Source organism: Schistocerca cancellata, chromosome 1 (genome assembly GCF_023864275.1).
Source record: "Schistocerca cancellata isolate TAMUIC-IGC-003103 chromosome 1, iqSchCanc2.1, whole genome shotgun sequence".
In the NCBI taxonomy this organism is placed as follows: Eukaryota; Metazoa; Arthropoda; class Insecta; order Orthoptera; family Acrididae; genus Schistocerca; species Schistocerca cancellata.
In genome coordinates, this window is record NC_064626.1 from 381,108,104 (window position 1) to 381,665,465 (window position 557,362).

At 41.6% G+C, this 557,362-nt stretch overlaps 3 protein-coding genes and 1 pseudogene across 3 annotated transcripts; 1 reads left to right on the forward strand and 3 right to left on the reverse strand.

The window, feature by feature from the left end:
- Positions 1–244,519: 244,519 nt before the first annotated feature.
- Positions 244,520–291,407, reverse strand: LOC126175109 (uncharacterized). Its single transcript, XM_049921665.1, has 5 exons — positions 291,078–291,407; positions 265,839–265,947; positions 253,061–254,640; positions 245,789–245,926; positions 244,520–244,903 (listed from the first exon to the last, which is right to left on the reverse strand). Exons 2-5 carry the CDS (start codon positions 265,882–265,884, stop codon positions 244,823–244,825), a joined length of 1,845 nt encoding a protein of 614 aa, XP_049777622.1. The 5' UTR covers positions 265,885–265,947; positions 291,078–291,407; the 3' UTR covers positions 244,520–244,822.
- Positions 291,408–291,642: 235 nt separating this feature from the next.
- On the forward strand, positions 291,643–481,292 carry LOC126175119 (DNA damage-binding protein 1). The gene is made up of 21 exons (XM_049921676.1): positions 291,643–291,835; positions 343,116–343,264; positions 357,051–357,313; positions 367,136–367,274; positions 376,904–377,053; positions 393,901–394,054; positions 411,788–412,009; positions 416,908–417,070; positions 417,152–417,313; positions 420,532–420,657; positions 420,778–420,941; positions 429,209–429,339; positions 429,454–429,638; positions 433,378–433,501; positions 441,825–442,050; positions 447,467–447,726; positions 450,734–450,904; positions 461,192–461,301; positions 461,423–461,592; positions 478,841–479,067; positions 480,770–481,292. The coding sequence occupies exons 1-21, from the start codon at positions 291,775–291,777 to the stop codon at positions 480,851–480,853; spliced, it is 3,441 nt and encodes a 1,146-aa protein (XP_049777633.1). The 5' UTR covers positions 291,643–291,774; the 3' UTR covers positions 480,854–481,292.
- LOC126104312 (5S ribosomal RNA) lies at positions 404,457–404,574 on the reverse strand (annotated as a pseudogene).
- Positions 481,293–504,048: 22,756 nt separating the features above from the next.
- On the reverse strand, positions 504,049–505,074 carry LOC126161490 (ADP-ribosylation factor-like protein 16). Its single transcript, XM_049917391.1, has 2 exons — positions 504,609–505,074; positions 504,049–504,529 (listed from the first exon to the last, which is right to left on the reverse strand). Exons 1-2 carry the CDS (start codon positions 504,921–504,923, stop codon positions 504,335–504,337), a joined length of 510 nt encoding a protein of 169 aa, XP_049773348.1. The 5' UTR covers positions 504,924–505,074; the 3' UTR covers positions 504,049–504,334.
- Positions 505,075–557,362: the final 52,288 nt, after the last annotated feature.

The following is a 557,362-nucleotide window of genomic DNA, read 5'->3' on the forward strand; positions in this document are numbered from 1 at the left end:
AACCGTTCCCTAAGATAAAAGAACATTTGGCCGGAAAGCTATTCAACTCCGACGAGGTGAAAGAAGAGTTTCGTAACTTTCTGAACAGCATGGCGACGAGCTGGTATGACATGGCCACAGCGTCTACAAAAATGCATCGACAGAAATGGTGATTATGTCGAAAAATAGCTAAATGTTCAAGCTGTAAACTGATGTAAACCATTGTAAAAATAAAGAGGCCCATGTACTTATAAAAAAATAGACCTTACTTTTGGGATTACCCTCGTAGGAAGAGGCAGCTGCGACACATCACCCAAAACTTCCAGACGGACAAACGTATCGAGGTGTGGTTTTCTCTGACTTACAGCGAATTTTAAGACGTACGCTCGTCATTTTTAACGCTTATAGCTGTCCATCTGTGACACCAGTTTTGTTTTTTATGTAACTCTATACTTTTACTGTGAAATTGGAAAGAACCTCCGAAAAAGACTACAGCAACATAACATACTATCAAATGGTACCAAGATAAAAGTTAACAGCGCCGCAGACCATTGTCACGCTGTCAAGTGATGATAGCCCACAAACGTCCGGTTTACTATACCATATAAACCCAAACTCTTAACTCAGGTACGGTTCGTGTATCTGTTATTGTGACTGGCATTTCAAGAGCTCCAATAGCTGACTTTGAGCGTCGACACAGGCTATAAAGTGATTCCGGTAAGACAATATTACACTCTTCGAGAAAATAAATAAATAAATAAATAAAAACGAAGCACCGCGAAGGAATTATCCGAAAAGGATGGTAGATGTGATGTATGTGTACGGACAAATTATTAAAATTTCAGAAAAAATTGGCAAGCTATTCAAGAGAATGGGCTCTACGAATTGAGCAAGTTAGTAACGCATTGGTCCTTCTGTAGCCATTGTGCAAGCAGCTATTGGGCTTATCATTGACTGATAGAGTTGTTAGATATCTTATGAGGGATATCGTGCCAAAAATCGCGAGCTTGTTGAACGCCCCTGCCCATAACGTTCCAAATATTCTCATTTGGGTAGAGGTCCGGCGACCTCGCTGGCCAAGGAAGGATTTGGCAAGCACGAAGACAAGCAGTAGGAACTCTCGCCGCGTGAGAGCGGGCATTATTTTACTGAAATGTAAGCCCAGGATGGCTTGCATCAGTGGCAATAAAACGGGGCGTAGAATATCGTCGACGTACTGCTGTGCTGTAAAGATGTCGTGGATGACATCCAAAGGAGCCTTGCTATGAAAAAAATGGCATCCCAGAACATCACTCCGGGTCGTCGTGCCGTATGAATGAAATCAGTCAGGCTGATATCCCACCGTTGTCCGGGGCGTCCCCAGACACATCTTCGCTGGTCATTTGGGCTCATTTTGAAGCAGGATTCACCAGTCTAATCAGTGAGATCCCAGGCCAAGCAAGTCTACTGTACTGTGCCAACCTACACGAAAGATTCGACCAAAGCAAACAGAAATCTCTTTGCTACTCAACAAGCATCTACTAACGTTGGCTATACTGCCGTAGTGGCACACTACTCTACTCCCACGGTTATCCACATAGAATTCGTAACTGCACACTCACGTTCACTCATTAGGTGCGGAACACAAGGGCAGGCACAGTGCAATATGGCACTGAGACATTGCAAAGATGAGAGTGGAACTCAGAGAAGTAGCAAAACTTAACATATTTTGCACAAGTCCGTCTGACTCGGACAATTAGCAGACAACATTAGTACAAAATATGTAAACTATGGCTGATGTTAACGCCCTCAGCTGCTCACTCTTTTTGTGCCGGGGAAATTTACTACTTTCATCCTAAACTGAAGTGTCAGAGATATTGAGAAGTGGTTATCTTAAATAAGGTCTTACGAAGGGGCTCTCATAGAAATCCTTCAGTGTCGTGTACAGAATCGCCTTAGCCAGTACTCCGCTTTCCACAGTTCTAAATTCAAAGTTTTCTGTTTGCTCTAGCTGCCAGTAATATTGTGTGTCTCCTGTTCCAATACTCTCCACTTTGTGACGTTACATCATTACATCTTACTAGTCCACCGACCACTTGCTGTGGTACATTCGATTGCTATCGACTTTTTCACCTGGTCGTGCGTTTTATCTTGCATTTGCGATGAGCTGCCATTCACCTCGACAACCGGATATCTTGGTGACGTTATTACGTCAATTCCTCCAGTTACTCAATGATAATGCAGCAGCATCATCTTCAAAGAACTGTCCGCTTACAGTATCACTATTGAGTGCCCTACACACATTAAACTACTGTGTGATGGATGGTCTATGTGAGCCTTGAGCACAGACATTCTACATCTACATCCATAATCCGCAAGCCACCTGACGGTGTGTGGCGGAGGGTACTTTGAGTACCTCTATCGGTTCTCCCTTCTATTCCAGTCTCGTATCGTTCGTGGAAAGAAAGATTGTCGGTATGCCTCTGTGTGGGCTCTAATCTCTCTGATTTTATCCTCATGGTCTCTTTACGAGATATACGTAGGAGGGAGCAATATACTGCTGGACTCCTCGGTGAAGGTATGTTCTCGAAACTTCAGCAAAAGCCCGTACCGAGCTACTGAGCGTCTCTCCTGCAGAGTCTTCCACTGGAGTTTATCTATCATCTCCGTAACGCTTTCGCGATTACTAAATGATCCTGTAACGAAGCGCGCTGCTCTCCGTTGGATCTTCTCTATCTCTTCTATCAACGCAATCACACACTGGTGAGCAATATTCAAGCAGTGGGCGAACAAGTGTACTGTAACCTACTTCCTTTGTTTTCGGATTTTATTTCCTTAGGATTCTTCCAATGAATCTGTCTGGCATCTGCTTTACCGACGATCAACATTATATGATCATTCCATTTTAAATCACTCCTAGTGCCTATTCCCTGACAATTTATGGAATTAACTGCTTCCAGTTGCTGACCTATATTGTAGCTAAATGATAAAGGATCTTTCTTTCTATGTATTCGCAGCACATTACATTTGTCTACATTGAGATTCAATTGCCATTCCCTGCACCATGCGTCAATTCGTTTCAGATCCTCCTGAATTTCAGTACAATTTTCCATTGTTACAACCTCTCGATATACTACAGCATCATCCGCAGAAAGCCTCAGTGAACTTCCGATGTTATCCACGAGGTCATTCACGTACATTGCGAACAGAAACGGTCCCATGACACTCCGCTGAGGCACTCCTGAAATCATTCTTACTTCGGAAGACTTCTCTCCATTGAGAATGACATGCTGCGTTCTGTTATCTAGGAACTCTTCAATCCAATCACACAATTGGTCTGATAGTCCATATGCTCTTACTTTGTTCATTAAACGACTGTGGGGAACTGTATCGAACGCCTTGCGGAAGTCAAGAAACACTGCATCTACCTGGGAACCCGTGTCTATGGCCCTCTCAGTCTCGTGGAAGAACAGCGCAAGATGGGTTTCACACGATCGTCTTTTTAGAAACCCATGCTGATTCCTACAGAGTAGATTTCTAGTCTCCTGAAAAGTCATTATACTTTAACACAATACGTGTTCCAAAATTCTACAACTGATCGACGTCAGAGGTATAGGTATATAGTTCTGCACATCTGTTCGACGTCCCTTCTTGAAAACGGGGATGACCTGTGCCCTTTCCCAATCCTTTGGAACGCTACGCTCTTCTAGAGACCTACGGTACACCGCTGCAAGAAGGGGGGCAAGTTCCTTCGCGTAATCTGTGTAAAATCGAACTGGTATCCCATCAGGTCCAGCGGCCTTTCCTCTTTTGAGCGATTTTAATTGTTTTTCTATCCCTCTGTCTTCTGTTTCGATATCTACCATTTTATCATCTGTGCGACAATCTAGAGAAGGAACTACAGTGCAGTCTTCCTCTGTGAAACAGCTTTGGAAAAAGACATTTAGTATTTCGGCCTTTAGTCTGTCGTCCTCTGTTTCAGTACCATTTTGGTCACAGAGTGTCTGGACTTTTGTTTTGATCTACCTACCGCTTTGACATAAGACCAAAAGAAGTCTTACATGCTTCGCTACTCCACACATCATCATTGTTTCCCGGGTGCACTCGCGGTGCTCTTGACTAACAACTTAACTGGCTTCAAGATGGTTCAAATGGCTCTGAGCACTATGGGACTTAACATCTGAGGTCATCAGTCCCCTAGAACTTAGAACTACTTAAACCTAACTAACCTAAGGACTTCACACACATCCATGCCCGAGGCAGGGTTCGAACCTGCTACCGTACCGGTCGCGCGGTTCCCGACTGAGGCGCCTAGAACCGCTCGGCCACAATGGCCAGCCACATAACTGGGAAGATAATCTGTATGATCGTATCTTTGTTATTAGTTTCTCGCCACAAAGTACCTTAAAAAGTTCTTATCTTTCCCCTTAAAGCGTATGCGAGCCGTCATAGAGAAACGCCCTTTGGGAACACTGGTGTTATTCAGCAGAAGCGCAGCAACGCCACCGCTTCCGCGATCGCGCTGTGCTGGTAGCCGCGACGAGGCCGGGCCTGCGACGTGCAAAGTGGGATCTCACCACACACACAGCCAGCCAGCGAACCTCACGTACAGCACGGCCATTGTTCCGACTCGCACAAAGAGCGCTGCTGTTTCGGTAGTAGTCGCCAGGAATTATCGCCAGACTGTGATTTCCGGACGGAAATTTGCTCCCACTTAGTAGTCGTCACCACTGCTCACGCTTGCCGACTGCGGAACAGATAATCGGTACTGTTCGTAAGGCTCAGGGTTGTTGACCATCGTCAACGCACCAACATGTAAGCGACAAGAGACTAATAACCACTGTCTCATGCTATACGGTAAATCAGTCTGATATACCACGGATTCGGATATGGCGCTATGTAAAAATCTACTTGCAGTCTGCGTGTAGCGTTTCTGTAGTATTATTTACCCTTGCAACCTTCAACCCCTTTTTGCGGACATCATGGAATATTCCCCCCTCGGCCGCTATAGTTCCGATAGGTGGGGCGCTATACGTAGCATTCAAAATAGCGTCTTTGATGGAGGCGCGTTCCAAGCAGAGAGCTATCATTGAATTTCTCTTGGCGGAAAATCACAGCGTCGCAGATATTCATAGGTGCTTGCAGGATGTCTGTGGAGACTTGGCAGTGGACAAAAGCACGGCGAGTCGTTGGGCGAGGCACCCATCATCGTCGTAACAAGGTCGCGCAAACCTGCCCGATCTCGCACGTGCTGGCCAGCCGCACACAGCTGTGACTCCTGCATTTCTGGAACTAGAGATGGGCAAACTCGTTCATCCTTGGGAACAAGTTCACTAGTGATCGCTCGTTTTTGGGAACCGTTCATTTTTTCTCGGTCACCGTCATTGTGCTTGGTATATGGTTCTGATGAAAAATTGAAAATTAGTACCGTAGGTGACTGAAGATGGATGGCGCCAAGAGGGGGCACTTGCCTACCCCCTGAGGTGCAGAGTTTTTATTCACAACAGAATTCTCACATACTTGTAATTTTCGTGATTCTGCAAAACATCTCGTTTAGCCAATTGTAGCGTTACGTGACCGATCGCAATGAAATAATACAAGGTGGCAAACGAAAAACCCAGTTTCGAGTACAGACTGCTCGCCAATTACGCACGATTTGTTGACCACTACGAACAGAATAGATAAACATTGATTAATTAAGCGGTGAAGAAATAACAAATAAGCAATAGATGACGACTGGTAAGCGACAATGAGCAGTCTAGAACTCTGGGCCGATTTTTCGTGCGCCACCCTGTACCACTGAAAAAATATTGTAGGAGTTACCATATTCTCTTTACAAAATGTGACACCATACACTCGGTCTGTCTTCCGTAACAATGAACATACTCTTGTACCTTGGATAAAAAAAAGACGAGAAATGGCCACTTGTGTGTGCCGTGCCAACGTCCTTTGCATGTGTAATAACAAAAAGTCTTGTCTTTTTACAAGTGTTTCTTCTGCTGTTTATCGAAATAGTGAAGTAAGCTGATACGCCGTTTTGTTACCTGAAAAGATGTATGCATTGCATACCACGTAATTTTTATGTAATTTACGTAATCATAGAATACATATTAATTACCGGTCGTGGACGCTGAATAGAATACGAAAAGAACCAGAAGTTCAGAATTCAGAAAAGATTTGAAACGGATCTAGAATAGGCGTACGAAGCGAACGAAACGAACAACAACAACACGATACTGAACTATGAGCAGTCGGCAGTGGAACTGCGACTAGTGGTCACGCGAAGAAGGACGAGTCCGGCCGAGCGAGGCCGAGGCTGGAACGAGACCGGCCGACGTGCCGTTGCGGGAACGAGACCGACCGTTTCCCGTTCCCAGGGACTATAAGCAGAGAGCCGCGACCGAAGTGAACTATGAAAGACCGTTCCTTAGAATTCGTTCCTCGCTCGTTCAGTTCATCTTGGTGAACCGTTCCCATCTCTAACTGGAACGTGCGAACACTCTCACTGGAGATGATCGACGATCACAATCTAACCCCTCGCTGCACAACTAGACGTCTCTGCTAACAATGCTGACACGCTCGTCCACCAGGTGGGGTACTCAGATGTGTGCCGTCTACGTTCCCCGTCACTTAACAGAAGACCATAAAGAGCAACGGAGGACCACCGACGCTGGATTGATTACGCATTACGAAGCTGATCGTGACAATTTTTTGTTGAACATGTCACAGGCGACGAAACATGGGTTCACCACTTCGAACCGGAAACAAAACGGCAATTCATGGTGTACGCCACACCACCTGTCCTCCGAAGAAAAGTTCAAAGACGTATACTCAGCCAGTAAAATAATGGCAGCGGTGTTCTGGGTCTCTGAAGAGCTGTTTCATATCCTCTGTCATGGTGCAACGATGAACTCTGAAAAGTGTTGTGCTGTCTTCAGGAAACTGATGAAACGATTTCAGTGTGTTCGCCGTCACAAAAATGCAAACGAAATTCTCAATTATGAAACGCAGGGCCTCACGCAAGTCAGCACACCCGAGGGGAGCTAACAAAACCTCATTGGACTGTTCTTCCCCAGACACCCTACAGCCCAGACCTCTCACCTTACAACTTCCATCTGTTTGGCCCAGTGAAGGATACACTCCATGGGAAGCAGTACGTAGATGATGGGGACGTCGTCGATGCAGCAAGCGTTGGCTCCGACGTCGAAAATACAGTGGCATACATGAAGCATGTTGGCATACTTGCTCTCTGTTAGATGGCGTAAGGCTTTCGCACTGAACGATGATTATGATGGAAAAATAGGGTTTTGTAGCCCAAAGAGGTGAGGAATACATGGTGTATTGCAATACTGACTAAAACCTATGAAGTTTGTGTAATTACTATATTTGTGAAGTTCTTTTAAATATTATAATTATAATGCTATACAGTTAATAAGGTGTCCCAAAAAAACACTGACTAACTTTAAGGGGAGGTTCCTCACACCAAACAAGTAAAAACTGTCTGGTAAACATGGGATCCGTTATGCATGTCTTACGAGCTATGAGAGCTTGCTCATCTTCGATATCACGAAATATATCTCTTCTACTTGAGCTCTTTGTTTTTCATATTTTTGGAGGAGGTAGTATGGGACAAAAACAAGAAAAATAGTTTACCAAGCATAGGCTCTAATAAAGCATACATGCTGTGAGCACTTGTTCAGTAGAACAGATGTAAGTCACATTAGCGAAGATGAAAAAGTGCTCATAGTTCATAAAGTATACATTTTAGGCCTCGTGTTTACTGGACTTTTTTCTTTATTTGATCCATACCACCTCCTCCCAAAATATGGAAAGCAAAGTCCTTGCAGTAGAAGAGATTTGCTTCGAAGTCTCTAAGATGAACAAGTTCTCATAGCTCTTAAGGTACAGGGTGACAATTATTGAACTATATGAAACAAACGTAAATTAGTTGCAAACTACGGCATGCACACACTTTGTTCAACATGTATTCGGATTTAGGACGTGTTCGATATCGCTGCCATCATTGACGAACTGGCGCAAACGAATAACGAAATCTTGCATGACCCGCTGAAGTGCCGGAACATCGAAACTGTCGATGACCTCCTGAATGGCTGAATTCAGTCCAGCAATGATTTTGGGGTTGTTGCTGTGCGCCTTGTCTGTAGAATAGCTCCACAAAAAGAAGTCTCATGTGTTCAGATCCGGACAATATGGGGACCAATCAAAGCCCATGCCAGTGGCCTCTGGGTACGCGCCAGAATCCGAATCCCAGTGTACTCCTCCAGGACATTACTCTCCAGTTTCGATGGTGTCGAGCTCCGTCTTACATGAACCACATCTTGTCGAAATCAAGGTAATTTGGATAATGGGGATGAAATCATCTTCCAAAACCTTCACGTACCGTTCAGTAGTCACCGCGCCGTCAAGGAATATCGCACTGATTATTCTGTGACTGGGCATTGCCCATCACATAGTCACCATCTGACGGTGAACAGACTTCTCTATCGCGAAATGCGGATTCTCAGTACCCCAAATGCGTCAGTTTTACTTATTGACGAACCCATCCAAATGAAAGTGGGCCTAGTCGCTAAACCAAACCCCACAGCGCGTATTACTTCCCATCATGCCCCATGGCCAACTGTGCAGCTGAACGTCCTACCACAAAACGTTCAGAAGTTATGACGATTTTATTTCATATAAATAATTGTCACCCTGTATGCAATTTAGTGCCCGTGTTTAACAGATTTTTTTTGTGTAAGGAAGCCTTCACTATAGCTTGTCGGTGGTTTTTGGATACCCTGTCCAGTACAGTATAACAATGTCTTATGTGCTTTTCGAAAATTTCTTTGCGTGGTTTTTTATTCCACAGTTCACCCTCGATATACTGTGACACCGTAACATGTAGATAAAGCATCCCCCACCCACCTCAAAAACAGAACTATATTAGTTTTCTACTGCATATCTGTTTTCGTTAATTTTCATCTCGGAAATGAGTGTGCGTTCGTTTGAAACTAGCTGGCAGATTAAGATTGTTTGCCGAACCAGGGCTCAAACATGGGACCGTTGCCTTTCACGGATAGGAAAATGGGGAAAGACAATGGTAAAAAAAGTACTATCTGCAAAACCGTATGGTGGTTTGCAGAGTATAGACGTAGATATTAGTTTCCTCAAGAGGGTCAACAATAATTCTAAAGAACCACCCAACAATTTGCTCCTACTCTTCAACAGCCGTCATTGTGCCACAGTCCTCAAATCTCCAACATACGCACACAGGAACTTTTTGGGTTTGTGAATAACACATGTCAATAAACAATTCTACAACACAGTTCTGACGATAAATCCAGTGAAATTGTAAAGTATGTTGAGAAAGATCAGGTCTCGGTCACGGAGAGCTACTATCGGCGAAGGCCATAGCCGCGCCAGCCACTGTATCAACCAGCTCGGCACATACTCGTATTGCTCGCGCAGCTGCGGTTCTGCAGCAGCTGTGCGTTCGGTTTGCGAAACAGCACCGCGCACAGGAATCCTGCCCCTAGCCTGCGGCCTTAATCTGCGTACTGCGTTTTTGCAAGCGACGGTAAGAGCTGCGCTCTGGAGTAGTAAACATGTCGTGTTGTGCGCCAGACCGGACTCAAAGCCGGATATCTTACTTTTCGCAAGCAGACCTTTAACCGTTTGGCAGTCTCAGCACATTTCTTCGAGAGGTGATAATAATTCGTGTAACATATTTCTTTCTGAAATTGGGTTGGTTTTATTCAGGACTCCAATACACCATATTGTTACTCACACTTTCGGCTACAAAGCCCTATTCTTCAACACAATCTCCGTTCAATGCGACGGTCTTACTCCATCCCACTGGAAGGACCTGTAAGCCCGCGTGGTATTACTCCAGTGGTCGACGTCAGGGCCAACGCCTTGCTCCATCAATAACTTCCTCATCATCCACGTTCTGCCTCCAGTGGAGAGCATCCTTTATTGGGCCAAACATGGAAGTCGGAACGTGCGAGGTCAGGGCTGCAGTTGGACGAAGAAGAACAGTAGAATGAAATTTTGCGTGTTCCTCTCGGGTGTGCAGACTTCTGTGAGGCCTCGCGTTGTCACGGAGAAGGAGAATTTCGTTTGTATTTTTGTGGTAACGAACACGCTGAAGTCCTTTCTTCGATTTCCTGATGGTAGCGCAGCTATGTGCGGCCGGCCGGCTCACGGGAGATCGAACAAGTTTGCGCAACTTTGTTGCGATGTTGTCAGGTGGCTCGTCCAACGACTTATCGTGCTTTTGTTCACTGCCAGGTCTCCGTTGACATTCTGCAAACGCCTACGAGTATCTGCGATGTTTTCCGCCAAAAGCAACTCAATGATAGCTCTCTGCTTGAAACGCACCTCCGTTACAGACGCCATTTTGAAGGCTGCGTATAGCGCTGCTACCTATCGGAACTTCATGAAACTAGGGGCTAAAGCTGGTATATTCCACGACGTCTCACAACAAATTTCGCGTTTTTCAACCGGAGCTGACCGAGAAAGAGAATGTGTTGCATTACTTATTAAACGCTCCTTGTATATCTGACTCAGAGCTGCATTGTCACTGGTTTTCCTCCAATTATTTCCGAGCAGACGTAGAAAGTTCTCCAGTCCGCCATAGGATCACGACATGAACTATGACTAAGGATTGCTAAGTAACCCGCCCGAAGAGAAACACTAACAGTGGAAGTTTGAGTTAAAGTTGAAGCCGTGATCAGTAATTGTAAAGCCTAAGGCTAGTGCTCTCGAAAAACCAGAAATCTGGGTTCAAATTAAGGTCTGGTGTATATATTCATTAGTCACGACTTATGAATTTCATCCCCATTACCTCCATTTCATGACACTTAAATTAATTCAGTTGACTACACGTAGTGCAAACAACCTTAAGAAATATTGGTATCAGCTGTTAATTTGATGTAATTAGAACTTCACTATTGGCAGGAAAAAATAAAAGCTGTTCTGAATGACTTGTCTTGTGTGTGACACTTGTCCCATTATGACACCTGTGGGACTACATGCACACGTAACGGAATTAAAATGATTCTCCCAGGAAGGGATTAGAAGTGGAACTATCTCATAGGTTCACTCGTAGGTAAAGCAGTTGGCAGACTTCCATTCATTAGTAGAATACCAGAGAACTGCATTCCGCCTACAAAGGAGATTGCTTACAAAACACTCGTGCGACCCATCCTAGAACATGCTCAAGTTTATGGGGCCAATACCAAATAGGAGTAACAGCGGATACTGAACGTATACAAACAAGGACAGCAGGAAACGTGAGAGGTTTGTTAGGACCCGTGGGAGAGTGTCACAGAGATGAGAAGAAACTGAACTGCCAAAGAGTGACGTCTTACGCTAGCCGACCATCTTTGAAAGTGCATCACCCGATTACAGGAGATTGACACTGTCATAAACGTGGCGATGCAATTTAATTAATTAATAATTTTCAAAACAGTTTTATAATTCTTGACAGCATTTTGATAATGTAAAGCACTATCCCGTATTATTTTACCTAACTTAAATTCAGTCACGCATGTAAATGAACCAATATTATGTTAAACAGTAGCTAGCACCACACAGTCCTCTAGTAGGAGCGTTGAGGAGATGACGCAGCCATCAGCTAAGGAGTCATATGTTATCACATTTATGTAGTGCACTTAAGCATTTATTTATTTATTTAATTTGTCAATATAATGTTGACAAGTGTGTTTTAATACACACATCAAAAAAAAGTTTAGCATCACCTCGGTTCCTAGAGTTCCGGAACCTATACAGAAAATTGAAATAGAGATCAACATAAACATCATTTCCGCCTTTTTTATTGCTCATGAAAACGACATATTGCAATCCTGAGCGGTCCATTCGGCAAGTTGTTGCGCCCATCTATAATGCGCTGTATGGTGTCGTGGTTGCAAAGATGGACCTTACCATGGACGTCGGGAGTGAAGTTGCGCATGATGCAACCTATTGCGCACAGTTTGAGTCTTAACGCAACGTCCTGTGGCTGCACGAAAAGCATTATTCAACGTGGTGGCGTTGCTGTCAGGATTTCCCCGAGCCATAATCCGTAGATAGCGGTCATCCACTGCAGTAGTAGCCCTTGGGCGGCCTGAGCGAGGCATGTCATCGACAGTTCCTGTCTCTCTGTATCTCCTCCATGTCCGAACGACATTGCTTTGGTTCACGCCGAGACGCCTGGACACTTCTCTCGTTGAGAGCCCTTCCTGGCACAAAGTTACAACGCGGACGTGATCGAACCGCGGTATTGACCGTCTAGTCATGGTTGAACTACAGACAACATGAGCTGTGTAACCCCTTCCTGGTACTGATGGGTTGTCGGACTCCAACATCTTTGGGCGGGTTTAGTGACACCTGTGAACAGCGAAAGAGACTGTGTCTGTGATGCAATATCCACAGTTAACGTCTATCTTCAGGACTTCTGGGAATCGGGGTGATGCAAAACTTTTTTTGCTGTGTGTATTTTAAGCTTCTGAGCAGGAGAAATAGATTAATAAATATATCATCTGCTTTACGGCACATAAAATAACCTGCAACAGACTAAATCAAGACTAAAGAAAGAAACGCTTTAACAAACAAATTCATAAAATACATCATATAAATGGCAGCATATGACACGCAGAACTGTAATAGCGTGACAAATCACTTGACGTCACTGCTCGGGAACAGGCAAAGGGACTAATCTCTTGCTTTTACCGTCGCAACGTACAACTAAGTCTATTAAACATACTGCGATTATGTTAAAGACAAGTCCACCGCGGTTGTAAATACGGAGGCGAGAACATATGTCACTAGAAAAGGAAGCAGTCACCATCACCTAAACGTGTGACTACAGCTCCACATGTGGCAATCTTACTGCAATCAACAGCGATCGTTCTGTGACATAAGGTGCCAACGGTACAGGCTACACTGCTTGGCTCACCGAAAACAAGCAGCTCCCGTATCTCTTTCTTCTGAGTAAACCACGGAGCGATCAACTACCCCTCCGTGCGATTGCCAGCTCTCCTCTTCAGTGCGACTGGGCCTAATTTTTAGGCTCCCCCCAACCTGCGTCAGAGCGCGCCAACACCCGTCTGCCACGCCCTCGTGAACAAACCATGTACTTAGGCGAAGAATCGATGACCAGAGAGCCGCAATGGCTCAGGTGTTATTCTGATACAGTAGGAAAGTCCTGCAATGCTGTTCGACTTTAGAGGGAGTACCAAGTGAGCTGAGGTGTGGCTGGGAATTTGGATTGAGGAAGGGGGCGTGCTAGAATATTCTGTGCAGTGTGAAAAGTCATTGCGCCAGGGTGGCGTAGTTTGTTTTGTTTTGTTTTCTTTTAGAGCGCAAAAACAACTAGGATCATACGTCTCCACGTCAGACCCATAGAACACGAAGAAAAAAAAGGAGATAAAAACGAGTACACGTTAAGCCCAATCGACGGAAGGAAAGACAGCTAAAAACAGGGATTTGGATAAAGGTCCATGAAATACACCATAGAGAAACGGAGGTCTTGAACTAAAGATTAAATGTCCTTCGCCATATTGCTACCACGGACAAGTAAAACGTGGCCGACAGCACACGCGTCGTTCACTAAAACGGCCGATAACTCAGACTGCAAACGTAAATGAGAACGTAAGTCGTTAAAAAAAGGACATAGTGGTTACCACATTTGCCTAGTGAGCAGGAGACCTGGGTTCGAATCCCAGCCTAGGCACAAATTCTGATTCGTCGCTTCAGTCTGTTGATTCCTTGGGCAATTGAGAAAGACAAGAGAAAAAAGTGGGTGAGCCAAAATATATCGAGATTTTGTATGTCCATCTTTTTGAAAGGAGGCTTTTGGGACAACGTCCGTTTACTATTGTGAGAAAATAAAACACCTACAGCCGTTCTTACGGTTTTATTTATTTTGTTGCAACCAGTTGGCAGTTGATGGTTAGAGTGCTGACACCTAAGTTTTCAGATTATCTGCCTATCCAGTTATGCTGGCCACAGATGCGATATATGTAGGAATCGTATCAACCCCTTCTGCATCAACTACAGTCTGAAGATGGCGCATTTAAGCGCCGAAACTGGTTGCAACAAAGTAAATAAAATCGTAAGGACGGCTGTAGACGTTTCATTTTCTCACAGTAATAAACAATATATCTGAGCATTGACTATTAAGCTCTGTAACGTGGCTCTCTATGCCTTGTTGCTATGAACTACAAATATCAGTGCAAATATCTGACGATCTCAAACTAAATATGGGTTTGTGATACAGTACGCTGGGGCGCAGAAAGCTCTCTTACCTCTCTTCCTGCACTTGGGAGGTGAACGGCTTCCCCAGGTGACCGGCTTCCCAGGGGCCAGCGCCATCTCGTCTGACAGCTATTGGGGCATTTCTGGACAGGCGGCCTGTGTCAATACTCTACTGCAAACATGTTGTACCTCACGATCACACGTGGCCGGCCGACTGTCACAGCTCATGGACCAAGCCACTACGGACCTCTACACCTTGTATGCTAATAATACTCCACATAATCACTTCATTCAATATTCCCTGCTCTTATTTCAACAGAGACCCTCGACAATGTATCTATATTTCTACCAAGTGACAAGACAACTCCTATGTAGCGAGAAAAATTAGGTACACTCACAAAAAATGTGAAGTACCCAGAGGGAAGTGGGGATGGAATAATACTTCGTGGATGTAGAGGGTATGTGAAATTATTCCAGTAATTACAAAATCGAGACAGGTTTACAAAGAACTTGACAGAATGAGTCCCTCTGGCTCCGGACTCGTAAACTGACATACGGCCGGGAGAGCGGTGTGCTGACCACATGCACCTCCAAATCCGCATCTGGTGACTCCTGTGGTCTGAGGATGACACGGCGGCCAGTCGGTACCGTTGGGTTCCATGGCCTGTTCAGACGGAGTTCAGTTTATAATTAAACATTACCTGCATTCACTCTGAGCAGTGTGAGCGATTATCATTACCATTTTCATTTCGGGATGGTTTTGCAAACTTAGAAGACGTAGAATTGCTTGTTAAGTTAATCGTGTTTTGAATTCGCAAGTGTGGCAGGCAGCTTGCACTAAGTGCAGTCGAACTCCAGTCGGCTCAGACACACCACCACAAACAATACGCGATAAAACAGGAAATTTTAAACTAGGTGCAGAATGTGGTGATGTCCATTTTGGTGGTCAGACGCGATCGATCAGAACCTTGACGACGAGTATGACTGCCCTCACGCTCCGATGCAGTCAGCGTTGGGCCGCTCTCACATACGAATTCCCCACAGATCTGGATATTACGCAATTCGACCAGCCGGCCAAATGGAGTCCCACAATGCGGCCCCTTTAAAACTCTGTAAGGTGCTGATAATGCTGTCTTAAATGAGTACGTGGCATCTTTGTGTCCTTTACAGTGATGACTCAACTTCTGAAGCTGTTCACGCCCCTTACATACCCCACTAGGTCTAGTAAGAACTCCAAAGGCGAAAACACTGATGCACTAAGGTGGTCGCTCTGTCACAGAGAACTGCAATTCTTAGTCATTTACATGCCCACCGATGGTGTGTACGTGTATGACGTTACAGTGACATCCGCCCACTTCTCTGTGTGCTTCACTATTTTTGTCAGGCAGTGTATTTCCAAGGGACCTACAGTACAATGGCTAGGCATTTTAGGAATAATAGAAGGCGACGTCTCATTTTTTCAGATGCTCATGGAGAAGTTCGTCTAACGTGAGGGAATTCACGTCCTGCCGATACTGAGAAACTGTAGTCTCTTTCACCCTACTCTGGGGGTGATGCTGTGCACCCACTGACACTTATATAGTGCATATCTTCACTGCAATCAGAGGCTTCTGATCTTCTGACAGCCAGCTGGCTCAGGAGGTTATCGACATAGTTCGGTACTTGTTTTGAATCCAGTCATGGAAGCTTGTCCTTTCATCTGCCTTTGTAGTCGAGAAACTGCCGAAACAACGCATTGTTCGACCGTGAAGGCAAGAACATGAGCGCCAGCAGATCGTATCAACACACCATTCTGTTCTCTTGCAGCCACAAAGGGTCATTTCACTTTTTAGAGAAGATGAGTTTAAATCTTTTTTTATGGGACTTAACATCTGAGGACACCAGTAGCCTAGACTTAGAACTACTTGAACCCATCTAACCCAAGGACATCATACACATACATGCCCGAGGCAGGATTTGAACCTGCGACCGCAGCAGCAGCGTGGTTCCGGACTGAAGCACCTGGAACCGCTCGGCCACAGCGGCTGGCGAAGATGAGTTTAAACTTACATTTATTATGACAGCAAACCTCACCAGCTATGGCGTGGTATGAATTCGGCGAGCTGCTCTCCAAGATACAGTACGTTTCATAAGTTTCTGAAAAACTCACTGTAGAATTATTGCCTAGGCTCTATAATTCCAAGCAGAATGTGCCAACACAATACACGGTTTTTCTTCTGAAATGGGCCAGTTGAGATAATTCAATGCTTTTGAATTGCACATCACTCTAGGGACCCTTAATTTCTTGAAATCCATCAAAGATATATCACAGCAAGATGTAAATCATCTACTGTTAACGATTTTAGCGTAAAGTGAAAACCTCGGGAATGTCTGAAACTCAGTCATATTTTCGTAGGTTTAACAAATGGACTGACAGGGGCTGTCGAACGCTGAAGGTGCTGTACGAAACAGCCGCTGGACACTGTCAGGTATTATGGAGAGCTACCGGTGTAACTCAGCGGCAGAGCTCAGAGAGAATCTCGGTGACTGGTGGCCTGCGCGTGTGCCTTTGTGACAGATCATCATAAGGAGAATGTTCACTTGTAATTTAGTGTCGACAAGCGCTGTGGAAGACATCAGTCACAGTCGGACAGACATATTCTGCTAGCTAGACGAACTACCCAAGCACGACTCACGATCTGTTCTCAGCCAGTAACTCATCTGACAGTGTGAATCTGCCAGGAAGTTTCATACCAGAGCATACTTTGCGACAGAGTAAAAAAGTCATTCTGGTTATAAGAATTTTGCTGTTCTGTGCTGTAAGTAGGATTTTCTGCCTGATATGTACCGCCATTTCATCATTACATGACAAATGTGATAACTTGAGAGTTTATTGCATTTGTCTGGGACTTGCATCATGTTTAAAGCTAATGGCAAAGGGGACTCAGAGTAAGTGTGCAACATCGCTCATGATGATAGTTGCATTTTCATTTTCTTCATGTAGCACTTGCATTCGAACCGCAAAATGCTCACATTTATCATAGTAGTGTGCAACGTACTGTCATTTAAACTATGTGAATTATTAGTCCGCTTCTTTAGCTGAGTGATGCTGGTACGGTAGCTCAGGGTTTCGGTCAGAGGGATAGTTGCCCTCTGCAGGTTCCATTCCCGGCCTGATTGGAGATTTTCTTCGCTCGCCGATTGGGTGTTGTGTTATCCTTATCATTTCATCACAGACACGCAAGTCGCCCAATGTATCGGCCTGGAATAAGACTTGCAACTCGGCGGCCGAATTTCCCCGGACGGGTCCTCCACACCTCAATGCAACACGATTTTTCATCTTGTAAATTATTTATATTAATATTTCTACATTTATTTGGACTTATTATCATGAAACATAGCCATTGAAACAAAAGTGTATCTCCAGCTTCGGAAATATGTGTCCTGTTTTTTATCACCACTACACATACTTATTTAAACAGAGATGCGCACTAAAATGTTTACTACAGGAAATTTTTTAAATAACTGTTAACCCCTAAAGTGAAGACTCGCTGATAAAATTCAGTAACCATAAACTTACAAAATTACTAAATTAAACCAGAAGAAACTGAAGAATTTTCCGTCTATTTTATTTTATTTACAGTTTCTCATAGAAATATTCAAATATACACAAAGACCCGTTACTATTTAATTAATAAAGAAAATAACTGCAGGTACTTTCAGTGTTCACAATATTGAATGCTATGCCCACTTTTAGCATCATCATTGTTCTTACCGGACATTTTGAAGATTTTTAATCAAATTATAAATTGGCTGCGCCTCTAGTCTTGGCATAACGCTTATAGGTTACGTACAGACCATCACTAGTAGCAGTCCAACGGCAGGTTTCCTAAACAGAAGGAGGCCACTTCGTGCTTATAGCAATATCTGGGCGAAATCGCTCGCTATGTTCGTTTCAGGGTGAGCATGAAGGAAGTGTATTTCAGAGACGTGTTACAGGCAAGCTTTCGATAACATGAGAGCACCCATAGGGTGATTATAACTTTTTGCTTTCTTATTGCCTAAGACATTGAAACATGTGTGTTTGAAACTTTACAACGCAGCCTTCTCATCGCCATGTGTCATTTAATCGAATTACTGCTCTCTGGAAAGATCTCAAACCTGTGCGCCAACAAGTATACATACCGTCTTGGACTTTTGATTCACGGTCTGTCCATTCAGTTCCTTACAGGCGGTGTATTCGTGGTTGATTTTATTTACACTGTTTTTCATGTTATATAAAAATCACTTTAGAACAAAACGTAAGGACAAATTAAGATTACTGTCACATAACTGAGTAAGGTATTGAACTGATATGGCCTGAACGTTGAGTAACATTTTTATTAATTTCTTTCATTCTTGCAACAATTACAGATACGATGGCAATAAATTTTGTTTTTCTTTATGGTTGGAAACGTTTGTAAAAAACTAAAACTCGAGCGAAGTTTAAATTTTCTTTGTAATGTTCGTTATCAGCACGGTAAGAATTAATTGCATGTAGTTTACTTCTTCAATACTGTTCAGCGTAATCTGATGGCCTAAGCTGTTTAACAACACATTCTTGTAGAGATGAAATTTTAAATGTTTTCGAAATATTGCGCGCAGGGTTCGCGACTTAACATTTATTCAGAATAGCAACCATATCTCATTGTCAGTTCTCGAAGCCGATCGCGAAAACGCCGCTGAGGTACTGTGGCAGACTCATAATTTCGCACGTGTCTTAGGCAAATATGTGGTGTTATACCGCCCAATACTACATATGTTCAAAAAACATTGTACAGCGAGGGCAATAACCGTGGGTTCCTTCCACCTTACCTAGATTCGCGGCACATGCTATCTATTTCGAGATTGTCCAGTTCCCATGTGTCTCATTGTACATTACGAAGGTCGTTTGAAAAGTAAAGACTTCTTCCTTCTCCATACATTTTTATTGAAGCAACATATATGCATATTTTCCCTGCCTATTCCTACACAGTCCTACGTAGTCCACAGCCTATCAATAGTGAAAGTCTATCACGCTGAACTTATTCCTCATTCCTTGGTTTGAGTTCGTCAGTCACCACTGAAGGTCTGTCTCTGGTCGTTCTTCATCAATAATACTCCTCCATTAACGCGATACAGCATTTTCGAAGCGAAGCCCCATTCATCACATTTCCATAGACTTCGGTTATCTGACTGTAGAAGTCGATAGGGAGGACATTTTTACATTCAGAAAACGTATTATGTTTCTAACCTCACACTTGACTGCATCATTAATTTGGTCACACATTTTTAAATCGCACACATAAACGGCCGTTCCTTTTCGTTGTTAGCGTCGTGATGGCGCCAACGATTAGGAAGATGCATGGCGCGATGGGGAAAGGACGGCGCAGTGCGTTAGACCAAATCGCTGTTTACTTTCAGAATCACCCTCGTACACAAGTTAGGGCGAATAGTACTCAGCTGTGGAAGAGGGAAGGTGTGAAACAATCGAACCACTTGAAAGTGACGGCATTTCGATCGGCTTATCATGAGTCGGCGCGTAGTCAGGGTTGACGGTATACCGCACCCCGGCAAGAAAAGTGACAAGTCAAAAAAACGGCAATTTTAATTTTTTGTCAGTGAAAAGTACATGTGAAGTGCCACAACGTGCACGAAAACCGACACGCCTCTATCTCCAAATTTGTCCACTTAGGACAGTTGTGACAGTTTTGTTGGCCACTTCATGATCCGCCACGGCAAGCACTGAGTCACTTCAGCGCTGCTACTGGCAGGCGTGCGCGGGTCGCTCGAAAAGGACGGCACATTCTAAGTCGTATAAGGTAAGTTAAACGTAATTTTCAATGCCATTAATTATTACAATGTCTGTGTTTACACAGTTTTTCTTTCATAACAATGTTCTCCAGACATGCACTCATGTCTGAAGGAACAGAAAATGTTTTGACGATTACAACTGTTGTAAATATTACGAAATTTCGTCCGCTGGAACAAGGAAAAAATGGAAATACTGCCATAAAGAAGGTTGATATTTAATCCCTTTTCTCGGTGAAAAGTATTCTTACATTATATAGGCGCATGTGTAGTTCTATGTTTTCGTAAATTGTGTTCCTTAGATTGTATCTAATTGACGTTCCCTATTAATTGTATTAATGTTTACAAATTACGATTTTGGATCTTTTATTTTTCTAATACAACAATTTCAACTTGTGTTTAATTTTAAACTAAGTATTAATTTTGCCTGATGCAGGTTCGAACGTCGCATTTTATTACAATAAGTTTAAAAAGTATATATTATTTGGGGTGGAAAAGTGGCAAAATTATTACAGAAGAGGTCATAACGAAAAGTTTTGAGAAAATTTAAGAAACGTGACACAGCTCAGCTCAAAGAATTAGTTAATAATGATCTAATAACGCCTCACACTCGACGCGTACTGAACTAGATGTCCATACTACAGTTGTGTAGACTACAATGAAATTTACTGCCAAAATTTCTTTCTTGGAATTTGAAGGACGCTTATACTACTTCAATATTAGTTTTACACAATTCTTTCAAAAATGGCTCTGAGCATTATGGGGCTTAACATCTGTGGTCATCAGTCCCATACACTTAGAACTACTTAAACCTAACTAACCTAAGGACAACTCACACATCCATGCCCGAGGCAGGATTCGAACCTGCGACCGTAGTAGTCGCGCGTTTCCGGACTGAAGCGCCTAGAACCGCTCGGCCACCGCGGCCGGCCACAATTCTTTAACTCGGTTTTTCTCAAGTATTGCGTTTTTCAGTTGCGCTTTCTTGGCGGTGTGCGGTATGCACTAGTGACCTGAGAGTATTGACAGTGTGATGCGTTTTCCCTATTCACCACTGCACTTATTTACTGTACTGTCACAGGGTGTTTACAATAGCGGACAAGTGCCATAATATTGCGGTTAGAGTACTACGTATGATGTAACAGACGGGCCATGACGTGCGCAAGGAAACAAAGAAACTCCTGTCCGTTTTAACTCGTTTCATTTGAGACTGATAGTTCTCAATGTCGATGAAGCAGTCATTTGGTCAGGCGGAGAAGGCGGGGGCTATAGTTGGGAGGTCCCAGCCGGCCACCGTTAAATTCCGCCCCACCTCGGCCAGCCACAACCGCAGCCGCAACGCACGTGGTGGTTTCTGGCAAGGCCGCCGCGGCACTTCCGTACACCTGCGGCGGCTCTTGTGTGCCTCCATGTACGTGCCTACTGGAGGACTCTGCACTTAACCTCAGCTGCATCTGAGGCAATCGCCGCTTTTGCAACCATCGCGTATACAGAGTGTGTTGTTTATCTGCTGCGTGAACCTATCACTCGACGGCTAGATACTGTGACAGGTGCTACGTTTAATTTATTACACTATTTGTTGTTGTTGACAGGTTTCATGCAGCTCTCCACGCTATCCTGTTCAAACCTCTTTATCTCCGTGAACTGCTCAACCTACATTCATTTGAAGTCAGGCAGTAGTAGCCGACCGAGACAGACGTAGCAACAGGGAAGTAACCGCTTTTGTGACATTTACGAGTTCCTATCCAGGAGCGAATTTTATTATATCGTGTGGGGCTTTAATAGTTTAGTTTCTTGAGTTTCTGCGTGTAAATTTAATATCTGATAGCCACAGTTGTCACGTTTTCGTTTGCGTCGGAAAGTAAACCGATTTTGTGATATATTACAAGTTCCTAATCAGGGGCAAATTATTTAGTTTCACCTCAGTGCTTCTGTAGTTAGATTTTTTAATATCTGCGTATTACTAGACAGTTCGTGCGTTTTCGTCCCGGTCTACAGTAGAGTTGCGCAGCATGTGCCGATAGGTCGTTTATCTGCATAGTTTAGTTTTCCACGGTCTTTAGTATGGACAGGGACTGCGATAGTTGTGTGCGGATGTGAGCCGAGTTGGTGACACTTCGCTCTCAGCTTCAGGCTGTGATGGCTTCGGTTACACAGCTTGAGGCTGCAGTGGATGGGCACCACTGTTGTGGGCCGCCCGTGGGGATCCAACGGACGTCCAGCACGTCAGAGTCCTTCGATCGGTCCTCACTGGTGGCCAACCCAGTTACTGCTCGCACTGAGGCTGACCCCTCACCTGTGGTCGAGTGGGAGGTCGCCCCGGGGCGAAGCAGGCGGCGAAATACTTCCCAGGCGGCCGCACGTAAGGCCTCCACGATTTGTCTGACCAACAAGTTCCATGTGCTGTCTGTGGCGGACACTGTCGCTGAGCCAAATGCTGTCGCCTGTCCTGTTTCAGAGGAAACCACTCAGCAAAGATCCAGGCAATCCCAGAGTGTGATTATTGGTAGTTGGGAGCTCCAAAGTTAGGCGCGTTATGGTGCCCCTTAGGGACTTGGCTGACAAGAATTGTAAGAAAACCAATGTGCACTCCGTGTGCATACCGGGTGGAGTCATTCCAGATGTGGAAAGCGTCCTCCCGGATGCCATGAAGAGCACAGGGTGCAGCAACTGCAGGTGGTTGCTCATGTCAGTACCAATTATCTGTGTCACTTTGGATCAGAAGAGATTCTCTTTGGTTTCGAGCGGCCGGCTAACACAAGTGGTAAAGGCTGCCTGTCTTTCTTGCAAGATGAAAGCAGAGCTGACCATTTGCAGCATATTCGACAGGACTGATTGCGGACCTCTGGTACAGAGCTGAGTGGAGGGTCTGAATCAGAGGCTCAGGCGGTTCCTCGACCGTGTAGGCTGCAGATTCCTTGAATTGCACCAAAGGGTGGTTGGGTTTCGGGTTCCGATGAATAGATCAGGTGTCCACTATACGCAGGAGGCGGCTATACAGGTAGCAGGGGCTGTGTGGCGTGTCCTGGGCGGTTTTTTAGGTTAGAGGGTCTCGGGAAAACACAAGAAGGGCTTCAGTGACAAAGGGTGCAGGCTGTGTTTGTTGCTCTCAGAAGTAGTTTAACTTGTCGCGAAATTGAAGTAGATACTTCCTGTGAGTTAGTATGGGCAGAGGTCAATGTTGGCAACCGGAATAAAATAATAATTGGAGCCTTTTACCGACCTCCCAATTTATATGATACAGTCGCTGAAAGGTTCAAAGAAAACTTGACTTTGATTTCAAACACGTACCCGAATCCATACGATTATAGTTGGTGGTGACTTTAATTTACCCTCGATATGTTGGCGAAAATACATGTTTAATTTCGCAAGTACGCATAAAATATCATCCGAAATTGTGCTAAACGCATTCTCTGAAAATTATTTCGAGCAGTTAGTTCATGAGCCCACGCGAATAGTTAACGGTTGTGAAAACACACTTGACCTTTTAGCAATAAATAATCCTGAGTTAATAACGAGTATTAAAACCGATTCAGGTATTAGTGAACACAGGGTTGTCGTAGCGAGATTGAATATTGTAATCCCCAAATCTTCGAAAAATAAGCGAAAAATATACCTGTGCAAAAAATCTGATAAAAATTCACTTGATGTTTTCCTGAGAGACAATCTCCACTCATTCCAAATTAATAATATAAGTGTAGACCAGATGTGGCTTAAATTCAAAGAAATAGTATCGGCAGCAACTGAGAGATTTATACCAATTAAATTAACAAACGACGGAGCTGGTCCTCCTTGGTACACAAAACGGGTTAGAACACTGTCGCAGAAACAACGAAACAAACATGCCAAATTTAAACAGACGCAAAATCCCCAAGATTGGCGATCTTTTACAAAAGCTCGAAATTTAGAGCGGACTTCAATGCGAGATGCGTGTAACACTTCCACAACGAAACGTTGTCTTCAAACCTGGCAGAAAATCGAAAGATTGGTTCAAATGGCTCTGAGCACTATGGGACTCAACTTCTGAGGTCATTAGTCCCCTAGAACTTAGAACTACTTAAACCTAACTAACCTTAGGACATCACACACATCCATGCCCGAGGCAGGATTCGAACCAGCGACCGTAGCGGTCTCGCGGTTCCAGACTGCAGCGCCTAAAACCGCACGGTCACTTCGGCCGGCTAAAATCCAAAGAGATTCTGGTGGTATGTGAAGTATGTTAGTGGCAATAAACAATCAATGCCATCTCTGCGCGATAGCAATGGAGATACTATCGAAGACTGTGCTGCCAAAGCAGAGTTTCCGAAATGCCTTCACAAAAGAAGACGAAGTAAATATTCCAGAATTAGAATTGAGAACAGCTGCCAACATGTGTAACGTAGAAGTAAATATCCTCGGAGTAGTGAAGCAACTCAAATCACTTAATAAAAGCAAGTCTTCTGGTCCAGACTGTATACCAATTAGGTTCCTTTCGGAGTATGCTGATGCATTAGCTCCATACTTAACAATCATATGCTGGCTCCGCATTGGCCATACGTGGCCAACGCATGGTTACCTACTCAGTCGCGAGGACCCACCTCAGCGACGCTGTGGCTCCCAAATGACAGTCGTCCCCCTCTTGCTGGACTGCCCACTTTTAGCCGCTCTGTGGCAGACTTTTAACCTTCCCAACACCCTGCCTTCGGTGTTGGGCGACAATGCTTCCACAGCAGCTTTAGTTTTACGTTTCATCCAAGCACTGAAAGACCGGAGTCGAAACAAGACCCCAGGAGTAGACAACATTCCATTAGAACTACTGACGGCCTTGGGAGAGCCAGTCCTGACAATACTCTGCCATCTGGTGAGCAAGATGTATGAGACAGGCGAAATACCCTCAGACTTCAAGAAGAATATAATAATTCCAATCCCAAAGAAAGCAGGTGTTGACAGATGTGAAAATTATCGAACTATCAGTTTAATAAGTCACAGCTGCAAAATACTAAAACGAATTCTTTACAGACGAATGAAAAAACTGGTAGAAGCCGACCTCGGGGAAGATCAGTTTGGATTCCGTAGAAATGTTGCAACATGTGAGGCAATATTGACCTTACGACTTATCTTAGAAAATAGATTAAGAAAGGCAAACCCACGTTTCTAGCATTTGTAGACTTAGAGAAAGCTTTGACAACGTTGACTGGAATACTCTCTTTCAAATTCTGAAAGTGGCAGGAGTAAAATACAGGGAGCAAAAGGCTATTTACAATTTGTACAGAAACCAGATGGCAGTTATAAGAGTCGATGGGCACGAAAGGGAAGCAGTGGTTGGGAAGGGAGTGAGACAGAGTTGTAGCCTCTCTCCGATATTATTCAATCTGTATATTGAGCAAGCAGTAAAGGAAACAAAAGAAAAATTCGGAGTATGTATTAAAATCCATGGAGAAGAAATAACAAATTTGAGGTTCGCTGACGACATTGTAATTCTGTCAGAGACAGCAAAGGACTTGGAAGAGCAAATGAACGGAATGGACAGTGTCATGAAAGGAGAGTATAAGATGAACATCAACAAAAGCAAAACGAGGATAATGGAATGTAGTGGAATTAAGTCGGGTGATGCTGAGGGAATTAGATTAGGAAATGAGGCACTTAAAGTAATAAAGGAGTTTTGCTATTTGGGGAGAAAAATAACTGATGATGGTCGAAGTAGAGAGGATATAAAATGTAGACTGGCAATGGCAAGGAAAGCATTTCCGAAGAAGAGAAATTTGTTAACATCGAATATAGACTTAAGTTGATCATTTACTCCACTTCCTCAAATGTGATCCTATTTCCATCATCATTCCTATCCCATTGTACAGATTTCGATGTACAATGGGAAAGGAATGATGATGGAAACTGGATCACATTTGAGGAACTGGAGAAAATGGTCAATAGATTGCAGTGCAATAAAGCAGCTGGGGTGGATGAAATTAATCAGAACACATCAAATACAGTGGAATGTCAGGTCTTAAATGGCTACACGGGATAATTGAAATGGCCTGGGAGTCGGGACAGGTTCCATCAGACTGGACAAAAGCAGTAATCACACCAATCTTTCAACATGGAAACAGAAAAGATTGTAACAACTACAGAGGTATCTCTTTAATCAGCGTTGTGGGTAAAATCTTCTCGGGTATTGTTGAAAGGAAAGTGCGAGTATTAGTTGAGGACCAATTGGATGAAAATCAGTGTGGGTTTAGGCCTCTCAGAGGTTGGCAGGACCAGATCTTTAGCTTACGGCAAATAATGTAGAAGTGTTATGAGTGGAACAGGGAATTGTATCTATGCTTTATAGATCTAGAAAAGGCATATGACCTGGTTCCTAGGAGGAAGTTATTATCTGTTCTACGAGATTATGGAATAGGATGCAAACTTTTGCAGGCCATTAAAGGTCTTTACATGGATAGTCAGGCAGCAGTTAGAGTTGACAGTAAATTGAGTTCATGGTTCAGAGTAGTTTCAGGGGTAAGACAAGGCTGCAACCTGTCTCCACTGTTGTTCATATTATTTATGGATCATATGTTGAAAACAATAGACTGGCTGGGTGAGATTAAGATATGTGAACATAAAATAAGCAGTCTTGCATATGTGGATGACTTAGTTGTGATGGCAGATTCGATTGAAAGTTTGCAAAGTAATATTTCAGAGCTAGATCAGAAATGTAAGGACTATGGTATGAAGATTAGCATCTCCAAAACGAAAGTAATGTCAGTGGGAAAGAGATATAAACGGATTGAGTGCCAAATAGGAGGAACAAAGTTAGAACAGGTGGACAGTTTCAAGTACTTAGGATTCATATTCTCACAATATGGCAACATAGTGAAAGAACTGGAAGCGAGGTGTAGCAAAGCTAATGCAGTGAGTGCTCAGCTACGATCTACTCTCTTCTGCAAGATGGAAGTCAGTACCAAGACTAAGTTATCTGTGCACCGTTCAATCTTTCGACCAACTTTGTTGTATGGGAGCGAAAGCTGGGTGGATTCAGGTTACCTTATCAACAAGGTTGAGGTAACGGATATGAAAGTAGCTAGGATGATTGCAGGTACTAGTAGATGGGAACAATGGCAGGAGGGTGTCCACAATGAGGAAATCAAAGAAAAACTGGGAATGAACTCTATAGATGTAGCAGTCAGGGTGAACAGGCTTAGATGGTGGGGTCATGTTACACGCATGGGAGAAGCAAGGTTACCCAAGAGACTCATGGGTTCAGCAGTAAAGAGGGTAGGAGGAGTCGGGGCAGACCAAGGAGAAGGTACCTGGATTCGGTTAAGAATGATTTTGAAGTAATAGGCTTAACATCAGAAGAGGCACCAATGTTAGCACTGAATAGGGGATCATGGAGGAATTTTATAAAGGGGACTATGCTCCAGACTGAACGCTGAAAGGCTGATGATGATGATAAACTTAAGTGTCAGTAAGTCGTATCTGAAAGTATTTGTATGGAGTGTAGCCATGTATCGAAGTGAAACATTGACGATAAATAGTTTGGACACGAAGAGAATAGAAGCTTTCGAAATGTTGTGCTACAGAATAATGCTGAAGATTAGATGGGTAGATCACATAACTAATTAGGAGGTATTGAATAGAATTGGGGTGAAGAGGAGTTTGTGTCACAACTTGACAAGAAGAAGGGGTCGGTTGGTAGGACATGTTCTGAGGCATCAAGGGATCACAAATTCAGCATTGGAGGGCAGTGTGGAGGGTAAAAATCGTAGAGGGAGACCAAGAGATGAATACACTAAGCAGATTCAGAAGGATGTAGGTTGCAGTATGTAAGAAGAAGCTTGCACAGGATACAGTAGCATGGAGAGCTGCATCAAACCAGTCTCAGGACTGAAGACCACAACAACAACAACAACAACAACAACAACGATGAGAATGGGTTTTATACGATAAACGACACTATCATTTGCAAACAACCTAAGACTACTCCTCAAATTGTCTCCTATAACACTATCTCGGGGAACACCTGAAATCACTTCTATTTTACTTGATGACGTTTCGTAAGTTACTTCGAATGGTGGTCTCTCTGACAGGAGATCACGAATCCAGTCACATAACTGAGACTATATTCCACAAGCACGCATTTTGATAACAAGCCGCTTGTGAGTTATGGTGTCAAAAACCTCCTGGAAACCTAGAAATACGGAATCAATTTGAAATCCCTTGTCAGCAGCACTCAGCACTTCGTGTGAGTAAAGAGGTAATTTTGTTTTGCAAGAACGATGTTTTCTAAATCCATGTTGACTATCTATCAATGGATGGTTTTGCTTCTACTGTCATACTTTCATCCGCGTCAGTTTTCGCGAATCATTTAAAACACTTTGTCTACTGTGTTAACAGGACGATAAAACCTCTCAACTTTGTCTCCATATAGCGTGGCCAACTTAGTTGCTTCATATATTGTACTCGAAGATACATAAGAAATTAATGTTTGGAAGGGGTCAACGCTATGGAGAAAACCAATTGCTATATTTGTTGCCATTTCAGAAGTTAACGACTACCCATGGCTTGTGTTCCAGCTCAGCCATCATCCCATCACAAGGTACGACAGCTCGCAGTTCAGATGACTGCTGATAACCTAGGCGATCGACAACAAAAACGTGGTGCAAGTGTATGGTTAGAGCAAAATAAGAGTACAACAGAGCAGGACCTTGTAATCCAATAACGAACATTACGTCAAGCGAGGTGCTGCTGTAACTCGCTTTCGGGAGAATCCGTGTTCAAATTCCCATTGGGGATCCTGATGTAGGTTTTCTAAGGTCTTCTTAAAACCATTAATGGGAAAGTCTCGATGGTTCCTTTGAGAAGGTCACCGATGATTTTCTTCCCCATCGGAACTCTTGTTCCGTCTCCAATGACGACGGAACGTAAAGATGCTCTTCTCGCTTCGTTCTTTCGATCGCGCTGGTTGAGAAAAGAAGAAAAACAACGTCGTCAAAAGGTCACAGAGTGGCGTGACATGACAAGTTGTTCAGTAAATTCTTCGTTTGTAACCGAATATACACTACTGGCCATTAAAATTGCTACACCACGAAGATGACGTGCTACAGTCGCGAAATTTAACCGACAGAGAGAAGATGCTGTGATATGCAAATGATTAGCTTTTCAGAGCATTCACACAAGGTTGGCGCCGGTGGCGACACCTACAACGCGCCGATTTCTCATACACAAACAGCCGTTGACCGGCGTTGCCTGGTGAAATGTTGTTATGATGCCTCGTGTAAGGAGGAGAAAAACGTACCATCACGTTTCCGACTTTGATAAAGGTCGGATTGTAGCCTATCGCGATTGTTGTTTATCGTATCGCGACATTGCTGCTCGCGTTGGTCGAGATCCAATGACAGTTAGCTGAATATGGAATCGGTGGGTTCAGGAGGGTAATACGGAACGCCGTGCTGGATCCTAACGGCGTCGTATCACTAGCAGTCGAGATGACAGGCATCTTATCCGCATGGCTGTAACGGATCGTGCAGCCACGTCTCGATCCCTGAGTCAACAGATGGAGACGTTTGTAAGACAACAACCATCTGCACGAACAGTTCGACGGCGTTTGCAGCAGCATGGACTATCAGCTCGGAGACCATGACTGCGGTTACCCTTGACGCTGCATCACAGACAAGAGCGCCTGCGATGGTGTACTCAATAACGAACCTGGGTGCAAGGATGGCAAAACGTCATTTTTTTTTCAGATGAATCCGGGTTCTGTTTACGACATCATGATGGTCGCATCCGTGTTTGGCGACATCGCGGTGAACGCACATTGGAAGAGTGTATTCGTCATCGCCATACTGGCGTATCACTCGGCGTGGTGGTATGGGGTGCCATTGCTTACACGTCTCGGTCACCTCTTGTTCGCATTGACGGTACTTTGAACAGTGGGCGTTCCATTTCAGATGTGCTACGACCCGTGGCTCTAGTCTTCATTCGATCCCTGCGAAACCCTACATTTCAGCAGGATACAGAAAATGTTCCGGGTGCTGGCCAGCACATTCTCCAGATCTCTCACCAATTGAAAACGTCTGGTCAATGGTGGCCGAGCAACTGGCCCGTCACAATACACCAGTCACTACTCTTGATGAACTGTGGTATCGTGTTGAAGCTGCATGGGCAGCTGTACCTGTACACGCCATCCAAGCCCTGTTTGACTCAATGCCCAGACGTATCAAGACCGTTATTACTGCCGGAGGTGGTTGTTGTGGGTACTGATTTCTCAGAATCTATGAACCCAAATTACGTGAAAATGTAATCACATGTCAGTGCTAGTATAATATATTTGTCCAATGAATACCCGTATATCATCTGCATTTCTTCTTGGTGTAGCAATTTTAATGACCAGTACTGTATGTAATACGTTACTTTCTAATCCTTTAGTATTATGTTCAAATCAGTATGCCCACATGGGACAACCGTAACAACCCAACCTTTATGCAAGATTGGATCCAATCTCATTTCACCGCTTCTGTCGCTAGGTACGCAATTCCCATGATGCTGATAGTGGCATCTGACTCTTCAGTGGTCTGCTAGGAATCCTCATAGATTGAGGTGACAAAAGGCATGTGGATAATTTCCTAATATCCTGTCGGATTTCCTTTAGCTGAGCATAGTGCAGGAAATTGATGTGGCATGGACTCAGCAAGTCGTTGGAAGTTCCCTGCAGAAATATTGAGCCATGCTGCCTCTATAGCCGTCCATAACTGCGAACGCACGCGTATTGCCGATGCAGGGCTTTGTGCACAAACTGACTTCTCGATTATGTCACATAAATGTTCGGCGGAATTCGTGTCAGGCGATCTGGTTGGCCAAATCTGTCGCTCAAATTGTCAAGAATGTTCTTCAAACCAATCGCTAACAATTGTGGCCTGGTTGTAAGGTGCCGGGACATGCGCACTTACAAGTTAGTTTACCAACATTAGTATTAGTAATAAAGGGACTGGCAAGGGCATCAGATCATGACTATTGAATTACACTCCTGGAAATTGAAATAAGAACACCGTGAATTCATTGTCCCAGGAAGGGGAAACTTTATTGACACATTCCTGGGGTCAGATACATCACATGATCACACTGACAGAACCACAGGCACATAGACACAGGCAACAGAGCATGCACAATGTCGGCACTAGTACAGTGTATATCCACCTTTCGCAGCAATGCAGGCTGCTATTCTCCCATCGAGACGATCGTAGAGATGCTGGATGTAGTCCTGTGGAACGGCTTGCCATGCCATTTCCACCTGGCGCCTCAGTTGGACCAGCGTTCGTGCTGGACGTGCAGACCGCGTGAGACGACGCTTCATCCAGTCCCAAACATGCTCAATGGGGGACAGATCCGGAGATCTTGCTGGCCAGGGTAGTTGACTTACACCTTCTAGAGCACGTTGGGTGGCACGGGATACATGCGGACGTGCATTGTCCTGTTGGAACAGCAAGTTCCCTTGCCGGTCTAGGAATGGTAGAACGATGGGTTCGATGACGGTTTGGATGTACCGTGCACTATTCAGTGTCCCCTCGACGATCACCAGTGGTGTACGGCCAGTGTAGGAGATCGCTCCCCACACCATGATCCGGGTGTTGGCCCTGTGTGCCTCGGTCGTATGCAGTCCTGATTGTGGCGCTCACCTGCACGGCTCCAAACACGCATACGACCATCATTGGCACCAAGGCAGAAGCGACTCTCATCGCTGAAGACGACACGTCTCCATTCGTCCCTCCATTCACGCCTGTCGCGACACCACTGGAGGCGGGCTGCACGATGTTGGGGCGTGAGTGGAAGACGGCCTAACGGTGTGCGGGACCGTAGCCCAGCTTCATGGAGACGGTTGCAAATGGTCCTCGCCGATACCCCAGGAGCAACAGTGTCCCTAATTTGCTGGGAAGTGGCGGTGCGGTTCCCTACGGCACTGCGTAGGATCCTACGGTGTTGGCGTGCATCCGTGCGTCGCTGCGGTCCGGTCCCAGGTCGACGGGCACGTGCACCTTCCGCCGACCACTGGCGACAACATCGATGTACTGTGGAGACCTCACGCCCCACGTGTTGAGCAATGCGGCGGTACGTCCACCCGGCCTCCCGCATGCCCACTATACGCCCTCGCTCAAAGTCCGTCAACTGCACATACGGTTCACGTCCACGCTGTCGCGGCATGCTACCAGTGTTAAAGACTGCGATGGAGCTCCGTATGCCACGGCAAACTGGCTGACACTGACGGCGGCGGTGCACAAATGCTGCGCAGCTAGCGCCATTCGACGGCCAACACCGCGGTTCCTGGTGAGTCCGTTGTGCCGTGCGTGTGATCATTGCTTGTACAGCCCTCTCGCAGTGTCCGGAGCAAGTATGATGGGTCTGACACACCGGTGTCAATGTGTTCTTTTTTCCATTTCCAGGAGTGTATGATAAATATGAGGCACCCTCGTGCAGTACTCCCTGCATGTCTGCATGACTGAGCCACTAACTTAAAGAGTTGGTGAAAAGCGTCGGAAGTTGAGAATTGTGGAATATGAAGTCTGCAGCTGGCCGTAGCTCGCCGGGCCGCCGTGGGCGGCAGGTAGCGGTCACCGGAAACGCGGGGCAATACGGCGCTTTTGGGGATAGCCCGGCATCCAGAGCCACTTGTGCTGGGCAACACGTGGCGAAGACGGGAATTTCGTTTGCCTAGGGGCGTTATGACCTACACGATCATTGGGTAGAATCTCAGAAATGGCGTTGGAGGGATTTCGGCGATGATAGAGCGTTCGACATTGGCCGAAACTGAGTATTCTTCCGCCGCGTTTTCGTACGCATGGGAGACGGGAGAATTGTGGAGAGAGATGACTTCGCCTTCAGCCATCGAGCGGTACGGACTTGGAGACGGCGTCTTGGTCATCGTCTTCGAAGGGAGATATACGGTCTGTATACGGTCTGTATCGCAGCACTGCACCAACGCGTGTTCCGTGCAGAATTCTACGGCTAGAGCTCTTTGTGTGCTCAGAAGCGAGATTTTCATCAACGTTTAACCACTTCCAACATCTTAGATAGTATTCTTGATCTTAAACTCCATTGTTGTCTGGGAACATGAAGTCAATAAATGGCTGCAAATGGTCTGTAAGCAGGTAAACATAACTATTTCCAGTCAATGATCGGTTTAGTTGGACCAGAGGAGAACGTCCATTCCACGTAAACACAGCCTACGTCATTATGGAGCCACCAGCACCTTGTGCAGTGCCTAGTGACAACTTGGGTTCATAGCTTCGTGGGTCTGCGCCACACTGGAACCCAACCACCACCTCTTACCAATTGAAATCGGGACTCATTTCACGAGCCGCGGTTTTCTTGTCGTCTAGGCACGAATCTACATGGTCACGAGACCAGTATAGGCGCTGCAGCTGATGTGTTGTTACCAAAGGCACTCGCGTCGGTCGTATGCTGCCATAGCTCTTTAAAGCCAGATTTCGCTCTATTGTTCAAACGGATACGTTCGTCGTACGTCCCACAGTAACTGCTGCGGTTATTTCACGTAGTGTTGCTTGTCTGCTAGCGCTGACAATTCTATGCAAACGCCGCTGCATCCGGTCGTTAAGTGAAGGCCATAGGCCACTGCGTTGTCCGCGGTGAGAGCTAATGCTTCATATATTATGTTCTCGGTACACTCTTGACACAGTGGACATCGGAATAGTGAATTTCCCGACGATTTCCGAAACAGTGTGTGCTAATTCGCTTCGTGCGACCATAATCACGTCTGAAACCTTTTCACACTAATCATCTGAGTAAAAATGACGGTTCAGCCATGGCACTGGCCTTTTATACCTTGTGTACGCGATAGTACCGTCATTTGTTTCTTTTTTTCCTTTTTTTTTTTTTTGTTTAGGGCACTCAACTACTAAGGTCATTTGCGCCCAGTCACAAACGTTAGTGCACTAATAGCGTAGAAAAAACGCAAGGGGGCAACACCAGAAAGTACTTACAAAGTACTTACAAAGACACAGAGAAACAAAATAAAAGAGTTAGATCGTTTTGGACAAGTCCGTCAATGTAATAAAACTAAGGACACGAGCAGCTGCTCGAGCGTTATCAGCTAAAAGTTCCTGTAAGGTAGACGGCAGACACAGGACAACACGAGAGTGAATAAAACGGGGACAGGACGATAAAACATGGCGCACCGTCAGTGGATGACCACAGGGGCACTGCGGGGCAGGGTCACCGGACTAAAGGAAGCGGTGGCTAAATCGGCAATGTCCAATCCGCAACCTGGCCAAAATAACCACCTCTCACCGGGAAGGCCGCGAGGAGGTCGTCCAAACCGTTGGGATCGGTTTGATGGCCCTAAGCTTATTTTCATGGAGAGAGGACCAAGCCTCATGCCACAATGATGAAACGCGCCAACAAAGAACCCCACGAACATCAGGTGATGGGACACAAAAGGAAGGACCGTTGAATTCGTTGCACGAGAGTGTGGTCCGAATGTGGGTCACGGAGACTCTGAATGGCGCTCAAAGAATCAGAGGAGATGGCATAGGGAGAATGACGATGGCAGCGGATATATTGAACAGCCTGATAGAGAGCAAAAAACTCAGCCGTAAAGCTTGAATACTGGTCAAGGAGCCGGTATTGAAAGGTATCATCCCCAATGACAAAGGCACATCCGACGCCAGCAGTAGTCTTGGAGCCATCTGTGTAAATAAAGACGTTATTAGCGAACCTCGAACGAAGTTCGGCAAACCTCGAGCGGTATATCGAATTCGCGGTCCTCTGGGAGCAAGCTGAGTTCAAGGTGAACGCGAACCTGAGCAAGGAGCCAAGGTGGCGTCGGGCTCTCACCCACTCGAAAAGTCGTAGGGAGGGTAAAATCAAGTTGCTGAAGCAGGCGACGAAAGCGAACTCCAGGAGGTAACAGGGCAGAGACGTACAGCCCGTATTGGCGGTCGAGAGAGTCGTCAAAGAAGGAGAAATAGGACGGGTGGGCGAGCATTGACATCAGTCGGCAGGCATACCGGCAAAGCAACATATCGCGCCGGTAGTTTAGCGGTAATTCGGCAGCTTCGGCATACAGACTCTCAACAGGGCTGGTGTAGAATTCTCCAGTCGCCAGACGTAGCCCCCGATGGTGAATAGAGTTTAGACGGCATAAGATGGACGGCCGGGCAGAAGAGTAGACAAAGCTCTCATAATCCAGCTTTGATCGGACAATGGGCCGAAATAAGCGAAGCAGGACCATTCGATATGCTCCCCATGACGTACCGCTGAGAACACGGAGGACATTTAGGGAACGGGTACAACGAGCAGCCAAGTAAGACACATGTGGAGACCAGCAAAGTTTGCTGTCAAATGTAAGACCTAAAAATTTTGTTGTCTCCACGAATGGGAGAGCAACGGGACCGAGATGTAAAGATGGTGGAAGAAACTGTTTGAAACGCCAGAAGTTCATACAGACCGTTTTCTCGTTAGCGATACTCCAGGAATATAGACGGTCTAGACAACGCTGGAGACAGCGCTCCGGGAGACATGTTCTCTGAGCGCTGCAGTAGATCGTAACGTCGTCCACGAAAAGGGAGCCTGAAACGTCAGCTGGAAGGCAATCCATTATTGGATTGATAGCCACGCTCAAAAAGGAGACCTGGGGGCACCCCATTCTCCTGGCGAAAGGCATCTGACAAAACAGAACCCACACGTACCCTGAACATTCGATCCATTAAAAATGCATGAATAAAAAGAGGGAGGCGACCACGAAGGCCCCAAGTGTGCATGGTGCGGAGAATGCCCGCCCTCCAACAGGTGTCTTAAGCCTTCTCCAAATCGAAGAACACAGACACCGTCTGGCGCTTACCCAAAAAGTTGTTCATAATGAAGGTCGACAAGGTAACCAGGAGGTCAACAGCAGAGTGGCCCCTACGATAGCCACATTGGACATTGGTAAGGAGGCGTCGAGATTCAAGGAGCCAAACCAATCGAGAATTTACCATGCGTTCCATCACCTTGCAGACGCAGTTGGTAAGGGAGATTGAGTGTTAACTGGAAAGAAGGTGTTTGTCCATTCCTGGTTTGTGTATGGGAACAGCAATTGCTTCACACGAGCGTGAGGGAACATGACCATCAGTCCAGATGCGATTATAGGCGCGAAGAAGAAAGTCCTTACCTGCAGGAGAAAGGTTCTTCAGCATCTGAATATGGATACCATTGGGCCCCGGAGCAGAGGATTGGGACCGGGCGAGTGCACTTTCGAGTTCCCGCATGGTGAAGGGGGCGTTGTAACTTTCGGGATTCAAAGATTGGAAAGAAGGTATCTGGTGCCTCCTCTGCTTGTTTTCGGGGGAGGAAGGCAGAGTGGTAATGGGCAGAGCTCGAAACCTCCGCGAAAAAGCGGCCATAGGCATTTGAAACAACCTCAGGATCCACAAGGACTTCATTCGTTGCAGTCAGGCCAGAAATCGGTGAACCTTGGTGCCAGATAGCCGGCGCAGGCCACCCAAGACAACCGAAGGAGGAGCAAAACTGTTGAAAGAGCTGGTCTAAGCCACCCAGCAAGCCTTTTTGCTTTCTTTGATAATACGATGACATTGTGCACGGAGTCGTTTGTAACTGATACAGTTCGTCATCGTAGGGTGGCGTTGGAAGGTGCGTAAAGGTCGTCGCCGAGCACGAATAGCGTCGCTGCATGTTGTAGTCCACCAGGGCACTGGGACTCGACGTGGAGAAGAGGAAGTATAAGGGACGGAATATGCAGCAACAGTGAGAATAACATCCGTGAGGTATGCGACCTGACTATCGCAACTGGCGAAGTTTTGATCATGGAAGGTAGACAGGGAGGTGAAAAGCCCCCAGTCGGCTTTGGAGATGTTCCAGCTAGTGGAACGTGGAGAAGAGGTGTGATGCAGGAGATGGATTACGCAAGGGAAATGGTCGCTCGAGTATGTGTCAGACAGAGCATACCACTCGAACCGACGTGCAAGTTGGATAGCGGATATTGAGAGGTCCAAGTGGGAATAGTATGTGTTGCATCCGAAAGGAAGGTAGGTGCACCAGTATTTAAGCGGACTAGATTGAGGTGGTTGAAAAGGTCTGCCAAGAGGGAGCCTCTCGGACAGGATGCTGGAGAGCCCCAAAGGGCATGGTGGGCATTAAAGTCTCCATTCAACAAAAATGGTGTAGGAAGCTGAGCTATCAGGTGCATCATGTCTGCCCTAGTAAAGGCAGACGATGGTGGAGTGTTTTCTTTTTTTTTTTTTTTTTTTTTGGTTTTAGGGCCCACAACTACAGTGGTCATTAGCGCTCAGACTAAGTTATGAATGCACTGTGAGGCACAAGGTTAAAACAGCAACTAAAAAGGACAACACTATAAAAGGCACATTAAAAGGCAAAGGAATTAAAAGAAAACAGCATAATCAAATGTCCTTAGACAGGTTTGTCAAGTGGATAAAACGAAGAACGCGAGCAGCTGCTCCTGGGTCATCCGTTAAAATGTCATTCAGAGTACATGGCAGGCCAAGATCAATGCGCAGTGAATTAAAATTCGGACAGGACGTTAAAATGTGGCGTACCGTCAGCAATTGCCCACATGGGCAGAACGGCGCCGGCGCAGTCGTCAGCAGATGGCGATGGCGGAACCGGCAGTGTCCAATCCATACCCGGGCCAAAACGACCTCCCCCCGCCGAGAAGTGCGTGAAGAGGTCGTCCAAGCCGTGGGGAGAGGTTTCAAGGCCCGAAGCTTGTTTTCAGTAAGTGTAGACCAATCGGCATGCCACAGCGACAAAATGTGCTGACAAATGACCCTGCTAAAATCAGATGAAGGCACACAACAAGAAGCTGTCCGAGGCTGAAGGACCGCAGCCTTGGCCGCGGCATCTGCAGCTTCATTCCCAGGGATACCGACATGGTCAGGAACCCACATAAAGGTAACCGGAGAACTGTCGTCCGCCAGCTGCTGAAGAGAGCGTTCGATCCGGTGCACGAATGGTTGAACCGGATACGGATCACTGAGGCTCTGGATGGCGCTCAGGGAATCAGAGCAGATGACATAAGCAATATGTCGGCGGCGGCGGATGTAAAGAACAGCCTGATAGACGGCAAATAGCTCAGCTGTGAAGACCGAACAATGGCCATGGCGCCGGTATTTGAAACTGTGTGCCCCAACAATAAAAGAATACCCGACACCGTCATTGGTCTTAGAGCCATCTGTATAAATGAAGATCGTATTAATGAACTTCGACAAACAGCGAGCAGTATACCGAAGTTCGACAAACATTGAGCAGTAGACCGAAGCTGGGGTAACCTCCTTTGGGAGGGAGCTGAGGTCAAGGTGAACGCGAACCTGAGCCTGGAGCCAAGGTGGCGCTTGGCTCCCGCCCACTCTAAAGGTTGCAGGGAGTGAAAAATCAAGGTGCTGAAGGAGGCAACGAAAGCGAACTCCAGGGGGTAGCAGGGCAGATACATACAACCTGTATTGACAGTCGAGAGAGTCATCAAAAAAGGAACGATAAGACGGGTTGTCGGGCATTGATAATAGCCGACAGGCATACCGACAAAGCAGTATATCGCGCTGGTAGGTTAGTGGCAATTCACCGGCTTCAGCAGGAAGACTCTCGACGGGACTAGTATAGTACGCTCCGATCGCATGACGTAACCCCCGATGTTGTATAGAGTTGAGGCGGCGTAAGATGGACGGCCGTGTAGAGGAGTATACAAAGCTCCCATAATACAGCTTTGAGCGGATGATCGACCGATATAGGCGAAGTAGGACGGTTCGATCCGCTCCCCACGACGTATCGCTGAGAACACAGAGGACATTTAGGGAACAGGTACAACGGGCAGCCAAATATGACACATGTGGAGACCAGCTAAGTTTCCTGTCAAATGTAAGACCTAAAAATTTTGTTGTTTTCACGAATGGGAGAGCAACGGGACCGAGATGTAAGGACGGTGGGAGAAACTGTTTGTAACGCCAGAAGTTAATACAGACCGTCTTCTCGGCAGAAAAACGGAAGCCATTGGTGACACTCCAGGAGTAAAGACGGTCAAGACAACGCTGAAAACAGCGCTCCAGGAAACATGTACGCTGCGCACTGCAGTAGTGGTAACATCGTCCACGAAAAGGGAGCCTGATACATCAGCTGGGAGGCAATCCATAATTGGATTGATCGCTATGGCGAAGAGAGCGACGCTCAAAACTGAGCCCTGTGGCACACCATTCTCATGGCGAAAGGCGTCGGACAGGACAGAACCCACACTTACCCTGAACTGTCGATCCATTAAAAATGCATGAACAAACAGAGGGAGGCGACCGCGAAGGTCCCATGTATACATGGTGTGGAGAATGCCCGCCCTCCAACAGGTGTCGTAAGCCTTCTCCAAATCGAAGAACACAGGCACTGTCTGGCGCTTCCGCAAGAAGTTATTCATAATGAAGGTCGACAAGGTAACCAGATGGTCAACAGCTGAGCGGCGCCTACGAAATCCACATTGTACATTGGTAAGTAGGCGTCGAGATTAGAGCAGCCAAACCAAACGAGAGTTAACCATTCGTTCCATCACCTTACAGACACAGCTGGTAAGGGAAATGAGTCGATAACTGGAAGGCAAGTGCTTAGGAATCGGGACAATAGATTCACGCCAGCATGTGGGAACATGACCCTCAATCCAGATGCGATTATAAGTACGAAGAAGAAAACCTTTACCTGCAGGAGAAAGGTTCTTCAGCATCTGAATATGAATAGAATCAGGCCCCGGGGCGGAGAGCGTGACAAGGCAAGTGCTTTTTCGAGTTCCCGCATGGTGAATGGGGCATTATAACTTCCATGATTCGAGGAGCGGAAGTTAGGTGGTCTTGCCTCCTCTGCCTGTTTTTGGCGGAGGAAGGGAGGGTGGTAATGAGCTCGAAACCTCTGCGAAAAATCGGCCGAAGGCATTGGAGACATCCTCAGGAGCCACAAGAACGTCATTCGCGACCGTCAAGCCAGAAACTGGTGAGTGGACCTTAGTGCCAGATAGCCGGTGCAGGCTGCCCCAGACAACAGAAGAGGGAGTAAAACTGTTGAAGGAGCTTGTGAAAGCGGCCCAGCTGGCTTCCTGGCTTTCTTTAATAACACGACGACACTACGAACGCAATCGTTTATAATTAATACAATTCGCCATCGTAGGGTGGCGTTTAAAGGTGCATACAGCACGTCGACGAGCACGTAAAGCGTCTCTACATGCTGCGGTCCACCAGGGGACCGGTACGCGACGTGGAGAAGAAGTAGTATGAGGGATGGAATATTCAGTACCAGTGAGAATGACTTCCGTGAGGTGTGCGACCTGAATATCGCAGCTTGCGAAGTTTTGATCCTGAAATGCCGCCCTGGAAGAGAAGATCCCCCAGTCTGCTTTGGAGATGTTCCAACTAGTTGAGCATGGAGATGGGGTATGATGCAGGAGATGGTTAACGCAAGGGAAGTGGTCGCTCGAATAGTATCCGAAAGAGCGTACCACTCAAACCAGCGTGCAAGTTGGGTAGTTCATATAGAGAGGTCTAAATGGGAATAGGTGTGAGTTGTGTCTGAAAGAAAAGTAGGGGCGCCAGTATTGAGGCAGACAAGACTGAGGTGGTTGAAAAGATCTGCCAACAGGGAGCCTCTCGGGCAGGATGCTGGAGAGCCCCAAAGGGGATGGTGGCCACTGAAGTCTCCAGTCAACAAAAATGGTGCAGGTAGCTGAGCAATAATTTGCATCATGTCTACCCTAGTAATGGCAGACGACGATGGAGTGTAAACGGTACAAATGGAAAATGTAAAAGTGAGGAGAGTAATTCGGACGGCAACTGCCTGCAGATCGGTGTTCAATGTGATGGGATCGTAGTAGATATCATCCCGGACCAGCAACATAACTCCTCCATGAGCCGGAATACCTGTCACAAGGGGTAGGTCAAAACACACAGAGGCATAGTGTGCCAAGTCAATTCGATCACATGGGCATAGTTTCGTTTCCTGAAGAGTTACTACGACCAGACAGTGCAAGCATAGCAGCAACTTTAACTCCTCTCGTTTGGAGCGAATGCCGCGAATATTCCAATGAAGAAGTGCCATCGTGAGAAGAAAAAGAAAAAGGAGAAGCAAGAAGGGGTCACCTCGAAGGCCGCTGATGGCCTGGCTTCGAGCGAGCACTGCTGCCGCTATCAATAGGCAGAATGTCATCGTCTATTTTTTCAATAGGTTCGTCGGCCACCATGTTAAGATGGCCGGGAGGCGGAGCTTCCTCCTCTGGTGAACGGCCAGATGTTCGGCTACCACCGGTGCGGCAAGGCGAAACGGATGACGGCCTGGGGCGGCAACCGCTGGGTGGCGCAGGAGAAGTAACGCGCCGAGGCGGAGAAGGAGAACTGATTCCTATAAGCCTTCTTGGAAGGTCGTTTAGTCGAAGTACTGGTCGATGGCTGGGAGTTTGGGATACGTAGGAAGTCTTCACGGGACGGTTCCTTCTTCAAGGCCCGTGTATCTGACTTCTGGGTCTTAGTCTTGGCAGAAGCTGATGAAAGTGCTTGTGTCTTAGGGGTGACGGGAGGAAGAAGAGACGTTGACCAGACGATCTTAGCACTGGCCGAACGGACGACCGTAGCGCTAAAGGTCAGATCGCATGTCTGCGTCGACACCTCTCTGGTAGGCCGAGAAGAGGCGAGTACAGTACTGTATTTCCCCGATGGGAGCAGTGTGGGTTTCCTACTAGTAAATAGCTTGCGAGCAGCCGGGGTGGACACTTTCTCTTTGACCCGAATTTCCTGTATACAGCGTTCGTCCTTGTAGATGACACAGTCGCGGGAGGACGCTGCATGGTCACCCTAACAGTTCACGCAAAGAGGAGACGGAGGTGGACAGTCACCCTCATGGGCGTCCCTGCCACTAAAGTCTATTCACCGAGAGCTGGGACGAAACATAAACAGTGTCACGTGAGCGACTACGCTCGTTTCCAGAGAAAGCATTCGGTGTTCACGTGATACGTAGGGGTGTGGAAAATCCTTGGCGCACGCTTTGCATCTGGCGGCGTTCGGCTGGCTGCCGAGCTGGCACAGCGGACCGTGAGAAACCTTGGCAACAATGTACGAAATAAATTTAACAATAATGTTAAAATAAAGTTAAACTAAGTTCATTCTGTCGAAGCAGATTTATTTTCATTCAGATTGCTGACAATACGCTCCATTAAAACACAATTAATTGTTAATTTTAATAACAATACCAGTAATAATAATGACAAAGGACGGAACAAGGTTCACTCTGTCGAACTTGAACTGTTTTCATTGAGACTTATAACAAACCGCTCCTCTCTCTCCTCTATAATGCAGTATAATTTCCACATTTGAGTTTCCACTTTTTCTACGACATGGAGGACGCACTTGTTCCAATCCTCTGCAGTCACTGTTCTTACTGCTTCTTCTAGCAGTACTTTAACTTCGGGCATTTTGTATGTTTTCCTTTTCGCTGCAACACAGCCTTTGATTCTGGCCCACACTAACTCGATGGTGTTTAATTCACAGTGGTACGGAGGAATTATGAGAACTGTTTTCCCTGCATTATTCGCCATTTCATCTATTGCATATTCGTTGTGCACTGTTCTGTGATTTTTAACTATATCTAAAAGTTCTTTCTTCAACATACCGTCTTCGAAATCGATGATTTTAGATTTTAGCCACTCTGATATTTCGTGCTTATTGGAATTCGCATTGGGAACTTTGTCTTTTTTCCGAGAATGGTACGGCGCGTTATCAAGAACAATAGCTGCATTTTCCTGAAGCCGAGGAAGAACATCTTGAAACCACTTCCCGAAGGTTTCGGCGCACGTCTCCTCATGATAATCTCCACTTTTCTTGGATTCGAAAGTCCACAAACATCCTTCAACGAACCCCGCTTTGCTGCCAATGTGTGCGATAATCAGACGTTTCCCTTTACCTGATGGGCCCTTGCTTCCGGTGGATAACCCGGACAGAAACGCTCGTTTTGAGCAACTTATAGTGTCATCTACCCAGACATAACTTCGGGTATGTCCTGCGTTCACCCACGTCTCGTCCAAATAGTAAATGGGTCTGCCTTCATCTCTCAACCGTTTAATGGTTCCAAGATAACGCCGCCTCCATAAAAAGATGTCATCCCTGTCTATTAGCATGCTATCGCGCGCACGCCGGACATATATGAAATTCATTTCTCTCAATAACTTATAAAATGTAGTTCTCCGAAAATTGGCCAGATCTGCATCTTCGTTCATGACTGTAACCACTTTGTCAATTGATGGCAATTCGTTACGAAAAAAAAAAATTCGTATACTTTCCTTCGTATCGCATTTCTATCGAAGTTATCAACATTTTCAGAAAGTTTGTCGTAATTTTCCTTTCTTGGTAGTCTTCAAAGAGTGTGTGGCCTTGTACAGCTGCAGCTGTTTTCGAAACAATGTCACTCATCGACTGCTCTGGATGTAACAGTTCCGTTTTATACACTTTAAGCACCATGTGCTTCTCAGAAGAACTTTGATTTCTTCTTTGCTCGCTTCTTTGGTGGACTCAGAACTGACGCGTCGACCTCGCTCGCTGAATCCGTGGATAACATAATAAGGACAGCCGTATGTGATGCTAATGAAATAAGTGAATATATAAAATAGGAAACCATGCGATGCTATCGGATGCGCACATAAACAGTGAGATCTTAACGTGACTACAAACACATATGCTTAGTCTAATAATCAACAACTAGTCTTTCAAGCGTCTTTACGGATGAACTTAAGATATCCTGGGACCCTCTCAGAGGGCGCTCCCGCCCTAGGTGAATATTCACACCTCAGGTCACACCTCCCAAGAAATGGACGGAGGGACCAATCGGCATGGTCAGAAGGTGTCAGCTCAGGCAATCACCCCTCCCTGGGCCTGGCCTTTACCAGGAGGTACGTGCGTACCTTACTTGTCTACCCAGGGTGGGGAATTACGCGTTACCCCGTCACCAGCTACACGTGTGAACGCGTGGGTCGGCCTTCAGGCACGCACTGGGAGGAAAGAAGTAGAGGAAAAAAAGGGAGAGAAAGGACAGACTGTCTCAAACGCCGAGGTGGGGACAAGAAGCCGAGGAGAAAAAGCCGACAAGAAGTAGCCGACGAGAAGAAGCCGACGAGAAGAAGCCGACGAGAAGAAGCCGACGAGAAGAAGCCGGCGAGAAGAAGCCGGCGAGAAGAAGCCGGCGAAAAGAAGCCGGCGAAAAGAAGCCGGCGAAAAGAAGCCGACGAGAAGAAGCCGACGAGAAGAAGCCGACGAGAAGAAGCCGACGAGAAGAAGCCGACGAGAAGAAGCCGACGAGAAGAAGCCGACGAGAAGAAGCCGACGAGAAGAAGCCGACGAGAAGAAGCCGACGAGAAGAAGCCGACTAGAAGAAGCCGATGAGAAGAAGCCGAGGAGAAGAAGCCGAGGAGAAGAAGCCGAGGAGAAGAAGCTGAGGAGAAGAAGGCAAGGTAAAAAGTAAGGAAGACAGTGAGAGAGGAAGAAGGACAAAGAAAGGAAACACAGAAGGAAGGAAGAGACCAGAATAAGCGAAAAATCAAAATGACCACAAACGTAAGTCGTGGAACCGTCCATCACTGGACGCAGGTGCAAACAACCCCCTTGAGAGGGAGGGACTCCTTTTAGTCACCTCTTACGACAGGCAGGAATACCTTCGGCCTATTCTAACCCCTGGACCCGCAGAGGGGATGATGGAGTGTAAACAGTACATATGGAAAATGTGAAAGTGGGGAGAGTAATTCGGACGGCAATCACCTGCAGATCTGTGTGCAATGTGATTGGATCATAGTAAACATCATCGCGAATCAGCAACATGATCCCTCCATGAGCCGAAATACCTGCCACAGGGGGTAGGTCAAAACGCACGGAGGTCTAGTGTGCCAGGTCAATACAATCACATGGCCGTAACTTCGTTTCTTGGAGACCTACGACATTCGGGCAGTGCATTCGAAGGAGCAATTTTAGTTCCTCTCGGTTGGACCGAAGGCCGCGAATATTCCATTGAAGAAATGCCATTATGAAAACGAGAAGTAAAAGAAGAAACAAGAAAGGGTCACCTCAATGGCCGTTGAGGGCCTGGCTTTGGGGGAGCACTGCTGCTGCAATCGATAGGTGGTGAGTCATGGTCCATCAACTAAACAGATGCGTCTGCCTCCTTCCTGAGCTGGTCAGGAGGGGCAGCTTCCTTCGCCGGTGAACGGCTAGATGATCGGCTACCAGTGGTGCGGCCTGGCGAAACTGAAGACGGCCGAGGACAGAAACTGCTGGGTGGCGCAGGAGAAGAAACGCGCCGCGGCGGAGACGGAGAACTTTTCTTCTATGATCCTTCTTTGAAGAATTTTGTGTTGTCGAAGGAACAGTTGATGGATGTGAAAAGCAAGAAATCTTCGAGTGTCGGTTCTTTTTTTAATGTCCGAGCATCGGATTTAGAGGTCCTCATCTTAGCAGTAGCAGATGACGATGATGATTGAGCCTTAGGGATGGTGGGAGGAAGAGGAGACGTTGATCGGGCGATCTTAGCACTGGCCGATCTGACGACCGAATCGCTAAATGTTAGATTGCAGGACTGTGCGGCTCGTCCCGGCGGAGGTTACAGTCCTCCCTCGGGTATGGGTGTGTGTGTTTGTCCTTAGGATAATTTAGATTTAGTAGTGTGTAAGCTTAGGGACTGATGGCCTTAGCAGTTAATAAGTCCCATAAGATTTCACACACATTTTAACATTTCGTTAGATCGCATGTGTGTAGCTACCTCCCTGGTAGGCTGAGGAGAGGCGAGAATGGTACTGTATTGACCTGCCAGAAGCACAGTGGGCCTTCTGCTATTGAATAACTTGCGAGCAGCCGAGGTCGACACCTTCTCTTTCACTCTAATTTCCTGTCTTCGTTTCTCATCTTTGTAGACAGTGCAGTCGCGAGAGGAGGCAGCATGGTCGCCCATACAATTAATGCAACTAGGACAGAGGTGGACAGTCACCCTCATGGGCGTCCCTGCCATAGGTAACGCATTTAGCCGCACTTGAACACGACTGCTGTGTATGGTTAAACTGCTGACATTGATAACACCTTGTAGGGCTTGGTACATATGGCCGAAAAGAAATGATCTCATAGACCCGCTTTAATTCGTGAAGGCAATTGCACATTGTCAAATGTCAGGAATGTGGTTCGGGTCGGTATGAGGTCCTTGTCGACCCTTTTGACGACCCAGTGGACGGCTGTCACTCCCTGATCAGAGAGGAAGAACAGAATCTCCTTATCAGTTAGCCCGTCAAGTGACCTGGTATACACCACGTCACCCGACGAATTCAAGGTGCGGTGGGCCTCCACCCGTACAGGAAATGTGTGTAAGAGATTGGCTCAAAGTAATTTTTGGGCCTGGAAGGCGCTCTTTGTCTCCAACAGCAAGGTACCATTGCACAACCTAGCACAAGATTTCACTGGTCCTGCAATCCCATCTACACCCTTCTGAATGACGAAAGGGTTGACTGTTGAGAAATCGTGACCGTCAGGTCTTGTGACAAGAAGAAACTTCAGTGCCAGTGGTAGAATTTTCGGAACAGGAGTTGCATCTAGCTTTCTTTTGTCGGCAGAAGACAGGGAAGAAGAAGAAGAAGAAGAAGAAGAAGAAGAAGAAGCCATTGTGGATGAATCCCCCATGATTGCCAGCGTCTCCAATGGTGCACTCCTTCCTTTTACTCCCGCCTTAGGTGATTGGTCACACCTCAGGTCACACCTCCCGAGAAATGGACGGAGGGACCAATCGGCACGTTCGGAAGGTAACAGCTCAGGCAATCACCCCTCCCTGGGCTTGGCCTTTACCAGGGGGTACGTGTGTGCCTTACTTGTCTACCCAGGGCGGGGAATTACGCATTACCCCGTCACCGGCTATGCATGCGAACGCGTGGGTCGGCCTTCAGACACGCACAGGGAGGAAAGAAGAGAGGAAAGAGAGAGAGGGATAGAGGGAGAGAAGAAAGAATCTCAAACGCTGAAGTGGGGAATAAGACACGGGAAAGAAGACAAGGAGAATAGGACAAGGAGAATGAGGCAGAGATAGAAGTAAGGGCATGGAAGCAAGGAGAAGAGTGAACGTAGGGAAAGACCAATAGAGGAAAAAAGCATGAGGATGGAAAAAAACCAAGTAAACAGGATCCTGGAGTTTTTCAAACGTCCGTCTCCGGACGAAGGCTCGATTCATCACTCCCAAGAAGAGGGAGTGTGAAGGGGTGGTAAGGGGGGGGGGCGAAAGGATTGGAGACGAGGAGGGATGGGGAAGGGGAGTAGGGCAGCCCGGAAAGGAAGGAGAACTGCACTAGCTCGGGCCCCGTGCTCGCCACACACGTGTCCACAAAAAGAGTTGTCGACCCCCTGGGGGGACCGCTACTTGTATATGTGTGTATCGCCATCCCACGACGTTTCTCACCTCAGTGCACAACATGCAATTTCTTATCAAGTCCGACGAGTAAAGAAGAAGATTTCGGAAAATTTGGGCCGGCCGTTGTAGCCGAGCGGTTCTAGGCGCTTCAGTCTGGAACCGTGCGACGGTTATGGTCGCAGGTTCGAATCCTGCCTCGGGCATGGATATGTGTGATGTCCTTAGGTTAGTTAGGTTTAAGTAGTTCTAGGTTCACTGATGACCTCAGATGTCAAGTTCCATAGTGCTCAGAGCCATTTGAACCATTTTGGAAAATTTGGGAAGTAGTTTGGATTGCAGTAAGAATTTACGGTGGACTTTGAGCATAATATCATATATTAGGCCCGCTCCTGAATTTCAATGCCACACCATCCGGGCGCCAAGACTTGGATGTTATTGAACCGAGTTTTGACGGGGAAAATAGAGCATTTGGTCACTGGAGAGTGTCTTCGAAATTGGCGAGACTTGTAGAAGTGGTACCGCCTTTCAAGGAGTGAGCGTGAGTTCTCTCACATTGGTCAGAGCTTTCCCCGTGTTCCACGGTGGAGCTCTCGCACTAAATTGTTGTAAGCTTGTTTAAACTGAAACATTAATAGATTGGCTCAAGCGGGAACAAAATTTTTCGGAAGAGAGAGAAATATTAACTAAGCGGCCTCCCGTTGACGGTATTTCTGTGTTATTGGACAAGCAGTAATTTTTGCCACTATTTCCACAGCGAGCTTAGAGGAGCGTCATTTTTAAAGGACTCTTAGTGTGGTCGCGAAGCAGAATGGTACTCTTAGTCAGGACCGAGTTGAAGCAGTAAGCTTCGGTTGGACGTGGAACGGGATTAGACATTCAACCTCTTTGCGGGCCGTGGGCAACAGACCACTTCGGCGGCTGTCGCAATAGCTGGCCATCTTCATCTCTCACTGCTGTTAAGTTCTGGTGGCAAATCCAGGCAGAGATGTTAGTGATGAGGCACAAGTAAGTTCGTGTTTAAGTATGGAGGATCTCGTTTTATATCACTCTCTGGCAGTCGATGGCGTCAGCATGACTCAGGTATTTGGCTTCCTGCACGTACTTTCGTAACCCCACCAGAATGACGCAATAATCAAGTCCGGTGTGAAATAGTTACTTGATTCAGTTAAATCACACCGCGAGTTAGTTACCGGGTTATTTTCTTCCTCCCCTGCGAACTTTCCCGCTCACTTTCTGTCAACTGTTTAATTATACCGATTTTATGTTCCGATTTCTAATCATCTTCAGTGTGTGGTAGAGTTAACTATTGCGTTTTTTTATCATGTGTTATTTCCTCTGAGGAATATTTTGTCACCCACGATTCACTTGTCAGGTTCAATACCTTTCAGTCCGTATCCAGTGCGCGCAGTTTATCAAATACATCCCAGTCGGAGGGTGGCGATCTGCATATCGAGAGGATTCGTTCGATTTAGATCAATGGCACTATTTATGTTTACCCGTAGCCCAGTGGCGTCTTGCGGTGTATTGATGAAGGGCCTCTGGCATGGATGTGTGTGATGTCCTTAGGTTAGTTAGGTTTAAGTAGTTCTAAGTTCTAGGCGACTGATGACCTTAGAAGTCAAGTCCCATAGTGCTCAGAGCCATTTGAACCATTATTAATGAAGGCGACAATCGTAGCTGCTGCTTTAGCCGTTACTTCCTCCTCTACCCTCAGATGCAAATTTGCTTATCTGAAAAGATCCTCCAGGCTCTTAGACCGTGGCAGCATCGCAAATCAGACCCTGCAGCAGGTGTTTCAGCCAGTAAGTGTTTCAAGAATGAAGGACAGAGCGAAGGTTACAAACAAGTAACGCATCAGCAGAAATTCAACTAATTTCGGTATACTGACTCAGCCAGGCAAGAGAAATGCGAAGTAGCGTTTAGAGTGTGAGGAAACCACCAATCCACAATGGCAGATTATCAGTGATGATAGCCTGTTTTCTATGATAAGAAAAATTATATAAATAATAGTACTAGTGATAATGAACAAGTTCGTTTTAGTCCTCTGAAGTTCAACTGGATACAGGGCACCTAAACCTGCTCTAAGAAAATGAGATGACACTTTGGTTGGCCGTGAGAGTAATCGCGACTCCTTGCAAAGGCGGCATACGCGGCAAGCTCACCAAAATTATCTCAGAATGATGTCTGTAGACGGCTCGCAGTGTGGACACATGGTGCGCGTGGTCGCGTCTGCCACGGTAATCGAGTACATTTGCTTATGAGGCTGCCAAACTTCTACTGCGATTTAAACTCTACACTTCTGACTCCAAGGATGGTGACAAACTTTTAAAGCTACGAGCAACATCAAGTGGACGAGACGAGAGATTGCGAGAGAGTGACTTGGACAGCGCGTCTCTGCTAGTTTTACTCCCTAGCTTGAGTGCCTCCACCGTTAAATAGTCCGACAGATAACGCTTAGCTGGTATTCAGAAAGTCTGTACAGTTCTGTACGACTGTCACAGTGTGTAACACGATTATTCACACGATGCAAAGCTATTCCACTGTTCTTAAAGCCGATGGCGGCTTACTTTACACCACTGTGTTAAGCTACTAGGTTTTCACTGTTCCTTGTCTGTCATAGGTTGCAACACTTTGTAACAAGGCCACTAATTTGGTTTCTTCAAATAACGGAGGCACCGAGTGTTCGTATCAAAGTTTTTTGTTTTCGCCTTAGACGTTTGTATTGCGCCCAGGCGTAATCAAAAAAACTACAGCGGAAGTAAAAGTTGCTTGTGACGTGGCTAAACTCAGTTAATTTGACAAATGGACATAGCAGTAAAATACAACATTCCTTATACTGCTAGCTACGATCCTGCTTTGATAAACGTATTTTGGGATGTGAACACAAAATAACAATCGATTTTACAAGAACTGATTTAGGTCCATCAGCTGTAGTCTAGAGACCGATCGCATACTGCAGCAAAACATTTCCTGTTTATTAATTACTTGTTTCTGAGGTCTTTGAGGCTTCTTAACTGCAATATTTATAAATGAATGTAGCTGTTTATTTTACAGGTCCGTCTTGATCACAAATTTTTCATTTCACTATGAGCGGTTTCGGTTACTGGCATCTTCAGATCTTTTAAAAAACAAAAACAGTGTGTAACCAAATAAGCTAGTTTCCTGGCGCTAAATCTATAGAAGTCCTGGTGCCACGTAAGAGAGATAAAATGTTTACATGATTAAGAGCCATATGTACCAGCCATACATACCATAAAATATTCTGATGCAGTATCAACGTCAAACTAAACATGTAGGTACATAGTAAGTGCCGGTGATGATTAGAATGCGTCTGGTATTTATGCAAGGAAACTGAAGCCACCAGAGGGTTTACATTTTAGTATCACTCCGAAATTGAGCCCAGGCGTAATCAAAAACACTATAGCGGAAGTAGAATTTGCTTGTGACGTGGCTAAACTCAGTTAATTTTATCAAATGCCGTTGTTTGAAACAATGGTTCGACTCTTTTTTTTCTCAGCTAGAACTAATCCCATAATAATTTCTCCGTTCGCTTGCCGCGTCAAATTCCGATAAACTTCCAAGACTTCGATGATATACACCATCATCTTCGTCAGGGACTAAAATTGATTCGTGATCTCTTTTCTTTGTGGTAGGTTGTGGTACAGTTACGTTGGGGTCGAAAACCAGCCTGCTTGATGGGATTTCTTTCATTCAAAGTCGTCCCAATACGATTATACAAGAGTCTCTCCAAGAGTTTGAAGCAGGTGCTCAGGAGAGAGATTTGTCTAAAATGTTCAGGCTTATCTGGTGGTATGACGGCACTTCAAGGAGCGGCGGCGACGGCTCACTTGCACAGCAGACTCTTGCAACAGCAGCCGCAACACGCCCCACGTTGCTGACGGAGTACCTAAGGTTCGCCGTGCACTCTGAAAAATGTAGTCACTCGAGCACTGCGGGTCCGGTACCGAGGCGGTGTCAGGTTTTCCGTGATTTCCCTAAATCGCTTATGGCAAATGCTGGGACGGTTCCTTCGAAAGGGCACGGCCGCTTTCCTTATCTATCCTTCCATAATCCGAGCTTGTGCTTCGTCTCTAATGACCTCGTTGTCGAAGGGACGTTAAGGGGACCACACCATGCCTATCTAACCCATGTTAATTTAGGCAAGTATTTGGGGCGTAAAGGCGCGCTCTACGTCCGTAGATTTTGCTTGCACTCTCTATCTAGCGTTGCCTGCAGCGTTATCCATCGCATCAGGTTGTGAACAGCAGGAAGTATTCCTCTGTGTTTTCTCCTTGTCAAGTGCACGCTTCCACTGAATACTAGGTGCATAGCTGGTATTTGTTTACACAAATTCTGATTTAACAGCTTCTCTAATCACTAAGACCCAATAGCTCGAAGTGTGAACCAGTATTCTCGTTTATACAAACAAGGTCTTGTGCTTATTTAACAGGCAGCCAACCGCTGCTGTATCTCCCCTCTTTTTCCCTTCTCTCAGGCCTCCTCCCTCTCAGCAGGTCCCTCCCGGCAGCTTTTATTCTTCGTCGTATGTGTTCCTTCTTTTACAGTGGTTTGAAAGTGTCTTCTTTCTGGAATTTTTAAATACTTGTGCGACTTCAGCGTATTTTATGTGCTCCAGAATCCCCAACTGTTTTTTTTTTTTTTAATTTTATGTTGACTGCTTTTAACTGCCTCACAATGAACGTCTCCGTGTCAGTGTATATTTTAACCCCCATTTTCTCCACCTATTTTGTTCTTATATCCCCGCTTTTATCGCATTTTATACGTATAGTTGCCTTCTTTTTAACTGTGTCACTCGGCTGAAGAGCGGCGGATTGTGCCGCTGCCAGCCCTTCCCTGTCCATATGGGGCAGGGGAATTAAATTACAACAAAGAAGAAAAGCTGATTTATCCAAATGCCTGTATTTAAGGTGACGTTGATGCTAGGCGCAACGATCGGCTATCGCCAGTTTACATTGGCTCACGTAGCTGTTGTCACACTCGCAAGAAACCTTGCCAGCTCATGACAGTTTTAGTCCCTGACGAAGGTGATCGTGAATATCATCAAAAGCTTGGAATTTCATCCGAATTTGATGCGGCAAGTGTACTGAGGAATTTTTATACAAGGACTCCGCCGCGAAAAACTTTCAGCCACATACTAATCATAAAGGGGTGAAAGAAGTATCGCTAGAAAGCCTTTTTTACCAGCTTCTGACATTATGTACCGATTTTTCGCTTACTGTCTGTGGAAAATTTGAACATAAAACAGGCTTTTGCATATCATGGATCTCCAGCTTCATGCCTATGTTTTACGAAGCTAGCTTTTTAATCACGAATAAGAAATTCCATTTTCTTATTATCTCACCACAAATACGATTTCATTTGTTTTAAAGTACTTATTAGCTGGATTATTTGTGCACAGCTATGTCAAAGATAACTGTGGCAACTGCGGTAGTTCATAATCTCTGCCCGTCGTACTTAACTAAACAAATATGCGAGTACTTTCCGAAAGGGCAAACATATATGTAACTGTAACCTAGAACTGCAATTTACCCAGTGCTAGTACGGCCTAACGTGCTTTATTTAACTGAAAATGTTGCCGAGTTAAAGGTATACATTGAGGTGACACAAGACATTGGATAGCGATGTGCGATAGTATGACGTACACTGGCTGGCTCTGAGCACTATGGGACTCAACTGCTGTGGTCATAAGTCCCCTAGAACTTAGAACTACTTAAACCTAACTAACCTAAGGACAGCACACAACACCCAGCCATCACGAGGCAGAGAAAATCCCTGACCCCGCCGGGAATCGAACCCGGGAACCCGGGCGTGGGAAGCGAGAACGCTACCGCACGACCACGAGATGCGGGCTGACGTACACTCTGCAAGGTATAAAAGAGAAGTGCATTGGCGGAGCTCTCATTTGTACTCAGATGATTCGTGTGAAAAGGTTTCATTGCTCCGTTGGCCACTCAACGGGATTTAGTAGACTTTGATCACGGAATGATAGCTGAAGCTACACGTGCGGGATATTCCTGAGCTGTGTCGGGGTTGCTGGCATCTCCTTTCGAATTCCTGGCGCCACTAGATGGATCTGTCGTGAGATGTCCCTCTGGTTTGAGGCCACTAAGATCTCTGCTCGAGCTTGCTGATGAGGAACGGGGCGTGTTGTAGCGTGGCGAGTTGAGAGTTGGCAGCGGACACCGCGCGAGACGAGAGGTCGCATTCTTCCGGCTGCAGCCTGCTGGTTTACCTTTCCCGCTGCTCTGAGACGAGATGGCTGTTGCGCCAGCAGCTTTTCGGTATTTTCTCAATGGGCCGAGCGTGTGGCGGAGCCTTGGCACGTCCCTTTGTTTCCAGCGGAGCTGTTAGAACGACATGCAGGAAGGAGATAGTTCCTTTCCCCCGGCATTGCTGAACACTGGTTCTGTCAACTGAGTGCGGGTAAGAGAGGGTTGCAACCGACGTAGTTTTGTTCAGTGCGACGCAGTGAATGTTTTGCGTTAACGGAAATGTTTTGGCGATGGAATATAGGACCATTAGTATGAATACTGGGTATTTTTCCGGCAGTTCCAGTTCAGCCTAAATCGAATATAGGTTTTGTGACAGTCCCTTGTACGTAACTTTTGATTACGTGATGCCGCAAGAATGAAGACTGAACGTTCGGTGATTCTTTAAAAGGCCCGGTGACTGTAAATTGTAGTAAATACCTAGCTGGTTTGTATGTATTTGGAGCATTTACCCGTGATTAAATTAATCATGTCATCCAAGGGCAAATTACATCGATTTACGTAATCTCTCGACAAGTGTTTACTTCTGTTATTTAATAGCATTTGAAAGAGCTGTTCGTACTTGACGTCAAGTTTATTTCAACCAGGACTTACTGCACACAACCGTTAGTTGACTGGCCGCTGTACAGTTTGGCTCGGCCGCTCTGTTTGTAGTTAACGAAGGTAGCTCTGTCGTCTGTGATTCGTTGGTTGTTCTTGCTTCTCGTGTGCTGACCGTTCGACTCCCCGGCCGGGCTAGCTGTGTTGGGCTTCCGTGTCACGCGATCGCTGCTACTGACGCTTGTGTGCGACTTGTTCCCGGGTCTCTACTATACAAGGGCCATCTCCCAGAGATAGTCAGTCGCAGGACGGGGTCCTTGTTTCGTTCTCTGATACACAGCTTTCTCTGCTGTATTGCGCTATGTACACTGCCATACATTTAGTTTTTTCAGCCACGACTTCGACGTCTATGTCAGGTTCGAAACTGACATTAACACGTTTTGGTCCATTGGCTCTCCCAGAAAGCTAGACATCGCATGATGTAAATCATGTTGTTGCTCCTGGTCACACAACACACCCACACACTGGGCGATTGAAATAAAAGACAATCACAACATAAGGAAACTGGAAGAGTTTTGAGGCATTGTGGACAGTTTCCAAACTGCTGTATATTTAAACCCATCATTCACAGTGACGGGATAGCTGATGGTGCTGTGTTCCGCTTGATTGTTTCCTCATATTGCTGCCATGCACGCGATAACTGTTTCGATGTTAACCATTCCCGAAAGGTGTTGCCTTCTCCACCAAGACTATTTCTCCATGTCAAATAAGCAATGTCAGTCAGTCATTATGTGGTAATCAACAGTGTACCAGTGGACGGTTGGGATGGAAAAGACACCGTCGATGTGCTGTAATAATAAGCATCATATTTGACAGTGCGATCAATTTTAGCAATTTTATCGTAATTTCAACACCGACCAATGACGAGGCAGCATGTTTAGCAATTTCTGTATCATCGCTAAACAGCTCCTCCACTGCTTTGCGAGTACTATCAGGAATGTAAATAGATGACTATGCAGTACGCTCATTCATTGTTAATTCTCGAACATATACTCTAAAGTATACCAGATAACAACCGACATATCTCTAGCACTTCGATCATAGTGCTCAGTTTACGATCTTTCTCTATGTGGATGGGAATCACTGGGCATTCTTGCATTCTTAGGATAAATTTAGAGACCGAAAGATCTCGTCGCACTGTCTTCTATCAACTGTCCCTGCAGCACTGGCATCGATTTAATCTGTAACTGAGCAGAAATAGACCGCTACATTCCATCTTTTGTGAAGGAACAGTGCGAACCGAGATTTTAACTGCTGTCCCGCACCCATCCAAGAGCACAAGATTTCTCCAGAGACGCGCGGAGTGCCCGCGCGGTTTGAGGCGCCACGTCACGGACTGCGCGACCACTCCCGCCGGAGGTTCGAGTCCTCCCTCGGGCATGGGTGTTTGTGCTGTTCTTAGCATAAGTTAATTTAAATTAGTTTAAGTAGTGTATGAGTCTAGGGACCGATAACTTCAGCAGGTTGGTCCCTTAGGAATTCACACACATTTGAACATTTCTCCAGGTGCGTGAATGTCGAGGTGGTTAGCACCCCTTATCCTTGAATAGTAGGTATGAAAGTGTTGTGATGACATAACAGACGGTTAAGAACAACAAACGAGTGGTTTTTATGCATGATGGAGCTTCAGAGGGACGGAGTTTGCTGCATTTCACGTAAATCTACTACGCTATCAATTCTAAACTCTTCTTCCAGAGTCTGGCGTCATTACCAATAAGGTATTAGTAAGAGAGAGAACATAATCGCATGCACTCCTAAGACAACAAGGTTCTGCACTTAAAGCAGGCTGTAATGTTAAATCGTTGCGGTTTCCGACCTATTAGTGGAATGGAATGCTGTTACCATCCAATGTAAGAAATATATTTCCAGCAAATGACACACATTCTCCTTGTAGGCTTCTCTACAATAAACTATGGTGATAAACTGTAAAATTAACTACTTCCTTAAAACATAGATTCCTTGTGATACATATACAATATAGCTTTCCAGATGTGAAGAGCCCCCACTGTTCACATCCGATCACGGTTCAGAAATTATACTATGCTCGCATCAGTCCTATATAAAATCATCGTTAGCAACGGAAAATGCCTCTTACAAAGAAAGAGACAAACGCATAGCAGCGGTGTCTGACATGTGAAATTACACGTCATGCCGCGACTAACCCCGTAAACAGGACTTCTGTCAAGCAGGAGTGCAGTACACTCAGGGATTATAGTACATCACTAACTTAGAATCACCGTAGCTATGAAACTGAACACTCGATTTTATACCCAAGGTGCGGCAGGGGATGGAGTACGTCGCATAAATCTTCGTCCCTCCAAAGAAATGTTTCGAAACAGGGTAGAAGTCCACTGATGACTGAGAGGTTTGCTGTTAACGATCGCAAGTAGACAGTGTTGTAAGTCACACACAGAGTTATGTCACACAACTGAAGCATGCCGACATAACAACATACAGAAAACAGAGCAAACGTGCTGCAACTGTAGAATATGCGGTTGGTGGTGACTGGTTGCATTCGAGTACAGTGCTGTACCATGCCGCCCGACCAGAAAAATAGTGCATTTGCACTAGCTGTTGGCAGCTGTACTAAATTTACAAGCAATTTTATAATACGGAACGAGAAGTGATGTCATGATCGCATGGATAGAAGTGACATAAAATCTATAAAATGACGAAAAATACGTATAAATTGAGGGAAAATATGCCGAAATGCTGATCGGTGCAGAACAATTCTTGTACATGGGAACGAGTGTACGACGGCAAAAGGAATGTGAGAAAACGTTGAGATGGAAGCACCGGGAACCGGGGAAACGGTCGTTTTATTTTTCGTAGAGCCAACATGCTACTGTATGTCTACTGCGGTAATAGTGATACAAGCGAGTTGACTGCTGTCTTTAATGCTTTCCTGGAAAAAAGGGAACCATCTGCCTCTAAACTTACTTACAAATGCGTTAAATGATGAGAGTGGATGGAGTTATCCGTTGAGGTGGAGTTGTAACGAGGTAGGATTTAATGGTAGACTGATGGTACATTCTAGAGAGAGAGGGACATGTTGCTGCATGTCATTTGACCATTATTTTCCGTCGTCCTGTCGGCAGCCATCAGTTGTGTGACATATCCTGCTTTCGACTCGCATACAACTGCGTATTCTGTGTGTGACTTAGAGCACTGTCTACTTGCGATCGTTGAAGCAAACCTTTCAGTAATTAGAGGACTTCCAACCTTTTTCGACACATTCCTTCAGATGGACAAAGATTTATGCGACATAATCCATTCCCCTGCTGCATCTTGAGCATAGAATCGAGTCTTCAGTTTCATAACATTGGTGATTCTAAGTTAGCGAGGGGTGTTTGTGATGTACTACAATCCCCATGCATACTGTACATTTGCTTGACAGATGTCCTTTTTACGGAGTTAATGTCAGCATGACGTGTAATTTCACATATCCAACACCGCTGCAATGCGTCTATCTCTTTCTTTTTTTTTACCACTTTTGCTCATAAAACTAAAATAAAGTGGACTTTGCCTATTTTCATGGAAGGTGGACATTTATTATCGATTCGACTGTGTTTTCCTTTTTTAATAGTTGCTTTATTATAGGAGTCACATTGATATTAAATAGTCCAGTGCATAACAGCAGTCTGCCGTGGGCGAGTTCCGTAGGAGATCACGGTTCTCTTTTTAGACAAACAACCCTCGGACGGGCTAGCAGTCATTTATCTTGGTTTCGTTCTGAGATATGCCAGCATCACGTTTTGTACTGAAGGCACTGCGATGTGAGGTTGCGCTCGCTTTAGGTGGAAGGGGCTTCCTGTTTGGCGTGTAGCCAGATTTTGAAAAAGCCATCTGGAGTGTTCTCTGGATGGGCTGGGTTGTGCTACTAAATTTCCCTTTTGTGTAGTCTAGGACCGTTTCCTCGAAGCATGCCGCGTATCGCGAGTGATCGCGGATTGCCTGATGAGGGGTCGGCAGTTGAGCCGCAGAAAAACAGCGGGAGAGCGAGACGCTCTGCGGAGCATCTAGCCATTTGAAGAGGAATGTGACCTCCCTGTAGGTGGATGTAGGTAGGAAGGGGGCAAGAGGCATGAGGGGAGGAGAGAGTCTCGGTTTTTAGCAGTTTGTGATTGTACATCAAGGAGAACACATGTTCAATGGTTGCCTCCTTTGTAGTCTTTTAGGATGACGATTTTCCCCAGTACATGTGCTGCATTATGAGCTGTTCATTATTAGTGTTGGTTTTTTCACGACATTTTCGAAGTGTAACTAGAACTGAGACACAGTTTTTACATCAGTTGTGATATCGTGTATTGGCTTCCATTAACTGGGCTGTTGGATTGTTTTTGAGTAGGCACCTATAGCGAACTCTGACCTCAAACAATGATAGATTCCGTAACCTTACAGGTAATACATTTTTTTAACTCCTCTCTGTCCAACACCAGCATCTCGTTAGTTGAACATAGTTCCCACCAAAAGGAATGAAGGTAGTACCTTACACCTCTCCCTGTTTACTGCCTGCTTGTAGGTTTAGGGTGAAGTTTGAGTGTCAGTCAATAGTTTCAACTGGTATTGCAAAATTTTTTGCCAGCAGGATAACACAAGTTGTATGGCATTGTCAATTTTTGGGTTGTATTACGATTTTATGCTGTCCTTGTGTCACACTATGCATATGGTTGTGTAATTAGAGCAGACCTTTATGACTAATTACGTAATTAGGACCGATCTTTGCGTCAGATTCCCGACCAAAATAAATAAATTACACTAACCTAACCTTCCTCTCTTTCATCTGGACAGTTTCCATGTGTTGGGGTGTGCACTTGGGCTTTCCATCCAGTAGAATCAGGGTTCGAATACTGGAAGGGGACCACCATTTTTAATTTCTCATCAATTCCAAGCGCCTCTGGTGGTATAGTTGTGTTAGGGGGGCACAATTGGGCTTTCTGTGCAGGAGGACCAGGGTTCGAGTCCCGGAAACGGCACCGCCATTTTTAATTTCACATCAATTCCTGTGGGGATTGAGGGTGATGTGGGATGTCAGCACAGCCCTGGGACAAAGAAATTCCCGCCAAAATTCGAAATTCCCGCCACTAGGATAGGTTGGGGGAGGAGGGGGGAGGCGAGGTGTGAGTGGGCTGGTGCACATGTGCAGGCTGAGGAAAACATGAGACGTCATCTGGGGACGGCGGTGGGCGTGGTCAGGGATGGTGGTCGGCGTGGTAGGGGGCGGAGTGGGTGGGGGTGGGGTGTGATTAATTGATCAATTTAATTATAATAATTTGTATATCAATTTGATACCTAAAGAAAGTACAACTACTGTCATGATGACCTTCTTCTCTGATGTAGGTTCCCTCTGCTCATCGAGTTCCTTGAGCATGGAATCGCAATCAATGCGCAGCATTATGAAGACACTTCGCAGAAACTTCGACATGCCATAAACCCGAAACACGCAGAAGTGCTGTCAGGCGGAATCATCCTGTTGTCGGATGATGCCCTCCACCACACTGCCAATCAGATAAAGGCTACACTTCAGCAGTTTGGTTGGAAAACACTGCAGCATCCTCTGTACAATACTGATCTTTTAGTGTGTGATTTTGACATCTAAGAAGAAAGAAATGCATGGGCATCGGTTTCAGTCGATTGGGAAAGTCAAGAGCGGGTGCGGTTGTGGATCCGTCAGCGGTCCACCACGTTCTGCAAAACGGGAATTGCTCACCTCATCTCCCAGTGGAATAAATGTCTTAATTCTTGCGCTGATTAATTTTGAAGGGAACCAGTCCATGATCACGTTGTGGTGTGTTCCATTTTCATTTGACACTTGATGGTAACTTGCACTGGTGGTACTGTAGAGACCAGCGGAACGAAATAGGTGGATCCGTAGGTAAATGATAGTGGAGACCACGAAGTGAACGAATAACTGAGATGTTGTACTGGACGAAAAATCACTCGTCGGCAGTGTGGTGAGTTCTTAGAGTTACTTCTGGAGGAGGCTGTGTTGATACTGAAATGGGGCTGTAGATAGGAGCTAGGCAGTGGAGTGGTGAGGGGGTAGATTAGCTAATAAACACGAAATACTTAAAACACATTTATTAGAGGCAAAATTTACCAGAGGATAAACAGTATCTTAATCATATCTTTAACGGATCACTCAAGTCTGAGGCAAGTGCACATGTACCACTATGAGCGCACCAGAGCTCATGCTGTCTCAACGAACGCTGTTCAACCTTGTTTTTCTTTCTCGCCGTCGCTAACCAAGCGAGCACTCCTGAACATCCGTTTCCCTCTATTATACCCTGTGGTCACAACCAAAAAGTTGACCATTATCGATACATGATTCAACAAGGATCTCCGCGCAAAGCTAAATCGAACTGCCACGCCACGGCTCAGATATTACAAGACACACATACTATTAGATCACTTTATTATAATTTGAATAGGATGAAATACTTAATTTCGAAAGAGTCTATGGCCACATGAACGTCGTGTGTATTTGTTACTGCCTCTGAACACTAACGTGTCACTTGATACAGTACAGGACAACAGTCTCTTCTTTCAAAGTGCAATTGACTAAAAACTTTGCTACACATTTCTGTCTAGTACAACTCTTGCGCTGCTGCCTCTGTAGAGACGCGATGCTGTCGTGTTCGGCGATGATTGCAAAGTGGGCTGACTGCCCTCCGCTCTGATGCACCTGTAAGTCTTCAGCAGCACCGGCGTATGGAAAGTCTTGAGGGCGTGTCTACGCCATCTGTCATTCGCCGCTGCGTGTGTCGACTATTGTGCTCACTTGTGTTTCCGTTCCGACGTATCATCTTTGCCACGGTATGTCGTTCTTCGGATAACACTACACAATTCAAATCCAGAGCGTCGTAAAGTCATCTGAAGCATATACAACAATCCAGGGAGCAATCCAAATCACAAACTAAGTCAGGTACGATCAAAAGTCTGCTGTTCAATCAATGGCACATAACTAAAGGCGTTAGTGACTAGTGATAGATTGGCTAGTAATAGCTGGGCTGCGATATTTAGCGGTAAACACTCGACAGAGGGCGGTGCCATCTCACGCACTTGTCACAAAGGCTGCGCTCGCTCGGGCGTAAGCCACCCGGTTTCGCTTGGACCCCGATTATCTCTGACGTGTTCTCTCTTTCGGTATTCGAAATGGGCAGGGACTCAGAATCACTGTTGGGTACTAAAGCAGATGTGGAAATCTCGGCACCAACAACAAAGAACCTTTGTGAGGGAGTACTCTTCATGAAATTACAATGAAATGCGTACCCCTAGCAGCATACAGGCGTTGGCATAAGTCAACGGGGACAGTTGAAAATGTGTGCCCCGACCGGGACTCGAACCCGAGATCTCCTGCTTACATGGCAGACTCTCTATCCATCTTTTTTTTTTTTTTTTTTTAATCTTATTTTGTTCGATTTTGCTCTTTGCATCTGCTCGGGGCGGACGTCGTAAGACAACCGTTGAAGTTCGTCGTTGATCGATTAACTCGGTTTTTTTATTACAGAGGGCAGCTAACCCTCTGACCGAACACGCTGAGCTACCGTGCCGGCGAGCCATCTGAGCCACCGAGAACACAGAGGATAGTGCGACTGCAGGAACTTATCTCTGGCACGCCTCCCATGAGATCCACATTCTCAACATATTGTCCCGCACTATATTCATAGTGCCCCTGCCCATTATACTAATTACTTGCGGCTTGTTGCCGATTCCCGTAAGAGTTTGGGCATATATATATATATATGACTCTTTCTCATGGGAGCACCACAATAAGAGACACAGGTGCCCGGAATTATTTACCCCTACTATGTAAACCAGCAGTATATCAGCTGCACGCGCGGAATTTTACGTGTTCTGTGACTCATCAGTTTGCAGTACATACAGGATATTACTAGGGCTAACAAGGCTGCAGGCAAGACACAGTAATGAATATCGATGTCATGCTGGCCATACGTAGTGTATACCACCAGCTGCATACCTCATTCCTTGTCCAGAGAGTTTCCCCGACTTTTACCGACAGAACACGTTCCAGTGTCCTAGAAATTCGTCTGCTCCACCAGCGTAAGCAAAGGAAATACACACGTGATCACATGTGGTCTAGGGGACGGATCTCATTTGGATACTGTATGGTGGAGTTCCTCATAGAGTCGCTTTATGCTTTGCCCGAAATGATTTACAAGCGCCCCTCAGAACGCGAGTTTCGAGACTTCTCATCAAGCACTATGCGATGTCGATCTTATGTTTTACGTCTACACTGGCGCGTCGTTTATTCTACGTAGTTGACGATGGACCAGTTCGAAGCGATACTCATCACTGAAGAAAATTCTACTCCAGTCGATGAGATTCCAGGCTGGAGTCGTGTCTGGTGACGCCCCACACAGCGCTGGGGTACCAACGTGATTGTCGGCCGCCATACGGCCCAGCAGCTAGGAGTGATGGTCTGGGACGCCAAACTACTTTGTTTGTCATCCTCAGCATCGTTACAGCACAGCGGTCGTCATACATATTCTATGGCACGTTTTGTTGCCCTGCTTGGAAAGCGATCCTGGGCTTATATTTTAGCAAGATAATGCCCACCCGCAGACGGCGAATGTTTCTGATGCTTTTGGAGTCTTATGAGCAGGACCCTGCAACCATCTCGAGACATTGACGATCTAACACGCCAACTGGACAGAATTTGGCACGATATCTGTCAGGAGGAGGTGCAACAACTTCGTCAAACAATGCCAAGCCGAATAATTGTTTGCCGGCCGCGGTGGCCATGCGGTTCTAGGCGCTCCAGTCCGGAGCCGCGCTGCTGCTACGGTCGCAGGTTCAAATCCTGCCTCGGGCATGGGTGTGTGTGATTTCCTTAGGATAGTTAGGTTTAAGTAGTTCTAAGTTCTAGGGGACTGATGACCACAGCAGTTGTGTCCCATAGTGCTCAGAGCCCAATAATTGTTTGCATAAGCGCCAGAGGTGGCCCAACGCGTTATTGATTTGCTCAGTTTGTGAAGCTCTTTTTGTTGAATAAGTTACACAATATCCCTGAAATTGTAATAAATAATTTTTTTGTCTGCACATGTACATCACCTCTACCGATGTCCGTCGCTTCCGGATAATTCCTTCGTGGTGCGTCAGCTTTTTTTATTAGCATTATTTGCCTATCCAGATTCATTTTGATAATAATTTTGTGTAGCTAATCTGATTGTGAAATACCTTATTTCACGAAGTGCATTTATACAAGACTAGTTAAAATCTGAAAAATTTGCGCTATTTTGATTCGTATATTTTCTTCTTTGAGTAACTACATACTGTCAGTCTTTTCCCAAATTATTAAAATACTCTCGACATGTGAGTGACCGTTAAATGGACATATAGTCCTAGCAAAGATATTTGCAAGCAAATTTTCTTTTCACTTAGATATTTCAAATAACACTACTTAAAATGACGCCTTGTGGGAAGGTTATCCATTAGATAGACATAGTATGCAATCGAAGAGTAATGGTAAACTGAGTAAAAGACGTCTTCTTAGTAGCGAGTGGTGACATATATTCCTATATACAGCACGGACTCGTCGTTTCATGGGCTCCGCATGACACCAAAAGCGTCTGGAGGAAACGGTGTTGATCAACTGATGTTAAGAGCCAACCACAGCTCCCTACTGTTGATTGAAGTATGCAAGACATGTGCATTCTTCTCAACAATATCACGAGTGTACGCAATAAGTCTGACATCATTTCACTTCATGGCCAATAAAGTACCCTCACCACTGCAGAAAGTTTACCATACTACTCAGATGCAACAATGCGTCCTCGTTGCAGACGCTGGTCCAAAAGGGAAGGGCGAGAAAGGAGAGAGATGGAGTGGGGAGGATGAGGGAGACGTGTAATGACTGCCTCCCTCCCCCATATGTTTATGTACTTTTAGGTGTATCAATTTCCAAATTTCATAGCTAACTTTCAGAGAACGGATTATCATGAAAACTAAGAGTCTCTGAAACGGGAGGAAATTCTGAAAACTTACAAGCTTTATTTGCCAGACGATATTTTACAATTGCTTGCTCGAGGGCTATACCCGAGTGAATGGACGTGCGTCGGACGGATTGTCTGTAGAAAACATTCCAGCCAACTAAAGGCACCCCTTCACAAGCTGATCACTCCTGCTGCCATCAACTAACCCAGCACGGATCGTGAGTTCACAAGGCTCATCCTGCAAACCACAGAAAGTCCAGTTAGGCAAGGCAGAGAGGGAAATACACTCTACTAACTGGAAGGAAAAAGACTGGACATATGCCAGTAGCACTCACACTCTGAGGGTTCTGTAAAAAGTTCATAACTAGGTTGGTGAAAAAGCGCCTAGCGTTTTTGTTCTGCATGTTGGTGTTCCGGTTGCTATGGGTTTATTTATCGATTGTCATTTTTTTTATTTGTAGTTAACTATTGCTATTTCAAATTTCACGTTGTCATTTTTGCCATTTGGAGATAGTTTTGGAGTTGTGGACGCTAGTAAACGGAGTGCTAAGTGGAAAAATCGAAACATTTCCGACATGTTCCTCTGTTTATGTTTATTAGAAGGGTGAGAGCAGCGGAGGCAGCCAGGAATTTTCCCGCCCCGTACGGGGATAATGCCGTCGAAAAGAGCACAGTAAGAAAATGATATTCTCGTTTTAAAGAGGATCGTTTTGACATTAGTGATTCTCCACGTTCAGGAAGAAGTACGAGGTTTGAGGAAGATCTTTTAAACGCATTAATCCCCAATGATGCACGTCAGTGTACTCAAGGACTGGCAAATGTGATGAACTGTAATCATTACACCATAGCACGGCATTTGGATGCATTTGGCAATATTCATAGGTCACTTCTATGAATACCACATATTGTAAGCCAAAATCATAAAAATCAGCAGGTAGCCATATGCGAATCTCTGCTAGCTCATCATCCGGTGTCTCGTAAACATCTGCCATTCATATTCTGTATCGTTACTAGTGTCTTTATATTGACATAAGGAAAAGAAAGGAGTAGTTGAGTCCAAAAAAAAAACAGCAACTCCCCATACAAAGACCTGTGCGCATGTACAAACGATAATGATGTGTACATGGTGGAACAACGACGGTTCGATGTACTACGAATTACTTCCCCGATGTGAACCATCACTGCTGAGTTTTATTGTCAACAGATGAGACGTCTTACTGACGCAGTCCAAGAACAACGAACAGGAAGAGTGCGTAAAGTGATACTACTGCACGGTAACAACCGCCCGCATTCTGATAGACTGACAAAAAACGCTATACAGGAAATTTGGAAATTTGTGGTAAGGTCTTATGGGATCAAACTGCTGAGGTCAACGGTCCCTGAGTTTACACACTACTTAATCTAACTTAAACTAACTTACGCTAAGGACGACACACACACCCGTGCCCGAGGGAGGACTCGAACCCCTGACGGGGGGACCATGACAAGACGCCCTAGAACACGTGGCTACCCGGCGCGGCCACTATACAGGAATTCGGTTGGGAAGTCTTTCCTTACCCACCTTATTCGCCTGATCTTACGCCCTCAGTTTTTCACTTTTTCCACTCTCCATCGAATAACCTTCAAGCAACTTCCCTTCCGGATAAAAATGCGCTTCGAACATGGCTCGACCACTTCTTCGCCTCGAAACCATATGAGTTCTACACTCGAGGAATCGAAAAGTTACCCCAGCGGTAGCAGACGGTTGTCAGGACTGAAGGAGAATATATAATTGATGATTGTCTTCGTTATGTGTATCAGTTGCGTTTATTATAGTTTTGGAAAAACACTACGAACTTATGCAGCGAGAAAAATTGCGGTACGAAATTTTAAACCTGGATAGCTGATGCCAGTAGGAACCAAAATTGGTTAAAATGGCTCTGAGCACTATGGGACTCAACTGCTGTGGCCATAAGTCCCCTAGAACTTAGAACTACTTAAACCTAACTAACCTAAGGACATCACACACGCCCATGCCCGAGGCACGATTCGAACCTGCGACCGTAGCGGTCGTGCGGTTCCAGACTGTAGCTCCTTTAACCGCTCGGCCACTCTGGCCGGCTCACCAGACCTCAGCCACCGGACGTTTCCAGTGGGGATTCTTCATCCACCCGGATCGCCTAGAAACGAAGAGGAATTAATGGATCGCATTCAACATGGCGCCAATCACATCAGGGCAATGCCAGGAATCTTTGAAAAAGTTCGGCAAAACAACGTTCGTCGTTACCAACTTGTGTCGCGTCAGAGGGTCGCCAGTTAGAGCACCTGCTTTAAATAAATAATGTCCTAGCTACAAAAAAGGCCCTTTTCATGGCCGACACAATTTGTAAAAGAATTTATGTACGCAAACTGACAGCTGTTGACTAGTTTGTTCCCGGTACGTCTTATCATGAAACTACAATGGATGTGTCGGGATCCGGGTGGATTCGCCCCCAGAGTGGAAGACTGGCTTGCTACCACCGAGCTTGCGGGCCTTCTTGGATACATCGTGATCTCCTGCTGGCAAAGCATTCGCGGTCATGCGTTGTCCAGAACATCCGGCAACAGGGAAATCCCGTGGCCAGTCGGAGCGTATGGCGCCAAGATTCCGTAGTTTAAAAATTGCGCGTTGTCGACCTACACAACACTAGTAATTTTTGTTCCTACTGGCATCAGCTATCCAGGGTTAAAATTTCGTGACACAATTTTTCTCCACCCTGTATATATCATCTGTAGACATAAATTGCCTTACCTTTTGACTGCGTTGGCTCAGAATCTTAGATTTGTCATACCGGCAAGGGGCCGTAGACATTAGCATCTGACATAAATTTCAGGTTGATATCCCTTCCCGTTCCTGAGAAAAAGAGGCTTAAAAGACAGCAAACAGCCGGCCGCAGTGGCCGAGCGGTTCTAGGCACAATAGTCTGGAACCGCGCGACCGCTGCGGTCAACGTTCGAATCCTGCCTCGTGCATGGATGTGTGTGATGTCCTTAGGTTAGTTAGGTTTAAGTAGTTCTAAGTTCTAGGGGACTGATGACCTCAGAAGTTAAGTCCCATAGTGCTCAGAGCCATTTGAACCAGACAGCAAACAGACCAACAATAAAGTGATTCTTTATTGGTTTATGCTTCCATACCAATAAAAACTATTCTCACGGAGCTCAGAAGAAGTTCTCAGATTCTGAAACTACGACAACAGAGAAGGAAGATACATGAACCATCTTCATTTGCTGGAGTGCAGATAAAGGCCGACAACTAATGCAAGAACTAAAACAGAAAATTTGAAAGGAAGCCTGAACATAATGCGTAATGGGACTATAATAATGTGTAATCAACAAGTCCTGAACAGAATAGTTGGCACAAATTAACATTGAAGTTGTAGAATCAGATGAAGGGCTTTTGAATTTAGGGCGCCTGAAGACTACATTGACGGGAATGAAATAATGAAAAGGGGTCGGTGAGCTTACTGTAAATTAAAGAGAGCTCTTAAAACCAAGTAGGTCTACAAAGGAAAATTCACGTTGTGTTGCGAGTTTTGATTTCCGGCAGGGAGACGTAGATATTCGATGAGAAAAGCGATGAAAAGTAGTGGGTTTTTCAGTGAGTAATAAGGAGATACATGTAGGGATTTGCTAGGACAAACAGGAGAAGAGACCAGTGGGTCACTGAACGAGCTGGAGTGGAAGACGTAATTACGACTGTAATAACAATGACAATCAAGTAGTGCTAGCCGTCGCTTGCAGCAGGGCGAATGGGTGGTGGTTGGACGACGTAAATTCACTCGTGGATTCCAAGACATAAGAAGACAGCTAGGAGAAGACCAGATGGAAGCTGAGTAAGTGACATCCTGAGGCAACGTGGATGCCTGTAGTTGGTGGCCATAGCGCAGTGATAGATCAGGAGGAGACTTTTACTTAGCAGGTCATGTCGAATGAATAATGATGACGATGAGAATAATTACGCGGTAATGGAGGTGGAACTTTGCTATGGTAGTATGCTGGTATACTTAGAATTAAACTTATATTTAAAATTTGTGGAGTTGCTTCAGTATTTAGTGCATAAAAGTTTCTAGTATGAACCTTGCAGTAAAATAAGCTCCCGTTTGAGTGTTATCTCTCGTTGGGAACTTAGTTCATTATCTTGACTGTATGAAACAATGTTCGTGTCCATCTGTCGTGTAACAGGCTGTGTCAGTGAAATATTACTTTCCACTCAGCAGCTTGTTGAGAATGAGTTCGTTGCCAAACGCATCAAATCGTTGTAGCCATCTACATGGAGAACAGTGGATTCAGTCCTTTTGATGTGTCATTGCTTAAGACTCGTATAGGAAGGAGAGGGGGTAAAATCTTTAGTCAGCTCTCTTGATTTCGGTTTTCCGTAGTCCATTTAATTTCTTCCGGCGAGTGTCAGGTTTCCTTATAAAAAGAGCACGACAGATTTCTCTCTCTCTCCTTGACCAATGTTTTTTTTCCGTCTGGAGTAACGTTAATGTCGATGTCGGTTCAACGTTAAACTTTCTTTCTTTCGCCACAGCGAGAAGTTTCTCAGCGCTGTAATTTATTCGTAAAACGTCGGTGAGAGAGATGCAAGTAAAAATGATAATCGTCACCGTTCTACCGATAAGTGTTTGACCCTCCGCAGTGTGGCTCGGCGATTCTTTTTGTGTTTTGAGCAGACAACGCACATCTAAGCACATACGTTACATTTTCCCATTCATCCACATCAACGCAGTTAACACTCACTCATTACTCCACCATTAATTTTTACTGAACGTGCATGGAAAAAAGCTGTGTTCAATGTTCTTGGTTGTTACGTATTCCTAACAACGCGCTCGGTTTAGTTACGGATGGTAAACCTGCATCAGATACAATAGTCAACAGAAAGCGTATGCCGTTGTTATTTAACTAATGTATCCTTGCCTCATTGGTGGCCGGCCAGTGTGGCCGAGCGGTTCTAGGCACTTCAGTCTGGAACCGCGCGACCGCTACGGTCGCAGGCTCGAATCCTGCCTCGGGCATGGATGTGTGTGATGTCCTTAGGTTAGTTAGGTTTACGTAGTTCTAAGTTCTAGGGGACTGATGACCTCAGATGTTAAGTCCCATAGTGCTCAGAGCCATTTGAACCTCATTGGTGTACTTCCAGGTGTACAGCCATGTTGTCGCTTCCATTTCATGCGCAAAACAGCTGAAACACCCGAAAGTACAGCATTAATCAACCACACCGAGAAAACCTGAGAGATCTTATCTTTGCCTTTATTGAGGAATTATTTTAACAGTTATGTAAGAATTTCTCAGCCTGTTTGTGATTTGTGAACTGTGAACTTGCATCCGGGGTAACTTTCGAAAGTCGTAGCTCGAAAAGGAGGTATCTGCTGGTACGGGAAAAAAGTAAGACGAACATAAAAGGCTCTAAAGAACAGCTGAGCCTGTTGTAGTATATTGAGTTTTGAGTTTGGGGTGGTTCTGTTAAATTACGCTGAAATACTGCTGTGTCTTTAGCCTCTTAGTGATACGTGAAGGAACTTCTGGTTGGAGCGATGCGTTCTACGTATTCCAATATAGCGAAGGCGCGCAAAATATTTGTAATATATACTCCCTCTTACAGTTCACATTCGAGCTACGCAACGAGTTGTAATGCGAACGTCTGTAGCAGCTTCTCCCGTGATCGCGCAACACGCTCGTTGTGACGTCAGAGCCCAGCATAATTTAATGCAATCACTGCGTCACGGACGCAAACGCCACGGTGAGTCACCGTATTACAGTATCCTGTTTGAGGAAAGAAAACTGCGTTTAGCAACGTAATAAAAAGTCGGCACATATGATTAGCAATATACTTGACGCAGGAGATGTCAACAGTCGCAAAAAAATGGTATCTGACAAGAAAATCTGGTTACGATTTTTCAGTACTTCTAATTTTCAGTACACGAAACGAGATGCATTAAATGCCAGCGAGTTTCACCCACCATTCAGTCAAATAAGCTGTACATTAATCAGACTTCCTATTGTCTACCTCTCATCTATTATCATTTCTAGATATAACTTTTCCCCTAGGAAGGAAGGAAGATTGGGTTTAACGTTCCGCCGACATCGAGGTCACTAGAGACGGAGCACAAGCTCGGATTGGAAAGAATTCGGTCATGCCATTTCCAAGGAACCATCCCGGGATTTGCCAGAAGCGATTTAAGGAAATCACGGAGAACCTAAATCTGGATGGTGGCGCTTGAACCGTCGTCCTCTCGAATGCAAGTGCAGTGTGCTAAATACCGCGCCACCTCGCTCGGTGACTTTTCACCAGGGAGAAAACAAAAAAGAAACGACGTTTCATAGTTCAGAAAGCAACTTAATAAGCATGAGAGATTTCGCAAAATGCAAATGGGTTTTACATTGGCGTTAGTCTTACGTGAAGACAACACGAACTAATCATGCAGTGTGTGTTTGGTGAACACTAGCGGTCTACCACACTTTCTTAATCCACGACGTATTGCATTTTCCGTATTATCCCTTCCTACGCCTCCACATTTAATATGACACCTTGCAAACGATGAATACAGGTAATAAGGAGGAAAATCGATATTATTGGTACGATATGCTCTCTGCCAAGTTCAGTATAGTAGCTTGCGAAGTATGTATGTAGATATTCTCTTATGACTCTAAAGAAGGAAACATTAAATATCTAGTAATCGAAGACGCGCCGAGTAGAACGCAACACAGTCAACGAGAAATCTTCTTGGGTGCCATTCTAAAAGTAATGAACGTTTCTCCAGACAGTTTTATTAAAGACAAAATTTATTTTAAACATATTTTGATATCTTAGATTTATCCCTGCTTATCAGCCGTCTAAATCTAAACGTATTGTAAGCTTATTTGTCCGTCGCTGACTTGGAAGATCGCAAACCTTCTTTCCTTCCCGTCTGGGCAAGCTGTGCAGTGACTAGGGTACATGTAAAGCTTACTGGCACAGGTTAAATGATAGCTACAATGAAGTCGATAGTTTGATTGTAATGCTGGCATTTAATTTTAATACTTCCCATAATTGACAAAAATTACAAAATATTTGAATTTTTTGACCACACACGCACTGCTGAGAATGACACTAATTTGCAATTACGCACTCCAATTACCGGCAGCTACTTCGATGAATACTCGGCATCTCGCAAGGATAACTAAAAGATAAAGAATATTATATACGTTGTTGGAAGTGGTTAAGCGTAGGTGAAAATCTCGCTTCTGATCACATAAAGAGCTCTAAGCGCAGAACTCTACATGGAACACGCGCAGGTGCTAAGCGCAGAACTCTGCATGGAACAGGGGCTGGTGCAGTGCTGCGATACAATCCGTGTATCTCCCTTCGAAGACAATGGCCAAGACGCCGTCTCCAAGTCCGTACCGCTCGATGGCGGAAGGCCGAGTCCTCTCTTTCCACAGTTCTCCCGTCGTCCACGCGTACGAAAACGCGGCGGAAGAATACTCAGTTTCGGCCAATTTCAAACGCTCTAACATCGCCAAAGTCCCTCCAACGCCATTTCTGAGATTCTACCCAATGATCGAGTAGGTCATATCACCCCTAGGCAAACGAAATTCCCGTCTTCGCCACGTGTTGCCCAGCACAGGTGTCTCCGGATGCCGGGCTATCCCCAAAAGCGCCGTATTGTCCAGATTTCCGGTGACCGCTACCTGTCGGCCACGGCGGCCCGGTGAGCTACGGCCAGCTGCAGACTTCGTATTCCACGATTCTCAACTTCGACACTTTTCACCAACGCCTTAAGTTAGTGACTTAATCATGCAGACATGCAAGGAATACTACTCGAGAGGGCCTCACAGTCATCATAATTCAATAAAGTCATAATCTGATGCCCTTGCCAGTCCCTTTATTATTAATACTAATGTTGGTAAGCTAACGTGTAAGTGCCCAAATCCTAGCACCTTACAGTATGTCGTAAACTCCATAAGCTTTCCTATGCCCTCCGCAGGCTCATTTGGCACCAAGCTATTGAACACAACGCTAACGTCCTCTTTCAGTTCGCTGTCACTCCATAGTGCTTTCTGTCCGAAAAGCCCTTCAATTTGGGAAAAGAAGGTGGTAGTAAGTCGGGACCAATCCATAAAACTTCTCGCTTAAACTTCCAAAGGACATCTAACTCAGCAGAATGTGAGCAAATGCTATAGTACAGAAACGTAATGCAGCTAGACAATAATCCACGCCGTTTGTTTTGAAAGGCGCACTATATTTAAGGAAGGGTATGACGGTAGATCTCTGTCTTTATAGTCTCTCCTCTAGGGATGAAGTCGATTAGTAGGACACCCTTTCGTCCCCATACCAATGTGGTTATAATCCTTTTGGTGCCCAGAATTGTTTGGCTTGTTTGGTTCCACTAAGAATTAGATGAAGAATTGATCTTGAAATTTCAACAAAGCAAAAGCTCTGTCCATCAGCATGACGAACCATTTTCGACCTGAGCGTCATTCATCACATTTACATAAACTTCGACTATCCAATCTGTAAATTTCGATAAAATGATTTCTTTTTTATCTTCAATTAATTTTTTTTGCATTCATGAATCGTACTAAACTGCAAGCCTTACATTTGGCAGGATCGATTTTTGTGACACATTTTAAAATCGAACAAATAAATAGTAAATGAGCGTTTCTGTTCGACATGGTTGGAAGAAGGTAATTGTGCAGCTTATCACATGAAAACTTTCTTTACTTTTAGCATGACTCTCTTGTACAGGGTGTCTCACAAGGAGCGGTCAATATTCAGGTATATGACGGGAATGATCAATCAAAGCAAAAAAGTCCAGTAAACATGGGTTCTTCTTCATCTTCGGTGTTGTTGTTGTTGTTGTTGTTGTTGTTGTTGTGGTCTTCAGTCCAGAGACTGGTTTGATGCAGCTCTCCTTACTACTCTATCCTGTGCAAGCTTCTTCATCTCCAAGTAACTATTGCATCCTACATAATTCTGAATCTGCTTAGTGTATTCATCCCTTCGTCTCCCTCTACGATTTTTATCCTACACGATGCCCTCCAGTACTAACTTAGTGATCCCTTGATGCATCAGTACTTGTTCTACCAACTGATCCCTTCTTTTAGTAAAGTTGTGCCATAAATACCTCTTCTCATCGATTCTATTCAGTACCTCCTCATAGTTACGTGATCTACCCATCTAATCTTCAGCATTCTTCTGTAGGACCACATTTCGAAAGCTTCGATTCTTTTCTTGTCTAAACTATTTATAGTCCATGTTTCACACCCAAACATCGCTACACTCCATACAAATACTTTTAGAAAATACTTCCTGATAAATCTGTACTCGATGTTAATAAATTTCTCTTCTACAGAAATGCTTTTCTTGCCATTGTCAGTCTACATTTTATATCTTCTCTGCTTCCACTATCATAATTTATTTTGCTCCCTAAATAATAAAACTCATCTACTACTCATTTCCTAATCTAATTCCCTCAGCATCATCTGATTTAATTAGACTTCATTCCATTATGCTCGTTTTGCTTTTGTTGATCTTCATCTTATATCCTCCTTTCAAGACACTGTCCATTCCGTTCAACTGCTCTTCCAGGTACTTTGCTAACTCTGACAGAATTACAATGTAATCGGCGAACCTCAAAGTTTTTATTTCTTCTTCATGGACTTTAATTCCTGCTCCAAATTTTTCTTTTGTTCCCTTTATTTCTTGCTCAATATACAGATTGAATAACGTCGGGGATAGGCTACAACACTGTCTCACTCCCTTCCCAACTCTTCCCTCGACTCTTATAACTGCATCTGGTTTCCGTACAAATTGTGAATAGCCTTTCGTTCCCTGCGTTTGACCGCTGCCACCTTCAGAATTTGAAAGAGAGTACTCCAGTCAACATTGTCAAAAGCTTTCTCTAAGTCTACAAATGCTAGAAACGTAGATTTGTCTTTCCTTAATCTATCTTCTAAGATAAGCCTTAGGGTCAGTATTGCCCCACGTGTTTCGATATTTCTACGGAATCGAAACTGATCTTCCCCAAGGTCGTCTTCTATCAGTTTTTCCACTCATCTGTAAAGAATGAAGTGTTAGCATTTTACAGCTATGAATTATTAAACTGATAGTCCGGTAATTTTCACATCTGTCAACACCTACTTTCTTTGGGATTGGAATTATTATATTCTTCTTGAAGTCTGCGGGTATTTCGCCAGTCTCATACACCTCGCTCAACCAGGTGGAAGAGTTTTGTCAGGGTTGGCTCTCCCAAGGTTATCAGTAGTTCTAATGGAATGTTGTCTACTCCAGGGGCCTTGTTTCGACTTAGGCTTTCCAATGCTCTGTCAAATTCTTCACACAGTATCGTATCTCCCATTTCATCTTCACCCACGTCCTCTTCCATTTCCATAATGCTGCCCTCGAGTACATCGCCCTTGTACAGACCCTCTACATACTCCTTCCACCTTTCTGCTTTCCCTTCTTTGCTTAAAATGGTTTCCCATCTGAGCTCTTGATATTCATACAAGTGGTTCTCTTTTCTCCAAAGGTCTCTTTAATTTTCCTGTAGGCAGTATCTATCTTACCCATAATGAGCTATGCCACTACATCCTTACATTTGTCCTCTAACTCTCTCTGCTTAGCCGTTTTACACTTCCTGTCGATCTCATTTTTGAGACGGCTGTATTCCTTTTTGCCTGCTTCATTTACTGCATTTTTATATTTTCTCCTTTCATCTTGAATTCAATATATCTTCCGTTACCCAAGGATTTCTACTAGTCCTATGTCTTTTTAGCTACTTGATCCTCTGAAGCCTTCAATATTTCATCTCTCAAAGCTACCCATTATTCTTCTACTGCATTTCTTTCCCCTGTTCTTGTCAATCGTTCCCTAATACTCTCTCTGATACTCTACAACCTCTGGTTCTTTCAGTTTACCCAGGTCTCATCTTCTTAAATTCCTACCATTTTGCAGTTTCTTCAGTGTTAATCTGCAGTTCATAACCAATAGATTGTGGTCAGAGTCCACTACTGTCCCTGGAAATGTCTTACAGTGTAAAACCGGGTTCCCAAATCCCTGTCTTACCATTATATAATATATCTGTGACCTTCCAGTGTCTCCAGGCCTCTTCCACCAATACAACCTTCTTTCATGATTCTTAAACCAACTGCTAGCAATGATTAAGTTATGCTCTGTGCAAAATTCTGCCAGGCAACTTTCTCTTTCATCCCTTACCTCCATTCCATATTCACCTACTACTTTTCCTTCTGTTCGTTTTCCTACTATTGAATAACAACCCCCATGACTATTAAATTTTCGTCTTCCTTCACTATCTGAATAATTTCTTTCATCTCATCATATATTTATTCAGTCTCTTCGTCACCTACGGAGCTAGTTGGCATATAAACTTGTACTACTGTGGTAGGCATGGGCTTCGTGTCTATCTTGGCTACAATAATGCGTTCACTATGCTATTCGTAGTGTCTTACCCTGGCTCCTATTTTTTATTCATTATTAAACCTACTCCTGCATTACCCCTTATTGATTTTGTATTTATAACCGTGTCTTCACCTGTCCAGAAGTCTGCCACCGAACTTCACTAATTCCCACAATATCTAACTTGAACTTATCCATTTCTCTTTTTAAATTTTCTAACCTACCTGCCCGAATAAGGGACCTGACATTTCACGCTCCGATCCGTTGAACGCCAGTTTTGTTTCTCCTGATAACGACGTGCTCCTGAATGGGGTAAATGAAGCAGGCAAAAAGGAATACAAACGTCTCAAAAATGAGATCTACAGGAAGTGCAAAATGGCTAAGCAAAGATGGCTAGAGGACAAATGTAGTCCCTACCCGGAGATCCATATGGGGGACTATTTTACCTCCGGAATATTTTACCCAAGTGGACGCCATCATCATTTAACCATACAGTAAAACTGCATGCCCTATGGAGAAATCACGGCTGTAGTTTCCCCTTACTTTCAGCCGTTTGCAGTACCAGCACAGCAAGGCCGTTTTGGTTATTGTTACAAGGCTAGATCAGTCAATCATCCAGACTGTTGACACTGCAACTACTGAAAAGGCTGCTGGCCCTCTTGAGGAACCACCCGCTTGTCTGGCCTCTCTATAGATGCCCGTCTGTAGTGGTTGCGCCTATGGTATGGCTACCCATCAACGGCAAGGTCCATAGTTCTTGGGGGGGGGGGGGGGGGGGTCATCTTCGATAATGTGAAGTAAGTGGAGTAAATCTCTTCTGTTGCAGGCTCCTTGTTTTCTGTATTTTGAGTAGTGTGGACCAAAACAAAACAAAAAGTTGTCTAGTAAGTTGGGCTCTAAAATGCATAACATAACGCTACGAGTACTTGTTCAGAGAAAGAGATGTTTTTCACGCTGGGCCGTTCCTAGGTGTTTTTTCACCCTAGGCGAGAATTGAAAAATGAAGACCCCTCTTTTTTTACTACCATCGGTCTCCCCGATATGCTCCCCGCCCCTTCCGGCCACCACCACCATCATCCAACGGCACAACAATACTTCTAATCACTAAACTTGGGTAACCAAATGTCCTCATTTTCTGGGAACAACCCTCAATTCTCATGCTTTGACCTCAATTCATTTAAAACTGATTGAGTTCAACTGAATATACCCGTGCAACCAAATTCGGCATCATTTGCTGTTTGATCTGAAATTACCTTTTTCCGTCTTTTGCCGCCCCTAAAATTTTGCCAACGTAGGCAGACGCCTAGTCTTCCTTAATGATAGGAACGACCCTGGTTTCACGGTATCGAAGATGAGCAAATGCCCGGAGCTTTTAAGGTATGCACTTTAGAGCCCACGTTTACTGGAGTTTTTTTCTTGTCTTGGTACGTATTACCACCTCTCAAAGTATGGTAAGCAATGAGCTTACAGTAGAAGAGATTTGTTTCCCAGTAACGAAAATGAAGTGATCATAGTCCTTAGGGTAAGCATTTTAGAGCCTATATTTACTAGACGTTTTTGCTTCGTATGGTCGTTCCCGTCACATCCCTGAATAAGTACCTTTTCTCCTGGGGCACCCTGTATAGCCTGTGAAGGGCCGCAGTACTGCAATAGACTGCCTCCTCCTCGTCGCGAGAACCAGCAGAACGCTGGCTGCGTGGGCCAATGCGCGTCCAAATCCGCGAGTCGGCGCGACTACTGACGCCTGGGTGTGGAGTGCGGCGAGAACGACGCACGCGGCGCCTGGCGGCAGGCCAGCGCAGCTGTGGAGGGGGGAAGGTCGCGCCACGCCGCCCAGGCTTGCTGGCAAAACACCCCGCCAGCCGGCCGTACGCTCTAGCTGTACCCGACACTCCTACGGTGCTCAGCAACAACTTTCGCAATACTGCAGTGTTCACTCGAAACACTGTTCAGAGTCGCATTTCTCTGAAACAGGTAGAACGGCCACCAGAGCGCATTGGAGTTGCTCTGGTTTAGTGTTGTCACCAGGCTAGGTAGGATATATAACGGGCTCGAACAGGGTCAGATGCTGAGTGATCACTGGAGACGGAGATGCCGCGTAACCTGTGAGACAGCGTTATCAGTCCACGGACGCAATTGAAAAGTGTCATTGTGAGTCTCCATTTCGCCGGCTGGTCGAATAATTGAATTACCAAATTTATGTGGCATTCGGATGTGATAGTGACCCATTGTTGGACTGCATGAAGACGCCAGGACAGAAATACACGTCATAAAAATTCTGTCACGTGGAAGGTTCTTTGTATTGTGCACAAAGCGTCGGAAAGCCTTCACATATGCGCCTGTCATTCGAGAATAAGTATTGGACTCCCTGGAACATTCTGCGTCACCCCACACCATTTATCAGTAAGCGCTACAGCCGCACTACGGAACTGCCATCCTGTGTGTAGGCTACTATGGACATCAGAACGGGACTGCCTGCAACAATCACCTCTTTACGAAAATATGACGCCATCAGCCATCAGCAAGTTGCATCTTCAAGATTGCTCCTTTGTTTCTTTTATTACAAAGACCTTTTTCTGTTTCAAATATAGTTTTGCTGATTTATAGACCTGCCATCAGTGATGGGGAAAGGCCAGTGTCAGCGAACATTGCGGACTGCCTATATTCAGGGGCAAGTATACAGTCAGGGGGAAACCTATTGTTCTCTCTTGATTGACAGGTCCTTAACGGTTTTGTTCTGCTAAGTGGATTCTGACCCCCTGGGGATAATCTGTGCTTCTGAGAAACCTCCCCCCCCCCCCCCCACCTCTTTGGGAACTCCATTTGCTGATACAAGCGCACTTTTGATATTGAATTAATTGACTAATTAATTCAATCAATCAATTAACCCCTCTCCCTCTGGTAAATCCCCCTCCTCTCTCCAACTTGCCCCCACTCCTCCCACCCGGAAATTACAGCTCTGTGCTGGAATGGTTCAAATGACTCTAAGCACTTTGGGACTTAACATCTGAGGTCATCAGCCCCCTAGACATAGAACTACTTAAACTTAAATAACCTAAGGACATCACACACATCTATGCCCGAGGCAGGATTCGAACCTGCGACCATAGCAGCAGCGCGGTTCCGGACTGAAGCGCCTAGAACCGCTCGGCCACTCCGGCCGGCCATACTTCGAAATAAATACAACTGTAATGTCGCCTTTTCAACCAATAATAGCTTGAAAAAAATTATTCATAATTTAAAATCGACCTGTCCCCTTTGAAAAACTCTGGTGTCTATAAGATTTTTTTGTGACATTTGCTCTTCTTACTACATAGGACAAACAGGACGTGCCTTTACAGTCAGATACAAAGAACATCTTTTAAGAAAAAATGGCACTAGCACCCAAAATTCGTCTTTTGCCTATCACCTTCTGATTACAGGTCATGCGCCCAAAGAAGTTCACGATGTTAACATTTTGCACACTGAGAAGAAAGGCCGTAGATTAGAATTTTTTAAACGCCTTTCTCGAAATCATGGCCTCATTCTCAATGAGCAGCTACAGTTACGTAATAAAAGCTTCTTCAGTGGTATAAAGCCGTTACTTGATATTTGATTTCATGTTCCCTCGTCCAGTTACCAAAATATTTTTTCTGTCTAAGTCGACTCATAATTTTTTGTTTATTAATTGGTTTGTATTAACTACATTTCATGTTACAGCATTTTTCTACGCGCTGAGTTATTCAGCTCCCTTTGTATTTCTAAAATGGCATTTTGAGCCTTTAAACTGTACTTAGACATGTTACGGTATCTGCTGCTGTCAGATAAAAAAATATTGCCTTTTACTTCATGTGTTAAGTAACGTTCATCGTAACATTCGTCTGTCTATATTCTGTTTGTATCTGCGCTACTAGGTGGCACTCTTGGTGTAATGTTCAGGTGCCCGGAATCGCTAACGCGGGCTCCTCAGTCTGATGCTACCATAGCTCGACACTTGTGAGCAGCCCATAGTGGCTTCCCTTCTTTGTATTCTATGGCAATAATTTTATGACTAAAGCTTTATCGCTTGTTATTTAGTTTTATAGGTGACATGTAAGTGCTGTTTCTTTCTTGCACGTCTAGTCAGTAATTACTTACATTTTTACTCATAATTTTTTAATTATATTATAGGCAGTTTGAGTGATTTACTTCGGACGAAGGCACTGATAGCAGTGCCGAAACCTAGGTCAAGACTTTTTTACGACTGAGGGCTGCTATTGGTTTAATTCTACTTTGTAAACGGTCGCTGACTACGCAGCCATGTTCAAAACTTTAAGATCGCACTATACCCGCTCAGGGCCTTGCAGACTGCTGTCCCCAAAAAGCCAGCCGCCTCATCCGGTGCACAGACCGAATGTCGCGCTAATCCCCAAACAAAAGCGTCAGGCGGTGGCATCCCTTTGATATTTGATATCCGAAAAATTCCTGTCGAAACATGGGCGCTCTGTCTGTCTGTCTCTCTCTCTCTGTCTCTGTCCCTCTCAAACGGTCACACCCTGTAGCGTGCCACTGCCAAACCTGCATGCTGCATCCGTCACAGTCGGATCGAACTGTATTTACCTGGGAAACCCGCAGCTGCGGATGTCTTCGAAATATTCCCTCATTCTATCAGATTGATTGACTAATTATTTAGATCGAGACCCTTTGTGTAGGACAGTTTTTCCTTGCTTCCTATTGGTATATACTAGGACTGGAAATATTTGGCGGGCTTTGATCCGGTTTCCAAACTCACTGGATTTTTTTTCCTTTCCTTCTATCGGTGGATAATGACACAGTCAGGTCATTTGGTAGGAAGTCCAGCACCTTCGAGGTAGCTAAAAATTTCAAATTTCAGCTCAGTTACGTGCTATGTCCTTAAACAATTTGTGGGAGGTTCTGAACAGATGTGTGCTCACTATACAAGCAATGGAAACAATAAATTGATTAGTCGGAAATTTGACGTTGCGATTTGTTTTTTAAAGCACTTAATTGGTCCTCTCCGCTACATTCAGGAGGAGGAGGAAGGGTCCGCCATGTGATAGGATAGTAACAGTAACAAAAACAACAAATACCTCTGCAAGACAGAGGCTACTGCGATGTATTGAGAAGCACTGAACACGACAAACGTAAACCAATAACCAGTCCATAGTATCAGATGTCATGCTAGATGTCGGAGGTGGCTGAAACACTCATACATCCAGCGCTTCAGGTCCCGACGTCCGCATACAGTGCGCCAATCTCCTCATGCACAACTGGAACCAACGCTCAGAGGTCAGTGCAAACTACCGCCGCTGCCTCAGTCATGTATGCGCGTGTGTGCCAGAGTGCACCACCTAGGCCACGGAGGGTATCTGGGGTTGACTGGAGTGGTAGGAATTCAGATGTTATCAATATGTCCAGAGCAAACGCCTGTCATTTTGCGTTTTCTCTCACACGATATACACGTCCGCTTCTATCCCCAATCACCCAGCCCACTAGTCACTTCACTAGCCTCCACAGCTGCAGGCAAGAGCAGACAGGTCGGCGCGTCCTTTGTACCTAACCACCTGTCACAGCCTGAGCTAATCTGTTACTTCCGGTCGCTGACTCCTCGTGACCACCCCTGAGGCCAGCCGTGAAGCACTACTAAACAAACAGCTGTGACTTGGACGTATACAGTAGCTCTAACCAACTTCACCCCGACATAGACCCCTCCCCCCTCCAGTTATATCAATACGATATCGACCTTTTCCGCAATTGGTAAACGGTCCATTTTAAGACGGATAATGTATCACGAAGCAAATACCGTCCGCACTGGCGGAATGTTACGTGATACCACGTACTTATACGTTTATGACTATTACAGCGCCATCTATCACAAAGCGAAAAAAGTGGTCCAACTAAAACATTCATATTTCTTTACGTACTACATGAATATGTAATAAAAAATGGGGGTTCCTATTTAAAAAAAGCGCAGTTGATATCCGTTTGACCTATGGCAGCGTCATCTAGCTGGCCAACCATAGCGCCGTCTGGTTTCCCCCTTCGTTCTTTGTAATTTTTTCGTTTGATGCTTATTTCGTGAGGTATTTGGCCCTGTCACTATCGTGTACATATTCTTTACTGTCGTTTCTTGTTAAAAATATCAGCTTATTCCCAAGAATTAATAGCTTTCACTCAGTTAATACTAGTCAGAAATCCAATCTGCTTATGGATCCCCTTCCTTCACTCTTGCACAGAAAGGTGTGCAGAACACTGCTGCATCCATTTTCAATAAGCTACCACAAAATACAAAAAAGTTAGCAGTAATCCACACGCTTTCAAATCGAAGCTGAAGAGTTTCCTCATGGGTCACTCCTTCTATTCTATCGAAGAGTTCCCTGAAAAAGTAAGTTGATTCCTGTGTTATATTGTTGACTGCATTTACATAATCTTACGCCTTCTTTTTGGATTCATAAACATTTTATTTTTTCTGTTAATACTTTTATGTTGTAATTTCAAGTTCTGACACGTTCCATGAATTGTAGATTTCCTCCTAAATTTAGTCCTATGGCACTAGACGTGTAAAATAAAAATAAAATAAAAATTCTCTTTATTAATTCGGTAATACATCTGATTTAATTACGATGATCGTCTCTCGCTGTGTAGATGAAGATTGAAACTTCATTAAAAGATACCACCGCAATGAAAACAGCTCGCCGGCCGGAGTGGCCGTGCGGTTCTAGGCGCTACAGTCTGGAACCGAGCGACCGCTACGGTCGCAGGTTCGAATCCTGCCTCGGGCATGGATGTGTGTGATGTCCTTAGGTTAGTTAGGTTTAATTAGTTCTATGTTCTAGGCGACTGATGACCTCAGAAGTTAAGTCGCATAGTGCTCCGAGCCATTTGAACCATTTGTAAACAGCGCCTGATCACAGCTCCAACTCAAGAATCACATCTGTGATACCGTAGCCATCACTTTCGCCCCCAGATGGCACATCATTGATATCAAATTGATAAGCTAATTAACTAAATTGATCATGAGTCACTTTGGATGGCGAGTAATTTTTTTAAGCAGTCAGATTGCACTCACCAGGTTGCTCAAATGGGAATACCTGGAGGGAATACTATGTTCTTGTCGAGAAACATGATTGAGAACCAACATTTGAAGTTGACCACAGAAGGATTCTACCATCAACTTGAAACATTCCGCATAAGGACCACACTATTAAAAACACGATCACAACAATTATGTTACAGTGACCCTACATAAAAAGAGCAGTCTTGTGTTCTACAAGTACATCTAATAGTCACCGAGAATGTTATGCTTTCTGGTAGACATGCTGTCTGCAATTTGGAATCAAGTCTATGAATGCAACCTTGCACTGGTATTGGATTCTATGGAGATATCTTTTAATGATTACATCCATTAGTGAATCACTCCTGTCACTCTCATATCTCGAAATGAGTCAACTTTCTCGAACCTACCTGCTAAGAATCCCATACAGTCCCTCCGCATCTTGTAACTGTTTGTCAGTCCCTGCCCCACCCTCCCTGCAGCTTTGTCCATGTTATCATCCCACTGTAAGTCGGAACCAAATGTAACTCAGAGTCTGCTATGTCTAAGACATTCTGCATTCCATGGAGAAACAGGATGAGCCGAGTTAATGCAGCAGAACTGTGTTTTGGCCACTCGGTGGGAATGGAAACATGTTGTCATAGCTCTGCCAGCCATGTGCAATGTGTAAGGCCAGTGTCAGAAGAAGCTTTCTCCTGCAACATGATGTAGTAGAAAAGGCAGAATAAGAAAACTAGGAAAACTCTATATCATGCAGGAACTGGAAGAAGGACAATGATTTTGTTACTGTTGTGCAATGCATCTCCAAATTACATACAGGTACTGCAGTCTGAAGGAGATCTAACTCTAAGGGTGCATTCATGTCTATCACCTGAACAATCTCTCCCTCCTCAATGTTTTGTACCATCCAACAGAGAAAATCTACGAACTATGAAAATTCCACTATCATTGCCCAGTAGGGAACTTGATATTACCACATCCCTTTCTTCTGATATATCGAAAGCAAATACCATCTGCATGGTGGCATCAAGTATATGTGGTGATTCCATTAAACATATGGGTAGTGGTCCATTGGGGCATGTGACCTGTGATCAAAGCCACTTTCAGAGATCAGTGTGAAGTTTCGTCCCCTGGACTGTAGGGGGACCATATCCCACAGACTATCAGTCGCAAGACAGGGCCTCTGTGTTGTTCTTTCGTAAGTAGTTCGATGCAGTGTTTCATTCTGATGTAACACATCCAGTCAGTGTATGGCTACAGCTTTGTACACAGCCATACATTTTGTTTTTTCCACCATGACTTCGAGGTCTGCGTCAGGTGCAAAACAGACATTAATATATCTCCAATCATTAACACTCACTGAAAGCTGGACATCAGATGCTGTTAACTAAGCCCTTTCCATAACACACAGGATGGTTGAAATAAGACAGAGGCAGTGTTTTTTATTGACACGTATGTGGAAGACATCACAACATATGGGATCTGGGAAGATTACGGCATTGTGACGCATTTCAAACAACTGCCCAAAGGTGATCGATGATCTCTGCATTCAAACTCATCTTCCACAGTGAGGTGGTAGTAGATGTCTAGGTGTTCCATTTCGATCGATTCCTCATATTGCAGTCATGTATGCGATCACTGTTTCAGTGCAGGCCATCCCTGGGAGGTGCTGTTCCCACCAACACTCTCTCCATCTCAAACAAGTGATATCAGTCAATCATAATGTGGTAATGTGTACCATTAGATGAATGGGATAGAAAAGACATCATCGAAATGGGCCGATGTACTGTAATAAGCGCCACAGTTGATAGTGCGATAAATTTTATCAGCTTTTCCCTGATTTCAACATCGACCAATGATGAGGCACCATGTTTCCCTATTTCCGTATCATCGCTAAAACCACCTGTCCACAAATTTGCATGTACCATATAGTACAATGCGGCTGTAGGTAGTCAATTGTGCAGTACGTCCAATCATGTTTAAGTCTCGAACATATACACAAAAGTACATCAGACAGCACCCTATACCGATCTACATATGTCTATCACATCGATCATAGTGCGTAATTTACGATTACAATTGTCCATGTTTTCGTATGTAGATGGGAGTCACAGAGCATTCTCGTATCCTTAAGATCAAATTGGAGTTTGAAAGAGCTCCTGAATTGTCTTTGACCACTCCAACCTCCAATACTGTCCTCAATTTAATTTGCAGCTTATCACATGTTGTGAAGGAACAGAGCGAGCTGAGTCTATAACTACTCTTCAACAAAGACTGTTCCGTACCAATCTTACTCACAGCGTGCACAGATCTCTCCAGATGCGCGTTTGTCGAGGAACTTAGCACCCCTTATCGGTGTATAGTAGATATGAGAGTGTTGCAATTATATAACAGACAGTTATGAAGAAGGAACATGTGGTTTATGCATGATGGAGCTCCAGAAAGATGTAGTTTCAAACACTTTACGTAAATCAACTGTGCTATCAATTGTCAAGTATTGTTCCTGTGTTGGGTGTCCATACCAATGAGTTATTGGAAAGAGCGAAATGATCTTGGAACACAAATACATTCCAAAGGGTAAACAATTCTGCACTTAAACACGCTATAAAGTTTGAGCTGTGCCTTTTCCAACCTATTAGTCACGTGGAATTCAACACTGTCTGTATCCGAATGTAAAAAAATATATTTCCAGTGCATGACACACATTCTCCCTTCAAGTTTCTTTATGATGAACTATGGTGGCAAACTGCGAAGTGATAAAACTACTAACTTGCACACCAAAGAGAACATCGATTCTTTGTAACACAAACACTACATAGGTATCCAGAGGTGTGCGACACCTGCCGTTTATGAAGCTCAAGTCAAATTACAGTTCAGAAATTATGATATGTTCACATCAGTACTATAAAATGATCACCAGCAGCCCAGAATCCATATAAAGGAACAGTGACATCTTATGAGGAAATCAATACCATGATCAGTAGCTAGAGGAGATGCAACAGTCTTATCGCAGTTTACCTCCACCCCTGGTAATCTTCCTCTTGCACGCAGAAGTTATGGTCCAATGTTAGGTTGTATTGCTGATGTGTGAGACAATATTGCCATTTCGCCTTGATGCCATGTCCCTGGAGCGCGTCCTCTTTCCACTCTTGGAGGAGAGTAGACTGATGATACATATACACATCTTAATAGTGGAAAGAGGAGGCATTCTAGAGATGTGCCGTCAAGGCAAAATGGCAATATTATCCCATGCCTTCTGTCTGCAAGAGGAAGGTTACCAGGGGCAGTGGTAAACTGTGATAAGACTGTTACATCTCCTCCAGCTACTGATCGTGATGTTTATTTCCTTGTAAGATGTCACTGTTTCTTCATATGCATTTTCGGCTGCCGACGATCATTTACAGGACTGTTGTCAACATATCATTATTTCTGAACTGTAATTGTGCTTGAACTCTTTAAATAGAAAGCTCATACACCTCTGGAAGCCTATGTAGTGTTTGTGTTACAAAGAATTGATGTTTCCTTTGGTGCACAAGGTTTTACAGTTTTACTTTACAGTTTGTCACCGTAGTTCATCATAGAGAAACTTGGAGGGAGAATGTATGTCATGTGCTGGAAATTTATTTTTTATATTGGGATATTGACAGTGTTGCATTTCACATGACTAATATGTCAGAAACTGCACCGCTATAGAATGCAGAACCGTTTAGCCTTTGGAATGCGTTTATGTTCCACTACCATTTCTCTCTTTCTGGTATCTTCTTGTTAGCTGAGGTTGGCACTGTTGTTAACATGTCAAGCCAGATCTCCACCAGTATTTTAAGCAAGCATGCATCAAAACACCCCCTACTTACGACTGCCATGTAAGAGTGACCACACATACCCTGTGAGCAATGAAGAATTGTGCTGTTGATATGAGCGCGCAAGCGTGCATTTGTGTGTGCGAGAGAGATTTTCGGAGATAATGCTATGTTTTATATCTCAGGCAGACATACGAAAAATATATCTAAAGCAATCTCTCTCTCTCATACAAGCGCTTGCTATCATGTTCGCCAGGAATATATCAAACCCTTACTGTGCATAACAAGGGTACCGTTGTAATAATTGTTTATTTCTGTTTCTCTATACGTTTTGTTTGATGTAATATCTTATTAAATATATGAATTATTGACAAAATTCTATAATACGTTCGATGCTAACAAACTAAGTTTTTTGGCACTGCTAATGGAATGCCTCGGCAACTGCCACTGTGGCACATATATTCGATGCCATCATGTGGACTGTATTTGTTTTCGATATCTCGGAAGAGAAGGATGTGGTAATATCTTATAGAGTTCTCTACTGAGCGATATAGTTTGTAGTTTTTCTCTGTTGGATGGACCAAAATAACGAAGAGGAAGAAAACATTTGGGTGATAGACATGAATGCATCCTTAGAGGTGCAGATCTCCTTTGGACTGCAGTACCTGTATGTAGTTTGGAGACATACCACAATTCAGCAGCAAAAACCTTCTCCTTCCAGTTCTTGTGTGATGTGAAGTTTTCCTAATTTTCTTATAGTGTCTTTTCTACTACCTCGTGTTGCACGAGAAAGCTTCGTCAGGTGCTGGCAGATGTAATTGCATATGGCTCAAAATGGCTCTGAACACTACGGGACTAAACATCTGAGGTCAACAGTCCCCTAGAACTTTGAACTACTTAAACCTAACTAACCTAAGGACAGTACACACATCCATGCTCCAGGCAGGATTCGAACCTGCGACCGTAGCAGTCGCACGGTTCCGGACTGAAGCGCTTAGAACCGCTCGGCCACCGCGGCCGGCAATTGCATATGGCTGCTGGAGCTATGACATGTTCCCATTTCCACTGAGTGGTCAAAACACAATCCTGTCGCATTAACTCAGCTCGCCCTGTTTCTCCATGGGATGGTTCAAATGGCTCTGAGCACTATGGGACTTAACATCTGTGGTCATCAGTCCCTAGAAGTTAGAACTACTTAAACCTAACTAACCTAAGGACATCACAGACATCCATGCCCGAGGCAGGATTCGAACCTGCGACCGTAGCGGTCGCTGGGCTCCAGACTGTAGCGCCTAGAACCGCACGGCCACTCCGGCTGGCCAGGCCCCTAGAACTTAGAACTACTTAAACCTAACGAACCTAAGGACAGCACACACATCCATGCCCGAGGGAGGATTCGAACCTGCGACCGTAGCGGTCGGGCGGTTCCAGACTGCAGCGCTTAGAACCGCTCGGTCACCCCGGCCGGCTCCATGGGATGCAGAAGATTTTAAATATCGCAATCTCTGACTTCTGTTTGGTTCTGACATACATTGGAATGATCACATGCACAAAGCTGCACTCGAGGGTGGGGCAGAGACTGACAGACAGTCACAAGATGCAGAGGGACTGTCTAAAAAGCAATGCTGGAGTTTTGCTGTATGGGATTCTTAGCGGATAGGTTCGGAAAAGGTCACTTATTTCGAGATATGAGAGTGGCACGAACATGATTAACCAGTGGATGTAATCATTAAAAGACATCTCCATAGGATCTAACACCAGTGCGTGGTTGAATTGTACCAAATCCGCAGACAGTATGTCTACCAGAAAGCATAACACTCTCAGCAACGTGTAGAACCAAGACCACTTTTTTTTGTAGGGTCACTGTAACATAACTGTTGTGATCATGGTTTTAATGTCCACAGCTCGTGATCTTGCGGTAGCGTTCTCGCTTCCTGCGCACGGGGTCCCGGGTTCGATTCCCGGCGGGGTCAGGGATGTTCTCTACCTCGTGATGACTGAGTGTTGTGTATTCTTCATCATCATTGACGCACGCAAGTCGCCGACGTTGCGTCAACTAAAAAGAACTTGCGATACGGCGGCCGAACTTCCCCGCATGGGGCCTCCCGGCCAACAGTGCCATACGATCATTTCATTTTTTCATGGTTTTAATAGTGCGGTCCTTATGCGAAATGTATATAGTCTGTGGTAGAATCCTTGTGTGGTCAGCTTCAAATGTTGGTTCTCAATAGCATTCCTCAGAAAGAACATTGCCTTCCCTCTAGATATTGCCATTTGAGCTACCTGGCAAGTGTAATCCGACTGCTATAAAAATTACTCGCTATCTAAAGTGACTTTCATGTTCAATTTAATTAATTAGCCTATCAATTTGATATCAATGATATACCATCTGGAGGTCGGAAGCAATGGATACTATATACCGACATGCTTCTTGCGTTGGAGCGGTAATCAGTCGTTTTTCTCGTTGGGGTGATATCTTTTAACGAAATTTCAATCTCCTTCTACACAGGGAGAGACGATCATTATAATAAAATCAGATGTATTAGCGAATTAATGAAGTGATACATACATAAATCTGATATTTACAACTTCTCTGTGCTGTTACCATAAGAGACTTCGTATGTGGTGCAGCATTTGGTTACTTTGAACAACTTCGAAAGTAAGGAGGCATCCTGTGATAGAGGCTGATCTTAGTTCTCCATCGTGAGCCAAAAATGACTTTAATATTCTAGTCTCGTGATACATGACATAGTAGATATTAAGCTGATTAGAATAGATTTTTTTCTATGTGATGAGAAAGTACTTAGAGGAAATGTAGCCTATGTCATACTTTAAAGGATTTTCACAAGTAACGATACTTTAGCAATGTGATAAAGCATGTCTGCCTCGATTTCTTCTGCCTTCCAAAGTAGCTTGTATGAAAGTAAGAAATATACATTTTGCGTGAGAAATCTGAGGAGTATGGTCAACAACACTTCTGTCTCAGATTGGGTAAAGTGGATTTAAACTGGGGGGGGGGGGTCTATGTCCGGGTGGAATTGGTTAGAACTACTTTATACATCCCCGCCACAGCTGTGCATCAACGACTGGCTGCAGGGGTGGTCATGAGGAATTGGAGACAGGAAGTAATGGATTAGCTCACCCTGTGATAGATGGTTAGATACAAAGAATGCATCAAGCTGTCTGCTGTTGCCTGCAGCAGCAGGGACTATTGAGAAGATTCAAACTGACAGGTGTCTGCACTGGACATTTAGATAAGATTCGACAGGAATTTGTCAGGTATCAATTTTTATGGTCTGTGCAACAGACGAGGCATCTGACGGTGTGATGACAGCACTCACAAAAACCCGGGCGGGTGTAGTTCAGTTTCTTGGATACCGGCATGTGGCACTGTCTGGTGGCTGCTGCAGTAAAGTGCTATGGCATTGTGTGGTGTTCCTTCTGTAATTGGAATAAAAGAAGCGACTGATTTAATCACGTCTTTTTTTTATGAGCCGGCCGTGGTGGTCTAGCGGTCCTAGGCGCATGGATGTGTGTGATGTCCTTAGGTTAGTTAGGTTTAAGTAGTACTAAGTTCTAGGAGACTAATGACGAAAGATGTTAAGTCCCATAGTGCTCAGAGCCATTTGAACCATTTTTTATGTACTTTACAAGACCTGCATCTTCCCAAACAGTAGAGAATTATGTGCGAGAGAGATCCAACCCCTGATAATTGATTTTTTTATAAACAAAACACTTCCTGCTATGTAATGCAATTCCCTGTTGTGAGATCCATCCTCTCCAGCACAGAACCACCAGTTACTGGGTGGGTGGGGTGGGGAAGTGGGGGAGAGGAGGGGGATTTACCAGAGTGGAGGAAGGGTAAATTAATTGATCGATTTAATTAACTAGTCAATGAAATCAATATCAAAGCCTGCTTGTATCAGCAAGGGGAAGTCCCAGAGGGGTGGGGGAGGAGGAGATATCTCAGAATGACGCATTATCCCCAGGGTGTCATAATCCACTTAGCAGAACAATACGTTAAGAACTTATCGGTCGAAAGAGAAAAATGGGTTTGCTCCTGAATGTATTCTTTCCCCTGAATGTAGGCAACCTGCAATGTGTGCCGATGCTTGCCTTGCCCCAATACTATAATCTACACTCCTGGAAATTGAAATAAGAACACCGTGAATTCATTGTCCCAGGAAGGGGAAACTTTATTGACACATTCCTGGGGTCAGATACATCACATGATCACACTGACGGAACCACAGGCACATAGACACAGGCAACAGAGCATGCACAATGTCGGCACTAGTACAGTGTATATCCACGTTTCGCAGCAGTGCAGGCTGCTATTCTCCCATGGAGACGATCGTAGAGATGCTGGATGTAGTCCTGTGGAACGGCTTGCCATGCCATTTCCACCTGGCGCCTCAGTTGGACCAGCGTTCGTGCTGGACGTGCAGACCGCGTGAGACGACGCTTCATCCAGTCCCAAACATGCTCAATGGGGGACAGATCCGGAGATCTTGCTGGCCAGGGTAGTTGACTTACACCTTCTAAAGCACGTTGGGTGGCACGGGATACATGCGGATGTGCATTGTCCTGTTGGAACAGCAAGTTCCCTTGCCGGTCTAGGAATGGTAGAACGATGGGTTCGATGACGGTTTGGATGTACCGTGCACTATTCAGTGTCCCCTCGACGATCACCAGTGGTGTACGGCCAGTGTAGGAGATCGCTCCCCACACCATGATGCCGGGTGTTGGCCCTGTGTGCCTCGGTCGTATGCGGTCCTGATTGTGGCGCTCACCTGCACGGCGCCAAACACGCATACGACCATCATTGGCACCAAGGCAGAAGCGACTCTCATCGCTGAAGACGACACGTCTCCATTCGTCCCTCCATTCACGCCTGTCGCGACACCACTGGAGGCGGGCTTCACGATGTTGGGGCGTGAGCGGAAGACGGCCTAACGGTGTGCGGGACCGTAGCCCAGCTTCATGGAGACGGTTGCGAATGGTCCTCGCCGATACCCCAGGAGCAACAGTGTCCCTAATTTGCTGGGAAGTGGCGGTGCGGTCCCCTACGGCACTGCGTAGGATCCTACAGTCTTGGCGTGCATCCGTGCGTCGCTGCGGTCCGGTCCCAGGTCGACGGGCACGTGCACCTTCCGCCGACCACTGGCGACAACATCGATGTACTGTGGAGACCTCACGCCCCACGTGTTGAGCAATTCGGCGGTACGTCCACCCGGCCTCCCGCATGCCCACTATACGCCCTCGCTCAAAGTCCGTCAACTGCACATACGGTTCACGTCCACGCTGTCGCGGCATGCTACCAGTGTTAAAGACTGCGATGGAGCTCCGTATGCCACGGCAAACTGGCTGACACTGACGGCGGCGGTGCACAAATGCTGCGCAGCTAGCGCCATTCGACGGCCAACACCAACACCGCGGTTCCTGGTGTGTCCGCTGTGCCGTGCGTGTGATCACTGCTTGTACAGCCCTCTCGCAGTGTCCGGAGCAAGTATGGTGGGTCTGACACACCGGTGTCAATGTGTTCTTTTTTCCATTTCCAGGAGTGTATTTTTATATTTGACATATTGATACAATAATTGTTATATTTCGTGGTTTTAAAATGTTATGATTATCTTCCTTATGATGTATGCTTCTAGTAAACAGAATAAGGAAAGAAAGATGCACTGTGATTTTTCCTAATACATTCAGTTAGACAATGTGTCAACACTGTTTTCACTAAATGTCGCTCTTATGTACGATCCATATGGTATTTTAATAACACTTTGTTCACAAGTAGACATATTTTAAAAGCACTTTACTTATCTCACAAGCAGACCTAGTTTAAATCTTTTTGCTTACTTCAAAGTCTTAATATACATTTTTTACTATTTTTTGTAGCATCTGAAGATCGTCAATGTGGCTGAAACCGGTTATGACCGCTTCATAAAATAGTGATTGCGTCAACAAGTAAAAAAAAACTGTAGAAGTCAGTCACTGTCTCCTTAAACTTAATGTCATTTTTTCCACAAATGGCTGCTTTTGGAGTGACGCCGTGACTGGGAAACACAGACTGCTGATGGACGACTCCTCTTTGTGGTTAACAATGATTTATGGTTCTGCACTACTGCAAATGACCAACGTCGGCGAGTATGGCGGTGACCAATGGAGAGGTTCCGTTCTTACAATATTTTGGAGAGGCGCAGCGGCGTTATTCCTGGTGTCATGATGTGGGGTGTCATTGATTATGACTTCAGGTCGTGGCTGGTAGTGACTGGGGGAATTCTGACGGCACAACGGTACGTCACGGACATACTACGTCCACATGTGTCCCCTCGCCTCCAGAGACAGTATCATGGTGCCATTTTTCGACAGGACAGTTCTCGTCCACACATGGTACAAGTCTGTAAGAACTGTCTGACTGGTGCAGACGTACTCCCGTGGTCAGCAAGATCCCCACACCAGGCCCCAATAGCACTTGCGTGGGACCAGCTCTGATGTCAACTCTGCCTCAGTACCAGTACTTAGGATATCAACGACGAGTTGCTACAGTTTTGGGCCGGCTTGCTTCAGGAAAAGGTACTTCATGTGCTCCATGACACCCTTCCCAAACGAACCAATACAATGTATCCAGTCCTGAGTGGTCCAGCGTCATTTGTGGGCTCATACTGCCAAGTTCTGTGTCAACTTGATTTTGCAATTACTGCAGTAACATCACTTACATACCATCTCAACCCATGTTTAGTTTCGTTTTCCGGGTGCTTCACGTTTTTGTCAGACAGTACATCTGGACAACAGTGCAAATATCGGTGGTATCCAGTGTGACTTGTTTGGGAAGAATTTGTTGCAGTCACTCACGGTATTAAGCAGACACTTTAATATGTAAGTCTTAGGTAAGAGAGAGGGGTGTTTCGAACTGCGGTTTTGTAAGATGTGGGTAGATTCGGGCGTGAACTACCATGTGTACAACAATGCCCGTTTCATCAAGTAATTGTGCGGAAGCTGTTAGCAAATGTTTTGTATACTTGCTTTGCTTCGAGTGGTTCGTTTCTCATTCTTTTTCTTTCTTATTTTGAAACGAGTGAAAAGACTAATCCTGGCCTATCACATGGTTCGGGTAGCTCTAACAACACCACAACGAACTGGCGTTCGCTATGACCATGTAGGCTATGAATTGTGCTTTCGCATAACACAAAACGCGGGTGTGGACTGTCAGCGCTGCGAAAAATGTAGAACGCAAACGGCAGTAATAAAGAGGGCGCTAGTTACTACTTACATCACACGCCGAGGTTAGCTGCATGGAGCAACAAGTCAGTTTAACTGGTGTTTGTTTTCTGTAATGTCAAGTGGTGGTATGTGCTATTATATTTACGGTAAGTCATCATGACATGGATCTAACGGTATGTAAATTTACGCTGTAAGAGCTCATATAACTGTGATACGCTTTTCATTTTTATTTTAATGCCTGATTCTCATTATGTTTTTGTATTCATGTACCACTAAAGACAGCTACACAGTAGCTGAAATCCATCTGCAATAAACAGACTAAAAATTTACGAGCGATGCTGCCCTTTCTACTATCCTAAATATTTTTCTTAAACCTGACTGAAGCAGAAAAATGTCTTGTTTATAAAATTGAAAACCCTTTCCTAGACCTTATCTAGACCACGTTAAATAGGAGTGTAACGTATAATATACGTGCCTGGACGGTCGGCGAGAGCGGCAGCGGCAGCGCCGGCTTCCCAGCGGCCATGGGAAGATATAGGGCTGGGTTCACCTAATCCGGATGCAGCGTGATGGCCTGGACCGACTGGTTGCTCTATGAAGGTCAGGGTGTTTCCCACAGATTGGCTGCCGTTTCCTGGTACCCTTTGGGAAGCAAACTCGCGAAAGTGTCGGGAGGCATCTACATCTACATCCATACTCCGCAAGCCACCTGACGGTGTGTGGCGTAGGGTACCTTGAGTACCTCTATCGGTACGTTACGGAGGTACTCTGACCTTTAGCAGGAAATGTCCAGTCGCAATGATTACTGTGTCTGCATGTAAAAAGAATGCCGTGGAGCTACGAACAGCTCGCGAAATCGAGGAGTCGGCCTTTAACCTTGGGAGAATGCAGGAGGCGAATTTGAGCCCTCTGGGGCAGACGTGGTGTGGGGGTGTATTCCGGAAGTTGACAATCAGGAGCCAGTAAGGTTGTTCTCTGTGTGTGGAAAGTTCAGAAAGTGTTCGGAAGTGCGTACCCTTTCAGCCGTGTGTTTTGTGGAACGAAAGTTAGGAAAAAAAGCTGCCCTAGCGCCAAGTGGTGCGTCGCAAGGTACACCCCAGGTGTTACATGCTTCACCCACTGTCCCTGCTGTCGAGACATCTTCGCGGGTACTGGGCGCGATTGGGCCACCCTCTCCCCAAGGGGAGTGGCGGGTTCAGCGGCGTTCGCGGCGCACGAGGCGGAGGGTCAATGTGGAGGCTGGCCGTGTGGCATCGCCCGCTCTGCCTGTGAGTGGACATGTGGCTGCTCCTTCAGCAAGGTCCGAGCAGGCACACGGGGGGAGGGGTTTATTAGTTATTGGGAGCTCCAACGTTAGGCGGGTGATGGAGCCCCTTAGGGAAATAGCGGGAAGGTCGGGGAAGAAGGCCAGTGTTCACTCTGCCTGCTTGCCGGGGGGTCTCATCCGAGATGTGGAGGAGGCCCTACCGGCGGCGATAGAGAGCACTGGGTGCACCCGACTGCAAATTGTTGCTCATGTCGGCACCAATGACTCCTGCCGTCTGGGTTCAGAGGTCATCCTCAGTTCGTACAGGCGGTTGGCGGAATTGGTGAAGGCGGAAAGCCTCGCTCGTGGGGTGGAATCAGAGCTAACTATTTGTAGTATCGTTCCCAGAACCGATCGCGGTCCTCTGGTTTGGAGCCGAGTGGAAGGCTTAAACCAGAGGCTCAGACGATTCTGCGGAGATCTGGGGTGCAAATTTCTGGACCTCCGCTATCGGGTGGAGAAATGTAGGGTCCCCCTGAATAGGTCAGGCGTGCACTACACGCCGGAAGCGGCTACAAGGGTAGCGGAGTACGTGTGGAGTGCACATGGGGGTTTTTTAGGTTAGAGAATCCCCTCCCTAGGCCCGACAAGACGCCTCCTGAGACGCGGCAAGGTAGGAGTAGGCAAAATGCAACAGGGAATAACAATATTAATGTGCTAATAGTAAACTGCAGGAGCGTCTACAGAAAGGTCCCAGAAATGCTCTCATTAATAAACGGTCACAACGCTCATATAGTACTAGGGACAGAAAGTTGGCTGAAACCAGACGTAAATAGTAATGAAACCCTAAACTCAGATTGGAATGTATACCGCAGAGACAGGCTGGACAGTAAAGGGGGAGGCGTGTTTATAGCGATAAGAAGTGCAATAGTATCGAAGGAAATTGACGGAGATCCGAAATGTGAAATGATTTGGGTGAAGGTCACGGTTAAAACAGGCTCAGATATGGTAATTGGATGTCTCTATAGGCCCCCTGGCTCAGCAGCTGTTGTGGCTGAGCACCTGAAGGATAATTTGGAAAATATTTCGAGTAGATTTCCCCACCATGTTATAGTTCTGGGTGGAGATTTTAATTTGCCAGATATAGACTGGGAGACTCAGACGTTCATAACGGGTGGTAGGGACAAAGAATACAGTGAAATTTTTCTAAGTGCTTTATCTGAAAACTACCTTGAGCAGTTAAACAGAGAACCGACTCGTGGCGATAACATATTAGACCTTCTGGTGACAAACAGACCCGAACTACACTCCTGGAAATGGAAAAAAGAACACATTGACACCGGTGTGTCAGACCCACCATACTTGCTCCGGACACTGCGAGAAGGCTGTACAAGCAGTGATCACACGCACGGCACAGCGGACACACCAGGAACCGCGGTGTTGGTGTTGGCCGTCGAATGGCGCTAGCTGCGCAGCATTTGTGCACCGCCGCCGTCAGTGTCAGCCAGTTTGCCGTGGCATACGGAGCTCCATCGCAGTCTTTAACACTGGTAGCATGCCGCGACAGCGTGGACGTGAACCGTATGTGCAGTTGACGGACTTTGAGCGAGGGCGTATAGTGGGCATGCGGGAGGCCGGGTGAACGTACCGCCAAATTGCTCAACACGTGGGGCGTGAGGTCTCCACAGTACATCGATGTTGTCGCCAGAGGTCGGCGGAAGGTGCACGTGCCCGTCGACCTGGGACCGGACCGCAGCGACGCACGGATGCACGCCAAGACCGTAGGATCCTACGCAGTGCCGTAGGGGACCGCACCGCCACTTCCCAGCAAATTAGGGACACTGTTGCTCCTGGGGTATCGGCGAGGACCATTCGCAACCGTCTCCATGAAGCTGGGCTACGGTCCCGCACACCGTTAGGCCGTCTTCCGCTCACGCCCCAACATCGTGCAGCCCGCCTCCAGTGGTGTCGCGACAGGCGTGAATGGAGGGACGAATGGAGACGTGTCGTCTTCAGCGATGAGAGTCGCTTCTGCCTTGGTGCCAATGATGGTCGTATGCGTGTTTGGCGCCGTGCAGGTGAGCGCCACAATCAGGACTGCATACGACCGAGGCACACAGGGCCAACACCCGGCATCATGGTGTGGGGAGCGATCTCCTACACTGGCCGTACACCACTGGTGATCGTCGAGGGGACACTGAATAGTGCACGGTACATCCAAACCGTCATCGAACCCATCGTTCTACCATTCCTAGACCGGCAAGGGAACTTGCTGTTCCAACAGGACAATGCACGTCCGCATGTATCCCGTGCCACCCAACGTGCTCTAGAAGGTGTAAGTCAACTACCCTGGCCAGCAAGATCTCCGGATCTGTCCCCCATTGAGCATGTTTGGGACTGGATGAAGCGTCGTCTCACGCGGTCTGCACGTCCAGCACGAACGATGGTCCAACTGAGGCGCCAGGTGAAAATGGCATGGCAAGCCGTTCCACAGGACTACATCCAACATCTCTACGATCGTCTCCATGGGAGAATAGCAGCCTGCATTGCTGCGAAAGGTGGATATACACTGTACTAGTGCCGACATTGTGCATGCTCTGTTGCCTGTGTCTATGTGCCTGTGGTTCTGTCAGTGTGATCATGTGATGTATCTGACCCCAGGAATGTGTCAATAAAGTTTCCCCTTCCTGGGACAATGAATTCACGGTGTTCTTATTTCAATTTCCAGGCGTGTATTTGAAAAAGTTAACGCAGAACAGGGAATCAGCGATCATAAAGCGGTTACGGCATCGATGATTTCAGCCGTAAATAGGAATATTAAAAAGGGTAGGAAGATTTCTCTGTTTAGAAAAAGTGACAAAAAGCAGATTTCAGAGTACCTGTTGGCTCAACACAAAAGTTTTGTCTCAAGTACAGATAGTGTTGAGGATCAGTGGACAAAGTTCAAAACCGTCGTACATAATGCGTTAGATGAGTATGTGCCAAGCAAGATCGTAAGAGATGGAAAAGAGCCACCGTGGTACAACAACCGAGTTAGAAAACTGCTGCGGAAGCAAACGGAACTTCACAGCAAACATAAACATAGCCAAAGCCTTGCAGACAAACAAAAATTACGCGAAGTTAAATGTAGTGTGAGGAGGGCTATGCGAGACGCGTTCAATGAATTCGAAAGTAAAGTTCTGTGTACTGACTTGGCAGAAAATCCTAAGAAATTTTGGTCTTATGTCAAAGCGGTAGGTGGATCAAAATAAAATGTCCAGACACTCTGTGACCAAAATGGTACTGAAACAGAGGATGACAGACTACAGGCCGAAATTCTAAATGTCTTTTTCCAAAGTTGTTTCACAGAGGAAGATTGCACTGTAGTTCCTTCTCTAGATTGTCGCACAGATGACAAAATGGTATATATCGAAATAGACGACAGAGGGATAGAGAAACAATTAAAATCGCTCAAAAGAGGAAAGGCCTCTGGACCTGATGGGATACCAGTTCAATTTTACACAGAGTACGCGAAGGAACTTGCCCCCCTTCTTGCAGCGGTGTACCGTAGGTCTCTAGAAGAGCGTAGCGTTCCAAAGGATTGGAAAAGGGCACAGGTCATGCCCGTTTTCAAGAAGGGACGTCGAGCAGATGTGCAGAACTATATACCTATATCTCTAACGTCGATCAGTTGTAGAATTTTGGAACACGTATTGTGTTCGAGTATAATGACTTTTCTGGAGAATAAAAATCTACTCTGTAGGAATCAGCATGGGTTTCGAAAAAGACGGTCATGTGAAACCCAGCTCGCGCTATTCGTCCACGAGACTCAGAGGGCCATAGACACGGGTTCACAGGTAGATGCCGTGTTTCTTGACTTCCGCAAGGCGTTCGATACAGTTCCCCACAGTCGTTTAATGAACAAAGTAAGAGCATATGGACTATCAGACCAATTGTGTGATTGGATTGAGGAGTTCCTAGATAACAGGACGCAGCATGTCATTCTCAATGGAGAGATGTCTTCCGAAGTAAGAGTGATTTCAGGTGTGCCGCAGGGGAGTGTCATAGGACCGTTGCTATTCACAATATACATAAATGACCTGGTGGATGACATCAGAAGTTCACTGAGGCTTTTTGCAGATAATGCTGTGGTGTATCGAGAGGTTGTAACAATGGAAAATTGTACTGAAATGCAGGAGGATCTGCAGCGAATTGACGCATGGTGCAGGGAATGGCAATTGAATCTCAATGTAGACAAGTGTAATGTGCTGCGAATACACAGAAAGATAGATCCTTTATCATTTAGCTACAAAATAGCAGGTCAGCAACCGGAAGCAGTTAATACCATAAATTATCTGGGAGTACGCATTAGGAGTGATTTAAAATGGAATGATCATATAATGTTGATCGTCGGTAAAGCAGATGCCAGACTGAGATTCATTGGAAGAATCTTAAGGGAATGCAATCCGAAAACAAAGGAAGTAGGTTACAGTACGCTTGTTCGCCCACTGCTTGAATACTGCTCAGCAGTGTGGGATCCGTACCAGATAGGGTTGATAGAAGATATAGAGAAGATCCAACGGAGAGCAGCGCGCTTCGTTACAGGATCATTTAGTAATCGCGAAAGCGTTACGGAGATGATAAACTCCAGTGGAAGACTCTGCAGGAGAGACGCTCAGTAGCTCGGTACGGGCTTTTGTCAAAGTTTTGAGAACATACCTTCACCGATGAGTCAAGCAGTATATTGCTCCCTCCTACGTATATCTCGCGAAGAGACCATGAGGATAAAATCAGAGAGATTAGAGCCCACACAGAGGCATACCGACAATCCTTCTTTCCACGAACAGTACGAGACTGGAATAGAAGGGAGAACCGATAGAGGTACTCAAGGTACCCTCCGCCACACACCGTCAGGTGGCTTGCGGAGTATGTAGATGTAGATGTAGATGTAGTGTCTGAAGTCAGACAATTCAGATTACGTATGCAAGATGTGCTGGACAACATTGTTTGGTTTCTACGATTTGTGTGGCCACTGGATGCGTGACGCTTAAGGGCAGAGTCCCAGAAGAACTACCAGTGTAGAAGGAAACAGCAGGCAGTCAACGCCAAAAACATGTGCTGTTAAGATAACATATTACAAAATGGAATGGGAACAGAAAGTGGGGGCTTCTTTGAAGATCGTGGAAAACCGACACCTGTCCAGGTACTTCCAGACTGAATGTTTAAAGAAATTTAAAAATGGTTACCATTGGTACGCATAAATACTTCAGGAGTAAGGAGTGCGACTGTGCTTACATAGGTCCTACCGCATTGGCCAATGCACAAAAGTAGGCAGAAAGAGGGAGTAAGTGGGACACAGTTTGCAAGTACCAAGACTACCAAGTTCTTTAACTGGTTAGCCACCTGGAGTGAGAGTAAGCGAAGGAGACCAGCATCTTCTACTATAAATTCTTACTGGTCAGCAATCAGAAGAATTAGTATCCAACCAATTAAAATTACTGAAAATTCTTCTGAAAAACACAAAGCAGAGCACAAAATTTTCCTTGTCCGAAGTGCTCTGCAGATAGCCACTTGGCGGGCAGGCATCTCCACGGACAGACTTCACTTCTAAATGACTTCTCTACATCCAGGCACATGTAGAATGAGATGATCCCATCCAGTTGCGTTGAACCTATACGTAGTCAGAGACAGCTGTTGAAGCTCATTCTGCAGCGATTTCAGACACCACATGCAGATTATAAGTTTGGCGAGATCCAGCCGCAACAGTGAAGCAAACTGTACAGAAAGACGAATCATTTGTAACGAAGTTCAGTAACTTCAGTCTTCATTCCGAAGCCTTCTTTGCAGTTAGAGGTTGAGCAAGCTTTCAACTTTGGCAATAGATGCAAACGCATTTTCTTCTGTAGTATTTTCTGTCTCTATGTTCTATCCTTCGACAATCACAGTACAGCTTCTGCAAATGTAACTGTTTTGTCCAGATACACGTTTACTTCAATCAGATTCTATCCAATTTTGCCACGGCAGTAGTTTATTGGTCTCAGTGATTGTTCATACAATTGACTGTGAATTTGGTTACATAATAATTTGAATTCATTAAGGTCACTCTTCAATTTTGCAATCAGATTAATTCCTTTATCATCAGTTTGATGGGAAATAATTTACTTGTGTCAGATATTACAGCGAGAAATTAATACATTAAAGTAAAGGATCCTACTAAAGTACTCCTCCCAAACGGTAGGCAAGGGCTAGAAAAGTACTGTAAGCTTACAATGTTTTTAAAGAAACGATGTACTTTTGCAGTAACAGTTAGAAGACTTAGAAAAAGTGTATTGTGATCTAATACTTGACAAAATTTCAAATGAAACTTTCCTCAAAAAGGCAGCTATTAAGTTACATTTGAATCCTAATGTTACGCTTATTAAAATATTCCGGGCTATTACGCCGTGGTCGGGTGAATTTCTTATTGAAGCCCAACGTTTTCTTCTCGTCTGTGGAAGATGCTTTCAGAGAAGTTTTTAGCCTTTTTTAAGGCCTGAAGCACACACTGGATCACTATTAACTGAAGCAAAATTCAGTTTCCATGTGCTCCTGCACAGAGGCGTGACGTCACTTGCTTTTAACTCAAGCGCAATCGGCCATTGTCGGTTACTGTCGTCTGCTGCTACTGCTGCTATCATCCCATGCTGGGAGACTGGTATACTTCTTATTAATCCCGGGAGTCCAGACATCATTCAGTTTCACATTCTTACCCTCCCAGTTAAAATTATTTAAGACTTTAGTAATCTATATAGCTTTTCACGGTGACCATTGGTGGCTGCCAGTACCTGAGTCGTGTCAAATTGGATTCGATGGCCTCTTGGCTGCAAACCCAAGCATGTTTCGCAACAACCTGTTTTCCCCTTCTACTGTTGTCCATATTTTCATCTAGATATTTTCGACCGTTCTTATGGTATTATCCCTTTTCACATTGTTAACACTTCCAATATCCTCTCGTTCTCAGATTAATTTACATTGTGAATCAAACACTTGCATTGAAGCAGAACACAACAAAATTGTATCGTCCGTCTTTGAGAAAATACAGAATGAAAAACCCTAATTGACAACGTACTGTTGGACGTAACTCTCTCCTACAGTAGGCGGCAGTTCAGAGGGATGCGTGACACTATGCTAGTACTGACCTACCAGTCACTAATGTGTCCTTACCGGCAGCTGCACTGCCCCAACCTGTGAAACTCACCTGACTTTACCACTAGTCCAGTTATCTGTACACTGCACTGCAATGTGTGAATTCGAAGGTTTTGAATACAATTACCAATAAAAGGAAACTAATTCTGGTCAAACTGAATTATATTGTGGAGGCTTATTGCCCTCAGATTAAGGGGCTGTACATTCGCCATTACAGTGGTGCAAATTCATAGATGGCACCTATCAGAATTCGCAAAGCTTGCTCAAACGCGAGAGTACCGTTACCAGTGGTCCAAAGACCACACGCGAAAATTAACTCACGTAAGAATATATGTTCTGCAAATACTACAACCCAGCTAACCTGGATTGGGAAGATGCTATTAAAGTTTCCATACAGGACTAGGTTAGTTAGGAAGGCCGTAAGTACATAATCTGACAATCTCCAAGTCTACAAATCTCATAAATTGTGAGTCGCGACCAAAGGTTCATCGGCGAAGACAATACGACAACGCCTGAGTATTTAACAGCACGCCTGTACAGCGCGTTCACCCACCTTCACTCACGGAAGTGCTGCGTCGCACACGCCATAAGCAATGTACGATGGACTATTTTTCCTTCTAGCTGGGTCTGCTGATGGACTTATCCACTGGCACCGAAGTGAAGGATTGTCCTCCCAGGAAACTGCATTTAAATTTTACATTTTATCTCTTCTCTATATCTCTGCACCAGCTTCAAGCCCTTCCAAGCCCTGCTGGCTGCGCCTGCCACGATGACTGGAGATATTGGGGGCTTCCGGCTATACCTTCCTCCGAACGCACAACCCGGCCACCACCCACCACTGAATCAATTCTGATAGGCTCTCTTAATTAAAACTTAAATATCTCCACCCTACATACTTCTATTGTTGTGCAGATTTTACCATTCTTATGTTAATAACATCTTGCTCTATTTCAGTGGTTTTCCAACTGGTTACATTCCTGAATTATTATTCTTAATCGTTTAAATTGTGAATTATCAGTGCAATTATGGCAGTAAAAAGCCACGTCTCTGCGCCACTACTACATGGAATCTTGTAAATTCCTTCTTTTTCCAATGGTTTATGAGCACCCTTGGACTGGTATAGGTGTTCTTGTATCTTTAGGGTAGATTTGTGGATTACGTCTCTATTACGACAGTATGTGGGCCAATCTGTCTCTGACATTCGACGTACTTCATCATGAAATTAAATGGTATAATGGTCCAACAGGAATACATATTAACTGGTTGTTAACAGTGATTACCATGGTTCTGCTTTGATGAGGTATTGTGACAGCTGAATAAAATCTGGTCTCATGACCACATACTTCAAATGGATAATAAGTTCTTTGAACAAATGGGAGAACTGACTGTGTGGAATCCCTTAAGCCCACTGAAGCATTCGAAATTGCCAACAAAAAATTCGAATATGTCGATCCTTTACATAGATTGAAAGGGTACAGTACCGCCCGACATTGAAAATAGGTACAACATACTTCATTATTCTCGTCAGAACAACATATTTTTTCTAATAATAACTCAATTTCAATTAATACAGTGAAGCCGGATACCAGTGTGGGAAAGAATGACAATTTATTTATTTAATTGATCACATGTGCACTCCCACAAAATAAATCCCTACATCCAGTTTGGTGAGATCTGTGAAATGAATGAATGTATGGTCGTCTGCTAACCGCAGATAGTGAATGTGAATATATGATCATCTTTGAGACGATCCTTTGGCCACCTTTGGTGGAACCAAAGAGATGAAACTTACCGGAGATTTGAGCGCCTGAAATGTGGCTGACCAATACGGTAGCATGATCTTCCCCCACCTCGACAGAGGTGCGAGATGACCTGAAGAACGGCCATGTTTCAGCACTCTGCCGCTGGATCTAGTGTTGGTAAGACCTGTCTTAGGCGTGCTCCGTAAGGACAAAAGAGTGGAGACGTGGTATGCATGTGAAATACTTAAGAGTAGTTTAGAATAATAATTTCTCTATTTCAGGAACTTTTGTGGGGAGAATTAAATGTCAGGCAGGTAATATTAATGGGATCGTAGTAATCTTCAGAAGTGACCAATGGTCACAATGAAACCACGTGTAGCAATAAGTTGAAATACTTCCGAGCGATTAAGTTAAGTTGAATTACTAGTGTGTGTATTCTAAGTTAGAAATATTTAAGAAATGGCGTGTGCAGGACTTGAAATTAGAGACGAGTACTTCCACGTGGTGAGTACTGTGTGAGTCTCAATCTGTGTATGAGACAAAGGATAATGAGAAGTACTCGTCCATGGTATCAGTTGAGGACTCGCGTGTGTGATGAATATGTTCTTAATATTACTTTGCGTGTTATGTTTCCGTGTGACGCTTGATTCAAACTATAATACTCTGAGAGAGAAGCAAGGTGAGTCAGCCGTCTATCCAGCAACGCCACTTGGCCTGCATTGCACGGGAAGACGTGCATATATCGTTCAGAGTTCGTAGTAGAAAAGAAAAATTACGAAGTGGGGCAGTGTCGTGTGAAACTGGGATACATACTAATTTAAGTGGGAAATCTGAATGTGTGATTATAATATTGTGACTATTCCTTGTGTTGTATGCCATGTTGCAGTGTGGTGTATGTCATGTAATGTAAGTATGTGTGGTTTGCATGGGAGAGTAGCAAGATAGTTTCAGAGGTAGTGGGTTATATGCATGTTCCTTTTGTACCGCTCGGTCTGGAGGAAATTTTCGTAATGATGGGTGTGAGAGTCGAAGTGTGAGATATAGCAAAAGATCCACCATCCTATCCAGAAAGTGCACTGTAGCATTAAATAATTACGAGACCATAAGTTAGAGAATCACCAATGTAAAGCCATGCCCACTGGGCGGAATTTCTCATGTGTTATTGTTGTAGGTTATGGAATTCGAGTGTTTAGGTTATAGAATCTATCGGAATAAATACGATAGTGAAAAGAAAAAGATTGGTGGCCTTTTCCTTCGAATTGTATCTTGCCATGATATCCAGAATTTATAATGTGTGCGCCATTCATATCCAGAGCGATGGCCACATGTTGATCAAAGCCGTTAAATAAAAAAGAAAATGTGGTATTGCCAGTGCGCAGTGAACAGTCAGAGTTGTGTAAATTACTAATAGTCAGATGTGCGTTTCCGCTGCGTAATATTCATACAGAAGAATAATTTGTAACTTAATTGTGAGTGCTAGAGTTCATGTTACTCGATAAATAAGAATGAATCCACTCGCTTGGCAGACCACTCATCTTGCAGGTCTGACTGCTTGATGCCACAGTATGAGCAAGGCATGTGGGTGCCTCTCAAGATGATACGTTTGTGTTGTGGAGACACGGCAGAAACGAACTAGACCGTTTCCATAAACGTCTCAGTGAGATTAATCCGAGGACTGCTTTCGCTACAGAAAGGAGGAAGACAGAAGATTATATTTTCTTGATGTGCTAGTTGTCAAGAAAGATAGTAGCTTGGGCCACACGGAGTACAAAATACCGACGCACACGGATCGTTACCTACAGCGGGATTCAAATCATCACCCGCGGAAAAAGAGACTTTATAAAAATGTTAGGGTTGCAGCAATGAACTTGTGTGAAACTGAGCTGTTCGACGCGAAACTGAAATATCTTACCAATATATTGCTCAAGAATGGAAATTTCCCAGTTGAGATTAAAGAGCGTGAAGACAACAACGTAAAGATCATAGTACGGTACAGGCGCCTAGAAAACCAAAGTTTTCCTGCCAGCATTGCGGGCGTTACTGGCAGCATAGGAAAAATCTTGAGGTAACGTTGTATCACTGTAATACACAAACTTACCCGGAAGATACAAGAACACCTAAAGTAGGCTAAGGATGCTTGCAAACCGCTGGAAAAACCAGAAATCTCCAGGATTCATTGTAGTTATGGAGACGTGTATGTGGGTACTACTGAAAGAACGGCGGAATAACGAGTAGCTGAACACAACGACAACTGTAGAAAGGAAGCAACAGTCAGATCAGCTGTTGCGGAACATACTTGGCTTTGCAGCCAGGGACCACTGAATCCAATTTGATGGAATCATGTACTGGCAGCCTCAAGCAGATACGGTGGATTGCAATGTAGTGAGATTGTTAAACACTCCAATAACTGTAATCGGAGGGAGGAGGTTGTGAAACTAAATGATAACTGGATTCCGGTTCTGGGAAGATGTGTACCATACCAGTCCCCCAGTATGTGGTGATATCAATAGCGGACGACACCAACCGACAATGGCCGACTGTGCACGAGTATTCAAAACGTGATGTCACAACATTGCTCGCGAGAACGCGGAAACTGAATTTTACTTTAGCCACTAGCGAGCCATGGTGTGCTTCGCTCCTTCAAAAAGCTATAACCCCCTTCAAGATATCTTCCGCAGATGGGGACGAAATGTTGGTTTCAGTAAGAAAATTATTCGGCCACGGCATAATAGATTGAAATATTTTGATAAGTCTGACATTTCCGGCGGTAAATGTCTACATTTTACGAATCCCGAGATTGTCGGGACAACATATATTTTGCGCTGTTATACGATGTTTGAGGCGAACAATAAAAAATGCATCGTTCTGGTTCATGTCCATTATAATTATCCGGGCTGTTATGCCGTGGTCGGTTGATGAATGCTGTGGTGATTCCCAACGTTTCGTCTCCGACTGCGGGAGACATCTTCAAGGGGGTCCGTAGCTTGATGGAAGATCCAACACACACACTGGCTCGCTACTGACTGCCGCTACATTCCGTGTCCGCGAGCCAGTGTGTGTGTTGGATCTTCCATCAAGCTACGGACCCCCTTGAAGATGTCTCCCGCAGTCGGAGACGAAACGTTGGGAATCACCACAGCATTCACCAACCGACCACGGCATAACAGCCCGGATAATTATAATGGACATGATATTTCCGGCCGTGAAAGTTTACATTTTAGTATCGTTCTGGTTGTCCTGGTGCTTTCCTTTTGGCAAAGATGTGCTCAAGAACATTGTCCGAAGGAAGGCATATCTTCTCATTGTTCCCGCTCGTTTCTCGACATGGCTACCGCGGCTCTTTAGATGTGCAGTTCTATGAATAATCTTGATAATTACATGGACTCCTCCTTTGTTAACATCATCTTGAACTTTATTCTCAGACACGGAGACCTGTTTACCTCAATAACGCAACTGCCTAAGCACGCCTACGAAGTTGGAAATGTTTGCTAATAATCTACCCTCACTGTTGTTGTTGTGGTATTCAGTCCGAAGACTGGTTTAATGCAGGACTGCACGCTGCTCTGTTCTGTGCAAGACCCTTCACATCCGTGAATCTCCTGCAATCCACGTCCAAGTGAACTTGCTTGCTGTAGACGAGCCTTGGCCTGTCCCAACAATTTTTAGTCCCCTCTCCCTCTCTGCGGGAATTAGATTAGGAAATGAGACGCTTAAAGTAGTAAATGAGTTTTGCTATTTGAGGAGCAAAATAACTGATGATGGTCGAAGTAGAGAGGATGTAAAATGTAGACTAGCAATGGCAAGGAAAGCGTTTCTGAAGAAGAGAAATTTGTTAACATCGAGTATAGAGTTAAGTGTCAGGAAGTCGTTTCTGAAAGTATTTGTATGGAGTGTATTCATGTATGGAAGTGAAACACGGACGATAAGTAGTTTAGACAAGAAGAGAATAGAAGCTTTCGAAATGTGATGCTACAGAAGAATGCTGAAGATTAGATGGGTAGATCACGTAACTAATGAGGAGGTATTGAATAGAATTGGGGAGAAGAGAAATGTGTGGCACAACTTGACTAGAAGAAGGGATCGGTTGGTAGGGCATATTCTGAGGCATCAAGGGATCATCAATTTAGTATTGGAGGGCAGCGTGGAGGGTAAAAATCGTAGAGGGAGACCAAGAGATGAATACACTAAACAGATTCAGAAGAATGTAGGTTGCAGTAGGTACTGGGAGATGAAGAGGCTTGCACAGGATAGAGTAGCATGGAGAGCTGCATCAAACCATTCTCAGGACTGAAGGCCACAACAACAACAACTCCCCATCCCCTCCCCCTCCTTTTTCTCCGTTACGTTTATGCCTCAGTATGTATGCTATCATCGACGAACTCCTTCTTTTGCTTTAACTGTGCCATAAATGCGATTCGTTGACGACTCAGAAGGTGTCCTATCAACCGATCCCTTCTTTTAGTGAAGTTATACCACAAATTTCTTTTCCCTCCAATTTTGCTCTGTACCTCGTCGTTAGTAACGCAATCTATCATTTAATCTTCAGCATTCTTCTACAGCACAACGTTTCGAAGACTTCTATTGCCCTCTTCTGTGAATTCTTATTCTCCACCGTACAAGGCTACACTTCAGGCAATTATCTTCAGAAAAGACGTTCCCTGGCTCGTTTATTTATTTATTTACAGTGTAGCTTTTGACACATTGAAAAACAAGTAAATACATGGACTGTAGAGCAAAATATATGCAATATAAAACATTGTAAACAAACATCTAGAGCGTTTAAGCAATCTGTCAACTCTGGAGTCACCAGCATGGAGTCTTTAGGTCTACCATCGTATGTTCTTGTGGGGCGTTCTTATGAGGTGTATCTGATGGTCTGTGTTTCCCCGCAGTCACAAAATGAGGATGGCTGTTTACCCCACTTGTTTTGGACTTGTTTGAAACAATAGACACCACATACGTATATAAGGCGAGATGGCCAATGATCTATTCAGTGCAGATGCAACACCAGGTTCGAACTCTTTACGGGAATTGGCGAAATGCTGCTAGTAATGAGAATAATGGGCAACGGGCATTACATTAGTAGTGTGTGGATAGGCTGAGAATTTGGGTCTGACGGGAGGCGTGTTAAGGTAGTCCTTACAGATGCAGTGACCCCTGTGTACGGATTGCTTAGTGGTCAGAGCATCAGCCTAGTAAGGAGGAGATCTGGGTTCGAATCTCGATTTGCCAGAAATTTTCAACTTTCCCCACTTCATTGATTTCAATCAATGCCCACTCGCAGCCAGTGTCTGTAATTCCTTTGTGTCTTAATTCTTAATGGTTGCTAGATGAAAAATTACTGTTCTTTCAGACATGTCCGAAAAAAGAGGAAAGAACAAATACCACATACATGTATCCCACTTATGTAAAAACATGTACATCTCCCGTATTGGGTTCTAATTCTGTTTAGTATTGACCACGTTCTGCGCGGCAAGCTAGATCCTGGTGGTTTTTGGATGGTACATGGCATCTTGTTGTCTGGACCATTCTTGCGTTCGTAAGGTTGAGCTTATCTTTGCTACGACCTTTGCTCTTTTTATTGGTGATCGTATATAGCATCATCAATATCTTGATGGTTTAGCAGATTTTTTTACTACACACGGTCTTTTTAAATTCGCTCGTGCGAGCATGTATGCCCCGTACATGAGGGGATGGAATGTGGTTTAGCTTTGGTAGCCATTCAGTAGGTGTTGACCTGGCAACATCAGCAATCATTCTCATGGTTTTGTTTAGCAGGGCTTCTATTTTTTGCTGAGGGAATGTCGTCTACTCCAAGTGCCTTGTTTCGATTAGCCCTTTCAGTGCCGTGACAAATTATTCTCGCAGTATCATATACGCCACCGCCTATTTATGTACTTCCTCTTCTGTTTCCAAGATGCTGTCTGAAAGTGCGCCTCGTTGCTCTAGCCTTCTTGTACATTCATTCCACCTTTCAGCTTTCTCTAGTTTTTTTACCATCGTAGAATAGTCGTGTCTTAATGAAGGAGACTGGAATGACCGTGAACGATGGAAACTGGGATGCGAGTGGCGACGGCAGCCGTATAAACCTCGCTATAAGGTGCAATTGTAATGTAGCGTTATTGCACAAACTTTTTAAAAAAACAGAAAGTAAAATAAAATCTATGTCTTATTGTTTATGGAAGCTACCGTATTTTAGTACGGATGTACGGCGAGCGTTCAGGAAGTAAGGCACACCTTTTTTTCTGAAACCAGGTTGGTTTTATTCGGGATTCCAATACATCATATAATTCCTCATTTCTTTGGTTACAAAAATCCATTTTTCAACACAATCGACGTTCAGTGCGATGGCCTTAGGCCACCTTAGTGGGAGGGCCTGTATGCCAGCTTGGTATCACTGTACAGGTAGATATCGGGGCCAATGCCTTGCTGCATTAATAACCTCCCCATCCACCGCGCACTGCTTCGAGCGGAATACATTCTTCCTAGGGCCAGGCAGATGGAAATCAGAAGGTGTCAGATCCGGGCTACAGGGTGGATGAGGAAGAACAGTCCTTTGGGTACATCAAGTGGTGGACGAGTGTGTCAGCGCTAACAAAGACGTCCAATTGTGAAGTGAGATGTTGATTGTGATCCGTCGATCACCTTGAATGATAATGTCCACATGTTCCAATAGTACAAGATTCACAGCTGTGTGCGGCCAACCAGAACGCGAGATTTCGGACAGGTATGCGCGACCTTTCTGAGATAAGACACCTCGCCCAACGACTCACCGTGCTTTTGTTCGATGACAGGTCTCCATAAACATTCTACAAGTGCCATGCAGTATGAGCGTAGTTTTGGGAGTTCACTATATTGTTGTAGTGGTATATTTGTATGGAATACACTCTGCTTGACCAATCCAAAAAAAATGTAGATTTCAAAACATATTTTGTTCAATTTCAGTTACGCAACTTAACACTAAAAGACAGAAATCATGAAAATAATGCAATTAATCCATTATGTGAATAGATATCAAATTTTATTGTAATATGGCAAGAACTATGCCCCTTACATGAAGTCATTAAAGATCACCTAACTCACGTTGAGCGAACAGTAGGGCTGAACAAAAATGACTAACAAGGCACAATGCATCTTCTAGAGGGTATAGTATGGATGTATTGGAATAATTAATGTCGGGTGATGGTTCTAAAGTAATTCACATGACGTGAAAAACTTTGTGGAAATGTGTCAATTTACTGGAGAATAGTTTATCCCAGGGAAGTATGCAGAGTGACCGTGGCCGGCCAGCAGGGGAGCGGTGAAGGAAAGCAACAATAGGCAGCTTAGGGCGGCTCAAGCTCTGAGAAAGGAGTAACAGGGTGCGGCCTCCAGCTGCCTTAAAGATGAGTGACAGTGAATCGGTGGTTGACCCCATGCTGGTGTACCGTGAAGCAGATGGAAACTTGTATGCCTGTTGATAAATGTCTGTCGTCCCGTTTTCTGTGAAACATGCGAGAAAGCCACGCAAAGCTACGGTGAAGCAATCAACAGAGGCCAAAATATGCGTGTTCGTTACTATAGCAACTTCACGCTGAATTCACGGTCCACAGAGCCTGAAGTAAATCAGGTGAAATACGCCGGCCTCCGATGGGAATGTAGGACCAAGGAATTTAAAGTACTCTCCTGGGAGTCAGAATTCTGGAAAAATTGGTGTTTGTGCAGATGCTAACCTTGATGGGTGGCCTGGGAGGAGCTAAATAGCAGAAGTTGAGAGGAAGGGAAATTTTGTGGGAATTTGTTCACTTCCCAGAGCAGGCATTGGTCGGCGCTGGGAAGCGACGCATAATTAACGCGACTTGCACTGCAATTGGCGTAAGTGATTTTGCTGGAGGGGAAACCGAAGTGAAGAGCGGACTGTGGGAAGTCTCTGTAGTGGTCTTCCGTTCCCAGCTTGCCTAGAGTGCGGACGTGGCGTTCTTTACTCAGCTTGCCTGAGAAAGAGTGAGCATCTCTGCAGTTTAGGACTTAGCAAATGGAACGCTTGAGCTTGGAGATAGGAAGTTTTGGTTCAGCTATGTCCTGAGCAAGATAGCTAGGAGTGAATAGACGAGCGCAGCCTTGCAGCACCACGAGGTGGGCCGACATCCGCACAACGACGCCGCCCAGCCACGCTGAATTCGGTGATATTGCGCCCGCTCCGGCCACTGATTAATTTGTTGGATCACGTCGGCAAAGTTTCCACGAGGGTTTCATGGGCCGTGTACTGTAGAATTCTTCTCGCACATTACATTACACCTTGCTCAGTCTATAGGAATTACTTTTGATTTATCGCGCTTTACGTCACGCAAACGCAATGTTTTACCTCTGCCTGTTAGGAGAGTCATGTAATGTGATGATTGAAAGTCGTGAGTTAAAATAAATCTGTGCTAATCGTCTGCGTCTGTTTTCAATCAAGTAGTTGAAATCCGAAGTCACTTTCTTAATTAATTTTATGTTCAACATTTGCATCTGGTGAATATAACATCAATGTGCACCCCTTTTTAATTAAAAGGGATCAATTCTGAATCAATTAATATCAACACTTCCACCGCAGTTCAATTAGGAGTCACAGGGCCTTATTACTTTCTTTGCGTTATCCGACATTGCGGTAGTTATGCACTCTCTGTTGATGTGTTAGTCTATTACCTGGGGTTAACACGCACCAAAACCAGATAAGTGATGGGTGGGGTGTTACATTATAAGCAAAAAGTGTTACAGATGGTATCAAAATCGAATAATCCTTTTAAAGTTTATTCCTTGTTACTACAATTCGAGGGTTATTAATGTGAGATTTTTATTGATGGCCAACAGGATTGTCTCAATCGTTCTGACTTTTTTCCTATTTTAGGTATTTTTATTTAAATTTCAATGTAACATTATGTTAGTTTGAAAAAAAAAACTATTTTTAAAAATATCTTCTAGCTTTATTTCTAAACTCGATGGATGCCTTCTATATAATGTAGGAGGATGTAGTGTCAGATCGTTGAATCAAAAAGGTGGTATTCATATTGAAGTGAAGAACATATAAAGACGTACTTCACATATGCTACTAAAATGTGCTTACCATTATAGGATCGTACTAATCAACTTTGAAAATATTACGTAGATAACTATCAGTCTTTTGAGGTACCGAAAGTTCTATGTACTACTTGTCAAAATTAGCTCTTGGGGCACGTCGCGTTTTCAAACTAACCGAAGTAGTTGTATCAAAAATGGGAGTATGGAACATTGTCTCATCTTGGAAAAGTTTCTGCGGACGCCTACTCTGAGCTCTCATTTAATGCGTTCCCAATAGTAAATTAAAATGAGGTGAAATTGTTTTATTATATGTGAGATCTGTTTCTCCGTTCACTTTCTATTGTATCAAATGTGGTGTAGAGTTCCAGTTTAAACAAGTTCACTGAAGCCCTCAGTTGGCAGAAATTGTTTTGTTCCGTATATGCGAGATCTGTTTCCCAGTCCAGTAGCTATTGTGTAAATAGTGTGGAGCATTCTAGCTTAAACAATTTCCCTCCCGTCCTCAGTTGGTAGAAATCGGTAAAAATAGGAAGCCTTCGGTCAAATAGCATACTTACTTGCTTCAGCGCCCGCTTGCCAACCTCTGGTATCGTACAATACCGTGCCGAAGTAGCATCAAAAACTCCAGTGTTGAAACTGAGCTAACGCTGTAGGCGACAGCTGTATGAAACAAACGCACTGTTGACATCTATTCCAATCGACGGTTGTTCGGTAGCAGTCGTTTCTTTATGTTGCTACTTGAACTCTGTGACAAGAGCATGAGTTTATAGTCTTGGGTGGAGGGAAAGGCTTCTTCTCGCAAGCAGAAGATGGAGCACAAGGGGCAGGAGAGTTCACGTACCTCTAACAGTTAATTCTCAAACTGTCTTTTTTTAATCAGTTTTTGCCCCCCCCCCCCTTTGTGCCCACGCCCTTTTCGGGAGTCTATCTCACCATGGCCTTGGCACGGCCATGCATCTGAGCTCTTTATATTCGTACAGCTCCTTCCGTTTTCTTCAATGACAGACGGCTTCTGTCTTTCCCCTACCCATATGTGGTTTTACAGCTTTATATTGGGCACAGCGCAGGAATTTCCTTATTGTAAACAATCATAAAACAGAAAGCATTGCAGCTATCAATTTAATTCTTTTTTCTTTACATAGACGTACTTTTAAAGTTTTATTTCAATGGGTTTTGAAATTATGTTTTGAAGGTGCCCTCTGTTCTGCTCAGTACATTTGGAGAGTCGAAATCGGAAGTTTCGACCCACTTTGTCTAACATGTCTCTGTCTAAGTTGGCAATAGCACGAATACTGATCCGCAACTCACCCAAGGTCCGTAGACGACTAATGCACATCAAGTACTTAAGATAACCCCCCCCCCCCCCAAAAAAAAAAGTCACAGGGGGCTAAACCAGACGAGCGTGCCGGCAACTGAAGATAGGCCCCTCAAAGAGAGGGGGCGGTCGGGGAACTGTTCGCGCAAGAGCCGTTGACGTTCGTGCTGTGTGAGCTGTGGCGCCGTCTTGTTTGAACCAGAGATATCGCACATCTAATTCTTCATGATCGGGAAGAGAAAACTCCTCAACCATCTGGACATAATGCTCGAGAGTGACCGCAACTGCTCTATTGTTCTCGTCGAAAAACCGTGGGCCAATAAGGCCAATTTTGGATAATGCACACCAAAGAGTCGCGCTTTCTCTATGCAGAGATTGCTCACGAAGTTATCGGGAGTTCGTGCCACTCCAGTGTCGCATGTTTTGCTTATTCACGCATCCAGAGAAATGAAAATGTGCCTCGTCGGTGAAAGACACACGGGCGTCATGAGGCAGGTTTTCGATCTCGGCTTCACACGCATTTTTCCTTGTAACAAATTAAGTATATGGACTACTGGCAGTTTGTATGGGCGAAATTTTAAGTCTTCACGAAGACTTCACCTCACTGTTCGTTCATAAATTGTAAGAACAGCTGCATGTTTGCGCTTGGGGGAATTCAAAATCTCCAGCCTTAATTTCTCGACGTTTTCTGCTGCTGTGGTGGTTCTTAAAGGCCCTGATTTTTCTGCAGACTACTACTATTCTGAAACATATCCATCCGGATAACAATCTATTTTTGACCAGGAACACGACCTGCAGGCGCGATAGTAAACTGTTCCCTGAATGCAAGTTGCGTTGCGATGACGGAGCGACCGTACGGAAAGGAAGTCGCCACGGCGAAGGCGCGTTCCTCTCTCGTCCACTGCACAATCGCTTCTAAAATTTCCTTGAAAAAAGTTAGGAGTTGCCCGTTCGAATGCGCTCAGCCCCACACAACAATTAGTAACGGCCGCTGTGTAGCGCGTGTAAGAAGGTTCCCGCACCGCACCCTGTGTTTGTCCTGTAACCGCCTCCTTTGCCATTTTGCAGTTTCTGTCAGTTTCTCTTTTTAGACGTCTGTATTCCCTTTTCTGTACTTCGTTTATCACATTTTTTTATGTTCCCTCCTTCCGGTATGTTTTGTCTGTTTGCTTATTCTACTCTCTGCTACTACCGTTATACCATCACTCAAAACTATTGTTTCTTTTCCTAGATCTCCCTTTGAATCTGTTTTCCTAGGTCTCCTTTCGAATCTCTAAACAGCTCTTTTCACTAAGATCTAGAAATTTTGTTGTTTTGTGGTCACTAATAAAGATGAATTTAGCAGGTTACGAGTGTCTTAGTTTGCAGGACTTTTCATTCACCGTCGCTGTATCTAAACTGGAGCACCTGACCTCCGGGCGAGCTGGTGCAGTGGTTAGCACAATGGACTCGTATTCGGGAGGACGACGTTTCAATTCGTCTTCCGGCCACCCACATTTAGGCTTTCCGCGATTTCCCTAAATCGCTCCAGGCAAATACCGGGATGCATCCTTTGAAAAGGGCACTGCCGATTACCTCCTCCATCCTTTCGTAATCCGAGCTTGTGCTCTGTCTCTAACCACCTCGTTGTTGATGGGGCGTTAACCTATAGCGGCGTATCTTCAACCATTAAGTGGCGAAGCGCCTGCTGTGTCGGCTGTCCGCCGGGCAGAGTCACATGGCACGGAGCTATCTGCTGTTTTCAGAAGCGCGTGGGGACTTCCGCGTACCGTATTAGCTCGTCCTTGCCAGTTGTCACCAGCGGCGGTGCCCATGTTTTTGCCAAAGTGGTGCATTAGAAAGAGCAGTTGCAAACGACCCCTGCAACCATCTGGATTGACAGCACCAATGAATGGCAAAACCGAAGTCACTTTCTTAATTAATTTTATGTTCAACATTTGCATCTGGTGTTCAATAGCTGTACATAACATCAATGTGCACCCCTTTTTAATTAAAAGTGATCAATTCTGAAGCAATTAATGTCAACACTGCCACCGCAGTTCAACCAGGAGTCACAGGGCCTTATTACTTTCTTTGCGTTATCCGATATTGCGGCAGTTTTGCACTCTCTGTTGATCTGTTAGTCAATTAGCTGCGGTGAACACACGCCAAAACCAGATAAGTGACGGGTGGGGTGTTACAAAGTAAAAAAGGGGTTTGGAAAAGATGTAAAAGCTGAAAGAAGAACGGACAGAAATGTTTAGGAAAAACGTGTTGAATATGGAAGGATTCCAAGGTATATGAGCGGAAGAAACAGTCACCAAACTATCAGGAGCCAGGGAGAAAAAAACATAGTAACAATGGAGTACTAGAAGAAAAGAAGAGAACAACGAATAAGGAACTGAAATTGCCAATCCGAGGAGGAACAAAAAAAAAAAAAAGCAGATGAAATGTTTGGTGTTTCAAATTGTGCAACTCTCAAATACTCAAAGTTCGACCCCGAGAATGTTCCAGGATTTATTTTCCACTTATCGTGTGACTTTGCCCTCTGGCAGTGCTTCAAAGAAAGAAGCGGGATTAAAAGTTGAACTCTAGCGGAATAAGCTGGTTGAACCGGACCATGAGTAGGAACAAGGCCAGGAGCAGATTCCGTGGCGCCCAAAACAAGCCGTGGGTTAAGTGCTGGTTAGTCCGAGCACCCACGCGCCAGTGGGTCCGCGCTGGCGCGCCGGCAGGGAAGTTCCCGGGTGGTCACGCAGCGCCCAGGCCCCTCTACCTGCGACACGGACGCGCTTTGGGGAGGGGCGCCTCACGCCACGCCACGCAACACCACGCCGGGAATCCCGCTCGTTGGCCTCAGCGGTTTTCCCCGCTGTGACCAATTTAGTAGCAACGCATGGATTTCCTTCTGGTTCCACATGCAGCACCGTAAACAACGATACCGCCGCTACATACACTGACATGACGACAGTACACTGACCTGACCAAAGTGCACTGAGGTGACGAAAGCCATAGCAAAGCGATACGTACATGTAGAGATCGCGGTAGAATAGCGCACACGAGGTATAAAAGAGCATTGCATTGGAGGAGCTGTCATTTGTACTCAGGTGACTCATGTGGAAAACTTTTCGACGTGATTATGGCCACACGACGGGAATTAACAGACTTTGAACGCGGAATCGTAGTTGGAGCTGGACGCACGGGACATTCCATTATGGAAATTGTAAGGGAATTCGTTATTCACAGATCCACAGAGTCAAAGGTGTGCCAGGTGCATCAAATTTCAGGCACTACCTCTCGAGACAGACAATGCAGTGGCCAACGGCCTTCACTTGACGGCCGAGAGCAACGGCGTTAGCGTAGAGGAATCGGTGCTGCGTGGAATGTGGGATGTATGACGAACGCATCCGTTAGGACAGTTCAGCGAAATCTGGCGTTTGTGGGCTATCACGTCAGACGACCGACGAGAATGCCTTTTCTAACTGCACGGCATCGCCTGCTGTTACTTTGCTGGGCTCGTGACCAAGTCGGTTGGACCCTAGACGACTGGAAAACTGTGGGCTTCTCAGGTGAGTCCCGATTTCAGTTGGTAAGAGCTGATGGTAGGATTTGAATGTGGCGCAGCCATAGACCCAGGAAGCTGGTGATGGCTCCATAACAGAATGGGCAGTGCTTATATGGATCGGCTCCTCTAGTTCAACTGAACCAATCATTAACTGGAAGTGGTTATGTTCGGCTACTTGGAGACCGTTTAGAGCCATTCTTGGACTTCGTGTTACCAAAAAACGATGGAACTTTTATGGATGACAATGCACCATGTCATTGGGCCACAATTTTTCGCGATTGGCTTGAAGAATATACTGAACTGTTCGAGCGTATGATTTGGCCGTCCAGATCGTCTGACATGAAATCCTTCGAACATTTATGGGACATAATCGAGAGATCAGTTCGTGCAAACAATCCTGCACCGCAACACTTCAGAAAATATGAACGGCTATAGAGACATGACGGTTCAATATTTCTGCAGGCCCCTCCAACGGCTTGTTGAGTCCATGCCACGTCGAGTTGCTGCACTACGCCGGGAAAAAGGAGGTCGGACACGATATTAAGAGGTATCCATAACACCCGTCACCTCAGTTTGTATTATATTACAAGCAATTCATCATGTGACGAAGATAACGAATCGTAACAGTGACGAACAGTAGGTGCTGGTGTTAGCTCCTCGGCAGATTTCATTCTACACGTGCTTGGTAATCAGAGTTGAAATACACCTGTTTAACGCGCGAACGTAGTACTTCCTATGTCGTTTGTCGTGTTGTGGAAGTAACACTTCTACATTAGCAGTCGATCTGCAACAAGTATTGTATATTCCAACCTTTACGTACTGGATATGTTCTACTTACGTCAGCTATCATATTAGAGCTGCTGTGTTCATTCGTAAGACATCAGAGAGCCAGTAATTGTGGCACAAGAGTAAGGATCTCATGGGGCTAATAACATAGCATTAAGTCTATTCCATAACAAAAAGAAACTTGTGATTTGGAGTGACAATTGCTGTGGCTAATTACGTGTTCGTAGTTTCTTGTGGCCTGTTTCATTGTGTATTACATAAGTATGTTGCTTCAGACCACAGTTTCCTATCTTGTGATCGAAATTTTGCCTTAACAAAAAAGCGTGAAAAGGTAGTTAAGTGTTACGTACCTGATGATTTACAAGAAGTAATTACTCCGCCATTCTTTATTACTCAACACACTCAGACTTCCAGATTGCTGTTGATAAACTCTTCAACACAACCAAGCCACACATCAGTTTTATGATCAGATTAGAGTCAGCGCAGCTGGAATAGTGCACATCAAAAGGAGTTTTAGTGACACTGAAGAGTGGAAAGTATAAATATCCTAAAGAAAGGCAAAACTGTTAGCGATTTCATTCATACACAACTTTCAGTAGTACAAAATTGTTCACTATTGTCTACTGAGAAAAAGAACGACTCGTTTGCTATGGGACTCTTTACACCGCATCACCATCGGCATTTTTACTGATTGGTTTAATGATAATACAAACTGATGATTTTTGTTTCGTATTGTTACAAGTCTTAAGATATTTATATTTTCGTGTATTTTATCAATCATAATAGTAAATCATCTTGGACATCTGAATGCAATTTTCTCTCACCTTGAAGTATAGTTTATATTTCCTGGAAGATGTTTAATACTATAAAAACGTACGTGCTAATTTCTTATGTCATGCAGTACTATTTTTTGTTATATATCAATAGATTGCTTTTGGTCCTTAGCGCGTTTAGAACGTTAGGTCTTCAAACACTCACATCTTCTCACAGTTACACTTCTTTCACTTATCGTTTCCCAAGTGTCTCGTGTGAGTAACTTCCTAGCAACAAACAAACATCAACTTTTTGAATAGAAGAAGGCATCACTGATCATAAGGCTGTGATAGCACCGATGACAACAGGTGTTAAAAGAATTGTTAAGAGAGGTAGGAAAATGTTTTTGCTGTGAAAGAAAGACAGTATACAATTTGCAGAGTAGCTAGAAGTCAACATCAAATATTCAGTGCCGAGAACTAATAAGAAGTCCATGAGGCCTGTTAATCACGAATTTTTATGAGTCAGGTACCCTGCAGAGGCACCCGTCCCGAGTACCTGCGGCCGCTGCTTTGCGAGAAAATCGATGTTGAGAAGCTTCATGTGTATCTCCTATACCTATAACGATAGCTGTACTTCGACCAAAGCGAGCGTCGTTGAGGGGCTAAAAGTTCTCTGTCAGCACACTGCCGGTACGTCTTCAAACCCCGTCCGCCTACCTTTCTTTTTTATTTCACCGTACAGACTATCATTAAATGGTTTACATCACGCAAAACTACTCCGAAATAGGTATTTTCGCCGGAGTAATTTCATTAATAAATCAGTCATGACAGAACACTTTCTTCAAATGTGTATTGCTCTTGCTGTTCGTAGTTAAAATTCCAAATATTTGGGCAGTTCCAAAAAGTTCTCAACGATGCACGAAGTATTAGCAGCTGCGGAATGATTCCAGATGCAGACGAAAGTACTCATCCCTAATTTGAACCTCGATTATGTAATTAATACCGATCAAACTGATTGCCCGTACCAATAGACGTACAATAGAATCATTGCGTAATAACGAGCAAAACTCGATTCAAACAACATTAGTCAGTCCTTCAGATCACAGTCTACTGTAATTGCGTCGGGAGAAATATCCCCTTACGTTTTCTTAGGTATGCAAAAAGTACCATGAAATTTGGACGGATTATTCAAATAAGAGTTGATGACACGACTTATAAAATAAAAAAATGTAATTATTACCTGCACGAAATTAGTGAAATTCACGAACGTGCTGCACGAAAAGTTCTTGAAATCTGCCATTCTTTTGTACGTAGGAAATGAAAAAGTTCTTTACGTTATTGACTGGTAGGGAGGTCAGACTAATCAGATACTTTACAATCGTAGCTTCGCAGATGAGACCAGCATGCATCTGCAGCGTAAAAATTATCCCATCCAAATGACCTCAACTTTTTAAACCCTGTGAAGTCTATTTTTACAGGCAGATTAAAATTTTCACTCAAGAAATTCAAAATGCTCCCGACTTGCTAACGACTAACAGAGAAATCGATTCCAGGAAAGATTCTGTAAACGTTATTTCTTCAATTCAGCATCCACAGGAATCATAAAATACACGTGGTTCGCGGCGAATTTGATCAAAGAAAGAACAATCCTTTTGGATTTAAACGAAGTGTTTTTATCGGTATCGCTTCTGAAAAATTCGTGTACCTACGATGCTACAAGTAGCTTTATTAAATGTGCGTGGTGCTATACAAGTTTGTGTTTCGGTTTTTTCTGCGACAAATACTGCCCGGAATCCTGTTCTAGCACATGCTATAATGATTGATTTATTAATTAAATAACTTCTACGAAAATGTCTATATTTGAATAATTTTGCGTGGCATATACAATTTAATGATATTCTGTACGACGAAAAAAGATACACAGGCGGGGTATGAACTCATACTACTAACGTGGTAGCTGACGACCGTAGCCCCTGTGTTAACGACCGCTCGGTCGAAACATGACCAACGTCACGGGTGTAGAGGTCCGCATAAAATTTCAACATCGAAACTAGGGACCGTCACACGAAAAGCCGTCAGCCAGGTACTCAGCATAGATCCCTCTACAACATCCGCAAGACTATCAAAATTGGTGGGTAACAGATGTAATAGTCCCTTGTAAGATGCGGAGCACAAAAGGTTCTTTCAACACTATTTTCCGTGCAAAGGTTTAAAGGATGGGAAAAATCCACTGTGGTTTAATAGCCACGTCTAAAAGTCACTACGTAAGCAGAGAGAGCTTCATCATAGATTTAAGGATGTCAAAACCTAGTTGACAAAAGCTGAAAAAAGTGAAAAGTAATGTAAGAGCAACGAGAGGAGCGTTCAGTGACTTTGAAAGTAAAATTTCTCCATCTGATCTGACCCAAATGCCAAAAAGGACAACTCTTACGTAAAATCAGTAAGAACCATCGCTGAAGCGGCATATATTGAGATAAATGACAGCGGAGTAGAAAAACAGCTACAGTCGCATGGTGGAGAGGCATCTGTACCAGATAATGTAACTGTAAGATACTACAGACAATACGCGAAAGAACTTCCTCCCCTTCCAGCAGCAGTTTATAATAGGTCGCCGAAACAAAGACGAGTACCTAGCGCCTGGAAAAAATGCGCAGGTCCTTTCCGGTTCCATTTACACTAATGAACCAAAACATTTTGACCACCTACGTAAAAGCGTGTTGGTCCACTTCTGGAACGCAACCCACCAGTGAATTCTGTGTGTCATGGATTCGACAAGTACTTGATAGGATTCCAGATATTTCTGGCACCAGATGTCTACGCACAGGTCACTCATTTCCCGTAACTGACAAACGGTTGGGGTGTGGGCGCGGAGATTGCGCCCAATAGCGTCCCAGTTGGGTTTCATCGGATTCAGATAAGCCGAATTTGATGCTCAAGACATGAACGTGAGTTCACTATCACGCTCCTCAAACTATTGTAGCACTATTCTGGCCTGGTGACACGTACAGGTATTGAAGAAAACATCAAGCATAAGATCTCTGTATGCCCATCTTTTCAGAAATGGTTGCGGAATCTCTGCTGTTCGGTACAGAATGTCAAATTAAACACCTTGGCATTCTGAAGGATAAGGGGTTTCATGTGTTCATGTGTTGCCTAATGTTCACGTAGTCCACAGTTGTCATGGTGCCTTCGATTACTACCGCAGGTCCCATGGAGGCCCAGGTGAATGACCCTCATAACATAATACCACTCCCACTGGCATGCCTCAGTGGCGCGCTGCATGTTTCGAGCAGCCGATCGCGTGAATGACGGCGTATCTGGACACAACCATCGACCTGGTTTAACAAGAAACGGGATTCATCCGACCAGGACTCGCGATCCCACTGATCCACAGTGCAATCTCGATGATCCCGTGCCCCCTGTAATCATAATTGAAGATATGGGAACACTTTGCGGTCCTCTGCTGCGGAACGCCATGCTCAACACTGTGCGCTGAACTGTGAGCTCCAAAACACTTGTGTCTGAACCAGCATTCTACTCTGTCGTTAGATCTGCCACAGATCGCAGTCTATCCTGCTTTAGAGAGCGGGCAAACCTTCGATTCCTATGTTCTGTGATGAGGTATGGACGTGCAATTTCTTGTTGCCTACTCGTGGATTCAGCATTCTTGAACCACTTTCTACAATTGTTCACCACTGTAGCACGAGAACAGCCGACCATCTTCGTCGTTTCCGAGATTCTCTCTCCCAGGCACTGAGCCACAACTATCTGGCTTTTGTCAGAGTCGCTTAAGTCGGCGGATTTCCGCACTTGCGTCACTTATCGTCGCTAGAATGATTACCCATTTATCTCTGCTCTGCTCACATATTTCTCTTACCGCGTCACGCCTCTCAGCGCCACCAGGCAGCATACAACATCGGGATGGGCAGTAGTCTTGATGTTTTGGCTCATCAGTGTATAGGCCTGTATTGCTGACGTCCAGCTGTTGCAGAATTATGGAAAATATCGTATGCTCACATACCATGACGTGTTTGGAGCACGGAAACCTCCTATGTAAGAATAACCAAGGATATCACAAAAATAGATCTTCCGAAACTCCATTCCCCCTGTTCGTCCATCAGGTCCAGAGCGCTGTAGACATCGGCGCTCAGATCGACGCTGTGTTCCTTGAGTTCAGGAAGGCATCTGATGCAGTTCCACAACGGCGTTTAGTGAAAAAAAATACTTTAATGAGTAACAGACCAGATTTGTAACTGCATTCAAGACTTCCTTGCGGACGCTTCGTAGGGATGGCGGTTATCGCCGGAACAATCGGTTTTCGGTTAAATTGTTTGTTCCACGTCAAACAGGTCCAAATAAGCGGTTTCTGAAACAACCGATTATTTACTGCTATTATTTCTTGTAAGAAACGTAGAAATCGAACAAAGATTGAAAAATTTTGGAGTTCCTCAGTTTCGACATACATAGAATGAAAATATTAAATTAAACAGGCAACTAAAAGAAAGCTTAGTCTGTACACTATTTGCGGCTTTTCTCGAAAAGTTATAAATGGTTGAATACTATAAAAAAATCACGAGTATTCTCCTAATGATTCTAATTTTTGTACTTGGAGATCATTCCACCATGCAGGCATAACGAATAGTCATCCCTAAAGGTGAAAACTGAGGTTGAACAACTCTGTTCCTCTTGTTAATTTGTCCGTTTTTAGGGCTACAAACAATAAAGCCATACTACGTAGACACAGGCTAGCAGATCGGCTACTTCCTATTTTTACTGTGTACTATCAACGAATTGTTAAATTTTTTATTTATTAGCGTTACCAAAATTTCCATTCTCTTCTATTATTTCATAGAAACGGCAAACACATCCTTTCAAGCAAATGAAGCATTGTACTTCAGTGATACCGAATTTCGTAAACATATTTCCTGGCTATGTTTGGTGCCACTCCGCAACACAACGGATGTCCGGCGACGACCACGGAGAACTACCATATAAACCAGATGGGGTGAGTCTCGCACACTGCACGTACAATCGTACCTTAAGCCACGACACACGGCTACAGGGGCGTTATTTTCTCAGCAATGCAGTGCCAATACATATGCCATCTGTTTGTTGCTTGTTTCTGTCAGCATTGTTGTCAAAATAGCACTTGTAGTTTTTCCCATTTTCTGTAATACGCAATATTTCAGACCAATACAAATTTTACGAATAAGTTACTCCAGCTTTAAAAATAGATTCCAAAACGAAAGATTTTAGCACTGCTAATATTGCTAATTGATATTTCGGGTTTTTAATCGGTTATTAGTAAAATATAAACCCTAGTATAACTGAGACCAAATAAATACTTGAAAATTCCGGTTATGCACATCTAATATACTGGTATTGATTTTAACCAATCAGTTTATCCTATCCTTAACACTCCACCTTTACAGAAGAGAAATGACGCATGCAAAAGATATTTTCAGGATTACGTGAGTAATAGGGTAATATTCGTTCTTCCCTACATTGTTTGTGTGGCATGCATTTAGTGGCAAGCATATGTTCAAGGGCAAACCTATTGATCTGTTAACTGATTTATGACCCGCTGACGGTTCATTTATGACGCCCTGGTGATAATCAGGCGTTCTCAGAAACCCCCACCCCTCCACCTCCCCTCTCTCTGCTTCTCCTTCACCCTCTGGGAAACCGCAACCTTCGCCCCCTTGCGCTCGCCGATAAAAGCACACTTTTGATATCAAATTTATTTTACAAATTCATTACATCGATCAATTAATTAACCCCCCTCTGGAATATCCCCCAGACCTCCTCTCCCCACCCCAAATCCCCCCTTCCCTTGAGCTGCTGGAGAGAAAGGACATAGGGTAGTTTATTTTCATTATTTTGGGTGCTACCCTGTTGGACATTGGTGGGAAAAGCTCAACTCTCCTCTCTCCACCCCTCCTACTACCTGGAGAAATGGCAGGAAATGCTCAATCTGTGCTGAGCTGTTCGACTGAAAATTACACTGTAATTACACCAGAATTCCGTGATTCGTGTCATCCGTCCTATTCACAGATAAGGCCACAGAAGTGCTATCTTCAACACAGTCATCTGTGGGATGGTTCTTAGAACTCCCATGGAATGGTGTCAACGAATCGTCAGCATCAGTGAAACTGAAATGTGTGGGCTGGGATAATTGGCGACCATATTTTGGGACCAGCCTTCCTTCCAGGTCGCCTAACAGGCAGGAACTATTGGCATTTCTTGTGGGAGTTAAGCTTCTGAATCTCCTGCGCAGTCCATGTATACTCTGTATGGTTGTGAATTTACTCCTGTAAGTTAATGTGCTATTTTCCTTGTTGTGATAGCTCTCTACCTAGACACTGGCGGATGGAAGACTAGACAGCCTTTTAACTATAGGACAGTGCTATTGGAACGTGATGGGATTTCGAGAGAAACAGCAGGGTCTGTGACTTGAGTGGCCGCCAGGAGTGGCAGAGAGGTTCTAGGCGCTACAGTCTGGAACTGCGCGACCGCTTCGGTGGCAAGTTCGAATCCTACCTCGGGCATGGATGTATGTGATGTCCTTAGGTTAGTTAGCTTTGAGTAGTTCTAAGTTCTAGGGGACTGATGACCCCAGAAGTTAAGTCCCATAGTGCTCAGAGCTATTTGAACAGTTTTTGACTTGGGTGGAGGTATGAGCTCTTCCTGCTCTGGCAAACACTTGCTATCGTGCAAGAACGTATGTAACAAAAATAAAAGATGTGAGGGATTTTTAATTGTAATTCCACCCTTTATTCCCCAACAAATATGACATAATAACGATGTGGTTTGAGGGTTTTGTTACTGGAAAGCTATGGTAGGCTGTACGAGATGACACACAGTTGGTGTGTGTGTGTGTGTGTGTGTGTGTGTGTGTGTGTGTGGACGTACCATAATTTCAGTACATTAATAGATTTTATGTGGAAAATGTCCAGTCCCAAGACGGGTATACACTACTGGCCATTAAAATTGCTACACCACGAAGGTGAAGATGACAGGAAGAAGATGATGTGATATGCAAATGATCAGCTTTTCAGAGCATTCCCGCAAGATTGGCGCCGGTGGCGACACCTACAACGTGCTGACATGAGGAAAGTTTCCAACAGATTTCTCATACACAAACAGCAGTTGACCGGCGTTGCCTGGTGAAACGTTGTTGTGATGCCTCGTGTAAGGAGGAGAAATGCGTACCATCCATCACGTTTCCGACTTTGATAATGGTCGGATTGTAGCCTATCGCGATTGCGGTTTATCGTATCGCGACACTGCTGCTCGCGTTGGTCGAGATCCAATGACTGTCAGCAGAATATGGAATCGGTACGTTCAGGAGGGTAATACGGAACGCAGTGCTGGATCTCAACGGCCTCGTATCACTAGCAGTCGAGATGACAGGCATCTTATCCGCATGGCTGTAACGGATCGTGCAGCAACGTCTCGATCCCTGAGTCAACAGATGGGGACGTTTGCAAGACGACAACCATCTGCACGAACTGTTCGACGACGTTTGCAGCAGCATGGACTATCTGCCGGAGACCATGTCTGCGGTTACCCTTGACGCTGCATCACATACAGGAGCGCCTGCGATGGTGTACTCAACGACGAACCTGGGTGCACGAATGGCAAAACGTCATTTTTTCGGATGAATCCAGATTCTGTTTACAGCATCATGATGGTCGCATCCGTGTTTCGCGACATCGCGGTGAACGCACATTGAAAGCGTGTATTCGTCATCGCCATACTGGCGTATCACCCGGCTGATGGTATGGGGTGCCATTAGTTACACGCCTCGGTCACATCTTGTTCGCACTGACGGCACTTTCAACAGTGGACATTACATTTCAGATGTGTTACGACCCGTGGCTCTACCCTTCATACGATCCCTGCGAAACCCTACATTTCAGTAGGATAATTCTGAAGGTGGCAGGGGTAAAATACAGGGAGCGAAAGGCTATTTACAATTTGTACAGAAACCAGATGGCAGTTATAAGAGTCGAGGGACATGAAAGGGAAGCAGTGATTGGGAAGGGAGTGAGACGGGGTTGTAGCCTCTCCCCGATGTTATTCAATCTGTATATTGAGCAAGCAGTAAGGGAAACAAAAGAAAAATTCGCAGTAGGTATTAAAATTCATGGAGAAGAAATAAAAACTTTGAGGTTCGCCGATGACATTGTAATTCTGTCAGAGACAGCAAAGGACTTGGAAGAGCAGTTGAATGGAATGGATAGTGTATTGAAAGGAGGGTATAAGATGAACATCAACAAAAGCAAAACGAGGATAATGGAATGTAGTCGAATTAAATCGGGTGATGCTGAGGGAATTAGATTAGGAAATGAGACACTTAAAGTAGTAAAGGAATTTTGGTATATGGGGATCAAAATAACTGATGATGGTCGAAGTAGAGAGGACATAAAATGTATACTGGCAATGGCAAGGAAAGCGTTTCTGAAGAAGAGAAATTTGTTAACATGGATTATAGATTTAAGTGTCAGGAAGTCATTTCTGAAAGCATTTGTACGTAGTGTAGCCATGTATGGAAGTGAAACATGGACGATAAATAGTTTGGACAAGAAGAGAATAGAAGCTTTCGAAATGTGGTGCTACAGAAGAATGCTGAAGATTAGATGGGTAGATCGCATAACTAATGAGGAAGTATTGAATAGAATTGGGGAGAAGAGAAGTTTGTGGAACAACTTGACTAGAAGAAGGGATCGGTTGGTAGGACATGTGTTGAGGCATCAAGGGATCACCAATTTAGTATTGGAGGGCAGCGTGGAGGGTAAAAATCGTAGAGGGACACCTAGAGATGAATACACTAAGCAGATTCAGAAGGATGTAGGTTGCAGCAGGTACTGGGAGATGAAGAAGCTTGCACAGGATAGAGTAGCATGGAGAGCTGCATCAAAGCAGTCTCAGGACTGAAGACCACAACAATAATGCACGACCACATGTTGCAGGTCCTGTACGGACCTTTCTGGATACAGAAAATGTTCGACTGCCCTGGCCAGCACATTCTCCAGATCTCTCACCAACTGAAAACATCTGGTCAGTGGTGGCCGAGCAACTGGCTCGTCACAATACGCCGGTCACTACTCTTGATGAACTGTGGTATCGTGTTGAAGCTGCATGGGCAGCTGTACCTGCACACGCCTTCCAAGCTCTGTTTGACTCAATACCCGGGCGTATCATGGCCGTTATTACGGACATAGGTGGTTGTTCTGGGTACTGATTTCTCAGGATCTATGCACCCAAATTGCGTGAAAATGTAATCACATGTCAGTTCTAGTGTAATCTATTTATCCAATGAATACCCGTTTTTCTTCTTGGTGTAGCAATTTTAGCAGCCAGTAGTGTAGATTTATGTGGCAAATTGATATTTCCAGAGGCACAGTCGTCAGAAGGATCTGATACTTCACTCACTGTCAAACGACATCATATTGACGTTACAATCGTAATATTTAATTATAATTACACTGATAAATATGTGGCTGATTTTCTAGGACAACTCTGCCTGGTGCGAGAGTGCATGGTGGAGGTAACCGGTAGCTGCAACAAATGAATATTTCTGGCATAAGGTGTGAGCCACCACCGAGCCTCCTAAACCAGTCAGGTGGCGTACAGGGATGCAGCTGACCTCACCATGTCGCCCACTGCATGGCCGAATAGTGAACTAATACTCAATATGTGTTGGGCACCCTTCGTGATCACATGTGTTGCGAGTATTCTCCGATCTTTACATGGATATATGAGAAGATTCAGTATCGATCATTGACAAGTGTTGGCACTGGACATATTGATAACATCCGAATTCCTACGACTCTGGTCGACCTGGACACCCTCCAAGACCGGGCAGACCTCTCCAGCGGACAGAGTCCGGCTGCAGAACTGGCGCGACGATGTGTCGCTCGTCCATGTTGGCAAGTAGTGCTGCGCGACCTCTGGTCTGGGGTGTTGCGTGTGGACATCACATCATGTATGATGGGGATATATGAGTGTTTCAGCGATCTCTGACGTGTAACTATGGCAACTACTACTACTGAGTGGAATGTTGTTAAAATATGCGATATGTATTGCTTTTCAATATAGTCCAGTAGACTCTGTCTTGCAGCAGAAAGTTGGGAATGGTTCGTTGTTGTTATCATCCTGTCATTTTCTAGACCTTCCCTCCTCCTTCCCCTCATTCTTCGTCCTGGTGTTACTGAGAGAACGAACTTAGGGACTGTATAGTGCTTTAAAACCCAATTACAACATCAAAATCCCGATTGACCAATTTATTGGTTCCTATAGAACACACACCAATCCAACCCAATGCCCTGTCTCCTGCAAATTGTTTAAGGACATTGCTTGCAATTGAGCTGAAATTTAAAATTTTCAGCTACCTCCAGCGTAACAGATTTCCTGCGAAACGACCTACCTGTGCCAGTGTTCACCAGCAGGTTGCAAGGGAAATCCAGAAGGATGGAAGAGTAGGGTTTGGAAACGGGGCAGTTTCATGCCATGTATACCAGTCTTAGTATCCACCAACAGGAAGCAAGAACAAACTATACCAGGAAAAGCTATCCTGCATAGAGGGTATCGATTTAATTAATTAGACAATCAATTTGATGGAGTGGGGTAAATAGAATCCACTGTTTCTAAGACATCCAGAGCTAGGGATTTACCAGGTATCCACTACTTAGTACAGGACAAAAGAGGGGTTGGTGCCATACACAACAGACGCTCGCTGGACATGAAGTAGCTAATTCAGAGAGACAGAGAGAGAGAGAGAGAGAGAGAGAGAGAGAGAGAGTATGTGCTTCGACAGGAATTTCCCAGGTATCCGTATCAAGGTTGCTGCCACCTGTATCAAACAGTTAATGCTGTATCGAAAAGGAAGTAACGTGTGGGACGGAGGGGGGGGGGAAGGGAGGAAAGGATTGGAGTGATGAGGGGTAGGGGGTTGCTTCTCCCAGCATCCTCTGCTGGTGGTATTGAGAACTCAGTATCTGCACAGCACGGCAAGCACATTAAGCAGCTGCTTCCTATGACTTGGTGTGAAGGTGGGTGTTTGGGAGAAGACTGTGTAGGTGCTGCAACCAGAAGTAGCCACTTGAGGTGGAAAATTCCCAGCAAAGGACATCACTGCGAATTAAGGAGACTGCGGCTATGAGGTGACCTGGCTGCTAGATGGTCAAAAAAACGTAGCTTGCATCTGCTGTTGCTGACATCGGAGCTCTCTGGGCACTTAGTATACATCATGTAATTTCAACATTCATCGACAGTCTCTGTGCTGTCAATGCCCTAATCCCATGAATGTGCACGAAAAACAGTAGACAACGGGCAGTCCCTAATGGTGCTGTGTCGTATCGCGGGCCTGGTCACGTCGTGGCTTCCATAGGATGACATTTGCATGCCTTTCATCCGGTTTGGAACGCTGCAGTGGACACGAGCGCATGGCGCAGCCCAGTGGACATTGTGTGTGTGCGCGTGTGTGTGTGTGTGTGTGTGTGTGTGTGTGTGTGTGTGTGTGTGTGTACGAAGACGCGATCGGAAGGTTACAAAGTCAACTAAGGTTTTGATGCTCGTAACAGTATGTGCTTCTCATGTCTAGAGAACCAGCAAACGTCTCTCCCACCTGATATTCACCATCTAGATGCAAGCAACACATCACAATCGACGTTCTCTCAACCAAATAAGGGAAGTGTATAGAATGACAGTACAAGCAGTCAACCGGTCAATGTACACGGAAGGGGCAACTGTCCAGTGCAAACACTCGCCATTTTGAATCTTCTCAAATTTCCTCAGAAAAATCGGAGAATACACGCAACATATGCGATCACGAAGGCTATCCAACACATACTGAGTACTAGGACGCTATTCATCTTCCTAGAGGACGACATGGTTAGGTCAGCTGCGCGCTTCTACGCTGCCTCTCCAGTTCGGAAGGCTCCAGCGCTAAGACGGAAATGCCAGTTCGCCCTGGTCACCGTCTACCTCTGCCACACACCTGCTCGCCAGAGAGACTCGTCCTAGGAAAGCAGTCACATATTACTTTGTGTAATTATAATTAAATATTACGACATAGGGCCAATCTGGTTACATCTGACAACAAGCAAAGTATCGGAAATTCTCCTCCTGACGACTGTGGCTCTGGAAATATCATTATCTATACCATTCTTATGACATGTCATAATTTTCCACATAAAACCTTTCATACCTCTTACAGCTATCGATCCATTGAAATCGCAATTTTCCATGTCAAATCTGAACCTCCCTTATGACTGGACACAGTCATTTTCCTTGAACATGTTGGAACATAAGGACCACAGCAACTTTACACTGCAACATAAACACATTTCAGTGAAGTAGTGCTGTTATCGTTTTTATGTGTATGTTGTTGTTGTTGTGGTCTTCAGTCCTGAGACTGGTTTGATGCAGCTCTCCATGCTACCCCATCCTGTGCAAGCTTCTTCATCTCCCAGTACTTACTGCAGCTTACATCCTTCTGAATCTGCTTAGTGTATTCACTTCTTGGTCTCCCTCTACGACTTTTACCCTCCACGCTGCCCTCCAGTGCTAAATTTATGATCCTTTGATGCCATAGAACATGTCCTACCAACCGGTCACTTCTTCTTGTCAAGTTGTGCCACAAACTCCTCTTCTCCCCAATTCTATTCAATACCTCCTCATTAGTTATGTGATCTACCCATCTTAACTTCGGCATTATTCTGTAGCATCACATTTCGAAAGCTTCTATTCTTTTCTTGTCCAAACTATTTATCGTCCATGTTTCACTTCCATATATGGCTACACTCCATACAAATACTTCCAGAAACGACTTCCTGACATTTAAATCTATACTCGATGTTAACAAATTTCTCTTCTTCAGAAACGTTTTCCTTGCCATTGCCAGTCTACATTTTATATCTTCTCTACTTCGACCATCATCAGTTATTTTGCTCCCCAAATAGCAAAACTCTTTTACTACTTTAAGTGTCTCTTTTCCTAATCTAATTCCCTCAGCATCATCCGACTTAATTCGACTACATTCCATTATCCTCGTTTTGATTTTGTTGATGACCATCTTACATCCTCCTTTCAAGACACTGCTCATTCCGTTCAGCTGCTCCTCCAAGTCCTTTGCTGTCTATGACAGTATTACAATGTCCTCAGCAGACCTCAAAGTTTTCATTTCTTCTCCATGAATTTTAATACCTACTCCGAATTTTTTTTTGTTTTTTTGTTTCCTTTACTGCTTGCTCAATGTATAGATTGAATAACATCGGGGAGAGGCTACAACCCTGTCTCACTCCCTTCCCAACCACTCCTTCCCTTTCATGCCCCTCGACTCTTATAACTGCCATCTGGTTTCTGTACAAATTGTAAATAGCCTTTCGCTCCCTGTATTTTACCCCTGCCACCTTTAGAATTTGAAAGAGAGTATTCCAATCAACATTGTCAAAAGCTTTCTCTAAGTCTACAAATGCTAGAAACGTAGGTTTGCCGAGGTCGGCTTCTACCAGTTTTTCCATTCGTCTGTAAAGAATCGTGTTAGTATTTTGCAGCTGTGACTTATTGAACTGATAGTTCGGTAATTTTCACATCTGTCAACACCTGCTTTTTTGGGATTGGAATTATGATATTCTTCTTGAAGTCTGAGGGTATTCCGCCTGTCTCATACATCTTGCTCACCAGATGGTAGAGTTTTGTCAGGACTGGCTCTCCCAAGGCCGTCAGTAGTTCTAATTCAATGTTGTCTACTCCCAGGGCCTTGTTTCGACTCAGGTCTTTTAGTGCTCTTCACGCAGTATCGTATCTCCCATTTCATCTTCATCTACATCCTCTTCCATTTCCATAATATTGTCCTCAAGAACATCGCCCCTGTATAGATCCTCTATATACTCCTTCCACCTTTCTGCTTTCCCTTCTTTGCTTAGAACTGGGTTTCCATCTGAGCTCTTGATATTCATACAGGTGGTTCTCTTTTCTCCAAAGGTCTCTTTAATTTTCCTGTAGGCAGTATCTACCTTACCCCTAGTGAGATAAGCCTCTACATACTAGCCCTCGTCTTTTTACCTACTTGATCCTCTGCTGCCTTCACTATTTCATTCCTCAAAGCTACCCATTCTTCTTCTACTGTACTTCTTTACCCCATTTCTGTCAATTGTTCCCTTATGCTCTCCCTGTAACTCTGGACAACCTCTGGTTCTTTCAGTTTATCCAGGTCCCATCTCCTTAAATTCCCACCTTTTTGCAGTTTCTTCAGTTTTAATCTACAAAAAAATGGTTCAAATGGTTCTGAGCACTATGGGACTCAACTGCTGAGGCCATTAGTCCCCTAGAACTTAGAAGTAGTTAAACCTAACTAACCTAAGGACATCACACACATCCATGCCCGAGGCAGGATTCGAACCTGCGACCGCAGCGGTCTCGCGGTTCCAGACTGCAGCGCCAGAACCGCGCGGCCACTTCGGCCGGCTTTAATCTACAGTTCATAACCAATAGATTGTGTTCGGGGTCCACATCTGCCCCTGGAAATGTCTTACAATTTAAAACCTGTTTCCTAAATCTCTGTCTTATCATTATATAATTTATCTGAAACCTATCAGTATCTCCAGGGTTCTTCCATGTATACAACCATCTTTCATTATTCTTGAACCAAGTGTTAGCTATGATTAAGTTATGCTCTGTGCAATATTCTACCAGACGGCTTCCTGTTGCATTTCATAGCCCCAATCCATATTCACCTACTACGTTTCCTTCTCTTCCTTTTCCTACTGTCAAATTCCAGTCACCCATGACTATTAAATTTTCGTCTCCCTTCACTACCTGAATATTTCATTTGTCTCATCATTCATTTCATCAATTTCTTCATCATCTGCAGAGCTAGTTGGTATATAAACTTGTACTACTGTAGTAGGCGTGGGCTTCTTATCTATCTTGGCCACAATAATGCGATCACTATGCTGTTTGTAGTAGCTCACCCGCACTCCTATTTTTTTACTCATTATTAAATTTATGTGTATAGCAAACAAAGAATTAAGATATGTCCACACTCACACTGTATAGGACTTTCGATTCTCCTCAGTTCTATAAAATTATTTGACGTATGAGCCTTCCAGTCAGCGCTTCCGGAAGGTGCTGCCTCCTGCGAAGACTCTTTAAAACAAGTGTTGTAAAGCACATGTGTCCGTCATTATGTGATAATTGACAGTGCTTCCGCGGACGAAATGATTGACGTTACCGATATGGGTTCGTGTATTGTAACAAACATTGGAGTCGATAATGCATAACGAACACGTAAGGATCTGCTTAAGGGACCTGATGAGGGGACGTTTTGTGTACCCATTTTGTTACAGTCTTATTCCCTGTCCTGTTTGTACACTATAGCAGATCCAGTTGAACTCTTGCATTGCTATATCGTGCAGCTGTTGGTGAAATGAATCTATCATCCCTTATGGTCAGATATACTCCTCAATGCATCGAAATCACAATTCACCACGTTAAATCTATCATCCTCTTACGAATATACATATGTAATTTTTTTACACGATTAGTGGTCTGATCTCGTCTCATAAACGTCTGGTAATATATCAGAACAAAAATCATAGTACCGTTCAAGCATCGTAACATTTCTGTTTACCATTGATGGGTGTATAGAGTCCACAAAAAAAAAAATTATAATGTGTCCACACTCGCACCAGCTTCGTGTCGTTTCGGACTGTTCAGTAGCAACCCTCCAACCCCCAACACATCATCGTCGTTATCAAATGTTTGTCGAAGAGTAAAGGATGTAATTACAATTAAAAAAAGCCCGCACATCTGTTTTATTTTCTCGATTTCGACACTTCCACGAAACCCTTTTATATTTTTTACACTTGTAAATACAGCCAGCAGAGTGACGTCTTATACACTTGCGGACCGCCAACTCCGGGTTAGTGTTAGTGCATTCCACGTTTACATGCATAACTGTCGTAGACCTACCACCCAGACCATACAAATTTCCCCGGCTAGGAAATCATTACAGGGGAAATTACTAGAGTATGTCCATTCGTAAATAATTTTCAGTGGCGAAGCAAATGGATACACAAAAGTTCACATGTCGCAAAACTGTTCTGCTTCGAGTCCAAGTATATTTCAAGCCTCTGTTGTTAAGCTCCGTACCCGTTTAATGCTTTGGAGGAGGACGATCAGCGGGATATGGACCTGTCGCAGATGGGGAAATTGAGTTAGTTACAGAAAAACCACCTGTTAGAGCGTCATGCAAATATTATTGTTTTGTATATGTCCGAGAAACAATGACTTAATGATACAAGCCTGTTTAGATCCTATAAGATTTGTGTGAGAGCTGGATTTTCAAAGCAGTACCATCCTATGTAGAAACTTCCTTCAGGCTTCAATGCAAAGAGTCCGCAGCTCGTGGTCTCACGGTCGCGTTCTCGCTTTCCGAGCACAGGGGCCCCGGGTTCGATTCCCGGCGGGGTCAGAGATTTTCATCTGCCTTGAGATGACCGGGTGTTTGTGTTGTCCTCATCATTTCATCATCATCATTCATGAAAGTGGCGAGACTGGACTTAGCAAAGGTTGTGAATTTGTACGGGCGCTGATAACTGCGCAGTTGAGTGCCCCACAAACCAAACATCATCATCATTGAATGCAGAGAATGGTTTATTCCAAGCGTACAATAGATTTCTGTTTGTCCTTCAGCGCACCGGTTGTATGTAACTGAATAACCACTATAAATCCATCGTCACTGAGTTATTCAGTTTCAAGTCTGTGCAGGATGTCCATGAATAAGGTAATGCCTTAATTCTGATAGCGAATTTGAAGAGTAGTAGTCAGTGTATTCTGCAAAGTATGGTAGTGAATGCTGAGGTTCATGCTGTAGTTATCACCATTTCAAAGCCATTAAAGGTGAATAGTGACTGCACAACTCTGCTCTATTCAAGAACGCAGCAATGCCCAACATTAGAAAAAATATTCTAGAGCTCTTCCTCAATATGTTATGACAATTAATCTTGACGACTACAGATTCGCTGGGAAAAGAGAATGTTACTGCTTACAACCAGTTTCAGCGCGTGAATTCAAGAAATAGGCGTAATGCGATCTCGGATATGTGGATGAAACCGATCAAGAATCGTCGTCAGGTGAACGCTCTAGATTACTACATGTTCCCTACACAGCTTGTTCCATTACTACGAGATATATTGTACAGATTCTATTTGCCACCTAAAGTGTTTAAAAGGGGTGTACTCATTTCAAAGTATGAGTCCTGCTTTAAGCACTATGACTCGAATGAGCAGTGTCAGATTGATGGACCACAATCAATTAAGATGCACAGTGTTGGTAGTATAGCAGAAAACATCAATAATAATAAATCATAATGTCTGTTCGATAGCCAAGTTAAGATGCTACTACTTTCTTTAATGACCTAATGCTTTACTTCATGGTTTCTACGGCGATAAACGTAGACAGTTGCATGTGTACAGAGTCTCTCTCTCTCTCTCTCTCTCTCTCTCTCTCTCTCTCTCTTTGTCGAGTGGTTACTTCCAGTCACAGGGTGCTGCTTGGGTGGAATTCAGACTAACCTGTCGAAACGTGTCGCTCATTGTATACCCGAATACAGCGCTCCTCTTGGCTAGCACTGATCAGGTGTTCCTCTTGGCTGATGCTGAATCAGGGAAGGTATGTAAAGCCTAGCCCCTCTACTCCCAGCCTCGTGCTGCCTTCATCCGCTGCTGTAGAGGTTGACTGTCTTGTTCTCGCTCGTGTGCGTTAATCGTTAGTTTGAGTCAAGTAGCGAGAAGTGATCAGCGGCATCGAGCAATGGCGGCAAACGGCAGAGACCGTTAAAGTATGATGGAGAATGACCTGCTAAGTACAGATTGAAATCGATAATTTTTTCTTCCACTAAATTTCGTAGTAGCGGTATTAAATACATTTCTTCTTATTGTTTCGGTGCATATTCACAAAGTCATGGATGAAATGATTGCTGAGTTGCAACAGTGGCAGAAACAGCAACAGCAGTGGTTGTAGCTGCAGCAACAGTAAGTAATTCCTTCGTTAGCAGTATATGTAGTATGTTCTGACAAACAAATCTGAAGTTGTTGTAAGCGATATCGTTGGACCAAGATCTTGAAATGTGGCTTTTTTCACTAATAATTTCGTACTGTTTCTGTATATGTCCTTTTCTTTTAACTATGAATTTCGTAAAGTGTCATTATCTATCCATAAATGTTTTTCATCTCCGCAGTACTGTGTATGTATAATTAATTCTAAGAATATCACTGTGTACGTAATATGGTGTATATTCTTTGTCGTAGATGCTTTCCTGCCAGAAGAAGGAGAACAGGGAGGGGTATGTGTCGGGGATAAGCAGGAGCCATCGCATTTCTCGTGTAAGTGCACGTTTTTGAACTTAGTTTTTTGTGTCTGTGTATCTTGTTTTGTTAGATCATCATGTTGGGGGTGATGTAGGGGAGCTGAACAGGTGGCTCTTCCCCAATTCAGGCGATGACGAAACGTCACGGTGGTTGGAGGAAATAGAGAGAGAGCTTCGTTGGTGTGAGAATGAGCCAGAGCGAAATAGGTACAAATAATCAATATTATTTCTTTACTTGCAGCAATAACAGCAGCTGGCGATATCTGGAAAGATGTACTTAACTGTGTTCGTTGTTCTTTCTGCGTAGCATCATCGTCCCTGCAATGTGCTGTGCTGCAGGTACGAGGGGCAGTGAGCTCCGCCGGTCACTGCGCGACAAGCTACCACTGCTCCCGCGGCTCTACTGACAACAAATAGACCTGATCTCTTTGAGGTTGTCCACATAGAAACTGGTATCAGTGACCATGACGCAGTGGTGGCAACAGTGATTACCAAGGCATAAAGGACAACTAAAACAAGCACAAAGATATGTATTTTCTGTAAACTAGATAAAAAAATCAGTAGTGTCATATCTTAGTGAGAATCCTGAAACGTGCAGCACAGGTCAGGAGCATGTAGAGGAACTATGGTTCAAGCTTAAAACAATAGTTGTCCGTGCGCTGGATAGATATGTACCCAGTAGAGCAATTCATAGTGGAAGGGAACTTCTCTGGTACACTATCACGATATAGCAACTTCTGAAGAAACAGAGATTACTCTTTAACAAGTGCAAAAATAGCCTGTGTACGCATACAGAGAGATGCTGAATGAAATGAATTTGGCTGTCAAGGGAGGAAGGCTGGCTCTGAGCACTATGGGACTCAACTGCTGAGGTCATCAGTCCCCTAGAACTTAGAACTAGTTAAACCTAACTAACCTAAGGACATCACAAACATCCATGCCCGAGGCAGGATTCGAACCTGCGACCGTAGCGGTCTTGCGGTTCCAGACTGCAGCGCCTTTAACCGCACGGCCACTTCGGCCGGCAGGGAGGAAGGCATGGTGCCTTCAGTAACTACTGTAGAAGAATATTATCAAGTGATATTTCACAAAACCCAAAGAAGTACTGGTCATATCAAAGGCTGTTAGTGTCACCAAAATTTGCGCCCAGTCTCTAGCGAATAAGCCAGGAACTGAAATTGAGATTAGCAAAGCCAAACCTGAAAAGCTTCACACCGTTTTCAAATGTTCTTTTACAATGGAAAACCCAGGAAAATTTCCCCATTTTAATCCTCGCACCACTGAAAAGATGAATAGAACAAGTATTAATGTTGGTGGTATTGACAAACGGCTAAAATCATTAAAACTGAGCGAAGCTCCTGGATCCGATGGAATCCCTGTCAGATTCTGTACAGAATTTGAAGCTGAGTTAGCCCCTCCTCTAACTATAATTTAACGTAGATTCCTCCAGCAAAAAATCGTACCAAGTTCTTGGAAAAAAATCACAGGTCACACCCTTGTACAAGAAGAGTAGGAGAAATGATCCATAAAACTAACGTCCAATGCCCCTGACATCGATTTGTTGTAAAATCTTAGAACCTATTCTGAACTAAAATATAATGACGTATGTTGAACAGAATGATCTCCTCAATGCCAAACAGTATGGTAGGGAGGACGCAGCATGTAATTATTGTTGGAGAGTCATCGTCAGCAGCTCCAGGTATATCCCAGGGAACCGTGTTGGGACCCTTGTAAACTAGGACCCTTGTATGTTAATGGCCTTGCAGATGATATTAATAGTGACCTCAAACTTTTTGCAGATGATGCAGTTACCTATAATGAAGTACTATCAGAAAGAAGTTGCGTAAAAATTCAGATCTCGATAAGATTTCAAATTGGTGCAAAGATTCGCAACTTCCTTTAAATGTTCAGAAATGTAAAACTGTGCCCTTCACAAAAAGAAAAAAAAAGTACTATCCTATGACTATAATATCAATCAGTCATTGTTGGGATAGACCAACTCATGCAGAGACCTGGATGCAACAATTTGTAGGCATATGAAATGGAATGATGACATAGGCTCAGCCGTGGGTAAAGCAGGTGGTAGACTTCGATTTGTTGATAGAGCACTGGGGAAGTGCAATCAATCTACAAAGGAGATTGCTTACAAACCACTCATGCCACCGGTTCTAGAATATTGCTAAAGTGTGTGGAACCCATACCAAATGGGAATAACAGGCGATATTGAACGTATACACAGAAGGTAGAACTAATGGTCACAAATTTGTTTGAGCTGTGGGAGAGTCTCTCAGAGATACTGAAGAAACTGAACTGGAAGACTCTTGAAGACAGACGTAAACGATCCTGAGAAAGTTTCAAGAACCGGCTTTAAATGATTACTCTACGCATGTACTACAATCCGCTACGTACTGCTCATATAGGGATCGTGAGGATAAGATTAGAATAATTACTGCATGCACAGACACATTCAAACAGTCATTCTTCCCGCTCTCCATACGTGAATGGAATGGGAAGAAACCCAGTGGTATGTACCTTCTGCAGTGTACCACACAGTGGTTTGCAGAGTATGAATGTAGACACAGATGTAGATGTAAATTAAAACGGAAAGGAAAATTGGAAAACTAGTAAAATCGACAAGTCAAGTGAAATGTTCTGCTATGTTGAAATAACCGAAGACGGTTCTGGAAATTCTTCAGAGATGAAAACAGGCTGCATGAATAATTTCCTCCTTAAACCAGGTCAGAGATTAATGAGCAGAAGGATTCGAACATCAGTTAATATAACCTATAGAACGAAAGAATTTGATGTGTAACGACTGACCTGTAGATGTGAAATGATATGAATAAACTTGGGGAACTCATCGCTTCTATTTCCCTGTCCGACAGGTAGTAGCACTCATCTGTTAATCTGCTGTCCCTGAACCAGGGAGACTTCTTCACTTAGCAGGTGTTTCGTCGCATAATTGATTTATTTAAAGAAAAACGAACAGAGGGAAAGCTACAGAACAATAATAGCTAGTAAAAGCGATGTTCATATATATAGTACTATCTGAAACCTCCCCCCCCCCCATGAACCATGGACTTTGCCGTTGGTGGGGAGGCTTCCGTGCCTCATCGATACAGATGGCCGTACCGTAGGTGCAACCACAACGGAGGGGTATCTGTTGAGAGGCCAGACAAACGTGTGGTTCCTGAAGAGGGGCAGCAGCCTTTTCAGTAGTTGCAGGGGCAACAGTCTGGGTGATTGACTGATCTGGCCTTGTAACACTAACCAAAACGGCCTTGCTGTTCTGGTACTGGGAATGGCTGAAAGTAAAGGGAAACTACAGCCGTAATTTTTCCCGAGGGCATGCAGCTTTACTGTATGGTTAAATGATGATGGCGTCCTCTTGGGTAAAATATTCCTGAGGTAAAATAGTCCCCCATTCGGATCGCCGCAGGGACTACTCAAGAGGACGTCGTTATCAGGAGAAAGAAAACTGGCGTTCTACGAATTGGAGCGTGGAATGTCAGATCCCTTAATCGGGCAGGTAGGTTAGAAAATTTAAAAAGGGAAATGGCTAGGTTAAAGTTAGATATAGTGGGAATTAGTGAAGTTCGGTGGCAGAAGGAACAAGACTTTTGGTCAGGTGAATACAGGGTTATAAATACAAAATCAAATAGGGGTAATGCAGGAGGAGGTTTAATAATGAATAAAAAAATAGGAGTGCGGGTAAGCTACTACAAACGGCATAGTAAACGCATTATTGTGGCCAAGATAGACACGAAGCCCACGCCTACTATAGTAGTACAGCTTTATATGCCAACAAGCTCTGCAGATGATGAAGAAATTGATGAAATGTATGATGAGATAAAAGAAATTATTCAGGTAGTGAAGGGAGACGAAAATTTAATATTCATGGATCACTGGAATTCGAGTGTAGGAAAAGGGAGAGAAGGAAACATAGTAGGTGAATATGGATTGGGGGTAAGAAATGAAAGAGGAAGCCGTCTGGTAGAATTTTGCACAGAGCATAAATTAATCATAGCTAACACTTGGTTTAAGAATCATGAAAGAAGGTTGTATACATGGAAGAATCCTGGAGATATTAGAAGGTATCAGATAGCTTATATAATGGTAAGACAGAGATTTAGGAACCAGGTTTTAAATTGTAAGACATTTCCAGGGGCAGATGTGGACTCTGGCCACAATCTATTGGTTATGAACTGTAGATTAAAACTGAAGAAACTGCAAAAAGGTGGGAATTTAAGGAGATGGGACCTGGATAAACTGACTATACCAGAGGTTGTACAGAGTTTCAGGGAGAACATAAGGAAACAATTCACAGGAATGGGGTAAAGAAGTACAGTAGAAGAAGAATGGGTAGCTCTGAGGGATGAAGTAGTGAAGGCAGCAGAGGATCAAATAGGTAAAAAGATGAGGGCTAGTAGAACACCTTGGGTAACAGAAGAAATATTGAATTTAATTGATGAAAGGAGAAAATATAAAAACGCAGTAAATGAAGCAGGCAAAAAGGAATACAAACGTCTCAAAAATTAAATCGACAGGAAGTGCAAAATGGCTAAGCAGGGATGACTAGAGGACAAATGTAAGGATGTAGAGGCTTATCTCACTAGGGGTAAGATAGATACTGCCTACAGGAAAATAAAAGAGACCTTTGGAGAAAAGAAAACCACTTGTATGAATATCAAGAGCTCAGATGGAAACCCAGTTGTAAGCAAAGAAGGGAAAGCAGAAGGGTGGAAGGAGTATACAGAGGGTCTATACAAGGGTGATGTACTTGAGGACAATATTATGGAAGTGGAAGAAGATGTAGATGAAGATGAAATGGGAGATACGATATTGCGTGAAGAGTCTGACAGAGCGCTGAAAGACCTGAGTCGAAACAAGGTCCCGGGAGAAGACAACATTCCATTAGAACTACTGAAGGCCTTGGGACAGCCAGTCCTGACAAAAAAACTACCATCTGGTGAGCAAGATGTATTAGACAGGCGAAATACCCTCAGGACAATATTATGGAAACGGAACAGGATGTAGATGACGATGAAATGGGAGATATGATACTGCGTGAAGAGTTTGACAGAGCACTGAAAGACCTGAGTCGAAACAAGGCATTGGGAGTAGACAACATTCCATTAGAACTACTGACAGCCTTGGGAGAGCCAGTCCTGACAAAAAAACTACCATCTGGTGAGCAAGATGTATTAGACAGGCGAAATACCCTCAGGACAATATTATGGAAACGGAACAGGATGTAGATGACGATGAAATGGGAGATATGATACTGCGTGAAGAGTTTGACAGAGCACTGAAAGACCTGAGTCGAAACAAGGCACTAGGAGTAGACAACATTCCATTAGAACTACTGACAGGCTTGGGAGAGCCAGTCCTGACAAAACTCTACCATCTGATGATCAAGATATGAGACAGGTGAAATACCCTTAGACTTCAAGAGAATATAATAATTCCAATCCCAAAGAAAGCAGTTGTTGACAGATGTGAAAATTACCGAACTATCAGTTTAAGAGGAGTACGTATGGCGGAATTGGTCAAAAAGTGACATTTTCGGACTATTATCTCTTATTAATATTTGATCTCTCCTGAATAATTTGATGCATTATTTGTCGAAAAATTCCAATTGGCAGTTTAGTTTTTATCATTTCAAAATTAATAGTGCGTGTGTAAAATTATCCGGTCGTTCTGCACTGACTTGCCTAAGTATCTGTATCTCTTGAACTATTTAATCTAGAAGGCTGTGATTTTCTGCTATTTATTCCTTGAAATCATGTTAATGTTCGTGTTAAGAGGATGGATGCACTGTGTAAACAGAAATGGCGGTATAGCACATGGATTTTGTTTACTTACTTTGTGGTTGTCGTATTTCATAAGTTTTGAACTGAAAACATAGTGGTTTGGTGTGTTATTATACGCTCTTATACCTCTTTTCAACATGACGAAAAGAAAGGGTTGTTTTAAGAAGCGTCGTTCCCATGGTAATTTGCATATCACAAAATCTGAATCCATTGATAGATTTTTCACAGACCCGTGATAAGGAGACGCCTACTAGTGCTTCGAAGAGGAAACTTGGAGACCATGAAGATTTATTTATTGGCAAAGATCAAAATAGTTTAGGTTATGTTCTTTTAGATTTGAGTGTGTTAGGATAAGTTTTGCAAGATGCTGTGTCATGTAAGGTTTGTGGTGGGCAAATTAGCACATCTGAGGACTCATCTGCAAGGACTGGACTGGCTAACAGCGCGAAGTTTGCAGGCTCTCGACATCATTTTGGACTTCTGAAAAGTGCAAGAATGACTTGTTTGAGAGCAATGTTAGATTCCTGTATGGAATGAGGTGCATTGGGAAAGGATTGACTGCAGCTGAAGTATTATGTGCAACGCTGAACTTGCCAAACCCACCAACGATATCAAGTAAGTACACAGAAGTAATTGGTGAATGTGTCAAATCTGTTGCTGTTGCTTCTATGTAAGCTGCTGCTAAAGAAGCAGTAGAATCAAATAACGCAACAGACTTATCTGTGGCAGTTGATGGCACATGGCAGAAGAGAGGTCACACATCAAAAAATGCAGTTGCAACTGACACTAGTGTTGACACAGGTAAAGTTTTAGACATTGAAGTGCTAACTAAATACTGTCATCAGTGTAAATCAATTGATAAAACAAGTGAAAGCCATAAAACAAATTGTGCTAATAATTATGAGGGAACTAGTGGGGGTATGGAGGCTACTGCAGTTGTTTCTATGTTCAGACGTTCACAACAGGAGAGGGGTGTGTGTTACACTGAGTATTTGGGGGATGGTGATTCAAAAGCTTACAAATCAGTAGTGGAAAGCCAACCTTATGGTAATAAGCAGAATGTTAAGATTGAATGTGTGGGTCACGTTCTAAAACAGATGGGAACACGTCTCCGAAAACTGAAGCAGACAAAAGGAAAAGAGAAGTTATCAGATCGAAAGACTCTAAATGGTAAAGGAAGACTTACAGACAAAAACATTGATGAACTCCAGCATTATTATGGAATGGCAATAAGAAAGAATACACAAGACATTCAAGTGTGGGCTACATTCTTCCACAGATCTTGCACTGATGATACACCCATATATGGTTTTTGTCCTCTAGGTGTGATTCATGGTGCAAGTACCGCAAAGCTCAGGCAGCGGGTAGCGAGGAACCATTTAGGCACAAAAATAGCATACCATCTGCAGCGATGGAAACTATTAAACCAATATATAAAGAATTAGCTCATCCTGACCTTCTTTCCAAATGTCTCCATGGTCAAACACAAAACCGAATGAGTCTTTCAATATTGTAATTTGGACCCGCATACCAAAAAATGTCTTTGTAGGAAGGAAAATTCTATGCTTGTGTGTTTGTGATGCTGTGATAACGTTTAATGATGGTATAACGGGAAGAACTGGGGTACTAGAGGAACTTGGTATCACTCCAGGTGCCAACACACTGCAAACCTTTCAGCGAATGGATCGACTTAGGACCATGAAAGCCCAGCGTGCAGCAGAGGAAATGGCTAAAGAAACAAGAGGTAGGAAAAGAAGGAAGCTTATAGGTTTGAAGGATAGTCCAGAACAGGATACAGATAATGCTGATTATGGGCCTGGCTGTTTCTAGAAGCTGGCATGCACACATGTGTAAGTTAATATCAAATAAAATGTTTGAACTTGATTTTCCGGAAATGACATTTTTAAAATTATTTGACCCATTATCTCAGGAACTGTTACAGATACATATGTCTAATTTTACACTATGTTACCACTTAGTATACTGCAGCTACTGAACCTCTCAAAACAACTCTACCTCTAACGGTTTTTTACTTTCGGAACAAAAAGTGGACTTCTAAAAGAAAATATTGAACAACATTTTAAAAAAATCATAACTAGCTAATTCTTTCTCTGTACATTTTGATTCTGATTCAGTAATCAGAAAAGGAGTGATACTGTTGTTGCTGTGGTCTTCAGTATTGAGACTGGTTTGATGCAGCTCTCCATGCTACTCTATCCTGTGCAAGCTTCTTCATCTCCCAGTACCTACTGCAACCTACATCCTTCTGAATCTACTTAGTGTATTCATCTCTTGGTCTCCCTCTACGATTTTTACCCTCCACGCTGCCCTCCAGTGCTAAATTGGTGATCCCTTGATGCCTCAGAACATGTGCTACCAACCGATCCCTTCTTCTAGTCAAGTTGTGCCACAAATCCCTCTTCTCCCCAATTCTATTCAATACCTCCTCATTAGTTATGTGATCTACCCATCTAATCTTCAGCATTCTTCTGTAGCACCACATTTCGAAAGCTTCTATTCTCTTCTTGTCTAAACTATTTATCGTCCATGTTTCACTTCCATACATGGCTACCCTCCCTACAAATACTTTCAGAAACGACTTCCTGACACTTAAATCTATACTCGATGTTAAAAAATTTCTCTTCTTCAGAAACGCTTTCCTTGCCATTGCCAGTCTACATTTTATATCCTCTCTACTTCGACCATCATCAATTATTTTGCTCCTCAAATAGCAAAACTCCTTTACTGCTTTAAGTGTCTCATTTCCTACTCTAATTCCCTCAGCATCACCCGACTTAATTCGACTACATTCCATTTTCCTCGTTTTGCTTTTGTTGATGTTCATCTTATATCCTCCCTTCAAGACATCATCCATTCCGTTCAACTGCTCTTCCAAGTCCTTTGCTGTCTCTGACAGAACCACAATGTCATCGGCGAACCTCAAAGTTTTCCATGGATTTTAATACCTACTCCGAATTTTTCTTTTGTTTCTTTTACTGCTTGCTCAATATACAGATTGAATAACATCGGGGAGAGGCTACAACCCTGTCTTACTCCCTTCCCAACCACTGCTTCCCTTTCATGTCCCTCAACTCTTATAACTGCCATCTGGTTTCTGTACAAATTGTAAATAGCCTTTCGCTCCATGTATTTTACCCTCCCACCATTAGAATTTGAAAGAGAGTATTCCAGTCAACATTGTCAAAAGCTTTCTCTAAGTCTACAAATGCTAGAAACGTAGGTTTGCCTTTCCTTAATCTTTCTTCAACGATAAGTCGTAAGGTCAGTATTGCCTCACGTGTTCCAGTGTTTCCACGGAATCCAAACCGATCTTCATCGAGGTCGGCTTCTACTAGTTTTTCCATTCGTCTGTAAAGAATTCGTGTTAGTATTTTGCAGCTGTGGCTTATTAAACTGATTGTTCGGTAATTTTCACATCTGTCAAAACCTGCTTTCTTTGGGATTGGAATTATTATATTCTTCTTGAAGTCTGAGGGTGTTTCGCCTGTCTAATACATCTTGCTCACCAGATGGTAGTTTTTTTGTCAGGACTGGTCCTCCCAAGGCCTTCAGTAGTTCTAATGGAATGTTGTCTACTCCCGGGACCTTGTTTCGACTCAGGTCTTTCAGTGCTCTGTCAGACTCTTCACGCAATATCGTAGCTCCCATTTCATCTTCATCTACATCCTCTTCCATTTCCATAATATTGTCCTCAAGTACATCACCCTTGTATCGACCCTCTGTATACTCCTTCCACCTTTCTGCTTTCCCTTCTTTGCTTACAACTGGGTTTCCATCTGAGCTCTTGATATTCATACAAGTGGTTCTCTTTTCTCCAAAGGTCTCTTTAATTTTCCTGTAGGCAGTATCTATCTTACCCCCAGTGAGATAAGCCTCTACATCCTTACATTTGTCCTCTAGTTATCCCTGCTTAGCCATTTTGCACTTCCTGTCGATCTCATTTTTGAGACGTTTGTATTCCTTTTTGCCTGCTTCATTTACTGCGTATTTATATTTTCTCCTTTCATCAATTAAATTCAATATTTCTTCTGCTACCCAAGGTGTTCTACTAGCCCTCACCTTTTTACCTACTTGATCCTCTGCTGCCTTCACTACTTCATCCCTCAGAGCTACCCATTCTTCTTCTACTGTACTTCTTTACCCCATTCCTGTGAATTGTTCCCTTATGTTCTCCCTGAAACTCTGTACAACCTCTGGTATAGTCAGTTTATCCAGGTCCCATCTCCTTAAATTCCCACCTTTTTGCAGTTTCTTCAGTTTTAATCTACAGTTTATAACCAATAGATTGTGGTCAGAGTCCACATCTGCCCCTGGAAATGTCTTACAATTTAAAACCTGGTTCCTAAATCTCTGTCTTACCATTATATAATCTATCTGATACCTTTTAGTATCTCCAGGGTTCTTCCATGTATACAACCTTCTTTCATGATTCTTAAACCAAGTGTTAGCTATGATTATGTTGTGCTCTGTGCAAAATTCTACCAGGTGGCTTCCTCTTTCATTTCTTAGCCCCAATCCATATTCACCTACTACGTTTCCTTCTCTCCCTTTTCCTACACTCGAATTCCAGTCACCAATGACTATTAAATTTTCGTCTCCCTTCACTATCTGAATAATTTCTTTTAGTTCATCATACATTTCTTCAATTTCTTCGTCATCTGCATAGCTAGTTGGCATATAAACTTGTACTACTGTAGTAGGCGTGGGCTTCGTATCTATCTGTGCTGTATATAGTAGCTTACCCGAATTCCTATTTTCCTATTCATTATTAAACCTCCTCCTGCATTACCCCTATCTGATTTTGTGTTTATAGCCCTGTAGTCACCTGACCAGAAGTCTTGTTCCTCCTGCCACCGAACTTAACTGATTCCCACTATATCTAACTTTAACCTATCCATTTCCCTTTATATATAGTGATACTATACATCCCAAAAATTTCAGATCTCTATCTGTCACAGGCTCTGAGATAATGGGTCATCAATATTGCATATTAAACACTGTAGATATAGGATGTACATACTCCCCTTAATAAGTCACAGCTGCAAAATACTAACACGAATTCTTTACAGACGAATGGAAAAACTGGCAGAAGCCGACCTCAGGGAAGATCAGTTTCGATTCCGTAGAAATATTGGAACACAAGAGTCAATACTGACCTTGCGACGTATTTTAGAAGAAAGATTAAGGAAAGGCAAATCTACGTTTCTAGCATTTGTAGACTTAAAGAAAGTTTTTGACAATGTTGACTGGAATACTCTCTTTCAAATTCTAAAAATGGCAGGGGTAAAATACAGGGAGCGAAAGGCTATTTACAATTTGTACAGAAACCAGATGGCAGTTATAAGAGTTGAGGGACGTGAAAGGGAAGCAGTGGTTGGGAAGGGAGTAAGACAGGGTTGTAGCCTCTCCCCGATGTTATTCAATCTGTATATTGAGCAAGCAGTAAAAGAAACAAAAGAAAAATTCGGAGTAGGTATTAAAATCCATGGAAAACTTTGAGGTTCGCCGATGACATTGTGGTTCTGTCAGAGACAGCACAGGACTTGGAAGAGCAGTTGAACGGAATGAGCAGTGTCTTGAAAGGAGGGTATAAGATGAACATCAACAAAAGCAAAACGAGGAAAATGGAATGTAGTCGAATTAAGTCGGGTGATGCTGAGGGAATTAGATTAGGAAATGAGACACTTAAAGTAGTAAAGGAGTTTTGCTATTTGGGGAGCAAAATAACTGATGATTGTCGTAGCAGAGAGGATATAAAATGTAGACTGGCAATGGCAAGGAAAGCGTTTCTGAAGAAGAGAAATTTTTTAACATCGAGTATTGATTTAAGCGTCAGGAAGTCGTTTCTGAAAGTATTTGTATGGAGTGTGGCCATGTATGGAAGTGAAACATGGACGATAAATAGTTTAGACAAGAAGAGAATAGAAGCTTTCGAAATGTGGTGCTACAGAAGAATGCTGAAGATTAGATGGGTAGATCACATAACTAATGAGGAGGTATTGAATAGAATTGGGGAGAAGAGGGATTTGTGGCACAACTTGACTAGAAGAAGGGATCGGTTGGTAGCACATGTTCTGAGGCATCAAGGGATCACCAATTTAGCACTGGAGGGCAGCGTGGAGGGTAAAAATCGTAGAGGGAGACCAAGAGATGAATACACTGAGCAGATTCAGAAGGATGTAGGATGCAGTAAGTACTGGGAGATGAAGAAGCTTGTACAGGATAGGGTAGGATGGAGAGCTGTATCAAACCAGTCTCAGGACTGAAGACCACAACAACAACAACAACAGCAACACTATCTGGAAGAAGCTGCGTAAATATTCGGATCTCCATAAGATTTCAAAATGGTGCAAAGATCGGCAACTTCCTTTAAATGTTCAGAAATGTAAAACTGTGCCCTTCACAAAAAGACAAAAATGGAGACTATGTATACACTTAGAAAGTGTATTTTTTTGTGTAAACATCTACTTTTTAAATGAAACAATGCCCACTGGCATTAATAAATTAAAGGTAGAGTAAATTAGACTGTCAGTAGCGTTTGTCGCAGAATTCCAGGGCGAATCATGTACGAGTTATCGCATTTTTGAAAGTCTCCACACTGGCAGTTGTTTGTGTCATTGGAACTGTGCAGCTTCTACGTATGGTGTTTTTATGTTTGCTTACAGTGTGCTTGTATGTTCGTTGTGTGCTTTGCCAATGCCGAAAAAGCTCAATGTGTATGGAGGGTGTATAGAGAATGTAGTTCATTCTTGCACAGTGTATGCAATAAGGTATACCAATAGGCGTCAACCATTTCGGCAGTCATTTACCAACCTCTTCGACTAGTTGTGTGAAAGTGGTAGTGCAACATCTATGCAACAACACAGAAGGAAACAAGTGATGGCAGAACAGGGGGAAATTAATGCTGTTGCTACTGTTGCAGTTGATCCACACGTTAACTCCCACACAATCATATGTGGAAGTGACATGAGTCAGGCAAGTGTCCTACACATTCTCCATTGACATAGGTTCCATCCCCATCATATCTCTCTCCATTAAGAGCTGCATGGAAACGATAATTAGAATCGTGCCAACTTCTGTGCATGGGCATTAAGACAGGATACTTCAGATGTGTCATGTACCTTGCTCAGTGATGAAGACACATTTATCAATAATGGCCAGGTAAACCGCTGAAAAATGCACTCCTGGTCTGTTGACAGTCCTGTTGGCTTCGTCAAGTGGAACATCAGCGTCCATCGAGTGTAAACGTGTGGTGTGGTTTAGTGAACCATCAGCTCATAAGCCCATTTTTCATGGATGGGACACTAAATGCACACAAGTATTGTAGCCTCCTAACAGACCATCTTTTGCTGATGCTAGGAAACGTTCCTTTGCAGACTAGGAGTAACCTGTGATGCCAACGTCATGACTGCCCAGACCATAGTGCATGAAGTGCTATAGTATGTTTTCATGAATTGTTTCCAAATTTATGGATTGCACGCAGAGGACCTGCACATTGACTGGCCCATAATGCACGAAGTGTACATCATGTCTTCACAAATTGTTTCCAAATCATTAGGTTGCACACATAGGGCATGTACTTTGGCCTGCCCATTCCGCAGATTTTATGCCTGTAGACTTTTTTCTATGGGGACAGCCGAAAGACGCTGCCTGCAAAGACTTACCAATTACACTTAATGGTATTCAATGACGTGTAACTGCAGCTTGCACACACATCTGCGCTGTAATTTTTACTTGAGTCCAACAGTCGTTCCATACCAAACTGGAAGTATGTATTGCTGCTGCCGGTTGTCATTTTGAACACAACCTGTGACCGTCAGTTGTCCCGTTACTGGTCAGAATCCATGTAGCTAGCGTATTCATTTGTGTTGTTCTTTAGTGTGCGCTACCCTAGGTGTTGTACAAGTGCTGCTATGGTAACTTTTGAAAATATGAAATCTTACAAACGATTTGCAATAGAATCATGCAATAAACACCACTGACATTCTATTTTATCCCAATTTCAGTTCGTTAATGTTAATAGGCATTGCTCAGTTTAAAAAGTGTGTATTTGCACAAAAAACTTTTTAAGCATTATTACTGTCTGTTGATTGGTTAACGACACAAGCCCATATGCATAAGTAATACATAAGTGGAACAGATACAAGTCGTTGCCTCTAACACTGTTACACCAAATGTTAGTTTGAGATATACAGTACGCCAGGATGCCATGCACTTCGATTCTAAATCAGTAAACAGCTGCTCACTGTAGTGTCTGCATGACAGTTGCAGTGTCAACACGAAGCACTACATGTGGGGAGAAGTGTGAGACATGCACTTTGTTTATGGTGGAGCTAAAGCCGGTAGTTGAAGAGCCCAGCGAATCTAAGTAGTGGGGTAAGGGCGGTATGATCGCACTTTTGATATCAAATTGATGTGAAAATTAATTAAATTGATCAATTAATTACCCCTCACCCCCAGCCCCAAATGATGTCAGACGTTTTCCCCAGCTGGCTCGTGCCTGCCCCCTTCCACCACCCCACCTGTCCCCCTAGACCACCTACCTCACTGTCGGAAATTTCGAATTTTTGACGGGAATTTCTTTGTCCCAAGGTCTTGCTGACATCCTATCCCACCCAAGAATTAGCGAGAAATTCTAATGGCGGATGCACTTTTGGGACTTTAGCTCTGGGCCTTCTCAACGGAAAGCCAAAGTGCACTCCCAACACATGGAAACTGTACAGGTTCAGGGGAGGGAGATTAGGTTAGTCTACTTTATTTATTTTGATTGGAAAATTGAAGTAAACATCATTCCTAATTATATAATTAATCATAAAGATTGGTCCTAGTTACATATCTATATGCAGAGTGCTATACAAGGAGCATCTAAAATCGCAATACAGCTCAAAAATTGACAGTGTCATAAAATTGGTGTTATCCAGCAGGGAAAAATTTCACAATACCACTTGAAACTAGTGGCAGATGTACTCAAACTCTACATAGGATTATCCTATCAACTACAAGTGGTATGGAAAAGACTGGAATGGAAGGTGCTATCTTTATTTTTGGTGGGAATTGTGTTCAACTGATGAGATGCTGGTGTTGAACACAGAGGAGTACTACCTGTACGCATACAGCTGAGGACTGTGTCTATCACTGTTCGACACCAAGGATCGCTACAGACTCCACCAGCTGCATTGCTCGACTATCACCGTGCAGCCCAGGTAATCAAAACTCGGGGAAGCTAACCACAACTGATGGAAATTGCTGTACTGTTCTAATCACACATTGAAATCGGCATGAAACAAAATCAGCAGTCGTCATCAGAGGGTCATTATGCAACATATATACTGGGGATTAGGGAAAATCTCCGTCCAAAAGATTAAAGATTGCACCACAAGAGAGGGGTGGCAGTTGCATGTGTGTTCTCATTGTAGTGCAGTCACGAACTAACCAATTTAGAGCCACTCATATCACCCCTCATCCCTCCCTCTTTCTTCATCACCACACAGTAGGTAGGAATACAGGCCTGTTCTATGTTGTCACCAATGGTCCACAAAGAGATCCATCTGGTGGCAGTGATATACTGTCATATACTGTCTCCAATTTGTGGAACTCAGTCCCCTGCATGCCATTAAAAGTATTTCTCGGAAAGACTGGAACAACAATGAAATTCCGGAGAACTCTCCAGATCGCTTATTCAAATGGACAGCTGCTACCACTACTGCACACTGCCTATGCTGCCCGCAGCCTGCCCCCACACCATATCTGGGAGCAGAGTCTTCAGTCCAATGTGTCCCAGGTGGAGCACATGGCTGGGTGTTCCAGGTGGTTGGTCTGCTCTCACCATGCTGACATATACAATAGGGCATGGAGCCGGAGGACTACGGAACAAAGCGAGATAATGCTGCACTGAACCCCATGCCATCGGCATACCACCCCCTCTCCCCGCCCCCCCCCCCCCCCCCCCCACAAGCTCCCACCATTTCAGACGGAGAAAACTTCTATTTAACGTCAATACACTTCGTACAGGTGAACATCTATGTAAAACTGAAAACACAGTCGCGACGATAACACAGGTCTACGACTAAAAAAACTGCATAGGTTTTTTAAACATTTTCTTATAGATTTCGACCTCCCACAAACAGGAAAAATATTCAGAAATTCTATCACATTTATGTTGATTAGCAATAAACCTTTGTGGTTTTTTAAATTTAATAATTATTAAAAATTTACAATGTTAACTATTCTTTGTTACCACTTACAGCTTTTACCATGAACTCCTGGGTGCCAGAAGCAAATTCAAACAATCTTATTGTTCAGTTTTATAGTGTTGCGACAAGTCAAATGACGATTTGTATCTCGCATGAAATGAAGAGAAACTCTCAGTAGACATATTGCTATTCAACTCAACAGTGCTGTTGTTTCTGTCTAGTCATGGCTACAAGAGGTTGTGTTACTTCTACAAATAGTTTTTGTTATATCTGTGGTGAATACACTATTAAAAGTCAACAGGGAAACATAAGTGATTTTGTGAGGAAAGTTTATTTTGCTTACTTTAAATTAAAACTTGGTGCTCAAGATAAACCATGAGCCCTACGTAAGGTGTGTAGAAGATGTGAAGAAGATCTTCGTTTGTGGTTTAAGAGTAAGAAAAATGCGTTTCGATTTGGAATTCCTTTGATATGGCATGAGCAGAAAAATCAGACCGCTGATTGCTACTTCTATTCAGTTGACGTAAAGGGATTCAATTCAAAAAACAAAAGAAGCATAAGTTATCCTAACTTTGACTCAGCTACAGATCCAGTGCCCCATAGCTCTAAAATACCTATCCCACAGCCACCTTCCAGTTTGGATGAGTACCAGAGTGAGTTGGAGGATGAAGTTACATTGCCTCCTTAGGGTGAATCAAGCTCAGATTTTTCTTCAGACCAAGATAAAAGACCTCAACTATTTTCTCAGAATGAGCTCAACGATCTAGTAAGAGATTTAGGTCTTTCAAAAGATGCAGCCGAACCGTTAGGTTCCAGATTAAAAAATAAAAACCTTTTATCATCTGGCACCTCATTTTCATGGTACAGACACCGTGAAAAAGAATTTACTCAGTTTTTCTCAAAAGAAGGAAATTTCTTTTTCTGCAGTGATGTGGAAGGAGTCATGCATTGCTTTGATATGCAGTATGACTCATCTGAATGGTGCCTATTCATTGATTCATCCAAAACTAGTCTTAAAGTAGTATTATTGCACAATGGAAATAAATTTGCATCGCTTCCGATAGGACATTCTGTGCATACGGACGAAAACTATAACGATTTGACCAGTATCCTGGGAAAAATCAAATATCAGGACCATCAATGGATAGTTTGTGGGGACTTCAAAATACTCACGATGCTTTTGGGTCAGCAGGCAGGCTATACTAAATACCCATGCTTCTTCTGCTTGTGGGATAGTAGAGCCAGAGAACAGCACTGGACTAAAAGTGATTGGCCACCCTGAGAAACTTTAAAACCTGGAGAGAAAAAAGTTATCAATACTACTTTGGTACCACCAGAAAAGGTTTTGTTGCCCCCTCTCCATATCAAATTGGGTTGATGAAACAATTTGTAAGATCGCTGCAAAAGGATGGGGACTGTTTTAAATATCTATGTACAAAATTCTCGAAGCTGTCAGAAACAAAGTTGAAAGAGGGTGTTTTCACTGCCCCCGACAAAAGAAAACTATTAACCGACACCGTCTTTGTGGAAAGTATGAATGAGAAGGAAAAAGAAGCTTGGGTATCGTTCAATGATGTAGTGCGAAAGTTTTCGGGAAATACTAAGGAGCGTGACTACAAAACCATTGTTCAACGAATGCTAGCAGCATACGAAGCTCAAGGCTGCAAGATGAGCTCGAAGGTCCATTTTTTACACTCCCACATAGACAGTTTTCCTGAAAACCTGGGAGCTTACAGTGAAGAACAGGGGGAGCGGTTTCACCAGGATGTCCGTGATGTCGAGAGACGGTGCCAAGGAAGATGGGATGTCACTATGCTTGCCGACTACTGTTGGATGCTTAAGCGGGAAACTAAAGATGGAAATCGGAAAAGGACTCGGCGAAGTATCAAGGAAAAGAAGAAAAGGTTTCACAAAAACATGAATAAGTATAATATTGTTACTATATGTCTCAAAATAATGTTTCATTGGTTGTAAAAAATATAAAGTTTGATAATTTCGAATAAACGAGTGCTTTTACCAATTTTTTGTGTGATAGAGAAAAATGGACATCACTTCTGAAATCAGCGCATTCTAAAACATATAATTCAGTAAAAATATCTCATGCAGCTGACAAAAAAAAAAGTTTGCAGACCTGTGTAATAAATGCTCTGTTTCCACAAAGTAGGCACAGTCTATTTTCTTTACGTTTTATGAGAAAATTCGGTATACTTTTTACGTTCGATTGCTGGCTACAATTCGCATCTGTCTCTCCCCCCCTCCCTCCCCCCCCCCCCCCACCCGCCTCATGCTATTTTGCGACATCCAACGACGTACAAACATCATCACTGTCGCCGATTACAGATGAGAATACCGCGGAGGTCAGAGCAATACGTCTGACTGATGTATTAACTTCTCTCACATCTACACATGTCAACCCAGCATACAATCGAAAAAAAAAGACTTCAACTATTTTGCTGAAAAAACTACTAATCATTGCAGAATGTCCTCGTTATTTCGAAACTGGCATTTGAGAAAAGAAGAAGCGGTAATTCGCACTCCAAAGAAAAAACCTCCAAAGAAAAAACATCTACGTTATGCGATTTCTGTCAGGTTGATGGCCAAAATTACATGGCATGAGAGCATTCAAATCAGTGTCTGTAAATAAATTTTCATGCATGTGTATATCAAAAACATTTCAGACAAGTGAAATAATGAAATAACATGAGAGAATACAGCCCTTCATGCCATTTGCTCACATGTTGGAAAAACACAATCATTTTATGTTTGAAAACAAATTATAATTCAAGATGACATTGTTGGTTGGCACACTATGGCAGGTGTGTGTTACCAGTGTGATACTCTATTGCACTAAAGTTTACTAAATGTAGCAGACAAATGGACTCGATGTCTTGTAATAGAACCTCCTAACATCAGATAGTAGAGAACGTTACGATTCCTCTGCTACATCGAAAACAAATACCATATGAGTGCTAATGTCCGACATTTTTGCTCGATAACTCCTCTCTACCGACCTGCACGTAAAGTTTCTGCCAGTCGTACTTGAAGAAGAAGAAGAAATCCAGCAGACCAACATTCGCAACAGCAGCAGAATCTTGTGTTGTAGTTTTGTACAGCGCCATACATTTAGTTTTTCGACCATTACTTCGATTTCTGTGTCAAGTGCTACCCTGAAATTAACACGTTTCGATCCATTGGCTCTCACAGAAAGCTGGACATCACACGGTCTCAACTATGCTGCTACCACAACACACAGGATGGTAGGAATAAAACACATAGACGATGTTTCTCATTGACAAAAATATGGAACAGTTTGCGGCATTGTGGAGCGTTTACATACTGCTGTCCAAAGGCGATGTCCTACACAGTAAATCTCATCTTCCATAGTGACAGGGTAGCAGATGTCTCGGTGTTCCATTTCAAAGGGACCAAGAGCATGATTTCCTCATTTTACAGTCATGTGCATGATCACTCTTCCGGTGTTGACCATCGCCAGAATGTGCTGTTCACATGTGGGGTAGTAGAAATAGAAAGAGGTTCTTTTATCTTATCGCTGATTCAAAAAATGTGGAGGGCATCACAGCATATGCAAATAGGACATGAGGAACGTCGCCAAACAACTGTCTGAAGGTTATGACCTCCACATTTAATCCCATGTTTCACAGTGACAAGTTGCAAATGTCCAGCGTTTTGCCAAGCCTCTCTTCATCTTAAACAAGGGAAACTCTTATGGTCCAGGATGCTAAGTGCAGTCGACGCACTGCCGACTAACGAATAACTTATTACTAAGATAAAAAAATACCCGAAATCTACAGTTTGTAGATGTCTTGACGGGGTTGTGGGAACGTATCAGAATTGGAAGATATAAACAAAAGTAGCGAACCTCATTTGGTAAGCAATAAGAGGACATACTTACGGGAGAAATATAAGAGCAGCAGCAGATATCAACTCTGTACACTTGTCAACTCCCTGTTGGAGATGCCTACACGGCAGAGTGGAAGTCAAGTGAACATGTAGAACCGAGCCGGACTGTGAGCTTCCAGTAAGTACATCGCTACATGAGTCTGCAGACAAGAGCTCCGATATATCGTAGCAGCACACGGCACTCTTCTCAGACTTCGAGTTTCGAATCTGCACCACTCAAAGCCTCATCTAATTACAAGGCTAGTGGTACCATACTTTTCTTCTATGATCTTCCTATCCAGAATACGTGCACGTACATCATCGAGAAGAGGTGAGTCCTTGGGATTTTTTTTAGTAGGCTGGTATATACGACACGCAAATATCCTCGTATAAAAGCAAACAACGCAGTGGTTTGCCAGCTATATGACCATATACGTATGGAAAACTATCGAAGAAAATATAAAAATGACATAAAATTGGTAAAAATTAGGAAAACCTGGCATAATTATGACAAATTGATGGGAAATACGTAAAATTATGGAAAATACAACGAAATATGTAAATTGACTAAGAATACGTAAGGTTAGAGAAAAAGTACCATGAAATGCGGGGAATTGAGGCGGGTTGGGAGTACCCAGAAACTCGACACCGAGAAAAGCTTAAAAATTATGCTCTGACCGCATTCAGTTTTAACCGTTCCTCTCCCCCTGTGAACTAGGTGGGTTTTCGTAACACATACTTCAACAAAGGCGATTACACAGAGGCGCTATATTAAAGCAAACATACACTCCTGGAAATTGAAATAAGAACACGGTGAATTCATTGTCCCAGGAAGGGAAAACTTTATTGACACATTCCTGGGGTCAGATACATCATATGATCACACTGACAGAACCACAGGCACATAGACACAGGCAACAGAGCATGCACAATGTCGGCACTAGTACAGTGTATATCCACCTTTCGCAGCAATGCAGGCTGCTATTCTCCCATGGAGACGATCGTAGAGATGCTGGATGTAGTCCTGTGGAACGGCTTGCCATGCCATTTCCACCTGGCGCCTCAGTTGGACCAGCATTCGTGCTGGACGTGCAGACCGCGTGAGACGACGCTTCATCCAGTCCCAAACACGCTCAATCGGGGACAGATCCGGAGATCTTGCTGGCCAGGGTAGTTGACTTACACCTTCTAGAGCACGTTGGGTGGCACGGGATACATGCGGACGTGCATTGTCCTGTTGGAACAGCAAGTTCCCTTGCCGGTCTAGGAATGGTAGAACGATGGGTTCGATGACGGTTTGGATGTACCGTGCACTATTCAGTGTCCCCTCGACGATCACCAGTGGTGTACGGCCAGTATAGGAGATCGCTCCCCACACCATGATGCCGGGTGTTGGCCCTGTGTACCTCGGTCGTATGCAGTCCTGATTGTGGCGCTCACCTGCACGGCGCCAAACACGCATACGACTATCATTGGCACCAAGGCAGAAGCGACTCTCATCGCTGAAGACGACACGTCTCCATTCGTCCCTCCATTCACGCCTGTCGCGACACCACTGGAGGCGGGCTGCACGATGTTGGGGCGTGAGCGGAAGACGGCCTAACGGTGTGCGGGACCGTAGCCCAGCTTCATGGAGACGGTTGTGAATGGTCCTCGCCGATACCCCAGGAGCAACAGTGTCCCTAATTTGCTGGGAAGTGGCGGTGCGGTCCCCTACGGCACTGCGTAGGATCCTACGGTCTTGGCGTGCATCCGTGCGTCGCTGCGGTCCGGTCCCAGGTCGACGGGCACGTGCACCTTCCGCCGACCACTGGCGACAACATCGATGTACTGTGGAGACCTCACGCCCCACGTGTTGAGCAATTCGGCGGTACGTCCACCCGGCCTCCCGCATGCCCACTATACGCCCTCGCTCAAAGTCCGTCAACTGCACATACGGTTCACGTCCATGCTGTCGCGGCATGCTACCAGTGTTAAAGACTGCGATGGAGCTCCGTATGCCACGGCAAACTGGCTGACACTGACGGCGGCGGTGCACAAATGCTGCGCAGCTAGCGCCATTCGACGGCCAACACCGCGGTTCCTGGTGTGTCCGCTGTGCCGTGCGTGTGATCATTGCTTGTACAGCCCTCTCGCAGTGTCCGGAGCAAGTATGGTGGGTCTGACACACCGGTGTCAATGTGTTCTTTTTTCCATTTCCAGGAGTGTATATACCCAGAACTGTGTTCTCACACATGGTTTTAAAGATAGATAATACCGAATTACGGCTGGTCCGCACAAACAGTGTTACTCCATAAGTATTGAGAAGGAGAATCAATCTTAGGCCACTCCCTAGAGTGTTCTGTAGGAGAGTGGACTGATGCCTAGTATATCAGGCTTAATATTCTGAGGAGGTTATGCTCTAGAGATGTGGTGTAGGATGAAATTGTTATATTATCAAATGTTCAAATGTGTGTGAAATCTTATGGGACTTAACTGCTAAGGTCATCAGTCCCTAAGCTTACACACTACTTAACCTAAATTATCCTAAGGACAAACACACACACCTATGCGCAAGGGAGGACGCGAAACTCTGCCGGAACAAGCCGCACAGTGCATGACTGTAGCGCCTTAGACCGCTCGGCTAATCCCGCGCGGCTGTTATATTATCCTACACATGAGCAAAACCATCCAACATCAGACCAGGACTTCTGTGTGCGAGAGGAATACTATCAGGGCCGTGGTGACGCTAGTGTGAACAGTAATGTTTCCTCTCTCTATTTCCCAGGGAGGCATAGCTGCATCCGTCTAAACCGCTGCTATTAACAATAAGAATAACTGGCGTGGGAAATGTGATTGAGGGTACGTATGTTTCAGACTTAAAAAGACTGAAATGATAATTAAATCGACATCCTAGCTGTAAACAGGCGTTGATATACATCATTTGGGACATGTTTAAAATGTGTACCCCGACTGGGACTCGAACCCGGGATCTCCTGCTTACATGGCAGACGCTCTATCTGTCTGAGCCATTGAGGGCACGGAGGATAGTGCGCCTGCAGGGACTTATCCCTTGCACGCTCCCCGTGAGACCCACATTCCCAACATGTCCACACCACTCCATTCGTAGTACGCCTAATAGATGTTTCCCCATCACACTCATTACTCGTGGCAGATTAATCTACCAAGTCCCGTATGAGTTGGAGCATAGCGTGTGCGTTCGCACAAGAAGGTCAATAGCCGAGTAGCCATATTTTTAACTATATATGATGGTAGTATCTGTTCCCGAAAGAACAGATACCATTGATGACCGTGCAGCTTCTCTAGAATGAAATGATAACTAAATCGACACCCTAGGTGCAAACAGGCGTTGATATACATCACTGGGGACATGTTGAAAGTGTGTGCCCCACTGGGACTCGAACCCGGGATATCCTGCTTACATGGCAGACGCTCTATCCATCTGAGCCACCGAGGGCACAGAGGATAGTGCGCCTGCAGGGACTTATCCCTTGCACGCTCCCTGTGAGACCCACATTCACAATATGTCCACACCACTACATTCGTAGGGCGCCTAATAGATGTTTGCCCATCACGCTGTTATTTCGGGAACAGATACTACCATCATATATACTTTTTAAAGACGTCTCAAATCCATCAGTTTCCTAAGAGACAGAACAGCAGTATTACAACTTCGTTCTAGTTGGTTTACAAGCAGCTCGAGTGGCGGATACACCCCGTGATGACTTCGTAGTGAGGAATAGCTTTGTCACTTCCTAGGACACCAGAACAGTGTAGAAGGAAGCAGTTTTATCATTTTAAGGTTTGTCATCATAGTGATTGAGCTATGAAACTTGCACAGTGGTTGTATATTATATGTTGGACATATAGGTCCGGCATTAGAGTATTAAAGCGTTGTATTCCGCATGACTAACACTTCGGAAACCATATGCCTTTCACAATATAGCATTTGTAGGTGCAGAGCAGTGTAGCCTTAGGAGTGTGTATTTATGCCCAATGATCATTTCTCTCGTGCCAGTCCTTCTTGGTACTGACTCCAGACACTGGAATAATACCCCAGAATTGGTAGCACAGTTGAGTGATGTAAAATGTTTCAAATTCCATCCACCTGAATCTCCATCACATACAAAACATAAATTTCTTCTTAACCGCCTATTATATTACCAAGCACTCTAATTTCTACAATACACCAATTAGGTATTAAAAAAATTAAAACCCGCCTCGATTGCGAAAAAAGCACCTAGTGTTAAGTGTTAACCCAGGTTTCGGCGTAGATAACTACACCTTCTTCAGAACAACAATAAAACCCACAAGTGCCTAAGAAGACCTTTGTCAATGATTAAAAGAACACCATAGCTATACATTTATAAACGAAAAAGAAAAGGAAAACACAAACAGTACATATGTACAAAGTCAAAACCACTACTAAATGGCGTACGCTCCACCTCACACCGGCCTATGTTCGATGGGCCATGACCCGCCATAAACTGCAGCTACAAACGGTCGCTCACTTACAAGCCTGACTCGCTGTCTATGCACATGCGCAAGACAAGGCACGTTGCTTGAGTGCGCATGGGCCTGCGAATACGAGAAAGTTTATACAGCGGTCGGGGCTAAATAGCCCATATATTCCCAACCGTGGATCAACGTATATCAAAAAATGAAATGGATAGAACAAGAGACGAGCTAAATAGGAGATGAAACCTAAAAGTAACCGCACTTGGTTGCGTATGCTAGTAAAGAAACTTACATATGATGCTACCTATGACAACAGGAGGAAATCTTAAAAACTATACCTAAAGCCGGTAGCTAGCCTGGGGGGGGGGGGGGGGGCTGAGGGTACCTGATCTAAAGACATCGTGGTAATGAAGATATAGGGATAAAACGTGAGGTGTTCAACGGGCTAAAATCACCTTCATCGTAAAAGGAAAATGAGGATAAAAAGAAAGAAGATGAACAGCTTGACCAACCGCGCACGTCAATCAGCGCTCGCATGTGATAGTCCCCAGATCATCAGATTTACAGGTATGTAGAACAAAGTAAAGGCGCGAAACCTTCAAAAAATTTTCTATTTCTTAGTAGGAGTTGCCTCCCCCCATGAACCATGGACCTTGCCGTTGGTGGGGAGGCTTGCGTGCCTCAGCGATACAGATGGCCGTACTGTAGGTGCAACCACAACGGGGGGGTATCTGTTGAGAGGCCAGACAAACATGTGGTTCCTGAAGAGGGGCAGCAGCCTTTTCAGTAGTTGCAGGGGCAACAGTCTGGATGATTGACTGATCTGGCCTTGTAACATTAACCAAAACGGCCTTGCTGTGCTGGTACTGCGAACGGCTGAAAGCAAGGGGAAACTACAGCCGTAATTTTTCCCGAGGACATGCAGCTCTACTGTATGATTAAATGATGATGGCGTCCTCTTGGGTAAAATATTCCGGAGGTAAAATAGTCCCCCATTCGGATCTCCGGGCGGGGACTACTCAAGAGGACGTCGTTATCAGGAGAAAGAAAACTGGCGTTCTACGGATCGGAGCGTGGAATGTCAGATCACTTAATCGGGCAGGTAGGTTAGAAAATTTAAAAAGGGAGATGGATAGGTTAAAGTTAGATATAGTGGGAATTAGTGAAGTTCGGTGGCAGGAGGAACAAGACTTTTGGTCAGGTGATTACAGGGTTGTAAATACAAAATCAAATAGGGGTAATGCAGGAGTAGGTTTAATAATGAATAAAAAAATAGGAGTACGGGTTAGCTACTACAAACAGCATAGTGAACGCATTATTGTGGCCAAGATAGACACAAAGCCCATGCCTACTACAGTAGTACAAGTTTAAATGCCAACTAGCTCTGCAGATGATGAAGAAATAGATGAAATGTATGACGAGATAAAAGAAATTATTCAGGTAGTGAAGGGAGACGAAAATTTAATAGTGATGGGTGACTGGAATTCGTCAGTAGGGAAAGGGAGAGAAGGAAACATAGTAGGTGAATATGGATTGGGGGGAAGGAATGAAAGAGGAAGCCGCCTTGTAGAATTTTGCACAGAGCATAACTTAATCATAGCTAACACTTGGTTCAAGAATCATGAAAGGAGGCTGTATACATGGAAGAAGCCTGGAGATACTGACAGGTTTCAGATAGATTATATAATGGTAAGACAGAGATTTAGGAACCAGGTATTAAATTGTAAGACATTTCCTGGGGCAGATGTAGATTCTGACCACAATCTATTGGTTATGAACTGCAGATTGAAACTGAAGAAACTGCGAAAAGGTGGGAATTTAAGGAGATGGGACCTGGATAAACTGACTAAACCAGAGGTTGTAGAGAGTTTCAGGGAGAGCATTAGGGAACAATTGACAGGAATGGGGGAAAGAAATACAGTAGAAGAAGAATGGGTAGCTCTGAGGGATGAAGTGGTGAAGGCAGCAGACGATCAAGTAGGTAAAAAGACGCGAGCTAATAGAAATCCTTGGGTAAAAGAAGAAATATTTAATTTAATTGATGAAAGGAGAAAATATAAAAATGCAGTAAATGAAGCAGGCAAAAAGGAATATAAACGTCTCAAAAATGAAATCGACAGGAAGTGCAAAATGGCTAAGCAGGGATGGCTAGAGGACAAATGTAAGGATGTAGAGGCTTGTCTCACTAGGGGTAAGATAGATACTGCCTACAGGAAAATTAAAGAGACCTTTGGAGAGAAGAGAACCACTTGTATGAATATCAAGAGCTCAGATGGCAACCCAGTTCTAAGCAAAGAAGGGAAAGCAGAAAGGTGGAAGGAGTATATAGAGGATCTATACAGGGGCGATGTTCTTGAGGACAATATTATGGAAATGGAAGACGATGTAGATGAAGATGAAATGGGAGATACTATACTGCGTGAAGAACACTGAAAGACCTGAGTCGAAACAAGGCCCTGGGAGTAGACAACATTGCATTAGAACTACTGAAGGCCTTGGGAGAGCCAGTCCTGACAAAACTCTACCATCTTGTGAGCAAGATGTATGAGACAGGCGAAATACCCTCAGACTTCAAGAAGAATATAATAATTCCAATCCCAAAAAAAGCAGGTGTTGACAGATGTGAAAATTACCGAACGATCAGTTCAATAAGTCACAGCTGCAAAATACTAACACGAATTCTTTACAGACGAATGGAAAAACTGGTAGAGCCGACCTCGGGGAAGATCAGTTTGGATTCCGTAGAAATATTTGAACAAGTGAGGCAATACTAACCTTGCGACGTATCTTAGAATAAAGATAGAGGAAAGGCCAACATACGTTTCTAGCATTTGTAGACATAGAGAAAGCTTTTGACAATGTTGACTGGAATACTCTCTTTCAAATTCTGAAGGTGGCAGGGGTAAAATACAGGGAGCGAAAGGCTATTTACAATTTGTACAGAAACCAGATGGCAGTTATAAGAGTCGAGGGGCATGAAAGGGAAGCAGTGGTTGGGAAAGGAGTGAGACAGGGTTGTAGCCTCTCCCCGATGTTATTCAATCTGTATATTGAGCAAGCAGTAAAGGAAACAAAAGAAAAATTCGGAGTAGGTATTAAAATTCATGGAGAAGAAATAAAAACTTTGAGGTTCGCCGATGACATTGTAATTCTGTCAGAGACAGCAAAGGACTTGGAAGAGCAGTTGAACGGAATGGACAGTGTCTTGAAAGGAGGATATAAGATGAACATCAACAAAAGCAAAACGAGGATAATGGAATGTAGTCAAATTAAGTCGGGTGATGCTGAGGGAATTAGATTAGGAAATGAGGCACTTAAAGTAGTAAAGGAGTTTTGCTATTTAGGGAGTAAAATAACCGATGATGGTCGAAGTAGAGAGGATATAAAATGTAGACTGGCAATGGCAAGGAAAGCGTTTCTCAAGAAGAGAAATTTGTTAACATCAAATATAGATTTAGGTGTCAGGAAGTCGTTTCTGAAAGTATTTGTATGGAGTGTAGCCATGTATGGAAGTGAGACATGGACGATAACTAGTCTGGACAAGAAGAGAATGGAAGCTTTCGAAATGTGGTGCTACAGAAGAATGCTGAAGATAAGGTGGATAGATCACGTAACTAATGAGGAGGTATTGAATAGGATTGGGGAGAAGAGAAGTTTGTGGCACAACTTGACTAGAAGAAGGGATCGGTTGGTAGGACATGTTCTGAGGCATCAAGGGATCACAAATTTAGCATTGGAGGGCAGCGTGGAGGGTAAAAATCGTAGAGGGAGACCAAGAGATCAATACACTAAGCAGATTCAGAAGGATGTAGGTTGCAGTAGGTACTGGGAGATGAAGAAGCTTGCACAGGATAGAGTAGCATGGAGAGCTGCATCAAACCAGTCTCAGGACTGAAGACCACAACAACAACAACAGTAGGAGTTGGTCATTGAGGGTATTGTCTTTAACACATTTGCAGATGCTTAAAGATTTGCATTTCTTCCAAAACATCCAGTTTTAAGCCCTTAACCTCGGCGTGAAGTAACTCGATATTAACTGGAGGGCTCGGCGTATGAGCCGTTTGCACAAGGTGTTCCGCATAAGCAGAGCCCTTAGTACCGTCACCGCTTCTAGTAGGAATATGCTCTTTATACCTGAGACCCAGAGCTCGCCCCGTTTGCCCGATGTAAAATTTTGGACAATCCCCGCATGTAATTTGTAAGTAGGCTGTTTAGGGTCTTATAATGGTAACGCCGCCGCCACGTAGCGCTCTCTGTATGAAAATCACTGGCTGTGCTGTGTGCAGTCTGTGGCTAGTTTGCATTGTTGTCTGCCATTGTAGTGTTGGGCAGCTGGATGTGAACAGCGCGTAGCGATGCGTAGTTGGAGGTGAGCTGCCAGCAGTGGTGGATGTGGGGAGAGAAATGGCGGAGTTTTGAAATTTGTAAGACTGGATGTCATCAACTGCTATGTATATTATGATTTTTCAACACTATTAAGGTAAATACATTGTTTATTCTCTATTAAAATCTTTCATTTGCTAACTATGCCTATCAGTAGTTAGTGCCTTCTGTAGTTTGAATCTTTTATTTAGCTGGCAGTAATGGCGATCGCTGTATTGCAGTAGTTCGAGTAACCAAGATTTTTGTGAGGTAAGTGATTTGTGAAAGGTACAGGTTAATGTTAGTCAGGGCCATTCCTTTGTAGGGATTTCTGAAAGTCAGATTGCGTTGCGCTAAAAAATATTGTGTGTCAGTTTAAGCACAGTCATGTATAAATTTTTCTAAGGGAACGTTTCATAAATTTTATATACTCCTGATTGGGAAAGTTTATCACTCTTACTCTGCAAGGAATGAATTAAATTCCTATGTAAACTATTATTAGTAGAATAGGCGACTCTGAAATTGTGGGCTCTGAGTAAACGCCCCAATTTGTAACTTATATTGCCTATGTAAGGGATAGATATCGTTGCCACCTGTTTGTCATCTAACGCATCCCTAGGGTGGAGGACGTAATATTATTTTTATATATTTGCTTGTTATGCATCTGTACTACTACGACGTCTTTAAATCACGTCCCCTGACCCCCCCCCCCCCCCCCAAGGCTAACTACTGGCTTTAGGTATAGTTTTTAAGAGGTCCTCCTGTTGTCATAGGTAGCTTCATATATAAGTTTCTTTACTAGCATAAGCAACCGTGTGCAGTTATTTTTAGGATTCATCTCCTATTTAGCTCGTCTCTTGTTCTGTCCATTTCAGTTTTTTACATACGTTGATCCACGGTTGGGAATATATGGGCTATTTAGCCCCGACCCCTGTATAAACTTTCTCGTATTCGTATACCCATGCGCACTCAAGTAACTTGCCTTGTCTTGCGCATGTGCATAGACAGCGAGTCAGGCTTGTAAGTGAGCGACCGTTTGTAGCTGCAGTTTATGGCGGGTCATGGCCCATCGAACATAGGCCGGTGTGAGGTGGAGCGTACGCCATTTAGTAGTGGTTTTGACTTTGTACATATGTACTGTTTATGTTTTCCTTTTCTTTTTCGTTTATAAATGTATAGCTATGGTGTTCTTTTAATCATTGACAAAGGTCTTCTTAGGCACTTGTGGGTTTTATTGTTGTTCTGAAGAAGGTGTAGTTATCTACGCCGAAACCTGGGTTAACACTTAACACTAGGTGCTTTTTTCGCAATCGAGGCAGGTTTTAATTTTTTTAATATATTAATCAACGATTGCTGACGCGCTGCGATGTTGAAGTTTCTTATACACCAACAAGGGGTGCTAACCTTCTCGACATGCACATAACCGGAGATATCTTGTGCAATTGGATGGGAGCTGTGGGTGTGATTGCTGTGGAACAGTCTTCGCTGAACTACAGTTACGAACTCGGCTCTCTCTCTTCCTTCATGAGACGTGGAATTTAGCGGGTGCAGTACCCTGTTACGTCTGCTCAGTTGTAGATTAAAGTGGCAACTGTGTTGCAGGGAGGGGTGGTCAAGGACAGTGCGAGGGACCCTTCAGTCTTCGACTTTATCCTACGAATACGTGAACACTCTATGATTCCCATCCACACTCGGAAATATGGCCGATCGTAATCGTAAATTCTGCACTATGGTCGATAGATAACGTAACTACATCGGTACAGGACGCTATCTGGTATACCTTGGTGTATATAATGGAAATAGTGCACAGTCATCTATCTGCATTTGCAGTCTACTTCCTAGTACATGGTACTTGCAAAGTAGTGGAGGATTGGTTTAGCGATGATATAGAAATTGGGAAACATTCTGATGATTATTGGATGACGTTGAAATTACGCAACAATGGAAAAATCGCTAAAACTGATCGCGCTATCAACAGCGGTGGGTATAACAGTACATCATTCCTCATCGACAGTGTCTTTTCCATCCCATCCATTCACTGGTATGCTGTTGACTATCACATAATGATTGACTGAAACCACTTGTTTGAGACGAAGAGAGGCTTGGCAGAACGCTGGACATTTGCAACATGTTATTGTGGAACATGGGATTAAATGTAGGGGTCATAACCTCCAGACAGTTGTTTGACGACGTTCCTCAATGCTGTACACATGTTCTATTTACATATGCTGCGATGCCCTCCACATTTTTTTCAGCAATAAGGTAAAAGTACCTCTTTTAATTTCTACTACCTTACATGTGTTGTGAAAAGCACATTCTAGCTATGGTAAACACCAGAAAGATGATCATGTACAGTCATACTCAAAAGTATCCGAACGACCTGAATTGCATTTCGCCTGATTAGCATGCAACCGGCATAACGCACCTGTCTAGCAGGTCCTCTAATCGCTCCTTGCTACAGTCGTTTGACTATTGAAAATGGTTCCAACAAGTCACCACTAGAAAACACAGCTCTGTATCACAGTAACTCATGATGTAAAGTAATACCACGATGCTACAAATATCATGGAACACCTTATCACAGATAAGACTGTCCTTAAGGCTTGTAAGCTCACATTTATTACAATAAATGACATACCTGAAATGTTGCCACTCTCATTATTACGTCAGATAGATAAGGCACGTGATAAGTTCGTCGTATTCATGATTTCCTCTTCAGAGTAACATACAGTACTTATTATTTAACACAAAATGATATTAAAAATTTAAGTTATCCAAGAAGTTGAGAATATGTATGAACTTCAAATGACACGACGAACCGTCTCGTTCTGCATATGGATTCAAACCCAGGTCAGGCAGACTAAGCAAAGATTTCGTGACTGACGCAAACTAACAGTCATTCCTGATTAGGCATACAGAAAGTGATATACCTCGATTTTAGACAGTGTCAGTTAGCAAATATCAACTTTAAATTACTTAACACAAACTTTTTTAATGGACGCGAATTCCTCCCCAGCATCTCTTGTCACTGTTAACGAACTTCGAGAGATGTTAAATATTGCTTCTTCACAAGTAACTTACTTGAAACGCCGTGAGGTAAAGCTTTGTGTTGGACAGGGATTCGAACCCAGAACCTAATCGGATTGATATCGAAACACAACCAACTGTGACATATCGGATTTCCCTGCCAGTAGCTAGATGTTTTAACTGAAATGACGAGAAGAAACATTAATTTTTTTACTTCCCAGGACTCCAACCCGGCACCTATCGCTGTTATATTCTAGAGAAAACGAACGTTAAATATGGGTTTGTTGCACCAGCAGCGACATGTGAGCATGTTTGAACTAGAAATAATATGACGAAGAATTCAGTGCTCACTGGAAACAGAGCCCCACACATATCGTTGTTGACTACACACAAAGATACGTCAGCTACCGAATTTTTCTCCACAAGCAGCTCAGAATAACATCTTGAACTTACAGTGATCTCGCAAATAGTTCTGTGTCCCACTGGGAGTCAAAAACGTCACATATCGTTAGTGTTGACAACGAATGAAAAAACATTAAAAATCAAAATTATTATCCACCAGTAGATAGGTGTTCTCAGGCTAGAGCTTGATAATACATAATGAAATCTTTAGTGCCGGGCCAGGATTCGAACCCATTCACACGTAATATGTGGAGATGTTGAGGAATCTGCAGTTTTGAACAAACAACAAATTGTAGCCGAGCTGTAGTGCCACGAAGGGACCAAATTCCGCGTTAAGGGCGGTCTGAGTTGCATTCTCAGTTCAGAACCAATTTTATCGACATACAGAAGCTCAGATAAAAGATGGAATAAGTGTCCTGTGACTCTACATAGCGTCTGTTTCGTCACTAGAAATAAATAACTAGTATAAGATAGGCTCTTTCTCACCCGAAAACACGAAATCCACTCATTTTGCTCCATAAGTACACTGTAACAGTAATTTCTGAGTGTACGCAATGCATACGGATTGTAGAATTTAGTGGTGCTCTCTCTTCCACTTCTGTATACAATATGAGTGTGTTGCCACCAATCTAGGTGTCGTTATTTCTGGTCAGACAGATACACATCTTACTGTTGGTGAGTAAGCAACTGATACTTAAGCTATATTCGTGGATGCACTGTAGGTGTGCAGTTCGATTGTCGCTTAGGCACAAAACTTTGCATCCTTATTTTAGATTCAAACACCTAGCAGCTCGTAAGAAAAACCGATACGTAACATTTGATTTTCCTTAGTTAACAATCCGATTACGTGTTGGGTTCGTATCTCCATCACAGTTCTTCACATCTTGCACTTCATCTTTAAATGCATGCACACTTTGTTACTTCAGAATGGAGGTATATCAGACATCTTTCGTGGTTAGCTAACAGGGATGAAAGGGTCTTGATAGGGGTCCCGGTTTATTACAAAAATTGTCGTCTTTTATTTTCAAATTTATATTTGGTTACTGGTATTGGCAAAAATTTCGGTAATTCATCACTCTTCATGGCTAGTCATCAATATGATGTGATAAGATTAGATTAGACTAATTCTTTTCCATAGATCATGAATACTACATTTCGTAATGATGTGGAACATGTCATTTTAAATGAAAGATTTCTTTACCTATCATGATTCAATTTCTTTACAACAATTTTTACCACACTCTCTCTCTCATTCTTTTTTATCTCTCTCTCTCTCTCTCTCTCTCTCTCTCTCTCTGTCACACACACACACACACATTTATTATTTTTATTTTTATTTGTTTGTTGTGCTCGACTATCGGCGAGGCACGAAAACGCCTGTGAATGAGTTTCTTAGTTTTGAGTACACTTGTAAAACAAATATAAAAACAACTATGAGAGTTACTGATTCATGATGCTTAGTTTGCAGTCAATTCTGAGTATTTTTAGTAACTACGCTCCAGTCCCTAAACCTAGTTACAGAAATGCGAATCAGTCGCATTACGTATTCCAGGCTGTAGCAGCTGCGACTTGGAGACACCAGCTATGGTCACTTCCCAGCCCGCTGTAGGATCACATCGGTTGGTCTTCTTCCTGCTGGTACTGCAACTGAGATTTGGCAACAAGGCAACGTATGTTTGGCAACTCTGTGATCGACGTGTTACTTCCTTGTGTGCACGGAATTAAGCCTCAAAGTTCACTTGATTTTACCTGTCATTTCCATTGAATAATCTCAGTTATTATCGCTTGAGGTGTAACAAAAGATTGTAAACTTACGGTTTTCAGCCTAGGAAGGTCGTTGCAGGTGGAAATCGCAACTAATCTCGTCCTTTAAATAGCGGTTTATGAGTTCTAGCCACTATTGGCCTCATAAGAGGAAGGTCACACACATACCTGTTTGCCAGCTCTGTGGTAACGTGCTGACCTGTGAAAAGCGTCTGTTCTGTCGGCTTTTGGCGGCCGTGGTGTGCGGACCTCCGGCGTGTGCTGTGCGCTGCGGTCTGCTGCGCTCCGCTCGGTAAGTCAAGTGCCTGTTGCTGTAGTTAGCTGCGTTATTTCAGACTCTTGATGGATTCATATTAGACAGAGAGATGGATCAGCCTAATAGAAGAGACACGTTGAAATTTGTTTTTGACCAGAAAGGGCAGAGACCAAATTCGTTCGAAATTGAGACATGGTTAGAGGAAGTTGTGAAAATTTCGTTCGAGGATATTATAGGTATTCACCTTTCAATTGTGAGTAGCATTGAGTATGTCAAGCTTAAAAACACGGAATTGTGTGACAAAATTGTTGAATCTAGTGGCGGAACATTTAAGTTCAAACATCACGATGGCAATATTAGTGAAGTTCGTGTTACGCATGCTGGCTTTGGATTAAGGACTGTCCGTATCTTTGAGCTACCATTTGAAATCACCGCTGAGCAGATCAATTCGGTGATAGCTCCTTATGGGAGAATAATTAGCAATTTTGCAGAAAAGTCAAGTTCCCCATCTTGAATGGTATCAGGCAACTGCGAGTTGATTTACACAAGCACATACCCTCATATATAAATGTTTGTGCTATAGTAATATATGATGGGCAGCCAAAAACCTGCGCGTCTTGCGGCTGTACAGGCCATGTCCGCTCGCAGTGTATACAACGCCGAGTGGCCCAGCTGCCTGCGGGCGAAGTAGTGAGACCCCCAGCCATGTCAACGTTGCCTTTAACTTATGTAGCGGCAGCCGCTGGACAACTCCATACGCGTGACGCTCCTGACGCTACTCGGGACGCTGCTCAGGATGATGCAGCTCGCGACAATGAAGTGATAATGGATGTTAGCGACTCGTCGGTGACAACACAGCCAAAGAGTCAAGAAAAAGAACCAAATATCTCTGCTCAAACAGAACAAACTCCTGAACCGATTATAGTCCTTCATAATGAGCAGTTTCTAGAAAACCAAAAGGAAACCAACCCATCATTTGCCAGCGAACAGGACCGAGGGCAAGAAACTCAAGAGGCAATGGGAAACGATGAAACGTCCCCAAGAGTCAGTCCTCCAAGGAAACATAAAAAGAGGAGACTAGCTCATAAGGGCGCTGAACAACTGGCACCGCCTTTGCGAGAAAAAGCAAAGCAGATTAGCAACAAACTGCATGAAGAACAACATAGTAATCCGGTTCTGAGTATGCAGGCACCTGACCCCTTGCAAGCCAAATCAGATACACCATGCCCCATGTCAACGGACCATTCGTCACACGAGAGATTGAAGCTGCTAGCAAATTTCGATGCAGACAAGGTTTGCCCTGATACTAGAAATGCAGAAAAAGAGACATCAAAAGCTAATCAACACAAAACCTGGGCTGATGAGTCGAATGAAATGAATCAAGACGAAGAATTGAATGAAACTGGAGGAACGGAACAGACTCCTGCCCCAAGAGATCAACTGAACACGATGGATACATCATTGCCGGAACATACATGTGAAGAAGGATTTTCCTCCGACAGCACTTCGTATGACGAATATTGACTTCGGTAATGAATAGGACAATATGAACGCAGCACAAGCCTACAAAATCGCTACGTTGAACATTAATAAGATACGCTCCTCCCTGCATTTACAACATCTGCAAGACTTTCTATACGCAGCTGACGTTGATATACTACTGTTACAGGAAGTAACAGATATTCAATTAGAAAAGATACGTGGATACAACGCCATAATAAACCCCGGTATCGGTGCAGAGCTGGGAACCGCAATTCTCACGAATGAAGGCATCCGTGCCACACTAATAGCAAAACTTGAAAACAGCAGAGGGGTTGCAGTGACTTTTAATAATGCCCGCATCATCAACGTTTATGCACCGTCAGGCAACAATAACAGGCGTGCTAGAGCGGATTTTTTTAAAAGTGAAATCGTTCATCTCTTCGGTACACGTCAAGATTATATAATCCTAGCCGGCGATTTTAATTCTGTACTTAGCCCGAAAGACCAGACACCGAATTTCAACAAGTCCTTAGAACTGGAAAAAATAGTCCACCAAATGCAGTTAACCGATACCTGGGAACATGCCCATGGCGCACAGCCCGGTTTCACATATTTTACCAGTCACTCAGCAAGCAGGCTAGACAGGATTTACGTCTCGTCCAACCTTAAGAACGATGTACTCCAGTCTGAGGTCTGGCCCACTATGTTTTCTGACCACACCGCGTACATCACCACAGTAAATTTGGAAAAACAAGAGACTTACCGAGCGAGGGGCATATGGAAAATCAACATTACACATCTACAAGATCAGGAATGTCGCGTAGCATTTACTAATATGTGGCAAGAATGCGAGAAACGATTTCCGCTATACAATTCTGCCATAGCTTGGTGGTTACAATGTGCTAAGCCTAAAATAAGAAGAATGCTGATCGACTACTCACGACAGAAAAGTTTCTGGATTAAAAAGACGACTGAATTTTATTTTAGCTGCCTTAGAGACCTGTACACCCAGGATACACGATTAATGGAGAACTTTAGCCGGATTCAGAAAGTTAAAGCAAAACTTTTAGCACTGAAGCGGCGACAGTCAGAAGGTTTTAAAGTCAGAGCGAGAATACAAAACATTGTAGAAGGGGAAGAAACAGCTATGTACCATGTAATGCGTGAGAATAAGAGAGGAAACAGAAAAATACTGTCAGAAGTTAAGTTACCTGATGAGACCAGTCACACAAAGCAGAATGAAATTCGAAACGCTGTTCATAAATATGTTTCAGATATGATGTCCACCAAACCTACCGTCGACGAGGCGCGGCGAGATCTCGTTACAAACGTATCAGGACGAATTAGTACAGAGCAAGTAGAAAATCTCACGGCTGAAATAGAAGAGGACGAACTGAAAGACGCAATAGCACAGAGTCCTAAAAATAAGTCTCCAGGACCTGATGGTATCCCCGTGGAATTCTACCAAGTGTTCTGGCCACAAATGAAAAGCAAGTTGCTATGCATGTACAACGAACTCATGAATGGCACTGTTGCCGCTCCCAAAGAATTTCCTGAAGGGATCATAGTTCTAATTCCTAAAAACTCACTTAGCAAAGCAATTGAAAACCTTCGCCCAGTAACATTACTCAACAGTGATTACAAAATTATGGCCCGCGTATTAGCAAGAAGAATAAAAATGGTTATTAACCCTGTAACTGGCCCGTACCAAACATGTGTAGGCAAAGACAGAAACATCTATCAGAATATATGCGAATATAGGGATATAATATCAACCGCAAATGTATGCCGAATAAAATGTGCTTTAGTGTCATTAGACTTCGAGAAGGCCTTTGACAGAGTAGATCATAAGTATCTCCTTGCAGTCATGGAAGTAATGGGATTCCCACCACGATTAGTGAGGATTATTCAACAAATTCTGAAAAACAGTGTAGCACGAATAATGATAAACGGACAACTAAGTAGAGAAACTTCCTGGCAGATTAAAACTGTGTGCCCGACCGAGACTCGAACTCGGGACCTTTGCCTTTCGCGGGCAAGTGCTCTACCACCTGAGCTACCGAAGCACGACTCACGTCCGGTACTCACAGCTTTACTTCTGCCAGTACCTCGTCTCCTACCTTCCAAACTTTACAGAAGCTCTCCTGCGAAACTTGCAGAACTAGCACTCCTGAAAGAAAGGATATTGCGGAGACATGGCTTAGCCACAGCCTAGGGGATGTTTCCAGAATGAGATTTTCACTCTGCAGCGGAGTGTGCGCTGATATGAAACTTCCTGGCAGATTAAAACTGTGTGCCCGACCGAGACTCGAACTCGGGACCTTTCGCAGGAGAGCTTCTGTAAAGTTTGGAAGGTAGGAGACGAGGTACTGGCAGAAGTAAAGCTGTGAGTACCGGACGTGAGTCGTGCTTCGGTAGCTCAGGTGGTAGAGCACTTGCCCGCGAAAGGCAAAGGTCCCGAGTTCGAGTCTCGGTCGGGCATACAGTTTTAATCTGCCAGGAAGTTTCATATCAGCGCACACTCCGCTGCAGAGTGAAAATCTCATTCTGGAACTAAGTAGAGAGATTGAATTGACTGGAACCGTACGTCAAGGTTGCTCAATGTCAATGGCCCTTTTCGCAATAGCAATAGAACCTCTCCTCGCGACACTCACGCATCACCTGCGAGGATTGTGTATAAACGGCAAGAAAATAGTGTGCAACGCCTACGCAGATGATGTGGGCGTCCTGGTTATAAGTGAAGATGAAGTGGCGAAAGCTCTTCAGATTGTACACACATATGAACTTGCTTCTGGCGCCAAACTAAATAAAAGGAAGTCAGGTATCATGAACCTAGGCAGAGGAATATGCATGCAAAATCGGGGACTATTGACGGAAGTATCCACATTGAAATGTTTGGGTATTGAATTTAGGAGCAACATCCAACACACTATTGCCGTCAATTATAAAAAACTACTTGCAAGCATACGAGCATCTGTACAAGGAAACAGTATGAGGCAACTGGACGAGATACAGAAAACCACACTAGTAAATGTGTATATAACATCCAAACATAACTATGTTGTTCAAGCTTTTCCGATACCATTAGAAACAGCCAGAAGAATTTTATCCGCGATAGGAAGCTTTGTAAGCCAAGGCAACACTCCCAACAAGGAAAGGAAGTTTAAACCTTGTTGATGTCAGTTACAGGTCACGAGCGTTATATGTGTGTCGAATGTGCAAGCAATGGAAACAGATGCCCGACAGCTTAACGGCCCACTTGCTGAATGAAATTGCTCCAGCAAGCATGCAGCCGCCAATAGATGTGCAGCATATACCAGCTGGTCTTTGTCACCTAAAAACTTTTCTCGTTGAGTACAGTTATCTCTCATCGAGGCTCTCAGAACAGCAGGCGAAGAAAGTAAAGGACATCTATACATATTTGATGGAAGCTAAGGAAGGAAATATTATTGAAAGAAAATACCCCAACAACGACTGGTCTGCAATTTGGAAAAATATCCACATTCGGAACTTACCCTCTAAGGTGAAAGCAACTTGGTATAATGCAGTCAACAGGAAAATATCAACTAATTCCAAATTGCATGCTATACATCTCACAAATTCGCCCTTGTGCGCGTCATGCAACCTTCTTGACACTGAAGAACACCGATTCGTGTATGAAAGAGTAAGAGACATATGGCATATAGTTAAGCAGAAATTAGCGACCGTTAACAGTGTAAGTAGGCTGTTTATGTTTTATTTATGTAAGTAGGCTGTTTAGATTTTTATATTGGTAATGCCACGTAGCGCTCTGTATGAAAATCACTGGCTGTGCTGTGTGCAGTATGTGGCTAGTTTGCATTGATGTCTGCCATTGTAGTGTTAGGCAGCGGCAGCTGGATGTGAACAGCGCGTAGCATTGCGCAGTTAGAGGTAAGCCGCCAGCAGTGGTGGATGTGAGGAGAGAGATGGCGGAGTTTTGAAATTACATATATTATGACTTTTGATGATATTAAGGTAAATACAGTGTTTGTTCTCTATTAAAATCTTTCATTTGCAACTATCCCTATCAGTAGTTAGTGCCTTCAGCAGTTTGAATCTTTTATTTAGCTGGCAGTAGTGGCGCTCGCTGTATTGCAGTAGTTCCAGTAACGAAGATTTTTGTGAGGTAAGTGATTTGTGAAAGGTATAGGTTAATGTTAGTCAGGGCCATTCTTTTGTAGGGATTTTTGAAAGCCAGATTGCGTTGCGCTAAATAATATTGTGTGTCAGGTTAAGCACAGTCGTGTATAATTGTTATAAGGGGACGTTTCATATGGCGACCCTGCCAGTATACCTCACTGGAATCTTCTGATTTTTTCTTGTAGTTTGTGTATTTAGTGTAGCTTTTGTTTATTGCTAGCGCGTAATTATAGGGAGAATTTCCTTGGTAGTTGTGGTTTTTCATTGTTGTACTGTAAAACAGTTGTGGCATGCATGTAGGTTTGCACCAAGTATTTCGCAGCTGCGCTTGTAATTAACTACATATTATTTTCAGTGCTATATTAATGTGTTCTCCTATTTTTGCTATTCAAATTGTGTTTTTCTGTGTTGTCGTGTGAAATATTGTGACAATAATGGCGTGTGAAAAACGTAACACTCGGCTCCAAAGTAAACTGAGAAATAATAGTGACTACGAGCGTAGCTTATCAGCACCACTGGTTAGTGAATTAACAGACATTCGAAGTAGTAATTTGGTAATTGTGCATAGGGAAATGGAGCGGGCGGCAAATAATGGTGTAGACAGTCAAACAGGTAGTGAACAGGGAAGCATTATCGATCGATCGGTCGGCAACAGCTCGCCTCAGGAATCCGAAATGACAGGACACAATTTTACAAATACTGTAGATTCAGGTTTTGCGTCCTCACCATTTTCTCAAATAAGTCAAGACACATTTTCAGCTTGTCAAAATGTGAATGTTGCCGGTGCAAATGCACTGCCGAAAAGCATAGAGGAACAGATTCCTGACACTAATACATTATTATTGCAATTAATGCAAAAAATGGAACAAAATCAGAAACAAACACAGCAACAGTTAGATACAATGGGACAAAATCTTCAAAAGTTAGACACAATGGAACAACACCAGAGACAAACACAGCAACAGTTGGACACAGTGGAACAAAATCTTAAAAAGTTAGACACAATGGAACAAAATCTTCAAAAGTTAGACACCACACTTGAACAAACACGTGAAGATTTAACTACTGAGTTACATAACATCGAATCGAAATGTCAAAAAGTCTGTAATGACGTAAAAACACAAATTTGTGAGCATTTCCAGCCTATTTTTTCGCGGCATGAAAATGCATTACAGAATCACGAAGCAGCCATAAAAGAACTGCAAACTATTGTTCATGAAAATCATGAGACCTTGCAAGCTAAAATTGACTCAGTTGCATCTACCGATTCGGTTACGCAACTTGCAAAAACTCAGGAAAATTTAAAGGACACAGTAGATACCCTGAAAATTGGTTCAGAAAGACACATGGAGGAAATAAGTACACTATCGGAGAAAGTAGCCGAACTTTCGGATCAGGTCACTGACTTATCTACAAAGGTAGATGATGATCTGAATGACACAAGACCCGTAGCCTTCACTGACACAGAAGAGTATGAACAAATAAGAAAATTCAAACAAAATCAAAATCAAATCAATACACAGTACAAAAGAGAAATCCGGGAAGTACAAGATCAGTTGAGGCAGGTAATACAAGAATTACATATTTCAGAGGACACTCGCGCTCCAACACGGGAAGAGGGACATAGAAATACGGAAAAGCCACAAAATAATAACACAGGGCATTTCGGTAATTATGAAAGGAATTGGCAAGGTGGACCGAATTTTGAGATGGAACCGCCGACACGACGTAACAATGACTGATATGCTTCTCGCCGACATGATGACTTTGACTACAAGCTGTTCATTACTACATGTAAATTCAAAACATTTAAGAATTCTGCCAATGAGATTCATCCACAAGCGTGGCTCCATCAATTCTCTCATTGTTTTCCTCCCAACTGGTCATTGGAGCACAGGTTAGAATTTATGTGTGGCTACTTAGAGAATGAACCAGCTGTAAGAATGCGATCAGTCATTCACGATTGCCACAGTGAAGGAGAATTTTACCATGCCTTCCTCTCAGCATATTGGTCTCAAGCTACACAAGACCGAGTAAAACATAGCATCATGATGATGAAACACTTTGAACAATCTGAATTTTCCAGTCTTGTCAAATATTTTGAAGACATATTGCACAAGAATCAGTACCTGTCAAACCCATACAACCCCTCAGAACTCATCCGCATTTGCTTAATCAAACTGCCTGAACATTTACGACATATTATTTTGGCAGGACGTTACAAAGACGACATTGAAGCTTTTCAGGGACTGTTACAAGAACTAGAAATTGACACTGACAATAGCGTAACGCGAAAACAGGAACACAACAATTACAGGTCACATCTGTCACAATTCCGCGATGACAGAAATAATAACTGGACACGACAAGGCTATTCTCACAACACAAATCGTGACCAAAACAGACACCACCCATATGACAACCACTGGCAGAGTAATAGTTACAGAGAAAGATCGCATTTCCGTAGTAATGAATATGACAGAGATAACCATAGAAACAGACAATACGGTAATCAGAACTATTATTATCAAGGGAGACAGAATAATTTCAGACGCAACAGTTCAGCGCGCAGTTACGATTCAGGGAGAAATTCTCCACCACGTGGCCGACACGAAAGAAACTGTGTAAACTACCGACAAAACGACAGACCTGAATTCCATCAGAACTGGCGAGCTTTAAACAGAGCTGGGCCCTCTCGGCAAGGCGAATTTGTGGAAGTTAGGCCTCCTAATCCCAGTAACGGCGCGCGCCAACAAAGAAACAGACAATGACTCGCACCGCAGGCAGCCACCTGCGCCCGCCGGCTCAGGGAAAAATAACATTGACGCTAACCTTGAGCAAAATTCCAGTATTCTTTACGGACGAATACCGCATGATAATTGCATTCAAGTTGAAACTCTGCGTACTGAGAAGAGCAAAAGGTTTACTCCACATTTCACATGTAAAACCGTTTATTGAAAAATAATCTGCTTTTTAACTTTGTCTTTGCCATAAAACGTTTCACTTCACGTTACTAGTATGCTTTAGAAACTGTTACCATGCAACAATCTTTAAAGTTAAATATCCAGTCAAGAATCAAGAGAACTTATTCAAACAGAGATTACGAATGCAGTGTTATTGCGAACAGACGACACAGTGTTATTGTGTGTGTACATTCTTGCTTGTTAGTTGCACGATTATGTAACGACTATAAGGCTCACATACTTAGAACATTTACCAGTACTGCTAATGAGATTTTAATGCAACATTTTGGTTTACTTGAAAATACATTCTGAATTAAAGTACTTTCTGAGAGATACCAGATGACACAGTGGTTAGTTTATGTGACAGCTACACGAGTTTATCACGACGCTACTAATGAGTGACAATTTACAATGTTGCTTTTGCGGTGTATCTGTTTTATATCGGCACAGTTTTTTCTGAATCCTTCTGGAAAGCAAAACATGTTTTAGTAGTAACTTTTGTGGTATAGCTACAATGAGACAGCCTTTTCTGTAGCACAACAATACGTTACAGCACAGTAATTTCTTCATAACAACAATAAGCGTAATAACTAAGAAATCTATACGCAAAGCATTTCACTTTTGTTTATCATGAGGTAAGTACATTGGCTTCTGCTGAACTTAGCTTTCGGAGGACGATAACTACGACACTCCAACAGAGATTATCTTACAGCAAGACGCACATTTAGCGCTACAGGACATGTATTTGAGTGATTAATTTTGTACTTAAAACATTTATTTTTAAAGATTTTTGAATTACAAAGAAAGTTTTCCGTGATACATTTCATTCCATTGCTGTAATCTGTAACACCTGAGGGTATAATTACATTAATCCTCAGGGGGGTACACGCCTACTTTGTGTACCATGTGTTTGGCAATCACAAGGAGCCCTACCTAATATGGTATTTGCTTATACAACTTTACACATCGGTACCATATTTCTCTAACACAAATTACACAGCTATCTGATCATTTAACTGAGAGAGACAAACTTTTTTATTACGTCAGTGACAGATGTTTACGTAATTACGCCGTTGGATAACTTCACACTTACGAAATTGTATTTTGTCTGTACTGTGTGAACTCTTCATATTTTTTCGGAACCATTGTGATACTATGATAGCTTTGAATGATGTATTTGGTATGAGATCATGATTTTTAAAGTACGTTTGAGGCAGATGACACTATTGAAATGAGCAGAGAATTTTTTTTATGGTTTGAAATTATTGCAGAAAGCTACGACTTTTTTGAGATTTGACTGAAGTGTTATGATGTTATTTTTATGACGACAATGTGTATTATGCTGTTGAGATATGTTTATGTCAATAAGATGATGCTACCATATATGTGAATGTGATTACGTGTTTATATGTATATGAATAATGAACAGAAGTTAGGGACTCTTGACTTGTGAAAAAGGATGTTGGAAACCAAGAATCGTACTTTAAGAGTTATGAAATGTGTGTAAATGCGTGAATGTATCACAATGCCGGCGTAAATTTCTTTGGACACTGTTATATTCATAGGATTTTGTTTCTACACCTTTGCAACGCAAATTCTTGACCTGTGAAATATTTTTATATGAGACTGTCACTGTAGCGGAAGCTGCTGTCATAAATATTTCCGTAAGAAAGTTAAGTGACCACCTACACGTGCGTCGTGGGCACACAGCTGTGTCAGACACCTGGAGAACAAGCCATTAGTGTGAGTGCCTCGTCAGAAGCACAGGTAGAAAAAAAGAAAGGGGAGGCCATTGTCCGCGCTACTGACATTTCCTTATTGAAAGCATACTGTGGAGCTCGTAATTTATGATATTTACTGAAATGCCTAATGAAACGATGAGAAGCATTTCACAGCTATTGTCTTGCTAGTTGAGAAAAATGCCATATGGCTTGCTTTATGTATTTATTTACACATTTTGTTTAATATCAAGTTTCTAGCTGCACTGCAGCATTGGTTAAAATAAAATTTAATATATGTACTAATATAGTTATTTTATGCCTACAGATCCAGTCAATAAGAAATTTATGATCTACTTCCAAGAAAACGAGGGCACATAAATAGACATTTCCCTTCACAGGAATTGCATAAATAATTTCTTTACGATTTGGTAACTTATCTGCTAGTGTAAGTTCTTGTGATGCATCACCCTAGTGTTAAGATGTGACATAGGTATTAGACATGGCCATTTTAGTGTGATATTTTTTCTGCTTGAGCTTTGTCTTGTTTGGGTATAAGTTGCTGCTGTTTGCCAGGCATAGTGTTATTGAATTTGACTTTGTATTACTCTGTTAATCCAGTTTTACTACGGATTTAGTTTTCTTGTTGCTGCACATTGGCTCATATTAGTTGTAATGTTGCATTGCTCGGTAATTTAGATTTACTGCTGCTTGCATTGCTGTTTGTGTTAATTTTTTATGTGCTGCTGCATTGCCTCGTCCCTTAGTTTAGCATCTGAGCTCAGTAGATTTAAGTTAGCTTAATAGGGGGTAGACTATATAAGAAACTAACTATGATGAATTGGAAGAAATGCATTGAGAAGATATAAGAAAATGGTTGCCCAAAAAAAAAAGGTTAGTGTACAGTGGAGAAAAACTATTTTTGACAGAGGATGTGAACAGAATACAGAAAGCAGGCTTAGATAGGACTTTTGGGAATAATGATGAACGAAGGGAGATCTCCATGCAAAATACTGCAGTAAAACAAACCCTGTCCTTTCCTTTTGGTGTTATCCCACTATGTGTTTGTGTACCCTTGTGTATTTGTTTTCTTCCTGTCTCTGGGTAGTTTCATAGAATTTTTTCTTTTATTATTAAGCTACATTCACTATGATGAGGAATACTGTTATCCTCAAATATAATTGGCATTAATAATATGTTATTTACCTTGTAAATATGCTTAGACATTATTTATTCTGTTTTGTTTTAATGCTCATGTGTGAAGTTGATGTTTCGCAAGTTATTCTGATCTTTTATGTATGTACTCATGTCATAATTCCTGTAACACTGATGTATATGTTAGTTCAATTCTTTTGTAAAGCCCATATTACCACAAATGTTATCTGTATTATTATGTTTTTAATGGTGTATTTTGTATCTTTGTATTTGTATTCTTATGTTATAATATTGTAATTGACAGCAGTTCATCAAATTAAGTAACTTGTAAGTTCCATTTCACACATTTCTGTTGGTCATAGTATATGGACAATGTGTGAGAAGTAGGGACTGTTAGTGTTTGCACGTGTGTTAATAATTCAGCAAGGGACTGGATAACAGCATTGCTGGTTCTAAGGACAATTCCAAAAACTTTGTGAGTGCACAAGTGGTGGTTATGAACTTGCTATATTATCTGCTAGACTCTTCACTGGCGATTGTGCACCCGCACAGTCACAACAGATGGCTGCTGGTAATCTCTACCAGGACTACAGTGGGCCCGTCCACAATTTCTACAAGGACTGCAGTGGGTCTACACCTTTGATGACTCACCAATACCAATACTCTCTACCAGGACTGCAGTGGGTCTGCTCTGTGATGACCTACCTACCAATATTCATCAACTTCGACTGACTCTGCTGTGGGTTTGCTCCATTGTGGCCCATTACCTGTCTGCATGTCAAGAGTCAGCACTGTCTTTCCGTTGGAAGGACAACACTACTTCTTCAAGACTGCATGGAAATCCACTACTTCAGTGTGCAATTTTTTTTACTAATGAGACTTTGTGAAAAAAAAACTGTAATTACTATTGTGATGAACAATCTGGACTGTCTTTATGGACTGTGAGAAAATTTTAGCTTTTGACCAACATTGTATTAATCAGTGTGTGCATTTGATATCTTTCTTACTGTAAATATGAAAAAAATTTTCAAATCTGTATTGGCCACCGGCCAAAAAAATTTGTAAATTTTTTTTGTGGGGAGCATGGTGGCTATGTAAGTAGGCTGTTTATGTTTTCTTTATGTAAGTAGGCTGTTTAGATTTTTATATTGGTAATGCCACGTAGCGCTCTGTATGAAAATCACTGGCTGTGCTGTGTGCAGTATGTGGCTAGTTTGCATTGTTGTCTGCCATTGTAGTGTTAGGCAGCGGCAGCTGGATGTGAACAGCGCGTAGCGTTGCGCAGTTAGAGGTGAGCCGCCAGCAGTGGTGGATGTGAGGAGAGAGATGGCGGAGTTTTGAAATTACATATATTATGACTTTTGATGATATTAAGGTAAATACAGTGTTTGTTCTCTATTAAAATCTTTCATTTGCAACTATCCCTATCAGTAGTTAGTGCCTTCAGTAGTTTGAATCTTTTATTTAGCTGGCAGTAGTGGCGCTCACTGTATTGCAGTAGTTCCAGTAACGAAGATTTTTGTGAGGTAAGTGATTTGTGAAAGGTATAGGTTAATGTTAGTCAGGGCCATTCTTTTGTAGGGATTTTTGAAAGTCAGATTGCGTTGCGCTAAATAATATTGTGTGTCAGGTTAAGCACAGTCGTGTATAATTGTTATAAGGGGACGTTTCAACAGAACATCTCCAACCGTTTTCACCGCCGCAGATTTTCTGACTCCAGACGCAGTGCCATATCCTAATACGAAAAGAAATGCTGTTAACTGGCTAAAAGGGTATACAGTGCACTATATCTTGAAGTCAGAAAATAAAAGCAAAGAAGATTACTGGGTGTATCTAACGACTCAGCACCATCATCTCATGCGGACAAAAGACTACAAAAAAAAAAAAAAAATTACGCATGCTTCCTAAATAGAATCATGGAATAAAATCATACAGAGAACAATAACAGGTTAAGATTGGTACGGAATTCAGAGATGTCAGCCTTGCACGATTACAGATAACTGGAACTGGAATGTCTTCAATCCTTTCACGAGACACTACAGAAAAGAAATCAAGTCCGTGGCAAGACGCACCAGACTACATCCTCATGAAGAAATTATACATCAAATTTTATGTATTTTATTTTTTTAATCATCTTATGCCATACGCAGAGAAGTTTTAAGTTCTAAAAAACGTTTTTTCAAGGGGACGCAAGATTTTATGTTTACCTTATGAAGATGAGAGATTCACGTTTCAGTTTATTTTAATACTTGTCTTTCCATTAGCAAGAAGAAGATTCATTTCCTTTAGTTCATATTAAGAAGAAATATTTATTCTCGTTTATGTTGGCAAAGGTAATTTAGGCATCCAGCTTACAGAAAAAAAATAGGAAGCGGACAAAACAAAAAAGTGGCCAAGCACTCGCAAAAAGTAAGAAAAATGTGTATTTGGCATCAAAAACATAAAACAGTACATAAAATAAAAAAGTAAAAAAAGTTGGTAGAAGGATGGACTCTTAATAATAATAATAAATACCAAAAAAATATTTTAAAAAATGTGGTAACGTGCTGACCTGTGAAAAAGCGTCTGTTCTGGTTCGCAGTACCAGTCTCACTGACTTCAACGTTTTTACCCCTTCTGTAAAAGAGCTACAAGCTGTCAGATCAAACATCAATAAGGAAATCGCAAGAAAATACTTTCGGCTCATAGTGCAATGGTGAAAAACTGACAATGCTGCACAACAGGTAACGCCTCTTTCCGCTGCTGACAAGCAAATTTTGGGTTTCTAGAAATACATGACTATATTTATGAAATGCCACATTTGCATACCTCTTGAGTATGACACAGTATACCAATTAAACACAGACCCAATCGAAATCTAAGTGAGTAGTCGATAGAGGCATGCATGTTTACAGATACTCAGTTTTATTAAAACAGACATTCCCCGTAAGGTTATCGTGGGTAGTTTTATTTCATTTCTTATAATACAGTGCACAGTTTTCGTAAGGTTTCCGTTAGTGTTGTTGAAACAATAGTAAACATGAGAGCGAAATTAATCATCAACGATATATGCGAATTCTCTGATGTTATTTGTAACAGTCTGACGATGCACATGCAGTTTATTGATTACATGCATGTAGAAAACGTGTTCTGAGTTAAAGCTGTCAAACAATGTTTGAAAAAGAATAAAATGCCACTACCACACGACAGCTAATGTAGAAAATACTTTTCTGAAGTATTTGGGCTCGATGCGCTCTCCCCATACATAATACAAAAGCTTCGAGATGCATCTGCTGCCTGGCTGTCTATTAAACCTAAAAAGAACAAAATGTCACTGAAGTTAGCCCTTTTTCCACATGCGACTATTTTGTGTTGAGAAGTGAAGGGAATTACGGTATGTTCAAAGTTCCATTAGACTGGTAACTTCAGCAGACAGTAGAATTGCGTTTTTAAAAAAAATTTGGTAGTAAATGTATTCGAACTCGCGACAACTTATCTATGGTGCACGACGCTTACCACTATGCAACTAGCTAACACCTAACTTCGACCCCTCCAGAGCTGAACAGCAATTCCTCCAGAACTTCTGCATGCCACAGCGCTGCGAGATAATGCAAATGGCCGGGTCTAGACTTCTGACAATGAGAGAAACAGTTTCAGCTTTTTTTTTGCGCTGCACGACGTTTTTTACAAACAGATATCGCAATAGAATAGCTCAAGTGGAAAGGAATACTTCCTATCTAAATTTCTGCATCCTACACTGTTGGCAGTTCTGTGTAGGTGGCAGTTACGTGATTTTATTTCGGTGATTACAAAATAGAGTCGAATGTATGCCGAGGCAGCTAGTTCATGGTGATTTGGTCAACCAAGTAAATGAATTAACTCAACAAGCTGCAATTTACTACAGGGAGCCTGTGTGTCAGAATTCTCATCCAGTGTGGCGCAACGGCGTTACAGTAGAGAAAATGAGTCACAGAGAAGAGGGTTGGGTGGTCTGTTGTAGTGACGGGAGTTTATTATACCTATGGTCTGGGTTCGATTCCCACTTCTGCCAATGATTTTAGATAGGGAGAGAAAGATTCCATTCTCTTCCGACTACACCAAGTGAAGAAGATATAATGGCAGTGTGGTCCGAAATTCAAATTAAACATGATATTCCTTCTCTGCCAAGTAGACGTTAGGTTGAACCACAATAGTCTGGAGCGGCGACATGTAGAAACTGTATCACCAGTAACCTTTCTTATACTAGTTATTTATTTCTAGTGACAAAACAAACGCTATGTAGAGTCACAGGACACTTATTCCATCTTTTATCTGAGCTTCTGTATGTCGATAAAATTGGTTCTGAACTGAGAATGCAACTCAGACCGCCCTTAACGCGGAATTTAATCCCTTCTTGGCACTACAGCTCGGCTAAAATTTGTTGTTTGTTCAAAACTGCAGATTCCTCAACATCTCCACATATTACGTGTGAATGGGTTCGAATCCTGGCCCGGCACTAAAGATTTCATTATGTATTATCAAGCTCTAGCCTGAGAACACCTATCTACTGGTGGATAATAATTTTGATTTTTAATGTTTTTTCATTCGTTGTCAACACTAACAATATTTGACGTTTTTTACTCCCAGTGGGACACAGAACTATTTGCGAGATCACTGTAAGTTCAAGATGTTATTCTGAGCTGCTGGGAGCCCGCATCTCGTGGTCGTGCGGTAGCGTTTTCGCTTCCCACGCCCGCGTTCCCGGTTTAGATTCCCGGCGGGGTCAGGGATTTTCTCTGCCTCGTGATGGCTGGGTGTTGTGTGCTGTCCTTACGTTAGTTAGGTTTAAGTAGTTCTAAGTTCTAGGGGACTGATGACCGTAGATGTTAAGTCCCATAGTGCTCAGAGCCATTTGAACCATTTTTTTTTTTTTTTTTTTTTTTTTGAGCTGCTGGTGGAGAAAAATTCGGTAACTGACGTATCTTTGTGTGTAGTCAACAACGATATGTGTGGGGCTCTGTTTCCAGTGAGCACTGAATTCTTCGTCATATTATTTCTAGTTCAAACATGCTCACATGTCGCTGCTGGTGCAACAAACCCATATTTAACGTTCGTTTTCTCTAGAATGTAACAGCGATAGGTGCCGGGTTGGAGTCCTGGGAAGGAAAAAAATTAATGTTTCTTCTCGTCATTTCAGTTAAAACATCTAGCTACTGGCAAGGAAATCCGATATGTCACAGTTAGTTGTGTTTCGATATCAATCCGATTAGGTTCTGGGTTCGAATCCCTGTCCAACACAAAGCTTTACCTCACGGCGTTTCAAGTAAGTTACTTGTGAAGAAGCAATTTTAACATCTCTCGTAGTTCGTTAACAGGGACAAGAGATGCTGGGGAGGAATTCGCGTCCGTTAAAAATGTTTGTGTTAAGTAATTTAAAGTTGATATTTGCTAACTGATACTGTCTAAAATCGTCGTATATCACTCTCTGTATGCCTAATTAGGAATGACTGTTAGTTTGCGTCAGTCACGAAATCTTTGCTTAGTCTGCCTGACCTGGGTTTGAATCCATATGCAGAACGAGACGGTTCGTCGTGTCATTTGAAGTTCATACATATTCTCAACTTCTTGGATAACTTAAATTTTTAATATAATTTTGTGTTAAATAAAAAGTACTGTATGTTACTCTGAAGAGGAAATCATGAATACGACGAACTTACTACGTGCCTTACCTATCTGATGTAATAATGAGAGTGGCAACATTTCAGGTATGTCATTTATTGTAATAAATGTGAGCTTACAAGCCTTAAGGACAATCTTATCTGTGATAAGGTGTTCCCTGATATTTGTAGCATCGTGGTATTACTTTACATCATGAGTTACTGTGATACAGAGCAGTGTTTTCTAGTGGTGACTTGTTGGAACCATTTTCAATAGTCAAACGACTGTAGCAAGGAGCGATTAGAGGACCTGCTAGACAGGTGCGTTATGCCGGTTGCATGCGAATCAGGCGAAATGCAATTCAGGTCGTTCGGATACTTTTGAGTATGACTGTACATAACTGCAAAATGAGGAAACAATGCTCTCGGTCTCTTTGAAATGTAACACCGAGACATCTGCTATCCTGTCACTATGGAAGATGATATTAACTGTATAAGTCATCACCTTCGGACAGCTGTTTGGAAACACTTCACAATGTCACAAACTGTTCCACATTTTTGTCAACAAGAAACATCGTCTCTGTGTTTTATTTCTACCATCCTGTGTTGCAGTAGCAGCATAGTTTACACCATGTGATGTCCAGATTTCTGTGAGAGCCAATGAATTGAATCGTGTTTATGTCAGAGTAGCACCTGACATGGACCTCGAAGTCATGGTAGAAAAACAAAACGTACAATGATGTACAAAGCTGAAGTCTTATAGTGTTACGATATGTTACAGCTGAAAAACAATGTATTAAACTGCTCATGAAAGAACAGCACAGGAACCCTCTCGTGTGATTGATAGTCTGTGGGATATTGTCTTCCTCCAGTACAGGCGACGTAACTTTACACTGGTTGGTGCAAGCAACATGCACCAATGGCCAGCTGCTCCAATGGAGCAATACGTGTATATGTAATATGCTCGATGTCAATTCGCAGACGGAATTTGTTTTTCGTAACATCAGAAGAGAGGGATGTGGCAAAATCATATAGCGAGTACTTTTAAAAGGAATGGTATGATGGCTTAAAGTTTGGATGCAGTTAGTTCGTAGTTTTTTTTACCTACTTTAGACGTTACAAAATAACAGTCAAATGTACTAACTGACTGTATAGATATGATCTGTATCGGTATTTCATATACCTGAAATGAATGTAATACCCTCATGCATGACAATTTGTAATTAGAATATATAGAATGCTCTCATAGTACACCGATTTTGCTTATAAAACTAAAAGAAATTGATGTTATCTATTTTCATGACATCATGACTGTTTTTATTGTGATCGTCGTGATTGCGTGGTTAGAAATATGTGTTACTGCAAGTCTGTGTTATTTCATACTTAATAACCTCTAATTGTAAAGTAGACAGCACTTTAATTATAGCTTCTTGTGGAATCTATAAATGATAGTGTTTTTCCCGAAATGTTAGTAGATTGTGTAAAACAGGTTGTTCAGTGATGATCAAATTGCTTACTAAACTACAACGCAAGATTGCTATGATAGTCTGCTGGATTTGGAGTTCTTCTTCAAGTACGGGTGGCAGAAACTTTACATGCAGGTCGGTAGAGGGGAGCTATGGAGCAAAAATGTCAGACAGCAACATGCATACAGTGTTTGTTTTCGATGTATCGGAGGAATCATAGAGCCCTCTACTAGGTGATGTTAGGTTCTATTACAAGGCATGCTCTCCATTTGTATTTTACATTTCGTAAACGGCAGTGCAATACAGCATCTCATTTATAAAACAGGACCTGCGTTAGAGTACAAAACAACGTCTGCATGTTGTTGTCGAATGTAAAATGATTGTGTTTTTTCCGACATGTGAGCAAATGCCATGAAAGGCTATACTCTCTAATGTTATTTCACGTGTCTGAAATGTTTGTAGTACGCACAAGCATTTACAGGCACTGATTCGAATGTGAGGGACGCTCTCAAGCCATGTAATTTTGACCATCAAGCTGACAGAAATCGCTTAACATAAATGTTTTTTCTTTGGAGTTTAAATTCTCGCTTTTTTCTTTTCTCTGATGACAGTTCATAAATAACGAGGACATTGTGCAGTGATCAGTAGTTTTTTCAGCAAAATAGTAGAATTTGTTTTTCGATTTGATGCAGGGTGGGTATGTACAGGAGATAAGTTAATATTTCTGTCAGATGTATAGCATCGACCTCTGCAGTTTGGTCATCTGTAATCAGCGGTAAGTGCCGTAGCTTTTTTCCCATTCGTTGGACGTCGCAAAACAGAGTGATGGGGCGGGGGAAGGGGGAGGAGGAGAGAGAGATGCGAGTCGTATCCTGCAGTCAAACGTAAAAACTATTCTGATTTTGCTCAAAAGCTAAAAGAAAATGGACTGCACCTATTTTCGTAGAAACAGATGGTGGTGTGCTGGCAGCATGGGGGACAGTGTGGAGCAGCTACATTTTAGTCAAACAAGTCACACTTGGTGAAGCCATCATTTATCTCGCTTTGTTCTGTAGTCCTCCGGCGTTGCAGCCTATTGTGAATGTCAGCATCATTAGTGCAGACTGACGCCGCGCGGGGTGGCCGCGCGGTTTGAGGCGTCACGTCATAGACTGCGCGGCCTCTCCCGCCGGAGTTTCGAGTCCTCCCTCGGGAATGTGTGTGTGTGTAGTTCTTAGCATAAGTTAGTTTAAGTAGTGTGTAAGTCTGGGGACCGATGACCTAAGCAGTTTGGTCCCTTAGGAATTCACACACACATTTGAAAGTGCAGACTGACCACCTGAACTACCCAGCCATTGCTCCACCTGGGACACATTGGACTCAAGACTTTGCTCCCAGATACGGCAGGGGCCTGCGGTCTACATAGGGGCACGCAGAAGTGGTAGTAGCTGTCTCTTTGAATAAGTGATCTGGAGAGCTCTCCAGAATTTCGTTGTTGTTCCAGTCTTTCTGAGAAATATATTCAATGGCATGCAGGGGACTGAGTTCCATAGATTGGAGGCAGGATATCACTGCTACCAGATGTATCTCTTTGTACACCATTGGTGAAAAGATATAACAGGCCTGTATCTCTACCTACTGTGTGGAGATGAAAGGAGAGGGAGAGAAGAGGGGTGATAGGAGTGCTTTAAGATGGTTAGTTCGTGACTGCACTACAATGAGAACACGCATGCAACTGACACCCCTCGCTCCTGGTGTAATCTTTAATCTTCCAGACGACGATGTTTCCTCCAATCCCCAATTTCATTATGACGCATTGATTACGACTGCTGATTTTTTTCATGACAATTTCAATGTGTAATTAGAACAGTAAAGCAACTTCCATCAGTTGTGGTTAGCTTTCCCGAGTTTCGATTACCTGGGCAGCACGGTGAGAGTAGAGCAATGCAATGTAACGAACTCTGACGTCAAAGAGCGTTATACATAGCCCTCGGCTGTGTGCTTACAGGTAATATACTTCTTAAACTCCGTTCTGCCCAACACGAGCATCTCGTCAGTTGAACACAGTTGCCGGCCGAGGCGGCCGAGCGGTTCTAGGCGATACAGTCCGGAGCCGCACGACCGCTACGGTCGCAGGTTCGAATCCTGCCTCGGGCATGGATGTGTGTGACGTCCTTAGGTTAGTTAGGTTTAAGTAGTTCTAAGTTCTAGGGGACTGATAACCTTAGAAGTTAAGTCCCATAGTGCTCAGAGCCATTTTTTAACACATTTCACAACAAAAAAAAAAAAAAAGACTGTACCTTCCACTCCAGCCTTTTCTTCCCCAAGCTTATAGATGATGGGATCATTCAATATAGAGTTTGAATACATCTGCCACTAGTTTCAAGTGGTATTGTGAAATTATTTCGCTGTAGAATAACACCAATTGTATGACATTGTCAATTTTTGAGCTGTATTGCGATTTTACACACTCCTTGTGTATAGATGGGTATAGATGTGTAACTAGAATAGATCTTTGTGGTTAATTACGTAATCAGGACCGACTTTTACTTCAGTTTTCCAAGGAAAATAAAGTACACTAACATAACCTTCTTCTCCTGCATCTGGACAGTTTCCAAGTTTTGGGGGGTGCGCTTGGGCTTTCCATCCAGGAGGACCAGAGTTGGAGTCCCAGAAAGGGAATCCATCATTTTGAATTTCCCGCCAATTCCTGGGTGGGGTGAATCTTCAGCAAAGTCTTGGCCCAAAGAAATTCCCACCAATAGGGTAGGAGTGGAGGGGGAAGGAGGAGGAGGAGGAAGTGGGGACCCACATGCCTGCTGGGGAAAACACGTGATGCCATGTGGGGCTAGGGGTGAGGCGTAATTAATTGTTCAGTTTTTATTTGCGTATCAATTCGATATAAATTTGATATCAAAAGTGCCCTCATGCCACCCTTACCCAACTAATTATGATTAAATTTATGGCTTTTCAATTATTGATCCATCCAGCCTGAGATTATTATCGATAAGCTCGAAATGTTTTAGGCAACCCGAATCTATCGCTGGAATTATCAAACTAATTTTATTTCACTCTCTTTCTTAGTGATAGGGTGTGGCCTGGCTGGCTGTTGAAAGCATGCCAACATGTTGCATGTCCTCAAAAAAACCTTCGCGTTACAACTGCCACCTTGAGGGTACTGGGTTGGGAGAACAGCTGTCAGCTAGAGTAACAGAATTCCTCCTTATACAGAAGCAACATCAAAATAAAAGCTGCCGTTTAGAGATCACATTATTTCTTCCCCTTGGTTCCAATTCTGGAACATCCAGTGACCGAACAGTTTCAAATTATCACGTACATCTTAATAAAGGAAACATAATACCGTGGGTGTACGTGTAAATAAAAGAAAGAAAATAATCTCTCTCTTATAATTGTTGCACAATTCAAATTTAACTGCCCATGCAGTAAAATGTAAATAATCTCTCTCTTATAATTGTTGCACAATTCAAATTTAACTGCCCATGCAGTAAAATGTACTCGTAAATAACACTTGAGATATTGCCCGAGTTATCGATATGTAAAGGTAGGAGGGGTTAGCTGGTAAACAGCTTAATGTTGCCGATGTTCTGGATGCCTTTCTTGGCACCAGTCTCTGGGTCGACAACAACATAAGAATGGTCACCTAGAACTATATACAGGGTGTTACAAAAAGGTACGGCCAAACTTTCAGGAAACATTCCTCACACACAAAGAAAGAAAATATGTTATGTGAACATGTGTCCGGAAACGCTTATTTTCCATGTTAGAGCTCATTTTATTACTTCTCTTCAAATCACATTAATCATGGAATGGAAACACACAGCAACAGAACGTACCAGCGTGACTCCAAACACTTTGTTACAGGAAATGTTCAAAATGTCCTCCGTTAGCGAGGATACGTGCATCCACCCTCCGTCGCATGGAATCCCTGATGCGCTGATGCAGCCCTGGAGAATGGCGTATTGTATCACAGCCGTCCACAATACGAGCACGAAGAGTCTCTACATTTTGGTACCGGGGTTGCGTAGACAAGGGCTTTCAAATGCCCCCATAAATGAAAGTCAAGAGGGTTGAGGTCAGGAGAGCGTGAAGGCCATGGAATTGGTCCGCGTCTACCAATCCATCGGTCACCGAATCTGTTGTTGAGAAGCGTACGAACACTTCGACTGAAATGTGCAGGAGCTCCATCGTGCATGAATCACACGTTGTGTCGTACTTGTAAAGGCACATGTTCTAGCAGCACAGGTAGAGTATCCCGTATGAAATCATGATAACGTGCTCCATTGAGCGTAGGTGGAAGAACATGGGGCCCAATCAAGACATCACCAACAATGCCTGCCCAAACGTTCAAAGAAAATCTGTGTTGATGACGCGATTGCACAATTGCGTGAGCATTCTCGTCAGCCCACACATGTTGAATGTGAAATTTTACAATTTGATCACGTTGGAATGGAGCCTCATCCGTAAAGAGAACATTTGCACTGAAATGAGGATTGACACAACCGTTTTCACCGCCGCAGATTTTCTGACTCCAGACGCAGTGCCATATCCTAATACGAAAAGAAATGCTGTTAACTGGCTAAAAGGGTATACAGTGCACTATATCTTGAAGTCAGAAAATAAAAGCAAAGAAGATTACTGGGTGTATCTAACGACTCAGCACCATCATCTCATGCGGACAAAAGACTACAAAAAAAAAAAAAAAAAATTACGCATGCTTCCTAAATAGAATCATGGAATAAAATCATACAGAGAACAATAACAGGTTAAGATTGGTACGGAATTCAGAGATGTCAGCCTTGCACGATTACAGATAACTGGAACTGGAATGTCTTCAATCCTTTCACGAGACACTACAGAAAAGAAATCAAGTCCGTGGCAAGACGCACCAGACTACATCCTCATGAAGAAATTATACATCAAATTTTATGTATTTTATTTTTTTAATCATCTTATGCCATACGCAGAGAAGTTTTAAGTTCTAAAAAACGTTTTTTCAAGGGGACGCAAGATTTTATGTTTACCTTATGAAGATGAGAGATTCACGTTTCAGTTTATTTTAATACTTGTCTTTCCATTAGCAAGAAGAAGATTCATTTCCTTTAGTTCATATTAAGAAGAAATATTTATTCTCGTTTATGTTGGCAAAGGTAATTTAGGCATCCAGCTTACAGAAAAAAAATAGGAAGCGGACAAAACAAAAAAGTGCCGGCCGAAGTGGCCGTGCGGTTAAAGGCGCTGCAGTCTCGAACCGCAAGACCGCTACGGTCGCAGGTTCGAATCCTGCCTCGGGCATGGATGTTTGTGATGTCCTTAGGTTAGTTAGGTTTAACTAGTTCTAAGTTCTAGGGGACTAATGACCTCAGCAGTTGAGTCCCATAGTGCTCAGAGCCATTTGAACCAAAACAAAAAAGTGGCCAAGCACTCGCAAAAAGTAAGAAAAATGTGTATTTGGCATCAAAAACATAAAACAGTACATAAAATAAAAAAGTAAAAAAAGTTGGTAGAAGGATGGACTCTTAATAATAATAATAAATACCAAAAAAATATTTTAAAAAATGTGGTAACGTGCTGACCTGTGAAAAAGCGTCTGTTCTGGTTCGCAGTACCAGTCTCACTGACTTCAACGTTTTTACCCCTTCTGTAAAAGAGCTACAAGCTGTCAGATCAAACATCAATAAGGAAATCGCAAGAAAATACTTTCGGCTCATAGTGCAATGGTGAAAAACTGACAATGCTGCACAACAGGTAACGCCTCTTTCCGCTGCTGACAAGCAAATTTTGGGTTTCTAGAAATACATGACTATATTTATGAAATGCCACATTTGCATACCTCTTGAGTATGACACAGTATACCAATTAAACACAGACCCAATCGAAATCTAAGTGAGTAGTCGATAGAGGCATGCATGTTTACAGATACTCAGTTTTATTAAAACAGACATTCCCCGTAAGGTTATCGTGGGTAGTTTTATTTCATTTCTTATAATACAGTGCACAGTTTTCGTAAGGTTTCCGTTAGTGTTGTTGAAACAATAGTAAACATGAGAGCGAAATTAATCATCAACGATATATGCGAATTCTCTGATGTTATTTGTAACAGTCTGACGATGCACATGCAGTTTATTGATTACATGCATGTAGAAAACGTGTTCTGAGTTAAAGCTGTCAAACAATGTTTGAAAAAGAATAAAATGCCACTACCACACGACAGCTAATGTAGAAAATACTTTTCTGAAGTATTTGGGCTCGATGCGCTCTCCCCATACATAATACAAAAGCTTCGAGATGCATCTGCTGCCTGGCTGTCTATTAAACCTAAAAAGAACAAAATGTCACCGAAGTTAGCCCTTTTTCCACATGCGACTATTTTGTGTTGAGAAGTGAAGGGAATTACGGTATGTTCAAAGTTCCATTAGACTGGTAACTTCAGCAGACAGTAGAATTGCGTTTTTAAAAAAAATTTGGTAGTAAATGTATTCGAACTCGCGACAACTTATCTATGGTGCACGACGCTTACCACTATGCAACTAGCTAACACCTAACTTCGACCCCTCCAGAGCTGAACAGCAATTCCTCCAGAACTTCTGCATGCCACAGCGCTGCGAGATAATGCAAATGGCCGGGTCTAGACTTCTGACAATGAGAGAAACAGTTTCAGCTTTTTTTTTGCGCTGCACGACGTTTTTTACAAACAGATATCGCAATAGAATAGCTCAAGTGGAAAGGAATACTTCCTATCTAAATTTCTGCATCCTACACTGTTGGCAGTTCTGTGTAGGTGGCAGTTACGTGATTTTATTTCGGTGATTACAAAATAGAGTCGAATGTATGCCGAGGCAGCTAGTTCATGGTGATTTGGTCAACCAAGTAAATGAATTAACTCAACAAGCTGCAATTTACTACAGGGAGCCTGTGTGTCAGAATTCTCATCCAGTGTGGCGCAACGGCGTTACAGTAGAGAAAATGAGTCACAGAGAAGAGGGTTGGGTGGTCTGTTGTAGTGACGGGAGTTTATTATACCTATGGTCTGGGTTCGATTCCCACTTCTGCCAATGATTTTAGATAGGGAGAGAAAGATTCCATTCTCTTCCGACTACACCAAGTGAAGAAGATATAATGGCAGTGTGGTCCGAAATTCAAATTAAACATGATATTCCTTCTCTGCCAAGTAGACGTTAGGTTGAACCACAATAGTCTGGAGCGGCGACATGTAGAAACTGTATCACCAGTAACCTTTCTTATACTAGTTATTTATTTCTAGTGACAAAACAAACGCTATGTAGAGTCACAGGACACTTATTCCATCTTTTATCTGAGCTTCTGTATGTCGATAAAATTGGTTCTGAACTGAGAATGCAACTCAGACCGCCCTTAACGCGGAATTTAATCCCTTCTTGGCACTACAGCTCGGCTAAAATTTGTTGTTTGTTCAAAACTGCAGATTCCTCAACATCTCCACATATTACGTGTGAATGGGTTCGAATCCTGGCCCGGCACTAAAGATTTCATTATGTATTATCAAGCTCTAGCCTGAGAACACCTATCTACTGGTGGATAATAATTTTGATTTTTAATGTTTTTTCATTCGTTGTCAACACTAACAATATTTGACGTTTTTTACTCCCAGTGGGACACAGAACTATTTGCGAGATCACTGTAAGTTCAAGATGTTATTCTGAGCTGCTGGGAGCCCGCATCTCGTGGTCGTGCGGTAGCGTTTTCGCTTCCCACGCCCGCGTTCCCGGTTTAGATTCCCGGCGGGGTCAGGGATTTTCTCTGCCTCGTGATGGCTGGGTGTTGTGTGCTGTCCTTACGTTAGTTAGGTTTAAGTAGTTCTAAGTTCTAGGGGACTGATGACCGTAGATGTTAAGTCCCATAGTGCTCAGAGCCATTTGAACCATTTTTTTTTTTTTTTTTTTTTTTTTTTTTGAGCTGCTGGTGGAGAAAAATTCGGTAACTGACGTATCTTTGTGTGTAGTCAACAACGATATGTGTGGGGCTCTGTTTCCAGTGAGCACTGAATTCTTCGTCATATTATTTCTAGTTCAAACATGCTCACATGTCGCTGCTGGTGCAACAAACCCATATTTAACGTTCGTTTTCTCTAGAATGTAACAGCGATAGGTGCCGGGTTGGAGTCCTGGGAAGGAAAAAAATTAATGTTTCTTCTCGTCATTTCAGTTAAAACATCTAGCTACTGGCAAGGAAATCCGATATGTCACAGTTAGTTGTGTTTCGATATCAATCCGATTAGGTTCTGGGTTCGAATCCCTGTCCAACACAAAGCTTTACCTCACGGCGTTTCAAGTAAGTTACTTGTGAAGAAGCAATTTTAACATCTCTCGTAGTTCGTTAACAGGGACAAGAGATGCTGGGGAGGAATTCGCGTCCGTTAAAAATGTTTGTGTTAAGTAATTTAAAGTTGATATTTGCTAACTGATACTGTCTAAAATCGTCGTATATCACTCTCTGTATGCCTAATTAGGAATGACTGTTAGTTTGCGTCAGTCACGAAATCTTTGCTTAGTCTGCCTGACCTGGGTTTGAATCCATATGCAGAACGAGACGGTTCGTCGTGTCATTTGAAGTTCATACATATTCTCAACTTCTTGGATAACTTAAATTTTTAATATAATTTTGTGTTAAATAAAAAGTACTGTATGTTACTCTGAAGAGGAAATCATGAATACGACGAACTTACTACGTGCCTTACCTATCTGATGTAATAATGAGAGTGGCAACATTTCAGGTATGTCATTTATTGTAATAAATGTGAGCTTACAAGCCTTAAGGACAATCTTATCTGTGATAAGGTGTTCCCTGATATTTGTAGCATCGTGGTATTACTTTACATCATGAGTTACTGTGATACAGAGCAGTGTTTTCTAGTGGTGACTTGTTGGAACCATTTTCAATAGTCAAACGACTGTAGCAAGGAGCGATTAGAGGACCTGCTAGACAGGTGCGTTATGCCGGTTGCATGCGAATCAGGCGAAATGCAATTCAGGTCGTTCGGATACTTTTGAGTATGACTGTACATAACTGCAAAATGAGGAAACAATGCTCTCGGTCTCTTTGAAATGTAACACCGAGACATCTGCTATCCTGTCACTATGGAAGATGATATTAACTGTATAAGTCATCACCTTCGGACAGCTGTTTGGAAACACTTCACAATGTCACAAACTGTTCCACATTTTTGTCAACAAGAAACATCGTCTCTGTGTTTTATTTCTACCATCCTGTGTTGCAGTAGCAGCATAGTTTACACCATGTGATGTCCAGATTTCTGTGAGAGCCAATGAATTGAATCGTGTTTATGTCAGAGTAGCACCTGACATGGACCTCGAAGTCATGGTAGAAAAACAAAACGTACAATGATGTACAAAGCTGAAGTCTTATAGTGTTACGATATGTTACAGCTGAAAAACAATGTATTAAACTGCTCATGAAAGAACAGCACAGGAACCCTCTCGTGTGATTGATAGTCTGTGGGATATTGTCTTCCTCCAGTACAGGCGACGTAACTTTACACTGGTTGGTGCAAGCAACATGCACCAATGGCCAGCTGCTCCAATGGAGCAATACGTGTATATGTAATATGCTCGATGTCAATTCGCAGACGGAATTTGTTTTTCGTAACATCAGAAGAGAGGGATGTGGCAAAATCATATAGCGAGTACTTTTAAAAGGAATGGTATGATGGCTTAAAGTTTGGATGCAGTTAGTTCGTAGTTTTTTTTACCTACTTTAGACGTTACAAAATAACAGTCAAATGTACTAACTGACTGTATAGATATGATCTGTATCGGTATTTCATATACCTGAAATGAATGTAATACCCTCATGCATGACAATTTGTAATTAGAATATATAGAATGCTCTCATAGTACACCGATTTTGCTTATAAAACTAAAAGAAATTGATGTTATCTATTTTCATGACATCATGACTGTTTTTATTGTGATCGTCGTGATTGCGTGGTTAGAAATATGTGTTACTGCAAGTCTGTGTTATTTCATACTTAATAACCTCTAATTGTAAAGTAGACAGCACTTTAATTATAGCTTCTTGTGGAATCTATAAATGATAGTGTTTTTCCCGAAATGTTAGTAGATTGTGTAAAACAGGTTGTTCAGTGATGATCAAATTGCTTACTAAACTACAACGCAAGATTGCTATGATAGTCTGCTGGATTTGGAGTTCTTCTTCAAGTACGGGTGGCAGAAACTTTACATGCAGGTCGGTAGAGGGGAGCTATGGAGCAAAAATGTCAGACAGCAACATGCATACAGTGTTTGTTTTCGATGTATCGGAGGAATCATAGAGCCCTCTACTAGGTGATGTTAGGTTCTATTACAAGGCATGCTCTCCATTTGTATTTTACATTTCGTAAACGGCAGTGCAATACAGCATCTCATTTATAAAACAGGACCTGCGTTAGAGTACAAAACAACGTCTGCATGTTGTTGTCGAATGTAAAATGATTGTGTTTTTTCCGACATGTGAGCAAATGCCATGAAAGGCTATACTCTCTAATGTTATTTCACGTGTCTGAAATGTTTGTAGTACGCACAAGCATTTACAGGCACTGATTCGAATGTGAGGGACGCTCTCAAGCCATGTAATTTTGACCATCAAGCTGACAGAAATCGCTTAACATAAATGTTTTTTCTTTGGAGTTTAAATTCTCGCTTTTTTCTTTTCTCTGATGACAGTTCATAAATAACGAGGACATTGTGCAGTGATCAGTAGTTTTTTCAGCAAAATAGTAGAATTTGTTTTTCGATTTGATGCAGGGTGGGTATGTACAGGAGATAAGTTAATATTTCTGTCAGATGTATAGCATCGACCTCTGCAGTTTGGTCATCTGTAATCAGCGGTAAGTGCCGTAGCTTTTTTCCCATTCGTTGGACGTCGCAAAACAGAGTGATGGGGCGGGGGAAGGGGGAGGAGGAGAGAGAGATGCGAGTCGTATCCTGCAGTCAAACGTAAAAACTATTCTGATTTTGCTCAAAAGCTAAAAGAAAATGGACTGCACCTATTTTCGTAGAAACAGATGGTGGTGTGCTGGCAGCATGGGGGACAGTGTGGAGCAGCTACATTTTAGTCAAACAAGTCACACTTGGTGAAGCCATCATTTATCTCGCTTTGTTCTGTAGTCCTCCGGCGTTGCAGCCTATTGTGAATGTCAGCATCATTAGTGCAGACTGACGCCGCGCGGGGTGGCCGCGCGGTTTGAGGCGTCACGTCATAGACTGCGCGGCCTCTCCCGCCGGAGTTTCGAGTCCTCCCTCGGGAATGTGTGTGTGTGTAGTTCTTAGCATAAGTTAGTTTAAGTAGTGTGTAAGTCTGGGGACCGATGACCTAAGCAGTTTGGTCCCTTAGGAATTCACACACACATTTGAAAGTGCAGACTGACCACCTGAACTACCCAGCCATTGCTCCACCTGGGACACATTGGACTCAAGACTTTGCTCCCAGATACGGCAGGGGCCTGCGGTCTACATAGGGGCACGCAGAAGTGGTAGTAGCTGTCTCTTTGAATAAGTGATCTGGAGAGCTCTCCAGAATTTCGTTGTTGTTCCAGTCTTTCTGAGAAATATATTCAATGGCATGCAGGGGACTGAGTTCCATAGATTGGAGGCAGGATATCACTGCTACCAGATGTATCTCTTTGTACACCATTGGTGAAAAGATATAACAGGCCTGTATCTCTACCTACTGTGTGGAGATGAAAGGAGAGGGAGAGAAGAGGGGTGATAGGAGTGCTTTAAGATGGTTAGTTCGTGACTGCACTACAATGAGAACACGCATGCAACTGACACCCCTCGCTCCTGGTGTAATCTTTAATCTTCCAGACGACGATGTTTCCTCCAATCCCCAATTTCATTATGACGCATTGATTACGACTGCTGATTTTTTTCATGACAATTTCAATGTGTAATTAGAACAGTAAAGCAACTTCCATCAGTTGTGGTTAGCTTTCCCGAGTTTCGATTACCTGGGCAGCACGGTGAGAGTAGAGCAATGCAATGTAACGAACTCTGACGTCAAAGAGCGTTATACATAGCCCTCGGCTGTGTGCTTACAGGTAATATACTTCTTAAACTCAGTTCTGCCCAACACGAGCATCTCGTCAGTTGAACACAGTTGCCGGCCGAGGCGGCCGAGCGGTTCTAGGCGATACAGTCCGGAGCCGCACGACCGCTACGGTCGCAGGTTCGAATCCTGCCTCGGGCATGGATGTGTGTGACGTCCTTAGGTTAGTTAGGTTTAAGTAGTTCTAAGTTCTAGGGGACTGATAACCTTAGAAGTTAAGTCCCATAGTGCTCAGAGCCATTTTTTAACACATTTCACAACAAAAAAAAAAAAGACTGTACCTTCCACTCCAGCCTTTTCTTCCCCAAGCTTATAGATGATGGGATCATTCAATATAGAGTTTGAATACATCTGCCACTAGTTTCAAGTGGTATTGTGAAATTATTTCGCTGTAGAATAACACCAATTGTATGACATTGTCAATTTTTGAGCTGTATTGCGATTTTACACACTCCTTGTGTATAGATGGGTATAGATGTGTAACTAGAATAGATCTTTGTGGTTAATTACGTAATCAGGACCGACTTTTACTTCAGTTTTCCAAGGAAAATAAAGTACACTAACATAACCTTCTTCTCCTGCATCTGGACAGTTTCCAAGTTTTGGGGGGTGCGCTTGGGCTTTCCATCCAGGAGGACCAGAGTTGGAGTCCCAGAAAGGGAATCCATCATTTTGAATTTCCCGCCAATTCCTGGGTGGGGTGAATCTTCAGCAAAGTCTTGGCCCAAAGAAATTCCCACCAATAGGGTAGGAGTGGAGGGGGAAGGAGGAGGAGGAGGAAGTGGGGACCCACATGCCTGCTGGGGAAAACACGTGATGCCATGTGGGGCTAGGGGTGAGGCGTAATTAATTGTTAAATTTTTATTTGCGTATCAATTCGATATAAATTTGATATCAAAAGTGCCCTCATGCCACCCTTACCCAACTAATTATGATTAAATTTATGGCTTTTTAATTATTGATCCATCCAGCCTGAGATTATTATCGATAAGCTCGAAATGTTTTAGGCAACCCGAATCTATCGCTGGAATTATCAAACTAATTTTATTTCACTCTCTTTCTTAGTGATAGGGTGTGGCCTGGCTGGCTGTTGAAAGCATGCCAACATGTTGCATGTCCTCAAAAAAACCTTCGCGTTACAACTGCCACCTTGAGGGTACTGGGTTGGGAGAACAGCTGTCAGCTAGAGTAACAGAATTCCTCCTTATACAGAAGCAACATCAAAATAAAAGCTGCCGTTTAGAGATCACATTATTTCTTCCCCTTGGTTCCAATTCTGGAACATCCAGTGACCGAACAGTTTCAAATTATCACGTACATCTTAATAAAGGAAACATAATACCGTGGGTGTACGTGTAAATAAAAGAAAGAAAATAATCTCTCTCTTATAATTGTTGCACAATTCAAATTTAACTGCCCATGCAGTAAAATGTAAATAATCTCTCTCTTATAATTGTTGCACAATTCAAATTTAACTGCCCATGCAGTAAAATGTACTCGTAAATAACACTTGAGATATTGCCCGAGTTATCGATATGTAAAGGTAGGAGGGGTTAGCTGGTAAACAGCTTAATGTTGCCGATGTTCTGGATGCCTTTCTTGGCACCAGTCTCTGGGTCGACAACAACATAAGAATGGTCACCTAGAACTATATACAGGGTGTTACAAAAAGGTACGGCCAAACTTTCAGGAAACATTCCTCACACACAAAGAAAGAAAATATGTTATGTGAACATGTGTCCGGAAACGCTTATTTTCCATGTTAGAGCTCATTTTATTACTTCTCTTCAAATCACATTAATCATGGAATGGAAACACACAGCAACAGAACGTACCAGCGTGACTCCAAACACTTTGTTACAGGAAATGTTCAAAATGTCCTCCGTTAGCGAGGATACGTGCATCCACCCTCCGTCGCATGGAATCCCTGATGCGCTGATGCAGCCCTGGAGAATGGCGTATTGTATCACAGCCGTCCACAATACGAGCACGAAGAGTCTCTACATTTTGGTACCGGGGTTGCGTAGACAAGGGCTTTCAAATGCCCCCATAAATGAAAGTCAAGAGGGTTGAGGTCAGGAGAGCGTGAAGGCCATGGAATTGGTCCGCGTCTACCAATCCATCGGTCACCGAATCTGTTGTTGAGAAGCGTACGAACACTTCGACTGAAATGTGCAGGAGCTCCATCGTGCATGAATCACACGTTGTGTCGTACTTGTAAAGGCACATGTTCTAGCAGCACAGGTAGAGTATCCCGTATGAAATCATGATAACGTGCTCCATTGAGCGTAGGTGGAAGAACATGGGGCCCAATCAAGACATCACCAACAATGCCTGCCCAAACGTTCAAAGAAAATCTGTGTTGATGACGCGATTGCACAATTGCGTGAGCATTCTCGTCAGCCCACACATGTTGAATGTGAAATTTTACAATTTGATCACGTTGGAATGGAGCCTCATCCGTAAAGAGAACATTTGCACTGAAATGAGGATTGACACATTGTTGGATGAACCATTCGCAGAAGTGTACCCGTGGAGGCCAATCAGCTGCTGATAGTGCCTGCACACGCTGTACATGGTACGAAAACAACTGGTTCTCCCGTAGCACTCTCCATACAGTGACGTGGTCAACGTTACCTTGTACAGCAGCAACTTCTCTGACGCTGACATTAGGGTTATCGTCAACTGCACGAAGAATTGCCTCGTCCATTGCAGGTGTCCTCGTCGTTCTAGGTTTTCCCCAGTCGCGAGTCATAGGCTGGAATGTTCCGAGCTCCCTAAGACGCCGATTAATTGCTTCGAACGTCTTCCTGTCGGGACACCTTCGTTCTGGAAATCTGTCTCGATACAAACGTACCGCGCCACGGCTATTGCCCCGTGCTAATCCATACATCAAATGGGCATCTGCCAACTCCGCATTTGTAAACATTGCACTGACTGCAAAACCACGTTCGTGATGAACACTAACCTGTTGATGCTACGTACTGATGTGCTTGATGCTAGCACTGTAGAACAATGAGTCGCATGTCAACACAAGCACCGAAGTCAACATTACCTTCCTTCAATTGGGCCAACAGGCGGTGAATCGAGGAAGTACAGTACATACTGACGAAACTAAAATGAGCTCTAACATGGAAATTAAGCGTTTCCTGACACATGTCCACATAACATATTTTCTTTCTTGGTGTGTGAGGAATGTTTCCTGAAAGTTTGGCCGTACCTTTTTGTAACACCCTGTATATCCGGTAGGAGTCGTCGTGCAACAGGTATAAGTTCGCTATTTTCTTTTCGATTTGGTCAGTCTGGCGATAGTTTCTGCTAAACATGATACACATTCATGATAGAAAAATACAAGAAATATGTACATAAAAAACGATGTTTCTAGCAGGACTATCTCTGGACATAACCACACTTTACAAAATCCTAACCCAGTTACAAAGGTGGTTTCTGCCACTTTCAGCAAATAAATGTTTATTTACAAATGGGTTTTCATTATAACAAAATAACAGTTTTGTACTGGGTTTCTTAGGTTCACCCTGATTCTTAATTAATAATTTGGTAAGGACAGTATGTCCAAATCAGGAACCATTGCCAGAAAAAAATTATATTAGACTGACTCCCCTGTATTTTCATGAGACACTGATAAAGAATTACTCTTGGCGACTTTTTGAGTTCCAAACCCCACACTAAGCATGTTCCTGTAGTACTTGGATAGGGCGTAAAGTTTCACTCTTTCCCCCTTTACCCGAACGCCGACGTGGTACACACACGTTGGAGAGCTTCAGCTGTGATGGACGGATAACCAGCTGATGAGCCCCAATTGGGCTGGAGGGGGGGGGGGGGGGGGGAGAGCAGGCAGGTGGCGAGACTGGGAGGTGAGTCAATTTACAGTAGCTGGCTGCGGTCACTCACCTCTCCCGTGACCGCAGATCTGAATATTTACGCAGCTTCTTTCAGATATTACTTCATTATAGGTAACAGCATCATCTGCAAAAAGTTTGAGGTCACTATTAATATAATCTGCAAGGCCATTAACATACAAGGGTCCTATTATACAAGGGTCCCAACAGAGTTCCCTGGGGTATACCTGGAGTTGCTTCTACATCTGACGATGACTCTCCAACTATAATTACATGCTGCGTCCTCCCTACCAAAAGGTACTGAACCCAGTCACAAATTTCACTTGATACCCCATATGATCGTACAATAAGCATAGATGTGGTACTGAGTCAAATGGTTTTGGGGAAAGAAATACTTCAGCTACCTGACTGCATCGATCCAAAGCTTTCAGCGTAATATGTGAGTGAGGTGCGAGTTGAGTTTGAAAAGCTCGATGTTTTCGGAATCCATACTGTTTGACATTGAGGAGATCATTCTATTCAACATACGTCATTATATTTTAGTTCAGAATATGTTCTAAGATTTTACAACAAAACGATGTCAGGGGCATTGGACGATAGTTTTATGGACCATTTCTTCTACTCTTCTTGTACAAGGGTGTGACCTGAGCTTTTTTCCAAGAACTAGGTACGATTTTTTGTTTGAGGTATCTACGTTAAATTATAGTTAGAGGAGGGGCTAACTCAGCTTCAAATGCAGTACAGAATCTGACAGGGATTCCATTGGATCCAGGAGCTTCGCTCAGTTTTAATGATTTTAGCCGTTTCTCAATACCACCAACATTAATACTTGTTCTATTCATCTTTTCAGTGGTGCGAGGATTAAAATGGGGAAATTTTCCTGGGTTTTCCATTGTAAAAGAACATTTGAAAACGGTGTGAAGCTTTTCAGGTTTGGCTTTGCTAATCTCAATTTCAGTTCCTGTCTTATTCGCTAGAGACTGGACGCAAACTTTGGTGACACTAGCAGCCTTTGATATGACCAGTACTTCTTTGGGTTTTGTGAAATATCACTTGATAATATTCTTCTACAGTAGTTACTGAAGGCACCATGTCTTCCTCCTTTGACAGGCAAATTCATTTCATTCAGCATCTCTCTGTCTGCAGACCCAGGCTTTTTTTGCACTTATTAAGCAGTAATCTCTATTTCTTCAGAAGTTGCTTTATCGTGATAGTGTACCAGAGAAGTTCCCTTCCACTATGAATTGCTCTACTGGGTACATATCTATCCAGTGCACGGACAACTATTGTTTTAAGCTTGAGCCATAGTTCCTCTACATGCTCCTGACCTGTGCTGAACGTTTCAGGATTCTCACTGAGATATGACACTACTGATTTTTTATCTAGTTTACAGAAAATACATATCTTTGTGCTTGTTTTAGTTGTCCTTTATGCCTTGGTTATCACTGTTGCCACAACTGTGTCATGGTCACTGATACCAGTTTCGATGAGGACAACCTCAAAGAGATCAGGTCTATTTGTTGTCAGTAGAGCCGCGGGAGCAGTGGTAGCTTGTCGCGCAGTGACCGGCGGAGCTCTTGCCAGCGAGGCATGCCTCACCAGGCCCCGATTTGGTGAAGAAGGCTTCACTGCCCCTCGTACCTGCAGCACAGCACATTGCAGGGACGATGATGCTGCGCAGAAAGGACAACGAACACAGTTAAGTACATCTTTCCAGATATCGCCAGCTGCTGTTGTTGCTGCAAGGAAAGAAATAATATTGGTTATTTGTACCTATTTCGCTCTGGCTCATTTTCACACCAACGAAGCTCTCTCTCTCTATTTCCTCCAAGCACCGTGACGTTTCGTCCTCGCCTGAACTGGGGAAGAGCCGCCTGTTCAGCTCCCCTACATCACCACCAACATGATGATCTAATAAAACAAAATACACAAACACAAAAAATTAAGTTTAAAAACGTGCACTTACACGAGAAATGGATTGGCTCCTGCTTATCCCCGACGCATGCCTCTCCCTGTTCTCCTTCTGCTGGCAGGAAATCATCTACAACAAAGAATATGCACCATATTATGTACACAGTGATATACAGGGCTATTACAAATGATTGAAGCGATTTCATAAATTCACTGTAGCTCCATTCATTGACATATGATCACGACACACTACAGATACGTAGAAAAACTCATAAAGTTTTGTTCGGCTGAAGCTGCACTTCAGGTTTCTGCCGTCAGAGCGCTAGAGAGCGCAGTGAGACAAAATGGTGACAGGAGCCGAGAAAGCGTATGTCCTTGAAATGCACTCACATCAGTCAGTCATAACAGTACAACGACAGTTCAGGACGAAGTTCAACAAAGATCCACCAACTGCTAACTCCATTCGGCGATGGTATGCGCAGTTTAAAGCTTCTGGATGCCTCTGTAAGGGGAAATCAACGGGTCGGCCTGCAGTGAGCGAAGAAACGGTTGAACGCGTGCGGGCAAGTATCACGCGTAGCCCGCGGAAAATTGGCTCATGCCACAACTGGAGACCGACAGCGCCGACTTCATCTTTCAACAGGATGGTGCTCCACCGCACTTCCATCATGATGTTCGGCATTTCTTAAACAGGAGATGAGAAAACCGATGGATCGGTCGTGGTGGAGATCATGATCAGCAATTCATGTCATGGCCTCCACGCTCTCCAGACTTAACCCCATGCGATTTCTTTCTGTGGGGTTATGTGAAAGATTCAGTGTTTAAACCTCCTCTACCAAGAAACGTGCCAGAACTGCGAGCTCGCATCAACGATGCTTTCGAACTCATTGATGGGGACATGCGGCGCCGAGTGTGGGAGGAACTTGATTATCGGCTTCATGTCTGCCGAATCACTAAAGGGGCACATATCGAACATTTGTGAATGCCTAAAAAAACTTTTTGAGTTTTTTTATGTGTGTGCAAAGCATTTTGAAAATATCTCAAATATAAAGTTATTGTAGAGCTGTGAAATCGCTTCAATCGTTTGTAATAACCCTGTACTTAGAATTAAATTATACATAAACAGTATTGCGGAGATGAAAAACATTTATGGATAGATACTGACACATTACGAAATTCATAGTTAAAAGAAAAGGACATATACTGAAACAGTACGAAATTATTAGTGAAAAAATCCACATTTCAAGATCTTGGTCCCACGATATCGCTTACAACAACTTCAGACTTGTTTATCAGAACATACTACATATACAATGCAAAATGTGTGTACTACTTATGAAGGTATTACTTACTGCTGCTGTAGCTACTACTACTGCTGTTGCTGTTTCTGCCGCTGCAGCACCTCAGCATTCATTTCATCCACGATTTTGTGGATATGCACCGAAACAATAAGAAGAAATGTATTTAATACCGCTACTACGAAATTTATTGGAAGAAAAAACTATCGATTTCAATCTACACTTAGCAAGTGATTCTCCATCATACTTTAACGGTCTCTGCCGTTTGCCGCCATTGCTCGATGCCGCTGATCACTTCTCGCTACTTGACTCAAACTAACGATTAACGCACACGAGCGAGAACAAGACAGTCAACCTCTCACAGCAGCGGATGAAGGCAGCACGAGGCTGGGAGTAGAGGGGCTAGGCTTTACATACCTTCCCTGATTCAGCATCAGCCAAGAGGAACACCTGATCAGTGCTAGCGAAGAGGAGCGCTGTATTCGGGTATACAATGAGCGACACGTTTCGACAGGTTAGTCTGAATTCCACCCAAGCAGCACCCTGTGACTGGAAGTAACCACTCGACAAAGAGAGAGAGAGAGAGAGAGAGAGAGACTCTGTACACATGCAACTGTCTACGTTTATCGCCGTAGAAACCATGAAGTAAAGCATTAGGTCATTAAAGAAAGTAGTAGCATCTTAACTTGGCTATGGAACAGACATTATGATTTATTATTATTGATGTTTTCTGCTATACTACCAACACTGTGCATCTTAATTGATTGTAGTCCATCAATCTGACACTTCTCATTCGAGTCATAGTGCTTAAAGCAAGACTCTTACTTTGAAATGAGTTCACCCCTTTTAAACACTTTAGGTGGCAAATAGAATCTGTACAATATATCTCATAGTAATGGAACAAGCTGTGTAGGGAACATGTAATAATCTAGAGCGTTCACCTGACGACGATTCTTGATCGGTTTCATCCACATATCCGACATCACATTACGCCTATTTCTTGATTTCACGCGCTGAAACTGGTTGTAAGCAGTAACATTCTCTTTTCCCAGCGAATCTGTAGTCTTCAAGACTAATTGTCATAAAATATTGAGGAAGTAAGAGCTCTAGAATATTTTTTCTAATATGCGGGCATAGCTGCATTCTTGAATAGAGCAGAGTTGTGCAGTCACTATTCTCCTTTAATGGCTTTGAAATTGTGATAACTGGAGCATGAACCTCAGCATTCACAACCATACTTTGCAGAATACACTGACTACTACTCTTCAAATTCGCTATTAGAATTATGGCATTACCTTATTCATGGACATCCTGCACATACTTGAAGTTGAATAACTCAGTGACAATGGATTTATAGTGGTTATTCAGTTACATACAACCGGTGCGCTGAAGGACAAACAGAAATCTATTGTACGCTTGGAATAAACCATTCTCTGCATTCAATGATGATAATGTTTGGTTTGTGGGGCACTCAACTGCGCGGTTATCAGCGCCCGTACAAATTCACAACCTTTGCTAAGTCCAGTCTCGCCACTTTCATGAATGATGATGAAATGATGAGGACAACACAAACACCCGGTCATCTCAAGGCAGATGAAAATCTCTGACCCCGCCGGGAATCGAACCCGGGGCCCTGTGCTCGGAAAGCGAGAACGCGACCGCGAGACCACGAGCTGCGGACTCCTTGCATTCAAGCCTGTAGGAAGTTTCTACATAGGATGGTACTGCTTTGAAAATCCAGCTCCCACACAAATCTTATAGGATCTAAACAGGCATGTATCATTAAGTCATTGTTTCTCGGACATAAACAAAACAATAATATTTGCATGACGCTCTAACAGGTGGTTTTTTCTGTAACTAACTCAATTTCCCCATCTGCGACAGGTCCATATCCCGCTGATCGTCCTCCTCCAAAGCATTAAACGGGTACGGTGCTTAACAACAGTGACTTAAAATATACTTAGACTCGATGCAGAACGGTTTTGCGACATGTGAACTTTTGTCTATGCATTTGATTCGCCACTGAAAATCATTTACGAATAGACGTACTCTAGTCATTTCCCCTGTAATGATTTCCTAGCCGGGGAAATTTGTATGATCTGGGTGGTAAGTCTACGACAGTTATGCATGTAAACGTGGAATGCACTAACACAAACCCCGACTTGGCGGGCCACAAGTGTATAAAACGTCACTCTGCTGGCTGCATTTATAAGTGTAAAAAATATAAAAGGGTTCCGTGGAAGTGTCGAAATCGAGAAAATAAAACAGATGTGTGGGCTTTTTTCATTGTAATTACATCTTGTACTCTTCGACAAACATTTGATAACGACGATGGCCGGCCGGAATGGCCGTGCGGTTCTAGGCGATACAGTCTGGAGCCGAGCGACCGCTACGGTCGCAGGTTCGAATCCTGCCTCGGGCGTGGATGTGTGTGATGTCCTTAGGTTAGTTAGGTTTAATTAGTTCTAAGTTCTAGGCGACTGATGACATCAGAAGTTAAGTCGCATAGTGCTCAGAGCCATTTGAACCATTTTTTGATAACAACGATGTTGGTTCAAATGGCTCTGAGCACTATGGGACTTAACATCTGTGGTCATCAGTCCCCTAGAACTTAGAACTACTTAAACCTAACTAACCTAAGGACATCACACACATCCATGCCTGAGGCAGGATTCGAACCTGCGACCGTAGCGGTCACGCGGTTCCAGACTGAAGCACCTAGAACCGCATGGCCACACCGGCCGGCTGTTCCAACATGTTCAAGGAAAATGACTGTGTCCAGTCATAAGGGAGGTGCAGATTTTACATGGAAAATTGCGATTTCAGTGCATCAATAGTTGTAAGAGGTATGAAAGGTTTTACGTGGAAAATTATGTCCAGTCATAAGAATGGTATAGATAACGATATTTCCAGAGCCACAGTCGTCAGGAGGAGAATTTCCGATACTTTGCTTGTTGTCAGATGTCACCAGATTGGCGCTATAATCGTAATATTTAATTGTAATTACACTAGCATCAAAACCTTAGTTAACTTTGTAAAGTACAAACATGATGTCGAATCTGTTATATCATTGGTATCGGTATTCGTTAAAAAATACGAGTGAAACTATCAGTGTCCTTTTTTTTTAGTTTTCACATAAAGATCTTTACAGACGAGATAAGTTTCTAGTTACTCAGTGGTTTGTAGCAAGTCCCACATAATTGCCTCTTACAACTATTGATGCACTGAAATCGCAATTTTCCATGTAAAATCTGCACCTCCCTTATGACTGGACACAGTCATTTTCCTTGAACATGTTGGAACAGCCGGCCGGTGTGGCCATGCGGTTCTAGGTGCTTCAGTCTGGAACCGCGTGACCGCTACGGTCGCAGGTTCGAATCCTGCCTCAGGCATGGATGTGTGTGATGTCCTTAGGTAAGTTTCACATTTCTAGAGATATATTTCCACGCATTATCTTCGAAATTGTACTGTGCAAATGATCGGTGGCATATTGCTATGTGATTGATATCGAGAACAATCGCGTAAATTTGTAAATAGATTGTTTTCTTTTTCTGATGGCGCAAAAAATACTATCACGAAATCGATGTCAACATAATTTACTGCACGTACTTACAATGTTAAAAACCTTCCGATCGCGTCTTCGTACACACACACACACACACACACACACACACACACACACGCACACGCACACACACACAATGTCCACTGGGCTGCGCCATGCGCTCGTGTCCACTGCAGCGTTCCAAACCGGATGAAAGGCATGCAAATGTCATCCTATGGAAGCCACGACGTGACCAGGCCCGCGATACCACACTGCACCATGAGGGATTGCCCGTTGTCTACTGTTTTTAGTGCACATTCATGGTATTAGGGCATTGACAGCACAGAGACTGTCAATGAATATTGAAATTACATGATGTATTCTCAGAGAGCTCCGATGTCAGCAACAACAGATGCAAGCTACGTTTCTTTTGACCGTGTAGCGGCTAGGTTACCTCACAGCCGCACTCCCCTTAATTCGCAGTGATGTCCTTTGCTGGTAATTTCCCACCTCAAGTGGCTACTTCTGGTTGCAGCACCTACACAGTCTTCTCCCAAACACCCACCTTCACACCAAGTCATAGGAAGCAGCTGCTTAATGTGCTTGCCGTGCTGTGCAGATACTGAGTTCTCAATATCACCAGCAGAGGATGCTGGGAGAAGCAACCCCCTATCCCTCATCCCTCCAATCCTTTCCTCCCTTCCCCCCCCCCCCCCCCCCCGTCCCCGTCCCTCACGTTACTTCCAGTTCGATACAGCATTAACTGTTCGATACAGGTGGCAGCAACCTTGATACGGATACCTGGGAAATTCCTGTCGAAGCACATACTCTCTTTCTCTCTCTCTCTGCCGGCCGCGGTGGTCTAGCGGTTCTGGCGCTGCAGTCCGGAACCGCGGGACTGCTACGGTCGCAGGTTCGAATCCTGCCTCGGGCATGGGTGTGTGTGATGTCCTTAGGTTAGTTAGGTTTAAGTAGTTCTAAGTTCTAGGGGACTTATGACCTAAGATGTTGAGTCCCATAGTGCTCAGAGCCATTTTTCTCTCTCTTTCTCTCTCTCTCTCTCTCTCTCTCTCTCTCTGCCTCTCTGAATTAGCTACTTCATGTCCAGCGAGCGTCTGTTGTGTATGGCACTAACCCCTCTTTTGTCCTGTACTAAGTAGTGGATACCTGGTAAATCCCTAGCTCTGGATGTCTTAGAAACAGTGGATTCTATTTACCCCACTCCATCAAATTGATTGTGTAATTAATTAAATCGATACCCTCTATGCAGGATAGCTTTTCCTGGTATAGTTTGTTCTTGCTTCCTGTTGGTGGATACTAAGACTGGTATACGTGGCATGAAACTGCCCCGTTTCCAAACTCTACTCTTCCATCTTTCTTGATTTCCCTTGCAACCTGCTGGTTGCTCTCAGTAACACCAGGACGAAGAATGAGGGGAAGGAGGAGGAAAGGTCTAGAAAATGACAGGATAATAACAACAACGAACCATTCCCAACATTCTGCTGGCACAGGTAGGTCGTTTCGCAGGAAATCTGTTACGCTGGAGGTAGCTGAAAATTTTAAATTTCAGCTCAGTTGCAAGCAATGTCCTTAAACAATTTGCAGGAGACAGGGCATTGGATTGGATTGATGTGTGCACTCGCTATACCTCTACAGCAACCAATAAATTGGTCAATCGGGATTTTGATGTTGTAATTGGGTTTTAAAGCACCATACAGTCCCTAAGTTTGTTCTCTCAGTAACATCAGAACGAAGAATGAAGGGAAGGAGGAGGAAAGGTCTAGAAAATGACAGGATAATAACAACAACGAACCATTCCCAACATTCTGCTGCAAGACAGAGTCTACTGGACTATATTGAGAAGCAATACATATCGCATATTTTAACAACATTCCACTCAGTAGTAGTAGTTGCCATTGTTACACGTCAGAGATCGCTGAAACACTGATATATCCCCATCATACATGATGTGATGTCCACACGCAAGACGCCAGACCAGAGGTCGCGCAGCACTACTTGCCAACATGGACGAGCGACACATCGTCGCGCCAGTTCTGCAGCCGGACTCTGTCCGCTGGAGAGGTCTGCCCGGTCTTGGAGGGTGTCCAGGTCGACCAGAGTCGTAGGAATTCGGATGTTATCAATATGTCCAGTGCCAACACTTGTCAATGATCGATACTGAATCTTCTCATATATCCATGTAAAGATCGGAGAATACTCGCAACACATGTGATCACGAAGTGTGCCTAACACATATTGAGTATTAGTTCACTATTCGGCCATGCAGTGGGCGACATGGTGAGTTCAGCTGCATCCCTGTACGCCACCTGACTGGTTTAGGAGGCTCGGTGGTGGCTCACATCTTATGCCAGAAATGTTCATTTGTTGCAGCTACCGGTTACCTCCACCACGCACTCGCGCACCAGGCAGAGTTGTCCTAGAAAATCAGCCACATATTTATCAGTGTAATTATAATTAAATATTACGATTGAAACGTCAGAATGATGACGTTTGACAGTAAGTGAAGTGTCAGATCCTTCTGAGGACTGTGGCTCTGGAAATATCAATTTCCCACATAAATCTGTAGTCTTCTTGTGACTGGACATAATTTTCCACATAAAATCTTTCATCCCCTTACAGCTATTAATGCACTGAAATTATGGTATGTCCACACACACGGCCGGCCGGAGTGGCCGAGCGGTTCTAGGCGCTACAGTCTGGAATCGCGCGACCACTACAGTCGCAGGTTCGAATCCTGCCTCGGGCATGGATATGTGTGATGTTCTTAGGTTAGTTAGGTTTAAGTAGGTCTAAGTTCTAGGGGACTGGTGACCTCAGAAGTTAAGTCCCATAGTGCTCAGAGCCTTTTGAACCAATCCACACACACACACACACACACACACACACACACACACACACACACACACACACACTAGCTATGTGTCATCTTGTACAGCCAACCATAGCTTTCCAGTAGCAAAACCCTCTAACCACATCGTCATTATGAAATATTTGTTGAGGAAAAGAGGGCGGAATTACGATTAAAAATCCCTCACATCTTTATTTTTGTTACATACGTTCTTGCAAGATAGTCAGTGTTTGCCAGAGCAGAGCAGGAAGAGCTCATACCTCCACCCAAGTCACAGACCCTGCTAATTCTCTCGAAATACCATCACGTTCCAATACCACTGTCCCATAGTGAGAAGGCTGTCTAGTCTTCCATCCGACAGTGTCTAGGTAGAGAGCTATCACAACAAGGAAAATAGCACATTAACTTACAGGAGGAAATTCACAACCATACAGAGTATACATGGACTGCGCAGGAGATTCAGAAGCTTAACTCCCACAAGAAATGCCAATAGTTCCTGCCTGTTAGGCGACCTGGAAGGAAGGCTGGTCCCAAAATATGGTCGCCAATTATCCCAGCCCACACATTTCAGTTTCACTGATGCTGACGATTCGTTGACACCATTCCATGGGAGTCCTAAGAACCGTCCCACAGATGACTGTGTTGAAGATAGCACATCAGGTACAGGTGGCCTTATCTGTGAATAGGACGGATGACACGAATCACGGAATTCTGGTGTAATTACAGCGTAGTTTCCAGTCGAACAGCTCAGCACAAGACTGAGCATTTCCTGCCATTTCTCCAGGTAGTAGGAGGGGTGGAGAGAGGAGAGCTGAGCTTTTCCCACCAATGTCCAACAGGGTAGAACCCAAAATAAAGAAAATAAACTACCCTATGTCCTTTCTCTCCAGCAGCTCAAGGGGAGGGGGCATTTGGGGTGGGGAGAGGAGGTCTGGGGGATATTCCAGAGGGGGGGTTAATTAATTGATCGATGTAATGAATTTGTAAAATAAATTTGATATCAAAAGTGTGCTTTTATCGGCGAGCGCAAGGGGGCGAAGGTTGCGGTTTCCCAGAGGGTGAAGGAGGAGCAGAGAGAGGGGAGGTGGAGGGGTGGGGGCTTCTGAGAACGCCTGATTATCACCAGGGCGTCATAAATGAACCGTCAGCAGGTCATAAATCAATTAACAGAACAATTGGTTTGCACTTGAACATATGCTTTCCACTGAATGCATGTTGCACAAACAATGTGGGGAAAAACGAATATGACCCTATTACTCACGTAATCCTGAACATATCTTTTACATGTATCATTTCTCTTCTGTAAAGGTGGAGCGTTAGGGATAGTATAAAATGATTGGTTAAAATCAATACCATTATATTAGATGTGTATAACCGGAATTTTCAATATTTATATGGTCTCAGTTATACCAAGGTTTTTTATTTTTTACTAATAAACGATTAAAAAACCAAAATATCAATTAGCAATATTAGCAGTGCTAAAATCTTTCGTTTTTGGAATCTATATTTAAGGCACGAGTAACTTATTCGTAAAATTTGCATTGGTTTGAAATATTGCGTATTACAGAAAATGGGAAAAACGACAAGTGCTATTTTGACAACAATGCTGACAGAAACGAGCAACAAACAGATAGCATAAGTATTGGCACTGCATTGCTGAGAAAATAACGCCCCTGTAGTCGTGTGTCGTGGCTTAGGTACTCTTGTACATGCAGTGTGCAAGACTTACCCCCATCTGGTTTATATGGTAGTTCTCCGAGGTCGTCGCCGGACATCCGTTGTGTTGCGGAGTGGCACCAAACATAGCCAGGAAATATTTTTACGAAATTAGGTAGCACTGAAGTACAATGCTTCATTTGCTTGAAAGGATGTGTTTGCCGTTTCTATGAAATAATAATAGAGAATGGAAATTTTGGTAACGGTAATAAATAAAAATTTAACAATTCATTCATAGTACACAATAAAAATAGAAAGTAGCTGGTGTGCTGGCCTGCGTCTACATAGTGTGCCTTTATTGTTTGTAGCCCTTGAAAATGGACAAATTAACACGAAAAACAGTTCTTCAACCTCAGTTTTAACCCTTTAGCGATGATTGTTCGTTATGCCTAAACGGTGGAATGATCTCCGAGTACCACATGATTTTTGGGCAGAGCTTCAAAAAATTAGAATGATTTTTTGTAGCATTCAACCACTTAAAACTTTTCGAGATATGCAGCAAATAATGTACGGACTAAGCTTTATTTTATTTGCCTGTTTCATTTTATATTTTGATTCTATGTATGTCGAAACTGAGAAAGTCCAATATTTTTCAATCTTTGTTTGATTTCTACGTTTCTTACAGGAAATAATAGCAATAAACAATGAGTTGTTTCAGAAACCGGTTATGTGGAGTGGTTTTAACAGTCAGGTTGAACTGACGTGGAACAAACAATTTAACCGAAAACCGGCCGTTCCGAAGATAACCGCCATCCCTACGAAGCGTCAGCAAGGAAATCTTGAACTAAGTTACAAATCTGGTCTGGTACTCATTAAAGTATTTTTTTTCACTAAACAACGTTGTGGAACTGCACCAGATGCCTTTCTGAAGTAAAGGAACAGAGCACGGATCTGAGCGCCGGTTTCTACAGCGCTCTGGACCTGATGGACGAACAGGGGGAATGGAGTTTCGGAAGATCTATTTTTGTGATATTCTTCGTTATTCTTACATAGGAGGTTCTCGTGCTCCAAAGACGTCATGGTATTGTGAGCATACGACATTTTCCATAATTCTGCAACAGCTGGACGTCAGCAATACAGGCCTATACACTGATGAGCCAAAACATCAAGACTACTGCCCATCCCGATGTTGTCTGCTGCCTGGTGGCGCTGAGAGGCGTGACGCGGTAAGAGATATATGTGAGCAGAGCAGAGATAAATGGGTAATCATTCTAGCGACGATAAGTGGCGCAAGTGCGGAAATCCGCCGACTTACGCGACTTTGACAAAAGCCAGATAGTTGTGGCTCAGTGTCTGGGAGAGAGCGTCTCTCGAACGGTGAAGTTGGTCCGCTGTTCGCGTTCTACAGTCTTGAAAATCTGTGGAAAGTGGTTCAAGAATGCTGAATCCACGAGTAGGCAACAAGAAATTGCACGTCCATACCTCATCACAGAACATAAGAATCGAAGGTTTGCCCGCTCTCTAAAGCAGGATAGACTGCAATCTGTGGCAGATCTAACGACAGAGTAGAATGCTGGTTCAGACACAAGTGTTTTGGAGCTCACAGTTCAGCGCACAGTGTTGAACATGGCGTTCCGCAGCAGAGGACCGCAAAGTGTTCCCACATCTTCAATTATGATTACAGGGGTCACCGGATCATCGAGATTGCACTGCGGATCAGTGGGATCGCGTGGCCTGGTCGGATGAATCCCGTTTCTTGTTAAACCAGGTCGATGGTCGTGTCCAGATGCGCCGCCATTCACGCGATCGGCTGCTCGAAACATGCAGCGCGCCTCGGAGGCATGCCAGTGGGAGCGGTACTATGTTATGAGGGTCATTCACCTGGGCTTCCATGGGACCTGCGGTAGTAATCGAAGGCACCATGACAGCTGTGGACTTCGTGAACATTAGGCAACACATCAACACATGAAACCCCTTATCCTTCAGAATGTCAAGGTGTTTAATTTGGCATTCTGTACCGAACAGCAGAGATCCCGCAACCATTTCTGAAAAGATGGGCATACAGAGACCTTATGCTTCACGTTTTCTTCAATACCTGTACGTGTCACCAGGACAGAATAGTGCTACAATAGTTTGAGGAGCGTGATAGTGAACTCACGTTGATGTCTTGAGAATCAAATTCGGCTTATCTGAATCCGATGAAACCCAACTGGAACGCTATTGGGTGCTATCTCCGCGCCCACACCCTAACCGCTTGTAAATTACGGGAAATGAGTGACCTGTGCATAGGCATCTGGTGCCAGAAACCTCTGGAAACCTATCAAGTACTTGTCGAATCCATGACACGCAGAATCACTGGTGTGTTGCGTTCCAGAAGTGGACCAACACGCTTTTAAGTAGGTGGTCACAATGTTTTGGCTCAGTGTAATTGGAACCGGAAAGGACCTGTGCAACTTTTTCTAGGCGCTAGGTACTCGTCGTTGCTTCGTCAATCTATTATAAACTGCTGCTGGAAGGGGAGGAAGTTCTTTTGCGTATTGTCTGTAGTATCTTACAGTTACGTTATCTGGTACACATGCCTCCCACCAAGCGATTGTAGCTGCTTTTCTACTCCGCAATCATTTATCCCAATGTATGCCACTTCGGCGTTCGTGCTGTGATTGAAAGGAGCGACCGTATTACGATCTTCTACGGTGAAACAGTTTCGGATTACAGAATTCAGAAATTTCGGCCCTCTCTCCCTGTCATCTGCCGTTTCAGCCCCAGTATGGTCACTGAGTAACTGAATACATGGCTTCGATTCGCTTACTGATTTTACGTAAGAGTTGTCCTTTTTGGGATTTGGGTCAGATCAGATGGAGAAATTGTACATTCAAAGTCACTGAACGCTCCTCTAATTGCTCTTACATTCCTTTTCACTTTTTTCAGCTTTTGTCAACTACATTTTGACATCCTTAAATCTATGATGACGCTGTCTCTGCTTACGTAGTTACTTTTAGACGTAGCTATTAAACCTTAATGGATTTTTCCCATCCTTTAAACCTTTGCACGGAAAATAATTGTCGAAGGCGTGTTGAAAGAACCTTTTGTGCTCCGCGTCTTACAAGGGACTATTACATCTGTTACCCACCAATTTTGATGAGTCTTGCGGATGTTGTAGAGGGATCTATGCTGAGTACCTGGCTGACGGCTTTTCGTGTGACGGTCCCTAGTTTCCATGTTGAAATTTTATGCGGACCTCTGCACCCGTGACGTTGGTCATGTTTTGACCGAGCGGGCGTTAACACAGGGGCTACGGTCGTCAGCTACCACGTTAGTGGTACGAGTTCATACCCCGCCTGTGTATCTTTTTTCGTCGTACAGAATATCATTAAATAGTATATGCCAAACAAAATTATTCAAATATAGACATTTTCGTAGAAGTTTTTAATTAATAAATCAATCATTACAGCAAACTTTCTTCAAATTTGTATTCCGTTTGTTACAGAATAGGTTACGTACCGCACCGCTTGCTGTGCTAGAATAGGATTCCGGGCAGCATTTGTCGCAGAAGCAACCGAAACACAAACTTGGTTAGTACCACGCACATTTAATAAAGCTACTTCTAGCATGGCAGGCACACGAATTTTTCAGAAGCTTTACCGGAAAAAACACTTCGTTTAAATCCAAATGGATTGTTCTTTCTTCGATCAAATTCGCCGCGAACCACGTGTATTTTACGATTCCTATGGAAGCAGATGCATTAAATTGATGCAGAATTGAAGAATGTACGTTTACAGACTCTTTCCTCGAATCTGTTTTTCTATTAGTCTTTAGAAAGTTGGGAGTATTTTGAATTTCTTGCGTGAGTACATTTGCTTGAGTACATTTGGATGGGATAATTTTTACGCTGTAGATGAATGCTGGTCTCATCTGAGAAGCTATGATTGTAAAGTATCTGATTAGTCTGACCTCCCTACCAATCAGTAATGTAAAGAATTTTTCATTTCCTACGTACAGAAGAATGACAGATTTTAAGAACTTTTCGTGCAGCACATTCGTGAATTTCTCTGATTTTGTGGAGGTAATAATTACATTTTTTTATTTTATAAATCATGTCGTCAACTCTTATTTGAATAATCTGTCCAAATTTCAAGGTAGTTTTTGCGTACCTAAGAAAATGTAAGGGAATATTTCTCCCGGCGCAGTTACAGTACACAGTGATGTGAAGGAATGACTAATGTTGTTTAAATCGGGTTTCTCTCCTTATTACGCAATGATTGGGCCACCAGTTTGATCGGTATTAACTACATAATAGAGGTTAAAATTAGGGATGAGTACTTTCCTCTGCATCTGGAATCATTCGGTAGCTGCTAATACTTCGTGCATCGCTGAGAACTTTTTGTAACTGTCCAAATATTTGGAATTTCAACTACGAACAGCAAGAGGAATACACGTTTCTGTAATGACTGATTTATTAATGAAATTACTCCGGCGAATATGCCTATTTCGGAGTAATTTTGCGTGATTATACCATTTAATGAGTGTCTGTAGGTAGGCGGACGGGGTTTGAAGACGTACCGGCAGTGTGGTGGCAGAGAACTTTTAGCCCCTCTACGACGCTCGCACGAAGAGCCGCTAGTGAGGTAGATTAGATTAGATTTACTTTCATTCCAATTGATACGTAGTGAGGAGGTCCTCCAGGATGTAGAACATGTCAGAAAAACAACAATACATGACAAATATTTACAACTAAAACAAATAAGCTAATGTACCATTCCACAGAGAGCTGCATCAAACCAGTCTCAGGACTGAAGACAACAACAACAACAACCATTCCACAGGTCCCAAGTGGAATGGTCGTCATTTTTTAATGAACACTATATGAAAGAGTCATTTTACAAATACTAAAATAAAAAGTTTTGTTATTTAATTATAAGGTAATAAACGTGTAATACAACTACTATAATACTTATTTACAATGAACACATTCCTGCACTGAAATGGTGCTGAAGCTAGATTGTACTTACACACACACACACACACAACACACATATCTACAGTGAACACATTACTGCACTGAAATTGTGCAGAAGTCAGAAGTTATATATATACACTCCTGGAAATTGAAATAAGAACACCGTGAATTCATTGTCCCAGGAAGGGGAAACTTTATTGACACATTCCTGGGGTCAGATACATCACATGATCACACTGACAGAACCACAGGCACATAGACACAGGCAACAGAGCATGCACAATGTCGGCACTAGTACAGTGTATATCCACCTTTCGCAGCAATGCAGGCTGCTATTCTCCCATGGAGACGATCGTAGAGATGCTGGATGTAGTCCTGTGGAACGGCTTGCCATGCCATTTCCACCTGGCGCCTCAGTTGGACCAGCGTTCGTGCTGGACGTGCAGACCGCGTGAAACGACGCTTCATCCAGTCCCAAACATGCTCAATGGGGGGACAGATCCGGAGATCTTGCTGGCCAGGGTAGTTGACTTACACCTTCTAGAGCACGTTGGGTGGCACGGGATACATGCGGACGTGCATTGTCCTGTCGGAACAGCAAGTTCCCTTGCCGGTCTAGGAATGGTAGAACGATGGGTTCGATGACGGTTTGGATGTACCGTGCACTATTCAGTGTCCCCTCGACGATCACCAGTGGTGTACTGCCAGTGTAGGAGATCGCTCCCCACACCATGATGCCGGGTGTTGGCCCTGTGTGCCTCGGTCGTATGCAGTCCTGATTGTGGCGCTCACCTGCACGGCGCCAAACACGCATACGACCATCATTGGCACCAAGGCAGAAGCGACTCTCATCGCTGAAGACGACACGTCTCCATTCGTCCCTCCATTCACACCTGTCGCGACACGACTGGAGGCGGGCTGCACGATGTTGGAGCGTGAGCGGAAGACGACCTAACGGTGTGCGGGACCGTAGCCCAGCTTCATGGAGACGGTTGCGAATGGTCCTCGCCGATACCCCAGGAGCAACAGTGTCCCTAATTTGCTGGGAAGTGGCGGTGCGGTCCCCTACGGCACTGCGTAGGATCCTACGATCTTGGCGTGCATCTGTGCGTCGCTGCGGTCCGGTCCCAGGTCGACAGGCACGTGCACCTTCCGCCGACCACTGGCGACAACATCGATGTACTGTGGAGACCTCACGCCCCACGTGTTGAGCAATTCGGCGGTACGTCCACCCGGCCTCCCGCATCCCCACTATACGCCCTCGCTCAAAGTCCGTCAACTGCACATACGGTTCACGTCCATGCTGTCGCGGCATGCTACCAGTGTTAAAGACTGCGATGGAGCTCCGTATGCCACGGCAAACTGGCTGACACTGACGGCGGCGGTGCACAAATGCTGCGCAGCTAGCGCCATTCGACGGCCAACACCGCGGTTCCTGGTGTGTCCGCTGTGCCGTGCGTGTGATCATTGCTTGTACAGCCCTCTCGCAGTGTCCGGAGCAAGTATGGTGGGTCTGACACACCGGTGTCAATGTGTTCTTTTTTCCATTTCCAGGAGTATATATATATATATATATATATATATATATATATATATATATATATATATACACAAATCAGTTGGTTTTACTGAGAAATTCATCAATGGAGTAGGAGGAGTTGGCCACCAATAACTCCTTTACGCTTCTCTTAAACTGAATTTCAGTGGTTGTTAAGCTTTTTATGCCTGCTGGAAAGTTATTGAAAATGTGTGTTCCTGAAAAATGCACACCTTTTTGTACAAGACTAAGTGACTTTAAATCCTTGTGAAGATTATTCTTATTTCTAGTATTGATTCCATGAATTGAGCTGTTGGTTTGAAAAAGTGATATATTTTTAATGACAAATTTCATTAAGGAATAAATATATTGGGAAGCAGTAGTTAGTATCCCTAGTTCGCTAAACAGGCTTCTGCAGGATGTTCTTAAGTTCACACCATATATAACTCCTACTGTACATTTTCGTGCCCGGAAAATTTTAGTTTGGCTTGATGAATTACCGCAAAAAATAATCCCATATGACATTATGGGATGAAAGTAAGCATACCGTAGTATGCCATCTTCTTTAATTTTTACATCCCCTATGTCTTACACAATTCGCATTGCAAATAGAGATTTGTTAAGACGCTTCAGCAGTTCTGTGGTGTGCTCCTCCCAGTTGAATTTACTATCAAGCTGTAATCCCAAGAACTTAACACTGTCCACTTCTTCTATCTGCTTGTCATCGTATGTTAGGCATATACTCATGGGACACCCCTTACAAGTTCTGAACTGCATGTAGTGTGTTTTTTCAAAGTTTAGTGACAAAGAATTGGCTAGGAACCAGTGATTAATGTCCATAAATATTTTGTTAGCTGATCTTTCTAAGACTACACTTGATTTGCTATTTATTGCAATGTTTGTATCATCGGCAAACAAAATGAACTTGGCATCTGGTAAAGTTATCGATGAAAGGTTATTGATATACACAAGAAAAAGTAAGGGCCCCAAAATGGAACCTTGTGGGACCCCACATGTAATTAGTTCCCAGTTGGATGATGCCTGATAGCTTGATACATGTCTCTTCCCCAATAACACCCTTTGTTTCCTTCATAGATATGAGATTTGAACCATTTTGCAGCATTTCCTGTTACACTATAATATTCTAATTTATTTAAAAGGATATTGTGATTTACACAGTCAAATGCCTTTGACAGATCACAAAATACACCAGTTGCCTCTAATTTTTTGTCTAATGAATTAAGCACATTTTCACTGTAAGTGTAGATAGCCTTCTCAATATCAGAACCCTTTAGAAATCCAAACTGTCACTTTGACAGTATGTTATTTGAGATAAGATGGTTATAAAGCCGATTGTACATTACTTTTTCTAAAATTTTTGAGAATGCTCGCAACAGTGAAACTGGATGCAAATTTGAGGCTATTTCTTTATCTCCCTTCTTAAACAGTGGCTTAACTTCAGCATATTTCAACCATTCAGGAAATATTCCACTGATCTGGTTACACAGATAGCTTAATATGTTACTTAGCTCAGAATCACATTATTTAATTAACTTTGTTGATATTTCATCACACCCACTAGATGTTTTTGATTTTAAAGATTTTATGATGGACATTATTTCTGCTGGGGTAGTGAGGGTCAAATTCATATTATGGAAGTTACTTGAAATGTCTGGTCTGAGGTATTCCAAAGCAGCATCTACCGAACCTAACAACCCCATCTTTTCAGTATCAGTTATACAATGTTTGTTAAAAAGTTCTGCAACACTATACACATCTGTCACCAATGTATCATTTACTCTTAATGCTATTTGTTCTTCTTCATGTTTGGTTCTACCAGTCTCCTCCTTCACTATATCCCATATTGTCTTTATTTTGTTATCTGATATGACTGTCTTTTCCTTGTAATATATTTGCTTTGATGTCTGAATTACAGTCTTTAATATTTTGCAGTATTACTTGTAATTTGCTATAGCATCAACATTAGAACTGTTTCAGATTGACAGATACAGTTTTCTTTTTGTTTTACATGATACCCCTATTCCTTGAGTAATCCATGGCTTCTTTGTAGACTTTGCTCTAACCTTGGTAAGTTTTGTGAGGAAACAGTAATCGAATAAGGTAAGCACTTTATTAAAAAAGTGTTATATTTTTCATTCATGCCAGGACGGGTGCCTCTACAGGGTACCTGACTCATAAAAATTCGTGATTATCAGGCCTGATGGTCCTCTTATTAGTTCTCGGCACTGAATATTTGATCTTGACTTCTAGCTACTCTGCAAATTGTATACTTTCTTTCTTTCGCAGCTAAAAACATTTTCCTACCTTTCTTAACAATTCTTTTAACACCTGTTGTCATCGGTGCTATCACAGCCCTATGATCACTGATGCCCGCTTCTATTCAAAAAGTTGATGTCTGTTTGTTGCTAGGAAGTTACTCACACAAGACACTTGGGAAACGATAAGGGAAAGAAGTGTAACTGTGAGAAGATGTGAGCGTTTGAAGACCTAATGTTCTAAATGCACTAAGGGTCAAAAGCAATGTTTTGAGATATAACAAAAAACAATACTGCTTGACATACGAAATTAGCATGCATGTTTTTATAATATTAATCATTTATACTCCTCCAGAAAATAAAAACTATACTGCAAGGTGGGAGAAAATGGTATTCAGTTGTCCAGGATGATGTACTATTGTGGTTGCCAAAACACACGTAAATGTAAATATCTTAACACTTGTAAACAATACGAAACAAAAATCATCAGTTTGTAATATAATTAAACCAATCTGCAAAAATGCCTATGGTCATGTGGTGTAAAGGGTCCCATAGCAAATGAGTCGTTCTTTTTCTCAGCAGATGATCGTGAACAATTTTGTACCATTGAAAGTTGTGTATGAATGAAATCGCCACAGTTTTGCCTTTCTTTAGGATATTTATACTTTCCACTGTTCAATGTCACTAAAAGTCCTTTTGATGTGCACTATTCCAGCTGTGGTGACTATAATTTGATCATAAAAACTGATGTGTGGCTTTGTTGTGCTGAAGAGTTGATCAGCCGCAGTCTGGAAGTCTGAGTGTGTTGAATGATAAAGAAGGGTACGCAGAAGTAATTACTTCTTGTAAATCATCAGGTACGTAACACTTAACTACCATCTCACACTTTTCTGTTAAGGCAAAATTTCGATCACAAGATAGGAAACTGTGGTCTGAAGCAAGATACGTATGTAATATACAGGGTGATTCAAAAAGAATACCACAACTTTAAAAATGTGTATTTAATGAAAGAAACATAATATAACTTTCTGTTATACATCATTACAAAGAGTATTTAAAAAGGTTTTTTTTTTCACTCAAAAACAAGTTCAGAGATGTTCAATATGGCCCCCTCCAGACACTCGAGCAATATCAACCCGATACTCCAACTCGTTCCACACTCTCTGTAGCATATCAGGCGTAAGAGTTTGGATAGCTGCTGTTATTTCTCGTTTCAAATCATCAATGGTGGCTGGGAGAGGTGGCCGAAACACCATATCCTTAACATACCCCCATAAGAAAAAATCGCAGGGGGTAAGATCAGGGCTTCTTGGAGGCCAGTGATGAAGTGCTCTGTCACGGGCTGCCTGGCGGCCGATCCATCGCCTCGGGTAGTTGACGTTCAGGTAGTTATGGACAGATTGTGGAATTTGCAGCTCTCTGCTAGCTCTGCGAGTCGATTTTCCTGGGCTGCGAACAAATGCTTGCTGGATGCGTGCTACATTTTCATCACTCGTTCTCGGCCGTCCAGAACTTTTCCCTTTGCACAAACACCCATTCTCTGTAAACTGTTTATACCAACGTTTAATACACCACCTATCAGGAGGTTTAACACCATACTTCGTTCGAAATGCACGCTGAACAACTGTCGTCGATTCACTTCTGCCGTACTCAATAACACAAAAAGCTTTCTGTTGAGCAGTCGCCATCTTAGCATCAACTGACGCTGACGCCTAGTCAACAGCGCCTCAAGCGAACAAATGCACAACTAAATGAAACTCTATAGCTCCCTTAATTCGCCGACAGATAGTGCTTAGCTCTGCCTTTTGTCGTCGCAGAGTTTTAAATTCCTAAAGTTGTGGTATTCTTTTTGAATCACCCTGTACAATGAAACAGGCCACAAGAAACTACGAACACCTAAGCATCCACAGCAATTGTCACTCCATATCACAAGTTTCTTTTTGTTATGGAATAGACTTGATGCTGTGTTGTTAGCCCTAGGACAGGGCTTCACAACATACGTGCTCGCAGAGCAAGCTGTGAGCAGCAAGGTGCGAGCACGGAGCAGCGCGAGCACGCTACCCCCACTACCGGACCAGAGCGGAGAGTGGGGAGAGTCACGTGGGGCACACAACAGCTGTCGCCAGTCAATGTAAATCCGCGGCCACCTGCAGGGATGTCACCCACGAATTATTACTGCGACAAATGAAACAAATAAAGGAAAATGTACACATGCCACATAATTTTATTAGCTTAGTGTATGCCCCTACATTCGCATTAATTTGTGAACTGTTACACAATAAAAGGTGTCACTGAAGTGTGGGATTCTCTTGCCCTTTACAATTGCGTCTATGTTCGGAGTAATTGTTCTTGTGCATCATAGGCGCAGTGTGCAGTTTAAATTTCGATCAGACAATGCGTTTCTCAGGCGCGTCTTGTTACATTTCATTGCAGAGAATAGTTATTCACAAACATACATGGAACCGAACATTGATATTATTGTAGCCACCAGTTTGTGCAAATGAGGAAATCTATCTTGAGGGAAGTGTCTGTAAAATTCCAAAATATTTTTCTTGTTCTGAAATTTGTCTCTGTATTCTATGTCACACTGCAGGTCAATAATTTCTAGTTGCAGCTCAGGACGAATCTCTTCAATATTCGCTGAATATTGAGAGGAGAACAGATCAGAATCACTGTCTAGTGGTGTCAGATCTTGAAAGCGTTGATCAAATTCTTCCTTAAGGGCAACTAAACTATGTGAATAACGTTCACAGTCTTTGCGAACATCTTGCATGGATGATAATTTAGGAAAATGAGCTAGATTTCCTGTTTCCAGCTGACTCACCCAAAGTGTCAATTTCATTTTAAAAGCTCGTATTCGATCTATGAAATGAGTAATTAGCAGATCTTTACCTTGTAGTGAAATGTTCAAAGCATTCAGTTGGCTAGTTAAATCTGCTAAGAACGTGAGATCACATTTCCATGAAGGCTCTTTCAATTCAGGAACACACGTTATTTATTTCCATGAACATATTTATCTCATCTAATAGGCAAAAATTCGATTTTATAATTCGCCACGACTAAGCCAGCGGACCTCGCTGTAATAAGGCAGGCTACCATACTGGCTTTCTACATCCTCAAGAAAACTTTTAAATTGTCTGTGTTGTAGCCCATGCTTCCTTATATTGGTTGTACGAACAACAACACTCATCACATTTTTTAGAGTGATGCTCTTTGGACATACGAGGTGCATTCAAGTTCTAAGGCCTCCGATTTTTTTTCTAATTAACTACTCACCCGAAATCGATGAAACTGGCGTTACTTCTCGACGTAATCGCCCTGCAGACGTACACATTTTTCACAACGCTGACGCCATGATTCCATGGCAGCGGCGAAGGCTTCTTTAGGAGTCTGTTTTGACCACAGGAAAATCGCTGAGGCAATAGCAGCACGGCTGGTGAATGTGCGGCCACGGAGAGTGTCTTTCATTGTTGGAAAACGCCAAAAGTCACTAGGAGCCAGGTCAGGTGAGTAGGGAGCATGAGGAATCACTTCAAAGTTGGTATCACGAAGAAACTGTTGCGTAACGTTAGCTCGATGTGCGGGTGCGTTGTCTTGGTGAAACAGCACACGCGCAACCCTTCCCGGACGTTTTTGTTGCAGTGCAGGAAGGAATTTGTTCTTCAAAACATTTTCGTAGGATGCACCTGTTACCGTGGTGCCCTTTGGAATGCAATGGGTAAGGATTACGCCCTCAGTGTCCCAGAACATGGACCCATCATTTTTTCAGCACTGGCGGTTACACGAAATTTTTTTGGTGGCGGTGAATCTGTGTGCTTCCATTCAGCTGACTGGTGCTTTGTTTCTGGATTGAAAAATGGCATCCACGTCTCATCCATTGTCACAACTGACGAAAAGAAAGTCCCATTCATGCTATCGTTGCGCGTCAACATTGCTTGGCAACATGCCACACGGGCAGCCATGTGGTCGTCCGTCAGCATTCGTGGCACCCACCTGGATGACACTTTTCGCATTTTCAGGTCGTCATGCAGGATTGTGTGCACAGAACCCACACAAATGCCAACTCTGGAGGCGATCTGTTCAACAGTCATTCGGCAATCCCCCAAAACAATTCTCTCCACTGTCTCGATCATGTCGTCAGACCGGCTTGTGCGAGCCCGAGGTTGTTTCGGTTTGTTGTCACACGATGTTCTGCCTTCATTAAACTGTCGCACCCACGAACGCACTTTCGACACATCCATAACTCCATCAACACATGTCTCCTTCAACTGTCGATGAATTTCAATTGGTTTCACACCACGCAAATTCAGAAAACGAATGATTGCACGCTGTTCACGTAAGGAAAACGTCGCCATTTTAAGTGTTTAAAACAGTTCTCATTCTCGCCGCTGGCGGTAAAATTCCATCTGCCGTACGGTGCTGCCATCTCTGGGACGTATTGACAATGAATGCGGCCTCATTTTAAAACAATGCGCATGTTTCTATCTCTTTCCAGTCCGGAGAAAAAAAATCGGAGGCCTTAGAACTTGAATGCACCTCGTAAGTTTTCCTGGTGGATCACACAGTGAACGCCCCTTATTTCATTCGGCACGGTCAGTTTTTGCATTTTGTCCTCCAACAGCGCAACGAAACATAATTTTTTCCCTGTCATCGCTGGTGCACCGTCTGTAGACACTGAAACTAAAGAATTCCATGACAATCCTATATTTTCAACACTTTCTTCAACACTACATAAAATATCACCTCCGGTTGTAGTGTTCTTCATGGCTACTACACCGAGGAGCTCCTTCCTCAACTGAAGATCTCTATTAACACCTCTAATAAATATGGAAAGCTGCGCTGTTCCAGTGATATCAACGCTTTCGTCCAGAGCTAGAGAATACGCCATAAAATCTTTATAGATATTTGCAACCTGGCTCTGGACGTCGTCTGCCATGTCCTGTATGCGACGCATAATGGTCATGTCAGATAATGGCACAATCCAAAACTGTTCAACTTGAGATGGACACAAATGTTCCGCTGCAACTACCAAACATCTTTTATTACATCGCCATCAGTGAAGGGGCGCAGGGATTTTGCTAAAAACAAAGCAATTTTGTAGCTCACTCTGAGAGCTGCCTCAGTTGATTTTTCTTCGTTATCCATATCTTCTTCGGATAGCTTCCTTAAGTTTAATAACTTCCTGTGCACGATCTGGTCCATCACATCTTCCACTTCCGTAGTCTTTCGCGTGGTATGACATATAATGTCACTGCAAATTAAATTTCCTAAAAGAATTCAGCGTTTTATGACATACTAAACATTTTGCAACACCATCTTTTTCTGTAAACAGATACAATTCCTCCCAATGGGGGTTGAACTGTGAAAGCATGGTTGGGGTTACACAACGGCGACTTGACATGATTCTTAACCAGCGAAGTGACTGTTAGAGCTGATCGTAGTACTTTTAACGTTACACAGTCGGCGCGAATTCAATAGGCACGCTGTGGTCCTATTCACACGTGCGCGTGCATTTCCCCTCTCTCCCTACTCCGCGACCTTGCACCTGCTCGCGAGCACGTGCCTGAGCAGACGCGAGTACTCGCACTCAAAACCGGGCAGTTGTTAAGCCCTGCCCTAGGGGATCCTTGTTGGTAGGATGGGTAGATGGAGGGGATGAGGGCATCATCAGGGAGGGGGAGTTGGCAGAAGCCACCTTGGGCGGGGGTATGGAGAGTGGAGAGATGGAGAGCAGGCGGAACCTGGGAATACAGGCGCAGCAGCGGACGGGGGTGGGAGAGGATGGGAGACACAAGTGGGTGAGTGGGATCAAGTTTATGGGAGGTGTAGAGGGTCCGTATCCGTTCGAGGAAAAGGAGGAGGTGCGGGAACGGAATGAGGTCATACAGGATCCGCATGCGGGAGGGGAGGTGGATGCGATAGGCGAGGCGAGGCGAGGCAAGGCGGAGCGCATGGCATTCTAGGATTTGAAGGGATTTGTAAAAGGTAGGAGGGCCAGAGATCCAGGTGGGGTGGGCGTAGCAGAGGATAGGGCGGATGAGGGATTTATAGGTGTGGAGGATGGTAGAGGGGTTCAGACCCATGTGCGGCCAGAAAGGAGCTTACGGAGACGGAGCCGGAAGCGTGCCTCGGCTTGGATTGTTCGGACATGTGTGGTCCAGGAGAGGCGACGGTCAGGGGTGAAGGCAGAGATGAATGTAGTACTAATATATTGTCTAAAAAGTGAGTATTATCATCAAGCATGTTAACTGTGCACATGAAGTATTGAAAAGGTCTTGCCAAAAACAAAGCCAAGCATGAATACCGTGCGCGAGAAGAAGAAAGGTGTGAAATGCAAACCAGTGCCGCGAACAAGACATGCGAGAATAGAGAATAAACTCTTTGACTGAGGCGACAACAGATATGGGATTGCGATGTGCACATATACAGATGGTGGTAGTATCGCATATGCAGTGAATAAAAGGGCAGTGCATTGGCAGAACTGTCATTTGTACTCACGTGATTCATATGAATACGTTATGACGTGATTATGGCCACACGGTGGGAATTAACAGACTTTCAACGTGGAATCGCAGTTGGAGCTAGACACATGAGACATTCTGCTTCGGCTGAAAAAAGCAGAATTTGTTGTGGGGCATCGTGGAATGTTCCCGCTTCAACCCTATAGTTTCACGAAGTTCCAATAGGTGGCGGCGCTATATGTAGCTTTCAAAATGTTGTCTGCAACGGACCTGCTTCCCAAACAGAGAACTGCCACCGAGTTTCTTTTGTGTGGACATACTCGTTCAAGGTGATCGATGGATCCCAACAAACACCTCGTTGCACAAGTGGACATCTCTGTTGGTAGTGCTGACACACTTGTCCACCAGCTGGGGTACTCAAATGTGTGTGGCCGCTGGGTTGCTCACCATCTGATGGAAGAACATAAAGAGTAATGAAGGACCATCTATGTGAAATTGCTTGCGGGTTATGAGGCTGATCATGACAATTTTTTGTTGATCATCATCACAGGTGACGAAACATGGATTCATTACTTCAGAACGGAAACAAAGTGACGAGCCAGGGAGCAACACCACCCCGTCTCCTCAGAAAGTCGCACCATAAGCCAGTAAAGTTGTGGAATTCTGAAGGGGTTATTCTGTTTGAGGTACTCCCTCATGGTTCAATGTTCAGCTCTGAAGTGTATTGTGCTACTTTCAGGAAACTGAAGAAATGACTTCAGCGTGTTCATCGCCACGAAAATGCAAACGGCCTTCTCATTCTCCTTGGCAACACAAGACTGCACACTGAAAAGCAGCTCACAAAACTTCATTGGACTGTTCTTCCTCACCCACCCTATAACTCAGATCTTGCACCTTCTAGCGTCCATCTGTTTGGCTCAACAAAGTATGCACTCCACAGGAAGTAGTTAAGTGGATGAGGCGGAAGTAGGTGATGCAGCATGACGGCTCCAATATCGATTAGTACAGTGGTACCATATGGGCCCACCCAGTAAATTAGCATAAGGCTGCTGCACTGAATGGAGATTATGTTGGAAAATAGGGTTTTGTAGCCAGAAGAGTAGGGAATAATATGGTGTATTGGAAACCTGAATAAAGCCAGCCTGCTTCCAGAAAAAAATGTGTTACGTTACTCATTGAACACCCCTCATAATACCTATTAACTACTTTATGCTATCTCTGATTTGTGATAAGCCAACCGAGACAGAAATGAGATCTAAGAATCCCTGAGTAGCCAAGGCGAGTCTATTTGCTTTTGATTATTTTGTATAATACTTTATTTTTAATAACTCATCATCACATTGCAACTTACTGTCACCAAGTGAAGGTGCACAGTGGTTAGGGCACTGACCTTGCATTCAGGAGGAAGATGGTTCAAACCCTAGTTCAGCCATCCTGATTTATATTTTCCATGATTTCTCTAAATCGCTTCAGGCAAATGCCAGGATGGTTCCTTCGAAAGGGCACGGCCAATTTCCTTCTCCATCCTTCCCTAATCTGATGGGACCAATGACCTCATTGTTTGTCTCCTCCCCCAAATCAAGCAACCAACAAACCTACTTTCCTTGTAGCCACACTTACACCTCATTCTTTGGGCAGATATTTTACATATATATTGCAATCTTTGCAAAACGGGTGTTCCTTCATTTCTCCTTTACGTAAAATAAAACAATCCATAGATGCACCTGACCTAGGTATTGATCATTCCTTTCTCTGGGTTCACCAATCCTTTCACTCTTCTACAGAATAATATGGTATGGGCAGTTTCTTCCATGGAGGCACCTGACCACAGAAAGACGATCCCCTTTCTAAGGCTCCACCTATCCTTTTGCCTTTGACACATACATCATATTAGGTCCCTCCTATATTAAATCTTTTAAATTGAATGAACAGCTTAATACTTTTCCTGGCAAAGTTTCTCCATAGCCTACTAACTTTACCCAGCTATTGCAAACATTTGTTTCCCAAGTCCTCTTTTGTCCTACTTTTTTATGCGCTTCGCAACACCATATGGCTTACATTAACATATTTCATCCCCGCCCTTTCCTTTCACATGCTTATCATTGATAGTTTGTTCATCAGAACTGTTGTGCTGCTATTGGATTACAATTATTTTGTTTATTTAATATCATTAACATAATTGTAAACCACTTACTTTTAAAGATCATTTAGAAATCAGTTGCTCATTATCTTAGATTTGCTACATTTCTTTTCAGTTATCAGGACAAATACCATCTACACATATGAAAGGGTAACTTACTAAATCCCGCTAAGAACACTTATTAGTTACCTACTGATTTCTTTTTAATCCCTTTTAATAATCATCAGGTACAAAACATTTAATTAATTGCACTTTATATATTTTACTATAACAAACACATGAGAATTTACTAATTGTCGCCTTTTTCTTATATTGGTTTAAATTTTATATATACTAGTACACTCTTCCCATAGCTTATGTGAATTTTTTAGTGTGATTTTTCATGTCACTCATTAAGACATATGAAGCTTATGCCGTCTACCACAGCAGCAGCCAAATATTTCATGCATCCTATTTTTGTGTTCCTACATACTTCTAGAATATGTTTTCCACTACTATCTCTCTCTCTCTCTCTCTCTCTCTCCACCTCCCTCCGTGTGTGTGTTTTCTTTTTTATTCAGTTGATGTTTCTACCAAGTGCGGCTTCTATTATGTTCACATATGTTTGTGTATCTAAAAAAAATCATGCCTATGTTGACACACTAATCTGTCACCCTAAATCAGCTCTCGGCTTTACGTGTAAAAACAGGTTGTGTTTACCACAATGTGGCAGGGATAGTTTCTGCTATAGAAACGTATGAATATGGAAAGAAGGAAGATAGAACTGGTACTTCTGCTGGAAAAGAATGAAAAGGAAAATATAGGAATGAGTGGTTAGGGTCAAAGAAATAAGATAGATAGTTCCCCAAAGACAGAATCCCATACCACCCCCAAACCCCAAGGTTCCCATCCTGATGAGTCCTTCACCATGATGCCAGAGAATGAAGAACCGTTAAGATGCCTGACAGAATGGACTTGTCATGGCATCACTCATACAGACCCAGAAAATGGACCCCAAGACACTCCTATGGATAGCCAGTAGAGACTGGGTAATCACAGGTCAGTCACGAATATTAATCAGTCAGTAAGTAAATGATAGCTCAAGGTATTTCACCATTGTGAAATGTATATATTGGGGTTATAAGTACTTAACAAGTTGCAGTACATACTGAATATCTTATACGAGTAAACTGCCCCTATAAAAGGTACGCAAAATGCCGTTGTTCATAAATCAAAGGGAAAAGGTAGAAAATCCTTACCACAAAACATGCAACATTACTTTTTGATGTACTAAAACAGAGCTCATAATCATTATTAATATAACAATCTTTATGTTTTAAATAACAGGCTTTCCCTGTTACTTTTATAATGTAAAATAATACAGTAATCGAGGGATGGCTCTGAGCACTACGGGACTTAACTTCCGAGGTCATCAGTCCCCTAGAACTTAGAACTACTTACCCCTAACTAACCTAAGGACATCACACACATCCATGCCCAAGGCAGGATTTGAACCTGCGACCATAGCGGTCGCGCGGTTCCAGACTGAAACACCTAGAACCGCTCGACCACAGTGGCCGGCGCAAGGGATGTACCTTATGGACAATAGAATATTTGAAGTGGAAGAAGCTGTTCCCTGGGAAGCTACATATGAAGTAACCTGGTGGTCATCACTCCACACAATCTACAAAGGTAGCAGATTCTCTTGAGTGTTTAAATTCTTTTATTCTATGTGCATCATACAGCTTACTATATCTCACTCCTCAATAAAATAGTTTCCAGCAACTATTATTCATCTGATACCCTCCCTCAATACAGTGAACACACTACATAATGTGTAGCAACACTGTTTCCATGTAAGAAGTCCTCTTTTTATTATTGACATCCATCAACAAGTAATTATATTTATTTGATATGTACATCTGGAAAACCGACTACCTGATACAATCCACAGTAATGCCTCAGGGTCTGTGAAATTTTCTATTTAGCTTTACAAGCCTATCTTGTTGCTTAACCAACAATTACTTTTAATTCCAAATTTTCCACTGCTGCAGATGCCAAGAAATGAATACATCATAACATTACTTATGTTATGCAAATATATTAACTTTATCATTTAAATCCCTTTCAGTTATGAGCCACCAAATGAAAAAATTTAAGGCTAAATTTGCCTAAAGTAACTACAACAACAAAAACATTCAAATCTCAATAATCAACTTAGGATGCGAATCAAAATTCTTTCCATTCACACATGTATTAAGTGAGTACACCGTACTGGAAACGATTCTGGGATCAGTGAGCAGCATGTGCTGGAGTCACTCGGTGTGGCACCAGTGCGACCCCAAGTCCAGGGTTTTAAACATCTGCCACTCAGGTTACTGGAGCGGCCCAGAGTGATTTTAGATTTGGTGCAGTACAGGAGAGATAGCACTCCTGCTTCTGTTTTTAAAGCAGTCTTTTCTGCCATTGACTCCATTGGTTGCTCCGTCGTCTTCCCGGATCATGTCCTCAAGCTCACACTGCCTCCCGAATTTACCATCTTTGACACAGAATTACATGCAATCTTATGGGCACTGGAGCAGATGAGATATTCTCCCAGTGTTAGATTTCTTGTCTGTTCAGATTCTTTGAGCACCCTTTACTCTCTCCAGCATTTGTACCAGACAGATAAAGTAACCCAAACTATCCAGGACACCCTCCTCCAACTACAGCAACCGGGGAAGGAGGTGTCTTTCTGCTGGGTACCAGGACACATGGGAATTCTGGGGAATGAAAGGGCTGATCGAGCAGCCAAGGAGGTATGTCATGACCATCGAGTCTTTCAGTGTGCTATCCCCCTGCATGCCCTCACCTCTCTGCTGCGGTATAAAGTCCTATGTTACTGGGAATATGAGTGGCTAGAAGTGACCGACAACAAGCTCCGTGTCGTCAAACCCACAACACAGCCGTGGCGCACTTCCAGCCATGTGGACAGGACAAGGTCCTCCTTACTCATCTTCGCATCGGCCACAGCCCTATGACGCATCGATTTTTACTCCGGTGAGAGGACCCTCCGATGTGTGGTGCTTGTGGCGTACAGATCACGGTGCACCACATTTTATTTGTTGACCAGCGGACTGCAGCAGAATTCCCGGCAGGTCTGCAGCCTATTTTATGCAATGATCAAACAAATGTGGTTTGCGTTTTAAAGTTTTGTGAATTGTCCCACGTTTTTAACAAGATTTTGGGGAGATGTTTTTAGGGTGTCAACAGGGTGGCTGGCTAACCCAAGTTTTTTTTGTAAGTGGTCAGCCAGTCACTTTTCCCTGTGCTGTTCTTTTAGCTCTTCTGTGTTTTGTTTTCCCTCTGTTTTAATTTCTTGATTAGTTATCTTGCCTCCTCATTGGTTTTAGTGCATGTGGGAGTGCCTGTGTGATACAGTAATAGTGTCGTCATTTCATGTGCATGCGTGTACAACAGTTTTCGTTCTTATCCACATTCCTTTATTTTAATCATCGTTAGGGTGCTGTTAAACTCGCCGCTGGGTGCCCATGAGATCCCCAAACCACACACACACACTGGATGTCTTATATGACACAAAGTTGTCTACCAGTGAGGTTTATTCACTTAATAACTAGTATAATTTATCTGATGACGATGATTGGTTTGTGAGGCACTCAACTACGTGGTCATCAGTGCCCGTATAAAGTCCCAATTTTTACACACTCCAATTTTTTTTTTACACTGTCCAATCCAGCCACTGTCATGAATGATGCTGATGATGATAACACAAACACCCAGCCCCCGGGCAGAGAAAATCCCAAACTTGGCCAGGAACTGAACTAAGGGCCCTGTGATCCAGAGGCAGCAACATTAATTCATCTGATAGTTTATGTAAGATTACTCATAGATCAATATTTCATCCTAAATAAGTTCATAATTTTATACTTTCTAGGATAAGGCTTAGAATTAGTACATATGTATGTTTTCTCAGTTCTACATTCTTACACTACAGTGGATTTAAATTCTGAATCTTCAGTGGCAAATTCATTATAACTTACAGATTCCCTTAATTGTTGGTTTGCATTTACACTCCTATTACCACAAGCTGAAAGTTAGTGCATCTACAAATATCTACACTTCAGTGTTCGCTACAACAAGTTTGTTTCATAACAACAAAATTTTTTCTGCCAGAAGAAGCCACTGGGTCCAAAAGCGCTTGCCCCCATCTTGATGAGTAAATTTTTTATCTGTCCAATTATATTATATATTTCATACGTAGGATTACAATAATTGTGTATTTCAGTAATCTCACTAGGACACACAAATTTTAAATGCTTTTTCAAATCTGTACACAGTCTTAAACTTATGCTTATAATAGGAACTCCAATCTAACACTTCCTGTTGTAAATGTTTAAGAATGAATTTTAGTTGAATCTCCCCAACCCTTGGGCAACACCACCATAAACTGCCTCAAAAATGGTAATAGGATGTATTGAATCGTTGGGTGTCAAATTCCTGATGTACTACAATATTCTTCAAAGACTCAATGAGAGAACTAGTGAATTTGAGTTTCTTGTGTAACCTTTGATTCATGTATATCTTGCACGTTTTCCTCCAAACTAGTTAAAGCATTTTTCTTATTATTTAATTCAGTAAATTCTTGACAATGTTCTAATGTCTCAACATAATCTCACATACCTGAGACTCTGATATTTATACTTTCAAAATTATGAGTTGAAGATTTATCTAGTTAAGTACATAACTTCTTAGGTAAGTTTGGTAAGTAGCTTCCAGACTAGAAATCTTATATACTTTTGTGGGTACCTATTCTAACACCTGTCCCTTGGTATTGATACTACTTTTTAATCCTTAGCTTCAGGTTTTCTCAACTTAAATATTTCTTCTGCCTTCTTTAACATTTCAAGCCATATCACTATTCATGCTGCAGGTACTGTCTAGTACAAAAGCTAATTAACAATAATTTCACTCAATAGCACTTCCCTACCAGTAGAAACACTAACACCATCACAAAATCTTGCAAGGAAAAAAGAAAGAGTTGTGTGAAATTTTTACAAAATGAGTCACTATCCAAATTCTGGAGCTGGTACGCAATATAGCTCACCTAATTTGCTATACCAGCAGCTGCAAAGCTCGGCCAATGCCATCGTGTGCGCACAGCGACCTCTCGATGAGATGCTGCTTAGCCATTGTGTAGTCAGGTAACTGGTCAAGCACTGCAACACATAACTGCACTGGCACTGCATAGTTTAACTGCCACCAATGCTGTCTGAAGTAGCGGCTGCACTTGTAAGCTCGAAAACAGTAAGCAGAAATCTTTTGTTTCGTTGCCTAATGTTCCTTCCGACTTACATACTGAAAAGTTACTCAAGTATATAAATAATCCTGGTTGTTGAACAGGTTACTATGATCAACTAATTTTCTTCATTTTGAATGTTGTGATGATTCACACTTGGGTGGTTTTCATTAAATCACCATATAAGTTCTTGACTACAGCCAGTGTTCACCTCTATCTTCTTTGTTGCTGCAGGCAACATTACATATTTTTCTGTTATTTTGTGAAATTTCTTCTGGTTTTCTGTTGACACACTTATTTTAGCTCCACTCATCTGCATCCTTCACTTAGGATGCCAAAGTGTTTCAACTGGGGTTCTTGTGGTAGAACTGCTCCAAACAACTTCTGTATGTATGTCACCCTGACGCTGTTCATAATAAAAATTACCTATTCAATCTTGACAGTCACCTTCATGTATTTTCTTGATGCTGTGGTCCAGCTAAGCAGGGACACTAATTTTGACCACTAAAAGACTTCTCCGTCTGCAGAGGGTCGAGGACTGTAACAGAGCTCGTACTTTGTAGCAACTCGCTACAAAATCATGTAACCATGATCTAAAGAACTCTTCTATGTTTAACTATTCTCATGACTCATTACAACATAGAACAGATCACTTATTGCAACATGCTTGTAGCCAGTTTCTACGTGATACTTCATCTCATGACATAATTGATGAGTCAGTACATCTGAGATTACTTTAAAAAGCTTTTGTTCCACTGTGAAGCTATTGTCTGGAGTCCACAGCACCCACAACCCATGACTGCAAAATGTAAACAACTTTTACGTGCAAGTAAAACCACTTGTTTGCCATTGCATCCTGTTAATGCACTGTGCTTTGATTTCTCCCTTCACAACCGCACGTAAGTTCAAAAAATGCGTACACAGTATGCAGTCCGCTATTTAATAGTTACTAAAATAAATTTTCAACTTTCACGAACATCTTTCATTGGCCTAAGAGGATAATAATGAAACCTCTATATTGACACTAGACAGGAAGTAAATGTGAAATCTGTCAGATGTTACAAAAAATATGAACTAAATTGAGAGGAGGGGATAAATTTCAATGGGTGGAAGACAATAGAATCACTAGAACTGTTTGTGACAAAGCAAGCCAGGATAATTTTACTTCCCCTCTTCTTTTGCCATCTGCCTCCTTAAAATTCATTTATTCACTTCTGACTAATTACCATTAACATACGTGAGTATAATCTGCATTTTCATAAAAGAGAAAGGTTGGTCCTTATTCTTAAAGGATCTAACACCAGAACTAATTTTGTGCCTAGTTTTACGTGTGTAATGGATTTTCTTATTTATTTCAATTATGCCAAGTTAGTATCTTTTGTTACAGAGTGAAATCAATAATTGTTTCGTAACTTCTATTCTATTATTTACTTATAAACAAAATATAAATTCTCTACTAATTATAAACATTTGGAAGATGACTACTAGTAATCTTAAAGTATCTATTTGGTGCTGTTCGAAAACATGTTAGCAACGCCAGCCCTTAATTAAATTCAAAGTAATTAAAAGTTTTGTCAAAAGTATTGTTTGCAAAACAGTATGTTACTCTCATCATTTAAACAAATAATTTGTCCTAAACCATGTAGTCGAAGAATCTGTTAAAAGGAACGAATTTTTCAATGTATTCAGTTAATTTAATGAGTTAAGTTTTAATTGTAATTTCTGTAAATTTAACTTTGAACAATGTGTAATTTCAGTATCTTTTATTGTAAGGATATATAAGGGGCCGATGGGACAGTCAGTCCATGGCCGAGTTTCAGACAAGAACCTGTGTTGGTTACAACAACAATGCATCAAATTAACTGTGAAGTAAGTGCAACACAATTAGGCTGTGTGTTAAAGCAATAACAGTGTCTGTTCAATATGTACCGCAATATCCTGCAAGACTTGTGAAATGTGTGGTTAAGTTTTTACTGCTCATAGACGTACAACTGTAAACTATGGATGTTCACCTGCAAACTATTAATGAGGCTTGTCGAAAGTTAAACAACAGTGCATTGGCCTTATAACTGTGTATTATTGGGGGGTTGTGAACAGTGAAAGTAAATAACTGTGAAACGCAAATGTGCACCTATCGGCTACATCATACAAAGTAGTCAGTGTTGTATTTCCACACCCCATTCTTCAGCCAGTGTAGCAAAGCAATACGTCGACACTGAGATCAATTAACGAAAGAAAGTAGGCGAACCATCACATGTTCTCCAGTATAATCTTAGGAAAGTGAAATACTGGCCACTATTAAAAAAAATATTGTGAGCAGTTCTCAGACAGAACAGGCAAACAGATTTAATTCTTGATGTCTATGGTAGGCAGAGTATATATATTTTCGATAATTTAAGAGGAAGACCAAAAATTAAATTTCTGAATTGGAAGTGTGTGCCATTAAGTAAATATTACGAATACACAAATGTGGAAAGTTTGGATACATTTTCTGTCTGTACAACAAGTTTAATTTATATGGTTTCATAAATTTATTTTATAACAATAAGGATTAATTAGGATGGATTTGTGATAATATATACATATAAAAGACAGTCGTGTTAGTTCCACTATTTATAACTCAAGAACGGCCGGACCGATTTGGCTGAAAATTGGTGGAGAGGTAGCTTAGAACCAGGAGACGTTCAACCGCTATAAAAGGTGGTATAACAAAAATGCATCTGACATGGTATAACAAAACGCAAATGACAGCTAAACGTCTATGGGTAAGTATGTATATATCATTAATTAAAAATTTAAAGAAATAATTTGTATTTTCTTTGAATCATGAATGTCGCGACGCAGACGATCAAATATTATCCGACAAAGCCGTAATGCAAGAAGGGTACAAAACATTGCGAATGAAAGGACTGAAGAAGAACAACAAATTGCCCGTGAAGAGCGCCGCATTAGTATGGCTCGACTTCGTGCTTCTCAATCACAAGAGCAAAGTGAGGCAGCCCATGAAACGGCTCGGTTGGCAATGCGAAATCATCGAGCGAACAACAGAGATCAACATGTAGATAATTTTCGACGCACAAGAAGAGATTTATTACGTGATGATTTGAATCGAGCAGCGTTTAGATACGATTGCAGCACTGATTACTGCTTGCATCCTTGCATTTGCATTGGGCCGATGAACGTTGTTTGCGAGTATTGCTGACCATCGGTAATGGTTGAGTACCTGTCGAAGAATCGAGCGGATTGATTTCATTTCCTCATAATTTCTGTAACTGTGTCTCATCGAAAGACAAACTTATCAACAAAGTATCCTCAAACATCATTACTAACTACAAAAGTAATGAATGGTTGAGTGAGCGAGCAATTTTAGCGGCTAAGAATAAAGATGTAGATGACCTAAACTACATAATTCAGAACGAGATCATTGGTAAAATGCATTCATTCAAATCAGTTGACTGTGTAACAAATGAAGATGAAGCCACCACAACTAACCAACTGAATTTTTAAACTCCTTGGATGTGCCTGGCTTACCACCGCACAATTTACGCCTTGTTGGCTCCGTAGTAATCATGCTTCGAAACATAAACCAACCAAAGCTGTGCAACGGTATGCATTTGGTGGTAAGTAAATTTATGAACAATGTTATTTACGTGACGATACTCAAAGGAAGATTCGAGGGTGAGGAAGTTCTCATTCCGAGGATCCCGATGATCCCAACCAATATGCCGTTTGAGTTTAAAAGACTTCAATTTCCGATCCGTCTTGCATTCGCCATGAGCATTAACAAATCACAAGGCCAATCCTTGAAAGTTTGTGGTTTAAATCTGGAATATTCTTGTTTTTCACGTGGTCAATTATATGTGGGATGTTCACAGGTCGGAAGACCATGTGCGTTGTATGTTCTTGCACCTGATAATAAAACAAAAAACGTCGTGTATCACAAGGTACTTAATTGAAGAGTGGAAGCTATGCACCAGAAAACAAAGAATAAAGAATCATTAACATACTTAATTTTTATTTGTATTTCCTAATGAAAATTTGAACTTAACATCCAAAATCTGATATTTATTGGTTTTAAGGCGGAACAGAGTTCGCCGTGTCAGCTAGTATTTAATATTGTTAGTAGCAGTTAACTTTGTGAGTTGTTGATATATAATCATCTTTTTCCCATCAGAAAAATCTTTATTTACTTTTTTTAGGAAAATAAAGTATGTACAAAAGATATAAGGCTGTACTACAAAATAATTGTGTTAAAATGATGAAAAACATTTTTCATAGTTACAATTACAAAAGTTTCTTCAAGAGACATATGAAAATAGTAGCAAAATAACTAAATTCAGGTACATCTAAGTATCAATACAATTTTACCAATAGACACATCCTTAATGCAAGCATAAAGTAAACACCACAACAAAATCACATCAATAAATTTTAAATGTTTTCAGATTGTTGTATGAAAAGAACTGTATGCACACAATTAATACTGCCATCAATACTCCACAAAGACTATTCTACAACCAATTCAAAACTGTCAATTGTTTCACACATGGAGTTGAAACACTTTGCCCATTCATCAGCTTCATTTGTCTGCAATAAAGTAAAAACAAGTGAATGTCAATAAATTTATATTAAACTGACACAAAGGTAGGAGAATCAAGCAAGTTGAAGTAAATACAATTTTCAAGGTGTAGGAACATTAATACAAATTTATCTTTTAATGCATGGGACAATATAGGATCAGATTGCCTTCTTTCCAAAATCCATTTTACCAAAAGACAAATCCACAGACTAGGGTAGTAGCAGAATTTAAATAAAAATACATCCAGGTATCAGACATTATATATGTAGAAAAATAAAGGCTTCTAAGTGAAACTGAGCAGGATCGTATCAGCGCAACAAAGAAGAATATAAGATATATTCATACAGATTTATTCAGGAATTACTATTTGCTCACATTTTCTTTGGGTGTGAAAGAGTACAGGGAACAGAGAGAATTAGCTGCACTTTACACACTGACTAACACAGAGTGGACGGCGATATACGGTATCATGAGATGATTTCTGAATTGTCAGTTCTTACATAGGGAACCAAAGGCTAAATAAAGTAAAGGCAAACAAACAACAGTACAACTTGTAGCTGAAAAAAATAAATTCTTTGAGTTGACGTACATTCTGATCAGAAATTTGAAAGATTAATTTGGAAATAAGTTCTTTTTCACTACTAGGGTAAACCCTTGCCCTAGGAACAACAATTCTACAGACTTTTCTTGCTTTTCATTTAACATTTAAATGATATCAACAGCATGTGCAGTACAATAAGGACATAATTAAAGATCAAGACAACCCATTGAACAATATTCAAACTATCCAAATGAAAGCATTTTCCAAAAATTCTGCGTTCAATGTTTTTTTTATATTTAACTACAAAATGAAAATATTCTACGTATTAATTTATTCGACTAGAAAGTATCACCTTGGGTGGCCGATGTGTTCTTTTGTGCTTTTTTGGGACAATTTCTTCAGCTTCATCTTCAGAAGAATCTTTTAGCTCTTGTACTGGCTGCCTCAATCTAGTCCCAAGTCTTGGTGTTCCATAACTTTTTTGCACAATCTGTAATAATTGCAATTTACAAAATAAGCAGAACCTCTAGTTCAAATGCATGTGCAGCTACAAAAAAACAGTTTTCGTCGTTTTAGACACGGTGCCCCCCCCCCCCTCCACCCCACCACACACACAGAGTGTGTGTGTGTGTGTGTGTGTGTGTGTGTGTGTGTGAGTGAGAGAGAGAGAGAGAGAGAGAGAGAGAGAGAGAGAGAGAATGGGGCACGCTAAATGCTTCGGTCCACCATAGCCTCTCCACATGAAACTTTTATTGTGCACATAGCTCAGAACTCTAGAATTATTATTTTTGTAATTTTTCATTGTATGTAGAAATCAGTAAGTATAATTTACATCAAGAATATATGTAAAAGGGGCACTGCACTGCACTGAAAATACTGCTAAAATGTATGGAGGCATTGGAAAGAGGTTCTTACTGGCAACCAGCATCTTCAAATGAAGAATAATTATGTAATTACTATAACACTGTTACCAAAATAAGTAATTAGTTTTTCTGTATATAAAAATTAGGCTTCACATTTGACACCAAGGAAGGGTGTGGTGGGAAGACCTATTTTGGTTTCCTTCAATAGACGCAATTTAGTATTACAATTACTGTTTCAAGAGGAACATACAATTCTTTCATAAAATGATATTTTTTAACACATTGGTGTTCTCATAATTATCTGTAACACCCCCATTGAAAATCTGACTACTAGAGATCGGATAATCTAGCATTGTTACATGTTTTACTGTATTCTTTGATGTAAAGCACGCCAATTGTTTACAAGCTCTAGAAAATTTTATGACAGTCCGAACTCGAGTCATGGTAGCAAACAACCAAGGCAGGCTTGGTTGTAGAACTGCTTTAGAGGAACAAACCCACATGGGTAAAATACTTACCTGCGAAGTAGAGTTTGTCAACCAGTGCTAGTGGAACCGTTACAGGTTATTGCAGTAATCTGCACAAATGGCCTTCACTGCAATCCATTTGCCGGTACAGTAGGCACAAACATATAATTTTATACTCACTTTTTGGTAAGAGTAAGTACTGCTTGTCATTACTCGGTATAATTTAGTGATTTACTGAGTATCAACACACAGCAACAGGGTCGCACTCAGCCGATACAATATTTTCAGTACACCAATTCCTACTACACTCTTCCAAGGATAACACTCTGCTGACAGACAATAGCCCTCACTCGGCACTCTCTGCAGTCAACAACGGATTCTTTACCTATCCTCAACCTGTGTGAGCAAAATATGGTTTTCTCCGAGTTAAGGGACTATGCATCCCTTACATATCAAACTATGATAACTTACGAATGACTTGGTTTGGAGACTGTAACCTTAATACTGTCAGTAAATTGCTGCAAACTTAAAAAGGCTAAAATCTTGAATCTGAGAGAAGCAAAGTGGTGGTGGTGGTGGTGATGGTGGTGGTGGGGCACACTAGGAGGAGAAAAATACACTAGATACATGAATTAATTTTCACCATAAGATAATAAAAGATTATTTAAAAATTAGAATGATAGCATGGAAAAGTGAATGTATGGGTGATAAAACAACAAACAGTGTAAGATGTCGCTACACTGAGATGAGAATGCTACTGAGTGCACACAAGAAGTCCAAGTGAGGCATAATTTTACACATTCATATGTAACTGAGGCTGTATCTGGCAACACCACTTTTGTTCTTAAGAAGCACTTTATATTTTATTAGTGTTATTTAAACAAAAGTGAATTTGTGATTCTTCAGTTTCTCCCGGCGTATTTGATAATCAAAATATCCACGGGTATGCTGCCGGTCTATAGTGTCCAACGGGCACAATATTTCGGCGATCAAACATGTCGCCATCATCAGGTGAACTGACGGACTGAGCTCCTGTGAACGTACCGGCACGGAGATCCGTACGCTATGGCTGCTCAGAGGGAACTGGGTTCGGTCGCGGCGGCGGCCGATTTAAATACCCTCCGCCCGCGGCGCGCTCCCTCCGCCGTCCGCGCTCAGCGCCACGGTCGCGCGGTGGAACAGCTTGCGACGGCGTCTGAGATGACGTCGGTGTGATGGCTCTGTCCGCCGTGCCCGTTGGACACTATAGACCGGCAGCATACCCGTGGATATTTTGATTATAAAAGTGAATTTGTTACCTAGTTTAAGTGATCATTTATTCTGTGATTCTATTTTGCATTAGACAGAATAAATCTATATTCCTGAATGACTATCCCAGAATCCAAAGCATGGTATCCACCAACTGCAGGTTTCCTACCTAATGGCTCCCAGATCATAAGTGCCCATTATAAAACCAGAGAATGCTGGGACTGCAAGGGGAAAACTGTTGTGAGGTCCAATACAGAAAGAAAGAAAAAAAAAATCTATAATGTCAAGACGTTACGGAAGAGTATCTAAAAGAGGTCGACAAGACGCCGGAGTCACCAGGTAGAAATCATATCTCTTTTTTTCATATCACTGCTTTTCAAAAAGCTGCAAGTTTTCAAGAATATCTCCCTGTTCCACAAACTGGTAGTTGTTGGATTGAGAATCGTTTCACTAATGTAGAAATCCACGAAATACAAGGTATAAATTTCTCAGATAAAGAACAAGAACAACTATTGGAACTATCCTGCAATACTTAACGGAAAAAAATTTTCAAGAAAATGAACTTTGTAGCTTTTGGATGTGTATGAACAGTTGTATAAAAAGGCATTGCAACATCTGATGCCTTTCCCTACCACTTACATATGTGAGCACACCTTCTCTGCTCTTTGTAGTATTGAAATCTTAAAAGTGAAATCGTCTTAATGTGGAATCGAATCTAAGATTGATGGTGACAAAACTTATTCCAGATTTCAATGGAATTATGGAAAAACACTAATAATTTCATTCCTCACACTGCTATGCCACAAATAAGTACAGGATTTGGGGAATTCTTGTAAATTTCACACAGCTATGGCTGGAAAGTAGTAGTTAAGGGATCAGCTGCCACATCAGATGACAGGAGCGGGCAACATTAACATTTTGCAAATGATTCCGCAAGGCAGGTTACGACACTGCTCACAAGTTAGAATGCATGGCCTGGCAGGCACTGCATACATATGTGAAGTAAGCAGGGCAGCACAGGGCACCAACATGCTGTGAAGAACCCATGTGTTGCAGTTACAACAGCGCTTAGTGATGTGTGTATGGACCGAAGTGGGCTGAGGAAAGGTGACATTGTAATTATCAAAGAGCACTCCAGTTGTCCTCTCCATGGCAACTATGTCAGAAGCACAGGGAAAAGACATATAAATCAGTGAGCCTGAAGGTTACAAGTGGGCAGTCATGTCACCATTCTGCCCGCATCTAGAACCGGAGAGAATGACGATAGTTTAAGTTGCAGGCCAACCACGACGACCTTATGGTGATGGACATCGACAGCCTGCTGAAGATACCTTCAACCTCTGCTGCATGGACGAGTCGTCACTGGGGCAGGCACACCTTGGAGCTACACCAGCTCAAGGAGCAATAAGGCTGCTATCTTCCGCTCTCTGCGTGGCTTCAGCCAGCAGACTGCAAGCTGCCATCTGCAGTGATGGGGTCAGGGTGTGAACTCGCAGCCTCCAGGGTGCAGTGCTGTCTGCGGGCACTGAATGAGCTGCTCTGCGTGGATGGATAGAGGCGCGCTTGAGGAAGCAGTAAGCTGTGTTCTGGGCAACAGGCACAGTTAACGCACACAGCAGCTACTTACGCGAGGCGTGGCGTGAATAGGAGCGCTATGTCCACAAGGCTGGGCGACCAGGTACCGACACTGTAGATTCCTGCATTGGAAAACTGTGCAGCACCATCGCCAAGTCCAGCAGAAGGTCCACTGTGTATCTTCAATGTAATAAAGTCAATGACACATTTGCCTGTGTTTCTCTGCACGCTCCAGTGAGTCATCCCTGTCTCCCAAACCATATCTCTCAGTCATTCTGACATATAGCAACCCCTGAGCTCAGGGGGATTATAACAATTTGGTATCAGAAATGTTTGTTCCACTTTCCAACACAATACATTGCTTCAGAAAGTGTCCGTCCACATCCAACACTACTTTTTGGTGAGAGAATGGTTTTTTTGTGAATGGTGAGTAAGGCAGTGGCACTTGACATACGTACCAGCTCAGCACAATGTGGTGCAGTGAGTTAGTTTTATTTATTTTTTACGTTTGCTCTCTTGAGAGCTACTGGTGCGAGCTAAGGTAGAAGATTTTTAAAGTTGCTTTCATGAAGCCAGAGGAACCCGTTGACTTATCTTTGTTTAGAGGTAATGGTGGATGAGATAATTTAGTGCCAATGATATGTCCATTTTGAAATTTGTCAAGGCACAAGTTGCCATGTACCTGAGCTGTAGCAGCTGTTTGTTCTGAATGTAGATGGGTGATGATTCTATGGAAGTATTAATTTGTGTTTACATTTTTTTTTGTGTGTGTAGAGTTGAATGGAAGGTTGGTGTTTTATCAGTGGCATTATAGTGAAAATAGAGGACGCAAAATGATGGAAACACATGTTAGTACGGCAGATGCTGTTGCTGCTTTAACTCAGCAAGTGGAAGTGTTAACACAACAGTTTGAGAGCACGAAGGAGAGAAATTTCGAACTTAATCACAAGTTAGAGGCTTGTAAGGAGAGCCATGATCAGTTGCAATCAGAGTCTCAGGAAAGTACGTCTGGACTTTCCACACCAAACACCAATGTCTCATGGAGTTGATGCTCTACCTGTCGGAGTCATTATGAATTGTTGAGGGACTCAAAGTATATTTCTCATATTGACAATTCCTTTGTTGGGGAAAGGCACCTCCTCAGCGAAACTAGCATCCGAGAAGAAATCAGGATTAGTCGGAAGTTGTTACTGAATCTTCTGACATATATGAACTCTATTATTGAAGTTATTTCCATGAAGTTCTTGGTGTAAATGAACATGGTGAGGATGGAATTTATGACATTGCAGAATGAAATGTGCACCTGTTTTCAAGACACCAATTTCATGCTGAATTTGTCGTATGCTGACTTGAGGATTCACAGCTACGGCAGCAAGCACAGCAACCTCAGCAGCTTTGTTTGTTCATGTTGTATGATGATTATAAGCTCTTGCATTTAAACTTTTCATTTCATGTAGAGAAATGGGATGACCAAATATCTAGCGAGAAGGTGGTGGCTCGCCAGGAAATTGTCTGCTGTACAGTAGTTGAGCCCAAACAATTTTGCCTGCTTACAGCAAATTACACTACAGGTACAATTGAAGACAAAGTCTGAAAATTAGTCTGTGATCATATTTTTGGCACTTTATTTTACAGGTCTGCCTTGATCATATAAATTTTTACACTTCACTATGACCAGTTTTGGCTACTGCCATCTTCAGATCATAAAATATTCTGATGTTGATACCACAGAATATTTTATGATCTGAAGATGGCAGTAACCGAAATCAGTCATAGTAAAAATTTATGTGATAAAGACGGACCTGTAAAATAAACATACACTGGAGTATAACAGACATAATAACCATAACATTTCCTAACATTACTAAACATGAAAATGCAAGTTACTGAATTATTTCCTGTCAATGTACTTTCTCTGTGGATCAGCAGCATGTCTATCTTATTGTCATGCATGTACATCGTACATCTTTATGTAACAAAACTGCATTCACAGTGTGTACTAAGTTACTCTGATCCACAACTACACTGATTAGCAGTGTACTGTACACTAAAGCAGCAACAAATCAGGTGTGTGTGGAGGGGAAAGGAGTAACTGCGTTCACAGGAGTCACAAATCATAAACAATACTCACTACAACAGCACATTTGGTACGTAATGTGTACAATCAAGACAGTAAACAGCTCTCTTTCTTCCCAACCTGCGTACTCTTTATTGCTTGCACATCTATGCTCTATTGACAAAAACGGCACAGTGTAATACATTCTTGAATAGCTCTTGGAAAGAGTAAGTGTATTCTTGAACAAAATGTACATAGACCCATTTAAAAAATTAACCTCTACCCGATATTCCCATGTCTATGGGAAGAGACAAAACATATACTCTCAACAAGAACTATCCAAAGATGTTAAAAAACATTGGTTGGAACAATTTTTCCATTTAACACACTAGAAAAAAGTTATTCTGGGTGAGCAAGATAAATGGGACAACCTGTTTAACGAATGTGTTACATTTTGATAACCAGTGGAAAGTATAAAAACTGACCACATGCTTTTGACCTGAAACAGTATTCTGATTTGGGATTTTCCACATCACTGTAGATTGATGTCTAGATAGTTCCAACTAATAGTCTATAGTAAATTTGTATTGTGAAAAATTCTTATGTATGTTTCCTGATGTCATTGTGTCACTTCCAAATAATATAGCAAACAATCATTTTAATTACTGGTACTTTTTAAACTGTTAGTATTACTTACACCTACAATAAAGACTTTGATCAAAAGCTACAAAATAATGGGAATGTGAGGAGGAAGAGCTGTTCTTATTTTCATTTTGTGACTTCATAGGTTTGTCTCTCCCCCCCCCCCCCTTTCTTTTAATACATTCTGAATAAGTTGCCAAATTCTGTAATTCTATGTCACTGATACAGAGATGCAACTGAGTAAAAATTTAATCAATAAATAATGTGAATATTATTGGTGGTGGTGGTGGTGGTGGTGGTGGTGATGGTAACAGTGCCAAAATTAACAGAAATCCTATCTGCTTGTATTGAGGTCATGTTTGAATTTCATCAGCAAGTAGCACACTGCCTAACAACTGCTTCCCTCAATTAAATTTCCCAGCAGAACATCGCATTATTATTTTAATCACTGTCACCACTGTCCAGGTGGGATAATGAAAATTTATGAGGTTAAAAAGATATGATAGTGTATCAACTTGATGATATTAGCTTACCTTTATAGTTATTTTGCTTCGTTGATTGGTCAACTTTTTTTTACTGCAGCAAGTACTGTCTTAAAGAAAATTAAATGCAAGCTTAAGCTAATATCACTGGCCTACTGGCCAATAAAGCAATACAGGCCAATAAAGCAATGTGAATACCTCAATAGCTCACTCACAACCACACTGACAAACACAATTTATTTTGTATGACTATTTTTAGTGAAGTAAGTACCATAAAATTATGGCGTTTACCTTCTTTTGTGGTGAAGAAATTGCTACACACTCCTTGTGTTTCTTCTGCAGTTGCTGATGTTCACTTTCATATTTTTCATCATCTTGAGACTCGTGAACATCTTCAATATCAAATATGGCGGGTGTGATGGGTTCTTTAACTGGAGAACTGGCAGGAATACAAGGTTTTCTTTTTAAAGTACTGCCTGAACTTTCAGTTTTTCCACTCAGATTTGCTACTGCAGCAGGTGTGTTTCCAACTGTTTGGAGGAATTTTCTTTTTTTAACTATTGAAAAGGCAGGGAATCTGAAAGGCTGTGATGCATCTTTCTTTTGACTGACATCTTTGGGAGTTGAACACTGAAATTTCCCCAACTTATGAGAACTTTTAGTAAATGTCTTAGCTGGTGAGAAATCTCCATCTTCGCTATCAGCATCATCATCAAAACCAAAACAATTTGAAACATCTAGATTTCTTTGTGTTTTGTCACATTGTTGCTCAGCTGTATCAGATGAAAAGGAGGGCTGTACATTTTCAGAATGACTGATTTCAATATTTTCCTTTTCAGCATTAAAGGATCTAGCAGCCAGTTGTTTGGCTGGAGTTTTCTCTGTAACTGGAATTGAATAATTGTTTCTTGAATTACCTGCAGTATGTGCTGGACTAAAGAATGATAGTAATTTCCTTGATACTTCATTTTCTTTCATTCTTGTATCCAGCTTACCACATTCTGAAACTGAAGGAGAACATACCGGATTTATTTGTGTCATACACGATCTAATTGACTTTACTTGTGATGATGGATGTAATGAAGACAAAAGGTTCCGTGTGTCACCTTTCCCATTAGTTTTGGTGGGTGTATTAAAGACCTGCACAGTTTCCGGAGAACCAACATTTTTAGTACTACTGTTTGGTGTGCCATGTTTCATTCGCACTCCAGTGCTAGACTTTATTAATTCATCACCTGAAAGATTGTTGAAGTGCACTGTCTTCATTTTCATCTTGGCTGTATGTAAAACATTTGAAAATGACTTTCCAGAAGAAAGGTTCAATTCTTTACTTCCTAACCTATTTTTTGGGTTTGATTCAGGTATCAAATTTTTGGAAATTTTATCTTGCAGTGGTTTTCTCTTCTTCTTTGCTGGTAAAACTTCTTCTGGAGAATCTATGATCTTTCTCTGGACACGTTTTCTTTTACTTTGTTTCTTGGTCTTGGGTTTATTTTCATTAACTTCGCCCTCATCTAATACAAACTCGTACACATCTTCATTTGCTTCATTTTGACTAGTTTCACTCTTTTTCATAGTGTCCTTTGTCTCTTTGTGGTTAAAGGAAAAGGAGTCCGCCAAGTTTTTTCTAGACACCTTCAAAGGATTAGTTACTGAACATAACCTGTTGTTCTCAGAATTTTGGTACCCAATTGGCACATAAACAGAAGACTTAACATTTGCCACACAGCTATTTGTTTTGTCACGCAGCACACACCTCGATGCAGAAATATTTCGTGTCTCCAATTTACTGATAACATTTGGTTCCCCCTTCTTCTTTGAACAGCCAGCAACTATCCTCCTTGTATATCTGCTGCTGGAAACTAAGTCACCTGCAATTTGCAAACATTTCCCATTTTAATCAGTTCTGTATAAAAACAAAGCTGATGACCACAGATAAAAGAATAAACAAAAAGTTTGAAAGTTTTTAAATCTGCTGCATCAGGTTAAGGTCACTGTACAGTAACAAAATTGTGTTGTGCAGTAAAGTGAATGTTTGAATGACTGGAGAAGTGGGGTGTGCAACATGTAACTTTGAAGATAACAGTGATTCAATATTTGACAATGTGAAAACAGAGACAATCTATGCTCGCAAATAACTGTTTTACTCGATGACTGATTTCAATAATTATGATTTTCATCAGATTGATCTAAAAAACAATGTGCATATTTATGAGTAAGAGCATTAGGATAACAACAGGAACATTGATATTATCTGGGAACCACCTAAGGAACAATGTACCTACCTCCTTGAGGTTAAGAAAATCAGCAAATAAAATAGTCTGCAGGACAAATACAATATTGTGATTTTGATCTATTATTACATTATCCTACCAAAACAGAAGAATCAGTTAATATGATAAAATTTTAGTGCACAGTCGTGGACCATGCTGTAAGGCCATCGTTAACACACTGTACTTAACAGATGCTCGACAGAAAGCCAAGAGGGATTGGCTGCTAGATATCATTGACTCTAAGCACTGTTTACAATGGCTCATTATAAAGCCCGAGATACACTGAAGCACCATAGTAACTGGTATAGACATGTGTATTCAGATACAGAGATATGCTAGCAGGCAAAATATGGTGCTTCAATCGGCAGTGTCTATGTATGACAACAAGTGTCTGGGGCAGTTGTTAGATCGGTTACTGCTGCTACAATGGCAGGTTACGAAGATTTAAGTGAGTCTGAACATGGAGTTATAGTCAGCACACGAGCGATGGAACACAGCAATTCTGAGGTAGCGATGAAGTGGGGATTTTCCCGTATGACCATTCCACAAGTGTACCATGAATATCAGGAGTCTGGTCAAACATCAAATCTCTGACAATGGTGTGGCTGGGAATGACTGAAGAGAATCATTCGACATAACAGAAGTGCAACACTTCCACAAATTGCTGCAGATTTCAATTCTGGACCATCAATGTGTGTCAGCTTGTGAACCATTCAATGAGACATAATAGATATGGGCTTTCGGAGTCGAAGACCCACTTGTATACCATTGATGAATGCATGACACAAAGCTTTCCACCTCACCTGGGCCTGTCAACACCAACATTGGACTGTTTATGACTGGAAATGTGTTGCCTGGTCGGACGAGTCTCATTTCAAATTGAATAGAGCGGATGACGTGTACGAGTATGGAGACAACCTCGTGAATCCATAGACCTTGTATGACAGCAGAGGACTGTTCAAGCAGGTGGAGGCTCTGTAATGGTGTGGGGTGTATGCAGCTGGAGGGATATGGGACCCTCGAAATGTCTAGATACGAATCTGACAGGTGACACGTACGTAAGCAACCTGTCTGATCACCTGCATCCATTGTGCATTCTGACAGACTTGGGCTTCCAACAGGACAGTGCGACACACCACACATCCAGAAATTCTACAGAATGACTCCCAGAACACTCTTCTGAGTTTAAACACTTTTGCAGGTCACCGAACTCCCCAGACATGAACGTTATTGAGCATAACTGGGATGCTTTGCAACATGCTGTTCAGAAGAGATCTCCACCCCCTCGTACTCTTGCGGGTTTATGGACGGCCTTGCAGGATTCATGGTGTCAGTTCCCTCCAGCACTACTTCAGACATTAGTAGAGCCCATGCCATGTCAAGTTGCAGCACTTCCACATGCTCGCAGGGGACCTACATGATATCAGGCAGGTGTGCCAGTTACCAGTTTCTTTGGCTCTTCAGTGTATAATGTTTAACATTCCACACAAAACAAAAACAAAATGGGTTAAATACATAATTTAAAAAAGGGCTGGAGCTTAAACATGGGTCAACAATAAAATGTCAGTTAAAATTATAAATGCTAGCTCCCAAATAGGAGTCTGTGACATATATAGCACATAATTTAGTTAGCTGAAAGCAGTATCTGAAAACACAAAAAAGCCATAGGTATAACAAAAGGCTTGTGAAAACAAGAACAACGAATTGCTAGCTGCACGAGGCCAGTGAAAGAAACAATTGGACAGGGAACATCAGGACATGAGAGATCTACAACAGCCTGTCATACAGTCAAAATCAGATGTTTGGTGTAAATTCATTTTGTTCATTCAGAAGTTTTGTGGAATGGTGTTTCTTATTCCCATAGTTCTCTATTTCTTTCAAAAGCCTCAATAAGCAGGCATTTGGCTCAATGTATGACTTACTTGTAATATGTCTATGATGGCACAGTAGGCTTGTGTTCAGATGATGTCCAAACACAGTTTTATACTGCAGATGTGTATGTTTCCTACACCTAATATTAAAGTTTACACCTGTCTGTCGAATTAAAATGTCACAATCAGCACAATCTATTTTACAGAAGTGAAACTGAAATTTTATTATGTTTGTTACCTTTCTTCCGTCTAGGCCACAATTTCATAGTATTATTTATTTGAAAGCCACATCTACAGTCATGTTGCTCAGTTGGTTCTCTAGCTGTTGAACAACTTTTCTGTTACACATCTTCTGGACAAAATTTGTGTTACTATTCACTGCTCCCTGTGTTAGAGTATTTTTCTTTATCTCATAATACAGTAGTATGTCGAAGCTCTCTGTGTACTCATTTACCACAGCTAACTGTTTTCGCATGTTTAGTTCTTTATGTATTTCTTGGCTTTCTAGTGGAAAGTGAATAAGTCAGTAAACCACAGAAGGAAAAAAGATGCATTGTATGGCAGGATTTGGCATGAATAATGTTATTGGTGTCCTTAAGTTTCTATAAATGCTGAATGTATTACTATTTTTAGTTTTAGTATCCTTAGGTCTCAAACTGGGGCTTAGACACAAGATGGGTAACAAACGTAACATATTTTCAAATTTAGGCATCTATAAAACACATTGTGACGATTGTCAGAAATTTTATCTTTAACATTAGGTTTAGGGAACATACTCATCTGCAGAACAAAACTGCATTTGGACAACATCTGAACACATGCATACTGTGGCCAACATAAATATATTACAAAATGTAAGTCATACACATTATGCCAAAGGGCCACTTATTGAAGCTTTTGGAAGAAACAGAAAACTAAGAGAATAAGAAACATAAATCCATAAAATCTCTTAATCAAAAAAACAAAATAACACCAAATGCCTATTTTTGACTATATGACAGGCCATTGTAGTTCTCACATGTTGTGATATTCTCTGTCCAATTGTTTCTTCTGCTGACCTCGTGCTGTTAGCATTTTCGCTGACTTGGTTTCTGCAAGCCCATTGTGCCTGTAGCCTTCAACTATCTTCATTATGTAATACATATTTCACAGCTACCTTTTTGAGAGCTGGGATTTATTATTTTCATTAACACTTTATTGTCAACCCATGTTTAAGCTCTAGTATTTGTCTTTTACTTTTTAACTCTTCCTGGTTTGTTTCATGTAGAAGGTTAAACATTATATAACTAAATTTATAACAAGTCATTGTAAATAGTGGTTACGGTTAACACTACCTAGCAGCCAAGCACCCTCGACTGCCAATACTGCAGCCGTTATGCACTCTGTGTTAACGACAGCTCTACCTCATACGCCATAATTGTTGATGCCAGTCAAGGCCGTAAATTTTATTTTATCTTTTATTAAGCTCAAGAGAGAGTTATGTAGTTTTTAGATCGGTCTCAGATAACATGAATCAATGCTACTGCTTAAAATGTTCTCATCTCATCATAATGCTCTCACTCATTCCTTTTCAGATCAAGCTGATGATTGCAAAACACAAAACAGGACACAGAATAAAACACATATTTCCCATCACATACTGTTCAAAAAAAGTCTCTGAGCACTATGGGACTTAACATCTGAGGTCATCAGTCCCCTAGAACTTAGAACTACTTAAACCTAACTAACCTAAGGACATCACACACATCCATGCCCTAGGCAGGATTCGAACCTGTGACCGTAGCGGTCGCGCAGTTCCAGATTGAAGCGCCTAGAAACGCTCTGCCACAGCGACCGGCCCATCGCATACTGTGTTGATTTTCATATATTGACTGTACAGTGGTGACAGTGCTGTTTGTAGCTTGAAGAATAGGTAGTGGCTCAGTTAACAGTGTCTATAGAAAATGTTAGGAGATTATGTAATAAATTAAATGTGGTGAAATGAAAGAATGTAAGTGAAAATTGTCCAGATACGCTGACTACGCCATGTTGGTGAATGATGTTGCAGTCTTCAATCCAAAGACTGATTTGATGCTGCTCTCCATGCTACTCTATCCTGTTCAAGCATCTTCATCTCCAAGTAACTACCACAACTTAAATCCTTCAGAATCTGCTTAGTGTATCCACCTCTTTGTCTCCCTCTACAATTTATACCCCCTCACTCTTCCCTCCAGCACTAAATTGGTGATCCCTTCTTCTAGTCAAGTTGTGCCACAAATTCCTCTGCTCCCCAATTCTATTCAGTAACTCCTTGTTAGTTACATGATCTACCCATCTGATCTTCAGCATTCTTCTGTAGCACCAAATTTCCAAGGCTTCTATTCTCTTATTGTCTATACCGTTTATCATCCACGTTTCACATCCACACATGGCTACACTCCATACAAATACTTTCAGAAAAGACTCCCTGACACTTAAATCTATACTCGATGTTAACAAATTTCTCTTCTTCAGAAACACTTGCCTTGCCACAGCCAGTATACATTTTATATCATCTCTACTTTGGCCATCCACAGTTATTTTACTCCCCAAATAACAAAATTCATTTACTACTTTAAGTGTCTCATTTTCTAATCTAATTTCCTCAGCAGCAGCTGATTTAATTCGACTACATTCCATTACCTTTGTTTTGCTTTTGCTGATGTTCATCTTATATCCTCCTTTCAAGACACTGGCCATTTTGTTCAACTGTTATTCTAAGTACTTTGCTATCATTGACAGAATTACAATGTCATCGGCATACCTCAAGGTTTTTATTTCTTCTCCCTGGATTTTAATTCCTACTCCATATTTTTCTTTGGTTTCCTTTACTGCTTATTCAATGTACAGATTGAATAACATCGAGGATAGACTACAACCCTGTCTCACTCCCTTCTCAACCACTGCTTCCCTTTCATGTCCTCGACTTATAGCTGCCTTCTGGTCTCAGTACAAATTGTAAATAGCTTTTCACTCCCTGTATTTTACCCCTGCCACCTTTAGAATTTTAAAGAGAGTATTCCAGCCAACATTGTCAAAAGCTTTCTGTAAGTCTACAAATCCTGTATACATAGATTTGCCTTTCCTTAACCTGGCTTGTGGAGTTAGTATTGTCTCGCGTGTTCCTGCATTTCTATGGAATGCAAACTGAACTTCTCTGAGGTCAGCTTCTACCAGGCTTTCCATTCGTCCATAATGACTGTTAGTATTTTGCAACCATGACTCATTAAACTGACAGTTTGGTAAGTTTCATACCTTTCAGCACCTGCTTTCTTTGGAATTGGAATTATTATATTCTTCTTGAAGTCTGAGGGTATTTCGCCTGTCTCATACAGCTTGCCCACCAGATGGAAGAGTTTGGTCATGGCTATCAGTAGTTCTAACCGAATGTTGTCTACTCCTGGGGCCTTGCTTCGACTTAAGTCTTTAAGTGCTCTGTCAAATTCTTCATGTAGTATCATATCTTCCCTCTCATCTAAATCTACATCCTCTTCCACTGCCATAATATTGCCCTCAGGTACATTGCCCGTGTATAGAGACTATGTAATCCTTCCCTCTTTCTGCTTTCCCTTCTTTGCTTAGGACAGGTTTTGCATTCATACAGGTTGTTCTCACTTCTCCAAAGGTCCCTAAGTTTCCTGTAGGTAGCATCTATCTTACTCCTATTGATATATATTTCTACATCCTTACATTTGTTCTCTAGCCATCCCCTCTCAGCCATTTTACAATTCCTGTCCATCTCATTTCTGAGGAGTTTATATTCCTTTTCGCCTTCTTCAATTACTGCATTTTTATATTTTTTCCTTTCATCAATTAAATTCTATATATCTTGTGTCACTCGAGGGTATCTTCTAGCCCTCGTTGTTCTACCTACTTGATCCTCTGTAACTTCACTATTTCATCTCTCAAAGCTGTCCATTCTGATTCTACTGTATTCCTTTCCAATGCTCTTGTTAATCATTCCTCAATGCTCCCACTGAAACTCTCAACAACCTCTAGTTCTTTCAGTTTAACCAGGTCCCATCTTCTTAAATTCCTACCTTTCTGCAATTTCTTCAGTTTTAATCTACAGAGCATAGCCAATAAACTGAGCTCAGAGTCCACATCTTCCCCTGTAAATATCTTACAATTTAAAATCTGGTTCCTAAATCTCTGCTTAATATTATACACACATCAAAAATAGTTTTGTATCACCTTGGTTCTGAGAGTTCCGGAACCTGGTAGAAAACTGGACTAGAGATCAACATAAAACACCATTTCCGCCCTTTCTATTCCTCATGAAAACCACACACTGCATGTTGTACCACCATACAGTAAGACCTTCAGAGGTAGTGGTCCAGATTACTGTACACACTGGTACCTCTAATACCCAGTAGCACATCCTCTTACATTGATGCATCCCTGTATTCGTCATGGCATACTATCCACAAGTTCATTGAGGCACTGTTGGTCCAGATTGTCCCACTCAACGGCGATTTGGAATAGATTCCTCACAGTGGTTGGTGGGTCACGTTTTCCATAAACAGCCCTTTTCAATCAATGCCAAGCATGTTCGATAGGGTTCATGTTGGCCACTCTAGTTGAACGATGTCGTTATCCTGAAGGAAGTCAGTCACAAGATGTGCACGATGGTGGTGCGAATTGTCGTCCATGAAGAAGAATGCCTCGCCAATATGCTGCCGATATGGTTGCACTATCGGTCAGAGGATGACATTCACATATCTTACAGCCGTTACGGCGCCTTCCATGGCCAACAGCGGCCTACGTCGACCCTACATAATGCCACCCCATAACAAAAGGGAAACTCCACCTTGCTGCACTCGCTGGACAATGTGTCTAGGGCATTCAACCTGACCAGGAAGCCTCCAAACACGTCTCTGACGATTGTCTGGTTGAAGGCATATGAGACACTCGTCGGTGAAGAGAACATGATGCCAATCCTGAGCAGTCCATTTGGCATGTTGTTGGGCCCATCTGTAATGTGCTCATGGTGTCGTCGTTGCAAATATGGACCACGCCATGGACATCGGAAGTGAAGTTGTGCATCACACATCCTACTGCACACAGTTTGAGTCTTAACGAGACATCCTCTGGCCACAGGAAAAGCATTACTGAACATGGTGGTGTTGATGTCAGGGTTCCTCAGAGCCATAATCCATACACACTGCAGTAGTAGCCCTTGGGTGGCCTGAACGAGGCATGTCATCGACAGTTCCTGTCTCTCTGTAACTCCTCAATGTCCAACAACATCACTTTGATTCAATCCGAGATGCCTGGACACTTCCCTTGTTGAGAGCCCTTCCTGGCACGAAGTAACAATGTGGACGTGATCGAACTGCGATATTGACCCTCTAGGCAGGGTTGAACTATAGAGACAACATGAGCCGTGTACCTCCTTCCTGGTGGAATGACGAACTCCATCTAATAGGTACTGCTCACACATGGTTGTTTACATCTTTGGGAAGGTTTAGTGACATCTCTGAACAGTCAAAGGGACTGTGTCTTTGATACAGTATCCACACTCAACACCTATCTTCAAGAGTTCTGGGAACCGGGGTGATGCAAAACTTTTTTTGATGCGTGTATAATCAATCTGAAACCTGGTGTCTCCAGGTCTCTTCCACCTATACAATATTCTTTAATGATTCTTACACCAAGTTTTAGCAATGATTAAGTTATGCCTTGTGCAAAATTCTACCAGGCAACTTCCTCTTTCATTCCTTACTCCAAGTCCATATTCACTACTACTTTTCCATCTCTTCCTTTTCTTACTATCGAATTCCAGTCCCCCATGGTATTAATTTTTCATCTCCCTTAACTTTTTTAATAATTTCTTTTCTCTCATCATACACTTCTTCAATCTCTTCATCATCTGCAGATCTAGTTAGCAGATAAACTTGTGCAACTGTGGCAGGCATGTGCTTCAATGTCTATCTTGGCTACAATAATGCGTTCACTATGGTGTTCATAGGAGCTTATCTGCGTTCCTACTTTTTTACTCATTATTAAACCTACTCCTGCATTACCCCTATTTGATTTTGCATTTCTGTGTATTCATCTGACCAGAAGTCCTGTTTCTCCTGTCACCGAACTTCACTAATTCCCACTATAACTTTAACCTATCCAATTCTCTTTTTAAATTTTCTAACCTACCAGCCCGATTAAGGGATCTCACATTCCACGCTCCGATCCGTAGATTGCCAGTTTGTTTCTCCTGATAAAGAGATCTTCCTGAATAGTTCCAGCCTTGAGATCCAAATGGGGGACTATTTTACCTCCAGAATATTTTACCAAAGAGGACGCCATCATCACTATACCGTACAGTAAAGCTGCATGCTCTCGGGAGAAATTGCAGCTGTAGTTTCCCCTTGCTTTCAGCCATTTGCAGCACCAGCACAGCAATGCTGTTTTGGCTTATGTTACAAGGCCAGCTCAGTCAGTCATCCAGACTGCTGCCCTTGCAACTACTGAAAAGGCTGCTGCCCCTCCTCAGGAACTACACATTTGTCTGTTTTTTCCAACAGATACCTCTCCGTTGTGGTTGCACCTAAGGTACGGATATATGCATTGCTGTCTCTCGCAAGCCTCTCCACCAATGGCAAGGTCAATGGTTCATGGGCAGGCGGGGGATGTTTATGAATATGGTGTGATAATTATTATGAAACTTCACTCAGCACTGTTGTGCATTTCACATTTAAATTATTAGAACTTCAAATCGGGTGGGGGGAACCAACAGAAAACAAAACTCAATAAAACAAGGGGTCAAAATTGTAACAATACATTTACATACATGGGGATGTTAGAGGTATTACAAGGAGGATGAGCTGGCCATCAGAGAAAGACCAAAATCTCCGGTCTAGTAATTTAAAAAGCACCCCACACTGCCAGTTTGTCATGCACTGTCATTTGCAAACTTAACTTCAGATACATATCTTCATTTAATTTTATACTAACAAACTTCTCCGTAAATGTAATACACCAACATAATGTGACGCAAGCTGAAACACACATCATACACATGTCAGATAATTTAAAGACCTCTCACCAATGCACTGGGCAGAAGTACATGAGATTCACAAAATCACATAATAGTGACTGGAAGAGTTATTGAATCACTAGTTCATGAATTTCACCAACCACAGCTTCGTGTTGATTTCCTCAAGCTTATTGCCCGAATAAAATAACTTTCTTCACACACGATGTAATACATTATGTCACTGTTTATCCTCACAGGAATCAATGGCTGGTGTATGGTGACCTTGATACCCTGCTATCTGAGTCACTCCATGTCAAATCACTTAATTTTGGAACTTTTCCTGCTCCACCACAATGGATTTCGATGAAATTTATGTTAACATTCGCACATGCTAAACTTGGACACAAAGTATTTTCCAATGTAAAACATTATTCACATGCTCTTTCCAAATTTCTACAGAATCAGTTCAAGATTGATTTTCATAAAAATTACAGATATAGATTATCTTAAGTCTACTCCTAGAAAATCTGTTATCCATAACTGATTTCAAAATTAGTCCCAGTTGCAAAGAGAGCAGGTTTTCAAGGGTCCAAAAAATCACGTTTGTTGTCCAAATGTACTAACAATACCTGAAAATAACAGATAAATTTGAGGAAATGTACCATAGCACAGGACTACATTTTAACAACCTGTTGACCATATTTTGTTGCATGTATTTTTGTGTGTTGACAAGTAATATCTCACTACAGAGCTTTGGTCCAAGGTGACATTGTTTATAGTTTACAACCTGATTGTACCTTGTGTGCCACCTAACAAAAGAATGGGTGAAACAAATAATAGAATTTTGTCAATCTGTGTAGCCACGAACACGGAATGGTTTATTTTTGGCACCAGTCATGGAAAATCTCTGTGTGATGAGACTGGTGGAAGAACCAAGCAACTGGCTACTCGCGCAAGTCTGTAAAGGGCATCTCTAAATCAAATATCAAGGCCAAAAACCTAATCCACTTTTACAACCAGAATATACACAAAATAATATGTTTATATAAAAAACAAAAAAAATCAAAGGAAGCAAAAAGTTTCAAGAAGAAAGATGGAGAGAAAGCAGCATGGTTGCCAGTACGAGAGATCATTGTCCATTTATACCACTTGATTCAATCTCTGTTCATATCAGCAAAGTTTCTAACGACAGGATAAATTTTGTTGTCCGATTATCTAGTGCAGCCATGTTAATCCTGAAATTGATCGAATTGTTGCCTGCCTGTCACATTTCCTCTATGTATTGATAATGAATAGTGGATTGGCAACATTATTAACATATAATGAAGAAAATTATGCACTGATAAAATTTATGTATCTTCATTCATTTTACTGTCCCAAAGGACAGGATGCTCCTTGGGTATCAGAACACCACCTCATTTCCACGGCCCTGTTTCTTCCGTATCATCATCTGGCCAACAGTATCTATTTCCAGAAAATGAATTGCATAAATTGGCTCAAAAACTTAAACATGTTGGTTCAAATGAGACTGGCTTTGGAGATATGTCAGAAAATGGTATTTGTAAAAGAAGTGTTGAACATACCCTATTTCAACAATTCACAAAAATTGTTATCTTACTAACAAATTCGTAGATTGCTGGAAAATATTGTGTTTACTCTATGAGATAAGGATCCAAAGTTTTGATGCCACAATTTTTGCACTTAATTTTGATTCAAATTATCTAACATTTTAACTGTTCATATGTGTAACATAAATCCTCACCCATTAGTGAACTATTTGACAGCCTTGAGGTAACAGTAGAAACTGCAAAATACTGAGAAAGAAATTAAATACAGATTAAGGTAACTGAGTAATGCATTTACATAACTGACAGCATGAGATAAACGATCAAATCATAACGACTGTTTATAGGTTGACAAAATTTACATACCATTGTTATTAGCTGCAGTCCACCTGGTATTTGACAGAACTTTCATCTTTTGAAGAAAAGTAATAGATGTGAGCTGACAACAATTGACATGCTATCTGTCGCAAAATCTCTGAAAAGATTAGATTTATATGAGAAATTATGAAGGAAATTTACAGGTACATGACATTTCCGAAACATTAAGTGAGTGTGTGTGTGTGTGTGTGTGTGTGTGTGTGTGTGTGTGAAAGAGAAGGGTTTGTCCACAGACATTCAAAATTACTTACAAATCATTGGCAAATGTGTCGCAATTTTTATGGAAATAGTATGGCACAAATCAATTTTTAAACTCCTTGTACATGATTTATTTTTGTGCATGGCTACATGTTGGGCATTTAATTTACTAAATACTATACTAGCCTACATTTAATAACACAATGGAAAGTCAAAATTTGGCCCTTACCCAATGGTAAAACATACTTAAAAATATGAAACATTTATCTTTCTTAACACACTACCAGTATTTGATTAAAAGTTTATGTTGCCAGCTTGAATTAATTTATAATACTGGGTAAATTATCAGTGTAAGTGCCGACACAATGTAAACTTTCTTGGGCCACAAGTCTTATTGATAAATAATGTAGACTAATTTTATCAGCAAGTGCTGTACCTGAAAACATTATTATTATTATTATTATTATTATTATTCTCAAACTTCTGTGAGCTATTTCTAGCTACTTTGATTACTGAATATATCCACTGTGAAGCTTCATTTGGAATATCTTGTTTCTTGAGGAGGCATCTCCAAGATGATGATGGGTAACAACCACATACTATTCGTCACTTGTTTCTTTTGTGCAGTATTTTCTAAATGCCAAGTTACTCAAAAATGTCATGCTATAAGATCTTAGTGAGTGGAAATACACTAAATACTTAAAGAAATTAATGTTTGTTTCTGAGGCTAGTAATGACGCAACAATTCTTTATGTACAATATTTATTTTGGAGTTATTCATTTTTTTTGTTTATATTACAAATTTTTTCCTTTAAAATTAAAAGATGTACCTTCCACAGAGAACCATGTCATTGAATTATCATCTTTAGTTCAGACTTATTTTTTACCCAGTCTACCCCTCTAATCTTCAGCGTCCTTTTATAGCACACTTCCAAAGCATGTATTGTCTTCCTGCCTGTCATTCGAGACCTCAATATTCATACAGGTCTCCCTAATTTCGCTGTAGCTGGCATCTGTCTTTCCCACATTCAGGTCTGCATCTACAGCTCTGCATTTCTCCTCTAGTCACTCTTTCTCTACCATTTTTGAACTTTCTGCCAATCTCAGTTTCTTAGATGTCTCTAGATATACTCCCTTCTGCCTTCTCATTTACTGCATTTTTATATTTTCCTCTTTTACCAAATTCAGTATCTCACGTGTTATCCCAAGATTTCCACCGCAACTTGTCTTCTTACCTATTTGATCCTCAGTTAGCTTCATGCTTTCATCTTTCAAAAGCACCCATTCATCTCCCATTACATACACCCCCCTCCCCCAAATCCGATGCCGAGTGTTCTTTCTCTAAATTCTTAACCACCTCTGGTACTTTTAACGATTTAATAATTAACCGAAAAACATACTGGTATTTTCTTCTGTCAATGTGTCTCTAATAGCATTAATGAGAACATATCCATATATCTACATCTGTATACTCAAGCCACCTTACGGTGTGTGACAAAGAGTACTATGTGTATCACTGTCAAGTCATCCTTTTCCTGTTTCAGTCACAAACGTTTTGCAGGAAGAACGATTGCCAGTAAGCCATCATGGTCTTCTTACAAGAAACCCATAGGAGGTCAATTCCTATAGACACTTAAGCTTTTGGAACTTCAACAAATCATACCACGATGTAAAAAGTTTCTATTGCAACTACTATCACTAATGTTGGCTGCGCATCTTGGCGCTTCTGCCCTTCCTAAATGAATATGTAATACAAAAGTCTGTTCTTCTTTAGATCTTCTCTGTTTCCTCTTATCAATTCTATCTGGTGTAGACCCCAGACCAATGAGCAATATTCATATATTGGTCGAATGAGGAGTTTGTAAGCTACCTCCTTTGTGGTCTTTCAATGAATTTGTCTTGCAGCTGCCTTTAACTGCAATTAGTTTTATGTGTTGATTCTATTTTAAATTGCTCCATACACATACTCCTAGATATTTTATGAATGTGACTGCTTCCAGTGATTGTTCTGCAGCTGTGTAACCAACAATAACGAGTCTTTCTGCCTATTTCTGCACAATAAATTACATTTGTTTATTCTGAGGGTTAACTGTGAATCCTGCACCAGTGTTGATCCTCTGCGGGTCTTCCTGTATTTTGGTACAATTTTCTAGCACTGTGATTTCTCTGTATACAGCAGCATCACATGCAAAAAGCCTTATCGAACTTCTGAAGTTATCCACTACATCATTTATATACATTCCTAAAGGTAAAGATACTATAATACTCCCTTGGGGTAGGCCTAAAGTTACTTTTATATCTGAAAATTTCTTTCCTTTGACAGAAATTTCAAAGAATGATTGCCTACTGAACACACTGGCTCCTAATTACAAATATTGAACATGCAAATCTATGTTTACCACATGACTGTGCTGGTGCGATTTATGGTAAATCGTTTACTTTGTTGCCAGGGGAACACAGTTTATCGTTTTAGGTTGTAAACAGCAATTAGTGAAAGCGTTGCAGTTTTGAGTACTGATAGTCTCACATGGTGAAATCTAATTTCTTGGGGTTATGTAGTGTGGAAAGTTTCTTGAAACTTCCTAGCAGATTAAAATTGTGCGCCGGAACGAGACTCTAACTCGGACCTTTGCCTTTCGTGGGCAAGTGCTCTACCAACTGAGCTACCCAAGCACTTTTGGTAGAGCACTTGCCTGCTATAATCTGCCAGGAAGTCTTATCAGCGCACACATTGCTGCAGAGTGAAAATCTTATTCAAGGTACTTGAAATTTTGATTGGACTTTGGGTTTCTTCCAAATGAGGATAGCAGGAAATGTATAGTGTCATGAACTCAACTCCGTAAAGCTTCACTAGAAAGGCGCGGATGTTGATTTTCTTTGCAACTGTACTGGACTCAATGTCACAAGAAAACATCTATAAGAAAGAACACATGGTTTGATAGGTCCAAGTTATCCATCGAGAAGAGTATAATTTTAGTTTCTTGTTGGATAAGAGACTATACGCTACAAGCATCACCTTTTGAAACACAATTTTTCACAAACATCATGTGCGACTACTACGGTTACTGTCAATAAGTCGCTATAGTCATGTACGTGTGTGTTCCAATCAGGGAACAAAACAAGGTTGTCAAAATAGATGAATCATATATAGCTACTAGGAAATATCAGAGAGGATGACCACTGAAACAGAAAGTTGAACATATCTGCACATTTGATGGTATTAAAAAAGAATCGCACAAGTGATTTATAGTTCAAGTTTATTCAAGGAGGAAGGAAACTTTGGTCGTCTGTAAAGCACTTTATGTTGCCAGGCACAAAAGTGATAACAGATCGCTTTAATTCATACACCACCTTAAAGAAAGGAGGATTTCAACATTGATTTGAGAGTCATCCCGTTAAATAGGAGTCGTCTGTTGATCCATCTGTTCACAAGCAGAACATCAAATGCTTGCGGAAATCTATCAAATCGTCCATACGGAGAGACTCATCCAGGAGATGGAAACAAACTCTACCTCTTTCAGTACCTACATTTCCACAATTTGCGGTTGCATGGAAAAATTGACCCTCCCAATATTTCTGACTGACATAGCAAGTATGTACCTGCATTATGGGAAAAAAGAATTGTTGCCAGTGGCTTATACGAGTGACAGTCCATGAAGACGTAGCTGACGAGTAAAGTAAGTGAAGTTACTACTTTCATTTGTTATTAATTTTAACTTAGTAAAAGTCCATCTCTCGTTGCTGCTCTAGTGAAAGCTGTAAACAGTGGGAGGGAATCGGGTGGTTGAAATCAGATATAGCAGGAAATAGTGGGGAGTCGTGGCACAAAGAACAGGACTTCTGGTCATGTCATTACAGGGTTACGAATACAAAACAAAAAAATACACCTAATGCGGGAATAGTTTTAATAATGAATAAGAAGATAGGAATGCAGCGACAAACAATGTAGTAAACACATTATCATGACCAAGATCTATACAAAACGAACACCCTCTACAGAAGTACAAGTTTATATGCAGATTATGAGATGTGATTTAATTAGATGTACTTTTCATTCCAATGGTTCCATAGTGAGCAGACCCTTCAGGAGTAGAACAGGTTGCTGGCAAGTAACTGGAAACTTGTGTTCTTGAATAATGAAGACCTTTCTGGACAAATGTAAGCAACTTTAAAGCACTGAGAAGATTACTCTTATTTCTAGTACTGATTCCATGAGTTGAGATGTTTGAAAAAGATATACACACACATCAAAAAAAGTTTTGCATCAGCCCGGTTCCCAGAACTTCTGAAGACAAATGTTGACTGTGGATATTGTATCACAGACACAGTCCCTTAAACGGTCCAGAGATTTCACTAAACAGGCCCAAAGATGTAAACAACCATGCATGAGCAGCGCCTATTAGATGGAGGGAGTCCGACAGCCAATCAGTTCCAGTCATTCCACCAGGAAGGAGGTACATGGTTAGTATTGTCTGTAGTTCAACCATGCCTAGATGGTCAATACCACAATTCGATCGCGTCTGCATTCTTACTTTGTGCCAGGACGGGCTCTCAACAAGGGAAGTGTCCAGGTATCTCTAAGTGAACCAAAACGATGTTGTTTGGACATGGAGGAGATACAGAGACAGGAACTATTGATGACATGCCTCGCTCATGCCGTCCAAAGGCTACTACTGCAGTGGATGCCCGCTACCTATGGATGATCGTTCAGAGGAACCCTGACAGCAGTGCCACTATGTTGAAAAATGCTTTTCGTGCAGCCAGAGGATGTCATGTTACGACTCAAACTGTGCACAATAGGTTGCATGAAGCGCAACTTCACTCCCAACGTCCATGGTGAGGTCCATCTTTGCAACCACGACACCATACAGCACATTATAGATGGGCCCAACAACATGCCAAATGGACCACTCAGGATTGGCATCACGTTCTCTTCGTCAATGAGTGTCGCCCATGCCTTCAAGCAGACAATTGTCGGAGATGTGTTTCGAGGCAACCTCGTCTGGCTGAATATATTGGACACACTGTCCAGCGAGTGCAGCAAGGTGGAGGTTCCCTGCTGTTTTGGGATGGCGTTATGTGGGGCCGACATACACCGCTGGTGGACATGGGCAGCACCGTAAAGCTGTACGATACATGAACGCCATCCTCCGACCAATAGTGCAACCATGTTGACAGCATATTGGTGAAGCATTCGTCTTCATGGATGACAATTCGCGGCGCCATCATTCACAGCTTGTGAATGACTTCCTTCAGGATGACGACATTGCTTGATTAGAGTGGCCAGCATGTTCTCCAGACATGAATCCTATCGAACATGCCTGATAGATTGAAAACGGCAGTTTATGGACGACGAGACCCACCAACCACAAACCGCTGTTGAGGAGTGGGACAATCTGGACCAACAGTGCCTTGATGAACTTGTGGTTAGTATGCCATGATGAATACGGGCATGCATCAATGCAACAGGATGAGCTACTGGGTGCTAGAGGTACTGGTGTGTACAGCAATATGGACCACCATCTGTGAAGGTCTCACTGTAAGGTGGTACAACATGCAATGTGTGGTTCTCATGAGCAGAAAAAAGGGCAGAAATGATGTTTATATTGATCTCTATTCCAATTTTCTGTACAGGTTCCGGAACTCTTGGAACCAAAGTGATGCAAAGATTTTTTTTGGGTGTGTATTTTCTAATGAAGAACTTCATTAAAAATAAATACATTGGGAAGCAGTAGTTAAAATTCCTAGTTCCCTAAACAGGCCGCTTTAGGATGTTCTTGAATTCACATCACAAGTTATTCTTATTACAAGTTTTTGGACCCTCAAAACCTTAGCTTGCTTTGAAAGTTAGTCTAAAAATTGTATATGACATTATGGAACAAAAGTAAACAAATCGCTATTCTATTAAATGGGACCTGCAAAGTAGACGGAGAATTTCTCCTTCAAGACTTACGAAATTTTTTTCCTAAAAATGTGTTCCTACATTTGAACGAATGATTTGGATAGTCATCTGTTTGCTCTTTCAGTATTTTGTAGAGTATCCATAATTATAATGACATTCTTCAACTTCTCTGCCAAAAACACACTGAAGCCATTGCTCACTTGTCAGGAATGACTGAATTCCATTTCTCCTGAATGCACGTAGTAATTTGTCTATGTTGCGTGGATGAGGTTTTTTGAAGACTGGAACCTGAGGTGGGGCTATAGTTACCCTATCAGTTTTAGATCTAGAGCGTTTCCAGGCCAGTCATCCCAAATAACAGGAAATGTTTGGCTGTGTGAGCTGTTGCTCCATCTTGTATAAGAACAGCACTGTCTGGATTTGGGAAATGACCATTCTGGACTGCTTGAGCCTAGAGAGAAACAAACCTTTCCTGATAAAAAGTACTGCTGGCACTCCTTTATGCATCAACCGCATACAATTCAGTTTTTCCACAGCCACAGATGGGAACAGCAACTGCTGTCTGCAATACTTGCTTTTGTCTGTGGTTGGTTGGTTGGTTTGGGGATATAACGGGACCAAACTACTGGGTCATCAGTCCCTTTTTCCTGTTTGAAGCAAGTCTCAAGGTACAAAAGCACCTAAAGTACGCTTGAGAAAGTAAAAGGGGGAAAACGAATGGGGAACCACACCTAAAATGAAAACGAATGGAAGGAACAAAAAATGGGGAAAACATACACCACAAGGAAAAGTAGAAGAAGGTATTAAAACCATAGAGCAGATGGTCTGGGCTGGCTGATCACAATGATAAAAGAGGTGAGCCAGCCACTATGCAACACATTAAAATGGCCACCCCAAAAAGACAAGGCGAGATGAACACATGTAAGGAAAAGATGACCACCAAGACAAACAAAGGCAAAGAAACTGCAACAGAGTTAAAATGAAGGGAGGGTGGCAGCCTCGGAGACAAGGCAAAATGCCCACCCTTAGATGGTATAAAAACCCACCTCATGAATAAAACGTAAAACTAAATCTGCTGCTGAGGCATTGTCGCCCAAAACCGAAGGTAAGGTGCTAGGAAGGTTAAAAGTCCACTGCAGAAGGGCTAAGGAAGGTGGGGAGTCCAGCAAGATGTGGACAACAGTCATATGTGAGCCACAGTGACACCGAGGTGGGTCCTTGCTTTGGAGGAGGTAGCCATGTGTTAGCCACGTATGGCCAAAGCGGAGTCGGCAGAGAATCACACAGTACCTGCGAGAGGCCCACATGGAGGACTTCTACACAATCTAGTCTCCCTAATGGTATGCAGTTTGTTGACTGTACTGAGATTATGCCATTCTGTCTCCCAAAGCTGAAAAACCTTGCAGCGTAATAATGATTGGAGGTCAGTTACGGGGATGCCGATTTCCAGAAGCAGTTTTTGTGTAGCCTGTCGCAAGTTCATTTTCTGGGATTCTGACGTGACCTGGGGTCCACACAAACATCACGGAATGACTAGACCATTCCAGGGCATAGATGGACTACTCCTGGATGGTCGCTACCAAAGGATGGTGGGGGCAGCACTGGTCGATAGCTTAAAGGCTTCTCAAGGAGTCAGTACAGAGAGGAAACGACTCGCCAGAGCATGAGTGGATGCGCTCAAGAGCATGACAAATGGCCGCTAGCTCTGCAGTGAAAACACTGCAGCCATCTGGCAAAGAGCGCTGTTCAATATGTCCTCCATGAACATGGGTGAAACCAACGAGACCATAAGCCATCGAGCCGTTGGTGTAAACGATTTCATGGTCCCAACAGACGTCAAGAATTGAGAGGAAGTGACAACAGAGAGCTGCGGGGTTAATTGAGTTCTTAGGACCATGTTAACAGTCGAGCTGAAGCTTCTGCCTAGATGTACACCATGGAGATGTAAGTGAATGGACCTCGAGTACAGGTGGTAAAGACAAGTACTCCACTTCACACAGAAGAGATCGGATGCAAACCACAATCATATAAGCCCTGACCTGGGCCTCAGAAGCGGCAGATGAGCCGCAGTGGGTAGGAAAAGCAGACGGTAATTCGAATGCTCAGGAGAACTAAGAATGCGTGCAATGTAACTGGCAAGTAGTTGTGCATGCCTAACCATCAATGGAGGAACTCTGGCCTCCACCAGGACACTGGTCACCGGACTCGTCCTAAAAGCTCCCGCTGCCAGTCTAACGCCACAGTGGTGCACTGGGTTGAATAAACGCAATGCCAAGGGCACTGCCGAACCATAAACCAGACTACCACAGTCAAGCGTGTTGGTGAGGCTGATGGGTCGATAGTTACCCACATCGAGCAGGGATCTGCCAGGTTTGAGAACTGGACTGATGGTGCTCTCTCACCATTGCGATGGATAGACGCCATCGCACCAGATCTGGTTGAAGATGACGAGGAGATATCGCTTCTAGTCAGATGAGAGATGTTTGATCATCTGATTGTGGATCCGATCTGGCATAGGAGCTGTGTTGGGACAATGTGCATGGACGCTGAGTAGCTCCCACTCTGGAAATGGAGCATTATAGGGTTCACTATGACATTCAGTAGATGAGAGGGCTTTCCTCTCCATCCGCTGTTTGAGGGTTCGAAATGCTGGGGGATAATTCTCCAACACGGAGGTTCGAGCATAGTGCTCAGCAAAGTGCTCGGCAATTACGTCTGTGTCAGTAGATAACACGCCACTGATGTTAATGCCAGTGACGCCTGTCAGGGTCTGGTACTCACAAATGCATCTGATCTTCGTCCAGACTTGGGAAGGTGATGTATGGCACCCAATGGTCCAGACATACCTCTCCCTACATTTCTGTTTCCATATTTTTATAAGCTGGTGAACACGGGCAGGGAGCCATTTAAAAGCGATTAGGTGCTCTAGGGAAGGGTGCCACTTATGTCGCTGTAGAGCTTGCAGATGCTCTTCAACGGCCATAGCGATTTCTGACGACCACCGAGGTAATGACTTTCACTGGGGGCTCCCTCAAGAACAAGGGATCATGATTTCTGCTGCAGAAACGATTGATCTAGTGACCTGCTCAACTACCACATCAATGGTACCATGTGGGGGGGGGGGGGGGGGGGGGGGTTCAACGGTGACAGCAGAGGTGAAAGCTTCCCAGTCTGCCTTGTTTAAAGCCCGTCTTGGTAGACGTCAGGGAAATGGCACTGGGAGACTGACAGGAAGATGGGAAAGTGGTCACTACCACACAAGTCATCGTGGACTCTCCAGTGGACAGATGGGGTAAGTCCAGGGCTGCAGATGGATAAATCAATGGCCGAGAAAGTGCCATGAGCCACGCTGAAATGTGTGGGAGTCTCAGTATTTAAGAGGCAGAGGTCAAGTTGAGACAGGGAAGTTTCGACATCTCTACTTCGGCCAGTAAGCACAGTGCAACCCCAGAAGGAGATATGGGCATTAAAATCTCCCAAAAGTAGGAAAGGTTTAGGGAGTTGATGGATCAGTGCAACCAATGTGTTCAGGAGTACTGCACCACATGGAGGAAGATATACATTGCAGACAGTTATTTCCTGTGTCACCCTTATCCTGACAGCCACAGCTTCAAGAGGGGTTTGAAGGGGGACAGGATCACTGCATACTGAGCTCAGGACATGGACACAAACTCCACCTGACATTCTATTATAGCCGCTATGTTCTTGTAATATACCCTACAGCTGCAGAGGGCAGGGGTTCGCATTGCCGGGAACTAGGTTTGCTGGAGAGTGATGCAGAAAGCAGGTGTAAAGTTTAACAGTTGCCATAGGTCAGCCAGGTGGTGGATAAAACCGCAACAATTCCGTGGGAGGGTGACATTATTGTGAGGCTGGGAAGGCATGAAGTGCACAAGGAGGCATGTTACGCATCAAGATCACCTGCTGCCACCAACTGAGTATTTGTATCTATTCCTATTGTGAATGAGTCATCAGTGAGATCCATGTTCTCAGAAGATGCTAAAATCTCCACCTCATCCTTGTGTGCAGAATTGGTAGGGAGTAGGGACTGGTGGTGTTGGGGCCACCAGAGGGTCCTTTTTCTTAGCAGACTTCTTTGTTTTTTGTTTTTGTTTTTTTTTTTTTTTGTTGTGATTTTAGGGCGCAAAACTTCTATGGTCATTAGCGCCCAGCCCGTGACTTAAGACAGTAAAAAACCGAAATTGAAAACCAGCAGCAATGGAAACAAACTCATAAAATTGGAGAAACCAAAAGTAGAAAGAATGCTTAAAAATCCATTACAGACAGGGGGTGGTTGTCCCAAAAAAAAAAAAACTTCAAATGACTGACGTCATTTCACTGTCACTAATAAACTGGAGAACGCGGTCGGCAGAGCGCGTGTCATCTGCTAAAATCGACGATAGATCAGGCGATAGCTGTAGATGGGAGCGTAACGGATTAAAATAGGGGCATTCAATTAAAAGGTGTCTGACCGTCCACGGCTGAGAGCAGTGGGGACAGAGTGGAGGAGGATCACCGCTTAAAAGATGTCTATGGCTAAAAAGACAGTGCCCTATCCGGAGTCGAGCTAAAATTACCTCCTCCCGACGACGCGTTCGGGAGGAAGAAGTCCAAGCGCAAGGAAGGGCTTTCACTTCCCGCAATTTATTACGGGGAAGTGTTGACCAATGCGCATGCCATAAATGAGCAACTTGGCGACATAAACCGCTCCGTAGATCGGTGAAGGGAAGCGACTGAATAGCTGGCCGAGGAAGAGAGACTGCAGCCTTGGCCGCCATATCGGCCGCCTCATTCCCACAGATACCAGCGTGTCCCGGGAGCCAGAGGAACGCCACCGAGACGCCCCCCAGGTGGAGCAAGCGCAGACAGTCCTGAATCCGGTGGACCAGAGGGTGCACAGGGTAAAGAGCTTGGCGACTGAGGAGAGAGCTGAGAGAATCTGAGCAGATAACGTACTGTATCCGCTGATGGCGGCGGATGTAGTGGACAGCCTGGAGAACAGCGTAAAGCTCCGCAGTATAAACCGAACACTGGTCAGGAAGTCGAAAGCGATTTGGGGTGTCGCCAACAATATGGGCACTCCCTACACCTAATGATGTTTTCGAGCCGTCGGTGTAAATAAACGTGGCGTCCGTCATTTGTGCACATAGAGCAGCAAATGCCCGACGATAAACAAGTGTAGGGGTACCATCCTTGGGAAATTGACAAAGGTCACGGAGCAGGCAGATCCGGGGACGGAGCCAAGGCGGTGCTGTACCCCAAGTTGTCAAAAAGGTTTTCGGAAAGCGGCAGGAAAGAGAATCGAGCAATTGACGGAAGCGGACTCCCGGGGGTAGTAGGGAGGAGGAGCGGCCTGCATACCCTACATCAAAGGAGGCGTCGAAAAAAAGGTCATGGGCTGGATTAGCAGGCATGGAAGACAGATGGCTAGCATAACGACTCAGGAGGACTGCTCGCCGATTGGACAGCGGAGGTTCAGCAGTCTCAGCATAAAGGCTTTCCACAGGGCTAGTGTAAAAAGCTCCAGACACTAAACGTAATCCACGGTGGTGGATAGAGTCGAGACGCCGAAGAATAGACGGCCGAGCAGAGGAGTAGACTATGCTTCCGTAATCCAATTTTGAGCGCACTAAGGCGCGATAGAGGCGGAGAAGGACCACTCGGTCCGCTCCCCAGGAGGTACCATTCAGGACACGGAGGGTGTTAAGCGATCGCAGACAGCGAGCAGAAAGATAGGAGACGTGGGAGGACCAGCACAGTTTTCTGTCAAACATAAGACCCAAGAATTTAGCGACGTCTGAAAACGGAAGGTTGACAGGACCTAGATGTAAGGAGGGCGGAAGAAACTCCTTACGTCGCCAAAAATTGACACAAACGGTCTTACTGGGTGAGAAACGGAAGCCGGTTTCGATGCTCCACGAGTGGAGGCGATCAAGACATCCTTGAAGACTTCGTTCAAGAAGGCTGGTCCGTTGAGAGCTGTAGTAGATCGCAAAATCGTCCACAAAGAGGGAGCCCGAGACATCAGGAAGGAGACAATCCATAATTGGATTTATGGCGATGGCAAACAGTACAACACTCAGCACGGATCCCTGGGGTACCCCGTTTTCTTGGGAGAAAGTACGGGAGAGAGTAGTGTTCACCGGCACCCTAAAAGTGCGCTCTGCCATAAATTCGCGAAGAAAAACGGGCAGCCGGCCTCGAAAGCCCCAAGAGAACAGTGTGCGGAGGATGCCTGTCCTCCAACAGGTATCGTATGCTCTCTCCAGATCGAAAAATATTGCTACCGTTTGGCGTTTCCGGAGAAAATTGTTCATGATATAAGTGGAGAGAGCAACAAGATGGTCAACTGCAGAACGATGCTTCCGGAATCCGCATTGGGCTGGTGTTAAAAGACTGCGGGATTCCAGCCACCAAGCTAAACGGTAATTCACCATACGCTCCAAAACCTTACAGACACTACTCGTGAGAGAAATGGGGCGATAGCTAGAGGGGAGATGTTTGTCCTTTCCAGGTTTCGGAACAGGAACGACAATAGCTTCCCGCCATCGTTTGGGAAAGGTACTGTCGGTCCAAATTCGATTATAAAGGCGAAGGAGGTAACGTAGACTAGGGGTTGATAAATGCAGCAACATTTGGACATGGATACCATCCGGTCCCGGGGCGGAGGAGCGAGAAGATGAGGGGGCATGTTGGAGTTCCCGCATGGAGAAAACAGTATTGTAGCTTTCGTGATTTTGAGAGGAGAAAGCAAGAGGTCGCACTTCCGCTGCACGTTTCTTCGGGAGAAACGCTGGCGGGTAATTTGAAGAGCTCGAAATCTCAGCAAAGTGCTGACCCAACGAGTTAGAAATTGCGACGGGGTCCACTAAGGTATCATGCGCGACAGTGAGCCCAGAGACCGGGGAGAAACTAGGCGCGCCTGAGAACCGTCGAAGCCGACTCCAAACTTCCGAGGAGGGAGTGAAGGTGTTAAATGAGCTAATAAAGAATTTCCAGCTTGCCTTCTTGCTATCGCGGATGACGCGACGGCATCGCGCACGGAGCTGCTTATAGCGGATACAGTTGGCCAAAGTAGGATGGTGACGGAAAATGCGAAGAGCACGTCGCCGCTCACGTATTGCATCACGGCATGCCTCGTTCCACCAAGGAACTGGGGGGCGCCGGGGCAATTCGGAGGTGCGTGGTATTGAACGTTCCGCAGCTGTAAGGATAACGTCGGTAATATGTGTGACCTCATCGTCGACGCTGGGAAAGCGACGGTCATCGAATGTCGCGAGAGACGAAAAAAGTGTCCAATCGGCTTGGGCAAACTTCCAGCGTCGCGGGCGCATATATGGCAGTTGAGGCTGCAGTCTGAGGACACATGGAAAGTGGTCACTCGAGTGTGTATCATCAAGGGCGAACCATTCGAAGCGCCGAGCTAGCGGAACAGTGCCGACCGCAAGGTCCAAATGAGATAAATTTGTCGTGGAGGCAGACAAAAATGTGGGGACCCCAGTGTTGAGGCAAACTAGATCCGCTTGGTGGAAGACGTCTAGCAATATGGAGCCACGTGGACAAGGATGTGGAGATCCCCAAAGCGGGTGGTGGGCATTGAAGTCCCCAACCAGCAAATAGGGGGGTGGAAGCTGACCAAGAAGATGAAGGAGATCAGCTCGTGCCATTGGTGTGGACGATGGAATGTATACAGTACAAAGAGAGAACGTGTATCCGGAAAGGGAAAGACGGACGGCGACAGCTTGGAAGGAACTGTTTAAGGGGATTGGGTGATAATGGAGAGTATCATGGAGAAGAATCATGAGTCCTCCATGGGCTGGAGAGCCTTCAACAGACGGGAGATCATATCGGACGGACTGAAAATGAGGGAGAACAAAGCGGTCATGGGGACGCAGCTTTGTTTCCTGAAGACAGAAGATGACCGGCGAGTAGGATCTTAAGAGGATCGACAATTCATCCCTATTGGCTCGAATGCCGCGGATATTCCAGTGGATAATGGACATGGGGTGAACAGAAAATGGAGGACTGACCAAAGTTGCTGTCAAGTCAAAGACTGCTCGGAGCTAGCGACCGACAGCATGGAATGGCAGTCAGCCGAAGGCAGAAGATCCTGATCCATAGGTTGGTCAGGAGCAGCTCCTGCCACCAGCGATTGGCCGGTTGACCGGCCACCAGCAGTGCGCCTCGGCGACACAGAAGACGGCCGAGGGCGATTTCCGCCAGGTGGTGCTGTAGATGGGACACGCCTTGGCGGAGAAGGAGAGGAACTGGGTTTCTTTGTAGCCTTCTTGGAAGAATGATGTTTAGATGGAGGAACCGATGGTTGGGAAGTTGCGGTACGTAAAAACTCTTCACGAGTATGCTCTTTTTTCGAAGACTTGGCGTCCGACTTTTGGGCTCGAGATTTAGCAGAACCCGACGAAGGGTGAGCCATAGAGTGGGCAGGCGAAATTGGTGAGGTTGAACGAGCGATCTTTGCGCTGGCCGATCTGATGACCGTGGCACTAAAGGTGAGGTCGCAAGTCTGCGTGGCCGCCTCCTTCGTTGGCCGAGGAGAAGCAAGGACAGTGCTATATTTTTCTGTCTGAGGCACGGTGGGCTTGCGACTGGCGAATAATTTTCGAGCAGCAAAGGTCGACACCTTTTCCTTCACTCTTATTTCCTGGATGAGCTTTTCGTCCTTAAAAACGGGGCAATCTCAAGAGGAAGCAGCGTGGTCACCCATACAGTTGATGCAGCGAGGGGATGGAGGTGGACAAGCACCCTCATGGGCATCCTTGCCACACGTAACACATTTGGCTGGATTGGAACAGGACTGGCTGGTGTGATTGAACCGCTGACATCGATAGCAACGCGTAGGGTTTGGGACGTAAGGGCGAACGGAAATTATCTCATAGCCAGCTTTGATTTTCGATGGGAGTTGAACTGTGTCAAATGTCAAGAAGACAGTGCGGGTTGGAATGATGTTCGTGTCAACCCGTTTCATTACTCTATGAACTGCCGTTACGCCCTGGTCAGACAGATAGTGCTGAATTTCTTCGTCAGACAATCCATCGAGGGAGCGTGTATAAACGACTCCACGCGAGGAATTTAAGGTTCGGTGCGGTTCCACCCGGACAGGAAAGGTGTGGAGCAGAGAAGTACGCAGCAATTTTTGTGCCTGGAGGGCACTGTGTGTTTCTAACAACAGGATGCCATTCCGTAATCTGGAACAAGACTTTACAGGACCTGCAATTGCGTCGACACCTTTCTGAATAATGAAAGGGTTGACCGTGGAGAAGTCGTGACCTTCATCAGTCCGAGAAACAACAAGGAACTGTGGCAACGATGGAAGAATCGTCTGTGGCTGAGACTCAGTATACTTACGTTTGTGAGCAGACATAGTGGAAGGTGAGGAAACCATTGCGGAAGAATCCCCCATGATTACCGGCGTCTCCGATGGCGCGCTCCTCCCTTGTGGGGGCCCTCTCTGAGGGCACTCCCGCCTTAGGTGATTGTTCACACCTCAGGTCACACCTCCCGACAAACGGACGGAGGGACCAATCGGCATTTTCGGAAGGTATCAGCTCGGGTAATCACCCCTCCCTGGGCCTGGCCGTTACCAGGGGGTACGTACGTGTCCTACCTGTCTACCCGGGGCGGGGAATTACGCGTTACCCCGTCACCGGCTACGCACGAAGGGCGTGGGTCGGCCTTCAGACACGCACAGGGAGGAATAAAGAGAAAGGGAAAGGAAAGAAGAGAGGTCTCAAACGCCGCAGCGGAGAATAGGGAGAGAGAAGAGGTAAGGAAAAAGGGAAGGACAAAGGAAGGAAGAAGACATAAAAGCAAGAAAGGCGAAGAATGCAGTACATTTACGAGCGTCCGTCTCCGGACGTAGGCACAAACCATACTCCCAGATGGGGAGAAAGGGAAGGAAAGAGCCAGAGGTGAGGGGAGGAGGGGCGAAGATAGGGATGGGGAAGGATGCGGAATGGGAAGGTATGCAGCCCGGAAAGGAAGGAAGGCCACATTAGCTCGGGGTCCCGTGCTTGCTATGCACGTATCCACAAAAGAGTTGTGGACCCCCTGGGGGGAGACTTCTTTGTTTGCTTGCCCTCTCGCTTCTCTTCAGAAGCTTGCTGCGAGGACTTCTCCGAAGTAGCTTCAGGCACAGAGGAAGACTGAAGATATTCATCCAGCAGCTTTTGGCTCCTTTAGCCACTGGTAAGTATCTGTTGTGGCATTAGTGGAGACCTTGGGAGAGAGGGTCCCAAGGGACCCCTTCCACACAAGAGGAGCCGAAGGAGGCTGTTGTTTCTCCGGCTGGGGGGAGGGGACCGATGTCCCCCATGTTTGGGGGAGCCTTGCTCCCGAAGTAGGTACTTTGGGAGCAACGGAAGGAGATTTTACCCCTACCACCAAGGGGGCAGATGTATTCTCGAGGCCTGGAGGGCCCACTGTTTGTGGCAGAGAGAGTGGTATGACTGGTACTCATGACAGCGATAGTAATGTAGCTGCAGCATATGTGGACATTGACGCATTGGTGTGTAATCTTCCAAATTTAAGTTTAGCCTCTGGGTAAGTCAACCGGTCCAGGGTCTTGTACTCCATGATTTTCTGCTCCTTATGGAGTACTGTGCAGTCTGGCAAGCAAGGGGAGTGCTGCTCTCCACAGTTGATGTATGTGGGAGGAGGCACACATGGAGTATCTGGATGCAGAGGACGTCCGCAGTGCCAACATGTGGCACTGGAAGTGCAGCAGGAAGACATGTGCCCAAATTTCCAGCACTTAAAGTATCGCATAGGGGGAGGGACGTACAGTTTAATGTCACAGTGGTGAACAATCACGTTGGCCTTTTCAGGCAATAAATCACCCTCACAGGTCAAGATGAAGGCACCGGTAGCAACCCTGTTGTCTTTAGGTCTCCTGTAAATACGCTGGATGAAATGAACACACCGCCATTCTAGATTGGCACGGAACTCATCTTCAGACTGCAAGAGGAGGTCGTGATGGAAAATAATCCCCTGCACACTGTTGAGGCTTTTATGGGGAGTGACAGAAACAGGAATATCACCCAGCCAGTCACAAGTGAGTAACACCCGGGATTGGGCTGGAGATGCTGTCTGGATCAAGACTGCACCACTTATCATCTTGAACAGTGCTGTCACTTGCCCAAACTTATCCTCAAGATGTTCAACAAAAAATTGAGGCTTCGTAGGTAGAGAGGAGTCCCCATCCATTCTGCTGCAGACAAAATACCAAGGTGAACACAGTTCTCGTCTTTCTCTAGCCCTATGTTCCTCCCATGGTGTAGCGAAGGAGGGGAACGATTTACAGTCTTATCTGTCAGCATTGTACTCGATCTTGTCCTTAGAGACTGCTGGCACCATATATTCACCAGCAAGAGATGATTTAGTCCGCTTCATTGTAGGTCATCCACTCTTACGCCACCCACTCCGAACAGGGGCTCTCCCCATGGGCACCACCCAGCCGGTGGCCACAGCGAAGGCCACTAGGCATGATGGCAATTGCCGGGAGTCCTGATGCCTCAGGAAGACAGGCATCTACAGCTTGGCATACTTGGGGAGGTTACAGTTCAGGCATCAGCAGTGTGATCCCTGTGTTGTCAGGGGGCTACCACCAAATGGGTACATGACAGCCCTGCCACAACGAACTGGCTACCGTGCTGGATATTGGGCGCTGAGAAATCAAATACTGTCATGGGGGAAAACAGGACAGGAAACAACGGAAGAAGATGATGTTGTTGTAGTTGTTGTTGTCTTCAGTCCTGAGACTGGTTTGATGCAGCTCTCCATGATACCCTATTCTGTGCAAGTTTCTTCATCTCCCAGTACCTACTGCAACCTACATCCTTCTGAATCTGCTTAGTGTATTCATCTCTTGGTCTCCCTCTACGATTCTTACCCTCCACACTGCCCTCCAAAGCTAAATTTGTGATCCCTTGATGCCTCAGAACGTGTCCTACCAACCGGTCCCTTCTTCTTGTCAGGTTGTGCCACAAACTCCTCTTCTCCCCAATTCTATTCAATACCTCCTCATTAGTTATGTGATCTACCCATCTAATCTTCAGCATTCTTCTGTAGCACCACATTTCAAAAGCTTCTAATCTCTTCCTGTCCAAACTATTTATTGTCCATGTTTCACTTCCATACATGGCTACACTCCATACAAATACTTTCTGAAACGACTTCCTGACACTTAAATCTATACTCGATGTTAACAAATTTCTCTTCTTCAGAAACGCTTTCCTTACCATTGCCAGTCTACATTTTATATCTTCTCTACTTCGACCATCATCAGTTATTTTGCTCCCCAAACAGCAAAACTCCTTTTACTACTTTAAGTGTCTCATTTCCTAATCTAATTCCCTCAGCATCACCCCACTTAGTTCGACTACATTCCATTATCCTCGTTTTGCTTTTGTTGATGTTCATCTTATATCCTCCTTTCAAGACACTGTCCATTCCGTTCAACTGCTCTTCCAAGCCCTTTGCTGTCTCTCACAGAATTACAATGTCATCGGCGAACCTCAAAAGTTTTTATTTCTTCCCCATGGATTTTAATACCTACTCCGAATTTTTCTTTTGTTTCCTTTACTGCTTGCTCAATATACAGATTGAATAACATCGGGGAGAGGCTACAACCCTGTCTTACTCCCTTCCCAACCACTGCTTCCCTTTCATGTCCCTCGACTCTTATAACTGCCATCTGGTTTCTGTACAAATTGTAAATAGCCTTTCGCTCCCTGTATTTTACCCCTTCCACCTTCAGAATTTGAAAGAGAGTATTCCAGTCAACATTGTCAAAAGCTTTCTCTGAGTCTACAAATGCTAGAAACGTAGGTTTGCCTTTCCTTAATCTTTCTTCTAAGATAAGTCGTAAGGTCAGTATTGCCTCACGTGTTCCAATATTTCTACGGAATCCAAACTGATCTTCCCCGAGGTCGGCTTCTACCAGTTTTTCCATTCGTCTGTAAAGAATTCACGTTAGAATTTTGCAGCTGTGACTTATTAAACTGATAGTTCGGTAATTTTCACACCTGTCAACACCTGCTTTCTTTGGGATTGGAATTATTATATTCTTCTTGAAGTCTGAGGGTACGCTGCCTGTTTCATACATCTTGCTCACCAGATGGTAGAGTTTTGTCAGCACTGGCTCTCCCAAGGACGTCAGTAGTTCCAATGGAATGTTGTCTACTCCGGGGGCCTTGTTTCGACTCAGGTCTTTCAGTGCTCTGTCAAACTCTTCACGCAGTATCGTATCTCCCATTTCATCTTCATCTACATCCTCTTCCATTTCCATAATATTGTCCTGAAGTACATCGCCCTTGTATAGACCCTCTATATACTCCTTCCACCTTTCTGCTTTCCCTTCTTTGCTTAGAACTGGGTTTCCATCTGAGTTCTTGATGTTCATACAAGTGTTTCTCTTATCTCTAAAGGTCTCTTTAATTTTCCTGTAGGCAGTATTTATCTTACCCAAGTGAGATAAGCCTCTACATCCTTACATTTGTCCTCTAGCCATCCCTGCTTAGCCATTTTGCAGTTCCTGTCAATCTCATTTTTGAGACGTTTGTATTCCTTTTTGCCTGCTTCATTTACTGCATTTTTATATTTTCTCCTTTCATCAATTAAATTCGATATTTCTTCTGTTACCCAAGGATTTCTACTAGCCCTCGTCTTTTTACCTACTTGTTCCCCTGCTGCCTTCACTACTTCATCCCTCAAAGCTGCCCATTCTTCTTCTACTGTATTTCTTTCCCCCATTCCTGTCAATTGTTCTCTTATGCTCTCCCTGAAACTCTGTACAACCTCTGATTCTTTCAGTTTATCCAGGTCCCATCTCCTTAAATTCCCACCTTTTTGCAGTTTCTTCAGTTTTAATCTATAGGTTATAACCAATAGATTGTGGTCAGAGTCCACATCTGCCCCTGGAAATGTCACTACTGCATTTAAAGTATGCTATATTCAATAACATCCTAGACTATGAAGGTAAGATTTTTTCCTTAGCCTGCCTGAACTGATATGGACTATGCCCAAAGTTAAATTACAAAGTATTGGCTAGGAACCATTAAAAATGAAATGTTCACTGAATGATATTTAATATTGCATTTGATTTGTTATTTATTGCAATGTTTGCATCATCTAAAAGCAAAACAAACTTGGCATCTGGTAATGTTACAGATGAAAGGTCACTGATACACACAGAAAAATGTAAGCCCTAAGACAGAACCCTGTATGACACTCAAGTATTAGTTCCCAGTTGCTTGCTGCCTCATAGCCTAATATAAATGTCTTTCCTACTGACAGCCTCTGCTTCCCCTCAGATACATACGATTTTAATTGTTTTTAAGCATTTCTTGTTACACCATAATATTTTAATTTACTTAAAAGGATATTGTGATTTACACAGTCAAATGCCTTTGACAGGCTTAAAAATATAGCAGTAGTCTATTTTTTTGTACAATGAATTAAGTACATTCTTGCTGTATGTGTAGATAGCCTCATTATTGGAATGCTTGAGAAATGGTGACTAAGAGAGTATGAGGAGACAAAACAAATTATTCAGATTGATAAAGGACTTAAGAATTTTCATTGTTATGGGGGACTGGAATTCTACAGTAGGAAATGGAAGATAAGGAAAAATAACAGCTAAACATGGACTTTGAGAAAGGACCAAAGGGGAAACCAGTTGGTACAATTTTGCACAGAGCATTATTTAATCACTGCTAACACCAGGTTTAGCAATCATGAAAGAACACTGCATATCTGAAAAAGACATAGAGACTCTAGAGTATTTTGGATCCATTTTATAATGGTAAAACAATTTCAAAACTCAGTTTTAAACCACAAAGCATCTCCAGGGGCAGATGTGTACTCCAACCATAATTTATCAAAAGGCAGGCATAATGTCAGTTACACTTATTGCTTATGATTAAAACTGAAGATATTACAGGGAGGTAGGAAATCAAGAGTATGGGACTTCGATAAATTGGAAGAACCAGACGTGGTTGTTGATTTCAAAGAAGCATTAAGCAACAGTTCAAAGGAACACACTAGAAGTCAAATGGGTAGGTCTATGAGAAACTGAAAACAGCAATCAGTAGAAACCTTGTAAATGTGTAATTCACAATTTAAATTTTAAAAAAAAAAAAACATGTAACTGGTGCAGTGTTTCATTAATTATAAACCCTTAGACTATATATGGCATATTAAATTTCCATACAAAAGGAGAAACTAAAAAAATTGTAGGAAACGAAGCAGGCCAAAGTAGGAATAGCTAGATGAGAAATGTAAAGCTGTTGAAGCATGCCGGACTGGGAAAGACATGATGGCTATGGGAACACTAAGAGAGTACTCTGGAGGATAGAAGTACCTACAATAGTATAGTGAGTTGAGACTGTAAACTAATACTGAGAAAGAAAGAAAGGCTGAAATGTGGAAGGGAAATATAGAGGGTTGAAAGGTAACAGAGTGGACACCTGCATTTTGTGTAGACTAGCAATCACAATGTGGTGAATAAAGTTCTGAACTGGATCGTCTGTCGAAGCCAGACATACCATATGGTTACTGTTGAAGTCCTGTATGTAGTTTTCCAACCCGTTTCAGCGTTAAGCAGGATGACTCTGAATGAAAGGCACTTAAAGATTAGATTAGATTTACTTTCATCCCAATTGATACATAGTGAGGAGATCCTCCAGGATGTAGAACATGTCAGAAAAACAATAATACATGACAAATATTTACAACTGAAACAAATAAGCTAATGTACCTTCCACAGGCCACAGGTGGCATGATCATCATTTTTTTAATGAACACTATATGAAAGAATCATTTTACAAATACTCATTTACTAGGATCGCATTAACGCACTGATTTTTTTTTTAAAAAAGTTTTTAATTTATAAGGGATTGTAAATGAGATGAAGTAATTCCAAAATGGAAAAGTGTTGCAAGTGTTCATATGTGATCTGGTATGTTAGCAGTGGCCAAGAAGCTTAATGAAATGGTACAGGAAGAGAACAAGGTAATGAGTGTCACCCCACAGAGAGGAAAAGCACCCCAAGGAGACTAAGGTGGGTTTCCCACCAATTCACATTGTCTTCCAAACTTCAATGGCAGTTCTTAATATCAAAACTGTGCATAATATTTGTGTATTAGGTTAGTAACAAAATAATTCCATCCTATTGCAATATTTTATGTGGTGTTATTCATTTTTAATACATTTTTAATGTCTTTTTAATTAATGTCTCTTTAATTAAGGCCAATCAGTTCTAAGTTGAGAAAAAAACAGCAATAATAGCTAATGCATATTACTAGGACTGAGTGGCATGGTGGGCAAGGGACGACAGTGGCAGCCAACAAGAAGCAAATAAAAGAAATAGTGGGGGAAAATCATTGTAAGTTGGGATTGGGGAGGAACTTGTTGAGTAGACGTTGAAGAGTGAAGGGATTTTTTGTGTTAAGACTTGGTAGAGTAAGAGGCTAGGGTTCCACGACATGAGAAACTTTTGATTCATTTCTGGGTGGCAAGTGGCCACATAGTCGCAGTATTGGGACTTTTACTATTTCGCAAGTCTATCATGACAGAACTTTTCAGTGAGTGCAAACTCCCCCCCCCCCCCCCTGTTTTTTATCAATGTGCTAATGACATTATCTTGTAGAGGTTAGATTAAAGAAAGGCAAACTTACATTTCTAGCATTTGAAAACTTAGAGAAAGCTTTTTACAATGTTGACAGGAATACTTTCTAACATTCTGAAGGTGGCAGGGGTAAAATACAGGGAACGAAAGGCTATTTACAATTTGTGCAAAAACCAAAACGCAGTTATAAGAGTCGAGGGGCACGAAAGGGAAACAGTGGTTGGGAAGGGTGTGAGACAGGGTTATAGCCTTTCCCTGACATTATTCAATCTGTATATTGAGTAAACAGTAAAGAAAACAAAAGAAAAATTTGGGGTAGGAATTAAAATCCATGGAGAAGAAATAAAAACTTTGAGGTTTGCCGATGACATTTTAATTTTGTCAGAGATAGCAAATGACCTGGAAGAGTAGCTGAACAGAATGGACAGTCTCTTGAAAGGAGGATATAACATGAACATCAACAAAAGCAAAAGGAGGATATAACATGAACATCAACAAAAGCAAAATGAGGATAATGGAATGTAGGCCTAGTCAAATTAAATCAGGTGATGCCGAGGGACTTAAGATTAGGAAATGAGACACAAAGTAGTATATGAGTTTTGCTATTTGGGAAGCAAAATAACTGATGATGGTTGAAACAGAGGATATAAAATGTAGACTGGCAACGGCAAGGAAAGCGTTTCTGAAGAAGAGAAGTTTTTTAACATCGAGTATAAGCATCAGGAAGTCCTTTCTAAAAGTATTTGTAAGGAGTGTAGCCATATATGGAAGTGAAACATGGACGATAAATATTTTAGACAAGAAGAGTACACAAGCTTTCGAAACTTAGTGCTACAGAAGAATGCTGAAGATTAGACGGGTAGATCACATAACTAATGACTAGGTACTGAACAGAATTGGGGAGAAGAGGAAATTGAGGCACAACCTGACTAAAAGAAGGGACCGGTTGGTGGGGCATGGTCTGAGGCATCAAGGGATCACCAATTTAGTGCTGAAGGGCAGCGTGGAGGGTAAAAATTCAAGAGGGAAACCAAGAGATGAATACAATAAACAGATTCAGAAGGATGTAGGTTTGAGTAGTTACTTGGAAATGAAGCTTACACAAGACAGAGCAGCATGGAGAGCTGCATCAAACCAGTCTCTGGACTGAAGACAACAACAACAACAACAACAACAACAACAACAACAACAGATAAAGTTTAAGGATTATAGAAGCATCTGATTCCACCTGTCTGCTTTGACCCATGACGTCACAAATATGGCAGTAATGACCATTCTCAACGCCTTCAATATGGTGTCTATGACATCATTACATAAATGACAACAAACATGAAAATACATACAAAACCAACAAACACATCTCTCTCCAAAAATATAATCAAACTAATGGGACCAGTGCAGGAAATTGGGGTTTTTTGGGTGGGGACGATCTAAATATAACACACACACACACACACACACAACACAATCCAAAACCACAGAAAACGACAACATAAAAACACCACAAAATTCCCAAATCCCACTGCACTTACAATATCGACAGGAATCGGTCACTTCCCTTCACCTACACAGCTCAACCGCAATTGTCGATACCACAAATTAAGAAACCAACTACTCCAAAAATTATAATCATATTGCAACTATTGATACCACAAAACCAACAAAAATTGGATTTGGATACTTTCCTTGACCTATATAGGCCAACAGCTGCTCATGATACCAAAACACACACAGCTACAACATCACATTGGAATTGGACACTTCCCTTGACCTATATAGGTCAACAGTAACTTACAATACCAAAACACACATAGCTACAATGACAATTGCAATCTGACACTTCCCTTGACCTATATAGGTCAACAGCAACCCACGATACCAAACCACACATAGCTAAAACATCACATTGGAGTTGGACACTTCCCTTGACCTATACATGTCAACAGCAGCTCACAATTCCAATACACACATAGCTACATCACATTGGAATCGGCACTTCCCTTGACCTATATAGGTCACGATACCAAAACACACATAGCTACGACGACAAATTGGAATCGGTCACTTCTCATGACCTATACAGCTCAGATACAACTGACGATACCAAAAAATTGAAATGGAGTACTTCCCGTAAGATACATAAATTAACCACAAGTGCTGATAGCAAAACATCAACCACCAACAACGACGTGCCCCATAATATCAAATATCAAGCTGATAATTTTGTGGAGTTTAAGATTAACTTTCTTTGGTCAAATCCCAGACGCCAACTACGATGATCTTCAAAGAAACTTTCAAAATTAATGGTTTTTTTGATTTTTATAATTGGCAATAGCAGTGCAAAACAATCTTCTATAGTGTTTAAGTAATTTCATTACAATTCAACTAAATTACTCTAGATGTCTGCCCTCTTTCTCCGTATCTCCGAGACCCTGTCCGCGTAATCTATGGATTACGATTAATGTTAGGTAATGTCGCTCACCTCTCTCCTAGGATAGTTTTCTTGTCTCCAGAATGATCTGTCACAGGATATACTGAGCGAGAAGATTGAATGTTGCGTTTATTATCTAAAAATTAATCAAATCTCGTGCTATAGCGACATGTTCAAGAAACAAACAGCAGTCACGAACATCTCACACACACGCCAGCTACTCTCGTATGCCGTTTACTAAACCGTATAAAAATGTAGATATAAATTTTAACAAAAACTATATACACTATCGAGCAAGGCATTCAATTTTCCTCACTATGCAGCACACAATAAAACTGTTACAAATGCGCACTCCCAATTCGAATTTGAAAGTTAGCAGGAGGGCCAACTATAAACAAAAAAACTGAATAATTCTTGTAATATCTAGAACGAAAAAGTGGTACCCCTCTATTTTTAAGAGTTAATAAAATTATGTGCAAGCCTCTTCCTATAAAAAGTATACGACATCCTAAGGCTAAAGAATACTCAGGCATCGAAAATAACATAGATAATACACCGTTGCCATTGAGAGAATCGATTCATTCTCGAAACCATGTTTTGTTTGTGACTTTCCAAAGATACATTTTGATGTTTTTATTTTCTGCAAGAGATGTACTGTGTGTGAATAAGTGAAGCATAAATAACATATCACGCGCAGTTGGTGTTTCAAACTGTGTAAACATTCAGTTGCCCAAAGTAAATTGAAAATATGACTTACCATTACGTCGTAACCGCTCATAAACCCACCGCAGTTACCGCGTGCGTTACCGGTATGTACAACATCAGTTGATTATATTCATTTTTACCTTGCCCTAGCAGTAAGGGCTCGACTGCATGTTGGTATTAATTACGTTTTAGAATTTCCATTTGCAAATTTATGGTTATCAAACGTGTCAGTCAAGCAAAACATCCCTAAGAGAAACAAGATTGTTCTCTCAACTTATAGTAAAATCAAAAGGCATTTCGTACATGACAAACTAGTATATACTTCGAGTCCACCAATAAGGTGCCATATTTTACAGAAAATACATTGTGAATATTATTGATGTGCTTGGTGATTTAAGATATTGACGCTGTAGAATGTAGGCTAGCAGTAGTGTTTCACACCTATAAGTGACGGTCTGCACTCGAAGCCCAGAAATATTTATGATATACTTGGCATTTAGCTCAACGGTCAGTCACATATGTAAGTTTTGCGGAGCAACATAATTTCTTCTTGGTTCAAAATTGTAGAATCCAGACTATTTGATTTCTCTCTTGTTATGCAAATGTCTGCAGGCTCAAACCCACACTGTTCCCATTAGAAGCACCAGTGAAGAATAATTTATTAATTTTTATAATGTCCACATTTTCAGAGCAGTCAGAGCGATTTATAGATAACATTCCTGGATGATAAATTCATCTATTTAATGATGCATATATTTGTTTCTGATGGTTTGCTGATAAACAAATTTCAAGAGAAATTATAATGAGTCCATCTTCAATGATAATCAGATCATGCAGTTGTTCATCATCAGGTGGTTAATAAGTTAGTGTAATTGTGCTCTGGCAAAAGATTAGCATCACTTGTGGTCTTCGCACAACCTTTATTGTAGCCTTGTTTTACCCAAAATATTTTCGAAATTTATGTGAAATGAACACATACTACACATCAACAGCCATGTATCTTTTCATACTGCTAAAATGAGATGTGCATTTAATCAGACCCCATCCAGCCAGGCAATAAAATTATGTTTTCTGTAATTTCTATGATTCGCTGTAGGTGAATGTCAGAGTAGCTCCTCAGTTTCAAAAAATAAATATGTAATTTTCCTTGCTACATGGGAGACTTGTGCTATCCCTACTCATTATGAATTAAAAATCAAATTATAAATCAGAGTAGATTTGTGTAGTAGGAACAGATGGATTCTGCTGTACTAAGTAGCCTTGAATCTCGTGGAATCTTTGGATTTTACGGAACTGACAAAATTACACCACACTCATCACAGAAAACAATGTTTCCAAAACTTGACTTTCAAGATCATAAATGGAAAAAAATAAGAAGTATCTGCAAAAAGTTTCTACAAGTCTGTATCAATGAAAATGACATTGCCAGACAATAGTGAGCTTGCCAATGGTTTACTCGTGATAACTGTTTGAACCAGGTGAATTTTTAATCATTTTATACAGGTGCAAGTTGTATCACAAGTTCATTGAGAACATCTTGTATGTGACAAAATAGCACAAAAATTATGTAGTGGACACATCCCACCTCACCTTGCATTTTTCTTGGTTTAGTTCTGCTGTAGGTGTGTAGGCCTAATATCAATCAAAATGCTTAAGACTTGTCCATTATCTAGTATAGGGTGCATTTTCTGAATTTACTGTGCAGTTTTGATTTTCACAATGAAAAGTGCATCAAAATAAATGTGACAAACTATGGTTAACTAAGCCACAGGCATAAACATGTTATGATATGCTACAGGTTGATATGTTATTAGAAAACAAAAAAAATCAATTTTTAAAAATATAACTAATTGGATAGAACTCTCCCCTAATTCGTAAACTTCACCAGTCTTTTTCCTTCACCCATCTTCCTTCCCCTTCAACCCTTCTGCCAGGAGGAGCCACTGGTTCCGAAAGCTTCCAAAGTGTAATACCTTTTATATGTGTGTTCTCTTGCTGCTGCTTGGTAAATAGATATTTCATCTATCTAATTATGTATATTTTCAAAACCTATGTTTAGCATTAACAGTCATTGGCTCCACCAGCTCACACCCAGATTTTCATACTTCAGTGTAACCTGTTCTTTGGTCTATACTACCACCACAACAAAGATATTGAGGTTAGCTCAAATTGGATGAACCTCATTGCACATTCCATTATTTTTAAAAAAATTGTCTTTGCCGAGTGTGGGTTAAACCAACTGAGACTTGAAGTCGGCTTTGACTATTGGTATGGTGATGCACAAAAGATAATGGAATGCTAACTAGGTTTATTTTACTACTGTATTAGTTCTTGGAATGTGGCGACAGACTGATTTGTAACATTGCCTGAGGTTTAGATTATGTTGGTATTTAATGGTTTGCTTGTGACTTGGTGAAGCCAATAAATGATATGAAAGAGATGACCACAGCCTTCAGTCGCAAATATGCTTTTATTTAAAGCATGATGCGTTTTAAAATTGGAAGACCTATCTTCAGGTCCTAAACATATTACTTTGTCATCATTTATACGCGGTTGTTCCCACTGGTCCTATTAAATAAATACATTTTAGTTTCCGGATGAAATAAAGGTGATTAAAATGAAACAATGGTTAAAATAACTATCATCTTCTGTTAACAGTTGTATGTACTTATGATACAGGTCATTCATTATGTACAAGTTGTCAAGTGATATCGGCAGGTTCAGGATTACACTTTGCCTGTTGTTTTTTACAAGATGCCTTTTAAACGTGAATTGCAGATACTGCAAGACTGACACAATTGCTGACAGAAGCAAGTTACTTTCGGTTATTGTTAGTCACAACTGCTTCGTCATGACACAAAAATATATTCGTTTGATAGGACCAGTGAGAACTCTGTGTCTGAATAATGACAGGATATGTTAATTCAGTTATTGGCAAATTTGATATTTGCGTTTGCCAGGTATTAAATGACATCTCATTTTAATCGCAGCCAATAATGTATTAAATAAATGATTTTCCTTCCTCCATGTGTAAATTCTCTCTTTGTTGATACAGGATGTCATGGTTACATCTGTTAGCAGTTACAATTTCATGCAATGATTCACAGAACTTTGTGCCTTCAAGACCCCATTCAAATTGCAAATAAGTGTCACTGTGTACTAATCAGTTTCAGTAACACTGAAATGACTATGATTGTTACTGGTTCTCTTGGGATCATATTGTATGGGAATCTCTGATTAGAGAAAGTAAAGCTTCATCTGTGAAAGGAATGAACTGACACAACTTGTGAATCGGATCACTATGTGCTGTAGGCATAGTCGTAGTAGACAGTATCTTCTATAGTGATAAGTGAGGTATACACTTATCACTAACTTTCTGGCATATGAGGATCCACACACATGGAACATGTCTTTGAGCTCTAGGTGCACACGATTTTCTTCATGGCCTATGTGATTGAACAAATGATGGAGAAATTGCTGTGAAGGAAATTTTTAACAGAGAGGTAACCCTTCCTCCTTCCCTCATCAAAAAATCATTTTTTTCATTGTCGATTTACAGTAGACCTATATGTACATAACATGCACCAAAATATTCGTCAGGGTAAAACTCTAGTTTCATGCAACAGTGTTGGCTGCACTAGCCATAAGGTAGGGTTGGAAGAAAAGAGTTGTCTCTGAACCTTCACAGCCAATAAGAGAGCAGCTGAAAGTTGATGTGTTTTGATGGAAAATTGTCACATTCTTACGTCAGTAGGCCCTATGTCACGGTCTCCGAAATCATAATACATTCAGAAAAGCAGGCAAATATTTTGACAAACATGGTTATTAATTTAATTTAAGCTGTGCTATTAGGTCCCAATCTAACCATAACATTGTAATTCATGACAAATTCTGAAGAAACATGTATGTACAAATGTTATTCCAGGTGTGATTGCTCATACGGCATGTGTATGTGTAACAATTGCCAGTGTTATGTCTCAATGAAGTGTTCATGCCTAAAAACAAATTAAATTGGCTCTGCCATATACAACCTGTTGTATATGGTACTCTACTCTAACTTAATTGGGATAGGTACTTGGAATCTAATCCAAGGAAACACAGAACAACTGGGTACTGTGAAGATATTTATTATGAAAAAATTAAAAATGCAAACTGAACAATCATTGACAGAGAATGTTAACTCCTACTCATTAATCTAAATTTGAGATTGGCAAAACATCTACGACTTGACTCGAAATTGCACCCCCTTTTATTCAACAGAAGCACTAAGTGGTTGATGCTGGATAGTATTGAAAGCCTCCACCCTGACTGGCACTCACAGTAAAAAGCTCAGAGGTCAAGCAACATATTTACTGTTAAAGATTCCCTATCTTTCAAGCTCTGGTGTGTATATCATCGAATTAAAATCAAAACCTTATGAAATCTAAGAGTGAAACTGTTCACTGACAGCAGTGTCTCAGAATACTCTCCAGTGATGCGTTCTTTTGACACGGGGCAGAGAATCTCGTGAGATGTTGTCTTCCAGTTTAGAGCAGACCTCGCATCATTAGTGTGCACTCTCCAATTGGCCGGTCATCGCGCCCATGACAAATAGAATGCCTCCCACACCGTGAGCTGTGAAGCTGTCGACGAACTGCCTTCACATCATACTCTGTTTGTAAAACCTTCTAGAACATTCTATAATTCCTCATTTGACTAAAAATTCAGCCAGTTAGATTCATTTCTCTGCCTTGTGGGGGGAATATAGCATGGCGTCTTGCATGAGAATTTCTGTGGCCGTATCTGCAGAGGGCATTCCCCGCAGATTCCTTCATGCTGAATAGGCTGGTGGGAATGCTTGTAAGATGTTATCTCAAAGAGCTTAATCTTTCAGCTGCTGCCTCACCCACAATTCTTTTCAGCAATGACAGGGGCGCCACAAGGAGCCTGTTCCGCCAGCTTCTCGATGGGGTGGTATTGTCAGAATTATTCATGTATAATGGGATATCGGGCCATCTTACAGAACCTATCCACTACCGATTAATTTTCCATTATCATTACGCAACTGCTATGATGTTGCACAGTCAAGCGAAAAATTGACTTCACAGAACATATATTAGTAAATCTGAACCTATCCTATGTTGTGCCAAACAATTTTCATGCCAATTTTCTTGGAGACTGCACACTCTAATAAATTAACCTGTGGTCATTTATTTATTCTTGTGATGGCACTTCTTGCTGTAGAACTCTTGGTTCTCTGTCTCAGCAGTTCCAAATCTTAACACCAAAATGACCAGGAGGGGGGTAGTGGTGGAAAAGAAAAAGTTGTCATGGATCAGTCTTAACATTAACAAGTTTTCCACAAGTGTGCTTAGTAAAGTCAGCCTCCAGCCTACCCTTAAGTGCACTGATGCAACTCAGTTTGAAAGCCCAACACAATCATCCATCCACAAACATTAATATGTTAATCTAAAAGGTAATGCTTAAAGTCTATGGCCATCCAATATTATATTTAATGTAAGAATATGAAAATTATCTATAATTTGCTTTTTCTATAAATTATTTGATACACAAACCTAAAATTAAAAGTGATCTACATTTACTGTTAAACACATTACATTAATGAAAAACAAACATGGTCAGCGTCTAAGTGCATCAGAGTTCACAAGCTAAAGCTAATAGTGATCTGTTTTAACTTTAAAATATGTAAATAAAAGAGAAAAGCACCTTTTCAAAGGAAGCATGAACACCAACACTCTGAGTTACAGGTGGTTTGCATTCACCTGTACTTCTAAGTAACCAAAATGATTAGGTTGGACAATTATCATGGACATTATCACTTAACTAATCAAAAAACTTTAAAACGTATTCAGACACATTACATAGAAATGCATAATGGACAAAACATTTAAACAGTAAATAAAATGATTTGCAGTAACTTTACATATGACAATTGAATGAGAATGAAAACCAAATAACATGAATACAAAAAATTATTATTTATTTATTATTATTATTTATTATGTAGTTGGTGTCGCAGTTTGTGCAGATATACAGTATGTACTTGTGTCTGTGGGCTCTAATCTTTCGTTTTCATGACATGGGAGCAGAAAGTTTCAGAGGGGGAAACACTGTGTTTTGCCGGGGTGGCATTGGAATGAAAGAGAGTGTGACCTTACACCAATACATGGATTACTCTTGACGTTTTAGTCCATGGACTCGCTTGACTCCAAGAGGAGATAATGCGTTAGTGGAATTAGTGTTTGACTGCTTACTGCAGTCCAGTGGTTCAGGTGCGGCATTTGCTCAACCACATGTAGAGCTAGCATACTGTTCCACAACTTTGCTGGGTTCTTGTAGCTGTTGCTCTTGTCCGTGGACTGGACAGAAAACAAGTGGATGACGCCCAGGGTACAGTGTCAGGAGGAGACGTGAGACTAGCACTTCTGAAGTACCTCATTGTTTTTTAGCCAGTTTCAGAAATGAAGCATAATGCATATTTAGCAGTCGTCATCTTGTTCTTTTACTGTGATTGCTTAAGTTTGCTTTTTTAAACTTTTTCTGTGCTTCAAGTAGTTGTTTCTTTTATTAGGAAGGGAACCTGCTTCTTCTACAGCTAGATGTCTTCTTTTGCTTGTAATCTTTTTGTGCTTTTGCCTTGCGCCTTCTCTCCTGAATGTCTTCATTTCTTGTGTCTTCAAAAATTTTGTTACTTGTGCTCTTCATAGTCTCCCGATCTTGTTCTGCGGGCCCCAAAATTTATTATCAAGTGGTTCTACTAATAGTTGACATTTATTTAGGGTTACCTCCTGAGTACATCTTGTGCCAATGTGTGACAGCAAGAGTTACTGTGCAAGAGTTCCGTTCTTGCATCGTGATACAGTCATTTCTTGAAAAGTGGGTAGAACTACATGGTTTTGTTTGGGAGGACATAAATAGTGCTCGTCTCCTGGTACCCAAAATAGCAGCTGCCCACATGCCCCTGTGCCAACAGTGAACTCTGGCTGGAGCCGTCCTCATGGCAAGACTTTTCACCCAGTGGTTTGACATATACCAACACATGCCTGCTTTCAGTTGACAGGTTGGCATGCACCCTTACCTCGGTCGTTTGCTCCCTATCCCACAGGACCTCTCAAGTCGTGTGTTGTACATCTGCCTCTTCACTTCACTTCCCCTCATATCCATGACAAGCTCTCATCAGCTGTTCGCACCCTGCAGCATCATGCCCGTGCACCTGCTGCTGGCTCATCCCATTCGATTCACCTCTGCCAGTGTGTTCCTCCGTGCTCGCTGTAGCATTGTGTACACCCAACAATTTTATACATAACAATAACCTTAATGCTTATGACTAATTACATTATGTTTTTACATACTGAGTTCTCATAAACATGAGTTTTCCCATTTCAATTCTGATACAGATATTGTCTATATACTCTGAAGGACTATGAAATCAAACATTCTGTAACTAATTGTTGAATTACTTCTTTACATTCATAAACATGAGTTCAACAAGCTCAATTTTAATTCAAAATTTTGCCTTTACACTTCGATGGACTATCAAATTAAGTGTTGCCTAACTAATTATTGAATTCTGTCTTTACATGGTCATTATTGATCCATAAGTTATTTTTGATGGTTGTAGGGTTATGGAAGATTAGTGCTTGGTTAGCCAAAACAGTTTTACTTTCTACGTCACCACTAAGGTTAGTTAAAATGTTAACATGAAATTTTATAACTTTCTTTAAATTTATTGAAGTCCGTTGTCTGTCTTGGAGCTACTGCTGGACCCTATGTTGCAGATAGGCTATCACTAACGTCCAAAACCATATGGCAATGTGTGGATCGACATAGAAATTTTTATGACACAGATGAGAGTCACCCCAAACTGTCCTTAAATATCCAGTGTTATTAATTAATAATGCAGAAGAGTTACGTACCTAGTTTGCTTTGTGTTGATTTACCTTGTTGGTGCATACCACTTTCCTTGTTAGTGCCCATTATGAGTTAATCCTTTTCTTATAACTTCCTGCGTTGCACATTTCATTGAGTGTTTATTATATTGATTGAGCATCAAACAATAATTAATGGTAGGAATCTTCTTAAATCAAACAGTTATGACAGTCCCTTTCTTCTTTTATCACTACACAGTCTGCCATTATATTCTGGGTTGCAGTTTCATGAAAATATTGTCCTATGACATTTGACTATCATCCTGTGTTCCTTTATATGAACTCAGCTTGTGCACCTTGCATCAAGCCCTTTCTCAACCATAGTATAAATCGGACCTCTCGCATGTGTTGTGAGGCCACCAGACCCATGATAAATGGCCTTCTGTATCGGTGTGATAGGGAGAAAGTACCACGGTCTAACAGGGAGAAAGTACAACAATATCCAAGTCACACTGACTTGAGCAAGAAACAACAAATACTGCTTTGTCAATGTTAAATGGAAAATCATTATCTCATGTTATTAAACAAAATACTCAGGATCACTGTATGTCCTGACCTCTGACAAAGATATCATCGCATTGAAGGTACTTTGCATTGAAGCTGTGATGCTGCTTTGCACCTTTGCTACCTAACAGTCACCATTCAAATGATCAAACATTTCCAATATTATCCAAGGAAACACAACATTGTGCCAGTGTTAGGGTCATGTTGATTACAGTGTTTCAAATCACTTAATGCACGTGTTTGTTCCATTTTTATTTATGATTTACTTTATGTACAAATTATAAATGCTATTCTTTCTATTTGACAGATGCTTTTAGGTGGCTCACATAGTAGACTTCTACTGACTTTTCCACTTTGAGACTTTAGAATTCCATGGCCTTACCATGTGGCGCAGTTTTGCTGATCCACAGTATGCGGTAAAAAGTTCATGGCAGACCCCCTTTTGCCTGTTCAACAGACAGTGGGCTTTCATGAGGATTTTCTGCCTGACATGAAACTCTCTCACCATTGCCATCTTATGAGCTCTTTCTTTCCGTTTTTGAGCCAATACTCAAATGTTGTGGAGGGATTGCTTCCCTATTTTCTCACGCTTCAGTCGTTGTCTAGGTTGGAAGTGGACTGTGTCTTGCATCAAATCTGGAGTATGCTTATTCTTCAGCACTGTTGTCAGTGAAAGTTTGGTTGTGCTATGAGATAGCTCGTTTGTGACATCCTGAAAGTCTTTCAAGTACACATTCCAAGTTGCATGCTTCTTTCTGCAGTATAACCTGCATAAGTTCCCTAAATCTCTCATTATGCCCTCACAAGGGTTAGAACTGGGGTGGTACCTAATGGTGTACACCAGTTTTATTTTATGGTTCCTCTATGTGTCCTGACATGTCTGTGACTGGTATCAGGGACCTTTATCAGACAGAATTCGGTCAACATGTTCCACTTGTGCAAGAAAGTCTTTGTACAGTGCCCTGCTTACCAACTACTCTATGACTTTTTTCAGTGGTACAAGTGTCACATTCTTTGGGATTAACTCAACCACTAACTAAAGTAATATAATTAAATCCACATGATTTGTGGTAGGGGGTCCATCAGATCAGATGCAGCTGTTTCCATTTATTTCTTCAGCATCATTGGCTGCAGTGGTGCCTGCGTCCAAACTGTAGATGTTTTTGCTTTCTGGCAGTCTTCGCAGATTGATAGAATCTTCTGTATTTGCCTCTTCATATTTCCAAAGTGGCATAGGCTTTTAAGTTTCAGGAAGCATTTGTAAGCACCAAAATATGTGCAGCTGAAATGTGTGTAGCAAATTATCTTATTTATCAACTCTTCTGGTACATACACTATCCATAGGGTGCTGCGTGCATTACATCTGAAAAATTGCATATCTTTTCTTAAAAGATACTGCTCCCATATTTGTGCTTGGGTTTTTTCATTCTATTTAGTTTTGATCCTGAGAAGTTGTGGGTCTTTATCTTGCATACTTTTCATTGAGGCCATTATGAAATTTTCAAATGCCACCTTTTTAATCTAATAAATTCAGAAGGACTCATCGTCAAACACATTTTCCACATTCTTTGTGGCTCCTATTGGTGAATGTGATTAAGTGTCAGTGATAATATTAGTGAGACCATGATTTGTATATCAAGGTGAAGTTGTACTCTTGGAGTATAGAAACCCAGCACCCCAGTCTGCTGTATGTGAGTTTTGCACTGTCATCAGGAGCACTGACACTTTGTGATATGTGTACACTTAAGTTTTGCATCCATACAGAAAATACTGAAGTTTTTAAAACCCTCAGATGACCACCAGTGCGTAAAGTTTTGTAACTGAATAATTTCATTTGCACTTTGTTAGTACATGGTTTCTGAATGCAGTCATCTTTGGAGTCATTTGATCGTGCTCTTTGTAATCTCAAAATATTGATACACCAAGACTTGTCTTCAAGCTGTCTTTGGCCACACAAAAATCTTCAGAAAGATGTGGCTGTACAAAGGGTAGTGCGAGTAATGCTGCCTTGCAAATCGCAGAACTCCCTATCTGCGATCTCTTCCCACAAGAACAATGGTTTCTTTCCTGTCATGGCACAAACTCATGGTGTGGCAATTTCCTCTATGTAAATGAATCTTTTGTAAAAATTTACAATGCCTAGAAATCATGAAGTTGTTTAAGTGTCTGTGGTATTCTGATTTCAGCTATGGTTTCTAATTTTTTTCAAGTCAGCTGCTATCCCTTCTGCTGAAATGATGTAACTCAGGAAGTGGACTTTCCTTGTCCCAATGCAGGATTTGTTAATGTTAATTGTCATTCCATGTTCTCGCATTTTGTCAAGTAGGGCTCCTAGCACCTCATTGTGCTGTACCCATGTTCTCCCATATTAATATGTTATCGACTTTGCAAGTTATTCTGCCTCTTAGGTTCTGATCCAATATAGTCCCTAAGTCACAAAAAAACGCTGCAAGTAACACATTGAGGCCGAATGGTAGTCTTTTGAATTGAAAGTACCTACCAAACACAATGAAGGTCCCGAACTTTCAATATTCGGGTGCCAGTTCAATCTACCAGAAGCTGAATCTGAGTGCGATAAATGTAAATACCGACACTCCATGAAATGTCAATAAGAACTACTCAGATGTTTCTGGCCAGTCTGTCTCTTCCACAATAATTGTGTTAATCTGTCTACAGTCGATGACTAAGCATATACTGCCATCCCATTTGTCAACAACCTGCATTGGGCTATTATGATTCGATGTTGCTTGTTCTAGTTCTCCATCATTTTCTGTAGCTCCAGAAAGACCTTTTTACTGTAAGCCAGTGGTATTGCATAAAGTGGAACATGGAATTTTGCATGGTTTCATGTTGAACCTGTATTTGCAAGCCTTTGACCAATCACATTTTTGTTAAAAATACTACAGCATTAGTCAGCAGTATGTTTCTTATACCTCTTTATCCATTTCTGTGATTCTGGTGAGCTCTGATGATTTTAGATCAGTTGCTGGATTGATCTCTGTAATTGCCACCTTGTCCCTTGCACTATTGTTCCTTTTTCCATTGTAGCTCAGGTGTTGCTCAACTGTGTTACCAACTGAGCTTTCTACTTGTAATTTTAGTCAGCTAGAGGGAATCTGTCACTTCATAGCTTGCTTGTCAAATCTAATGTTGATTTTTCTTTTTTTATCCTAGTGTAGCATTTTCACATCCCGGGTCCACAACTGTCTTGTGCTTACTCAGGAAATCCATACTGATGATAATTCTGGTTGTGAAATTAGGCACCATGAATAAATTTGCTACGGGCTTGTGCCCTTGACACATAAAGTCCAACCTGATTTGTCTACTTATTTCTGTACTTTTTCCTAGTATCACCCTCACATATTTATGTTTTCTGAACTTTTAACATTGGGATATTTACATATTTTGCATACTTATTGTAAAATTGATCTGAGATAGCTGAAAGTTGACTGCCACTATGTAAGATGGCTTCCACTTTGATCTCACTTATTGAAATTTGGACTGTTGGATACAAGTCATTCCTCTGTGTTGTGTTGGTTTTGTCAGCTAACACTTCTCATACATCATCATAATGTAATAATTTTTCATTACTGCTTCTGATTTCGGGTGTGGGTTTCTTTGCAGTCTTTCCCAAATTGGATGCTAGTCAGTTTTGTATGCCTTCCTCCTCTCTTACTCTGCTTGGGTTCAGTGGACGGACTTCCACAATCAGGACCCGTAGATGAGCTTTGTTTTGTGTGGCTACACTCCACTGAAAATGTGATCTGTTATTCCTATGGTCACCATTCCAGTTTCTCCAATTATTATTTTGGTTTTGGAACTGATTACCATTATTTTGTGGCCTGCTTCCATTACCATTCCAAGTATTTGACATCTTGAGATTCCCTGCATCATCATTATTATTATTATTTCTATTTTTCTCAGACCTTAGGTCTGGTTAAAGATGGAAAGTGATGCGGACCTTCATCAAGCGTGACTTCCTTTTAACTGTACGGTATATGTTACATTGTATTTAGGAACTTTCGGGTTATTGAACACGTGTCAATAATTACGGATTTCTGTAGTTGTATATATACGTTTGGATGTAGCTGTATTGCATTGATGTACTGGTTATTATTATTATTATTATTATTATTATTTTATTATTATTATTATTATTATTATTACTCGGCTGCTCAGAATTTGCTTTGCGTTGACGTCTCTTGTGTCTCACATGTTCTTCATTTATTATAAACTCTACTTACCGTATGATACCTTGGAATGTCACGGTATCGTCTCTGCTGCTGCCTATCGGCATCTGCTGATATGACAGCAGCAGTTTTTTTAAACACATCTGAATTACTTCACTGTCGTTACATGGTACATCAAGGTTATTGGTTTCTTTTTGGTCATCAGTTCAAAGAATTTCACCAGACTTTTAAAACCAAATGACTTCATATCTCAGTACATCATTAATTCATGTTTTATCCTATCTTCTGTGGCCTGCCACTAGTAGCGATTCAGGAATGTATTCTTAAATTTCTTCAACTTTTGTAGTCCTGTCTTCCTCAGTTGCGTGTAATATTACGGTATATTGATAATTTTTACGTATGGACCGCCTGACAGCAACTGAATAAAACACAATTTTAGTGCCATACGCGTTTCGCCTTTATTTTCTGCAAGGCATCATCAGTGGCCTGGAATATGTACATATGTTAGCTATTTAATTTACATTTTTGTCACTGTGCCTATAGGCTATAAACAGTTCTGGTGGTTGGTATTTCCTATTAAGTAGTAATGTTTTGAACTGTACTTACAGGTTGCGTGGACAATTTCTTACATATTACGCTCCTGTTGCATTTTTGGTGTTGTTCTTCTTCTTACGAACACCAATTCGCGGTTTTTTCCACATTCCACAGCACTATGCACTGAACACTTGTTTTAATGGAATGTTTTGGTTTCTGTTGCCGACTGTCAAATGTTTTTGCTAAAGATCAAATGTTATTGCCAAACTTGTGAGTGTAACTATTGAAGTATCTGTGGTCTGTTCGTGTATGCATTTGTGTGTGCGTTTGTGTATTTGTGTGTGTGTGTGTGTGTGTGTGTGTGTGTGTGTGTGTGTGTATGTTTATAACCTATAGGCACAGTGACAAAATTAAATAGCTAACATACGTACATATTCCAGGCCACTGATGATGCCTTACAGAAAATAAAGGCGAAACGCGTATGGCACTAATAATTGTGTTTTATTCAGTTGCTGTCAGACGGTCCATAAGTAAAAACTAAAAATATACCGTAATATTACACGCAACTGAGGAAGACAGGACTACATAAGTTGAAGATGTCAATACAGCTATGTCAAGCATTCCCTGTCAACGTGTACAACAGGTTGAAGAAAATGCATCTGAGACTCCATAAGACAATACAGCACATAAAATTCAACAAAACATGCAAAAAGAACGATTTAATTCCAAGTTACATTAATGTAAAGGTTAAAAACAGTTCTACAGTGGCACAAAAGTTGAAATCATTTGCAGAACGATATTGGTTACTACATGAAATTAAGATGCTCTATTCGATAAAACAGTACCTAAAAATGATGCTCTATGAGACTCATCTAGAATTGGCAAAAAACGTAGGAAACGCTGCAGTTTTATGGCACTAGTAGAAAAAACTGAACACAACATATACACAGCAATGAAACATTTACAAAACAAACATAAACAGAAGATAATGAAACTAACAGTAAAAAAGATGCAAAAATACATTTACATTTTAAATGTGAAACCACATGAACACCAACACACATCCATCCACGCTTAGTTAACCTTACAGAGACAGAACTACACGAAAATGAAAAAATGCTCTTGGAAAAAGATTTGAAACACTGCACCAATAGAAAAATGAACAATCAATACAAAGAAAATCTCATAGTAGAAACTAAACACATCCTTACACGTGAAGAACAACAAAATAATTGTGAAATAAACATAGGGCTGACAAGAGAACTAGTAAAAGAAGAAATAAAAGGCATAATAAAACAAATACAGCAGACACACAATAAGAACAACCAAACAGAAGCAGCCACTATGAAAAGGTTAAAACAAAAGTTAACAAACAATAATGTATTAGTAACAAGAGCAGACAAGGGAAATGTAACAGTACTCATGGATAAAGAGCAATACATCACAAAAACCAAGGAATACATAAACACCAATTCCATGCAAAAACTGAAGTCAGATCGAACTACACGATTCCAGGCAAATGTGAAATGAACACTGAAAAACATTGAACACACACTCACAGACAAACAGAAATACTACTTAACACAGAAAAACCCACAAGCACCAACACTCCACAGTCAACCGAAAGTACATAAAGACGGAATGCCAATGAGAGCTGTTATCAACTTCAAGAAAGCCCCAACATACCGCATAGCCAAACACCTCCAAAAGTTAGTTACAAAACACTATAAAGTAGCAAACAACAGAACAGTGATAAACACAGGAAACCTAATAGAAAACATACAGAACATACAGGTACCACACCCAGCATCACTGATTTCATTCGATATAGAAAATATGTATACCTCCATCCCTATCACAGAAACAATAGAAATCATAGAACAAAAGCTCTCATCCCACAGCAACCTCACCACAGACACAATAAAAGAAATAACAGATATGCTCAGACTAACAACTGAACAAAACTACTTTCAGTTTGAGAAAGAATATTATCTGCAAACTGATGGACTACCCATGGGATCCCCAATATCAGGAACACTAGCAAACATTTTCATCAGTCACCTAGAAAATCAGGTATTTGAAAAGATAACCAAAAATGAAAGTTTCAAAATCATATATTGGTACAGATACGTGGATTACATTATTTGTCTGGTAGATGAGCCAAGTGAAAAAATAGATGAACTCCATTCAGAAATAAACAAAGCTCATCAGAACATAAAATTCACACTTGAAAAAGAAAAAGAAAATCAAATAAATTTTCTTGACATTACAATCAAAAAAGAAAATGGCAAACATACATTTAACATCTTTAGAAAACCAACAGCCACAGACACAATAATACATTCCACATCCAACCACCCCCACAGCCAGAAACTTGCAGCACTAAGACACACGTTACATAGATTAAACAGAATCCCACTCATCAAGAGAAACTATGAACAAGAAATGAGTACAATCATACAAATAGCTAGGAACAACGGGTATGACACACATGTGGTACACAGGCTCAATCAAAAAATAAAAACACAAATATAAAACACAACATTTCCAGAAACAAAAGAACTCACAAGCTGAAAACTTACAAACACACTCAACAAACACACACAATGACAACACCACACAGAAAAGAACCAGATGGTACACCATGACCTACACACATAAACTAACACACAGAGTTGCAAACATCCTAAAGAGACAGGGCTTCAAAATAGCATATAAGCCTGGGCAAACCCTTCAATCACACTTAAGCCAGCCAGCTACCAAGAGGGACAAATTCCTACAATCAGGAATATATAGACTTGAATGTCAAAATTGTGATGCAGTATACATAGGCATGACATGCAGGAATTTTGAAACAAGATACAAAGAACATATCAGATGTTGGAAGTATGAAACAAACCATTCCACATTTGCAGAGCATTTAAAACACTATAACCATCATCCTACAAACATGGAACAAGAAATGAAAATAATGAGAATAAGCAACCATGACAAACATCTTATACAGACGCAAGAAAACTTCCACATCCAGAAAACCATAGCTGAAAACAAACATGTGATAAATGAACAAACACACATCAGCACAGGCTCCCTACTATGCTTAATAAAGGAAATGATAATATAAAACAAAAAAAACTCTTCCCCACACCATCTGGACACACACACACACACACACACACACACACACACACACACACACACACACACGATACTTCAATAGTTACTCTCATAAGTTTGGCAATAACATTCGATCTTTGGCAAAAACATTTGACAGTCGGCAACAGAAACCAAAACATTCCATTAAAACAAGTGTTCAGTGCATAGTGCTGTGAAATGTGGAAAAAACTGCAAATTGGTGTTCATAAGAAGAAGAACAACACCAAAAATGCAACAGGAGCGTAATTTGTAAGAAATTGTCCATGCAACTTGTAAGTACAATTCAAAACATTACTACTTAATAGGAAATACCAACCACCAGAACTGTTTATAACCTATAGGCACAGTGACAAAAATGTAAATTAAATAGCTAACATATGTACATATTCCAGGCCACTGAGGATGCCTTGCAGAAAATAAAGGCGAAACGCGTATGACACTAAAATTGTGTTTTATTCAGTTGCTGTCAGACGGTCCATAAGTAAAAATTATCAATATACCGTAATATTCGTAAATTCTTCGTACATCCTGTAAGATCTTGCCATCTTACACATTGCTTCTGTGACTACATCTTCTAGATGCATGCAAACAGAATTAGTATTCTTGTGTTCTGGCCAATATGCGGGTATTGCCTCTGCAAATTGTTTGATAAAAGTATGGGGATGTAACATGTTCCCATCCTCTATGTAATGTTAGAATTTCTTGATAGAGGGATATCATTCATGGTCAAATGCCATTTCAGATTCTCTTCTGTTGGGTCCAATCATATTTCTTTAGTATGAACATGTACTGTCTTGCTCCATCCACTGGCTGATTTGACACACTCACATTTGTGATATGCATGTCGCACCATCTTAACTGAACGCAGCTATTGTGTTACTGCAATTTCTAATTTGCACCTAATGCCATGCATGCATGTTTCCATTCAACAGAAGACTTTTTTTTCCTCAAAAAGTTATTGAAGTTTCTGCTGTAAGCCTTGAATTTTCTGTTGTGCTCTTTGGTCATTAAGTGTTCTGAATTTTGCACTTTTTCCTCTTCTAGCATCTTTATTCTAATGTGAATTTTTTGTAGAACAGGGTTTTCCCACTTTTGTGGTACTGTGTGTTTCTGCCTGTGTTTCCTGTGCAACTCTTGCAATTATTCTTGACTCTTTTTCTTGTTTCTTTGCATCTGAAATGTCTTGTTTTATTCCATGCAGGATATCAACATGTAATTATGCGGGATATCAACATGTAATTCTCCAGTTGATTAGCTCTTTCCTGTTTCCTCTCCTACTTTCTGTATCAGTACTTGTGTTCATGTCTTATAAATCTCGGTCTCAGACGTTTTGTATTCGCTTCTCCATCTCATTTTAACTCCTCAGGCAATTGAGTATGCACAGTACTCATTATTCATCTTTCTGCTTTGGGTTTGTCTCCCCCCATCCACATTGATGGGCTAGAGTCTCCCATCTCATGCTCCTTCCCTATGAAGCATTTCTCACCCCCCTGTCCCCATCAGACTATATCATCTGGACGCACACGACACGACGGTGGCCCATTAAAATGCCTTCTCTGTACTTTCAGACTGTCTGATTCATCTTCCGAGTAATTTCTAACTGATAATACAGGTTCTACATGCATACTCATCTGTTCTTTGTCATCTGACTGATCTCCCATTACCTGATCATAACTAGTATCATCAAGATAAGGTAATTCATTGTTGATACAATTGTCCAACTAGAACGATGCTATCTGCATCATCCAAAATATCTTTGACTACTACTTGCTTTTCTACAATTTCATCACAATTCTCAAGCTTACCCTGTTCACTCACTGTATGCACCTTGTTTTTTGTTGACATAAACATTGCAGTCTCTTCTCCCCACGTACACAAATAAAAAATAATTACACAAAACATATGAAAATTTCAACACGTTAGTTGAATCTGACTTTTATTGGTTCGTGCCTATCAGTTCCCAATATACACTCCTGGAAATTGAAATAAGAACACCGTGAATTCATTGTCCCAGGAAGGGGAAACTTTATTGACACATTCCTGGGGTCAGATACATCACATGATCACACTGACAGAACCACAGGCACATAGACACAGGCAACAGAGCATGCACAATGTTGGCACTAGTACAGTGTATATCCACCTTTCGCAGCAATGCAGGCTGCTATTCTCCCATGGAGACGATCGTAGAAATGCTGGATGTAGTCCTGTGGAACGGCTTGCCATGCCATTTCCACCTGGCGCCTCAATTGGACCAGCGTTCGTGCTGGACGTGCAGACCGCGTGAGACGACGCTTCATCCAGTCCCAAACACGCTCAATGGGGGACAGATCCGGAGATGTTGCTGGCCAGGGTAGTTGACTTACACCTTCTAGAGCACGTAGGGTGGCACGGGATACATGCGGACGTGCATTGTCCTGTTGGAACAGCAAGTTCCCTTGCTGGCCTAGGAATGGTAGAACGATGGGTTCGATGACGGTTTGGATGTACCGTGCACTATTCAGTGTCCCCTCGACGATCACCAGTGGTGTACGGCCAGTGTAGGAGATCGCTCCCCACACCATGATGCCGGGTGTTGGCCCTGTGTGCCTCGGTCGTATGCAGTCCTGATTGTGGCGCTCACCTGCACGGCGCCAAACACGCATACGACCATCATTGGCACCAAGGCAGAAGCGACTCTCATCGCTGAAGACGACACGTCTCCATTCGTCCCTCCATTCACGCCTGTCGCGACACCACTGGAGGCGGGCTGCACGATGTTGGGGCGTGAGCGGAAGACGGCCTAACGGTGTGCGGGACCGTAGCCCAGCTTCATGGAGACGGTTGCGAATGGTCCTCGCCGATACCCCAGGAGCAACAGTGTCCCTAATTTGCTGGGAAGTGGCGGTGCGGTCCCCTACGGCACTGCGTAGGATCCTACGGTCTTGGCGTGCATCCGTGCATCGCTGCGGTCCGGTCCCAGGTCGACGGGCACGTGCACCTTCCGCCGACCACTGGCGACAACATCGATGTACTTTGGAGACCTCACGCCCCACGTGTTGAGCAATTCAGCGGTACGTCCACCCGGCCTCCCGCATGCCCACTATACGCCCTCGCTCAAAGTCCGTCAACTGCACATACGGTTCACGTCCACGCTGTCGCGGCATGCTACCAGTGTTAAAGACTGCGATGGAGCTCTGTATGCCACGGCAAACTGGCTGACACCGACGGCGGCGGTGCACAAATGCTGCGCAGCTAGCGCCATTCGACGGCCAACACCGCGGTTCCTGGTGTGTCCGCTGTGCCGTGCGTGTGATCATTGCTTGTACAGCCCTCTCGCAGTGTCCGGAGCAAGTATGGTGGGTCTGACACACCGGTGTCAATGTGTTATTTTTTCCATTTCCAGGAGTGTATTATGCTACCCTAACATTACAAACAAAATTCTGTCCTAACTACACACATAATGACAGATATAACAAAACAAGAAGAAGACACAGCAACAGGAAAAAAAAATGAAGTGAGAACCCACTAAAAAATTCTGAAAGAAAAAAGTGATTAACTTGTAGCAAGACATGTATATATACAACTCTTTCCAATACATGAGTTGAAAATTACTAATTGCAAATCTACTTGTAAAATGGCCAAAGTTCCCAATAATTTAAATTTAAAATTACTGAGCCAATTGTTGCTAGTCCTCCTAATAACCAAATCTACAGCAAAATGTGCTGATAGTTTGTGGCTACTCTCAAAAGTTCCTGCTTATGCGAGATCCTGGACCAGGGTCACCATTTCAAATGCTACTCCAGGTGTACTTGTACATATGGCGTGTGTACGTGTGATAGTTATCAGTTTTGTGTTCACAATGGAGTGCAATGCTCATACCTAAAAATGAATTAAATTTGCCCTTCCATTGACAACCTGCAACTGGAAATAACATGTGAATAAGTCCCCCAAGTCATGACAATACTCTAAACTAACTTAGTCAGGATCGTTACTCGGACTCTAATCCTAAGAAAAGTAGAACTAGGCTGGTGAAGATATTTATTATAAAAAAGCACTAAAAATTCAAGTTGGACAAGTATTGATATAGAATTTTAAGTTCTACTCATTAATCTAAATTTGAGATCAGCTAAACATTTACGGCTTGACTCAAAATCGTGGCCACGTTTATTCAACGGAAACACTAAGTGGTTGATACTGGTTAGCATCGAAGTTTAGACAGCCTCTACCCTGACTGGCCCCCCTGCGGGTCCGGGGTAAGAATAGGCCCGAGGTATTCCTGCCTGTCGTACGAGGCGACTAAAAGGAGTTCAACCGTTTCGGCCTTCCATGTGATGGTCCCCCTTGGGGTTTGACCTCCATTTTTCTAAATTTCTACAGAAGTACGAGCCTTTTGGGGAAGGACACCTTACGTGGTGTACCACTGGTCCTAAGTGCACTCAGACCTTGGCACTCAGCATTGCACCGGCGTTGTAACCATACCCACTATTGCTCAAATTGGGCCTAAACGCCTTTTGGGTTGTCCCAGTTACGCCCATAGTGCGTCTCCATCTGCACCAGCGATCATGATGGACTTTCCATGGCACCAGAAATCCAGCACGGTAGCCAGCCCGTTGTGGTGGGGTCGTCATGTACCCTCTAGGTTGTAGCCCCCTGACAACACAGGGATCGTACTGCCGATACCTGAGCTGCACCCTCCCCACGTCGGCCAAGGAGTAGATGCCCGTCTCCTTGGGGCATCAGGACTCCCGGCAATGGTCATCCTGCCAGGTGGCCCTTGCTGCGGCTGGGTGGCGCCCGTGGGGAGAGCCCCTGGTCGGAGTGGGTGGTATCGGGGCGGACGTTTCGCAGATGAAACGTCACCACGTATCGGGTCGCTCTGCGGCCGAGTCTTTTAAAAGAAAAAGTACCGTTTCTGGTTCTGGTTCTCCTGCCCCTTCCCCCTTGGCCACTCCATGGGAGGAGGGACAGGCCCGCCGGCTTGGAGCGAAGTACTTCCCCCGCTATTTAGTCTGTTCTCGGACCGATGGGGGGACATTCGCCACCTCCAAGCCCATGTTCTTTGTTCAGCACATTGAGGACATCTTCGGGGAAATCGAGGCTCTCAGCAAAATGCGTTCAGGGTCCGTACTTATCAAGACCACGTCCGCCACACAGTCGGCGGCGCTCCAGGCGTGCGACCGCCTAGGGGACATCCCAGTCTCCATTGTCCCACATCTGGCACTCAATAGGACGCAGGGGGTTATTTTTCATCGTGACCTCCTGCTACAATCTGATGAGGAGCTCAGGGCCAACCTGGAGCGCCGAGGCGTGCATTTCGTCCGGCGAGTCCAGCGCGGCCCCAAAGACCGTCGCATCGACACTGGGGCCTTTATCCTCGCCTTCGAGGGGGACGTTCTCCCAGAGAAGGTAAAGGTAATGTGCTACCGGTGTGACGTGCGACCCTACGTTCCGCCTCCTATGCGCTGTTTTAGGTGTTTGCGCTTTGGGCACATGTCGTCACGGTGTGAGGCTGAGCCCCTCTGTGGCGATTGTGGCCGTCCTCTTCGTGAGGAACATACATGCACCCCACCACCTCGGTGCGTTAATTGTCCTGGCGTCCACTCGCCTAGATCCTCAGACTGCCCCGCATATCAGAAGGAGAAGAAGATACAAGAAATCAAAACTTTGGATCGGCTGTCTTATTCTGAGGCCAGGAAGAAGTACGACCGCCTCCATCCCGTGCCATTGACCACTTCATTTGCCTCAGTTGTGTCCACTCCTTCCGCGGTATCCTCACCCCTCTCCTATCCCCCCTCCGCCTCCTCCGCCCATCAGGGGGCTCTGCCTCCGCCTCCCAAATCCCTCCCTTCCAAATCCTCCTCCCCCGTGGCCCCCACCCCCTCTGCCCCAGGGGCCATCCTTCCTCCTCCTTCCCCCCACACGCCGCCTGAGAAGCGATCCTCTTCTCAGGCGTCCATCGGGGAAACGTTCCGGACCCCGGCTTCCGAGGTCCGGCGTTCCAAAACGGACCCCGCGCGTGAGGACCTTCTTCGGGTCCAGCCCACCGTCCCTGTGCCTCCTCGGCCTTCCAAGAAGGCCTCCAAGAAGAAATCTTTATCCCCCTCTCCACCCCGGCGCGTTTTGACTGATGTTCCATCCGTGAGTCGCCGCTCCCGGCCGTCCTCAGTTTCGCCGGGACGCTCTGCTGCCAGGCGCTCAGCTGGCCTTTCGTCGGCAAATGATGCTGCCCCTCCTACACAACCAGGGACAGCGGCCGCAGCTGGCGACCAGTCGATGGAACCGGATCCGCCTCCCGTCGGTTGTAGCGTTGTTCCCTCACAACCTGGCCCTCCGCGGCCGTCGAGGTGACCAGCTCTTCCCCGTCTCGTTCCCCCAACTTTTTGACTAGCGATGGCGTTGTTTCATTGGAACATAAGAGGTATTCGATCTCATCGGGAGGAATTACAACTGCTCCTCCGCCTGCACTGTCCGCTCGTCCTTGGACTACAGGAAACCAAGTTGCGCCCGACTGACCGTATGGAGTGCAATGCTCATACCTAAAAATGAATTAAATTTGCCCTTCCATTGACAACCTGCAACTGGAAATAACATGTGAATAAGTCCCCCAAGTCATGACAATACTCTAAACTAACTTAGTCAGGATCGTTACTCGGACTCTAATCCTAAGAAAAGTAGAACTAGGCTGGTGAAGATATTTATTATAAAAAAGCACTAAAAATTCAAGTTGGACAAGTATTGATATAGAATTTTAAGTTCTACTCATTAATCTAAATTTGAGATCAGCTAAACATTTACGGCTTGACTCAAAATCGTGGCCACGTTTATTCAACGGAAACACTAAGTGGTTGATACTGGTTAGCATCGAAGTTTAGACAGCCTCTACCCTGACTGGCCCCCCTGCGGGTCCGGGGTAAGAATAGGCCCGAGGTATTCCTGCCTGTCGTACGAGGCGACTAAAAGGAGTTCAACCGTTTCGGCCTTCCATGTGATGGTCCCCCTTGGGGTTTGACCTCCATTTTTCTAAATTTCTACAGAAGTACGAGCCTTTTGGGGAAGGACACCTTACGTGGTGTACCACTGGTCCTAAGTGCACTCAGACCTTGGCACTCAGCATTGCACCGGCGTTGTAACCATACCCACTATTGCTCAAATTGGGCCTAAACGCCTTTTGGGTTGTCCCAGTTACGCCCATAGTGCGTCTCCATCTGCACCAGCGATCATGATGGACTTTCCATGGCACCAGAAATCCAGCACGGTAGCCAGCCCGTTGTGGTGGGGTCGTCATGTACCCTCTAGGTTGTAGCCCCCTGACAACACAGGGATCGTACTGCCGATACCTGAGCTGCACCCTCCCCACGTCGGCCAAGGAGTAGATGCCCGTCTCCTTGGGGCATCAGGACTCCCGGCAATGGTCATCCTGCCAGGTGGCCCTTGCTGCGGCTGGGTGGCGCCCGTGGGGAGAGCCCCTGGTCGGAGTGGGTGGTATCGGGGCGGACGTTTCGCAGATGAAACGTCACCACGTATCGGGTCGCTCTGCGGCCGAGTCTTTTAAAAGAAAAAGTACCGTTTCTGGTTCTGGTTCTCCTGCCCCTTCCCCCTTGGCCACTCCATGGGAGGAGGGACAGGCCCGCCGGCTTGGAGCGAAGTACTTCCCCCGCTATTTAGTCTGTTCTCGGACCGATGGGGGGACATTCGCCACCTCCAAGCCCATGTTCTTTGTTCAGCACATTGAGGACATCTTCGGGGAAATCGAGGCTCTCAGCAAAATGCGTTCAGGGTCCGTACTTATCAAGACCACGTCCGCCACACAGTCGGCGGCGCTCCAGGCGTGCGACCGCCTAGGGGACATCCCAGTCTCCATTGTCCCACATCTGGCACTCAATAGGACGCAGGGGGTTATTTTTCATCGTGACCTCCTGCTACAATCTGATGAGGAGCTCAGGGCCAACCTGGAGCGCCGAGGCGTGCATTTCGTCCGGCGAGTCCAGCGCGGCCCCAAAGACCGTCGCATCGACACTGGGGCCTTTATCCTCGCCTTCGAGGGGGACGTTCTCCCAGAGAAGGTAAAGGTAATGTGCTACCGGTGTGACGTGCGACCCTACGTTCCGCCTCCTATGCGCTGTTTTAGGTGTTTGCGCTTTGGGCACATGTCGTCACGGTGTGAGGCTGAGCCCCTCTGTGGCGATTGTGGCCGTCCTCTTCGTGAGGAACATACATGCACCCCACCACCTCGGTGCGTTAATTGTCCTGGCGTCCACTCGCCTAGATCCTCAGACTGCCCCGCATATCAGAAGGAGAAGAAGATACAAGAAATCAAAACTTTGGATCGGCTGTCTTATTCTGAGGCCAGGAAGAAGTACGACCGCCTCCATCCCGTGCCATTGACCACTTCATTTGCCTCAGTTGTGTCCACTCCTTCCGCGGTATCCTCACCCCTCTCCTATCCCCCCTCCGCCTCCTCCGCCCATCAGGGGGCTCTGCCTCCGCCTCCCAAATCCCTCCCTTCCAAATCCTCCTCCCCCGTGGCCCCCACCCCCTCTGCCCCAGGGGCCATCCTTCCTCCTCCTTCCCCCCACACGCCGCCTGAGAAGCGATCCTCTTCTCAGGCGTCCATCGGGGAAACGTTCCGGACCCCGGCTTCCGAGGTCCGGCGTTCCAAAACGGACCCCGCGCGTGAGGACCTTCTTCGGGTCCAGCCCACCGTCCCTGTGCCTCCTCGGCCTTCCAAGAAGGCCTCCAAGAAGAAATCTTTATCCCCCTCTCCACCCCGGCGCGTTTCGACTGATGTTCCATCCGTGAGTCGCCGCTCCCGGCCGTCCTCAGTTTCGCCGGGACGCTCTGCTGCCAGGCGCTCAGCTGGCCTTTCGTCGGCAAATGATGCTGCCCCTCCTACACAACCAGGGACAGCGGCCGCAGCTGGCGACCAGTCGATGGAACCGGATCCGCCTCCTGTCGGTTGTAGCGTTGTTCCCTCACAACCTGGCCCTCCGCGGCCGTCGAGGTGACCAGCTCTTCCCCGTCTCGTTCCCCCAACTTTTTGACTAGCGATGGCGTTGTTTCATTGGAACATAAGAGGTATTCGATCTCATCGGGAGGAATTACAACTGCTCCTCCGCCTGCACTGTCCGCTCGTCCTTGGACTACAGGAAACCAAGTTGCGCCCGACTGACCGTATTGCCTTTACCCACTATACCTCGGAGCGGTATGACCTTACCCCTGTGGACGGTGTCCCAGCTCATGGTGGGGTCATGTTGCTCATTCGGGACGACGTCTATTACCATCCCATCCCATTGACCACCCCACTCCAAGCAATAGCTGTCCGCATTACTCTTTCTGCTTTTACTTTTTCAGTTTGTACCATCTACACTCCACCGTCGTCTGCCGTTAGTCGGGCTGACATGATGCACCTGATCGTTCAGCTTCCCCCGCCGTTTTTATTGTTTGGCGACTTCAATGCCCATCATCCCCTTTGGGGCTCTCCTGCATCCTGTCCAAGAGGCTCACTCTTGGCAGATGTCTTCAACCATCTCAATCTTGTCTGCCTCAATACCGGCGCCCCGACTTTCCTCTCGGACTCCACTCATACCTTCTCCCACTTGGACCTCTCAATATGTTCTACCACTCTTGCCCATCGGTTCGAGTGGTATGTCCTTTCTGACACCTATTCGAGCGACCACTTCCCCTGTGTCGTTCGTCTCCTGCACCACACCCCATCCCCACGTCCTTCGAGCTGGAACATACTGAAAGCTGACTGGGGACTTTACTCATCCCTGGCAACCTTTCCGGACCACGATTTTCCCAGTTGTGACAGTCAGGTCGAATACCTCACGGCTGTTATCATCCATGCTGCCGAACGTTCCATTCCTCGTACTACTTCTTCACGTCGCGTTTCCGTCCCCTGGTGGAACGAGGCTTGTTGGGACGCTATCCGTGCTCGACGACGTGCTTTACGCACCTTTCGCCGCCATCCTACGTTGGCGAATTGTATTGAATACAAACGACTCCGAGCGCAATGCCGTAGAGTCATCAAAGACAGCAAAAAAGCTTGTTGGGCCTCTTTCACCGGCTCCTTTAACAGTTTTACTCCTTCTTCCGTCGTTTGGGGTAGCCTGCGCCGGCTGTCGGGCATTAAGGCCCACTCCTCGGTACCTGGCCTGACCTCAGGTAATGCGGTCCTTGTTGATCCGGTGGCTGTCGCCAACGCCTTTGGCCGCTTTTTCGAGGAGGTTTCAAGCTCCGCCCATTACCATCCTGCCTTCCTTCCCAGGAAAGAGGCCGAAGAGGCTCGGCGACCTTCCTTCCACTCGCTGAATCTGGAAACCTATAATGCCCCCTTTACTATGCGGGAACTCGAACGTGCGCTTGCACTGTCCCGGTCCTCTGCTCCGGGGCCGGATGCCATTCACGTTCAGATGCTGGCACACCTTTCTCCGGCGGGCAAAAGCTTCCTTCTCCGTACCTACAATCGCGTCTGGACCGAAGGTCAAGTCCCCATGCGTTGGCGTGACGCCGTTGTTGTTCCTATACCCAAACCCGGGAAGGATAGACACCTTCCTTCTAGTTACCGCCCCATTTCTCTTACAAGCTGTGTCTGTAAGGTGATGGAGCGCATGGTTAATGCTCGGTTAGTCTGGATTCTTGAATCTCGACGGCTCCTTACTAATGTCCAATGTGGCTTTCGTCGCCGCCGCTCCGCTGTTGACCACCTCGTGACCTTGTCGACATTCATCATGAACAACTTTTTGCGAAGGCGCCAAACGGTAGCCGTGTTCTTCGACTTGGAGAAGGCTTATGACACCTGTTGGAGAGGAGGTATCCTCCGCACTATGCACAGGTGGGGCCTACGCGGTCGCCTGCCCCTTTTTATTGATTCCTTTTTAACGGAACGAAAGTTTAGGGTACGGGTGGGCTCCGTATTGTCCGACGTCTTCCTCCAGGAGAACGGAGTGCCTCAGGGCTCTGTCTTGAGCGTAGCCCTTTTTGCCATCGCGATCAATCCCATTATGGATTGCATTCCACCTAATGTCTCAGGCTCTCTCTTTGTCGATGACTTCGCGATCTACTGCAGTGCCCAGAGAACATGCCTCCTGGAGCGCTGCCTTCAGCGTTGTCTAGACAGCCTCTACTCATGGAGCGTGGCAAATGGCTTCCGGTTCTCTGAAGAAAAGACGGTTTGTATCAACTTTTGGCGATATAAAGCGTTCCTTCCGCCATCCTTACATCTCGGTCCCGTTGTTCTCCGATTCGTGGACACAACTAAGTTTCTAGGGCTCACGTTGGACAGGAAACTGTGTTGGTCTCCACACGTCTCTTATTTGGCGGCCCGTTGTACACGTTCCCTTAATGTCCTCAGAGTTCTTAGCGGTTCATCTTGGGGAGCGGATCGCACTGTCCTGCTTCACTTGTATCGGTCCATAGTCCGATCGAAGCTGGATTATGGGAGCTTCGTCTACTCGTCCGCTCGGCCGTCCCTCTTACGCCGGCTCAACTCCATCCACCATCGGGGGTTACGTCTTGCGACCGGAGCCTTTTACACTAGTCCTGTCGAGAGTCTTTATGCTGAAGCTGCCGAGTTACCGTTGACCTACCGGCGCGACGTACTGCTGTGTCGGTATGCCTGCCGGCTGTCGTCTATGCCCGACCACCCCACTTACAAGTCCTTCTTCGCCGATTCTCTCGACCGTCAGTACGGGTTGTATGTGTCTGCCCTGCTGCCCCCCGGAGTCCGCTTCCGTCGCCTGCTTCGACAATTGGATTTTGCCCTCCCTACCACCTTCAGAGAGGGTGAGAGCCCGACACCACCTTGGCTCCAGGCTCCGGTTCATATTTATCTCGACCTCAGCTCACTCCCGAAGGATGGTACTCCGGCTGCAATTTATTGCTCACGGTTTGCCGAACTTCGTGCTCGACTTGCCGGTCACACCTTTATTTACACCGATGGCTCCAAAACTGACGATGGTGTCGGCTGTGCCTTTGTCGTCGGGGCCGCCACATTTAAATACAGGCTCCTCGACCAGTGTTCCAGCTTTACGGCCGAGCTTTTTGCTCTCCATCAGGCCGTTCAGTATGCCCGCCGCCACCACCATTCATCATATGTACTGTGCTCTGACTCACTCAGTGCTCTTCAGAGCCTTGGAGCTCCCTATCCGGTCCATCCCTTGATACAACGGATACAGCAGTCCCTCCATTCTTTGGCTGATAATGGTGGTTCTGTCAGCTTTCTGTGGGTTCCCGGACATGTGGGAGTGCCTGGGAATGAGGCTGCGGATGCTGCAGCCAGGGCTGCAGTCCTCCTGCCTCGGCCAGCCTCCCATTGTGTCCCGTCATCCGACGTTCGTGGGGATGTCTGTAAGAGGCTTGTGTCGTTGTGGTGGGATGCTTGGTCATCCCTCCAAGGAAACAAGCTCCGGGCAGTAAAACCGCTACCAACTGCTTGGACAACATCCTCCCGACCATCTCGGCGCGAGGAGGTCCTTCTGACCAGGTTGCGGATTGGGCATTGCCGGTTTAGCCACCGCTACCTGCTCTCCGGTGACCCAGCCCCGCAGTGCCCTTGTGGTCAGGCATTAACAGTGCGCCATGTTTTATTGTCGTGTCCCCGTTTTAGTCAATTTCGTGTTGTCCTGTCCCTGCCATCTACTTTACCGGATGTTTTAGCTGATGACGCTCGAGCAGCTGCTCGTATTCTGCGTTTTATAACTTTAACCGGCTTGTCCAAGGACATTTAATCTTTTTACTTATTTTGTCTGCATCTTTGTCGGGTCCTTCTGGTGTCCCCTCCATCCCCTTGAGTTTTACCAGATTCCATGTGCTCAAACAACAGTGACTGGGCGCTAATGACCTCAGCAGTTGAGCGCCCTTAAACCCAACCAAAAAAAAAAAAAAAAAAAAATCTACCCTGACTGGCACTCATGGTAGAGACCTCAAAGATCAAGCAAACGGAACTTACACATGTTTACTATTACATATTCCCTATATGCCAAGCCCTGATGCTTCCCTGACTTCAGTACTAGGAAGAGCTCTTCTGCTGTGCTGATCTGCTAATTGCTGCTGGCCATTGTGCACATGAACTGCATTGCGTAGCTGTGAATTCTAAATACTCAGAGGACATGAAATAGCATTTGCAAACTGTTATGTTCAAAACTACTTCACTACAAAGCCAGACACAAGTCCAGAATTTTGCTTCCTCATAAGCCAGGAGCAAGAGACTTGACTCAAGTGTGCGTCATAGAGAAGCACTTCGTAATGACTCAGTCTCCCCAAAGAAGCACAGATTCATTTCTGTGCTCAGAGAGAAACAAATGATTCCACTCCTGGTGTTGAAATCAGGACTTTATGAAATTTGATAGTGAGACTGTTTACTGGCACCTTGCCAGCAGTGACTCAAAATGCTCTCCAGTGATGTGTGTCTGTCCTATTAACACCCACCAGAGAATCTCCTGAGATGTCGTGCTTCAGTTTAGAGCAGAGCTTGCCTCATTAGTGTGCACTCTAAAAGGTAGTCATTGTGCCCGTAACAAATGGAATGCCTCCCGCACTAAGAGTCAAGAGGCTGTCAGCAAACTGCCTTTATCTCATACTCAGTTTGGTAAAATCATCTAGAACATTCTGTAACTCCTTAAATGACCACAAATTCATCCAGTTAGATTTATTTCTCTGCCTCATGGTGGAAATATGGCATGGCATATTGCATAAAAATTTTTGTGGTCACATCTGTGGAATGCATCTTCTGCACATTCCTTCATGCTAGAAAGGCTGGTGGCAATGCTTGTAAGAACTTAAGCTTTCAGCTATCTCCTTCCCCCAGATCCTTTTTGCAGTGACAGGGGCCACCATGAGGAGCATGTTCCACCAGCTTCTCAATGTTATGACAGACCTATGCAGTAAAAACTCCTGTATCCTACTATTTTCGGAGCCATAAAAACTGCCCTATCTCCAGCATTGTCTCCCTTGGCCCATCTCTCTTTCGAAGACCGTGGAGGTTCTTGACTTATCCAAGCTGTCAGAGTCAATGTGGCATTAATTTCCAAGTGTGAAACTTTACAGAAATGTTAGTATGGGGCTACCCAGAATTGACCAATAAATGATTAATAATTTGGTAACCTCACCTAAAATCCAGTCCCATTCTAAGTAAATATGAAATATGCAAATATGCATCATCAAAATTATTCATGCTCGATGGGAAAATCTTGCCACCTTACAATGTGACAAAGATCATTAATTAAATTTTTGTGAGTAAAAGTGTCATATTCCTACCTAACACAGGTCAGCGTGTACCACAGCCAGGTATTTTATCTTTCACATTTATGTGCTTCGTCAACTCACAACCAAACCGTCACATTCCAGCCTAACCACAGTCTTGTAATTCATCATATACTCAGAAAAAAGTTGAGTATTTGCGACAGTGAAGATTATAAATTTAACCTGTGTGCTCTTGGAATCCAGTCTAACCATACCCATGGAAATCGCAACATATATGGAAAAAAAAATCTTGCCGAATATTTGTGATTCACAAAATTATAAATGCATGCACGCAGCAGTGAAATTTATAATCTTGCGCAGTGAAATTTATAATCTTGCTTGTCCCAACTAATCGGCTGCAACTATTCAAGCTGTGCTGTTAGGTTCCAACCTAACCATAACTTCATTATTCTTAACTTGCTTGGGAGAAACTGTCATCTACTTGTGACAATGGTAAAAAAGAGAGTGGTTTCTATTTCAGTACTAGAAATTCATCATATCACTTTTCGCCTCTCTGGTTACATGTATCATCCCATTGACAACAAGGATCTGACACATTGACAGCTGACAAGCAGTAGAGAAACAATGTTATGACTGCTGCTGGCCTTGATCTAGGCTTTAGCTCTCATCAGAGAATTCTCATTATGTAATAAAGTACATTTCTGAACTCTTGTGTTGATTTTACTGTTTATAAAGAAAAATGTGTTAAATGTAGATTAAGAATTAGGAACAATCAACTCTGTACTTCAGGCTATACAATAGATCAGTTTGTCTCCTCAATCAAGATTTCGGCAAAAGGGAAGCAAGAGGAAGAGATAACTGCCACATTAAAGTTCACTTTTGTTTGATGTGACGTTTTCAGTTCCTTGAAGGAAGTGTATCTTAAAGATTGTTTCATGTACAACTGAAACACGTTGTCTGGCATTGCATGAGAATCAGTACTGGTGAGATAAGCTCCAGTCACCTCATACACTGTGATCTGTGCCTCAGGCTATGGTAAATTCTGTATTGGCTTTATCAAAGCCAGACGAGGTAGGAGCTGCTTTGGCAAAGGAGACACAGTTGGATCTCAGTGTAGCATTGCACTTGTGCTCCCTATCAGTGACTATGTAAATGATTTAAGTTGCAATTCTCTGTGACAAGTGGAAAAGCCACCAAAGTGCTTTACCGTTGTTCATGTTAGCTTTGTTAGCAAACCTGGTAGGTTATATAAGGGGCATGAACAGTATCAGCTGTAAAGTGATCACTTTGAAGGACACAGAGATGCTGTGTACTTGTGTGATACAGCATAATCAGCACTTGAGATAGTGTGAAAGGAGCCTCATTGTGGGTCTCTATTTGGATGGATGGTCAAATTGTGCAGTATCGAGATTTTTTGAACCTTCAGATGTGGAAGTGGCTCGATGTTGGACTGTGTGGGAATACGAATATGGGATACTTGTCTTCAAAGTTCCAGTGTACCACATCTGACCATCACAAGGGAGTAACATTATATTGTACACAAGCACATCATACCCCCTTCATATCTGTGCCTGCCATCCGAGAACAAGAAATGGACTTCTTTGCAACATTCTGTGTCATCCTGCACCATTAGTCAGAAACTATCAGCAGTCAGACTGTGGAATTATCATTTCATGTGTAGATTGTTGTTTAGATCACAATACAAATAGCTATGTTTGGAATGATGCGATGACCAGGAAGCATGGATTGCTGATGAATGGTGTCGCACTGTTGTCAGCGATGAATCGCAGTTCTGCGTTACTCTGGATGACTGTTAGTGAGTACGACCATGGGAGAGGTCTCATTCTTCTAATGGTTTGGAGGAGCACAGTGGTGTCCACTCTGGCATCATGTTGTCGGGAACCATTGTGTATGACTTCAGGTCATGGCTGTTAGTGAGTACAGGAACTCTGATGACATAACAGTGTATCATGAACATCCTGCATTCTTGGTTGTTACCTCTACTGTGGCAGTATCATGGTGGCATTTTTTAACAGCACAGTGCTCATTCAACAAGGCACATGTGTTTTCAAACAGTCTGTCTTATGTTGAGGTACTCTTGTGACCACCGAGCCCCTCAAATTTGCCCACGACAGAACACGTATGGGGCCAGCTTGGACGTCAACTCTGTCCCAGTGCCCCTACGCAAGATATTGAGGGCAAGTTACAATAGTTATGAGCCAGATTGCCTCACAAGAGTATAAAGTGGTTTTATGATACCCTTCCCAAGTGAACTGGTGCGTGCATCCAGGCCAGAGGGGGTAAATTGTCATACTAATAATTGGGCTTGTACTGCCAAGCTATTTGTAAAGTTGACTTGATTTTGTGATCACTGAAATATCACATGCCCTCTCAACCAGTGAAGTTTCATTTCGATTCCTCCTTCCCTTCAGGATGCTTCACTTCCTTTGGAAGATAATGTATTTCCAATGTGTCAAGAAAACTGGTCGTAGGTTGTGTTCCAAAAATGAACAGCATAGGGACAGAAGTCATGACGCTATCTGCAGGACCTGATCATCATTTTGCAGTACAATGCTCAAGGATGTACAGTGCAAGCTGTTACTGATTTGTTTGACTAATTGGGCTGCTAAGTGCTATACCACCTAATGCACCCCCTAACTTAAGCCCTCGTAAGTTCAACTCCATTTCTAAACTTAAGGAAACACTTCATGGCATTCGCTTCTGAACTGCTACAAATTCGTCAGGCAATAGACCACGCCACTCAAACAGTCAACGCAACTGGCACTGCTAAGAGTATTCTACGACTTCCACATTGCTGGCAGTGGGTTATATACAATGCTGATGACTACTTTGAAGGTCAGTAAAACTTTGAAACACGTATCTATTTTGTACAAGCTGTAATTAAATAGTTGCCACTATAGAAGTTCCAACCCTCATATATACTTACAATATTCATGCAGTAAACAGAATGAAGGTAGAGCTTCTTATTTTTGGGGCAGACTCAAAATTAACAATTTTTACTTACACAACTAATGCTTTCAAGGGCTCATATGTAGGAATCGGAGAGTTGGGTACGATCTCACTGGTAAATCACCACTGTTGAGGGAGAAGGACAAGGACAACCATCATTATTCATTGGCTCCCACAGGAACTTATGTATTTTAATAGAACTGAAATGGATACCAGTTGTATTTGGAAGAATTACAGTTCCTGTCCCAGAAGAGACTATTCTGCATCTGCTTAAAAGAAACTCATTTTAAAGTCACCGACATACATGACTTAACGAGCTACCACTTCTACAGGAAGGAAGAGCTTACTGAATTTTGGGCTCAGGGTGAGGCATCTGTTTTCATCAGTGACAGGTGCCACCCCCTCCTGTCCCTATTACCACAGCCATAAAAACTGCATGTTATTTAGATCTTCCACCTCACGATCCACCGACTGAACTTTTCTGGGCACTCCCCTGCCTGGTCTTCCTCGTGGGTGACTTCAGTGCATACAATGTACTGTGGGACTTGGCTACCACTTCCTCCAGGGATCGAATCATCGAGCACATGATCCACTTAGTGTATCTGCCTTTTTAAACTCGGGCCAGATGGCGCACTTTTCTACAGCCACAGGGTGATCTTCAGCCAATGACCTTTGTTTTTGCTCCTCAACTATTACAGATTCAGTTGAGTGGGAAATGGCGACAGATTTGTATTCAAGTGCCCACTTTATGGTGTGGATCCACCTGCTGACCCAGGTGATGGTTGACAGGAGACTACAAAGATGACTGCATCCAAGGGCAAATTGGTTGCAATATAGTCAGCTGGTCACGTTTGAGTAACAGGAATACGCTCAAGAGATGGTGGACTGTGTCGCCTGCATGATCCAATGAGCAGCTATTGATTTTGTTTCCCAGTCTGCCACTCAAGCAATCACCTTTGATGATGGCCTGTCTCTTTGTTGAATGCTCATGGTCTCCCGGTCACGTTCTCACTTCCCGAGCATGGGATCCTGGGTTCTATTCCCGGCAGGGTCAGGGATTTTCACCTGCCTTGAGATGACTGCGTGTTTTTGCGGTCCTCATCATTTCATCATCATTCATGAAAGTGGCGAGATTGGTCTGAGCAAAGGTTGGGAATTTGTACAGGTGCTGATAACTGTACAGTTGAGTGCCCCCCAAACCACACATCATCATCATCATCATCATCATCATCATCATCATCATCATCATCATCATCTTTGTGGAATGAAGACTGTCACTCATCAGTCAGAGCCAGGCATGCAGCTTTGTGACAATTCAGACACCATCCAGCTACCAAAAACCCTTGTGCCTTCAGGTGTGTGTGAGCACGAGGATGCAAGTGATAAAAGAACAGAGGAGGAACTCCTGGAAGGAATTATTATGCCATGCTCTGTCATCTGTGCCCTGGACTCAATGACAAGCTCCTGTTGTGTTTCAATCATATGTGGTTTGTTGTACTGTGTTGTGACAGCCCGGAGTGTAGCCCTTACCAGCTGTATTAGTAGTCATTAGAGTACACAGTCAACTGCCACCTTGTCTGGCTCCTCAAATCTCGAGGTCACCTGTGCAGCTCCCAGTGTGGTTTCAGGCGTTACTGTTCCACCATCAGCAATTTAATTTTACTGGAGATGTTAATACAGGCATTTTTGTTACACCACAACCATTTGGTCGGCGTGTTTTTGATCTTGAAAAAGTATACACTACCACTTAGAGATAAAATATCCTTTGCCAATCCTAGGAATGGAGAGTATGTCGATGTCTGTCACTTCCTATTCAATCTTTCACAAGGACAGACACCTTGGCTATTGGTTATTTCTTGCCTGACCGCTTTGTTCAGGAGAATGGGCTCCTTCAAGGGACTGTACTCAATGTCACACTGTTCAGTCACTGCCAGTGGTATCTCTTTCGCAGTCAGAAGACCAGTTAAAAGTTCTTTGTTTGTGGATGACTTCACAATCTTCTAGTCTTGCTCTGATCTTGTGGTGACGGTAACAAGGCAACCTCAGCTGCTTTTAAAGAGGCCGGAAATTCTGGGCCAATAAAACTGGTTATAGGTTCTGATTTGAGAAGATTTGTTGTGCCAACTTTTAACTGAGGTCTTTGCAGTTTTCCCACCAATGGATTTCATGATGGGGGACACTGTGTTAAATTTTAAGGACAATATGTGGTTTTTGGGCCCTTTATTTGACTCAAAATTAGCCTGGCTCCTGCACCTGAAAGACCTGTGAATGAAGGGCTTTAATTCTTTGAATATTTTGAAGTGCCTCGGTGGAAAGGCATGGGGAGGTGACAGATCCTGCCAGCTGCAGTTTTATAGGATGTTTGTCAGGTCATGGTTAGATTATGGAAGCATGTTTTATGGATCAGCGCATATTTCTTACCTCAAGATCTTAGACATTGTCCACCATGCAGGTATTCAGGTATCGACTGGAGCCTTTTGGACCACTTCAGTTTGGAATCTGTGTGCAGAGGCTGGTGAATCACTGCTCTGGCTTTGGCAGCACCTCCTCCTGGTTCGGCAGCCCTAAAAATCTCAGCATTGCTTCAGTCATTGGCATTTAGTCCGACTGTCAACCCAAACTTTGAGTGGCTGTATCAGAATTGGTTCCGTGCTACCGAGCCTTTTGACATATGTACTACCAGCTATCTCTCAGATCTAGATGCAATGCATCAGACGTCTGAATACTTAGCCAGGCGTGGAATAAATTGCTGCCTTGGTGTCTCCAGAGGCCCAAAGTGATTTTAAGCCTCTCACAGCACAGGATATCTTTTTCTCCAGATTATGTTTGTTCAACTCTGTTTGCTTTGCTTTTAAGTATGTGCCACAGCTTTAGCACTGTTTATATGGATGATCCCAATGAGAGAGCCGTGCTTGTTCAGCTGTTTTCTCTGATGGATTTTTTAAATGAAAAAATTTCAAATTATGATGCAGATTTACACGGCATTATGACAAACTCAAAGGCATCTCAGTGAAAGGTTTCTTGTCAGTTCTGATTTGTGCAGTGCATTACATTGGGATATAGAGGAACATGACAGAGCATGTCGAAATGGGGTGCAGTCCACTTGCACTCCATTATCTCATCATCTGTCAGAAGAATTATGCGTTGGTGGGAGCTGGACATGGCAGACAACAAATTGCATCACTCAAATCAACCACACAGGCATGATGGACTTCATGCTAGCTACACCAATGGAAGGAAGTGCTGCTCACCAGACTGTGCATAGAACATTGCCCTTTAACAAGAGATTTCCTCCTTCAGCAGGAGGATCCATCACATTGTGAGGCTTAAGTTTGTGATGTGCCACTTTTGGTTCAGCATATTTTGGCAATGTGTGTTTTATATGCTGACATCAGGGCAGCCCTTTGTTTGGATGTCACAATAATTTTGAAATTTTGTGAACTTTCTGGCCTCATCCCTAAAGTTGTGGACTTTAAATGCATTATAAAGAGCTCTGCCTATGGTAACTGCTTTCATCTAAGTGAATTAAGTGAAGGATATACCAGTATACGTTTTACGACATTCTGTTACTCAGAGTGACACAGGTGGTTTGTTGCAAATACCAGATCAACAGTGAACCTTGAACACTCCAACTCATGCCCTTATATACATCTTCCAGACATTTACTTCATTTTTGATACTACAAATTTTGATATTACAATTAAAAAATGTCACATCAGTTTAGTTTAACATTTGTGTGTGAAGAAATGTTGCAATCCAGAAGTTCCTACTAATTGACAGTTTTTCATAGATTTGATGTGTTGGTATTTCATAATTATTTACGCACAGGGGTGACAGAGGTCATAGGATATCTCTTAATAATTGTATCTGACCTCCTTTTGCGTAGTGCAGTGCAGCAACTCATTGTGGTATTGACTCAACAATTTGTTGGAAATCTCCTTCAGAAATATTGAGCCATACTGCCTCTGTAGCTGTCTATAATTGCAAAAATGTTGCTGGTGCAGTATTTTGTGCACAAATTGACTTCTCAGTTATGTCCTGTAGATGTTTTCAATGGGATTCATGTTGGGCGATCTGGGTGTCCAGATCATTCGTTCGAATTGTCCAGAATGTTCTTCAAACCAGTCGTGAAAAATTGTGGCCTGATAACATGGCGAATTGTCACTCATAAAAAATTCATTGTTGTTTGGGAACATGAAGTCCATGAATGGCTGCAAATGGTCTTCAAGTAGCCAAACATGCTCATTTTCAGTCACTGATCAGTTCAGTTGGCCCAGAGGACCCAGTCCATTCCATGTAAACATAGCCCACACCTTTCTGGAGCTACTACTGGCTTGCACAGTACCTTGACAACCAGGGTCCATGGCTTCGTGGAGCCTGCACCACACTCTAACTCTACCCTCAGCTTGTACCAACTGTCATCTAGAGTCCCAACAGATATGGTTAGGAGCCCAGAAAAGGCACTGCAGGTGATGTCATGCGGTTAGCAAAGGAACTCATGGCAGTTTTCTGCTGCCATAGCCCATTAATGCCAAATTTTGCTACACTGTCCCAATGGATACATTTGTCATACGTCCCACATTAATTTCTGTTGTATTTAAAGCAGTGTTGCTTGTCCGTTAGCACTGTCAACTCTATGCAAACACCGCTGCTCTCGGTCATGAAGTGAACTCTGTCGGCCATTGCTTTGTGTGTGGTAAGAAGTAATGCCTGAAATGTGGTATTCGTTGCACCCTCTCTGACACTGGATCTCAGAATATTGAATTCCCTAATGATTTACAAAATGGAATGTCCCATGTGTGTATCTCCAACTACCACTGTGTGTTAATTCCCACCATGTGGTCATAATCATGTTGGAAACTTATCACATGAGTACAAAATGACAGCCAATACATTGCCCTTTTATAGCTTGTGTATGCGATACTACTGCTGTCTGTGTATGTGCATATCGCTATCCCATTACTTTTGTCACCTCTGTGTATTACATCATTGAAAAGGTAGAGATTACTGTTTCTGACAGTATAATTATCTTTCTAAGTGGAATCTTGGTGATGACTTGCCCTCAATGAACTTTGGGTCGTGGCACCGCCCTGTTCTTTATGCTTTCCAAACTGGTCTGTTGCATTCCAAGTGGCTGAAGGAGGCGTGGGAAATGGACCATAGGACAGGCCATTAATCTTCATTTCCGGAAATTCTCTGTACAACCCCCAGCTGAAATTAACATACCAAAAGGAAAAGAAGGTAAAGGAGTAAATGAATGAATTTAAGGGAAAGATGGATCCATTAATCCTGGCAGCCTTGGACTATCCAATACCACACACAGAAATTGTGCAAATTGACAACGCACCCCCAGCAGGTGGTACTGAGCTCACATTGAATCATGACTGTCTCTCACCCTCCTGAAAACACGTGCAACTATCATCCAATGGAGCTGCAACAGCTACTTCTGCCACCTCACTGAACTTCAATACTTAATAGCATTCCACCCAGCAGTTGTTATGGCCCTCCAGGAATCATGATTCCCAATAGAGTACGCTCCTAATCTCGGCCATTACAAGGTGTATTGCAAAACAACAAGCTAACGCAGAGAGGGCGTCAGGCAGTGTTTGAATATTTGTTTGTAAGACCAATTTCAGGAAACAGATTCTAGTCAGTACTTTACTGGATGCAGTAGCTATACATATATGGGCACACATTGATCTTATGCCCTGTAACATTTACCTTCCTCCAGATTGGGAGAGCACCCACCATCTGATTTTCTCTTGCAACTACTGCTACCACTATTCGTCTTAGTGTATTAATGCCCACAATCCATTATGCATCAGTTTCAAATTCACTCTGTGAAGCAATAAACTAGGAAAGATATTTTTCATTTAAATCTTTGTGTTTTCAAGTTTGGATTTACTATTTTAGTCCAGTGTATGGCATCTTTTCAGAATCAGTCTGTTGCCCCAGATTTCTCCTGTATATTAATTGGAAGGGGCATGATGCTTTGGGACAACGACCATTTTCTTGTAATTTTTTCTTTGCCACACAGAGTAATCAGAAAGCCCTCCGTACTTCAACTTAAAGAATGCTTTTTGGCTTAATTTCACTTTCTGTAAAACATGAATCTCCAGTACAATGAGGGAGTGAAACTATTCTCCAACATACTGTTACTGCAATATTACAAGCTTGAGAAGCAGAATTCCATCTGTCTTCAGAGCTCCACTGTTGGTAACCTGTGTCACGGCAGAACCATGAAATTACTGCAGTTATTAAAAGTTGCCGAAGGGCACTTCCACAGCATAAATGACTTCCATCGAGGGATATATTCATCATTTTCAAAAGGCTGCAAGCTTGGGCCTGATATCTAATTAAAAAAAGACAAGGAAGAGTGTTAGGAAAGTGATTATTGGGTCCCATACCACCACCTCTCAAGTGTGGGACAAACTACAGTGTATGTGCAGCCACCAGTCATCTTCTAGTACCTTGGGCATCTATCAGAACGATGCCATTCGATTTGACATCGCTATTGTTGTTGAACAACTGGCAACACACACATTGCTCAAGCATCAGCATATGGAAGTTATCCCCCATCCTCCACCTCCATAGAAGATGAACAGAGAGTATTTATATTCTCACTCCTCACACAAACTCATATTCTTGCTCTCTCCAGTCTGATTTGACATGAGGACGCGGGCTTCACACTCCTAGTGGAGCGAAATCATAGTTATTCCAATTTTGAAACTGGGAGAATGGACATATATCACCCTGTTTGTTTTACAAATGGTTTATGCAAGTGGTTTGAACGAATGGGCAATAGATGACTTGTTTGGACTCTCAGGACTCCAAATTTTAGTGTGAATTTTGGGAGGACTGATCATCCAGTAACCACTTAATTTACTTGGAATCCGTTATCAGAATGCCCTTCAGCCACCATCAACATTTCACTGCCATTCACATTTTACTTATTTATTTATTTCATTCCTCAAGCTGCATGGCATCATCATATCCTTACTACTCTTTTTTTTTCCTCTCTCATTGAATCTTCCATATCGAAATAGGTGCTTCTCACAGAGGTCCCCCACATACCGGAAAATGGAGTTCCCTAGGCTCTGTTCTGAATGTGACCCTTTCCCTAATATCAATTAACAGACATATATTGGCTGTGGGCTTATTCTCTCATTTTCTATGTGCTGATGACTTTTGCATCTATTACAATCTGTCATTTTGTAGACATTTGTGCATGGAATTAGGCATTTTGACTGCTGCCTTGCAGTATATTTATTCTGTCATTAAGTCTGTTGTAAATAATCCACCGCATTTCAAAACGAACAATAATGTACAAAATTACAATACTAGAAGAGAAAATATTCATTACACCACACTGAGGTTGTCTTTAGCACAAAACCGAGCGGGGTGGCGCAGTGGTTAGACGCTGGACTCACATTCGGGAGGACGACGGTTCAATCCCGCATCCAGCCATCCTGATTTAGGTTTTCCGTGATTTCCCTATATCGCTCCAGGCAAATGCCGGGATGGTTCCTTTGAAAGGGCACGGCCGACTTCCTTCCCCGTCCTTCCCTAATCCGATGAAACTGTTGACCTCGTTGTCTGGTCTCCTTCCCCAAACCAACCAACCAACCAATCTTTAGCACAAAAAGGGGTGCACACTGCTGTCACTAAAATTTTTGATCACTTACCCAATGATATAAAATATCTAACAGACAGCAAAATTACATTTGAAAACAGAAGCTCTCCTGCGAACCTTGCAGAACTAGCACTCTTGAAAGAAAGGCTATAGCAGAGGTTCGCAGGAGAGCTTCTGTAAAGTTTGGAAGGTAGGAGACGAGATACTGGCAGAAGTAAAGCTGTGAGTACCGGGCATGAGTCGTGCTTCAGTAGCTCAGATGGTAGAGCACTTGCCCACGAAAGGCAAAGGTCCCGAGCTCGAGTCTCGGCCGGGCACACAGTTTTAATCTGCCAGGAAGTTTCAAAATTGCATTGTTTATCTTGTTAGACACTAGTTTGGCAGTGTTACATGCAAGTTCTGTAGCTGCCATTAGGTCTTTTGTGATTTTGCTACTGAGTTTTGGAGGAGTAGTATGCTTTTGTTTAAAGTCAGGTTTGTTGGAATCAAGATATATCAAGATGATTTGCTGTTGCTGCCCTGCATTTATTTGAAGTTCATGTACTTTGAGTTTAATGAGGGATCCCAACTTATTTTTATCCATAGAGGAGATTTTCTGTTGGTCTTCACTAAGAACAGAGTCTGTTGTGGAAGAGAAACATCAATGCAAGTCAACATAGTTGATTAGAGATAGAGCACAAGCTCATATTGTTTTAAGGATGGGAAAGGAAATCAGCCTTGCGCTTTTGAAGGAACTGTCTTGTCATTTACCGGGAGCAACTTAGGGAAACTGTGGAAAACCCAATTCTGCGTGGTCAGGTTCGAATTTGAGCCGCCATCCTCCAAAATGCAAGTCCATTGTGCTAACCACTGCGCCACTTCACTCAGTATACTCTAAAGGTGAGAGGTTATTTCCTAATTGGAAATAGAACTTGTACATTGATTTATTTTGCTTTTCTCTCTTCTTATGTTGTATCTTCATTTCAGTTATTAACCAAATGGTTTCTTATTTGGATGATTTTTGTTTGACAGTTGACTTCGACTTTAATGTAATTTGGGGTCAATTTCTCTTCCAGGCATCTTTTCTTGGATTTTATATTTAGAGTTGTTTTCGTTACAGTGACATTATGTTTTTTTAAAACATGTAGCATTCCCATTTCTAGGCTACATAAGCATAGCACTATCTTATCAAAAGGAGATATATTGAGAATAGTGGCTGGTTACTGTTTAAATTATAAACTTCATAATTATGAAGGTAGTGCTGTTTGGCACTGGGGAGTGAAGGTGACATTCTAATTGCTCCTGAAGGTATTCCATTGATTTCAAGTTGGGCGTTTGAGTGGGCTAGTCCATTTCTAGAATGTTTTTATGGACAAACCATTGCCTCACGGATACTGCTTTATGAAGAGTTGCAATGCCAAGGTGCAAACAATCATCTCCAAACTGTTGTATGCAATGCACAAATTTGTAAAATTGATTCATATTCTTGCACAGTCAGTATTTTCTTGAGTGCAATAAGGGAACCCCATCCCAACTATGAAAAACGTCATAATGTAACACCACCTCCTCCATTCTTCACTGTTTGCACTTCATATGATGTCAGGTAATGTTTTCCAGGCATTACCCAAACCTTTCCTTCAGTCTGTCACAGAGCATAGCATGATTGATCTGCCCAGTGGTGTTGCTCTTTACGCCACCTCAAGTTTTGCTTAGCATTGACTACAGAAATGAGCGGAGGAGCCACTTGACCATAGTAACCCCTCCTTTTTAACTCCCTAAGCACTGTCATTGTTCTAGGTGGACTGCTGGTAACACTCTGGAACTAACAAGTCATTCCTTTCACTGATTTCATGCAGTTTTTTTACAGCCACCCACCATGACGCTCAACAGTCCCTATCTGTAAGTACATGGGATCTGCCTGGTCTTGGTTTAGTTGATGTTAATTTTCATTTCCACTTCACAGTCACATCACCAGCAGTTAAATTGTGCATCATTGTTTATTATTGTTTTTGTTATTAAACAAATAACTTTATTAACAAAAGAGAAATGTATACATCATAAATTGTGTACTAAATATTTTAGATAACAAAAATATAACTATGGAAAGTGTTCTTGAGCAGTAGAAATATTTTTTTTTTTTTTTCAGATTTACATGTCTTGTTGTAAAGTAAGGGGTGAAAGAAAGTCCCAGTTATGAACTGTAGGTGTTGAAGATCACAATTAAAGATTAACTCACACAGTTTTAGAGAAGTGCATGTGCAAGTACAGCTTTTTTGTTATCCTGTGTGCAGCATCACGTATGCAAAATGGTGACTCCTGAGTGTAAAGCATTTATTGTTATGCAGTTTACTGAGAGTTAATCTGTAATTTCAGTTCAACATGCAGTTTGTTCAAATTTTAATTGTAATCCCCCCATGTGGCTAAAACTTCCACCAGTGGTAGCCAGTTTGAAATGACTAGATGTATGTGTAAAGGCAAACACATGGGATGACCAAAAGTGTCTGAAGAGGATGTTGATCTAAGAAGTCTGTCAGAAAGCAAGTCTTGAGCTTCAGCTTCCAAAGACAACAGTGTGGAAGGTTTTAAGAAAATGTTTACGCATGTGTTCATAATGCTTGCAGTTGGTACATGTTGTAAAGCCAGATGACAATGGTATGTGTTATAGCTGTGCAAGTTAAGTGTTGCAACAGAAAGATGACTATATTGGTTGTGTGACACATTCACGCATGTGTGTTTTCTGTCTACCATATAGCTGAGTGGTCATTCACTATAAGCCCTTCAGATTAAGTAGCAAAGTGTGCCAAGGTTCCAAAGAAAAATATCCTGCAATTTGAATTCAACAAGTCTAAACGTGCTATGCAGCAAAATTCTCTGAAGGTACATTATTTTATATTGGATGTAACACAAATCACAAGTAGTGAAATACACACATCTTATTATGTCCAGGAACAGTACAGCTTTTTTGCAAAAACTAGTTAATCCTGTGTTATTGCACTGGTTATTGATAAAGCACAGAGGTGGGATTGAAAGAACTGTAAGTACCATTTCTGTTACCAGTACAGATGTTGATTAGTTGTTCATGTCTTAAACCTCATGCCTGAAATTGAAAGTTGCTATCTTTAAGAATAACTATCCAAGAATGGTGAAGTTATAAAATTAGAAATAAATGCCAGCCAAGTCAGCATGCAGTGCAAATTTCCAGTTTCGTGCAGTCAGTAGAAATGCAGATAAGTCATTATATGGTTGCAGGATACAAGGTACAGCTTTCATACTCAGTTAAAGTTTTTACGAGCTTTATATGTTGCAAAAGCAGTAATCCTTTTTAAAATTTTACTAAATGGGTTTTAATTTTACAGTACTCTCTCCTAAACAACAGTGGATTCAACCACCTAGATATGACATGGACACTAGTTGTGGACAGTCACAAAACACTAGCCTCTAAAGATGGCAGAAAAAAGTTGGAGATATGTCACAGAAAATGCAAGGGGCAACTGTGGAAAACAACTGGTCTACCATGAACCCAACTGTAAAAAAATGGGATCATAAACACTTATATATTCTCCAAACCATACTATATATACAGTTATTGTGAAGTCCAAAAATGTGAGGCAGCAGGATAACATGATAACTAGCAGATGCATATGTAAGGGAAACATATTCAAGTTGTCATATGATACACTGGCCAAATTGAAGAATTCTGGTTGGCTGGAACCCGTTCAAATTAGCAGAAAAGCAACATCATTGTTCCTCAAGAGAATAATAACACTGCTAAATGAAAGTCCAGGCAGTATCACTAAAAGGCTTTTCTGAACTTGTGAGTCCTGAAAGCATTCATCCACTGAGTTACATAAGCAAAATTGACTAAAAGTTAAAATGTGTTCAGGAATTATACCTCCAAGTCAGTTACATAGACTGGTCTCTTAACACCTGACAATAAGAGATTTCCAAAATTAAGGGAAAAAGATGAGAAAACACAAAATATACAATAAAAGCAACTCTCCGCCTATTAGGAACTGGGTTGATAATCATAAACCTGGAAATACGTACATCTGATATTACATCCACATGGTACAGAGTTGCTTACAATGCCATTGTAAAACGAAAAGCTCCATGGATAGAACTTATATGTAATAAAAAAAAGGCAAAGGTAAAGACTGTGGCAAAAGCCTGTGGTTGGGCTACTGGCCTGACTGCAGGTAGTGCAGCATTTCTTCATTGTGACACTTTGAGGGGAAGCTGGTGGTCCCATTGCCTTGGTTGCCTTTGACCCATGGAAATGAAACCCTTGTACTTATCTGATAGCTGAGTGGACCTTGGGCCACCTTGGATGGACTGGAATGAGGAAAAATCTCCACTCCTTTCTGGGATTGAACCCAGGACATCCAAGGCTGACATTTACTGTTCTGTCTGCTAGACTACCACTGCCAACTGTGGCCAATACCTGAGCTAATAAGTTATTTCCTGTAAACTGATGACAAAGGTATTGTACTTTTTACCTTTGAAAGTGAAAGCTAAATGGTTTAGTCTGGGTGTGTCATCCTATATCTATCTTACGATCACCGCCCCTCACACTACCTAATGAGTTGTGAAGTGAAAAAAGGAAATGCATTCATTTGAGGGGACCGAAACACACAACAGCCTACTGTAGGTAATGAATGAATTCATTACACAGGAGGAATAATTTTGAAGGTAATGAGCTCATTTTCTTTTTCTTTATCCCTCCCCTCACACTCCAATCAATATAAGGTGTAATTCTCACAACAAGCTTCTTTATTCTGAAAATACTGTTCCTGTATGTTGTATTTTCCAAAAAATGATGGTTACTTATTACTGAATGGTAATATTCAAAATAAAATAGTTCCTTCACTTTAAATCACTTATAGCAGTAACTGTGCAAACTGAAAACAGAGAACTAAGGTACCTCATTAATTGGAGATAATTGGTTTTCCTATCAAGTTGTAATCAATCTACAGGGATTGGTTTTCCTATCAAGTTGTAATCAATCTACAGGGCTATTACAAATGATTGAAGCGATTTCATAAATTCACTGTAGCTCCATTCATTGACATATGGTCACGACACACTACAGATATGTAGAAAAACTCATAAAGTTTTGTTCAGCTGAAACCGCACTTCAGGTTTCTGCCGCCAGAGCGCTCGAGAGCGCAGTGAGACAAAATGGTGACAGGAGCCGAGAAAGCGTATGTCGTGCTTGAAATGCACTCACATCAGTCAGTCATAACAGTCCAACGACACTTCAGGACAAAGTTCAACAAAGATCCACCAACTGCTAACTCCATTCGGCGATGGTATGCGCAGTTTAAAGCTTCTGGATGCCTCTGTAAGGGGAAATCAATGGGTCGGCCTGCAGTGAGCGAAGAAACGGTTGAACGCGTGTGGGCAAGTTTCACGCGTAGCCCGCGGAAGTCGATGAATAAAGTAAGCAGGGAGCTAAACGTACCACAGCCGACGGTTTGGAAAATCTTACGGAAAAGGCTAAAGCAGAAGCCTTACTGTTTACAATTGCTACAAGCCCTGACACCTGATGACAAAGTGAAACGCTTTGAATTTTCGGCGCGGTTGCAACAGCTCATGGAAGAGGATGCATTCAGTGCAAAACTTGTTTTCAGTGATGAAGCAACATTTTTTCTTAATGGTGAAGTGAACAGACACAATGTGCGAATCTGGGCGGTAGAGAATCCTCACGCATTTGTGCAGCAAATTCGCAATTCACCAAAAGTTAACGTGTTTTGTGCAATCTCATGGTTTAAAGTTTACGGCCCCTTTTTCTTCTGCGAAAAAAACGTTACGGGACACGTGTATCTGGACATGCTGGAAAATTGGCTCATTCCACAACTGGAGACCGACAGCGCTGACTTCATCTTTCAACAGGATGGTGCTCCACCGCACTTCCATCATGATGTTCAGCATTTCTTAAACAGGAGACTGGAAAACCGATGGATCGGTCGTGGTGGAGATCATGATCAGCAATTCATGTCGTGGCCTCCACGCTGTCCCGACTTAACCCCATGCGATTTCTATCTGTGGGGTTATGTGAAAGATTCAGTGTTTAAACCTCCTCTACCAAGAAACGTGCCAGAACTGCGAGCTCGCATCAACGATGCTTTGGAACTCATTGATGGGGACATGCTGCGCTGAGTGTGGGAAGAACTTGATTATCGGCTTGATGTTTGCCGAATCACTAAAGGGGCACATATCGAACATTTGTGAATGCCTAAAAAAACTTTTTGAGTTTTTGTATGTGTGTGCAAAGCATTGTGAAAATATCTCAAATAGTAAAGTTATTGTAGAGCTGTGAAATCGCTTCAATCATTTGTAATAACCCTGTATACTCTCAAGAACTTTCAACTTTTCATGTTTCATAGTTTGGCTAGCCTTTTTTACAGCTTGGGAGTTCTATGAGAAGTACTGAATAGTACCAGGTGGTTGTAATTAAACTTTCCTTATTTAACATGTTATAACACAGAAACAAAGACATTTCCAGGGGGAGATGTGGACTCTGACCACAATCTATTGGTTATGACCTGTAGATTAAAACTGAAGAAACTGCAAAAAGGTGGGAATTTAAGAAGATGGGACCTGGATAAACTGAAAGAACCAGAGGTTGTACAGAGTTTCAGGGAGAGCATAAGAGAACAATTGACAGGAATGGGGGAAAGAAATACAGTAGAAGAAGAATGGGTAGCTTCGAGGGATGAAGTAGTGAAGGCAGCAGAGGATCAAGTAGGTAAAAAGACGAGGGCTAGTAGAAATCCTTGGGTAACAGAAGAAATATTGAATTTAATTGATGAAAGGAGAAAATATAAAAATGCAGTAAATGAAGCAGGCAAAAAGGAATACAAACGTCTCAAAAATGAGATAGACAGGAAGTGCAAAATGGCTAAGCAGGGATGGCTAGAGGACAAATGTAAGGATGTAGAGGCTTATCTCACTAGGGGTAAGATAGATACTGCCTACAGGAAAATTAAAGAGACCTTTGGAGATAAGAGAAACACTTGTATGAACATAAAGAGCTCAGATGGAAACCCAGTTCTAAGCAAAGAAGGGAAAGCAGAAAGGTGGAAGGAGTATATAGAGGGTCTATACAAGGGCGATGTACTTCAGAACAATATTATGGAAATGGAAGAGGATGTAGATTAAGATGAAATGGGAGATATGATACTGCGTGAAGAGTTTGACAGAGCACTGAAACACCTGAGTCGGAACAAGGCCCCCGGAGTAGACAACATTCCATTGGAACTACTGACGGCCTTGGGAGAGCCAGTCCTATCAAAACTCTACCATCTGGTGAGCAAGATGTATGAAACAGGCGAAATACCCTCAGACTTCAAGAAGAATATAATAATTCCAATCCCAAAGAAAGCAGGTGTTGACAGATGTGAAAATTACCGAACAATCAGTTTAATAAGCCACAGCTGCAAAATACTAACACGAATTCTTTACAGACGAATGGAAAAACTAGTAGAAGCCGACCTCGGGGAAGATCAGTTTGGATTCTGTAGAAATACTGGAACAAGTGAGGCAATACTGACCTCACGACTTATCTTAGAAGAAAGATTAAGGAAGGGCAAACCTTCGTTTCTAGCATTTGTAGACTTAGAGAAAGCTTTTGACAATGTTGACTGGAATACTCTCTTTCAAATTCTAAAGGTGGCAGGGGTAAAATACAGGGAGCGAAAGGCTATTTACAATTTGTACAGAAACCAGATGGCAGTTATAAGAGTCGAGGGACATGAAAGGGAAGCAGTGGTTGGGAAGGGAGTAAGACGGGGTTGTAGTCTCTCCCTGATGTTATTCAATCTGTATATTGAGCAAGCAGTAAAGGAAACAAAAGAAAAATTCGAAGTAGGTATTGAAATCCATGGAGAAGAAATAAAAACTTTGAGGTTCGCCGATGACATTGTAATTCTGTGAGAGACAGCAAAGGACTTGGAAGAGCAGTTGAACGGAATGGGTGGTGTCTTGAAGGGAGGATATAAGATGAACATCAACAAAAGCAAAACGAGGATAATGGAATGTAGTCGAATTAAGTCGGGTGATGTTGAGGGTATTAGATTAGGAAATGAGACACTTAAAGTAGTAAAGGAGTTTCGCTATTTGGGGCAAAATAACTGATGATGGTCGAAGTAGAGAGGATATAAAATGTAGACTGGCAATGGCAAGGAAAGCGTTTCTGAAGAAGAGAAATTTGTTAACATCGAGTATAGATTTAAGTGTCAGGAAGTCATTTCTGAAAGTATTTGTATGGAGTGTAGCCATATATGGAAGTGAAACATGGACGGTAAATAGTTAGGACAAGAAGAGAATAGAAGCTTTCGAAATGTGGTGCTACAGAAGAATGCTGAAGATTAGATGGGTAGATCACATAACTAATGAGGAAGTATTGAATAGGATTGAGGAGAAGAGAAGTTTGTGGCACAACTTGACCAAAAGAAGGGATCGGATGGTAGGACACGTTCTGAGGCATCAAGGGATCACCAATTTAGTATTGGAGGGCAGCATGGAGGGTAAAAATCGTAGAGGGAGACCAAGAGATGAATCCACTAAGCAGATTCAGCAGGATGTAGGTTGCAGTAGGTACTGGGAGATGAAGAAGCTTGCATAGGATAGAGTAGCATGGAGAGCTGCATCAAACCAGTCTCGGGACTGAAGACCACAACAACAACAACAACAACAACACAGAACCTAATTTCCTTATGAGTGCTAACCATGGTAGCATTAATGTCAAGGACATGGGGAAGAGAAATAATGTAGATTCAGTTCAACTGAAACACTTTTAATGTGCTACTGCAGTACCTCATACCATTACATACCAGTACCATTACTGCTACAAAAGGGCTCAATATGGCGCCCGTCAGTGTCCAGAAGAGTCTGAAAGTGCAGGACTGCATTGTGCACAACAAAATGCCCATAGGAATGCTGGCTACCTCTCTTTATATGATATATTCACCTGTTGGGACACAGCACACACACTGTCTGACAATCAGGAATGGCACACAGCGTTGTCTGCCATAGCAACCGCTATTTCAGCAACCATCTGTTGTGCAACTGCGGCCTCTTCCCGGAGCAATGCCCAGTCCTCCAATTGATTCAACCTTCTTCATCATGCTTCGCACAGCAGGTGGAGAAAGAGGACTCTCTCTAATCCTTTCAGCCAGCAATATTCTCGAAGTGCAGCTGCAGCATTATTGTTGTTTTGATAATAAAGCTTCACCAATAATGCCATGCTCCTTCTGTTAAAGCTCATGTTGACACGTCAATAAGTGCACTGCGACTGGTCAGGTGTGTGAGACTATGAATCACGATGACTGATCACGGCACCAGGTGGCCATAGTTGCAACTGGACAGTCTTGCTGTGACATACAGAAATGATGCACCCCATACTCTGGACATTAATGCTACCAAGTTTGGTACTTGTACGGTAATAGTTTCCGTGTTATAATGTGTTCAATAGGGAAAGTTTAGTTATAACCACCTGGTAGATACTGATTCTTGAAAAATAAACCATTTACTTTGAACCAGTTATTGAATTTCTCGATTATTTCATTACCTTCCTTCTCAGTAAGGGGACCTGGTTTTACTGTTTATTCTTACAGCACGCTTGTTTTGAACTACATAACATACATGTTTAATGCCTTACCTCAGCCATCAACATTCAGTGTGTGCCCTTTCAGCAAAAGTTTGATGATACACGATACATGGTTGTCAAGATGCTAATGCGTGTAGTTCCAAATTTGATTTTTCCTTTGGTAGTGATAATGTGGTGCTATACAATTTACTGTCATTTATTTTCAGATGCATCATGAGATACCCAGGTTTCATTGCTCAAATCTGCATTTTTTAGTTAATAAATGAACACACTGAGTGAATTTTAGTGTAAATGTGATACAGTACAAAAATATAATTTGTCAGTTTGTAGCTGAGAAGTGTGCTAGTTTTTTCAGTCAGCCAGTCATTTGATACAACAAGAACTCACGAATATGATCCATAGAATATATATGCAACTAACTGAACTAACCTGGTCTCTCCTCTTTCCTCTACCATGACCAGTCTTTCACACTGTTATATTATTGTACAGGAAACTTTACATTATCTTAATCACAATTGAAAGATGAAACAATGTTAAGTCTATAGTATTAGCATTTACCTTTCAGGAAACATTTATGAATCACAAACAAAGACTTTTATTAGTGCTTGTATTTTGGAATCTTTTGGCTTCTAATTTTCATTGTAAAAATATTAATAAGTAGAATTATCATCACTTACTGGGCTGTTTCCTTTGCAGGTAACTTTACATCACCAAGTGACTTAAATTTAATTTTAGCTAAAAACACGAGATTGGAGATATATTTAGTTACACCAGAGGGATTAAGACCCTTGAAGGAAGTTGGATTATATGGAAAAGTAGCAGTAATGAAATTCTTTCGAGCACCGGTATGTAGGAAATGTTTCTGTATATGTTCTGATTTCATTTATATGGAATGTTAAAGATGTTGTTTTAACCTGGAACAAATTTATTCATGCTTCATATTGATATATTTCTTATACAAATGACTCACTACCATAGTCAAGTACAGTTTTTTTTTTTGTGGGTCTGATGACTTGGGAGTATAAAGTGAACTACTTGCCATAAAAGTCCGAGCTTTGGATACCAGACAGTCCTTGAGTGGTGTTGGTGTTATTATTAATGGGTATTGAAAAACTGTTGTTCATGTTCATTTAAGTATGGGACATTCACATGGAAAAAAAAATAAAGAGGTCATATGTGACGTAATAAGCGTATCCTAGATTATAACATTTGATGTATCACTTTTTTGTTTAAGCTGACCATGCCTTCTTTTATTAGATATTCCCTCAGATTAACTGGGTACCACAAACACAGTTTCCAAAATAAATTTATATATTTTGAAATAATCAGTTGTATGCTGTGTGTGTTACTCTGGTCAGCAGTGTACATCAGTCCTTTTTACATTATATCGTATTATGATTTTATCATACTGAACACATTTGAAGATATCTTTACAAATAATCATGAACTGTTCTCTCCTGTTCATTACATGGAAAAATATGAAAGTCATGTAGTTCTTGAAATGAGAAATTTATGATTCTCATAGGACATCATCTGTGTGAGTGGGAATAGGCCGGACAGGAAACCCAGCATCCAGTGCTGTCCTCACTGGTTCTTGGAGTTGCTGTTCACCATATAGTGGAGATGCTGAATCACAGAAAGGCACAACAAAAAGACTGTTGCAGAATTGCTTTCGGCCAACAAGACCTTTGTCAGAATTAGACAACATACACACACGTATACATTCACACAAACACAACTCTGACACACATGATCACATTCTCTGGCAGCTGGAGCTAGAGTGCGAACAGCATGACATTATGGGAGAGGCAGTCATGTAGGGTAAAGAGGAGGCTGGAATGGGGAGGGGGAGGGATAGCAGGGTAGGGGTGGCAGATGGTAAAGTGCTGCTGGGAGCGTGCAGGGATGCGGAGGAGAGTGGGGCAGCTAGGTGCAGTCAGGAGGTTGGATGAATGGTGAGGAAGAGGGGGCAGGGGAGAGTAGCAGAAATGGAGAGAAGTAAAAAGACTGGGAGAGCTTGGTGTAATAGAGGGCTGTGTAGTGCTGGAATGGGAACAGGGAAGGGGCTAGATGGGTAATGACAATGACTGACAAAGGTTGAGACCAGGAGGGTTAAGGGAATGTAGGATATATTGCAGGGAGAGTTCCCACTTGTGCAATTCAGAAAAGCTCGTGTTGGTAGGAAGGATCCATATGGCATAGGCAGTGAAGGATGCCATATTGGGAGGCATGCTCAGCAATAGGGTGGTCCAGTTGTTTCTTGGCCTCAGTTTGTTATGGCCATTCATGTGGACAGACAGCTTTTTGGTTGTCATACCCACACAGTACAGTGGTTGCACACTTAGCTTATAATCACATGACTGGTTTCACAGGTAGCTGTGCCTTTGGTAGGATAGGTCGTATTTGTGACAGGAGTGTAGTAGGTGGTGGTGGTGGTGGTAGTATGTGTGAGACAGGAATATGAGTCCTTAGGCAAGGTGTTTGAGGATATTATGTAGGTTTGGTGGCCAGGGGGGGAGGGAATACCACTGTGGGAGGAGGAGGAAAGATAGTGGGTAGGGCATTTCTCATTTCAGGGCACAACGAGAGGTAGTCAAAACCCTGGCGAAGAATGTAATTCAGTTGCTCCAGTCCTGGGTAGAACAGAGTCATGAGAGGAGTGCTACTATGTGGCCAGACGTTGGGGTTATGGGAGGTGCTGCGTGATTGGAAAGATAAGGCATGGGAGATGTTGTTGTACAAGATTGGGAGGGTAGTTATAATCTGTAAAGGCTTCACTGAAACCTCGGTATATTTCAAGAGAGACCACTAATCACTAAAGATGCAATGGCCATGGTGGCTAGGTTGTATGGAAAGGACTTCTTGGTGTGGAACGGGTGGAAACTGTCTAAGTGGAGGTATCGCTGGTAGTTAGTAGGTTTGATATGGTCAGAGGCACTGATACAGCCACCTTTGAGGTCGAGGTTAACATCGAGAAAGGTGGCTTGATGATGGGTTGAGTAGGATTAGATGAATTGGATTGGGGAGAAGATGCCGAGATTCTGGAGGAATTCTCACCCTTGATCAAGATCACAAAGATGTCATCAGTGAATCTGAAGCAGGTGAGGGGTTTGGGATTCAGGGTGTTTAGGAAAGATTCGTGTGGATGGCCTATGAATAGCTTGGCATTGGGTGGTGCCATGTGGGTGCCCATAGCCGTACACCGGATTTGTTTGTAGGTTATGCCTTCAAAGGAGAAGTGATTGTGGGTGAATATTTAGATCGTCATGGCGACTAGTACGTGGTAGGTGGTTGGTTTGAAATCCATCGGACATTAGGAAGGGTAGTATTCAATAGCAGTAAGGCCATGAGCATTATGGATGTTAGTCTAAAGTGAGGTGTCATTAATAGTGACAAGCAGGGCACCGTGTGGTAAGGGGACAGAAACTGTGGAGAGTCAGTGGAGGAAATGGTTGGTATCATTTGTGTAGAAGGCTAGGTTTACATATTGTAATTACCCTCCCATACTTGTACAAAAACATTTCCTGTGCCTTATCTTTCCAGTTACCCCACACCTCTTAAGGCCCCAATGTCTGTCTGCCCACAGAGGAGCATGCCTCTCATGAATCAATTCCACCAATGCACCCAGTCTTTTTCTATCTCTCCTTTTCCGCTAACCTCTCATTTCTCCCCCGCCCTCTGTCTAACCTCCTGACTGCACCTAACTGCCCCCCTCCCCACTTCATCCCTGCACGCTCCCAGCAGCACCTTACTTTCCCCCATCCAGTTTCCTCTCCCATAATGCCCTGTTGCTTGCAGTCTGGCTCCAGCTATCAGAGACTGTGGTCATGTGTGTGTGAGTTGCATTTGTGTGAGTGTGTGCATGTGTATATGTTGTCTAATTTTGACAGAGGCCTTGTTGGCCGAAAGGTAATTATGTGACAGTCCTTTTGTAGTGCCTTTCTGCAACTCAACATCTCCACTGTATGGTGAGTAGCAACTATCCTTTTCATTATACCATTACATTCCACCCTGGATCTCTCATTGTTTCATTTAAAACATTGCTTGCTAGTCCCTGTCTCCAGCTGCCTTTACCCCCTTTGTTACTCTCGCTCCAGCCTTACTCATGGCTTGTATCTCCCCACCTCACATGTCTCGTTCTTTCCATTTTCTGCTGCTCTCCCTCCATTCCCACTCCACTCCCCCCCTGCGGGTCTGAGGATTAGAATAGGCCCAATGTATTCCTGCCTGTCTTAAGAGTGACTTAAAGGAATCTCTCACTTTTCGGCCCTACAAGTTGAGGTTCCATTTTATGGTTTCACGTGCCACTTTCCAAATTCTAGAGAAGTGCGGGCCACATGGGGAAGAACTATTTGGGCAAGTACACTTCCGAGGTTTGTCATCTTCTTTCGTTGTCGCCTGTCCTATTTCACACCCATAACAACATTGGATTTCTCTGTGCCCAATATCCAGCATGGTAGACAGTCTGTTGTGGTGGGGGTGTCATGTACCCATTTGGTGGTAGCCCCCTGACAACACAGGCATCACACTGCTGATGCCTGAGCTGAAAACTCCCCACATATGCCAAGGAGTAGATGCCTGTCTTCCTGGGGCATCAGGACTCCTGGCAATGGCCTTCGTGCCAGTTGGCCCTTGCTGTGGCTGGGTGGCACCCGTGGGGAGAGCCCCCGATCGGAGTGGGTGGCATCAGGGCGGATGACCCGCAATGAAGCGGACTAAATCATCTCTTGCTGGTGACTGTACAGTGCCAGCAGTCTCTATGAAGGGCAAGATTGAGTAAAACACTGACAGGTATGACCCTAAATCGTTTCCCTCCCTCGCTACACCATGGGAGGAACGTAGAGCTACAGAAAGAAGAGAGCCATATTCGCCTTGGTATTTAGTCTGTAGCAGAATGGACAGGGACTCCTTTCTACCTGCGAAGCCTCAATTTTTGTTGAACATCTTGAGGATAAGTTTGGAGAAGTGACAGCGCATTTGAAGATGATAAGCGGTGCAGTCTTGATTCAGACAGCATCTCCAGCCCAATCCAGGATGTTACTCACTTGTGATGGGCTGGGTGATATTCCTGTTTCCGTTACTCCCCATAAAAGTCTCAACTGGTCCAGGGGATTATTTTCAATCACGACTTCCTCTTGCAGTGTGATGACGAGCTCCATGCCAATCTAGAACGGGGGTGTGTTCATTTCATCTGGCACATTTACAGGGAGCCCAAAGATAACAGGGTTGCTACCGGTGCCTTCATCTTGGCATTTGAGGGTTATTCATTGCCTGAAAAGGTCAAGCTGATGGTTCACTGCTGTTCCTCCCACTATGCGGTGCTTTATGTGCTGGAAATTTGGGCACACATCTTCCCGCTGCACTTCCAGCGCCACATGTCGAGACTGCAGACGTTCACTGCATCCAGATACTCCATGTGCGCCTCCTCCCACATACATCAACTGTGGAGAGCAGCACTCTCCCTGCTCGCCAGACTGCACAGTACTCCAAAAGGAGCAGAAAATCATGGAGTACAAGACCCTGGATTGGTTGACTTACCAAGAGCGATTACACCCCGTTCGGTTGATGTCCACATACGCTGTAGCTACATTACCATCGCCATCACAAGTACCAGTCATAACGCACTCTGTGCCATGAACAGTGGGCCCTCTGGGCCTCCAGAATACATCCGCTCCCTTGGTGGTAGGGGGAAAAATTGCCTTCTGTTGCTCCCAAAGTACCTACCTCAGGAGCAAGGCCACCCCCAAATGCAGGGGACATAGGTCCCCTCCCCCCAGCCGGAGAAGCAACAGCCTCCTCCAGCTCCTCTCAAGTGGAAGGGGTCCCTTGGGACCCTCTCTCCCAAGGTCTCCACTAATCTCACAGCGGACACTCGCCTGTGGCTAAAGAAGCCAAAAGCTGCTGGACAAAGAGCTTCATAGTCTTCCTCCGTGCTTGAATCTACTTCAAAGAAGTCCTTCCAGCAAGCCTCCAAAGAGAAGTGAGAGGACAAGCAAACAAAGAAGTCTACTAAGAAAAAGGACCCTCCAGTGGCCCCAACACCACCACTCCCTACCAATTCCACATCTGCAGGTGTGGTAGAGATCTTAGAATCCCATGAGGACCTGGATCTCACTGATGCCTCACGCGCAATAGGAATGGATACAAATACTCAATCGGTGGCAGCAGATGATCCCGAGTCATAACCTGCCTTGTTGCATGCTTCATGCCTTCCCAGACTCATGATATCATCATCCTCCAGTGGAATTGCTCCGGTTTTTGCCATCACCTGGCTGAGCTACGGCAACTGTTAAGCTTTACACCTGCTTTCTGCATTCCTCTCCAGGAAACCTGGTCCCCTGCCGTCTGTGGCTATAGAGGATATTACAAGAGCCGTAGCGACTATAATAGTGTGTCAGGTGGAGTTTGTGTCTATGTCCTGAACTCGGTATGTCTGCAACGTATATCTTGCTACAGGTGTTGCAGTACCCTTGAATGTATTAGCTGCACTGATTGATCAACTCCCTAAACCTTCCCTACTTTTGGGAGAGTTTAACCCCATAACTCCTTGTGGGGTGGCACCATGCTTACTGGCTGAGGTAGAGATGTCGAAACTTTCCTGTCTCAACTCGACCTCTGCCTCCTAAATACTGGAGCCCCCACACATTTCAGTGTGGCTCATGGCACTTACTTGGCCATCAATTTAGCCCTCTGCAGCCCAGGACTTCTCCCATCTGTCCACTGGAGAGCCCACAATGACTTGTGGTAGTGACCACTTTCCCATCTTCTTGTCACTCCCCCAGCGCAATTCCCCCTGACACCTACCAAGATGGGCTTTAAACAAGGCAGACTGGGAAGCTTTCACCTCTGCTGTCACCTTAGTATCCCTCCCAAATGGTACCATCGATATGGTAGTTGAGTGGGTCACTAGAACAATCATTTCTGCAGAGGCAAACATGATCCCTTGTTATTTATGGTGCCCTGGCTAAAGTCAGTACCTTGGTGGTCACTGGAAATCACTGAGGCCATCAATTAGCGTCAGCAAGCTCTACAGCGACATATAAAGTACCCTTCCATAGAGCATGTAATAGCTTTTAAATGGCTCCATGCCCACATTTGCCAACTTATAAAAAGACAGAAACAGAAATGTTGGGAGAGGTACGTCTTGACCATTCAGTGCCGTACATCACTTTCCCAAGTCTGGTCAAAGATCAGATGTGTTTGCGAGTACCAGACCCTGACAGGTGTCACTATCATTAACATCAATGACGTATTATTTATTGATGCAAACACAATTGCTGAGCACTATGCTCAAGCGTCTGCATTGGAGAATTATCGCCCAGCATTTTACTCCCTCAAACGACAGATTTAAAGGAAAGCCCTCTTGTTCGCTGAACATCACAGTGTATCCTATAATGCTCCATTTACAGAGTGGGAGCTCCTCAGTGTCCTTGCACATTGACCCGACACAGCACCTGGGCCAGATTGGATCCACAGTCAGATGATCAAACATCTCTCGTCTGACTACAAGCTACATCTCCTTGTCATCTTCAACCAGATCTGCTGCAATGGCATCTCTCCATCACAGTGGCGAGAGAGCACCATCATTCTAGTGCTGAAACCCGGCAAATGCCCGCTTGATGTGGATAGTTATCGGCTCATCAGCCTCACCAACATTCTTTGTAAGCTGTTAGAACGTGTGGTAAGTAGGCGGTTGTGTTGGGTCCTGGAGTCACATGGCCTACTGGCTGCATGCTGGGGTGGTTTTCGCCAGGGTCGCTGTACCACTGATAATCTAGTTTCCCTCAAGTCTGCCATGCGAACAGCCTTTTCCAGACACCAACACCTGGTTGCCGTCTTTTTTTATTTACAAAAGGCTTACAATACAACCTGGCTACATCGTATCCTTGCTTCCATACTTTGTGTCCAAGTTGGTGCCTCCCAAAGTTCCCCCCATATCCAGGAAAATGGGGTCCCGCAGGGCTCTGTATTGAGTGTATCTCAATTTTTAGTGGCCATTGACGGTCTAGCAGCAGCTGTCGGGCTATCCTTCTCACCTTCTCTGTATGCAGATGATTTCTGCATTTCGTACTGCTCCTCCAGTACCGATGTTGCTGAGTGGCACCTACAGGGAGCCATCCACAAGGCACAGTCATGGGCTCTAGCCCACGGAATCCAGTTTTCAGCTGTGAAGTTGTATGTTATGCAATTCTGCCGGAGTCGTACCATCCATCTGGAGCCAGAACTTTACCTTAATGATGATCCACTCATTGTAATGGAGACATATCGATTCTTATGACTGGTTTTTGACACAGATTCCTTATCTTCATCAGCTGAAGCAGAAATGCTCGCAGCACCTCAATGACCTCTGCTGCCTGAGCAACACTTTCTGGGGTGCAGATCACTCAACGCTGCTGCAACTGTACAGAGCCCTTGTTCCATCCCACCTTGACTATGGGAGTCTGGTTTATGGTTTGGCGGCACCCTTGGCATTGTGTTTACTCGACCCAGTGCGCCACACTGGCATTCGAATGGCAACAGGAGCTTTTAGCAAGAGTCCGGTGACCAGCTTCCTGGTGGAGGCCGGAGTCCCTGCATTGAAGGTTAGGCGTGCACAACTGCTCGCCAGTTACATTGCGCATGTTTGTAGTTCTTCTGGGCATCCGAATTACTGTCTCCTTTTCCCAACCACGGCAGTTCATCTCCTGCATCGGAGGCCCAGGTCAGGGCTTAAGATAGCAGTTTGCATCTGATCTCTTCTATGTGAAGTGGAGTCCTTGCCTTTACCACCTATACTCAAGGTCCATTCACATACACCTCCACAGCTTACACCTAGGCCAAAGCTTTGCCTGGACTTCACTTGGTTCTAAGGACTCGGGTAACACCGCAGCTCTCCATTGTCACTTCCTCTCGACTCTTGACATGTACTGGGATCATGAAGTGGTTTACACCGACAGCTCGATGGCTGATGGTCACGTTGCCTTTCTATATGTTCATGTAGGACATATTGAACTGCACTCCTTGCCAGATGGCTGCAGTGTTTTCACTGCAGAGCTGGCGGCCATTTCTTGTGCTGTTCAGCGCATCGACTCATGCTCTGGCAAGTCATTTCTTCTCTGTACTGACTCCTTGAGCAGCCTACAAGCTATCAACCAGTGCTACCACCACAATGCTTTCCTAACAATAATCCAGGAGTCCGTATATGCCCTGGAGTGGTCCAGTCATTCTGTGGTGTTTGTATGGATGCCAGGCTATGTCAGAATCCCAGGAAACGAACTTGCCGACAGGCGGGTGAAACAGGTTACAAGGAAATGCTTATGGACATCGGCATCCCCGTAACTGACCTGTGATCTTGATTACACCACAAGGTTTTTCAGCTTTGGCAGATGGAATGGCATAATCCCAGTGCGCACCACAAACTGCGTACCATTAAGGAGACTATGAATGTGTGGGAGTCCTCCATGCGGGGTTCTTGAAGGGACTCTGTGGTTTTCTGCCGGTTCCGCATTGGCCATATATGGCTAGTACATGGCTACCTCCTCCGTCGCGAGGACCCACTTCGGTGTCACTGTGGCTCACATGTGACAGTCATCAACATTTTGCTGGAATGCCCACTTTTAGCTCCTATGTGGTGGACTTTAACCTTCCCAGCACCCTACCTTCGGTTTTGGGCGAAAATGCCTCAACAGAAAATTTAGTTTTACGTTTTACATTTACTTGTGAGGGCCTTTTTTTTTATCGTACTGGCTAATGGTGGGCATTTAGCTTCCCTCAATGTCTGCCACCCTCCTTCCATTTTAACTCTGTCGCGCTTTCTTTGCATTTGTTTGTCTTTGTGGTCATCTTTTTTCCCTATATGTGTTCACTTTGCCTTGTTTTTTGGGAGGGTCATGTGTTGCAGAGTGGCTGGCTCATCCTCTTATTATTGTGATCAGCCAGCCCATCTGCTCTATGGTTTTAATACCTTCTACTTTTCCGTTTGATGTATGTTTTCCCATTTTTTGTTCATTCCAATCGTTTTATTTTTAGGTGTGGTTCCCCATTCCTTTTCCCACTTTTACTTTCTATAATGTACTTTGCGTGTTTTTGTACCTTGAGCCTTGCTTGCAGTAGGAGAAAGGGACTGTTGACCCTGTTGTGTGATCCCTTTATACAACAAACCAACCCTCTCTCCCACCACCGCAGCCTCCGATCTCCCACCACTCTTGGATCAAGGCACTGATGACTTTGCTGTTTGTTTCCCCCCCCCCCCCCCTCCTCCTCCCCCTTCCAACCAAAATTAGTCAATTAACTATCCTGTCCCCACCGCTGCTGTGTCCCTGCATGCTCCCACAGGCAGCATTGCATCACCTTCCTCCAAGACTAACATTACCCTTTCCCCCTTCCATCCATGCCTCTTCTGTATCCCAGTACCCATCCCAGTGAGACAACAGCGCCCAGAGATGACAGTAACCATGTGTGCATGAGTTTGTGTGTGTGGGTGGGTGTGTGTGTGGGGGGGGGGATACACACGCGCGCATGTTTGTTTAGGCATGCTCACAGTAATTCTTTCTCTCCTAATTTATATAGTTTTTCTGTCCTGGATTTTCCGTTGTTTATTACAACATCCTTACGATAGTAGTAAAGGTGGCCAGATTAAAGAAAGAATGTTCTAATACATAAGGGATGACAGCTATTGGAGGTACTTTTGGTGGTTGGTGGACTTGTTATGGATGGAGCTTTTATGGAGGGATCAGAGAGGTGAAGATTAACATCCAAGAAGGTGGAGTATGAAGCTGATGAGGACCAGGTGAAATGGAAGGGGTTTTATTTGGTATTTACATGGCTATTGCCCACTCAGCATATCAGTTATATGCTGTTAGGTAACTTTTACTCCTTCTGTTTCTGTATTCCATCAGTTCTCTCCACCATCATATTAATATTGCTTCTGTGGCTACTTTATATCCCATTACTGTGTTTTATCAATCCTTTGTCCTTATCTCATATTCTACAACTATTTTATCTTTCTCTCATTGTTTGTCTATATATTTCCTAGTTTTCCTTCTGATCTTTCTTATGCGCACAAGTTACCACCTCCCAATATTGTTCGTATGTCCGTCCTTCTGATTGGAATTTTGTATTTATGGGAATCCACTGCATCCAGATGTTTAATAAATGTAAACATGGTCTGTAATAGACTGTCATGTGAGTTTTATTTAATCATGAGATTAGCTAATTTTGATTATTTGTCATTGTCAAGCACATGTAGAACCAACATGGAAAAGAACTGCACTGTCTGCATACATTGCCATGTATAAATAACACTTTACATACCTCATTTTTGCCTCGTGATGACTGGGTGTTGTGTGATGTCCTTAGGTTAGTTAGGTTTAAGTAGTTCTAAGTTCTAGGGGACTGATGACCATAGATGTTAAGTCCCATAGTGCTCAGAGCCATTTGAACCATTTGAACACCTCATTTTAAGATAAAACAATACTGCACAAATATCTTACAACCACATGGTAACTGACAGCAGCTGGTAATTTGCTGTCACAGATTCACATTCGTCCAAAGACAGGACTCTCGATAGCACATATCATATGCACATTACAAATATTGCTTGCGTTCCAGACTTTGTTGATGTCATGTATAAAAACAGTCAGCAACCAAAGAATACATTAAGGGCATACAAATGGACATAAAATATGACGGTGGTTTGGAAAGTTCTTGGAATCACCACGAGAGGTCAGTGCCAGCGCAACAAGTTGTTCACATGATATTCATTGGACTGTTGCCTGTAAACACGTGCCACATCAGTATTCTTGGAAGAGAGTTGTGGCAGTGACATGGCTCTGTTGTTGTTCCCGCATAGTGATTTGCGAAAATGGAAAAAATTGAGATTCAAGCAATGATTAAGTACTTCATAAAGAAATCTATGAAAGCAAAGGACATTCATGGTGATTTCCATAATACACTGGGGGACTCTTCTCCTCTTCATATTCAACTGTTGCCAAGTGGACAAATGAATTTAAATTTGGTCGCGAGAGCTAAGATGATGATCTGCGTGGTGATCAGCCAAGATGTGTCACTGCTCCTGAAATCATTGCAGAAGTGCACAAAATGGTCATGTAAGATCGCCGATTGAAAGTGCGTGAAATTGCTCACACATGCCAGATGTCATCTGAAAGGGTATATCACATTTTAACTGAAAAATTAGAAATGACATAATTATTTGCAAGATGGGTGCTGTGACTCTTGACGCTGGATCAAAAACATTGTGCCATCACCATGGCAGAATTACATGATCTAAGGTATGAATTATTGCCACATCTGCCTTATTCACCTGATATGGCTCTGCCAGACTTCCATCTCTTCCCAAAACTGAAGATTTTTCTTAGTGAACAAAGATTCACTTCAAACGATGAATTGATAGCCGAAGTTCACAACTATTTTACAGACCTGGAGAAAACTCATTTTTGAGATGGGATCAAGGCACTGGAACATCGTTGGACCAAGTGCATTCGTCTACAAGGAGACTACATTGAAAAATAAGTGTTTCAGTCATGTAAGTACTTTTTTTCTATTCCATTTCAAGGACTTTTCAGACTACCCTCGTATTATATACACTACATGGCATATCACCAGGTAAACTACACTACTTTAAAACATAATATTAACAAAAATAAACATGATTTACATACAGAATTGCACAAATAATAGAATACTCTATCAACTGCTGGCGTGCCAGGTATAATGACTCATTATGCTATAAGTTATCAGTGTCTTGAAGCTATTTCTAGATACCCAGGAGCCAGACCTGACTACTTGTACAGAAAGGTAACTCGCAGATTTTAAAAAAATTTTTTTTATTTCACGCATTGTATTTTGGTGTTACTCTTACTTGTGTGGCCACAAAACCCTTCCTGCTTTTGTACTTACCTCATATATATTTTTGTTAGTATGATGTATTAAAATAAAGTAGTTTACCCAGTGATATGCCATGTACTGTATATAATATTTTATATCCATTTGTATGCCCTTAATGTATTATTTGGTCACTGGTAGTTTTTATACATGACATCAACTAAGTCTGGCACGCCAGCAATATATGTAATGTGCCTATGATATGTGCTATCAAGAGTCTTCAGTCTTTGGATGAATGCGAATCTGTGACAACAAATTACCAGCTGCTGTGTCCGCCTCTGTAGCACAGCGGTAGCGTTACTGCCTACCACGCGAGGGGGCCCCAGGTTCGATTCCCAGCAGGGGACTGGGTGTTGTGTGTCCTTAATCACCATTTTCATCATCATTGACACACAAGTCCCCAAAGTGGCGCCAACTAAAAAGACTTGCAATACAGTGACCGAACCCCAAAGGGGATATCCCGGCCAATAAATGCCATACGATCATTTCATTTACCAGCTGCTGTCAGTTAGCATGTGGTTGTAAGAAATTTGTGCAGCAATGTTAATATAATAAACACTAATACAAAATGAAATGTAAAGAATCGATTTAATGTTGTGTTATCAACAGCAAATCCTCTTAATGTGAGTTGTGTAAAGTGTTATTTATACATGGCAACATACGCAGACAACGTAGTGATTTTCCATATTGGTTTTATAGGTACTTGACAGTGACAAATAGTCGAAAGTAGCTAATCACATGATTAAATAAAAATTACATTACAACCTACTAAGGACCATGTTTACTACGTTTATTAAACTTCTGATTGGAGGTTTGATGGACTTAAGCTGTTCACTTACGTAATAAAATGACACCTACAGCTGTCCTTACCATGTTATTTATTATGACTACCAGTTTTGGTGCTCCAGCGCACCATCTTCAGGCCTTAACTGATGCTGAGGGGGTTAACCCCAGTCGTATACAACGATTTATCTGTGGTAACATCTATTAACTGATTTTTTCAGACTACCTGTAACAACAATGTTGTGTCTCCAATTGATTGGTTCAGGTTCATTGACAATATCTCCATGATCTGATCCAGGACAAAGGCACTCTACAATCATTCCTCCACCATCTCACACTCTCGTATCTGTTCCACCTGGTCCACTTTGGCCTTGGTTGTCATCTTCCGGGACGTTATTCTTGACTTTCCTGATGGCTCCCTAAAATGTCTGTCTGTATAAAGCCCATCAAATATCAACAGCACCTCCACTTCGATATCTGCCATCCATTTTATAATAAAATGGTGTTCGGTAATTCTCCTGGCTTCAGTCTCCAGGAGGCCCTGTCCTACACCCTCCTCTGTTGCTCTGCCTCCCACTTTACTGCAATAATCTCCATTCCACTTCTCTCTTCACAGTGTCCCCGTTTCCTCAGTTCCTTCTCACCTCACCCTCTCCACCTTCCTCCAAACCCACTCTTCTACTTCATTGCGTGCCGTACCAAATTTCTTGCTGCCTCTCCCTCCCTGCCAGCAGCATTCCTCCTTTCCAACATTCCCTTGTCCTCCATATCTCCTTACTCCTTTTACCCATTCCATTGGACACTTGGACGCTACTACTACTACTACTACTACTACAACCACAACCACCGTAAAATTAAATTTATTCTTATGATTCTTACTGGATAGCCTTCCTAAGTAGTAGTTTTATGTTCATGTAATTATTAATATAAATTTGTACAATAATTATGCCATTTTCAAATTTACAGAATGAGACTAAAGACTTACTGTTCATTGTAACTGCAAGGTACAATGCAATGATACTGGAATGTGTTGGAGAAGGTGACAACCTTGAAATAATAACTAAAGCTCATGGTAATGTAGCAGACAGAATAGGAAAACCTTCAGAGACGGGAATAATAGCTGTAATTGATCCAGAAGCCCGAGTTATTGGTCTTCGTCTTTATGATGGCCTATTCAAAATAATACCTCTTGAAAAAGACAACAGTGAGCTGAAAGCTTCAAGTATAAGGTATATTTGTTTGTTCTTATTTATTTTATTTTTTGTTCCATGGAACAATTGTAAAATTACCATTTAATCCTAGGAATTGCACTGTAGTAAATGGAATGCCTCCACACAGATATGAAGTAGAATGTTAGTAATAATGAACACAGAATTTAGGACATCTTGTATCATTCACGTCACGACAGTTAAAGGTATGTACAATTACTATTTTGAATGCTGTGCCAGTAATTAAATATTTAAATGATAATTTTGTTTGTCAGTTTTATGGACAAAAAGTACTTCTGTATGTTTGTTGAATCAGGATTATTCACTCTCATGAATTTAATATTGCTTGTTAGGGAACTGAAAACTTTGGTACTGGTATACTGGACCAGTGTCTGTGTTAACAACAGATTCAGTAGTTCACAGTGGAGATCAGTCTTTTGCCTAGTCTTATTTCAATGGTATAGTATTTTTCATAGGCAGGGGAGTTATTTACAACATAACCTACAAGAGAATATATGTATTGTGATGTGGTCATGATTTCAAATTGCTGCTTCCCCCCCCCCCCCCCCCCTCCCCGCCTCTCCTTACCCCTTGAAGTTGGCACATTGTGCAGAGCATTGTATCTCACCACATTAGTGGAATGGAAAAAAGCCAATATATGCTGATTTAGAGACAGTGTTTAGTGTCTGGAGTATGTGATGTCCCCAATTCAGTTTACACTCTAAGGTAACTCCCAAACATTTTGCAGGGTTTATTTGCTTTATTAGTTAATTGTTATGCATAACATCAATTTCTTTTGGGTGGTTATGGTTTGTGTGGAACTGAATGAAGCTAGTTTCATTGAGAATGAGTTTATAGTGAAAAGCACCATAACTTCTTGGAGTGTGTCATTGTCATCACATTTTAAGCCATTGATAGACACATTACTCACCACCGAACGTAGTTAAAGTTTCATAGTTTGCTTATTGATACAGATGGATCATTAACAATACAGCAAGAGCCAGAGTACAGACACCCGAGGAACTCCTTGCTGGAGTACCCCAGTCAGCGAGTACTGCATCTCATGAACTGCTTTCATAACATGTAGAATTGCCAGTTGCATACTATCTTTGAAGTATTATTTTTAACAAATTAATTTTTGTTCCCATGATTCTATAGAGAATATTTGGATCATTCCATACCAAGTGGCCTAGAGGTTTCTGCATGACCTTCACAGAGTATGATGATATTTTGTATCAACTTTTAAACATGTCCCCAGTAAAAGTGAGTAAAATTTCATGATCACTAATTCAATACTTCTGGAGGTAGTCATTTGTTTGACCCCATAGTGCAGCTATCAACAGTAAACCCTTTAGTTTTTGACAACTTCGAGACATAATGTCTCTGCCAATACTTTCTTCAGAGTAACTAAACTAGGCTGCATTGTATGACTTTTGTACGTTCTAAAGCGAAATAATAAAAAAAATATTTTCTGAGTAATTTTTGTATGGCTAATCTGCAGAAAAGTCATATGAACAAAATAGAAGCTAAAAAACGTGAAGTTTAGCTTTTTATATTTCCAAAAATAGCTGTGGTATAAACCTGAAACTTGAAACTTACAAACTTATCAGTTTAGGGTCTTAGAATATAAAACTTCATTCTTCTACTTCTTTCCAGTAGTTTACAAATTGAGGGCAAAAATGACAGTTTTTCTAAAATGCCTTTTTTTTGCCCACTTTTATAAAAGTGTCATCTGAAAACTCTTTTAAACCAATTTCATTAGAAAGATCAGGTACTAAACCATAAAAAAACTAGATTTGGTTTTGCAATGTGAGCGTATAGGACCCTAAAAAATGACAAGTTGGAGGTGCATTGAAAATGGGCTCACATTCTGGTGATATTCAAATTAGGTCTGGCATCTTGCATTTTGTTCTACATTTCTTTGGCACTGTATTGGGAAGGCAATATTAAAATGTTTTATGACTAGAAAGTGAGATAAAGAATAACTCGCAAAACTTTACAAATGGGGGGGCAGTGTCTTTTTGTCACAACTCATGATGACATATTTCAGTCTGTTGTTCTGCTATGACTGCTGAATCAAACTGGTTATAAACGTCATGATTTAACTGTGCAGGCAGTGAAGATCATGGTAGTAAAATTGTTGCACAATAGGTGCTGCACACATTATTTAAATAGTCTTCAGATTTTATACCATTATCACATTGTGCAAATTTTTCTTAAGTTGCTGAATCAAACTGGTTATAAACGTCATGATTTAACTGTGCAGGCAGTGAAGATCATGGTAGTAAAATTGTTGCACAATAGGTGCTGCACACATTATTTAAATAGTCTTCAGATTTTATACCATTATCACATTGTGCAAATTTTTCTTAAGTTCGTAGCAGTCTTCCTGACATGTTTGGGAATGGATTCATGTTACAGAGATTTATGAGACTGTCTTTTTATTGTGTCTTCTATTGATGTGCTAATTTAATTTCAGTTTGATGTCTAGTTAGTTAGTTATTTACTTTCATGTTCCATGGATCATTTTGCACGATAAATCGTCATGATGTGGAACAAGTCATTTTACATTCATATTGCAAATTAATTTGTACCTTAAACATCACCATTTTTTCCCCTGGAATGAAAACAAGATGTACAGATTGAGCTACAATTCCTATCCACCTCCTTTTACACATTACAAATATAGACATTTCTTTGGAATAGAAGGAGTTGTCAAAGAGAAACTGCTTCAGTTTATTTTCGGATTTTACCTTGCTGTCTGTTAGACATTTGATGTCAGTGGGTAAGTGGTCAAAAATTTTTGTTGGAGTGTTGTGCACCCCTTTCTGTGCTAAAGAAACCTTAATGTTGAAATGAATTCATTTTTTCTTCTAGTATTGTAATTATGTACCTTATTGTTCCTTTTGAACTGTAGTGGATTATTTACAACAAACTTCCTAAGGGAATAAATATACTGTGAAGCAGTAATCAGAATGCCCAACTCCTTAAACAGATGTCTACAATATGATCGCTGGTGAGAATCACATATTATTCTTACAGCACATTTTTGGGCAATGGAGACCTTCTTTCCTGAAGATGAGTTACCCCAGAACATTATTCTATATGGCATCACTGAATGAAAATAAGCAAAATATGTCAACTTACTGATTTCTCTCTCCCCTAAATTTGCTATGATTCTAAGGGCAAATGTGGCTGAACTAAGTTGTTTTAGGAGTTCCAAAATGTGTTTTACCAATTCAAATTCTCATCAATATGGACACCTAAGAATTTTGAAGTTTCCACCGTATGTATTATTTCATCACCATGTGTTACACTTATCACTGGTGCCGTACCCCTAGAAGTGCAGAACTGAATGTGATTTGTCTTTGTGAAATTCAGGGTGAGACCATCTGTCCTTTTTTCCCCCTAAGGTAAGTCTTTCCGCTCCCGGGATTGGAATGACTCCTTACCCTCTCCCTTAAAACCCAAATCCTTTCGTCTTTCCCTCTCCTTCCCTCTTTCCTGATGAGGCAACCGTTGGTTGCGAAAGCTTGAATTTTGTGTGTATGTTTGTGTTCGTTTGTGTGTCTATCGACCTGCCAGCACTTTTGTTTGGTAAGTCTCATCATCTTTCTTTTTAGATATATTTTTCCCACGTGGAATGTTTCCCTCTATTATATATATATATATATATATATATATATATATATATATATATATATATATATATATATATATATATATATATATATAATAGAAGGAAACATTCCACGAAGGAAAAATATATTTAAAAACAAAGATGATGTGACTTACCAAATGAAAGTGCTGGCAGGTCGACAGACACACAAACAAACACAAACATACACACAAAATCCAAGCTTTCGCAACCAACGGTTGCCTCGTCAGGAAAGAGGGAAGGAGAAGGAAAGACAAAAGGATATGGGTTTTAAGGGAGAGGGTAAGGAGTCATTCCAATCCCGGGAGCGGAAAGACTTACCTTAGGGGGAAAAAAGGACAGGTATACACTCGCGCACACACACACATATCCATCCACACATACACAGATATATGTGTGGATGGATATGTGTGTGTGTACGAGTGTATACCTGTCCTTTTTTCCCCCTAAGGTAAGTCTTTCCGCTCCCGGGATTGGAATGACTCCTTACCCTCTCCCTTAAAACCCATATCCTTTTGTCTTTCCTTCTCCTTCCCTCTTTCCTGACGAGGCAACCGTTGGTTGCGAAAGCTTGGATTTTGTGTGTATGTTTGTGTTTGTTTGTGTGTCTGTCGACCTGCCAGCACTTTCATTTGGTAAGTCACATCATCTTTGTTTTTAAATAAATAAATAAATATATATATATATATATATATATAAATATATATATATATATATATATATATATATATATATATATATATATATATATTTAAAAACAAAGATGATGTGACTTACCAAATGAAAGTGCTGGCAGGTCGACAGACACACAAACATACACACAAAATCCAAGCTTTCGCAACCAACGGTTGCCTCGTCAGGAAAGAGGGAAGGAGATATATATATATATATCCCCTGGCAGGTCGATAGACACAAACGAACACAAACATACACACAAAATTCAAGCTTTTGCAACCAACGGTTGCCTCATCAGGAAAGAGGGAAGGAGAGGGAAAGACGAAAGGATTTGGGTTTTAAGGGAGAGGGTAAGGAGTCATTCCAATCCCGGGAGCGGAAAGACTTACCTTAGGGGGAAAAAAGGACAGGTATACACTCGCGCACACACACACACACATATCCATCCGCATATACACAGACACAAGCAGACATTTGTAAAGGCAAAGAGTTTGGGCAGAGATGTCAGTCGAGGCGGAAGTACAGAGGCAAAGATGTTGTTGAAAGACAGGTGAGGTATGAGCGGCGGCAAATTGAAATTAGAAATTAGCGGAGATTGAGGCCTGGCGGATAGCGAGAAGAGAGGATATGCTGAAGGGCAAGTTCCCATCTCCAGAGTTCTGACAGGTTGGTGTTAGTGGGAAGTATCCAGATAACCCGGACGGTGTAACACTGTGCCAAGATGTGCTGGCCATGCACCAAGGCATGTTTAGCCACAGGGTGATCCTCATTACCAACAAACACTGTCTGCCTGTGTCCATTCATGCGAATGGACAGTTTGTCGCTGGTCATTCCCACATAGAACGCTTCACAGTGTAGGCAGGTCAGTTGGTAAATCACGTGGATGCTTTCACACGTGGCTCTGCCTTTGATCGTGTACACCTTCCGGGTTACAGGACTGGAATAGGTGGTGGTGGGAGGGTGCATCGGACAGGTTTTACACCGGAGGTGGTTACAAGGGTAGGAGCCAGAGGGTAGGGAAGGTGGTTTGGGGATTTCATAGGGATGAACTAAGAGGTTACGAAGGTTAGGTGGACGGCGGAAAGACACTCTAGGTGGAGTGGGGAGGATTTCATGAAGGATGGATCTCATTTCAGGGCAGGATTTGAGGAAGTCGTATCCCTGCTGGAGAGCCACATTCAGAATCTGATCCAGTCCCGGAAAGTATCCTGTCACAAGTGGGGCACTTTTGGGGTTCTTCTGTGGAAGGTTCCGGGTTTGAGGAGATGAGGAAGTGGCTCTGGTTATTTGCTTCTGTACCAGGTCGGGAGGGTAGTTACGGGATGCAAAAGCTGTTTTCAGGTTTTTGGTGTAATGGTTCAAGGATTCCGGACTGGAGCAGATTCGTTTGCCACGAAGACCTAGGCTGTAAGGAAGGGACCGTTTGATGTGGAATGGGTGGCAGCTGTCATAATGGAGGTACTGTTGCTTGTTGGTGGGTTTGATGTGGACGGACGTGTGAAGCTGGCCATTGGACAGGTGGAGGTCAACGTCAAGGAAAGTGGCATGGGATTTAGAGTAGGACCAGGTGAATCTGATGGAACCAAAGGAGTTGAGGTTGGAGGCCTGTAACCCGGAAGGTGTACACGATCAAAGGCAGAGCCACGTGTGAAGGCACCCACGTGATTTACCAACTGACCTGCCTACACTGTGAAGCGTTCTATGTGGGAATGACCAGCAACAAACTGTCCATTCGCATGAATGGACACAGGCAGACAGTGTTTGTTGGTAATGAGGATCACCCTGTGGCTAAACATGCCTTGGTGCATGGCCAGCACATCTTGGCACAGTGTTACACCGTCCGGGTTATCTGGATACTTCCCACTAACACCAACCTGTCAGAACTCCGGAGATGGGAACTTGCCCTTCAGCATATCCTCTCTTCTCGCTATCCGCCAGGCCTCAATCTCCGCTAATTTCTAATTTCAATTTGCCGCCGCTCATACCTCACCTGTCTTTCAACAACATCTTTGCCTCTGTACTTCCGCCTCGACTGACATCTCTGCCCAAACTCTTTGCCTTTACAAATGTCTGCTTAAGTCTGTGTATATGCGGATGGATATGTGTGTGTGTGTGTGTGTGTGTGTGTGTGTGTGTGTGTGTGTGTACCTGTCCTTTTTCCCCCCTAAGGTAAGTCTTTCCGCTCCCGGGATTGGAATGACTCCTTACCCTCTCCCTTAAAACCCAAATCCTTTCGTCTTTCCCTCTCCTTCCCTCTTTCCTGATGAGGCAACCGTTGGTTGCGAAAGTTTGAATTTTGTGTGTATGTTTGTGTTCGTTTGTGTGTCTGTCGACCTGCCAGCACTTTCATTTGGTAAGTCACATCATCTTTGTTTTTAGGTATATTTTTCCTTCATGGATTGTTTCCTTCTATTATATATATATATATATATATATATATATAGAGGGGAAACATTCCACGTGGGAAAAATATATCTAAAAATAAAGATGCTGTAACATACCAAACGAAAGTGTTGGTATGTTGATAGGAGACAATAAAAAACACACAAACAGACACACACAAATTTCAAGCTTTTGCAACCCACGGTTGCTACATCAGGAAAGAGGGAAGGAGAGGGAAAGATGAAAGGATGTGGGTTTTAAGGGAGAGGGTAAGGAGTCATTCCAATCCCGGGAGCGGAAAGAGGGGGAAAGGGGGAAAAAGGGACAGATATACATTCACACACACACACACACACACATATATATATATATATATATATATATATATATATATATACAGACACAAGCAGACATTGTCTCCTATCAACATACCAACGCTTTCGTTTGCTAAGCTACAGCATCTTTATATACACACACACAGGGAGTGATTACAGTACTGGTGTCATCTGCAAAAGAACTAATTCTGCTTATTCTACTTGTTGTACATTAGGCAATAGATCATTTACATATGCGAGAAACATTAGTGGATCTAAGGTTGAGCCTTGGGGGAACTCCATATGTGATTTCTCCCCAGTCAGAATTGTGTCCCTGGATTCTGTTGGTTGAATTACTACCAAGTACAACTTCCTCCATTCTTTTGGTTAGACATGACACGATCCATTGGTTGGATATACCATCAATCCCATAAAACTTCAATTTATTTAGAAGTATACTATGATTCACACAATCGTATGCCCTGGATAGGTCACACAAAATAGCTACTGGTGCTATTTTGTTATTTAATGCTTGTAATACCCGGTGTGTGATCATATAAATGCCATTCTCAGTAGAGCAACCCTTTGGAAACCCAAATTGTGATTTGCTGAGTATATTATTGTTACCAAGGTGAGATACTTTGCTTAGCATAGTGTGCAGTTTATGTGGAACATTAGTGTGCTGATGAAAAAATGTGTAACTGTGTTCTTATGGTTCATGATGGCTTAACCACTGCCAATTTCTTTTAAAGTGTCAAAACTAGCATTGCCATCACCATAGGGGACACACTCGATATCTGTGCAACAGCAGCTACAGATGGGTTTCTTAACCACAGATTCCCAAGCATGATAAGGGTTTCTTTACACAGGAAATAATACGTTTCTATAAGTGTCAGAGGCCAGAGCTAGCAGAGGTCTCATTTAGGGTCCTAAGCTTATGTTTGCTTCAAACTACTTGATTTTTTTACAGGTTTCATTAATTTGCTGTAGAATGTCTCGAGGAAAACTATGCTGCCAGGCAGATGATGTCACTGGTAGAATTTTGGGAAGAAGTTCTGATAAGACAGAACCCAAAAAATCATACAATTGAAATATGATAACCTCACATTATTAGAGGCACAATTCCTTATTCAATTTAATTTTTTAGGAAAAGAATTCTGTAGAGCTGAATGCTGTAGAGATGTCTAAAAAATAAAAAAACTACTTATGTGCAGTTTTTATGAGTAAAGGTCATTTCTTAATCATCAGGACTTTTGATATTATCTTCCACAGAGAGTATTAAACAATTGTAGAACATAAAAAAGATGTTAAGATTTGAGTACCACTACAATATGAGCCCATTGTTATTGTTTGTTAGGGGCTTATATGATTGCATTGCAAAACTGAATCTAGTTTTCTGGATGGCTTAGAACATGATGTTTCTAATGAAATAGTTTAAAAGAGTTTGCAGAACATTCTTTCTTTTTTTTAAGTTGGGCTGTTGGGAACATCATCAACTTTGCTTCAATTTGTACTCTGATGGAAAGAACTAGGAGAACGAAATTTTATATTCTAAGATCTTGTATTGTAAGTTTATATCTGCCAAGTTTCAGCTTTATCCAGCAGTTACTTTTGGAGAGATAAAAAGCTAAACTTTGCTCTTTTTTTCAAGTGTGTAGTTTTTCGGCTGACTGTGCTGCAGATTATTCATATGCAAAACACTCAGGAAATCTTTTTTTATTATTTTGCTTAAAAGAGCACAAAAATATGACCTAGTTTTTTTCCTTTCAAGAAAACATTGCTGGAGATATTACATCTCAAATTTGCCTAAATCTCATGGGTGCACTGTTCATAGCTGCACTGTAGGATCAAACAAATGACCTTATCTCTGCAAGTATTAAATTGGCAAAAGTAAAACTTTACCAATGTTTGTTTGGATCATGTGCAAATGTTGACAGAAAATTTCGGCAAATTTGGTGATAGCCGTGTGAAAACTTTTTCCACAACTAGACCTTGGCATGGAATGGCCAATTTGGTGGTCTACGCTATCGATTGCCTTGGTCAGACAAAAAAAGATGCCAGTTAGCATTCTTACTGTTCAGTGACTTAAGACATTGTGGATGAAAAAATGTCTTCATGAGTAGAGATACTTTTTTGAAAGACAAACTGTGTTTTGTCAGTGAAGCTTAAATTTGCAAGCTGCTCCACAATCTTTTTGTGTAACGATTTTTCAAGAACTTTTCAAAATGTGGTCAGGAGTGAATAGTGCAATAGTGGGACTTGTTTCATCTCTAGTTTTGTAAAGTTGTCTATGCCATACTTAATTCTCTCCAGAAGCATTCCTTATTTCATTGTGGCAGCCTTACAATAGCTATATTGTGATGCTATCAATATTTACAGAATTCTTACTCTTCGGAGAGCTAACAATACTTAAATATCTTTTATTTGTCTTAAGATGATTGAGATTGCACCTCATTGATTAAAGGGTATGAAGAGCTCTACATAGTCCATAGTTCGTAAGCCACCACACAGTGCATAGCAGCAGACGATACCATGAACCATTTCTAGTCATTTCTTAGTCTTGTTTATGTGCTTGCTGAACACTTAACATTGCATATATTCAATGTATGGTTACCTTTATTCTTTCCATTAATTAACTCAAACATTTGCCAAAATATCTGGATCACATCTACCCCACATGTAAATACAAAAATTGCAATTATAATTAATTATTATATCTTCTTGGTAAAACATGATTTTAATTTCTACTGTGTGAATAAAATGTGAACATTTATACTACCCACTTGTATTCTTTGTTTTTTCTCTACCCTGTAGAATGGAAGAACTACAGGTTCAAGACCTTAATTTCCTCCATGGTTGTCCAAATCCTACAATAATACTGATTTATCAAGATATGAATGGAAGGCATGTAAAAACTCATGAAATATCACTGAGGGACAAGGAATTTGTGAAGGTTTGTAATGAAAATAATTAATATTTTAAGAAAATGTAGTGAAGTATGAAATACATTAGGAAGATGAGCATAATTAGCATGGAAATCTGATGTCCCATGGCAGTGGTACGATTAAGACAGCAAAATGAGTCCAGCAGTATTGTAGAGGGAAGATCATTATCACAGTTGTAAAGAATATTGTTAGCCACAGAAGTCAGTTGTATGGTAAGCCCTCTCGCCATTCTCAAAGTAAGAGGAAGTTTGAGTGGTAGTAAATGTCATATACAAGATATGGATATAGAATCAAATTAGTGATATAGAACTATTGAATCTCAGGCAGAGATTACTTTATGTTTCACTTACTTCCTAGTGTATTCTGTTCAGAGCTTAGTTGCAAAGTAAGTGACTTTGTATTTTATTCTACATATTTGCAGTAATATTAACCTGTTACTGGAAATGGTGATATTTTTCAGAGATGCCACTTTTCGGAAAATCACTTATGAGAAGAATGCTATGTCTTGCCAAGCTTTTAATGAGTTGTTTTATTGAGCATATATGTAAATTTTTTGAACTAATAAAACGTGCTACTAATGAATAAAGTAATAAACCTCATATGTGAAAACCCTCATTCATTCAGTGACTGGGTTTTGAAGTTACTGCACGTATTAGTAGTACTCAAATTTGCCAGATGAAAGTTCTGTGAAATTACAGTGTGTATTGAGAATTGTCGTGTAGTTTAGGTACAGTTGGATTGTTTAGTTAATTCGTTTATTGTTTTTTACGTGTCATCCTGATGGCTAATGTAGTTGATTTAGTTCACATATTTTATTTTATAATCCAAAGCTTAAATGATTTTCACCCCTTTTTTTTATTGCACATTATGTCACACTATACATTTCACACATTCCTAGAGTGTGTGTTCTTCACTGTAAACAGAGTGTATTATTTGTTGTATTAATTTATCTCCATGTTACTTACTGATTTCTAGTGCATTGTCTGGAGGAAAGTCATATGCTCTACAGAAACACGTCATTGACACCAATTAGTTAAATGTAGAATTTGTGTCCTTCTACATACAGCCATTCCCCAAGTAGCATCTGTGGGAAAGATATGATCTTTCTATTCAATTTTTGCATGGTTCTCTGCATGGAAGTTACAGTAATTAATGGCAGTTAATTAGGTTAATGCCATACTGAACTGAGTATGAGTTCCTCCAGAACACCCACAACCTTGTTCTAGTGATTCCATTCAGTTTCATCATAGACGACATTACTGCCACCCTTTTCTCTCATGTTTGTACCAAGGCTAGTTATTAGTAATGTGGGGTGATGCCCACCTATTTTTGTGTATCTTTGTGTTTTGTATAATTGTAGTGTCTGACTCTCAATTATTTGCTTTCTGATGTGATAGTAATACATTAAGTTTTTAATGAATGTTCAGAGCAGCAGCACTGCAACCTAATGTATTACTGGCATGACAGTAAACTCGCCAGCAAATGAACTCGTCCCTTGATTAGAAAACCTAATCAGATACCATTATCTTATGCCAGAACCAGTGAAATCAAAAAGCAGAAACAAACTTGGAAAGTAGAATAAGGGTGTAGGTAAACAAGTGATCCAGTGCTGCAGTACAAATAGTTCCATTTGGTACTTGCAGTGAGAGTTGCCAATGCCGTCCTGAGATTTACTAGGTGCAGCAAACTAGTGGCCATACCCATATCTATCATGTAGAGTCCTCCGAGCTTGGTGGTAACGTTAGTGGACAGTGATATTGTCTCTGCCTTGCTAAATCCGTTGATATGCATGCCAGCATGGGGTAGTATACCCCTCCTTTTAATCTGCACATAGGACTAAAAATTACCAATCTCTGTACATCCATCTTCTGGTGGATATTGGGACAACAACTGTTACATGAAGTAACACCACCACCACCACCAACTATATTTACTGGGTTTGTTCATGTGCAACTGGTTTTGGTGTTATAATACACCATCTTCAGATCATTCTATGACTCTGGGTGATAATGTTAACATTGGGATCATCATCACACTTTTTGTAGAAGATATATATATATATAGTGTCCACAAAACTTAATAATGTTTTTGGTGCATATGTCACCAACAGATTGACTTTACTTTTGATGATTCCTGATGTCAGTGTTATCACCCAAAGTCGTAGAGGGACCTAAAGATGGTGTATTGTAATACCAAAACCAGTTGTGTATGATTAAAACCAGTAAATACAGCTGATGGTGTTATCGTTACTTCATATAAGAAAAATTATCAAGGAAAATTCAGACTGGAATAATGACAACTTTATGAAAAGGATAGATGCTACTCATCAAGTAGTGGAAATGTTGAGTCACAGACAGGTGCAACAAACAGAGTGCTAAACAAGTTAGCTTTCAGCCAATAAGCCTTCTTCTGAATTAACACTTTCAGACCTGAATTTTTTCTGGAGGAAGGAAAATTTTTCTTTGTGTGGTAATGTTCATAGGTGATTTGTTAATGATTTTAGGTGCAAGATTTATTCAAAAATGTGTACCTGTTTTCAAAAAATACCTTGTATGCTTGGCTTCATGTGGACTAAAATAACTAATCACAAAATATTCTCCATTGCGATAAATAGTAATGATCATTCAATAATTACCTTGCAAAATAACAATAACAGTATTGAATTATACAGTGTATTCTGGTGGTCAAAAGTTGCTGTGCACTGCTACATTGACTTGCTGATGTTTCCATAGTGATATCCAACTGCTGGCAGCATGATGAAAAGGTTGAACATTCACAAATGTGTAACTCAGATTTTCATTGGAAAAAAAGTCTTCGTTACAGTTAAGGCACAGTAAAGTTAATATGTACACACACTCACACACACGCTCCCTGTCGAGTTGCACTTGTGTGTGTGTGTGTGTGTGTGTGTGTGTGTGTGTGTGTGTGTGTGTGTGTGTGTGTTTTGCCTTAATTCAGCAGAAAACCTTTGGCCAAAAGCTTACTTGGTTAGCAGTCTTTTTGTTGTGCCTGTCTGTGACTCAACATTTCCACTACATGTTGAGAAATCCATCCATTTCATCATATTGTCTTACATTACCAAGGTTGTGCTGGGACTGACAGGGACGAAGGGGCATTTGAATCTCTGTCATTGGATCTAGGAAAAGTGGCTGGTTGCTGAGTGTATGAAGATAATAACATGGCTAGCCTATCCACTGGCTCCAGGAGTACGATTGAGTCTTGACTTGGACGCTGGCACGAGATGATGAGGCTTATACCAGCTAGCTGGGTTGTCATGTCCAAAGCTGATGCCTATGGTGTAAGCCAGCCATGACACCAAAAAGGTACGGGGGATGGTCAGAAATATGGAAACACCATAAACACAATGCATTGCCATGTCTGATACAGTGCAGGAAAACCTTGGGCATTGAAAATAGCTTCCTGTCATCTCTGAATGGAAATACAGATTCTTTATGGTTTTCAAGGGAAACTTACACATTCTTCCTGCAAAATGGTGGCAAGTTCAGGTAATGATGATGGAGGTTGGTAGCAATATGCACCCTTCTCTCCAAAGTAGACAGCAAATGCTCAGTGACATTGAGATCAGGTGACTGTGGTGGCTAGGGGAGATGTGTCCATTCATCCTCATACTCGCAAAACCAGTCATGGAAGCTGTGAGCTGTGTGAACTGGGGAGCTGTTGTCATGGCACATAGCATCACCATTGAGGAACAAACATTGTACCATGTGATGGACCTGATCAACCAAAATGGTCACATAATCCTTGGCAGTAATGCAACATCGCAGAGTGTCCGTGGGGCCCATGGAATACCATGATATGGCTGCTCAAATCATTACTGAATCACCTTCGTGTTTCGCACTTGGGACATAAACTCGGCCAGAAGTTGGAAGCAGTGTGGAACAAGACTCATCTCACCAAATGACTTTCTTTCATTGCTCCATAGTTCTTGTTTTATGGCTTGGACACCACATTTTCCTGTTATGGGCATTCACATCACTGATTTATGGTTTTGAAATTCCATCTTGCCCTGCAGTTCCCAGCATGCAGAGTTCCCTTCATCTGCACAGCATTTGGTTCTGCAGTGACTTTTGCAGCTGTCATTGTCTTCTTTTTTTCCAATTACAATCCTCTTCAGTGACTGTCTGTAATGGTCACTCAACTAGCACGTTCATCTGCTGTGTGATGTAGCAGATGCTGATTTCCTGCTTTCCCTCTATGCAATATAAATCTTCAATAATATGCCTCTTGAAATACTGGTCACTTCAGCTACCTTGGTTACGAGCACCAACAATATGTCCGTTCTGATCATGACTGACACTTGCAATGTATCAAGTACATTCAGCAAGGGTCTTTCGTAGTGTAAAGTTTGTTAAAGTCTGATATGCAGCATGTTAGCAGCTGCGAGTTGTGTTAAGAGCTAGTAGTGGCTGGCAAGCTTGCTTTTGCGTAAGACATATGAATGCTTGTATGCTCATTATGTGCTCTAATTGGCATATGCCACAACATTAATGACATATTTTACCGAATATTAGAATGTGGAAAGTGTGTCTTATTAAGTGTCACATTTAATAAATCTGCATATTTGTGACATAACACATTTTATAACTATCACTGAAAACCATCTCAGATTGTGATTGTACCCAGCCTCTAACATGACAACAAGGTTCCTTTCTGACCTGGAATATATTGACTAAATTAAAAGTAATTATCTATTGTGACCATGAAGATAGCAGTGAAGAGTAAGGTGGGGATCTTACAGTGGTCAAATACAAGAGCACAACTGGAGGATTCGCTGGCATCTGCATTTATATTCAAGCATGTATTCCTCGCTGTACGTCCATGCTGTCGTCTGACCCCTGTAGGTGCCCCTGATGTTCAGTGCTTACACCTAGCATTTATAAATGTAGCTGAAGGTGTGAACTCATTAGGCTGATGAGTGACTGAGTACCGTCTACAGGCTGGAGGATGTAGGTCTAGAATTTTTTGTAGTATGTCTCTCATTTTAGGACATAGGAGGTAGCTGAACATTTCAAGAGGTATGTTGTTGCTTTTCAGAACCTGAGTAATGAAGGAGTAACTGTTTGTGTCTCCATTGGGCTTATGGGAAGAAATGCTGAGGAAATTTGTGTAGGAGTAGCTGGTCAGGATACCGTTTGTAAAGGCTGCAACACTTTTATCAGTATATTCAGATAACTTCGTGGTCCAACTGTGGATGTAACAGTTCCAGATGCCGTACCTGTATTGTGTCTGAGGAGTCCCCATACCACATAGGTCAAAGTATACTGTTTATTGGAGTATTTTCATATGAAAACAGTGTATCCATCAGTTATGTATGTACACTGTCATACTTGCACAGAGATCTGTGCCTATCCATGTCTTCCTCAATGTTTTGAGGACTTGACATAGTGAGTTGTTTGGCATGATAAGGTCCGAGCTTTGTAGTGGCCATTTGAATGAGGCTGGAGATGCTGCTGAACAACACGCAATCCAGTAGCCTCAAAATTGTTCATTGAGAAACTAACATACCTGAATTGAAAATGTGCTACAGCTCCATCCTGAGCTCCATTCTGCTGTGACTGCACATGATCCATAGTCTCCATGTCTTTGAGCTGACCTATTGACCTTATTTGTATTTGGGAGTAGGTATATGGATTCTAAAGGAAAGGATTTGATTTGCTTTTTTTATTAATCCGTGAAACAATTTACATTGTATGGATTTCGTCATTGAATAATAGACAATTTAACAGTTTAAATTTATTTCTTACACAATAGTTGACAGTGAGATTTTCTTATTATCTAATTTACATTTTTCAGTCTTATATAATTATTATTTCTCCATATAGTTTAACACAGAACCTTTTTTAACTCAAGTCCTCCATTACTGTATAGTAACTTTTATTTTGTAAAAAATTTTTAGTTTTTCTTTGGAGGAGGAGATTGTCTCTGTCTTTTATGTTTTGCGGTAATTTATTATATAACTTGATGGCATTGTACAGTAGACTCTGTTGTGTTTTAACTTTATTTTTTCCAACCAGATGCAAATTATTGCAGTTCCTAGTTTCGTGACCATGTACAGAACCATTGTTAACATATTGTCCTTTTTTATTTTTTTAATTTTTTTTTTTAATGTACATAACATTCTAAAAAATATATTCACATGGGACAGTTAAGATTCCCAGCATTTTAAAAAGTTCAAGGCAGTGAGCCATGCTGCCACTCTTGGTCATTATACGTACTGCCCTTTTCTGCATTTTGAATATAGCTTCGACATTTTTCCTGTTCACTCCCCAGAATATTATCCCATAACTACTAACAGTATACTGATTTAATACATGAAATATCACATGCTGAAGTAAGAACTTTGAGGGCATAGCATGCTGTAGGGATTCTGTTATGAAGTATTTTTACAGGTCTTCCCACTTCAGCTGACTATCAACTCGCATGTCAAGAAATTTTGTTCTTTCCACCCATTGTATGGTTTCATTACCTAACTTCAGGTTATTATAATATGGTTTTTTATTCATGTAAAAGTTCACAGCACTTGTTTTCTTAATATTAAGTGTGACTTTGTTATTAGCTGCCCACTCATATACAATTTTTAGTGTTTCTTCAGCTTTCTCTCTTAGATCTACATATGATGTGTCACTGATTAGCACAGTCATCTGCAAACAATATTGTATGCCCATGCTGTATACTTTGTGGGAAATCATTAATATTAATTAAAAATAGTGCTGGACCTAGGACACTACCCTGTGGTACACCTATATTTATATGTTTGGGGTCAGAAATATGTTTTTCAATACAGTTGGAATTACATGATAAATGTTTTATTTCAGTCATCTGTATTCTATTTGCTAGATATGACTGGAACCATTTTTTTACAGCCCCCCTTATTCCCATTTTATCTAGCTTAACCAACAGTGTTTTGTGATCCACCGTGTTAAAAGATTTGGTTAGATTGAGAAATATACCTGTTGTATAGTTTCCTTTAGCGAGTACTTCTAGGGTATATTTAGTGAGATATGCTGTTGCTGTTTCTGTGCCTTTCCCTGTTTGGGATCCAAACTGGTTCTTGGCTAGGAGGTTATGCTTATTTAAGTAGCTCATAAGTCTTATCTTTCACAATAGTTTCTATTATTTTTGCAAAATACGAGAGCAGTGAGAGTGACCTATAATTTTCTATATTTCCTGTGTCTCCTTTTTTGAAGAGAGGCAGTACTTTAGCATATTTTAAGTAGTCAGGAAAGTAACCCTGCTGGAATGATTGGTTTATAATATTAACTAATGGTGATAACAGGCTCTCTATACAGTCTTTAATTAAAAAAATTGGAACTTCATCTAAACCAGCTGAATTTTTATTTTTCAGTTTACAAACTACTTTGTAGACTTCTTCCTTTGTTGTGGGCAGTAATACCATTGAATGTGGTACACTTTTGTTTAGCTTTGTGATCTGAGGGACTTTTAGCAATTTTTGCTGTAATTTTGTACCTATACTGCTGAAATAATTATTTATATAGTTCATCAAATATTTTGCATCTTTTATTAGAATACCTTCTTTTTTTATTTTTATATTTGACACATTCATTTTTCTGTTGCCAGTTTCATGTTTTACAATCTTCTAGACTGCTTTGTTTTTGTTTGTACTTGGCAGGGGAATTGAAGATGTCATCATTGAACCTGGTATAAGGTTTTAGGTGCAGAGAAAGGTTTCATCTAGGTGTCTCTTAAACAACATTGTTAAATGGCAGAAGAATTATGTTGGAGAAATGATGAAGTACACAAACATAATATCAATAGTGAAAAACAATGAACCTGGTGGTAATGGTACAGAAACTGTGAAATTATGGTTAAGTATCTTGATTTTGGGAAGAGAGACTGTAGATGATAGTGTGGAGATGCTTTTCATCTTAGAAGGAAGAGAATTATTGTGACTATTATTACCATAAGGTGCCGCATAGAGAGACTAGTGGAGTTGGGTTGGGGATATTTTGTACCAAGTAAGTACACTTGAATAGAGCTAGCAATGCGAATTTGACCTTATCTTGCATGAGATTCTTGTTAGGAAATAATCTTTGACAGTAAAGTGAATTTGGTCACCTACAACATTGCTGTGTTTCTGGGCTGTAACTCATACTTAATTATTGAACAATAGCCCAACATACTCCTAAAACTGCATTAGGCACCATCACAGAACCATACAAACTAGGTGCTCAGCTAGGCTGTGGGCGCTAATGACCTTAGCAGTTTTGCGCCCTAAAACCATAACAAAAAAAAAAAAAAAACAGCTAGGCTAGCTGGATATGGCGCATCATGTCAGCATCCATAAATGGGCAGTTCCTATCACTACTGTGATCCCCAACAGACTGTTGATGCAGCACTTCTGAAGTCTTCAGCTCATCTGTGAAGAGCAGCTGATTGAATGAGGAGTGTTGCTCTGCAATCAGTGACAAGTGTACAGTTGTACAATTCTTCTACTGTTCAGATGTTGACCAGTTGCAGGAACCTTTGAACCTTTTGGGTAATGAGAGAAAAATGGTGCTGATTTATTAAGGCAGTGAATGGAGTTCGTGCTTTAAGTTTCTGAAGGTTCTTAATACCACTTGCAGGCATAGCATATTCAGATAGTCCAACTGATGAAGCATCCATATGTCTATGTAGTTTTATGTTGCTCTTTCTGACTAAGTCAGGGGAAACCCTATTTCATGTTTGGCTAGTGGAGCTGTATCCCCCAGTAAGTATCCTTAGGGTCATCATCTTTGCTGTAGCCATTAGCAGCATAATGTTCATGATAAGGGTGCAAGTACAGTCCTTATTGGTGAACAGTGTGGCTACATTTTGGCCCTTCTCCAAGATCTATATGCTTGTTGCAATTGCAATTAAATATGCTGGGGGAGTGAACTGCATATTGACTTCAAATACCCACCAGTGGAAACAGTGTGCATTGTCTTATATCCTGAAATTGACCAATGTTGAAAATGAGGGTAGCATCCTAGGCTTGAAAGAACCAGTAAATTTCTTTCAGTAAATGTTTGATAACAAATTGACCTGATCATACATAATCTGGTTAAAAACAATGTACATAATATCTGGAAGTGGCCAAGCTACAAGTCATGTTCATTAGTAAACAGAGCTCCTGCATATTTCAGGATCATTGAGACTATCCACAGTGAATGGACAAGATAGGCCACTGGTACCTACAGGAGCAGGCCTACACCCAGCCCATGTGGTGTGTCTATTGAGCCCCTCTGTCAACATAGCAAAAAATCCAGTTGTGTGTGTCACATTTAGGTTGTTGTCTGATATGCATTCACCAGTATTCCACTCTTCTGACTAACCATTCACTAAAAATGGCATTCACACCTCATGCACATATAGCAGAACCATTTGTGATCTCTTTAGTGACAGTATCCATCTACACAGCATTCCCCAGCACTATCATCAGTGCAGTTAAACAATTTGGCAATGAGAGATGATGATGCAATGATATAAACTGCACTATTATTTAAAAAATTAAAGAGAAACAATTAAGCAGAAACTGCAACAGAAATGTTAAAGCCAACTTTTTGAATACAGTATAGAATCTTTATTTTTGCATTTGTGTACAGTTTATATATTCTTATGTGGAGAATTTTTGCAGATGCCATGGAAACAAGACAATGTTGAAACAGAGGCTTCTATGGTCATCCCAGTTCCTGAACCACTATGTGGTGCTATCATTATAGGACAGGAGTCAATTCTTTATCATGATGGCAATACATATGTGGCCGTCGCTCCACCTGTCATCAAGGTAATTTTCTGTGTACCAGTGTTATTAAGCAAGTTTCATAGCAGTATATGTCCATCATTAAGAGACAGTTAGCAAATTGTGTATGACTTTTTGGTAATGTAACTCCCTTCCTCTCTCATCGTGTTGACCGTAATGACATTCGTGGCAATAAAATAGTCTACTAATATTACTTTGATGCATACCAAAGAGCAGAATTAAACGATTGGGGAAAATATGTTTGTTTTTTAACCAGAGGATCTGCAGGTGATTGATATTTGTTGCAAAAAGTGGTAGTTGACCCTTTACGTAAGCAGATATGATGTAAGACATGTAAATAGCCAGAAAGCCTGATTTTGTTTTATTACATCAACACTACAAGGTTGAGGAACTAAATTGCGTTGGAAAATGGCAGATAGTTGTACCACTCATAAACAGCCACTACCTCTGCATTTTTTCTACTGATTTAATGATGCATCAGTGATGCTTACAAAAAAGTTTGAAATTTTTGGCCGAAGAACCTCATCAGGTGCATTTTTGGGAGCAGATTATAGGTTTCCTTTTCTGCTTATCAACAAATCACCCTAATATTGAATATTGGATGATCAGTTGATGAGGGACATCTTGATTATGATAGGTGCATGGTGAAGACTATAATTGAAGTTCACAGTTTTTAAATTGTTGTTTGTACCAGATGAAAACTTTGCATCGTCTTGAAGCATTGCAGCTTTGCCAGTGATAATAACTGTTTGCTGCCAGTTACAATAAACTTCATTCATTTCATGCAGCAACATATCATATAAATGTTCACTTTAGGTATCTATTTGGGCCACATCAAGAGAACTGCTATACTGAAGTGACACTTATCATAGAAATTGAGTTTTTTATCATGCATCATTGGTATTTGCAAGAATGGGACATCTCTATTCCAGGAGGGTAGGGAACACCTCATTCGTTGGCAGCATGCCTTTTTGTTGAATTTCTCTCATCTTACCTTTGTGGCCATTGTGCGAAATGTACATAGGTGGTAGTAGAATCATTCTGCAGTCAGCCTCAAAATAGTTTCTTTAAATTTCCTCAATAGTGCCTTTGAAAAGAATGTCATGTTCCCTCCAAGGACTCCCATTTTTCACAAAGCATCTCCAAAATACCTGCGTGCTGATTGAACCTACTGATAACAAATCAACAGCATGCTTCCGAATTGCTATGATGTCTTTCTTTCGTCCAACCTGGTGGGATCCCAAACATTTGACAGTACTCAAGAATGGGTCTCATATATTCTATCCCTTATATATGAGCCACATTTTCCCAATATTCTTCCAATAAAACAAAGTTGGCAATTTGCCTTCTATACCACCACTCTGATGTGCTCCTCCATTTCATATCACTTTGCAACATTACACCCAGGTATTTAATTGATGGGACTTTGTCAAGCAGCACACTACTAATTGGCATATTTGAACGTTACAGGATTTTTACTCATGCTCATTTGTATTAACTCACATTTATCTACATTAAAAGCAAGCTGTAATTCATCATAACACCTAGAAATTCTGTCTAAGCCATCCTGTATCCTCCTACAGTCAATCAATGATGACAACTTCCCATACACACTCAGCGTTATTGGCAAACTTGATAAATTGGGAGATGGTTGTATTCTGAGAGTGGCATTTGTAGATTTAGTAAACCCTTTGACCACGTTGACTTGAGTGCACTCTTTATAATTACAAAGTTATTAGGGGTGAAATACAGGAGCAAAAAGTTATCCACAACTTATATAAAAAACAGTCTACAGTTCTGAGAGTCGGAGGATATTAAAGAGAGGCAGTAATTGAGAGGGGAGTGAGGCAGGATTGTATTCTACAGTTTTTGGCATTTTGCATTATTTCTGCACTGCACTATTTATAATTGACTTTCTTAACTGTTTTTCGTTCATCACTGCTACAGTGTTTATGCCTGTCGTTTGTTTTTGTTCACATTGTGAGTGTTGCCAACTTATGAAACGATCTGTGTGTGTGTGTGTGTGTGTGTGTGTTAGAGAGAGTGAGAGTGAGAGTTAGTGAAATTGTCTTGTATGTAGATAAACTTTTTTTCCCAAAGGGGGGTGGGGGTGGAAGAATAACAGGGATAGCCTAGATGTGATTATGGGATAGATCTGGGAGAAGATGGTAGTGGTAAATGGAGCCTATGGTTATATTTGTACTTTTAATGTTATATTAAGTGGTCCATCAATTCAAATAGTGTGTGGTTTGCCAAGTTGATTTGTTCATTTATGAGTTGCTTCTTTTCTGTTATGGTTTTTTGGTTGTGGTAGTTTTCTTGTAAGGTCAGGAGGTGTTTTTTGTTGTTGTTTATGCTTATGATTTCCATGTCTATCTATCTGGTTGTAATTTTATGTTGGTGTTGGTGTAAGTGTTCTGCAAATGTTGAATGATTTGTCCTATACTTCCATGCTCTTACATGTTATTTGTATCTGGTGTCAGATGTCCTCCTGGTTTGACCTGTGTATCTTCCATCACATGTATTGCATTTCAGTGTTGGCATATTCCTGATTTCTGATACAGATCAGTTTTTCCTGTTGTTTTTGGGAAGTATTTTTGAACTGAGTTGTTGGTTTGGTGTGCTATTTTTATGCCTTGTTTTTTTAAAATATTGGATATTCTGTACGTGTATTTGTGGTCATATGTCATTGTGTACCATCTTTTACTTTCTGTTTCTTGCACACTTTGTGCTGTTTCTATTCTTACATTTTGTGTATTTCTTTGTGTGTGATTTTATCCTTGTGTTGGTGGCGGTTGGGTGTTTGTTCTTTTCTGTTTCTCAGTTTTATTGTTCAGCTTTGTTACTAAGTTCTCTTTGTATCCGTTGTTTGTGGCTATTTGTATTATAGTATTCATTTCTTTTTTGTATTTGTCTGTATCTAATGGTACTGTGTTTAGTCTTTGGAGCATGTGCTGCCTGCTTTTGAGAATTGGGGTGTTGTTATGTCTCGTATATAATTGTGTCTATAGTTGTCGGTTTTTGGTATAGGGAAAATGTGTGTGTATGTGTGTGTGTGTGTGTATGTGTTGTTTTGAATCATTATGCTGATGATGCCCAAGAAATTTAACTGTCTGTTTTGCTCTTTCTCTATTGTAAAATGTATCTTATCTTGAACAGAATTTATGTCTGCGTGTAACTGGTCAAATTTATTGTTTGGTTCATCTATCAGGCACAAGATATCATCCATATTTCTAATCCAGTATAGGATGTTGTACCTATTTGGCACTATTTTGTTAAATCTGTTCTACATGGTTCATAAATATGTTTGCTATGGTTCCAGACAATCCTTCACTTTGTAAATATAATTCATTATTGACCTGAAAATAATTCTGTTCTGTTGTTAGCTCTAGAACTCTGGTAATCCTTCACTTTGTAAATATAATTCATTATTGAACTGAAAATAATTCTGTTCTGTTGTTAGCTCTAGAACTCTGAGTGTTTCTTTGATGTATTCATGTGGAAGTGTACTGTGTGTCTTAAGATTTTGTTCTATAATGTTTCTTGTTTCAGTTATATTGGAATACATATTCTCTACATCAGGCTGTGTCTGGAACTTGTATGTCTTTTATGTACTGAATCAATTGTGTGGTGTTATAGTCCTGTCTTCTTGTAATTTGTAGTTTTCTGATAAGATTTTCAACATGCATCTTGCAAGTGGGTAAGTGAGAGCATTTCTATAATTCACAATAGCTCTGATGGGGAGGGCTTTCTTGTGTAGCTTTGGTTAGCATCGGAGGGAAGGTGCACTGGGATTTGTTTGTATCAGTTTTCCTTTTTCATTGTTTTCTATTGTATGTTCAACATCTTTTAGAGTGTTTCTCAGCTTCATTTGGAATCTGTCTTTTGGATCTGATTTTAATTTCACCACTACCATTTTCTCCCAGATCTATCCCACAGTCTTGTCCGGGCCATCCCTGCTTTTCTCACCACCACCCACCCCTCTTAAAAAAAAAAAAAAAAACACCCTTCTCACGTCTCTATCCACATACAAAACAATTTCACTAACTCTCTCTCTTTCTCTCTCACTCTCTCTCTCTCTCTCTCTCTCTCTCTCTCTCTCTCTCTCTCACACACACACACACAAATCGTTTCATAGGTTAACAACACTCACAACGTGAATTAAAACAAATGAATAGGCATAAACACTGTAGCAGTGATGAATGAAAAACAGTTAAGAAAGTCAATTATAAATAGTGCAGTGCAGAAATAACACAAAATGCCAAAAACTGCAGATGTAAAATGAAGCCTGTCAACATCAACCACTGCTAGCAAGAGGGGAAGGTGCAGACTATTAAAGAAACAACGTACGTAGCTTACAGACTAACTTCATAAAGAAAACACTGTTTTTAACATAAATGAATCAAAACTAAATGTACAAATGTATGTATCCAATTTACAGAATGCCACAGAAGATGCTTTATAAATAAAAGTGAAACGCATCTGGTGTAATTCTTCTTAATTACATTGCAGTCAGCTCAAGACAGATAACCTATAATAACAGATAAATTGAATGATGCAAACTGAATTGGATAAGGAAATGAGTCACTTCAAGAAGTAGACAAATTTTGACATTTGGGCAGCAAAATAAGGGACAAAATGATGTACAAGAATATGGACAACAGTAGCAAGAAAGGCAGTCCTGAAAAAGAGAAATTTATTAACATCGAGCATAAATTTAAATTTAGGATAGTCTTTTGTGAAGGTACACTATGTGATTAAAAGTATCCGTACACCTGGCTGAAAATGACTTAAAAGTTTGTGGTGCCCTCCATTGGTAATGCTGGAATTCAGTATGATGTTGGCCCACCCTTAGCCTTGATGACAGCTTCCACTCTCGCCGGCATATATTCAGTCGGGTGCTGGAAGGTTTTTTGGGGAATTGCAACCCATTTCTTCACGGAGTGTTGCACTGAGGAGAGGTATCGACGTCGGTTGGTGAGGCCTGGCATGAAGTTGGCATTCCAAAATATCCCAAAGGTTTTCTGTATGATTCAGGTCAGGACTATGTGCAGGCTAGTCCATTACAGGGATGTTATTATCATGTAACAAATCCATCGCAGGCTGTGCATTATAAACAGGTGGTCGATTGTGTTGAAAGATGCGATCGCCATCCCCGAATGGCTCTTGAACAGAGGGAAGCAAGAAGGTGCTTAAAAAAAACCAAGGTAGGCCTGTGCTGTGATAGTGCCACGCAAAACAACAAGAAGTGCAAGCCCCCTCCGTGAAAAACGCGACCACACCATAACAGCACCTCCTCCAAATTTTACTTTTGGTACTACACACACTGGCAGATGACATTCACCGGGATTTCATCGTACCCACACCCTGCCATTGGATCGCCATATTGTATACTATGATTCGTCACTCCACACAATATTTTTCCCCTGTTCAATTGTCCAATTTTATGTTCCTTACATCAAGTGAGGCATTGTTTGGCATTTACCGGCATGATGTGTGGCTTATGAGCATCTGCTCGACCATGAAATCCAAGTTTTCTGACCTCCCGCCTAACTGTCATAGTACTTGCAGTGGATTCTGATGCAGTTTGAAATTCCTGTGTGATGACCTGGATAGATGTCTGCCTATTACGCATTACAACCCTCTTCAACTGTCAGCGGTCTCTGTCAGTCAACAGATGAGCTTGGCCTGTATGGTTTTGTGCTGTACGTGGACCTAGGGCTGTTTAGGAGTGTGAAAATCTCGCGAACAGGTGTATGCCACAAGTGAAACCCAATCATTTGACGACGTTCAAAGTCCGTGAGTTCTGCGGAGCACCACATTCTGCTCTCTCACGATATCTAATGACTACTTAGGTGTCCACCTTGATAGCTGAATGTTCAGCATGACAGATTGCCATACTACGGGCCCGGGTTTGATTCCCAGTCTCCACTCAGGGACTGGGTGTTGTGTTGTCTTCATCATCATTTCATCCCTGTCCGGCACACAGGTCGCCCAATGTGGCGTCGAATGTAATAAGACCTGAAGACCTGTACCACGGTGGCCGGACTTGCTCCGTAAGGGGCCTCCCGGCCAATGACGCCAAACACACATTTCTATTTCCACTGCTGAGGGCGCTGATATGCAGTACATGGCAGTAGGTGGCAGCACAATGCAGCTAATATGAAAAACAAATGTTTTTGGGGATGTCCAGATACTTTTGATCACATAGTATATATGCTTGGAATATAGTCTCACATGTATGTGAAACATGGACAATGAACAGTGGAGGCCAGAAGAGAATAGAGCCTTTGAAGCATTGCTGTATAGAAGAATGCTGAATATAATGTGGTTAAATTGAGTAACTAATGAGTTGAACCGGGAAGAAAAGACAGTAATGGCACAACCTGAGTAAAAGAAGGGATTGATTGATATGAAACATTCTGAGGCATAATAGCAGCTTTCGGGCCTAGTGAACCACATTCACCAGTGCAGAACACTGCTGTCACTTTGCATGCAGTGCCATTGGAACAAAGGAAAGAGGTTATATGAATATCTCAGGATGAACTGATGGAAGTTAGGGACATAAAGTAAAAAGAGAGAAGGTTCTTCCCAAGTTGCAGTTATTGAGTCTACAGATTGTGCCATTAGGAGTGTATAGTGACAAGACACTCCAAAAACAGTTGAAATTAAATGATTCTGTGTGGAGGAAATAAAAAAAAAGGTAGTTGAAGGAATATAGTGCCTTAAGAGCAAATTTCAGTTACACGACAAGTCCACAAAAGAGTGAGTGAAACTTGTTAACAATATTTTGTGGACATCCCTCAACTGTATAAATTACATGAATGTGCAAATATCTTCTGCATCAAGTTCTAAAGAAAAAATTTTTTGTGCCCTTAGCACTCTTAGGAAAAGCAGTCATTGCAAAAGAAGGAAAACATTGCATTAATTTACATCTACATGTGTACTACATAAGCCACTGTATGGTGTATGACAGAGAGTACCGTGTACCACTACTGTTCCACTCACAAATGGAGCAAGAGAAAAATGACTGTCTATATGCCTCTGCACAAGCCGTAACTTCTCTTATTGTATCCTCACAGTCATAATGTGAAATGTGTTGGCAGCAATAGATTTGTTCTGCAGTCAGCTGAAAATGCCTATTCTCTAAATTTTTTCAATAATGTTTCATGAAGAGAATATTGTCTTCCCTCTGCGGAGTCCCATTTTACTTCATGAAGCATCTCTGTAACACTCGCTTGTTGATAAAACCTACCAGTAACAAATTTTGCAGCACGCATCTGAATTACTTCAATGTCTTTCTTTACTCTGACCTGGTGAGAATCCCAAACACTCTAGCAGTACTCAAGAATGGATCGCCCAAGTGTTCCGTATGTGGCCTCCTACATAAATGACCTACACTTTACTAGAATTCTCACAATAAACTGAAGTCGACCTTTGCTTCCCTCCCATTATCCTTAAGTGCTTGTTTCATTTCATATTGCTTTTTAGCATTGCCCCTAAATATTTACTCAACATGACTGTGTCAGGTAGCACACCTCTAATACTGTGTTCAAACATTAAAGGGTTGTTTTTCACATTTTCATCACACTAAATAGTAATTTTGTCAGAGTCAGCCTGTATCCTTCTGTAGTCAATCAACGACAATTCTTTCCAGTATACTATAACATTATCAGCCAACAGTGACAGATTGCTGCTCACACTATTTGTCAGATCTTTTATGTATGTAGAGAACAAGAGTGGTCACGTCATATTTTTTTGAGGCACTCCTGACAATACCCTTGTCTCTGATGGTCACTCCCCACCAAGGATAACATACTAGTTTCTACCATTTAAGAAGTCTTTGAGCCACTCGCGTATCTGTGAACCTATTCTGTGTGCGGTGTGGCCGTGCGGTTCTAGGCGCTTCAGTCTGGAACCGCGTGACCGCTACGGTCACAGGTTCGAATCCTGCCTCGGGCATGGATGTGTGTGATGTCCTTAGGTTAGTTAGGTTTAAGTAGTTCTAAGTTCTAGGGGACTGATGACCACAGATGTTAAGTCCCATAGTGGTCAGAGCCATTTTTATTCTGTGTGCTTGGGCAGTCTGCATTGGGGCACTCTGTCAGACACTTTCTGGAAATATAATAATACGGAATCTGTCCATGATTTGTAGGATATCATTTGAGAAAGGGACAATCTGATTTTTGCATGAGATATGCTTTGCAAATCCATGCTGATTTGTGGACAGATTCCCCCCCACCCCCTGTGCAACTGGTAAGCTAGATGGCAAGGTAATTACTTCAGCACCTGTATATGTGTGTGTTGCTCTTGAATGTACACTATACTGCAAGAAACATTGCTGTAACTCCAAGCTGAAGGTTGGTGCAAGGAGCAATATTAGCCACCACCTGGGGAGATAGTCCTCATGCTCTGAGAATTTCTGCTCTTACTTTGTTTGTATGTGCTGCAGAGTACACTTCACCTGTGGGGAGTGCATCTGCTTGCACTGGGCAGGTTGACACCACAGTCAGTGAGGCTGTCTGAATCCTCTCAGAATGTATGAAGCCAGCTCTAGTCGGACAAATCTACTCTGGTGTTCGGGAACAACCCCCCACCCCGCCAGTCAGAAGCGCCATTGCTGCCAATGTGGAGAGGACAAAGCGGATCAATAATCCCCATCATTCACTACAAGGTCATCCTGTAGTCTGTTGACTGAAACATGGAAACAGGTTTATCGCCAGAACTCAATCACTGGAGGGAACACTGGAGATTAACCATGTTACCAGGTAGAAGAATAAGTTGCCACCAGATGTCCGTGCAGAGGAAGAGCTAACCCCAAGAAGCAGAGATCACTCAGTCGTTATAGGGTGGGTGTCCCCCACTACAAGACCAACATGCAGAAATGGGACATCCTTCTAGGTGATGGAGGTGTGTCATGTGAGTGCGGAACAATACAAGATCTGGACAACTTGGTCATATAACCTCTACTGGAACAACCTTGCACAACAGAGGACTTGATTGAGGCAAATAACAGGCCACTAGAGTTGCTTTGTTCTGCAAATCCTGACTGGACTTGGAAATGAAATGAATTAATGGAGGCAGACGGTGAGCTCTATATTACAGGTGATTCCTTGTTAAAAACACAGTCGCACCTAACTCCAGTATTGACATTCAACTAGGTATCAGGACTCACCATTTACACAAACTTTTTAAGTTCAAGAGAAGGCACAACAGATAAATGTAACAGGAATCGAGGAATCCTGAAGGTGTTTTTATCCCCATGAGAACAAGTTTTCTTAAGAAGCAGAGAGAAAATCGCAATTAGTCAAGGAACCTAATACAAACTGCCAGAGACCTCTACATGACTTCCAGACTAATAATCATTGGCACTGCATATAGGAGATGATCGAATGACAGCTATTTGCAACAAATAAATGGCAGTGTTAAAGTACAATACAATAAACTAGTATTGATATTCATTGATTCCAACAAATTTCTAAGTGTAAAAAGTCTTGCCAAAGATGGTGTACACCTAAATAGGTCAGGCCCAAATTATTTACTAAGATGTTCACAGATACTTGTTTAGTTACAAAAAATAAGGAAAACTGGTAAGTAGTGATAGCAGTGATAAAGTGTGTTGCAATGAAAAAGACAAAACCAGACCATTACCCACAAAGAAATATGCTAAAGTTTATGACTAAGAGTCAGAGTAGATCTGTTACGAACTGGAGTATAAAAGCTTAGATACTGATGTTTCAAATTACAAACACTCTGAAGTAGATTAATTGGAAATCATTGTATGAGAATGTGCAAATATTAGAATTACTTTCCTAATTTAACAACGATTCACTGAGCACACGGTTAAAATTGTAATAAAAACAGAAATTTCAAGTTAGCAAGTGGCTTTTGCAGAAGAAACAAGTCATTTGCAGGCTCGTGTATCCTTCATCATAGCCATACAAATTATGAAACAAGAAATTATTTTACGGAAGAATGTGTATTTTGTCGTAAGTCTACTTGTACAGAAGAATGTGTATTTTGTCGTTAGTCTACTTATTCAACAATACAGACTTTACCACACACAAATTACATACAAGTAAACCACAAAAATTAGTAGTTCCTGACTCTCTGTAAGTACACAAAACAAAATTTATGAAGGTGTATACAGCAATGGAAAGTTTGTTGAATAACTCTGACATTAGTGCACAAGAGCACTGTTTGTAGGTTTGAATCAGAAGCATTCAGATATGAAGAACATTCTCGGTGTATCCATATACCATCAATTTTTTCATTGAAAGCACAACAGTCAGTTGAGTGATCTGCAAAAACAGTACCCCATTAGTCTGACAGGCAGTTCCATGGCCTAGCAAAATGCTGATGGTAGGTAACAACAAAGTCCAAATCACAGTCCAGGAGAAAACCACTTAGTGGAGAGTCATTGCCAATATACACCAGAGAGCTTGCTGTAAACATCAGTTGGTTGATAATTGAGACCGTGACAGTCTGCAACAGCCTTTAAATCTGCAGCGAGTGTTTTGCCACGTGACCTGGATGCTGGTCAATGTATCCTCCTGCACCTCACTTAGCAATGTTGTTGAACATGTTCATATTTATATTGATTGATCTATCGATATGTTCAGTGGGACTAAATGATATTTAGGAACTATTTCATAGAATTTTGACATATAGAATCCTAGGGCAGTCAACAACAGAACTCTTCCTATCTAAAATTCAAAGCAGGCAAGAAGATCTTTATAGAGAAAAAAAGAAAAAAATGTAATACCTGCTGATTTTAACATTGATACTTAGTAAAGAAACGTGGTTTCAAAATCAGTTTCTGTGAATGTATCAGAGAAAATTGCCAGCAATTTGTATTGATAATGTCAACTCATTATTTAGGAGGGTCACTATAAAAGAAATGCACACTATTTTTGTAAAAATACAGTTTTAATTCTGCATGTGTGAGGGTTTTACAGTGTGTTGATACTTGTTTCCAAATTAGTTCAACCTTTTCCTGTTAGTGGCGCTGTCACAGCATATGTTAAAGATGGCTGCTACACTTGACGTTTGTCAGAAGCAACGTGCTATCATAGAATTCCTGTGCTGTGAAAACGAGACAGTGGGAAACATCCACAAGAGGTTGAAAAAGGTGTATGGAGATGCTGCTGTCGATCGCAGTACAGTTAGTCGGTGGGCAAGCAGGTTACGTGAAGAAAGTGGGCACTGCAATATTGAGGATTGTCCTCGCAGTGGCAGGCCTCGTATTGCACACACTCCAGACAATGTGCAGAGAGTTAATGAATTGGTGACTGCTGACAGATGCATCAAAGTGAATGAATTGTCACGCTGCGTTGGGATAGGGGTAGGAAGCGATTGCAGAATACTGAAAGTGTTGATGTTAAAAAAGGTTTGTGCCAGGTGTTCCCAGGAGTTGACAGTGGCTCACAAAGAAACAAGAAAAACGGTATGCAGCGAAATTTTGGAACAGTACGAGAATGGTGGAGATGAATTTCTTGGAAGAATTGTGACAGGTGATGAAACATGGCTCCATCATTTTTCACCAGAGTCAGAGAGGCAATCAATGGAGTGGCATCATGCAAATTCACCCAAGAAAAAAAATTCAAAACCACACCTTCTGCTGGAAAAGTTATGGCTACGGTGTTTTTTGATTCTGAAGGTCTCTTGCTTGTGGACATCATGCCAAGTGGAAGCACCATAAATTCTGATGCATATGTAACGACACTGAAGAAACTTCAAGCTAGACTGAGTCGTGTTTGACCACATCGGCAAAAGCAGGATGTTTTGCCGTTGCACAACGATGCACGGCCACAAGTCAATCAAAAAACCATGGAAGCAATCACAAAACTTGGATGGAAAACTCTGAAACACCCGCCTTATAGTCCTGACCTGGCTCCATGTGACTATCATCTCTTTGAGAAACTGAAAGACTCCCTTTGTGGAACGAGGTTTGAAGATGACGACTCCATTGTGCATGCTGCCAAACAGTGGCTCCAACAGATAGGTCCAGAATTTTCCCATGCGGGTATACAGGCGCTGGTTCCAAGATGGTGTAAGGCAATTTAGAGGGATGGAAATTATGTGGAGAAATGAAAATATTGTTCCTAAAGTATGTATCTACACACTGTAAAACTTTCAAACATGTAGAATAAAAGATGGATTTAAAAAAAATAGTGTGCATTTCTTTTGGAGTGACCCTCGTATATGAATATGTGCGTATTTTTTCTTTAGATTTAGGTATCTCAGCTCATTGTGCATTTTTCATTGGGCTGCCATAGATAGGAACATTTCAGATATGAAAACCTGTATTAGCAAAATAAAAACCTTATTCATGTTTAGGAATTTACTAAAAAGAAAGATAATTGCTTTGTGAACACTGCGTCTTAAGTAACGCAGATTTTGGAAATTTTGTGAACAGTTTTTCTAGGTGTCTAAATGAAACATTTCCACATAGAATCTGGAGCAATAAAGTTACAAATAAATTAAAGTGGATCACCCAGGACACAAAAATTTCCATTGTAAGGAAAATGCAACTGCACGGGGGGAACTGGAGTATAATAGAAATACTTATGTTGTTTAACATGTTAAACTTTATAAAATTATATTTAAAAAGAGCTGTCAAGGCACCAGAACTATTGGTAAGTAAGAGGATAATTTTGAACTATAAAAGTAGGCAGTCTGTGTGATCGATCATTCATTAAGTGAGAATTAGGTGTTAGTCTGTAACCAAGAAATTTAAAAAAATTAGGTTTGAAGGATTCGCTATTTAAGTCCAACTCAAATACCAGAACGTTTCAGTCAAGTCTGATGTCAAAACGACAGGGATGAAAATTCTGAATGCCTTACAAAATTTTCAAAAGTTCCCTTTTAGGACATAGAAAATGCAAACTTACATAAAAAAAATCTAGTTTGGGATGGAATACCCTCTCAAATTATTAAAGCAATATGCAACACAATTGTACACAACTAGCTCGAGTAATTATTCAGTGTTTCGAAGAGGGCTGCTTCCCAGAGGAATTGAAATATGCCAAAGCTAAACTACTTTTCAAGAAGGGATAAAGATTGATCATGGGAAATTATCGTCTTACCTCAATTATCCCAGTCATACCTAAAATATTCTAAAAAGTTGCTGTTATCCAAATCCACATCTTTATTACTAAGCATTTCATTATCCTAAACAATCAGTTTGGTTTTCAAGAAGGGAAGAACACCATAGACACAGTAAACAGTTTTATAGAGAAAATAAATGTTAGACAAGCAATAAGGTATCTTTCATGACCTCACAAAGGCTGCTTATCTACAAACTTGCCAAGTATGGCTTCCCTACAATGGCTTAAATGCTACTTACAGAAAAGAAGGCAAAGAGTTAGTATCACCAAATTGGACAGATTACTATTTTGAATTGAAAATTGTCTCTCACGGGGTCCCACTAGGATCCATACTAGCTCAGGCATATTTCTGTCGTATGTGGTTGATTTATCATAAAAAATCAGTTCACCAGCAATTCTGTTTATAGATGATACTTCTGTGTCCAGTTATCAACTGCAACTGATATGGATACACACAAAATAGCATATGCAATTATTTTTTTTGGGGGGGGGGGGGGGGGGGGGTGAAGTTCGGCTACCACAGTGCGGAAGAGATGTGGTTAATGTGCAGATAAAGTTAGGTCCACTGAAAAGAAAGCTATGCAAGGTACTGACACTCAAATGCTATTACTTAGTAGGTGAATTCGTGCAGGATGAACTGGTAATTTGACCTGGATACAACTTGTTATGTTATCCTACTGTTTATATATAACTATTCATAGAAATATCATTTTAGTGGTACACTAGTGTAGCGCCCACTGCTTTGCCCATGCACATCCTTTCTTTCGTCGAATTCTTATGTTGTTCACAAATTGCAACACCTAAATTTTTCGTGATAAGGAAGTCTATAGAAGCATGATCTTTTCCGAATGGGCTTTTGATCAAAATACAATTCTGGTAGCTGGAGTCAAAGATTTTTAAATCTTACCTTTTGTGCTCTAGTTGTGATATTTACATAGAAATGTTCATGCCCTAACACACATTTCTTTATATCTAAGCAAGAAGTGAAATACCAGTTTTCATAGTTTTAGCTTTAAAAAAATTTTGGTATGATATTTTCTTAATTTTTCATCCCCTATTTTGCCTGCTTGGGGACTGAATTTCCAAAAACAGTGAAAGACTTATTTTTTTTATTTCTAACAGAGAGGCAAAATACAAATTTTCATGGATAAAACTTCAAAAATGCTTTCATAATGAAGTAGTTTCATAATAACTTTCTTCCTGTATTTCACTCCCTTAGGTGTTGAATTTCCAAAAACACTGAAACGCATATTTCTTTATTTGTAACCGAGAAGTCAAATACCAATTTTCATAGATGTAGCATTAAAAATACTTTATGTGTTCTTTAATAATGATACACTAAAAATACACTCCTGGAAATTGAAATAAGAACACCATGAATTCATTGTCCCAGGAAGGGGAAACTTTATTGACACATTCCTGGTGTCAGATACATCACATGATCACACTGACAGAACCACAGGCACATAGACACAGGCAACAGAGCATGCACAATGTCGGTACTAGTACAGTGTATATCCACCTTTCGCAGCAATGCAGGCTGCTATTCTCCCATGGAGACGATCGTAGAGATGCTGGATGTAGTCCTGTGGAACGGCCTGCCATGCCATTTCCACCTGGCGCCTCAGTTGGACCAGCGTTCGTGCTGGACGTGCAGACCGCGTGAGACAACGCTTCATCCAGTCCCAAACATGCTCAATGGCGGACAGATCCGGAGATCTTGCTGGCCAGGGTAGTTGACTTACACCTTCTAGAGCACGTTGGGTGGCACGGGATACATGCGGACGTGCATTGTCCTGTTGGAACAGCAAGTTCCCTTGCCGGTCTAGGAATGTTAGAACGATGGGTTCGATGACGGTTTGGATGTACCGTGCACTATTCAGTGTCCCCTCGACGATCACCAGTGGTGTACGGCCAGTGTAGGAGATCGCTCCCCACACCATGATGCCGGGTGTTGGCCCTGTGTGCCTCGGTCATATGCAGTCCTGATTGTGGCGCTCACCTGCACGGCGCCAAACACGCATACGACCATCATTGGCACCAAGGCAGAAGCGACTCTCATCGCTGAAGACGACACGTCTCCATTCGTCCCTCCATTCACGCCTGTCGCGACACCACTGGAGGCGGGCTGCACGATGTTGGGGCGTGAGCGGAAGACGGCCTAACGGTGTGCGGGACCGTAGCCCAGCTTCATGGAGACGGTTGCGAATGGTCCTCGCCGATACCCCAGGAGCAACAGTGTCCCTAATTTGCTGGGAAGTGGCGGTGCGGTCCCCTACGGCACTGCGTAGGATCCTACGGTCTTGGTGTGCATCCGTGCGTCGCTGCGGTCCGGTCCCAGGTCGACGGGCACGTGCACCTTCCGCCGACCACTGGCGACAACATCGATGTACTGTGGAGACCTCACGCCCCACGTGTTGAGCAATTCGGCGGTACGTCCACCCGGCCTCCCGCATGCCCACTATACGCCCTCGCTCAAAGTCCGTCAACTGCACATACGGTTCACGTCCACGCTGTCGCGGCATGCTACCAGTGTTAAAGACTGCGATGGAGCTCCGTATGCCACGGCAAACTGGCTGACACTGACGGCGGCGGTGCACAAATGCTGCGCAGCTAGCGCCATTCGACGGCCAACACCGAGGTTCCTGGTGTGTCCGCTGTGCCGTGCGTGTGATCATTGCTTGTACAGCCCTCTCGCAGTGTCCGGAGCAAGTATAGTGGGTCTGACACACCGGTGTCAATGTGTGATGTTAGTAAAACTGATTCTAAGCAGAAGCAGTTGTGTTAGATTAAATTAAGGCAGATAGGTTAAAGTGTCTAACATCTCTTTGACAGTCTGGTCATTAAAAATGGAATACTAGCTTTCTTGTAGAAGGAGAAAGGAAGTGAGTATTCTGTTTTAAGGAAACATCCCAAAAATTATTTGGGCTGCAGTGGAATCACAGAAAACAAATATTAGGATAGTTAGATGAGGCTTTACATCCATTTGTCTTGTAGATAAGTGTAGTATCTTCAAACGCTGCACTGCTTTCCCTACTCTTTACTTAAGCTAAGAAAAGCTAGCTCATTCTGAATCCTTGGAAATAAATGCTCATGAGGTTTCTTTACAGAGAAAATGTCTTTTGAAACTAATCACCACACTATAGTTTAATTAATCACCATAATTTCATAAGAGTAATTTGTTTTCATAGTGTGCTTTGTATTTGATTTCCTGGATTTAAAGTTAAAAATTATGCCCAAGCATCAGAACAGAGTGAAAAAAGCATATAGTTAACTTTAGCTGTTATAAAAAGAAGGCTATGTCTTCCTACCAGTTTATGTACAAAGAAAACTTTAATGGAATGTTCATGTATCATCAACAATGTAGAAAAAGACAGATTGCTACTTACTGTAAAGGAGACACATCAAGTTGCAGACAGGCACAATTTTTAATTGTATCGGCCTGCAATTTGATCTGTCTTTTTTTTTTTTTTTTTTTTTTTTTTTTTTTTTTTTTTTTTTTTTTTTTAAAAAGTAGCAATCTGTCTTTTCCTACATTGGTGACATTCTTACCTGGAGTTTCCATTGTTTGATTTGTTCATCTGTTACATTTAATGTTATTTTTGTGAGATGAACAGCATAATTCTCTTCACTGTGGGCAATGTCATATCCTGTTAATCAGTTTAGTTATAGTTCTTTTTTGAAAGTGTATAGCTTATATGTTGTGAATAAAATTTGGATAGTCATCCAAGAGAATATTCATTTTTGTTCTTCTGCTTCCAGCAAAGCACAATAGTGTGCTATGCACAGGTAGACTCAAATGGTTCCCGGTATTTATTGGGTGATATGGCTGGACACCTCTTCATGTTGTTACTTGAACAAGAGGAGAAAATGGATGGAACATTGACAATAAAGGATTTGAAAGTGGAATTATTAGGTTAGTACATTATGGAGTGAAGCTTGCAGTATTCGTTCTTACTTTCATGCCAGATAAACTCATTGTATTCATGAGAGTAGACTAAATATAGGAAATTGCCATGCTGTTTTATTGGTAAGTTTTCTATTCTGGTGAAAAGGGGGGGGGGGGGGGGGGGAAGTTCCTGTTGATGACTGTCTGATTAATATTTTGTTAGTTACATGTAGTGATAGGTATTTATTAGTTACAACTTGTATATACTTCTGTGTGAAAGTTAAAATAAGGGGGGAGAGAGACAAAAAAAAACTGCTGTCTCAATAGATTACCCTTTCTAATGTGTGCACTGCAATAACAGAGTCTGAAAATAGACTGTCACAAATAATTGCCATTTTCTTCCTTTCTGTTCTTCATTTCTGAAACTTCCTTGTTAGGAAGAGTGTATATTATTTACAGTGTGTTCTTTTTTTCTGTCATCCTCTGTATTGTTTCTCCAGTTCACATTTATGACACATCTTTCTCAAAGGAAACATATGTGCAAGTTAGCTATTTACATAACTGAATTTCAAAGTAAATCTTAATCTACAATAAAACATAATAAGTGTAACTCAACTACACTCTGATACTAGCCACTCAGAAATTCAGACGTGGAGTAGAGTTGTGAAGCATAGATTATTTCCATTTGTTTTTAAAACAGCTTTAATTTCATCCCAGAACATTTAATGTACAAGGGAAGTCATCAAATATTTTTATGGCTACATGCTTCCTATTGTACTGTGCAAGAGTAAGGGTACGTACAAGAAAAGAATTATTAAACTTAAGCAAGTGTGTTGTGATTATGTTAGAGGTAATGACAGTCAGAGTCTCTGATCTTAATAACATTGTTACACTTCATTTTACAGAGGGAGAAGTAGCTTTGATCATCTATAAAATAAAGAAAGGAAAAACTTTCAATTAAAGGCCTTTCAGCATACAGCTCTGTGGATTGTACCTTAGTTAACATCTATTCCTAATGACTTGGTAGTCTTCTTCCTTCTGTTAGTATTTATCCTGTTTAGTATTCACTCTGCTGTAGTCAAGATTTGCCAAATTTATTTCAGTTAACTTTACCGTGATATGCCCTTCATCTTGCTGCAGTTGTCAGTTCCCTAAGAAATCTGTATGCACCACGTGCCTGTGAATTGTGTAAACTTTGTTCTGTATGTGATAATATTTTAACTGTTTATGTATCTGACACAGAAATTTGCTTAAGCAAGCATGGGAAACTGCCTAAAAACCACACACAGGCTGGCGAGTGCATCAGCAATGGTCATTAATCCAACAGAAGAATTTTGGCCTGATCTGGCTCACCTTCCAGTCTCACAAGCTAGAGTACTGCACATGAAGCTATATGAGCAGGTCTTAATGATTCCATATTATTAAGGTGTATTTTGAAGAAATGGAAAACAGCAAGAGCAGTAATTATTAAAAAAGCATACAGTAAATATACTTAATATCTTAATAGCTGTAGACCCAAATGCATTATTAATACTAAGGCAAAGCCTATTCAAGGCCCCTCTGTGACCAGTTGTAAACTAGGATATCATCATGCACCGCACCTGAGACAACTTGGGTTCAGAAATGAGAAATCAGTTGATGATGCCTTGGTAAGTGTGCACACCTGGTGGATAGCACACATTTAGGAAACATGCAGTGGCTGTAATGGTGGACATCACAGGCAGCTTTGGTAGCCTTTCATTGGCCAGCTAAGAAGTTTCCAAACTCCTAATCACATTTACAGCAGTTGGTGGGTTATTAGAGAAAACAAACTGTTGAGTGTAAATCTGGACAACTAAAGGTAATCAAATTCATGGCCAAAGGCACTGCCAAGGTTCTGTCTAGCCTTGATGGTGGAGGATAATATAGACAATATTCTAGTAGCTGTATCAAAACTTGAGGGTGAAGACGGAAGGAAAAGCAATAAGTATTCTATTGTTGATTCAGCAATGGGGTGTGACCAATAAATACAGTGGCTGTTTTTTAGATAACCTTTTTACTGATGAAAGGTAAACTTTCCCTTGCAAGAAATCCTACACTTAAATTAGAAGGAATTTTCATTTGTTTGAGTCAACTGTGTAGGTTTTTTTTTTTATTGAACTTGTGACGAAGCAAGCTGGGATATTTTTTACTTCCCCTCTTGTTTTGCCATCTGCCTCCTTAAAATTCATTTTTTCAGTTTTAACTAATTGCCATTAACATAAATGAGTATTATCTGCATTTTCATAAAGAAAAGTTTTAAAGGTTATAACACCAGATCTAATCTAATTTTATGTATGTTATTGATTTTCTAATTTATTTTGACTATTCCTAGTTAGTATCTTTCATTGTAGGGCGAAATCAGTAATTGTTTCGTAACTTAAATTCTGTTGCTAACTTATAAATAAATATAAATACTGTACTAATTACAAACATTTGGAGGAACAACTAATCATATTCTTAAAGGTTTTATTTGGCTCTATTTGAAAACATGTTAGCAAAGCCAGCCCTTAATTAATTTGTAAATAATTAACAGTTTTGTCAAAAGTATTGTTTGCATAATGATATTTGATAATGTCATCATTTAAACAAAAATAATTCGGCTTAACTCTTTTAATGGAAGAAACTGTTAAAAAGAACCAATTTTTCGATGTATTCAGTTAATTTAATGAGTTAAGTTTTAATCATAATTTCTGTTAATTAAACATTGAACAATGTGTAATTTCAGGGCCTATTATTGTGATGATATAGAAGGACCCAATTTTTGGTGCCAAGACAGTTAGTCCACGGCAGAGTTTCAGACAAGAAACCTGTGCTTCAACCTTGTAAAATAAGTGCTACACAATTAGGCCTTGTGTTAAAACAATAAAAGTGTCTGCTTCATATGTACCTTCTATTCTTCAAGAACTGTAAACTTTGTGGTTAGCTTTTTACTGCTTGTAGATGTTCAATAGTAAACTATTGTAGCAGTATGTGGAAGTTTGACTGCAAACTATTAGAGAGGCTTATGGAAAGTTGAAACAGTAGTGCACTGGCTTTGTATAACTGTATACTATTGGAGGGTTGTGAACAATGAAAGTAAACTACTGTGAAACACAACTGTGCTTTGTATAACTGTATATTATTGGAGGGTTGTGAACAATGAAAGTAAACTACTGTGAAACACAACTGTGCACCTGTCAGCTACATTATTTAAAGTAGTCGGTGTTGTACTTCCACACACCATTTTTCAGCCAGTATCACAATGCAGTACATCGACACCACGGATGACAAACGAAAAAAAGGCAAACCGCCACAAACTTGATAAAAAAGAATACTTCATCTCTTCTTTGGTGAAGTCACGTGGATAAGCTAGCTCAAGCTGGTGCTGTGGCTTATAAGATACCATTTCCAGCAAGCAGATAATACCATTTCACATTCTTTGTTGCCATTTTTGGATGTACAGCAACCATATTGAAACCATATTGATCCAGTTTACAGCAACCATATTGATCCAACAGTGTCACTGTCAAAGTTGGAACACACACCTAAGTCGTATGCATTGATTAAAAACATTAATAGGAGTGTTATAACACCAGTCGAAACATAGATTGTAATTTTATAAATCTATCCTACCAGTATAATCATTAGGTACAGAGATGTGTGCTATGGTTGTGGAAACGGAACACTGAGAAGGTGAAGGAGATCATTTGAGATAAAAACACAAACAAAATTTGGTTAAAACTCTGGAGAATCAGAGATACAGGAGCATCATAGACACTGTGTGTTTCCTTTACTATATTTCCAAAAAAATGTCTGTTGAGTACCACTTCATCTGGTAATGGCCCTCTAATTGACAAAGTTTCACACAGACCATGATCTGTGCCATCTCAGTGATGGTTCCCATGGCACTTTTTCAGCAACTGATTTAACAATCTCTTCCCCTAATCTTGTGGCTTCGCTACATTGGTCACTAACCAATGACAGTGTCAGTAAGCACTTTCCAGTGGTCCTGTTGTTTCCTTGCCATCGCCAGACAGAGTGACTACCATGTTGGACACTACAGAACCAACTGGCCTTTGTTTGCCTCTGCTATTGATGAGGTTCTGCATGATGTCTCAGCCACAAGAGGGTCCCCCCCTCCCCCCGCCTCATCCCCTCCCACAGGCATCCCATAAAGTGCTGGACCATAGGCATTGCAATAGCTATTCAGGATCGATGTTTTAAGTGATAAGGTTGGTGTGCAAAGGATGTCGTTTAAATCATCGAAGGGCTTGTCAGCGATGACAAGCCCTTCGACAATTTAAACGACATCCTTTGCATACCAACCTTACCTTTTAAAACACTTTTAAGCAACTTTGTGCTAAGGCTCCAAGTTTCCTTCCCCTTCCAGTGGTGAGACAGCATAGTTGTCTCAGTCCTTAAGCCAGGCAAGAACCCAACATCTCTCAACAGATACTGGCTGATTAGCATGACGAACCTATGGTGTAAGCTGCTTGGAAGGATGGCTGCCGGCAAATTGTGCTGGGTTCTCGAATCTGAGCCTTTTGTCCCCCTATCAGTGTGGTTTCCAGGAAGGATGAACCACAGCTGAAGCAAATGGTAAAAGTTTGGAAGCACTAATCCAACAGGTTTTTATCTAAATGCCAACACCTTATCACAGTCTCTTTTGAACTGCATAAGACATGTGATACTGCTGGTGTCATGTTTTACCTCCCCCCCCCCTCCCCCCCCAATCATGACTGTGACTTCTGAGGCCCCCGACAGATTTTTATTCATCAGTTTTTATCCCACTTGTTGTTCTGGGTTAGTCGGCAGTTCACCTTGCTCCCCATCAGTCCAAGAGAACGGCATCTCACAGGGCTTCATATTGAGTGTTCACTCTCTTCTTCCTCACTGCCATCAGTGGGTAATGACCTCTGTTGGGCTGCTGGTCGTCCCTGCATTGAATGTTAACAATTTTTACATTTGGTGCAGCTCCCACTCGATAGCTTTTACTGACCGCCAGCTGCGGTATGCCATGGGACCCAGAACACTACTTAGGTACGCAGTACCTAGAGGTTGTTGCACAATCCCCTTTTGTGGGCCTCCTTTTTGATAAAAGCTGACCTGGCAGCCCCATATTTGCCACCTGAAGAATAGCTGCGTGTGGAGGATTAATGCCCTCTACTTCCTTGCCCACACATCTTGGGTGCACAATCATGCTCTGCTTTCGTTCAGACTTGCCAGGTTTATTGCTCAGTGCCTCCTTCAGCTTTGAAACTGTAAGACCCAGTCCACCATTGTGGCGTGTGTCTGGCACTGGTACCTTTCGGACTAGTCATATAGACAGTCTCCTTGCTGAGACGGGGATCTTTATGTATCCCATGCTCTTTTCACATGAGGGATGTTGTTGTCCTGATACATGCCCTCAGGTGGGATTACCAGTTGTAATGCGATTCACTTTCCTCTGCCAAGATCTCCATCTGCCCTTCGTGGACTGTGCTCCCCATGTTTTCTCACACACTCTCCCTTGGATAGTGCCCAGGCCACAAATTAGGACTGATCTCTCCCTAAAGTCTCTTTTGCTCTCATGACCTTTCAGCACTTTTTATGTCCAGTTCTTGAAGAATTCCAGGGAGCCAGGGTCTTTTACACTGATGGCTGTAAAACTGTGGATCAGACGGAACATACTTTTACATCTCCTGCCAGTATGGAATGCCATTTCACTGCTAGAAATATGTGGTGTGTTTACAGCAGAGTGGACAACCATTAGCAGTGCCCTCTGTTTAATTAAATTGGCCTCCCTTGATCATGTTTAATATGTACTGACTCAATGAGCCATCTCCAGCCTACCAATTGATGCTATTCTTGCCATCCTTTGGTCTCCTCTGTTCATGATCTTCTCACTGACTTTAGTCGTGCTGTTTGCTCAGTTGTCTTTCTCTGGGTTCCAAGTCATGGGTACACCCGGGAATGAGCTAGCTGACCATTGGACTAGAGGAGCACTTACTCACTCTTCCTTCACGTTGCCAATCCAAGGAGCAAATTTGTATGTGCACGGGAGATCCCTGCTCTCTTGGAAGTGGAATGATGTCTGTTGGGCTACTCCCCCACGTAATAAACAACCCACAATCAAGGAAACTACATCAGCTTGATGCTCTTCCTTCCACTTGTTCCAGATGGAATCCACAGTCCCATGTCGTCTCCTCCGCATTGGTTATACTAGGTTAATCCATACTTCTATTTTTGTAATGAGCCACCTGCCCCCTTTTCATAATATTGTAAACTGTGACATTTGGGTTATAGTGCTATTTCCTGGACAGCTATAAATGACATGTAACACAAGGAACTGCTAAGGCTCAGGCACAAAGAAATTCAAATTGCTGAAGCATTGAGCACTTCTCAAGTTTTCTCAGTTACATCTTCTGATTATAATAAATATAGTTATTATTACCAAATATATTGAACACATACATCTGATAGTTGTTTCATTTTCCTTTCACATCATTTATGTACTTTCCTACTTTGGACACCACACACAAATAAACAAGTTACCAGTTAATGATCAGAACACTTTAGTAATATAAAAACCATACACTTAATTTTGCTCCTCATTGCTGTGGCTGTGAGAGCATGTTAGGAGCTAATAGAGGTTCAAATACACAAGAGCAGTTTAGGTCACCAAATTCCTTGCAGTGCATGTCTGCAGTTAAGGAACACAAACTGTTTACTGCAGTCATGGCAATTACTTGTCCTTCGGTGGCACTCAAAACTGTCCAAGTAAGCAGGAAGAAAGCTTGATTGCACGATGTATGCTGACTCTGTCCTCTGTAGGCTGGTGTGGAACTATATTGCATGTCTGTAATTGTGGTAAAATTATTGATATTCTGTAGGCTCAGACTAGACTCCCAACAGAAATCATCCCTTCTGTCCTCTGTGGCAGTATTTGAAGAGCCTGGCAAAGCAGCGGCACCTCTAAACTACAGGAGGCGTGTCTTCCTCTTTCTTGTTCATTGGCATCTCGCGATGCTGCTTCAACATATGGCTTCTCTGCAGTTTTGACAACACTGTTTATTATTGTGTGTAAGTAGTACAGACGGACTTAAGTTGGTATGCAGTAAATTTGTTGTACTTCACAAGTTTCATTCATACTTTGTCTCTTTAACTTAACAGCTCATAAGCCATGTAGTATGTGGCAAGTCAGATTATACCCAGTCCAAAAAAACCATTGGGTTTTGTTTCAAAAATAAAAATCCCATACAGTTAGTGTCACTTCTGTGACTTGAATTTTACCAAGGTTTGTGCACAAATGCTGTGTATGGTAGACATTCTTCTGCCGATTTCATTTAATGGTAGCCTGGTTTCAGACTGAAACTGCAGAAGATCTTTACTTCCTTAAATTTTTGCAACGATTTGTCCAGACTAACTGGACTGTCCATTTCTAGCCTAAAAATATGGTTAGCATTCCACATGTTTAAAACCAAGTTCAATTGCTGATTCTTTTTGTCTATCACAACTAGTGGACTGTTGTTATGGTTGCACACCTTGTCTTTGATTCCTAAAGACATCATCATTTCTGATTTTCTTTCAACAGCTGCTTTCTTTGTTTTGGAATAGGATATGATTTAATATAAAAAGGCTACTCAGATATGATTTTTATCTTGTAAGTGGACTGTTTGTATCATCGGGTTTTGTAGAGCAAACTTTTTTGTATTCAACATGTCTGACATTTGTTGGACTGCATCTGCCCGTAACCCTGCAATAGCTGCTACCATCTTCTGGATCTCTTTTTTACAATCTAATGTTTCTTCTGTATTTCTTTTTATGTCTTTCTCTTCTTGCATGTGTCTGTTGACAACTTAACTATTCTGTTAGTCGGTGAGTGGTCTCTTTAAAATTAGTTACATATAGTCCTCCCCATCCCACAGTCACATTTCAGTCGTACTGTAATCAAGTTCTACCTTGTGGTTATCTATCCAATCAGCTCCAATAAAATATTTTTCTTTTAGATGCATTTTTACTAATGGCACTACTTCATATTGTATTCGGTTTATTGTAACATTCAGTAACACTTGAGTTTTGATCAGTTGATGTCCACCACCAGTTGCTCACTTATCCTAAACCCATGTACTGGAAGGCTTCGGACATCAGCCCATTCTATAGGAATGCATCATACAAGCTGTTGGCTACCAGAATCGAGGAGACCTGCTACTTCCGTACTGAAGATTTACATGGCTAAAAGGAGGAACTATCTTGGGTACAGCAATTTCCTTTTGTTCTAGCAGTTTTTCTTGCTCTTTATTAAACCTCTCCTGCTATTCGTTAAGACACAGGCCTCCAGCTGAATACAGACAAAACAATGTACTTTATCTTATCCCGCTATCCATCAAATAATAATGTACTGCAAATTAATAACACAGCTTTCACAAAGACAAATGAATTTAATTACCTTGGTACAATAGTAACCTCTGACAACTCCATAAAAATTGAAATAGAATCACGAATTCAGAAGGCTAATAAATGCTACTATAGTCTCTTGACAGTTTTCAAAAGTAAGTTAATATCTAGGAACACCAAACTACAAGTATACAAATCATTGATTATACCAGTACTCACCTATGGATCTGAAACCTGGACTCTCACAAAAAAAGAGGAAAACAGATTAAGAGTATTTGAACGAAAAATTTTGAGAAAAATATTTGGACCCATAAGAGATAGGATCAGTGATGAATGGAGATTGCTAAATAACAATGAAATTTACAAATTATATAAAGACTCCGATATAGTGGCCAAAATTAAAGCCAAAAGACTGAAATGGATAGGGCATGTCATCAGAGCACCACCAAACAGGACCATCAAGAAAGTGACTGAAGAGATTCCCACCGGAAGACGACCTCTTGGACGCCCACGCATGAGATACTTGGACAATATTCAAGACGATCTCAGAAAACTAGGACATGACAGACAGTGGCAAATTACTTGTAAAGACAGAGCAAAGTGGTTCAACATTGTCCATTCTGCAGCAAAAAGCCTTCATGGATTGTAATGCTTAATAATAATAATAATAATAATAATTAGTTGAAGCGGTTTCTGTTTCTCTCTATTGTTCTTGCATTCAGGTCTATATGCTTCTTGCTCTCTCAGCACAAGATATCACCTCTCATTGTGCTTGAAATCTCTGTGTCACAATCACAAATAGTTACATGGCGTGCTCCCGCATTTTCCTGTTCTGTTGCCCCAACTGCTCTACCTCATATGGTTCAGCGATACTGTATTTCTACTGTTTTCCTTGGTTTATTTTTCCTCTCTTCTCCTAATGCTTCTTCCTCAATTTATACTATTTTAACACTTTTCTGGGCATTTCAAAAGTGTGAATACAACATTTGTTTAACAAGCTTCACGCCTAGCCGAGGTTCTATCGTATCACATCTAAAAATCTACAATTCTGATTTTCCTTCATCAGAGGTACCGACACGGTGTACCAGTGCATATGGTCACAAAATGAACACTGATTGTACCTGTGACACTGATGCAAATGTGGTACAGCAATCATTGCATTGCCCAGTTTATGGCCATGCTCTCCTCTGGCAGACATCCTGAATACTGGTTTTGTTGCATTTCTTTTTCCAAAAATTTGTAAAAGTACAATCTTCCTCTTTGGTCTGTGGCCAGTGAGTGTTTTTATTATGCCTCCCTGTAGGCTCTGTGCAGAAGACCTCTTCGAATTGCTTATACATAATCTTTTCCAGCAATATTCCTCAACTCGCTGCTTGCCTTTCCAGCAGTCTGTCTATGAAGCACACCTTTTATTCTGTGGGCCAGGCATCAGGCATAATACCTTTGAAGCATCATATAAATTTGTCTGGGTGTCACTGACTGTACAGATTGAATTTGTTAAATGGAATGCTTCTGCAAATGTCACTATTGGATGGCATACTGCTGAAAGAAAATTAGTTAATTTAGGCTCCTCTTTTGGGATAGGTTCACTATCTTGCTCTGTACAGTGAACTTACCCATGTATTTATCACTTTTGCTGCTGCTACTATATTTTGTTTTATTTTCTAGGAATTGCTCTTGTATTTTTAATTCAGCCACCCATTCTTCAACTTTATTTATATATGCTGTTAGTTTCACCAGCTGCTTCCTATCTGTTATCAATTGTGCTTCTACCTGTGGGATCTTTTTATCGTTCTCTTGAGCATTATGTTCAACGTTTTCAGTACTGCCCTTGGTTTCTTTACTGAAAGAGCGCTCTGTCGTCAGGCCACAAGTGGCCCGTCGGGATCATCCGACCGCCGTGTCAAACTCAGCTGAGGATGCGGATAGGAGAGGCGTGTGGTCAGCACACCACTCTCCCGGTCGTTATGATGGTTTTCTTTGACCGGAGCTGCTACTGTTCGGTCGAGTAGCTCCTCAGTTGGCATCACGAGGCTGAGTGCACCCTGAAAAATGGCAACAGCGTATGGCAGCCCGGACGGTCACCCATCCAAGTTCCGGCCATGCCCAAAAGTGCTTAACTTCGGTGATCTGACGGGAACCGGTGAATCCACTGCGGCAAGGCCGTTGCCCTTTCTTTACCGAAGCATTCCACCAATTGGTTACTTCTCTGTGTTTATTTTTCTGATCATACACAAACTTATTCGGCTCTCCTTTAAACACAATGTATTGGTTCTCCCAGTTCTGAGAGTATCACTTCATATGTACTGATCTTCCTCTGTTTGCCTGTGGCTATTATCTCTCTTTGTGTTAGTGACTTCTCTATTGTTGTTTGGGGGAAAAGGAGGAGGCTGGGGTGGGGAGGGAGAGCAGGGTATGGGTGAGGGACGGTAAAGTACAGTTTGAGGGAACATATGCCTCCTCCCAAAGTCCCACTGTCTGGCCAAAATGGAGCATTCCCCTTGTGACTCTATACCATCCAGGACTGGAGCATACCCAATATCCTCCCCACCTCTCCCACACTGATGTTCTGTCACCCACCAAATCTGCACAATACCCTACACAACCCCTGCTCCCAACCCCTTGCCTCTTGGATCATATCCCTGCAATAGTCCTAGATGAAAGACCTGACCTATACATCCTTCCACCACCGCCTACTCCAGTCTGGTCACAAGCACCACCTATCCCATCAAAGGCAGGGCTACCTATGAAACCAGTCATGTGATATACAGGCTCAGCTGCAACCACTGTGCTTCATTCTAAGTGGACATGACAACCAACAAGCTATCTGTCTGCATGAATGGCCACTGACAATCTGTGGCCAAGAAACAACTGGATCACCCAGTTGCTGAGCACGCTGACCATCACCAAATTCTTCATTTTAATGACAGCTTCACAACCTGTGCCATCTGGATCCTTCCTACCAACACCATCTTTTCTGAAGTGCGTAGGTGGGAACTCTCCCTGCAATTTGTCCTATGTTTCTGTAACCTTCCTGCCCTCAACCTTCATTAGTCATTGTCCTTCAGTCATCTATCCCTTCCCTGTTTCCACTCAACAGCCTCCTATTCCACAAATGCACCCACAATCTTTTTATTTCTCTACTTTTCCGCTGCCCCCTTCCCCCACCCCAGCCCCTCCTCTGCCACCCTCATCTTACCTCCTGACAGCACGTAGCTGCCTGACCCTCTCTCCATCTTATCCCCGTATGCTCCCACAAACAGCACTTTACTGTCCCATACCTGTACTCTGCTCTCCCTCTCCCTTCCTGCCCCAGCCTCCTATTTACCCCCACCACCCAGATTGCTTCTCTCATCGTGCATGGTTGCTCACTGTCTGGCCTTGGTAGCCAGAGGAAGTGGTTGTGTGTGTGTGTGTGTGTGTGTGAGCTGTGTTTTCTATGTATGTTGTCTATTTCAGAAGAAAACCTTCTTGCTGAAAGCTTACTTGTTTAGTAGTCTTTTTGTTGTGCCTGTCTGCAACTCAACATCTCCACCTTATGGTGAGTAGCAAACTATCCTTTTTATAATGTTATTATCATTCCATCCTAGATTTTCCATTGTTGGAGCTGATGTAATGCAATCTTAGATTGCAAAAATGTTGTCAAATGCTTCTTCCTTCATTTCGATGGCATGCAAAAACTTGGTATCTTTAAATTCATTTCTCATTCCTACATTCAATCCACACAAACAATTTTCTTGAATACTGAAAAATTTTTGGAACATTGTTCCAGGAAAACAACAATCTATTAATATTATAACTTATTTAGTAAAGACAATCATAGTCACATGTAAGTTGTTAATTTTTATTTTTAGATAGCCTTTTTTGACCTTCAGAGGAGATCATCATCAGATTTACATTCTGTGAAGATGAATAAAACATAATGCTTCAGTTACAATCGAAATGGACATTAGTATTTAACAATTTATTAAAAAAGCATTGCATGATATATCCTTGATGACAGTAGGAATCACTGGCCTGGAGCAGATCCATCCACGCTTGCATGGAGAACAGTACTGAATATGGTTTGGTTGCCGGTAGTATAAATAGCAGAAGCCCTGCCCATTGTCTCCGACCTACATCATTGGTGGCCAATGGCCATGAGACTTGATTGCATTGTGTGAAGAACATGTGTTAGATGAATTTTTAGTATGAGTTTGGTCCTTGAGAAAACAACGAAGGATATTTTGATGTTATAATGAACAACATGTCTCCACCCAATGACTGGGCATATGTCTGTGCAAATATAACACTGTAACAGACTGCAAATTATACACATAAATATTTATTATATGGCTATACAGGATAGGTCTTATCGTACCACCTTAGCACTGTTATTAATTTATTCGTTGTTTGTGACTAAAATTATTTTTATCTGCAATCTGGTGCTCTCTTGATATTTACATATACCTTGCACTAGTACAAAGTGGCTGTATGTCTTCGTAATCCATGTTTTAGGTTTGTTTCTTCCTTGTAAGGAGTGACTCAGCCATATAAACAAAGACTAATTTTATCTGCGAAAATGTTATGATGTAACAAGCAACTAATCTATGTAAAATACCCATTACATAAGTGTATTACACTAGCTGCACATGGTCACATACGTCTGTTAGCATATGACAGTACAAATCGATTACACATCATTTCTGTGGTTATTAGGTGGTGCCCTTCTGGACAATGGGTATCCATAACATCTTTGCTTAATGGTGGAATGTATATCGTCTCCTTGGTTAACAAGCTAGCGTCCTGCTGACTGTCTTTGCTACATTTACATTTACTAGAAGGTCTGGCTAAAGGAAGCCCATGTTTAAATGGGTCCTGTCATTGGGTAGTGACTGTTTTTCTATTTCATCACTTTTATCATGTATGTCCTTCTTTATAACATCAAAATATCCTTTGTTGTTTTCTTAAGGACCAAACTCCTAATAATGTAGTATGTAATACACGTTCGTCACACAATTTAATCAAGTCTCATGGCCATTGGCCACCTATGACATTGCGTCAGAGACAATGGGTGGGGCTTCCACTATTTGACTACCAGCAACTGAGCAGTATTCAGTAGTGTTCTCCAAGCCAGCGCTGATGGACCTACTCTACGCCAGCGATTCCTACTGTCATCAAGGATGTATCATACATTGCTGTTTCACTACATTATTGTATATTAATGTCCATTTCGATTGTAACTGAAGCAATATGTTTTATTCCTCTTCACAGAATGTAGATCAAATGATGATCTCTTTAGAAAATCTAAACTGGTCATCTAAAAATTAAAATCAACAATTTAAATGCAACTACGACTGTGTTTACTGAATAAGTTCTTCGTTGTTAATGACAGCCTATTTGTTCCGAATTGTCAGTTGTTATATAATCCCAAAAGTGCCAAATTTGACTACGCCAAATATGTTTTGCTGTGTGTGACACTTTCTTGTTGCTGTAAATTGAGAACTTAACTAGCCACAATATCTTATTCACTGCAGTACTGTAAATTTTTGTGTACATCATATGCAGCCCACAGTGTGTCTGTTCACCATTCACCCAGTGATTCTCCATGGTGTGTTTTGTATTGCATATTTCCTTTGTTTGTGCAGCTGTTATTCATTTATGCCTCACAAGTTCCGACAGCTTTAAAGAGTCTGATTTGCAAATCATTTCAATGTGGCAGCATTTTCTGCTAAATGATATTGATTCAAGCACTCTTACCATCTTTTATGATTATGTCTTTCACACCAAAGAACACAGTCCTGTCACAGCTACCACGTTTAAACTTCCAACCCCACTATGTCCTCTATATCATGGATATTATGAGTCCCAAACTTAATTAAAGAGCATCACAATTAATTTAATTAGAAGGTAGAGCTTATATGCAGTTAAACACAGGAATTTTAAGAACTGTGGCTGCACATATCTTTGTTTTGACTTTAAATATTGGTTTTGTCATTACTACTCATTTTTATTGCAAATACTCAGTGGTATTAGAATGGTTTACATTATAAGTTAGAACCAGCAAAATATGTAAATCTAATCATTGTTCATTTGACAGCTATTTCAACCCTAACAGTTTCACTGCGCTCTCACTTGTCACTGTTTTTACAATACTATTTCCGATGAATATCATGAAAATTTTATTGAAACATTTTATATGACAGTTACTGTTTACAACAGTATTATGAAAACGGATAGATTGCTATTCACCATATAGAGGAGACATTGAGTCGCAGACACACAATGAAAAAACTGCTATACATTTAAGCTTTTGGCCTGAACGCCTTCTTCTGAAGTAGAAAACACACAAGCATGTGTGTGCCACCCGCCCCCAACCCCCACCTCCCACACACATAGACACACACAAGTACAAATCACACACACACAGGACCACTGTCTCTTTCCATTGCTGCCAGACTGCAGTCTGCAATTGTACGTGAGGGAAGAAACAGTCTGGCATAGGTGGTGGGGGTAAGGATAGCATGGCATGGGATGGGAAGGGGAGGGGAGATAGCAGATAGGACTGGGGGAAGGTGGGAGCATGCAGCAGGGACAGGGGTAAGGCTGTTAGGTGCAGATGGGTGGTTTGGTTCGGGGGGGGGGAGTAAAGAAGGGGAAAGAGAAAAGTGGGTGCATCGATGGAATAAAAGGCTATGTAGTTTGGGAATAGGTAAGGGGGTAGACAGATGAAGTACAGGGACTAGCGAAGATTGAAGCCTTGGGGATTATGGGGACATAGGATACATTGGAGGAAGAGTTCCCATCTGTGCAATTTAGAAAGCGGGTGTTGGTAGAAAGGATACAGGTGGCGCAGGCTGTGAAGGTGTCATTGAAGTGAAACACATTGTGTTGGGCAGCATGTCCAGCAATTGGGTGGTCCATTTGTCTCTTGGCCGCACTTTGTCAGTGATCATTTGTGAAGACAGATAGCTTGTTACTTGTCGTATCCACATAGAAAACAGCACAGTGGTTGCAGATAAGTTAGTAATCACATAAATACTTTCACAGGTAGCCCTCCCTTTGTTGCGATAGGAAATGCCTGCGACTGGACTGGAGTAGGTGGTGGTTGGAGGACGTTTGGGACATGTCTTGTATCTAGATCTGTTGCAGGAAGATGAGGCATGAGACAAGGGTTGGGAGCAGGTATGGAGTAGGGATGGACAAGGATATTGCTTAGATTCAGCAGGCGGTGGAAGAACACTGTGGGAGAGGGGGGGGGGGGGGGGGGGGAGAATAGTGGGTAGGATATTCCTCATTTCACGACATGACAAGAGGTAGTAGAAACCTCATTTATTTATTTATTTATTTATTTAGGTATTTTTTCATATGCTCTAGTTAACTTTTATTCAGTACACTGTTTCTTTAATAACTTCTTATCATAATTGTTTCATCCACATTATTAATGAATGTTCTTCCCCTTGTCACATTTACTCAATGTATTCATTAATTGCATGTTTATATTTGTTACTATTTCACGTAACTCCACTCTTCTTAACTCTGACCAACTTATAATTCTAACTTACCCCATCCAATTTGAATGATGTTCTGGCCTAAAAAACATGCATGTGCTCAAATGAGTAACTCTGCATTTGTAACTGTACTGTGCCAACCAAATGTCTATCTGACTTCCACAGAATGTGCTCTTGGTTGGTATGGTAAGTTAATGTCAAATAGGTCACAACTGCCAACAAATTATGAATGAATCACTGTGTCATCAAAAGTAAGGCTCAGTCATCACAATGAAAGCTCTATTTAGATACCAAGTCTGAGAAAAGCTTTTAAAGTTCAGCCAATTTTGAAAATCCTACTCGTTTCCAGTTTTAACAGAATTCTATACCACTAGCTGTTGCCGCCAGGGCTTGCTACCTGAAGTTCTACACGATTTGCCAGAATCAACCTAAAAACACTTCAGTTTGCATTCATACCATCTACACGAACCGGAAACAAGACTGCTTGCATTACTAAGGAGCTATATGTCATGGTGTATTTCTGCATGACGGTGTTTCACCCTTGAACTGTGCTCTTTGTTGTGTGGACTGAAATCAATCAGTTTATTATCCATGCACTAGCAGTTCATTACAGACATGTTCTTGCACTCCACTAGAAGGCGTAAACACTGAAACTCATGCGCAACCTGACCAGAAACAATGTGTAGGAATTTTTTTAACATGAGAAGGAAATAACGTGGACTTGTGGATAAAGATGGACTTTTCTTTGAAGGAGACCACCACAAATCAGTCTGATTTGTTCATTACAGAAATTTTGCAGCTGCAGTCTCATAGTACGTCACCCAATAGTATTGGACCTCCCATGCATCATTTTCGTGTAGACCAGTAGAACACATCTGTAAAAAACCTTCTTGTCCATTGTTACTAAATTAATCAATTTTGAAAAGACTTATCAGAATTCAAAGTTAAGAAAAAAAGAATGGTCAGATGTTTTGTGAAGTGGTTTGCTTAAAAGTAAGAAACAAAATAATTAAAGAAACATTTGATGTGTTGATGTGCTTTTGTATGATGTTTGAAATAGTGTATAGCAAATGAGGCACATCAAATGTGTATCTAATCTGTTTCATTTCTTATTTTTAGACAAACTTGTTCACACAACATTTGACCACCAGAAAGTGTCAAATATGTAATATCTTTAAGTATTGATAGTTATTGTATTATTATTCAGAAGATACAGATCAAGAGAAAGCAGAGAGGTTTCAAGATAAGCTGTAATTTGATATTTATTTTATTTTTTCAACACAAAAGAAAGAATTTCTACACCTTCGTAACTTTTTATGTACAAAAGAGGTAGGCCTTGAAGAGATGAAGTTTTTAACACTTCATTTACATAGCTCACAGCAACTGTTCATGAAAGGTTTAAATTTTCCAAATAACTATTTAAGTTTTTATTAAGTAGCCTAATTATTTTCAAAAAATTGAATCTTTTTCTGCATAACTGAGCACCATACTGGTCAGTTTAATACCACTTTTGTCCATTTTCAACTTTTAGTTTGGCTATAAAAATTTGAACAACATCCATTGTGTAATTTATAGGGAGTCTTGTTTTCATTCCACTCAAACACTGAGCAAAAACCATTGTGTACTAACATACCATGGTAAACAGTTCTTCAGTGTTACCAGTCTTACATATTTGGTGTTTTTATTGCATTATATCTTAATGAATAATGGTACAGAATTAATATAAATAAATAAATAATATTTTATTGAGGAAAATGATAAATTATTATCATCATCATAATCATCATTGTTATTGTTGTTGTTGTTATCATCATGCATGTAATATAACAAGATTTGTCATGTTTGTACTACACTCATACATTTATTTATATCTCCAATTCATTTCTTATTGCAGGGGAGATAAGTGTTCCAGAATGTATTACTTATCTCGACAATGGTGTACTGTTCATTGGATCTCGTCTTGGTGATTCCCAGTTGATAAAACTAAATGTAAATGCAGATGAAAATGGATCTTATGTCAGTACAATGGAAACATTTACAAATTTAGCTCCTATTCTAGATATGGTTGTGGTTGATCTGGAACGACAAGGCCAAGGCCAGCTTGTAACATGTTCAGGTAAATACAGATGTGACTACTGGTAGCCTTAAAGTAGTCCATAGTGTTGACAGAAACAAATTAATGGCATTATTTTGTTCTGTCTTGTGCTTAAGCAAGTGGTCTCAAGTTGGTAATAATTCTGATATAGCAATCAATTATGTTCTTCTGAGTTTATTTTGCCATACATTACAAAGGGACGTATAACAGTAACTGTGTCACCATGTATAAAATGAAATACTTTGCTAAACATTTACAACAGGCTGTTTTGAGGTATAATTACTGTTTTTCATATGACTCGTGTAATTGGCAATGATAATCACTCACTGAATAGCAGACAGTTGCCTAAAAAAGAACTGGAATGAAGTATTACAGATTACAAACTTGCCTCTTTTTTCTTAGCACACATACAAGTGAATACTAACTACAGTTTTCTTGTACTGCAGCCTGACAGTGGGTAATGTAATGTCAAGTTTTGTGATTTGAGATAAACTAGAAAGAGATTAACAGAAGGACATATCAAAGGGATGGGGGGAGGGGGGGGACAACAGCTAGGGGAGGGAGAGATAGCAACGGAAAAGGGCCAGATTGTATTGTTTAATACATTTTGTAAATGAATGGCTTGGCATATTTGGCAAGTTACTGACATTTTATAATACTGTTTCTTCATTACCAGTACCATTTGTCTACACAGTTAATTCAATTTTTGGTACTGATAGTTATTGCAAATAATGCAGCTCAGTCTGGCATGGTCAGATTTGAAAGAAAGTATATTTAAAATGTTCGCTTTCTTCTTTTAATTCGTCCTGTAAAAATATTGAAACAACTGAAAAGGATTAGTCATTTGTATGTTTTGTAGCATATGCAAGAAAAATATTCAGAAAGATATTGATACTTGTTGAACCTTAGTGTAATCTATTTTATTTGTCACAGTCAGTTAATGTACCTATACATATGCTCTCATGTGCCTTTGTTAACAAAGATTCATACGCTAACTGCAAATGTGTTGTTGAGTCAAAGGAAGCAAAATAAAATAAAATCTGAAGGTATTCTAAATTAAACAAAACACAATCTGAGAAAGCTGTCCCAGCTACTCCTGTCCTGTGCCTGTATGGATTACATACAGCCCAGGAAGAGCCTCCCAGTATGATCTAAAACCCTCCCACCCTCAACACCTCATAGCTCCCTGACTATGCCTTGTTGACTTACTCCGCCTTCCACTTCCACAGAAACTTCCTCCACCCTCCATGAAACACACTGTTCCTGAACATCAAACCCATAACACTGTTATCAACATTTCTGCTAAAACTTCAACCATTGCAGTCTTAGTACTTTCTAGAGGCCTCACCTTTATCCCAAAACATAAGTTTAACTATGCTGGATGTGTCAAGGAGCTGCTTTTCTTAACTCATTCTGCGCAGTGGAAACGTTTCTTCACCACACACCCCATTCACAACAACCAACAAAAACTCGATGTAGAACCTCATGTAAAACAGTTCCAACCTCCCTCCAGCTGTGATCTTCCTCTCCTTCCACCCAGTCATCCTCTTGTAACTTTTTGGAAATTCCTCACTTCTAACCTGGCCTTACCATCCTTTCCTAAATTCCTTCACAGTGAGTCCAACATCACTCCTATGGAACACACAGATGTCTGTAACCTGAAAACCAATCCAGAACTTATCATTTTTCTTCTAAGCAAAGGCTCTACTACTGTCGTCGTGATTCGTAGTAACTATGTGGCTGAGGGTGTTTGCCAACTTTTGGACATTTCTGCATACAAATCGTACAACCATATTCCATTCCTGAAGCCCAGCAGGAACGTAAGCAGCTTCTCAAGACCTTAGTTCCATCCCAGAACCTGACACTTGAATCAACCTCGCTCCTCAAACCAGAAACCTACTTCACAAACCCAATCCCGCAGGTCTTGCTATTATTCATCCCATTGTGGCTGGATACAATGCTCCTCTGCCTTTGTTGACAATCACCTCCAAACTATTTTAACACCAACCATCAATCCAAGACATTGCTCACTTTCTTCACCGCCTTTCTGCTGTTCCTGTCCTGTTACCTCCAGGCTCGTTGTTGGTCACTGTGAATGCAACATCCTTGTACGCAGACATCCCCCAGTGTCGTCCTGATACCAAACCCACCATCTCATTTCTAATTCTCCTAGCCGACTGTATCCCAACCTGCAATTATTTCACTTTCAAAGGTCAAATACATGGCACTTCCATGGGTACTCGGATGCCACTATACTGTACCACATTATTTATGGCCCATCAGAGGAATGGCCCATACAGTCAACACCTAAAATGCCCTAAACACAATGAGCCACCTTCCTAGCTGTTGATCTCCACCTCTCAGGTAACTCCATGAACATATCTGTTCATATCAACTGCATCAATCACTCCACTCTTGACAGCTGTCACCCATTCCATGTCAGAAAGTTTCTTCCTTACAGCCTTGCCGACCATGGATGCCATATTTGTGGTGGAAAGCAGGAGCTGTTGAAATATACTGATAACCTTACCAGAGCCTTTATTGACAAACAGTATCCAATCCAGCTCATCCATTAACAGATCTCGTGTGTCGTCTCCTCTGACACCAGTAACCCTGTTAACCAGGCACCAACCAACATTCCTCTGGTCACGCTGTACCACCTTGGCCTTGAAAAGCTTAACCATCTCATTCATCAGGGCTTTGACTATCTCTCCTGTCGTATCCTTACATGAAGAATATACTATCAAAAATCCTACCCACATCACCCAAAGTAGTGTTCCACAGCTGACCCAACCTACAGAATATTCTTGACCATCACTATTCCAGTCCAGCTCCCAATGCTGCACCCCCATGGGTTGTTTCCTAGCAGTTGGCCAGGTGCAAGAACTGTCCCAAACACCTACCATCTCCTACCACAGTCCAGTCACAGACATATCCTACCCTATAAAAGGCAAGGCCTCATGTGAATCATCTGTGTTATGCATAAGCTGTACTGCAATTACTGTGCAGCATTCTGCATGTGCATGACAAGTAATCAGCTGCTTGCTCGTACTAATGGCCACCAAGAAACTTTGGTAAACTTGACCATCCAGTTGCCAAACATGCTGCACACAACAACACAAATGATTTTAAAAGCCGATTGACTGCACACACTATTAGGATATTCCCTTCTAGCACTAGTTTCTCTGACCTACATAGGTTGAAAAGATCTCTATGGAATACTCTGCGCTCTTGCATCCTTCAGTCATAAATTTCTGCTAATCTGATTCGCATCGTCTCGCCTTACTTTTTCCTTCCCCATCTAGATCATGTATTGCCTTCTCCTACCACTCTTTCTCTCCCTCCCCCATGTGGGCATTCTCTTTCTCCTCTTTCTCCCTCCCCCTCCCTTTTTTCTTCCCCTCCTCTCCTCCTTTCCCACCCCTCTTCCTTTCTCTCTTCCCTCCCCTCCCCCACCACTCTCTCTCTCTCTCTCTCTCTCTCTCTCTCTCTCTCTCACACACACACACACACACACACACACACACACACACACACGGGGGGGGGGGGGGGAGAGAGAGAGAGAGAGAGAGAGAGAGAGAGAGAGAGAGAGAGAGAGAGAGAGATGCTCTACTTTCTGAACTCATTTCATCTTGTTGTACAGCTGCTGAGTCATCTATCAAAATACTGGCCTCACAGAATCCTGATACCCTCTCCTCGTGTAGCCTTCCCCATGTTCCCCATCTCCACCTACCCAGGCAACTGTTCGCAATAATCAACACTCAGTCTTACCAACCCTTGGGTGTGTGCATTTGAGTGTCTGTGTTGTTGTGGATGAAGATGTTTACTTTTTATAGAGAAAGAGCTTGAAAGCTAGTGGGATTACTGTTTTCTGTTGCATGTTTCAATCCTCCACACACCAGTCAGGTGTAGGTGAACAGTTGCCTTTCTTTTATTTTAGGTATTATTCTGAATTAAACAAAACTGTTCGCAAAAATCTTGGAGATAATATGAGACAATACAATGAAAACACTATGAGATATATAAATTAAAGCACAAATTCTATTCTAACAGCCTATTAGAAATGAGTTATTGATCCACACATCTTGGTATGCGAAGCTACGGTATCCTTTAGACATAATCAGTGAAAGAGATGCTTGTTGTAATTGTCAACAGAGAAAGGAAAATTAACAAAACTATTCTCGGTGATCCTATATGAAAATTTTAAGTTCTTAAACTGAGAGAAAAGTGAAGGAACAAGTATTAATGAAAAAAATTTTGGCAATGTCATTGTGGTGTTTGCCACTGTGCATACAAACTTCAAAAAAGCAGTGGATGAAGATAATAGAGCATATCTGAATGTTTGCCAAAAAATTTGTTAGAGTGACTAAAATGATGTATAATAACGAGCTAACTGATTTTGGGGGGGGGGGGGGGGGGGACAGCGACAATACATAGAACAAGTTAATGAGTTTTTGCGTTTACAATAGCTGAATACAATGCCCGGAAGGACAGTAAAAGAAATAAGCTGAAGAATAATTATTGTCTAGGTGCTACTTGTAAACTAAATAGTTTTCAAAACTAAGTTTCAGATTTGTGTGGAAAGGAAAGCTGACAATCGCTCTGTATTGTGGATGTGAGTTGTTTACTTTTAATGTGAAAAATTCATGATCAAGAGGAGAGTTTTATACAGCAGTTGATGTCAAATGACTGATGATGAAATACTCCAGTTGTTCAAACAATAGCTTGAAAACGAAAGAAGAGATTTAAAGATGTATTCAGAAAAGTAAATTTAAAGGCAATGTTTTCACTGTATCATTGTGCAGTTTTTGGTGATAAATTTAGTTACTTTAATTTTTATGTATTGTGCAACTATGATGCTAGAAAAGAGTGAAATCATTCAGAACAAGTAGTGGTACAAAAATGTTTTGCTTTTGCAGGCGCCTATAAAGAAGGATCCTTAAGAATTATAAGAAATGGTATTGGTATACAGGAACATGCATCAATTGACCTTCCTGGTATCAAAGGGATGTGGGCATTAAGAGTTGCAGCGACAGATAAATTTGATAATACATTGGTCTTGTCATTTGTGGGACAGACAAGGTATGTTTACTCCTTGTTTACTCATACAATTTAATGTGTTTTTTGTGGCAGCCTTACGATAAGTTTTGTTTTGTTTTTAAGAGTGCTGACTCTAAATGGCGAAGAAGTTGAAGAAACAGAAATAACTGGTTTTGTGTCAGACCAGCAGTCTTTTTACTGTGGGAACGTGGAATATGACCAGATTATTCAAGTTACACCAGTATCGGCACGCCTCATTGCAGTTGATACAAAATATTTGATACAGTAAGTTATTTATTAATAATTTAAATGACTGCAGTGGTTACAGAAGATAATTATAAATTAAATATGGCAATTCCCTATCTGTTAAAAGATGAAATAGCCACTGGAATGTAGTTATTGTGAAAACAGATGATAGTTAAAAAAATATTACTTAATCACTTTCATTATCAAATTCAAAGTAATGCAGTTACCAGCTACTTGAATAACTGAAGTTCTTGTTTGTCACACACCATAGAATGTAAAAGACTTGAGAGATTTTTGATTTGAGATTCATTTGCCTGAAAACAGTGGGAATTCATGCAAATCTTTTAGAGGTATTGATTTTAAAGTCAGGAAGAACGGTGAGCCAAGGAATGTTTTCCAGTAACTCTTAATAAGTTATTTTTTTATTTTTTTACGTAAGTGTATTTTTTTATTTTTTAAGTTTTCTTTACAAGGCTGTTTACAACTTTAGCAAAGCCCCACTTTTCAGTACACAAAGTGTCTGAGCTATCTAACTGTGCATTTGTCACCTATCTCAATCAATTAAGTGTGAATGACCCTATTCATACTATTCATATCAACTAGCTGCAAAAGCCAGAACTTTGTGAGTGAAGCATTTACCCATTCAGTAAAACCTGTCAATGTTTTGGATGAAATAAGCTTACCATTGATCCCAGATGTATGGTTTCTAGTCTGGCTGGCCTATAGTTGTACTCTGGTGGGGATGTTAGGTATGCGAGATTGGAGCAGCTTGCCTTCTGATTTTGGACTTTGTTTGTAATCTGTGCAGCATTAAAACATATTTAAAGCACAGACTAAAGGAGAAGTGCTACCTTCTCAGCTGCTAAGAAGAATGAAACAGATTGGGTTGTGCATAACTTCACAGCATTTTCATTTTGCAAGTTTGTATTCTGGTTGCTTTGGTTTATTTATTATCATTTTTATTTGTAGTTCACTGTTGCTATTTGAGTTTACATATTGTCGTTTTCTCATTTGGAAATAGTGAGTGGAGCTGTAGACACTACAAAATGGAGTGCCAAGTGGAGAAATAGGAACATTTCAGACATATATTTCCATTTGAGTTCACAGAGGGATGATGGCAGTGGGGCAGCCAGACACTTTTGCCTTTTGTACGGGGATAAAGCCATTAGACAGAGCTCAGGAAGAAAATCGTTTTCTTGTTTTAAGGAGGATCGTTTTGACATTCGTAATTCTCCACATTCAGGAAGATCTTCAGGGTTTGATAAGGTCATTTAAACACATTACTCCCCAATGATTCAGGTCAGTGTACTTGAGAACTGGCAGATGTGATGAACTGTAATCTTTCCACCATTGTGTGACATTTGCATGCAGTTGGGAAGGTTAAAAAATTGAGTGAATGGTTACTGCCTGTTGTAAGCCAAAATTTCAAAAATCAGCGGTTGGCCATATGCGCATCTCTGCCTGCTCATCATGAATTGGCTCGTGATCTGCACCGATTATTCCTATCCTATGTCATTACTGATTACAAGAAATGGTGTCTTTATGCTAATATACGGAATGGTTGAAAAACAAAGGAGCAACTCCCCATATAATGACTCGTCCATAAAAGATAATGTTATGTATCTGGTGGAACAGCAGTGGTGTTGTGGTGTACCACAGATTGCTTCCTCAAAGTGTAACCATCACTGCTGATCTTTATCGTCAATGACTAAGACATTTTACAGATGCAGTCCAAAAACAACAACCAGGAAGACTGTGTGAAATGCCCACCCGCATTTTGCTAGACTGACACAAATGCGATACAGGGGTTGGATTGAGAAGTCATTCCATACCTACCTTATCCACCTGATTTTGCACCCTCAGATTTTCACCCTTTCCGTTCTTTATCATACAACCTTCAAGGAACTTCCTTTCCAGATGAAAACATGCACTGAGCATGGCTCAGTGAATTCTTGCCTCAATTGAAAAGTTATCCCAGCATTGGAAGATACTTATGAATAGTGAAGGAGAATTTATGTTGTTGATGATTAAAGACTCTGTTATGTGTATCTTTTGCGTTTATTAACGAAAAATTCTATGAACTTATGCACCAACCTAATAGAACAAGACAGTATCAGTTATAGTCTTGTTGAAACTAAATGGAAAAAGCATACTGGAGGGAGTGGGGAAGACAGGTATCAGTAAGACCTATTCTCTGAGAGTTCTGTACAAAGTTTATTATGTATATTGATGAGGATGATTATGATGATTATTTCATGTGGCTCTATAATCTGGTGCAAGTCTTTTTATTGGACACCACTTCGATGACTTGTGTGGCCCCAACCTACCTCACTTATCCAATTTGGGAAACAGGACCTACATTTTAACATGAATCAGAACAATATGACTGAAAAACCTGCAATCTGGTCGAGATTCAATCCCGCAACCTCTCTCAGCTTTCTCTCTCTCTCTCTCTCTCTCTCTCTCTCTCTCTCTCTCTCTCTCTCTCTCTCCCTTTTTTTTTTTAATAAAAAAAAAGGGTGAGGCCAAAGCATGAACCAAACACACTGAGCTGTCATGCCAGCAAACCACCATGCCCAACAAGTATATAGATAGTTCATTTATAGGCTTAGGTGATGAGTTTGCGAGTATGAAAATATGTAATGTGGATGGCCGTACTTTTTGATTGCATTGACTTAGAACCCAAACTTACACTGCCAAGAGACTGTAGATCTTAGTATTTGACATAAATTTCAACTTGATATCTCTACCTGTTACTGAGAAAAAAAAAACAGTCTTAGTAGTTGGATAGACATATGGACAACAAAGCACTCCTATAATAGTTCTGTTTTTACCGATTGAGGAACAGAAACCTAAAAGACAATGGTTGACTTTCTAGTTTGATGCCGATCTGTGCTGAAGCATAACGGTGGGCCATCAGTGTCTCAGCTTATAAGTTAATAAATACAGTGGAAAAGCATGTTGAAATAGGATATAGTATTCAACAAGTTTTACTTTGCCATAGACTATAATAACAAAAATATACATTTTTGTTAGTGTTGCTCTGCATTTAACATGAATGTTCAGGCACATTATGATAAACACGTGGCAGATGTGATAGCATGGAACAAAATTATTTTTTACTTAATTTGTAAGTGCAAAAAATGGACGTATGCATTAATCCCTTCAGTATTGTCAAAATAACAGAATTGTTTCCTAAGTAGCTTTTTTTGTTATAATTGGAGACTGAACTTTCTATTTCTGTTCCACAAATCTAGTGAGTGGAAACCGCCATCAGATAAAACAATAAGTGTTGTTGCCTGCAACACGTGTCAAGTCCTATGTGCCACTGGAAGCGATATTTATTACTTGGAAATATGTGAAAATGAGTTAGTACAAAAACGGTAAGCAGTTTTTTCATTCATAACATTTTATGCAACCGGAATGAAAAGAAACATTTTTAAAATAAATATGGTATGAATACTGTAGAGCTAAGTTTTATATATATATATTTTTTTTTTCAGGAATGTTACTTTGGAGCATGAAGTTGCTTGTTTAGACATAACACCACTGCAAGAAGGCTGCAAAAAGGCAGAAATAGCTGCAGTGGGCCTTTGGACTGATATAACGGCTCGAATATTCAGGCTGCCAGGTTTAGAAGAAGTTAATAGAGAATACTTAGGAGGAGGTAAAGATAATTACCCACATGTTAATGGAATTAGCAGATGCTCATTATGATATAATTAGAGGTTAAATGTTAATGCGTATGTTACTGAATGAGGGAGGTTCCTCAGATTGCATTTGAGTCTTGCCTTCAAGGGATAGAACTTGAAAACAGTTTAACTCGTTTGGTTTGTCCATCCCATTTGAGTTGGTGGTCTGTGTCCACATTTCATTCTATGAATATCATAAATTCATAGAATTTTACACATCTGTAGGTGATGATACTTTTTTCACGTATAATTTTGAGTTGTAATAACCTTCTACTTCATGAGGAATTCATTAGGAAAACTGAAATATATATGCCCCATGTGACTAATAATTGTGTGAATGTATGTGTCTATGTATGTATCTATCTATCTATCTATCCAGATCCCACTCCAGCTACTGCTGGGTCTGGTTGCTGACGAGTCCTCTCCATTTGGCTCAGTACTCCCACCACTTTTCTTCCTCCACTTGCTGCCAGGTCACACCTCTCCTTTCTACAGATATTCTCACTCCCGTTTTCCACCGTGTTCTTGGGTGCCCTCTAGGTCTTTTTCCATCCATCTTTAGTTCTTCCATAATTTTGGGAAGTCTCTGCCCATGCATCCTCTTAACACGTCCATACTATCATAATCTCTCTGTTTTTTATTTATTCTCTCATACTTTCTTGTTTAAGGTCCTTTCTAATATCCACATTCCTTACTCTGTCCATTCTTGTTGTTCCCGTAACTGCTCTAAGAAATTTCATTTCCCCTGCTTGCAGTCTGCTCCAGTCCCTTTCTGTCATTGTTCATGTTTCTCCTCCATAGGTGACAATAGTGAAGTAATAACTCTAATACATAAGGAGTTTTGCTTTTTCTGAAACTTTCTTATTCCAAACAAGGTGTTTTTTTTTTATTTGGTAGAAATTGCCTCCCTTCTGTAACCTCCTATTAATTTTGTTGGTTATTCTTCCCTCACTAGATATTTCACTCACTAAATAAGTGAAACTGTCAACCATTTTGAGGGATTCTACATTCAAAGTAATATTCCCGTTGATCCCTTTGTCTCTTCCAAATACCATTACTTCACTCTTATCTTTATTTATTTTTAATCATGCCTTTTCATTATTTCCTTCCATGCATCAAGTTGTACCTGTACATCTTCCTCTTTATTGCCCCATATTACCATATCATCTGCAAAAATCATCTTTTTGTCTTTTTCTTTTACTATATCTTTAACTGCTATATCCCTTCCCTCCATCACAACAATAAAAAGTGCAGGAGATAGAATACTTCCTTGTTAAAGTCCTTGTCTTATTTTGAAGTATTCAGAGTTACCCAATGGTGTTCTAATTCTACAATTGTGTCCTCTGTACATTGTCTTTATTACATTAATGTATCCATCTTCTATACCTATCTTCTTCATTTCTTCCCAGAGTCTTTCCCTGTTAACTGAGTCATATGCCTTTTCTATGTCTATAAAAACCATTATCACCCTTTGGGTATACTCCCAACTTTTTCCATCAGTTGACGGATAGAAAATATCAGGTTGATCGTGCTTCCATCTTTCCTAAATCCATGCTGTTCTTCACTCAGCTCCTTTTCTATCTTTTCACTTATTCATTTTAGTAAAATTCTTTAAAAGAAACCTTGGTTGTATAACTCATAAGGGTTATTCCTCTGTAGGTTTTACAAAGTCTTTTATTGCCTTTTTTGAAGATGGGAAAAATGGCTCCTCTTCTCCAGTCGTCAGGTATTGTACCATTTCTCCACACGCTTGACAGTACTCAATACAGCCACTGCATTCCCACTGGACCTGCTGCTCTTATGTCCACTAATACTTCATCAGGTCCTGGGGCTTTCCTCTTATTCATCTTCTTCTCAGTTATTTTCATTTCTTCCTGTGTAATTTGTCCTAATCCTGCTTCCCAACTTCTCCCAATTTCTCCATTATTTGTTGTTTCCTCGTGTACCTGCTCCTCAGCGTTTAACAGTTTTTTAAAATGTTATCTCCAGAGATCTTTTATATTCCCTGGCTCTTCAATCACAGTACCATCCCCTGTTTCCACCTTCACTGGTACTTCAGATGCCTTCCTTTTATTTTTCATCATTTGATAGCAGATTTTCTTATTGCTCTTCACATCTCCTTAAAGTTTTTTGTTAACTCTTCCCATGCCTTTTTCTTTGCTGTTTCCACTATTCTTTTCACTTTTTCTTATCCGCTATATATCTTTTATGGTCCATGTCATTTTTAGTCTTCCACCACTTCCTCCATGCTCTATTTTTTCTTCTAATTACTTGGATTGTGGTAGCATCCCACCAACTTGTCTGTGTTACTTCTTCCTTTCCATATGTTCTACCGCATACTTTTTGTGCTGCTTCAACTGAAGTGTCTTTGAATAAACTCCATTCTTTTTCCCCATCACGGAAAACTTATTTTGGAAATTTTTGTGTGATTAATTCTCTATACTTATCAGCACTTTCAATCTCCTTCAGTTTCCAATCATGTATCTTCATCACTTTCTTCTGTTTTCTTTTTTTTGACACCCTGATTCATTTTCCATTACCCTGCCAGTAATGAATGGTCTCCATCTGCACTCACACTTGGAATAACCTTCACATTTGTTACTCTCTCTCCCCATTCCCTATCTACTAGAATACAATCAATTGCACTCTTTGTTCTTCCATCCCAACTGTATCTGGTGATAACATGACTTTCTCTCTTCATTAACAAGCTGTTTGCTGTTTTCATTCCATTCCTCTGACACAAATCCGGGAGTCTTTCCCCTTCTTTATTTCTGCCTCCATATTCAAAACATCCCAATACTAGCTCAAATCCCTTTCTATCTTTGCCTACCTGTGCATTAAAATCTCCCATCATTTTATTAGCACTCTCTGTATGGTTCTTTAACTCGTTTTCAAAGTCCATCTTCTCTTCTTCGGTACATCCCACTTGCGGTGCATAAATAACTTCTAGTGTTTCTTTTTGGAATCTCAGGTTTAAGATTATGATCCTTTCTGATATATATCTCACAATTTCAATACAGCTTTTTACGTTCTTATTCACCACAATACTTGTGTGAGTGAACAATTGAATTTCATGATCAGCATAATCACCTCCCAGGAGAAAACTTCGTCTTCAGCTGATGTAAGATTTTCTGTCTGGTAGTGTCTAGTGTGTGTTGTGTTGACTGTGTTTTTGTAGCTCCCACTTATCCTTTCTCGCCAAGTTTATCAAATCAGACTTTGATGTTAGGTAATATTAATAGGTGGAGCACTTTTATGGGGCACTGTGACTATATTCTACAGATTAATTTGTGTGGTAACTGGGAAGTTTAAGTAAGATGTTGTCTCCTCAGTTGCATGCTGATGAAAGTGTGTGATTTTTAGCTGAACTGCTTCCTGAATACAGTTTTCATCTTCTCATAGTTGATGGCAGTGATGCATAAGGCATCTCACAGTATTGCCCACCTTTCCTTAAATTTTATGCTTCGTTATTCAGTCAGGGATTATACTTCACCATGGACATTTCCAATTATGGTGGGTTGTTGCTTGATAAGAGCATATACTTTTGTAAAAACTTCTCCCCTAAAGAACTAGACCATATTTTGGTCAACATCTGTTTCATCATTTGCACTGAAGCACCATGATAGATTCATGTCAGACCTTGTAGTGTGTGTGTGATACCATTGACTGTCGTTGACTCAGTCTCCATTGTGACAAATATGAGGTATGTTCTTCTATAAAAAGCTGGAATCAAACCACTTTTGCATTAAATTCTTGGAACAGTCTTTTGAGTAAATACTGACCACTCACCAGCAAGCTTTTTCTCAATATAGCAGCTATTTTGTACGTAAGGATCACCATTTGCAACTTGTTGCAGATTTATGAGGCATGTAATCATCTGCCAGTACTAATACATAATGCTTCGTTCACTCTGGAGCAACTTTCTGCTAATTGCAGTTTTCAAGTCACTTATCATTTTAATTGCTTATTATAATTATTATTATTATTTTAATCTTCGCAATGACCAACTAGGCTCATGTGACAATGTTAGTTCCTCGTCTTTCTGTGTTGTTTCTAATTTTTCCACTACTCCTTCATTTTCTCCCCTTTTTGTTTTTCCCATTTTTCTGTCCACGTTGTTCCTGATTTATTATTTTTTCTGGGGTGAAAGCTTCTAAATTTAATATTTTATTCTTAGAAAGGTTTCTTCCTGTTTTTCTGATTCTTTGGTTTTGTTTCTTTACGTTTCTTTTCTTATTTCTATAATCCATGCTATTGTCAATTTCTTTTCTAGAGGTTCATTTGGTAGAGTTGTCAATAGAAGATTCATCTTTGCCATTACTTCTGACATTTTCTCTATATTTTCATAGATCTAATTACTTCTCTTTTCCAGCCATCAGTAGCTTGTATTGCACCCATTATTTTTTAAATAATCCCTCTTTGAAGTACCTCATGCTGTCCAGCTTAAAGTTCATCATTAAGCATTCACATGTAAACATTCTGATCTTACCAAAAAAGTAATTATTATTTTATTTAATGTTATCACAAAAGCCTGTAATGTTTTAAAATTGTATCCCTAGAAAATTTAGTAATAATCACTGCATATGTCGACATAATCATCTATAATTGCAATAGTATGCTTCTCATTGTATCTACCTATTAATCTCTCACTATTGTCAGTTCACCTGTATCTGCTTCCTGAATGTACACCTAAAGTGCAAGGTCGAGCTAGATTGTTAGCAACCTAGGTACACCCTGTCAACCTAATTACGCAACAACATTTGCTCCTTTGATAAATGTTTGCAAATAAATTGCCTGCAACCCCACTGAATGCTCTTTCACATAAGGCATATTTGCATAACTCTATAGTTGTAGACTCTAGTATGTCTGCCATGATAAGTTCCTAGTTGAACTCACACCTACACGGTGCTCCCCATATACCTGGAATCATGAAATTTGGCAAGAAGCAAGGTTTCACAGTACAAGTAAAGTAAAAAAATCTGAAAATTGTTCAATTATAATTATATCACATAAAAAAATACCTTTGACAATATTATGAAAAGGAAAGTTGCTACTCACCATATAGTCATAAGAAAAAGTCTCTCAAACCAAGCTTTTGTCCAAACAGGTCTTCATTAGAACGAAGACACACACACACACACACACACACACACACACACACACACACAGTCTCAGCCTTAGCAGCCAGAGACTGCAGAGACTGTAATCGTGTGTGTGTGTGTGTGTGTGTGTGTGTGTGTGTGTGTGTGTGTCTTCGTTCTGATGAAGACCTGTTTGGACGAAAGCTTTGTTTAAGAGTTGTTTTGTTGTGCCTATCTGCGAATCAGCAGCTCCGCTACATGGTGAGTAGCATTTTCCATTTTCATAATATTGTCGTTATAACATCCTGGATTTTCCAAAAAATATCTTTTTACCATTAGAACACTCATTGTGTTCATCATCCATCAAAAAAATAACAGATGAATATTACTGCATACAAACATAAAATATAAGTTTTAGTCACATTTTAGTAAGTAAGTAAGTAAAAACAAATTTGTTAAGGCTTTCGTGGCCACTTGTTGACAAACTGCCTATTGGCTTCTGTCTCGGTTTCTTTGGCCGACGTTCATTTAATGATTTTTCTGACATTTCGCCAGCACGAGTGGCTGGCATTGTCAAAGCTTCACCCTCCATTGCTGGTGGTGAACTGGAGCCGAGCTCGCGGCCGCAGGCTATATGTACCTGGCGCGCCAACATCCGAGGGCTTCTCCACGGTCATTTCCGGTGCGGTTCTCCTCTTGCTACCTGCGACGGTCGTTCGCTGCAGTACGGAAAGCCAGTATCCGTTTACCTTAAGGCTTTCCTCTTTCTTGTTGAAACTGTTCACGTGTTTTTGTATTTCTACAGCTTCTCTGAACAAACTTGTGTGATAGTGCTTCTCTACAGCCAGAACTTCCGTGTCGGCGAATTTTATTACGTGGTCGGTCTCATTCAGTGCGTGCTCTGCCATGGCCGATTTCTCCACCTGCCCCAACCTGCAATGTCGCTTATGCTCTTTGATCCTGGTGTTAATTGATCGTCCAGTCATTCCGACATAAACTTTTCCGCATGTGCATGGTATACGGTATATTCCCGACATTGCAAGTGGGTCTCTTGTCTCCTTCGCCGATCTAAGACACTCTTTGATCTTCCTTGTCGGTTTGAAAATCGTCTTTGCGCCTTGTTTGCGCAATATACGGCCGATTCTGTCCGTCACTCTGGGAATGTATGGCAGAAAGGCCGTGCCCGACATTTCTTTTTCTGGTTCCTTACTTTGTCGAGTGTTTGGCTCTGTTTCACTTCTAATGTAGTTTGTGGAGCACCCATTGCTCCTCAGAACAGTTTCCAGGTGTTGCATTTCTCGTTTGAGGTGTTGCGGCTCATATTCGTCCTGCTCTCATTACGAGCGTACTAATCATGCCTCTTTTCGGGCTTGGGTGGTGGTTTGACAGTTTGTGCAGGTATCGGTCCATGTGTGTCGGTTTTCGATACATGCTGTGTCCCAGGTTTTCGCCTTCCCTTGTGACCAGCACATCTGGAAATGGAAGTTTCTTGTCCTTTTCTACTTCCATGGTAAATGTTATGTTGGCATGGAGGCTGTTCAAGTGTCTTAGGAAGTCACCGAGCTGTTCTTCACCATGGCTCCACACCACGAAAGTATCATCGACGTACCTGTACCACACCTTAGGTTTCCAAGTCGCCGAGTCCAGTGCCTGTGCTTCAAATTGTTCCATGAAGAAATTGGCCACCACTGGACTGAGATGACTACCCATGGCGACGCCTTCCAGCTGTTCGTAGAAATCGCCATTCCACGTGAAACAGCTCATGGTGAGACATGCATGGGTACTCCACAAACTACATTAGAAGTGTAACAGAGCCAAACACTCGGCGAAGTAAGGTACCAGAAAAAGAAATGTCGGGTACGGCCTTTCTGCCATACATTCCCAGAGTGACTGACAGAATCGGCCGTATATTGCGCAAACATGGCGTAAAGACGATTTTCAAACTGACAAGGAAGATCAAAGAGTGTCTTTGATCGGCGAAGGAGAAAAGAGACCCACTTGCAATGTCGGGAATATACCGTATACCATGCACATGCGGAAAAGTTTGTCAGAATGACTGGACGATCAATTAACACCAGGATCAAAGAGCATAAGCGACATTGCAGGTTGGGGCAGGTGGAGAAATCGGCTGTGGCAGAGCATGCACTGAATGAGACCGACCACGTAATAAGATTCCCCGACACGGAAGTTCTGGCTGTAGAGAAGCACTATCACGTGCTTGTTCAGAGAAGCTGTAGAAATACAAAAACACACGAGCAGTTTGAACAAGAAAGAGGAAAGGCTTAAGGTAAACGGATCCCGGCTTCCCGTACTGCAGTGAATGACCATCGCAGGTAGCAAGAGGAGAACCGCACCGGAAATGACCGCGGAGAAGCCCTCGGATGTTGGCCGTGAGCTCGGCTCCAGTTCACCACCGGCAATGGAGGGTGAAGCTTTGACAATTCCAGCCACTCGTGCTGGCGAAATGTCAGAAAAATCATTAGATGAATGTCGGCCGAAGAACCCGAAACAGAAGCCAATAGGCAGTTTGTCAAAAAAAATTTGTTTTATCTTCTATATCTACCTATGTTTCTTTTTGTTTGTCTGGGCTAGTCTGAGGAACTAATGTAGAGATTTTGTTACAGTCTTGGAATTCCCTGGGCTGATATCTTGCCAGTATGTGTTGTTCAGACGCTGTTATTATAGCCTATTGATTTTGTGTCATTGATGTTGGTACATTTGGCTTTTCAAAATGGTCTTTCTGTGTTACTGATGTTGTAGTAGGACTTGTATTTTTTCTGGGGATTATTTTATGATATGGTGTCCTCTGTGAGTGTATTTGATTACCCACAATGTTAATACTTAGAACTAAAGTAGCTAGAGAAATTTTGTATCACCTAGACATAATATGAAAGTGTTCTTTTCATCCAGTTCTTCTGAAAGCTTGAAGTTGTCAGAAATTGAAGGAATTACTGATTAATGCTGTCTAAGACCAACATTACAAATGAGTTATTGGTAGCAGCAGTTATACTGGTTAAAATGCATTGACACATCTATGTGCATTTCAACGAAAAGTGCTCAGGGCGAAGAGGATGTTTGTAATAATCGTGTGTGTGTGTGTGTGTGTGTGTGTGTGTGTATGTGTGTGTGTACATATATTTACTTACACTTTGTGTTTCTAGAAATTATACCAAGATCAGTACTGATGACCTGCTTTGAAGGAGTGAATTACCTGTTGGTTGCATTGGGAGATGGCTCAATGTACTACTTTTCACTTAACAAGCAGACAGGTCTGCTGACTGACAAAAAAAAGGTATCAAGATTAATTTTGTTCAAACAATATTGTTGGAACCTTCTTAGGACCATAACCTTGATCTCATGCTAGATGTATACTTGCACATTAAAAAAAAAAATTATATATTTTCAGGTAACCTTAGGGACACAACCAACAGTGTTGAGAACTTTTAGGTCACTGTCAACGACAAATGTTTTTGCATGTTCTGACCGGCCAACTGTTATTTATTCATCAAATCATAAATTAGTATTCTCAAATGTAAATCTCAAAGAAGTAAACCATATGTGCTCCCTTAATGCAGAAGCATATCCTGACAGGTATGGTATTATTGGATAAGACTGTTTTTCTAATATTTTTTATATAATTCTCTGTGGGCATAAATGAAAAGTGTAGTATAAGTTGTTGAGTATACTAGGGGTGACTGAAAAGTTCTTGGCCCACCCAGTGAGGCTTGTCAGTAGTCCAAATATTTATGGCTGTTTTTCAGCTTCATCTCCTTTTAGAGCCACACAGTTTTGCTGCTGGTGTTGCAGGCTCATTGTACCCTCCGTGTAGAATGTGTCTTCCTGCATGGCAAAAAATTCCTCCCCTGCAGCCATGACATCTAGGTGGAACTGATAGAAAATGGGTTCCAGTTAGATGTTTCTTGTTCCACCTAGATGTTTCTTGAGCTTAGGGAAGAGATGAAAGTCAAAGGGGACCAAATCAGGTGAACAAGGTGAGGTGCCGAACCAGTTCAAAGCCACAGGACACGATGGCAGACATGGCAGCGACAGATGAATTCACGGGCTTGTTGAGGTTGTGAAAGAGCACTCATTTTGACAACATTCCAATGCTTTGCACTTTGATGGCCTCCCTCAAATGCATTTATTGAGCAGTATAATATGCTAACTTGCTGGCAGATTAAAACTGTGTGCCCGACTGAGACTCGAACTCGGGACCTTTGCCTTTCGCGGGCAAGTGCTCTACCAACTGAGCTACCGAAGCACGACTCACACCCGGTACTCACAGCTTTACTTCTGCCAGTACCTCGTCTCCTACCTTCCAAACTTTACAGAAGCTCTCCTGCGAACCTTGCAGAACTAGCACTCCTGAAAGAAAGGATATTGCTGAGACATGGCTTAGCCACAGCCTGGGGGATGTTTCCAAAATGAGATTTTCACTCTGCAGCAGAGTGTGCGCTGATATGAAATTTGCTGCCAGATTAAAACTGTGTGCCCGACCGAGACTAGTTCTGCAAGGTTCGCAGGAGAGCTTCTGTAAAGTTTGGAAGGTAGGAGACGAGGTACTGGCAGAAGTAAAGCTGTGAGTACCGGGTGTGAGTCGTGCTTCGGTAGCTCAGTTGGTAGAGCACTTGCCCGCGAAAGGCAAAGGTCCCGAGTTCAAGTCTCGGTCGGGCACACAGTTTTAATCTGCCAGCAAGTTTCGTATCAGTGCACACTCCGCTGCAGAGTGAAAATCTCATTCCAGTATAATATGCTCTTTCACTGTTTCACCTTTTTAAGGTGTCCAGTGAGGATAACAGTCCTAGAATCCCCAAAAAAAGGGACCATCATCTTGCCAGCTGAGATGATTGACTTTAACTTCTTGGGGGTGTGTGGTAAGGTGTGTTTAGATTGGATTTGGGATGAAAATGGTGAACCCATCCTTCACCCATTGTCACAAATTTGAGAAATATCGCAGGATCTGCCTCAAAGAGGGTAAAGTATTCAGCTGACGTGACATGTCTCCTGTTCATTTTCTGCTCTCAACTTTTCTGGGACCTAATGACATGAGACCTTGTGCATGTCAAGTACAACTCATATTATGTGTGCTACACATTCTTGAGATATGCTCACTCTCTCAGCATATAGCATGCTGTTACATGCTGGTGCAGTATGACAATATCTTGGATTGCAGTGAAGTTTTCCTCCTTGCTGGCCGTTACTGGTCTTCCACTGCAAGGTGCATCTTGGACAGACGTACTGCCCTTCTTGAACTCCATCATCCACAGTGGAAGAGGAAGGGGAATCTGCCCCATATGTTTCCACCATGTCATGGATCTCCTGTGCACACTTGCTGTCTTTATTCTTTTTTCAAAATGTGTACATCTTTGACACTTGAAACTCAAAAAGAAGATACAAATGAAAAATTTTGTTTGTAACGTTGCAAAGGAATATACTACTAGTTGCTAAACTGACATTCAGCTGGGACAAGTATTTTGTGGATGGGCAGAGAACTTCTTCATTTGTCCCCTGTATATATGGTAATAAGATTATTTTTTGTAATTACTGCTTAAATGTTTATGCTGTTGTGTTTTTATGTACTTATTTGCACTTTTTCTTGCTTAATGTCAGAGCTTTGTAAATGAATGATTTCCAGTGTTTGTATGAAAGTTATTGCTTGACTGTATACCCATCTCCCAACAGACTATCTAAAACCAGAGCTTCATCAGCTGCAAATTTCATATTTGGAGAAATGCTTATCCTGCTTGATTTTGCATATTTATTATGGCCATAGGTCTTGCCATTATACATAACTCTCCCCCAGTCTCTGGCCCTATTTAGCTCATAATGTGACTTTTTTTCATGTTATATGATGAAAAGCTCTGCTTACATGTACTAATATCAGCATAATGATCTGGAAAGCATGCCTTGTACTGTCCAACAAATCTGCTTTCACACTATTCCTACATATTTTATTCTGTTTGCTCATTAAGCTGTGTTAGGAAACATCTTGCTACCTTTCAGGCCCTAAAGTCTGCATGTTCTAGATATAAATTCTTGACTTCTGTTTTAGGGTAGCTAAAAATTGTGCAACACATGTTGTCTGATAAAGGCAATTGCAGAATTTCCAGAAAAATGAGGCTTGAATAATAGTGTCCAGATAGGTAGAAGGTGCTTGCACATTATTATTAACCAGTTAGTTTTCACCTGAAATTGATGAAGGTTGATTATGCTGCACTTAAGCTTTATAGACTAGGTCACTTTTATAGGATATATAAAGTGCTTTTGAGGAAGAACGAACAGTAATTATGGCCATGCTGGCGTTTTATTGCAGGGAAATTTTAATACAGTATAAATCTCCACAACATAGCAAGTGGCATCCCATTGTTATTATAAATGTTACAATCTAACCTACATGCTGAAAAGCACAAAATTCCAGTAATGTTCAGTGATCTCATCAACATGGTTGTGGATTCAATTACTGTACATTAATAAACATGTGAATTATTATATGTGGGTGAACTGACAAAACTACAGTAGAGAAGTTAATGGTAGGCTATGGTTCATTTGCCAAGATGGAATCTCACAATAGGAGACTTCTTCAAAAGATTTTTGTGCACACTATATCTGAGCACAGTGTGTAATACAAGTCAAGATGAACTAAAGGGAGAGAATCTGTCTTTACTCTGTGAATTCCAGTAGGCGGTTGTGTTTTTGTGTAGTTAGTACCCATCAGAATAGCAGAATAGATCTTTTGATCTCAGATTTATTTACAAATGAAATCACTGATAAAACAACTTTTTTCTGTTTATGCTGCTGTCTTGTGATATTAAGTGGTTGTTTTTATACATTGCCTTTGTTTCCTATTTTTACTGCCTTTTGCTCTTTCTGTATAGATTGGAATATATATGTCCTTAATGTTTGACATCAAATTATTGTTTTTATTTCCAATTGATAAGGGAAGTGATGGAGGATGCAAACCCTTTTTACTTCAATTTATCAAGTACAGTTGTTTCTTGACTATAGAGTTGTATGGTCTGAAGACTAGTAGGGCATTTCCTACTACTTTTGCTACTAACCCAAACCAGTAATCCATTTAAAATCTAAGACTATGTGATATACTTTGCAGTTTAAGGCTTTGTTGCACTAATAGAAACAGCATGGAAAAGTGTACCCTCAGTATTAATCCTTGACAGAAATGTAACCTTTGTCTTGTCTGTTGTATTCTATTGTACTTCATTTTGTGGTCAGAATATGCTATACTATCCATAGCTATAAGGGAAAACATCTGACGTGGAAATTATACGTTGATTTTGTACAAGGCTCTTATTGTTATTGTTTTCCCAAACAGCTTAGCATTAGCAACAGACAGTACTGTTACAATTGGCACAATAGATGAAATACAGAAACTTCACATTAGGACAGTACCTCTGGGTGAATCACCACGGCGTATTGCTTATCAAGAAAGCTCTCAGGTTTGTAAACAAGTATTTGGTAGACTTAGATTTAATGGTTTTACTTTTCAGTTTGATATTCACTTTATCCTAATAAAAGTTCTGTAATCTTCCACTAATGTGCTTCTTTACTTACACTTTTCTCTTATCAATAGTCAAAAATTGTAGTCTCATCTGTCAAAATCCATTGTTTACTTTCAATTTTTCATTTTGTCTATTCCAGTTGCAATTTTTTGCTCCATATTCTAAGCCAGTTACTGTTTCCTCCCTGTCACTTTAAAGTTAAACTAAACTAAACGAAATGGAAAAAAAAGTTTGATAATCTGCCTCGTCCTTGCATGCTCCCCAGAAGCAGTTCACTGCCGCCCACAAACTGCACTGCATGCTCTACTCAAGAGCCACACTGTATCAACGGTCTCAGCTGTGCACAACAGATGGCTACAAGATCACGCAGATTGTTGATGCAGCATCTGATGTCCCACATTACCCCCAACAATATCATTAATCCTACACTTTCCAATTACTCACTCTCCCTTTGTCAATCTCCCGTATTCCCATGTGCTATTTCCTGCACCTTTCCAGTGCTACACGATCTTTAATCTCATCTTACAAACCTTTCCCCATCCCCTACTCTTTCTCCATTCTATCCCAGTTTGCTCCCATTAATTTCACCTTATCCAATCACATCTACTGTCCCCCTTTTTCACACTTATCCACCGTCAGACCTGCTACTCACAACAAAATAATTTTTTTTATGAGTTAGATATTTATTTATGTATATCTTTTCTTTGATCTTATTGTGAGTGTGCGGTGCCCTGTTGTATCTTCTCTAAAACTTAGAGCCACGCTCCTTGGACTATCAGTGTGAACTTACTTGAATGCCGGATACAGGCTCAGCTTCCCCACAGCTCCGGCATCTTGCATCAAACTCTTCTCCGAAGATTCTATATTTTGAAGAAAGTGAAAATTCATCTACTATTCCAAAATCCTATTATCTAGTCCAAATAAAGACTCTCAAAATTCAGTTGCTGTTAACATATTCTGTATTCAAAATTCAATACACCATTTCACTGCCACATTAAACAGTAAGCCCACACTTTCTTAGGGCATTCACACATGACTGAATTCAACCAAATTAAATAACATTTTTCTCAACGATACAATATTAATATACATGTCCGTCTGCTCGAGACCAAGTCACTATTAATAATAATCTTTTTTTTTTTTCTTCCGTTGTCTCTCCACAACATACAACAATCACCAATGTTTTTCATGCGTGAAATTCGTCCTCTGAAGTTTTTATTTTCTCTTTGCTGCAACCAAGCGTGTCACTCGTTGGCCCGGTTTTGCTCTTCTTTCTCGGTTAGCCGGCACAGATAATGTTCTGTGGCAGTGTGTATCTGTTCATGCTACAACCCACTACAAAATAACATGCGTACGAAGCGGCTGGAACACAGGTGACTCCAGACTTTCATAAAATTCTGGGGCACTACAAGTGCACACCAGTTTTAGTGAGTGTTTGCCTTTTGCTGTTGACAATTCCCTCAGGTTTAATCTTGTTTCCCTTTTTTCATCGTTTCTTCCTTCTCATAACTTTTCCCACGTATTTGGGGGTGTATTTTTGCAAATTTTTTCGGATGTAATTCTGTTATTTATGTAACTTTCTGTATTTTTTTGACCATCATGGATCCTTGCTCACTCCATCTGTGTCAATACAGAAAAGTTTCCTTACTGTTCCTGCTTTGTTGCTTGGCTCAAGGAATCTCCCCCCCCCCCCCCCCCCCCCCCAAATGGCCTTACCATCAAATTACCCACTTCCGGTTACCATCCCTCCTTCCACAATGACCTCTGTAATTCAGATTCCACCAATCCTTAGCTCTCACCAATACAGTCCTCCAAAATCATATCAACCAAGCCCAAACGTCCTTGCACTACCTTCTCTCCATCCATAAAATTCTTCTGCTATGCAATCTCAAATTTCTGGAACCAAAAGCACACATTGAAACTCTTGCCTTCCAGGAACTAGAGCAACATGCACGAAGCCACCTCAAAAAGTCTCCACTCTGCTCACTTTCTACTCCTGCTCTGGAATACCACCGTCCACAACCTCTACATCAACCTCCAAACTTCCCCATGTCCCCTCATGGCTGACAAGCCATGTCTTGCAGACCTGTTACATTTACTCCACTCTCCCACCACCACACAGAATCCAGAACCTAAACAGACCTGAAACACAGAGATGAACCTTTCCTTCAAAATCTTTAGCCTCGCAGAAATTTCAGCCCTTCCCAAAGGCCTCACCTTTTGCCCCAATCCCAAATTCAGTCATGCAGGACCTGTTAAAGACCGTCTCTCCTTTTCCTCGTCCCTATAGTGGAAACACTTTCTTGCCACCAATGCTACAAGTCAGACTAAACCAAAAGCCAATGTTGAACCCTACCTGACTCAGTTCACTCTTCCATCCAGCCGTGGTCCACCGCCACGACCCCCAAATCACAGTTGTTGAACACTACCTTTCCCAATGCACAAAGAATTCTAAACCAACAACCTCCTTCCTAGTTGGCATGACCAACAACATCCTAATCCACAATTACTTCTCCTTTGAAGGCATTACCTAAAAACAAATTCGGGGTACAGCTATGAGCACCTGCATGGCACCATCCTATGCCAATCTATTCATGGGCCATCTAGGGGAATCCTTCCTAAACACCCAGAATCCTAAACCCTTCACCTGGTTCAGATTCACTGATGACATCTTTGCAGCCTGTATCAAGTGTGAGGACACCCTGTCCACATTCCTCCAGAATCTCAACAACTTCTCCCCCATTTACTTCACCTGGCCCCACTCAACCCAACAAGCCACCATCCTAGATGTTGACCTTCACCTCAAAGATTATTACATCAGTACCTCTGCCCATATCAAATATACTAATCGCATGCAATACCTCCCACCTCCGCCCCCTCCCACCTCCGCCCCCTCCCACCTCCGCCCCCTCCCACCTCCGCCCCCTCCCACCTCCACCCCCTTCCACCTCCGCCCCCTCCCACCTCCGCCCCCTCCCACCTCCGCCCCCTCCCACCTCCGCCCCCTCCCACCTCCGCCCCCTCCCACCTCCGCCCCCTCCCACCTCCGCCCCCTCCCACCTCCGCCCCCTCCCACCTCCGCCCCCTCCCACCTCCGCCCCCTCCCACCTCCGCCCCCTCCCACCTCCGCCCCCTCCCACCTCTGCCCCCTCCCACCTCTGCCCCCTCCCACCTCTGCCCCCTCCCACCTCCGCCCCCTCCCACCTCTGCCCCCTCCCACCTCCGCCCCCTCCCACCTCCGCCCCCTCCCACCTCTGCCCCCTCCCACCTCCGCCCACCTCCGCCCCCGCCCACCTCCGCCCCCGCCCACCTCCGCCCCCGCCCACCTCCGCCCCCATCCCACCTCCGCCCCCTCCCACCTACGCCCCCTCCCACCTACGCCCCCTCCCACCTACGCCCCCTCCCACCTCCGCCCCCTCCCACCTCCGCCCCCTCCCACATCCGCCCCCTCCCACATCCGCCCCCTCCCACATCCGCCCCCTCCCACATCCGCCCCCTCCCACCTCCGCCCCCTCCCACCTCCTCACTATCCCTCACACCTCCGCCCCCTCCCACCTCCTCACTATCCCTCACCTCCCCCTCACCCCCTCCCTCCACCCCCTCACCCCCTCCCTCCTCCACCTCCCTCCCACCCCTCCACCCCCTCCCTCCTCCACCTCCCTCCCACCCCTTCACCCCCTCCCTCCTCCACCTCCCTCCCACCCCCTCCCCACCTCCTCACTTTCCCTCACCTCCCCCTCCCCACCTCCTCCCTCACACCTCCCCACCTCCTCCCTCACACCTCCTCACCTCCCTCACACCTCCTCACCTCCCTCCCTCACACCTCCTCACCTCCCACACCCCCACCCCTGCTGTGCTTTGCCCCATCTCACCCCCAATCTGCTTTGGCTCTGCCCACCCCCTCTGTGCTTTGGTTCAGTCCTGCTCCCCCATTGTACCTTGGCCTCACTACCCACTGCCTCCCCATGCTTCTCTTGCTCCCCCCTCCCTGGCTTTTCTCCTCCCCCCCCCCCTCCCGTGCTTTTCTTTGCCCCATTCTCTGATTAGCACCGTGGCCCCCTCTCTCCTCACTGTGCTTTGCACTCCCCCCTTTGCACCTCATGTTCATTAGCTCTCCCCCTTCCCACTGTGTTTTGTCTCTGCCGTGCACCTCCCTGTCTCCGGCCCTAACCCGCCTCCCCATGCTGCCCCCTCCCTACCTTGCGTCTTGGCCTCATCCTGTTTGTGCATCAGTCCTGTATCACCTCCCTCAAGACTTTGCTTCATTTATTCCCTCCTTCTGTACCACTTCTCTGAATCTCGCACAGTCAGTTGTTTTTCTCTTAACTAAGAATCATAATGTTTTGAACTGTCCATGTTATCTACTCTAAATGTTTCTATTACATGCTCTGGTGCAGCATTGCTGGTCTAATCTATATTTTATCTGTCTCCATTAAGTATATAACATCATTATCAGAGTTTATATTATTGTTGTCTAAACATATCGACATTACAAGGAAACTATAAGTGGGTAAGTGGTATACAGACAATACAAATTTCTTTTGTAGTTCATGGAGTACCTTCCTGTCTCATTGTGATTTGACTTCCAATGTTACATCCATCTTCCAAATGAAAAAAAAGTTGTAAGAGGTATTTCAGCGTGGAGTTGAGAGGAAATGGTTCCTGCATGGTGTAGTGAGTAAGGAGAGTGGGTGGTAGTGGTGCGAGTATTCATTGAATTACTAAAAGTCAAAATTTCCACTGTGTGATTCATAATATTTTGTGTGAGGTACTGAATCACTTCAATTACTTAACGAGTAATTCCTCACACACACACAAGGCATAAGGGGAGGTGGGGAGAGGGAGGGGAAGAGAGAGATAGAGAAGTTTAATCTTCTAGCTCTGGAAAAAGGTACAAATCTTGGGAATCATCGTAATTTTTTGCTATGAATCCAAAAAACACTGCAATGTTGTAAAGAGCAAACTAATTTGGGGTGTGTGACAAAGAACTTGATGCAAGTAAGTTAATTGCCTGCCTGTCATTGTGTGGGTTTATTTAAACAACTGGCCAAGCTTCTAGCTCTGCCCATCAAACATTTCGGATGCAAGCCATGTGAGCAGCTTGGACACTAACATCTTGACAGTAGTGACTCCACATACTGGTAGTCCTGTTTGGCAGGGTTACATACATTTTCTACAATTTGGTAGTATTTAATAACACACAACACCACTCACCCACACAGGTGTGTGTGTGTGTGTGTGTGTGTGTGTGTGTGTGTGTGTGTGTGTTTTATCAAATACGAGGGTAGTTTGAAAAGTTCTCGGAATGGAATGGAAAAAAAGTACTTACATCACTGAAACTTTTTTTAGTTTTCAATGTAGTCTCCTTGTAGATTAGTGCACTTGGTCCAGCAATGTTCCAGTGCCTTGATCCCATCTTGAAAATGAGGTTCCTCCAGGCCTGCAAAGTAGTTGTCAGCTGCAGCTATCAATTCTTTGTTTGAAGTGAATTTTCATCCACCAAGAAAAATTTTCAGTTTTGGGAAGAGATGGAAGTCTGACAGCTCCATATCAGGTGAATAAGGCTGGTGTGGCAACAGTTCGTAACTTTGTGCGTGTAACTTTTCCATAGCAATGGCAGATGTGCGGGCGCACATCGAGAGTCATTGCACCCATCTTGCAGATAATTTTTTCATTTCTAATTCCTCGGTTAAAATGTGATATACCCATTCAGATGACATCTGGCAAGCATGAGCAATTTCATGCACCTTCAATCGGTGATCCTCCATGACCATTTTGTGCATAAATGTGATGATTTCTGGAATAGTGACACATCTTGGCCGACCACTGAGCGGATCATCATCTAAGCTCTCCTGACCAAATTTAAATTGAGTCGCCCACTTGGAAACACATAAATAGGAAGAAGCAGAGTCCCCCAGTGTATTCTGGAAATTGGCATGAGTGTCCTTTACTTTCATACCTTGCTTTACGAATTACTTAATCACTGCTTGTATCTCGATTTTTTTTTTTTTTTTTTTTTTTTTTTTTTTTTTTTTTTTTTTTGTTAATTTTTATTTATTCATTTTCCATCCTCGCAAATCACTACATGTGAACAATGACAGAGCCATGTCACCGTCACAGCACTCTTCCAAGAACACTGATATGGCCCGTGTTTACAGGCAACAGTCCAATGAATATCACGTGAACAACTTGTTGTGCTAGTGCTGACCTCTTGTGGTGATTCCGAGAACTTTTCAAACCACCCTTGTTCTACCAAATCCTAGAAACAGAATCATTTTATCAATATTCTACAATGTATCACCACCAAACAGGAGTATCAGTATGTGTGATCAGTATTGTCAAGATGTTAGAGTCCAAGCTGTTTATATGGCTTGCAGCAGACACGTTTGATGGGCAGAGCTAGAACCTCAGCCAGTTGTTTAAATAAAACCACACAATGACATGCAGTCAGTTAACTTACTTGCATCAAGTTATTCATCACACACCCCAAATTATTTTTCTCTTTACAGCACTACAGTGTTGTTTGGATTCATAGCAAAAAATTATGATATTTCCCAAGATTTGCTGTACCTTTTTCCAGAGCTGGAAGATTAAACTCCTCTCCCTCTCCCCCTCCCCCTCACCCTCCCTTTAATAACACTGCATTAGAGTTATGACAACGTGAATGGCAAGTGTTAAAAACATTTATGTTTATAGACATTTACAGTCAGAGGTAGTTTCTGTGACATTCATGTGGCTTATAACTATGTAATATTATAAAATTGCGTATTTTGTAACCCAGAAAAATTTTACGAAAAGTTAGAGGCTTGTCCTCAGTTTCAAAGTTTGGCAACAGTGGTGCTGGAAAAGAGAATCTTAATGATCAGAATGATAAAGCTCATTCATTGATAACCTAAACTGTCACATATTATGTTCAGAAAATGGAAAATGGAATGTTTCCAGCCTAAACAGCTTGCTTGGGAACATTAAGCCTTTCTTAATCTGTTAGAAACCAATCATTTTAACGTAGAATACTGAGCAGTATTATGTTAAGTCATCTGATCAAATGGTGTTTCACATTGGGTAAGACATTGAACTCATATTCCACAGAGGGTGGAGTTAAATTCCTATCTTGGCAGCCTGATTCAGTTTTTTCATAGTTCTCTGATCTCTTCAATTGGGAGCCAGAATGATTCCTTCAGAAATCCTGCTGCCAACTTGCCTTGCATTCTTGGTCATTGTACTGTTTTTCTAATAACTTCTTTATTGACAGGGCATAAATGTCAAAACCACCAGCTTTTGAAGTTTCTGCATAGATAATATGAATCTCACAGCCAATCTCCTCTGTCTTAGTGGTGTTACACCAGAAGTAGACATGGAACATGTGGTGCTAGGAAGATACAGTGAAAAGATTTCACAGTGGTATGGTATTTTAATAGTGACATGGAGTATGTAAAGTACATTGTAGGGATGGGTAATGTGTAGTTACTGTGCGAGATATGGAAAGAATACTGGCCAGTGCTGACTAATTTCAAGGCAAGCCTCAAAAAAGTCCTTAGTATCACTTGATTTCAATACAGTACACTCTTTAATAATTTGAAGGATGCTGCAGTCAACCTTTGCCACAGTATTATTCAGTTCGGATTCAATCTTTAAGTCAGTGACTTTAGAGGATGGAATGTTATAATGTTCAGTAGATGACAACAACCAAAGAGTAGAGTATGCCATTTAATGATGGATTTGATGTAAACAGAACTGTTCAAATTGAACCCCCCTGCAACATACAAGTCAAGAAAAGTAACAGGGCTGTCATGCCTGATGACATTTAATAAGTGTAGTTGCACCATGCACAGTGTGTGAATTGTTCCTTGTTAATTAAATAATAGCTCTCGGCACATAAAAACATTTTTATGAAGCTGGAGCTGTTATTTAATCAAACTGATGACAACAGTTGTGGATGAGGAGCATGCTGGACAAAATAGCAGGATAGTTTATTCTTCACAATTTTGTTTACTATGCAAACAAATTTTTCACCAGTGGTTATATTTTTGAGCTTGAAATTTGCTGTCCCTCTCAATTTAATGTACTGCAAATGATCAATACCTAACAAGAAATGTACAATAAATAATATACAAATATAATTATTTGACACACAGTTAACTAATTTGACAAAGTACTATTGTACTCTTTAATGTCTAATTAACCATTCAGAGAGTGTGCAAGGTGTTAAGAATAGTTTTTGTAACTTTACATAATGTTACATAGCTTTTTGTGTGTGCAGACGTTTGGTGTAATCACTATGCGGATTGATATACAAGACTCAGCAGGCCTTACACCTGTCCGGCCAAGTGCAAGTACACAAACGCAAAGCACAACTTCATCATCCATCCTTGGGTCTCTCTCACTTGTAAAGCCTGGAGCATTGGGTTCTGCCAATTCAGCTGCTGATTTTGGCCAGGAGGTGGAAGTACACAACCTCTTAGTGGTTGATCAACATACATTTGAAGGTTTTTATAACATATATATTCAGTTACATTATTTTTCATAGTTTCAAAACATGCAGTACTTGTATGTAAACCTGTCACATGTATCCACACTTCATTGTTTGTGGTGCATACTTTTCTAGTGACAATGTTAGTTTTAAAAAAACCAGTTAAGGCACAAAGGTAGTAGCGATTGCTGTTGTTGTGCTAGCTTCAGTTATTAAAAACTGGAACTCAGATCATGAACAATGGAGAAGAGTATCATCAAGGCAAGAACCATGCTAGCAAAGATGCATTCATTGAAAGACATTTAAAAGTAATTATAATTATGTACAGTTTCTATACAGAAAATACTGAACAATGTTTACAGTTGTCTATGCCATGTAGAATACCGTTTTAGTAGCCTGATGATGAGAATTGAGTTGACAGAGTAATTGAGTCCCTATTTTTATTTCTGAATTGCATTTTCTGCATTTGAAATTATATACAATTCCATCATACCCTTCTTCACCTGTAATCCCACATTTATGATTGAGGATTGAAAAATTTTAGTCTTTTATTTTCAGACCCTCAAAAAACAAAAAAAGGCTGTTAATTGTCTCATTAGCGAGTGCCTGCTTTAAAGTGCACCATAAGCAGAAAGTGTATCAGATTAATAAATGAAAAGCATCTGTTTACTTTTATTCTACGATATTATAGAACAAAAGCAAACTGGTGCTTTTCATTTATTATAATGTTGTTCTATTAAGGACCGACAGAAGATGCAGTTAACATGTATCAGATTAATTGTATTGTGGCCATGGAATGTACTGAATAATTATTACCTTTACAAAAGCGACACAAGCACCAGTGCTCTTGATACACATCTGGAAATCTTTAGGTACAACAGTTTTCTCAGACTTTACAGGCAATTGCACTTCAGATATCACGATTTTGTCCTCGAGTAGCAAAGACTTACTATTTTTTTTTAATTTAATTACATAATATTTGCTTTACATACTATGCAGCAAGCTCCGTATTCCGTCAAGAGCACTTCTGATGATAACAATGATATTTTAGTACATACAGACAACATAATAGCTGATAATTATATGTGCAGGTTAAAATCTCCTAAAACTTCCATGATTATTTTTGTAAATTTTTACATTTTATGATGTGTGGGTAGCGGTGATTCTAGTGGTACATTTACGTTTCAATTTGCGTAGTCTGTTGCACAAAGTTCCTTGCTGGTGAGTATTTACACTCGATGGGAAAAAAATATAGAATTTAAATCATCCTCTGATGTTAAGGATGTGCATGATTAAAATGCAATATGACATTAGATATCTCTTCCTGCCTGACCAATCTATAAATCACATGGGGCATGGGTGCAGGAGATTCCAAAGTACAGTACTGGTGGCCTTGGTGCAATGAAATTCAGAGGAGCTCCACAGAATTTCCAAGCTGCTACAAATTTTGATGTTTCAGTTTCAGGGATCAATGGATGTTACATGAAGAGAGCAGCTGGAAAAAGGAAATTTCAAAGTACTGGTTAGTCCAGTGAACAGGGTACAAAGGAGGTGTTCCTGTTAGTACTTGGTTACTGTTCAGCAGTGTTCGTGCTGCACACTCCACCCCCTCCCCCCTCTTCCGCTCCCCTCCCACAACAAAAGAGAAATGATAATTGGTCTGAATAATTTACGAACAATGGCAGACTCCAGAATTTGGATTTCATACAACGTAAATCTATCCACCAAGAACTGGTGTTGAATATGAAGATGCGCTTCCACTGATTCTACGAGGAGAGCATTGAGTGGTGTCAAAGGCATCACACAAATACAGATATAAATGTAGTGGCACTGTATTTAGTCTAATTTGGTGAGTGCCAATTTGATTCCACCATAATCCAATTGAGGCCATACCAATGACCGACATAAAATAGGCATTGTGCCAGGATACACATCCACACTAACTCTTCACAGTTACAGGCAGAATATTTATTATGTGTTCTTTGCTCAGAAGATGAAGTCTGATGGGAACATACCAAGTCATTCATGAATTGTGGATTGGTTTCAGGAATCCTATGGTTGAGGTCACTGATATTCCTCTGCCTACCAACTTCATCTTTTAACAAAAAGTGTTGCGTGCCGATTTTGCAAATAAACACCACTACTTGTGATATTGCTAGCCCGTTTTTTATCACCCAGCAGACAAGTAATACAGCAGAACAATCTGATATATGGCTGACATCCTGGCCATTGAATAGAGGTTTATCCACAGAAGAGCCAAAGAAACTGGTACACCTGCCTAATATCGTGTATGGTCCCCGCAAGCATGCAGAAGTGCCACAACTTGATGTGGCATGGACTAGACTAATATCTGAAGTAGTGCTGGAGGAAATTGACACCATGGACCCTGCAGGGCAGTCCATAAATCCTTAAGAGTACGAGGGGTGGAAATCTCTTCTAAACAGCACGTTGCAAGGCATCCCAGATATGCTCAACAATGTTCATATCTGGAGAATTTGTTGGGCAGCGGAAGTGTTTAAACTCAGAAGAGAGTGTTCCTGAAGCAACTCTGTGCAATTCTGGACGTGTGTGGTGTCGCATTGCCCTGAGAGAGTTGCTGAAGTCCATCGGAATGCACAATGGACATGAATGGATGCAGATGATCAGACAGGATGCTTATGTAAGTGACAACTGACAGAGTCCTATCTAGATGTATCGGGGGTCCCATATCACTCCAACTGCACACGCCCCACATCATTACAGGGCTTCCACCAACTTCAGTCCACTGCTGACATGCAGGGTCCACGTATTCATGAGGTTGTCCCCATACTTGTACACGTGCATCCACTCGATACAATTTGAAACAAGATTCATCCGACCAGGCAACATGGTCCCAGTCATTAACAGTCCAATGTCATCGTTGACAAGCCCAGATGAGGCACAAAGCTTTGTGTCATGCAGTCAACACAAGAGGGCGTTCAGCTGCAAAAGCCCACATCAATAATGTTTCGTTGAATGGTTCACATGCTGACACTTGTTGATGGCCCAGCTTTGGAATCTGCAGCAATTTGCAGAAGGTTGAATGATTCTGTTCAGTCATTATTGGTCCCGTTCTCGTAGGATCTTTTTCTGCCCACAGCGATGTTGGAGATTTTGTGTTTTAATGGATTCCTGGTATTCACGGTACACTCATGAACTGGTCATATGGGAAAATTCCCACTTCATTCCTACCTCAGAGATACTGTGGCCCATCGCTCATGCACCGACTATAACACCACGTTCAAACTCACTTAAATCTTCATAACCTGCTATTGTAGCCACAATAACCAATCTAATACTGCACCAGACACTTGTTGTTTTAGCTGAACTGTGATGTACACTATCACAAAACAAGATTAAAGAATAATTTTCATGTAGACTTTAACTACTGGCTTGGTGTTGAGAATGGATTAACGTGCTTTGCTACTAAGGTTTTCAACAAGCATCCATGTAACATGAAGCAAAAAATTATGAATTCCTATCAATTCAAAAGAACTTCATCAACATGATACATTCATTTTACAAATTATCTGAGCATATAGATTCAAGGATTGAAAAGTTGGATAAACTGAACCTACTGATGCCACATGTTGATTTCATCCTGTAAACCTAATGATGTTTTGACACGTGACATCGTAAGTGTACAAACAGAAAGAGCACAGAACACTCTGTCCGCCGCTCGTGGTCTCGCGGTAGCGTTCTCGCTCCCGAGCACGGGGTCCCGGGTTCGATTCCCGGCGGGGTCAGGGATTTTCACCTGCCTCGAGATGACTGGGTGTTTGTGTTGTCCTCATCATTTCATCATCATCCCGGAAAGTGGCGAAATTGGACTGAGCAAAGATTGGGTAATTGTACGGGCGCTGATAACCACGCAGTTGAGCGCCCCACAAACCAAACATCATCATCATCATCATCATCATCATCACAGAACACTGATAATATTTCATTTATATCATTAGTTTTTAAATATAGGTTGTGGTTACTGACTGACCTGTTGCATAGCCCAAAGTCTAGGTTAGATTTGAAGGCGACAGTTTGGTTGAGATTTGGCAAAGCCAATGAACGTGAATATGAAATCTTAGTTGTGCTGACATACTGATCTGTAGTGTAGCCTAAGCTCAACCTTAGGTGGAAAGATGACAGTTCGTTTGCCTTTTGTCGAAGCAGTGTCGAGTATTTCAGTGAATCCGAAAAGTTCTTTTATGTATAGGCAGGTAACAATGTTCATCATAAAGCTGCACGACTAGTAGTAGGATATTGATTGTGAAGAGGACTCCATATTTGCATATGTAGGTAACTATTCTTTTTAAAAAATGCCAGTGTGATCAAGTAAATGTTAACATAAAACAGCTATTGAGTATGAGTGAGAAAACAAGCTATTTTTTAAAGTAGCAGTTTTCTTTCTAATTTACTTGGTTTTATTTAATTGAGATTAGCATGACTAGCATTGAACACTGTATGGACAGTTCATTGTTAATACAGTGTACTGAATAGATTTTAATGATTTGTATGTCTTTTGTTAAAATATACATTGACTTCATTTATTGACAGTGTCTATGGACTGTGATGATTGAGTGAGTCAACAAATCAGTGAAATCAAAACTCTATTTCAGGAAAGACAGCTGCTATAGAAAAGGATTCAGAAGTAACATGGAAGTTGTGTAAGCAGCATCCCTGTAAAAGACAGGCACAATAGATGCTTCAGACTGTATTTAGTAATCCATAACTTTTTTTTAATCTTGATCTCTGTATAGATCCCACCCACAAATGAATTATGCATATGCCTAAGAACATTGTGTTAATTGACATCAGCAGAAATATTGACTTTGTAGGCTAGAGGCATACAAAATGTAAGAAAACTTAAATATCTTCTCAGTTTAGTGTTCTTTCATCAATATGCTGAATCAGCAAATTAGCTCAGGTGCTGCTAGTATGTCCCTATCCAATGCTCATCATTTGCCTGCTCTTTTCATTCGGGCTTAATCTATAGGTGTGTTGGTGGTGGTAGTGGTGCTGGTGGTGGTGGGGGGCACTTAGAGACAAGACATATACACAAAATGAAAACAGTGGTATTTTCAGAGAAATTGTTTATTCTATAAACTAGTTGTTCTGAATATTTTTCTGCATATAGTGCACACCTTGACTTAGTGTTAGCAATGATTTTTGCAGCCCCCCCCCCCCCCCCCCCCAACACATGTACACTGTACCTTTGTTTTCTGTGTTTCACTCCCCCTTTATAGAAGAGTTTTACCAAATTCCTTATGATTCAGGTGTCTCTGTTTTAGTATCTGATAAAGATATGCTTATCATCTATCGCAAATAATTTTTATAACTCTTCTGTTTTACTGTTGTTACGTTTTTAATGTTTCTTCATAAGATACATTCACTGACATTTCCAATTTCTATGTTTTTAGTTCTTCATGCGCATCAGTTTATGCAGGGAGAATATGCACTCAGCCTTGTGTCAAGCAAACTAGGAGATGATCCAAATACTTATTATATTGTTGGCACTGCACTCGTGAATCCTGAAGAAAGTGAACCAAAGCAAGGTCGCATTATATTGTTCCATTATCAAGATGGGAAACTCACTCAGGTTGCAGAGAAAGAAATAAAGGGAGCATGTTATTCTCTAGTCGAATTCAATGGACGGTTGCTTGCAAGCATAAATAGCACAGTAAGTAAAATAAATAAATTATTAAGTATCTTACACGAATAAATAATGCATCTTGGATTAAAAATGTAGGATTCCGTATACTCATGACATACGGTTAATTTTGTTATATTTCCATGCGTGCACAATTTTTGTACTCTCATGGGCAGCAAAGCAAGTTTGCATAGTACAGAATTGAGCAGATGCTAAGTTATGTAATTTTGCTTCATTCTGTTTTCACAGTTCGTTACAGCCTGGCACCTTCTTTTGGAAGAACAATTTTTGGACATGAATATTCTGCATATGCCATGAATTAATCTGTAAAGTTCTTGAAACAGTTAGGGGGGGGGGAGGGGTAGGAGAAAATGGGCATGTTTATATAATGTAATACAGGTTTTGATGTGTAAAAGACAATAGAACTAAATTTTGCACATGAAGTAATTATGTTATGGGGTACATTCTGGATTTTTTCGTGGCATTGTTGGAAATTTTTGCAACACATGCTATCACACAAGGAACATTTTCACAAAAATTACTTTACTTTATTTGCAACTTTCATATTATGGTAGGTAATTCTTAGTAATCAGAGCTCTTATGATTTATTTTAAAAATTATGCATATGTAACAAAGTAATTTCAACTTCACAGAAAAGCAAATAATTTTTACAGAAATACACCTAGAAAAAAATTGTACCACAGGAAGTTGTGTTATTCTATGAACAAAGTATGCAGAAAATTTCACTTTTTATCTCCAATGATTCAGGGGAAAAAGTTCCTTATACACTGAAAAATAAAAGATCCAGGAAATGCACATAAAAGATTTTATGAGGATTTACACCATAAACTACTAACTTAATATTGATAATTAACCATACATTTGGTCCTCTTGCTCTTTGTCTTTGTTAAATAAAACTGCCTCTTTCACTGCTGTTGACAAACTGCTATTGCATTCTGTTTCCAACGCGTTCAGAAGATGATTGTTTAGTGTTGAGTACGAGGCAGACAAAGATGACATATTCACTATTGCACAAAACAAACTGCTACCTTCCCTACCAACACAAACACATCTCATCCCATAGCAGAATCTTATGTTGGCTTCATACACCCAATTCTTAGCAACTGATGTTTTGAATTGAATGTCAGTTTGACAGCTGTCACAAAACAAGTGCATATTACACACAATACCATCTCTGTCATTGTTGTCATATAATGTTAAAGATTTATTGCGTGGCAACCACATGCACACGAATTTCTAATAATAGAACACATGATTTCTAAATCAATTATCCTAAAACCGCTATTCACTTCGTCTTTAGTGGACGAAGACTCTACACCAGTTTCAAGTTTCTTCTGTGAACTGCTAGTTGTCTTAGCTTCACAATTATCTTCCGCTGAATTATGTTGACTCACTTGTAGAAACTGTTTATTCACATGTAAGTGGCAATCTTTAGCCACTTTCTTAAACACTTTACCACTATATCTTGGCATTTTAAATGGTAAATCATACAAAACAAGCTTGAACACAGTCGTAATTCTCACACTAACAGCAGAAATGAAATGTTTATATTTCTGCACAACAGACAATAACAGCTGCCAAAGATAGCTAGCGGAAGGCAAAGATAACATTACATAAATGGGTCCACTGCGTTCTATACTCTTCTGATCCTTTTATGATTGCAGGAAGTAATAGAACATCACAAACAAGAATAGTGTCGTCTAAAAAAATGGGTGTAGCACTGCGCAGTGATTGAAACAAGATAGCTTTTTTATCATTTGTAGTTCAAACTAATCTGTGAAAATTGGAGACTGTATTTCTAACATGCTACAGAATTATCTGGTGGCAAAAAGAATTGTCATTTTTGACCAATTTTGCTTACATTCTCCTTAAGTAAAAATGAAGCTATGGATGTGAGAAACCATTTTCAATCACTTTTATATACAGTGATCCCTTCTATCAATATATTCTTTCTTTTGTCTGAAAAAGACTTGGGATGCATTTGAGAAGTCTTATTTTGGATGCTTTTTGTAACTGATTGCTGCGGTTTTTTAGAATGTCAGTAATGCATCCAGGAACCTTTAGGCAGCATTAGTGCTTGTAGGGGACTGGTGTGATGCAAAAACCATAAATTCCACTCTAGTACAATGGTGTTCATGAGGAGTGGAACCTCCATATTTTTTTCTTGCTGCAGATCGTCTGCAGAGGTCAAGCGTGATGCTCAGACTGGACAAATACTGAAGTGCTTCGTGTAATTGAAGCTAAAACTGCCTTGTAAATTGAATAATGTGCTTAATGTTATGTATTGCTATAATCTGAACATCAGTTCTAACAGCAATACGATGCTGAAAGGAGAAATTTCGGACAGTGGCTGCTGTTGCAGTAGTGTATTGTTTGAGTATGAAGGTTGGAAGTTACTGACACAGATATAATAAAAAGTGAGTACTTCAGATGGCTTTAAGACTAAAGTTGTTGGTTGAAAGTGTAAAAACCACATTATGTGAATTTCTAGGGACTAGTATGAAGTCTATTACTGCTTCAGCCACTTGCAAGTATGACAGTATTTAACATTTTGATTGGATTTTACTGATATGGTTTAAGTTCTTTGAGTGTTCTGTTTTCTTTCTGCAACACACATCCATTCAAATAAAAATGAAGATCAGTTTTGACAGATAGCAACATTCAAGCCAAAATATTTTCTATCAGATCTACTGTTACTTTCATAAAAAATTGCAAAATTTAAGAGTAGTGTATTTAGGTCTAGTTGTTGTAATTATATACAAAATGCTTTATTATACAAGATTCCTGTAGCATGTTTTGGAACATAATCTGGTAAGACTTCAGAAGTTAAAAAATTATTTTTCAATAATTAAAACCACTGTTGGTGCAACCTGCTTCCATGCTGTGAGTAAAGTAAGGATTTGTACAAATATTGGCCATTGATGTGACCACACACACTTCAAATTACTGGGTTGAACTAGTATAAAGAACTTTTTCTGTTATCTTTGCTACAGAGTAAAAAATGCTTTTTTCACAGGTACGCCTTTACGAATGGACAGCAGAGAAAGAGTTAAGACTGGAGTGCAGCCATTTCAATAACATAATTGCATTATTCCTTAAAACAAAAGGTGATTTTATTTTGGTCGGTGACCTGATGCGATCAATGACTCTGTTACAGTACAGAACAATGGAAGGCAGTTTTGAAGAGGTAGCTCCAGTTTTCCCTGGTGATTCAGGCATTAATAATAGTTTACTGTTTATCTGCAAAACACTCAACTTACTGCAAACATGAAATGTTTTGCTTTTGTAAATGTTGCTGGAACTCCAAAGCACTCACAGCCTAAAATCAAATATTCTTTGTGAAACTAGTGACAATAGTCTTAAAGATAAGCATATTTAGAAATTTCAGTTGTGTACACTTTTCACTTCAGTATCAAAATTTAATTGTGGGCAACCTTACTTACTTTATATAGTTGTTATTTATGAATGGAATTCAGTTTCAGTGAACCAGATATTATTTGATTGCTTTGAACTAACTTATATTTCATCTAGTTATCTAACTTGCAAAACTTTCTCATCTCTCTCGTATCAAAAATTATGTACATTCTTTCTCTTCCTCGCTTTCCTCCCCTCTTTACTGTAAGGTAAATGTTTGTGCAAACAAGAAATCACCTATTATTCTCATAAACTATATGCCAGTCACTTTCTTGAATTTGTTGACGTTAAGATAATTTATTCTGTTGGTTGAAAATTGAAATTACTCGCATGGTTCAGTTTTTTCTTGCACATACTGATGGAATGGATAACATGACGACAAGCAAATTATTTGTGGGAAATAACCAAGCAATTAACAATTCCACTGGAAATAAGTTAAATTATTGAAAGGGGGTATTAAGTGGACATTAAAAAATCTCTTTTCAATGAAAAGAAATAGTAATGACACACAAGCCTTTTTTTTTTAAACTGGCAGCTCGCATTCAGAGGAACTTTCATGAGGCGTGTTCAATAAGTAATGCAACACCCTTTCTTTTTTTTTCCATAAAGCAGGTTGGTTTGATTCAGAATTCCAATATGCCATTTTATTCATCACTCTTGGTTTCAAAACTGTCTGTCAACATAATATGTGTTCAGTGCAATGGCATTACACCATCTTACTGGAAGGGCCTGTCTGCCCACAAGATTCCACTCTACTGGTCAGTGTCAGAGCCATCATCGCTGTATCAGTAACCTCCTCATCATCCACTATATACTTCCTGTGCAGTGCATCCTTCATTGTAAGGCAGAAGGTGCGAGATCCAGGCTGTAAGGTGGATAAGGAATAACAGTCCAGTGAAGTTTTATCATCTGCTCTTGGGCACGCAGACTTGTGTTACGCCTTGCATTGTCATGGAGAAAGAGAAGTTCATTTGCATTTTTGCAGCAATGAATAAGCTGGAGTTATTTCTTCAGTTTCGTGAGGGCAGCTGGAATGAAACAGAATCATGACTAGGCTATCAACAGAGACATATAGTTGAGCATCAACATATTTGATTGCAATACATCACTCATGTTGCTGTGTGCAGCCAGTCGGCACACTGGAGATCGGACAGGTTTGTGCAATGTTGTTGAAATGGTGATTGATGCCTTGTACAATGAGACGTGCTTTTGTTCACTGCCAGGTCTCCTTAGACATTGGTTTTCAACCAAAAAAAAAACTAAATGACAGCTCTCTGCTGGGAATGTACCTTTGTTACATATGCCATTTGAAGGCTACATATAGTGCTGCCACATATTGGAATTTAAAGAAACTGCACTGAAGAGCCAGAGAAACTGGTACACCTGCCTAATATCATGTAGGGCCCAAGTGAGCATGCAGAAGTGCTGCAACATGATGTGACATGGACTTGACTAATGTCAGAAGTAGTGCTGGAGGGAATTGACACCATGAGCCCTGCAGGGCTGTCCATAAATCTGTAAGAGTACGAGGTGGAGATGTCCTCTGAACAGCACGTTGTAAGGCATCCCACATATGCTCAACAGTGTTCATGTCAGTGGACGTGTTTAAACTCAGAAGAGTGTTCCTGGAGCTTGTCCTGCTGGAATTGCCCAAGTCCGTCAGAATGCACAATGGACATGGATGGATGCAAGTGATCAGACTTATGTACGTGTCGCCTGTCAGTCGTATCTAGATGTATCAGGGGTCCCATATCACTCCAACTTCACATACCCCACACCATTCCAGAGCATCCACCAGTTTGAAAAGTCCCTTGCTGACATGCCAGGTCGATCAATTCATGTGGTTGTCTCCATACCCTTGACTCGTCTGACCAGGCAACATATTTCCAGTCATCATCTGTCCAATGTCAGTGTTGACAGGCCCAGATGAGGCATAAAGCTTTGGTTCGTAAGTCTTAAAGGGTACACAGATGAGCCTTCGGCACCGAAAGCCCATATCGATTATGTTTCGTTGAATGGTTTGCATGCTGACACTTGTTGATGGCCCAGCACTGAAATCTGCAGCAATTTATGGAAGGGTTTCACTTCTGTCACATTGAATCATTCCCTTCAGTTGTTGTTAGTCCCTTTCTTGCAGGATCTTTTTCTGGCCGCAGCAATGTTGGAGACTTGATGTTTCACCAGATTCCTGATATTCACGGTACACTCGTGAAATGGTCGTACAGAAAATCCCCACTTCATTGCTGCCTGGAGATGCTGTGTCCCATCACTCCTGCACCATCTATTACGCCGCATTCAAACTCACTTAAATCTTGATAACCTGCCATTGCAGAAGCAGTAAACAATCTAATAAATATGCCAGACACTTGTTGTCTTATATAGGTGTCGCCGATCACAACACCATATTCTGCCTGTTTACATATCTTTGTATTTGTATATGCATGCCTATACCAGATTCTTTGGCACTTCAGTGTATAGTGGCTGAAGTGCCAAAGAATCTTCAGTGTATAGTGGCTGAAGTGAGAATATTCCTGAATGCCCCATCACAAATTTCACATTTGTCCAGCTGGAAGAAAATGCATTCCATTACTTATTGAACGCCCATCATTCAATAACAAATTACATTATATTCCTTCAAATCGAAGAATTCCACACAAGTCTAGTTTTTGAAGCAGTTGTTATGTTTATGAATTCAGTTAGCTGGGTTGACGAATTCATCTATGTGCAGTTTTCTTCAAAGCAAGGCAGTCTTAGGGACCATAAGATTAGTTCTGTTGTAAAAAGCAACCATATTTCAACAGCCAACCCTATTTATTATGTCACGCACATAAAATAGTTTAAATGGGGTGTAAGTTGGGATTACCTTTGCTTTTTTGTGCCTGAAAATTTTTTAAAAGTTTTTCAGTCCAAACAGGCTACATCCATTTCTTCATTCATGTGAAGCCATGGGTCATGAAGGGTATGTCTCATGGGGCAGAGGAGACATTGTAGGTATCCCATGTCCTGGACTTCATCACAGTTACGATCGTTGTCTACTTCACCTTTGAGGCTCCATCTGGTCAGATTTGTTTTGACTGCTGCTGGAGCTTTTGGGGATTCATTTAACTCAGTATAAGAAAGCTCTTGTGGCACTAAAGTCTGCCACATACGCATGAAGCACTGTGTAAGAGGGTAACACTCATCAAAAGCTTGTTTAAATTTTTCTGTATGTTCATGTGTAATTCTTCAGGTTTCAAGATATGAGAATCTAGCCACTTTATACAGCTTTCCAAGTGGTGTGCATTTCACGCATCCCTTTGTTAATCTGTATGTGCTATTTAGGCTTGTATTGACTTTTTTGGCATGTGCAGATTTGGACCATACGTCCTCAAGATGTTTCTTTTGACAACATTTGTTGGGTCTTCTCACAATGGTATTTGCATGTCAGAGAGATGCCCAGCATGGCATCCTTGTTGTTTGTCTGTATGTCACAGATTTCAGTCATTCCAGGCAGCGTTCAGCTTTCTGTTTGCGTGTTTTGAGTGGAGGTGGAAAGTACTAACTTGTGTCTTAAAGAGGTTTTGTATGAGGGCGTTCTCTTCATAATATTCTGAATGATGCCCAAGTTTGCCAGCTTTCCTTGTATTTCCTCAAAGCTCTCTCTTTGCGTGGTAATAGCCAGATTATCAGAGTACAGTAAACATGTAGTACGATCTGATGTTGGCTTAACATTTATGTGTAAATTAAATAAAAGTTGGGCCAGGGCACTGCCCTGGGCAGAAGTGTTCTTTTATCGACACCATTGATTTCTCCTACCTCCAGTGTTACACAGAGCTGCCTGTTTTGTGATAGAGATTCAATAATATGTGTGAAATGATTGTCTTTAAATGTAATGTAGAGTTTTTTCATGAGCATTCTATGGTTTATGGCATCATAGACAGAGTTTAAGTGTACCAGAGTGACACCTACTGTTTATCTATTTTCAAACCCTTTCTCTCTGTGTACTGCAAGGGACAGAATTTGAGTGGTGCACAGTTTTCCAGTTCTGAATGCAGCTTGTTGGGGAATAAGATTTTGGTCTAATTGTAGACCAAAATCTTATTCTCGAACAGTTTAAAATCATTTATTCATACAGTATACACAAATGGCATAGGTTGCTGTTGGACAATAATTCTCCGGTTATTTCCTGACATTTTGTGTTAGGTTTTTCTTTTAGTAGGAGTTGGTGGGCAATTTCAATGGATGTTACTGTAGGAAGTTGTCTGGATATCCTAGGCTCACACTTAAGTTTTTTTTGATTAAGTTCCAGGCCACTTTGATGCTGTGACACCATCTACTCTTTCTAGGGTTTTAACTCTTCTCCTTTCTCTTTACTTGGTAATCATTTCCATTAGTGTTTCTCCGCATAGGATTATCTATTCACCAGGATGAAAAGTGTTTTCTATTTGCTCTGGACGTTCTTTGATTCATAAGAGAGGCCTGGGATAAAATGCTCACTGCAGCCTTGTGGTATGTGTCTCCTAGAAGTCTTTTGAAGGGTTTCTACAAATGTTTGGTAATTTTCCATGATTGGGCGGAGATCACTTATTTTCTGGATGTAATTTCTCAGTGGACTCAGTCCGTGTAGCTTTTTGAAAGATGAACCTTCTGTATAAATAGTATTTTTGTTGTCCTCGCAGCAGCATATATTTGGATTCTGATCGGCTGGTGTTGCGTTTCAGGAGGTGCATATATGGTTTCTGAGCATTAGCCTTGTACATTTGCATTCACAAAATAATTATCAGAGCTAGATTCACACTTTCAGGTCTTGCTGTTGAACAGTCATGATAGCTTGGGATCATGAAGAAGGGACAAATTATTTATTTCCTTCTACTGCTGCAGTACATGTCTGTTCTCATCTGTATCTGTAGCCTCACAATGTGCTGTGGCAGTTATTCTTCGAAAATGAAATGGGTTTTTTTTCTGATTATTGAGATTTGGTGGCAAAAAAGTCAGGCTAAGCTTCTCTGCAGGGCAATTGTTTACTGACATTATAGAAGGGCAATTATGGGAAGGACAGATTGCCACTTACTATAAAGATGATACATTGAGTTGCAGTCAGGGACATCTAAAAGACTGTTCATATTAAGCTTTCGGTTAAGCCTTCATTAGAAAAGAAAAACATAAATGCATTCACACAAGTGAGCACACTTCACACACATGTCCACTATCTGTGGCTTCTTAGGCCAGACTGAAACAAAAGCATTGAACAGGAGCAACAATCTGTAGGGGTTTGAGGGGGGGAGGGGTGTAGCAGGTTATGGGTGGGGAAAGAGGAAACAGTGTTGCCTGGTGGAGTGTGCAGTGACAAGAGTTGGCAGACAAGGCTAGCTGGTGTGGGATCGGGAGGCTGTGGGGGAGGAAGGGAAGGGAAAAAAGGGAGCAGAAAGGAGACGAGCAGACAGGGAGAAAAGATGAATGGGAGCACAGGCAGAGAGCAGTGAACAATGAGGGACAGGGGACGTGAGTTGGCAGGACAGAGGAGGGGGAAACTGTTGGGTGGAGAATGTGGAGACAATAGTTACCGTAGGTTGAGGCCAGGATGATTTCGGGAGTGGAGAATGTGTTGTAAGGATAACTCTCAGAATGAGATTTTCACTCTGCAGCAGAGTGTGCACTGATATGAAAAATCCTGGCAGATTAAAACTGTGTGCCGGACCAAGACCTGAACTCGGAACCTTTGCCTTTTGCAGAAAAGCTTCTGTGAAGTTTGGAAGGTAGGAGACAAGGTACTGGCAGAATTGAAGCTGTGAGGATGGGTCATGAGTCATACTTGGGGAGCAATTTCCCATGAAGGCAAAGGTTCCGAGTTCAAGTCTCAGTCCAGCACAAAGTTTTAATCTGCCAGGAGGTTTCAAGGATAACTCTTATCTGCACAGTTCAGAAAAGCTGGTGGTGACAGGAGATCCAGATGGCCCAGATTGTGAAGCAGCCTTTGAAATCAAGCATGCTATGTTCAGTTTCATGTTGTGCAACAGGTTGGTCCACTTTGATCTTGGCCGCAGTTTGGTGGTGGCCATCCATACTGATAGGTAGCTAGTTGATGGTCATATCAGTATAAAAAGCTGAGCAATAATTGCAGCAGAGCTGATTCATGATATGGCTGGTTTTACAGGTGGCCCGCCTTCTTATGGGGTAGGATCAGTCTGTGATAGGACAGTAATAAGAACTGCTGGGTGGATGGATTGGGCAGGTCCTGCACCTGTGTCTTCCTCAGGGATATGGTGGCAAATGCCATGAGATCGGGGTTGATATTGGAATGTAAGTGGCATAGGGGTGGACTAGGATGTGATGGAGGTTGGATGGGCAACAGAGCACAACTTTAGGAGGAAAGGGAAGAATGTTGGGTAGGATATCCCTCATATCAGGGCATGATGATAGCTAATCAAAGCCCTGCTGAGGGATGTGGTTCTGTTGTTAGAGTCTGGGGTGGTACTAGGTGATTTTTGTGGGGGGGGGGGGGGGGGGGGTTTGCTCCTTTGCTAGGGGGTGTTGGGAGGATTTGGTGTGGTTGGGGATATGACATAGAAAATCTTTGTAGACTAGGTCTTTGGGTAGTGCATGTTTGTGAAGGCCTTGGTGAGACAGTCAGCATACTGGGCAAGGGGGCTGCTGTTACTGCAAAAGTACTGTCCCCAGGTGGCTAGGCTGTATGGGAGGTGATTTTTTGGAAGGATTGGCAGTTGTCACAATGGAAATATTGTTGGTAGTTGGTGAGTTTAATGTGGACAGAGGTGTGTGTGGATCCCTCAGAGAGAAGGTGGTCAACAACCATGAAGGTGGTGTGCTGGGTTGAGAAGAGCCAATTGAAGTGGATAGAAGAGAAGATACTACAGTTGTGAAGGAATGAGCATAAGATGTACCACACATATATTGTCAAAGCTGGCTGATTATATCTTTTGCACTTACTGATTGCCTTGTCAGTTTCTGTCATGTTTCATTTGTCTCTTATGTGTGGCCCTACTATTTTTGACATTCATTTTGCATATATCTAGGAAATTTCCATTTTTGAACAGCTGATGTGCAGTTTGATCTGATTTGACATTTGTGTGTGTGTGTGTGTGTGTGTGTGTGTGTGTGTGTGTGTGTGTGTGTGTGTGTGGTGGTGGTTTTTGTGGTGTTGCTGGTTAGGTAATTCAGAAGTTGCCACGCCTTGTGGCTACTTTGACCCATATCAATTTTTTCCATTAGCGTGACCCATTCATTCTTTCTTTTGTCATATATCGAGGAGATAATGATGTTTATCTGCGCAAGAATATCTTCTCCAAAGGGGACCTTTCAGAAAAGGTACAACAATGATGCAGGAGTGCAGCTGTCTCGGGGACAAGTCTATGTAATTAATCTGCATCATCTAAGGATGGACACACTAGAGCAAGTCCTAATGGTTCCGTGAAGTGGTTACATTGTTCTGGGACTAAACTGTTCTTAGTTTCCTTATCTAACAGCTCACTGGACTTGTCCCAGTTAGCTTTGCTAAAATTCTTTCTTCTGCTAACCTGTATTTTTTGTGGTCATATAGCTGATAGCATTTGGCACATTATTGGTTGGTGATGCATGTTTGGTACAGGAGGACAGGCTGATTTGAAACGCTGCTGGACTGCCTTCTCACTCACAAAAAAGTCAAGGTTGTATCCAAGGTGCCACGTTCCGTTGTTGAGAGATGGAGGTAGTGCACTATTGTGAATATACAACAGCCGAATGGATTCTGCCAATACCAGAGCAGCTCCTCTATTTTTGACCTCTTTTTGCATAGCCACAGATGTGACTGTTAAAGTCACCTGTGGTCAAAGGGAAAAAAAAGGAAACAAACCAAGCTATGGCCATGAAATCATAGGATGGTGTTAATCCTTCTCTAAATATTCACCCTTCAATGGGACACATTTTTCCAAATGGTGGATGGTTGGGTAGAGACCTCAGTTCTAGAAGTCAGCAGTTTGACTGTTCAGGAAATGTTGTAGGTCGAAAATCAACTCATTGTCATTCTAAAAGTGCCTGACACTCAGTGATTTCTTCACCCAAGGAAGGAAGTAGTCAGTAGGTGCCATGTATGGAGAATACATGGTGAGATACAATTTGATAGCTTGAAGAAGAATAAGCTTGTGTGAGTATCCTGTGCAGAATGAGTGGGGACATTGTCTTGGAGAATTGCCCCCTTACGAGCATTATCTGTTAACACCAAATGATAGCAGTCCCAGAAACCAATCAGCATCACCTTGTCTGATAATGGCTGTATCTTCTCCTGTTATGGCAGTGTTGAATTCATATTTACACTACTTGTTCCACTCCTTTGTCTCGGAGTAATAGTCATACGCTCGACATTCATCCATGGTAATAAATGCATCTGGATTGGCCTGACTGAGCTGCAACATTTCCTCTTCTCCCTAGGTTTAACAGGTATTCTGAATGGGTATGAACACTTGCAGAAGCCAGTGGGAAATGACCTTTGTCATTTTCAAAATGAAAACTGATCCACAACTGATTTTCACTTTTTCCTCTGTCGCCTGTATTGTAGTGTGCCGGTTTTGAACACTAGAGCCTCCTTCTCTTCTAATTCTCAGTTCTTCACACTGAGATAGTTAGCCACTTTGTTCTTTTTCCTTCAGGCATGTTTGTCGAGACAATCATTGACACATTGACATGTGCATGACTTAAAGAGCAAATGGTCCCCTTAAGACAACCCAGTTTGATAACACTGTCGGTGCCACATACACACACTTTTGTTGAGCACTTTAAAAATGTATTTGTCAGAGACTTCGACATCTATTCAGCTGAGTGCTGCCTCACAGTTACTCTTGTGTGCCTGAAGGCAAGCAGTCCCTCTGATACCCCTTAGGTGGGGTTGCCTGCTGGCTGGCTGCCCTCAGGCACTGGAGTAGCCATGAGGCACCATTCAGCTGAATGGGTGTCGAAGTCTCTGACAGGTAAGTTTTTAAAGTGCATAACAAAAGTGCATGGATGTCACTGTGGGTGTTGCCAAACTGAGGCAGTTGTAGGGGACCCTTCGCTGTTTTATTTGTGCACATGCCAATGTTGCACTCCTCTGTGAACATGGCACAGGAAGGCATGAAACAGGAGAGGTGAAAAAGCATTAACACCTTGTGCTACTTTGTATCTTGTTCAGATTTCATTGAATGGTTTTGAACTGTCACTGGTGGTTCCATACTGTATACCAGAGCAAAAATTGTGGTCCCACTACACTCCAAAAGGGGCAGATCATGTTCAGTGGGGTTGCAGCCCCACAGTGTCTTTAGATTAGGGTAGAATCAGCAAGGGGTTGTCAAATTGTGTCAAGAATTTTGTCCTGTCGCTCATCTCACAGCAGACTGTCATTTTTTACAGCAAAATATGTGGAAATCAATACCCCAAGCAAAGGGTCTGTTTCATTGATGCCCTGTATGCCAGCTCCTGAGGGCTTTTGATGTCAATTCTGAGCGGTGGTGCATCTGAAATATATTTCTCGGCCACCTGTAACAAAACTGCGTGATTTCAACACTCGGTGCCATGGTTCTGACCTCCATTATAGAGGTTTCAGAAGAAGGTGTGAAATGTGGGTAAGAGGGTGTGTGACAACCTTCCCATCATGTGACATGTCTGCAGTGACATTGGTCCGAATTGTTGTGAAATTTTGTGCCCATGTGACATTATTAACCCACCTTACAACTCACTTGAATTTCTGAGGTGTTATCTTAGTTTTGCATGAGTCAACACATGGTGCCGCCCTTTTGCACCATTACGTGGTAGGTGTAGGCCCCTTTGACCCAAATTTCAAACTTATGCATCACAGTGGAAGACAATTTCTGGGTTTTGAAAAGTTATTCTTTCTCCCCCCCCTCTCTTTTTTGCACAGTATGTAAGTGTGCCTACTGAAGTTAAAACTGATATTGAAAGTACACATTAACTAGCTTAATGGTGCACCATTTTATGTTCATTTAGTTTGTGAGTTAACTATATAATTATCATTATTATTCAGCAGGTTTCATTAGTTTTATTCTCTGTTTATTACTCTGTTGCATGCATTGACTAGACTTATTGCATATTGCAGATGGCGAGAGATTACAATCCGAATTGGATGACAGCTGTTGAGATAATAGATGATGACACATTCCTTGGTGCTGAAAATTCATTCAATCTATTTGTTTGTCAGAAAGACAGGTTAGCAAATATAATGTAAAATGTACTGTTTCCTTTGTGGTTTTACTTTTACCAGTAATCAATGATACAATGTAAAACAATAGTTTTTCAGTTCATATTGTGATATCAACTATTTTTTTAGTGCCGCCACAACAGATGAAGAACGCCAACAAATGCAAGAGGTTGGTCAGTTTCATCTAGGAGACATGGTGAATGTATTTAGACATGGATCTCTTGTTATGCAGCATGTAGGGGAAACAACCACACCAACCCAAGGCTGTGTTTTGTTTGGAACTGTAAGTGGGGCAATTGGTATGTATTTTCAGTCAATTAATTCATTCTTTTAAGCCAAAATAGTTACTAGTTGATTGTTCAAGTTATTTAGAAAATATAGTCTTTTTGTTAGTCTTTTGTAAGTGGCCAATAGCAGATGACACATATATCCAAGAACAATTGTAAATTGTAGAATATCTACAGATTGTAAATGTTCCATTCCTTTCAAGTACAAGGTGATGGGATCTGGGTTTGGAACTATTACCAAGTACAAAGACACTGTACTTTCATTTGGGAAGATTGGGGTTCAAATCACTGTCAGTCCATTTGAGGTTTGTATATTTTCATTAAATCGATGGAAGCAAATTTCAAGGTAGGTCGCGTGAACAGCAGTTTCCATTTGCAATCTGAATTCATGTCATCAGTGGGACATTAAACCCTAATCTGTACTCCTTTTTTCCATTTTACCTGGTGACTGATTATGGCTATACTGTTTATTAATGCTGGCGGACAGGGAGTATGGAGGTCAGATATCAACGTGAATTTGTATTGCGCTCCTAAGTTACTGTAAGACAATTCTGACAATGTGGTACTATAAAATTTTATGACTGGCTGGCGGGATATCAGCCATGTTGTGAGCAGTAAAATTGACATAGATTCTTTCTCAGTGTCTTCAGCAAGCAGAGATCTCAATGAGGCCAAAAGGAATGTTCCTTGTCGCAAAAATACTATTATCTCTCAGCCTGACTACAATCCAATTCTAGCCCTATAAGATTAGTATTAGTAAAATGTTCATCCCTGATGTGGCAATAAATGTAAAGCTCTATATATATATATATATATATATATATATATATATATATATATATATATATATATATATATATATATATATATATATATATATATATATATATATATATAAAGAAAGATGATGAGACTTACCCAACAAAAGCGCTGGCAGGTCGATAGACACACAAATAAACACAAACATACACACAAAACTCTAGCTTTCGCAACCAACGGTTGCCTCGTCAGGAAAGAGGGAAGGAGAAGGAAAGACAAAAGGATTGGGTTTTAAGGGAGAGGGTAAGGAGTCACTCCAATCCCGGGAGCGGAAAGACTTACCTTAGGGGGGAAAAAAGGACAGGTTTACACTCGCACACACACACATATCCATCCACACATACACAGACACAAGCAGACATTTGTAAAGGCAAAGAGTTTGGGCAGAGATGTCAGTCGGGACGGAAATACAGAGGCAAACATGATGTTGAAAGACAGGTGAGGTATGAGCGGCGGCAGATTGAAATTAGCGGAGATTGAGGCCTGGCGGATAGCGAGAAGAGAGGATATGCTGAAGGGCAAGTTCCCATCTCCGGAGTTCTGACAGGTTGGTGCAAACCCACCAACAAGCAACAGTACCTCCATTATGACAGCTGCCACCCATTCCACATCAAACGGTCCCTTCCCTACAGCCTAGGTCTTCGTGGCAAACGAATCTGCTCCAGTCCGGAATCCTTGAACCATTACACCAACAACCTGAAAACAGCTTTTGCATCCCGTAACTACCCTCCCTACCTGGTACAGAAGCAAATAACCAGAGCCACTTCCTCATCTCCTCAAACCCGGAACCTTCCACAGAAGAACCCCAAAAGTGCCCCACTTGTGACAGGATACTTTCCGGGACTGGATCAGATTCTGAATGTGGCTCTCCAGCAGGGATACGACTTCCTCAAATCCTGCCCTGAAATGAGATCCATCCTTCATGAAATCCTCCCCACTCCACCAAGAGTGTCTTTCCGTCGTCCACCTAACCTTCGTAACCTCTTAGTTCATCCCTATGAAATCCCCAAACCACCTTCCCTACCCTCTGGCTCCTACCCCTGTAACCGCCCCCGGTGTAAAACCTGTCCCATGCACCCTCCCACCACCACCTATTCCAGTCCTGTAACCCGGAAGGTGTACACGATCAAAGGCAGAGCCACGTGTGAAAGCACCCACGTGATTTACCAACTGACCTGCCTACACTGTGAAGCGTTCTATGTGGGAATGACCAGCAACAAACTGTCCATTCACATGAATGGTCACAGGCAGACAGTGTTTGTTGGTAATGAGGATCACCCTGTGGCTAAACATGCCTGGGTGCACGGCCAGCACATCTTGGCACAGTGTTACACCGTCCGGGTTATCTGGATACTTCCCACTAACACCAACCTGTCAGAACTCCGGAGATGGGAACTTGCCCTTCAGCATATCCTCTCTTCTCGCTATCCGCCAGGCCTCAATCTCCGCTAATTTCAATCTGCCGCCGCTCATACCTCACCTGTCTTTCAACATCATCTTTGCCTCTGTATTTCCGTCCCGACTGACATCTCTGCCCAAACTCTTTGCCTTTACAAATGTCTGCTTGTGTCTGTGTATGTGTGGATGGATATGTGTGTGTGTGCGAGTGTAAACCTGTCCTTTTTTCCCCCTAAGGTAAGTCTTTCCGCTCCCGGGATTGGAATGACTCCTTACCCTCTCCCTTAAAACCCAATCCTTTTGTCTTTCCTTCTCCTTCCCTCTTTCCTGACGAGGCAACCGTTGGTTGCGAAAGCTAGAGTTTTGCGTGTATGTTTGTGTTTATTTGTGTGTCTATCGACCTGCCAGCGCTTTTGTTGGGTAAGTCTCATCATCTTTCTTTTTAAATATATTTTTCCCACGTGGAATGTTTCCCTCTATTTTATATATATATATATATATATATATATGATGATGTGACTTACCAAATGAAAGTGCTGGCAGGTCGACAGACACACAAACGAACACAAACATACACACAAAATTCAAGCTTTCGCAACAAACTGTTGCCTCATCAGGAAAGAGGGAAGGAGAGGGAAAGACGAAAGGATGTGGGTTTTAAGGGAGAGGGTAAGGGGTCATTCCAGTCCCGGGAGCGGAAAGACTTACCTTAGGGGGAAAAAAGGACGGGTACACACTCGCACACACACACATATCCATCCACACATATACAGACACATGGATATGTGTGTGTGTGCGAGTGTGTACCCGTCCTTTTTTCCCCCTAAGGTAAGTCTTTCCGCTCCCGGGACTGGAATGACTCCTTACCCTCTCCCTTAAAACCCACATCCTTTCGTCTTTCCCTCTCCTTCCCTCTTTCCTGATGAGGCAACAGTTTGTTGCGAAAGCTTGAATTTTGTGTGTATGTTTGTGTTCGTTTGTGTGTCTGTCGACCTGCCAGCACTTTCATTTGGTAAGTCACATCATCTTTGTTTTTAGATATATTTTTCCTTCGTGGAATGTTTCCTTCTATTATAACCATATACATACTTGAGTATGGGAGTTTTACATACAGAATGTGTTTGTTACAAAATAAAGCTGACCCTGTGCTTAGTACAAATACATACCTTTTATACTTTTCGAATCTTAAAGTCTCTCTCAGTTAAAAGATTAAAAATAGCACTTTGAAGTAGTAACTGCACAAATCAATATTACTTTGATTTATTATCCCTTTGGCAAGTAACATGCTCCCTAACAATGTGTAGATGCATCCAGTCTTGTATTAACAGTCAAGTTCATTTCACATTCATACCAAAGTAACCATTTGTATGTTGTGTGTCCACATTAATTTAACAGGTAATTACCGATCACAGTAGCCTTTTTTTCAATTATGTACTAATAGCAGTATGTTCCACCATAGAAACTATTGATTAGGAATGCAACGCTGTCTCATCTACAGCTTTTATAAATATTTCCACTTGCCTATCCGCAAATAAATGAAATCACTGAAGGACTATTACCCTGGGAACTGACATAAAACATTAAAATTGAAAACATTCAACTTTTAACTTTGCTTTCTAGGAACTTTTTTTTGACCATTTATGCATGACACAGCTATGCATGACCGCTCCTTAAGTAATCCCAATGACGACACTCAGCACACTAATACAGCACATGATCAGTAATGCTTGGGTGTTGTTGATGTTGAAAGCAAGACAGTGCCCCCATCAAAGGAAAGGTGCACTCAATTTTGAACATGCCAGAAGCCACTGTTGCTATTCAGCCTAAGATGAAAAAGCTTTACACACTGAGCTTTTGGCCAAAACCTTCTTCAGAAAAGAAAAGAAAACACACTCACATAAGCATGCGCACACTTCACGTGCACATGACCACTATCTCCAGCTGCTCTGGCCAGAGTGTAAGTACAGCCAGTATTAAAGAGTTGACACAAAAAGAACTGTTGGCTAATATTGCCAGTCCCACAGTGCTGCAATATAAACAAAAGTCAGATTTGCCACAATAGCTCACATCAGAAAAGAAAACGAAAATAAACCGCATGGTTTACTGAAATTGTCAAGAAAGAGCACTAAGAATTTTGCAGGAAACCCATCATTGTAGACCACTTTCCAAAACTGATAATTCGACAAACAATGAAGGACTTTTACACAAATCCAAAAATAGTGCCAATATTATGCAATATTTTCCTTGGCAGAAAGATGTTTTGCACAAGGCACTGCATGACATAGGATTTATCTGTAAGAGAGAGAGATTCTGGCAGAGAAAACTGATGTAGTTAACAGGCAATTCAAATACTTAATACAAGTAAGGAAATAAAGAGAGCAAGGTGAAAAGTTCTTTCATATCAGTGATACTTGGACAGGCATCAAAAAGAAAATGTTGTCAGGATTCAGGTGTTGACAGCGTGATGGCTAATTAGTGGATGCAACAGTATTATTGTGGTGAATATTGTATCTAATATTTGGTTTATTTATTAGTCTACATCAATATTATCATCTTCAAACTATTCGCAATTATGTATTGTACAATCAACCCAGCACTTTTTCCAATTCCTGAAATTCTCATAGAACTCTGTCTTTGGGACAACTTTTAGCTCTCTCAGCAATGTGCTTTTAATGTCATCTGTGCTTTTAAAGGACTACCCTTTAAGGTTTTTTTTTCTTTTTGACACACAAAGGCACGTGGAGTGAATATGGAGGATAGGGAATCGTTCAGTGTTGTTTTCAGCCAAAGATTTATGGTGATGCAATGAAGTGTGAGCAGAAGCATTATTGTGGTGCAAAAACCATGAATTCCTCTGCCACAAATCCAGGCGCCCCCCCCCCCCTCTCCCCCGCCGAGATTGCTTCACACAAACAACATTCACCTTGTAAGTAGTATCCTATTTTGTTTGTTTCACCTTGTGGCAAGAACGTGTGGTGCACTACAGTTAAAATAGAACAGCACTGTTAGCATAACCTTCACATCTGACAACACATGTAGCGCTATTTTTGGTCTTGGGTATCCAAAATGTTTCCACAGTGATGATTTAGCCTTAGTTTCAACATCATACTCATCTACTCATTTTTTGTCACCTATTATGACACATTTAATTAGTTTTGTATCATGGTTGACTTCATCTATTAGCTCCTGAGTAACTGTCATTAAAATTAAACAATATAGGAACAAACTTACCCAGAATAATTTTATGACATGATCCAGTTGGTATGCCAATATTATCAGCAACTTCTCTGATTGTGATGCCATAATCTTTAATAGTCATTTCTTTCATTTTTTCCGTGATTCCATTGATGGATGTGTTTGGGCATTCAGGGCCATCATCATCTTCAACATCTTCACAGTCTTCTTTGAAATGATTATGCCACTTGTAAATCCTTGTTTTACTTATGAGAGACTCATCAAAAGCAATGTTTAACATTTAACTTGGATGCACACTATTCCATTCTAATAGCAAAATTTTATATGGATTTTTTTATCCATTTTTACACAAAACAAATAATCTCCAATACTGCCAAAACACATGTAAGCTTTTTGACAGATGATAACAGATGAAGTATGTAAAAGTCTTGCAAATCAATTTAAAACAACACACAAAGTTAAAAATCCCCTCTTACTTTTTAAACACTCCTTGCGTAACATGAATTGTTAGTTAGTTAGTTCCTATCCCATCACGCGCTACTGCTCACAGTCTGGCCTTAGCAGCCAGAGATTGTGGTCATGTATGTGTGACATTGGTTTGCTTGAGTGTGTGTATATGTATGTTGTCTTTTTTCAACGAAGACCTTGTTGGCCGCAAACTCACTTTCCATCGGGTTTTTTGTTGTGCCTATCTGCGACTCAGCATTTCTGCTATATGATGAGTAGCAGCTATCCTTTTCACAATATTGTTCCTGTCCATCCTGGATTTTTCATTGTTTGATCTTGCCTGATGGTTTTTCTCCCATCCTGTAACCCAATGCTATTTTCTTTTGTTACTATTTTCTAAAGCATTACTATAGTCACTGTCCGGCCTTCTCTGTCTTATTTTCTGTGTTTTTCTTGTCGCCTTACAAACCATGATCGTTGGAGTGGCATCTCATGTGCCACATAACTCCTACCAATATCATTAATCTTATATCTTCAAACTGATCACTCTTCTTGCATCACTGTCACTTATATTTGCATGTTATTTCCCATACCTTTCCTGTGCCATATGAACTTTTATCTCATCCTACCAATCCCTCCCCACTGCGCACACCTTCTCCTCCCTAGTCCAGTTCGCACTCACTAACTTCACCTAATCTAGTCACATCTGCCATCCCCCTTTTTCACACTTAGCCACCCACAGACCTGCAACCCACACTACAATCTTTTTATTTATTTTTTCTTTGATCTCATTGTGTCTTCAGGTCAATTTCAGTTGGTTTTCACCTTTCACTATTGGCCAACTCTATCAGATTTAGTCTTGCTTCCCCTTACTTCATCCTTATTTTTTTTTTCCATCTGTGTGGGTGGGTGTATTTTTGCGAATCTTTTTCTGACTTAATTCTGCATTATTTTCCAATTTTTATGCATGGATTCTTGCTGCTTCCATCTGCATCAGTATGGAAAAGTTTCCTTGTTCCTAACCAGAACCCAGTCCCTCATACTGTTCCTGCGTTGTTGCTTTTCTCATGGAGTCCTCCCAAATTGCCTTACCATCAAACTACCCATCTCTGGCTGCCACCCTTCCTTCCACAGTGACCTCCATCTTTTCAGATTCCGCCAATCCTTAACCCTCACCAACATAGTCCCAAATAACCATATCAGTCAGGCCCAAACCTCCTTGCAATACCTTCTCTCCATCCACAAAATTCTCCTGTTACACAATACCAGATTTCTGGATCCCATATTACACATTGAAACTCTTTCCCTCCAGGAACTGGATCAACATGCACAATGCCACCTCAAATAACTCTGCACTCGGTCCACTTCCTACTCCCACCTTGGACTACTACTATCCACCACCTCTACATCGAACTCCGTACCACCCCCACATCCCTCATAGCTGACAAACCATGTCTCGCAGATCTACTACATTTACCCCACTCTCAAAAACTCCCTCCCACCACTATATAGAATCCATAACCTAAACAGACCTGAAACAGTCATGAATCTTTCCTCCAAGAACCTTAGTCATGCAAAAGTACTAGTCCTTTCCAAAGGCCTCACCTTTTGCCCCTTTCTCAAATTCAGTCATGCGTGACTTGTTAAAGACTCAACCAAAGACCAATGTTGAAACCTGCCTGACTCAGTTCACTCCTCCATCCAACCATGATTCACCCCCATTGCCCCCAAATCACCCCCATTAACTTTCCAGAATGTCTTAACCTCAAACCTTGCCTCACCATCATTCCCCAAATCCCTCCACATGCAACATCCACCTCCTAAAAACTGATACCAATCCCGTATAATCCTACCTGCTGACAAAGGCACTACCACAGTAGTTTTGAACCACAAGGATTACCTGGCAGAAGGATTCCACTGGCTGTCAGATCCATCCACCTACAAACCCAGCCACATTGACCCATTCCAGAAATCCAGCAGGATCTCCAGTCTCTTCTCAAATCGTAGTGCCCATCCCAGAACCTCTTCCTGGAGTTCATTTCTCTCCTCACCCCTACCACTCACCACACTTTTGACTTCTACATGCTTCCTGAAGTCCACAAATCCAACCAACCACGATGACACTTTTGGCCGATTGCTGTGCCCCCGCTGAAAGAATCTCTGTTCCCATAGACCACCACCTCCAACCTATTACCCGCAGCCTACCCTCCTGAATAAATGATACCAACCATTTCCTCCAATCACTCCACAGTTCATGTTTCTTTACCACATGGTGCCCTGCTCGTTGCTATTGATGCAACCTCCCTTTACACAACATCCATAATGCCCATGGCCTAACTGCAGTTGAACACTACCTTTCCCAATGCCCAACGAACTGAAAACCAACAACCTCATTCCAGGTCGCCATGACCAACTGTATCCTCACTCTCAATAGGGTATTTGACTGTTTTCTGGAAACTGTCTGAATGATTAATTATGTCATTTTAGGCTCCTAACATGCTTTGTTTCCACTTGAATTTCAGTATTCTTCTATAAAAAAGGAAATGAAATTCAAATAATTTGAAAACCCACTTAAATGTTTCATTCGAGTCATGTTATGCCTGTGACATCACTGGCTAGCTCACAACTCCAACTCTCATAATGCAAATTCACTATGATGGTTTGTTTTGCAATTTACATTTTGGAAAATGGGTTACAAAGGTGTGTAGTACCATACTGTTCGATTACATCTATAAAAACTCCTGAAAAGTTGTTTTTGATTGTTTCAGAGAATGAGAAGACACGTAAAAAGTGGTCGCCACCATGTTGACGCACAAGTTGACTAACTTAATTAAAAATGTGTTGCACTGTGAAGATAACATTAATTTACTTCCCAGATATACTCTCCACTGCCACAATGACGGATAGCATCATTGGACAAAATTAAACTCCTAGTGAAAGCTGTCATTTTACCCAACTTCACATCAGTTATTCAGTATCTCAGTTGTTAGAGCAAATGACTGTCGAATCATGCAAGATAATGGCCACATATCACTGGTCCGAATTTACTCCAAAAAGAACATTTTAACTTATTTGTAAAACGATTCAAAAGTCCTCTCATATTGTGACATTTGCCTGCTTTCTTTCCTCTTTGATTGTCCTTGGTGTCTACGTACTGCGTTGCTATACTGGCTGAAAAATGGGGCTGGAAGTTCAACACTGAATACTTTAAATGCTGTAGCCGACAGGTGTACATTTGCGTTTCACAGTTTTTTACTTTCACTGTTCACGAGCCCCCAGTATACACATTTAATATGGCCAGCTAAGTATTGTTTAACTTTCAATAAGCCTCATTAATAGGTTACAGGCAAACACCACATACTGCTACAATAGTTTACTGTTGAACATCTATGAGCAGTAAAAAACTAACCACATATTTCAGTCTTTCAAATATATTGAACAGACACTGTCATTGCTTTAACACACAGCCTATTGGTGGAACACTTATTTCACTGTTAAGTTGATGCATTGTTGTTGATCTAACCAGTACGGGTTCTGCATCTGAAGCTCGACTGTGGATTGACTGTCTCGTGACCAAAAATGGGCCTTTATATATCCTCACAATATTAGGCACTGAAGCTACACATTGTTTGATGTTTACTCTACAGAAATTACAATTAAAACTTAACTCATCAAATTAACGGAATACATCAAAAAATTCCATCTTTTTAACAGTTTCTTCTACTACAAGAGGTAGGCCGAATTATTTCATTAAATGTTGAAATTAACAGATATCATTATGCAACAATACTTTTGACAAAACTGTTAATTACTTTGGAATTAATTAAGGGCTGGCTTTGCTAGCATGTTTTCGCATAGAGTCAGATGGATCCTTTAACAATAGTGTTAGTTGTTCCTCCAAATGTTCATAATTAGTACAGAATTTATATTTGTTTATAAGTCAACAATAGAATTTAAGTTACGAAAAAATTACAAATAACAAAAGATACCAACTAGGTATAGTCGAAATAAATTACAAAATCAAGTACGTACACAAAACTAAGCACAGAGTTAGATCTGGTGTTATATTCTTTAAAACTGAGATCCAGCCTTTCTCTTTTATGGAAATGTAGATTATACTCACATATTTTAATGGTAATTAGTTAAAATGAAAAAAGAATTTTGAGGCGGCAGATGGCAAAACGAGGGGAAATAAAAATATCCCAGCTTGCTTCGTCACATTACCCCCTCCTAGGATTGACCAGATAGATATTGCAAATAGCTAACTGGGCAATTCAGTGATCAGAAAGTGGGTTTAACATTCTACACACAAAAGAATATTACATAAGAAATCTCCCTATCAGGAACTACAGTACATATGTTTGTTCAAATTTATACTTACATGTACTGGCCATTTGAAAATCCCCATACAAAATATTTACATTAAGTGAATTATACAATTGCACAAAATATCCACAAGTTATACTTTTAATAAAAATTTGGCATCTTCATCATCAGTGATATCCTTTTTGGGTAAGTGGGGATTGCCTTTTAAGGCACATATCACTTTGTAAAATTTCTGTCTTGTTAAAAAGTAAATCCTCGTGGATTGCAAAAAGTTAAATTACACTGTGCATTGCAGTTCACTTTTCAGACAGAAAATTTCACTTGCTCAGTGTTTAGTATTTTTCACAAGCACTTTTAGACTTTTAATGAGCTTTCAAACATTTTCTCACCAAGTTGTCCACACCTTCAACAGGTCCAAGTGGCAGTTAGTAAGCAAATGCACTGCTATCAGTTCCCTTGGAGGTGGTTCTCATCTGCAAAAGTACATGAAAAAATTAGACAAAATACCCTACTTTAGTATACTTACTTTTACTTCTAACTTAAATTAAAAAAAAGGTTTCACACTAAAAATGATTGTCATTACTTCACAAATATATACATTACATTGTCCTCATAACATCACAATAATTAACAGTAAAATTGACTGTAGCACAAAAGGTATGGACTAGTAAAAATTTAAAATAAAGTGCACAGTCCACCTCAAAACTTTACTGTGAGTCATAACTCTGTCTGAAACTGGTTAAACTTGAAAGATTTGGGTTTCTTTCCCATTTGCAAAATAGCAAAAACTCCATGTGTGCAGTAGCATAGATTTACTAATCATTATGTTATGAAAAAAGAATAGTCACCATCACATAACTTAATTACTACTTAAATCAAAATTAAGGGGATGGGAGTTGTACCAAATCATTGCCCCACTTCTCTACTCAGCTCTGAGCACTACTCTTATTCAACCAGAAAATTAAATCCCCACAAAATCACAAAATGTTACCACATATTTTACCTGTCGGAAATACTCACATCAGTCTAGCACCACAGTTATCAGTTAATCAGCAAAATTACTGCTCTTCATTTCGGTATTACTACTTTAAGCTCATAATTCCTCAGAACACGAGCGGAAGTTTTCAGATAACCTATAGATCCAGTGATGCAGCATTATATGACTTGTACCTCACTAAAATGTTGCTCTTTCCATTGCACTCTCATTCCATATGCTCCTCGTCTATCCCTACGCAACCCCTATCCCATGTCTCACAGCTCATATCCCTGTATAGACCTAGATGCAAGACGTCTCCCAAAAACCTCCCGCCAATACCTGCTCCAGTCTGGTCACAAGCATCACCTGTCCCATCAAAGGCAGGGCTACTTGTGAAACCAGTCATGTGGTCTACAAACTAAGCTGCAACCACTGTGTTGCATTCTATGTGGGCATGACAACCAACAAGCTGCCTGTGCGCTTGAATGGCCACTAACAGACTGTGACGAAGAAACAGCTGGGCCACCCCCTCCCTGAGCACACTACCCTATAAGATATTGCCCTGTCAGTGCTTCCCGGACTGTGCCATCTGTGTTATTCCCAAGACACCATATTTTCTTAAATGTGCAGGTGGGAACTCTCCCTACAGTATAACCTATATTTGTGTAACCCTTCTGGCCTCAGCATTCGTTAGTCATTGTCCATGCCCATCTAGCCCCGTCCCTGTTCCCATTCCAGCACTACACAGCCCTCTATTCCACCAACGCACCCTCAGTCTTTTTTACTTCTCTCCTTTTCTGTTAACCCCCTGCCCTCCATCTAACCTCCCGATCACATCTAGCTGCCCTACTCTGTCTCCACCTCTTCCCTGTATGCACCCACAAGCAGCACTTTACCTTCCTCCTCCCCTACCCTGCTATCCATCTCCCTCCCCATTCCAGCCACCTCCTTACGCCCATTACCTGGTTGCCTCTCCCATCATGCGCTGTTGCTCAGTCTGGTCACAGCAGCCAGAGACTGTAATCATATTTGTGTGACTTGGGTTTGCTTTTGTGTGTGTGTGTGTGTGTGTGTGTGTGTGTGTGTGTGTGTGTGAACTGTCTATTTTTGATGAAGGCTTTGTTGGCTGAAAGCTCACTTCTGACAGTCTTTTTGTTGTGCATATCTGTGACAGCATCTCTCCTGTATGGTGAGTAACAACTATCCTTTTCATAATATTAAACAATGGAAAATCTAGGATGGAATGTAACACTATTATTGGAAGGAAAGTTGCTACTCACCATACAGTGGAGATGCTGAGTTGCAGCTAGGCTCAACAAAAAGACTCTTACCGTTATAGCATTCAGCCGTTAAGGCCTTCGTCAACAATAGACACACACACATGCGTGCGGCGCACACACACACACACACACACACACACACACACACACACACACACACAACTGCAGTCTCAGGCAACTGAAACCACACTCAGTTTCAGTTGCCTGAGACTGCAGTTTTGTGTGTGTGTGTGTGTGTGTGTGTGAGTGTGTGGTGTTGACGAAGGCCTTAATGGCCGAAAGCTATAATTGTGAGAGTCTTTTTGTTGTGCCTATCTGCAATTCAGCATCTCCGCTCTGTGGTGAGTAGGGACTTTCCTTCTCGTAATATTGCTACATTCCATCCTGGATTTTCCATTCTTTGTGGCTGAACTAAGTTGTTTTAGGAGTTCCAAAATGTGCTTTTTCCAGTTTAATTTTTCATTAATATTGACACCTAATAATTTTCAAGTTTCCACCCTATTTATTATTCCCCCACGTTGTGTTATACTTCTCATTGGTGTAGTACCACTAGATGTGCATAACTGAGTGTGTTGTGTCCTTTTAAAACTGAGAGTGAGACGATTCACAGAAAACCTGTCAATGATACTTTTAAAAAATTGTTTACCACTTCTACTGTTTCTGTTTGTATGCTTGGATTGACTGTGTTATCTGCAAAAAGAACTAATTCTGCCTGTTTTATATGAGACACAAGATCATTTAAATATAAAAGGAAGAATAGTGGACCTGAGATTGAGCCTTTGAAAACCCTAATACATGATTTCTCTCCAGCCAGAATAATAGTCCCAGACTATATTGGTTGAAACATTAAGTACATCTTTCTGCATGTATTCGGTTAGATACAACATTATTCATTGACTGGTTACACCATCACTCCCATAAAACTTTAATTTATCCAGGAGAATACTGTGACGGACACAGTCAAATGCTTTAGATAGGTCGCAAAAAATAGCAGCGGGCACTATTTTATTATTTGATACTTGTTACATTTGGTGAGCTAACATGTAAATGGCATTCTCAGTAGAGCAACTCTTCCGAAGTTCAAAGTGTAATTTGCTGGGGATATTATTTTTGCCCAGGTGAGGCCCTATTCTAGGATACATCACCTCCTCAAAAATTTTGGAAAATGATGTCAGCAGTGAAACAGGTCGGTAGTTATTGACATTGCTGCTATCATCTTTCTTAAATAGTGGTCTGACAATGGCATATCTCAGTCTCTCTGCAAAAATGCTTTAAGTTTGTGATGGATCACATATTTCAGATAAGATCAGGCATATTACAAGGAGACAAAGCTTTAGTACTCTATTGGAAACACCATCAAAATCAGATGAGTTTTTAGAGAATACATAATTTTCTTAATTTCAGAAGGAGAAATTGGTGATACACTCGTATGATTGAATTTTATGATAGTTGCTTTCTCAGCAAACTGCTGTGACTTTTTTTTCTCTTGAGCTGTATGTCAACTTTCTACGATTTTTCAGAAATGATTATTAGATATATTTGCTCCCTGTGACTTGTCATTTCTAGCTCTTCCATTCAGTTTAATAGTAATATTATCCTCTTGTGTGGCTGATTGTCCTGTCGCTTGTTTCACTCACTTTCATATAGACTTAAGTCTGTTGCCCGAATGACTGATTTCTGATATTATGTGCATGTTCCGTGATTTTTTAATAATTTTCAGTAGTTTTGTAGTGTGTATAAATACTGCAGGATCTCTACCTCTTTCCAACAGATAAGTTTCTCTTTCCCTTTTCCAAGATACTTAAATGCCTGTAGTGATCCATGGTTTTTTACATGGCTGTTAATGTCCTTTCTAATTAGTTTATGCAGGAAGCTACTTTCATATAATAATATGAATGTATCATGGAATAAATTAATTTTATGTTACAATTTGGTTCATTATAAATTTCATCCCAGGTTATATGATATAAACTATTCTTAAAACCTTTGTTCTGGAGTCATTAATTATTTTGATTTGCACTGAGGAGTATCTATACTGTACACCACACAGTTATTTTCTTGCTTTGAGCTTCACCAAAGAAAACATTACCAGTTATGGCCTTAGTATCTTTGTCCACACATGTTGAAAAGTTAATTACTGAGATCTGATTGCAGGTTCCATATAAGGCTGCAGATCATTTTTCCTATCAGAATTCTTTAGAAAATCTACATTGAAGTCACCACAAACTATTAACTGCTTTGCTACTGTCTGACAAATATCACAGTAAGGAATTCAGATTCCTCATCCATTCAACAAAACATCATCGATATGGGCTTTCAGAGCCAAAGGTCCACTCTTGTCCCCTTGATGACTGCACGACACAAAGCTTTATGCCTTGCCTGGGCCACCGACATTGGACTGTTGATGACTGGAAACATGTTGTCTGGTCGAATGAGTCTCGTTTCAAGTTGTATCAAGTGGATGGACATGTACAGGCATGGAATACATTGACCCTGTTCAAGCTGGTGGATGCTCTGTAATGGTGTGGGGGATTTGCAGTTGGAGTGATATACCTCTGATACATCCAGATATGACTCTTGATGGTGACATACATGAGCATCCTGTCTGATCACCTGCATCCATTCATGTCCATTGTGCTTTCCAACAGGCTTGGGCAATTCCAGCAGGACAGTGTGACACCACACATGTCCAGAATTCCTACAGAGTGCCTTCAGGAACACTCTTCTGAGTTTAAACACGTCTGATGGCCACCAAACTCCCCAGACACAAGCATTATTGAAAATATATGGGATGCCTTGCAGTGTGCTGTTCAGAAAAGATCTCCATCTCCTCATGCTCTTACGGATTTATGGACTGCCATCTTGCTTTGTGTGATAGTGCGCAGATTTCATTTCAGTCACCAGTAGCCTACTCAACTGTGTGTCCACTCGGCTCACAGCAGTGTTCACCCAGGGCTGGTCAAGGCACTGTAGGGGCTACACAAAATTCACATTTGTGTGTGTAGTTGCTACTCCTATTTTATTTCATATAGGCACCCCCTTATGCTGTAATTACTGTCCTTAGCCAGGCTGTTCCCCACACCACCTACTACAATAATCTGGATAATGGAACATAGTAGAATTAAATGAAGTTATGCTGAGGGTTTTAAAGTAGGAAATGAGACACTTAAAGTAGTAGGTGAGTTTTGCTATTTGGGCAGCAATAAATGATGATGACCGAAGTAGAGAGAATATAAAATGCTGGCTGTCAATCACAAGAAAAGCATTTCTGAAGAAGAGAAATTTGTTAATATTGAACATAAATTTAAGTGTTAGGAAGTCTTTTCCTGAAGGTATGTATATTGAGTGTAGGCATGCATACAAATGAAACATAAATGATAAACGGTTAGGTAGGAAGAGAATAGAAGTTTATGGAATGTGGTGCTACAGAAGAAAGCTGAAGATTAGGTGGGTAGATCATGTGACTAATGAGGAGGTACTGAATAGAATTGATGAGACAAAAAATTTGTGGCACTATTTGACTAACAGAAGGGATCACTTAATAGGACACATTCTGAGGCAGCAAGATATCATCAGGACCAGGAAATGAGTACAGGGAGCAGATTCAGTAATTATTCAGAGATGGAGAGCTTTGCATAGGTTAGAGTAGCATGAAGAGCTGCATCAAACCAGTCTTCAGACTGAAGACAACAACAACACCTCTGAAGGCAGATAGTCACCCATGTTTCTCAGAGTTTCACCTAACATGAATAAAAAGATTGAAAAATAAAATTTTTCATGCATACTCGGCCACTTGAATGGCTGTTTCCAGTGTATGATGCACACCTGACTTATTCATGGCAGCTTTACAAGTCTCTTTCTCAGAAGTGCAAGTCAAAGAATCTGCAGGCAGCTTTATCACAAAATTGACAAAAATCTGTAGCTTAGACCCTTATATTGGCTCTTGACCGGTGGATCCTGATCAGTCCCTGGAACAGTGTTGCAGATTGACAGCTGTGCTGAGACCCCACAAGTAAAGGTAGCTGTCTTCATCAATTCCATTCATCTGTGGAAACAGCTCAGATCCCAGGTGACAGATATTTTTATAGCTTTGTGGCTGATGATCTGCTGCTGACTGCAAGCCCTGCTCATAATTTTTTCTTGGAATTCTCTCTTTCACCTGACAGATGGTCTTTTCAGATTAAGTAACAAGTTCACATTTAGCTTGTTCACCTCATAAATACTATTTTGCTAAGATAAAACTCACACTGAATATTCAGGCTACCCACAGCTAACAGCCCCTTCTCTCTTTTTTAGCGAAATAGCTCCAGATCTGGGTGTGACCCACTAGCCCACAGTGGGTGTACATAGTGCTGTATTGGAATTCTTTGTGGACTGCATCGCTAATAGAGGAACCTGGGAAGCTTCATGACAAATTTGCAGCCACAGGTGGCTGTCTTGACAAATTCCACCAACAGTGCAAGTCTTAGTGGTCATATCAGTCAATTTTCCACCAAAACTTCCAGCTGTTTTCAGACAACAGTCAGCTCATCCCACAATGCGTACAATCTGTGTTTATTGTGACAGTTACACATGAACTTACTTCTTACGAAGTCAAAAAGGAGCTGCTTATTTCGAAGTAGAAGTATGTGCATTGCACTTCGTTTAGTTTTTCACGTACTTTATACTGCAATTGCTACAAGTGTTATGTACCTTGTGCTGATGCCTCGAGCGCTTTTGTACTACTGTGCATGTGTTAATTTTTTTATTCCAGTGCATAGTCTGCTTTTTGTTATTGTATTTAGAATACCATTGTAATGTTTTATTTTTGATATTTTAGGTTTGGTTACGCAGATCCCAAATGATTTCTACGAATTCCTGCATGAACTTGAGGACAAATTAACACATGTCATTAAGTCTGTTGGCAAAATCGACCATGGATTCTGGAGGAGTTTCAATACTGATACTAAAACAGAACCTTGTGAGGGATTCATAGATGGAGACCTTGTGGAGAGTTTCCTTGATTTGTCACATGAAAACATGAAGGAAGTTGCAGCTGGTTTACAGGTATAGGAAATATGACATAATCATGATACATTTAGAGTTGACCTTTTTTTTGTTATTGATGCAGCCTTCCTGAGAAGCAGGAATATGTAGTGGCACAGTCTTCTTCTTCTTGCGTCTCTTTTTAAAGGAAGAATAATTGTAAATACTAAACAAAAAACATAAATGTTTAAATAATGTAAGTTTGCAGGCTTTCATCATCATTGTCACTGAAGTTTAAGTCTTCTGGTTGATTAGTCCATGTCATATCTCTTCAAAAAATCAGCATTTCAAAACCTCTGGTGTGATCTTCTTCAAAATATTGTGGTATCCACTGTAGATTCAGCACTGTCAGAGGCTTGTGTTGCCTTCTCTTATAAAGGGAAGTTTCCCTCGCACTTGTGCTGGAGAAGTGAGATTATTGGGTAAAAAACCTTGGGTTATTATTGGTGAGCCATCATCCTTGAATAGTAAGAGGTTTTCCTGCACAAATGCCGAAAAAGGGGATTATTGGCTAAAACTCCTTTGGCTGCCATTAGTGGGTCAATGTCGTTGGTTAGACTCATGATGATGTTCCGCTACCGCCAATTTCATACTTTGTTTCAGTTGCATGTGACGTTTGTTTTCCCTAATATGTTCTTTAACAATCTTTCCTGTTCACCTGTATACTCTTTGTCACAGCCAAATGTCATTTCTTAAATGCAAACAGTGTGGAGGTAATCAGTGCATCCATTTTCAGTTGTAAAATGTCTTGAACTTTATTTTGAGTGAAGAAAGTGGTCTGCATACCAGTTTTCCTTAGAATTCTGTTTATGCGGTCCATGAATTCAGAAATAAAAGGTAACTTAACAGAGAGAGAAGGCGGTTGCTCATCCTTCCTATTAGCATAATTAATATTTCGCTTAAAAACTCTGTCTATGGACAGCCATTGGCCTGACTTAGGAAACAAACATTTATACAACAAAAGCCCAAGAAACAATTGAAATTTCTCAGAATGCTCATATCTTCAATTGAGAGCACGCCTATAGGCTTCCAGCGTCATGATCCCCCACCATCAAGGAAATAAATAAGCATCCGCGGCGTTTGAGCAATATAAACAGCACACTGAAAGCCACCTCTGTGGACAGTAATGTGTTCGATAAACATTTCCCCTCTCATGCTCTGCCCGTTTCACTTCTAGCCAATGCTGTGGGCTCATCAGTAGCAGCAGGAGGAATTTTAAGCAATATCTCTTCTCCAGCATAAGTGCAGGAAAAATCCCTTTCTAACCAATAAGATTGGCCCACCAATGGTGGTCAAAGGAGCTTTAGCCAATAAGTCCCTTCTTCAGCATTTGCACGGGAAAACATCTCTTACTATCCACTGACGATGGCCAACCAGTGGTAGACACCGGTATTTTACCCAGTAATCCCACTTCTCCAGCACAAGCACAGGAAAACTCCCATTTATGAGAGATGGTGACACTGGTCTCTGATGGTACTCAATTTACAGTGGAATTTACAAGATCCTGAAGAAGCGTCCAGCAGAGCGGTCGAAACATCAGGTGTTTGTAGTAATATGACGTGGCCTAACAACCCAGATTATCTTAACTTCATTTTAAATAATGAATCAGAACTGTTGTCTGTTTATATTGTCATATGATTAATTATGCATTATATAAGCACCATATTTGTGTAGCAGGTTTTCTATTTTTAGTTAATCTGTTTTGTGCTTCTTGCCTCAACAGATTGACACTGGAAGCGGGATGAAACAGGAAGCAACAGTGGATGACCTTGTGAAAATAGTTGAAGATCTTACTAGAATTCACTGATTCATTTTGGAGTGATTCTAATTATTAAGCTATTGATTCGCTGGAAGCTGTAAGTGCTCAAGTGACTTCCAGTGAGAAATATGCTTCAGACATAGGTCAGAATTAGTTGGACAAAGACTGCTTACCGTTTTTCCTGGTTTCATTACTGAGCAGAAAGAGCGAATGTGAATATTAGATGACCATGACCTTTGCCTCTGTACAGAAAACTATCCTACAGTATTTTTTTTCTTTTTCTGTGCATGATTTGTAAAAAATGAAAGCTGCATGTTGGCAAAGGACTTGAGTGCAGCACACAGTGGTACACTTCATCTGGAGAAGAAGAGGAAATAACTGAAGACTTTCTTTATTTTTCATCGTCATCAATCATTGTGTATACATAGTAATATATGTGTTATTTTTAAATTGAAGTGTACCAAATAAAATCCGTAATCTTATTTCACACAGTTTAATTACAAATCTATATCCAGATACTCATTTGTTTAGTATGATGATACACAAGTTTCTTCAGTCCTGGATTTTACAGTGAGTCATGAAAATTACATGACTGTATGTTCTTGCTAGTCTTAGTGGCATGACAGAATACACAGGTTCTTTTAAATTTAATAGTTGTTTATCAAGATGGAATTGTCACACCCATGTGGCCATCCAAGCTGAAGATTATTAAAATCATTTTTTGTATAAAAGTTTAGTAGGCAAACTGTGAATTGTCATTTTTTGTGTTAACACAGTATTTCTTAACTTTGCCTGTATTTCTGCATCATGTTATGTAGGAATTTTAGTGTGCTTCTAAGATAAAAGGAACAAGAACACATGAAAAATCATTTATCATGAGGGAAAATTAACCATGTACTTGTCAAATGTCACATAGAATTGCTGTGAATTTCTTTAGTGGGGAAATGCTACAGAAAATGATGAGAAAGGATCAGAAAAACCGCTAGAGTTCATTTATAAACTGAAGGTAAACATGAGGGAAGCAGAGGATAAATGCACAAGATGTGCTAGAATCACACAGTGTCTCATTTTTAATTTGATGAAGTTTCTGCAGCAAGTTGAAGAGGCACCAGAAACAGAGAATAATAACAATATATGCGTGGAATAGCATAAAATTAAGGAAGAAAGTGTCTTAATACAAGTTATACTCTTTTATTCTGTAGAGATGTAGTACGCATCTCATTTATTGAACGCAATTCTAAATAACAGTTTTAGACAAAGTGACACTCCAGTGCACAAAACCAAGTCTAGGAATATGTCAAGACATACTTTGAGTCCATAAGACTATGAAGTGTTTTGTAATTTAATGTGAGAGAGTAGTGTGTTTACATTATGAACACCATTACTTTGAAATTCTGAACTTCTGCTACTTAATTCAGCATTCAGACAAACCGTGTAGTTTTTCTTTGATACGAGCTTCTTCGCCATTGCAACTTCTCCTGTGCTGAAAGCTGTAAACTTTTTCAAATTTTAACTTTCTAGTAAAGAATAGCTAAACCCCATCTTCCCTCCATGACATCACTTGCTTTGCCACAGTGTGCACTGTTTGATAGTGCATCTCGCATCTCTGTGCCGGGATGTGCCCATATGGCATAACTGCCCCACCTGCTGGTACCGCAAACTCGTAGCAAAACTGCCATCGTTGTTCCACCTTGAAGGCGCACAGCGTCAATCAGGGCCAGTGTATGTGCGCAAATGACATAACTTCGGAACTGTTTACAATTCTAACTAATAACAGATACTTTCACTGAGGTGATCATCATTCGTCAGCCACATAGACATTGGGTAACGCATCAATTTACCAAAAGTGATATGGTTACACACTGTTACTAATGTTGTTATAAGTGCAATATGAGCAATACTATTAAGATTTTTCTGTCAAAATGATGAACAGGAAGCTGTAAGAAGAGTTCTCTCCATTCTCACTAGCTCCCTTCATACATGTGTAATTGCAATTCTTAGTGACCTCACTCTATCTCTCCCCTTTCCACTGCATAGCTTCAAAATATGCACTGCATGCCTGTAAACAACCTGGACTACAGGGTATATATTTCTTCTTTTCTGACTTTCAAAGTTTTCTTGTATGTTCATTTCTCATCAAGGTCACAAGTGATTCCTCTTCCTCCTCAATTTGTACCTTCTCTTGACTTGATTTGTATCTTCTCTTGATCTGTCGTAAAGAAAACACCACTATGTGTTTGAACAATTTTAATACACCAAAGTTAAGACATTGATTTTTTTTTTTTTTTTCATTTAAATAATGTTTATCTGCCTGATGTAGGAACTTGCAGAATTGAACTGTCCTATATGTCCACAAGTCTAGGATGTTACAAAATCAAATAAACTAAGTCACAATCTCTTTTTTCATCCTTATTATGATACTTTGCCTGAAACTTCAGCACCCTCTTGCTCTTAGACACTGCAGATATGCGAGGTTTTGTGAAAGTATCCAATGTACAAGGAAGAATGTGAAAAAATTTACATTTATTAATATAAAAAGTTTCTTTATGATCACACCCTTGAAGTTTATTTTGGGAGGGAATTATGACAAATTTATGTCACTTTCAGACTTTGCCACTAAATGGGCACTTGCTGTAAGAAATTTAGCATTTTTCGTTCCCTTACATATTACATCTCTTCAGATAAGTCAGGTTTCATGTTTATACACCTTGTTGATAGTAAGCACTACTGAATGTTTAAACTTAAACAAACCTTTAACCTTATGAATCAGGCAGACCAATATGTATGAATTGATCATCTGCATGATCTATGCTTTGACTACTGATCAGATAAAAAGATTTGGGTTCAATCACAGCTGCCGATTAGATTTTAAATAAGAATCATCTGTAATGGTGGCAAAAAACTTCTGTTAGAGGACTCACCCTCTTTCCATGAATGGTGTTGTCAAAGATGGCGGAGGAGCAGATGGAGCTTCAAGGCACTTCCTTGTTCCTGGGGTGGGAAATTGCCCCTAAAGATGGAAGAATCAGCTAGCATAGACGAAATATGCATGGAGGAGGCAAAGGAAATCATTTCATTACAAATGCATTGTTGGTTTCCACAAGAAAGGAGACCTTTCATTGAAAAAGTGTTATGATGATCACTCATCACTCCCTTGGAAAAGATTCCTTGTTAAACACACTTTCAGATCTCTGCGAGGGAACTGCCAAGGGGAAGAAGTTCATGAGGAAAAAGACTGAAAAACAGACAAAAGCACAAAAGCATAACATTCTACAAGACATAGTGTGGATTGTCAGAAGTGTGGTAAGCAACTTAGAAAATCTGAAAATGCAAAGGTCAGTCTAGATATAATAAAAGTCCGTGATCCGAAGTGGAAAGAAAGTAAAGATTTCTGGTCACTCAAATACAATGCAGTGCAGTGGGTGGCTGACTTCTGCATTGTTGGTGACAATGAGTTTCTTAGGTGCTGGTTGTGGACAGTGGTTCTCTGCCAATGAAAGATCCATTGTACCACAGGAGGGGGTCCTGATGAGGTTACAATTAACTACTTTATTGCTGCTTGTTTGCTAGTATGGGATTTTAAAACTGCAAGTGATGCTGGTGGGCAAGGTGAATACTCCATCACAGCATCTCCTGTACATCGTTCTCTACCTGTGGACCATGTGCCACGCTGCCACTGCTGCTGTGCTGCAAGAGACTCGTATTCCCCACACGAAGTACACATGGTCGGACCGCAGCTGCTGTGAGTGCATCCGGCTGCATTCCATTCCAGCGAAGGAGTCCTGTGTTGACACGTCAGCCGAGCAAGGACGGCTGAGCAGGCAGGCAGCTTGTTGGTTGTCATGCCCAAGTAGACTGCAGCACAGTGATTGCACCTGATCTTGAAAATCATGTGACTGGCTTCACAAATAGCCCTGCCTTTGATGGGATATGTGATGATAGTGACTGGACTGGAGTGGATGTTGGTGGGAGGATGTATGGGACAGGTCTATTACAGGGATATTAGCCCTGAATTGAGGAATGTCCTACCCCTCTGACAGTGGTATTCTGTTACCCACTGAACCTATACAATATCCTCGTCCATCCCTACTCGACCCTTGCTCCCAACCCTTTGCGTCATGCCTCGTATCCCTGTAACAGACTCAGATGCAAGACATGTCCCATACATCCTCCCATCACCACCTACTCCAGTCTGGTCACAAGGAGCACCTAACCCATCGAAGGCAGGGCTACCCGTGAAACCAGTCTTGTGATCTACAAGCTAACTGTAACCACTGTGCTGTATTCTATGTGGGCATGGCGACCAACAAGCTGTCTGTCTGCATGAATGGCCACCAACAAACTGGCCAGTTGCTGAGTATGCTGCTGAATATAGTGTTCTTCATTTCAGTGACTGCTTCACATGCTGTGCCATCTGGATCCTTCCCACCAAAACCACCTTTTCTGAATTGCACAGGTGATAACTGTCCCTGCAATATATTCTGTGTTCCAATCTCCAATATTCCTATGTTTCCATAAACCCTCTGTCCTTCACCTATCTATCTCCTTCCCTGTTCCCACTCCAGCACTACACAGCCCTTTGTTTCGCCAACACACCCACAATATTTCTACTTTTCCGCTGTCCCCTTCCCCCCCCCCCCCCCCCCTCCCAACCGCCCTTCCTCTACCCTCCTGATTGCATCTAACTCCCCTACCATCTCTCCTTATCATCCTTGTATGCTCTTACAAGAAGCACTTTACCATCCCCCACCCCTATACTGCTATCCCTCCTTCTCCCTGCCCCAGCCTCTTCCTTACCCCCACCCCCCCGGACTGCTTCTCTGATCTTTCCCTGTGGCTTGGCAGTGTGGCCTCATTAGCCAGACACAGTGGTTTGTGTGTGTGTGTGTGTGTGTGTGTGTGTGTGTTTTCAAATTCATTGTTGTGCCTGTCTGCAACACAATATCTCTACTATGGGGAGTAGCAATGTATCCTTTTCATAATACAATAATAATAATAATGATCATAATAACAATAATAATAAGCATGCATGAAACTGATTGGAATTTAGATTGGTGTTACAGTCTATTGACTGAAATTCATGGACTGATTTGATTAACATTTGACTTGAATCTCACATCTCCTTTAGAAGGTACTTCTTTGGTAATAGTTGCCATCTGATTGACAGCAACTTCTCCACAGTTTCAACTAATAGTGCATTTGTGGGTATGGATCACATTTCGTGAGACATGTCTGCACTGGCAAAATATCAAATTTAAACACAGCTTTTCTTGATCAGTTACCATAAAGGTAACTTCCATAGTCTAGCATTAACTTTATCATAGCTCTTACATATCACCAGAGGACTAAGTTCCTCAACGAGTACTAAACCACAGAAGGTTCTCTTTTATTTGTAATACATTCAGGTTGGCTAATCCACATCTCTAAATTTTGTTGAGTACTAACTAGGATTTCTTTTTAGACCAACGGAATGAAATCTACTCTAATTTATATAAAGATTAAAACAAATAGAGAGGAAAAAAAAGAAAGAAAGGGAGGACAATAAATTTGTTTCTTGACATTGAAAGGTTGGATGCATCTGGCCATTGAATTAATGCTGTAACTGCTTGAGCTAATAATTGTTCCAGTCTGGGTAACTGTTTATCACTAATGTATAAGCATACATTGGCATACTGATGAATTCTGGCTGAGAGTGAAAAAATAGTTTCTGGATCTGAAGTGTAAATTCTTAAAGACCCACAGTTCTTTTGTGAGCATGCAATTTGTTACCAAGGGGATCCAGCCTTTCTGGTACTACTTCCTTTTTCGGACTTCAACTATAATAGACCCATACTATCCCCTGTCCATCCTAAGACAGGACTAGGAGTCCTATCTCATGGTAAGCTTTCACAATAGTGACACAGCTGTTATCAGAACAGCCCTTAGTTTCAGCTCCCCCAAATCACCCTACTTTTTCAGCTTAATTACTTGTAGTTGCCTCTAAGGGTTTGACCTCGGCTTTTCTAAAATTTGCAGAAGTGCAGACATTTGGAGAAGGAGTCCTTCTCTAGCCGCTATGCGCACAAAGATACCATTCAAGTGGACTGAAGTTCACATTTGATATTCAATTTGACAGCCAATCCATCATGGTGAGAAGGATGATAGGAGGCTGTCATATACCCATACAGGTGTAGCCGTTTGCACTGCTGATTCCTTAGCTTCAAGCTCTCTGTGAACACTAAAGTGTAGGTACCTAGGATCTTGTGCAGTAGCTGCTATGCTAAGTATCTCGTGTTGTGATGGGTGGCACCGACAGATGAAGTATGTATCAGAAGGAGTGGCATTAGGGTGGATGATCCACAATGAAATGGATTAAACTCAAATTTACTGGTAGCCATACCAACATGGCTGCCTCATTGAAAGGAAACAAGATATCAAATACAGAGATCTAACCAACCATTCTATTGAATGAGAGCAAGCAAGGAAAACCGGAGATAAGCAATTTGCTTAGCTATTGGCACGCTCCAGGAATAGAAGAGAACCCTTTAAGGCCTGCATCAAACTTGGAAAAATGCCAGTCACCATCACTCCTCTTAAAAAACTCAATAATATTCAGGGTCTTATTTTCCATTGGGCTTTAACATTACACAAACAATGAGGAACTGCACACAAACAGTGTGGAGCACATTTAGTTCGACACATTCAGGAAGGGTTCTAGGATAATAGGGTGGTCATTAGTGCATTTGTTCTAGCCTTACATGGAAATGTTTTACATGGAAATATTAAAATTGTGTTTTATATGTGTCATTGCAGTCCTACTTCCCCCACCTATAAGATGCTTCAGGTGCCTGAGGTTTAGACATACACTGCTGGAAAATATAAATTATTGCACCCTTTTAGGAGTTTCCTGTTCACTCAAGATTTATTGTTGCAACAGTGTATATAGAGTACCTGAAATGATTACACTTACTTATTAATAACACAAGCAGTTAAGAGGTACCAGGTATCGCCCTATCTTGAAGCACCCATATTGGAATGTGGTGCAGCCTCTGTGGGCAGCACTGCAGGCACTGATAGACTTGGCATCCAGTCAGTCATACAGATGGCGAATACGGTCCAGGGATATGTTATTCCACATCTGCTCGACTTGTTATATAGTTATGTAAGAGTTGTTGGTTGATGAGTCGCAAGATCCCTTCTCGTCCCATCATATTCAACACATGCTTGCTTGGAGACAAGTCTGGAGATTGTGCTGGCCAGGGAAGTTGCTGCACATCTTGCAAAGGATGATGAGTTTCATTGGCAATGGAATAATACATCACCTTCCTGTTGCAATAATGACAAAAGAACGAGTAACAACATTCTGCACTTACCGACTGCTGGTTAGCACCCCTCCAGAAACGTCAAAGGTGAACGAGAATTGTAGCTTATTGCACCAGAGAGCATAAGGTATGGTTTGGGGTCAGTGTGCCTTGGATGAATGCACCGTACAACACAGCATTCATGAGGTCTATACTGTACTCGCAAACAACAGTCACGTGCATGCAGGCAAAATCTGCTTTCATCACTTTAAACCATGATGCACCATTCTATCTTCCAAGTAATCCTCTGACAGCACCAGTCAACCCGTGCACACCGAGCGAGGTGGCGCAGTGGTTAGACACTGGACTCGCATTCGGGAGGACGACAGTTCAATCCCGCGTCCGGCCATCCTGATTTAGGTTTTCAGTGATTTCCCTAAATCACTCCCGGCGAATGCCGGGATGGTACCTCTGAAAGGGCACGGCCGACTTCCTTCCCCATCCTTCCCTAATTCGATGAGACCGATGACCACGCTGTCTGGTCTCCTTCCCCAAACAACCAACAACCCGTGCATGTCGATGCTGTGGCATGAGTGGAAGACAGTGTGCTTGCCCATAGTTCCACTGCTAACAACCAGTTCGCAACACTTTGTGTTGACACGTCTGGACTCACAAGCCCTTTTCTGTGTTGTGGTACTTGTATGATCTGCCAGTGCTGCCCTTAGAATACAACGATCCTGGCAGGTGTCTGTGCTGCATGGATGTCTTGTCTGTGCATGTGATAATGTTCACGTGATCACCTACTTGATTGACAGTTCTCCAAAAGAACCATCCTGCCACTCGGAAGACCCCAATTTGACCCCTTTCAAACTTGCTCATTTGGCTGTAGGGAGCATGAGTTCTTCTCCATGGCATGATTGCCTGCCTGGGTCACACATTTGCGCACCACACTGAGCCTTCTGGCTGTGAGCATTCCCTATTAAAAAGTAGACATGGGTGATGCCCTGGTAGCTATGCCACTATGCTATCTGTTGGGAGATAACGTTGAAACAATTATCAATACATTTATTATCCTCGGGTGGCATATGCCGCAATCGGGTCAAAATCGACGTCGCCTTTCTAGATGTACTGATTTTCTCTTCTGATCTCCTACTGCTGTACTAATGAACCTGTCTGCAGGCCATGCACACGACATTACATGAGAACCAACCATGCAAACAACCAACTTCGTGCATAAACTGCCCAGAACACTACCCTCATCATTCACCAAACTGTCCAGCATTTGAGAAGGAGAAGAGGAGACACTAAAATAAAATGTAGATTGCTTGTCATATCAAGGTGCTACGAAAAAGTACGTACAACTTGTCCCCATAGCTGTAGCATCAAACTTTACAAACATTGTGAAAAGTTTTGACCTATTTGACAGTGACAAGGTTTCAAACATGAACTTTCATGCATAGCCACATGTCAAAGGCCATTGTCCAGTTTAGTCCTGCAACCTCAGCCCTCAAACCCTTAGTGCCAGTGGTAACTGCGCCATTGATGCAACCAGAAAAAACACAGATACTTTGTTTTTCCCCTCACATCAGTAGAGAGAAGGCATTTGCCAAGGTGCCCCCTTTTAAAACTCAACAGATCAGCCACCTAACACCAACGAGTGGCTGTAAAAGCTGTTGTGTCTATTGGAGTAATGAGGTGGATGAAAGTTCCAGAGCAAATCAAACACTGTAGAATGATTAAAACATAAATGTATTTATTTAAAATGTAACAGTATTTAGCATACATAACTTTGTATCCTGTATTTTCTCTCCCCCCCCCCCCCTCTCTCCCCCACCCCAAACCCCCCTCTGTTCCACTAGTACTGGTTATCAATATTCACTAGGAGGAGTAACAACAACATCATCCTCACTGTCATCGCAGTAGGTTCGTAAGATCTCAATGAAGTCTCACCTGGTGGCATATGGCAGGCCCTCTGTGGCAGCAGTGGCTCATGGCAGCCACTTTAAATGTTCCTTCCGCAGAGATGTGAGCGGCGCGTGATGCAAGACACAAAGTCACTGTCGATTCTGCAAAAGCTATAGACTGTGGGTTTTAGAAAGGAATGCTCAACTTCTATTCCAGAAGTTAAGGCAGGAAAGACCTCAACAAAATTGATCCTCAACAAAACTGAAACCTCAAAGGGATAAAAAGATAAAATTGAAGAAGACAGCTGATTCACCAATTCCAGCCAATCAACCAGCATCCACTGTGAGGTGAAGCCTATGAATATTGATGCATAAACCACACTCTCAGGTGTAACATGAAACACTAGTTAAGTAATTTGCATCTCCTTTAGCATTCACTGTCACTGATTTTCCAGACCAAATACAATACACCATCTCTAATTCCCCACCCCTCATTCGTAACTGGATTGAGACCATACAATGAATTATAGTAATGAATTTTTAAAAAATTATAAAAACTCTTGGTGCTTGAGCATTGCATTTTTGTTAACAGGTCCGTTCACGTATTTTTAACTGTGTTTCTTCTCTCTGTTATTTCTCTAAAATCAGACTTCATTGTCAAACCACACCCGCAGATGACGGGGGCATCTAGCTGGATGACTTTTTGCTCAAAAGTACGGAATCTTTTGCCATGCCGTCACCAAACAATCTTACAATGACTAAAGACACAAAATAAAACATACATAGGTTATTAATAACAATATATTCTGAAATGAAAACATAATTTAAAATTACTACACTTACATTGTGCCTTGAATTATGCAATTACGAGTGCCTTTTGGTTGCAGCTTATGAATAAAATAATGAAATAATGTAGTATTAATGTCAGTGTGCCACATACGTCCGATCCGGACAAGACCTAGAAAACAAAAGGTGACTCTTCCATTTTCGCCAATAATATGACAATCAGAAATCTTCAGATGTTTCCAGTGGCTGCATTTATACAACTGTGGTCTACATGTATGGCTCTTTTTTTTTAATTTCAAGACTTATTGCTTATAATTTTTTTGCTAAGAAAAGCTCAGCATGCAAATATGCCTTTAAAGATCAACGCAATTTTAACAACTACCATTTGCCTTCTGCCCATGCTCTGTCAACTGATGGCAACCTGCTTTCTGTACGTGTGGTAGTACAGGAAACATGGTTTTCAGAAATGCCTTTCCCTATGTTCAAAACTGTAATGTTCACTGTAAAAAAACTCAACATAGTCTAACAATATTTAATATCTATCTCCTGCAAACACAGACATCTCATATCACCACCTCATGGAACAGTTGTATCCACCTTTTTTTCTACAGGGGCCCAGATGCCAACAATCCTCTGTGATGCTGCAAAATTGCATTCAGTTGGGGCCAATTAATTTCTAAGCTGGAATGCTACCTACTTAACACCAGTGTTCCAATACATTTTAGTGTAGCCCACAGAACATACTCTGCCCTAGATATTACAATCTCCTGCCTGAGCATCTCCCTTTGATCTTATGTGCTGCCCATAGAAACCTTTGTGACAGCAACCATTTTTCTATCAGATTCTCTTTCCCAGTCCACTGACTGATGGGATACGTACACATTGATCACTCATGAAAGATAACTGGCAGGCATTCACATTCACAGCAACTTTTGAAGGCAGCCAACAGGAGGGAATACAAGAAGTGGTAAAAGATTCTACTGATAGCCTTACACAGCAAAGACAGTATAAAACACATCCTTGGGATTTTTAATCATATTTACCAAGAAGTGTAATTTCTTCAGCCTTGCAATAATTTAAAACACACAATGGACTTCCTGCTGTATAGTGACTGCATGAACTGTCTGCACAGACTAAATAAGTGCTGCTCACAAACCATATTGGTCTCTTACAAATATCGTGTGATTGTCATTCTTGATATTATTCACTGCAGTGGACCTGCTGTGCAGTGCCACTAGACTATGACGTATTCTCTTGACAATCAACTTCTTCACCTTTCGCGAGATTGGTGCTGGAAGAGAGTTCCAATCTGTTCAAGCTATTAAAATTATGTAGTCACTTTTGCGATTACTCTTTTGTAGAATTGTGGGTGAAACAGATCTTTCTTAACTTGTACCTCAAAACAGATTACAACATGTATTCATGTACTCATCTGACATTAGAGAAGGGCAGCTCTCATATTCTTAAATTGTTCTGGCATTGACATTATCTCTCAAGCCCTTTGCTCTGTGATTTCTAAGGCACTGCCAAGCCACGACACAAATGTATAGGCAGCCCTCCCCAGCTGGTGGAAATGCACATTTGCTCTCATGCCTTGTTGATATTCTGAGACATCGTCTTTTACAGCCATCTGCACATATGCCAAACTACAGCGCACACAGTGGGATGTTCCACCTTAACAACTACCTAAACAACATTTCTGGTTCCCATGAACATCTTTCCTCAGCCTGAGTGGTTAGAAGTGGAACATATTATTCCAATGAGTTGACATGTTACACCACAGATTCCCTTGTTGAGATGAAAGATGTTGTGGAGCCCATCTTACTTGACTAATTACAAACATTGAATCACATTGAAAAATTTTGACCAAATAACAGTAATTTGACTTTCATTCAATTATTATTATCATCTTTATTGTTACCTGTTCGTGTGTGTGTGTGTGTGTGTGTGTGTGTGTGTGTGTGTACAGGGTGTCTCACCTAACTCTGCCACTTCAAATATCTCTGGAACAACAATAGATATTCAAAAATAGTTTTCACCAGTATGAACGTACGGCAGGGGCTTAGGAAACCAAACACTACGTGAAATTTTAAAAAGTAAATAAATACTATTTTCAACACAAACTTGTGTATTTTTAAATGGACACCCCCCTGTTACTCCATATGCAATCAATAGCATGAAAAATCACAAAAATAATGGCTTTGGTTGCATTGCAATACGTCAATTACATCCCGAGAAATTGCGAAGCGAAGTTGATGCTTGAAATAAATGAAGCACACAGCTAGCGCACGTCCTGAGACTCAAGCGTGCACCTCATGCTGCTGGTAATTGTGATGTGATTGACGTACTGCATTAGTGGAGTGTTAATGTATGGTGTGACAACACATCATTGGCCCATATTTCATTGATGGTACTCCTAAAGGGGAACAGTTTAGCCCCTTCTTGAGCTGTACCTTATTTGAACCGGTCCACCTCTTATAATGTGTCAAATAATGCGGTATCAGAATGATGGATGCCCTGCGCATAATGTTTATTGTAGCGAAATGACAACTAGAGGTACAATTAGTGGTAACACACTTGGTTTCACGTTTCTAAACCTTATAAGTTCTAAAATATGTGGCTTGTAAAGGATAGCAGTGGCGTCACAGTTTCTGACATAGTGCATCGCACTGTACTGTGCTCAGAGCAGGCGTTGCCTGTACTGGCACCTGTATCCTGCTGTAGACATACCAATAGCACCATGGCGTGCTCTACCTTCAGTGTTAAAGTGTCTCCTAATTTGGTCTGCTGAACTGCTCTCATACTATAAAGTAATTCATGTACATTGCCACATTAAAACCTATTTTCTTGTGGCTTGTTACATTTGCCGTCATCTAGTCGATATATCGGCCTTCAGTAATGAAGAAAAACTAGATATTATTTTAATTTGTGGTGAATGTCACAGAAGTGCAACCACAGCTGTGACACTGTATGCTGAATGCTACCCAGATCGCCGGTGTCAGTCACGTCGAACCATTGGCAACATCTGCTAGACGCTCACAGAAAAGGAAGCTGCGCTCCCACAAAACGTTGACATACAATGCCAGCGACTGGCAATGGAAATGAAATTGCTGTTGTGGCTGCTGTAGCACACAATCCTCAGGTGGGTGTACGAGAAATTGCATGAGGTGTAACAATAAGCCACAGTAGTGTGTGCAGAATCTTGCATCGGCATCGGTTTCATCCGTTCCATATCTCACTGCACCAAGAACTGTACGGGAATGACTTTTAATCCTTGCATTCTGTCGTTTCGCACTTCAGCAGTTGCAATGTAATCCAGTATTCCAAAGCAATACATTGTTTACGGACAAAGCTTCATTTACAAATCTTGGTAATGTGGATCTGCGGAACATGCACTATTGGTCCATGCAAAATCTTCACTGGATTCACCAAGTTGCTCATCAACGACAGAGGAGTGTCAATGTTTGGTGTGGTATCATAGCTAATTGTATTGTAGGTCCCTATTTTTACCATGGAACATTGAGTGGACAGCAATATGCATCATTTCTTCAACAGACACTAGCGCTCCTCGTGGAGGATCTAGGATTGGAAACTCATCTATCAATGTGGTTCCAACATCATGGATGACCCGCACACAATGCAGAAGTTGCCAGAGATGTTGAAGATGCGACATTTCCAAATAGGTGGATGGGGTGGGGAGGTACTGTGCGATGGCCAGCACGATCCCCCAACTTGACGCCATTAGACTTCTTTCACTGGGATGCAGTGAGAGGCAGAATGTATCAATAACCTCCAAAGACAGTACAGTATATGCAACATTGTATTACTGTGGTGTGTGCAGCAATATCTGTAGCAATTCTACAATCTGTGCAACACTCTCTCGTTACCTGTCTGCAAACGTGTATTGATGCAAACGGAGGGCACTTCTAACATATGGTGATGTGTGACAGTTTCATTGGTCAAGATGTGGGCGTATTTTCTATGCTGGATGTAATGCACAACGATACAGTTTCTGTGGGCAATAGGGCACTAGTAAATGTGTTTAGCAAAGTGAATTCAAGTGTGTTAGCTCTAATTGTAGCTCTAATTGTCATTTTGCTAGAATAAACACATTCACCTTTGAAAAAACTTTGCATTGAAGATGTTACTTGTTTATTTTTGTGGATTTTGCATACCTTCCCATTGTGTGAGCCCCTGACACTGGCAGCGTGAGGTGCACGCTTGAGTCTCAGGATGTAATTGATGTATTGCAATGCAACCAATGCCATGACTTTTGTGATATTTCATGCTATTGATTGCATACAAAATAACAGGGGTGTCCATTTAAAAATACACAAGTTTGTAAAATATGGAGTTTCAGTCTTCGATCTCTACCTAGAGGGCACTTTTTACTGTTACCAATCAGGTTACTCTTAAGCACTGTGATATAATGTTTTAACAGATTGAAATTTACTTTACTTATGACAGTGAACTGTGTGTTCTGTACAGACAAGTTACTTTGTAACTACAACATATGATCTGAAGATGGGCAGCTAGCCCGAAACCGGTAATTGAAAATAAAGAATAGCGATCGAAGACTGAAACTCCATTTTTACTTAATGAACGATCGCGGAATTCCCAGTGAGACAACTATGTCTAGTTTTGATACACAAGTTTGTGTTGAAAATAGGATTTGTTTACATTTTAAAATTTCACATAGTATTTGGTTTCCTAAGCCCCTGCCATTCTTTCACGTTGGTGAAACCATTTTTGAATATCTATTGTTGTTCCAGAGATATTTGAGGTGGCAGAGTTAGGTGAGACACCCTATATAGACACACATTACAAAAATCATCATTGCATTTACCGTATCCTAATGACATGTATCCTTGACTCGTCATTCCTACCATAAACCTCCTTCCATCTCTCCTCCCCCCCCCCCCCTCCCTCCCCTATCACGACCGCTAGGATTTACAAGAGCTTAGCTCTCCCCTTTGCATTTTAATTTTAGAAATGTATCTCTCACATAATTCAGCTTGCATGGGCAATAGCCGTGTCTCTTTGATAGGCTCATCTCACACTAAACATGATTCATTCAAAATACTGGTTTGTGTCAGTTGTTCAAAGTATGCTATAATCTATTAAATTACTTTCCCATTACACATTTTATTTCTCTGTTTGTATCAGATTTCCCTTATACTATCATATAATTACATATTCATATATGTGGAATGTTTCCCTCTATTATATTCATATAGATATATTGTTTCATTTCTTTAGAAAAAAAACATGAGAGATGTTTCCGCTATTTGATTAGGCTATATCATTATTACAGCACTCTTACCCAAAGGTAATTGCATTCACTTTACTTTCAATCCATTGACTACAACAGCATAAGTTTCTCAAATTTATTGGGATAGAAAATGTTTAAGTTTGTTACCATAAGGACTTAAATGCTGACATTTTAATCTACATCACTTTCCATAATTTCAAATCTCAGATCTGTGGTAATCCAAATGTGTGAAAATGGAAATTCAAAGAATCATCTCTGTGCAGGTAAGTCTGTTAGCCTTAACTATTTTGGAGAACACTTTAACTGTGTAACTAATAGTCACCACACAGCCTCCTACCTCTGTAAGAGCTGTGCTTACACCTTCTCCTACGGACAGGTGTCCCATTATCGATCTGTCCTACGCAAAATACAGTTCAGGTCATTCCATCTATGGATTCATCTGATTAAGGATTAGACCAACCCTTCACTGGATTCACCTGTCCTTCTCCCCTCCAATACCTACATAAAATTGGGAACGCCCAATCTTAAATAGTATGCACAGCCTCTGAGCCTTATCTTTATAAATCTCAATGACAAAGTTTCCCCACAGCATATTGACTCTACCCGGTTATGTTACCTTACTCCTTCTTTTGTACCTATTACCTGTACTTCTGCTAATGCCATAACTTTCATATACTCTATTAAATCATCTTATTATGAGCCTTCTCTCATGTTATTCCTCCTACACTCACTTCACAATTTGTTACTAATAATGTTCATGTACACTTCTTCAGGAACCCTTTACCTTCCGGTAGATACAGCTAGTGAATGACTGTCCACCAGGCATTTATCTGTTTCTATTAGAGTATAAGGTTTACCTTAATTCTTTATTATTAAAGTGCTCACACAAAAAAATCCAAACATACAGTACTGAGTGTTTACCTATGTGAAATGAGATCTCTCTCTCCCCCCCCCCCCCCTTTTCTTATATATTTTTGCAAATGCTTGCTACAAATATTGAAAGGTGGCTGCTCGAGTTCTGTTGAAAATAATTCTGTAATTCTGAGTGTGCCCTTAACCTTCATTTAATCTTTTCAGTATTTATAAGACAAGACATGTTCACTTAGTACTTCTTCATTCCTTGAGTTTTACACCTCTTAACATGTTAATAACTATGGTTTTTTTTATTTCATTTAGTTAAGTCATTTATTCATTATTACTCTCTCATCAGAGATAACTACCATCTTCTTTATTGTTTTGTACTACACCTCTATCATCAGAGATAATTCGCATCTTTTTTTATTATCTTCATTCAATCATCTGTTAAACAACTGAAGTGCTGCTACCTGAACATGTTAGCATGTCAAGATGTTCACTGTAGTTACGGATTCCTTTTCTGACTCTTCCGTTTCTTTTTGTGATGTGTCTGACATGTAATTTAACATCAAACATAAAGAAATAATGATGAAATAAAGCTATGTCATGCAAGTACTTAATCCAGAACATTTCACCAACTTTCATTAACAGCATTTATCTTAAATGAAAACATCTTTCCATTTTCAGAATGAAATTTTCACTATGCGGACAAATGTGCGCTGATGTTTAATTTCCTGGCAGATTAAAAAACGACTCACAACTCATACTCAAAGCTTTACTTGATTGGTTTGGAAGGTAGGAGATGAGGTACTGGCAGAAGTAAAGCTATGAGGACAGGTCGTCACTCGTGCTTGGATAGCTCAGCTGGAGAGCACTTGCCAGCAAAAGGCAAAGACCCTGAGTTGGTCCAGCATACTGTTTCAATCCGCCTGGAAGTTTCAAATCTTTACATTTCTGTTGCTAGTAATTCTGTAAGCCAACATAGCATAAAGTGCCTGGCTCATTACAAAAATATCTTTCTGTAATCCAACATAAAGTGCATTACACAGTACTAAAAAACCCTTTCAAAACACAATATTTATTTCATATTCAGTTCTGAATGTGAGATTTAATATGCAGCAATGCATTAGCACCTGTGAGGAATTTGTTTAATGTTAGATCTAGGTCCTGTCACTGAACCAGCTATTCTGTTTCACATTAGACTTTCTGCTGTGGCCGTTGAACACACAATAACATTCCTTACATTACATATATACTTAAACTTTGTAACTACATCCTTTTGCTTTACCAATAAATAAATAAGAAAATAAGCCAAACTTTATCTGAATTAAGTAATTAACATAAATACAGATGTATAACCCTGACCAAGTATCCTTTGAAATAATTAAAAGTCACTCCAGATCCGTCATTGGTTTATGAGAGGCACATCACATTTGCAATGATTCATGATGTCCTCTACATGAAATCTGAAAATCTCCACCCAGTTCTGGGCCATGAATACATGCTATGCCTGTACCTTAAACCAATCTGCACATAAGGCAAACCAGAGCATGCACAGTGGGATGTTCTACACTTGAAAACTTAAAAAAACATTTTCGTTTCCAAGAACATCTTTCGTCGGCCTGAGTGGTTAGAAAGTGGAACATGTTATTTGGTAAAATCAACATGTTACACCATATTAAACACTCAGTCACATGAGGATACTGTGAAAGGAACTCATTGACAAGTTGCCTGAAGAGGCAAATACACAAAAGAAACTTAAAATTGGAGTACTGGGTGTGCATCTACAATTGTAACTGAGGCACAAAAATTTGAAACCATGGGATGACCATCAACAAAACAGAGTGATCAAGAGTGCAACTAAGAAATGGAATACTTCTCCCCCAGCCTCTAGGAAGAAAGCAATCATACTGTGGTTATTACATATTGGCCATATGATATAGACCTATGAGTTCCTCTTACAGCAAGAGCATGCACACAACTGCAGTTATGATGGTGTTTTAATGGTAACCCATAATCTCACAAGGTCTGGTCTTGTGGCTAATCTAAGATGAACCTTAAATCTGACTACTTCTCCACCCCTGATACCTGCGGATGATGGAATAGTCAGTAAAACAGTCATACATTTCATGAGGGAAGGTGGATATTACACAAAATTTAATAATAAATGGAGGGTCTCCAGTTATGACACCTCTAGTCATGACGTGACCTGCCCCAAAGAGTTTCCAGCTGCAATCCATCCCCTCTCCTTCATATACTGCTACAAACATTATTAATTTTTTTGAACTATTTAAGCTGGTAACCCATTTAGCTCCTACTGGTATTCATCTTCCCACCATATTTTAGATAAAATGATTGTGATCACCTTTTTTTTTTACTGCATCCTCCACTATAGCATATGTGTGAGGTGGGTGCATCACAGCTTTTTGACCAATAAGGTGCATTGCTTGTATTGCTTCTTCACCAGCATCCATTATATTTCATCTTTTATAACTCTCACTAACCTTCCACTTTTTCTAGTTACCTGGGCTTTAAAAATAACTTGCTGTGGAAACAGGAACTGCTAACCAATCTGTTTAATCTGTTTAAACCCCTAACCATGATCATCATCATCCCCATCATTGTAATCATCATCTGGACCACACACCTGCAGAGGTCATATCCAAGTGTATCGTAGCACTCTGACATTGTAACTCACAACAAAATAAAATAGGCTGTATCTTGCAGCGGAGTTTTCCTAGCCACCCCTGGCCAGCGCAACTGCTTCCACAACCAGCCCTCCATCTTCTCCACACTGCAGAAGATGGCTTAAAATAGCCCCTTGAGGTGAACATCTTCATGCAAATCTTAGACTACATTTTTGTGATATGCTAATTTTTAAGTTCATATACAAATGATTTGACTCCTACAACCTAAATTAGAGGGAAGGCCATATTTAATAATTTTTGGAGTAGGACTGGAAGTAATACATTATTAAAAGCCCCAGAAATATATGCTATAGTAGTGACAGGACTTGGTATTTGTTATTAACCATTTGCATTTTATTTGATAAACTGTAGTGGGTGTCAGGTGTTTCGTTACCATTAATGAACTAAATTCTTGTGTTCAAATGTTTTATGAATGCAAGAGTACACTGCAGTTAGCATCAATGGATTATGTCATGTGGATTAGCATTACGTTTTGCAATTAGAAGGATGATTTGAATAATTCAATCAGGAATCAGTTATTCCTTTGTTCATATAGTGTTATAAATGTTGCTTCTTTCATTCATATGGCTTTACAAATCTCGAGTAAAAACATTTGTGTTGCAGTAGTCATATTAGATATTTAGGTATCGTCAGCTAATGAATGGGAGAGGAATTGCCAATGTCGCAAATACTTTATGTAGTTCTGTATTTGGAATGGATACTTTTTCATCTAAAACACCAAACCTTATTTTTGTTGTCGTATGCTTCCATTAGAGTAAGCTCTCTCATAGAACATCCAAAACATAGGTATCAGCTTTTCATTTATAACAGACTAGCAAATGGAGGGTATACATCTACTTAAAAAACAGATGCCTAAACCACCACACACACACACACACACACACACACACACACACACACACACACATACACACACACAAATACCCATGGTCATCTGCTTTTCACCATGTACGTTCTGTTTCTGAGGATTACTCTATTAGGTGCTCAACAGTATTCACGTAACCCCCCAAGCAACTCACTGAATCAATGCAAACTACTAAAACTACTACTGGTACTATCCAACTCTGACCCCGGACTTGGTTCCCATCTGTTCATCTGTTCTGAGTCACATAAACCCCCCCTCCCCCCCACCAAGCTATGTCAGACAAATGTGCATGTGATACAGTATACAAAAAATTTGAACAAATGAGCCCTTCTGGTTCTTGTATGTCTCCAGGATAACCAAGTTCATTGCAAACATACATGTTTAATAACAGATGAATATCAAAATGGACGCAAATTCATCATTAAACATCCCCAAAGTAGAAATTCTCTGTGACAGTGACTAATAGCTCAGGTGAAAATGCCGAGAAAAGTAGAGTAAATAAGAAGAAAAGAGTAAATAATAAAAAAAGGAAATAATTGAGGCAGGTCAGGAAGCCACAGGTATAGCGAAAGCAGAGGCAAAGAAGCTACCAGTAACTCAGTAAATAATCAAGCTTATGGGTAGAAGAGGAAGGTGTAAGAATATCAAGCTGAAGTAGGAAACTAGTATACATTGCTTAGGAATGAAACTCAACAAGGTAAACTGGAAAGAAGGAGAGATACATGTAAATATCAATAATTTTAGCCGTAGCATGTACGGAACTTCGGCAACTGATCATAAAAAACTAATCTAAAAACAGACCTTGCCACTTTTATATTTTTCTGGTCACTAGTTTAAGTTAAAACATCTTAAAACCAAAATGTGATGAGTTGACAGTATGAGCAGTATTGGTGTAGTATTTTGCCATATGGGGCACTAGCCAGCAGTGCAAAAAACACATGTTCATTATGAACAGTTGACTGGTGTCCAATATAGAGTACTACTACATCAGTGCAGCCATCTCATCACATTCTGGTTTGAAGCTAGTTTATTAAAAACTAGCAACTAAGAATCAATTAAAAAGCAACTAAGACTGTTCCAAGATAAGGTTTACATGTAAAGACACTAAGATCGACACAAGTATACAAAAAAGTTGATGCAGTACTCAGTAAGATGAAAAATAATTTCAGAGGTGTGAAATGTGCCATTAACCTATGAAGTACAGGCTGAAAATTTCTATTAAAAGCAGAAAAACAGGCAAATGGACGGAAAGAGTACACTGAGGGTCTGTACAAAGGAGAGAATTTGTACTGAAGTGTGACAGAATAGGAGCAGGAAGTTGACATGGAAGAAATATGAGATCCAGTGATGCAGTTAGAGCTCAACAGAGGACTGACTGATCTTGGCCTAAACAACTCAACAGGACTTGATGGTAGACTTTCAGGGTCACTGAAATCTGTTGGAAATGTAGAAACTAGAAGGTTATTTGAGTTGATGTAAAAATTGTTGGAAACCAGTGACCTGTCATCAGTCTTACAGAAAAGCTTTATCATCATATTAGCCTACCAAAGAAGGCTCAAGCAGATAAATGTGAAAACTATGGGTAGTTAGTCTGACAAGTGACACTGGCAAATTGCTTACCAAAATCTACACTCTGCACACCACTGTAAGATGTATGGCAGAGTTTAATACACACAAGAATAGAAAGAAACATTGCAGATGTATGGACAACGATCAGTTCTATTTCAGGAAGGAAAACTAGACCAGAGACGTAATTCTGAAGTTGACCTCAATAATTGAAGGCAGACTGAGGAAAAATCAGGACACTTTTCCAGCATGTGTAGGCCTCGAGGAAGCCTTCAACAATGTAAAGTGGAATAAGATGTTCACAATACTCTGTAGGTTGGGGCTAAAATACACAGCACAGACAAGTAAGCTACATAACCAGTAAAATGGTCAAGAAAAACAATTTCATATTCATAAGGGTGTAAGGCAGGACTGAAGCTTATTACTGTAGCTCTGTTGTTCAACTATTTCATTCAAGAATCCATGAAGCAAGTGAGAGAAAATTTTGAGATATCAGCACTAAGATCAAAGATTATATAGCACAACTTATGGCTTAGAGAGAAACAAAGCAATGGTGAAAGTGGCAAAGTGTAATAAAAAGGAGCATAATGATTTGCATAACTTCTAAATTAGGAATGACGACAATGAGAGAAATGACAGAGTTCCTGTGTACAGGAAATGAGCTCACACAGGATGGTTGCTGCAAGGAAGATATCAGAATTATATCGGAGCATGTGCAGAGTCTTTTCAGAAACTGGACATATTTGAAATTTAATGCTCTTGAAGAATGTTAAAAACTGAATGGAAAGAAAAGTATGAAATCACTAATTACTAAGATGAATAGGTGCAGAAAGAAGTCTATGGAAGATCCTTACCAGATGAAGGGACTGGTTAGTGAAATGTCTGCAATGGCACCAAGGAATAGGTGATACAATGTTTGAGGGAGCAGTAGGAGGGAAAACAGAAGTGACAAAGTCTGGAATATGATACATACATTATAGAGGATGTTGGTTACATAGAGATGGAAAGATTAGCACAAAACAGGTAAGGATCGAGAACATCTTCACACTGAATCTGGAAAATGAATGTATGTGACATATAAGTGGAAGAAATTTGTGAATAGTGTAACTTTAGTTTTGGTATTATGAGGTAACTTGTTTGCAAGTATGTATCTACAGAATGGCATTGAATAAAATGTAAAAGTACTCATCGCACTAGACTCGTAAATTATTATATGTCTGCCAGTGTGAATTTTTAAGTTTTTAATTGCATTTTATTGTAAAGTTTCATTTACATTTTGTTGTTCTACCAAGCTGTGATATTTAATACAAATACATGTATTGTGGGCTGATAAGATAAAGAGCAGATGTGTGTGTGAGGAAAACACATTTGAAATTTGTGGAACCCTGCTGATTTCCGCACTAGTCACTCGGTTAAATTAAACATCATCTGATGTCATATGGCACTGAAATTAACGTGGAAGGCAGATCAAGAATTATCTTCATTATTATAAACTGGGTTAGTACTGGCAATACCATTGCCATCATGTCTCACTCACTACAAAGCCATCAGTAGGAACCCACAGACACATTCTGTGTGTGTGTGTTTTGTTTGTGGGAAGAGACCAGACAGCGAGGTCATCGGTCTGATCGGATGAGGGAAGGAATTCAGCCATGCTCTTTCAGAGGAACCATCCCGGCATTTGCCTGGAGCGATTTAGGGAAATCATGGAAAACCTAAATTAGGATGGCCGGACGCGGGATTGAACCGTCGTCCTCCCGAATGCGAGTCCAATGTGGACACATTCTCATTACGTCCTTATACTGCACCCACTGATTTCTGTCAGTTCTACATATCGAAAAGCTCCACAAATGGTGTACAATTTCAGATGTGTTTAGGAGAAACATTCAGTATTTTTGGGCTGGTACAAATTTCATTACGTAGACCGGAACATGTTTTTTACACATTTATAAAAATTACATTGATAAATAATGTGCAAAATACATTATTGCTATGTTTAAAATTATTTATTACGTAAAGGAATTGCACAATTACAGCCCGTATGTTATTTACTGACTCAAAACTATATGATACTTAATTCTCACGTAATCATGATTACGTAGTACTAAGTACGTGGGTGAGTGTTAACACTGAAATGGATTTTATGACAACTTTCACTTGTTTTCAATTATTGTCCTGTTGTCTGCTCTAATAACAATTTACACGTAAAAGTTCGCCATTTAGGCCGTCCATGGTGCTCATTATTGTGGAATGCTATGCAGATCCGAGCAAGGAAAGTATTTCTGCTAACATTTTATTTCTTCTGTTGCCGGGCACCTTGTAACCAAGTCATAACTCTGTCGACTCCTTCACCTGTTATTGAACTCGTTTCAACAACTGTTATTTCTTGCGTTATTTCTTTTTTCAGCCGATTTAATTGCAAAATAAGTAACGCCTCGTTCCTCATCTGTCTGTATGAAGCATCCATTTTCGATAGAACAAGTAACACCTACAAAAGAAAACGGACCGAATTTAGAAACATGGGTTTTTATCTCTTGTGAATTGTTTAAACTCTCCATTGCATTTACCTTCGTATGTTTCAGACATGGTTCTGCAAGAATAGAGTACAACAACACACCCGCTGCTGAAATTTGACATAAATTACTCGCATCAACTACATAAATAATTTTCTTCACTCCCTGGTAATAATTCCTCCACATTGGTGCCATTATTCCCCCGATTTCTCTTATTGTTATTTCTTTTTGGCTCGATAATTTGACTGGGACGATATTTAGTCCCACTGTAGGGACTGTACTCGAAGTCACATCAATTTCTTCTTTGTTTTGCAACCGCTTAAGTAATAACGTTTTTCCAGCACCAGTTGGACCGAGGCAGATATACATTTTACAACCCGTTCAGTTTCCTAACGATCGCAACGAAACACCCGTTACTGTTACCATGGAAACAAGTACACTACACAATCAATTACTGACTTCAAACGTTGTCTCAGGCCGTCGACATTTGGAGCGACTGAAAGAAACGCAACGGGCAGGCGATCTTACTCAGCAACTGGTAACCAACTGGCTGGCAACGCATTTCCGCAGACAGCGCAACTCCGAGATGAGAAACTATAGTTGCCGGGTGCAAGTGTGGAGCAGATGGAGAACCGTAATTCACTGTATTGCATCCCGAATATCGATTGTCAAGTACAGATTCAAGCTTTGAGAAATTAGGATGACCACGCTCGAATGAAAAATCTAAGAAAATTCTAGATTCATCCGTGCATCCAAAGAAAGCAACTGCAGGCTAGATGTAGCAGACAAGGAGCCGCAAATAGATTCGAAATTCATAGCTTTTTATAGAACGATTAAACAGTCCTATAGTGATTTGCACAGCTGATGGATAAATGCTACAGACCTCTTCACGTAGAAGGGACCTCCGGACACGGAGGCGGAGCGATAGGGAAGCTTGGAGGGTATTTGGTCTGCGCATGCTTGACGACAGAGAGCGGGCAAACAAATCCGCGTTGCCGAACTGTGCAGTCAACAACAATCAGGTTAATGTCACTACGGTACATCGTATTTATGAAAGGGTCTAAAAAATTTTAAAACCCATTTCGATCAATCTTACGTCACATTTCGACGACATTGCGTCCACCGCAGCTGTAACCCACATTCTAGAAGCGGTCACACGAGTGATTTGTAAGCAGTATCCTTTATAGACTGATTGCACTTCCCCAGTACTCTACCAATAAACAGAAGTCTACCATCTGCTTTACACATGACTGAAACTATGTGATCGCTCCATTTCATGTCCCTAAAACATGTTACACCCAGTATTTGTACGATTTTGCTGATTCCAACAATAACTCATTGGTATTAGTCATAGGATATTATGATTTTTGTTTTGTGAAGCGCAAAATTTTACATTTCTGAACATTTAGAGCAAGTTGCCAATCTCTGCACCACTTTGAAATCTTATCAAGATCTGACAGAACATTTATGCGGCTTCTTTCAGATTGTCCTTCATTATAGATAGCTGCATCATCTGCAAAAAGCCTGATTTTACTATTAACATTGTCCACAAGGTCATTAATATGCGACATGAACAGCAAGGGTTCCAACACACTTCCCCAGGGCACACCTGAAGTTACTTAAACTTCTGACGATGACTCTCCACCCACAATAACATGCTGTGTTCTCCATACCAAAAAGGTCCTCAGTCCAGACACAGATTTCAATTGATACCCCCATATGATAGTACTTTTGACAATACGCGTACGTGTGACGGTCAAATGCTTTTCGGAAATCAAGAAATACTGCCTCTATCTGATTGTGTTGATACAAAGCTTGCAGTATGTCATATGAGAAAAGTCCGAATTGGGTTTTAAATGATCGATGTTTACGAAACACATGCTGTTGGCATTGAGGAGGTAATTCTGTTCAAGATACCTCATTATGTCTGAGCTCAATATGTTCTAAGATTCTGCAACAAATCTATGCCAAGGATATTGGACGGTGGTTTTGTGGATCACTTCTGCTACCATGCTTGTAGACAGGTGTGACCTGTCCCTTTTTCCAAAAGGTATAGATTATAGTTAGAAGATGGGCTAACTCAGGCACAGATTCAGTATAGAATCTGACAGGGATTCCATTGGGCCCTGGAGTTTTGTTCAATTTTAATGATTTCAGCTGTTTCTCAACACCGCTGACACTCATAGTTAAGCATTTCAACTTTTGCTTTGTTACCCTCAGTTTCAGTTCCTATCTCATTAGCTAGGCACTGGACACTAACTTTGATGCCACTAACACCCTTTACATACAACCAGAATTGGTTTAGGTTCTGTGAAAGATCACCTGACAGTATTCTGCTATGGTAGTCACTGAAGGCATCACACATTGATCTCTTGACAGTCAAATGCGTTCATGCAGCATCTCTCTATCTATAGCCCTACACTTCATTTTACTCCTATTATGTAGTTACCGCTCTTTCTTTAGATATTTCTTTACAGTGACTGTGTACCATGGAGGTTCCCTCCCATTATGAACTGTTCGACTGGGTGCATATCTATCAAGTGCATGGTCAACTGTACTTTTAAACTTGAGCCATAGTTCCTCTACATGCTGAAAGTTTCAGGTTCCTCATTGAGATATGACACTACTGATTTTTTATGTAGTTTACTGAGAATTTATCTCTTTTTTCTTGTTTTAGTTGTCCTTTGTACTTTGGTAATCATTGTTGTGACAACCGCTTCATAGTCATTGATACTAGTTTCGATATTGACATCCTCAGACAAATATTGAGGTCTATTTGTTGCCATTAGATCCAATGTATTTCCACCATGAGCGGTGTTCATAACTATCTGTTCTAGGTAGTTTTCACAGAAGGCTTTTAGTAGTTTCACAGGATCACTAACAAAACTGTAATTCTCCCAATTAGCTGTTGGACAATTAGAGTCTCCCTTGATGATTACAGAATGATTGGGGGATTGAGATTTCTCTAAAGTTTTCTGTTATATCAGGAGATGAGTCTGATGGCCGATAGAAGAATTTAAGAATCATTTTCTGCCCACCCCTGATAATGAATCTTGTCTGAAGTATCTGACATGCAGCTTGAATTTCTATCTTGGTGGATTTGAGTTTCTTCTCTTCCACGACAACTGCACCATCATCCTTTCCCATCAGCCTATCCTTTCGATATACACTTAAATTTTCCCCAAAATCACACAGCTATCAATTTAAGGTTTCAACCAGATTTCTGTAACTAGTATTAAGCGAACTTAATTGCTTTTCATGAGTGCTTCTAACTCTGGCATTTTATTTCGAATTCTTTGGCAGTTTACCATTAGTATTTTAATAATCTCACCTGTGGGAAGCTCTTCTTTCGATCTTACACTGATACTTCTGTGTTACCTACAGCTATCGTTATATGGATTGGATGGAGGGTCACCTAATCTAGAAAACCCTTGTATGCACCCCACACACAGTCAGCTACCTGAGTAGCAACCTCTATGTGTGGTGCACTGCAGTTCTCGACCTAATGGTGCAAGTCCAGGAAGTTGGGACTTGTTTATCTCGGAACCTTCAAAGTCTCTGGTTCACTCCTTCCATTCCACTCGGAACGAAAGAGCCACAGTCAGTTCTGGAGTCAATTCTGCAAATGTAAGCTTCGTTGAAACTCCATCCACAAAGCTGGTCTTCTTAACCTTCTCTGACAGTCGCTGGAATGACCCAAGAATGGTCTGGTATGTGTACATTGAGTATGTGGGTTTTGCGGGAGGCGTGCCAGTCCACATGACAGGCATCATTCGTTAAAACATGTGCCACAATCTGTGCGTGGTTGCACCCTGTTCGCTCAATGGCTGTTGGAATAGTCTCTCCAAAATGTTGAATTTGGCATCCAGGTATACATAATGAGTGCACCCGGTGTCCTTTCCTGACTGCCCCTTGCTGCCATTTCCCTAAAGCGTACTATCATTTGCCATATGTTTGAACTGCCGACAATTAATAGGTGCATACCCTTCTGCGTTTGCCTCCTCCTGACACCGAACAAAAATGGTGTAAAAAAATGGCAAAGTAAGTGAGTCTTACTGACTCAGTTTCAATGAAAGACAGCAACTCAGACAGTTTGGTTAGGGGGACCAGTATGACACTCAGTCCTCCCTGGTCCCCCTCGACCCTGTACAGGACACCTAGATCTACCACCGACACGCCAATCCCAGCCAAGTGGAGGGTAATGACAGATCCTGTACTTTCTGTAGAGTAAACAGGACCCACAGGGCAGGATAGTACTTGAGGTACCTCTGGTATGTGTATCAGAGGTACACGACTCATGGGAACTCTTTCGAGACACCAATTTGCAGTAGCTGGCAATCTTTTGACAGTAGTCAAGTAGTCAAGGCGTTTGCCGATGACATTGTAATTCTGTCAGAGACAGTAAAGGACTTGGAAGAGCAGTTGAACAGAATGGACAGTGTCTTGAAAAGAAGATGTAAGATGAACATCAGCAAAAACAAAACGAGGATAATGGAATGTAGTCGAATTAAATCAGGTGATGCTGAGGAAATTAGATTAGGAAATGAGACGCTTAAACTAGTAAAGGAGTTTTGCTATTTGGATAACTGATGATGGTCGAAGTAGAGAGGATATAAAATGTAGACTGGCAATGGCAAGGAAAGCGTTTCTGAAGAAGAGAAATTTGTTAACATCGAGTATTGATTTAAGTGGCAGGAAGTCGTTTCTGAAAGTATTTGTATGGAGTGTAGCCATGTATGGAAGTGAAACATGGACGATAAATAGTTTGGACAAGAAGAGAATAGAAGCTTTCGAAATGTGGTGCTACAGAAGAATGCTGAAGATTAGATGGGTAGATCACATAACTAATGAGGAGGTATTGAACAGAATTGGGGAGAAGAGGAGTTTGTGGCACAGCTTGACTAGAAGAAGGGATCGGTTGGTAGGACGTGTTCTGATGCATCAAGGGATCACCAATTTAGTACTGGAGGGCAGCGTGGAGGGTAAAAATCGTAGAGGGAGACCAAGAGATGAATACACTAAGCAGATTCAGAATGATGTAGGCTGCAGTAGGTACTGGGAGGTGAAGAGGCTTGCACAGGATAGAGTAGCATGGAGAGCTGCATCAAAACAGTCTCAGGACTGAAGACCACAACAACAACAACAACAAGCGATTTTTAGCTGCTAACGAATTTCAACCAATTCATCCTATGTCTGAGAACAGCATTCACAGTGGGGCTGCGTTTTGGCTGGTGTAATGTACTACAAAGCAGTGAATAAATAACTTTAAATTAAGCCCACTAAATATCTTTTAATTTGTTGAGCTAAAATGTTGCTAATTCCTTATATGAGATTTGAAACAACTAAAAAAACGAGATTACTGTTAAGGCAACACAAAAAACTGTGGTAAAATTTGCTAGTTTCCTAAAAAGTTTTGATGTTAATTATAGCAAACTCAAAAACAATCTAATTTACGTTAAATGCAAATAATGTGAAGGGCTATACTAAGATGGTATCTGTTCTTTCGGACATGTCCGAAACAACAGATACCATCTTAGTATATATATATATATAGTTAAGGCTCACCGGGAACTTGACCTTCTTCTTATTCTGTGCAAATGCACAAACAGTGCCCGAACTCTTACGGGAATCGGCAACGAGCCGCGAGTAATGAGTATAATGGGCGTGTGCACTACGAATGTAGTGCGGGACAATACATTGAGTATGTGGGTTTCGCGGGAGGCGTGCCAGAGATAAATCCCTGCAGTCGCGCTATCCTCTGTGTTCTTGGTGGCTCAGATGGATGGAGCTTCTGCCATGTAAGCAGAAGATCCCGAGTTCGAGTCCTGGTCGAGGCACATATTTTCGTCAGTCCCCGGTGACGCATGAAACGCCTGTAAGCAGCTAAGGGTGTTCATTCATTGTAATATGAAGGGCTACTCCTTTTTAAGGGGAAACTAGATGTAAGACAATACGTTAGAAACTTTGCTACAGTAACTAAATCACAAACGCCGTTAGTGCAAATTGCTCATACATTATGCAAAGGATAGTGGAGCTTCCGAAAATTCTCAGAAAGGCACATGTATTTGCGTTGATATACAATGAACTTCAGGGGTGATGTATTCTGTGAACCACAAATGCTGATTTGCCATGAATTAAGTACGTATCCAGAACACTTGTACCAGTAACTTAAAAAAATATATATTTTTGTAAGCGTCCGAAAATTCTCAAAATACTTTATTTCTCGAGTACTTGTACAATGAAACTAGAGAACGATTGTTTTGTAAAAGGATAGATCTACTGTTCTCAACAATTTTAAAAGAGCATAATCAAGTTTAAGTCTACAATTGACGAAATTTCTCAACAGATCACAATACAAATGGCTATTTATACAATCAATGAAAGATTATGCAGAAGCGACATGAACAGTAAAGTATACGAATCTAAAACATTAAATCGGCACACGATCTTGTACACGCGTCCTCACACAATGGAAAATTCCGAATTCGGGTTTTATATACATATGTACCTGCGTATTGCACTGATTGTTCACTAAACTGATGCTGTGCAGACCAAAAACTCAGTGTGTAACAGAGTTTTCATTGTGCTTGTCTGTAACTCAATGTGTTATCTTTATAGTAAGTAACAATCTATCATTTTCATCTTTACAAAATGGCGTCAGTAACAGCATTGTGTGATAGTTTCTCTCAAGAAAACAGTAATTCTAAAGTAATCATGTGTGTAATCTGTAATTCAAATGTGCAGAATGGTTTCAGACTTTGCTTAGAATCGCAAGTATGGATACATTCTGAATGTGTGAGATTCATTAATGCAAAAACTGTGTTTTCATGTGAATGTGATCAGGGAAGTTGTAACGGATTTAACGCCATGTTAGTCGCTTACGCTACCGGACGTGAAATTAATGTGTTACAAAGTGTGTTGTATGAATTGCAAAGTGCTAAAAAAACAATAAAAGTCCTAAAAGCAAAGCTTCGTGAATGTGAATTGAATGGAGTATCATCATTTAACACTAACTCCGAAATCTACAGCACATCTATTCTTCCAAAAACGAGTGTAAATTTTAAAAACTACGAACTAAAAGCAACTAAAAAGATCGCTGTACAAAACAGATACAATGCTCTGGAAATATGTGACGAAATAAAATCTTGCGGAGAGAGAGTGGAAGCAGTAAGTGTCGTGAGAACTGAAAGTAAACAAGCCTCCGAAAAGTTCGTTACACCCAACATACAAGCAACTGTTAACAGAAACCTCGAGCGAAAACTTAACAACTCAGCCCATAATGTGCTCAAAACGTTAAAATCTGTTAATAATATAATACATAGAGACTGTGAAAAGAAAGAAGATCGTATAATAGACTGCAAAACTTCGGAAGACTTGAGCACAACAAATAATGCTTTTACTGTACATATACTTGCCGACAGTCTCGGAACAAGACTAGCAGAAACCCTATATAACTCAGGATGCAGTGTTACTAGCGTAGTAAAACCTGATGCTCCACTGAAAGAGATCGTCAACAACTGCGAAAATCTGAGTATCAAGATAAAGAAAAATGATTGTGTTCTAATCCTAGGGGGCGGAGTAGACGTCCGCTGCAATGATGTATTATCAGCAAGACGAGCGCTAAGAGAGACGCTCGAAAAGCTCAAAAATGTACATGTGATGGTAACCAGCATTCCATACGACTTTTTTAAGAAATCTCGTGTTAACGAAGAAATAAAGAAACTAACAGACTGCTTCACAAAATAACAAAGTGCTACCCAAATTCAACATTTGTCCAGCTAGATTTCAGAAAACAACATTTCATAAACAGTGGAGATCTCCTAAATAGAGCAGGACAACTGTATGTCTGTGCTCAAATTATGAAAACAATAAATAATTTCAATGATGAACACAAACTGCCTGGTATCCTCACCATAGCAGTAACTGAGCAAATGGAAATTTGCAAGGAAACGTCTGAGATGAGAGAGATACCTAATATACCGGTACCAGTATCTGAAGGAGTGGTAGAATATGGGGTACCAGCAGAAATGTCAGGAACATCTAGCAGAGTTGAAGAGGAAACAATTTCTTCAGATGAGAAAGCCTACAAACCTGGTGTAAACTCATGTGCACCTGAAACCTCCAAGGATGAAGCTGTCAGCACATTCGACACACTTAATGCTTCATGCTCACTTGTAACTAGGACTGCAACCACACCAACAGCCAAGAACCATTCAATTAGATGCAGAAACTCATCAGCTGCTCTGCAGACATCTCAAAGGAAGAGCCTCAGGATAAGAAGAGCTGCTGTGCGTAGTGACTATTTTTTATGGGATCTTCGCAATTTGAAGAAGAAGAAAAGGCAGAATCTTTACAGTGTCAGCAACAAGAAAGTACAAAGGTAAATAGTGCAGCAAATCCACTACATGAAACTTTAACAGTTGTATACCAAAATGTGCAAGGACTAGAAAGTAAATTAGCTGAAATAGAAGTTCTATTAACTGACTATCTAAAAGACATTAACATACTATGCATAAGTGAGCACTGGGTAAAAGAAATGCAAGCGTCTAGCATAATTATTCCAAATTTTGAAATGATTAGCAAATTTTGTAGAATCAACCATAAAGGGGCTGGGACATGTATTTATGTTAGGACAGGGGTAGAATCAAGAGAAATTAAATGTAAACTAAAATACATAGAAAAAGATTTTGAATACAGTATATGTGAACTAACCAAATTAAAAATTTCTATTGTGTGTTTGTACCAATCACCACTGGGCAACTTTGCCATTTTTATGGATAACCTTGAGGGACTGCTGAATGAACTTAAACATTATGTAATTTTTCTTGGTGATTTTAATGTTAACTTTAAGAAAGATTGTAGTAAACAACAGCAACTGTGCAATGTGTTTTTGTGTCATAATATGATGGCAACTGTAAATGAAGTTACCAGATGCGGAAATACGTCTGAAACTATAATAGATCAAGTATTTATTAACAAGGACAAGTGTGAATATAACACTGAAGTAATTGACACTGGTTTCTCGGATCACAAGGGTATCAAATTGAGTTTAAATGTCACATCTTGCAAGGACCCTGTTATCAATAACAATTACAGAGAAAGGAGATTTATAAATGATGACAGCATAAGAATTTTTAATTACATTCTGGAAAATAACAACTGGGGTAGTGAATCAAGTGGTGATGTCAACAGAAAGTTTGACTCATTCCTTGAAAGCTACAAACACTGCTTCGATGTTGCCTTTCCTATAAAAAGAGTCAAAACTAAACATAAAACCAAAACATGGGTTACACAGGGGATTAGAAAGTCATCAGACACTCTCAGAAAGTTAAATAAATCACCCAGGAAGAATGTAGTACTGAAAGCACATGTGAAATGTTATAGAAGCCTGTACAAGAAAGTAATAATTGCAGCCAAGAAGCTTGATAATGATACCTATACTGAGAAAGGTAACAACAAAATGAAGTCAACTTGGGAGGTAATAAATAAAAATATAGGTAGACACAAAAGAAAAGATAACAGTTTTGTCATTAAAGGGGGTAAAACTGTTAAGGACCCACTTCAGATTGCCAACATATTTAATGTACATTTCACAAATATAGCCATAAATTTAATTAAAACTAAATGCAATTCCAATAGCAAGGTAAAAATCCCCATGAATGACATGACAATGTTCCTTTATCCAGTAACTGATTCAGAGGTGCTAAAAGCTATAAATAAGTTAAAAAATAAAATGTCATGTGGGTGTGATGGGATTCCTGACAAAGTCATTAAGCAAAGTGCAAGAAACATAGCCTCGCATCTCACTGAAATTATAAATGAATCTTTTAAGACAGGGGTGTTTCCATCAAAACTTAAAATGTCTGCTATAAAGCCACTTTACAAGAATGGTGATAAATATGATGTTAGTAACTTTAGGCCTTTATCAATGTTGTCAGATTTCTCAAAAATAATAGAAAGGATAATGTATCAAAGACTATACAAATTTCTTATTAAGAATAGAATATTGGTTAATGCGCAAAATGGTTTCCGTAAAAATAAATCAACTGAAACAGCTATATTCAATTTTTTGCAACTTGTTCTAAATTCCATAAACATAAAGGAATTAAATTGTGGATTGTTTTTAGACTTATCAAAGGCCTTTGATGTCATCGACCGTAAGTTACTGCTTAGGAAGTTATATGCCTATGGGATATGTGGAGTTGCCCACAAATGGTTTGAATCATATCTGTCAGACAGGTATCAGAAGGTGGAGATAAGCCAGGCAGATAGGACATATTCATCAAGATTCGAGAGAGTTTTGTATGTAGTACCCCAGGGATCTGTATTAGGGCCATTACTCTTTTTAATATTTATCAATGACCTACCAAGTCAACTATCTGAAGCAGAGGCAGTACTGTTTGCTGATGATACAAGTTTGTTTGTTAAAGCAAATAGTGAAGCTGACTTACAGGAAAAAGTCACATTAGCAACAGACGAAGCAGACAGATGGTTTAATGAAAACAGACTCATTTTCAGACATATTACAAATAAAATAAAAACTAACCTTACAGTAGAACTGGGTAAGTGTAAGATTGAACAAGCATCATACACTAAATTCTTGGGAGTATGGTTTGATGAACACTTAAGATGGGAAAAGCATGTAATATCATTGAACAAAAAATTAATTCAAACATGTTATATACTTAGAATGCTTAAAAGCTCATGTAATATTAAAACAGTGTTATGTGTTTATTTCTCATTCATGCACAGTTTATTAAGATATGGCGTACAGTTTTGGGGGAACATCAGTCTAACAAAACACTCATTTAGACTACAAAAGAAGGCAGTCAGAATAATAAAAGGTATAGGATATAGAGACTTTTGTAGGCAAGCTTTCAAAGAATTAAAAATCATGACACTACCATCTTTATACATATATGAAAGCATATGTTTCTTAAAAGAACACGAGGAATTTTCTACATTAAACAGAGAATTTCACAACTACGAAACAAGGAATAGGAATGATTTCCACAGAGAAATTCATAAAACAGCTATGTATCACAAAAGTGTACTATACCAACCCAAAATCCTCTACAGTGCTCTCCCCAAAGAACTAAAAATAATACCAAAACTGTACATATTTAAAAGAGAATTAAAAAACATGTTATTGAGCAATAGTTTTTACAGTATTGAAGAGTTTATGAATCGTTGACAATAAAAGCGCAGTTAATATTTTCCTGACATAATAAATATGTGTAATTGCTCACATTTAAATACTTGCTGTTTCTATGAAAGTGTGAAACAGTGTTAATGTAAGAATGTAAATAATATCTTTGATGTGAGAATCACTAACCTTTTTTTTGTACGTTGTTATCCTACTTGTATATTTTTATGTTAATGTTCTAAAAGTTCTATTAAAATTGTAATGTCTAAGTGACAAGTAAATTGAATTACAAATTTTCATGTATATGTATTTTAAATTGTAATGTTTATTGACAAGTCCTATGTCATTTCGATGATGTACTACAAGGACGCTAATAAATTGAATTGAACTGAATTGAATTCTACAATGGCGTGCCAAAGAGGAACACTGCAGCGTGAGTCTTTTCGATCAAAATCGTTAAAACTTGCAGCACCAACAAAGCACATCTTCTACCTGTTGTAGCTAACAATTTCCAAGCAAGACTATCAAGTTTGCACTTTCTGTCACGTGCTTTGCATCAACCAACGAGCTTCAAGCAGTCGGCTCTTGTCTGGTTTATACTGTGCGGAATATTTTTATTTTTAAGCCAGATCACAATCCTGAGATATTATTACTTGATGAGCAAAACCACAAACACTTTAACAGAGAGAACATAGATGTAATAGAAGTACAAGAAAAGGTCAACGAATGTAGTTGTTTACCTGAGATCCAATAGGTAGAGTTAACTGAACTCACCCAACAATGTGCTCATCTGTTTGGGGAAAGACCAAGAGTAATAACAGATCATGTCTACAACATGGATGTCTACCCCATGAAACATTTTGTTATTCATCTTACTCCGTACTGTGGGTACGAAAGGATGCATTAAAGAAGGAAATAGAACGCATGATCGACTGGGGTGGGGAGGGGGGTGTGAGGCAATAGAACCTTCCCACTTACGCTACTGTAGTCTCGTATTATCAATTGCACAGCCAGATGGCAGTGTGGTTAGTACTTGATAGAATGGACATCAACAAAATTATTGTCCCAGTGAGGACACGACCAAAGAATTTAGAACAGCAGTTGCTGAAATTTCATAGAGTTCGGTTTTTTACCTTGCTCGATCTAAAAGGATCCTACTGGCAAATAGCCTTGCACCATGAGAGCAAAAAGTATACAGCATTTATATGTGGGGGAAGGAGTTATGAATTATGTGTGTTACCTTTTGGCTTAAGTGTAAGTGCTGGTGTTTTTAGTGCAGCCTTGGATAAAATATTGGGACTGGAGCTGCTTAACCAAGTTACAGTAAATGTAGGTGATCTTTCGAATTCGACTCCCACATGGGAAGAGCACATATATGTAATAGCGAAGATGCTTTACCGTTTTTCTGAATATGGGGTAACTGCAAACTTGAAAAAAGTGCGAATTTGGAAAAGAGAGGATTAAATTTTTAGGACACATTATTTCACCTCAAGAGGTCTTGCCTGATTCTGGGAAAATGCGTGCCATTAGATACTTTCCACCTCCACAAAATAAGAAACTCCTCAAGAGTATTAAGGCCGGGCCTCATTCTTTAAGAAATTCGTGTCCAACCTGCTCTTAAAGAGTGACACACTGTTGAACTTACTAAGTAAAAACAATACTTAGTTATAAGTAAGTCAATGCCAAAAATATTTTGAAAATATAAAGGAGACTCTTGTCAATGTCGATATTTTAAACCACCCTGACATGAACCAGGAATTTGTCTAAGTACAGAAACATCACCACAAGGCCTGGGGTCATGTTTTCTCCAAATTAAGGAGATAAATAGTAATCAGACGCCAAGTAACATTAGTTTCACGAGTAGAATGATTACTAATTGCAAGTGGGCATAATCTGTAACCGAATTCAAAGCACTCACTGTCATGTGGGCGTGGTACACAAACGATCATTGTAATCACCAAGCCCTCTCATTACTCCTAACCTGGAAACTACTACAAAGAAGGACAACTCTGTGGTGCTTACATTTACAAGAATTTTGTTTTGAAATAGTGTACATTAGCGATGAGCAAAACATAATAGCCAATGCACTATCGAGACTGCCACATGGTTTGAATTAAATTTTGTAATTTACTGAACAGACCTCAGATATTAGAGTCTTACTAATGCATGAAGGAACCTATGACTGTTCTATGTAAAAATGTGCCACAGCCTAGAATAGCTGCAAGATGATGATCAGTGCTGGAAAAAGGCAAGGTAAAAAATCACAAGAAGCTAGGTACACAAATGTAAACAAGGTCTACATGTCACACCAAGAACTGCTGTTTCGTACATGCACACCTGAACAAGAAAATTGGTGTGCGTGCTTACAAGAGGACTATGTTGATAGCTTTATTAAGTGCACTCATAACTTGTGGCGCACTATGGTGTATCCAACTGTACAGACAAAATCACCAAGACGTGGGATACAATAAGAGATCAGAAAATGTGTAATATGCCAAAAAGCCACACACACTAATAAGCAAATTACATCTTATCATTCTGATGAAACCACCTGAATCAGTGGATGCAGCTGGCCCATATCCGCAAGGAAAGGGGGAAGCGAAATATGTAACAGCATTGTATGAAGTCTTTTCTAAACACCTCAAATTATATGCTGTAAGATCAGTAACCTCAAGCCTAATCATGAGGAGAATAATGGAAGATTACTTCTCAAGGGCAGGAAAGCCTCAGATAACCTTAACTGACAATGCGTCATATTTCTGTAGCATGAGATGGAAAGAATTTGTCAATACATACAACAGCAAACACATATTAGTATCTTGTTAACACCCAGAGGCCAGCCCCACTAAAAGAGTATTTAGATAGTTTGACCGATTCATCTGTGCATATACCTGATAAAAATACAATAAACGCCGATTCCCATTATAGTGCGGCAGCGCCAGTGGCAAGCGTTTTGCGAGGTTACACGGCAACTCACGGAATTGGTGTTCCCATATGGAAGCAGGATGGTAGCGATAGCCAATGACGGATCGCCACTGAGGTGTGGGGCAGGACCCATTGAAACTTGCGGGACATTTGATTACCGCGAAGAAAACGCGAAATTGGGTGAAGGCATACCAATTTTTATTAGTTTTACGATGTACTCTTTCACACATTTCATTATCCATGTTTTCTTATTTCACCATAAACAGGTTTGATGATTACCATTCATGATTGTTCACTATTTCATTTAGAAAACCGATCGCCCCAGAACAGAAACTCAATGATTTTCATAACAGCTTTTAGTATTGCAAGTTACAGTACCTAAACGCAGTTTACTGTAATGATGGTGCATTAGCTGTTATGCAGTAGTCATTTATTTATAATTGAAAATATCTTACGGTTGATTCTCAGTATTTGCTATGTTAAGATCATGTATTTTAACCACTCTGTGAGCGTTAGCTATTGAAACTACCAATGAAGTAGTATCACAAAACTCAGTTCCATCTGTAAACTGCCACTAACATCATAATTACCAAGATAGACATAACGCTAACACCCACATCACTGTTTGCATGTCTACCTACGCTACAGGTGATGAACAGATTGAAACAATGTATGATAAAAGAGATTATTCATGATGAGAGACTGGAATTAGGCAGCAATTATAGGAAGAGAAAATAGTAGTAAAACATACGCCTGGAGAAGGAATGAGAGGGGAAGAGACCTGATAGAATTTTGCAAAGAGCACAATTTAATCATCGCCAATACTTTGCTTAAGAATTATGAAATAAGGATACATATTTGGAACACAGTTTTCAAAATCAGATTTTAAATTGTAAGACATTTCCCAGTGCAGACACAGACCGACAGTAATTTATTGGTTTACAACCAGAGAGATAGTAAACAGCAGCAAATTAAGGAGTTGTTGTTGTTGTGGTCTTCAGTCCTGAGACTGGTTTGATGCAGCTCTCCATGCTACTCTATCCTGTGCAAGCTTCTTCATCTCCCAGTATCTACTGCAACCTACATCCTTCTGAATCTGCTTAGTGTATTCATCTCTTGGTCTCCCTCTACGATTTTTACCCTCCACACTGCCCTCGAATGCTAAATTTGTGATCCCTTGATGCCTCAAAACATGTCCTACCAACCGATCCCTTCTTCTAGTCAAGTTGTGCCACAAACTTCTCTTCTCCCCAATCCTATTCAATACCTCCTCATTAGTTACGTGATCTACACACCTTATCTTCAGCATTCTTCTGTAGCACCACATTTCGAAAGCTCCTATTCTTTTCTTGTCCAAACTAGTTATCGTCCATGTTTCACTTCCATACATGGCTACACTCCATACAAATACTTTCAGAAACGACTTCCTGACACTTAAATCTATACTCGATGTTAACAAATTCCTCTTCTTGAGAAACGCTTTCCTTGCCATTGCCAGTCTACATTTTATATCCTCTCTACTTCGACCATCATCGGTTATTTTACTCCCTAAATAGCAAAACTCCTTTACTACTTTAAGTGTCTCATTTCCTAATCTAATTCCCTCAACATCACCCGACTTAATTCGACTACATTCCATTATCCTCGTTTTGCTTTTGTTGATGTTCATCTTATATCCTCCTTTCAATAATTAAGGAGATGGAAGCTGAATAAGTTAAGACGCAGAGGTTTTCGTTAATCTTAAAGGGACATTAGGCAATGAGTGACTGACATAGAGGAAGGAATCCACTGTAATACGAAATCATATCTTCGAAAGAAGAAGTGGTGAATGCAGCAGGTGATATAAATGGGAAAAAGATACAGCAGATATCCTTGTATAAAGCATGGTAAACTGTAATTTACAAAAGCGGAAAGTATAAAAATGCAGCAAATAAAGTAGGCTGTAGGGAATATAAATGTCTAAACAAAATGGCGTTGACAAAGAACTAAAAACTGCACCTGCAATTTTGCACTTGGAAAACAGATGCTGAAATTGTATAAGAAAGAAAACTTTACTCAACAGAGAAGCAACTGTCAAGCTCATTTGGCAAGCCAGAACTAAGCAGAGAAGAGAAGGCTAAAAGGTGGAAGGAATATGTAGAGGGAGGGGCTCTACAAACTAACATGAGCACAATATTAGATACCTGTGAAATGTCTGATACTCAAGGCAGTACTGGTCCTACTAACTAACTTAGGAGGCAGATAGAAGAAAGGTACACCTGTCTTTATAGCATTTGTATATTTAGAGAAAGATCTTGACAATCTTAACTGAAAGAGACTCTTTTAAGCTCTGGAGATATCAGCGATAAAAAATAGGGACAGAAACCAAACTACAATTGTATGACTCAATGACTTGAAAGGGAAGCAGACCATTTTCAGGTATGTTACAGGATGCACTATTTTTAATTATCGTTTATGTCAGGCAAATAGGGCATTTTGGCAGCCAATATCGAATTGGCAATTGGATCATAACACCTAAAGTGGTACGTGTGAAACAAGTTATTATGACTCATCCTTCCTGGGATAAGTGAGTCTTCTTGGATGTTGAAGACGATTTACAGAATATTATATTTGGTACTTTATGCCAAGGTGTTTGACATGAAGATTCGATCAGGAATGTAAAATCTTTCGATATATCCTGCCCATAAAGACTGTTTTAGTAATACTGGAAAGAGTAATTGGCAGTCTGATATTGTTACATGAAATTATAAAGTATTCTAAATGTTGTAAATAAACAAAATGTCTTAAAGCAAAACGAAATAATTAATAATAAGTTTATTTACTTGGCTGTCACCCACAACAAGCACAGAAATATTCGTTTTGTAAATAACAAACGCATTTTTCTTGCTGTGGTGTATTTTATTTGTTCCAGACTAGTTTCTGTTTTTACATTAAGGCATTTCTAGTCGAATATTTGCGATATTGGTAGGTTATGAATGGGGTGCACTCAGCCTCGTGATGCCAATTGAGGAGCTACTCGACCGAATAGTAGCGGCTCCGGTCAAAGAAAACCATCATAACGACCGGGAGAGCGGTGTGCTGACCACACGCCCCTCCTATCCGCATCCTCGGCTGAGGATGATACGCTGGTCGGATGGTCCCGATGGGCCACTTGTGGCCTGAAGACGGAGTGCTTTGGTAGGTTATGAAACAGTTCACATGCTATTTTTTATGTGAATAAGTGATAACATACAATTAATCGGGTTTTTGTGTGGCATCTGCATTTCCTCTCATCTGGTCGCAGACTGTAGGCCATTCTATGTGTATGTTTGAGTGTGAATTCCTAAGGAACCAAACTGCTAAGGTTATCGTTCCCTAGACTTGCATACTACTTAAACTAACTTATGCTAAGAACAACACATACACACCCATGCCCAAGGGAGGACTTGAACCTTTGGCAGGGGGGGCTGCACAGTCCATGACCACTCCACATGGCAGGTCGCACTACAACTTCACTTACGAGACATAAGAACATTCCCATGTTACAAAAAAAATTTTCTTCCACATTTTCATGTTCTTCTGTCACTCGCTGCGGATATTTTACCAAAAACTTATTTTAAGTTGTAACTACTGTGTGTTCAATTTACGTCTTTTCTTATTTGGTTTGTTTGTGTACATATTGCCAACCTAACAAATTATATGCTGAAAACTAAAGTCTGCCCATTTCTGTTCTCTTTATATCTGTTTATGTGTGTGTGTAGTTAGTCAGGGTGAGTTGTAGAAAGTTGAATATAAATGTAGTAGCTGTCGGAGAGTAGTTGAACGTTTTTGAGTTCCGCTGATTCGAGTTTTGATAGAAATGTAATGTAGAGGGTTTCATGTAAGAGTGAGGACATAGGGGTTGAACACCAGTATTCTGATAATAATCGTCTGTTGAAGTGCTGTTCTACTATTTTATTTATTAATGCAAGCAGTGATTTTACTCTTACATGAACCCATTCCTAAAAAATTTAAACCAAAACTCAGATAACCTGAACACCAAAACTTTCAGCCACTCTCTGACAGCTATTGCATTTACATTCAACTTTCTTTAACTCATACTCACGAGCCACTCACACTTACAGATATAAATAGCACAGAAATGAACGGACGTTAGTTTTCAGCATATAATTCGTTAGGTTGTCAACATGTATGTAAAAAACCCAGTAGGTATAGACCTTAAGTAAACACACTGTGATTACGACTTTTAATCACAGCTATCGGTAAAATGTCTACAGCTAGTCACAGAAGAATAATAGTGCTCCACACCAATTAGCGCAAAGAGCATGAAAATTGTGAATAAAAGAGTGCGAAAGTGAAAATGTGCTTATGTTCCGTATGCTAAGTTTTAGCGCGAGCTCCAGCAGTACTAGAACATGCACTGATGCTATGAAATGATGTGATGATTATGGCTAGGCACTAGCCGAAATCTAGATTCGGATTTGTCAAATAAAACCTGCAAGAAAAGGATGACTGATTCCTGTGGTCTATCATTTGAAACTCATAAAACAGTCATTGAGTGCAACCACATTCCTAATGGAAGATGACCTGACAATATTAGGTACTGTACCAGAAAAACAAATGTACATTTACAGCATCTGTGGCCTATTAGATCCTTGACTAACTCTGAAAATAAAACAAAGCCGAACTGTTGAGACAAAACCTTACTCTCCAATGCCCGTTCAGTGTATTGTAGATGACATAAAAGTATAGAAATAGTAGTCTTCTGAATGCAATAGTATATTGCAGCGATATTAGTTGCCAGATATTCCATTATATATATGTTTTTGTACAGAGCCATAAACGTCGATCAAAAAGATTTCAAAAGTGATTTTACCAACTGGAAAATGATTTTCAAACGAACGTCATCATCAGCAGATGATAGTGTATTGGATGTCCCTAAATGACTCCTACGAGATGCCATACCCAACATTTATGTTTTCGTTTTTTACTCATCAATGTCAATATAATCTCTTTAGCTAAGAACTAAATAATTCCTGTATGAATAATTTCACTTGCTAACTTGAAAATTATGTAAGTTGCGTTTCCAGCTTCTGCATGTGGAATAGCTAACTTAGCATGTGTTTGGGAGGGGAGGGGAGGAGATGCATGTGTAAGAAATTCATGTGTGTGGAAACCTGGCTTACATCTACATACAATAAATTACAATTGGCCTGTATAAATCGATTTCAGTAGTTGATTCCAATGTTCATTCTTTTCAGTGTGTTTGCAGCAGGGGTGTGCAATGGTTTATTGTATAATATCTATTTTTGCTGTTTCAGTAGATATGCAATCCTTTGTTGCAGGATTCCTATTTATGCTCTCTATACTACTGCAATAAACAACATGCACTGGTATATGTAACTAGGGTTAACCTACATAGATCAATACCACTTGCCAGTTCCATTGGTCAAAATTTTCGCGTTTTTCCAGTGTGTGTGTGCAGTAGACCGTCCAAGGATTTCTTCTTATTATTATTTAATAGTTTTGGATGTACAAATATGGATCAGATTTAATAACATATTTGCATAGCCACGTTAATACACTAATGATCACATAAAAATACTTAACTATCAGGCTGTACCATTTTTAAATACAATATTATGCTATCACGCATAATTACACAATCTGTATTTATTGTACAGTCTACCTATACACATTTTATTTCTGTTGTACCATACATAAGAACACATCTTAGGTTTACTACCTGTCTTTCTAGGCATATTTTAATTCCATTACGCTGGATGACTTTTTCCAATTTCTTTGCATTAGTATGTATCCACTTACTGGATAAAAAGGCCTTTTTATAAGCAACAATTTTATTTACTTAGATTTATCTTTCAAGCTACTCATAATACTTGAAATATGAAATGATAAACAGTTGTATAGTTTTATTTCTGTATAAGCAGTATTCCTTTCAAGTTCAGCCATTTGTGTTGTACAACTCTTAAATTTACACTGTTTCTGGATGCATGGTTATGTATATCTTCGTTTTTATTGAACTTGTTTTTACATTACCTTGTAAACATATATATATCTCTGTGTGTGTATAGTTTGCTTGGTAAAAAATACACACACACACACACACACATTTTAAGTTTTCTGTATAGTGGCTTGGCCAATTGTTCTCTTGCATTAGTCCTTTTTCTGAAGGTAGTTCTGTATTTTGAAATTTTTTTATGTTACCCATCTGGCCCAATTCTTCCTATTATGTAGGTCATGATAGCATTGAAGTATTAGAAGCAGACCATCTGCTACTAGTGGTTTAATATTTTCTAGAACAAATATTGCTCAATTTAGTTTAGTTGTTCGGGTAGCAATGTGACTTTCCACAGACAATAGTTATCTGTGGTGAGCCATAAGAGTTTTGTGTTTTGAAATACATTCATATCCACTTCTTGTAACTGCAGCGATTCCTCTACTCTACTTTTGTTTTTGTGTCCAAAACAGTATTGTTTTAATTTTCTCTTTATTGATAATTAGTTTATTTACTCCTAGCCATTGAGTGATGGACTCTAATATTATTACGGTTTTTGTTATGATACCATGCACATTTGTGCCATTTATTACGCTGGTCGTATCGTCTCCAAATAGTATCATTTCACATTCAGTTAAGAGGTAAGTCATTTATATATACTAGGAACAACAGGGTTCCTAATATGCTGGCTTGTGGTATACAGTGACTTATTTATTAAAACTCTTACAACTATTTATTTCGTTCCAATTACATTACAACTGCCTGTGTCCTGTTTTGCGTATATAATATAATGAAACTAAAAGTTGTGACTAATCATGTCATGACTAAGTTTCCTTAATCAAATATCTGGTCAACTAGGTCGAAAGCTCTGTGTCATTCCTGAAACGTGATAAATAACAAACCTTGGAATAGTTAACTAGAATTGATCTATGTAGGTCAGTTATAGCTACTGATTTATAGATTCGTTATTTTTTGCAGTAGTACAGAGAGCAACACCAAAAATGTCCAAATGCTCAAAGAAAGCACTGAAAGCACATACTTCAAAAGCGCAAATGATGTATACTTAAAATCGGCAAGTAAAATTCACCTGTATAGGCTAACTCTACTTGTTGCTCACAGCAGTGGAAGTTGTGCTCTCAAATTCCCGCATAGCTCACATCAGTTAAAGGCCGTACACATGAGCGATGAATAGCAGTGATCCATCACATGCTATATCGCATACAATCAGTCGCTCATCTCGGCACTCCACACATGAGCAATTTCAATTAGTGTTATGAATGTAAGTGAGTCGGGTTCTCCTATGAAAAACGAACTGCTATATTTTGCAACAGTTGCAGCTGATTTCCTTATCTTCACGAATATTTGTAAAATATAAATTTAAAGTTAAAGATAATTATAGTTTATTAAACTACTTCTGCAATGGCAAACCACTTCCACTAGGACCTTGCCTAGTATGGCGGTGTGGGTCTCCCGCATTGTTCCCCTGCGCTCTGTCAAGGAGTATGGGATTTCATCATCAAACTTCTTCTGAAACGCTTTTCGTGGGAACTGTAGGTTACTTACAGAATGTATTACATTGTTTACTGGCGCCAAATGGATTGTGTGCAACTGCCCAGTGTGCCAATACAATTCTTTTTATATTTATTAGTTCCTTAATTTCTTTTTTATTCATTAGTGTTGTAGTTTAACTGTAAATTTTTCAATAATTTACTAGATGTTTCTATACAGATGTTTTAATAGCAGCACAGCCAATTACCATAAGTCTTGTTATAATTTGTGTGAAGGAGGGTCAGGTTATACGAAATGACAAGTGACTTGACTGTAACTGTAAAACAGATATGCCATGAACATTTTAAGTTAAAGTATCTTCCTAACATTACAGTAGGTGCATTTGGTATTCTGTTTAGAAGTCAAAAACTTCGATAACACTTACAATTATTTCATAAATAACTGAAAATCATAAGAAGAAACCCCTGGTAACATGACTGTTACTAGGAATTTCCCCCCAATTCTACTTCTATCGTACAAACATCGAAAGGCTAATCACTGCAAAATATAAAGCTGTATTTTGTATTACTTCTTAATATAATTGACAACTCTGTCTGCTACTTCACTTCTCGGAGTAATTCATGGTTCCTGGATAACTATAAATTCTAATGTAAATTTCTTACTCAACTAGGGCAAACATAAATGCAACAAAGCTGCACGACCACGCTTAATAAATAGAGCACTAAGCCGAAGCCATATTGTCACACGGCGCTGGTAACAGACCAAGCAGCCATAATGCAAGCACGAATTGTATCATATCCACCTGATTGCGTTGGCTATCCATAAGAACAGCGATCAGCGGCCGATTGCTGCAATTTGCCTACACATGTTCGATCTACGAAGCAATCAGTCGTCCAATGTGATGGATCCCCACGAGCCATCACTAGCGTTGGTGCTCTTTACTAACACAGCTGCAGCTAACATTTAATAAGAGGCCACTTATGTAATTCGCATTGTAAACACGTGACGTCACATACAACGTCACTAGCCTAAGTTCATGGGTGAAATGGTACATTAGAATTGATTCCAGCTGATTTTCTCCGCTATAACACAGCGTTACCTTTGTTTTCAAAAGCATGAACTCGTGAAACTTAAATACACCAAAATATGGTGATGGTAGTTTTCACTGCTGTTAGCTGCATCAAACCAGTCTCTCGACATAAGACCACAACAACAACAAATCATTCTCATGTGTAGAACACTGTGTTTACATGTATCAGAGATTTGTGGCTTTTTTGTCGTCTTCCCATCGTTTTTACTGTTCATCTGCACATGACAATATAATTTTATGGAATGACACAGCACACATAGTCAACACAAACATACTCTTATTTACATTTTTTATACATCTGTTCATGCGAAATACTGCTGATTCATTTTAAATAGTGGATGTACAGTACGCTACATACTGGTCATATGAACTTCTTTTCACAGTTCACGCCATGCTTTCTCAGTCAAATCCTTCCCCTCAGCCATGTGGGAGATTGTAGTTGTACAAAATTCTTACCATAGCCAACAACTTGCACGTTCATTTGAGATTAAACCAATACACAGCTGTGTTTGAAGACACTACACAACTTAGATCACTCGGAAACATGCACACCAAATCACTGACAAATGATGGGTAATGTGTTCCAACTGATTTACTGGTGAGCCACTCTGCAGTTTCACAGTCTGTGGAGCCTTAGTTAACTACACAGGAAGTCTTTTGCATGTGACCTGCTAGCAACCTGCATTGGCAAAGAGTTTCATTTGAGACTCTCCGTGTGTGGAGAGCGTCACATGTAAGAGTGACTGATTCACACTAGCCATCAATGGACCACCACATCACATCACATCTTTTCATTTCATGTCATTTGACAACATGCCTGTGAGTATTCACATTAGACATGACATCATATCGTGTTAATTCGCTTAGTCTAGTACTGAAGGGTAAAAATGAGGTTGTGAGGTGTCATTCCTGATACAAAAGGTCGAAATATACCATCACAATTGAGGAACTAACAATGATAAAGTTTATGAACGGCCAAATGTATACATTTGATCAGTTTTGTATGGTAAATTTCTGAGAAATGAAACAACATTATAAAACATCGACATTTATTTGCTAGAGAAGATCTATACATATCAGAGTCGGTCAAATGAAGACGAGACATAGTAGTTTATTATTTCAACAAACACTAACTGTTGATGCATTTATGTCACTGAGAGACAAGACAGTCAATGCCTTCATGGAAAAATGTTTGCAGTTCCCTACAGAATCATGATTGTACCCATATATGCATCTCTTTGCCTGAAGCAAATCGATGCTCACAAATGTTTTTCAACAGGATTCTAAAAAATGTAAATCATGTGGAGAGAGATCGGAACTGTATGGAAGATGTATAAGGGCTCCCCAGCAAACATCTGCAATGTATTCAAAACAATCTTGACAATGGGTAGGTGTGGTACACTGTACATATAACATGTTAATTAGCATAATGTGCAAGATGTTGCATAATAAATATTACAGTGCTTTACTTACAGCAGACATTGGCTACATGTTTTCTCCATTGAAATTTATTGTCAACTGTAATTCTGAAAAATTCTGTAGAATTAATTTGTTCCAGTTTTGTTTCATCTATTAATTTGTTATAAATACAAAATCAAATAGGTGCAATGCAGAAGTAGGTTTAATAATAAATAAAAAATAGGAGTGCAGGAAAGTTACTATGAACAGCATGGTGAATGCATTATTGCAGCCAAGATAGACACGAAGCTCATGCCTACCACAGTAGTAAAAGTTTATATGCCAACTAACTCCGCTGCTGACTAACAGATTGAAGAAGTATATGATGAGATAAAAGAAATTATTCATATAGTGAAGGGCGACGATAATTTAAGACTCGTGGGGGACTGGAATTCGATAGTAGGAAAAGGAAAAGTACTAGGCGAATATGGAATGGGGGTAAGGAATGAAAGAGGAAGCTGTCTGGTAGAATTTTGCACACAGCCTAACTTAATCATAGCTAACACTTGGTTTAAGATTAGATTAGATTAGATCAGATTTACTTTCATTCCAATTGATCTGTAGTGAGGAGGTCCTCCAGGATGCAGAACATGTCAGAAAAACAACAATACATGACAAATATTTACAACCAAAACAAATAAGCTAATGTACCATTCCACAGGTCCCAAGTGGAATGATCGTCATTTTTTAATGAACACTATATGAAAGAGTCATTTTACAAATACTAATGCACTGAATTTAAAATAAAAAGATTTTTTATTTATTTATAAGGTAATAAATGTGTAATACAACTACTACGAGGTGCATTCAAGTTCTAAGCCCTCCAATTTTTTTTTTCTAATTAACTACTCACCCGAAATCGATGAAACTGGCGTTACTTCTCGACGTAATCGCCCTGCAGAAGCACACATTTTTCACAACGCTGACGCCATGATTCCATGGCAGCGGCGAAGGCTTCTTTAGGAGTCTGTTTTGACCACTGGAAAATCGCTGAGGCAATAGCAGCACGGCTGGTGAATGTGCGGCCATGGAGAGTGTCTTTCATTGTTGGAAAAATCCAAAAGTCACTAGGAGCCAGGCCAGGTGAGTAGGGAGCATGAGAAATCACTTCAAAGTTATCACGAAGAAACTGTTGCGTAACGTTAGCTCGATGTGCGGGTGCGTCGTCTTGGTGAAACAGCACACGCGCAGCCCTTCCCGGACGTTTTTGTTGCAGTGCAGGAAGGAATTTGTTCTTCAAAACATTTTCGTAGGATGCACCTGTTACCGTAGTGCCCTTTGGAACGCAATGGGTAAGGATTACGCCCTCGCTGTCCCAGAACATGGACACCATCATTTTTTCAGCACTGGCGGTTACCCGAAATTTTTTTGGTGGCGGTGAATCTGTGTGCTTCCATTGAGCTGACTGGCGCTTTGTTTCTGGATTGAAAAATGGCATCTAGGCCTCATCCATTGTCACAACCGACGAAAAGATAGTCCCATTCATGCTGTCGTTGCTCGTCAACATTGCTTGGCAACATGCCACATGGGCAGTGTAATGACACATTCCTATGCAGAGACATACAAAATCTTAAAAGCTGCGCCAAAGATAAATTGAGAGGCATGTAGATTATAATCTTTGTAAAGTTCACATTGGATTCTCTTTTGTTTCATACTCCAAGGAGGAGCTAAGGGACACTTTCGATTGTTGCCTCGTGGAGGATGGACGTGATTTTTGGACTGTGAGAAAGGCAGCCATGTAGTTAGTAATTATGGTTTGTGCGACGAGCAGAGCAAGTCTTATTGTCTTGTGAATAAAAAATAGTGAGAAGTATCGAAGTGTTACGAAAATTATTTAAAGCAACGTAGCATTGTATTCCCTGGTTTCCACCGTCTTCGTGAAGTGAACCGATGCCGACTTAGGAAGATACACACGGTCAACAAAGAGAAGAACTTCGATGGCGACTGATGAATTAATATTGTGGCAGAAGGACTAATTCTACGTCTAAGGTGAGAACTCTGATTAAATCAACAATGACGTAGAATTCAAAATGTAATTAATCGGAATGGTAAATTATATTACAGGCATATTTCACGCAGCACTGTATTTGTCCGCATTCAAGCCGGTCAATACAATCCGTAGAAAAGTCTTTCAAAAATTATAAAGTTAAAAAACACAATTAAATCAAAATGTTTTTTTATTTATTTCGCCACACTGGCGACCGCTGACAGGGACAGTGCTGGTGGAACAAAGAGTAAGTACTTGATTGTTGTGCTACAAATGTACTTGTACTAATTACTGTTTCTCTGTTACATGACGCACATGGAAAATGATGAATAAGGTGAAACAATGTTAACTGTATAAACAGATGGCACAATAACCAGAAGGAACAAGGACAAGGATTTACAAAACTAACGTAATCGTGAGTGACGCAGCTCAGCCGGAATTAAGGTAGGAAAGCGCAAACGCATGCAGTGGCTGCACCTTGGCTTAGCTCCACTTAAAGCAGAACCTTTTTCTTTCCATATTAAAATCCTGGTAGTGTTTGTGGCAACACACAATTACACTTCGATAATTACTTTTTTATGTTCAACAATCGCGGAATTAGAAGACGTAGTGCGCCATGTTGTAAATTTCTGACGCGCAACAAATAACAATCGCGAGATATTTCTATTAATTCAACTGCGAGAGAATTTAAGGATTTAGATTAACAGTAAAGTACAGATAAAAATAATATCTCCACAATGGAATCGGAGAACTTTAATTTGACAAATGTTCATGGACACGTCACGGATTCTGACAATAGTGACGTAAATGATGACGCAATTAGTTTTTCAGCACAACATAATGTAGAAGTAAATACGATTCAATTGCACTCCACAGGGATTAACAATAATGAACCACTTGCAAATGAAACCTTGTGCACAGTCGATGAAGCATCGATTACCAGATCAGATGAAAATAGTTCGCGTGAAATCAGTGAACCTAGCCCGGTTTCGATTCAATCAGATCGTGGTAGAGAAACAATGGCTACAAATAATGGCATAAATACAAACACACAAGCTTCGTCAATTACGCTTGAGGCATTATATAGTCTGATGTCAAACGTGGGCGAGCAATTATCTGATTTAAAGATCAGCCACAACACAACGAACACAAAACTGGCGAATCTAGAAGTCAGCCACAACACAACCAACACAAAACTGTCGAATCTAGAAATCAGCCACAACATGACAAACACAAAATTGTCAAACATGGAAATTGGGTTCCAACAGCAGTTTTCAAGTGTAAACACGCAATTTGAAAACATGCACAGACATTTCGATCAACGCTTAAATAAACTCACCAATGAAATCGATCAAAAGATCGAAGACAAAGTCATCAAAACCGTCAATAGTGTATACAATGTATTAGCAAATGACTTAGAAAAGAAATTGTCAGATCTTACAAACAAACAGGAACAGGAACTGTCAGAAATAGTAGAAACACACAATCAAACACAAACCGTACAAAAAGAAATACATGAAAACGTACAGGCTATTCAATTAAATTTAACAAGAGTACAGTCCGCATGTGAAGAAATACCTGACCAAGTTAATAAAGTTAACAAAGAAGTCGGTTTTCTGAAACAGGAGACTCAACGTATCAAGGCGGACATTATCAAAATAAATGAAACTTTAGAAAACGGTAATGTAAATGAATCAATAACTGACTGGGAAACAAAACTTTTTGAAAAATTAGGTAATGAAATCAAAGTAGCCGAGGACAGAATACGTAAGGAAATTGCTGGTAGACTAAATGTTTCAAATGATTTGCCTACGTCAAGCAACAGGCAGCCTGACACTTATTCACCCGTGCCAGATTACGATGTCAATAACGCAGAACATCACGCGCCTAGTTCGGCGTATGTGCACGCACCGGCGCAGGCAAACAATGGCTATTCGCCAAACGCGGTGCTGCAACAGGCAGTAGGCGTGTCGCCTTGCATCTCGACGATTCTAGTCGATGAGAGCCTGTTGAAACATAGACAGTTTCCAGTTTTCTCCACAGAATCCAGAAAAACTCATCCAGTCGTATTTGTAAGAGCATTTAAAAATGTCTTACCAAGAAACTGGACTGAGGCACAGAAGATTAGATATGTAGTAGGCTTCACACAAGGCGACGCACTTTTGTGGGCCACAGACATGGCTGAACAGTGCGTCACCTACGAACAATTTGAACGGGCTTTCTTGGAGAAATATTGGTCTGCTGGGGTCCAAGAAAGACTGCGACGTGAGGTATTCAACCCACAACCGTTCAACCTAAAAAACGGCGGGTTGAGAAAGTATTTCGAAAAGTACTTGAATAAGACGCGCTATTGGAATAATCCAATACCGCACGTAGACGTTCTCAAAATTCTGAAAAACAGACTACCCGCGAACTTAACGCGAAAAATTGGTAACCATACCGGAGAACGACCTTGAATACTTTCTTTCCGTGCTTGACTCAATTGATCTAATATACGAAGAAGAGCCGAGCACAAGTAATCGGAATGAACACTCCGTAACCAATCAAAACAACGGTAACGGGAATCATTTTAATGGCAATGGACAAAACCAACACAGTTGGCATCCGTATCCGACAAGGCCAAGTAATGGAACCTGGAATTACGGAAATCGGAAGAATTCGGCGCCACAGAGACGTGAAGACCGAAGGTATCGTGCAGATTACGGTCCACGCCGGTATGGAAATGATAGAAATCACGTGAATGATTGGTCAGGCCCGCGTGATGAAAGGCGGCACACAAATGAAAATTACAATAGTTACAGTAATAGGAATGACAGACCAAGGAGGAATAGCGACGGCCGGTCGCAAGAAAATGTTGCACGCAGCGGTCTGGAACCTAATTGGCGACAGAATAACCACTCAGTACACTTTGTAGAGGTAACGGACAGTACTGAAGCAACGCCGTTGTCTCCCCCGGTAAACAACAATCGGTCGTAATGAGCCCCCACCGGCCGACCGATTTGACGACAGGGGGCACAAACAAGCACACATTACATCTTAGACAATTATTTTTAAGATATGATCAGGATGCGACCGTAGAAGATGATCTATGTGAAGAAGAGAAGAAAGCACCGGACAAGGTAAGTGACCTCGTGCAGGCTGTAATAACAGCAAAGATAGGAACTATAATTACCAACGTAATTTTAGATACAGGCGCATCTACGAATATTATTTCTAACAGTTTATTTAAAGAAGTTTCGACAGCATTACAAGTACCAGTGTTGCCAACGGAAAATTGTAAAATCTTGACAGCTGTAGGTAACACGTCAAAAAGTATTAAGTGGCAGACGCAAATACCTGTTACCATTAGCGATGTCACGATAAACTGTACATTCTTAATCGTTGACAAATTAATCGTCAATTGTATTTTAGGTATTGAAGTTTTCCGGCAGCATGAAGTAATCAGCGAAATTAGTAACCAACTGGGGGCATATGCCAGCTAAAAAACGCATAGTCAACTACACCTAATGAAACATGTGTTACTGTGAGTCTTAACGCTATAAAATAAACCATACGGTACTTTTGTAGTCTAACTCAGTTATTTAAGAGAGAGGAACAATGCCAAATTAACGCGAAGGCCAGGGTTTGTTCGCTTGAGACGAGCAACAAACCACGCGTCAAAGTTGCAATACAACGCTCAGCTGACGAGCACGCGATAGCGGTACGGCAAGACGAGGTCATTGGCCGCGCTGTAGGCAGCGAGCCGGGGAGAAATCTTCCCCCTTCCCTGTCCGATCAGCTGAGTGTATACAAAGCGCGAAGGCGCATGCGCGGTCGAGTCCAGACGACACGTGACTCATATTACACGATGGCGGCTATCACGAATAATGTTCACCAACAATGCAGAGTTTTCTCCGCGCCTGTAGTCCAGTCATGGTACACAAGCGTGCATGCGCGGAACGTTTAAAAGTTTTGAGACCACGCTTACTATGAGACACAGTGACGAGAGCCATTCAAAAACAAGAAAGAAAAGGGTACACAAGTCTTGTAAATAGTAGCTTAGAAAATTTAATTATAAGCTGGTATTACGTAATAAAAGTGAACATACAAGTACATACTGGTCATGGACGGTATTGTAATATTATATTATATTGAGTAAAATCTTAGCTTGTACGGAAGGAGAAAGAAAATAGAAAAAAAAAAAATAAATAATGCAGATAGATAACCGGAAGAAAGGCTATGTACACGAGAACAACACACAATTACATATTGGGAAAAAGCAGCAAAGAGGAAAGCAAAGAGATAACGCATACATTTACATTACACAGTAGCTAGCGATTTTTAGAATGAACAACAAGGTAAACGTGTGAAATTTTGTGACTAAGGAAAAGAATGACACAAGCGTTAAAATAGGAAAATAATAAACAGATCTATGCAGCGTGAGTAATGAACTGAATCGCTCTCAAAGCAAATACCTAGGATTTGAAACACATTAACGTTAGGAAACACCTAAAGCACTCAGCAAACAACTTTGTAGAATATATAAGCTATACACGAGGTTATATGTACGAAGGCTAAAGTGTAAAGGAGGAAAATATGGAATGATTGCGCATTAATGGACCGTAAGGCAGTTATGTATGTAGGAAGAAATATTTAGTTGTAAGTATTATTAGTATGAAGGGACGATGCTCAGCACACCCTGAACTATTTTGGAATATTGAAGGAATGGTGCAAGGTACCGAAAAAGGGCCTCACCAGCAATGTGTAGATTAAGTGGTAGATATTTTTTGTGTGTATAAACGTATATATGAATGTGTGAAAGGCGAAAGAAGCTCTGTACATGTACGGAACTTAAACAACGTAGAAGTGTATAAGGAAAATTAAACTCTAAGACAACTTCGTATAAAAAGGTATACCTAACGTCAAGAACCAACTTAATTAAAACCGTAAGACTCTACGAGTTTACGAGAAAATGCGAAAAACCTGATACAAAGTGCAACATTAGCGATTCTTCACTCATGTATGCAGAAGGAAGGTATGGATTACTTTACACACTTGAAACATGAAATGATAAATCACGTTAAAATTATATCTTACATACATATCACGATTTACAGTCACAAAGAATGAAAATGATATCGCCGCTGTACGAGAAACAGGTAAGTAGTGTGATCGACGACCTGTAAGCAAAGGAATCGTCTATAAAATAAACTGTGAAAAAAAAAGAACGTCATACAGAATTTCATGCTGCACTGAAGCTATGCTAGTCTGATTATTCGTGTACATAGATTTTCATGACAACCGATGTATTAAAATGTCTGTATTTTTTCTCCCATGATAACACAAGACGCCTATAAGCGCACTTTAATTGAAGATGATACACGCACACAAGGGCGTGCCGCTATTATGAAACACTGTACATATTAATAGTAGTTACACCCTGAACTTCAAAATTTTATGTTTATATGTCCATGTTAATGTAGGAAATTTTATTAGAGGTAATGATTTTCAAGCACACCAGTACGTGCTTAAGCACAAAACACTGTACATATTAGGGTTATGCTACATATAAATTATTATTTCGTGCATTTTCAGATTTTATAGGTAAAAACCGTAGCATACACGTAGTCGTTGCCATTACCCTAAGTAGAAGGTAGAAAATTCCCTTCCCAAGGTGCAGTGGAGCGGCTACAGGTGTATTCTCTGCATGATGATGCATGTCGTTGCGTATGAAGAATACGTAACGAAGGTAAACCTTAACTTACACTCGAGTTCAAGAAAGAAAACAAAGGACTTGTTCCTTCTAACTGATTAATGGAAAAAGGTGTGTGTGTGTCAGTAAAATCCAAGACGAAGAAGCCACTATGGGTGGTCAAAAAAAAAAATTCAATTTTAGTCGATAGTTTTTTCCTATAGTTAATGTAAACAATGTATTGTATGTGTTTTATGTTATTCCATTGTATGTGATGTATTTTGTATTTCATGCCAAGTCCCGTGACTTACAAATTTGTGAATATTTATGTACATTGACCAGAAATATTGAGGGGAATGAATCTCGGTACAATAGGTAAAAGGGGTTAATACGAAGAAAAAAGTGTAGTGAAAAAGGAAGTTTCGATCGCAATACTCGCGGTTAAAGTGGTGTGTGTAGAAATTAAAATTGTGCAAAGTAGTGCTACGCTGCAAGTGTCAGCGAGCCTAAACAAGTGACATCGAAAATTGAAGCTTGTATCGTCAAACGACCCATGGCGTAACAATAGGAAAGGACAATGCCAGACAAGTTTGACATGGTACGCTTCTTACCAGGAGCTACATCGACGGGATCGTCCTCCACCTCGCACATAGTGTGCTGTGTTCTTCGGGGCACATATTCCAATGTACCTCGTCGTATCCAGTCTAAGTACTGGAAGGAACTACAAAAAGCACACGCATACTGAGGTTCGGAAGTCGCGACGGTACCCGCACGTCGGTGTATATTCAGTGCACTGGCGCGCGCATTCAACCAACGTCGCTCGCTAACGGACGACCAAACAATCAGGCGCGCGTATCATCCGCCCATATTCAACATTGGATCTAGCGAACAAAGCTCGTCGCCCCAGAATAAATACAGAAGGCAATACAAGGACTTAATTTTCACCACTGATGAGGAAGGAAACATTTGTAAATACCGTTGTATTCATTGTATATTTTATTGTACAAACTTTACCACATGATGTCGTTTTCTCAGTGTTAACCAAAACTTTGTATATTAGGATTAAGGTTTGTAAATATTAGCATAAGTATACCAAAAAACTGACACACACTCAGTAATACCAAAGAATTCACAGTGCCATGGAAATGAGACAATAAAAATGAAGGTTGTAAATAAAAGACCCCCAAACCTATCAATTGCAAGGTCGACTACTGTATCCTGTCAACCAAATAAAATTTTCTAGTGACAGTATACAGTAGGGGGGCAGTTGTAATGACACATTCCTATGCAGAGACATACAATATCTTAAAAGCTGCGCCAAAGATAAATTGAGAGGCATGTAGATTATAATCTTTGTAAAGTTCACATTGGATTCTCTTTTGTTTCATACTCCAAGGAGGAGCTAAGGGACACTTTCGATTGTTGCCTCGTGGAGGATGGACGTGATTTTTGGACTGTGAGAAAGGCAGCCATGTAGTTAGTAATTATGGTTTGTGCGACGAGCAGAGCAAGTCTTATTGTCTTGTGAATAAAAAATAGTGAGAAGTATCGAAGTGTTACGAAAATTATTTAAAGCAACGTAGCATTGTATTCCCTGGTTTCCACCGTCTTCGTGAAGTGAACCGATGCCGACTTAGGAAGATACACACGGTCAACAAAGAGAAGAACTTCGATGGCGACTGATGAATTAATATTGTGGCAGAAGGACTAATTCTACGTCTAAGGTGAGAACTCTGATTAAATCAACAATGACGTAGAATTCAAAATGTAATTAATCGGAATGGTAAATTATATTACAGGCATATTTCACGCAGCACTGTATTTGTCCGCATTCAAGCCGGTCAATACAATCCGTAGAAAAGTCTTTCAAAAATTATAAAGTTAAAAAACACAATTAAATCAAATGTTTTTTTATTTATTTCGCCACAGCAGCCATGTGGTCGTCTGTCAGCATTCGTGGCACCCACCTAGATGACACTTTTCGCATTTTCAGGTCGTCATGCAGGATACTATGCACAGAACTTACAGAAATGCCAACTCTAGAGGCGATCTGTTCAACAGTCATTCGGCGATCTCCCAAAACAATTCTCTCCACTTTCTCGACCATGTCGTCAGACCGGCTTGTGCGAGCACGAGGTTGTTTCGGTTTGTTGTCACACGATGTTCTGCATTCATTAAACTGTCGCACCCACGAACGCACTTTCGACACATCCATAACTCCATCACCACATGTCTCCTTCAACTGTCGATGAATTTCAATTGGTTTCACACCACGCAAATTCAGAAAGATTGCACGGTGTTCAAGTAAGGAAAACGTCGCCATTTTAAGTATTTAAGACAGTCCTCATTCTCGCCGCTGGCGGTAAAATTCCATCTGCCATACGGTGCTGCCATCTCTGGAACGTATTGACAATGAACGCGGCCTCATTTTAAAACAATGCGCATGTTTCTATCTCCTTCCAGTCCAGAGAAAAAAAATCAGAGGCCTTAGAACTTGAATGCACCTCGTATAATACTTATTTACAATGAACACATTACTGCACAGAAATGGTGCAGAAGTTAGATTGTACTTACACACACACACACACACACACACACACACATATTTACAATGAACACATTACTGCACTGAAATTGTGCAGATTTTCACATGGTCGTTCTCCAGGCTATCCGGTCTTCTGCCATCCTCTTCAGGTCTGCATAATTTCCTCTTCCCTGTAAGTCATCTATCATCTTGTATCTCCTTCTTCCTCTCAGTCTTCTCCCACAAACCAATCCTTCCAAAACATCTACTAGCAAGAACTCCCTTCTCAATGAATGTCCCAAGCAGTTATTTTTCCTTTCTCTTACAACCTTCAGCAGACATCTTCCCTCACCAACCCTTTCCAATACTCTATCATTACTCACTTTTTCCATCCAGCTTATTCTCTCCATTCTCCTCCACATCCACATCTCAAATGCTTTTAACCTTTTTTCATCCTCTCGTCTCAGTGTCCATGTTTCTGCCCCATATAGTGCCACACTCCAGACAAAACATGTGGCAAGCCTTTTCCTTAGTCATTTATCTAATTTGTCACATAAGAGTCTCCCCTTTCTGTTGAATGCCTCCTTCGCTATGGCAACTCGAGTTTTCACCTCCTGGTGACATCTCAAGTCTTCAGTTATTGTGCTTCCCAGATATTTAAATTCACTTACTTGGCTAATGGTAGATGGTCCTATTTTAATATTGGACACTCTGCATCTTGTATTGATGACCATACTCTATGTTTTTGCTGTGTTTATTTGCATCCCATATTCCGCACAAGCTTCATTCAGATCTTTGAGCATGTTATTCATTGTCCGCTCACTTTCTGCCACTAATACCATGTCGTCAGCAAATCTTAAACGTTCTATTTTCTTTCCACCAATACATATTCCTCTTTTCACATCTAAGCTTTTCGCAATAATCTCTTCAAGGATAAGTTGGTTTTAACTGAGAAATTCATCAATGGAGCAGAAGGAGTTGGCCAACAATAAATCCTTTAGGCTTCTCTTAATCGCAGTTTCATTGGTTGTTAAGCTTTTTATGGTTGCTGACAAGTTATTGAAAATGTGTGTTCGAATAATGTACAAGACTAAGTGACTTTAAATTCTTGTGAAGCTTACTCTTATTTCTAGTACTGATTCCATGAATTGAGCTGTCGGTTTGAAAAAGTAATATATATTTTAATGACAAATTTCATTAAGGAATAAATATATTGGGAAGCAGTAGTTAGTATCCCTAGTTCCCTAAACAGGCTTCTGCAGGATGTTCTTGAGTTCACACAACATATAACTCTTACTGCACGTTTTTGTGCCCGGAAAACTTTAGCTTGGCTTGATGAATTACCCCAAAAAATAATCCTATATGACATTATGGAATGAAAGTAAGCATAGTATGCCAGCTTTTTCATTTTTATATCCCCTATGTCTGACACAATTCGCATTGCAAATACAGATTTGTTAAGACGCTTCAGCAGTTCTGTGGTGTGCTTTTCCCAGTTGAATGTATTATCAAGCTGTAATCCCAAGAATTTAACACTGTCCACTTCTTCTATCAGCTTGTCATTGTATGTTAGGCATATACTTGTGGGACACCCCATACAAGTTCTGAACTGCCTGTAGTGTTTTTTTCAAAGTTTAGTGACAAAGAATTGGCTAGGAACCAGTGATTAATGTCCACAAATATTTTATTAGTTGATCTTTCTAAGATTACACTTGATTTGCTATTTATTGCAATGTTTGTATCATCAGCAAACAAAACGAACTTGACATCTGGTAATGTTAATGATGAAAGGTCATTGATATACACAAGAAAAAGTAATGGCCCCAAAATGGTACCCTGTTGGACCCCACATGTAATTAGTTCCCAGTTGGATGATGCCTGATAGCTTGATACATGTCTCTTTCCTAATAACACCCTTTGTTTCCTGCCAGAGATATAAGAGTTGAACCATTTTGTAGCATTTCCTGTTACACTGTAATAATCTAATTTATTTAAAAGGATATTGTGATTTACACAGTCAGATGCCTTTGACAGATCACAGAATATACCAGTTGCCTGCAATTTTTTGTCTTATGAATTAAGCACATTTTCACTGTAAGTGTAGATAGCCTTCTCAATATCAGAACCCTTTAGAAATCCGAACTGCGACTTTGACAGTATGTTTTTTGAGATAAGGTGGTTATAAAGCCAATTGTACATTACATTTTTTTAAAATTTTTGAGAATGCTCGCAACAGTGAAATACGACCGAAATTTGATGCGATTTCTTTATCTCCCTTCTTAAAGAGTGGCTTAACTTTAACATATTTCAACCATTCAGGAAATATTCCACTGATAAACGACTGGTTACACAGATAGCTTAATATGTTACTTAGCTCAGAATCACATTATTTAATTAACTATGTTGATATTTCGTCATACCCACTAGATGTTTTTGATTTTAAAGATGTTATGATGGACATTATTTTAGCTAGGGTAGTGAGGGTCAAATTCATATTATGGAAGTTACTTGAAATGTCTGGTCTGAGGTATTCCATAGCAGCATCTACCGAACCTGACAACCCCATCTTTTCAGTGACAGTTATAAAATGTTTGTTAAAAAGTTCTGCAACACTATATACATCTGTCACCAATGTATCATTTACTGTTAATGCTATTTGTTCCTCTTCATGTCTGGTTCTACCTGTCTCCTCCTTCACTATATCCCATATTGTCTTTATTTTGTTATCTGATATGACTATATTTTCCTGGTAATATATTTGCTTTGATGTCCATATTACAGTCTTTCATATTTTGCAGTATTTCTTGTAATGTGCTATAGCATCAACATCGGAACTGTTTCGGATTGACAGATACAGTTTTCTTTTTGTTTCACAAGATACACCTATTCCTTGAGTAATCCGTGGCTTCTTTGTAGACTTTGCACTAACCTTGGAAAGTTTTTTTTTTTGGGGGGGGGGGGGGGAGGAACAGTCTTTGAATAAGGTAAGCACTCTATTAGCAAAAGTGTTATATTTCCCATTCATGCCATGAGCACTGTAAACATCAGTCCAGTGAATGTCTCTGAGAAGTGTCCAAAAATAATCAATTTTTGGCTTATTGATTACCATCTTGAGCTCAGATTTAACAGATTTTATATCATATCATAATAATGAAAGAAGGTTCTATATGTGGAAGAGGCCTGGAGATACTGGTTGGTTTCAGATGGATTATTTAATGGTAAGACAGAGATTTAGGACCCAGGTTTTACATTGTATGACATTTCCAGAGGCAGATGTGGACTCTGACCACAATTTAATGGTTATGAACTGTAGATTAAAACTGAAGAAACTGCAAAAAGGCATTAATTTAAGGAGGTGGGACCTGGATAAACTGAAAGAACCAGATGTTGTAGAGAGTTACAGAGAGAGCATTAGGGGACGATTGAAGAGAATGGGGAAAGAAAGACTGCAGAAGAAGAGTGGGTAGCTTTGAGAGATGAAATAGTGAAGGCAGTAGAGGATCAAGTAAGTAGCAAGACGAGGTGGCAGTAGAAACCCTTGGGTAAGAGAAGAGATTTTGAATTTAATTAATGAAAGGAGAAAATATAAAAACGCAGTTAATGAAGTAGGCGAAAAGGAATACAAATGTCTCAAAAATGAGATGGACAGGAAGTGCAAAATGGCTAAGCTGGGATGGCTGGAGGACAAACGTAAGGATGTGGAGGCATATATTACTAGGGGTAAGATAGATACTGCGTACAGAAAAATTAAAGAGATCTTTGGAAAAAAGAGAACTGCTTGTATGAATATCAAGAACTCAGATGGAAAACCAATTCTAAGCAAAGAAGGGAAGGCAGAAAGGGGTATGCAAGGGCGATGTACTTGAGGGCATGAAGATGAAATGGGAGATATGATACTCTGTGAAGAATTTGACAGAGCACTGAAAGACGTCAATCGAAACAAGGCCCCAGGAATAGACAACATTCCATTAGAACTAGTGATAGCCTTGGGAGATCGAGCTATGACAAAACTCTACCAACTGGTGAGCAAGATATATGAGACAGACGAAATACCCTTCAGACTTCAAGAAGAATATAATAATTCCAATCCCAAAGAAAGCAGGTGCTGACAGGTGTGAAAATAACCCAACTATCAGTATCTTAAGTCACAGTTGCAAAATACTGACACAAATTCTGTACAGACGAATGGAAAAACTACTAGAAGCTGACCTCCGGGAGGATCGGTTTGGATTCTGTAGAAATGTTGGAACATGTGAAGCAATACTGACTTATCTTAGAAGATAGATTGAGGAAAGGCAAACCTACGTTTCTAGCATATGTAGACTTAGAGAAAGCATCTGAAGATGTTGACTGGAATACTCTCTTTCAAATTCTGAAGGTGACAAGGGTCAAATACAGGGAGGGAAAGGCTATTTACAATTTGTACAGAAACCAGACGCCAGTTGTAAGAGTCGAAGGGAATGAAAGGGATGCAGTTGCTGGGAAGGGAGAGAGACGGGATTGTAGCCTATCCATGATCTTATTCAGTCTATATAGTGAGCAAGCAGTAAAAGAAACAAAAGAAAAATTCAGAGTAGGAATTAAAATCCGTGGAGAAGAAATAAAAACTTTGAGGTTCGCCGATGACATTGTAATTCTGTCAGGGAGAGCAAAGGACGAGGAAGAGCAGTTGAATGGAAAGGACCGTGTCTTGAGAGGAGGACAGAAGATGAACGCCAACAAAAGCAAAACGAGGATAATGGAATGTAGTCGAATTAGATTAGGAAATGAGACATTCAACGTAGTACATGAGTTTTGCTATTTGGTGAGCAAAATAACTGAGGAAGTAGAGAGGATATAAAATGTAGACTGGCTATGGCAAGGAAAGCGTTTCTGAAGAAGAAAAATCTGTTAACATCGAGTATACGTTTAAGTGTCAGGAAGTCTTCACTGAAAGTATTTGTCTGGAGTGTAGACAATTGTGGAAGTGGAACATGGACAATAAATAGCTTAGACAAGAAGAGAATAGAAGCTTTCGAAATGTGGTGCTACAGAATAATGCTGAAGATTAGAAGGGTGGATCATGTAACTAATGAGGAGGTACTGAATAGAATTGGGGAGAAGAGGTATTTGTGGCGCAACTTGACTAGAAGAAGGGATCGGTTGGTAGGACATGTTCCGAGGCATCAAGTAATCACCAATTTAGTATTGGATGGCAGTGTGGAGGGTAAAATCGTAGAGGGAGACCAAGAGATGAATACACTAATCAGATTCAGAAGGATGTAGGTTGCAGTAGTTATTTGGAGTGGAGAAGCTTGCACAGGATAGAGTAGCATGGAGTGCTGCACCAAACCAATCTCTAGACTGAAGACCACAACAACAACAACAACGACAACAACAATGAATATGTCTACATGATCTCCCTTTTCTTTATTCATGAAAACAGTGAACAATGCCCTCTTTTACATTTATTATTAAGTCATCTTGTACTTTGTTACGGGTTTAAACAAATGTTCATCTTTCCAGTATTTCCAGGTTTTCTTCTACGTTTATTAATGCCACATCATCAGCATACAATATTTTTCGATCCTTCCTCCTGACTTTAATATTGTTTATAAATAAGATCAGGAAAGGAGGAGCAAGTACAGATCCTTGAGGTACATCACACTAGTATTCCTATTGTTAGATCTGCATCCATATTTTGTAATCATGTATTGCTTTCTACTAACTTATGACTTTATCGACTGCACTTCATGGCCACATATGCGATAGCTTTCAAGTTTTTCAATTACTGCTGTATGGGTGACTGTGTCAGAAATTCAGGACAAGTTCAGAAACACAGCAGATACCGAGGTTCTGTTCTCTAATGTTTCTCTGACAGTTTCTGTTAGGTATGAAGTAGCTGTTTCTGTAGATTCCCTTTTCAGGAACCAAGTTGCACCTCAATCAGAGTACTATGTTTTTCTAGGAATATAATCAACCTGCTGTGAATAAGCATCACTAGCGTTTTCGAAAAATCAGAGATTAAAGATATTGGTCTGTAGTCATTTAGGATCATCTTATCACATTTGTTCATTCTCGTGTTTGTCATCCTTAGATACACAATGATTTTCAAAATGCCAAAAATATGTCACTGTTCTTGAGAATTCATTACTGACTTTACTTAAATGGATGTTTGTGAAAAGCCAAAAGCTGTACAGCTAAAGGCTGGTCCACATGCTAAAAATTGTCTTTGCAGGTGTCTGTGCATGAAATAAATCGTCTTGTATATTTTGTGTCCACACAACATAGTTTTAATCAACTGCCAACCAGCCACCTGTCAGTTTGGGAATTAAAGAACTTTCTGCTTCTTCTTTAAGTGAATCCCTTCCACTCCCACAAATGCATGGTGACCATCTAAAAGATTTACTTTCACAAGAGCCATGTTACTATTATAGGATCACATAGTATGGCTCTGAGATTTTAGCTATGCAACTAGAATCGAACGTCCACTAACTTGGTTTCATCTATGAGATAGAACACTAACGGCCTGAAAAAAGTGAGGGCAAAAAATGTCATAGCGTGCACTGATATGATAATTGGGAAGCAGAGGGAGAGGCAGAATGAACGCTATATACCACTTACGACAGTTCATGATCATTACTTAGGATATGTTGATTCATCATTGCTTGCAAAGTCGTCTGGGCCAGCCCTAGCTGGCCATTTGTGCTACAGGGACGACAGCTAGACACCAATTCATAATGGAGGAAACTGTTATATTGCCAGTGTTCGTAGCTTGTCTGGCGACAAATGCAGACAAAGCATCAGAAGATAAAAGGAATTGTCTAAGTGGCTATGACAGTGGCTTCTTAGACCACAGTGGTTTTCTCATATGAATTTACTTTGAAAGGTACACTGCAAAACCCTAGACTTGTGAAATTATTCGAGAATAGAAGTCTATTGAGATTCATTGCAAGAAACATTAGGAAATGCAGTCTGCACATAAAGGAGGAAGCTTACAAATCTCACTTTCAGTGTGTACTTAATCTTACTTGTCACTCTGAGATCCATGCCAGATAGGATTGACTGAGGAAATACAACCATTCGTTACTGGAATAGTAAAAGTAGGAAGTGATACTGGTATACAAAGCTCCGCCATGCATCGAAAGGTGGATTGCTTAGTATAGTCTGTAAATGTGGAAACATTCAATTGTTAAAGCTCATCACTCCTCATGTACTACGACAAAATACCTCTATGAAGAAAGTAATTTCACTTCTTGAGAGGCTAACAGCGAAGTTATGGTTCCTGACAGCAGAAGTAAGTTATAAAACTTCCGAATTTTGTAGTGCACTGCCCAAGCGAGCACTTAGCGAAATTATGCTGAAAACTTTCATACCTATTTACTCTATTATGAAGAATGAGTTCATGAAAGCAAGTAAAGTACTTCAAACCGACTAGATTTTGTTGTTTTACTCAACTCTTTATGATGCAGGAGAAATTAATAGCACGTATAACGATAATAACTGTTTACTAAGAAACTCACTAAGAACATAAAATGAGGCAGGCAATAAATTAGGACAGAGAGCAACCATAATTTTCAAAGAACATATACAAAAGTTGAGTGATCAATCATTTATTCCTACACAGTCCTCCTCTCCCACCTCTACCTTGCTGAAGAGCGGACACCTGGAGTATAGGACTGCTTGAACCTAATTTAACATCCTGCTCTTGTGCAGACAGTTGATTTTGACGCTGGTGCAGTCGTAAGTGTGGCAAAAGTGGGGCTAGTGGTCGGCAGCTTGACGTTGTTCCTGTAATTGGGTTCTGTGTGGGTGTGTCAGGGCTATGCTTAACTGTGGTTGTCAACATCTGGAACAAAGGTAATGGTGGTATAGCCCACACTGGTTTCACTCTCTCAATAGGTACCCTGTGCCTTTTGCCATTTTGCAAAGTATCTAGCATGTGGTTGCGAGCTAACATCCCAAAAATGTATGGGCTCACATGCAGTTCCTCTTCATCGAAATATCATGGCCCAGACTCGTCTAGGGGTTGACTGTAGGTTACTTACAGAATGTATTACATTGTTTACTGGCGCCAAATGGATTGTGTGCAACTGCCCAGTGTGCCAATACAATTCTTTTTATATTTATTAGTTCCTTAATTTCTTTTTTATTCATTAGTGTTGTAGTTTAACTGTAAATTTTTCAATAATTTACTAGATGTTTCTATACAGATGTTTTAATAGCAGCACAGCCAATTACCATAAGTCTTGTTATAATTTGTGTGAAGGAGGGTCAGGTTATACGAAATGACAAGTGACTTGACTGTAACTGTAAAACAGATATGCCATGAACATTTTAAGTTAAAGTATCTTCCTAACATTACAGTAGGTGCATTTGGTATTCTGTTTAGAAGTCAAAAACTTTGATAACACTTACAATTATTTCATAAATAACTGAAAATCATAAGAAGAAACCCCTGGTAACATGACTGTTACTAGGAATTTCCCCCCAATTCTACTTCTATCGTACAAACATCGAAAGGCTAATCACTGCAAAATATAAAGCTGTATTTTGTATTACTTCTTAATATAATTGACAACTCTGTCTGCTACTTCACTTCTCGGAGTAATTCATGGTTCCTGGATAACTATAAATTCTAATGTAAATTTCTTACTCAACTAGGGCAAACATAAATGCAACAAAGCTGCACGACCACGCTTAATAAATAGAGCACTAAGCCGAAGCCATATTGTCACACGGCGCTGGTAACAGACCAAGCAGCCATAATGCAAGCACGAATTGTATCATATCCACCTGATTGCGTTGGCTATCCATAAGAACAGCGATCAGCGGCCGATTGCTGCAATTTGCCTACACATGTTCGATCTACGAAGCAATCAGTCGTCCAATGTGATGGATCCCCACGAGCCATCACTAGCGTTGGTGCTCTTTACTAACACAGCTGCAGCTAACATTTAATAAGAGGCCACTTATGTAATTCGCATTGTAAACACGTGACGTCACATACAACGTCACTAGCCTAAGTTCATGGGTGAAATGGTACATTAGAATTGATTCCAGCTGATTTTCTCCGCTATAACACAGCGTTACCTTTGTTTTCAAAAGCATGAACTCGTGAAACTTAAATACACCAAAATATGGTGATGGTAGTTTTCACTGCTGTTAGCTGCATCAAACCAGTCTCTTGACATAAGACCACAACAACAACAAATCATTCTCATGTGTAGAACACTGTGTTTACATGTATCAGAGATTTGTGGCTTTTTTGTCGTCTTCCCATCGTTTTTACCGTTCATCTGCACATGACAATATAATTTTATGGAATGACACAGCACACATAGTCAACACAAACATACTCTTATTTACATTTTTTATACATCTGTTCATGCGAAATACTGCTGATTCATTTTAAATAGTGGATGTACAGTACGCTACATACTGGTCATATGAACTTCTTTTCACAGTTCACGCCATGCTTTCTCAGTCAAATCCTTCCCCTCAGCCATGTGGGAGATTGTAGTTGTACAAAATTCTTACCATAGCCAACAACTTGCACGTTCATTTGAGATTAAACCAATACACAGCTGTGTTTGAAGACACTACACAACTTAGATCACTCGGAAACATGCACACCAAATCACTGACAAATGATGGGTAATGTGTTCCAACTGATTTACTGGTGAGCCACTCTGCAGTTGCACAGTCTGTGGAGCCTTAGTTAACTACACAGGAAGTCTTTTGCATGTGACCTGCTAGCAACCTGCATTGGCAAAGAGTTTCATTTGAGACTCTCCGTGTGTGGAGAGCGTCACATGTAAGAGTGACTGATTCACACTAGCCATCAATGGACCACCACATCACATCACATCTTTTCATTTCATGTCATTTGACATCATGCCTGTGAGTATTCACATTAGACATGACATCATATCATGTTAATTCGCTTAGTCTAGTACTGAAGGGTAAAAATGAGGTTGTGAGGTGTCATTCCTGATGCAAAAGGTCGAAATATACCATCACAATTGAGGAACTAACAATGATAAAGTTTATGAACGGCCAAATGTATACATTTGATCAGTTTTGTATGGTAAATTTCTGAGAAATGAAACAACATTATAAAACATCGACATTTATTTGCTAGAGAAGATCTATACATATCAGAGTCGGTCAAATGAAGACGAGACATAGTAGTTTATTATTTCAACAAACACTAACTGTTGATGCATTTATGTCACTGAGAGACAAGACAGTCAATGCCTTCATGGAAAAATGTTTGCAGTTCCCTACAGAATCATGATTGTACCCATATATGCATCTCTTTGCCTGAAGCAAATCGATGCTCACAAATGTTTTTCAACAGGATTCTAAAAAATGTAAATCATGTGGAGAGAGATCGGAACTGTATGGAAGATGTATAAGGGCTCCCCAGCAAACATCTGCAATGTATTCAAAACAATCTTGACAATGGGTAGGTGTGGTACACTGTACATATAACATGTTAATTAGCATAATGTGCAAGATGTTGCATAATAAATATTACAGTGCTTTACTTACAGCAGACATTGGCTACATGTTTTCTCCATTGAAATTTATTGTCAACTGTAATTCTGAAAAATTCTGTAGAATTAATTTGTTCCAGTTTTGTTTCATCTATTAATTTGTTATAAATACAAAATCAAATAGGTGCAATGCAGAAGTAGGTTTAATAATAAATAAAAAATAGGAGTGCAGGAAAGTTACTATGAACAGCATGGTGAATGCATTATTGCAGCCAAGATAGACACGAAGCTCATGCCTACCACAGTAGTAAAAGTTTATATGCCAACTAACTCCGCTGCTGACTAACAGATTGAAGAAGTATATGATGAGATAAAAGAAATTATTCATATAGTGAAGGGTGACGATAATTTAAGACTCGTGGGGGACTGGAATTCGATAGTAGGAAAAGGAAAAGTACTAGGCGAATATGGAATGGGGGTAAGGAATGAAAGAGGAAGCTGTCTGGTAGAATTTTGCACACAGCCTAACTTAATCATAGCTAACACTTGGTTTAAGATTAGATTAGATTAGATTAGATTTACTTTCATTCCAATTGATCTGTAGTGAGGAGGTCCTCCAGGATGCAGAACATGTCAGAAAAACAACAATACATGACAAATATTTACAACCAAAACAAATAAGCTAATGTACCATTCCACAGGTCCCAAGTGGAATGATCGTCATTTCTTAATGAACACTATATGAAAGAGTCATTTTACAAATACTAATGCACTGAATTTAAAATAAAAAGATTTTTTATTTATTTATAAGGTAATAAATGTGTAATACAACTACTACGAGGTGCATTCAAGTTCTAAGCCCTCCAATTTTTTTTTCTAATTAACTACTCACCCGAAATCGATGAAACTGGCGTTACTTCTCGACGTAATCGCCCTGCAGAAGCACACATTTTTCACAACGCTGACGCCATGATTCCATGGCAGCGGCGAAGGCTTCTTTAGGAGTCTGTTTTGACCACTGGAAAATCGCTGAGGCAATAGCAGCACGGCTGGTGAATGTGCGGCCATGGAGAGTGTCTTTCATTGTTGGAAAAATCCAAAAGTCACTAGGAGCCAGGTCAGGTGAGTAGGGAGCATGAGAAATCACTTCAAAGTTATCACGAAGAAACTGTTGCGTAACGTTAGCTCGATGTGCGGGTGCGTCGTCTTGGTGAAACAGCACACGCGCAGCCCTTCCCGGACGTTTTTGTTGCAGTGCAGGAAGGAATTTGTTCTTCAAAACATTTTCGTAGGATGCACCTGTTACCGTAGTGCCCTTTGGAACGCAATGGGTAAGGATTACGCCCTCGCTGTCCCAGAACATGGACACCATCATTTTTTCAGCACTGGCGGTTACCCGAAATTTTTTTGGTGGCGGTGAATCTGTGTGCTTCCATTGAGCTGACTGGCGCTTTGTTTCTGGATTGAAAAATGGCATCCACGTCTCATCCTTTGTCACAACCGACGAAAAGAAAGTCCCATTCGTGCTGTCGTTGCACGTCAACATTGCATGGCAACATGCCACATGGGCAGCCATGTGGTCGTCTGTCAGCATTCGTGGCACCCACCTAGATGACACTTTTCGCATTTTCAGGTCGTCATGCAGGATACTATGCACAGAACTTACAGAAATGCCAACTCTAGAGGCGATCTGTTCAACAGTCATTCGGCGATCTCCCAAAACAATTCTCTCCACTTTCTCGACCATGTCGTCAGACCGGCTTGTGCGAGCACGAGGTTGTTTCGGTTTGTTGTCACACGATGTTCTGCTTTCATTAAACTGTCGCACCCATGAACGCACTTTCGACACATCCATAACTCCATCACCACATGTCTCCTTCAACTGTCGATGAATTTCAATTGGTTTCACACCACGCAAATTCAGAAAGATTGCACGGTGTTCAAGTAAGGAAAACGTCGCCATTTTAAGTATTTAAGACAGTCCTCATTCTCGCCGCTGGCGGTAAAATTCCATCTGCCATACGGTGCTGCCATCTCTGGAACGTATTGACAATGAACGCGGCCTCATTTTAAAACAATGCGCATGTTTCTATCTCCTTCCAGTCCAGAGAAAAAAAATCAGAGGCCTTAGAACTTGAATGCACCTCGTATAATACTTATTTACAATGAAATGGTGCAGAAGTTAGATTGTACTTACACACACACACACACACACACACACACACACATATTTACAATGAACACATTACTGCACTGAAATTGTGCAGATTTTCACATGGTCGTTCTCCAGGCTATCCGGTCTTCTGCCATCCTCTTCAGGTCTGCATAATTTCCTCTTCCCTGTAAGTCATCTATCATCTTGTATCTCCTTCTTTCTTCCTTCTTTATCGTAAAATCAAATGAACAGAATGACTTATATGTACAATAGGACAGAGTCGTTGTTGTTACAAATGGTCCACTTTCGTGTCTGCACCAGCACTCCCTCTGCCCGTCCCCGGCCACATTTCTCGCGCGCCGAATATCCTCCCCCAACTGACTAGCGCAGTTCCCTTTCCTGAAGCCATCCATCTGATTGGCTACAGATTATTGTACATTATTTTACATTTTAACACATTTAAATTTTCAAAACTTGACCACTTTCACGTTCTAAATAAAGTAACAATAATATCCATTACATAATAAACGTTAAATTCTTTTGCATAAAACCAATACAGTTTCCTTCTTAGCTATTACTGTCACGGCCAGTATCCTTGCACCAATGTACTTTCTGATAAATAAATAAAGAACAAAAATAACTGTTATGCACTTAACTTTACAACAAATATTCTATTACCAAATGATTCAATAAATTATGATGCTGTCATCGTTCACTTTGTTTTGTGTGAAGGAAATGATGATCTGATGCTTAACTGTAAATACTGATCATTTAAATTTACTATATATTTCAAAAAAATAAAGTTACAGAGTTGATATTTACAATGTTTGTCATTTTATTGATGTACTTCTATATAAAATGTCGATCGTTAATATCGACCAAAGCGTTCAGATTTTAGCATTGAGGTCTTTGTTACAAAAATTTTTAATTTCACCTTAACAGTAATTCCTAAACTATTGTAGATATGACCAATATTCAAGTTTTATTGGGATCAGCATGAAAATTTATGGAGGATGTCAGATTAAGATTACTGTAGCTTGATTCCTTGCATTACTACAGAACTGAATAGTTTTCATAAATGTTCCCCTATATGGCTGAGCTTAGGCCGCCAAATTTAACACTGCTACGTCCCCTTGGCCACAAGTGGCTTCTACTGTGTTTCCCTATAATGTAGGTTCTCGTCTGTCTCACTTGCACACTACAGCACTTAGGCCTCAATAGACTAGGCGCCTGTGAATTTCCCCATCTCGTGGTGAATCTGCGCCCTTTGTGGCACGCTGACCTTGACGACAATTCCTAAAGTCTGACTCTTTCGGCCATATATTTAAATGAGAGCGCAATGCTCGTTAACTCACATGGTCCCCACGTCACAATACAAGAAAAGATCATGAGTATGGTGATTGAAGAGAGGTTTGAACTTAATTAGTGCAGAGAACAGCCCGCCAGTTCTTTGTATACTAAAGTCAGGTGGCATTGGATCCTTGAGACAAGTTCCCAACTTTGCTGTACCAACAGTAGTAGTTGCTCTTCGTCTGGATGTGGTCCAGTTGTCCGGTAGTCTGCCAGAGTCCTATGTGGCTCCCAGTATACCATTTCAGCTAACGATGCAAATTTATAAGTCGTCTGCAGTTTTAAAAGGACCAAAAAAAGTGCTTCCGTCCATTCCATTGCTGCCAGAAGGATATTGTGTATTGTGGTGGCATTGGAAATCGCACAGTTTAAATAATTCATTGAAAAGATTGGAATCAGATTGCCAGCCCTGGTCTGTTTTAGTACGAAGAGGACATCCAAATCATGCTAACCAATTTCCGATGAACGTATTTGCTATCGTCTCAGCAGTATGTCTGTGACTGTATAGCTTCTGCCATGAATAGGTACTTGTAACCTCCGGAAGGCAGCAGAGATCCAACGAGGGCGATGTGAAAATGACTAAATCTCGCTGGAGACATAAGGAAATGTCCGATATCTTCATGAATGTGGTGTCCCATCGGCCAGTACTACACCGAAGGCATGTGCGATCCGGAACCTTGAGACTTATTTTACTGGTGGCCACATTTAGTTGGTAAATTAGTAGTGGCATTTCCCCCTTGATGTGCCAGGTTGTGGACACTGTCTAAAGCCACTTTCTAAAACTGCAGTGAAATATATGGATGTGGCTTGTGTTCTACAGCTACATCTACATTTATACTCTGCAAACCACCGTGAGGTGCATGGCAGAGAGTACATCCCATTGTACGAGTTATTAGGGCTGCTTCCTGCTACATTCACGTATGAAGTGCGGGAATAATGATTGTTTGAATGTCTCTGTTTGTGCAGTAATTATACTAATCTTATCCTCACAGTCCCTATGTGAGCGATATGTAGGGGCTTGGAGTAATCATTTAAAGCCGGTTGTTGGAACTTTGTTAATAGACTTTGGGATACTTTACAACTATCGTCAAGAGACTTCCAATTCAGTTCCTTCAGTAACTCTGTGACCTCCCACATAGATTAAACAAATCTGTGACAATTCATGCTGCCCTTCTCTATACACGTTCAATGTCCCCTTTTAGTCCTATTTGGTATAGGTCTGACACAGTTGAGCAATATTCTAGAACAGGTTGCATGAGTGATTTGCAAGCAATCTCCTTTGTAGATTTATTGCACTTCCCCAGTATTCTACCAATAAACCAAAGTCTCCCACCTGCTTTACCCATGACTGAACCTATGTGAGTATTCCATTTCATATCCCTACAAGGTGTTACAACCAGCTATTTGTATGAGTTGGCCGATTCAAATAGTGACTCACTTATATTATTGTTATAGGGCGCTACGTTTTTTCGTTTTGTGAAATTCACAATTTTACATTTCTGAACATTCACTTAAGTTTCCAATCCCTGTACCACGTTGAAAGCTTATCAATATCTGACTGGATATTTATGCAGCTTCTTTCCAGGTAACACTTCATTATAGACAACGTCATCATCTGCAAAAAACCAGATTTTTACTATTAATATTGTCTGTAAGGTCATTAATATACAATATGAACATCAAAGGTCCCAACACACTTCCCTGGAGCACACCCGAATTTACTTCAACATCTGACCATGACTCACCATCCAAGGTAACATGCTGTGTCCTCCCTAACTAAAAGTCCACAATCTGGTCACAAATGTCAGCTGATACACCATACGATCGTACTTTTGACAATAAGCGTAAGTATGCTACTGAGTCAAATGCTTTTTGGTACTCAATATTGCATCTACCTGATTGCCTTGATACAAAGCTTTCAGTATGTCATGTGAGAAAAGTGCGAGTTGTTTCACGTGATCGATGTTTCTGAAAGCCATTCTGATTGGCATTGAGGAGGTCATTGTGTTCAAAATAGCTCATTATGTTTGAGCTCAATATCTTCTAAGATTGTACAACATACTGCTGTCAAGGATATTCGATGGTGGGTTTGTGGATCACTTCTGCTACCCTTCTTGTACACAGGTGTGACCTCTGTCTTTTTCCAAGAAAACTTTTCCCTGCACCTTTTTTTTGCACCTATTATGCACTAATCCGTTTCTTTAGAAGCTTCTTTACAGTGACTGTATGCCATGGAGGTTCCCTACCATTATGAACTTTTCGATGGGGTACATGTCTATACAGTGTGTGGTCAACTATTCTTTTAAACTTGAGCCATACTTCCTCTACATGCTCCTGCTCTGTGCTGGAAGTTTCATGTTCTTCACTGAGATGTGTCACTACTGACTTTTTACCTAGTTTGCTTAAGATATATACCTTTCTGCTTGTTTTGGTTGTCCTTTGTACTTTGGTAACACTGTTTCCACAGCTGCATCATGGTCACTGTTACTAGTTTCGACATGGGCATCTGTAATTCTCGCAGTTAATTGTTGGATGATTAAAGTCTCCATTGAAGATTACAATATGATTGGGGAGCTTACACACAGGTGAACTGAGGTTTTCTCTACATTTTTCTGCTACTTCAGTCTTATGGGCGATAGAAGGATCCAATAATCATTTTATGCCTACCCCTGATACTGATCATATTTTAGAATTGCTACCTAGCACCTCGACTAGCTTTAGTCTCAGTCTCATGGAAGGATCGTTTTCTAAAAATTGCCGTTCTTGAGTCATCGCTTGAGCCATGGCGTGATCGTTGTAGTTCAAAATGACCACCAAAATGCAAATTCAGGAAAAGTAGTTAGCAAGCACTATGACTTATGTCAGTGGTAAGTTGACTGATTAATTCAATGTGCTGGAGTTGTCGAGTGGCACGCTTTCCACCGACATTTTCAAAGGCTGGCACGACTGGTTTGTGATCTGTACAGATCGTCAATGGCTGAGTTTCGATTAGAGGGCGAAAATACCTCTCACTCTTGTATCTCGCCGACAGCTCTCTGCTGTAACCACTCCATTTCTTTTGTCTGGCTATGTGTTTTTCGAAAGAAAACTTACTGGCTGTCAGTGACTGTTGATTTTTGTTGCTGGGTGGCAGCAGTTCAATGCCACCTAGGGACAAGACCTCACACTGTGTCTCTTGATGTCATGACTAGGCGTCTGAAATACCGGAAGGTTTGGTCATCTCTACACCATATATTATTCAACACTTTTGTGGTAAACTATGCATTCTGAGTTTTTACAAGTAAGTCTGCAAGGTTTAAACCTTCTCATTGCAGACTTATCTTGTTCAAATTTCGAAAACTATAGCTTCCAGGACCAAAAGACTGTTTGTAAGTTCTGTCCCTCAGTCTTTTTGCATATATGAATTATAAATCTCGTGTCTTTTACCTCATCATTTTAACTATGTAAGTGCCTTGGGTTACTTTAATTGTAACTGGAGAATGCATCAATGATTCAAAGAACTCTGAAATATGTAGCCATTCCAAATTTTATTTTTATATGACGAATACTTCATCAAGCATTTCTCTGCAGTTTCATGCTTGAGGAAACAGTATTATACAGATATTAGTGTAAACTTCACTGAACCTTCAACAAGCTAAATAAAATAGTCCCTGGAAAAAAAGTGCAGAATCTAACATTCCTAACTCCAAAAACGTAATTAAATAGTATTGCATAGAATTTCTCACAAATTCTTTACCTCTTGACACACACACACACACACACACACACACACACACACACACACATACACACACATGTGTAGGAGAGCAAAAGAAAGAGACAGATATGAGTGGTATACTGCATATGAAATAAAAACAGAAATCATAAATAAATATGTATTTCACATCATGATTCCATGCCTCAAAAAACGAAAACTTACAACCTGTAATACATTTTAACATTTTTTTCAATCATTTGTACACAGCTATTTGATTAATAGTAGTTTTGTCAATTCTTCTCTTGGGAAAATTGATTGGAAAAATTGTTTGCACAGCAAAACAGTTTGCAACCCTTAACTGAGTCGAGAGAGTGCCTATTCTGACAGTGAAACCCAGGGAAAAGTTGCTGTGAATAATTGTGTGCCGCTGCCACTTCACAAATACACTTCTTTGTTTTGTGTGTTGTAAAAATTAAATTTCCTGTTCTTTCGCATTTTTTTTCAGCGTTAAATAGACATGTGTTACACATGCCACTACATTGTCTGTAAGATACGTCAACACCTCTAGACTCTTCCTTATTATCAAATCATCAGCCATTTTATTTGGTCTGTAGTGAGGAATAGCTTACAAATAAAACTGTAGGGAACCTACGAATCACACGTGACTTTTCTCTATATTTATTTGTTTCACTCAACCAGTGTTAGCATCTTCAGAACTGCAGAAATACAATGTTTCAAGCGTCCATACAGTAAGATAAATTCACAACTTCAACCTACAACATGATAGCTTACATTACTTGGCTGAGGGCTAAAAGTTAAA

Bases quoted from the DNA above. Each gene is read 5' to 3' on its own strand.
- LOC126175109 (XM_049921665.1), bottom strand. From the start codon at position 265,884: ATGAAAGTTCTGTCAAATACCAGGTGGACTGCAGCTAATAACAATG. The intron at 245,927-253,060 runs GTAAACGCCATA...CAATTATTACAG, and splicing joins TTTCTTCACCACAAAAGAAG to ATTGTGCAAAAAAGTTATGG. The intron at 244,904-245,788 runs GTGATACTTTCT...ACTTTATTGCAG, and splicing joins GAACACATCGGCCACCCAAG to ACAAATGAAGCTGATGAATG.
- LOC126175119 (XM_049921676.1), top strand. From the start codon at position 291,775: ATGACTTACCATTACGTCGTAACCGCTCATAAACCCACCGCAGTTACC. The intron at 343,265-357,050 runs GTATGTAGGAAA...TCAAATTTACAG, and splicing joins TGAAATTCTTTCGAGCACCG to AATGAGACTAAAGACTTACT. The intron at 429,340-429,453 runs GTATCAAGATTA...ATATATTTTCAG, and splicing joins TGCTGACTGACAAAAAAAAG to GTAACCTTAGGGACACAACC.
- LOC126161490 (XM_049917391.1), bottom strand. From the start codon at position 504,923: ATGTATATCTGCCTCGGTCCAACTGGTGCTGGAAAAACGTTATTACTT. The intron at 504,530-504,608 runs GTAAATGCAATG...TTTCTTTTGTAG, and splicing joins CATGTCTGAAACATACGAAG to GTGTTACTTGTTCTATCGAA.